This window comes from Magnolia sinica, chromosome 2, assembly GCF_029962835.1.
Source record: "Magnolia sinica isolate HGM2019 chromosome 2, MsV1, whole genome shotgun sequence".
NCBI lineage: Eukaryota > Viridiplantae > Streptophyta > Magnoliopsida > Magnoliales > Magnoliaceae > Magnolia > Magnolia sinica.
The window spans coordinates 86990206-87566921 of NC_080574.1; the positions used below are offsets into that span (position 1 = coordinate 86990206).

The 576716-nt window shown below is 40.7% G+C and overlaps 1 protein-coding gene, 1 long non-coding RNA gene and 1 other non-coding gene across 3 annotated transcripts; 2 read left to right on the plus strand and 1 right to left on the minus strand.

Moving 5' to 3' along the window:
- The first annotated feature begins 303568 nt into the window (after window positions 1-303568).
- On the plus strand, window positions 303569-305230 carry LOC131237250 (uncharacterized). Its single transcript, XR_009167142.1, has 3 exons — window positions 303569-303976; window positions 304175-304682; window positions 304986-305230. It is a non-coding gene; the product is annotated as an uncharacterized LOC131237250 (long non-coding RNA).
- A 5245-nt stretch (window positions 305231-310475) lies between these two features.
- Window positions 310476-311252, plus strand: LOC131226240 (uncharacterized). Its single transcript, XM_058222023.1, has 4 exons — window positions 310476-310498; window positions 310584-310739; window positions 310869-310887; window positions 310977-311252. The coding sequence occupies exons 1-4, from the start codon at window positions 310476-310478 to the stop codon at window positions 311250-311252; spliced, it is 474 nt and encodes a 157-aa protein (XP_058078006.1).
- A 152409-nt stretch (window positions 311253-463661) lies between these two features.
- LOC131238431 (small nucleolar RNA R71) lies at window positions 463662-463768 on the minus strand. The gene has a single exon (XR_009167841.1). It is a non-coding gene; the product is annotated as a small nucleolar RNA R71 (small nucleolar RNA).
- Window positions 463769-576716: the final 112948 nt, after the last annotated feature.

The following is a 576716-nucleotide window of genomic DNA, read 5'->3' on the forward strand; positions in this document are numbered from 1 at the left end:
GTCGACTCGAACCAGAACTTATATCATAGTGACCGTGCTGTTGCCGCAGTTCCAACGCCGTGACTCACTCATCGAACCGATGCCTAGGCCAGGAGATGTGGGCCAGCGTTCATTCCAAAGAAACGTTGTGCGATGCAAATTTCGAGGGAATCTCTACAACATGTCCCATCAATCAATCAATTTCAAGTACAACCATACCTCAAGTACAACAACCCATCCCTCTTTTTCCACAAGTCAACCCTCTCTCCCCCACCCATTCCTCATTTTCCAAAATTCAAACACAACCATACCTCTTTTACAAAATTTTCAAATAAACCCATCACTCCATCACCTCTTATCATTCCCATCACCTCACTCTCTCTCTCTCTTTCTCTCTCTCTCTCTCATTTCTCAAATCTCCCAAGCAACCCAAACTCTATACGTCTAAGCATTCTCTCTTAAGCCAAGTGTGGCCCACCCTCACATCTCTCATCCCCACCATCAAGGCTTCATCATCCACCGTCAAACGTCAAGCATAGGTGCATACAAGCCTTAGGGAGCAAGGAGAAGGCCTAGAGGTGGGTGATCCACTGTTAATTTCCATTAAGGGCCCACTTGTTGTGGGAACCATTTGATGTATGTGTTGTATCCATGAGGGGCCCATAGTGGCAAGGTCCCTATCTCTCTCTCTCTCTCTCTCTCTCTCCCTCTCTCTTTCTTTGAATGATGATGATGATGAAGCGGTGAGTGTGGCCCACCATGAATCACATATTTCTTGTGGAACCCATCGGATGAATGTGTTGGATCTACTCCATCCAGCCCATTAGCGGGCCCAGATGGAAGGAAAACATAAATATCAGGTGGTCCAAACAGGTGGCCACGTGCATGTGGGACCCACCATGATGTCCCTGTGTATCCATTCCATCTAGCGTCGCTGGACGCTGGACATGAAGGCAGTGGGGGGTTGGCTAACGTCAAGTGCATGTACTGACATGGGTGTGTACTAACAATGCTAACCAAAAAAATTACTTTTGGGGTGGGCTGCTCATGCAGGCCCCACCTTGATGTATGTATACAATCCAAGTCGTCCATCCTTCTCCTCAGATCATTTTAGGTGTTGAGCCGAAAAATGAACTCAATCTGAGTTTCTAGTGGGCCATTACATCGCAAAGAAAGTTTTCTACCATTGAATACACTCTAATGTTGCTGTACACAAAACCCAACCAATATTGGACTTGATGGGTTTGTATAGAGCTATGGCGACCAATGGCTGGGCCGGATCCACCTGATGCGGGTCCCACTCGGGGAAAACTGTGAAATTTTCATTTTTAAAAAAAAGAGACGTAGAGACGCTGCTCTGTCAGCGTCTTTGGACGCCATAGTCAGCAGCTTTCGCTGCTCTACGGGTTGGACAATGGGCCCCATCTCAGGCCCCACCATGATGTGAGTCGAACATCTGCACCATGCAGATAATGGGCCTCCCCCTAGCGTTGGGCCACCCAAAAATCGGCCGTACCTAGAATTCAGGTGGCCCACGCCAAAGGAAACGGTTGGATTGGACGCCTACCATTAAAACCCTTTTGGGTTGCAAAAGTTTTAGATCATATATGATATTTGTTTTTCCTCTTCATTCGGTCTGTGTGACCTCATCCAGAGGTTGGATGGAAAATAAACACCACCGTGGGTCCCAGGTCCACGTGACCTTATGAACAGTTTGGATGGCAAATAAACACCACCGTGGGCCCCAGGTCCACGTGACCTTATGAACAGTTTGGGTGGCAATTAAACACTTCGGTGGGCCCCATGCCCACCCCATGTCCACATGTCCTTATCAACTGGTTGGGTGAAAAATAAACATTATGGTGGGCCCCAGGTACATGTGGCCTTATCAATAGATTGGGTGGAAAATAAACATTTCGGTGGGCCCCCGTGTCTGTGTGATCTTATCCATAGTTTGGGTGGAAAATAGACATTGTGGTGGGCCCCACATGGGACCCACTAATGTTTGTATGGTACCCACACCTCTCATCAATGGGGACCCCCACCATGAGATATGTGATTTATCTATGCCGTCCATCCCTATGGGACCTACCATGATGCATGTGTTGCATCCCAACCGTCCAACCATTTGAAAGCCAGTCTTACGGCTTGAGACTAAAATTGAGACAGATATAGGATCAAGTGGACCACCCAGTACAAAGGCAGTGGGGATTGAGCTTCTACCATTGAAATACTTTTGTTGTCAACAAAGTTTGGATTGTCAGGAAATTATTTTTTTCCTTAATCCAAGTTTGTGTGGCCCTATGACCAGATTGGATAGAAAATAAATGCTATGGTGGGCCTTAAGAATTTTAATGGTGGAAATCATTATCACCACTGTTATTTGGAGCGTGGTCCAATTAATCTTTTGGTATGATTCATGATATATATAAGGCCCATGTGACTAGGCCCATCTTGATGTAATTGTGGCCCGTTGTCGAGGCCCACTTTGATATATATGAGGCCCATGGGTCGGGCCTAATAGGATGTACATAAGGCCCATTACAACGTGATTCCACCATGGTTTATGTGTTGACCTTTATAGCGGCAGTGCCTTGGGAGCAATGTTGGTTTGATGTCCACATTGTAAGGCGATGTTGGTTAAATGTCAGCATTGTCACTCTCCCTAGGGCCCATTGATAGGCCCATGCCGGTAGTACGTAGGCCATCTAGGCCCATCCTTGTTTTGAGTAGAGCCCATCACCACATAACATGCTCAGTATAGATCCATAATTCATGATCATACACATCATATGTATGCCTGATATGATGAGTGATAGATCATAGCATATGCCTTTGAGCAGATCTTTATAGGCTCCCTGATAGGCGGAGTTGCCCTACATATGCTCACAGTACGCGCAAGATTGTTGCATGTCTGATAGTATGATTCATGCAGTTGCATTTATGTGATTATGATTATTGTATGCCCTAGCGACATTAAGGTCATAGCCTCAACAGACACATCGTGGGTGGCTGGATTGGATACCGAAAATATTGTTACTAAGCATCGGGGCGCCATAAATGTCCCTGGGTGAAAATCCCTGAACCTGATGGTACCAGAGGATGACTCCAACGTCGAGACCAAGTGGATATATGAGCGCACGAGGGTCGAATACCAGGAGGTCACGTCTCCCAGTATGTCGTGGTTAGTTGGAAAGGGGTGTGGCCTTACTCGCCTGAGTGTAGGGGACAATACTAGGCTGATTTGACCAGCTCGTGAATGGGTCCGCTATTGACGTGCCGGATAGGTATTGGCAGACTATTGGCCAGGTGGATAGTGAGGGTTCTTATGCTCACTTAGACTGTGCGGCTAGGAGAGCGGCAGTGGCATTTGGAGTGTACTTAACCCTGGTGATTATTCAGAATGAGAACTGTACCGATATATGATGAGGATTGACATGCTTAAACTGCATTCACATCGCATGGTCTTAACATGGCCGATAGCATTCATATCTTGCACTGCATAGCCTTGGTATGACTGATTGCATTCATGTACTCATCGGCATGACTCCGCGTTACTCTGACCATACATTCTGAGCACGCTCATATTTCACACACACTTACACCACCCTCTATAAGCTTATGCACGATTGATGTGTGTAGGTGACGCTAGGATGCATCCATAACCTTATCGCAGTTGGAGTGTGCGGTCAAGCTTTTGGAGTTTCTATTATTATCATTATCTTGTATTTCCCTTCATTCGCACTGTATTCAAAGTTTTTGATCATAGTGGATTTTATGGTGGTGTTCTTGTGGTTATTGGTCGTGGGTTATGCTTATGGTTATGCTCGTTATGAATCAAATTGATATTAGAAATCCTCCTTGTAGGATCCTAGGATCGAAACCTGGTAAATGGGTGCCGGGAGTCGAGAATGGGGTTCTACGGAGGCTGTCGGCGCCGGATTCGGCGATCGAGAATTTTGTGAGCCCGATTTTCGCATTTGAGGCGTGACATTACAACCCCCTCACTCGAGCGGATACAGTCACACTCCCTTCCAACCGACCACAACACAATGGGAGACGTGGCCTACTGGAATTCGTCACTCGGGCGCTCGTGTATCCACTCAAGTTAGACATTGGAGTATTTCCTGGTACCAAAAAGGTTATAGGACTTTCACTCAAGGACATCCTACGTGCCTATAGTGCTAGAGCCAATATTTTTAGTATCCAACCCGACCATCCACGATGTGCCTGTGGAGGCCACGACCCTGATGTCGCTAGGGTGTACAATGATCATGTCACACAACAAGTATGGGCCCGTCTAGTTATGCAGCAATCCTGTGCATACCGTGCAATAATGTGGGGCACTCTGTCTCATAAGGAGTCCCGTGAATGATTTGCCCAATGGCATATGCTATGATCAGTCACTACTCATATCAAGCATATATATGATGCGCGTGGGCATGAGTCATGGAATTATACTAAGCATGTTATAAAGTAATGAACTATCCTCACAACGAAGATGGGCCTAGACGACCTGAACACAACAAGTATGGGCCTACCAATGGGCCATAGGGAGAGTTATAATGCGGACATTTAACCAACATTATTCTTATAGTGTGGACGTCAAACCATCATTGCTCCCAAGACATGGCCCATTATAAACATCATTATATATGCCACAGTGAAATCACACATTGCAATGGACCTATATACATCCCATTGGACCTTAAATACATCAAATGGGCCGTATCACATGGGCCTTATATTCATCAAGTGGGACACATCAATGGGCCGCACCAATGAGGCCTTATGTACATTGCAATGGGCCATAACACATGGGCCTTGAATACAACATATTGGGCCCTCATATGGCAAGTGGGCCACATCACATGGGTCATATGTATATCAAATGGGCCACACCAATGGGCCTCATATATATTAAGGTGGGCCTCAACAACGGGCCACAAATACATCAAGATGGGCCTCCTCAAATGGGCCTTATATATATATCAAGGTCGGCCTCAATGCATGGGCCTTATATATATCTAGGTGGGCCTCATACATCCCTAAAAGAATCAAATCGAAGGATTATTTGGACCATATCACAAATAGCAGTGGAGATAATAATTCTCACTATTAAACAAATCACATTGCCCACCATAAAGTTTATTTTCCACCCAATCTAATCATAAGGTCTTAAAGACTTAGATTAAGAGGGAAAACAATTTCCCTATTGATCCAGAACTCCTGTGACCCAAATGGGTTTCAATGATAGATGTTCAAATCCCACTATTTTTGCAGTGTGGTCCACCTGGTCGATGGCTGGACACATCACGGAGTGGCCCGACGTGATGTATTTGAGATCTAGCCTATTCATGAGTTAACATAGTGATAGATGAAGTGAAAACAAATATCAGCTTTATTAAAAACTATTGTGGCCCTTAGAAGTTTGAACGGTGGATGTCACAGTCCACATTTTTCAGTGGTGGAGTCCATGTCTAGTGCATCGACAGTTAGGATATAACACATGCCTTATGGAGTGGCCCACCAGATAAATAGATCTTTCTCATTTTTGCCTCAAGCCTTAAGACAAGCTAACTGGATGGACGGTTTGGATGTAACACAGACATCAAGGGTGGGGTCCACTGGCCATCCAACAGAAGGACGACCTGGCAAATGGCTGGACGGCATGGCCAAAACACATGCATCGTGGTTGGGACCCATGGCCCCTGGCCCCTCTCCATCCAACGGTGCAGCAACAGGACACTGCTGCAGCATCCTCTGGACATCAGCGGCAGCGCCTGCTGCACCTTTTTTTGTTGTTGTTATTTTCTGGAGATTTTTCCTAGGTGGGGCCCACATCCGGATGATCCGACCCATCTGTTGGATTATACGGCTCATGACTAATCAAACAAGCCCCATATTTAGCATATTTCGGTGTGTAGAAAAATTAAAGTTGGCCATAGCGGATTTTAACAATCAAAATACTATTTTTCCAAGACACGACCTGCCAGATATCCGAATTAACTTCATTTTTCAGTCAATGCCTAAAATGATCTGGGGAATGGCGTGATCAGACCCATGCATCAAGGTGGGGCTTGCATGAGCGGGCCACCCAAATATATATATATATATATATATATATATATATAAATATATATATATATTGTTACTGTCAGTACACCCCATTGCCGGTTCATGCTTCAATGGACCACGTCCAGCATCCAGGGATGTTGGACGGTGTGAATGTTCATCAAGGTGGGTCCCACATGGATGTGGCCCACTTGATTTGAATCAATCTAATACTTGTGTTTTCCATCACCATAATGTAGGGCCCACATGGCTTAGATAGTGTAGATCCAATATGTCTATCAAGTAGGTCCCACGAAGGTGGACGACTTGGACAAAATGCATACATCATGGGCCATCAACAAGTGAAAGAGAGAGAGAGAGAGAGAGAGAGAGAGAGAGAGAGAGAGAGAGATCGAGTGATGGAGGGACCCTGGCACTATGGGGCCTCCCTTCCATGATTTACAACATACATCGAATGTCTCCCATTATATATAAGCCCACTGATCAAAATCAATGGTGGAGATCCTTTTCCCACCAAAATGCAAGGTCTAGATGACCCTATTTATGCAAGGAAAATAAACATCATGTTGGGGTCCATGGAAAATGGCCCCATCATGGAATCATCATGAGGATCAATGTGGGCCATCGGCCTTACCTAGGGTCCAAAGTGGGATCCATACCATCAATCGGTAGGCCTCACTTGGCCCATCATCAAAAGAATGAAATCTAGGCCTATAGAACACCCACCGTTCAATCTTCTTGGTCTGATGGAACGCCAATCTTCTTGTGTCTCACTTTGATGGAAGATGATGAGAAATGAAGGGCTAGGATGATGGACTTGGGATGGGAAGTGAGCCACACACACACACTTTTCTCTCTTAGAATTTCTTGGACGTGAACCTCTTTGGTGTTGCTTGGAAATTATGAAGAGAAAGAGAGAGAGAAGGGGTGGTTGTAAGAGAGGTGATGGGTGTGAGTGATGGATGTGAGTTGATAGGTGTACTTAACATGTATGGGTGTGTAAGAGAGAGAGAGGGATATAGTTGACTTTGGGGTTGCTCTTGTACTTGACATGAGGTGATTGATTGATGGGACATATTGTAGAGAATCTCTTGGGATTGTAAACACAAGGAGGGCCCACATCTCTTGGCCAGGGTATCAGATTGGTATGTAAGACGGGACGTTGGAACTGCGGCGATGGCAGGTTCGCAATGGTACAAGTCTCGGATTGAGCCGACTCGGATCTATGGGATATGACTTAGGGTCATGCACAAATGTCGATCATAGGTTGTGGGTTATCGGAATGGTATGGACTAGGATATGGGCCTTACAGTGTTCGAGCCATCGGCCTATGCTAGGGTGACGAGCCTCCCCCTAGTAACCAGTGAGCAACTAAGACTTGTGAGCTGGGCATGGTGATATGGGATGTCATGTTCGTGTTATTGTCCTATGCTGGGGTGACGAGCCTCCCCTTAGTGACCGCGAGCATAACTTCTTGCAACTTGTCTATCGTATGTGTTTGACTAGGAGTGACGAACCTACAACTTGCCTATCGTATGTGTTTAACTAGGAGTGATGAACCTAGATGGATCTAAAACATAGGAGTAGGACCACTGTGGTTGTCCAATGCCAAATGTTTGATTTGGGTCAATGATATAAAGGGAGGTACCCTAGCTTCCCAAACTTACTGTATAATTGAGCATAACTAATTACTTGGCTAACACAACCATGAATCGCACTGCATTAGTTAGGATGTGCCAAAAAGGCATTGGAGTTGCACCATTTGAGGAAGTGTTGTCATATGCAAAATAGGTTGTCAAAGTCGCGTGTGAGGGAGCATTGATGGGTGAGGGCATGCATCATTACTTGCACCCCATTCCTGCATTAAAAAGAGCAGTTAGGAAGTGATTCTTATGATTGCTTTATCATTACTACTTTGATTGACTTGATAACATGTGTAACTTTTACCTTATAGAACCACTGAGTTGATCACTCACTCCCACTCTGGGACGGTGTTTTAAAACACCAACTAGATGTTGATTTAGATGCAGGTACAGATGACGTCTTTGCTCTAAAGTAGGACTTCCTGGATGAGGAGGATGAATTCTCCTACTTCCAACTCTTGGGCGGGTCGATGTAGACCACGTGCCATTGCGCAGGGGACATTGGGCATCAGGGCTTAGTTGGACACATTACACTACCACTTTTGTACATTTTCAAACTATACATGTATATATTGGACCGGGTTACGTACTCATACTCTGGAAGAGGTTTTGTGAAACATAAATAGATATGTTTTAGACTTCTGCACTGCCTTAATTTCATTAAATCCAGAGTATGATGTGTTGTTTAGTATATGTAATGACCTAAAAAATTTTGTGCCAAGACCCGAGTACTACCTCTATTTTCCTTAGAAGCTATTTGTGGGTTAATTAGTGTTAAACTCGATTGCTTGTGAAATTAGCATCAATCACTTTCAACTTGATCTGCAGGGCTCAAAACCTGTAGTATCGTTAGCGTTATGTTACTCTAAAATCTAGGATTCAACGCTAAATCTAGTTGCTCTTGGGAATTTTTAGAAGCTTTGGATCGGACCTGGACCGCACGTCAAATGTCCGATAGCAATGATCTTAGACAGTTATGGTCACCATGTTGGGCTTAACCATCACCTCAAAAATCAAGTCCAGATGATGTCCTGGGTCGATTTGATTGAGTCTGGAGTAAAGAGTGTGAGAACGGTGAGAAATTAAATGAGATTTTATGAAATCTGAGTCGTGTCGCTTGCACGACGATTTTAAGCAATCTGACCGTTGGATTCTGACCCAATTCTACCCTCGGATCAGGGAAGATGGCCCAGGCATGTCATAATGCTTGTGGACCTGATCGAGTTTCAGTGACCATTGAATTGAGTGTGATCCGCCACGGCTGATCTGTGAAGCTGATCGGTACGAAAACTCAATCTAACCTAGATCCATGGTCAGTGAGCTTAAGTCCGACCGTACATGGAAAAAGGACAACTAGAAATGTTCCGTTGGATCAAGAGAGGCCTGATTTGGTTATAACCTAAGTATACCTTGGCCCTGGGGCTATTTTCATCAATGTTAGGCCTATATAAAGACCTTAAAATGCTCACTCTCTTTTCCATACGAATTTCCTAACCCTAGCTAAGAAAGAGAGAGAAAGTGAGAGAGAAGTTGGTGAATCATCTTAAGATTCTTTCCTGTTACTGTACATCCTTAAACCATCACTTTTGAATTGTTATTCCGGCAATTCTAAGTTCCTTCTTGGGTAAGTTCACCTAACCCTAATCTGTTTTAGAGCTTAGAATAGTTTATGTATTGTTGTAGCTCATTTCTATTCTTGCCTTAGGTTATCTTGTCGCCGTTGACGAAGACATATCGTCTGAATCAGTTCGGTGTGCTATTTCTGGTTTAAGGTGCGGACTATATTCGTATAGGTTATGGTTTTCAAGGCTTTCAATGTCAGATAATGGTTTATTGTTGTTATGGGTGCAATTTCACATGCCAAACGCTATGTTTACTTTGCGTTCCTGATACGTATGTGTTATATTGAGATTTGTGTATTCTATGTATATGTAGGAAGTATTGTATACGTGTAAATTATGAACATGTGTTTGCCATGATTATTTGTTGTGTACTTGTGCTAATTGTATGTGTGACTATTCCTTAGCAAAAGGAATTGTCCAAATGTGTGTATTCTAACATATGTCATGTATGTTGATCTATGTAGGCTAAGTGTTTGTAGAAATGTTTGAATGGTTTAAGGTGCAATATATTATCCTATTTGCAGGCGTTGGGAAGCGATTCTCAACTCTCCTATCTGGTGTGTATGATTCCTTACATTCAATTTACATTCTTTGTTCTTTAAGTTCAAGCACTACTTATGGTTAAATCCATGTTAAGTTGATATTCTGCAAATGCTCATATACTACATGATTTGAATTGTTGTTCCATTACTGTTCTAAATTGTATATGAATATCTGTCGTAATGGAATGTGTTTGGGACTAGGAAATAGTCCAGGAAATCGGTAATCTGCCTTGAGTTCGTGGCTGAAGTTGCTTTCATCACAAAGGACGTGATTTGACGAGCCTGAGTTGTATTAGAGTTGTCGGCAGTGGTTTGGCCACACGGAGTGTTTACGCACTCTATGTCGTTCAACCCAACGTGCGCTCGTGCTAATCGAGTTCGTCAAGTAACCCGATTGTTCGATGTATGTTCACCATGTATGGACGCTATTGTTTGAATCTAGGGTACCAAACTTACCGATGATATCCCGTTAACCATTGTACTTTGATCCGCTAAGACTTATGAGCCGGACATGGTGATATGAGACACCGTGGTCGAGCTGTCGGCCTACGCTGGGGTGACGAGCCTCCCCGTAGTGAGCAGTGAGCAACCAAACTCGTGAGCTAATTATGGTGGTATGGGACACTATATTCGTGTTGTCGGCCTACATTGATTGGTGACGAGCCCTTTGTAGTGACCTCGAGCATACCTTGATACTGCATTAGGGCGACGAACCTTAGAGTAGTAACGGAGGTATGATAGGCGTGCATTGATTGGTGACGAGCCCTTTGCAGCGACCTAAAACCATATGATCGTATGAGATGGCTTAGGACTAACGACCCTAGAATGGATCACTGTGTGGAAATTGATATGAGGAAGGTACCTTAGCTTCCCAATCCTGCTGTATGAAAAGGACTAATAACAACTCATAATCATGTTCATGCCCCGCATTTGCATGTGCGTGGAAGTCGTTGGCACTGCGGGAGGATGTCATGCGTAACGTGAGATGAAGACGCAGAGGGAGTAAGGCGCGGGCATGCATCATTCTACATACATCCTTGCATTAACAAGAGTAATTAGGACATGTTTGATTGTACTGCTTTACCATTACTGCTTGATTGAATTGATAACATGTTAACCTTTGCTTTATTGTTCCACTGAGTTGATCACTCACTCCCACGTTCTGGGACGGTGTTTAAAACACCAACCAGACTCTGTCTTAGATGCAGATGTTGATGCAACCCCTGAGGCAGAGCAGGAGTTCGAGGATGATGAGGCCGCATTTTCTTTTATGCAGTTCTCAGGCGGGTTCTTGTGAGCCATGTCCTGATGCGTGGGAATTCTGGGTTTTCTTTTGGGGAATAGATGAATTTCATTTTGATGCTTGTATATTTGAATAGCAACACTTGTAAGTATGACCTGGCATGTATGCATACTTCAGGGACTTGCACATGTACACTTATGTTTCTTTAAGTCTTCCGCTTGCGTTCCTTCACTTATCCCTGAATTATGTTTGCAGTTTGGCTTAATCTATTCCATGTTTATGTACTCATACAAACAACATACATCCATCATTAAATATATTGCATAAGTGATGTTCTGAAACTTAGGAGCTGAGGTATGCTCGACCCCCGAATTTTAGGGTGTGACAAGTTGGTATCAGAGCATGAATTGGATTAAACCGGACCTGGGTTATGGTCACACACCGCACATTGTTGCCACCTTAGTGTAGAAGGGTGTCAGTTTATTGTAGAATTTATGTATGTGTTTCCGTTGTTTCTATCGGCGAAAGTTTACTGAAAATGATCACCGAGATCGAGTCTGTGCGCACTCCTGATCACATGTAGCGATCCAAAATCTCTTCTAGACTGTCCATTGATGAGTTTAGATGGTTCATCTTCCCATCTCAGCCCTTAAAATGTCAGTAAACCAGTGTTTGTATCAGATTTTAACCCGAGTGGCCCGATAGGCGTCGAATCGGACTAAGGAGCTGATCGGGGCATTTTCAGGGGGGCCCAGGGGGGACCCACCTCATTTTGGACTTAGGGGGCCAGGAGGACCTCGCCCAAATGGTGAGTCATCGCCGGAGTGTCCAGAGACCGGCGATGACCTCGCCGCCCAGCGGGCCCGCTCGGGCCGACGCCGTTGGGGCCTAGTGTGGCCCACTCCTCCATTGTTGCACGGTTTAGGTCTTTCTACCACCCCTTCCCTTCATAAACTACCCTCCCAAGCTCTCCTTTTCTTCAAGTTTCTTTTAAAACTCCACCAAAATCCCTCCCCAATCTCTTTCTTCTTCCATTTTCGTGCACACCCAACCAACCCATCTCAAAAATTCATCCCCATTACTGTTTTCACTCCCTTTTCTTCTCATTTGAGCTCTCAAATCCTTCTTTAGGATCTCAAGTGTGTGGAAGCTTCACCATTCTTCCCATTTTCCTCTTTTCTCTCATTTTCCATGGCCCTCTTTGAGTTTGTCATGGCCATATTTTCCATCTCCACCTTTCTCTCTTTGATGGGGAAGAAGAGAGCGCCTGTGGATGAAGCCAGGCTTAGCCGCCCAACCCGTGCACGGAGGCTGAGAGGTGCCGCCGCGAGCATGACCGCCACTCGTGAGTTTCAGACCAAGCGGGACCTCGATCCTTAGGCTCCCATTGGAAGAACCTTGTTGGCGGAGCTATCTTATGGAGTCTATGAAGGCCGTAGGGTCCTTTTTGAGGCTCATGTAGATCTGTGGCTATTTAGCGAGTTTCTGTTGTTGGAGAGCCTGGAAGGGGCCAATTGGTGTCCCTTGTTTGAGGGTGAATATCGCGCAAATGCAAGCATTGTTCGAGCTTTTTATGCCCTTATTCATGATCCTTCACTGGAACCTCTGTAATTCAAGATTTCTTGTGGAAGTGACGGGAGGCCACGGTCAACGTCGCTTTGATATCCCGACTCTTGAATGTGCCGCTTGGTGAGGTGCATGCTAGTGAGAAGAATTTGAGCAGTGCGCGCGAGAGGGATCACCTCACGTGGCTCTTGTGTGGTCGTCTGGTCGAATGACAGCCTAATAAAAGCCTTCTAGCTACCAACATGACGGACGACTTCCGCTTGCTTCACCACATGTGTACCTTCAATATTTATCCTAGGTGGAGCAACCGCAGTGAGTGTACGCGCCTGATGGTAGATTTTCTGTATCAGGTGGGGCAAGGAGAGAAGCTATGTGTGCCAACGTACATCTTGCATCAGATTATCCTTATTGCTCATTCGAACAGGAGGACTGAATCACTCCCATTTGGCCGACTCATTTGTAAGCTTGCACATGAGTTTGGCTTCAGGCTTGGGGCAGAAAAACTGGTACCTGTTCGCTATATTAATGAGACGACCCTAAATCAGATGGAAATTGGGCCTCGTCGACGACAAGCCTCAGAAAGTGAAGATAAGATAGAGAGCGATGAGGAAGAAAGTTATGGCGAGGGTGGAGCTGAGATTGAAGAAGAAACAGAGCAGGACGAGTAAGAGGTAGAGGCAAAGAATATGAGTGAGAGTTCTCCTCCTGTGGCACCAGAGCAGAGCGCAGATCAGGCTACCAGAGATGCCCGTATCGCTCGGCTTGAGGAAGGTCAGTCTGTTCTACGCCAGGATATCATGGATCTTCGAGGCCTTGTGAAGCATAAGTTTAAGAAGGTGACTCAAACTCTAAAGTCTATCCTGTGCTGTTTGCAGGATAAGGGTGCCCCACCTACATCTCCTGATTCTGACGAGTAGATGCAGTTGTATTCATCCTTTGCTTTGTTTTGTTGTTTGCTTTTATATGTAGCCGTTGTTAGCATAGTAGTTAGAAGTTGTTTGTTGTTTGCAGCTTCAGATGTTTAGTTCATATGCTTTATTTGTCGCGATTCATGTAATGCTACACTTTTTGTATTGCGACAATTTTGTTAAATGGAATGCATGTTGGTTATCGTTGAAGTTGTACTGTGAACGCTGTGTGGGTGGATTATGTGGATGTTGAATCTTACAGGTTGCATCCTCTGTTGAATGTAAGGTATGCCTCCTAAGGGTTCGAAGACTTCGGCCCGTCTCTCTTTGATCGAGTCGCTTGTCGGGGTTTCTTCCCTAAGCGATAGCCAGATGGATCCATAGTCGGGCCCATCTAATACTGGTGCTGGGCCGATACCTGTGATTCCACCTATGGCTCCTCCAGTCACGCCTTCGGTTCCTGAGCCGAACCGTGCATCTGCGTCGATGCTGTATGCATCTTCGTCTGCTCCGCCTCCTGATAGGTTTGAGCAGATAATGCTGTTGATGCAACAGCAGCAGCAACAGTTTCTATTTTCCATGGTTGGCATCTTTGCTCAGTCGGTGGGGGCGACTCCACCTGCTTCACCTATGCACCCATCTGGGAGCGCTAGTGCGAGTGACACATTTAAGCGATTCCAGCGCTTACGACCTCCCACATTTGCAGGTTCTCATAGACTCGAGGAGGCCGAGTACTGGATTGATTGCATCTCTAAGATGCTGAGACCGCTGCACTGTTCTAAGGTCGAGTAGGTCGAGCTTACCTCCTTCATGTTTGAGAAGGAGGCCAATTTATGGTGGGACAGTGTTCTTCGCACTGTTGCAGAAGGGTATGAGTGGTCGTGGCAGGCATTTGAGGCATGCTTCCACTAGAAGTATTTTCCGGTTACGTATTGACATGAGAAGGAGAGTGAGTTCCTTCGCCTCCGTCAGGGAGGGATGTCGGTGACGGAGTATGAGAACCGGTTTACTGAGCTAGATCGCTATGCTCCTTTGATTCTGAGTGATCAGCCGATGCGGATGCGGCATTTTTCTGAGGGGTTGAGGCCTGAGTTCGATCGAAGATGTGCTGTGCTAGCATATCTTCCTATGTGGAGTTGGTGAGCATGTCCTTGTGAGCTGAGCAGGACAGGGATAGGTCGTCCCATATGCAAGCACCTATGGTTCCTAGACCACGACCTGACTTTCAAAGTGCACCATTTCTCGGCACGAAGATGCGGGCAGATTCTCCTTCGAGGCGATCAGCGCCGCCCGCTCAGTAGGTGCGAGCTGATTTTTGCTATTCGTACTGTGGGAAGATGGGGTATTCGGATCGTACTTACTTTTCGCGTATGTGGGATAGTGGATTTACTCCATCGCAGAGGATCAGCCGTCCGATGCCTCAGGTTATATCACCTCCACCTCTTCGTTCAGCGCCAGCTCATCCATCCTTCAGACCTTCTGTACCTAGCTTCAGGCCACCTCAGCGGCCCATGGTTCCTCTGCCGAATCGCCAGCAACAGGCTCAAGTTCGTGCGCTCTCAGCTGAAGCGCCTATAGCTGACTTGGTATCGAGATCCTTCGAGGTTACAGCTCACATTGAAGGTATTCCCGTTTCTATGTTGGTGGATACAGGGTCCACTACCTCTCTTATATCATATGCAGCAGTTAGGCGTCTGAGTTTGAGCACTAACACTATGAAGGGAGTGATGCTGACTACCGCTACAGGGATCTCCTTTGCTATGAACAAGCGTTGTATGGATTGTTTGATTGATCTAGGGAGTGGATCGATTCTTGTTGACCTTTTTGTCGCACCTCTTTACCATTACGATGTCATTATGGGTATGGATTGGCTCACGAGGATGCGGGCAGAGATTGATTGTGAAACTAGGTCGGTGACAATCCATGGACCTGAGGGCGAGACAGTTACTTTCCCAGTTTAGGTCAGTTACCCTTTTCGTCTTGGTTATTATACTTCTCTGTTGGAGAGTATTTTTGGATCGGCGTTTAAAAGCACGCCTGTAGTTCGGGAGTTTGAAGATGTATTCGAGTCGATTCCTGGATTACCCCCTCAGCGCGAGATTGATTTTACTATCGATCTCATGCCTGGTGCGGCACCCATTTCTTTGCCCACCTATCATATGCCTCCGAGTGAAATGGAGGAATTGAAGAAGCTGATAGATGGTTTGTTGAATTTGGGCTTTATTCGGCCTAGTGTGTCTCGTTAGGGAGCACCTGTCCTGTTTGTTAAGAAGAAAGATGGTGCCTTGCGATTATGCATTGATTATCACATGTTGAATCTGGTGACTGTGAAGAATAAGTACCCTTTGCCTAGAATTGATGATTTATTTGATCAGTTGAAGGGGGCACGGTACTTCTCGAAGATTGATCTGCAGTCAGGGTATCACCAATTGCTCATCAAGAATGAGAACGTGCAGAAGACCGCCTTCAGGACTAGTTTTGGCCATTATGAGTTCCTTGTGATGTCGTTCGGTCTTACGAACACACCGGCTGTGTTCATGGATCTGATAAATAGGGTGTTTCGGTCATTCTTGTTTCGATTCGTCATTGTCTTTATCGATGACATCTTGATATATTCTGCGAGTCGGGAAAAGCACGAGGAGCACTTAAGAGCGGTCTTGGATACTCTCAAGAAAAATCAGCTTTTTGCGTAGTTCAAGAAATGCGAATTTTGGAAAGAGGAAGTCAAGTTCCTGGGACATGTGGTGTTCAAGGAAGGGATAGCAGTCGATCTTGTTAAGGTAGCTGCAGTTCAGGACTGGAAGTAGCCTGGTTCAATTACTGAGGTGAGAAGCTTTCTGGGTCTAGCAGGCTATTATCAACGCTTCATATGAGACTTCTCGAAGATAGCCAGACCGTTGTCTCAGTTGACACGGAAAGATTTGAAGTTTGCTTGGAATGAGAGGACGGAGATAGCTTTTCAAGAGCTGAAGGACAAGTTGACATCCGCCCCTGTGCTAGTATTGCCAGAGCAAGGGGTTAAGTATACGATATATACTGACGCCTCTCACGTTGGTCTGGGTTATGTCCTTATGCAGAAGGACAGGGTGATTGCTTATACTTCGAGACAGTTGAGGAGACACAAAGAAAATTACCCTACACACGACCTGGAGTTGGCAGCTATCATTTTTGCATTAAAGCTCTGGAGACATTACCTCTACGGAGAGGAGTTCGAGCTCTTTTGCGACCACAAGAGCCTTAAGTATATTTTCATGCAGCGTGACTTGAATATGAGGCAACGCCGATGGATGGAATTATTGAAAGACTTTAAGTTTGATGTTTCTTACCATCTGGGCAAGGCGAACCTTGTGGCAGACACGTTAAGTCACAAGAAGGCTATAGAGTTTGTGGCTCCGTTAATAATAGCAGAATGGGACATGTTCGAGTTTATGTGAGACTTTGAGTAGAAACTTACGGTGGAAGAGCCATATGAGGTTATCGCACACATTCGTGTACAGCCCCTCATTGACGAGAGGATCATTGTAGCTCAGGCAGATGATGAGCTTTTGGTGAAGATGAGAGAGCAGGTTGGTACAGATGAGAACTCCGAGTAGAGTGTTGGTTCAGATGGGGGCCTACGATTTCGTGGCCGGTTATGTGTCCCAGACATTCCTGACTTGAAATGGGAGGTTCTCGAGTCAGCTCATACTTCTAAGCTTGTGATGCATCCTGATAGCACGAAGATGTATCAGGATATGAGAAAATCTTATTGGTGGGACAACATGAATGTTCACATTGCTGAGTTTGTATCTCGTTGTCTCACGTGCCAGCAAGTCGAGGCAGAGCATCGCCAACCTCCTGGGCTGCTTCAGCCCATGCCCATAACAAAATGGAAGTGGAGCTTCCATCTCTATGGATTTTATTTCAGGGCTGCCGAAAACGAGGAAGGGACATGACTCTATTTGGGTGATCGTTGACTGATTGACGAAGTCGGCTCATTTCTTATCGATCAGAGTCACAAACTCTGCAGACGAGTTGGCTAGGTTGTACATCAAGGAGATTGTACGTCTGCATGGAGTTCCCTTGGAGATTGGTCTAACGGAGACACGCGTTTCACATCTATCTTCTAGACTCGTATCCAGGAAGCGATGGGTGTGAAATTGAAGTTTAGCACCGTGTTTCATCCGCAGATAGATGAGCAGACGGAACGTGTGAATCAGATTTTGGAAGACATGTTGCAAGCTTGTGTTTTGGATTTCAAGGACAGTTGAGATGATTGTCTCCCCTATGCAGAGTTCACGTATAATAATAGTTTCCAAGCGAGTATCGGCATGGCTCCCTACGAGGCATTGTATAGTCACCCGTGCAGAGCACCGCATTGCTGGGCAGAAGTTGGCGAGCGTAGTTTGATTGGCCCGGAGTTGGTGCAGGCGACTTCAGAGAAAGTTGACATTAATCGACGTCGACTTCTGACAGCCCAGAGCAGGCAGAAGTGTTACGCTGATACAAGGCGGCGACCGCTTGAGTTTGAGGTTGGAGACCATGTATTTCTTAAGGTTTCCCCTATGAAGGGAGTTTTGTGGTTCGGTAAGAAGGGAAAGCTCACGCCGAGATTTATTAGTTCATTTCAAATTCTGGATCGAGTGGAAGCGGTAGCACACCGCCTTGCTTTGCCCACCCCACTTGCGGGCGTGCATAACATATTTCATGTTTTTATGCTGAAAAAGTACATTCCTGATCCTTCGCATATTATTAGTTGGGAGCAGGTGCAGTTAAGCGAGGATGTCACATATGTACTGCGACCGACGCGTATCCTAGACAGGAAGGAGTAGGTATTGCGTAACAAGGTCATCCCTCTTGTGAAAGTACTGTGGACGCATTATAGTGCAGAAGAGACTACTTGGGAGACTGAAGTTGAGGTCAGAAAGAGCTACCCTCAGATCCTTGAGGAATATAAGAAGGTTAGAATTTTGAAGACAAAATTTTTCTTTAAGGGGGTAGATTGTAATGACCTAGAAAATTTTATGCAAAGACCTAAGTACTACCTCTATTTTCCTTAGAAGCTATTTGTGGGTTAATTAGTGCTAAACTCGATTGCATGTGAAATTAGCATCAATCACTTTCAACTTGATCTGCAGGGCTCAAAACCTGTAGTATCGTTAGCGCTATGTTACTCTGAAATCTGGGATTCAACACTAAATCCAGTTGCTCTTGGAAATTTTTAGAAGCTTTGGATCGGACCTGACTGCGCGTCGAAAGTCCGATAGCGATGATCTTAGTTAGTTATGGTCACCATGTTGGGCTTGACCATCACCTCAAAAATCAAGTCCAGATGATGTCCTGGGTCAATTTGATTGAGTCTGGAGTAAAGAGTGTGAGAACAGTGAGAAATTAAATGAGATTTTATGAAATCTGAGTCATGTCGCTTACGCGACGATTTTAAGCAATCTGTCCGTTAGATTCTGACCTAATTCCACCCTCGGATCAAGGAAGATGGCCCAGGCATGTCATAATGCTTGTGGACCTGATCAAGTTTTGGGCGACCGTTGAATTGAGTGTGGTCTTCCATGGCTAATCTGTGAAGCCGATCGGTACGAAAACTCAGCTTGACCTAGATCTATGGTCAGTGAGCTTAAGTCCGACCGCACATGGAAAAAGGACCACCAGAAGTGTTCTGTTGGATCGAGAGAGGCCTGATTTGGTTATAACCTAAGTATACCTTAGCCCTGGGGCTATTTTCATCAATGTTAGGCCTATATAAAGACCTTAAAACCCTCACTCTCTTTTCCATACGAATTTCCTAACCCTAGCTAAGAAAGAGAGAGAAAGTGAGAGAGAAGTTGGTGAATCATCTTAAGATTCTTTCCTGTTACTCTACATCCTTAAACCATCACTTTTAAATCGTTATTCTGGGGATTCTAAGTTCCTTCTTGGGTAAGTTCACCTAACCCTAATCTGTTTTAGAGCTTAGAATAGTCTATGTATTGTTGTAGCTCATTTTTATTCTTGCCTTAGGTTATCTTGTCCCCGTTGACGAAGACATATCGTTTGAATCAGTTCGGTGTGCTATTTCTGGTTTAAGGTGCGGACTATATTCGTATAGGTTATAGTTTTCAAGGTTTTTAATGTCAGATAATAGTTTATTGTTGTTATGGGTGCAATTTCACATGCCAAATGCTATGTTTATTTTGCGTTCCTGATATGTATGTGTTATATTGAGATTTGTGTATTCTATGTATATGTAGGAAGTATCGTATACATATGAATTATGAACATGTGTTTGCCATGATTATTTGTCGTGTACTTGTGCTAATTGTACATGTGACTATTCCTTGGCAAAAGGAATTGTCCAAATGTGTGTATTCCAACATATGTCATGTATGTTGATCTATGTAGGCTAAGTGTTTGTAGAAATGTTTGAATGGTTTAAAGTGCAATATATTATCCTATTTGCGGGCGTTGAGAAGCGATTCTCAACTCTCCTATCTGGTGTGTATGATTCCTTACATTCAATTTACATTCTTTGTTCTTTAAGTTCAAGCACTACTTATGGTTAAATCCATGTTAAGTTGATATTCTGCAAATGCTCATATACTACATGATTTGAATTATTGTTCCATTACTGTTCTAAATTGTATATGAATATCTGTCGTAATGGAATGTGTTTGGGACTAGGAAATAGTCCAAGAAATCAGTAATCAGCCTTGAGTTCGTGGCTGAGGTTGCTTTCGTCACGAAGGACGTGATTTGACGAACCCGAGTCGTATTAGAGTTGTCGGCAGTGGTTTGGCCACACGGAGTGTTTGCGCACTCTATGTCATTCAACCCAACGTGCGCTCGTGCTAGTCGAGTTCGTCAAGTAACCCGATTATCCGATGTATGTTTACCATGTATGGACGCTATTGTTTGAATCTAGGGTACCAAACTTACTGATGATATCTCGTTAACCGTTGTACTTTGATCCGCTAAGACTCATGAGCCGAACATGGTGGTATGGGACACTGTGGTCGAGCTGTCGGCCTACGCTGGGGTCACGAGCCTCCCCGTAGTGACCAGTGAGCAACCAACCTCGTGAGCCGATTATGGTGGTATGGGACACTATATTCGTGCTGTCAGCCTACATTGATTGGTGACGAGCCCTTTATAGTGACCTCGAGGATACCTTGATACTGCATTAGGGCGACGAGCCTTAGAGTAATAACGGAGGTATGATAGGCGTGCATTGATTGGTGACGAGCCCTTTGCAGCGACCTAAAACCATATGGTCATATGAGATGGCCTAGGACTGACTACCGTAGAATGGATCACTGTGTGGAAATTGATATGAGGAAGGTACCTTAGTTTCCCAATCCCACTGTATGAAAAGGACTGATAACAACTCGTAATCATGTTCATGCATCGCATTTGCATGTGCGTGGAAGTTGTTGGCACTGCGGGAGGATGTCATGCGTAACGTAAGATGAAGACGCAGAGGGAGTACGGCGAGGGCATGCATCATTTTACATACATCCTTGTATTAACAAGAGTAATTAGGACATGTTTGATTGTACTGCTTTACCATTACTACTTGATTGAATTGATAACATGTTAACCTTTGCTTTATTATTCCACTGAGTTGATCACTCACTCCCATGTTCTGGGACGGTGTTTAAAACACCAACCAGACTCTGTCTTAGATGCAGATGTTGATGCGACCCCTGAGGCAGAGCAGGAGTTCGAGGATGATGAGGCCGCATTTTCTTTTATGTAGTTCTCAGGCAGGTTCTTGTGAGCCATGTCCTGATGCGCGGGAATTCTGGGTTTTCTTTTGGGGAATAGATGAATTTCATTTTGATGCTTGTATATTTGAACAGCAACACTTGTAAGTATGACCTGACATGTATATGTACTTCAAGGACTTGCACATGTACACTTATGTTTCTTTAAGTCTTCCGCTTGCGTTCCTTCACTTATCTCTGAATTATGTTTGCAGTTTGGCTTAATCTATTCCATGTTTATGTACTCATACAAACAACATACATCCATCATTAAATATGTTGCATAAGTGATGTTCTGAAACTAGGGAGCTGAGGTATGCTCGACCCCCAAATTTCAGGGCGTGACAGTATAATCCCATACATGCTTACCTCATTAACATGAAAGAAATCTGAATATCATCATCCACAAGCATAAGTGATGTTCTGAATCTCCGGAGTAGATCTTTACTTGACCCCCAAAATTAAGGGCGTTACAAGTTGGTATGAAAGCATGAAATGGATTAAACTAGACCTGGGGTAATAGGCTAACATGACGCACTTTGACGCATTCTAACTTAGGAAGGGGGCGATGAAATTTAGAAATGATATTAGAATCCCAAAGTCTCGCCGATAAATGAGATCGGGCACCGTAGTTTCGTTAACAGCCTATAACTGGGGGACTCAAATCATGGGCAATGGCCTAAGTCACCTTCGATCAAGGATAACAAATCAAGTCGATTTAAACGACCTAAGCATTGAACTTTGTGGTTCAAACTGAGGGTGGATCCATGCCAAAGAAATCTTGAGTAAGGATAGAGGATCAAGGAAACACGATGAAACGACCGTTGGACCACGATAAGTGGACTTGACCCGCTTAAAACTCAAACTACTTAGTTTTGTGGGGCCCAAGGGGCCCCACATAGTGTAAACAACCACTGGAGGTGGGTAGCCACTGTCGATCGGCGGCGCACTGCAGGAATGAACAGCGGGGAGCGGCGGCACCACGGGATCGGTTGCACACCACCAGCCTGTCTAGCGGGGCGCGGCGGCGCTGTAGGATCCGCGGCGCATCGCCGCTGGTCCGATTGGGTGGGCCCCTCCCATGTGTGGGGGTCCACTTATATGACCCCATAACCCCTCCTTTCTTCTTTTTTACCTATTTCCACACCCTTCTAGCCCTCCAAACTCTCCAAAAAATCCCCCCTCTCTCTCAAATCTCCATTTCTATGCTTTTAAATCCACTTTTCCCATGCATTCTACACCCCCTCACCTTAACTCTCTCCTAATCTCCCTTGCATTTCTTCCCTTTTGCTCATTTGAGCACCAAACCCATCACTTAGGGCTCCCAAAACACTCATCTCCTCAAAAATCCATTCTTTCCATATCCCTTCCATCTCCATGACCCTTTTTGAGATCGTGGCCGCCATCTTCTCCATTTTGACTCTCATTTCCCTTATGGGGTAGAAGCGAGCGGCCTCGGACGAGGTCGAGCCAAGCCATCCCACTTGTTCCAAGAAGAAGGCTAGTGGTGGAGCAAGTTCGAGCGCCAAACAGAGGTCATTGGGGGACCTCAACCCTTAAATCCTGGTAGAGAGGTCTTTACTGGCAGGCATTGAACTTGGTAAGTTCCGCCATCGACGAATTGTTTTTGAAGCTCACGTGGATGAGAAATTGTTTGGGATGTATCCAATGATCGACCACCTCTTGGAGAATGGGTGGGGCCCTATATTTGAAGGAAAGATACATGCTAGTGAGGGTACTATGCGAGTCTTCTACAAGCACATGAGGGACCCAACTCTTGATCCTCTCCAGTTTACCATTTTGCTGGGGAGAACAGAAACTAGGATTGATGTGGACATCATGGCCCGCATCATGGGAGTGGAGCACGGTGTTGTGCATGCCAGTGAGACTATTCTCACTAATAGGCGGGAGAGAGATCACCACACTTGCTTCCTTTGTGGCTAATTCATTAATTGGAGGTGAGAGAACAGCCTTAAAATGACACACATGACGGATGATTACCTCTTGCTTCACCATATATGCACGTACAACTTGTATACCAGATGGAGCAACTACATGGAGTGCATGAGATTCATGGTGGACTTCCTGTAATGAGTAGGATAGGGAGGTAAGGTGTGCCTACCCACTCTTGCCTTGACCTAGATAGTTAAGGTAGCACAATATACTAGGGGGACTCGTCCCTCCCATTCGGTGGACTGGTTTGCAAGATCGCCCGCAACTTTGGATTTAGGCTCAACATGGATAATCTCACCCCTGTCCATTTCATCAGCGAGACTTCCCACAACAACATGAAAATAGGTCCCAGGCAACGCTAAGCCAAACTTGAAGAATTCGGGGACGAGATTGAGGAGGAGATAGAAGAAGAAGAAAGTGAAGAAGAGGAACACGAGGAAGAAGTGGAGGCTCAGGACTCTGACTAGGAGCCTCCCGCTGCTTGTGACGACCGCCAGGACTGGGCCACCCAAGACGCCTGCATGGCCAAGATCGAGGAAAATTAGGAATACTTAAAGAAGAAATTTAAGAGGACGTCCCGTACTCTAAAGGCCCTCCTATGCTGCATGCAGGATAAGGGAGCACCTCCGCCTTCGCCAGAATCGGAGGAGTAGTAGTATAGTTTGTGGTTACATTTTTTTTTTGTAATAGCCATGGATAGGCTTAGTTTGGATGCTAGGTTTGTAATTGTTAAAGTCTTTTGTTAGTCAGTTGTCATGTATTCTCTGTTATAGTACATGTAATGTCGAATCATATGTAACTGTGACAATTTTGTTTAATGAAATGCATGGGGCTCCTTTTGTTTAGTAATGTGTGGACTGTTTGGGAAAAGTTGATGATGTTACCCTAATTCTATAAATATTGTACCATATGTTGTATATAGGGAATGCCTCCTAAAATCACTCAGAACATGGCACGTTTCCCACCTGGTGGGTTGGTTGACAGAACCCTTTTTCTGAATGATAGCCAACAGGGCCCTAGTTTGGGTCCAGGTAGCCAAACAATGCCGGACTCACAACTGGCCACCGACCCTACAGATGGGCCAATGGAAAGTGTGCCACCGGTTCTAGGTCAGAACCATGCTTCTTCGTCGACACCACATATACCTCAGACAGCCCCTCCCCTAGATAGATTAGAGAAGATGATGCTCTTGATGCAACAACAACTATAGGTCCTAGCAACTATAGCGAGGGCCATTACATAAAATATGAACGTGACCCCACCGATGCAACATGTACAAGCTACTGGGATAATGGCTGCAAGTGGCCTATTTAAATGTTTTCAACACCTTCGTCCTCCTACGTTCACGGGTACCCATGGACCTGAGGAGGCCGAGTATTGGTTGGATAGAATATCCAAGATGTTAAGGCCATTACACTGCTCTGAAGCATAATAGGTCGAGCTTGTTACATACATGTTCGAGAAGGAAGCTAGCCTATGGTGGGACAGTGTCCTGCGAACCGTTCCTCCAGGGTTTGTGTGGACGTGGGACTGGTTCGAGGTATGCTTCCACGAGAAATACTTTCCTCTCACCTATCACAACGAGAAAGAGGGCGAATTCCTCCACCTCAGGCAAGGGGAATGACGGTAACAGAGTATGAGAACTGCTTCACAGAGCTAGTTATATATGCTCCCCTAATTTTGGCTAATGAGCCAATGAGAATGCGCCGATTCTCGGAAGGGTTGTGGGCTGACATCCTCACCAAGATATGTTGTGCTAGCATTCCCACCTATGCTGAATTGGTGAACATGTCCCTGCGAGCTGAGCAGGACAGTGAGCGGGTGTCCCGAACACGCTTGCCAATGGGCCTGAGGCCTAGGCCCGAATTGTAAACCCAACCGTTTCTCAACAAGAGTCCGTGTATGAACTCGCCTCCAAGACCAATGGCTTTGCCGGCTTAGGAAAGACATTCCGATCTTATGTGTACCTACTATAATAGAGAGGGCCACACTGACCCCTTCTGCTTTATCAAGATGAGGGATAACAGTTACACGCCGCCTCAAAAGGTTAATCGCCAGCCACCGCATGCTATTTTAACCCCTCCTTTATGATCTGTAGCACTAGCATAACCATACAACCGACCTCCTGTATTCCAAAATCGGCCACCTCAACGGCCTATGATAGCGTCGCCTAAGCACCTACTTCCGTACATGCACTCGCCATCAAAACATCTGAATTAGCGGTTATAGTATCACTAGCCTTTGAAGTCACTGCCCACATCCAAGGTACACCTATATTCCTTTTAGTGGACACCAGGTCCACTGTTTCTATGGTAGCATGCTCTACAATCAAGCGATTAGGGTTGGACATTACCCCTATGATCGGGGTGAGAGTCATTGCTGCAGTAGGAACCTTCGACCTTATACTAAATGCAACACCTATCTCCTTACCAACGTACCACTTGCCTCCATGTGAAATGAAGGAATTGAGGAAATAAATTGATGATTTATTGGACTAGGGTTTTATACGGCCAAGCGTATCTCCTTGGGAAGCTCCAGTGTTGTTTGTGAAAAAGAAGGATGGATCGCTATAGTTGTATATAGACTACCGCAAGATGAATCATGTGACAATAAAGAACAAGTATCCTCTACCCAGGATAGATGACCTGTTCTACCAATTGAAGGGGGCTCAGTATTTTCCTAAGATAGACTTATAGTTCGGGTATCATCAGTTGCGCGTCAGGAATAAAGACATATTGAAAACAGCTTTCAAGACCAACTTCGGGCACTACAAATTCCTCGTGATGCCGCTTGGACTTACAAATGCACTGGCCGTATTCATGAATCTCATGAACCGGGTGTTTCAGCCATATCTTTACTGATTTGTCATTGTATCCATAGACGACATTTTGATATACTCAAAGAGTCGGAAGGATCACAAAGAACACCTCCGAGTAGTCCTGGATACTCTTAGGCAAAATCAAATGTTTTCACAGTACCGAAAATGTGACTTCTGGAGGGAAGAGGTCAAGTTTTTAGGACACGTAATTTCCAAGGAAGGGATCACCGTTGACCTTGCCAAGGTGAACACGGTACAAGACTGGGAGCAGCCCAGCTCAGTTATAGAAGTGAGGAGTTTCCTCGGACTTGCCAGCTAATATCACCGATTCATTATAGATTTCTCCAAGATAGCCTAACCATTGTCTCAACTTACTCAAAAAGATCTTAAATTTTCTTAGAATGAGAAAGCAAAGGTAACCTTTCAAGAATTAAAGGACAAGCTGATGTCTGCGCTCTTGCTAGCTGTCACGCCCCAAACTCGAAAACTGGGCTCACAAAATTCCCGATCACTGAATCTTGCGCCGACAGCCTCCGTAGTACCCCATTTTCGGCTCCCGGCACCTATATACCAGGTTCCAATCCTGGAATGCTATAAGGAGGATTTCAAATCATCAGTTCAATTATAATGAGCATAACCAAAAGCATAACCCACGAACAATAACCACAAGAACATCACAAATTCCATTATGATAAAAAACTTTAAGTACAATGCGTCTGAAGGGAAATACAAGATAATGCAAGTAACAAAACTCCAAAGGCTCGACCGCATACTCCTACTGCTGCTACGCTACGGCTGCGACCTGGCGTCACCTACACGCATCAATCGTGCATAAGCTTATAGAAAGCTTAGAGGGTGGTGTAAGTGTGTGCGCAATGTGAGCGTGCTCAGGATGCAAGGTTGGAGAAATGTGGGATCATGCTGATGAACACATGTATGCAATCAGCCATACCAAGGCCATGCGGTGCAAAACATGAATGCGATCGGCCACATCAAGGCCATGCGATGCAGAATGCAAATCAAGCATGTCAATTCTCATCCACATATCAATGCAGCTCCTCACTAGAACATCAAATCAGTACGGTTCTCAGTATGGATAATCATCGGGGTCAAGTACACTCTACGCCAGCTTGCCGCCCCTATCCGGACGCACAACTGGGAGGGTGGAAGAGACCTCACTATCCGCCTGCCAATATTGGGCCCGGCTCGTCGATAGCCGACCGATTCCTCAAGCTGGTCAAACTCATCCTAGAAATTACCCCCTCACTCAGGCGGGTAAGGTCACACCCCTTTCCAACCGACCACGACACAGTGGGAGACGCGGCCTACTGGTATATGGCCCTCGCGCGTTCGTGTATCCACTCGGTTTGGACATTGGAGTCATCCTCTAGTACCATCGGGTTTAGGGATTTTCACCCAGGGATATCTATGGCGCCCGTATGCTAGAATCAAATATTTTCGGTATCCAATCCTACCATCCACGATGTGTCTCTGGAGGCTATGGCCCTGATGTCACTAGGGCATACAGTAACTACAATCACACAAATACAAGTGCATGAATCACACTATCAGTCATGCAACAGTCCTGCATGTACCATGCACTTATATGGGGAAACTCCGCCTATCAGGGAGCCCATAAACAGTCCGCCCGAAGGCATATGCTATGATCGGTCACTCCTCACATCAGGCATACATATGATGCGAATGATCATGAATCATGGATCTATACTAAACATGTATAAAGAGATGGGCTCTGTGTATAACGAAGATGGGCCTAGACGGCCTACTTACCACTAGTATGGGCCTATCAGTGGGCCTTAGGGAGAGTTATAATGCGGACATTTAACCAACATTATCCATTCAATGTGGACGTCAAACCATCATTGCTCCCAAGGTATAACCCACTATAAAATCAATACATATACCATGGTGGAATCACACTACAATGGGCCTTATGTACGTCCTATTGGGCCTTGACCCATGGGCCTCCAATACATCAAATGGGCCTCATACATGGGTCTCGTATGTGCATATCAAGGTGGGCTTCAACAAGGACCACCAATACATCAAGATGGGCCTCAACAATGGGCCTTAAATTATCTCCAAAATGGTTGGACAGTTGGATGAAATACATGCATCATGATGGGGCACACTCTAATGGAGGGTTTGGTTTACAATACATACATAAGTGGGTCCCATGTGGGGCCTACCATAATGTTTATTTCCCATCCAACCCATTGATAAGGTCATTCAGACCGGGGCCTAGAGTAATGTTTATTTTCCAAGCAACCTAGGGCCCAACATAATGTTTATTTTCCAACCAACTGTTCATAAGGTCACATGGTCCAGGATAGGGCCCACTAGATTGGGGCCCACAGTGATATTTATTTACCATCCAAACTGTTCACGTGGACCATGGGCCACGGTAATGTTTATTGCCATCCAATCTATTCATATGATCACGTGGACTAGGGCCCACCATGATGTGGTTCACAAATCCAGTCCACCCATTGTGCGTGACCCACCTGGTTGAGAGTCCAGAACAAGTTTCAGTCACATCCAAATTTCAGGTAGGCCCCACCAACTGATTTTATATGTTTAGGCATGTCTTCACATGATTTTAAATGGTGTGGCCCAATGGAGTTCTGTACACAGCTGATTTTTGGAGTGGTCACCTGGACCGAGGGGACCCATCAAATGCATGGTGTTGATGTTTGAAATGCATCACGATGGGGGCCCACAGCTGGAGCCGTGAGGCCCAGCCAGTTTTATATATACGATATATATATATATATATATATATATATATATATATATATATATATATATATATATTTCCACAAATTTTCTTAGGTGGGGCCCATATCAACAAAATCCACTCCGTCCACTTGCTCCTACGGCTTAAGACAAGCCCAACGGGTCTAATATCCGAGGTATTTTCGTGTATTGGGTCATCAAGTGAATTTTTAATGGTAAGGATCACCATTTTCCATGCTACGGCCCACCAGATGCTCAGATTAATTTCATACCTCGGCTCAACACCTAAAATAATTCCGAGAATGGAATGGATGGCTTGGATTAAATATATATACATCAAGGTGGGGCCTGCATGAGTGGCCCACCACTTCTTTCTCTTTTCTTCTTTTTCTTTTACAAGTACACACCCATGTCAGTATACACACTCCATGTTAGCATCGCCCGTCCAGCATCCAGTGACGCTGGACGGTATGGATAAACACATGCATTGTGGAGGGTCCCACATGGAGATGGCCCACCAACTATATATATACATATATATTTATATATTAGTATAATATAAGTATAATATACCATATATATATATTCCCACCGGATGGTGGATTTTTGCCTAAAATGTGGTGGGCCTCACCATTGATGAATGGAGTGGATTTAACATGATTTGGTAGGGCCCACTTCATTCTAGGGAGGGGAAAGAGAGAGACAGAGAGAGAGAGAGAGATACACGGTGATATAGAGGAGGGACCCCACCACTATGGGCCCTCCATTGATACAACACATACATCATGTGGGTCCCACAACATGTGGCCCTTAAAATTGAAAGTAATGGTAGATCACCCACCTTATCTTCCTTCTTCTTGGTCCCTTAGACTCCAATGCTCCTTAGCTTGCCTTTTGATGGAGGTTGATGGACTTTTGATGGTGTGGATGAAAGATGAGAGGGTGTAGATGGAAGATGAGAAGGTGGACCGCACTTGTGGTTTAGGAGAGAGGGCTTGGACGTGTGAAATTTTTGTTGCTTGGGAGATTTGAGAAATGAGAGAGAAGGTGAGATGATGGGAGTGATATGGATGGGTGAGGTGGTGGTTGTAATTAATGAGGTATGGGTTAGTTTGAAAAATAGGTAAAAGAGGGATGGTGAGGGAGAGAGAGGTTTAACTTATGGAAAAAGGAGGAGTGGGGTGGTTGTACTTGGATAAGGGATGCATTTATGGTTGATTGATGGGACTTATTGTAGAGATTCCTTTGAGATTCGCAACGCGCAGCGTTTCTTCGGAATAAACGCAGATCGACATATTCTAGCCTCGGTATCGGTCGATGCGCGAGTCGCGGCATTGGAACCGCGGTGACGACGCGGTCGCCAAGATATAGGTTTCGGTTTGAGCCGACTTTGGTAAGCGGGACTCGGCTTAGGATCGCGCACAATCGTCGGATACGGTGCGAAGGTTGTTGAAATTTGACCAGAAGAATCGCAGAAGCTAATGGAACGGTACAGACTAGGATACGGGTCTCACACTAGTGCTGCCAGAGCATGAGGTCAAATATACTATTTACACCGACGCCTCTCGAGTCGGTTTGGGGTGTGTACTTATATAGAAGGATAGGGTGATCGCCTATGCCTCACGACTATTGAGGAAACATAAAGAAAATTATCCCACTCATGACCTCGTCAATAGCAGACCATTCCTTGAGCTGGTCAAACTCAGCCTAGCTTTGCCTCCTCCTTTTGGGTAGGTAAGGCCACACCCCCTTCCAACCGACCACGACACAGTGGGAGACGCGTCCTAATAGTATACGACCCTCATGCGCTCATGCATCCACTCAGTCTATACATTGGAGCAACCTCTAGAACCAAGAGGGTTTAGGGACATTCACTTAGGGATATCTATAGCACCCCACGTAGAACAGATTTTTAGTGTCCCATCTGGCCATCCATGATTATGCCTGTAGAGGCTACGGCCCTGATGTCACTAGGGCATACGGTAATCATCACACAATGCGAGATGCATGAGTCACACAGCCTAATCTTGCATCAATCCTGCACATACCTTGCGCTCATGTGGGGTAGTTTCGCCTATCAGGAGTCTCATGAACAACCAGCCATATGCAATGGCCAACCATATTTCATAATCAAACATGCAGATGATGCGTGTGGGCATGTATCATGATGCTATACTGTCACATACTCATAATCGGTGTCACGCTCCAAATTCAAAATCGGGCTCACAAAATTCTCGATTACCGAATCCGACAGCCTCCGTAGTACCTCATTCTCGGCTCCAAGCATCTATACGCCAGATTTCGATCATAGGATCCTACAAGGAGGGTTTTTTTTATACATTTAACTCGTAAAAAGCATATCCACAAGTTTACCTAAATCACAAAGGCAACATCATCATCATATATCCATTGATATAAACATTTGAATACAATGTTGAAAGGGAAATATATATGTCGAAAATCAAAGTCCCAGAAGACCGTTGTACGCTCTAAGCTCAATGCTGCTGCAACCTAACATCACCTGCACGCATCTATCGTGCATAAGCTTATAGAAAGCTTAGAGGGTGGTGTAAGTGTGTGCACAAGATAAGTGTCAAGTATTCAATATCAAACTGATTAGAGTAAGCGAAAATACTGACGAGTCCATAAATGTTATCAGTAATATGGGCATGTTAATAAATCATATAATATCAAAGTAATACAAAAACATGCTAATAAACCCATTAATACCATCAGCCTTATTCAGGCTATGCGATGCAAAAATATAATAAACCAATATCATATACTGAGGAAGCAGTGTAGATCAGCTACGCAATGAGGGGACATAGTAAGCCAAATATCGAATACCAAGTCTAGGAATACTGTCAACATTAATTATGTTATGCAATATAAAAGCACAATAAACCAAATGCTATGTGCTGAGGATGCAATACGATGCGAATGAAATGACCAAGTTGGAGTGTGAAGTCAGGATGATAGTACGTAATATCGCAGGCTATGGGGTCCATCACAAGGGACTTCTATCCAAACCAGTCTCATATTGGATATTCAGAGTCAATGTGGTAAACTCCTGATCTCAGGTTAGTCGTGCGCCCAACTGAAATCATAGTCATGCGAAGGTACACATAAAAAATAGTTACGCACCACCAGCCCAAGTGGATAGTGAATGAATGAATGAATTAGTATGCAATTCCTGCTCAATAAGTCCACATATTAGTAAGGTTCCTCTCTGGGGAATCACCGGGGTCTATTACACTCCGATCCAGATTGCTGCTCCATCACGCGTAATGAGGTGGGTGGAAGAGACCTCACTATCCGCCTACCAATATGGGGCCCAGCTCGTCGATAGCGGACCCATTCCTCGAGCTGGTCAGACTCAGCCTAGAATTGCCCCCTCCTCTCAGGTAGGTAAGGTCGTACCCCCTTCCAACCGACCACATCATAGTGGGAGACGCGGCCTAACGGTATATGGCCCTCATGCGCTTATGCATCCACTCAGTCTAGACATTAGAAAAACCTCTGGAACTAAGAGGGTTTAGGGACTTTCACCCAGTGATATCTATAACACCCCATGTAGAACAGATTTTCAGTGTCCCATTTGGCCATCCACGAAATACTTGTGGAGGCTACGTCCCTGATGTCGATAGGGTGTACGACGGTCATGTCACACGAATGCGTAATGCATGAGTCACACAGTCTAATCATGCATCAATCCTGTGCATATCGTGTGCTCATGTGGGGTAACTCCACCTATCAGGAAGTCCCATAAACATCCTGCCCTATGGCATATGCAATGGTCAATCACATCTCATAACAAACCTACAGATGATGCGTATGGGCATGTTTTATGATGCTATGCTATCACATATTCAGAATCGGTATCCATAATTGGCATCGACAATCGACCTCGAGAACGTGGACATTTAACTAACATTGCCCCTAAGGAATGACCCATATAGAGCCTAACATATAGTGGACCCATGGTCTCACACAAGGGCCAAATATACAATACCATGGGCCTCACTCAAGAGCTTAATATACATCGTGATAGGCCTTTCACATGGGCCTAACATACATCATAATAGGCTGCATCGCCTGGCCCTCAAATGCATCAGAATGGGTCTCATCACATAGGCCTCAAATACATCACATTGGCCCTTAAACACAAGCTGAATACACATCACAAATATACATCACATTGGGCCTTAAACACGAGCTGAATACACGTCACAACGGGCCTCAACTACAGGCCGCTTATATATCACATTGGGCCTCGATAATCGGCCTCGATAATCAGAATCAACCTCGATAATTGACCATGACAATTGGCCTCAACAATCGGAATCAGCCTCAACAATCGACCCCGACAATAAGAATGAAAATCGGCCTCAACAATCAGCCTTGACAATCGGAATCAGCCTCGACAATCGGAATCGGTATCGACAATTGAAATCAGCCTCGACAATCAGAATTGGCCCCGATAATCGGCCTCAACAATCAAAATTGGAATTAGCCTCAATAATCAGCTTCGACAATCGGAATAGACCTCGATAATTGGCATCGACAATCAGAATCGGAATCGGCCACAACAATCGACCTCGAAAATCAGAATCGGTATTGGCCTCAGTAATCACCTCGACAATCGGAGTCAGAATTGACAATTGAAATCAGCCTCGATAATCGGCCTTGACAATCAGAATCGAAATCGGCCTCAACAATCGGCCTCGACAAATCAGAGTCGGAATCGACAATTGGAATCGACCATGATAATTGGCCTCGACAATCGAAATCGGCCTCAACAATCGGCCTTAACAATCAGAATCAGAATCGACCTCGATAATTGGCCTCGATAATCGGAATCAGAATCGGCCTCGATAATCGGAATCGATATCGCGCTCAACAATCGGCCTCGACAATCGAAGTCGGAGTCGGAATCGACAATTGAAATCGGCCTTGATAATCGGCCTCGACAATCAGAATCGAGATCGACAATCGAAATCGGCCTTGATAACCGGCCTCGACAATCGGAATCGGAATCGGCCTCAACAATCAGCTTCGACAATTGGAGTTAGAATCGACAATGGAATCGGCCTTGATAATTGGCCTCGATAATCGAAATCAGGATGGACAATCGGAATCGGCCTTCATAATCGGCCTCAAAAATCAGAATCGGAATCGACAATTGGCATATAAACAAGGTGGGGTCTATATATGAACAGCCAATCAACCATAATATAAAGATCGACCCTCAGCCGCGGTTATATCAAATCTGATAGCACGGAGCCATCCGTCTATGGTTAATGGGGCCCACTTATTTGGGTTAACCCACTAAGAGAATGATGAGCATGGGCCTAACAAAGCCTAAGAGAAGGTCACAATGTAGACATCCAACTATCGTTGCCCATCAATGTGGACATCCAACCATCATTGCCCATCAATGTGGATATCTAACCAACATTGCTCCCAAGGAGTGGCCCACAAAAGGGATTCATACAGAACGTATCAACCACACATACATCACGTTGGGCCCCATTATGCGCCTCTCATATATCGTGTTGGGCTTCATACAAGGGCCTTAAACGAATCACAATGGGCCACGCCCATGGGCCTTGAATATAATATAATGTGCCTCGCCCATGAGCCTCGAATGCATCACAATGGGCTACACCCATGAGCCTCGAATACATCACAATGGGCTTCGCCCATCGACCACATCACTGGGCCTCATATGTTAAGTGGTCCACATCACTGGGGCTGCATTACATGGGTCGCACTAATGGGCCCAAAACACATCACAAGGGACACATGGCATGGGCCTAACCTTCATCAAGTGGGTCGCACCATCTACACCATTCATCTATTCTTAGGGATCATTTTAGAGTATTTAAAAGAAAATTTAAATCACATGGACTGCACTCCAAATAATAGTGGTGATAATGATTCCCACCATTAGAATTCTAAAGGCCCACCATAACATTTATTTTCCATCCAATCTGTTTGTAAGGTCACACAGACCTAAATTAAGATGAAAAAAAATTTCAAATTGATCCAGAACTGCTGTAACCCCAAGAAGGGTTTCAATGGTGGACGTTCACTCAACACTGTTTTATGCAATGTGGTCCACTCGATATTAGATCTGTCTTATTTTCTTCTCAGGCCCTTAGGACGGCTTACCAAATGGATGAACGGTTGGGATAAATCACATACATCAGGGTGGGATCCACATACGTGGCCCACCAGAGAATTGAATCTGTTGCATTTCCCAAGCCCTTAAGACGAGCTCGTCAATGGATAGACGGTTTGGATGCATGGAGGGCCACGTCCCACTCAGCTGAACGGTGGGGACCCCACACGTGTGGCTGGATCCCACCATCCAGCAAGCGGACGGATGGTGTGAATAAGACCCCTACATCTCGGTGGTCCCCACGTCCTGCCCGTTGGATGGTCTGGATGTAATGGTTGGGCATGGAGGATATACCATACATACGTCAGGGTGGGTCCCACGTGGTGGGCCACCCCACCCTCTCACCTACATATATTATAATACTATATAATATATATATGGAATATTATATAATATATATCTATAATATTTGTACTTAATTATTATTATTATTATCTCATGACAAGGAGGCTGTATCCAGCGTCCAGATATTTGGATGGCTTGGTCATCCAGTGGGCGTTGCGTGTGGGTCCCCGTAGTGTGGCCCACACATGATTTATATATATTATATATTTATAACATTATATATATAATATAATTATTTATTTTATATATATTGTTTTTTTAAACAGGTTGCAACGTCTAGCGTCCAGATGGATGACTGGATAAGATACATACATCTACCGACCCATCGTCCCATCCTTGTTGGACGGATGGCTGGAAGAAGAGCACATACATCTGGTGGGCCCTATAGCATGGTGCGAAATCATCCAGCACCGTCCAGATCATCCAGACGGTGTGGATGAACAAATATATCATGGTGTGGCCCTACAACACCTTCTAAGCCAGTTCCGTGGATGGATGACTGGATGCACATGCACATAGGGGTGGGCACTCACGATCATACGATGTAGATCAAGTGGGTGATAAGCCCTCACACAAAGAGAGAGAGAGAGAGAGAGAGAGAGAGAGAGAGAGAGAGATACCGGCGGTGATGGAGGGGCCCCACCACTATGGGCCCCTCTTTGATACAAAGAATACATCAAGGTGGGTCCCACTACATGTGGGCCCTTAAATCACAAAACTAAACGAAAATAAAATGACAAAGATGTAGATCCAACATCACCCACCATAGATCTTCTCTTGCTCCCTTGGCTTCCTTTGCTCCTTGGCTTCGTCCCAATGGAAAATGATGGAGTTTTGATGGTTGAGATGGGAGATGAGAGGGTAGGAAGTGGGCCACACACAAAACTCTCTTAGAGGTTAGAAAATGATTGGATGTGGGATTCCCTGGGTTACTTGGAAAAATGGGTTTGAGAATGAGAGAGAGAGAGAGGGTTGTAATGAGACAGAGAGAAGGATGGGTGATGGAGTGATGGGTGAGGTGAGTGATGGGTGAGGTGAGAGATTTGTTGACTTTTGGGGTAATTTGTATAAGAGGGGTATGGGTTGTGTAAGGAATTGTTGACTTATGGGGTTGCTTGGGGATGTGGTGTGAGGTGATGTGTACTTGATTGAGGTGATTGATTGATGTGACATGTTGTAGAGATTCTCTCAGAATTCGCACGCACGGCGTTTTCCTCGAACTGAATGCATACTCACATCTCCTGACCTGGGTATCGAATCAGCACGTGAATCACGACATCGGAACCGCGGCGACGGCGCGGTAGCTAGGGTATAAGTCTCGGGTCGGGCCAACTCTGGAATACGGGATATGACGCAGGGTCACGCGCAACTACCAATTACAGATTACGAGTTGTCGGAATTCGATCGGGAGGACCGCGGAAGCCTATGGAACAGTACAGGCTAGGATATGGGCCTCACAGCTCTCCCCTCCTAATAAAAATTTCATCCTTGAAATTTACTATCACGTAGGACAAAGCAAGGGAAGATGAAGCATTGACTTATAATAAATCTATGAACAAATAGCGCTCTCTAATCTGAACCTCGCGCTCTTAGGATTCCTCATCAACGCTATGATGACCTCACTGATCCTAGATGTCAGATCAGAATGATCGAAGCTCGAATAGTAAACAGCCTCACAATCTCAGCAGTAGGGAGATATGTCGAAAAATCTCTAAGTTATTGAACTCGGGGATCTAACCATTCTAAGTTCTCAACAATCATAGAGTGTAGGCTAACTATCAGCAGATATATAATGTTATCTTCAGGTATTCCCAAGTTATGCTCTGATACCAACTTCTGTCATGCCCCAAACTCAGAAACTGAGCTCACAAAATTCTCGATTACCGAATCTGGTGCCAACAGCCTCCGTAGTACCTCATTGTCGGCTCCCAGCATCCATCTACTAGATTTCGATCCTGTGATCCTACAAGGAGGATTTTTTTATATACATTTAACTCGTAAAAAGCATAACCACAAGTTTACCTAAATCACAAAGGCATCATCATCATTATATATCCATTGATATAAACATTTGAATATAATGCTAAAAGGGAAATGCATATGTCGAAAATCAAAGCCCCAGAAGACCGCTGTACACTCCAAGCTCAATGCTGTTGTAACCTAATATCACCTGCACACATCTATCATGCATAAGCTTATAGAAAGCTTAGAGGGTGGTGTAAGTGTGTGCACAAGATAAGTGTCAAGTATTCAATATCAGAGTAATCAGAGTAAGTGGAAATACTGACGAGTCCATAAATGCTATCAATAATACGGGCATGTTAATAAATCATACAATATCAAAGTAATATGAAAACATGCTGATAAGCCCATAAATACTATCGGCCTTATCCATGCTATGCGATGCAAAAATATAATAAACCAATATCATATACTAAGGAAGCAATGTAGATCAGTTATGCAATAGGGAGACATAGTAAGCCAAATATCGAATACCGAGTCTACGAATACTGTTAACCTTAATTATGTTATGCAATATAGAAGCACAATAAACCAAATGCTATGTGTTGAGGATATAATGCGATGAGAATGAAATGACCAAGATAAAGTGTAAAGTTGGGATGATAGTACGTAGTATCGCAGGCTACGGGGTCCAACACGAGGGACTTCTATCCAAACCAATCTCATACCTAAATTTAGATAGTCAGACTCAATGTGATAAACTCCTGATCTCAGGTTAGTCGCACGCCCAACTGAAATCCTGGCCATGCGAAGGTACACATAACAAATAGTTGTGCACCACCAGCCCGAGTGGATAGTGAATGAATGAATCAATCAATATGAAATTCCTGCTCAATAAGTACACATATCAGTACGGTTCTTCTCTAGGAAGTCACCGAGGTCTATTACACTCCCATCTAGATTGCCTCCCTATCACGCGCAACGAGGTGGGTGGAAGAGACCTCACTATCCGCCTGCCAATATTGGGCCCGACTCGTTAATAGCGGACCCATTCCTCGAGCTAGTCAAACTCAGCCTCGCATTGCCCCCTCCTCTCGGGCAGGTAAGGTCGTACCCCCTTTTAACCGACCACGACACAGTGGGAGACCAGGCCTAACAGTATACGGCCCTCATGCGCTCATGTATCCACTCGGTCTAGACATTGGAGCAACCTCTAGAACCAAGAGGGTTTAGAGACTTTCACCCAAGGATATCTATAGCACCCCATGTAGAACAGATTTTTGGTGTCCCATTTGGCCATCCACGAAATACCTGTGGAGGCTACGGCCCTGCTGTCGCTAGGGTGTATGGTTGTTATGTCATACAAATGTGAGATGCACGAGTCACACAGTCCAATCATGCATCAATCCTGTGCATACTGTATGCTCATGTGGGGCAACTCCGCCTATCAGGGAGTCCCATGAACAACCTGCCCTATGGCATATGCAATGGTCAATCACATCTCATAACAAACATGCAGATGATTCGTATGGGCATGTATCATGATGCTATGCTGTCACATATTCATAATTGGTATCCATAACCGGCATCGACAATCGACCTCGAGAACGTGGACATTTAACCAACATTGCCCCCAAGGAATGACCCATATAGAGTCTAACATACAGTTGATCCATAGCCTCACACAAGGGCCAAATATACAATACCATGGGCCTCACTCAAGACCTTAATACACATCATGATAGGCCTTTGATGTGGGCATAACATACATCATAATGGGCTCCATCGCCTAGCCCTCAAATGCATCAGAATGGGTCTCATCACATAGGTCTCATATACATCACATTGGGCCTTAAACACGGGCTGAATACACATCATAACGAGTCTCAAATACGGGCCGCATATACATCACATTGGGCCTTAAACACGAGATAAATACACATCACAACGAGCCTCAAATACAGGCCTCTTATACATCACATTGGGACTTGATAATCGGCCTCAATAATCAGAATTAACCTCAATAATCGGCCTCGACAATTGGAATCGGAATCGATAATCAGAATCGGCCTCGACAATTAAAATCGACCCCAATAATCGGCCTCAATAATCGAAATTGGAATTGGCCTTAACAATCGGCCTCGACAATCAGAATCGGTATTGGCCTCAACAATCGCCTTGACAATCAGAGTCAAAATCGACAATCGGAATCGACCTCGATAACAGGCCTCGACAATCAGAATCAGGATCGGCCTCAATAACATGCCTCAACAAATATGAGTCGGAATCGACAATCGGAATCGGCCTTGATAATTGGCCTCGACAATCGGAATCGGCCTCGACAATCAGCCTTAACAATCAGAATCGGAATCGACCTTGATAATTGACTTCGACAATCGGAATCAGAATTAGCCTCAATAATCGGCCTCTACAATTGAAATCAGTATTAGCCTCAACAATTAGCCTCGACAATTGCAGTCAGAATCGACAATCGAAATCGGCCTCGACAATCGGAATCGAGATTGACAATCGGAATCGGCCTTAATAATTGGCCTCGACAATCGGAATCAGAATCAGCCTCAACAATTGGAGTCGGAATCAATAATCGGAATCGACCTTGATAATCGGCCTCGACAATCGGAATCGGGATTGAAAATCAGAATCGGCCTTTATAATCGGCATCGACAATCGGCCTCGACAATCGAAATTAGAATCGATAATCAGAATATAAACAAGGCAGTGTCTATATATGAACAGTCGATCAACCATAATATAAAGATTGGCCCTTGGCCGCGGATATATCAAATCCGATAGCACGGAGCCATCCGTCTATGGTGAATGGGGCCCACTTATTTGGGTTAACCCACTAAGAGAATGATGAGCATGGGCCTAACAATGCCTAAGAGAAGGTCACAATGTGGACATCCAACCATCATTGCCCATCAATGTAAACATTTAACCAACATTGCTCCCAAGGAGTGGCCCACATAAGGGATTCATACACAATGTATCGGCCACACATACATCACGTTGGGCCCCATTATGTGCCTCTCATATATCGTGTTGGGCTTCATATAAGGGCCTTAAACGAATCATAATGGGCCACACCCATGGGGATTGAATATATCACAATGGGCCTCGCCCATGAGCCTCGAATGTGACACAATGGGCTACGCCCATGAGCCTCGAATACATCACAATGGGCCTCACCCATCGGCCTCATCACTGGGCCTCATATGTCAAGTGGGCCACATCACATGGGCCACATTACATGGGACGCACTAATGGGCCCAATACACATCACAAGGGACACATGGCATGGTCCTAACCTTCATCAAGTGGGTCGCACCATCCACACCATTCTTCTATTCTTAGGGATCATTTCAGAGTATTTGAAAGAAAATTTAAATCACATGGACTGCACTCCAAATAATAGTGGTGATAATGATTCCCACCATTAGAATTCTCTAGGCCAACGATAACATTTACTTTCCATCCAATCTGTTCGTAAGGTCACACAAACCTGAATTAAGTTGAAAAACAAATTTCAAATTGATCCAGAACTGCTGTGATGCCAAGAAGGGTTTCAATGGTGGACGTTCACTCAACACTGTTTTATGCAGTGTGGTCCACTTGATATTAGATTTGTCTTATTTTCTTCTCAGGCCCTTAGGATGGCTTACCAAATGGATAAACGGTTGGGATAAATCACATACATCCCAGTTGGGATAAATCACATACATCAAGGTGGGATCAACATACGTGGCCCACCAAAGAATTGAATCTACTACATATCCCAAGCCCTTAGACGAGCTCGTCAATGGATAGACGATTTGGATGCATGGAGGGCCACATCCCAACTCAACTGGACGGTGGGGACCCCACACGTCCAGGCAGGCGGATGGTGTGAATAAGACCCCAACATCTCAGTGGTCCCCACGTCCAGGCCGTTGGACGGTCTGGATATAATGGTTGGGCATGGAGGATATACCATACATACGTCAGGGTGGGTCCCACGTGGTGGGCCTCCCCAGCCTCTCACCTACATATATTATAATACTATATAATATATTTGGAATATTATATAATATATATCTATAATATATGTACTTAATTATTAATATTATTATCTTATGACAGGGAGGCTGTATCCAGCGTCCAGATATCTGGACAGCTTGGATATCTAGTGGACGCTGCATGTGGGTCCACGTAGTGTGGCCCACACATGATTTATATATATTATATATTTATAACATTATATATAATATAATTATTTATTATATATATTGTTTTTTTTTTTTGAAACAGGTTGCAACGTCCAGCGTCCAGATGGACGGCTGGACAAGATACATACATCAACCGTCCCACCGTCCCATCCTTGCTAGACGGACTGCTGGATGAAGAGCACATACATCTAGTGGGCCCCATAGCATGGTGCGAAATCATCCAGCACCGTCCAGATCATCCGGACGGTGTGGAAGAACAAATATATCACGGTGTGGCCCTACAACACCGTCTAAGCCGGTTCCGTGGATGGACGGCTGGATGCACACGCACATAGGGGTGGGCCCTCACGATCGTACGGTGTAGATCAAGTGGGCCACAAGCCCTCACACAAAGAGAGAGAGAGAGAGAGAGAGAGAGAAAGAGAGATACCAGCGGTGATGGCGGGGCCCCGCCACTATGGGCCCCTCTTTGATACAAAGAATACATCAAGGTGGGTCCCACTACATGTGGGCCCTTAAATCACAAAATGAAACTAAAATAAAATGACAAAGATATAGATCCAAGATCACCCACTGTAAATCTTCTCTTACTCCCTTGGCTTCCTTTGCTCCCTGGCTTCGATCCCAATGGAAGATGATGGAGTTTTGATCGTTGAGATGGGAGATGAGAGGGTAGGAAGTGGGCCACGCACAAAACTCTCTTAGAGGTTAGAAAATGCTTGGACGTGGGATTCCCTGAGTTGCTTGGAAAAATGGGTTTGAGAATGAGAGAGAGAGAGAGAGAGAGAGAGAGAGAGAGAGAGAGAGAGAGGGTTGTAAGGAGAGAGAGTGATGGGTGATGGAGTGATGGGTGAGGTGAGAGATTTGTTGACTTTTGGGGTAATTTGTGTAAGAGGGGTATGGGTTGTGTAAGGAATTGTTGCCTTATAGGGTTGCTTGGGGATGTGATGTGAGGTGATGTGTACTTGATTGATTGATGTGACATGTTGTGGAGATTTTTTCGAAATTCGCACGTGCAGTGATTTCCTCGAACTGAACGCGAGCTCCAATCTCCTGGCTTGGGTATCGAATCGGCGCGTGAGTCACGACATCGAAACCACGGCGACGGCGCAGTTACTAGGGTATAACCCTCGTGTCAAGTCGACTCTGAAATACGGGATATGACGCAGGGTCACGCACAACTACCAATTACAAATCGCGAGTTGTCGGAATTCTATCGGGAGGACTGCGAAAGCCTATGGAATAGTATGTGCTAGGATATGGGCCTCATATTTGGTATCAAAAATTAGCCTCAATAATTAGCCTATACAATTAGCTTCGACAATCGGTATCAGCCTCGACAAACAGAATTGGCCTCGATTATAGGAATCGGCCTCGACAAACGGAATCGACCTCGACAATTGGAATCGGCCTCCACAATCAGAATTGGCCTCGACAAATGGAATCGGCCTCGATAAATAGAATTGGCCTCAACAATCTGACTCTGCCTCGATAGTCGGAATTGGCCCCAATAATAGGAATCAGCCTCGACAATCTGACTCGTCCTCGACAATCAGAATCGGCCTCGACAATCTGACTCAACCTCGACAATCTGACTCAGCCTCAACACTCAGAATCGGCCTCGACAAGCGGAATCAGCCTCGACAATCTGACTCGACCTCGACAAGTGGAATCGGCCTCGACAATCGGAATCGGAATCAGCCCCGACAATCTGACTGTGCCTCGACAATCAGAATCGGAATTAGCCTCTACAATCTGACTCGACCTCGACAATCGGCCTCGACAATCAGAATCGAAATCGGCCTTGATAATCTGACTTAGCCTTGACAATCAGAATCAGGATCGACCTCGACAATTTGACTTAAACTCAAAAATTAGAATCGAAATCAGCTTAGACAATCTGACTCAGCCTCGACAATCAGAATCGAAATTGGCCTCACAAAGGGCTTAAGGGAAGGTCACAATGTGGACATTTAACCGTCATTTCCCATCAATGTGGACATTCAACCAACATTGCTCCCAATAAGTAGCCCACACAGGGCTTAACATATAGTGGGCTCATGGCCTCACATAAGGGCCATATACATATCAAGTGGGCCGCATCGCATGGGCCTCTCATCACATCGAGCCTTGCCATCCAGGCCTCACATACATCACACTGGACCTCACTCCTGAGCCACATATACAATTCAATGGGATGCGCATATGGGCCAAAGATACATCACGATGGGCCCTACCAAATGGGCTAGAAATACATCTCAATGGGCCACGACCCATGGGCCATCAAATACATCAAGTGGATTGCATCCACGGCCGCACCAATGGGCCTCATGTATATCGAGCCGGCTATATCGCATGGGCCGCACCAGCGGGCCTCATATACACAACAGGTGGGCCACGCTCATGGGCCCCAAATACATAACATGTGGGCCCCACACATGGGTCTCGTATGCATCAAATGGGCCACGTTTCTGTCTCAAATACATTAAATGGGCCATGTATCATGGTCCTAATACACGTTACAATGGGTCGCACGATAAGGGCTTAACACACATCACAATGGGCATTGCCCATAGGCCACGAATACATCACAATGGGCCTTACCCATAAGCCTCAAATATATCACAATGGGCCTTGCCCATGGGCCTCAGATTTAAGCAGGTGGGCCCCATCATATGGACCTCAAAATACAAAACAAGTGGGCCCTGTACATAGGCTAAAAATACATCATAATGGGCACCATGGATGGGCCGCACTAATAGGCCTCAAATGGGCTTGGACCACACCAAAAATCATTTCACTAGTTGCAGGTATAACATGTGTATCACTATACACTATCATTCTATAGGCACATGGCCCACTAATGATGATCAGCACTGTCAATCATTGTCCAGCACCATGGATGGTGCGGATATGCTACAAATCATTAAGGTGGACCCTATGGCTTGCTGACATCGATACAACAGCCATATAGTTGGTGTGACCTGCTGGCCCACCATCCAGATGAACAGTTGGATATAACACATGTCATGGTGGGCCACAGATGATCAGTAGGATGAAATACATACATCACAGTGGACCTACATGGATGGATGGTGTAGGTTTAAAATACATACATCTATGTGGACCCCCACACGTGTGCCTATGGAGGGACGGATGGAATGCATATCACATGATCAGACCCATAGAGCAGTCAGTAGCTCTCTGCTGATGTGGGGCCACCGTTTGGATGGTATTGATGGAATACATACATCGTGGTGGAGTCTACATGTGTGTGGTCCCATGACTGCAATGTGCCAGGGATAAAACACATCTATCATGTGTGGCCCACGGATACACGGTATGGATGAAGCACACGCTTCACTTGGTGTTCACGTGTAGACAACACACACATCAGGTGGGTTCCCACTGTCCAGAGATGCTGGATGGTGCAAATAATCCCATACATCAAGGTGGGTCCCATGTGGGACCTGCCATATATAATATATATATATATATATATGTATGTATGTATGCATGTATACATGATATAAATATAATATAATAATATAATATATATAAAATATTTAAATATCATATTGATTGGGAGTGCTGGATGGACAGTATGAAACACATACATCACCATGGAATCCCACGACAGTTGGATGGATGGTGTGGGATTAAAGCACATACATCATAGCTGGCCCATGATCTGGACGGCCAGGATGGGGCAAGCCTGGATGTACAATACATCATCAGGTGGTCCCACATAGACGGTTGTGATGTGCAATACATCCTGGTGGTGTCCCATGTCCAGGGACTGGACGTGAGGTGTCCCACATCGACCGTCCAGATGACGGATGGTCCGGATGGCATGGATACAAAACATACCCCATGTGGGTCCCATATAGGTGAACGGTCTGGAAATACGTACGCTAGAGAGGGTGGTCCACACGTGGCAGGTGGGTCCACACGTGTGGAACCCACCAGCGAAATGGATGGATGAACATGGATAAAACACGTACATCAAGGTGGTTTCCACCATAGATTTGAATCGGTTTCATTAGATGGACGGTGTGGATACACATGTCTATCAAGTGGGTCCACGTGTGGGACACACACCTCATCCATACCATAAAAGAAAGAAAGAGAGAAAAAGAGAGGGAGAAATGTGATGGAGATCGGAGTAGCGGAGGGACCCCGCCACTATGGGTCCCTCTTTGATGCAACACATACATCGAGATGGGTACCACATATGTGGGTCCTCAAATCACAAATCTAATAATAAAATAACCCACCGATCGTCTTCTTGAACTTCTTCTTCTACCGATGCATCCTAGAGCTCCGTGAAATGCACTTCAACGGTTGAGATGATGCTTGGATGGTGGAGATGGGAGGTAGGAAGGTGGGCCACACTAGCTTCTCCATGGAAGCCATGGACGTTGGGTGCTTGGGTTGCTTTGGAGGAATGAGAGAGAAATGAAAGAGACAAAGGTTGTACGGAGTGAGAGGGATAGGTGATGGAGTGATGGGTGATGTGTACTTTGAGATGTAAGGGATGGGTTGCTTTGACTTTGGGGTTACTTGGGGATAGGGTTTGTACTTGACATGTGAGGTGATGTGGTACTTGATTGATGGGATGTGACATGATTGAATTGAAAGATTATCTTAGGTATGCAAATATGCGGCATTTTCCTTGAACTGGACGCAGGCTTACATCTCCTGGCCTGGGTATCATCTCGTCATGTAATACGCAGCATCGAAACCGCGGCGACGACGTGGTCATAAGGATACAAGTTTTGAGTCGAGTCGACTCTGATATACGGGACATGACTCAGGATCGCTCACAAACACTGATAACAGATCGCAGGTCACCAAAATTCAACCTGGAGGACCGCGGAAGCCTATGGAATAGTATAGGCTAGGATACGGGTCTTACATGGGGGGTCAAATATACTATATACACCAACACATTTCGAGTCGATTTGGGTCACGTACTTATGCAAAAAGATAGGGTGATCGCCTATGCCTTACAACAGTTGAGGAAATTCAAAGAAAACTACCCCACTCACGACCTAAAATTTGCGGCAGTCATCTTCGCATTAAAGTTCTAGAGACATTACCTCTATGAAGAGGAGTTCTCTTTTGTGACCACAAGAGCCTCAACTACATCTTTACGCAGAGGGACCTGAATATGAGGCAACAACATTGGATGGAGACCTTGAAAGACTTCAAGTTTGAGATCTCCTACGATCCTAGTAAGGCCAACCTTGTGGCCGATGCGTTAAGCCATAAGAAAACAATAGAATTTGCAGCTTCACTGATGATAGAAGAGTGGAATATGGTAGAATTTGTGCGAGATTTCGAATAGAAGCTTGAAATGGCCAAGCTATATGTCTTAGAGGGGGGTGAATAGGACTATGCCAAATTAAAAATAAATAAAATGGAATATGAAATAGATAACAATCATAGAATAAGAATGGAAAGCAACCTAAAATAGAGAAATAGAAACAAAAATTGTTCTAAGGACAACCTTACACCAAAAACCAAAGTTTATAGTAGGACAACCTTATTTCTAGAACAAATAGAGAAACAGAAGCACAACGTAATAAAGAGATAGCAAAAATATAATGTTGCAATGTAAATCTAAATTATTACAACATTCCCCACTGTGCTTGAAATGTAAAATTTACAACATTCACATCCACACATACATTCCACAATTCTGAATGATAAAAGATAGGAAATATAAATCACACATCCACAACACAAAGAATTATAGTGGTTCGCTTGTGTGTTCACCAACTGTTAAACAATAGCCACACAGAATGCTACTCCACTCCTAATATCCTCACACAGGGGATATTAGCGTTCACTATCAAATAGGTTTTCATAGGTTCACCCAAAACCTTTACAATTGTGTCTTTTTCAAAGGGCTTACACAAATAAAAAACCCTCACTTTTGAGTTTTCTAGCTCTCCTTAGATAACTAACAACTTTGAGATTTTTCTGGCTTAACCACAAATAAAACCAAACAATGTAAATTACTCAAATTGTAAAATACCTGATTTTCTCCTTCGTTATAGCAGTCCAGAAGAACCAAGTCGGAGTAGAGATTTGAATGTCAAAGTTCAATGCCCAATACTCACTTTATAATGGTTTTAGGTTCTAATAGATTTTAAATTAAAACAAAAGGGCTAGCTCTAATTGATTTTGATTCCAGAAAAAGGAAAACAACAATTCCTCTTTTTCAGATTGGATTGGAATACAAGAAACAAAATCAATTAAGAAAGCTAAAAAAAGAAAATATTAAATATGCACACTTAGCTTATATGGAGCACCGACTTATCTCTTAGAAGACCGAATTAATTTAGCTTAAAGTTCATGTTTTATTCTGAGATTCGTGCTCTATTTATAGGTGAGCAAATCTCACCTTCGACTGGTCTAAGGACCTCTACGACAGATCGTAGAACCAACAGATATTTGAAAATTCGGGCGCAATAAGATTTGACAGTTTTACGACTGGTCGTAGGTGGTCTACGACTGGTCGTGGGTCTCCTACGACTGGTTGTAGGTTCACACGACTGGTCGAAGCAGGTCGATTTTCAGTGCTGTACATTGAGTCGTAGCTCTACGACAGATTGAAGATGCAGTCGACACTGTACCTACGACTGGTCGAACAGTCCCCAGGACTAGTCGAAGCCAAACAAATTTTTTTTTATTTTTATAACAAACTTACGACTGATCCAGGAATTTCTTAGACAGGTTGAAGCAATGCTAGGACTAGTCGAACAAAGTCCAAGACTAGTTTTAGAACAGACCAAACTCACTTATATAAAACATATGAATTATGTTTCCAAAATGACCTATTCTAAAGGTCAACCTAAGGTTAGTCATACCTCAATAGTGAAGTAAGGACATTGAAACTTTAGAGACGAGTGACCTTTGAAAGTAATGGAGTTTGAAGTCTTGATGGAGCTCAATCTTGAAAGCTTCTTGAGATCTTGAGGTAGAACTTGAATGCATCTTGAGATCTTGATAACAATCTCACTTTCTCGAGTCTTGACTTATGAGCAGTGATTGTTAATCAAAATTGATCTTGAGTAGAGCATTGTTCTTCATATATGCAAGCCTCATAGTAGTGTCTTTGGCATCACAAATTTGACAACACACAGGGCTATAAACTATGGCACTTACAATCTCCCCCTTTGTCAAATTAGTGACAAAATACACTTTCAAGATATTTTTCATAACACAGAATATCTGATTAAAGAATCATGCACCAGTTATTATCAACCAGCATCATGTAGACTTGTAAATCAATATTCAGTCTATCTCTGCACACCACTGCACATACTCCCCCTGAGTAACATACTCATAAAACATCATACAAAACAATGCTACTCAAAACAATGCTACTCCCTCCTTATGATGTATACATGTCTATAACATATCCATACTCCCCCTTTTTGTCACAATATGACAAAGGAAGTACAAGATAAATGGTTGAGGAGAAATAATCAATAGAGAAATATGAGAGGTAACTAGTCAAGATATGAGAACATAGCATAAGCAACACACATAATTCATTGATAGAGTTAAGTTAAAGAGAGTGACAAACTCAAAACAAGTTAGAAGTAATAAAGTTATTACAAACCAGTAAACTTAAAAATACTAATCTGACCCAGATGAAGGAGCAGGAATGGAAGGATCAAGTTGATGCATCCCTTTGTTCAAGCGCCTAAGATATTTGTGCATATATTTGAATTGTAAATCATGGGCAACAGACATGTTTTCCATTTTAACATTTAGACCCTCAACTTTATTTTCCAATGCACTTAGACGTGCATCAAATGAAGAAGGCTCATAATCTGGATCATTTGTAGAATCGAACTCAAGCTCTTCAAAAATATCATCCATGTTAATACCATCAGGAGGAAGATCACCAGCTTCTTCCTCATGTTCAGCTTCCACACCGCCAACACCATCACCTTGGCCAGGAAGGTAATCCACTTTCATCTTATTAATATTGAAATTGTTAAATATCAAATGATGGATAGGGGCCTCTCCAACTAGCATGTCGACAGACATATGTGTAGCCAACATAGTCATCAAATATCCAAAAGAAATGTCACTATGACCAGGATGGAGATGAAACTGAATGATGAAATGACAAATCAAGGATGGTAAACAAATGTTAACACCTCTAACAACAGAATGAAGAATACAAACCACAAAGGATGTCAATTCAGATTTGTTACCCGACCGAGGATACAAATTAGACACAAAGATTTTGTGAAGAATTCTGTATTTGGGTAACAAATACCTTGAGGGAAGCGCATTTTCTTTATGCGTCCATTGTACATCCAAATTGCATAAGTCCTTAATCAGCATATGTTTTTCAGTAACAGAGGGTTTATCATATAAAGTATGGATAGGAATACCCTCATCATTCACTAGAATATCCATAAGGGCTGAAATCAAATGTCAATCAACTTCAAATAGCCCTTCTCTTGTGGAGATAGAAAAAGTTAAATTTTCTAGAGAGAAAGCACATATGCATGCAAACATGGATTGGGCAATGGACCAGTATGCAGGCCCACCCCAAAGCAATAAGTTATTCCAACCTACAGATTGGAGCATAGAAAAAATATCAAAAGGAGCAACATGATTAATATCAACTGGATGTTCAGTAATAACATTACGCAATCGGGTGTCCCGAACATAAGATGGATTGTCCTCAAGAGCCCTAAGATGATGCTTAGTGATAGGGGCTGACCTAGAAGAAGAAGACAGACCATGAGACATAGATTTTCTTCCTTTAGAAGCCATATGCAACCAAGATTTCAAGAATATAGAGAGTTGCAAAGGATTGAAAAATGGGTTTTCTCAAATTAGATTTTTCAAAAGAAAGTCCCCAAATCTCAACTAAATTTGAAATAGACAACTCCAAGAGAGAAATAGAAGCAATCTAGATATAAATCTACAAGTAAAATGCAAATGGAGCACTAACCTTGAAGATTTTGGAAGATGGGTTCGACTAGTCGTGTGTCGGCTCGTTGGAGAGAGAAGTTGAAATGAAGAAGAAGATGTTTTCTCCAAAATTTAAGTGAATCCACGGGATTCACAACTGGTCGTAGATATACACGATCGGTCGTATCACGACTGGTCGTGGATACTCACGACTGATCGAGTGCAGGCCAAAAAATTTGATTTTTGCATATTTTTCAAGATTTGAAAACTAAACTAGCAAATATATACACTATGATACAAATAGGCATAATTAATCATTTTAAAATGCACATGCAGAGATCAAATTTCATTTTGTTAACATGCTTTTGTCGAGCGGTTTAGTGAAAATATCAGCATGTTGATTCTCGGTAGGGATATATTCCAAAGATATAACTTTTTTTTCTACTAATTCCCAAATATAATGAAATCTAATGTCAATGTGCTTAGTACGAGAATGCTTAATTGGATTTTTCGAAATATTTTTGGCACTGAAATTACCACAATATAATAACATAGAATCCTATTTAATTTCATAATCACTTAGCATACATTTCATCCAAACAAGCTGTGTACACGCATTACCAGTTGCGATATATTCAGCTTCAACTATTGAAAGTGATATAGAACTTTGTTTCTTGTTAAACCAAGAAACTAAACAGTTTCCGATATAAAAACAACTACCACTGGTTGATTTTCGATCATCAAGATTACCAGCCCAGTCAGCATCCGAGTACCCAGCTAATTGAACACTAGTCTCATGTGGATACCAAAGACCGAGATTAATAGTACTTACGACATATCGTATAATCTGTTTGACAGCAGTCAAGTGTGACTCTTTAGGTTGAGATTGATATCTAGCGCAAATACCAACACTTAGAGCGATATCTGGTCTACTAACAGTTAAATACAATAGACTATCAATCATACTCCAATATAATTTCGGATCCACATTTTTACCTGCAGAATCTTTTGAGAGTTTTAAGGTTGTACTCATAAAAGTATCAAAGTTCTTACCATTCTCAAATCCAAATCTCCTAATCAAAGCTTCTTTTACGTTAGATGGTTCTATCTGAGATGTAAAACATACATAATTTCATATATCCTTAAGTTGTCTATAGGTATGAACACCAGTGAGAGGGTTTCCAAGAATCTGTGTAGTTGGATGATCTTTAATAGTCCTCAGTTCAAAATCAGTCTAATTGGATGAAATATCAGATTTATCAATTACTATTACTTCATCATTATCTGAATTTGAGACTGGTGTGTTTAATTGATCATCAATGACCATATTGATGGAATCTTGAATCACACCGGTCCTTTTGTTCAGAACCCTATAAGCTCGACTGTTTAAAGAATATCCTAGAAAGATCCCTTCATCACTCTTCGTATCAAACTTTCCCAGATTTTCACGATCTCGTAAAATATAGCACTTGCTACCAAAAACTCGAAAGTATTTGACAATAGGCTTTTTATCGAACCACATTTCGTAAGCCGTTTTATTATTACCTTTACAAGTGTAAACCCGGTTAATAATATAGCAAGCTGTATTGACTGCTTCAGCTCGAAGGTTCTTAGAGAGCTTCATACTATTCAACATGACATTAGCCATTTCTTGAAGCACTCTATTTTTCCTTTCAACTATTCCATTTTGTTGTGGAGTTTTGGGCGCTGAGAATTCATGTAATATTCCTTGGTCGCTACAGAACTTCTCAAAACCACTATTCTCAAATTCAGATCCATGATCACTACGAATCTTACTGACTTAAGAACCTTTTTCAGTTTAAATCCTTTTAAGAACCTTTTTTTACTTCTTCAAGGGTTTCTGATTTGTCCCTTAAGAAGACAACCCATTTATATCTGGTAAAGTCATCTACTATTACCAAAATATATCTTTTGCCACCTTGACTTTCCATCCTGGTAGGTCCTACTAGATCCATATGGAGAAGCTCAAGTGGTCTTAATGTGGTATTGGAATTCACCTTTTTGTGTGAGTTCCTTGTTCATTTGCCAATCTGGCATTCACCACATATTTTATCTAATTTTTGTAGTTTGGGTAGACCTCTTATAAGTTCCCATTTACTCAATTTATATAGATTTCGGTAGTGTACATGTCCAAGATGTTTGTGCCATAAGTCAGTCTCGTCTGTATGAACCATGTAACATGATTGATTAGATGAGCTGGATTCACTAACAATATACCAGTTTTCAGACGTTCTACGTCCAGTTAGTATTACTGAACCCTTGTTGTTTAGAATCTCACAACTTTGATTAGAAAACCGTACACTATGCTTATTGTCGCATATTTGAGATATGCTAAGCAAGTTATGTTTTAGACCTTCAACATATAAAACATTTTTAAACAAAGGAAGGTTATAGAGTTTAATAGTAGCATGGCTCATAATCTTGCAGTTGCTGCCATCACCAAATGTGACTGAATCATCACTCATGTCTTTGAGATCGGTGAATAAACTTTTATCACCAGTCATATGCCTTGAGCATCCACTGTCTAAGTACCACTTTGAATGATTTATAGCTTTGAAAGTGGTGTGAGCAACCAAGCAACCAACTTTAGGAACCCATTTCAGAACTGTTTTGGGTTTAGGAGTATAGTTGGTTTTCTTCTGACTAATGTTGTAAGACAGACCTACTAAGTTAGATTTTAAGAGCTCCTTGAGTAAATCTACTATCTTTTTAGCAAGAGGGTTTCGGTTCTGATTTTTAAAGTTGACATGGCTGCTTTTAGGTTTTTGAAATGCTTTTGTATTTTTAGAAAAACTTTGATAAGTACTCTTTCCTTTTGAGTTTGAGGACTTTCCTTTCACAAACTTGGGAGGAGTATACTTTGATTAGGAGTTGTATTCTTATCATAGCTCAATCTGGATCAATCGCCACTTTTTCTTTGTCCGGATAATAGTTTTTCTAACTTTGGATCTCCTTGAGCATACCTCCATGTATCCTTTAAACTCAAAAGAGAAGATACTTCATTTTTAAGTATCTCATTTTCAGATTTTAGATTTTCAATCAGCGAGGTTTTGAATTCTAAATCGCATTTTGATTTTTCAAAACAATCTGAAATTTGGGATTTTTCTAAAATAAGTGATTCAAAACATTCTTTGAGTTTAAAAAACTTTTCTTTTTGAAGTTTAAGTTTGACAGCAATTTTTCAACTTTCCTTGTATAGGGCATTGTAGGCATCTTGAAGATCATCTTCATTTTCATAATCACTGTTCAGATTTTCTTTGCCAGTCGAATCATCATGATTTGAAAAAGTGAATTTGGCTAGAGTCATAAGGGCTTTAACTTCACTGCCCGACTTGGTCTCAGAATCTTCTGATTCAGAAGAAGCTTCAAAATCAGATGATTCATCCTAAGTAGCCAACATACCCTTTCTTTTTGTTTTGTCCTTTTAGGACATTTGTTTGCTAAGTGCCCATACTCTTGGTAGTTATAACTTTGACTATCTTTCAAAGACTTCCAACTTTTAGATCTAGGTTTAGATCTTTTCTTATCATTTGATTTTTAAAAATCTACCCTTTTCTTGCTTTCGAAAATTGTGTAAAATTTGTTCGCTAAAAGAGCCATATCGTCTTCAGAATTTTCTAAATCCGAGTTTTCTTGAGAAATAACTTTAGAAGATTTGAGAGCAGTGGATTTACTTTTAGGAGCTTTAAAGTTTAACTCATAGGTTTGTAAAGAACCAACTAGTTCTTCTACCCTCATATTATCCATATCACGAAGTTCCTGGATTGCGGTTACCTTAGAGTTGAACCGTTCAGGAAGTGAGTGTAGTATCTTTGCACACACTTTACTTTCTGGGATTTTATCACCAAGACCCCACATTGAGTTTACAATGTCATTTAATCTTGTGTAAAAGTCCATAAACATTTCATTTTCCTCCATATGAATTTCTTCAAATTTAGTTGTGAGGAGTTGGACTTTAGATTTTTTGATAGTTGTAGTACCCTTATGTGTCATTTCTAATATATCCCAGGCTTGCTTTGCAGTATCACAGGATATGATTCTTTTGAACTCATCCGGTGATAGTGCGCAAGTGATTACATTTAGTGCTTTTCAATTGGTACTACTTTCATTTTTTTGAAGGGTGGTCCATGAGAAATATGGTGTTACTTTCATTGATTTTGAACCATCAATACCAGTCACTTCAGTGGTAGGTGCGTTCCATTCAGTCACTGTGGCTTGCCACACAATCTCATCCATTGATTTAGGAAGATTCTCATCCTAGCTTTCCAATAGGCATAATTAGAGCCATCAAAGGGTGGAGGCCTAGTGACTAATAGGCTATTAAAATTTGACATCTTTTATATAGCTAAGATCGTTAGCTCAAGAATTAAATCCAAATAAAAGCAATAAGAGTGAGCTATTAGGCTCAGATACCACTTGAAATGGCCAAGCTATATGTCCTAGAGGGGGGGTAAATAGGACTATGCCAAATTAAAAATAAATACAGCGGAATATGAAATAGATAACAATCACAGAATAGGAATGGAAAGCAACCTAAAAAAGAGAAATAGAAACACAAATTGTTCTAAGGACAACCTTACACCAAAAACCAAAGTTTATGGTAGGACAACCTTATTTTTAGAACAAATAGAGAAATAGAAGCACAACGTAATAAAGAGATAGCAAAAATATAATGCTGTAATGTAAATCTAAATTATTACAACATTCCCCACTGTGCTTGAAATGTAAAATTTACAACATTCATATCCACACATACATTCCACAATTATGAATGATAAAAGATAGGAAATATAAATCACACATCCACAACACAGAATTATAGTGGTTCGCCTGTGTGTTCACTAACTGTTAAACAACAGCCACACAGAATGCTACTCCACTCCTAATATCCTCACACAGGGGATATTAGCATTCACTAACAAATAGGTTTTCACAGGTTCACCCAAAACCTTCACAATTGTGTCTTTTTCAAAGGGCTTACACAATTAAAAAACCCTCACTTCTGAGTTTTCTGGCTCTCCTCAGATAACTAACAACTTTGAGATTTTTCTGGCTTAACCTCAAACAAAACTAAATAATGTAAATTAATCAAATTGTAAAATACCTGATTTTCTCCTTCGTTGTAGCAATCCAGAAGAACCAAGTCGGAGTAGAGATTTGAATGTCAAAGTTCAATGTCCAATACTCACTTTATAATGGTTCTAGGTTCTAATAGATTTTAAATTAAAACAAAAGGGCTAGCTCTAATTGATTTTGATTCCAGAAAAAGGCAAACAACAATTCCTCTTTTTTCAGGTTAGATTGGAATGCAAGATACAAAATCAATTAAGAAAGCTAAAGAAAGAATATTAAATATGCACACTTGGCTTATATGGAGCACCAACTTATCTCTTAGAAGACCGAATTAATTTAGCTTAAAGTTCATGTTTTATTCTGAGATTCGTGCTCTATTTATAGGTGAGCAAATCACACCTTCGACTGGTCTAAGGACCTTTACGACAGATCGTAGAACTAACAGATATTTGAAAATTCAGGCGCGATAAGATTTGACAGTTTTACGGCTGGTCATGGGTCTCCTACGACTGGTCGTAGGTTCACACAACCGGTCGAAGCAGGTCGATTTTCAGCACTATACATTGAGTCGTAGCTCTATGACAGATCAAAGATGCATTTGACACTGTACCTACAACTGGTCGAACAGTCCCCAAGACTAGTCGAAGCCTAACAAATTTTTTTTGATTTTTGTAACAAACTTACGACTGATCCAGGAATTTCTTAGACAGGTCGAAGCAATGCTAGGACTATTCATATAAAGTCCGAGACTAGTCTTAGAACAGACCAAACTCACTTATATAAAATATATGAATTATGTATTCAAAATGACCTATTCTAAAGGTCAACCTAAGGTCAGTCATACCTCAATAGTGAAGTAAGGACATTGAAACTTTAGAGATGAGTGACCTTTGAAACTAATGGAGTTTGAAGTCTTGATGGAGCTCAATCTTGAAAGCTTCTTGAGATCTTACGGTAGAACTTAAATGCATCTTGAGATCTTGATAACAATCTCACTTTCTCGAGTCTTGACTTGTGAACAGTGATTGTTAATCGAAATTGATCTTGAGTAGAGCATTGTTCTTCATATATGCAAGCTTCATAGTAGTGTCTTTGGCACCACAAATTTGACAACACACAGGGCTAAAAACTATAGCACTTACAAAGCTGACAATGGAGGAGCCATTCGAGATCATCGCACACATTCACGTGTAGCCACTTATTGATGACAAAATCATTATGGTGTAGAAAGAAGATGAATTGTTGGTAAATATGAGAGAATGTGCAAGTGACAGTGAAGAATCCGAATGGAGGGTTGGCTCTGATGGAGGTTTGCGATATCGTGGCCGCCTATACATCTCGAATCTCCATGACTTGAGAAGAGAAGTTCTAGAGGCCACTCACAACTCAAAGTTAGCAATGCATCCGGGCAGTACGAAGATGTATTGAGACCTGAAGCATTCATACTGGTGGGACAACATGAAGGTCCAAATAGCAGACTTTGCATCCCCATGTCTCACATGCCAACAAGTCAAGGCCGAGGATCGCCGACCCCCTTTTTTACTTCAGCCCATGCCCATCGCCGAGTGGAAGTGGGATTTCATATCTATGGATTTCATTTTTGGGTTACTGAAGATGAGAAAGGGGCATGACTCCATTTGGGTGATTGTAAACCGATTGACAAAATTGGCCCATTTCCTCCTGATTTCTAATTCAGCAGATGATCTAGCCAAGTTGTATATCAAGGAGATAGTATGACCGCATGGGGTTCCTATAGAGATTGTGTTAGACCAAGACACACGATTCACATCTATTTTCTGGACTCGAATCCAAGAAGCAAAGGGAGTGAAATTGAAGTTCAATACTGCATTCCACCCACAGTCCAATGGCAGACAAAACGGGTAAATCAAATACTTGAGGACATGTTACGAGCGTGCGTACTTGACTTCAAGGACAGTTGGGATGATTCTCTCCCTTATGCTAAGTTTTCTTATAACAACATCTTCTAAGCAAGCATTGACATGACTCCCTACGAAGCTTTGTATGGGCGCCCATGTTGAGCTCCACATTGTTGGGCAAAAGTTGGTGAGAAGAGCTTGGTTGGCCTAGACCTGGTTCAGGCGACCTCAGAAAAGATTGATATTATCAGGCGTAGACTCCTTACAACCCAGAGTAGACAGAAGAGTTATGCTGATACAAGGCAGAGATAATTAAAATTTAAAGTTGGGAACGATGTATTCTTTAAAGTTTTTCCAATGAAGGGAGTTCTTCATTTTGGCAAGAAGGGGAAACTCACGCCGAGATTCATTGGCATTTCAGATTTTAGACCAAGTGGGTATGGTAGCATACCATCTCGCCTTACCCACACCACTTACAGGCGTGCACAACGTCTTTCATGTATCGATGCTGAAGGAGTATGTTCCTGACCCTACTCATATCGTCAAGTGGGATCAAGTGCAGCTTAGTGAAGATGCCACTTTTGTATTGTGGACCACACATGTTCTAGATAGGAAGGAACAAGTGCTACGCAATAAAGTTATCCCACTCGTGAAAGTGTTATGGACACACCACACTGAGGAAGAGGCTACTTGGGAAATAGAAGCCAAAGTCCGTAATAACTACCCTCAGATCCTTGAGGAGTATGAAAAGGTACTAATTTTGGTAATGAAATTTTACTTTAAGAGGGGTAGATTATAACGTCTCAGAAAAATTCGTACAAAGACCCAAGTATCACCTTAGGCGGAACCACCTAAGAAATGTATTCTGTCATAATTTAGATGAAACTTAATTAAGTACTAAACTCAATAATCAGTGGATTTAGCTTGGACGACCGTTTCCATAAATAGGAAGGCCTAAAAAAACTGTTAATACCACTGACTCAACACTACATAAAGACCTAGGAAAAATTCTAAGAGCCAGTCACTCTCGGGAGTATGTTGAAACCCCGTATCGGACCTGGACTGCACGTCGAGAATCGGATGACCGCAAAACTATAGGATTATATCTGTCATACTGGGCTTGACAACTATCGTGGGAACCAAGCCCAGATAGTGTCTAGAAACGTACAACTTGAACCAAGAGTGAAGTGTGTGAGAATTGCGAGTACCTTTAGAAAATGAACCAAAACTTAAGTGAATTGGGTCATTCGCTCACACGTGAAATTAAGGATTTCGGACCGTCGATTTCTGACCAAACTTCACCCATGAGAAAAGAAAATTTTCCTCCACTCATCTGTATACTTGTCGCCCCGATCGAGTAAGTCTGACCGTTTATCTGACACAGGTCCTCCATGGTCGATTAACTTATCCGATCGTACCAAAATCACATCTTGACATAGATCCATTGTTAGGGAACTTACCCTACGATGTAGGTGAGTAGTGGGCCTCCCTATGAGCCCTATTTGTAAAATACAACTGCCCAAAGGGTATAACCCATATATATAGTGGCCTTGGGGCCATTTGCATCACTTATGGGCTTATAAATAACCCTTATATCACCCCACCCCTCTCATATACGAACTTTCCCAAAACCCTAAGGGAGAGAGAAAAAATAAGAGAAAAGAGGAAAGAGAGAAGAAGGATTTTTGGTGATTGATGTTGTGATTCTCTCCCACTACTCCACGCACTGAATCACCTTCCCATTACGCTACACACTTAGCTTCGACTAAGATTTTGGGTAAGAAACCCTAACCCTAATCTTGTTATAGAGATCCAAGTTAATTACTTGTCGAACTAGCTAACCGTTTACATTATTTAGGTGCCTGACATTCCGTTTTCGGGAGAGTAAAATTCGAACTGAGTCCGAATCAAGTATTTCGACGAAAGGTGTGGACTATAAATGTTTAGGTTATGGTTATCAATGCTTTCAATGTCAGCTAATGATTTATGTCTGACTTGATTGCTGTCATATCGTCTTAGATACACCATTTTCGATATAATACACATGTATGAACTATGTTGAACAAAAGATGCATCCCATGTGTTTGTTAAAATGTTTGAATGAATATGTAAATATGATTTATACTTGCCATGTCTACTAATCTAGGATTCATTGTTGTTATATGCATGTTGACCTCTCTGCATTAGGATTTGTTAAAATATACGTTGTAACTAACCTAGTCTGTATATTTGATGAAGTGTAGTCTAAGTTTTTAATGAATTGTCTAAATGAGAAATTGTTGATGATTTGTATTTATTAAAAGTATTAAAATAGGATTCTTAGTTACCTTATTCATATGTATAGTTCCTTTCATGTAATCTTATTTGTTGCTACGCAATTTATGGAAAAAATGCAAGTGTTTGGCAACGTGTGCAATGTGTTTGATGAAATGCTCAAATGAGGAGTTTACTTGGATTATTTGTTAAATATTGAAATGATTTTCACATGTATTTACTTACCTCATATGAGTAAGATTGGGGCTACAACGTAGCCCAAGCAATCAGTAATAATCTCTATTCGGGTGGCTGAATTAGTCTCGCCACATTGGGTATATTCGACGAATCTAGGTCGCACGACAATTGTCGACAGTGGTTAGGCCACAATGAGTGCTTTTGTACTCTATGTCGATTAAGTCAGCGTGTGCTCGTACCAATCGAACTCGCCTAATAAACTGATTGGCCTATCGTGTGTTTACCACGTATGGACACTACTACTTGAATCTAAGATAACCCCTACCGATGTAAAGGCCCATTTTAACCATGGTACCATGATCCGCTAATACTCATGAGCCGGACATGGTGGTATAGGACACCGTGTTTGAGCTGTCGGCCTATGCCAAAGTGATTAGCCACCCCATAGTGATTGCGAGTATAAACTTTTGAAATTGCCCATTGACTGCTTTTCATTGGGAGTGATGACCCTACAACTTGCCTATTGTATGTGCTTGACCAGGAGTGGCGAACCTAGATGGATCCTTCGATTCGGGTTAATGATATAAAGGGAGGTACGCTAGCTTCCCAAATATGCTGTATGAATAAGCTTAATTAAGTACTAGGCTGACATGACTATGCATTGCACTGCATTAGTTAGGACGTGCTTTAAAGGTGTGAAAGTCACACAAGAGGCAGTGATGTCATATGCAAAATTTGGTGTCGGAGTCACTTGTTGAGGGAGCTTTGATGCGAGGGCATACATCATTACTTGCATTCCATTCCTGCATTAACAAGAGTAGTTAAGAAGTAATTGTTAATTTGCTTTATCATTACTGCTTGATTGACTTGATAACATGTTAACCTTTGTCTTATAGTACCACTGAGTTGATCACTCACTCCCACCCTGGGACGGTGTTTTAAAACAACAACCAGACTCTAGTTTAGATGCAGGTGATGATGAAGTCTATGAGACGGAGCAGGACTTTATGGATGAGGAGGAGGAGTTCTCCTACTTTCAGCTCACAGGCGAGTCTATATAGACCTCGTACTGATACGCGGGGAAATACTGGGACATTTGCCTTAGTTGGACATCTTACGGTTCCACATTTTGTATATTTTGAAACAATACTTGTATATATTCAGCCCCGTTACATACTCATACACTGGAAGTTGTGAAACACTTACGCACTTAAATATATATGCTTCAGACTTCCGCTTGCTTAGTTTAATTATATCTGGAGTTTGATATGCTATTTTAGTATAATCTAACTTATGTTTAACTCCTTAATAAGGATGAAATCTAAACATCATTATCCATGTTGCATAAATGATGTGCTGGATCTCGGGAGTAGAGCTTTGCTCGACCCTTGAAATTCAGGGCGTTACAATATTTTATATTATGGTTTAGTGAATGAGATGGGTCATGGATATGACGACCAATGTATCGTGATTAACATCCACAATGGATCGAGATTGGAAACCATCACCAAGTTTGTATGACAACAAAGACCCCGTTTTGCGACCGTGACTCAGATACACAATGGATCGTGCTTGTCAGCCAAGTTGGTTGACATCCACAATGGATCGTTTTTGTATACGGGTGGTTGAACGTGGATGCAAGCACGATCCATGTATCATAACAACCACGACCCATGCAGCATTAGAACTGTGACCCATGCCAACATGACAAACTCGAATGTTCGTGGATGTGACAAACATTGGGTGGTGATGTAATGCAAGATGGATAATTGTTAGAAAACACAATCCATTATGTATGTCAACCACGACCCTATCGTTGGATCGCGTGGTACACAAGAACAATGCACTGTGGTTTTCATCCATGTTGGAATGTGGTTGCCATCCACACTGGATCTCTGTTCACAACTACGACCATGTAGTTGGATCTCGTGGTTGACACGCATAATGGATCGTTGTTGTGAATATATATGGGAAGTAGTTATTATCACGTGTCAAGCTGCCAAAGAGAAGGTAGTTAGTTAGTCCTATTCTTCAACAACGTTTTTCTGCTAGCTGGGTGCCACTTGAAATTGTCGTGTTGCCGGAGCTCAGAAATTGTCTTCGGAACTTCCTGTGGAGGCAGTTGAGCTTCATGGAGATCGTTAACGAAAGGGAAGGGATCACCTGTGAAGGAAAAAAGTGTGAGGGACTTGTTGCCTTCTTCGAATATCGAGCAAAGCAATCCGGAAAAAAAATGTGTTAAGTGTTGCAATAAGATAAGGTTTTGATTGAGGTTTTATACATAGTGGATTATGGTTTTATCCAATTGGATCGTGGTTGTCATCCAACACAGGATCGTGGATCGAGGTAAAGAGGAATGGCAACCACGACGCATATAAGACGAGAAACACGACCCATTTAAATGGGTTGTATTTTTTATGTTATATGGGTCATTTTTTAGTGTTATATGGTAGTTGTTTTCATGTTCTGTGGGTCGTGGTTGTTATGTTACATTACCTTAGTTGTCAGTAGATTTCCTGTGGTGTGACTAGCAAATACGGTGTAACACACCACATGAAATTAGTAGACAGTGATGACCCATGTAGGGTAATAAACCTGACCCACGTAACATGACAAGCATGACCAATATAACACATTAACCACGACCCATATAGGTTGGTCGCACCACATGAAATAAGCAGACAACCACGACCCATGTCATCTTCATGACCCTTCTGCCATTCAAACCACGAACAAAATCGGCTGACAACCTCGATCCTTATAATTTCATAACATTATTAGTGTATAGTTCCATGTAAAATTACAAACAGGGACCAGTATAACATGAAAATCACGACCAGTATAGCCTTAAAACAACAATCCATGACAAGTACAATCTATATAACACAGTTACTACCAGAAAAGGAGCTCAGTGATGCACAACACTCTTCCACTTAACCGTGCAAATGGGGATATTATCATGCTCCTCAGTCTCATCATCACTAGTTAATAACTACAACCTTCCCTTCGGATTTAGTGTGACCATTCCCTTGTATTCACCACGACCCTTCGTAATAAACGCCACATGCAACATGCAAGCCACGACCCATTTAACATGACAACTACAGTAAATGAATCATCTGATTACTTCCTTTCTAGTATGACAACCACGACAGATTTAAGATGACAACCACGACCATATTCACCGTGACAATCTGAAGAGAAGATCTCTTCAACGGGTACCCAACCAATGAAAAAACTCTGTCGAGAATGTCTTGTTTTAGATTGATCTAAAACTCTGGTGAGAAGGTCAGTCTTAAACAAGACATTCTCGCCAGTGTTTTTCAGCTCGCTGGCTCCCATTAAAGAGACTGTACTTCCTATTTTGTTGTGATTATGGTCCTGATTGTCATGTTATAGTGGTCGTGGTTGTCATGTTATATGGGAAGCAGTTATTATCATGTGGCGCGTTGATTACTAAGGGTCGAAAGAGCTGCGAAGATCGTCTTCAGAACTTCCTGCAGAGGTGGTTGAGTTGTAGGAAAATCGTCAAATCCCTATGAAAAGAGACGAAATCACCATTAAAGGAAGGAGGCGATACGGAATTGATGGCTTCTTCCACTTTCTCCTCTATTATATTTTGAATGGAAGAGTGAAGAAAATACATTAATGTGAAAGGTATTGCAACAAGGTTCAGATTGGTTTGTGGTTGAAGTACCGCTCTTATAAGGTGGTCATTCAATGGTCAAGGCGCCGATTCTGAAGGGTCGCGCTGATTTTGAATGGTCGCGCGGATTCGAAGGATCACGCTAGGTGCCCAATGAATTACGGGGAAGTAGCGAGTCATTCAATGATCAAGGCGCAGATTCTAAACGGTTGCGCTGATTCTGAATGGTCATGCGGATTCCAAAGGATCATGTTCGGTGCCTAACAGATTATGGGGAAGTAACGAGTCATTCAATGGTCAAGGCATCGATTTCGAAGGGTCGCGCTGATTCTAAACAGTCATGTAGATTCCTAAGGATCATGCTCATTGCCCAACAAATAGCAGGGAAGTAGCGAGTTAATGTCCTCTCCAGGAAAAGTAGAATGTGGCATTATTTTCGGAGGATCACACTAATTCTATAGGGAATGGTCATGGATATGAACAGCAATTGGTTGTGGTTATCTTCCATGTTAGATCGTGATTCACATATACATTGGATCGTATTTTTTATCCATGTTGGATCATGGTTATCATCCAACGTTAGGTCGTGGATCGTTGAAAAAAGGAATGGCAACGATGACCCATATGACATTCTAACCATGACCAAATAACATGAGAACCACGAACCATGTTATATGGGTCGTGGTTGTTACTTTATGTGTCGTGGTTTTATGTTATGACATCCCCACGTAATTTGTTGGTGACACAGCATGACCCTTTGGAATCCGCGGGACCCTTCTGATTCAGCGCCTTGACCATTGAATGACCAGCCTATAAAAGTGGTACTTGAGCTTCATATTACTATCACAAGCTAATTCGAGCCAGAATCCTTATTTAGCATCACCTTACGCATCCATGGACTTCTTTGCTCTTTCATTCAAAATATTGGAGGAGATATTCGAAGAAGCCATTGAGTCCCTCTGGCGTTCTTCCATTATTAATGATCCCTTCTCTTTCCTCAAGAATGTTGACGATCTTCCAGAAGCTCAACTGCCTTCACAAAGAGTTCAAAAGACAACTTTTGAACTCCGGCTACTTGACAATTTCAACGGGCACCCAACCAGCGGAAAAACATTTTTGAAGAATAGTTCTCTAGAATGACATGAGAATACTTACCTTTTCTTCTACTTAGCTTCTGTGTCACAGCAAAGCAACACTTTAGAATCAGCGTGCTGCATTATAAATTTTATCATTGTGCCCTGAACATTAAGAGGGTCGGGGCTTACATGCTGAATGTGGTATCGATTCCGAAGGGTCGCACTGAATACGAAGTGGAAGTAAAAAGGATTCTCAAACAGATCCAAATGGAAAAAGGTTCTCAAGTCTGTAAGATCCGTAGTGATCATGGATCAGAATTTGAGAATAACAGTATTGAGAAATTCTATTGCGATCAGAGAATATCACATGAATTCTCTGCGCCCAAAAAACCACAACAAAATGGAATTGTTAAAAGAAAAAATAGAGTGCTTCAAGAAATGGCAAATGGAATGTTGAATAGTATGAAGCTCCCTAAAAATCTTTGGGCTGAAGCCATAAATACTGCCTGCTATATAATCAACCGGGTTTATACAAGTAAGTTAAATAATAAAACAGCTTGTGAAATGTGGTTTGATAAGAAGCCTATTGTCAAATACTTTCAAGTTTTTGGCAGCAGGTGCTATATTTTATGTGACCATGAAAATTTGGGTAAGTTTGACACCAAAAGTGATGAAGAGATCTTTTTAGGATATGCTTTGAACAGTCGAGCATATCGAGTTCTTAATAAGAAGACCGGTGTGATTCAAGAGTCCATCAATGTGGTCATTGGCGATCACTTGAATACACCTACTTCAAGTTCAAATAATGATGAAGTTCTTCTAATTGACAAACCAGATACTTCTTCAAGTCAAAATAACTATAAACTGAGGATTGTTAAAGATCATCCAACCACTCAAATTCTTGGAAACCCTCTCACTAGTGTGCGCACTCATAGACAACTAGAAGATATATGTAATTACATGTGCTTTACTTCTCAGTTCGAGCCGGCAAATGTAAAAGAAGCTCTTACTGATGAAAAATGGATAATAGCGATGTAAGAAGAGCTTAATCAATTTATTAGAAATGATATTTGGTATCTTGTTCCTAGACTTAAAGATAAACATATTATTGGAACTAAGTGGATTTTCAAAAATAAGTCTGATGAACTTGATAATATAAATAGAAAAATAAGTCTTGATTTCTGATATTCTTAGTTGCAAATGGATGCTAAAGGAAAAAAGAAAACTTCCCGTGGTGCTTCAACATCCAGATCATCACCTACACAAGGCGCCACCTTCGGTCACCCGAAGATGATCCCTCCTATATACGGGATTTACAATTGCGCAATGTGATAGTTGAACAACCTATTCATCTTGAACATATTGTTCCTTTTGATCTCCTTCCTCTTCTCCAATCTGTAGGATGGGCTAACATTCTACATTGGGGTGGGCTGGCATACCAGTCTATTGCGCAGGCTATGTTTGCTTGCATTTCTGATTTTTTAACTAAAAATTTAACGTTTATAATAGCAACTAGAGAAGGTCCATTTGAAGTTGATCGTCATTTGATTTCTAGTTTAATGGACATACATGTCAATGATGAAGGTATTCCTATTAGCTCTCTAGTTCAGAAACCTTCTGAATCAGAAAAACGCATGCTTACTCGAGCATTATGCAACAGAAATGCGCAATGGAGTCAAAATGGGAATGCACTCGCTTCAAAGTATTTGTTACCCAGATACAGGGTTCTTCACAGGATATTTATTTCAAATCTGTATCCTTGTTCTGGTAACAAAACTGAACTCACCTCTTTTATGATTCGAATTTTGCATTCCATCATCTCTGGTACAAATGTTTATCTTCCTTCTTTAATCTGTCATTCCATCATACAATTCCTTATCCATCCTAGACATAGTGATATCCCCTTTGCATATCTTATGACTGTGTTAGCCACTCATATGTTAGTAGCTATGCCTGTTGGAGAGGCTCCTATTCATCACCTTATTTTCAACAACTCCAATATTAACAAGGTGAATTTGAGGTTGGATGCTTGCCAAGTGGATGGTGGTGGTGCAGCTGAAGCAGTGAATGAAGAAGAAGACGATTTACCTTCAGATGATATAAACATGGATGATATCTTTAATGAGATTGAATTAGATTTTAAGGCTGACCCTGATTATCAACCTTCTGATTTTACTGAGAGGTTACATACTCTTGAGGAACAGGTGGCTCAAATTCGTGTAACCCATGATTCTCAATTTGCTTATATATGTAAATATATGAGGCGCATTAACAAGGGTTTACACTAACTTGATCCATCTATTCCTGCTCCCTCTTCTGGATCTGATTAAGTGTTTTCTCATATGGCCTGTAATAACTCTTATAATACTTTGCTTTCTTTCAGTTTGTGCTACTAACATTGGATGAACTTGGTTCATGTTGGTTACTTATATGTGAACATTATTTGCTTATATCTTGCTTAGTTTTCTCCCTTATTCCCCTTATGTTTATTTTCCTCTTCCATATCTTAGTTGCTTCCTTTGTCTTATTGTGACAAAAAGGGGGAGAATATTTTGTTATGCGTGCTTATGGATATGGATATGGATTATTTTTTACGCGTGCTACTCAGGGGGAGTAAGTGCATTATCCTTTCTTGTGTATATATGGTGCATGATTCTTTATTGAGCATGTAATGTTTCTCTTATTATTAATGGAGTGTGTTTTGTCACCAGTTAGACGAAGTGGGAGATTGTCAGTGTTATGGTTTCTTGCTCCTTTGATTGTCAAATTTTGTAGTGCCAAAACCCCAATCTGTCTTGTGTAGTACTTTGTTATATCTATTCAAGGAAATGCATCACATATACAAGGACAATGCTTCAAGTCAAGAACAAAGATCTACTTCAAGAAATGCAAGATTAAGTACATTGTTCACTCCTTCAAGCATTAAAGTTCATTGTTTTAAAGCAACATCGAAAGACAAGTCAACTGTTCATACTCAAGACTCAAGATGAAGTACAACTCATGTACTACAAATTCAAGCTTCAAAAGATCTCAAGTTCAAGATTCATTATGTGTCGAGATCTCAAGCTTCATGAACTTTAAAGATCGTCTATCATCTGAAGAAAAGAAGGTTCAATCTTCATACATAATCTCCAAGGTATGAAAGACCTTAGATTGAACTTACGGTAGGTCATTTTGAATACATAATTCAAATTGAATCATTTTATAAGTGTTTGGTCTGTTCTACGACTAATCCTAAACTTTGTTCGACTAGTCCTAACACTGCCTCAACCAGTCCAAGAAATTCCAAGACCAGTCCTAAGTTTGTTTAAAAATTTTAGAATTTTTCGTTAAGCCATGACCGGTCCTGGAGACTGCTCAACCGGTCGTGTGAACAGTGCACGACTCATTCACAACCAGTCCTACAACTATGACTTAAAGTCCAACAACTATTTCAGGCTCCATACGACTAGTCGTGGAGGTCCCACGACCAGTCATGGATGGCGTACGACCAGTCGTGGAATGGGTTTATCCAATTACGCTCAAAATTTTAAAAATCCATTGGTCCTACGACTAGTCATAGTGTCCATAGGACCAGTCGTGAACGTGTTTTCTGCAACTATAAATAGACGACGAATTTCAGAGTTTTTTATTCAATTAAAGCTAAATCAATACGTCACTCCGAGAGATAAGTTAGTCATTCATTTAAGCTATTGTGCTCATTTAATATTCTCTTTTAGTAGCTTTCTTTGCATTTGATTTTGAATTTCCATATTCTAATTATATTTGAGGTATTCCCATTTCTTGGAATCAAAATCAAATCAAGCTAGCCCAAGGTGCTTTAACTCTAAAATCAATCTAGAACCTAGAACCATCTCATAAGTGAGTTTGGACATTGAACTTCTACGTTGAAATTCTACTCCAATTTTGTTCTTCCGGGCTGCAACAGAAGGAGAAATCCAGGTCTTTTACATTATTGTAATTTCCATTGTTTTGATTTCTTTTGAGATTGAGCCAGAAAAATCACATTCTTTTCGTTATCTAAGGTGATCTAGAAAACTCAGAGTGTGCATTTTTTTAAATTGTGTAAGCCCACTTGAAAGACACAATTGTGAGGGTTTTAAGTGAACCTGGAAAAACCTATTTTCATAGTGAACGTTAATACCCACTATGTGAGGATATTAGGAGTGGAGTAGATGTGTGGCTATTGTTTAACAGTTGGTGTACACACGGGCGAACCACTATAATTCTTTGTATTTTGTGGATGTGTGGTTTATTTTCTATATCTTTTATCATTCAAGTTTGTGGGATGTATTTGTAGATGTGAATGTTGTAATCTTTTACATTTCAGGCATTTTGGGGAATGTTGTAATAGCTTAGATTTCCTTTCTTGCTATTTTCTTTTTATTCTTTTGTATCAAGTTTGAGTTTTTGATACACAGAGCTTTCCAGGAATCAGGTTGTCCTACCATTAACATTTGGTTTTTGGTGTAAGGTTGTCCTTAGAATAACATCTGTATCAATCTCTCAATACTCGTACATTTGAGGTTGTATTTACATTTCCGTATTGTGGATTGTTGATAGTGCTATCTTTCCTTTAATTATTTATATTCCGTTGTTATTAGTTTAATTTGGCATTTTCTTTTTCCCCCCTCCCCCCCCCCCCCCCCCCCTCTTGGACATATAGCACGGCCTTTTCAACAACGACCATGCAAAACGATTAACATGAACCCATTTCAAAATGACAACTACGATCAATGCTTCACATAAACTACGAACCATATTACATGAAAACCATGGTCCGTGTAACAGGACACCCATGACCCTTTAATAATTGCATTAAGGATTCAAATTTCATCACAACCAAGACCTATACAACATTACAACGATGACCCTTATCAAAGTGTACAACGACCCATGAAACTTTGATCAATAGTTGGTCGTGATTGTGCATTGTGTTATGTCATGGTTATTATGAATAGTGGATCGTTGATATTAAATTAGAACCACATCCCATATGCCATAATAAACACGACCCATTGTTCATCTGAACCACGACCCATGTCATCTTCACGAACAACCTGTCATGCAAACCATGACCAAACCTCGCTGGGGCCCATTCGAGAATATTGTTGTTATTCATATGACATGACAAATACATCCCATATTACATTACAAACCATGACCCCCCTTAGGATCGGAGATACTCTCACCCGGCTATCATATGTCTCTCATAGTCGACTGGGTGGCAAATCAATCACTAATACTCTTAATCGCCTTCCCGAGTCGTTCATCAACGACTACACCTTGGTCTGTTATACGGTAAGCTCTCAAGCTTACTCAATTTGTTAGCTCTGATTATTGTTTTATACTTTCTAATTCTTTTCTTTCTCAAGTGCAGTCGATGTTTCATTTGATTCGGGAGAGGCTAAAGGTGATGACTAAGATTAAAAGGAGAAGGCCAGGCTGGAAGAGCTCTTCAAGACTTCTACCGAGGAACAGGAGAAGCTGAAGGGCCTGGTAAGAGAAGGCCAATTAAGAGAGATGACGCTCCAGGAGAAGGCTAATTCAATCTCGTTTGGACTCGGCTGAGTCCAAACTGACAACCACAAAGGTTCATCTTGAACAGGCGGAGGAGGACAATACGCAGCTGGTGGCTAAACTGGGGCAAGCTACGCTTGACCCATATAACCTAAAAATCACGATCCATTGTAAAATTAAACAAACAATCCATGACAACTACAATCCATACAACATGACAACCAAGATCCATAAAATACAGTGACTTTCAGAAGAGAAGCTCAGCATGCAAGCCAAGACTCTACAAGTTTCTTCCACCTAAGTTTACAAATGGAGATATTATCATCCTCCTCACTCTCATCTTCAGTGGTTAAAAACTACAATCCTTTCCTTCAGATTTAGAGAGACCGTCCGGAATAAGAGTCACATGTAGCATGCAAGCCACGACTCAATTAACATGATAAATACCATAAATGCATCTTGACCTCCTTTCTAGCAAGACAGTTACGACCGATTTAACATAACAACTACGACCATAATGACATTTATAGTAGAAAGAAGATCTCCCTTCAGCTGGCAACCAACGATGGTTGAAGAGACTGTTCTTACTATTGTGTTGTGATTATGGTCTTGGATGTCATGTTATAGCGGTCGCAGTTGTCATGTTGTATGGGAAGTATTTCAGTTAAACGACGATGATTCCGAAGAAATGCAAGAGCTGCGAAGGACAGGGCATAAGGAAATGGAAGTAGCTAACGTTTTTTCGCTGGCTGGGTGCTCGTTGAAATTTTGATTTGGCGGACTTCAAAAATTATCTTCAGAAATTCCTGTGGAGGCCGTTGAACTTCAGGAAGATCATGATCGTCTTTGAGGAAACAGAAGGGATCACGAATAAAGGAAGAACGCGATAGGGGCTTTATGGTTTCTTCAAATATCTGCTCCATTATTTTAAATGAAAGAGCAAATAAATGCATGAATGCGGATTGGCTTGTTTCACGTGACCCCCAAAGTACCTCAGCTTCTTGACTCTGTTCTTCCTTTACCTTGGCAAATGCCTACCTACAGTTGAAACAAAATAAAATATTAACCTCAGAGTGGAAGAGGCTTTAAGATGAGAGAAGCGAAAAGGAGAAACAATGTCGCTTTCTGGCTGTTAGTCCCTAGATTTTAGCTTCTCTACATAAACAAAAGAACAAGAAGAAGAGAGTCTTTCAATGGTAAATAAATGCGACATTTGCCCCTTCCGAAGCTCATGGTGCTGGTGATCAGTGATCTGTAGGCCCGAACATGATGTATGTGCTTTATCCAGGCCGTTCATCTAGTTTAAAATATCATTTTATGGCTTGAACCGAAAGCGAGAGTAATATAACTCTCCGGTGGACCACACTGCAGAAAAATTATAATTATTGGATATCTACCATTAAAATCCTCCTAGGGCCCGCCGTGATCGGATTATGCTCATTTTTGGACTCCTACCATAAAATGATCTGTAGAAATATATGGACGGCATGGATGAAATACGTATGTGGTGGTGGGCCCATAGAGCGCCGAGGACCAACCATTGGCCAGTGTCCCGAGGAGTAGCCGATCTGTCCGTTTCTTGGGGGTTGCAACAACAGGTGACTTCTGCTTCACTCCCGGACCGTACAAGTCTTGAATCAAGGTTAAAGGTATTTTCATTCGAAACAATCTCCAAAAGCTATCAAAAGGCCCTGGGAATATATGAAGTGTCATAGCATTTTAGGTAGTTTGCCTAAACTTCGAGGCAAGTACCGTCAATTTCAGGCTCTAAATTGTGAACTACATGGTTAACCCTGTTGATGGCTGAAAGTCAAGGTATTCCACTGTGTTTAGGTGCATAGGCGAATGAAGTCCGTCGGATCACGAAGAAACGGTGAAGGTGTGGGTCTACTAAGGGACAACCGTGGATTTGGCGTTGATTATTCTCTCATACCCCATAATCAAGTTCATATGCTTAGTCAATGGGACATTCATCTTTATTTAACTAAAGAATGCTGCTTTAGAATGAAGTGGCTTTGAGAAACAATCCACACTCCTGGTTGCATCGAGACAACTTACATATAATCCGATTAGTCTTATCTGGGCAATCGATTTGTTCCCACGCACAATCAAAAAATCAAACTGATCAAACGATTCTAGCTACCTTAGTCATTGCGAACAAAATGGATGATCAAGATCATTTATTCCCAGCCAGTAACTTAAGCACAGATGCGGATTAGGTGGTGTCGCCGACAACGCCATAGTGGTTGTTTGTTCATGTGTTGATCAACCCGAGGTAAGTAATTTATATTTTTCATCCGTTTTCTCAGGAAATGACGTGACATAAACAATGAAGCAGATCCCACGTGAAGTGGGCCATATCACAGGAAACCATGGAGATAATGAAAGCCAACGTTGAAACTTTTTTAGGGCGGATTGTAATATTTACTTGTCATCTGACCTATTGATAACATCACCTACATACAGATGGAGGGAAAACAAGAATACCAGCTTGGTTCAAAACTTTTGTCGCCCTTACGAAGTTTGCGTTCAATCACTATTATTTAATGTGATGTCGTCGTTCACTTGAGCTTCTGTCGGCTTATTTTTGAGCTGGTTAGGGGCCGAAATGAATCAACGAGATGTAAAGCACACATTACGTTCAGCCCCACAGCGCCCACCACATCGAGACACCACCGCTGGGGTTGGTGCTAGCAACATCACCTGATCCGCGTAAGATGATCACGTGCTACTTCACGAGGCACACGACGCGTGGTTTGGAGGTGAAAACGAAAACAGAGCATACGACGACGCTGGTCTCCCCACGTGTCAACGATAAGACAGCCATTTTAGGATTTCAGGGTCTTCCCTGGAGGTCGGTTCCCCAGAATGCTTGCTGACTCTTAAAGCACCAACAATAAGAACCCAATCAAGCTCAGTGGATCTAATTTCAGCCGTCCAAATTCACTCAAGGACATGAGATACGCATCTTCAGTGTACCTGTCTTTTTCTTTTTCCTTTTTGAGTTCATCGTGGACTTTTTCGGGTGGTAGAATTATTTGCTCTGAGACCTGTTATATATTGAAGGTTTTTTCTTTTAATTATTTTATTTCCACTGAGATGTTAGATACTAGAGCTTTTATTTTATTTTATTTTATTTTTTAAAGGTGGAGATTATTTGCACTTTCATAGACTTAATCTCGGAGGATTATCGGATATGAACTCCCACAGGAAGGATGATGTACACCCCATCTAAATTTGAACTGGTGACATAAAACACTCGTATGTTTATCGGGCTGTTCATGCAGAGTGTATGTGAGAAATATTCACCTGCGAAGGCAACAAGGGCGATCCGATGGTGTGGGAACCATCGTGATGTGTTTCTCACATCCAACTCGACTCTACACATGCAAATATCCAGCCACATGTACAGAGCAACATTTATTTAGTGCAAACAATTTTCACTGCAATATAGTGTACACGGTTGGTTGTGGGCTCAGCATTATGTGTTGATGAAATCTACTCGGACCATCAAACACACCCTCTTCCCGTCTGGCGCTCAGAAATTAGGTAAACTTATGACGTAGATGGGCCACACCAACAACAACAATTATCCGTGGACGCCCACCCTTGATTCTCTAGGGGGCCCACCATGTTGCGTAATGCCAACCAATCCACTGATATGAAACGTTTTCTCCGGATGATGGCACGTCTCAAAAATAGGTCATTAAAAAGACATGGGTGGGGCCCAACCAGAATTAACGATGGGCGTCCCCTCCGAACTATTCCAGCTTCTGAGGCTCACCCAGTCTTTAGAAAAGACTGAACCCATAATAGTTCGCAAACTATATTGCCCTATTTACACTCGATTTTCACGGCAGCTCCAATGAATAAAATGTGTTTGGGAAAAAATATGACAAGTCTGGAGACTCGGTTATGGAATGGATCAACTCTACTAAAACCGACCGAAGGATCCGATCCAATAATTCAGATCAAACAAGATAAAGCCAAAGAGAGACCTGTTCGGATTTGTAGGAAATGAATCCCGACCGAAATTGAGAGTCGAGAGCCTTAGGCAAGTATAGGACACATCAAGTTGACTCGGTTAATGAGGCAGCAATGTCTAAGGAGACCTGTTGAAGGCCCCAAATCAGAAAGCTACCTGACCGATTATAAAAACAACCCATGTATGGTCGGTTGTAGTATCAACTATCGGATAGAAAGAAAACATCGGCCCTGAACCGACCCAGTTTCGTCCGATAGTAGGCAAAAAGTCTCCTATGTGAGCCAGCCGAGATTACGGATCTATTGAGGCCGAGTCAAGCAAAGGAGAGACGGTGTAATCTTAAACACTGTCCCGAGAATTTTGTAGAAGGATCCCCGATCCTGGAAATCTGGGGGTCGGGAAGTATCCATAAACAAGATATCATCAAAATCAAATCTCCAAAATATTGGGAAAGAATCCCCATACGGTGGGATCCTCCTCCTCTTATAAATAGAAGAGACTTCAAGGACGAAAGGTACGCAAAAAAACTCTTTCCCGAATTCCCTCAATACAATAAGACCCAGATTCTTATCCTGACTTTGGCATCGGAGGGTTCCCTGCTCTATCTAGGGTCTCCTTTGTCTTCTTCCTGTGCAGGTACCCGAAGGTATACTGAGGGACAACCAGATTTTTGCATCAACAGTTTGGCGCCGTCTGTGGGAAGTGATACAAAAAGTCGTTTCCTACGCTCAATCCAGAGGTTGAAGAACGTGCTTTAATGGTGGTTACTAGAAGAACGGTCCTAGAAGATCTGAATGAGGCCGCCGCTATTGAGCTATTGGATGCAAACGCTGTTCGAGGGACTCAAGGTCAGAATTCCGCTGCTCGACCAGCGACCTCTGCTGGGACAAGGAACACTCAGCGGAACCGAGGTAATGAGCGACTGAATAAAGAGGTACAGGAACTCAGATCCGACATCAACATCATGAAACAACTGTTGGAACAAATACACCGATAGCAAGTTCCGCCGAGTATTCAGACGGTTAACGCCCCACAGCAAGTTGTTGACCCCGAGCCTAATGCTCCGCAACCAACAATCCCCTAGAAAAGTCAGCCCCAAGGTCCGTTCGAGCCGGCCCCTGCTCATTCCGCTACTGTCGTTCTGCCTCCCATTGACCTCCGACATAAAATTGATCGGCGGAGGCGAAGTCGGCCTCTGGTCGAGGGAATGGCCGAAAGTAACGAACCTTGGAAAGCCGACCTTCAATATTTCAGGAGAGAGGTACGGGAGGAGATCGAAGACATGAAGCAAGGTCGGGATTTGCATCATAATCGGTCCGAAACAAAAGCGTCCCCGTTTGTGGAGGAAGTAATGTAGGCTCGACTACCGAAACATTTCTGTCTTCCACAAATTATGGCTTTCACGGGTAAAACCGACCCAACTGAGAACATCGAATGTTTCCGAACGTACATAGAACTACATGATGCCTCGGATGCCGTGATGTGCCAAGCCTTCTCCCTCACCTTAGCCGACATAGCCCGACTTTGGTTCAAATAGTTAAAACTAAAGTCCATCCGAACGTTCACAGAACTTAACGACGTCTTCCTTACCAATTTTATTAGCGGGAAGAAGAAGCTGAAACCTCTAGCGCACCTGAACAACATAGTCTAGAAAGAGGGAGAATTGTTGAAAGATTACATCAAACGATTCAACTTCGAATCGCTCCAAGTTCGGAAACATTCAGAGGAGATAGCACTCAACTCCATCATGCAAGGTGTAAGGGACAAGTTGTTTTTGGCGTCCTTAGACAAGAATCCACCCGAAACTTTGACGGAGTTCATGACTTGGTCAGAAAAATACACAGACGCTAAAGAAACGCGGAACTTGCACGAGGCCGTCCAGAACGCAAAAACCATGGCCAAAAGGTCAGCCAAAAATGAGGTTGACTCGGCCGGAGGGAAAAAGCGCAAGGACGACCGAGCGTACGACGAATGCAAGTCAGGTAAGCGACCCGATCGAATATTTTCTACCTACATCCCGTTTAACAAACCTCGAGAACAGGTGCTGATGGAAATCAAAAGTGAAGGATTCGTAAGTTGGCCAAATAAGCTTCGGAGTATTCCAAACCGGCGGAATACGGACACGTACTGTCACTATCATCGCGATCACGGTCATAGTACAAGTGATTGCTATCATTTGAAGGAGGAGATCGAAAGGCTTATCTGAGAAGGCTGGCTCAAAGAACATGTCGAGAGAATAGGAACGACGGAAGAACGACCGAGTGACAACCGATCTACGGAAGAAATCCGGACAATAGTCGGAAGACCCCTGTGCGGGGGTGACTCAAATAACGCCCGGAAAAATCACGCCAAAAGCCTCAGCCGACCTGAGTCTGACATTCTGATCATAACTCGGCCATCTAAAGAAAAGAAGAAGGAAAAGTACTGTATCTCATTCACTAATGAAGATGCCCGAGGGATCCATCATCCACATGATGATGCATTGGTCGTTACATTAACCATTGTAAGCCGAAGGGTGTTCTGCATTCTCGTCAACACAGAATCACGGCTGACGTGTTGTTTACTCAGGCATTCAAAAGAATGGGTGTTGAACGATCGGCGTTACGACCAATTCGTACCCCGTTGGTCGGATTCTCAGGGGGACAGATACTCCCGGAAGGGATCATTTCACTGCCGCTCACAGCCGGGAATCATTTGCACCAAGCGACAACAATGGTTGATTTCCTAATAGTCGACCAGTCATCCGTGAACAACGCTATACTCGGTCAACCCTCTCTAAGTATCCTTCAGGCAGTCGTATCTACGTACCACCTCTCCATGAAATTCCCGACTGAGTCGGGAGTAGGAGTCGTTAGAGGAGATCAGCAGGACGAGAGGCGTTGCTACATGACAGGTGTAAAGAGACCCACCGAGAAAGCTCCAGCCGAAGTATCAATAATCGAGTCGTTAGACCCCCGGGTCGAGATGCATGAACGAGGGCAACCAGTTGAAGATCTTGTCTCGGTGCCCTTGGTCGAAACAGGCGAGTCCAAAACAGTGCAGGTTGGCGCATCTCTGTAACCACCATTGAGAGATAATTTGATAGCCCTGCTCCGACAATATGCTGACGTATTTGCTTGGAGCCATGAAGATATGTAAGGAATCGACCCGTCAGTGATCACCCACTGACTCAATGTCGATCCGACCTACAGACCGATCCGACAAAAGTGACAACCTCTCAGCCCCGTAAGGTACGCTGTCATAGAAGAAGAGGTTAACAAGCTTCTCAAGGAAAAATTCATAAAAGAGATATACTATCCGGAATGGGTAGCAAATATTGTACTGGTGAAGAAAGCTAATGGAAAATGGTGAGTTTGTATCGACTATACCGACCTAAATAAAGCCTACCCGAAAGATAGCTTTTTCCTTCCAAGGATAGACCAGTTGGTAGATAGTACCGCGGGGCATGAACTTCTTAGTTTTATGGATGCGTATTCAGGGTATAATCAAATTGTAATGCATCAGTCCGATAAATCTAAAACGACCTTTGTCACTGACAAAGGTCTTTATTATTACCGTGTGATGCCGTTTGGTTTGAAAAATGATGGTGCGACTTATCAGAGATTGGTGAATAAAATCTTTGCTCGGCTGATCGGCCGAACAATGGAAGTGTACATTGACGACATGCTCGTCAAAAGTGTACGCACGACTGAACACATAGCCGACCTAGAAGAAATGTTCCTCATCTTACGTAAGTTCCAAATAAAACTGAACCCGAGCAAGTGTGCCTTTGGCGTAAACTCGGGAAAGTTCCTCGATTTCTTAGTCAGTCAGCGAGGGATAGAAGCTAACCCGAAAAAGATAAAAGCCCTGCATGACATAAGTCTCTAAAAATAATTAAAGATATACGAAGACTGACTGGACGGGTAGGGGCACTTAATCATTTCCTGTCCAGAGCCATGGATAAATGTCTCTCTTTCTTCAAACAGTTAAAGGGACGGCAAACGTTGAAGTGGACGGAAGAGTGCGAGGTAGCGTTTCAGCAGTTAAAGTCTTATCTCGGAACTCCCCCAATCTTAACGAAACCCGAATTAGGAGAAACTCTGCTGCTATACCTAGCGGTGTCTAAGGCAGCAGTTAGCTCGGCCCTGATACATGAGCACGAAGGAAAGCAGCTGCCGGTTTACTACGTCAGTAAAGCACTATTACTGGCGGAGATGAGATACCCACTCTTAAAAAAGGTGGCCTTAGTTCTAGTAGTCTCCTCGCGCCGACTTCGACCATACCTCCAAGCCCACACCATCGTCGTAATGACCAATCTCCCACTACGTCAGATTCTACAGAAACCGGACGCATCCGGCCAACTCACGAAATGGGCGATCAAACTCAGCGAATTCGACATTCAGTATAAGTTGAGAGTAGCAATCAAAGGGCAAGATGTGGCCGACTTCATCGCTGAAGTAACACCACAAGACAATCCGATGACTGAGCATACTACCGAGCCTGTTGAAAAATTAACCACTGCTTCTCCCGTACCGTCGCCCGACCCAATCCCTTGGAAGTTGTATGTCGATGGTTCCTCTAACTCTAAGGCAAGTGGGGCAGGAGTACTTCTGAAAACTCCTGATCAAACCTACATGCAGTATGCCTTAAGACTTGGATTTTAAGCATCAAACAATACAGCAGAATATGAAGCATTGTTGCTCGGCCTCCGACTCACGACCAGCTTGGGTGTTAGGCATCTAAATGTTTTCAGTGATTCTCAGCTGGTTGTTAACCAAGTTACCGGTGCATATCAAACACGGAAAGAATAATTAAAAGTGTATATGGAGAAAGCCAAAGAACTGATCAAAGGTTTTCAATGTTGTATCGTTACTTAGATCCCTCGGACAGAGAATGCTAAAGCCGACCTATTAGCAAAACTCGCCTCCGCCGATGAAGACAATATACCCAGGCCTGTTCCGGTTGAGTACGTCGCTAAACCGAGTATCGATGAACCAGTTATCTCTATCGTACATTCGATCGACTCAGAACCTTCTTGGATTGATCCAATCATCCAATACCTCAATAAGGGAGAGTTGCCTGATGACCACGTCGAGGCCCGACGATTAAAGATCCGAGCCTCCCGTTATACCATACTCAACGGGACGTTATACAAGAAAGGTTATTATACTCCACTGCTGCGATGTCTGAACCCCAGCAAAGCGGATTATGTACTACAAGAAATCCATGAAGGGATCTACGGAATCATTCAGGAGGACGGTCACTCGCGTATAAGGTATTGCGTCAGGGATACTATTGGCTGACTATTCAGCACGACGCCCGCAAACTTGTTCAGAAATGCGATAGATGTCAGAGATTCGCGGTTTTCCCAGAAGCGCTAACACCTATGACCGGTCCTTGGCCCTTCGCACAATGGAGAATCGACATCATAAGGCCACTCCCAGTGGGAAAAGGCGAGACTAAGTTCGCTGTCGTAGCCGTGGATTACTTCATGAAATGGGCCGAGGTTGAGCCACTGATAAAAATAACTAAGTAGAAGATCATTGATTTCGTGTGGAAGAACATTGTCTGTCGGTTCGGAATACCCCAGACCATTATTACCGACAATGAAAAGCAGTTCGACAATAATAGCTTTCGTGAAATGTTTGGTAACCTCGGGATCAGAAACGTGTACTCATTGACCCATCATCCTCAGACGAACGGGCAGGTTGAGGCAGTCAATAAGATCATCAAGCACCATCTCTGGACCAATCTCGACCAAGCCAAGGGAGCATGGGCTAAAGAACTTTAAAAAATATTGTGGGCATATCGAACTACAACACGAACTGTTATGGGCGAAACTCCTTTCTCCCTTGCTTATGGCTCGGAAACCATCACCCCGGTCGAGATCGGGTTGCCTTCAGCCCGAGTCAATTCATTTAACGAAGAGGATAATGAACAACTCCTAGCACTCGGACTCGATCTTGTGGACGAACGAAGAGAAATAGCTCGATAACTTACAAGAGCTCGGCAACAACAGGTTACTTGGTTCTACAACGCCCAAGTCAAGGTCAGACATTTTCGAGTGGGAGACATGGTTCTCTGAAAGACGTTCCTCAATACTAAGGAAGTCGGCTTAGGAACACTAGGACCCAACTAGGAAGGACCCTATATCGTCTCAGCCACCATTCGACCAGGGAGTATCAGTTAGAAGACCTAACCGGACGACGACTATCTCACCCATGGAACGCCGAGCATCTAAAAATCTATTATCCCTAAAGTTCTCATGGTAAATCATTGAAAGAGACTTGGAAAAACTAGGCATGTAAACTGAGTCAAAATGAATAAAATGAAACTAATCATATTCATTTATCGATGTGTTACATCGAGTTACATCTTGCTTCGACAATACATTGTTAGACTAGACAGAGGGAAAAGAAAGATCCCACAACATGCGAATGTCTTCTTCAATTAACGCTATTCTCGAGCTTGCCCGGAGCCGGTGTTAGTGCCACAAATGGAGCTGATGATGGTACCAAAAACCAAGTTCCCAGCAGGGCTGGTGTTAGTGCCAAAAAATGGAGCCGATGATGGTACCAAAAACTGAGCTCCGGGGCTTTCAAGGGTCATTCGGGATGACCTCTGGAGGCTGAGCCGCTTCAGGCTCGACCTCGGTACCACCCGCAACATCGTCAAGCTCAGTTGCTTCAGTCGTCAGATCCTTGGGAGGCCCATCCTCAAATTTTGAGAGGTCAAGGTCGAAAAAAAATTGCTTCACCACTTGAATGCAAGCTTGGTACTCGCTCGCATACAGGAAATCTCTCTCGTCCTCGAACTCCGAAGACTCAAGGAGGTCTTTTACGGCCTTCTCTCCCGCCTCTTTCTTAGCCACCTCGAGGCCATTTTTGTATTGGCCTTCAGCCGGTTTAGCTTATCCTCGGAGGCGTCACGAGTAAGGTGAAGTTGCCGACTCTCATCAGCAGCCCCTTTCGACAGCTGAGCCATCCGAGCACATTCAGCTTTAGCGTCTTCAGTCGCCTTCCGAGCCAAGCTCAGCTCGCCAGTTAAGCGGTCGACCCTAGTCGAGGCGATCTCAAATTGGGCTTCTACTCTGCTGCCTGTCTCTGAGCCACTTCGATGTATGCCACATTTTTTTGAGCCTTCTCAGCCTCAGTCAGGTCTACGCTGGCTCTCAGTAGGCAAGGAGTGAGCTGCACAATAAAAAAAATTTACTAAGCCCGATTAAAACTAAAAGAGACAAAGAGCTAAAGAATAAAATTTGAAACCCCACCCGGAGTAAGACCTTCGCAGCATAGGAGAGTATCTGACTCCCAGGAGCTTCGAAGATGGAAGCGAATTCCCTTTTGCTCCCGGCAGAAATAGCCCAAGGCACCATATCTGCCACGGCCCGACGGAAGGAGGATTGCTCCTGCGGAACCGACTCCTCCCTTGAACTCTCTCCTCTCTGCTCCTCTCTTTGCCCCGGGATTCGTTCGGCAACTTGTCCTTCCTCGAGAGTCGCTCGGGACTCAACAGAAACGCCCTCCGCCCTCTCTTCTGAGTCAGAAAGATTGATGACGGGCGGGGCGACCGAGGTAGTGCCGACTGGGGCAGAAGGCTCCGCAACCGAGGGATCAGCCTTAGCCTTCTTCGGGGGCCAAGGATCTGACAGAAGGACTGACCTAGGGGGAGCCTTTAACTTCGATGGCCTCAAGAGAGGTCGAGCTTCGGCCATTTCTGTGTCAAATAAAACACATAATCAAAAATTTTTAAGAAGGATGTACCTGAGTAATTCAAAGTTACCTATCACGGACGAGTCCAGGCCCGAGAGAAGAAGACGCTCTGGCTGTAAAAGGGACTTCTAAGACCTGTCTTCCGGGCTTAACGTTCATAAGTCTCTGATCCGAGTTAAAGCGTTGGCTGCTAGCTTCAGCTTTCTTTTAGAGATATCTGCAGAAGACGTTCAGTTAGACTCAAGAGGAGGTTAGCAAAACAAGATGAGAAAAAAGGCGTGCCGAGTCACCTGCTTTAGAGAACACCTAGGGAACGAGGGATTTGAACAGCCTAGGCTCGACAGTTTCCCAGCGACCACATGCCCAGAACCACCTCTCTCTCCAGTGCTTTTTAGAGATAGGAGGGTCGGTTATCAAAGAACCACCCTTGTTCCGCCAAGCACTCAAAAAATACTATTCAAGTTGCGAAGTATTCGGCCGAACTTGGTATAGATAGAGGAACTCGTTCGCAGTCAGTGGGGGCTACTCAGTCTTAGCCCACAACACTCCACATCCAAATAAGTTCCTCTACCCATTTGAGACTATCTGCCTGGGATCAATTCTGAGTCGGGAAAGAAAATCCTGAACAATAGGCTATAGGGGTAGACGCAAGCCACATTGCATGGCAACTTGAAAAATTGCGACCATCCCAGGAGGGGGATAGTCGGGCAATTCATTCGGAAGTGAAAGTTAAAGAATTACTGAGTCAGGGACATGATACCCTATTCAGATCCTATTTAAGTCCATCTCAGTCAAAACTGAGGGAACCGGCCCCTTTTTTTCATCTCCGACCTCCTCACTCTCGACAGCCTCTCCTTCTTCGGCCGCCAACTCAACAAATTGAACCAATCTCCGTAGGGGGACCGACTTAGTGGTTCCCCCAAACTCAGCCCTCATCCGTCTCCTAGGAAGAGTCGATTCAGAGGTTCCTAATTCTTCCTCCTCTTCCTCTAAGTCATCCCCTGGGAAAAAGGGGGTGGGCTTACCCGGGGCATGTCTCAAGACAGAGGGGTCCTCCGTGGCAGGGCGTTCCGCTGGGGTCCTACTGAACATTTTGGCGGAGAGCTAGAAAGCCTCATTGGCACTCATCGCCATCTCTGCTAATAAGGAAGGCGATTCTGAAACATTCCAAAAATGCTCTGTTTCGCCCTCATCACCAAAAATATCCCCCTGGGGATTTGAAGGATGCATAGTCACTAAACGTCGAAAAGAAAAGGGGGAGAGATAAGACTCACCGAAAGGACGATAAGCACACCTTTAAGGAGAGAAGAAGGTAAAAACGGAGAAGAATGGAAAAACACAGACACAACTAAGAAGAGAGAGAATGGGAGAGGAAAATGAATTGGGCAGACGAAATTACAAAAGTCGATCCCGCTCTTCCTTTTATAGCCGAGCACGTGGCAGTAACATTTAAGGAGGAGTCAAATCGATGCCTATTTTGACTCCCCCACCCGACGCGTGGCACACGCTGACTGACGGAAGTAACGTCTTCACCATGTGTCTGGCACTCATAAGCGAACGAAACGACTCGACGACTGTCCGCTCGTGTGACCTCGAGTAACGATTCGTTAAGAACGACACAAGAAGCAATAAATACCCCATCACAACCTCAGTTTGTAATACAGTACTCCTTAGTACCGATATAACTGACACAAGGAGTAGGGGGCTTACTGTTGGGGAAAAAATATGACAAGTCCGGAGACTCGGTTATGGAATGGACCAACTCTACTAAAACCAATCGAAGGATCCGAGCCAATAATTCAATTCAAACAAGATAAAGCCAAAGGAGAGACCTGTTCAGATTTGTAGGAAATGAATCCCGACTGAAGTTGAGAGTCGAGAGCCTTAGGCAAGTATAAGACACATCAAGTTGACTTAGTTAACGAGGCAGCAATGTCTAAGGAGACCTATTGAAGGTCTCAAATCAGAAAGCCACCTGACCGATTATAAAAAAAACCCATGTATGGTCGGTTGTAGTATTGGCTATCAGATAGAAGGAAAACATCGGCCCTGAACTGACCCAGTTTCGTCTGATAGTAGGCAAAAAGTCTCCTATGTGAGCCAACCGAGATTACGGATCTATTGAGGCCGAGTCAAGTAAAGGAGAGACAGTGTAATCTTAAACATCGTCCCGAGAATTTTGTAGAAGGATCACCGATCTTGGAAATCTCAGGATCGGGAAGTATCCATAAACAAAATATCATCTAAATCAAATCTCTAAAATATTGGGAAAGAATCCCCATACGGTGGGATCCTCCTCTTCTTATAAATATAAGAGACTTCAAGGACAAAAGGTATGCAAAAAAACTCTCTCTCGAATTCCCTCAATAAAATAAGATCCAGATTCCTAACTTGACTTTGGCATCGGAGGGTCCCCTGCTGTAGCGAGGGTCTCCTTTGTCTTCTTCCAGTGTAGGTACTTGAAGGTATACCGAGGGACGACCAGATTTTTGCATCAACAAAATGTTTTCACATCCCAACACACTCATTTGGACTGGAGGGAAAAGTACTAATGTTAGGCAGAGAAAGATCATAAGGAATAGAAGGATACCTACACCGGAGATATCTGTCATATTATTAGTGTCAGAGTACCTGAAGACGTGCTAATGACTGAAACCCCAGAGATGATTATTCTCCCAACAACGTGTGGCCAGAATACACAGGACGCGGATTAGATACGGACGGGTTGAGTAGCGAGACTCGCTACTGAAGGGACGTCACGAGGTCATGTGGCCCCACTATGATGTATGTGTTGTATCCATAATGTTCATCCATTTAGACATATTATTTTAAGGCAGGACCTAGAGAGAGAGGAAGATCTAAAGCTTTAGTGGACCCCACCAAAGAAAACAACAGGAAGATTGATGCCCACCGTTGAAACCTTCTATAGGCCCACCATGATGTTTTTTCCAAATCCAACCTGCTCAAAAGTTAACAAAGACATTAAAGAAGGTAAAACACAAATATCAGCTTGATATAAAACTTTTGAGGACTTTAGAAGATTTTAACGGTGGTGTCACTCTCCCAACTGTTTTCTCTGGTGGGGTCCACCAGAGCTTTGGATGTGACTCATTCTTTGCATCCTACCCTAAAATGATCTCTACAGATGGATGGATGGCGTGGATACAAAAAATACATCATGGTGGGGCACATAGAACTTGGTGACGTCACTTAAGTAGCAGTCTCACTACTCAACTTTTTAGTACCTAATCTGCAGTCGAATAGGATGCGGATTAGATACTGATAGGTTGAGTAGAAGGACTCGCTACTGAAGTGACGTCACAAGGTTATGTGGACACCACTATGATGTATGTGTTGTATCCACAATGTCCATTCATTTGGATATATTATTTTAATGCAGGACCCAGAGAGAGAGAGAGAGGAAGATCCAAAGCTTTAGTGGACCCCACCAAAGAAAATATCGGGAAGATTGATGCCCACCGTTGAAACCTTCCTAAGTCCCACCATAATGTTTTTTTGAAATTCAACATGTTCAAAAGTTAACAAAGACATTGAAGGGACACGGATTAGATACTGACAGGTTGAGTAGCGAGACTCACTACTGAACTAACGTCACAAGGTTATGTGGACCCCACAATGATGTATGTGTTGTATCAACAATGTCCATTCATTTGGATATATTATTTTAAGGCACGACCCAGAGAGAGAGGAAGATCCAAAGCTTTTGTGGACCCCACTGAAGAAAACAGCGGGAAGATTGATGCCCAACGTTGAAACCTTCCTAAGGCACACGATGATGTTTTTTCGAAATCCAACTTGTTCAAAAGTTAACAAAGACATTAAAGAAGGTAAAACACAAATATCAGCTTGATATAAAACTTTCGTGGACATTATAAGTTTTTAACGGTGGTGTCACTCTCCCAACTATTTTCTCTGGTGGGGTCCACTAGAGCATTGGATGTGACTCATTCTTTGTATCTTAGCCTAAAATGATCTCTCCAGATGGATGGATGGCGTGGATAAAAAATTACATCATGGTGGGGCACAAAGAACTTGGTGACGTCAGTTTAGTAGCAGTCTCGCTACTCAACTTCTCAGTAGCCAATCCACCCCCGAATTGGACGCGGATTAGATACTAACAGGTTGAGTAGCGAGACTCACTACTGAAGTGATGTGACCAGGTTATGTGGACCCCACTATGATGTATGTGTTGTATCCACAATGTCCATTCATTTGGATATATTATTTTAAGGCATGACCCAGAGGGAGAGGAAGATCCAAAGCTTTAGTGGACCCCACCAAAGAAAACAGTGGGAAGATTGACGCCCATCGTAGAAACCTTCCTAAGGCCCACCATGATGTTTTTTCAAATTCCACCCTATTCAAAAGTTAACAGAGACATTAAAGGGATGAGGATTAGATACTAACAGGTTGAGTAGCGAGACTCACTACTTATGTGACGTCACCAGGTTATGTGGACCCCACTATGAAGTATGTGTTGTATCCACAATGTCCATTCATTTGGATATATTATTTTAAGGCATGACCCAGAGAGAGAGAGGAAGATCCAAAGCTTTAGTGGACCCCACCAAAGAAAACAATGGGAAGATTGATGCCCACCGTTGAAACCTTCCTAAGGCCTACCATGATGTTTTTTGGAAATCCAACTTGTTCAAAATTTTACAAAGACATTAAAGAAGGTAGAACACAAATATCAGCTTGATAAAAAAAACTTTTGAGGACTTTAGAAGTTTTTAACGGTGGTGTCACTCTTCCAACTGTTTTCTCTGGTGGGGTCCACTGGGGCTTTGGATGTGACTCATTCTTTGTATCCTACCCTAAAATGATCTCTCCAGATGGATGGACGGCGTGGATACAAAAAATACATCATGGTGGGGCACACAGAACTTGGTGATGTCACTTTAGTAGCAGTCTCGCTACTCAACTTGTCAGTAGCCAATCCGCACCTGAATAGGACGCAAATTAGATACTGATAGGTTGAGTAGAAGGACTCACTACTGAAGTGACGTCACAAGGTTATGTGGACACCACTATGATATATGTGTTGTATCCACAATGTCCATTCGTTTGGATATATTATTTTAATGTAGGACCCAGAGAGAGAGGAAGATCCAAAGCCTTAGTGGACCCCACCAAAGAAAATAGCGGGAAGATTGATGCCCACCGTTGAAACCTTTTTAAGGCACACCATGATGTTTTTTCGAAATCCAACATGTTCTAAAGTTAAGAAAGACATTAAAGAAGGTAAAACACAAACATCAGCTTGATATAAGACTTCTGTGAACTTTAGAAGTTTTTAACGGAGGTGTCACTTTCCTAACTGTTTTCTCTAGTGGGGTTCATTAGAGCTTTGGATGTGACTCATTCTTTGTATCATACCCTAAAATGATCTCTTTAGATGGATCGACGACGTGGATACAAAAAATACATCATGGTGGGGCACACAAAACTTGGAGACGTCACATCAGTAGCAGTCTCGCTACTCACCTTGTCATTATCCAATCTGCGCCCGAATAGGACGCGGATTAGATACTGACAGGTTGAGTAGTGAGACTCACTACTAAAGTGACGTCACCAGGTTATGTGGACCCCACTATGATGTATGTGTTGTATCCACAATGTCCATTCATTTGGCTATATTATTTTAAGGCGTGACCCAGAGAGAGGGGAATATCCAAAGCATTAGTGGACCCCATAAAAGAAAAGAGCGGGAAAATGATGCCCACCATTAAAACCTTCATAAGGCCCACCATGATGTTTTTTCAAAACCCAACCTGTTCAAAAGTTAACAAAGACATTAAAGGGACTGGGATTAGATACTAACAGGTTGAGTAGCGAGACTCACTACTGAAGTGACGTCAACATGTTATGTGGACCCCACTTTGATGTATGTATTTTATCCATAATGTCCATTCATTTGGATATATTATTTTAAGGCATGACCCATAGAGAGAGGAAGATCCAAAGCTTTAGTGGCCCCCACTAAAGAAAACATCGGGAAGATTGATGCCCACCGTTGAAACCTTCCTAAGGCCCACCATGATGTTTTTTCGAAATCCAACCTGTTCAAAAGTTGACAAAGACATTAACGAAGGTAAAACACAAATATCAACTTGATAAAAAACTTTCATGGACTTTAGAAGTTTTTAACGGTGGTGTCACTCTCCCAACTGTTTTCTCTTGTGGGGTCCACTAGAGCTTTGGATTTGACTCATCCACTGTATCGTACCCTAAAATGATCACTCTAGAAGGATGGATGGCATGGATACAAAAAATACATCATGGTGGGGCACACAGAACTTGGTGATGTCAGTTCAGTAGCAGTCTCACTACTCAACTTCTCAGTAGCCAATCCACGCCCGAATTGGATACGAATTAGATACTAATAGGTTGAGTAGCGAGACTCGCTACTGAAGTGACGTGACCAGGTTATGTGGACCCCACTATGATGTATGCATTGTAACCACAATGTCCATTCATTTGGATATATTATTTTAAGGCATGACCCAGAGGGAGAGGAAGATCCAAAGCTTTAGTGGACCCCAACAAAGAAAACAGTGGGAAGATTGACGCCCATCGTAGAAACCATCTTAAGGCCCACCATGATGTTTTTTCAAAATCCACCCCGTTTAAAAGTTAACAAAGACATTAAAGGTATGCGGATTAGATACTGACAGGTTGAGTAGAGAGACTCACTACTAAAGTGACCTCACCAGGTTATGTGGACCCCACTATGATGTATGTGTTGTATCCACAATGTCCATTCATTTAGATATAGTATTTTAAGGCATGACCTAGAGAGAGAGGAAGATCTAAAGCTTTAGTGGACCCCACCAAAGAAAACAATGGGCAGATTGATGCCCACCACTGAAACCTTCCTAAGGCCCACCATGATGTTTTTTCGAAATTCAACCTATTCAAAAGTTAACAGAGAAATTAACGGGACACGAATTAGATACTGACATTTGAGTAGCGAGACTCGCTACTGAAGTTGCGTCACCAAGTTATGTGGACCCCACTATGATGTATGTGTTGTATCCACAATGTACATTCATTTGGATATATTATTTTAAGGCATGACACAGAGAGAGAGGAAGATCCAAAGCTTTAGTGGACCCCACCAAAGAAAACAGCGGGAAGATTGATGCCCACCATTGAAACCTTCCTAAGGCACACCATGATGTTTTTTTGAAATCCAACCTGTTCAAAAGTTAACAAAGACATAAAAGAAGGTAAAACACAATTATCAGCTTGATATAAAACTTTCGTGGACTTTAGAAGTTTTTAACGGTGGTGTCACTCTCCCAACTGTTTTCTCTTGTGGGGTCCACTAGAGCTTTGGATTTGACTCATTCATTGTATCGTACCCTAAAATGATCACTCTAGAAGGATGGATGGCATGGATACAAAAAATACATCATGGTGGGGCACACAGAACTTAGTGATGTCAGTTCAGTAGCAGTCTCACTACTCAACTTTTCAGTAGCGAATCCACGCCCGAATTGGACGCGAATTAGATATTAACAGGTTAAGTAGCGAGACTCGCTACTGAAGTGACGTGACCAGGTTTTATGGACCCCACTATGATGTATGTGTTGTATCCACAATGTTCATTCATTTGGATATATTATTTTAAGGCATGACCCAGAGGGAGAGGAAGATCCAAAGCTTTAGTGGACCCCAACAAAGAAAACAGTGGGAAGATTGACGCCCATCGTAGAAACCTTCCTAAGGCCCACCATGATGTTTTTTCAAAATCCACCCTGTTCAAATGTTAACAAAGACATTAAAGGGATGCGGATTAGATACTGACATGTTGATTAGCGAGACTCACTATTAAAGTGACATCACCAGGTTATGTGGACCCTACTATGATGTATGTGTTGTATCCATAATGTCCATTCATTTGGATATATTATTTTAAGGCATGACCCAGAGAGAGAGGAAGATCCAAAGCTTTAGTGGACCCCACCAAAGAAAATAGCAGGAAGATTGATGCCCACTGTTGAAACCCTCCTAAGGCCTACCATGATGTTTTTTGGAAATCCAACCTGTTCAAAATTTTACAAAGACATTAAAGAAGGTAGAACACAAATAAAACTTTTGTGGACTTTAGAAGTTTTTAATGGTGGTGTCACTCTTCCAACTATTTTCTCAGGTGGGGTCCACTGGGGCTTTGGATGTGATTCATTCTTTGTATCTTACCCTAAAATGATCTCTCTAGATGGATGGACAGTGTGGATACAAAAAATACAACATGGTGGGTGTAACATCCCGAAATTTTTTTTTTAAGGACCCGAGCACCACCTCAATCAGGTTTCTCTTAGGACTCAAGCCTTTAGAAGTTAAATGTGAATTGACTAGCGCTAAACTCGATTACCTGTGAAATTGGCACTAATCACTTTAAATTTAATCTACAAGACCCAAAACTTGTAGAATTGTTAGCGCTATGTTACCCTGAAATCTAGGATTCAACACTAAATTCAGTTGCTCTCGGGAGTACTTGGAAACTATGTATCGGACCTGGACCGCGTGTCGAAATTTCGATAGCGATGATTTTAGACACTTATGATTACCTTGTTGGGCTTGACATTCACCTCAAAAATCAAGTCCAGATGATGTCCTGAGACGATTTGCTTGAGTCCGGAGTAAAGAGAGTGAGAAAGGTGAAATTATTTAGAAATTAAATATGAATTTAAGAAATCTGACTCATGTCACTTATGCGCCGATTTTAAGCATTCTGACCGTCAGAATCAGACCCAAATTTATCCTTGGATCAGGGAAGATGGGCCATATATGTCAAAGTGCCGGTGGACCTGATTGAGTTTCGGTGACCATTGAATTGAAACTGGTCCACCACGGCTGATATATAAATTCGATCGGTACAAAAACTCAGCCTGACCTAAATCCATGGTTAGGGAGCTTAAGTCCAACTGCACGTGGAAAAGGGACCACCAGAAGTGCTCCGTTGGACCGAAATAGACCCGATTTGGTTATAACCTAAGTATACCTTGGCCCTGGGGCTATTTTCATCAATATTAGGCCTATATAAAGACCTTAAACCCTCACTCTCAAATTCCATACGAATTTTTCAAACCCTAGCTAAGAGAGAGAGAGAGGAATGGAGAGAGAAAGTGAGAGAGAAGTTGGTGAATCATCTTGAGATTCTTCCCAGTTACTCTGCGTACCTAAACCATCGCCTCTGAATCGTTATTCCAGCGATTCTAAGTTCATTCTTGGCTAAGTCAATCAAACCCTAACCTATTTTGGAGCTTAGAATAGTCTAAGTGTTGATGTAGCTCTTTTCATTCATGCCTTAGGTTATCTACTCGCCATGGACGAAGACTTATCGTCTGAATCAGATCTATTGCGCACTTTCTAGTTTAAGGTGCGGACTATATTCATATAGGTTATGATTTTCAAGGCTTTCAATGTTAGTTAATGGTTTATTATTGTTGTGGGTGCAATTTCACATGCTAAATGCGATGTTTGTATTGCGTTTCTAATATCTATGAACTATATGGAGATTTGTGTATTCCTTGTATATGTAGAAAGTATCATATATGTATGAAATATGAGCATGTGTTTGCCATGATTAATTGTCGCATGTTAGTGCTAGTTGTATGTGTAACAACTCCTTGGCAAGAGGAATTGTCCTAATGTGAGCTATCACCAACATACGTCATGTATGTTAGAATATGTAGCCTAAGTGTTTGTAGAAATGTCTGAATGAATAAGTGTGTCATATATTGTACTTTTTATGGGCATTGAGAAGAGATTCTCAACTATCTTAATGATGTGAATGATTTCCTCCATGCAATTTACATTCTTTGTCTGCTTAACTTAGATGCTACTTACGGTGAATTCATGTTAAGTTGATATTCATCAAATGCTCACATGATGCATGATTAGAATTGTTGATACATTACTATTCTAAATTGTTGGTATGAATATCTGTTATACTTGAATGTGTTTAAGATTATGAAATAGTCCAGGGAATCGGTAACAAACCTTGAGTTCGTGGCCGAGGTTGTTTTCGCCACGTAGGACGTGTTTGACGAACCCGAGTCGTATTAGGGTTGTCGGCAGTGGTTTGGCCACACAGAGTGTTTACGTACTTCATGTCGTTCAACTCAACGTGTGCTCATGCTAGTCGAGCTCGTCAAGTAACCCGATTGTCCCTGTGGATGTTCACCATGTATGGACGCTATTGTTTGAATCTAGGGTACCAAACTTACCAGTGCAATGCCGTTAACTATGGTACCTCGATCCGCTAAGACTCATGAGCCGAGCATGGTGCTATGGGACACCGTGGTTGAGTTGTCAGCCTACACTGGGGTGATGAGCCTCCCCGTAGTGACCAGTGAGCAATTCAAACTCGTGAGCCGATTATGATGGTATGGGACACTATATTCATGTTGTCCGCCTTACATTGATTGGTGACGAGCCCTTTGTAGTGACCTCGAGCATACCTTGATACTGCATTGAGGCGACGAGCCTCAGGGTAGTAACTAAGGTATGATAGGCATGCATTGATTGGTGACGAGCCCTTTACAGTGACATAGAACCACAATATCGTATGAGATTGTCTAGAACTGACGACGCTAGAATGGATCACCATTTGAGAATTAATATGAGGAAGGTACCTTAGCTTTCCAATCTTGCTGTATGAAAAGGACTAATAATAACTTGGTAATCATGTTCATGCACCGCATTGCATGTGCCTTGGCGTTGTGGAGCACTACGGGAGTTTGTCATGCGTACCGTAAGATGAAGACGCTGAGGGAGTGTAGGTGAGAGCATGCATCATTTCTATATACATCCATGCATTAACAAGAGTAATTAGGACATGTTTGATTATATTGTCTTATCATTACTGCTTGATTGAATTGATACTATGTTAACTTTTACTGTATAGTTCCACTGAGTTGATCACTCACTCCCACATTCTGGGATGGTGTTTTCAACACCAACGAACCCTGTCGTAGATACCGATGATGATGCGACCCCCGAGGCAGAGCAGGAGTATGAGGATGATGAGGACGTGTTTTCTTTTATACAGTTCTCAGGTGGGTTCATGTGAGCCATGGCTTGAGCTACGGGGATTCAGGGTTTATTTTGTAATGGGTGATTTCATTTTGATGCTTATATTTTGAAACAAACACTTGTAATTATGACCTGGCAGAGCATACATATCTCAGGGACTTATATAGTAATATACATGTGTTTCTTCAGTCTTCCGCTTGCAGATTTCACCTATCCCTGGATTATGTTTGCAGTTTGGCTTAATCTACTCCATGTTTTATGCACTCATACAGACAACATACATCCATCATTGCATATGTTACATAAGTGATGTTTTGAAACTCGGGAGCTGAGTTATGCTCGACCCTCGAATTTCAGGGCGTTACAAGTTGGTATTAGAGCATGATTTGGATTAAACTGGACCTAGGTTATGGTCACACAACTCACGCTGACGCCACCTTAGTGTAGGAGGGTACAAGATAAATCTAGAATTAGTGTAGGTTTTCTAGTTGCACCTATCGGTGAAAGTTTACTGAAAACGATCGCTGAGATCGAGTCTGTACACACTCTTGATCACACACAACGACCCCAAATCTCTTCTAGACCGTCCATCGATGGGTTTAGACCGTGTATCATCCCATCCCTGCCATTAAAAAGCCGGTAAACCAGAACCTGTATCAGATTCTAGTCGAAGTAACCCGAATTGAGTCGAATAGGATTAGGGGCCCAATCGGGGCAATTCCAGGGGGACCCAGGGGGGACCCACATCATTTTTGACCTTGGGGAGGGGGAGGACCTCACCCCACTAGTGAGCCATCGCCGGTTAGTTTAGAGACCGGCGAGGCCCTCACCGGTTCGGTGAGCCTTCGCTGCCCAGTGGGCCCGGACGGGCTAGACCAGTCAGGCAGATGCCGTTGGGGCCTAGTGTGGCCCACTCCTCCATGGTCGATCGAATAAAACACCTCCCAAACCCTCTTTCCTTTATAAACTACCCTCCCATGCTTTCCTTTTCTTGAAGATTCTCTCAAAACCCCATAAAAATCCATCTCCAAACTCTTTCTTCTTCCATTTTCGAGCATCCTCATTCTACCCATCTCAAAACTCACCTCCATTATTGATTTTCTTTCCTTTTCATTCCATTTGAGCACTCAAATCCCTACTTTGAGCCTCAAATTTGTAGAAGCCCCATCATTCCTTCCATTTCCCTCTTTTCTCTCATTTGCCATGGCCCTATTCGAGCTTATTACGGCCATATTTTCCATTTTCACCATTCTCTCTTTCATGGGGAAGAAAAGAGCTCCCGTTGATGAAGTAGGGCCTAGCCACCCAACCCATGCACGGAGGCTAAGAGGTGCCACCGCGAGCACGACCGCCACGCGAGAGCATCAGACAGAGCGGAACCTCGATCCCCGGGCTCCCATTAGAAGAACTTTGTTGGTGGAGCTATCTCGTGGAGTCTATGAGGGCCGTAGGGTCCTTTTTGAAGCTCATATAGATGTGTGGCTATTTGGAGAATATCTCTTATTTGAGCGCCTGGAGGAGGCCAGGTGGGGTTCGCTATTTGAAGGCGAATATCGCATGAATGCGGGTACTGTCCGAGCTTTCTATGCCCACATTCGAGACCCTTCGTTGGAGCCATTGCAGTTCAAGATCCCTTGCAGAAGAGATCGGGAGCCCACTATTGACGTTGCTTTGATATGCTGACTTCTGAACGTGCCGCTCGGCGAGGTTCATGCAAGTGAGAAGAATCTGAATAGTGCGCGTGAAAGGGATCGCCGCATGCTATTCCCGTGTGGTTGTCTAGTTGAATGGCAGCCAAATAGAAGCCTCTCAGCGAACCAACATGACGGACGACTTTCACTTGCTTCACCATATCTGCACATTCAACGTCTATCCTAGGTGAAGCAATCGCAGTGAGTGCACGAGCCTGATGGTAGATTTCTTGTATCAGATGGGGCAAGGAGAGAAGCTATGTGTGCCTACGTACATCCTGTGGCAGATAGTCCTTATTGCACATTCGAATAGAAGGACTGAATCACTCCCATTTGGTCGACTCATTTGTAAGCTTGCACATGAGTTTGGCTACAGACTTGGGGCGGAAAAGCCGGTACCTATCCATTACATCAATGAGACAATTCTTAATCAGATGGACATTGGGCCTCGTCAACGACAAGCCTTACTTGAAGAAAGTAAGGATGAGACTGAGAGCGAAGAGGAAGAGAGTAATGAAGAAGGTGGAGCTGAAATAGAAGAAGAAGAAGAGCAGGATGAGGAAGAAGTGGAGGCCTAGGACACGAGTGAGAGTTCTCCTCCTATGGCACCGGAGGGGGGCACAGATCAGGCTGTCAAGGACGCCCATATAGCTCAACTTGAGGAGGGTTAGGCTGTCCTACGACAGGCCATTATGGATCTTCGAGGCCTCGTGAAACATAAGTTCAAGAAGGTGTCTCGCACTCTAAAGTCTATCCTGTGTTGCCTGCAGGATAAGGGTGCCCCTCCTCCATCTCCTGATTACGACGAGTAGTTACGGATGTAGTCGTCCCTTGCTCTATTTTGTTGCTTGTTATTGTGAGTAGCCCTTATAGGCATAGTAATTTGGAAGTTGTTTTGTTGTTTGAAGCTTAAGATGTATTAGCTCGCATGCTTTCTCTGTCGTGATCCATGTAATGCTACACTTCTTCATGTATTGCGACAATTTTGTTAAATGAAATGCATGTTGTTTTTTCTTAACTTGTGATGTAAATGCTGTGTGGGTGGATTATGTGGATGTTAAATCTCACAAGTTGCATCCTCTGTTGAATGCAGGGTATGCCTCCTAAGGGCTCGAAGACTTTGACCCGTCTCTCTTTAGGCGAGTCGTTTGCCGGGGTTTCCCCCCTAGGCGATAGCCAGACGGATCCATAGTCAGGCCCATCTCATTTTGGTGCTGGGCTGGACTCTCAGCCAGCTACTGGCCCCGCTGTTGGGCCGACTCCTGTGATACACCCATGGCTCCACCAGTCACGCCTTTGGTTCCTGAGCCCAATCGTGCATCTGCATCGACGCCTTATGCATCTTCGTCCGCTCCGCCTCCTGATAGGCTTGAGCAGATGATGCTATTGATGCAGCAGTAACAGATCTAGCAGTAGCAGCACCAGCAGCACGCCAGCAGCAGCGGCAGTTTTTGTCTTCCATGGCTGGTATCTTTGCTCAGTCGATGGGGGCGACTCCACCTACTTCACCTATGCACCCATCTGGGAACACTAGTGCTAGCAGCACATTTGAGCGATTCCAACGCTTACGACCTCCCACATTTGCGGGTTCTCATAGACCCGAGGAGGCCGAGTACTGGATTGACCGCATCTCTAAGATGCAGAGGCCGAGTACTGGATTGACTGCATCTCTAAGATGCAGAGACCGCTTCACTATTCTGAGGCTGAGCAGTTCGAGCTTGCCTCCTTCATGTTTGAGAAGGAGGCCAGTTTATGGTGGGACAGTGTTCTCCGCACAGTTGCGGAGGATTTTGTGTGGACGTGCGAGGCGTTTGAGGCTTGCTTCCACGAGAAGTATTTTTCGGTCACTTACCGACACGAGAAGGAGAGTGAGTTCCTTCACCTCCATCAGGGAGGGATGTCGGTGACAGCGTATGAGAACCAGTTTACTAAGCTGGCTCGGTATGCTCCATGGCTTCTGGGTGATCAGCCGATTCGGATGTAGCATTTTTCTGAGGGGCCTAAGCCTGAGATTCAATTGAAAATGTGCTGTGCTAGCATCTCTTCTTATGCTGAGTTGGTGAGCAAGTCCCTGCGAGCTGAGCCGGACGGGGACAGGTCGCCCCGTATGCGAGAACCTATGGTTCCCAGACCACGACCTGACTTTCTGAGTACACCATTTCTCGGCAAGAGGCCGCAGGCAGATTCTCCTCCGAGATGTGCAGCGTCGCCGGCTTAATTGATGCGTTCAGACTTACGCTGTACATACTATGGAAAAATTGAGCATTCAGATCATAATTGCTTCACGTGAATGCGGGACAGTGGATTTACGCCGCCACAGAGGATCAGCCGTCCGATGCCTCAGGTCATATCAACTTCACCCCTTCGTTCAACACCAACTCACCCATCTTTCAGACCTTCTGTACCTCTCTTCAGGCCACCTCAAAGGTCTATGGTACCACAGCCGAATTTCCCACAGCAGGCTCGAGTTCACATGCTTACAGCTGAAGCGCCTGGCGCTGACTTGACACCGAGATCTTCTGAGGTTACAACTCACAGCCAAGGTATTCCCGTCTTCTTGTTGGTGGATACCGGGTCTATTACTACTATTATATCGTATGCGGCAGTTAAGCGCCTGAGTTTGGGCACTGTTACTATGAAGGGAGTGACACTCACTACCGCTACAGGGACCTCCTCTGATATTAGCAAGAATTGTATGGGTTGTTTGATTGATCTAGGGAGCAGATCGATTCTAGTTGACCTGTTTGTCGCACCTCTATATCATTACGACGTCATTTTGGGCATGGATTAGCTCACGAAGATGCGAGCATAGATTGATTGTAAAGCTAGACTGGTGATATTCCATGAACCTGAGGGCGAGACATTTACTTTCCCTGTTCAGGTCAGTTACCCTTTCCGTTTTGGTTGTTATACTTCTCTGTTGGAGAGTATTGCTGGTTCAGCGCATGAAAGTACGCGAGTAGTTCGGGATTTTGAAGATGTATTTGAGTCGATTCCTGGATTACCCCCTCAGCACGAGATTGATTTTACTATCGATCTCATGCCTGGTGTGACACCTATTTCATTGCCCACCTATCGCATGCCTCCGAGTGAAATGGAGGAATTGAGGAAGCAGATAGATGGCTTGTTGAATTTGGGCTTTATTCGACCTAGTGTGTCCCTTTAGGGAGCACCTGTTCTGTTTTTCAAGAAGAAGGATGGTTCCTTGCGATTATGTATAGATTATCGCAGGTTAAATCAGGTGACAGTGAAGAAGAAGCTACTTGGGAGACTGAAGCTGAGGTCAGAAAGAACTACCCTCGGATCCTCGAGAAGTATGAAAAGGTACTAATTTTGAGGACAAAATTTTTCTTTAAGGGGGGTAGATTGTAACATCCCAAAAATTTTTATGCAGGGACCCGAGCACCACCTCAATCAGGTTTTTCTTAGGACTCAAGCCTTTAGAAGTTAAATGTGAATTAACTAGTGCTAAACTCGAATGCCTGTGAAATTAGCACCAATCACTTTAAATTTGATCTGCAAGACTCAAAACTTGTAGAATCGTTAACGCTATGTTACCCTGAAATCTAGGATTCAACGCTAAATCCAGTTGCTCTCGGGAGTACTTGGAAACTTTATATCAGACCTGGACCGCGCATCGAAAGTCCGATAGCGATGATTTTAGACAATTATGATCACCTTGTTAGGCTTGACAATCACCTCAAAAATCAAGTCCAGATGATGTCCTGAGACGATTTGCTTGAGTCCGTAGTAAAGAGAGTGAGAAAGGTGAAATTATTTAGAAATTAAATATAAATTTAAGAAATCTGAGTCGTGTCGCTTGCGCGCTGATTTTAAGCATTCTGACCGTCAGAATCTGACCCAAATTTACCCTCGGATCAAGGAAGATGACCCATATATGTCAAAATGCTGGTGGACCTGATCGAGTTTCGGTGATCGTTGAAACTGATCTGCCATGGCTGATTTATAAATTCGATCGGTACAAAAACTCAGCCTGACCTAGATCCATAGTCAGGGAGCTTAAGTCCAACTGCACGTGAAAAAGGGACCACCAAAAGTGCTCCGTTGGACCGAAATAGACCCGATTTGGTTATAACCTAAGTATACCTTGGCCCTGGGGCTATTTTCATCAATATTAGGCCTATATAAAGACCTTAAACCCTCACTCTCAAATTCCATACGAATTTTCCAAACCCTAGCTAAGAGAGAGAGAGGAAAGGAGAGAGAAAGTGAGAGAGAAGTTGGTGAATCATCTTGAGATTCTTTCCAGTTACTGTGTACCTAAACCATCGCCTCTGAATCGTTATTCTGGCGATTCTAAGTTCATTCTTAGGTAAGTCAATCAAACCCTAACCTGTTTTGGAGCTTAAAATAGTCTAAGTGTTGATGTAGCTCTTTTCATTCATGCCTTAGGTTATCTACTCACCGTTAACAAAGACTTATCATTTGAATCAGATTTGTTGTGCAGTTTCTGATTTAAGGTGCGGACTATATTCGTATAGGTTATGGTTTTCAAGGCTTTCAGTGTTGGTTAATGGTTTATTATTGTTGTGGGTGCAATTTCACATGCCAAATGTGATGTTTGTATTGCGTTTCTGATATCTATGAACTATATGGAGATTTGTGTATTCCTTGTATATGTAGAAAGTATCATATATGTATGAAATACGAGCATGTGTTTGCCATGATTAATTATTGCATGTTGGTGCTAGTTGTATGTGTAACAACTCCTTGGCAAGAGGAATTGTCCTAATGTGAGCTATCACCAACATACGTCATGTATGTTGGAATATGTAGCCTAAGTGTTTGTAGAAATGTCTGAATGAATAAGTGTGTCATATATTGTACTTTTTATGGGCGTTGAGAAGAGATTCTCAACTATCTTAAGGATGTAAATGATTTCCTCCATGCAATTTACATTCTTTGTCTGCTTAACTTAGACGCTACTTACGTGTGAATTCATGTTAAGTTGATATTCATCAAATGCTTACATGCTGTATGATTAGAATTGTTGATCCATTACTGTTCTGAATTTTTGGTATGAATATCTGTTATACTTGAATGTGTTTGGGACTATGAAATAGTTCAGTGAATCGGTAACAAACCTTGAGTTCGTGGCCAAGGTTGTTTTCGCCACGTAGGACGTGTTTAACGAACCCGAGTCGTATTAGGGTTGTCAGCAGTTGTCATGCCCCAAACTCGAAAACTAGGCTCACAAAATTCCCGATCACCGAATCCGGCGCCGACATCCTTCGTAGAACCCCATTCTCGGCTCCCAGTGCCCATTCGCCAGGTTCCGATCCTGGGATGCTACAAGGAGGATTTTTGACATCAGTTTGATTCGTAAGAAGCATAACCAAAGGCATAACCCATAAACAACAACCAAAAACTCCATCACATTTCCACTATGATCAAAAACTTTACAAGTACAATGAGCATAAAGGGAAATACAATGATGATGAACCAAAAGCTCCAAAAAGGTCTGCTACGCGTCCAAGCCTCAGCGCTGCTGCGATCCAACGTCACCTGCACGCAACGGTCGTGCATAAGCTTATAGAAAGCTTAGAGGGTGGTGAAAGTATATGCTCAAGGTGGTAATGCAGTTATGCAGTATCAGAGTAATGCGGAACATGCTGATGAATGCCAAGAATACCATTAGCCGTACCAAGGCCATGCGGTGCAAAGAATGATGTCGGCCATACCAAGGCCATGCAATGCGAAATGCAACTCAAGCATACAAATTCTCATCTAAGTCCACATATCAATACAACTCAAAATCTGAAATATCACCGGGGTCTAGTAGACTCCAAGCCAGATTGCCGCCCCATCGAGGGCAATAAGGTGAGTGGAAAAGACCTCACTATCCGCCTGCCAATATCGGGCTCGGCTCATTAATAGCGGACCCATTCCTCGAGCTGGTCAGACTCAGCCTAGCATTGCCTCCTACTCTCGGGCGGTAAGGCCGCACCCCCTTCCAACCGACCACGGCACAGTGGAAAGCGCAACCGTCTGGTAATCGGCACTTAGCGCTCATGCACCCACTCGGTCTAGACATTGGAGCAACCTCTTGGTACCATAAGGGTTTAGAGACTTTCACCCAGGGATTCTATCACACCCCATGCAGAACAGTATTTCCGGTATCCAATCCTGCCAACCACGATACGTCTGTGGAAGCTATGGCCCTGATGTCGCTAGGGCGTACAGTAACCATATCACACAATGCGAATGCATGAATCACACTATCCAGTCATATAGCAATCCTGCGCGTATCGTGCGCTCATGTAGGGCAACACCCCCTGTACGGGAGCCCCTAGACAGTCTGCCTGAAGGCATATGCTATGATCAGTCATTTCTCATATCAAGCATACGTATGATGCATATGATCATGAATCATGGAACTAAACATGTTATATGGGATAGATGATGTTCATGACGAAGATGGGCCTAGACGGCCTACACATAACACGTACGAGCCTAACAATGGGCCCTAGGGAAAGTCATAATGCGGACATTTAACCAACACTATACTTGCAATGTGGACGTCAAACCATCATTGCTCCCAGGGCATAGCCCAACGTAAACATCATTACATAACCCACGTTGAGATCGTACATTGTAATGGACCTTAGGTACATCCTATTGGGCCTTAAATACATCAAATGAGCCATATCATATGGGCCTTATATTCATCAAGTAGGCTACATCAATGAGCCGCACCAATGGGCCTTATGTGCATTGCAATGGACCATGACCCGTGGGCCTTAGAATGCATCAAATGGGCCTAATCTTATGGGCCTTATGTGTAACAAATGGGCCACCCCAATGGGACCCCAAATGTACATTAAAAAGGGCCTTAACCCATAGGCCCCAAAACATTTTTAATGGGCCATAACCCATGGGCCCCTAATACATCAATGGGCCTCGACCCATGGGCCTTACATGCATATCAAAGTGGGCCTCAATCATGGGCCACAAGTACCTAAGGTGGGCCTTATATATATATCAAAGTGGGCCTCAACTATGGGCCACAAGTATACTGAGGTGAGCCTCCCACCACTGGTATATTAAATATGATATAATATATAATATATATGTAGTACACATAATATTATATATAATATAATATTTAATATACATATAAATATATATATATACACACACGCACGCACGCACACACACACGCACGCACCCACCCACACACGCATGCACACACATCACAGTGGGCTCCACCGTCCAGGCGGACGGTGGAAATAAAACACTTACATCACTGTGGGCTCCATGTGGGGCCCACCATAATGTTTATATTCCATCCAACCCATTGATAAGGCCACGTAGGCCTAGATGAAGGGTGAACACAAATTCCACCCTGATCCAAAACTTCTGTGGGCCCAAAAAGGGTTTCAAAGGTAAAGGTTCAATCCCACTGTTTCCTACGGTGTGGGCCACCTGAGTCTTGGATCAGGCTAATTTTTGGGGTGGGCCCATGTCAGGGGGTGGCCCACACTATGAACGGGTTAGATGACATATAAACATCAAGGTGGGGCCCACGACTACAGCCGTGGGTGGCTGTACGTCCGCCATCCGTCCGCTGGGCGCTGGTGCGCAGGCAGCGCCTGTTGCCCTTTCTGACACAGCAGCGTTGCTGCTGTGTTAAGATTTTATATATTTTTTTATTTCAGTTTTTCTGCAGTTTTTGCAGGTGGGATCCATATTTTGACAATCCACACCGTCCAATGTCATTCCATGGCTCAGCACGAGCAAAACAAGTCCAATTTCGGACATATTTTGGCATATAGGAAATCAGGGAAGGTTTCAATGGTGAAAACCACCATTTGGTATGGTATGGCCCGCCCGAAGGTCTGATTAATCCCATCTTTTGGCTCAACGTCTAAAACAAGCTTGGGAAAGGAATGGACGGCATGGATTTAATACATACATCAAAATGGGACCCATATGAGTGGACCATCCCAAAGCTTGGGAAGAAGCTGATATTTGTGTTTCTTCCAGCAAACGTCCAACGTCCCTAGACGCTGGACTTGGCATATACGTTGGAGGTGGGCCCTGTTTAGATGGGCCACCAAGTGATGGATGGCATGGGTACTACACATATAAGATGGGCCCCACTTATAAATGGTTTGGATAAAATACCTACCTCATGGTTGGGTCCATTCAAGTGGGCCACACAACCTCATTAACATCACAAAAATAAAATAAAATAAAAGAGAGAGAGATAGAGAGTGAGACCCGTGTGATGGAGGGACCCCGACACTATGGGTCCTCCCTTGCACTAAATCATACATCAAGTGGGTCCCATTACATGTGGGTCCATTAAAATTAAATCCAACGGTGGAGATCCCTTCTCCACTAAATTAGACGGTCTAGATGACCCTAAAAATGCAAGGAAATAAACATCATGATGGGGTCCATGGAGAATGACCCCATCATGGAGTGATCATGATGATCCAAGTGGGCCATCGGCCACATATTAGGGTCCAAAGTGAGATCCAAACCATTGATCGGTTGGTCTCAGTTGGCCCATCTTAAAAACATCAAAAACTACCCTATCAAAGCACCCACCACTTGATCTTCTTGCTCCCTTGGCTTCCTTAGCTCCTTGTGCTTCTCTTTGATGGAGGAAGATGAGAAATGGATGGTTGAGATGAGAGATCTAGGGATGGAAAGGTGGGCCACACATGAGCATTTTTCTCACCATGGGAGGGCTTGGAGAGGTTCATACGTATGGTGCTTTCTTGCTTGGATTGGATTTGAAAAAAAATGAATAAGAGAGAGAGTTGTAAAGGGAGAGAGAGAGAGGGAGTGATGGGTGATGGAGTGATGGATGGGAGAGAGAGGGATGGGTGTAAGAGGCTCTTTTTGACTTTTTTGGCAAAAGTTGTAAGAGAGGTATGGGTTTGTGTAAGAACTCTTGACTTTGGGGCTTGCTTGAGAAAAAGTGAAAGGTGATGTGTACTTGACATGATGGGATTGATGGGATTGATTGATTGATGTGACACCTAGTAGAGATTCCCTCGAAATTCTCACGCGCTGCGTTTTCCTCACACCGAACACTGGCCCACATCTCCCGACCAGGGTATCGCCTCGACGCGCGAGTTGTGGCATCGGAACCGTGGCAGCGACGCGGTCGCTAAAGTATAAGTCCTGGGTTGAGTCGACTCGGGTTGACGGCACGAGAATCAGGGTCATGCGCAAATACCGATTAAGGGTCGAAGGTTACCGAAATTCGACCGAAAAGACCGCAGAAGCCTATGGAATGGTATGGTCTAGGATACGGGGTTTACAACAGTGATTTGGCCACACAGAGTGTTTGCGTACTTCATGTCGTTCAACTCAACATGTGCTCATGCTAGTCGAGCTCGTCAAGTAACCCGATTGTCCCGGTGGATGTTCACCATGTATGGATGCTATTGTTTGAATCTAGGGTACCAAACTTACCAGTGCAATCTCGTTAACTATGGTACCTCGATCCGCTAAGAATCATGAGCCGGGCATGGTGGTATGGGACACCGTGGTCGAGCTGTCGGCCTGTGCTGGGGTGACGAACCTCCCCGTAGTGACCAGTGAGAAATTCAGACTCGTGAGTCGATTATGGTGGTATGGGACACTATATTTGTGCTGTCGGCCTACATTGATTGATGACCAGCCCTTTATAGTGACCTCAAGCATACCTTGATACTGTATTGAGGCAATGAGCCTTAGGGTAGTAACTAAGGTATGATAGGCATGCATTGATTGGTGACGAGCCCTTTGTAGCGACCTAGAACCACAATATCATATGAGATTGTCTAGGACTGACGACCCTAGAATGGATCACCGTTTGGGAATTGATTTGAGGAAGGTACCTTAGCTTCCCAATCTTGTTGTATGAAAAGGACTAATAATAACTTGGTAATCATGTTCATGCACCGCATTGCATGTGCCTTAGCATTGTGGAGCATGCGGGAGTTTGTCAAGCGTACCGTAAGATGAAGATGCTGAGGGAGTGCAGGCGAGAGCATGCATCATTTCTACATACATCCCTGCATTAACAAGTGTAATTAGGACATGTTTGATTATATTGCCTTATCATTACTGCTTGATTGAATTGATACTATGTTAACTTTTACTGTATAGTTCTACTGAGTTGATCACTCACTCCCACATTCTAGGACGGTGTTTTCAACCCCAACCAGACCCTGTCGTAGATACTGATGATGATGCGACCCCCGAGGCAGAGCAGGAGTATGAGAATGATGAGGACACGTTTTCTTTTATGCAGTTTTCAGGCGGGTTCATGTGAGCCATGGCCTGAGATACAGGGATTCAGGGTTTATTTTGTAATGGGTGATTTCATTTTGATACTTATATTTTGAAACAAACACTTGTAATTATGACTTGGCAGAGCATACATATCTCAGGGACTTATATAGCTATATACATGTGTTTCTTCAGTCTTCCGCTTGCAGATTTCACCTATCCCTGGATTATGTTTGCAGTTTGGCTTAATCTACTCCATGTTTTATGCACTCATATAGACAACATACATCCATCATTGCATATGTTGCATAAGTAATGTTTTGAAACTCGGGAGCTGAGTTATGGTCGACCCCCGAATTTTAGGGCATTACAGTGGGGCACACAGAACTTAGTGACATCACTTCAGTAGCAGTCTCGCTACGCAACTTGTCAGTAGCCAATCCGCGCCCGAATAGGATGCGGATTAGATACTGATAGGTTGAGTAGCAAGACTCGCTACTAAAGTGACATCACCAGGTTATGTCGACACCACTATGATGTATGTGTTGTATCCACAATGTTCCTTCATTTGGATATATTATTTTAAGCCAAGCCCCAGAGAGAGAGGAAGATCCAAAGCTTTAGTGGAGCCCACCAAAGAAAATAGCGGGAAGATTGATGCCCACCGTTGAAACCTTTTTAAGGCACACCATGATGTTTTTTCAAAATCCAACCTGTTCTAAAGTTAAAAAAGACATTAAAGAAGGTAAAACACAAGTATCAGCTTGATATAACACTTTTGTGAACTTTAGAAGTTTTTAATGGAGGTGTCACTTTCCTAACTGTTTTCTCTGGTGGGGTCCTCTGGAGCTTTGGATGTGACTCATTCTTTGTACCGTACCCTAAAATGATCTCTCTAGATGGATGGACGGCGTCGATACAAAAAATACATCATGGTGGGGCACATAAAACTTGGTGACGTCACTTTAGTAGTAGTCTCGCTATTCAACTTGTCATTTTCCAATCCGCGCCTGAATAGCACGCGAATTAGATACTGACTGGTTGAGTAGAGAGACTCGCTACTAAAGTGACGTCACCAAGTTATGTGGACCCCACTATGATGTATGTGTTGTATCCACAATTTCCATTCATTTGGATGTATTATTTAATGCGTGACCTAGAGAGAGAGGAAGATCCAAAGCATTAGTGGACCCCACGAATGAAAAGAGCGGGAAGATTGATGCCCACCATTGAAACCTTCCTAAGGCCCACCATGATGTTTTTTCAAAATCCAACCTGTTCAAAAGTTGACAAAGACATTAAAGGGATGCACATTAGATACTGACAGGTTGAGTAGTGAGACTCACTACTTATGTGATGTCACCATGTTATGTGGACCCCACTTTGATGTATGTGTTATATCCACAATGTCCATTCATTTGGATATATTATTTTAAGGCATTACCCATAGCGAGAGGAAGATCCAAAGCTTTAGTGGCCCCCACCAAAGAAAATAGCGGGAAGATTGATGCCCACCGTTGAAACCTTCCTAAGGCCCACCATGATGTTTTTTTCGAAATCCAACCTATTCAAAAGTTAACAAAGACATTAAAGAAGGTAAAACACAAATATCAGCTTGATATAAAACTTTTGCGAACTTTAGAAGTTTTTAACAATGGTGTCAATATCCTAATTAGTTTCTCTGGAGGGGTCCACTAGAGCTTTGGATGTGAGTCATTCTTTGTATCTTACCCTAAAATGATCTCTCCAGATGGATGGACAGCGTGCATACAAAAAATAAATCATGGTGGGGCACATAGAACTTGTTGACGTCAGTTCAGTAGCAGTCTCGCTACTCAACTTGTCAGTCGCCAATCCGCACCTGAATAAGATGCAGATTAGATACTGACTGGTTGAGTAGCGAGACTCGCTATTGATGTGATATCACTAGGTTATATGGACCCCACTATGATGTCAGTGTTGTATCCACAATGTCCATTCATTTGGATATATTATTTTATGGCATGACCGAGAGAGAGAGGAAGATCCAAAGCTTTAGTGGACTCCACCAAAGAAAATAATGGGCAGATTGATGCCCACCGTTGAAACCTTCCTAAGGCCCACCATGATGTTTTTTTGAAATCCAACCTGTTCAAAAGTTAACAAAGACATTAAAGGGATGTGGATTAGATACTGACAAGTTGAGTAGCGAGACTCACTACTTTTGTGACGTCACCAGGTTATGTTGACCCCACTATGATTTATGTGTTGTATCCACAATGTCCATTCATTTGGATATATTATTTTAAAGCATGACCCAGAGAGAGAGGAAGATCCAAAGCTTTAGTGGCCCCCACCAAAGAAAACAACACGAAGATTGATGCTCACCGTTGAAACATTCCTAAGGCCCACCATGATGTTTTTTCAAAATCCAGCCTGTTCAAAAGTTAACAAAGTGTTTAAAGAAGGTAAAACACATATATCAGCTTGATATAAAACTTTTGTGGACTTTAAAAGTTTTTAACGGTGGTATCTGTAAGTGCTATGGTTTTATGCTCCTTTGGTTGTCAAATTTTGTGGTGCCAAAACATCAATCTTTGTCTTGTGCAATCTATGTCTTGTGTAGCTCATTGGTATATATGATCAAGACATTGCATCAACTCTCTAAACATGTTGCTTCAAGTCAAGAATGAAGATTTACTTCAAACCATTTCAAGAAATACAAGTACAAGCTACAATGAAAGAAATGATCTTGTTCAAAGACTCAAGTTAGTGTATAACTCAAAATGAAGTGTAAGACCCGTATCCTAGCCCGTACTGTTCCGCAGGCTTCCGCGATCATCTCGATCGAATTCCAGTGACCCGAGATCGATTGTCAGCGTTTCCGTGTGACCCTGAGACGTGTCCCGTATATTTGAGTAGGCTTGACCCGAGACTTGTACCAGTGAGACCGCACGGTCGCTGCGGTTCCGATGCCACGTCTTGCACGTCGATGCGGTACCCTGGCCAGGAGATGTGGGTCCGCGTTCAGTTCGAAGAAAATGCTGGACGTTGCAAATCCCAAGAGAATCCATCACATTAATCATCTCACTTGTCAAAAGTACACCCATCACTCAACCCCTTACTCTCCCCATTTTCAAGTACAAAAGTAACTCCCAAAAGTCAACTTTCCTATCACCTCACCCTCCCTCTCTCCCATCACTTCTTTTACATCACTCTCTCATCTCTTTCATTCTCTAAAAAATAATCCCAAGAGCTCCAACGTCCATGGCTTCCATGGAGAAGCTTGGTGTGGCCCACTCCTTACCACCCGATCCTATCCTCCAAAATTAATCTCGACCATTAATCTCGACCATTAAAATCCACCCCTTAAAGCTCTAGATCGTGTTGACAGAAGAAGGAGGAGAAGATCCTACGGTGCGTGTCTTCTATGGTTAGATCCATCTTTATCTCTCTCCCTCCTCTCTTTATTTTCTTTTATGATATGATGATATGTGTGCATGGCCCACCCGATCGACAATCTGGACTATCCAGATTTTTCTGGACGTCCAGTGAATGGGGCCTGTCTTACTACCCGTTTTGGGCCAATTAGGATGGAGAGAAATAACAAATATTGGCTTCATCCGTGTGGACCCCACCATGATTGATGTATTTCATCCATGCCGTGTGGGGTATCCCCATCTACGTGGGACCCACCTTGATTAATATGTGTACGTGGTCCATCCAGCGTCCCTGGACACTGGACGTCTCCACTGAAGAGTGAAGAGATAGTGAGGTGCACTCTCTAAAAAAAGGAAAAAGGGAAGGGGTTTTAAGGCTTTTGGGAAGGGCTGCCTATGCAGGCCCCACCTTGATGTATCAGTCTAATCCACGCTGTCCATTCCACTCCCCAGCTCATTTTAGGCGTTGAGCCAAAAAATGGAGCCAATCTGAGGTTTTGGCAGGCCATAGCATAAAAAATAGTTCTTTACCATTGAAAACTACCCTGCTATTTTTTTACCCCGAAACATGCCCAATATTGGGCTCGTTGCATTTGTTATGGGTTGCAGGAACAAATGGATGGAGTGGATTTTGTTGATGTGGGTCCCACCTGTGAAAAACCACAGGAAAACGATAAAAAATAAATAAAATAAACATGCAGCAGGATGCTACTGCTGCCAGCAGGCCGCAAGCAACGCCTGCTTCGCTAACGAACGGACAGCAAGGTAAGGACCCACGGTCCCAACCGTGGGGCCCACCATGATGTGGTTTGGACATCCACACCATGCATTTGGTAGGCCCCCTTAAGACTGTGGGCCACCCCCAAAAAAATTAGCCATATACAGTTCTCAGGTGGCCCACACCATCTGCAATCATGTGAAGATATGTTAAACCATATGAAAGCATTTGTTGGGGTCCACCTGAGGTTTGGATGCACCTGAAACTTGGTCTGACCCCTTAATCTAGTGGGACACACATAATGGATAGGTTGGATTTGTGAAATACAGATTGGTGGGCCCCACGTGGGACCCACCTCTTTGAAACGAATTGACTGGTGTACAACAGCTATATAGCTGCTGTATTGATGTCAGGTTCTGTAGGGTCTGATCATGAGGCATGTGTTATGTACAGACCATCCACCCATAGGGCCACCCTGCACGTGTTGAACGTGCAGGGCATGGGCCATCTTTGATGTATGTGACTTGCATCCACGTAGTCCACGTGGGGCCACCTTGATATTGTGGTCCATCCACACCATCCACTGCTGTGGTATCCACCATGGTGTATGTTTGTATATGCACAGTCTAGTTGATGGATGGTGCTGTGTAAGTCCCACCTTAACATCCATGCCACCCATCTGGTGGGCCTCCACCATAATGTAAGTGTGTTATCACTACCGTCCATCTTAGCCGTGGACCATACCATGATACATGTGTTTTATCTCCCTAGACGGTGGGTTGCACAATGACGTTTGTGCTTTTTCAGACCATCTAGGTCGTGGGCCCCACTTGATGTGAACATTCACACCATCTAATGTGGTAGATTCAAATCTCTGGTGGGCCATGTGCATGAACCCATCCATGATGCATATGTTGTATCCATACCGTTCATAGTCTGGGCGGTGGACACCCACCAACTGTGCACATCGTCTAGATTAGTGGGACCCACATGGTGTTTGTACATATCGTCCATCCGGACTTGGGATGGTGGAACACCACCGTGATGTACGTGTTTCTCCCACACCATCTCGTGGTGCCGTGGACCCACCTTGATGTATTTACTATATTCACATCCAGCGGATCTGGACGATGGGCCACACCTTGACGTATTTATTGTATCCACATCATCCACTCCCTAGATGTGGGGCCCACCTTGGTGATGTATCCACCGCACCGTCCAGCATGGGACAGTGGGCCTGCCATGATGTACGTGTTTCACTCCATACTGTCCATCTATTTGATAGACGAGGCCCACCTTGATGTATTTGTGACCCACCCATAGGCCCACTTGTTGTGTATTTGAAGCCCATGGTATTAGGCCCATTGATGTGGCCCATTGATGCAGCCCACCTGATGTGTATGAGGCCCATTAGTGTGGCCCATATCATGCGGCCCACTGTGCTATATTCGTGACCTTTGGTGAGGCCCATGGTGATGTATATGAGGGCCATATGTGCAGCCCAATGTGGTGTATATATGGCCCATGTTCAAGGCCCAATATAATGTATACCTGGCCCAGGTGTTGGGACCGATTGGGATGTATTTGAGGCCCGTGTATTGCGGCCCATATGATGTATGTGAGGCCCATGGGTTGTGGCCCATTGCGATATACATTGAGGCCCATGGTTGTGGCCCATTATGATATGTTGGAGGACCATGGTTGTGGCCCATTATGATGTGTTTGTAGCTCATTTGGTAAGGCCCACTAAGATGTATCTTCGGCCCATTGTGACGCATTTCTGACCTGTAGGTCGTGGCCCATTGTGATATGTCTCCAGCCCATTTATTGAGGCTTAACTTGATGTGTATAAGGCCCATTAGTGCGGCTCATTGATGCGGCCCACTTGTTGTATATGAGGCCCATTGGTGTGACCCAATGATGTGACCCACCATGATGTGTATATTAGGCCCAATGGTGTGGCCCAATGTATCGACCCATCGTGATATGTAAGGCTCACCTGTGATGACTATTTGAGGCCCACGTGTTGGATATTTGGGCCCACCTTATGTTTGACTCTATGTGGACCACTGCTTGGGAGCAATATTGGTTGAATGTCCACATTGATGGGTAATGATGGTTAAACGCCCACATCATGACCTTCCCCTAGGCCTAGTTAGGCTAATCCTCAATCGATATCGATTGTATATGCCGATTCTAATTGTCGAGGCCAATTGTATAAGCAAATTTCGATTGTTGAGGCTAAGTATCGAGGCCGCGTATTGAGACTGATTCCGATTGTCAAGGCCACGTATAGAGACCGATTCCGCTTTGTCGAGGCTAAGTATCGAGGCCGATTCCGAGTGTCGATTACGATTGTCGAGACCTATATGATGTATATGCGATCCGTAATTGAGGCCCATTGTGATGTATTCATGGCCCATGGGCAAGGCCATTGTGATGTATTCGTGGCCTATGGGCAAGGCCCATTCTAATGTGTATTAGGCCCATGATACATGGCCCGTTCAATGTATTCAAGACCCATGTGTAGGGCCCACATGTCATGTATTTGAGGCCCATGAGTAGGGCCCACCTGTTGTGTATATGTGGCCCTTGAGCAAGGCCCATTGTGTTGTATATTAGGCCTTTGCGTGAGGCCGTGGGCCCATTATATGTTTGGCACTATGTGGGCCATTCCTTGGGAGCAATGTTGGTTAAATGTCCACATTGTCGAGGTTGATTGCTGATGCCAGTTATTGTTACCGATTGTGAGTATGTTACAGCATAGCATCATGATACATGCCCATGCGCATCATCTGCATGTTGTTATGAGATATGATTGACCATTGCATATGCCATAGTGCTGGTTGTTTATGGGACTCCCTAATAGGCGAAGTTGCCCCATATGAGCACGCGGTATGCGCAGGTTTGATGCGTGTATGGATTGTATGACTCATGCATCTTACATTGTGATTACTATACGCTCTAGTGACATCAGGGCCTAGCCTCCACAGGCACATCATAGATGGCCAGATGGGACACTAGAAATATGTTCTAGCATCGGGCTACTATAAATGGCCCTGGGTGAAAATCCTTAAACCCTCTTGGTACCAGAGGATGCCCCAACGTCGAGACCGAGTAGATACATGAGCGCCCGAGTGCCGAATACCAGGAGGCTGCATCTCCCACTGTGTCGTGGTCGGTTGGGAGGGGGTGTGGCCTTACCCGCCCAAGTGTAGGGGGCATAGCTAAGCTGAGTTTGACCAGCTCGTGAATGGGTTCGTTATTGATGTGCCAGGTAGATATTAGCTGATTACTGGTTAGGCAGTTAATGAGGTTTCTTACGCTCACTTGGATTGTGCGGCTGGGAGAGCGGCAGTGCCATTTGGATTATACTAAACCCCGGTGATGATCCCAGTGAGGAATCATACTGATATGCGGACTTATTGAGCAGGAGTTGCATACTCATTCATTCATTCATTCACTATCCACTCGGGCTGGTGGTGCGCAACTATTTGTTACGTGTACCTTCGCAATGGCCAGGATTTCGGTTGGGGCGTACGACTAACCTGAGATCAGGAGTTTATCACATTGAGTTTGACTATCCAAATTTAGGTTTGGGACTGGTTTGGATAGAAGTCCCTTGTGATGGACCCCATAGCCTGCGATTCTACGTACTATCATCCCGACTTCACACTCCTGCATGGTCATTCCATTCACACCGCATATGGCATTTTGGGCTACTACATTTCTGCATTTATATGGTTTAGATACGACTGATGCTATTCGTGAACTCATCAGGAATTGTATATTGCTTCACATCCTCGGCATCTGATATTTGTCTTTTTATGACTCCTTATTTGCATAGTTGTTCTATATTACTTACTCTATTATCTTATGATTTATGACTTTGTCAGTATTTTTGTTTACTTTAATAATTCTTACTCTTGTCAGTATTTGTGCTTACTTTGATAATTCATGATCTTGTCAGTCTTTCTGCTTATTCTGATAATGTACGATTTATGGATTACCAGTATTTCCGGTATTGTATGATGATGGCAATGTATTAAATACTTGGCACTTACCTTATGCACACACTTACACCACCCTCTAAGCTTTCTATAAGCTTATGCACGATAGATGCGTGCAGATGATGATATGTTGCAGTAGTGTTGAGCTTGGAGCTTATAGCGGTCTTCTAGAGCTTGACTTTTGATTTATGTATTCCCCTTTTAGTATTGTACTCAAATGTTTATATTAATGGATATGTGATGATGATGTTGTCTTTGTAATATGGGTATACTTGTGATTATGCTTATTATGAGTTAAATGTACATTGAAAAAAATAATCCTCCTTGTAGGATCCCAGGATGGAAATCTGCCGTATGGACGCTAGGAGCCGAGAATGGGGTACTACGGAGGATGTCGGCACTGGATTCGCCGATCGGGATTCCTGTGAATCTAATTTCTGGGTTTGGGGCGTGACACATCATGATGTTTTTTCTAAATCCAACCTGTTCAAAAGTTAACAAAGACATTAAAGGGATGCAGATTAGATACTGATAAGTTGAGTAGCGAGACTCACTACTTATGTGACATCACCAGGTTATGTGGACCCTACTATGATGTATGTGTTGTATCCACAATGTCCATTCATTTGGATATATTATTTTAAGACATGACCTAGAGAGAGAGAGGAAGATCCAAAGCTTTAGTGGCCCCCACCAAAGAAAACAATGTGAAGATTGATGCCCATCGTTGAAACCTTCCTAAGGCCCACCATGATGTCTTTTCAAAATCCAGCTAGTTCAAAAGTCAACAAAGAGATTAAAGAAGGTAAAAAACATATATCAGCTTGATATAAAACTTTTGTGGACTTTAGAAGTTTTTAACAGTGGTGACTGTAAGTATTATGGTTTTATGCTCCTTTGGTTGTCAAATTTTGTGGTGCCAAAACATCAATCTTTGTCTTGTGCAATCTATGTCTTGTGTAGCTCATTGGTATATATGATCAAGACATTACATCACCTCTCTAAACACATTGCTTTAAGTTAAGAACAAAGATTTACTTCAAACCATTTCAAGAAATGCAAGTACAAGCTACAATGAAAGAAGTGATCTTGTTCAAAGACTCAAGTTAGTGTATAACTCAAAATGAAGTGTAATTCAAGCTCTACAAGATCTCAAGTTCAATGCTACATCAAGTATAGAGATCCTAAGTTTTACAATCTTCAAAGGTCAACTATCATATGAAGTCTCAATGTTCATATCTCACTTTTTAGGTATGATTGACCTTAGATTGACCGTAGGGTAGGTCATTTTGTGTAAATAAGTCATATTGAATCTTTATATATGAATTTGGTGTGTTTTAAGACTAATCTTGGATCCTATTCGACTAGTCCTAGAAGTGGCTCGACCAGTCCAAGAAATTCTAGGACTAGTCCTAAGTTGTTGCAATTTTTTAAAATTTTTTGTTTGAGCTACGACCAATCCTAGACTATGCTCGACTAGTCGTGTGAATAGTGCATGATTCATTCATGACCAGTCCAGCATCTACGGCTCAAACTCCAGCAACCATTATAGGTTTCTCACGACCAGTCGTGGGTATGTCATGACCAGTCGTGGAGGGCTCACGACCAGTCGTGGACACCCTATGACCAGTCGTGGAATGGTCTGATCCAATCGCGCTTGAAATTTAAAAAATCCGTTTCTTCTACGACCAGTCGTACTGTCTTTAGGACCAGTCGTAGATGAGTTTCTCCAACTATAAATAGATAACGAATTTCAGAGTTTGATAACTCAATTCAAGTAAAATCAAGGCATCACTCTGAGATAAGTTTGTGTTCATTTTAAGCTAATTTGTGCATATTTAATATTCTCTTTTGGTAGCCTTATTGATTTGATTTTGTTTCTACATTCCAATCTGAATATAAAACAGGAGTTGTGATATTCCTTCTTCTTGGAATCAAAATCAAATATAGCTAGCCTAACAGGTTTAATTTAAAATCAATCTAGAACCCAGAACCATTTTTAAGTGAGTATTGGACATTGAACTTCTATTTAAACTTTTACTCCAATTTGGTTCTTTCGTGCTACAACAAAAGGAGAAATCTAGGTGTTTTACTTTATTGTAAATTTTCCTCTTTTGGTTTAATTTGAGTTAATCCAAAAAAATCTCAATTTGTTGGTTATGTGAGGAGAGCCAGAAAACTCAGAAGTGGGATTTTTGAAATGTGTAAGCTCATTTGAAAGACACAATTGTGAAGGTTTTAGGTGAACCTGAGAAACCTATTTTCATAGTGAACGCTAATATCCACTGAGTGAGGATATTAAAAGTGGAGTAGCAAGCTGTGTGGCTGTTGTTTAACAGTCGGTGAACACACAGGCGAACCACTATAACTCTTTGTGTTTGCTAGATGTGTGATTTATTTTCTATCTTTTATCATTCAAAGTTTGTAGGATGTATGTGCGGATGTGAATGTTGTAATATTTACATTTCAAGAATTGTGGGGAATGTTGTAATAGTTTAATATTTCTATTCCTTGCTATTTATTTATTCATCTTCAGTTTGAGTTTTTTATACAAAGAACTTTCTAGAAATAATGTTGTCCTGCCATAAACCCTTGGTTTTTATGGTGTAAGGTTGTACTTAGAACAACATTTGTATCAATCTCTTAATACTTGATTATTGACACTGCTTTTTATTTCTGCATTGTGAATTAATTTCCTTTATTTGGCTATCATATTTTTTTATTATGTTGTTAAAGCTTAAATTTGGCATAGTCCTATTCACCCCCCCCCCCCCCCTCCTAGGACATATAGCTTGGCCTTTTCAAGTGGTATCAGAGCCTAATAACTCATTTTTATTCTTGTTATTTAGATTTATTTCCTGAGCTAATCGATCTAAGCTATTTATAAGATGTCAAATTTTGATAGCCTTTTAGTCACTAGGCCTCCACCATTTGATGGCACCAATTATGCCTATTGGAAAGCCAGGATGAGGATTTTCCTTAAATCCATGGATGAAAGCGTGTGGCAAGCCATAGTGATTGAATGGACCCCTCCTCCCACTGACGTAACTGGTATTGATGGATTAAAATCAATGAAAGTCTCACCTTATTTTACTTGGACTACACTTCAGCCAAGTGAGAGTAGTGCTAATGCAAATGCACTAAATGCAATCACTTGCGCACTATCACCGAATGAATTCAAAAGAATTATATCCTACAATACTGTAAAGCAAGCTGGTGATATATTAGAAATGACACACGAGGGTACATCAATTATCAAGAAATCTAAAGTCTAAATCCCCACAACCAAATCTGAGGAAATACATATGGAAGAAAATGAAATATTTATGGAGTTCTATACTAGATTAAATGACATTGTGAACTCTTAGTGGGGTCTTGGTGACAAAATCCCTTAAAGTTTGTGCAAAGATACTGCGCCCATTCCCTGAACAGTTCAATTCTAAGGTAACTGCGATCCAGGAACTTTGTGATACGGATACTATGAGGGTAAAAGAATTAATTGGGTCTTTATAAACCTACGAGTTAAATTTTAAAGCTCCTAAAGGAAAATCTATTGCCCTTAAGTCTTCTAAAAATGTTTCTCAAGAAAACAATAGAAATTTTGATTTAGAAAATTCTGAAAACGATATGGCTCTTTTAGCAAAAAAGTTTTATAAGATTTTCAAAAGTAAAAAGAGTGTTGATTTTCAAAAATCAAATGATAAGAAGAGATCTAAATCTAAATCTAAAACTTGAAAATCTTTGAAGGATAGTCAATGTTAAAATTGCTAAGAATATGGGCATTTAGCAAATAAGTGTCCTAAAAAGGACAAACCCAAAAAGATGAGTATGTTGGCTACTTGGGATGAATCTTCTGGCTCTGAAGCCTCTTCTGAATCAGAAGACTCTAAAACCGAGTCGGGCAATGAAGTTAAAGCCCTTGTGACTCTAGCTAAGTTCACTTTTTCAGATCACGATGATTTAACTAGTGAAGAAAATCTAAATAGTGATCATGAAAATGAAGAAGATCTTCAAGATGCTTACAATGCCCTATACAAGGAAAGTTGTAAAATTTCCATAAAACTAAAACTTTGAAAAGAAAAGTATTTAAAACTTAAAGAAAACTTTGATTCTCTTGTCTTAGAAAAATCCCATATTTTAAATTGTTTTGAAAAATGCAAATGTGATTTAGAATTCAAGACTTTCTAGATTGAAAATCTTAAATCTGAAAATGATAAACTTAAACTTCAAGTTTCTTCTCTTTTGAGTTTAAAAGATACATGGAGATATGCCCAAGGTGATCCAAAGTTAGAAAACTTTCATCCAGATCAAGAAAATGTGGCAACCTATCCGGTTTGGGCTACGATATAAATATTCCTCCTAAATAAAAGAATAGTCCTCCCAAGTTTGTGAAAGGAGAGACTTTAAACTCAAAAGGGACAAGTACTAATCAATTTTTTTCTAAAAATACTAAAACTTTTCAAAAACTCAAGAGCAACTATGTCAACTATAAAAATCAAAACCGAAACCCTCTAGCTGAAAAATAGTTGATCTACTTATGAAGCTCTTAAAATCTAACTCAGTGGGTCACTCTTACAACAACTACAAACAAAAGAAGACCCACTATACTCCTAAACCCAAAACAGTTATGAAATGGGTTCCTAAGGTTACCTGCTTGGTTGCTCATACTGCTTTCAAAGCTACAAGCCATTCAAAGTGGTACCTAGACAGTGGATGCTCAAGGCATATGACTGGTGATAAAGGTCTATTCACTAATCTTAAAGACATGGCTGATGGGTCGGTCATATTCGGTGATGGCAGCAATTGCAAGATTATTGGCCAAGGTACAGTTCAACTCTATAACCTCCCTTCGTTGAAAAATGTCTTATATGTTGAAGGGTTAAAACACAATCTATTAAGTATATCTCAAATATGCGATAACAATCATAGTGTAAAATTTTCTAACCAATGTTGTAAAATTCTAAATAATAAGGGTTCAGTAATATTAAATGGTTCCAGAACTTCCGAAAACTGTTATATTGTCAGTGAATCCAGCTCATCTAGTTAATCGTGTTACATGGTCCATACCGATGAGACTGATTTATCGCATAAATGTCATGGACATGTACACTACCGTAATTTGTATAGACTGAGCAAAAGAGAACTAATAAGAGGTCTACCTAAATTACAAAAAAAATAGACAAAATATGTGGTGAATGCCAGATTGGCAAGTAATCAAGGAGCTCTCACAAGAAGGTGAACTCCAATGCCACATCAAGACCACTCGAGCTTCTCCATATGGATCTTATAGGACCTACCAGGATGGAGAGTCGAGGTGGCAAAAAACATATTTTGGTAATTGTGAATGATTTTACCAGATTCACTTGGGTAGCTTTCTTAAGGGATAAATCAGAAACCCTTGATGAAGTAAAAAGAGTTCTCAAACGGATTCAAACAGAAAAATGTTCTCAAGTCTGTAAGATTCGTAGTGATCATGGATCTGAATTTGAGAATAGCAGTTTTGAGAAATCAGGGAATATCGCATGAATTTTCAGCACCCAAAACACCACAACGAAATGGAACTATAGAAAGGAAAAATAGAGTGCTTCAAGAAATGGCTAATGTAATGTTGAATAGTATGAAGCTATCTAAAAATCATTGGGCTGAAGCTGTAAATACTACATGTTATATAATCAACTGAGTTTATACAAGTAAGTCAAATAATAAAACTACTTATGAACTATGGTTCGATAAGAAGCCTACTGTCAAATACTTTTGAGTTTTTGGCAGCAAGTGTTATATTTTACGTGACCGTGAAAATCTAGAAAAGTTTGACACTAAAAGTGATAAAAAAATCTTTTTAGGATATTCTTTAAACAGTCGCGCATAACATGTATTGAACAAAAGGACCGGTGTTATTCCTGAATCTATTAATGTGGTCATAGACGATCACTTGAATACACCTGCCCCAAGTTCAGATAATGATGAAGTTTTTTTAATTGACAAACCAGATACTTCATCAAATCAAACTGACTCTGAACTGAGGATTGTTAAAGATCATTTAACCACTCAGATTCTTGAAAACCCTCTCACTTGTGTACACACTCGTAGACAACTAAAAGATATATGTAATTACGTATGTTTTACATCCCAGATTGAATTGGCAAACATAAAAGAAGCTCTTATTGACGAAAACTGGATTGTTGCGATGCAAGAAGAGCTTAACCAATTTGTGAGAAATGATGTTTGGTATCTTGTTCCTATACCTAAACATAAACATATTATCGGAATGAAATGGATTATTAAAAATAAGTTTGAAGAACTTGGTAATATAATTCGAAACAAGGAAAAACTGGTTGTACAAGGGTATACTCAAATTGAGGGTATTGATTATGAGGAAACCTATGCCCCAGTAGCTCATCTTAAGTCAATCAGACTATTTATATCCATTGCTTGCTTTAGAAAATTCAAAATTTATCAAATGGATGTGAAGAGTGCCTTCTTAAATGGTGATTTGCATGAAGAAGTATATATTGAACAACCAATGTGTTTTGAAGACCCTAAGAACACTAATCATGTCTATCACCTTAAAAAGGCTCTCTATGGCTTAAAACAAGCTCCTAGAGCATGGTACGGGAAATTGACTAATTTTTTACTAAGTCATGATTTTCAAATGGGAAGCGTAGATAAGACTCTCTTTGTTAAGAAACTTGATGATCACATCTTAATAGTGCAGATCTATGTTGATGATATTTTTTATGATCTACCTGTTCTAACATGACTATTGAGTTTACAGATTTAATGAAATCTAAGTTTGAAATGAGCATGGTTGGGGAATTCAATTATTTCCTAGGGTTGCAAGTGAAACAACAATCTGATGGCATTTTTATTTCTCAAACCAAATATGCTCCGAATTTAATAAAAAAGTTTAGATTTGAAATGGTAGGAATTTTGATACTCCTATGAGTATAACTTTAAGACTCTCAAAGAACTCTACAGGTACAAATGTGGATCCTAAATTAAATTGTAGTATAATTGGTAGTTTACTTTATTTAACTTAGACTAGATATTGCTTTAAGTGTTGGTATTTGCATTAGATATCAGTATGATCCTAGAGAGTCACATTTAACAGCTGTTAAGAGGATTATGCGATATGTCGTAAGTACTGCTAAATTGGGTCTCTGGTATCTATATGATACTAGCGTTCAACTGGCTGGGTACTCAGATGCTGATTGGGCTGGTAATATTGATGATATGAAATTAACCAGTGGTGGTTGTTTCTATATTGGAAATTGTTTAGTTTCTTAGTTTAGCAAGAAGCAAAGTTCTATATCGCTCTCAACTACTAAGGCTGAATACATTGCAGCAGGAAATGCATGTACTCAACTTGTTTGGATGAAACATATTTTAAGGGATTATGGAATTGCATAGGAATCAATGATATTATATTGTGATAATTCCAGTGCTATAAATATTTCAAAAAATTCAATCCAGTATTCACGTACCAAGCACATTGACATTAAATATCATTACATTCATGACTTAGTGGAGGAAAAGTTGATATCTTTGGAATACATTTCTACCGAGACTCAACTTGCTGATATTTTCACTAAACCGTTTGACAAAAGTAGGTTTAATAGATTATAATTTGATCTTGGTATGTGCATTTTAAATTGATTATTCATGCATAGTTGTATAATAATGTATATATATTTAATAAATTATTGGTTTAAATTTCAAATTTACATGAAAATGCATGTTTATGCTGGTACACGACCAGTCGAGGATGTGCAGGGTAGCCCAAGAATGGTCGTGTAGTGCGCTGGTCTCTTTAATTTGGGGAAAACCATCATCTTCCTCGTTTCTTCTTTTCTCTCCAACAAGCTATGACACGACTAGTCGAACCCTACTATTTGATTTGTTAAAGTTAGTGCATTTTTTCAGTTTTTCTTGAAGATTCATGGTCTATTTTCTTCAATTTCTTCCTTGGAGTGCTTGATTTCAAGTTTTGTTGAGTTATTTGGGGTTTTCTTCTCAAATTTCTGTTTATAAGAAAACCCATTCCTCATCTTTTGAAACTCCTTAGCACATTGATTTTCTTGTTGCTAATGGATGCTAGAGGGAAAAAGAAAGCTTCCTATGGTCCAACTTCTTCTAGATCTACCCCAATAGCACGGTGCCACCTTTGGTCACCTGAAGATGATCCCTCATATGTGCGGGATTTACGTTTGCACAATGTTATTGTTGAGCGATCTGTCTATCTTGAACACATTACTCCTTTTGGTATTCTCCCACTTCTTCAAGCTGTAGGATGGGCTAACATCTTATATTGGGGTGGGCCTGCATACCAATCTATGCTCAGTCCATATTTGCATGTATCTCTGATTTTTCGACTGAGAATTTAACATTTAAAATTGATGCTAGAGAAGGTCCATTTGAAATAGACCGCCATCTGATTTCAAGGCTAATGGACATACCTGTTAATGATGAGGGTATTCTTATTCATACTCTAGCTGAGAAACCCTCAGAACCAAAAAAATGCATGCTCACTAGAGATCTATGTAATATGAATGTGCAATGGACTCATAAAGGGAATGCGCTCCCCTCAAAGTACTTGTTACCCAGATACACGGTTCTCCATAGAATCTTTATTTCAAATCTGTATCCACGTTCTGGTAATAAAATAGAGCTTACATCCTTTATGGTTTGGGTTTTGCACTTTGTCATCTCTGGTACCGAAGTTTGTCTTCCTTATTTGATATGTCATTCCATCATTAAGTTTCGTCTCCATCCAGGTCATAGTGATATTCTGTTTGCCTATCTTATGACTGTTTTAGCTACTCACATACTAGTTGTTATACTTGTTGGAGAGGCTCCTATCCATCATCTTATTTTTAACAATTTGAATATTAACAAGATGAAATTGGAATTGGCTCCTGGCCAAGTGGATGTGGGTGGTGATGGAGCTGAAGCAGGGAATGAAGAAGAAGTTGGTGATCTTCCTCCTGATGATATAAATATGGATGATATTTTTGATGAAATTGATTCTGATTCTGCTAATGACCTTGACTATGAGCCATCTGATTTTGATGCTCGTCTTTGTGCTCTAGAGGAGAAGGTAGAGAATATGAATGTGGCCCATGATTTACGGTTTAAATATATGCACAAATATCTTAGGTGCTTAAACAAGGACCTTCATCAACTTGATCCTACCATTCCTACGCCTTCTTAAGGATCTGATTAAGTGCTTTACTCTTTGGTATATAATAACTTTAAGCTTACTTGTGTTGGTTTATGCACTTTATTTGGTTTATTGACTTTTGTTTAAACTAGTTAATGGTATGTGGACTTTTATTTGCTTATCTCTTGTCTAGTTAATCTTTTATTGCTCCTGTTTCTTATCCTTTTCCATTTTTTTTTCTTCCTTTATCATATTGTGCCAAAAAGGGGGAGAAATATTTGGATTGATTGCTTATGCTTATGGCATGGATATAGATTATGGGTAGCATATGATTTTTTTTGGATATATGTGTGAACTACTCAGGGGGAGTATGTGAGGAGATGTTTTGCCTATGTTGTGCCTAGTTCATAATGTTATGTGCTAGTTGATGATAACTGGTGCATGATTCTTTAACCAGGTTGTAACCAGTTTTCTCTTATAACTAGTGCATATATGATTCTTTGGATGTGTATTGGTGATATTATTATTGAGTATGTTTTGTCACAAATTTGACAAAGGGGGAGATTGTAAATGTTATGGTTTTATGCTCCTTTGGTTGTCAAATTTTGTGGTGTTAAAACATCAATCTTTGTCTTGTGCAATTTATGTCTTGTGTAGCTCATTGGTATATATGATCAAGACATTGCATCACCCCTCTAAACACGTTGCTTCAAGTCAAGAACAAAGATTTACTTCAAACCATTTCAAGAAATGCAAGTACAAGCTACAACGAAAGAAGTGATCTTGTTCAAAGACTTAAGTTAGTGTACAACTCGAAATGAAGTGTAATTCAAGCTTTAGAAGATCTCAAGTTCAATGCTACATCAAGTATAGAGATCCCAAGTTTTACAATCTTCCAAGGTCAACTATCATATGAAGTCTCGATGTTCATATCTCACTTTTAGGTATGATTGACCTTAGATTGACTGTAGGGTAGGTCATTTTATATACATAATTCATATTGAATCTTTTATATGAATTTGGTCTATTCTAAGACTAGTCCTGGACCTTGTTCGACTAGTCCTAGAACTGGCTCGACCAGTCCAAGAAATTTCAGGACCAGTCCTAAGTTGTTGTAATTTTTCAGAATTTTTTGGTTGAGCTACGACCAGTCCTGGACTCTGCTCGACTGGTCGTGTGAACAGTGCATGATTCGTTCATGACCAGTCTAGCATCTATGACTCAAACTCCAGCAACCATTCCTGGTTTCTCATGACCAGTCGTGGGTATGTCACGACCAATCGTGGAGGGCTCACGACCAGTCGTGGATACCCTACGACCAGTCATGGAACGACTTGATCTGATTGCGCTTAAAATTTTAAAAATCCGTTTCTTCTACGACCAATTGTACTATCTTTAGGACCAGTCATAGATGAGTTTCTGCAACTATAAATAGATGACAAATTTCAGAGTTTGATAACTCAATTCAAGTAAAATCAAGGCATCAGTCTGAGATAAGTTTGTGTTCATTTTAAGCTAATTTTTGCATATTTAATATTCTCTTTTGTTAGCTTTATTGATTTGATTTTGTTTCTATATTCCAATCTAAATTGAAAAGAGGAATTATGATATTCCTTCTTCTCGGAATCAAAATCAAATATAGCTAGCCTAACAGGATTAATTTAAAATCAATCTAGAACCTAGAACCATTTCTTAAGTGAGTATTAGACATTGAACTTCTATTCAAACTTTTACTCCAATTTGGTTCTTACGGGCTACAACAAAAGGAGAAATCTAGGTATTTTACTTTATTGTAAATTTCATTCTTTTGGTTTTATTTGAGATTAAGCCAAAAAAAATCTCAATCTATTGGTTATCTGAGGAGAGACAGAAAACTCAAAAGTGGGGTTTTTGAATTGTGTGAGCCTATTTAAAAGACACAATTATGAAGGTTTTAGGTGAACCTGAGAAACCTATTTTTATAGTGAACGTTAATATCTACTGAGTGAGGATATTAAGAGTGGAGTACCAAGCAATGTGGCTGTTGTTTAACAGTTGGTGAACACACAAGCGAACCACTATAACTCTTTGAGTTTTGTGGATGTGTGATTCATTTTCTATCTTTTATCATTCAAAGTTTGTGGGGTGTATGTGTGGATATGAATGTTGTAATATTTACATTTCAAGCATTGTGGGGAATGTTGTAATAGTTTAATATTTCTATTCCTTACTATTTATTTATTCCTCTTCAGTTTGAGTTTTTGATACAAAGAACTTTCTACAAATAATGTTGTCCTGTTATAAACCCTTAGTTTTTATGGTTTAAGGTTGTCCTTAGAACAACATTTGTATCAATCTCTCAATACTTGATTATTGAGGCTGCTTTTCATTTTTGCATTGTGAATTGATTTCTTTTATTTGGCTGTCATATTCTTTTATTCCGCTGTTAAAGCTTAGATTTGGCATAGTCTTATTCACCCCCCCTCTAGGACATATAGCTTAGCCTTTTCAAGTGGTATCAGAGCCTAATAGCTTGTTTTTATTCTTGTTATTTAGATTTATTTCCTGAGCTAATTGATCTAAACTATTTATAAGATGTCAAATTTTGATAGCCTTTCAGTCACTAGGCCTCCACCATTTGATGGCACTAATTATGCCTACTGGAAAGCCAGGATGAGGATTTTCCTTAAATCAATGGATGAAAGCATGTGGCAAGCCACAGTGACTGAATGGACCCCTCCTCCCACTGAAGTAACTGGTATCGTTGGATCAAAATCAATGAAAGTCTCACCTTATTTTACTTGGACCACACTTCAGAAAAGTGAGAGTAGTGCCAATGTAAAAGCACTAAATGCAATCACATGCGCACTATCACCAGATGAATTCAAAAGAATTATATCCTGCGATACTGCAAAGCAAGCTTGGGATATATTAGAAATGACACGCGAGGGTATATCAATTGTCAAGAAATCTAAAGTCCAAATCTTCACGACCAAATTTGAGGAAATACATATGGAAGAAAATGAAATGTTTATGGACTTCTATAATAGATTAAATGACATTGTGAACTCTATGTGGGGTCTTGGTGACAAAATCCCTGAAAGTAAAGTTTGTGTAAAGATGTTGTGCTCACTTCCTGAACAGTTCAATTCTAAGGTAACTGCAATCCAGGAACTTCATGATACGGATACTATGAGGGTAGAAGAATTAGTTGGGTCTTTACAAACCTACGGGTTAAATTTTAAAGCTCCTAAAGGTAAATTTATTGCCCTTAAGTCTTCTAAAAATGTTTCTCAAGAAAACAATAACAATTCTGATTTAGAAAATTCTGAAGACTATGTGGCTCTTTAAGCAAAAAAGTTTTACAAGATTTTCAATAGTGAAAAGAGGGTTGATTTTCAAAAATCAAATGATAAGAAGAGATCTAAATCTAAATCTAAAACTTAGAAATCTTTGAAAGATAGTCAATGTTACAACTACCAAGAATATCGGCATTTAGCAAACAAGTGTCCTAAAAAGGACAAACCCAAAACAGAAGAGTATGTTGGCTACTTGGGATGAATCTTTTGGCTCTGAAGCCTCTTCTAAATCAGAAGACTCTGAAATCAAGTTAGGCAATGAAGTTAAAGCCCTTATGACTCTAGCCAAGTTCACTTTTTCAGATCATGATGATTTAACTAGTGAAGAAAATCTGAATAGTGATCGTGAAAATGAAGAAGATCTTCAAGTTGCTTACAATGCCTTATACAAGGAAAGTTGTAAAATTGCCATAAAACTAAAACTTCAAGAAGAAAAGTTTTTAAAACTTAAAGAAAATTTTGAATCACTTGTTGTAGAAAAATCTCAAATTTTAGATTGTTTTGAAAAATCAAAATGTGATTTAGAGTTCAAAACTTCCCTGATTGAAAGCCTAAAATCTAAAAATGTAAAAGTTAAACTTGAAGTCTTCTCTTTTAAGTTTAAAGGATACATGGAGATATGCCCAAGGTGATACAAAGTTAGAAAAACTTTTATCCGGATCAAGAAAATGTGGCGATCGATCCGGTTTGGGCTACGATAAAAATATTCTTCCTAAACAAAATAACACTCCTACCAATTTTGTGAAAGGAGAGACTTCAAACTCAAAAGTGACAAGTACTAATCAAAATTTTTCTCAAAATACTAAAACCTTTTAAAAACTCAAGAGCAACTATGTCAACTATAAAAATCAGAACCGAAACCCTTTAGCTGAAAACATAGTTGATATACTTAAGGAGCTCATAAAATCTAACTCAGTCGGTCACTCTTACAACAACTGCAAACAAAAGAAGACCCACTATACTCCTAAACCCAAAACAGCTATGAAATGGGTTCCTAAGGTTGCCTGCTTGGTTGCTCATACTGCTTTTAAAGCTACAAGCCATTCAAAGTGGTACTTAGACAGTGGATGCTCAAGGCATATGACTAGTGATAAAAGTCTATTCACCGATCTTAAAGACATGACTGATGGGTCAGTCACGTTCGGTGATGGCAGCAATTGCAAGATTATTGGCCAAGGTATGGTTCAACTCTATAACCTCCCTTCGTTGAAAAATGTCTTATACGTTGAAGGGTTAAAACACAATCTGTTAAGCATATCTCAAATATGCGATAACAATCATAGTGTAAAATTTTCTAACCAATGTTGTGAAATTCTAAATAATAAGGGTTCAGTAATATTAAATGGTCCCAGAACTTCTGAAAACTGCTATATTATTAGTGAATCCAGCTCATCTAGTCAATCGTGTTACATGGTCCTTACCGATGAAACTGATTTGTGGCATAAACATCTTGGACATATACACTACCGTAATTTGTATAGACTGAGTAAGAGAGAACTAATAAGAGGTCTACCTAAATTATAAAAAAATAGACAAAATATGTGGTGAATGCCAGATTGGTAAGTAATCAAGGAGCTCTCACAAGAAGGTGAACTCCAATGCCACATCAAGACCACTCGAGCTTCTCCATATGGATCTTATAGGACCTACCAGGATGGAGAGTCGAGGTAGTAAAAAATACATTTTGGTAATTGTGGATGATTTTACCAAATTCACTTGGGTAGCTTTCTTAAGGGATAAATCAGAAACCCTTGATGAAGTAAAAAGAGTTCTCAAATGGAAAAATATTCTTAAGTCTATAAGATTCGTAATTATCATGGATCTGAATTTGAGAATAGTAGTTTTCAAAAATTCTATAACGATCAGGGAATATCGTCTAAATTTTCTGCGCCCAAAATACCATAATAAAATGGAACTATAGAAAGGAAAAATAGAGTGCTTCAAGAAATGGCTAATATAATGTTGAATAGTATGAAGCTATCTAAAAATCTTTGGGTTAAAGCCGTAAATACTGCCTATTATATAATCAACCGAGTTTATATAAGTAAGTTAAATATAAAACTTCTTATGAACTATGGTTCGATAAGAAGCCTATTGTCAAATATTTTTGAGTTTTTGGCAACAAGTGTTATATTTTACATGGTCGTGAAAATCTGGGAAAGTTTGACACTAAAAGTGATGAAAGAATCTTTTTAGGATATTCTTTAAACAGTTGTGCATATCGTGTATTGAACAAAAGGACCGGTGTTATTCAAGAATCTATCAATGTGGTCATAGATGATCACTTCAATACACCTGCCCCAAGTTCAGATAATGATGAAGTTCTTTTAATTGATAAACTAGATAGTTCATCAAATCAAACTGACTCTGAACTGAGGACTGTTACAGATCATCCAACCACTCAGATTCTTGGAAACCCTGTCACTGGTATACGCACTCGTAGACAACTAGAAGATATATGTAATTACGTATGTTTTACATCCCAGATTGAACCAGCAAACGTAAAAAAAGCTCTTACTGACGAAAACTAGATTGTTGCGATGCAAGAAGAGCTTAACCAAATTGTGAAAAATGATGTTTGGTATCTTGTTCCTAGACCTAAAGATAAACATATTATCGGAACAAAGTGGATTTTCAAAAATAAGTCTGATGAACTTGGTAATATAATTCGAAATAAGGCTAGACTAATTGTACAAGGGTACCCTCAAATTGAGGGTATTGATTACGATGAAACCTTTGCCCCAGTAGCTCGTCTTGAATCAATCAGACTATTCATATCCAATGCTTACTTTAGAAAATTCAAAATTTATCAAATGGATGTGAAGAGTTCCTTCTTAAATGGTGATCTGCATGAAGAAGTATATGTTGAACAACCAATGGGTTTTAAAGACCCTAAGAACACTGATCATGTCTATCGCCTTAAAAAGGCTCTCTACGGCTTGAAACAAGCTCCCAGAGCATGGTATGAGAAATTGATTGAGTTTTTACTAAGTCATGATTTTCAAATGGGAAGTGTAGATAAGACTTTTTTTGTTAAGAAACTTAATGATCACATCTTAATAGTGCATATCTATGTTGATGATATTTTTTATGGATCTACCTGTTCTAACATGACTGTTGAGTTTGCAGATTTAATGAAATCTAAGTTTGAAATGAGCATGGTTGGAGAATTGAATTATTTCCTAGGGTTGCAAGTGAAACAACAATCTGATGGCATTTTTATTTCTCAAACCAAATATGCTCTGAACTTAGTCAAAAATTTTGGATTTGAGAACGGTAAGAATTTTGATACTCCTATGAGTACAACTCTAAGACTCTCAAAGGACTCTACAGTTAATAATATGGATCCTAAATTATATCATAGTATGATTGGTAGTTTACTTTATTTAACTGCTAGTAGACCTGATATTGCTTTAAGTGTTGGTATTTGTGCTAGATATCAGTCTGATCCTAAAGAGTCACATTTAACAGCTGTTAAGAGGATTATGCGATATGTCGCAAGTACTACTAAATTTGGTCTCTGGTATCCAAATGATACTAGTGCTCAACTGGCTGGGTACACAGATGCTGATTGGGCCGGTAATATTGATGACAGGAAATCAACCAGTGGTGGTTATTTTTATATTGGAAATTGTTTGGTTTCTTGGTGGGTCCACTGGAGCTTTGGATGTGACTCATTATTTGTATCTTACCCCAAAATGATCTATCTAGATGGATGGATGGTGTGGATACAAAAAATACATCATAGTGGGGCACACAGAACTTGGTGATGTCACTTTAATAGCAGTCTCGCTACTCAACCTGTTAGTAGCCAATTTGTGCCCGAATAGGACGCGGATTAGATACTGACAGGTTGAGTAGCGAGACTCGCTATTGAAGTGATGTCACCAGGTTATGTGGACCCCACTATGATGTATGCGTTGTATCCACAATGTACATTCATTTGGATATATTATTTTAAGGCATGACCTAGAGAGAGAGGAAGATCCAAAGCTTTAGTGGACCTCACCAAAGAAAAGAGCAGGAAGATTGATGCCCACCGTTGAAACCTTCCAATGGCCCACCGTGATGTTTTTCAAAATCTAACCTTTTCAAAAGTTAACAAAGACATTGAAGGGACACAGATTAGATACTGACAGGTTGAGTAGCGAGACTCACTACTAATGTGACATCACCATGTTATGTGGACCCCACTATGATGTATGTGTTCTATCCACAATGTCCATTCATTTGGATATATTATTTTAAGGCATGACCCAGAGAGAGAGGAAGATCAAAAGCTTTAGTGGACCCCACCAAAGAAAATAGCAGGAAGATTGATGCCCACCGTTGAAACCTTCCTAAGGCCCACCATGAGGTTTTTTTCAAAATCCAACCTGTTCAAAAGTTAACAAAGACATTAAAGGGACATGGATTAGATACTGACAGGTTGAGTAGCGAGACTCAGTACTTATGTGACGTCACCAGGTTATGTGGACCCCACTATGATGTATGTGTTGTATCCACAATGTCCATTCATTTGGATATATTATTTTAAAGCACGACCTAGAGAGAGAGAGAGATGAAGATCCAAAGCTTTAGTGGCCCCCACCAAAGAAAACAGTGGGAAGATTGATGCCCATCGTTGAAACCTTCCTAAGGCCCACCATAATGTTTTTTCGAAATCCAACCCGTTCAAAAGTTAACAAAGAGATTAAAGAAGGTAAAACACAAATATTAGCTTGATATAAAACTTTTGTGGACTTTAGAAGTTTTTAACGGTGGTGTCACTCTCCCAACTATTTTCTCTGGTGGGGTCTACTTGAGCTTTAGATATGACTCATTCTTTGTATCTTACCCTAAAATGACCTCTATAGATGGATAGATGTCATGGATACAAAAAATACATCATGGTGGGGGACACAGAACTTGGTGATGTCATTTCAGTGGCAGTCTCGCTATTCAACTTGTCATTAGCCAATCAGCGTCCGTTTAGGATGCGGATTATATACTAACAGGTTGAGTAACGAGACTTGCTACTGGAGTGACATCGCTAGGTTCTGCGGACCTCACTATGATGCATGTTTTGTATCCACAATGGCCATTCATTTGGATATATTATTTTAAGGCATGACCCAGAGGAGGAAGATCCAAAGCTTTAGTGGACCCCACCAAAGAAAACACCGAGAAGATTGATGTCTATCGTTGAAACCTTCCTAAGGTCCACCATGATGTTTTTTCGAAATCCAACCTGTTCAAAAGTTAACAAGGACGTTAAAGGGACGCGGATTAGATACTAATAAGTTGAGTAGCGAGACTCACTACTGAATTGATGTCACCAGGTTATGTGGACCACACTATGATGTATCTGTTGCATCCACAATGTCCATTCATTTGGATAGATTATTTTAAGGCATGACCCAGAGAGAGAGGAAGATCCAAAGCTTTAGTGGCCCCCACCAAAGAAAATAGCGAGAAGATTGATGCCCACCGTTGGAACATTCCAAAGGCCCACCATGATGTTTTTTTCTAAATCCAACCTTTTCAAAAGTTAACAATGACCTTAAAGAAGGTAAAAAACAAATAACATCTTGATATAAAACTTTTGTGGACATTAGAAGTTTTTAACGGTGGTGTCACTCTCCCAACTGTTTTCTCTTGTGGGGTCCACTGGAGCTTTGGATGTGACTCATTCTTTGTATCTTACCCTAAAATGATCTCTCCAGATGTATGGACAGCGTGGATACATAAAAAAACATCATGGTGGGGCACACAGAACTTGGTGTCATCACTTCAGTAGCAGTCTCGCTACTCAACTTGTCAGTAGCCAATTCGCGATCGAATACGACGCGGATTAGATACTAGCAAGTTGAGTAGTGTGACTCGCTATTGAAGTGACGTCAACAGGTTATGTGGACCCCAATATGATGTATGTGTTGTATCCACAATGTCTATTGATTTAGATATATTATTTTAAGGCATGACCCAGAGAGAGAGGAACATCCAATGTTTTAGTGGCCCCCACCAAAGAAAATAGTGGGAAGATTGATGTCGACCGTTGAAACCTTCCTAAGGCTCGCCCTGATGTGTTTTCAAAATCAAACCTGTTCAAAAGTTATCAAAGACATTAAAGAAGGTAAAGCACAAATATTAGCCTGATATAAAACTTTTGTGGACTTTAGAAGTTTTAAACGGTGGTGTCACTCTCCCTACTGCTTTCTTTGGTGGGGTCCACTGTAACTTTGGATGTGATTCATTCTTTGTATCTTACCTTAAAATGATCTCTCCAGATGGATGGACGGCGTGGATACAAAAATTAAATCATGGGGGGGCGCATAGAACTTGGTGACATCACTTCAGTAGTAGTCTCGGTACTCAACTTGTCAATAGCCAATCCGAGCCCCAATAGGACGCGGAGTAGTTACTGACAGGTTGAGTACGAGACTCGCTACTGAAGTGACGTCAATAGGTTACATGGACCCCACTATGATGTATGTGTTATATCCACAATGTCCATTCATTTGGATATATTATTTTAAGGCATGACCTGGAGAGAGGGGAAGATCCAAAGCTTTAGTGGACCCCATCAAAGAAAACAGCAGGAAGATTAATGCCCACCATTGAAACCATCCCAAGGCCCACCATGATGTTTTTTTGAAATCCAACCTGTTCAAAAGTTAACAAAGACATAGATGGGACACGGATTAGATACTGATAGGATGAGTAGTGAGACTCACTACTGAAGTGACGTCACCAGGTTATGTGGAACCCACTATAATATGTGTTGTATCTGCAATGTCCATTAGTTTGGATTTATTATTTTAAGGCATGACCTAGAGAGAGAGGAAGATCTAAAGCTTTAGTGGACCCCACCAAAGAAAACAGCGGGAAGATTGATGTCCACCGTTGAAACCTTCCTAAGGCCCACCATGATGTTTTTTTCTAAATCCAACCTGTTCAAAAGTTAACAAAGACATTAAACAAGGTAAAACACAAATATCAGCTTGATATAAAACTTTTGTGGACTTTGGAAGTTTTTAACGGTGGTATCACTCTCCCAACTGTTTTCTCTGGTGGGGTCCACTGGTGCTTTGGATGTGACTCATTCTTTGTATCTTACCCTAAAATGATCTCTCCAGGTGGATGGACGGTGTGGATATAAAAAATAAATCATGGTGGGGCACACAGTACTTGGTGACGTCACTTCAGTAGCAGTCTCGCTACTCAACTTGTCAGTAGCCAATCCGCGCCGAAATAGGACGCGGATTAGATACTGACTGGTTGAGTAGCGAGACTCGCTACTGAAGTGATGCCATCAGGTTATGTGGACCCCACTATGATGTATGTGTTGTAGCCACAATGTCCATTCATTTGGATATATTACTTTAAGGCACGACCTAAAGAGAGGGGAAGATCCTAAGCTTTAGTGGACCCCACCAAAGAAAACAGCGGGAAGATTGATGCCCACCATTGAAACCTTCCTAAGGCCCACCATGATTTTTTTTCAAAATCCAACATGTTCAAAAGTTAACAAAGACAAAAAAGGGACACAGATTAAATATTGATAGGTTGAGTAGCGACAAGCACTACGGAAGTGACGTCACCAGGTTATCTGGACCCCAGTATGATGTGTGTTATATCCACAGTGTCCATTTATTTGGATATATTATTTTAAGGCATGACCCAGAGAGAGCGGAAGATTCAAAGCTTTAGTGGACCCCACCAAAGAAAACAGTGGGAAGATTGATGCCCACCGTTGAAGCCTTGCTAAGGCCCACCATGATGTTTTTTCTAAATCCAACTTGTCCAAAAGTTAATGAAGACATTAAAGAAGGTAAAACACAAATATCAGCTCGATATAAAACTTTTGTGGACTTTAGAAGTTTTTAACGGTGGTGTCACTCTCCCAACTGTTTTCTCTAGTGGGGTCCACTGGAGCTTTGGATGTGACTCATTCTTTGTATCATACCCTAAAATGATCTCTCCAGATGGATGGATGGCGTGGATATAAAAAATAAATCATGGCTTGGCACACGGTACTTGGTGACGTCACTTCAATAGTAATCTTGCTACTCAACTTGTCAGTAGCCAATCCGTGACCGAAGAGGACGCGGATTAGATACTGACATGTTGAGTAGCAAGACTCGCTACTAAAGTGACATCACCAGGTTATGTGGACCCCACTATGATGTATGTATTGCATCTACAATGTCCATTCATTTAGATATATTATTTTAAGGCGTGACCTAGAGAGAGGGGAAGATCGAAAGCTTTAGTGGACCCCACCAAAGAAAATAGCAGGAAGATTGATGCCCACCATTGAAACCTTCCCAACGCATACCATGATGTTTTTTCAAAATCCTACCTGTTCAAAAGTTAATGAAGACATAAAAGGGACACAGATTAGATACTGATCGATGGAGTAACGAGACTCACTACGGAAGTGAGGTCACCAGGTTATGTGTACCCTAGTATGATTTGTGTTTTATCCATAATGTCCATTCGTTTGGATATGTTATTTTATGGCATGACCCAGAGACAGAGGAATATCCAAAGCTTTAGTGGCCCCCACCAAGGAAAACAGCGGGAAGATTAATGCCCACCATTGAAACCTTCCTAAGGCCCACCATGATGTTTTTTTGAATTCCAACCTGTTCAAAAGTTAAAAAAGGCATTAAAGAAGGTAAGACCCACATATCAGCTTGATATAAAACTTTTAGGGACTTTTAAAAGTTTTTAACGGTGGTGTCACTTTCCCAATTGTTTTCTCTGGTGGGGTCCACTGGAGCTTTAGATGTGACACATTATTTGTATCTTTCCCTAAAAAGATCTCTCCATATGGATGGACAGGTGGATACAAAAAATAAATCATGGTGGGGCACACAGAACTTGGTGACGTCACTTTAGTAGCAGTCTCGCTACTCAACTTGTCAGTAGCCAATTCGTTCACGAATAGGACGTGGATTAGATACTGACAGGTTGAGTTGCGAGACTCACTAGTGAAGTGACGTCACCAGGTTATGTGGACCCCACTATGATGTATGTGTTATATCCACATTGTCCATTCATTTGGATATATTATTTTAAGGCATGACCTAGAGAGAGGGGAAGGTCGAAAGCTTTAGTGGACCAAACCAAAGAAAACAGCGAGAAGATTGATGCCCACAATTGAAACCTTCCTGAGGGCCACCATAATGTTTTTTCAAAATCCAACCTGTTCAAAAGTTAGCAAAGACATAAAAGGGGCACGAATCAGATACTGATAGGTTGAGTAGCGAGACTCACTACTGAAGTGACATCACCAGGCTATGTGGACCTCACTATGATATGTGTTGTATTCGCAATGTCCATTCATTTGGATATATTATTTTAAGGCATAACCCAGAGAGAGAGGAAGATCTAAAGCTTTAGTGGACCCCACCAAAGAAAACAGTGGGAAGATTGATGTACACCGTTGAAACCATGCTAAGCCCACCATGATGTTTTTTCAAAATCCAACCTGTTCAAAAGTTAACAAAGACATTAAAGAAGGTAAAACACAAATATTAGCTTGATATAAAACTTTTGTGGACTTTAGAAGTTTTTAACGGTGGTGTCACTCTCCCAGCAGTTTTCTTTGGTGGGGTCCACTAGGGCTTAGGATGTGACTTATTCTTTGTATCTTACCCTAAAATGATCTCTCCAAATGGATGGATGGCATGGATACAAAAAATAAATCATGATGGGGCACATAGTACTTGGTGATGTCACTTCAATTTCAATCTCGCTACTTAACTTGTCAGTAGCTGATTTGTGCCCGAATAGGACGCGGATTAGATACTGAAAGTTGAGTAGCGAGACTCGCTGCTGAAGTGACGTCACCAGGTTATGTGGACCCCACTATGATGTATGTGTTGTATCCACAATGTCCATTCATTTGGATATATTATTTTAAGCCATGACCTAGAGAGAGGGGAAGATCCAAAGCTTTAGTGGACCCCACTAAAGAAAATAGTGGGAAGATTGATGGCCACCATTGAAACCTTCCTAAGGCCCACCATGATTTTTTTCAAAATCCAACATGTTCAAAAGTTAACAAAGACAAAAAAGGGACACCGATTAAATATTGATAGGTTGGGTAGCGACAATCACTACGGAAGTGACGTCACTAGGTTGTGGACCCCAGTATGATGTGTGTTATATCCACAATGTCCATTTATTTGGATATATTATTTTAAGGCATGACCCAGAGAGAGCGGAAGATTCAAAGCTTTAGTGGACCCCACCAAAGAAAACAGTGGGAAGATTGATGCCCACCATTGAATCGTTCCTAAGGCCCACCATGAGGTCTTTTCTAAATCCAACCTGTTCTAAAGTTAACATAGACTTTAAAGAAAATAAATCAAAAATATCAGCTTGATATAAAACTTTTGGGGACTTTGGACGTTTTTTATGGTGGTGTCACTCTCCCAAGTGTTTTCTCTGGTGGGGTCTACGAGAGCTTTGGATGTGACCCATTCTCTATATCTTACCTTAAAATGATCTCCCCAAATGGATGGATGGCGTGGATAAAAAAATACATCATGGTGGGGCACACAGAACTTGGTGACGTCACTTCAGTAGCAGTCTTGCTATTCAACTTGTCAGTAGCCAATCCACGCCCGAATAGGACACGGATTAGATACTGACAGGTTGAGTAGCGAGACTCACTACTGAAGTGACATCACCAGGTTATGTGGACCCCACTATGATGTATGGGTTGTATCCACAATGTCCATTCATTTGGATATATTATTTTAAGGCATGACCTAGAGAGAGGGGAATATCAAAAGCTTTAGTGGACCCCACCAAAGAAAATAGGGGGAAGATTGATGCCCACCATTGAAACCTTCCTAAGGCCCACCATGATGTTTTCACGAAATCCTACCTATTCAAAAGTTAATGAAGAAATAAAAGGGACACGGATTAAATACTGATACGTTGAGTAGCGAGACTCACTACTGAAGTGAAAGCACTAGGTTATGTGGACCCCACTATGATATGTGTTGTATTCGTAATGTCTATTCATTCGAATATATTATTTTAAGGTATGACCCAGAGAGGGAGGAAGATCTAAAGCTTTAGTGGACCCCACCAAAGAAAACAACGAGAAGATTGTTGTCCATTGTTGAAACCTTCTTATGGCCCACCATGATGTTTTTTCTAAATCCAACCTGTTCAAAAGTTAACAAAGACATTAAAGAAGGTAAAACACAAATATCAGCTTCATATAAAACTTTTATGGACTTTTAAGTTTTTAACGGTGTTGTCACACTCGTAACTGTTTTCTCTGGTGGGGTCCACTGGAGCTTTAGATGTGACTCATTCTTTGTATCTTGCCCTAAAATGATCTCTCCAAAAGGATGGATGGCGTGGATACAAAAAATAAATCATGGCTGGGCACACAAGTTAGGGATGTCACTTCAGTAGCAGTCTCGCTACTCAACTTGTCAGTAGCCAATTCGTGCCCGAATAGGACGCGGATTAGATACTGACAAGTTAAGTAGCGAGACTCGCTACTGAAGTGATGTCACTAGGTTATGTGGACCCCACTATGATGTATGTGTTGTATCCACAATGTCCTTTCATTTGGCTATATTATTTTAAGGCATTACCTAGAGAGAGGGGAAGATCCAAAGATTTAGTGGACCCCACCAAAGAAAACTGCAGGAAGATTGTTGCCCACCATTGAAATCTTCCTAAGGCCCACCATGATGTTTTATCGAAATCCAACCTGTTCAAAAGTTAACAATGACATAAAAGGGACACAGATTAGATACTGATAGGTTGAGTAGCGAGACTGAGTACTGAAGTGACGTCTCTAGTTTATGTGGACCCCACTATGATATGCGTTATATCTGCAATGTCCATTCATTTGGATATATTATTTTAATGTATGACCCAGAGAGAGCGGGAGATTTAAATCTTTCGTGGAACCCACCAAAGAAAATAGCGGGAAGATTGATGTCCACTGTTGAAACCTTGCTAAGGCCCACCATGATGTTTTTTCTAAATCCAACCTATTCAAATGTTAAAAAAGACATTAAAGAAGGTAAAACACAAATATTAGCTTGATATAAAACTTTTGTGGACTTTAGAAGTTTTTAACGGTGGTGTCACTCTCCCATCTGTTTTCTCTGATGGCGTCCACTAGAGCTTTGGATGTGACTCATTCTTTATATCTTACCCTAAAATGATCTCTCCAGATGGATGGATGGTGTGGATACAAAAAATAAATCATGGTGGGCCACCCAAAACTTGGTGACGTCACTTCAATAACAGTCTCGCTACTCAACTTGTCAGTAGCCAATCCGCACCCGAATAGGACGCAGATTAGATACTGACAGGTTTAGTAGCGAGACTCGCCACTGAAGTGACGTCACCGGGTAATGTGGACCCCACTTTGATGTATGTGTTGTATTCACAATGTCCATTCATTTGGATATATTATTTTAAGGCATGACCTAGACAGAGGGGAAGATCCAAAGCATTTGTGGACCTCACCAAGGAAAACAGCGGGAAGATTGATGCCCTCCATTGAAACCTTCCTAAGGCCCACCATGATGTTTTTTCGAAATCCAACCTGTTCAAAAGTTAACAAAGACATAAAACGGACACAGATTAGATGCTGATAGGTTGAGTAGCGAGACTCACTACGGAAGTGATGTCACCAGGTTTTATGGACCTCAGTATGATGTGTGTTATATCCACAATGTCCATTCATTTGGATATATTATTTTAAGGCATAACCCACAGAGTAAGGAAGATCTAAAGCTTTAGTGGACCACACCAAAGAAAATAGCGGGAAGATTGATGCCCACCGTTGAAACCTTCCTAAGGCCCACCATGATGTTTTTTCTAAATTCAACCTGTGCAAAAGTTAACAAAGACATTAAAGAAGGTAAAACACAAATATCATCTTGATATAAAACTTTTGTGGACTTAGACGTTTTTAATGGTGGTGTCACTCTCCCAATTGTTTTCTCTGGTGTGGTCCCTTGGAGCTTTGGATGTGACTCATTCTTTGTATCTTACCCTAAAATGATGTCTCCAGATGGATGGACGGAGTGGATACCAAAAATACATCATGGTGGGGCAGACAAAACTTGGTGACGTCACTTCAGTAGCAGTCTCCCTACTGAACTTATCTATAGCCAATTCGTGCTCGAATAGGACGCGGATTAGATACTGACAGGTTGAGTAGTGAGACTCGCTACTGAAGTGACGTCACCAAGTTATGTGGACCCCACTATGATGTATACGTTGTATCCACAATGTCCATTCATTTGGATATATTAATTTAAGGCATGATCTAGAGAGAGAGGAAGATCCAAAGCTTTAATGGGCCCTACCAGAGAAAACAGCGGGAAGATTGATGCTCACCGTTGAAACCTTCCTGAGGCTCGCCATGATGTTTTTTCGAAATCCAACTTGTTCAAAAGTTAACCAAGACATGAAAGGGACGCGGATTAGATATTGATAGGTTGCGTAGCGAGACTCGCTACTGAAGTGATGTCACTAGGTTATGTGGACCCCACTATGATGTATGTGTTGTATCAACAATGTCCATTCATTTGGATATATTATTTTAAGGCATGACCCAGAGAGAGAGGAAGATCCAAAGCTTTAGTGGACCCCACCAAGGAAAACTTCGTTGAAACCTTCCTAAGGTCCACCATGATGTTTTTTCAAAATCCAACCTGTTCAAAAGTTAACAAAGACATTGAAGTAAGTAAAACACAAATATCATCTTAATATAAAACTTTTGTGGACTTTAGAAGTTTTTAATGGTGGTGTCACTCTCCCAACTATTTTCTCTGGTGGGGTCCACTGGAGCTTTTGATGTGACTCATTCTTTGTATCTTACCCTCAAATGATCTGTCCCGATGGATGGATGGCGTGGATACAAAAAATACATCATGGTGGGGCACACAGAACTTGGTGACGTCACTTCTGTGGCAATCTTCCTACTCAACTTATCAATAGCCAATCTGCGCCCGAATAGGACGCGGATTAGATACTGAGAGGTTGAGTAGCGAGACTCATTTTTGAAGTGACGTCACCTGGTTATGTGGACCCCACTATGATGTATGTGTTGTATCCATAATAAACAGAGCATTCAAAGAGCATGTAACCCAACGTAGCCCAACGGGCACTTACATATAGTTAGACATGTTGAAATTTAATCGGTCATGCACATCCATGGATTATTAAATATTCCATCAAGAAGAGAAAGCTGTCAAGAAGTAAAAACATAAGAAAATGTGACAATGCAATGATTGGCTGGCCCCATCTTGAATTAGAAGGGTATTAGGCCAAGGCCATTAAGTAATTGACCAATCGATCCCGTAAGTCAATGGACCCTAAGAAAGGTTATTGCCAATCTAAGTTTATAAAAGCAGTAAAAAATGGAGAGCACTGTTCCCTCAGTAATTCAAACAAATAAATACTCTTATTCAGCTTAACGTTGCCTTTTTTTAAAAAAAATTGTTATACATGGACACCTATCTTAATATAGTTCAGTCTCTTTAATTTTGTCCAAGCAATTCAAAATTAGTTTAGTTTCATCCATGACCTTGTCATCGGATTCCAAATCTCTAAGAACTTAGTGATTTCTAGACCATAACTTGCTGGCTAAACCACAACCTTCTCACGGCTGTTCAGGTTCAGATGATTGTCCCTTGACCATCCACAGCCAGAGGTCTATTAACTACCCATGGTTGCTTCGCCTGCTTGAATTTCCATTAGTAATTTTTTTTCTTTAGTTTCTTATTTGCTAATTATAATGCATTCTTATTCAATTTAATAAAATTGGCAAGATTTCTTATTTCCTCTTTAAATGCTTTAATGCCACAAAGCTAGCATCATTGTAATAAAAAATCTGTGCATCTAAGGCCAAAAAAAAAAAAAAAAAAACCTCATCTAAAGTACTGACCCTGCCCTTCACAAATCGTTGGATTCTTGGTTAATCAACAGTCGAGTAGTCAGGCTAATTTTCATAGATCTAGTCCTAATCTAGCTATTTCCATGCTTAGGGTCATGAGGCGTTTGGTTCGATTCAAGTCGAATATGACTCTAGCATGCCTGACACATACATACTTGTGCACAAGAAAAGAAATGAAAGTTGGGTCATTCACTACATGTGTGCTTGTGTATTTGAATTAAATCCCAACATCATTAATGGCACACTCGACGAGACACGGTTTACTGGTTGCAGTCTACCAGTGAAGTAACATGGTTAGTGAGTAGCTAGCGAACTAAGATGCTTAGCAATCTTCACGACATTGCAAACGAACCACAAGACAAGCCTACCTAGGTTGAACTAGTTGATATGGGTGTTGTATCTTCCTCTAACAAAAATGTTTTTCTAGGGTGTCGTAAAATCCTTACACGATGTGCAAACTAGTCTAAAATAGATCTTTTTTTAGGAAGATCTGAAATAGAAAACATTAATAATTTCATGAGAGTTCTCCTTGAGAAGCTTTCATTACCTGATATTCCTCACAACACTAAGAATCTGTAACACCCTGTACTTTTTAGTACTCGGGTGTTACCAGGAAGACCAAATTCAATATAAGCACGATATGATGTATCTGAACGTTCACCCTCATCTTGGCTTAATCTAATGGTTGGGATAGACCAAACCATCCATCTATTAATTATTGAGGGAAGTCGTCACGTCCTTTAGGATACAAGTTACACCACCTACTGTTTAGTGCATCCTTGGTAGCTCAAATGGTAATCCACACCTAAGCCACCTGACCCTCTAAGCATAGAATTAGTGGTTAGACCCCTACTTACACTTACTTTAGGACACCTAGAACTAGGGAGGAGTGAATCTGAAAAACTTATGCTTCTATATTACAAGATCCGACCCTTGGGATTGTGCATCAACCATGGAGTTCGAGATAAATCATTGGACTTACGCCTCACCTCGTTCAATGATGGACCTTGATGTTAAAACTAATCATTAGATTCATCTAGGGAACCTTTGGACAATCGATGATCGTCTCAAAGTAATCCAACCGTTCAAACTCATGGTTGCCCATACAACTGAGATGTAGGGGAATCTAATTGTAGAAGTGATCATCAAATCTAGAGCTATAAATCTACCTCAAAGTTAGATGGGTGGCCTATCTTAAGTTGATACCATAATAATTCATTTTAAATGTGATATAATTGTATGTGTATATATATATATATATATATATATATATATATATATATATATATATATATATACACACACAACATAATTTTATAATTATTTGTAATAATCCATATGTTACTTGAATTATTCAGATTATGCATATTATTTAAACTATATATAAAATAAATTGTATACCAACACATTATTATATAATTGATGTATATTAACTAATATTTCCATTTTATAATTTAAACTATATATTATTGTATTATACTATATACATAAAATATATATCACTTAATATTAATTTTGCTATACTAATATATGCAAATATAATCACAAAAATACATTATAAATAGTATTGATTGTAAATAAATACTTATTTATAACTATTAATGTACTATACTAAGTAAATATGTAAATATATTTTTATTATATAATCTAAAATATTATTTACTAATATTTATTATAATGAATATATAATAATATTGTATTAATTAATTATAGTACACTTTGAATATTATTAATAATGTTTATCTATATATATATATAAGAAAATATAATATTCCAAATTAAATACTCTATTAATAGATAAATAATTATTAATATAAAATATAAAATAATACAATAAATGTATAATGAGTTGTATATATGTTTATAATATATATTATATTATATAGTAATGTAGTTATTATTACTTAATATATATTATTTTTCTACTAATGTTGAAACTAATGGACGGGCCAGATTTCACTTAACGTTACCAGGGGTCGCGTAAACCACTAATCAAGCATGAACTTGGCGTGTATGGCCCACCTAAGCCATGGATGCACTTCATTCTTTGGGTTGGACCCTAATGTGGGCTGACAAAACAGATGAACGAAGTAGATTGGGCAAGACCATCACTGTGGGCCCCACCTATGGTGCAGGGGCACCACTCACAAGTGCACACTCGACGTGCATTGAATAGGACTGCTCGGTCAAACGAGTTTGACCTAAGGCAACCAAAAGAATGAAATTCCTTCTTTCCTTTTCCCGTGCCCAACTGTTTTTAAACGGACAGATACCTATCCATCTGTTCGAATCGTGGCCCACCTTGATTGACCAAATGCATGATCTGAACTATTCATCTTAGAGAGGAGGAAATTCAGAATGAATTCCTGAAGTTTCACACGTTTCCTCCCATGTGAAACTATACAAACACTAGTGCAAGAGAGATGGTTGTGCTTCTTTCTTTCCAAAAATGGAAAGCCCGGTTTCTTTCACACTGGCGATCCGTGTGACTTCATTTTCTTCCATCTTAACCGTTCACCCCGAAGAAATCCTAGCTATGAGACCCGTATTCTAGCCCTTACCATTTCATATGCCTTCACAGTCCTCCCGGTCGAATTTCGGTGACCCACGATCTGTTATCAGTGTTTGCGCATGATCCTGAGTCGCATCCCATATATTAGAGTTGGCTTAACTTGAAACTTGTACCCTTGGGACCGCGCCATCACCACGGTTCCGACGCCACGTATTACGCATCGAGACGATACCCAGGCTAGGAGATGAAGGATCGCGTTCAATTTGAGGAAAACGCCGTAAGTTGTAAATATCATGGGAATCTCTGTGACACATCACATCAATCACATCAATCAAGTATACATCACTCCCATCACTCACACCCATCCCCAAGTACAACCACCCTCTCCAAAAGTCAACTTCTCTTAGAATAAAGTACACCCTTCCATCACTCACCATCCCTCTCTCCCATCACTTCTCTCTCATCACCTCTCTCTCTCTCATTCTCTCTCTCATTCTCCCAAGCAATCCAAGCCCCAACGTCCAAGCTTCTCAAGCTTCCATAGAGAAGTTAGTGTGACCCACCTTCCTACCTCCCCTCTCCACCATCTAAGCTTCATCTCGACCGTTGAAATGCATTCCATGGAGCCTATTATGATGTACGATTTGTATCAATGAGCGACCCATAGTAGCGAGGTCCCTCCGCTACTCCGATCTTTCTCTCTCTCTCTTTCTCCATTTTCCTTTTGATGTATGGCCCACCTGACATGTGTAGATTTCATCCACACCATCTGTCCTTTTAAACGTGACCCACTTGATGCGTGGAAGGAATCCACATCGTCCGTCCACTTGCCGGACGTGATGGACGGTGGAAACCCCCACCATTGAATGGGTTTTATCTAGGTCATCCAAGGCGTGGACGTGTGGACCCACCTGGATGGATGTGTTCACACCGTCCATCTGTCCAAACATGGTGGTGGACCCCACCTATGATGTACATATCCAAGCTGTCTGTACGTGGGACCCATATGTGTTGTTTCCACCATCCAACAGCTGGACGATGGTACACACCGTTGATGTATGTGATTTATATCCATGCCACCATCTATTTTGAGGTGTGGACCCACCCCACATGTGTGGGAAGGTGGGACCCACCTTGATTAGTGTGTTTTATATTCACGCCGTCCAGCTGTATGGACGGTGGACCTACCGCTGAATGAATGATCAACACCATCCATCATCTGGACAGTGGTGACCTGTATGATGTATGTATTATATCCACGTTATCCAGCCCTGGATGCTGGACAGCAAGAAAAACACTAGTATCAGCTTCATTCCAATCGGTGGGCCACACGTGTGGACCCACCTGATGTACGTGTTAAATCCACCGTACATCAAGGATAGTGGAATTCACCATGATTTATGTATCTCATCCTCACCATCCAGTAGATCTAGACGGTGAGGTCTGCCTGATGAATGCGGTGCATTCACACCGTCCACTCATGTGGGGTCCACCATGATGTATGTGTGGTATTTCGGCCGTTCATCAACACTGCACATGGTCCACCTTGATGTAATTATTTTGTATTTGACAATGGGTACCAACCATGATGTACGTGTTTCACCACACAATTCAGCCATTTGAGATGGCAAGTGAGACCCAAGTGATGTACCTGTTTCATCCTCACCGTCCATATATTAGGTGGACCACACTGCAGAAAATAGTGGTGAATTGAATATCTACCATTGAAACCCTTTTTGGGTCACAAAAGTTTTGGATCTATATGAAAATTGTTTTTCCTCTTAATCCAGGTTGTTGTGACCTTATGATCCGATTGGATGGAGAATATGGTGGGCCCTACCTTGATATATTTATGGCCCATCCATGGGGCCCACCTGGATGTATTTGTGGCCCATTGATACGGCCCACTTGTAGATGATGAGGCCCATTGGTGCGGCCCATCCATGAGGCCCATCATGATGTATATTTGAGGCCCATGTGATAGGGCCCACCTGCCTTGTATTTAAGGCCCAAGTGACGTATATGAGGCCTTTGAATAAGGCCCAATATGATGTATGTATGTGGCCCATCTAATATGGCCCATCTTGATGTATAATAGGCCCATTGATGTGGCCCATTTGATGTATACGAGGCCCATTAGTGTGGCCCACTTGATGTATATGAGGCCCATCGGTGCAGACCATTGATATGGCCCACCTTGATGTATTTTAAGGCCCATTAGTGCAGCCCATTGATGCAGTACACTTGATGTGCATGAGGCCATGTGCAGGCCTCACTCATGATATATATTAGGCTCATGTGTAGGGCCCACATGTTAGGTATTTGAGGCCCATGAGCAGGTTCCACCTGTTGTGTATATGAGGCCCATTGGTGTGGCCCATTGATGGGGCCCACTCATTGTATACGAGGCCCATGGGTTGCGGCCCATTATGATGTACTGGGGCCCATGGGTCGTGGCCCACTTAGATGTATTTTTGGCCCATATGGCGTGGCCATTCTGATATTTTTTTAGCCCATTTAATGAGGCCTATTATGATGTGCATCAGGCACATGGCTTGTGGCTCGTGCAATGTATTTGAGGCCCATGTGTAAGGCCCACCTGTTATATATGTAGCCATTGTATGAGGCCCATTTCGATGTATATTAGGCCTTTGTGTGAGGCCATGGACCCATTATACGTTTGGCTCTATGTGGGCCACTCCTTGGGAGCAATGTTGGTTAAATGGCCACATTGATGGGCAATGATGGTTTAATGTTCACATTATGACCTTCCCTTAGGCCTTGTTCGACCGATCAATGAGGACGATTATTGAGGTCGATTCTGATTCTGATTGTCAAGGCCCATTGTTGAGGTCGATTTTGATTGTCAAGGCCGATTATCGAGGCTAATTCTGATTATTGAGGCTGATTGTTGAGGTTGATTTCGATTCTGATTGTCGAGACTGATTCTGATTATCGAGGATGATTGTTAAGGCTAATTCCGATTCTAATTGTCGAGTCGATTCCGATTATTAAGACTGATTTTGATTGCCGATTTCGATTCTGATTGTCGAGGCCGATTCCGATTATCAATACCGATTCCGATTGTGGAGGCCGATTATCAAGGCCAATTCTGATTGTCGAGGCCGATTCTGATTCTGATTTTTGAGGCCGATTATTGAGGCCAATTCTAATTCTGATTGTCGAGGCCGATTTCGATTGTCGAGGCCAATTATTGAGGCCGATTCCGATTCCGATTATTGAGGCCGATTCTGATTCTAATTGTCGAGGCGAATTCTGATTGTCGAGCCTGATTCCAATTCTGATTATCGAGCTCGATTATTGAGGTCGATTTTGATTCCGATTGTCGAGGTCGATTATCGAGGCTGATTTCGATTATCGAGGTTAATTTCGATTATCGAGGCTAATTGTTGAGGCTGATTCCGATTCCAATTGTTGAGACTGATTGTTGAGGCCGATTGTTGAGGGCGATTCCAATTCTGATTGTCGAGGTCTATTCCGATTGTTGAGGCTGATTGTTAAGGCTGATTCTGATTATGATTGTCGAGGCCGATTGTTGAGACCGATTCTGATTGTCGAGGCCGATTATCGATGTTGATTCCAATTGTCGATACTAATTTTGATTGTCGAGGCTGATTCCGATTGTCGAGGCCCAATGAGATGCATATGTGCCCGTATTTGAGGCCCATTGTGATGTACATTTGGCCCGAGTTTGAGGCCTAATGTGATGTATATGCGGCCCGTATTTGAGGCCCATTGTGATGTGTATTTAGCCCGTGTATAAGGTCCAATGTGATGTATATGAGGCCGATGTGATGAGGCCCAATGTGATGCATTTGATGGCCAGGTGATGAAGCCCATTGTGATGTATATTAAGCCCATGTGAAAGGATCATAATGATATGTATTAAGCTCTTGAGTGAGGCCCATGGTGTTGTATATTTGGCCCTTGTGTGAGGTCATGGGTCCACTATATGTTAGGCTCTATGTGGGCCATTCCTTGGGGGTAATGTTGGTTAAATGTCCACATTGTTGAGGTATATTGTCGATGCTAGTTATTAATACCGATTATGAGTATGTGACAGCATAACTTCATGATACATGCCCATACACATCATCTGCATGTTTATTATGAGATATGATTAACCTTGCATATGCCATAGTGCCAGTTGTTATGAGACTCCCTAATAGGCGGAGGTTATCTCACATGAGAGCGCAGTATACATAGGATTAATGCATGACTAGATTGTATGACTCATACATCTTGCATTATATGTTGTAATTACTGTACGCCCTAGCGACATCAGGGCCGTAACCTCCACAGGCATATCGTGGATGGTTAGATGGGACACTAAAAATTTGTTCTAGCATCAGGCTTCCATAAATGGCCCTGGGTGAAAATCCTTAAACCCCCTTAGTACCAGAAGATGCCCCAACATCGAGATCGAGTGGATACATGAGCGCCTAGTGCCGAATACCAGGAGGTCGCGTCTCTCACTGTGTCGTGGTCAGTTGGGAGGGATTGTGGCCTTATCTGCCCGAGTGAGGGGGCTGTAAGCTAGGTTGAGTTTGACTAGCTCCCAAATGGGTCCGCTATTGATAAGCCAGGTAGGCATTGGTATACTACTGGCAAGCGAGTAGTGATGTATTTTTCACTCATTGGGCCACGCAGCCGGCCGGGGGGTATCCAGTTTGGAGTGTACTAGACCCTGGTGATGATCCTAGAGATGTACAGTACTGATATGTGGACTTATTAAGTAGGAGTTGCATACTAATTCATTCATTCATTCACTATCCACTCGGGCTAGTGGTGCGCAACTATTTGTTACGTGTACCTTTACAATAGCCAAAATTTCAGTTAGGGCGTGCGACTAACCTGAGATCAAGAGTTTACCACATTGAGTCTAATTATCTAAATTTACATATAGGACTCGTTTAGATAGAAGTCCCTTGTGGTGGACCCCATAGCCTGCGATACTACATACTATCATCCTGACTTCACAATCCAGCATGGTCATTCCATTTGCACCACATATTACATTATATCTGCGGCATATAACATTTTGGGTTACTATATTTCTGCATTTATATGGTCTAGATATGGCTGACGGTATTTATGGACTCATCAGGAATTGTATAGTACATTACATCCTCGGTATCTGATATTTGGCTCTTTATGACTCCTTATTTGTATAACTGATCTATATTGCGTACTCTGATATCATTTGACTCATGGACCTGTCGGTATTAATGCTTACTTTGATATCGTATGATTCATGATTTTACCAATATTTTTGACATTATATGATTATGACGTTGTATTTGTGTGCTTGGCACTTATCTTGCGCAGACACATTCACCACCCTCTAAGCTTTCTATAAGCTTATGCACGATAGATGCGTGCAAGTGATGTTGGTCATAGCGGGGTTAAGCTTGGAGCATGCGGCTGTCTTGTGGATCTTTAATTTTATTTTGACATATGTATTTCCCTTTCAGCATTGTATTCAAAGTTTATATTAGTAGATATGTGATGATGATGTTGTTTTTATGATTTGGGTAAACTTGTGGTTATGCTTCTTACGAGATAAATGTACATTGAAAAATCCTCCTTATAGGATTCCAGGATCAAAACCTGGCATATGGGCACTAGGAGCCGAGAATGGGGTACTACGGAGGTTGTGGGCACTAGATTCGGCGATCGGGATTCCTCTGAATCCAATTTTCAGGTTTGGGGCGTGACACCAGCCCTCTATTCAAAACCATGCGGTTTAGGGTTTCCTGCATGCTCAGGCAAAAACCATGGCTAGTTTGGCCAGCTATGTATGACCATCTCCCAGAAGCAAAATAAATTTGGGACGTCTATCTTCAATTCAACGGTCCTAGGAGAGTTTAGGGTAACTTAAAATGAGAGAGGATTAAGTAACAATTGGTTTTATCTATTACTCATGACCCTTTAATGAAAACTCGACCACTCCTTTCAAAACTCAAACCCACCAACCAACTGGTTTGAAGCTTCGAAACTGAGGTTCGGGGAGCACTGTGGGAGCAACTAGAGCCGTCCCCATAGAACGGATCAAAGGGAGGTTCGTCGAATTTCAAGTTGCCATTAACAGCCAGCTCATCTTCTCCACCTAGCTGCGCTGACTCAGTCCGAGTTTGAGTAGAGTCCAGATCTCGTTGGGTCATCAAACTAGGCTTATGTAGAGAGAGAAGTAAGAAGGAAGAAGAAGAAAAGAAGGGAGAAGATATGGTGAGCCGTTGTCGAGTTAGATCAACACATTGATGTAGCATTGTGCTGCTGCCAGAGCTACAGATCGCTGTTTCATCAGGTCATGAGGGTGGGATGCTGCAGAGAAAGAAGAAAAGGCAAAGGGAGTGAGGAAATGAAAAGAGAAAGGAGAAGGGATGTTGATCCTTTCCCCAGTTTGCTACCACATCGCGTTGGAGTGACTTGGGCAGAGATGGTCCACTCAGGTTCTGCCCGAGTCTAGACATTGCTAGACATTGCTAGACTTATCTGAGTCGTCAGCTTGTCATGCTGGGCAAGCTCAATCACATCCATGAACGGTTGGACATCCCAACAAGCAAGGTAAAGAGAGAGTGGGTTTGTGAGCAAGTTAACTCGCTCCTTTATGGCTGTCAGGTCCAAGCCGAGTCTGAGTTTGAGCTGGGCATGGTCCAGGTATTGCTGGACATTTCAGCATAAACAAAAAAGAGAGAGAAAAAGAGAGAGGGAGTGAGAGAAAGAAATTGAGAAGGAAGAGAGGAAGAGGAAAGAGAAGAGAGAGGGGCTTGGTGGCTGTTGAGTTGACTTGGTTGAAACCGAGTCCAGTTGAGTCAAGTTGGGCTTGAGGCTAGTCTAGGCTTAGCTAAACATTCCAGTAAAAGGTGAGGAGGGGAGAAAGAGAGAGAGAGAGAGAGAGAGAGAGAGAGAGTGTGTGTGTGTGTGTGTATGTGTGTGTGTTGGAGCATAGAAATCATGAAAGAAAGATTAAAGATCAAAGTGTTTTTATTTAATAGTTGCACGGGTCGCACAACCTATGGACGTTGCGTAGGTCATCGTTGCACGGGAAGACTAGTTAACCTAATAAATTACTTGGACTGTAAGAAGGACTTCAACTATTGCACGAATTGTGCAACTATTTACATTGTTGCGTGGATCGCGCAAACCAAATTCACTGTTGCGCTGGTAGAGCAATTAAGATCAAACAACAATCAAGATAAATGGTCAGATCTGATGCAAAGTGGGCCCCATGGCACAAAGTTTGAGGGTTGACACGTGTGGAGGCCTATAAATACCCCACTCCCCCTCTCATTTGGTACAGTAGAAGAATTCTAGAAGAGGAACAGTGCTCTGAGAAAAGACTAAAGGTGAGGAGTAAAGAAGGGGAGTGGTTGTGCTGAAGGCGCAACGAACCAACTGGTTACATGGATAGCGCAACAAACAAGCTGGTTGGGTGGGTCGTGCAACCAGGTCACTAGATGTCCAGTTCTAAAAGAGGACAAGATGCTGCCGAAATCATCCAGTTTGACCTTTGTGGCTCTAAGTTCTCCTTTACATAAAGGACAAGCTCAAAAGGGGAGGAGTTCATCAACATGACATTCCTCCTAAGGAGAGGACTGAAACAACTATCGAAATGCTACCGGATTTGATATCTGACTTGGATATTTGCACTTTGTCAATTGTCAATTTCTGCATTCTAAATAGTCTATGTTAGAATCAAGGGATGTTTGAGGATGTAAATGAACTCGGTATTAATAAAACATGATGACTGTCCTTAATACTCTCTCTCTCTCTCTCTCTGTTACATTTAAATAAGATAATCCCCTAAATCCAATGCATTTTTTTCTTGTTCGAAATAAAATGGCGATTATGGTCGGCACTTTTATCTTATTTAATATTAACATTGAGATAGTTATAAAACTTTCATCATAGTTTGGCATCTTCTCGATGCCAAAATGGAGACACTTAGTGGGAACATCCCCCTTCATCTCTAAGATAGATTATTTGATTCTTTAAGTACTAACTACAATTATATTTTATAACTGAAGGTTTCTAAATCCAACTATAAATTACAATCAATGAAAATTTTTACAAGGAAAGTGATCTTCTGTTTCACTCCGATCGGATTTACAGTAGAATATGCACCGAACTAACCTCTGGAATACATGACTCGACCTCCTACAAGCAAGAACAATTTGACTCGAGCAACAACTAGGGATGTACCTGCTTCTCCTGAATTGCTGGAGGGAGATAAAGGCTAGACTGTTGTGATGTCTCGTAGGATGAGAATACGGAATATGAGAATGAATCCGCCCTCATCAAGAGTTAAAGGGCCTATAACGCGCTATGCAGCTCGAAGGAATCATGAACTCGCTTCTCCTGCGATATATCCCGAGTGAGTAGTTCCGTAGTTAACATCACCGACTTCCCAGCTTTAGTCGCCCCAAGGGTCAGATGGACGAAAGAGCAGAAAGGTAAAGCGTTAGTTGCAAGTTCGCCAATGTCTTTATCACCCCAATTGATCAATAGCATTGGGAGCACGGAGAAGTCGAATGAAATCCCATCTTCTCCTCTCTTCATAAGTCCTATTAGGTCAACATATTCCCACCCCATTCCAACTACAACTTCATCGAAGAGTGGAGAAGCTGTAGTGCATGTGGTTGGGACAAATTAGGAGAATATGTCAACTACGGAGGATGGCATGAATGAGATGACAGAAGCAGAAAAGGCACTAACGGAAGAATGCAGAAACCTCAAAGAGGCTTTAGTGACTCTTACACATAATGTAGCCCAGATAACGGTTTCCCTAATGATGGGCACAATGATTGGACAAGAAAACCAACCCAAAGACTTTCAACCATAGGGGGCAGAGTCATCAGTAAATATGGTTACAACTGAGCAGTTATCAGAAGAGGACCTTAAAATAGTTGAGCAACCTGAAATGGCTCCAAAGCGGATGGAAGACGGAGGGCAGCTAACGATAGACAGTTTACGAGAGATAAGCTTGGGTACGGAGGAAGAGTTAAGAAACACATTCATCAGCACCGATCTTTCTGAATTGGAGTCTGAGGAATACATTCAACTTCTCAAAGAAAATAAAGATGTCTTCGCCTGGACATATGCAGAAATGCCAGGTTTGGAGCCTTCTGTAGCAATGCACCGATTAAATATTTATAAAGAGAAAGGCTGGTTAAACAAGCACAAAGGCGATTTCATTTGGACTTAGTTCCCCTGATAGAAGAAAAAGTGAATAAGTTAATAAAAGTCGGGTTTATCAGGGAGGTCAAATATCTCAAGTGGATATCAAATATTGTCCCCATGAAAAAGAAAAATGGACAAGTTAGAGTGTGTGTTGACTTTAAAGATCTGAATGAAGCCTGTCCAAAAGATGATTTCCCTCTCAAAGATCAAAGTGTTTTTATTTAACAATTGCGCGGGTCACGCAACCTATGGACATTGCGAGGGTCACGCAACCTACGGACGTTGTGCGGGTCACACAACCTATGGTCGTTGCACGGGAAGACTAGTTAACCTAATAAGTTACTTGGACTGTATGAAGGACTTCAGCTATTGTGCGAATTACGCAACTGTTTGCATCGTTGCACGGATCGCACAAACCAAATTCAATGTTGCATGGGTAGCGTAATTAAGAGCAAAAGCAATTGAGATAAATGGTTAGATTTGATGTAAAGTGGCCCCATGACACAAAGTTCAAGGGTTGACACATGTGGAGGCCTATAATACCCCACTCCCCCTCTCATTTGGTACAGTAGAAGAATTCTGGAAGAGGAGCAACGCTTTGAGAGAAGACTGAAGGTGAGGAGTAAAGAAGGGGAGCAGTTGCGATGAACGTGCAACGCGCCAACTAGTTGCGTGGAACGCGCCACAAACAAGCTGGTTGTGCAGGTCACACAACCAGGTCACTAGATGGCCAGTTCTAAAAGAGGACGAGATGCTGCCGAAGTCATCCAGTTCGACCTTTATGGCTCCAAGTTCTCCTTTGCATAAAGGACAAGCTCAAAAGGGGAGGAGTTCATCGACATGACATTCCTCCTAAGGAGATGATTGAAACAACTGTCGAAATGCTGCCGGATTTGATACCAGACTTAGATATTTGCACTTTGTCAATTGTCAATTTCTGCATTCTAAATAGTCTATCTTAGAATCAAGGGATGTTTGAGGATGTAAATGAACTTAGTATTAATAAAACATGATGAATGTCCTTGATACTCTCTCTCTCTCTATTACATTTGAATAAGATAATCCCCCAAATCCATTGCATTTGTTTCTTGTTCAAAAAAAATGGTGACTCTGGTAGGGACTTTTATCTTATTTAATATTAACACTGAGATAGTTATAAAACTTTCATCATAGTTTGGCGTCTTCCCAATACCAAAATGGCGACTCTCAGTGGGAACATCCCCCCCCCCCCCCCCCCTTGTCATCTCTAAGATAAATTATTCGATTCTTTAAGTACTAACTATAATTATATTTTATAACTGAAGGTTTCTGAATCAAACTACAAATTACGATCAATGGCAATTTCTGCAATGAAAGTGAGCTTCTGTTTCACTCCGACCGGATTTACGATCGAATATGCACCGAACCAACCTCCGGAATACATGACTCGACTTCTTACAAGCAAGAACAATATGACTCGAGCAATAGCTAGGGTTGTATCTACTTTGCCTGAATCACTGAAAGGAGATAAAGGCTAGATTGTTGTGATGTCTGATAGGATGAGAATGCGGAATACCAGAATGAATCCACCTTCATCAAGAGTTAGAGGGCCTATAACGCGTTATGCAACTCGAAGGAATCCTGAACTTGTTCCTCCTGTGATATATCCCGAGAGAGTAGTTCCGTAGTTAACATCACGCGACTTCCCAGTTTTAGTCACCCTAAGGGTCAGATGGATGAAAGAGCAAAAAGGTAAAGCATTAATGGCAAGTTCGCCAATGTCTTTATCACCCTAATCGATCAATAGCACTGGGAGCATGGAGAAGTCAAATGAAACCCCGTCATCTCCTCTCTTCATAAGTCCTATTACGTTAACATATTCTCACCCCATTCCAACTACAACTTCGTCGAAGAGTGAAGAAGCTGCAGTGCATGTGGTTGGGACAAATCAGGGGAATATGCCTACTACGGAGGATCACATGAATGAGATGACAAAAGCACAAAAGGCTCTAATGGAAGAATGCAGAAACCTCAAAGAGGCTTTAGTGACTCTTGCACATAATGTAGCCCAGATAGCGGTTCCCCCGATGATGGGCACAATGATCGGACAAGAAAACCAACCTGAAGGCTTTCAACCACAGGGGGAAGAGTCATCAGTAAACATGGTTACAACCGAGCAATTATCGGAAGAGGACCCTAAAATAGTTGAGCATATTGAAATGGCTCCAAAGTAAACGAAAGACGAGGGGTAGCCGATGATAGACAGTTTACGAGAGATAAACTTAGGTACGAAGGAAGAGCCAAGAAATACATTCATCAGTGCCGGTCTTTCTGAATAGGTGTCTGAGGAATAGATTCAACTTATTGAAGAAAATAAAGATGTCTTCGCCTAAACATATGTAGAGATACCAAGTTTAGAGTCTTCTGTAGAAATGCACCGATTAAATATTTCTAAAGAGAAAAGGCCGGTTAAACAAGCACAAAGGCGATTTCATTCGGACTTGGTTCCCTTGATAGAAGAAGAGGTGAATAAGTTAATAAAAGTCGGGTTCATCAGGGAGGTCAAATATCCCAAGTGGATATCAAATATTGTCCCCGTGAAAAAGAAAAATGGACAAGTCAAAGTATGTGTTGACTTCAGAGATTTGATGATTTCCATCTCCCAATAACTGAATTATTAATTGACAGCACAACCCAGTATGCTATTATGTCCTTCATGGACGAATATGCAGGGTATAATCAGATTAGAATGACACCTGAAGATGAAGAAGCAACAACATTCAGAATGTAACTAGAAATTTATTGTTATAAAGTGATGCTATTCGGCCTCAAAAATGCTGGGGCAACATATTAGAGGGCTATGCAGAATATCTTCCAAGACATGATGCACAAATATGTTGAATGTTATGTTAATGACTTAATAGTTAGGTCAGGAGATCATCAGTAGCATCGTGAACTTTTGGCTTCGGTTTTCCGTCAACTTAGAAAGAAACAACTGAAGATGAATCCAGCTAAATGTGCATTTGGGGTATCTTCAGGTAAATTTCTCAATTTTTTCATTCGACATAGGGGCATTGAGATAGATCCAGGGAAAGTCAGAGCCATTTAAAATATGCCGCCACCAAAGACATTAAAGGAATTGAAAAGTTTGTAAGGAAAGCTGGAGTACATTTGTCGTTTCATTTCAAACTTGGCAGGGAGATATCTGCCATTCTCCCATTTAACAAAGAAAGGCACAGAGTTTGTATGAGACCAAGCCTGTCAGAATGCATTTGACTCAATAAATGAATTGCTGAAATAGCCACCGGTACTGACAACTCCAATAAAAGGAAAGCTACTGATTTTGTATATATCTGCAGCTGAGAATTCTTTAAGAGCTTTGTTGGCTCAGGTGAATGAATTTGGGAAAGAGACCGCTCTTTATTATTTAAGCAGAACTCTGATGGGAGTGGAATGCAACTACACTCCAATCAGAAAGGAATGTTTGGTGCTGATATTTGTGGTACAGAAATTGCGGCACTATTATCTCTCCCATGACATAACTTTGATTTCAAGAGCAGATCTGATAAAGTTTTTTATGACAAGACCGATGTTGTATGGGAGATTGGCTAAATGGATGTTGTTACCTTCGGAATATACTATCACGTATGAGCCGACAAAAGTGGTTAAAGGACAAGCAGTGACAGACTTCCTTGCAACACACCCCGTAGCAGAGTGTGAAACCATCAGTGATGATTTTCCTAATGAACAAGTTATGTTAGCCGAGTCGCAAAGCCCATGACAGATGTATTTTGAGGGCGCTTCTCGAGTATCGAGAGCGGGAGCAGGAGTAATATTCATTACTCCTCAAAGTGACTTGTTCCTTACTCCTTCACATTGGGAACTGCATGTACAAACAATGAGGCTGAATATAGAGCCCTCATCATCGGGATGGAAATTGCTCAAGAAATGAAGATATGAACATTGCATATCTTCGGAGATTCCAAATTGATTATAAATCAATTGATGACTGAATTCGAGATAAGAAAGAAAGAGCTTTTACCATACTGTCAAAAAGCACAACAATTGCTAGAGTAGTTCTGTCATGTCAAAATTAAGCACATACTGCGGTCTGAAAATGCAAGAGTAGACACTTTGGCTAGCTTAACAGCAGCTCTATCCTGCCCAAATAGAAGCTCTCTACAAGTAACTATAAAAGAAAGAAGATTTTTACCATCTGCAGAGGTTATTGATGAAATTGTGGAGGCACTTCCTGTATCATGTTTGGAGGTAACGACAGATGATTGGCGTTAGCCTTTTATAGATTATCTCAAATATAATATCTTTCCAGAAGATCCAGCACAGAGAGAGCAAATCAAGCAAAAGTCTAGCAGATTTATCATATGCAGCGAAGTGCTGTATAGAAAATCTTACAACGGAATGCTGTTACGTTGCTTAGACAAACAAAAAGCAGGTCAAATGTTGCGAGAGGCACACTCTGGAGAATGTGGAGTGCATTAGGCTAGCCGAAACTTATTCCATAGAATACATCGAATGGGGTATTATTGGCCTACCATGTTCAAAGATACGATAAATTATGCAAAGCAGTGTCGTGAGTGTCAGATTCATGGGGATGTTATACACATTCTTCCAGAAGACCTGCATCAGTCGGTCACCTCTTGGCCCTTCTCCACTTGGGAACTTAATGTCGTTGGTCCTATAAATCCACCTTCATCTAAAGGAAAGCAATATATCTTAGCAACAACAGATTATTTCTCCAAGTGGATAGAAGTTTTGGCATTACGTAGTGTTAAGAAAAAAGATGTGGTTAATTTCATCCGGCACACAATAATATACCGCCATGGTATTCCAAAGAAAATTGTTACAGATAATGGCACTTCCTTCAAAAAATAAAGGCATGGAGAAGCTATGGCAGCAATTCGGCATTCATCATTTATTTTTAACACCTTATTATCTACTAGCCAATGGATTAGCAGAGGTGTTTAATAAAATGATAGTCAAGATACTGAAGAAAATAGTGTCAGGAAACAAGCGTGATTGGGATGACAGGTTATAGGAAGCATTGTGGACATACAGAACTACTCACCAGATAGCAACAAAAGCAACACCGTATTCGCTGGTTTGTGGTGTAGAAGTAGTGATCCTGATTGAAATACAAGTAGCGTCACTCAAAGTGGCAGTACATCAGTCCGTTACAGATGATGAAAATGCAAAAATAAGGCTGAAAGGTCTAAATTTACTTGACGAGAAATGTTTGGCAGCCCAATAGTGATTGCAATCGTATCAGGCAAGGATATCAGCCTCCTTTGATAAACGAGTTAAATATCGCACTTTCAAAAACTGGGATATGGTACTGATGCTAAAAAGACCTATAGTGGTCACCCATCGAACAGGAGGCAAATTCGAACCTAAATGGGACGAGCCATACATAATAAAAGAAGTGTACTCCAATGAAGCGTATAAAGTTGTGGATCAAGATGGACAAGGTATTAATATACCGGTCAGTGTGTGCTTCATCAAAAGATATCGTCCCTGAAGATAATACTATTTTTGATCCAGAATATTATCAGCATAATGATTATATATCAAAAGGGGGCAAGAATAAACAAGACCACAACTATGTACTGTCAGATGAATGAATAAAGAAGAAATTTGCAAGCACATCAAGGCTACGTACCAATAAGTGTGGAGAAAAGAAAGTGACCATCGTCATCATCAAGTGAGCTCTACAAAATTCTATTGAAATTGATATCATCATCAAGCTGATGTATTATAAACAACACATATGAATACCATTGAAGATATTAGCAGAAGCGGTGACATATCAATCTCAATCGGAGATGTCTATCATCCTCGCGACAATGATGGCCACCTACTATTATCTTTTAAGGTAGCCTAGCTAAGCCCCTAGAAATGGCCAGCTACGCATAAGGCCTATCATTTTCACCATTCGGGCAGCGGCGAGAAGCCAGTTGCCCTGAAAAGACCGTGAAGGCCATCGTATACATACCTATGCGGGCAGCTGACGGAGCTAGCGACTAAAAGCCTGAAAGGGTAAAAAGTCCTCAACGGCTAGTCATGCGTGATACCAATGCCGTCAGTATCGCTTTCAGACAGCGTCATGGGGAACGGAGGAAAATGCCCTCCCGTGAATTGGTTTGACCTTGCAGATGAAGAAAATGCGGGCCGTAGTGTGAGCTCTTTGGCCATGTCCATAGATAGGCTAACCATGCGTAAGACCCCCTAGATCTTTATCTTAATTTCAATATTAACTAAAGAGGAAGGCTTAAACCTACTCATTGATGGACTGGCGGTCTTAGATTTGGTACCCCAAAGGTCCCCTTGTGAGCCCCGTGAACTCCAGAGAGTTACTGCGGCCAACCCTATGCGTAATTCCAACCGAGTTCATGGCCCCGGTAGCTTCACTGGGCCCCTCTAATGGATCACGGTTTGTGAACTCACTAGGCTGTGAGAAGTCCAGTGAACTCCTAGAGTTAAAGAGACCATCACGTGAGACTCGACTCCACTACTCAAGAGTCTAAGAAACTGCATGGGCTCCACTACTCAAGAGCTTAAACTGTGTGTAACTGACTAAACTAAAATTTAGCACCGCCTATCAAAACGCAAATCATATAGGGAATCCCATACTGACAATTGTAGTAGGTTAATACTTTTATTTTAATACTTCATTCAATATTATGTCAAGATAATTGCACAGATAAATATGCTTGAAATGAATCATGATTTGGAAATTTATGAAGAGGCAAACTATCTCAGAATAAAATACCATAATATTTTCAATAATATAAACTGGGAATCAAACAAAGCTACATGTAAATACACACATATGTAAGAATGCAAAATACTAAGATAATGTAAATACACACATATGTAAGAATATGAAATACTGAGATAATGTAAGAATGTACGGCCATATATTCATCTGAAATATGCCAAAATATGTCAATTGTTTGATATAATGACATGAATCACAAAGTTCCATATGTAGAATGCGTTTCTTTTAAAGTAAATAAAATCGCAATTGTATCTAGTCAGATCAAAATATCTAATGTTTGATATCTTTTACTCTAAAGTTAATGTTTTAAAATATATCTATTCTTCTGAAGAGGATAAGTCTTTAATGATAATATGTTTGTCCTTCTGAGGTGGATGATGATGTCCTCAAATTTTCCTGTCTTTCTGACAATGAAGGGGGATTATTTCATAATATCTGCAAAGACGGAGGAGGATAGAACTGTAAGGAATCGTCATTCTTTGTAGGAAATTCATGAGTATTCACCAGAGGAGTGCCGAAATCTATCTATCCTTCAAGGGCATCAATAAACTTTACTTTATGGATGACATTTTCTAAAGAGATCATTGTACAAAGGTGATCTAGAAAGAGGGGAGGGCTTGTTTCTTTAAAATAGCCAATGCCCTGATCTTTCTGATACTCCCTAAGGCTTGGAGGGGGAATCCACATGGCATGATCTACTGGAAGATAATTGTCTACCAAGTAATGTTGGTGAACCCACCATCGCATCCAGCAGTAAGAAGCCTAACGGGATAATTATAGCTAGGAATTATGAAATGTGATCCAGTCTGAATGATCAAGAGCCGCTTCCATATTAGGGCCCAATTATACGGCCCAATGCCATAACTTCTCATCGCTCTTGTGACAATGTCACGAGTTTCAGGTACGGCTTGATCAAAGCCAAACTAGCGAGAAAACCTACTAAGGTAGTATGGTTCGCACTAAAATACGTTACCTTCTCTTCATGGAAGAGTACTGGATCTGATAGATACATGGAAGGAATGCTCACCGAATGAGATATAATCATCATCAATAACGTCTACATCTTCAGGATAGCTAAACATTGGAAATTGATGAAAATCAATGGGATCATTGCTTTTTATTCTTCTAGAAATCCATCCATTTGATTCCTTAATCATATCTTTTAATTGAAAATACTGAATAGGAAGTCGATTGGGGTTCGAGTATGACCTTCCAGAGTCTACAAATGTCGAAGGAAAGTATACACCTAGCCAACCTACGAAGAAATGCCAAGGAGCGCAGACAGGAAAAGCTTCAGGGACAAAATCTTTCGAACTAGAAATAACATCTCCGAAGGTGCGGTAAAGAACACAAAATTGGAGGAGCTAACGAATATTTCTAGCCTTCCACCAATGCTCTTATGACCACAAAGAACGAGGGCCTAATAGTGTCTGCTTGATCAGGATTAGGGAATATCACTAAGCTTAACCAGTAAGCAAGGAAGGCGGCTAATTCACGAGAAGGACTGTATTCTGCAAAATGTTTTGTTTTCTTATGGATGTTTTGAGTTCTGAATGGTTGTGGCCTGCAAAGCTGTCGAGATGAAAATGCAATACTTCAACAAAATTATTTCAAAAGGGGATTACAAAAAATAGAAGTTAAGAGGAAAGGAGTATACCGCAATTTTTTAGAAAAATGAGCTAGCCATTCAAGAGAAGAAATGCGATCAGGATGAGGGAAGGCGGCCAGTGCACTGAAAAGTTTAAGGGTAGTTCTAGAAATTTTAGATATACCTCCTCTTACAGATGCAAAAGCAAGCTCTTCATTGGAGGGTATATATGCATCAAAGATATCACCCATGATGGGAAGACCTACTATATAAAATAGATCCCATAAAGTGATGCTCATTTGACATAGGGGAAGATGAAATGAATTGGTGGATGGAAACCAATGATCAAGAAAGCATCTGAGGATAGTAGCATCCGCACGAAAGTGTTCTGATGTGGCTATAATTGCGTCAGAAAGCGTAATCTGTTCAAGTATAACAGTATGTCTCTGAACAACAGTGCGAGCCTAGGCACTGTAAAAATCATGGATAGACAGCAGGCCTGTGACTGTGAATCTCCCTGTACTCCAGGGTAATTTCTCAAGAAAGAAGAGTTGTTGAGCTGTTTCGAAATAGTGGGGAAGGGAAGGTTGCTAAGGATCATAGTGCAGACGTAAAAATCTCATCTTGTGAATTCTACCCGCTCTTTGACAGAGCCCATTTTCTCCCAAATATCCTGTCAGAATTCTTGGCTCTCTCGTGACCTAGTTGTTTGTTGAGAAAAAGATATTTTGTCGGTTAAAGGGTTCGCTGTGTAAAATTGACCGATGGCACGGTAAACTGATGGGGATGATGGTTTGATTACTGGTGAAAGGGTTATGAAGATCCAAAGTTTCTTCATTTAGCTCCACATGTTTCCAAGAATAAAGAAGAGTTAGTTTCAGTCTAGAAGTGGATGGACGGTTCTTTCTTCTAAAAGAAGAAGCTTGAGAACGAGTCATAGGCTAAAACTGGGAAATTCGCCTAAGTAGCGGTCGTGCGAGTAGCGCAGCAGGTTCTATGTTGCGCGGGCAGCGTAGCGATTCAAAGTCTTGCGCGGGCGAAAAATCATCACGCGAGTTGCACAACCGGTGTTGGTTGTGCAGGTAAAAATCAAAAGGACAGAGTTTTGCTGTGAAATAAAGAAGTGAAGAAATGAAAATTGACCGACTATTTATAGAGGATGGGGTCAAGTACAAACTCAGGCGCCCATTACGTGGGTCACGCAATGACCTCAAGGAATGCAAAAATATGGAAAGATTGATCCTGATTCTTTGATTCAAGGGGAACAAAGAATGGATCAAGGGGGCATCTGTTGGAGAATATAAATCATGAAAAAAGGATTAAAGATCAAAGTGTTTTTATTTAACAGTTGCACGGGTCACGCAACCTATGGACATTCGGGTCATGCAACCTATGGACGTTGCGTGGGTCACACAACCTATGGTCATTGCGCGGGAAGACAAGTTAACCTAATAAGTTACTTGGACTATAGAAGGACTTTAGCTATTACGCAGACTACACAACTGTTTGCATTGTTGTGTGGATCACGCAAACCAAATTCATTGTTACATGAGCAGAGCAATTAACAACAAACAACAATCAAGATAAATGGTCAGATCTGATGCAAAGTGGGCCTCATGGCACAAAGTTCAAGGGTTGACATGTGTGGACGCCTATAAATACCCCACTCCCCCTCTCACTTGGTACAGTAGAAGAATTTTGGAAGAGGAGCAATGCTCTAAGAAAAGACTGAAGGTGAGGAGTAAAGAAGGGGAGTGGTTGTGCTAAATGCGTAACGAACAAGCTGGTTGTGCGGGTCGCGCAACCAGGTAACTAGATGGCCAGTTTTAAAAGAGGACGAGATGCTGTCAAAATCTTCCAGTTCGACCTTTATGGCTCCAAGTTCTCCTTTACATAAAGGACAAGCTCAAAAGGGGAGGAGTTCATCAACATGACATTCCTCCTAAGGAGATGACTGAAACAACTGTCGAAATGCTACCGGATTTGATATCTGACTTGGATATTTACACTTTGTCAATTGTCAATTTCTGCATTCTAAATAGTCTATCTTAGAATCATGGGATGTTTGAGGATGCAAATGAACTTAGTATTAATAAAACATGATGACTGTCCTTAATATGCTCTCTCTATTACATTTGAAGAAGATAATCCCCCAAATCCAATGGATTTGTTTCTTGTTTGAAACAGTAAGGAAGGAAAAATAAGAAGGAGAGATGTTCCTTGCATTCCGAGTCTCGATCGAGTTAACTCGGTTGGTCCTAACCGAGTTCATGTCGAATCGCCAAGTTAAACTATCGAGTTAAGGTAAATCAAAACCCATTTTCCTTGTGATTACTAAGTTCACTCAGTGAGTTTTCACTGAGTGTATTAACCTTAAAAGCCAAGTACTAACTATTTCTCTTGATGTTTTGTTTGGGTCGTGGTCACATATCATCGAGTAAATTTGACTCTATTGGACTTCGGTCGTGCTATCTAGCGGGCCACACAACTAGATTGCTTGATCAAGGTGATGACTCACCCTTTGAGCTTCCTACTTAAATTCATTAATCTAATCATAAATGTTGCCTTAATCCATTCCATTTAGAATCTCCTAAGTTACTTAATTTTGTTACTTAACTTATTATGTGGATATGATAATGTCCTGCGCACATGATTCCCGTGGTAAATAATGAACATATCTCTTTAATTATAACATGCATAAATGACTATCTTTTGTTGAACATGCATTAATTAACTATATGTTACCACTTGCGCTTAAATGATGGAATGAATGGAACCTATCTTGGACTTACTATCCTGTAGTCCACATTTACCTTAACAGCTTGGATCGCATATTTGCCATACACGGCTTGAACCACATATTTTCCCTCGTGGTTTTCATGGGTTATTGGTGGCCTTTTGTGGCTTATTGGTAATATTTACATATCTTGTTGATTTTCAGGTCATTATGCAGAGTTCGTTATGATTTTCAGGTGGAATAAAGTTCGCTTGTCGATTTTCTAACCATCTTGCAGAGTTCATGTAATTTTCGAATGACATCGAATTTCCTATGTTGATTATCTCTTTATCTTATAGTGTTCATTCGTATGATGATTTTCGGGTGGAGCTGAAGTTCACTTAGAGATTTTCTAGCCATATTGCAGTGTTCACATATGATATGATTTTCGGGTGAAGTAGAGGTTTAAAGGTTGACTTTCTATTCACCTTATAGATTTCACTTGTACCATGATTTCTAGGTGGAGCTGAAGTTCGTTCATCGATTTTCTAGCCATCTTGTGGAGTTCACATATAATGTGATTTTGGGTGTAATAGAAAGTCGTATGATTGATTATTTGACTATCTGAACACATTCCCTTATATTACGATTGCTATTATATTTTTTCTTAGGATGAGATTCTATTGATTAGCTTAATTTTTTAGAATATGAGTGTGATTGTGCAATGCCCTATTTCATGTATCAAATTTCATGACTTGAGATCTATATTGGACTATGAATGATGAGTATGCAATCTTAGAGGGTGCTCCTCACTGTGATAGCCATTGACGCTATCAAACCATAACAATTGATGTAGATTGGGTAGTTGAGGAGCTAGATGGGGTCCTTGCAGCCCGTATTGAGCTACACCACTATAGAGCGAGTCAATGTTATTCACTAGGTTGTTATAGCAGATTGGGTAGCTGAGGAGCTAGATGGGGTCCCTGCAGCCCGTATTGAGTTACACCACTAGTTAATAGATTCATGTTTTTTCTTATATGAAACTTGTATTTGGGATTGTATAAGTCCTGTATGGGCGCTGCATCTAGATTTTTGTGATGATAATAATATTTTTATTCAATGCATGATTTACTCTAGCTTCGTTGCTGTTAACTATGATTAATGATAAGCGGTTCAAATTTACACTGAATTTTATAGGCTAACACTCGGGGTTTTGGAGGACGGGTCATATACACGGGTTCCAAAAACTGGGGCGTTACAAAGTGGCATTAGAGCGAGTCTAGATAAACCAGTCATTGGGAAAAACATGGCTTATATGACTTCAAATACTCCAAAGTTGCATTGATGAAACTAGAGACTTGGAACTAGGTTTAATTCCCCTAGCTTTAAGGTATCTTGTGAATATAGAAATCTAAATTTTAACCTCCCTTGAAATGTTTAGGGTCAACTATTTAAACTTAGAAACAAAAACCTAAGTTCCTTTGTGAATTATGATTGCTGAATTCAGGAACTAAACTTAGATACTATAGGGAGACAAATTCCAAGCACATTGTACATTAGGTCAAATGTAAGCATTCTATAAACTTAAGAATTCATACTAGGAATTATAATTCGAATTCCCCAATACGTCTCTTTAATTAGAAGAGACATTCCTCGCATCTTCCAGCAATCATGAATAAATAATGGTGAAAATTTAAAATTTTAGGTAAAATTGTTAACCCTAGACTAGGCTTGTTGAGACTAAACTTTGGAATTTAGATAAGTTCAGTGGATCTCAAACCCAACTTTGAGGTGTTGTGGAAAGTTGGGAACTCATAAGTTTAAACCCCTTGTAGTCCATCTCAGGACATGTAAATGCTATTGTGTAAACCTAGCATCACTCGTTGTGTTGTCAAATTTTATTGTGCCAAACTATATAGTATTTGCATCATGCTTTGAGTTGAAGTAATTAGGTTCGTATATTTCAAAGTTCTCTGGATCTTCATCGAACTTGCCCACATCTTCAAGTTGAAGTGAAGCATGTTGAAGTTCATGGTTTTAAGATCATATTCAAGAACTCAAGTTCAAGTTTGAAATCCAACTACCATACGCTAAAGACTTAAGAACTCAAGCGTGACTCAATCTCAAGTTCAAGGCATTGAACTCAAGCTTCAAGTATCACAAGTATTCAAGAATTTGAAGCGTATGATGTTTCAAGTGTTCCTACTCACAAACAGGTTTGGATGACCCTAGATTGACCTTAGGTTATGTCATATTCATTGCATATTATTTATGGATCATTTCTTTTATTTTTAGGTCATTTTCTCGACTAGTCTTAGACCTTGTTTGACTAGTCCAAGTACTGGCTCAACCAATTTAAGAGTTTTCTCGACCAGTCTAAGGTTTGTTGCTAATTTTTAAAATTTTTTGTTGGATCCTCGACCAGTCGAGTGAACAGTGCTCAACCGGTCGTGTAGGCTCGACTTAAAGTCCAGCAAGCATTTCTGGTCCCACTCGACCAGTCGAGTGCAGAGCTCGACCAATCAAGCAGGCCACTTGACCAGTCGAGTAACGTTCTTATCTTATTACGCCAGAAAATTTAAAATTTTGTTGGTCCTTCGACCAATCGAACCGACCTTTAGACTAGTCGAGAGAACAATATTTTCACCTACAAATAAAGCACGAATTTTAGAGGTTATTCATTCATTAAAGCAAAATCAAGACACTCTAAGAGATAAGTTTGTGATATTTTTAAGATAATTGTGCTCATTTAATATTCTCTTTAATTAGCTTTTGTTATTTAATTTTGAGATCTTTATTCTAATCTTATATTAAGAAGGGATTTGAGTTTTTCCCTTTCTTGAGATTAAAATCAAATCAAGCTAAGCTAGGTTGATTTAATTAAAAATCATTTAGAACTAGAACCTTGTCATCTGTGAGACTGAACATTGAACATCTTCGTATACATCGGATCGGTTCTACCGGGCTTCTTCAAAGGAGAATTTTCAGATAAGTACATTTACATTTTGTATATTTTGAGCTTATGCCAAAAAAATCTCTATGTAGTTTTATCTGAGGTGATCCAGAAAATCTCAGATGTGGGGTTTTTGGAATTGTGTAAGCCCAATCAAAGACACAATTGTGAAGGTTTTAAGGTGAACCTTAGAAAACCTTTTTCATAATGAACATTAATATCCCGAGGGAGTGGATATTAGGAGTGGAGTAATTGTATGGCTATTTTCTAACAGTTGATGTACACATAAGCGAACCACTATAATTTCTAGTGTTGTGGTGGATGACTGAATGTGCCTATGTGTGTGAATGTTGTAATTTATTTTCAGCACTTGTGGTGAATGGTGTAATTTATTTTATGCACTTGTGGGAATGTTGTAATAACTTAGTTTATTTTCTTTGCTATTTCATTTACCTCTTTATTGGTTTGGGTTTTTGATACTTACAAACGTTCTAGCAAGGTTATCCTGCCATAAGCCTTTGGTTTTTGGTGCTAAGTTGTCCCTAGAACTAAATTTGTATCAACCTCTCAAGACTAGTATTTTTGAGGTTGTTATTTACTTATGCTTCTTTATTCTTTTCATTTTTCCTATGCAATGCACATGCATCATAGTAATACTTCAATTTAATACAACCAGCATCACCAAGTCATATTTTCATTTATCTTATACCACAACCATAACCATATTACACACATCCAAAATCACATCATAATTATCATATTATAATGCCATATCATAATTGTATATCTCGAGAAATACTGCGGTCGACACCCATGCACTAGACACTAGTAATCGACCTCGCATACCCGCCCTATGGTGGACTTTCACCAACTGTATATCATGGGAAACACCGTGGTCGACACCCATGCACCAGACACCAGTAGTTGACCTCATTTGCACTTCTCCTCGCCAGCGAGTCAGAACGGTCCCTGTTTGCACCTCAGCCCTTAAGCAGGTTGGACCCACCTCTTCTCAACCCGACCTTGTCAGTGGAGTCAAATCCGTGACCCATGTATCTACTCAGCCTGACGATGAGGCAACCCTAGCTAACATCAAGGTTTAGGGACTTTCAACCCAAGGGGCACATCATCCCTTACTATTTCCACACTTCCAGTGTCCCATTCATTTTCAGGAATAACCCAAGTCATCATTATAGATGAACATTTCATAGTCAAGATCCAACTCATGTTATACGGCATGACTGTGATAGTTTGATCATCATGTATGTCACGATTATGCATGATTTCAAGAAATTATGATAAGGCATATGTTCAAGTGCATGTGGTATGCATATAATACCATGAGTTTAGGGTCTGCTTAACCTTTAAGCCCAAAATGACATATAATCATCATGTGTCACTATCAACTATATCAATCCATGATCATGTGACTAAACTTAAGAGGACATATTTTACACATGAACAAATGTATTAAAGTACACTTGCACATACCATCATTCCATGGTACACGAGTTTGATCAATATCAACATGGTTAAGTAGATGAATTTAGTATGCTAGGAAATGGAACAACATTAATCAAGATATTAATATACACATAATGGTTTGGAAGGCACAAGTAAACCTCATAAGATACAGTGAGCCCTAAGTTGAACGAATTGGTATATAATATACACATAAGAGTTAGTCACGGTTAGATAATGTGGGTTTATCTCATACAACGCAGTGGGTCCTACTTCCAAGTGGTACTGCAAGCAAATGGGTCCTCATACAAACATTATGGTGGGTCCCAATAAGTGAATAGTATAGGTAACTCACATATAATAAGGTAGTACAATGAGGAATAGTTCAGATGTACAAGGCACATGATAGCGGGCTCCATGATCGAACTGTTTGGTTGGCAAAACAGTTGAGCAGTGCGGATAAAGTACGTACATTGAGTGGGTTCACAAGGGTTTGAAAGTTATACATTCAATTAACACTATTTCACGTCATCTAACTTATTTAGGAATTGGATCTAGGTTATTTTGGAATCATATTCTAGAATTAGCTAGCCAAATGGATAAATGGTGAAATATGCAATACTCACATCAAGGTAGGGTCCATAATCAATTTGACAAATGCCCTAAGTTCACATATAGAAGAGGTTACACCATCAACATAGTCCATGAGTCTGAGTAATCACACAATTCTCATATACCCACATGGTCTTATGGCCACTCCATTATCAGAAGTCTGTATGGTTGAGTGGCCACACAATTGTCACTCTACATGTCATAATAAAGGATTTAAGGTCACATGGTTACTTATTATTATTATTATACCATATTTCGCATAATGGGGCAAGTGCTTTACTAAACTTTCACGTAGTCAGGCGGCTAGTGCCACAATTTTACATAGTTTAGTAGTCACCTAAGCACCACTTGATCATATGGTTGGGCCACATGTTCCCCACATACCCACATGATTTACGACTATCCATGTCACGCATGATCACAATATTTATGAGCTACATAGTCAACACCATTTTGCCAAATCTAACTGTCATTCATCCCGTCAGTGATCATATGATTAAGGGCCACAACAATCATAAATCTACTTAGACAAGTAGTCACACAATTGCCCTAATTTCATATAGTCAGGTGGGCTATAAAAATCAAGTAGTTACATGTGGTGGTCCACATAACTTCCACCAATCCACACTACTAGCTGGGCCACCCAAAATCCCAAATTCCCATGGTATAGTGATCCACATGATTTCTACCAACTGACGATCTAAATGAGGAATAACCATTACAATGGGTACCATGGAAACAACTTAGATGCAATAAATATATAGGCAGCCCCACACTTTAAAATGATCTAACAAAATAGATGAATAGCTGGTAAAACATATATATTAGGTGGCCTATGATCGGTGAAAAAAAGAGTAGTGGATAGATTTCTCACAAACATTACTGCAGCTCTAGGAAACATTTAACGGTGGACAAGTGATCAATATTTCTCCCGTTGCATGAGATTTGGATTTGACTAGTCTATGGGATCATACCTTAAAATGATAAGGATGAACCGATGAATGACATGGATCTACATCATGCTACAAGGTGGAGTCCATGGTCAAGGAAGCATCCCAACATATAGGGGGGCACACTAGAGCCTAAGAATTTGCAATGGTTGTTACCACTATTTCTACTTATAGTGTGGCCCACCTAAAATTGAGTTCTACTTCATCTTGTGTCCACGGGCAAGAGGTGGGCCCACTTCCCAAGTGATTGGAAAATATAGGCAGTGTGGGTATACAACAAATGCACCAAGGTGGGCTCCACATGTGTCACATTATGTCCAGGGAAGTTTTCATTGGTAGGCTTGCAATTCCCTTTCATTATTATTATTATTATTATTATATTTTGTATAATTGTGGGTCCCATTGACACGGGGAGTCCACCACATGAACAATTTGTACAACAAACAACATCATAATTGATATCACCCACTAGATGAACGACGTGGCTATAAGGTACATATGTCAGGTGGGGCCCTCAACACATGCATGGTCAAAATGATGGATGACCTAGATATAAAATACATGTAATGAGTTGGCTCCACTGTCCAATGACCAACCCAACTTTGGTGGCAGTTACACATCGCGGTAGAACTCAAGAGATTTAATGGTAGGGATTTTTTATTCCCACTGTTTCTTATAATGCGGTCCACCTAAGGCGTGCATCTACCTCAATCTTTTACTCATGACTTAAAATGCTCTGAAGGAGTGGATGAATGACCCATATATACTTTTCATCACCAAGGTGGGCCCCAGAAAAATCTGAGCATTTTTTTAAGTACAATTTCCACTATTTAAGTGGCATGGCCTGCATGAGCTTCTAATCGGCCTGATTTTTGGGACCATACAATGAATGGAGCTAGTAAGATGGATGAACGGTGTGAATTTAACACATACATCATGGTGTGGCCATGATAAGTCTCATAAAACTTTACCCCAAAGGTGGGCCCACCCTCTGTCTGGACGTCACCTCCTCCACGCCCTTTCTTTTCTTTTTTTAAAAAAAAATATATTTCACATCAAGTTGGATCATTTGAGAGATCCAGTCCATCTATTGTGTGTGTCCCACTTGGTGGAGGGGTTAATCCAAGTTTCAGGTGCATCAAAATTTCAGGTGGGCCTTAGAAAGTACTTTTATATATTTTAACATGTCTTCACATGATATTTGATGGTGTGGGCCACCTGAGTTTCGTATATGGTTGATTTTTGGGGGATCCCATCATTTAAAGGGGACCCATCAAATGCACGGTGTTGATTTTCGACATACATCATGGTGGGCCTTTGGCTAGGACCCTCGGTCCCTGCCCAACACAGCAGCAAGATGCTGCTTGCTGCAGCGTCAACAACAACGTCAATTGTTGTTTATAATTTTTTTTATATTTTTTCTGTTTTTCAGTGCTTTTTCCTAGGTGGGGTTCACATAAGGATGATCCAGTCCGTTTATTAGATTCTCTGTCTCGTGACGGGTCCAGTGAACCCCATATTCAGCATGCTTTGACGTATAGAAAAATTACAGTGGGCCCTAACAAACTTAATAATAAATATCACTATTAAAATAAATTTTTTGATGGTGTGGCCTACTAGAGATTTGGATTAGCTTCATTTTTTTGGCTCAACGCCTAAAATGAGCTAGGAAATTGAATGTACAGCGTGGATTAAATACATACATCATGGGTGGGGCCCATTGTGGACCCACACCCTAGCCCTAACTTAAGCAGCAAGGACACTGCCTGCTGTAGTGTCTATTGGACGCTGGCAGCATCGTCCACTCCCCCTACTTTTTGTTTTATTAATTTTTTAATTTTTTAATTTATTTATTGATTTTTATTATTATTATTTTTGATGGTGTGGTGTGCACATGTGTGCATGGGTGTGAGTGTGTGTGTTTGGCCTGCCCAATAGGCCACACTTCGGATGGTTTGGATAGCATAAAAAGGTTCTGGTGGGGCCCACTATCAATGGGTCCCACATAAAGTCTAATAATGAATTATTATTCTATTTTTTTTATGAATCCTCTTACGCATCCACACCATTAATCACATCATTATCATCATATCATCACAACTACTAATATCTTTTTATATGAATTCTCCTATACATCCACACCGTTGATCACATCATTATCATCAAATCATCACCACTATTAATCATCCAAATAATAAAAAATAGAACAAACCATAAGAGTGGAGGGGGTGTACTCACCTTAATGGACTAGATGGATGGTTGAGATAGATGGAAGGGATGGGATTGGAGTTGATGGCCCACCAAGATCACTCCTCTTTCTCTCTCTCTTGTGTAGAAAAATGGTGAAATGCTAAGGGATGAAGGACTATTTATAGAGAAATTATCAAAATGTGGTTAGATTCAATTAATGTGATCTTGGTTAGCTTAAACTAAGATTATGACAATTAATTCATGATTTGTAATTAATGGTGGATTAAAGAAGCATGGGATGGCATGGTGTGATGATGTCATACATAAGGTATGGAATGTAGAGATGTTGACTTTGGGGAGCACATGAGAGAGGGGAGGTATGGGTGTGTGACATCGCACATGGGTAGAAATTCTCTCACCCATGTGTGGCATGTGCATGTGTGTATGGCATGTGTTGTGCACATGTGTGGAATGGAGTACATGGCGCCTTGGGCACATGATACACTAATGATTCTTCACGGTGTATCTCACTAACGGAGTATCGTACAGACGCACGGGTTATACCTTCATGATCACTGCAACGGGGCGGTCGATATGAAATAGGTTTCGAGGTCCTGAGGTCCCGGTTAGTTGGGTGTATGCTATGAATGACCAATCTAGGTCTAGCTAAGGGTGTTAATCATTGTGCACATATGCATAGAAACTGGTACAGAATGGATAGGGTGCTACAAAAGCTAACATGGTTAATTTATGAGGTTTAGATTTATTGCAGATAATTAACCATGGATATCTCAGTTTGAAGATTTACCTATGTGGATCATTTTTACTGAGATATCATCAATGAGTACATACTCCAATTGATTTTTGAAGATCACTAAACCTGTTTGTATCAAGAGGTTTTGTTAGGATATCAGCAAGTTACTTTTCAGTAGTCACATAATCCAACATGATAATCTTATCTTCAACAAGTTCCCGGATAAAATGATGATGAATGTCAATATGCTTAGTCAGAGAATGTTGAACAGGATTTTTTGAGATGTTGATAGCACTTGTGTTATCACAGAAAAGACTCATTGTTGGTTGCTCAATCCCATAATCCAACAACATTTATTTCATCCAAAGGAGTTGTGCACAGCAACTACCTACAACAATATATTCAGCCTCGGCAGTGGACAATGATATTGAATTTTGCTTCTTGCTTTGTTAGGAGACCAGACAATTTCAATATAAAAACATCCTCCACTTGTCGATTTTCGATCATCCAAATTTCCAACCCAATCAGCATTAGAGTATCCAGCAATGATGGTGGATGTTTTAAATGGATACCATAGCCCGAAATTGGTAGTTCCTACTATGTATTTGATGATTCTCTTAACAGCCATTAGGTGGGATTCCTTAGGATCTGCCTGATACCGAGCACACACTCCCACACTAAAAGATATATCTGGATGACTGGCTGTGAGATATAGTAGGCTTCCTATCATACTCCGATAGAGATATTGATCCACACTTTTGCCATTAACATCTTTGGAGAGTTTAAGTGTGGTGCTTATAGGAGTATAATAAGTACGACTAGAATTGAGCGTAAATCTTTTCACCAAGTCGTTTACATACTTGGTTTGACAAATGAAGATTCCATCATTTAGCTGCTTGACTTGTAAGCCTAAAAAGAAGTTTAATTCGCCAACTATAATCATTTCAAATTCTGATTTCATGAAGTCAGAAAATTTGTATGCAATATCTTCACATGCTGAACCAAAGACTATATCATCCACATAGATCTGTGTAATAAGCAATGAATCCTTTGTTGTTTGAGTAAACAGTGTTTTATCTACACTTCCTCTACAAAATTTATGATCCAAAAGAATTTTGGTCAATTGTTCATACCAAGCACGTGGTGCTTGTTTGAGACCATATAGAGCTTTGTTCAGATGATAAACATGATGGGGATGCTTAGGATCTAAAAATCCCTTAGGTTGTTCTACATTAAATTCTTCAGCAAGATCCCCATTAAGAAATGCACTTTTTATGTCCATCTGAAATAATTTAAACTTTAACGCACATGCAACAGACATAAGTATTCTAATAGACTCAAGACAAGCTACAGGAGCAAATGTTTCATCAAAATCAATGCCTTCTATCTGTGAATACCCTTGAGCTACTAGCCTTGCTTTGTTCTTGATCACATTCCCAAATTTATCGGATTTATTCTTGAAGACCCATTTTGGTTCCAATGACATTTGTATTGAGTGGTCTGGAAACTAATTGTCATACCTCATTTCTCTAGAATTGTCCAAGTTCTTCTTGCATAGCATTTATCCAGTGTTCATCTTGAAGAGCTTCCACAATATTCTTGGGTTCAATCTTTGAGGTAAAGTAGAAATGACTATAGATATTTTCTATCTGCCGTTGAGTTCTCACACCATCATTAGGATCTCGAATAAATTTCTCTCAAGGGTTATCCTTAATAATGTGTATGTTAGATGCCGAAAGAAAGTAGGTGTTGGGCTTTTTAGTGATTTCTTCAATTCATAAGAGAAGAGGATAATTTGCTTTCCCTTGTCATAGGAGTGGGAGAGGGAAGAGATAGAATAGTAAGAGATAAGAATAAGAAGGTTTGTGGTTCATTGGATGATGGAGATTTGTTATCTAATTTATCTAGAATGCATGAATCTACATCATATTCTAATTAATTCAAGGGGCTATCTTCTTCATGAGGTTGGTCATCGATCACCACATTAACTGATTCTTGAATAGTAAGGGTCCTTAGATTGTACACTCCATAAGCACAACTATTCAAGGCATACCCCAGAAAGATACCTTCATCACTTTTAGACTCAAATTTCCCTAGGTGATCTTTGTCTCTCAAGATATAACATTTACTTCCAAAGACACGAAAGTATTTCACACTAGGTTTTTTTCCATACCATATTTGTATGGAGTTTTATTCAAACCTACTCTAAGATGCACTCTATTTATGATGTAGCAGGCAGTATTGACAGCTTCAACCTAGAAACTCTTCGCCATATCTTTTCCATTCAGCATAACTGACCCCATTTCCTGCAATACTTGATTTCTCCTTTCAACGACTCCATTTTTCTATGGGGTTTTTAGGGTAGAGAATTCGTGATGGATTCCTTTCTCATCACAATATTTTTTAAATCGCTCACTTTCAAATTCCCACCATGATCAGTTTTGATACGATTTATGCAATATCCTTTTTCATTTTAAAGTCGCTTTGCCAAAATTACAAATTCATTAAAGGCATCTGATTTCTTCCAAAGAAATGAGACCCAAGTAAATCCGGTGTAATCATCCACTACCACCAGGAAATATCTTTTCTTGCCATGGCTTTCCACTTTGGTTAGACCAACTAGGTCCATATGCAACATATCCAAAGGTTTTGTTGTTGCTATGGTGGTTGTCTTTTTGTGACCGACTTTTATTTGTTTTCCTTTTAAACTCTCTCCACATACAACTTTTTCTTCTTTTCTAATCTTGGGAAGTCCTCTAACCAAATTTTTGAACTTGGCTTGACTAAATTTCAGTAGTAAACATGTCCCAACCTTTGGTGGCATAATTTGGATTCACTCTTTACAGCCATATTACTCTTTGTCAATAACACACTCTCATTCATACTTTCAATAACGTAACAGTTATCACTAGTGCATAAACCTTTTATGATAGATTTTCTGTAATGTCTAAGATCCTATACACATCTTTTGAGAAGGTGATCAAATGTTCTTTGTCACAGATTTGGGAGATACTAACTAGATTATGTTTCAAACTTTCAACACAAAGAACATGTTTGAGTTTTTGAAGGCCTGGTACAACTATTGTTCCTTGTCCAAGAATTCTGGTGGAGCTACCATCTCCAAATGTGACTGATCCTTCATCAAAGTCTGAATATGCACAAAAATGAGTTTGATCACTAGTCATGTGTCTCGAGCATCCACTGTCAAGGTACCATTTTGAACTATTGCCAACTTTCAGAGTAGTATGGATTACTACGGAATTGTTCCAATTTTTCACAACCTCTGATACACTTTTGGACATGATTCTAACTTCAATCAAGATCACACTTTAGGTGGTGAAGCCCTTAAGAGAGACACTCTCTGATACCAATTGAAATTGTGATAATGACCGCTTTAGTTGAAGTGGGAATATGCCAATATGCCCTAGAAGGGGGTGAATAGGACTTTTTAACATTTTATGGTTATTTAAAATCCTATCAATCTTATTTTGAATAAATATGCATGCATTAGGATTTCCTCTGAGTAACTCTAATGGCCTCAAAGCCAATTAGAGGATCTAGCCATAAAACTGATAAACAAGATGCAAATCATGGTTTCTGATGAATGTGACTGTATGTGACATGTGATCTCAAATAATCAAATATGAAAGCATTTAAGGAAATCACATAAGTAATGGAAGACAATAGCAATCTCAAACACAGTCATTTTTATAGTGGTTTGACTACTTGTCTACTCCACTTCCAGCGGACGCACTCAACCCTTGAGTGTACTAGATCTCACTAAAAGAGGTTTCACAACAGGTTGACCTCAAACCAGAAGTTTTAAATCAGGTTCACCTCTAACCGGTACAAACTACACTTAGGCTGACACAACGTATCTACACAACATAGTTTATGCTCCCATGAGCAATGGTTAATACATAGCACCTGACTTTTAGGCCAGACAAGCCAAGGATCCACTCAAGGAACCTCACCAGTTTATACTCCCAGGAGCAAGGGTCAACATAAAGCACCCAAGTTTTAGACCACTGTAACATCTCAGAAAAAATTCGTACAAAGATCCAAGTACCACCTCAAGTAGAAATCACCCAGGATCGAAACCTTTAGGAATTAGGTTAATATTAGCAAGTGCTAAACTAGAGTACTTATGAAATTAGTACTAATCACTTTAAATATAATCTGTAAGACCCAAACCGTGCAGAATCATTGACGCTACATTATCCTGAAATCTAGAATCCATGCCTACACCCGGTTGCTCTCGGGAGCATCCTGAAACTTCATATCGAACTTGGACTGCACGTTCAAAGTCCGATTACCCTAAAACTATATGGATATGACGCATTACTGAACTTGACAACCCCCTTAGAAATCAAGTCCTAATTGTGTCTAGAAATGCACAACTTGAGCCCAGAGTGAAGTGTGTGAGAAACGTGAAAATATTTAGAAATAAAAATCTGAATTTAAGTAATCTGAGTCGTGTCACTTACGGGCCAAATATAAGGATTCAGACCATCAGAATCTGACCCAAATACACCCTTGGATCAAGAGAAATGTCCCACACATGTTAGTGTACTTGTGACCCTGATCGAGTGATCGTGATTGTTGAACTGAAACTAGTCCGCCATGGTCGATCTGTAAATCCGATCGGAACGAAAACTCAGTCTGATCTAAATCCATGGTCAGGGAGTTTAAGTCCGACTGCACGTGGAAAAGGAGCTACCAGAAGTGCTCCATTGGACCGGAACGGTCCATATTTGGATATAACCAAAGTATACCTTGGCCCTGTGGCCATTTCCATCAAACATGGGCCTATATAAGGGCCTTAAACCCTTTCTCTCTCACCCCATATGAATTTGAGAAAACCCTAGGAGAGAGAGAAGAGAAAAGAGAAAGGAAAAGATAAGAAATGAGAGAGTGAGTTGGAAGGTCTTCCTGGGATTCGATCCCGTTACTCCACGCACTTATCCACCCCCTCTGTATCACAAATCTAGCATTTTTGACAATGTACTTGGGTAAGAAAACCTAACCCTAATCTATTTTAGGGTTTCAGATAGTGTAAGTTATGAAATAGCTAACCTAAGTTATGCTATAGGTTGTCAATCTGCCGTAGACAAAGACTTAGCTTTAAAACTGAGTTTGTTACGAGTCTACCGGTGAAAGGTGTGGACTATAAATGTATAGGTTATGGTTTTGTAGGCTTTCAATGTCGGTTAATGGTTTATTATAGATGTGGGTGCAATTTCACATGCCAAATGCGATGTTTGTATTGCGTTTCTGATATATATGAACTATATTGAGTTAGTGTATTCCATGTATATGTAGAAACTATCGTATACGTATGGAATTTGAACATGTGTTTAACATGATTAATTATCGTATGTTTATGCTAGTTGTATGTGTAACAACTCCTTGGCGAAAGGATTTGCCCTAAGATGTGCTATCACCAACATACGTCATGTATGTTGGAATGTGTAGTCTAAGTGTTTGTAAAAATGTCTGAGTGAACAAGTGTTCAATAAATTGTAGTTTATATGGGTATTGAGAAGAAATTCTCAACTACCTTAATGATGTGTATGATTTCCTATATGTAACTTATATTCTTTGTCTGTTTTACTTAGACACTGCCTATGTGTGAATTCATATTTAAGTTGAAATCCATCAAATGCTCACATGCTTGTATGATTGGAATTGTTGATCCATTACTATTCTAATTAGCTTATATGATTATCTGTTATAATTGAATGTGTCTGGGACTACAGAATAGTCCAGGCAATCGGTAATGGGCACTGAATAGGTGGCTGAGGTTGTCTCGCCACATAGGACGTGTTCAATGAACTCGAGTCGTACCTTGGTTGTCGGCAGTGGTTAGGCCAATCGGAGTGCTTACGCACTTCATGTCGGTCAATTCAACATGCACTCATACTAGTCGAGAGCTTGTCAAGTAACCTGATTGACCCGATGCATGTTCACCATGTATGGATGCTACTGGTTGAATCTAAGGTACCAAACTTACCAGTGAAAATCCCTTTAAAACCTTAGTACCTCGATCCGCTAAGACTTGTGAGCTGAGCATGGTGGTATGGGACACCGTGGTCGAGCTGTCGGCCTACGCTGGGGTGACGAGCCTCCCCGAAGTGACCAGTGAGCAACCCAGACTCGTGAGTCGAATACGGTGGTATGAGACACTGTATTCGAGCTGTCGGCCTACACTGATAAGGTGACGAGCCCTTTGTGGTGACCTTGAGCATACTTTAGGACTGCGTAGAGGTGACGAGCCCTTACGTAGCAACAAGAGTACGCTAGGCCTGCACTGATAAGGTGATGAGCCCTTTGCAGCGACTTAGAACTACAACATCGTATGAGAATTGCTAGGATTGACGACCCTAGATTGGATCATCGTTTGGGAATTGATATAAGGGAGGTACCTTACCTTCCCAATCCTGCTGTATGAAAAGGACTAATAAGAACTTGGTAATCATACTCATGCACCACATTGCATTTGCCGTTTGATAATGTATAGAGAGCACGAGGAAGTGACTGACATGCACGACCGTTAGATGAAGATCGCTGAGGGAGTACAGGCGTGGGCATACATCATTTATTCATACCATTCCTGCATTAATCAGAGTATCTAGGGATGTTCAATTGTATTGCTTTATCATTACTGCTTGACTGAATTGATAATATGTTAACCATTGCTTTATTGTTCCATTGAGTTGATCACTCACTCCCACATTACGGGAAGGTGTTTTAAACACCAACTAGACCCTATTATAGGTTCAGATGATGGCGCAGCCTGCGATGCAGAGCTGGACTTTGAGGATGATGAGGAGGCATTCTCATATATGCACTATTCAAGTGGGTTTACATAGACCGCTCTAATCGACGAGGGCTTCAGGGTTACACCTGTAGTGGACTGTTACATTTTTTATATTTTACATTTTGAAATAATATATGTAATTATTGACCTGGCAATGCATACATACTTTGGGGACCTAAACTAGTCTATCAAGTTATACATATTTGTTTTAGTCTTTCGCTCGCATATTACAACTGTCCCTAGATTATGTTTTGCAGTTTTAGCTTAATCTTAGTCATGTTTATGCACTAAGACAGACAACATTTATTCATCATTGCATATGTTGTATAAGTGATGCGTTGGAACTGGGGAGTTGGACTTTTACTCGACTCCTGCTTTTTAGGGCATTACAAGTTGGTATCAGAGCATGATTTGGATTAAACCGGACCTGGGTTATGGTCACACGATGTACGCTGATGCATTTAGACCTAGGTGGGTGCGAGAAAAATGTAGAGACAAGCTTAGGATTTCCAGTTTCACCGATTAGCGAAAGCTACCGAAAACGATCGCCGAGATCAGGTTCATACACATCCATGATCGCTTGACGTGACCCCGGATCATCCCTTGACCATCAAGCGATGGGTTTAGACCATAATTTGCCCAATCCCAGCCTTCAACAATTGAGAAAATACATACTTACATCAGAAATTTCTTGAAATAACCCGAAACGACTCAAAATGGAGTCGGGGGCTAAATGAAACACTTCCAGGGGGACCTAGGGTGGGCCCCACATATTTTTATAGTCCAGGGGGCAGGAGGACCTCGCCCAAAGGGCAAGCCCTCGCTAGACTATCCAGAGACCGGCGAGGGCCTCATCGGTTCCGCGAGGCCTCACCGGCTGGCGGGCCTGGCCGAGCGGGCTGGCTCTGACAATCGTCCCTAGGGCGCTGTGTGGCCCACTAATGCATGTTGGGTCAATTTAAAACCCTCCAAACATGCCTCCCCTTCATAATTCACCCCTCCAAGCTTCCCTTTATCTTCAAAACTCTTTGGTTCTCTCTCAAATCTCTCCTCCATTCACCTATTCCATCATTTTTCTTTAACACCTACACCCTCCCACCATTTTCCATCAAAACCCTCTCCTGTCTCTCTCTTTTCCTTTGATTTAAGAGCACAAATCCCTCATTTGTGTCCCATAGACCATCAAATTCAACAACCCCTCCTTTTTCCACCTATCTTCTCTTTTCCATGGCCTTGTTCGAGCTTGTGACAGTCATTTTCTTAATTTTCATGCTTCTTTCTCTCATGGAGAAGAAGAGGACGCCTACGAATAAGGCCTGGCCTAGTCGCCCTACTCGTTCAAGGAAGCCTAGAGGCGCCACTACAAGTGCTAATGTTGATCGGGAGATACGGACCAAGCAGGAGCTTGATCCCCAGGCTCCCCTCGAAAGGATCCTCTTGACGGATGTCTCATGGGAGATTTCAGGGTCGCAGGGTCCTCTTTGAAGCGCATGTGGATGAGAAGCTCTTCGAGTAATATCTGGTAATGGACCGCCTGGTCGAAGCCAGGTGGGGTCCTGTGTTCGAGGGTGAGTACCGCGCAAATGTGGGCACAGTCTGAGCCTTCTACGCCCACATTCGAGAGCCTGCGTTGGAGCCCTTGCAGTTCAAGATTCCTGTTGGTAGAGATCAGGAGGCCACAATTGATGCTAGGTTGATAACTCGGCTTATGAAGATGCCGCTTGGGGAAGTGCATGTAAGCGAGAAGAATTTGAAGAGTGTACGTGAAAGGGATCCCTGCATGCGATTCCTTTGTGGACAACTGGCTCCTTGGAATCCGAACAACAGTCTCCTAGCGACCAATATGACTGATGACTTCTGCCTGCTCCACCACGTCTTCACGTACAACGTGTACCCTAGGTGGAGCAACTGTAGCGAGTGCACCCATTTGATGGTGGATTTTCTATACCAAGTGGGGCAAGGAGAGAAGTTGTGTGTGCCTATGCATGTTCTGATGTAGATAGTTCTTACGGCATGCTCCACTAGAGCATCTGATTCACTTTCATTTGGCCGACTCATATGCAAGATTGCACGGGAGTTTGGCTATAGACTTGGGGCAGAAGTGCCTGTACTGACCCATTACATCAACGAGGCTACTCTCAACTAGATGGAAATTGGGCCACAACAGCGACAAGCCCGCCTCGATGAGAGTAAGGACGAGACAGCTAGTGAAGAGTATGATAGCGAGGAGGAAAGCAGAATGGAGATAGAAGAAGAACAGGAGGAAGAAGTGGAGGCTTAGGACACAGGTGAGAGCTCCCCACCTACAGCAACGGAGCATGATCCTGATCGGGCTGCTAGGGAAGCCCATTTAGTTCGACTTGAGGAGGGTCAGGCTGCCCTGCGACAGGAGATCATTGATACTCGGGCCCTTGTGAAGCACAAGTTTAAGAAGGTGACTCGCACCTTGAAAGCTATCCTGTGTTGCCTGCAGGATAAGGGCGCCCCTCCTCTGTCGCCAGACTCAGATGTCTAGTCATCCATGTCGTTGCCCAGTAGTTTACTTTGTTGCTATCTTAGAATGTCTGTGTTTCAATGTTTAAGGCCTTTGTAGTATCGTAGGTAAATGGTGTGTTTGTGTTTGTTAGTTGTCTTAATGTTAGCAGCTTTACTTGTAATAGCTCATATGCGTTTCCTGTCATGATTCATGTTATGACATATCTCATGTAAGTGTGACTATTTTGGTAAATAAAATGCATGAAGTTTCTTTAAGCTGTGTGTAAATACTGTGTGATTGAGGTTGTGGGCATGCTGAATCTGACCTGACTTGCACCTTATGTTATATATAGGGGATGCCACCTAAGACCACACGGAGTACGACACGTCTCACACTTGGCGATTCTTTTGACGGGGCACCTCCCTTAAGCGATAGCCATACGGACCCCAGTTCGGGCCCGTCTCCTTTTGACACCATGTTGGACTCTCAGCCGGCCACTGGCCCCACTAATGGGCCTACACCTATTGTGCCACCAATTCCAGAGTAGAACCATGCGTCCTCCTCGTCGCCACCTGTATCTCAGTTGACTCCCCCTACTGATAGGTTGGAGTAGATGATGTTGTTGATGTAGCAGTAGCAGCAAGCACAGCAGCAACAGCAGCAGGCACAACAGCAGCAGCAGTTTTTGGCTACCATTGTGGGAATTTTTACCCAGAGCATGGGTGTGGCTTCGCCTGCTCCTTTTTTGCCCCCTGCTGGGAATGCAAGTGTCAGCGGCCACCTTGAGCGATTTCAGCGCTTACGACCCCCTACCTTTGCAGGTACTTACAGACCCAAGGAGGCCGAGTATTGGCTTGACCTCATCTCTAAGATGCGAAAGCCACTGTACTGCACAGAGTCTAAGCAGGTGGAGTTGGTAACCTTCATGTTCGAGAAGGAGGCCAACTTATGGTGGATAGTGTCCTCCGTACTGTTGCAGTTGGACACATGTGGATGTGGGTAAATTTTGAGGCACGCTTCCACGAGAAGTACTATCCTGTTACCTACCGCCACGAGAAGGAGTCCTTCGCCTCCGACAGGGAGGGATGACAGTGGCTGAGTATGAGAACAGGTTCACTGTGTTGGGCAGGTATGCCCTGTTGATTCTGGCAGATGAGCCGAAGCGTATGCAGCATTTTTCTGAGGGCTTGCGACTAGATATTCGTTCGAAGATGTGCCGCGCTAGCATACCAAGATATTCTGAGCTAGTGAGCATGTCCATGAGGGCCAAGCAGGACGGGGACAGGCAGTCCCATATGCAAGCATCGATGGCTCATAGGTCGTGACCTGAGATTCAGAGCAGACCATTCCTCAGGAAGAGGCCCGGGCAGATTCACTACCGAGACTGATGGCTCGACCTGCCCCTGTGAGGTGACCTGATGTGTGGTGTGCCTATTGCAAGAGGCCAGGCCATACGGAGGTGACTTGCTTCACCAAGATGAGGGATAGTGGCTTCTCACTGCCCCAGAGGATTAACTACCAGCTTCCCCAGATTATATCATCACCACCTCTACGCTCGGCGCCAGCTCATCCATCCTTCCGACCACCCGTACCTTGATCTAAGCCACCCCAGCGACCTATGGCTCCTCAGCCCAACCGGTCTCAGCAGGCGCGCGTCCATGCACTTACAGTGGAAGTGCATGATTCTACAGCTACCATACCTTTGGCCTTCAAGCTCACCGCCCACCTGGAAGGTACCCCTATATTTCTGTTGGTGGATACGAGATCCACTATATCTATGATATCGTGTTCTGCAGTCCAGTGCTTAGGGCTGAAAACGACTCCAATGGTTGGGGTGTGAGTTGTCGCAGCACCAGGGACTTTTACGGATGCCACCAAGATGTGTGAGGGTTGATTGATAGATCTAGGGAGCAAGATGATATGCATTGACTTGATTATCACCACGATATACCATTTTGACGTCATCCTTGGTATGGATTGGTTGACTGAAGTGAGAGCTGAGATTGACTGCGAAACCTGATTGGTGACAGCTCATGGACCTGAGGGCACACCCTTTACATTCCCCGTGCAGGTCAGTTGCCATTTTTGGAGTCCTTTGTTATGCTTCCTTACTGAAGAATTTTGACGGCTCGGTACTTGAAGACACACTAGTGGTTCGAGAGTTTGAGGACGTGTTCAGTAAAATACCTGGACTACCTCCTCGGTGTGAGATCGACTTCACTATCGACCTTGTGCCCGATGCAACACCAATATCTCTTCCGACCTATCGCATGGCTCCATGTGAGATGGAGGAACTGAGGAAACAGATCGATGATCTGTTAGATGCTGGCTTCATATGATCGAGTGTGTCTCCTTGGGGAGCACCCATGTTATTTGTGAAGAAGGATGGTTCACTGCGATTGTGTATTGATTATCGCAGGTTGAACCAAGTGACGGTGAAGAACAAGTATCCCTTGCCCAAGATAGTTGATCTGTTCGATCAGTTGAAAGGAGCGCAATATTTTTCGAAGATCGATCTACAGTTAAGGTATCGTCAATTGTGCGTCAGGGATGAGTACATGTAGAAGACGGTTTTTAGGACCAACTTTGGGCACTGCAAGTTTCTCGTGATGTCGTTCGGCCTTACGAACACACCAGCCGTGTTCATGGACTTGATGAACAAGGTATTTCGGCCGTTCCTCTACTGATTCATCATTGTGTTTATTGATGACATCCTAATATACTCCAAGAGTCGGGAAGAGCACGAGGAACACCTGTGAGTAGTCTTAGATACTCTGAGGAAGAACCGGTTGTTTGCACAGTACAAGAAGTGCGACTTCTGGAAAGAAGAAGTCAAGTTCCTGGGACATGTGGTGTCCAAGGAAGGGATAGCCATGGATTTTACTAAGGTAGCCGCAGTTCAGGACTAGGAGCAGCCCGATTCGGTTACCGAGGTGAGGAGTTTTCTCGATCTGGCAGGTTACTATCAACGATTCATTCGGGATTTCTCAAAGATGGCCAGACCTTTGTCTCAGTTGGCACGAAAAGAACTAAAGTTCGTCTAGAATGAAAAGGTAGAAGCATCTTTTCAGGAGCTGAAGGAGAGGTTGACGTCCACCCCTGTGCTAGTATTGCCAGAGCAAGGGGTCAAGTATGTTATATATACCGACGTGTCTCGTGTTGGTTTGGGTTGTGTCCATATGCAAAAGGACAGGGTGATTGCATATGCCTCGAGACAGTTGAGGAAACGGGAGGAGAACTACCCTACTCACGACCTAGAGTTGGCAGTCGTCATCTTTACACTGAAGCTCTGGAGACATTACCTTTATGGAGAGGAGTTCGAGATCTTTTGTAACCACAAGAGCCTCAGATACATATTTACTCAGCGAGACTTGAATATGAGGCAGCGACGATGGATGGAGACGTCGAAGGACTTCAAGTTCGGAGTCTCTTACCATCCTGGCAAGGCCAACCTTGTGGCAGACACAATAAGCCGCAAGAAGGCATTGGCATTTGCGACTCCATTGATGGTACCAAAGTGGGACATGGTAGAGTTTGTGCGAGACTTTGAGCAGAAACTCACGATGGAGGAGCCGTATGAGGGCATCGCACATATTCGAGTACAGCCCCTCATTGATGACAGGATCATCACGGCACAGGTAGACGATGAGCTATTGGCGAAGATGAGAGGGCAGGTTAGTGCAGATGAGGATTCAGTGGCCACCCATGCGTCCCGAATCTCCCTGACTTGAGGAAAGAAGTTCATGAGGCCGCTCACAATTCTCGGATGGCTATGCATCCAAGCAGTACGAAGATGTATCGTGATATGAAGAGGTCATAATAGTGGGACAATATGAAGGCTCACATAGCAGATTACGTGTCCCATTGTCTCACGTGCCAATAGGTCAAGGCAGAGCATCGCCGACCTCCTAGTTTGCTTCAGCCCATGCCCATAGATGAATGGAAGTGGGACTTCATCTTTATGGATTTCATCTCAGGGCTGCCGAAGACGAGGAAGGGTTGTGATTCTATTTGGGTGATCGTGGACCGGTTGATGAAATCGGCCCATTTCCTCCATATCAGAGTTTCAAACTCTGCAGACGAGTTGGCCAGGTTGTACATCAAGGAGATTATGCGTCTGCATGGAGTACCCTTGGAGATCGTGTCGGACTAAGACATGCGATTCACATCTATCTTCTAGACTCGTATCCAGGAAGCGAGGTGTGAAGTTAAAGTTCAGTACCGTGTTCCACCCACAGACTGATGGGCAGACGGAACGGGTGAATCAGATTCTGGAAGATATGTTGCAGGCCTGTGTGCTGGATTTCAAGGACGGTTGGGATGACTGTCTTCCCTATGCAGAGTTCGCCTATAACAACAGCTTCCACGCGAGTATTGGCATGGCTCCTTACGAGGCACTGTATGGGCGCCCGTGTAGGGCACCGCATTGCTGGGCAAAGGTTGGCGAGAAGAGCTTGATTGGCCCAGAGTTAGTTAAGGCGACTTCAGAGAAAGTCGACATTATCAGGCACCGACTTCTAACAGCGCAGAGCAGACAGAAGAGCTACACCGATATGAGGCGGCGACCGCTAGAGTTCGAAGTCGGAGACCATGTGTTCCTCAAAGTTTCTCCTATGAAGGGAGTCCTTTTATTTGGCAAGAAGGGGAAGCTTATGCCTTGATTCGTTGTCTCATTCCAGATACTTGATCGAGTGGGGGTGGTAGCGTACCGCCTTGGGTTGCCCACACCACTTGCGGGTGTGCATAATGCATTTCATGTTTCTATGCTAAAGAAATACGTTCCCGATCCTTCCTACATTATCACATGGGAGCAGGTGCAGTTGAGCGAGGACGCTACATATATACTGCGACCGACACGTATCCTAGACAGGAAGGAGCAGGTATTGTGTACCAAGGTTATTCCACTTATGAAAGTGCTGTGGACGCATCACACGGAAGAAGAGGCTACTTGGGAGACAGAAGCCGAGGTTCGAAAGAACTACCCTTAGATTCCCAAGGAGTACGAAAAGGTATAAATTTCGAGGATAAAATTTTTCTTTAAGGGAGGTAGATTGTAACATCTCGGAAAAAATTCATACAAAGATCCGAGTACCACCTCAGACAGAAATCACCCAAGACCGAAACCTTTAGGAATTAGGTTAATATTAGCAAGTGCTAAACTAGAGTGCTTATGAAATTAGCACTAATCACTTTAAATATGATCTGTAATACCAAAACTATGCAAAATCATTAACGCTACATTACCCTGAAATCTAGAATCCATCCCTAAACCCGGTTGCTCTCGGGAGCATCTTAAAATTTCGTATCGGACCTGGACCGCACGTCAAAAGTCCGATTACCCCGAAACTATACGGATATGACCGCATTACTGGACTTGACAATCCCCTTGGAAATCAAGTCCTAATTATGTCTAAAAATGAACAACTTGAGCCCAGAGCGAAGTGTGTGAGAAACGTGAAAATATTTAGAAATAAAAATCTGAATTTAAGTAATCTGAGTCGTGTCACTTACGGGCTAATTGTAAGGATTCAGACCGTCAGAATCTGACCCAAATACACCCTTAGATCAGGAGAAATGTCCCATACATGTCAGTGTACTTATGACCCTGATCGAGTGACCATGACCATTGAACTGAAACTGGTCCGCCATGGTCGATCTGTAAATCCGATCGGAACGAAAACTCAGCCTGACCTAAATCCATGGTCAGGGAGCTTAAGTCCAACTGCACATGGAAAAGGGGCCAACAGAAGTACTCCGTTGGACCAGAACAGTCCATATTTGGATATAACCTAAGTATACCTTGGCCCTGGGGCCATTTCCATCAAACCTGGGCCTATATAAGGACCTTAAACCCTCTCTCTCTCACCCCATACGAATTTGAGAAAACCCAAGGAGAGAGAGAAGAGAAAAGAGAAAGGAAAAGACAGGAAGTGAGAGAGTGAGTTGGAAGATCTTCCTGGGATTCGATCCCGTTACTCCATGCACTTAGCCACCCCCTCTGTATCACAAATCTAACATTTTCGACAACGTACTTGGGTAAGAAAACCTAACCCTAATCTATTTTAGGGTTTCAGATAGTGTAAGTTATGAAATAGCTAACCTAATTTATGCTATAGGTTGCCAATCTGCCGTAGACAAAGACTTAGCTTTAAAACTGAGTTCGTTACGAGTCTACCGGCGAAAGGTGCGGATTATAAACGTATAGGTTATGGTTTTCAAGGCTTTCAATGTCGTTTAATAGTTTATTATTGATGTGGGTGCAATTTCACATGCCAAATGCAATGTTTGTATCATGTTTCTGATATATATGAACTATATTGAATTTAGTGTATTCCATGTATATATAGAAAGTATCGTATACTTATGGAATTTGAACATGTGTTTTCCATGATTAATTGTCGTATGTTTATGCTAGTTGTATGTGTAACAACTCCTTAGTGAAAGGATTTGCCCTAAGACGTGCTATCACCAACATACGTCATGTATGCTGGAATGTGTAGTCTAAGTGTTTGTAGAATTGTCTAAGTGAACAAGTGTGTAATAAATTATACTTTATATGAGTATTGAGAAGAAATTCTCAACTACCTTAACGATGTGTATAATTTCCTCCATGTAACTTATATTCTTTGTCTGTTTTACTTAGACACTGCCTATGTGTGAATTCATGTTTAAGTTGAAATCCATCAAATGCTCACATGCTTGTATGATTGGAATTGTTGATCCATTACTGTTCTGATTGGCTTGTATGATTATCTATTATAATTGAATGTGTTTGGGACTACGGAATAGTCCAGGCAATCGGTAACGGGCACTGAATAGGTGGCTGAGGTTGTCTCGCCACATAGGACGTGTTCGATGAACCCGAATCGTACCTTGGTTGTCAGCAGTGGTTAGGCCACGCGGAGTGCTTACGCACTTCATGTCGGTCAATTCAACATGCGCTCGTACTAGTTGAGCTCGTCAAGTAGCCCGATTGACCCGATGTATGTTCACCATGTATGGACGCGACTGCTTGAATCTAAGGTACCAAACTCACTAGTGAAAATCCATTTAAAACCTTAGTACATCAATCCGCTAAGACTCATGAGCCGAGCATGGTGGTATGGGACACCGTAGTCAAGTTGTCAGTCTACGTTGGGGTGACGAGCCTTCTCGTAGTGACCAGTGAGTAACCCAGACTTGTGAGCCGAATATGGTGGTATGGGACACTGTATTCAAGCTGTTGGCCTACACTGATAAGGTGACGAGCCCTTTGTAGTGACCTCGAGCATACTCTAGGACTGCGTAGAGGTGACGAGCCCTTATGTAGCAACAAGAGTACACTAGGCCTGCACTGATAAGGTGATGAGCCCTTTGCAGCGACCTAGAACCACAACATCGTATGAGAATTGGTAGGATTGACGACCCTAGATTGGATCATCGTTTAGGAATTGATATAGGGGAGGTACCTTAGCTTCTCAATCATGCTGTATGAAAAGGATTAATAAGAACTTGGTAATCATACTCATGCACCACATTGCATGTGTCGTTTGGTGATTTGTAGAGAGCACGAGGAAGTGACTGACATGCGCGACCGTTAGATGAAGATAGCTGAGGGAGTGCAGGTGAGGGCATTCATCATTTATTCATACCATTCCTGCATTAATTAGAGTATCTAGGGATGTTCGATTGTATTACGTTATCATTATTGCTTGACTGAATTGATATGAGAATTGGTAGGATTGACGACCCTAGATTGGATCATCGTTTAGGAATTGATATAGGGGAGGTACCTTAGCTTCTCAATCATGCTGTATGAAAAGGATTAATAAGAACTTGGTAATCATACTCATGCACCACATTGCATGTGCCGTTTGGTGATTTGTAGAGAGCACGAGGAAGTGACTGACATGCGCGACCGTTAGATGAAGATCGCTGAGGGAGTGCAGGTGAGGGCATTCATCATTTATTCATACCATTCCTGCATTAATTAGAGTATCTAGGGATGTTCGATTGTATTGCGTTATCATTATTGCTTGACTGAATTGATAACATGTTAACCTTTACTTTATTGTTCCACTGAGTTGATCACTCATTCCCACATTACGAGATGGTGTTTTAAACACCAACCAGACCCAGTTGTAGGTTCAGATGATGGCGCAGCCTGCGAGGCGAAGCTAGACTTCGAGGATGATGAGGAGGCATTCTCATATATGCACTATTCAGGCGGGTTTACATAGACCACTCTGATCGACGGGGGCTTCAGGGTTATACTTATAGTGGACTGTTACATTTTTGATATTTTACATTTTGAAACAATACATGTAATTATTAACCTGGCAATGCATACATACTTTGGGGACTTAAACTAGTCTATCAAGTTATACATATTTGTTTTAGTCTTCTGCTCGCATATTATAACTGTCCCTAGATTATGTTTTGTAGTTTTAACTTAATCTTATTCATGTTTATGCACTAAGACAGACAACATTTAATGATCATTGCATATGTTGCATAAGTAATGCGTTGGAACTCAGGAGTTGGACTTTTACTCGACTCCCGATTTTCAGGGCGTTACAACCACACAGGTCAAGGACCTACATAGGGACCTAAGAGTTTATGCTCTTCACAGAGCAAGGGTCAACACAAAGCACCCCCATGTACACTCCTGCCGAAGGCCTCCTATGAGGACTTGCAAGGTGTGAGAAACACCTTAGACCTAATCCTACAAAAGGAATAATCACAAGGGTCCTCGAGACTCTAATGACTTACGGATAAGTAGATGAGCCCCATTTAGCGTTTAATGAAGATCTCCTCCTTTGATGACAGAGCATGTTCAGCTCCCTTGAACCGCAACTCAGAAGATGTACCAATACATGGCAACGGGTTGGGTCGAGGTTAAGATGGAATCCTACTTTATTAAATGTATTACTATAAGGGAGATAAAGCGATTTCAATCATCTATGCATTCAAGGCATCCCAGCTTAATGATTTCCATTAAGGTAGTAGCTGCAGGATCTTTGAATGCGAAAATTCTTTCCCCAATCCACTCTATTGAATGTCAATGATGAGGGGGAATTGGAGGATGAACTCCAATGAGAGAAAAGGCTTAGGGTATATGATCTAGGGTTAAACACTTAAAAGCACTCTCTATTTTCTCTACCGCAACCAAGGGCAAGTTCTCATTAAATAGGCAAAATGTTCCAACGGATATAAAACGGTCACATTATTGACAGAGTTCGATATCATCGAGCATGGTAGATATCATCGAGTGTATACTCTTGATAGCATCGACTGGCCTCTCAATGACAAAAACTCAACTATCAAACGCTTTTAAAACCGTTTGCTAACTGGTCGAGGAAATCGAACGTGCGTCGATGTCATCGGATTTTGAACTCCAATTTCATCGACACGATGTTCGATTCCTAGACCTTTGAAAATGTGAGAACACATGCCTTTGAAATATTTCAGGTGAATGATATGATCGAGTATCACTCGATATCATCGAAATTTGAATATCGATAATATCAAGGGCAGTGTCGATTCATCGATAATTCTAAGGAATTTTCCTCTAAGCTTGCTGGAAAGTTTCTGTCTGCTTTCCATGACATTGACCATGCATCGATATGATCGATATTTGAATATTGATTTTATCAAGTGACCCTCAATCCGAGAAAAACAACTAGAAAAATTTCCTGGATAGATATGTGTCCCAATCTGATATCATCGAAGGGCTTCCGATATCATCGAGATTTGAATTCCGATGATATCAAGGAGCACTTCTATATATCAAGGATTACATGATTTTCCTTAGCAGAACTTTGGACACAACAGACCAAATGTCGATTTTATCGAGTCGACTCAATGAACTCAAGATTCAAACTTCGATGATATCGATGAGTCCATCGATCCATCGATAATTCAGTCCAGATATCTTTATGGTTGCTAGACATTTTAGGTTCTCATTTCAATAATATCGAGTGAGCTTCAAGGACATCGACAATAGGGTTCGATTTCATCGAAACACTTGTCGATAAATCGACAATGATAGAAAATTTAAAGAATTTTCTAATGTTTGAAAAAGTTTTCTAACAAAAAAACCCTAGGATGTTCTATCCAATTTTAAGGGTTGTAATTACCTGGTGTTTTAGGACATGGGATGTGAGGTTAAGATTTACTTGTGGCGAGTTCGGGCACTCATCCAGTTGAGGCAGACACTTGATCATTCTTCTTACGGGTCTCCTTTGTCTAGCTAACTCAACGATCACACTAATTGACAAACCAGGGCACTTTCAGATGTGACCATGATGAATCCTTTCTTTTAACAGGACTATGGCCCCATCCTGTCACTCGAGACCGCAGACTGTTCATTTTTTGACTTCGCCAACAAACGAGGTTATGAGGGAAGAGGGTCCTGAGGGCTCTTTGGTACCTCCAGTTAGGCTAAGCAGTCTTGAAAGAGAGTCAACATCTGGAACTATCCCATCTCAACCATTTGCGGGTCTTGTTGGAACACCCCCGTCAAATGCGTAGCATGAAACCCCAGGGGCGATGTTGTTAGTCAGTTAACTACCATCATACTACAACAACAGGCTTCGATCGCCACACTGCTGGAATCTCTCCAACATAATATGAATGCATCGGCCTCGAAGACTGAAGAAGTTAGTGGGGCAGATCTGTTTGAAAGGTTTCAAAGGCTGAGACCACTGTCCCTCTCAGGAGCACAAGATCCAGTTCTAGTAGAACACTGGCTACATAGAATGGCCAAGATGATGAAACCGCTAGGTTGTTTGGATTCCCAGAAGGTTGTTCTTGCCACTTATGCCCTAGAAGGCGAGGCAGATATTGTTGGGGTACCAAAAGTGATTGGAGAGAGAGAATTGGAGAAAGGCATGAATAAGAGAGGGAAAGCAGTACAAGTTGTGCGAGACCCAAGTTGTGCAGAACCCAAATTGTGTGGAACCCAAGTTGTGCGGGACTTAAGTTATGTGGGTCCGCACAACTCACCCAAGTTGCATTGGGGTGCGCAAGTCTCATCAGAGAAGGAGGATTTGGTGATACGGAGTGGGGCCCATGGCACGGGAGTCGAGGGCTCACACGTGTGGATGCTTATAAATACCCCCTCAACCCTTCATTTAAGAGATCAGATGTTCAGGAGGTCAATTTCTCTGATAGGTATTAAAGATAGAGAAAAGGAAGGAGGGTCGCGCTACTCATAGCAAGTTGCGTGGGCCCACACAACTTGTCGGTCGTGCAACTCCTATATGAGTTGCACGGGTAATTTGTGAGAGCAGTCAGTTCTGAACTAAAATCCATAGAGATGAAGTCCCACTTCCATTCTGCTATGGGCATGGGCTGAAGCAGTCCAGGAGGTCGGCGATGCTCTGCCTTGACTTGCTAGCACGTGAGACAACGAGATACAAACTCAGCAATGTGAACCTTTATGTTGTCCCACCAATAAAATCTTCTCATATCTCGATACATCTTCGTGCTACCAGGATGCATCACAAGCTTAGAATTATGGGCTGACTCAAGAACCTCCCGCCTCAAGTTAGGAATGTCTGGGAGACATAGCCCGCCACGATATCGTAGGCCCCCATCTGAACCAACACTCCACTCGGAGTCCTCATCTGTACCAACCCACTTTCTCATCTTCGCCAATAGCTCATCATCTGCCTGAGCTGCAACGATCCTCTCGTCAATGAGGGGCTATACTCGAAGTGTGCGATAACCTCATACGGCTCTTCCACCGTAAGTTTTTGCTCAAAGTCTCGCACAAACTCCATCATGTTCCACTCTGCTATCATTAGCAGAGCCGCAAACTCTATAGCCTTCTTACGACTCAATGCGTCTGCTACAAGGTTTGCCTTGCCAGGATGGTAAGAGACATCGAACTTAAAGTCTTTCAATGTTTCCATCCATCGGCGTCGCCTCATATTCAAGTCACGCTGCGTGAAAATATACTTAAGGCTCTTGTGGTTGTAAAAGAGCTCGAACTCCTCTCCGTAGAGGTAATGTCTCCAAAGCTTTAGTGCGAAAATGACAGCTGCCAACTCCAGGTCGTGTGTAGGGTAATTCTCTTCATATTTCCTCAACTGTCTCGAGGCATATGCAATCACCCTGTCCTTCTACATAAGGACACAACCCAGACTAATGCGAGAGGTGTCAGTATATATCGTATACTTAACCCCTTGCTCTGGCAATACTAGCACAGGGGCGGACGTCAACTTGTCCTTCAGCTCCTGAAAAGCTAACTCTGCCTTTTCATTCCAAGAAAACTTTAAGTCTTTCCGTGTCAACTGAGACAACAGTCTGGCTATCTTCGAGAAGTCTCGAATAAAATGTCGGTAATAGCCTGCTAGACCCAAAAAGCTTCTCACCTCAGTAATCAAACTAGGCTGCTTCTAGTCCTGAATTGCAGCTACTTTAGCGAGATCGACAGCTATCCCTTCCTTGAACACCATATGTCCTAGGAACTTGACTTCCTCTTTCCAAAAATCACATTTCTTGAACTGCGCAAAAAGCTGATTCTTCCTGAGAGTATCCAAAACCACTCTTAAGTGCTCCTCATGCTCTTCCCGACTCGCAGAGTATATCAAAATATCATCAATAAAGACAATGACGAATCAGAACAAGAATGGCCGAAACACCCTATTCATTAGATCCATGAACACGGCCGGTGCGTTCGTAAGACCGAACGACATCACAAGGAACTCATAATAGCCGAAGCTAGTCCTGAATGCGGTCTTCTGCACGTCCTCATTCTTGACGCGTAACTGATGATACTCTGACTGCAGATCAACCTTCGAAAAGGACCGTGCCCCCTTCAACTGATCAAATAGATCATCGATCCTGGGCAAAGGATACTTATTCTTCACAGTCACCTGATTCAACCTATGATAATCAATACATAATCATAAGGAACCATCCTTCTTCTTAACAAACAGAACAGGTGCTCCCCAAGGAGACACACTAGGTCGTATAAAACCTAAATTCAGCAAGCCATCTATCTACTTCCTCAATTCCTCCATTTCACTGGGAGGCATGCGATAGGTGGGCAAAGAAATGGGTGCCGCACCAGGTATGAGATAGATAGTAAAATCAATCTCGCGCTGAGGGGGTAATTCAGGAATCGACTCGAACACATCTTCAAAATCCCGAACTACAGGCGTGCTTTCAAACACCGAACCAGCAATACTCTCCAAGAGAGAAGTATAATAACCAAGACGAAAAGGGTAACTGACCTGAACAGGGAAAGTAAATGTCTCGCCCTCAGGTCCATGGACTGTCACCAACCTAGCCTCACAATCAATCTCTGCTTGCATCTTCATGAGCCAATCCATACCCAAAATAACATCGTAATGGTATAGAGGTGTGATAAAAAGGTCAACCAGAATCGATCTACTCCCAAGATCAATCAAACAACCCATACAATGCTTGGTCATATCAGAGGAGATCCCTGTAGCGGTAGTGAGCGTCACTCCCTTCATATAAACAATGCCCAAACTCAGGCGCTTAACTGCCGCATACGATATAAGAGAGGTAGTGGACCCTATATCCACCAACAAAGAAACGGGAATAACTTGGATGTGAGCTGTAACCTCAAAAGATCTTGGTACCAAGTCAGCCACAGGCACTTCAGCTGTAAGCGCGTGAACTCGAGCCTGCTGTGGACGATTCAGCGGAGGAACCATGGGCCACTGAGGTGGCCTGAAGTGTGGTACAGAAGGTCTGAAGGATGGGTGAGCTGGCGCTGACCGAAGGGGTGGGGGTGATATAACCTGAGGCATCAGACGGCTTATCCTTTGTGGTGGAGTAAATCCACTATCCCGCATTCATGAAAAGCAATTGCGATTCGAATGCCCCATCTTCTCACAGTACGAACAGTGAAAGTCAGATCACACTTGCTGAGCGGGCGGCACTGGACGCCTCGGAGGAGAATCTGCCCGCGGCCTCTTGCCAAGAAATGGTGCACTCTAAAAGTCAGGTCGTGGTCTGGGAACCATAGGTGCTCGCATACGGGACGACCTGTCCCCGTCCTACTCAGCTCGCAGGGACATGCTCACCAACTCCGTATAAGAAGATATGCTAGCACAACACATCTTCAATCGAATCTCAGGCCTCAACCCCTCAGAAAAACGCCGCATCCGCATCGACTGATTACCCAGAAGCAAAGGAGCATACCGACCCAGCTCAGTAAACCGGTTCTCATACTCAGTCACCGACATCCCTCCCTGACGGAGGTGAAGGAACTCACTCTCCTTCCCATGTTAGTAAGTGACCGAAAAATACTTCTCGTGAAAGCGTGCCTCAAATGCCTGCCACGTCCATTCAAACCCCTCTACAACTGTGCGGAGAACACTGTCCCACCATAAACTGGCCTCCTTCTCAAACATGAAGGAGGCAAGCTCTACCTGCTCAGCCTCAGAACAGTGAAGCGGCCTCAACATCTTAGAGATGTGGTTAATCTAGTACTCGGCCTCCTCGGGTCTATGAGAACCCGCAAACGTGGGAGGTCATAAGCGCTGGAATAGCTCGAATGTGCCGCTAGCACTAACATTCCTAGATGGGTGCATAGGTGAAGCAGGTGGAGTTGCCCCCATCGACTGAGCAAAGATGCCAGCCATGGAAGACAGAAACTGCTGCTGCTGCTACTGCTGCATCAACAACATCATCTGCTTAAACCTATCAGAAGGTGGAGCGTACGAAGATGCATAAGGCGTCGACGCAAATGCACGGTTTGACTCAGGAACCGAAGGCGTGATTGGAGGAGCCATAGGTGGAATTATAGGAATCGGCCCAGCAGCGGGGCCAGTAGCTAGCTGAGAGTCTGGCCTAACACTAAACTGAGACGGGCCCGACTGTGGATCCGTTTGGATATCGCCTAGGGGAGAAACCCTGGCAAGCGACTCGCCCAAAGAGAGATGGGCCGAAGTCTTCGATCCCTTAGGAGGCATACCCTACATTCAACAGAGGATGCAACCTGTGAGATCCAACATCCACATAATCCACCCACATAGCATTTACATCACAACTCAAAGATAACAACATGCATTTCGTTTAACAAAATCGTTGTAATACAAGAAGTGCAACATTACATGAATCGCGACAGAGAAAGCATGTGAGCTATAACATCTAAAGCTTCAAACAACAAACAACTTCCAAACTACTATGCCGATAACGGCTACACATAACAACAAACAACAAAACAGAGCAAAGGACGACCACAACTGCAACTACTCGTTAGAATCAGGAGATGGAGGCAGGGCACCCTTATCCTACAGACAACACAGGATAGACTTCAGAGTTCGGGACATCTTCTTGAACTTATGCTTCACGAGGCCTCGAAGATCCATAATATTTTGGCATAGGACAGCCTGACCCTCCTCAAGCCGAGCTATACGAGCATCCTTGGCGGCCTGATCTGCGCCCTGCTCTGGTGCCGCAAGAGGAGAACTCTCACTTGTATCCTGGGCCTCCTCTTCTTCCTCGTCCTACTCTGCTTGTTCTTCTATCTCTGCTTCACCCTCGCCATAACTCTCTTCCTCATCGCTCTCAGTCTCATCCTCACTTTCTTCAAGTGAGGCTTGTCATCGACGAGGCCTAATGTCTATCTGATTAAGGGTCGTCTCATTAATGTAGCAAACAAGTACTGGCTTTTCTGCCCCAAGCCTGAAGTAAACTCATGTGCAAGCTTACAAATGAGTCGGCCAAATGGGAGTAATTCGGTTCTCCTATTCGAACGAGTGATAAGGACAATCTAACACAAGATGTACGTTAGCACACAAAGCTTCTCTCCTTGCCCCACCTGATACAGGAAATCTACCATCAGGCGCGTACACTCGCTGCGGTTGCTCCACCTTGGATAAACATTGAATGTGCACATATGGTGAAGCAAGCGAAAGTCATCCGTCATGTTGGTAGTTAAAAGGCTTCTGTTAGGCTGCCATTCGATAGACGACCACACAGGAACCACGTGTGGCGATCCCTCTCACGCGCACTACTCAGATTCTTCTCGCCAGCATGAACCTCGCCAAGCGACACATTCAGAAGTCGGGATATCAAGGTGACGTTGATCATGGCCTCCCGATCTCTTCCACATGAAATCTTGAACTGCAAGGGCTCCAGTGAAGGATCTCGAATGTGGGCATAAAAAGCTCGGACAGTACCCACATTGGTGCGGTATTCGCCCTTAAACAAGGGACACCAACCGGCCCCTTCCAGGCGCTCCAACAAGAGAAATTTGCCAAATAGCCGCAGATCTACATGAGCTTCAAAAAGGACGATATGCCCTTCATAAACTCCATGAGATAGCTCCGCCAACAAGGTTCTTCCAACGGGAGCTTGGGGATCAAGGTCCCGCTTTGTCTGAAACTCTCGCGTGGTGGTCGTGCTCACGGAAGCACCTCTCGGCCTCTGTGCACGGGTTGGGCAGCTAGGCCCGGCTTCATCAACCGGCGCTCTCTTCTTCCCCATCAAAGAGAGAATGGAGGAGATGGAAAATATGGCCGTAACAAACTCAAACAGGGCCATGGAAAATGAGAAAAAAGAGAGAAATGGAAAGAATGGTGAGGCTCCCACAAACTTGAGACTCAAAGGAAGGATTTGAGTGCTCAAATGAAAAGGAAAATGAGTGAAAACAGCAATGAAGATGGGGTTTTGAGATGGTAGGATGAGGATGCACAAAAATGGAAGAGGGAAAGGTTTGGGAAGAGGTTTTTGTAGAGTTTTGAGAGAGATTTCAAGAAAAGGAAAGCTTGGAGGGTGAGTTTATGAAGGAATGAAGGTTTAGGAGGTGATAAAAATGAGCAACCCTGGATAAGTGGGCCACACAAGACCCCACATGCGTCGGCCCGAGCCGGCCCGCTGGACGGCGAGGTCATCACCGGTCTCTGGACAGTTCGGCAATAACTTGTTATTTGGGCTAGGTCCTCTTAGTCCCTAAGCTACCAAATGATGTGGGTCCCCCTGGAAGTGCCCCGATTGGGCCCTTAGTCCGGTTCGACGCTTATCGGGTCACTAGGAGAAGAAACTGATACAGATTCAGGTTTAAAGACATTTCAAGGGCTGAGATGGGATGATACACCATCTAAACTCATCAATGGATGGTCTAGAAGAGATTTAGGGTCGCTATGTGTGATCAGGAGTGTATACAGACTCAGTTTCGGCGACCGTTTTCAGTAAACTTTCGTCGATAGAAGCAACGAAAAAAACTACACAAATTCTAAAATAAACTTGCACCCTCTTACACTAAGGTGGCTACAGCATGCGGTGTGTGACCATAACCCAAGTCCGGTTTAATCCAAATCATGCTCTGATACCAACTTGTAAGGCCCTAAAATTCGGAGGTCGAGCATAACTCAGCTCCCGAGTTCCAAAACATCACTTATGCAACATATGTAATGATGGATGTATGTTCTCTACATGAGTGCATAAAACATGGAATAGATTAAGCCAAACTGCAAACATAATCCAGGGATAAGTGAAAAACACAAGCGGAAGACTTCAAGAAATATATGTGTACATGTGTAAGTCCCTGTGATATGTATGCTCTGCCAGGTCATAATGACAAGTGTTTATCTTCAAAATACAAGTATCAAAATGAAATTCGTCTATTCTAAAAGAAAACTCAGAATCTCCGTTGATCAGGACATGGCTCACATGAACCCGACTGAGAACTGCATAATAGAAAATGCGTCCTCATCATCCTCATACTCTTGCTCTACCTCAGGGGTCGCATCATCATCTGCATCTAAGACAGAGTGTGGTTGGTGTTGAAACACCGTCCCAGAATGTGGGAGTGAGTGATCAACTCAGTGGAACTATACAATAAAAGTTAACATGATATCAAATCAATCAAGAAGTAATGATAAGGCAATACAATTAAACACGTCTAAAGTACTCTTGTTAATGCAAGGATGTATGTATAAATGATACATGCCCTCGCCTGCACTCCCTCAGCGTCTTCATCTTACGGTACGCATGACAACCTCCCGCAGTGCCAACGACTCCGACGCACATGCAATGCTGTACATGAACATGATTACCAAGTGGTTATTAGTCCTTTCATACAGCAGGATTGGGAAGCTAAGGTACCTTTCTCATATTAATTTTCACACAGTGATCCATTCTAGGGTCGTCAGTCCTAGGCAATCTCATACGATCATATGGTTCTAGGTCACTGCAAAGGGCTCGTCACCAATCAATGCACGCCTATCATACCTTAGTTACTACTCTAAGGCTCGTCGCCTCGATGTAGTATCAAGGTATGCTCGAGGTCACTACAAAGGGCTTGTCACCAATCAATGTAGGCTGACAGCGTGAATATAGTTTCCCATACCACCATAATCGGTTCACGAGTCTGGTGTACTCACTAGTCACTACGGGGAGGCTCGTCACCCCAGCGTAGGCCGGCAACTCGACCACGGTATCCCATACCACCATGTCCAGCTCATGAGTCTTAGTGGATCAAGGTACAACAGTTAATAGGATTTCATCGGTAAGTTTGGTACCCTAGATTCAAACTATAGCGTCCATATATGGTGAACATACATCAGGACAATCGGGTTACTTGACGAACTTGACTAGCATGAGCGCACGTTGAGTTGAACGACATAGAGTGCGCAAACACTCCGTGTGGCCAAACCACTGCCGACAACCCTAATACGACTCGGGTTCGTCAAATATGTCCTACGTGGTGAAAACAATCTCAGCCACGAACTCAAGGGCTGTTACCGATTTCCTGGACTATTTCATAGTCCCAAACATATTCAATTATAAAAGATATTTATATCAACAATTTAGAACAATAATGGAACAACAATTCAAATCATACAGTATGTGAGCATTTGAAGAATATTAACTTAACATGGATTTCAACATAAGTAGCACTTGAAGTTAAACAACAAAGAATGTAAATTGCATGTAGGAAATCATGCACACCAATAAGAGAGTTGAGAATCTCTTCTCAACGCCTGTAAATAGGATAATATATTATACATTAGATCATTCAGACATTTCTACAAACACTTAGACTACATATTCCAACACACATGCCATATGTTGGTGATAACACACATTTGGACAATTCCTTTTGCCAAGGAGTTGATACACATACAACTAGCACAAATACACAAAAATTAATCATGGCAAACACATGTTCGTATTTCATACATATACGATACTTTCTACATACACAGAATACACAAATCTCAACATAACTCATATATATCAGGAACGCAATATAAACATCACATTTGGCATGTGAAATTACACCCACAACAATAATAAACCATTATCTGACATTGAAAGCCTTGAAAACCATAACCTATACGAATATAGTAAGCACCTTAAACCAGAAAAAGCGCACCGATCTGATTCAGACGATAAGTCTTCGTCAACGGCGACTAGATAACCTAAGGCATGAATAGAACTGAGCTACATCAACACATAGACTATTCTAAGCTTTAAAACAGGTTAGGGTTTGATTAACTTACCCAAGAATGAACTTAGAATCGTCGGAATAACGATTCAGAAGTGACGGTTTAAGGATGCAGAGCAACAAGGAAGAATCTCAAGATGATTCACTAACTTCTCTCTCACTTTCTCTCTCCTTTCCTCTCTCTTTCCTAGCTAGGGTTTAGGAAATTCGTATGAAATAGAGAGTGAGGGATTTAAGGTGTATATATAGGCCTAACATTGATGAAAGTAGCCCTAGGGCCAAGGTATACTTAAGTTATAGCCAAATTAAGCTTCTCTCGATCCAACGGAGCACTTCCGGTGGTCCTTTTTCCACGTGCGGTCGGACTTAAGCTCACTGACCATGGATCTAGGTCAAACTGAGTTTTTGTACCGATCGGATATACAGATCAGCCGTGGCAGGCCACTCTCAATTCAACGGTCACCGAAACTCGATTAGGTGCACAAGCACTATGACATGCCTGGGCCATCTTCCCTGATCCGAGGGTGAAATTGGGTCAGAATCCAACGGTCAGATTGCTTAAAATCGTCGTGCAAGCGACACGACTCAGATTTCATAAAATCATATTTAATTTCTCACCGTTCTCACACTCTTTACTCCGGACTCAAATAAATCGACCCAGGACATCATCTGGACTTAATTTTTGAGGTAATGGTCAAGCCCAACCAGTTGATCATAATTGTCTACGATCATCGCTATCAGACTTTCGACACACGGTCCAGGTCCGATCCAAAGATTCTAAATATTCCTGAGAGCAACTAGATTTAACGTTGAATCCCAGATTTCAGAGTAACATAGCGCTAACGATTCTACAGGTTTTGAGTCCTGCAGATCAAATTTAAAGTGATTGATGCTAATTTCACAAGCAATCGAGTTTAGCACTAATTAACCCACAAATAACTTCTAAGAAATTTGAAGTAGTACTCGGGTCTTTGCATGAAATTTTTCGAGTCATTACAAGTCATTATGCTGAAAATTTTAATAAATGACTAGGTTATTTCAGATATTTCCAAGGGATCCTAGCATGGGAAACCCGCAAAACTCGTCTCCCCTGGAGATTTGATGAAAACGCGCCGGAATGCTGCCAAAATTCACATTTTGATTATATTTAACTTGTGTATTTATTTCTTTATTAAGAGACTTTATTCTGGAATCAAATGACCAAGAGGATGTTAATGAACTAAGAATAAATGAAATTGATGAATATTCTCTTTATTCAATCTTCATCAATGTTAAATAAGAAATTCTCCCAAATCAAATGCTTTTCATTTCTGGTCAAAACAAAATGGCAACTTTGTTGGGGATTCTTTTTAATATTGATTAAGAATGACTTGGAGGATTTTATCATTGTTTGGCATCTCATAAGATGCCAAAATGGCGACTCTCAGTGGAAACATCCTTCCTTTCATCTCCAAAATAGAATTTATTTATAGATAAATACTAACTAATATTGCACATGACATTTGACAGGAACATACTCATTCAAATTATGTTAGAAGGATGGGTGACCATTATTCCCTTGGACAAACGGGTAAAGCTGCAGTGGTCACATTACGTTCTATAAAGAAGGTAAAGAGCCCCTATAGGCAGAAAGCAAAGGTAATAAGGAAAGAAATACACGAAGAATGTCATGACAGTACCAGAGAAAAGGGGAAAGATAAGGTGGAAGGGGTTGCATATGATGTAGTGAGTCATTTGAAAGGCATACCAGCTCGGCTAAACGTATATGATGCACTACGACTGTCAGAAGATTTTAGAAACAGTCTGATATAAGCCATATCTGATAATAACGTCAGGGGAGTGTTGCTTATAGAGATGGAACACGATGAATGAAACAATTGTATGTCAGTCATTTCTTTATCTGATGAGGACTTAATCTGTGGTGAAGATCATAACAGACTGTTGTTGGTTGAAGGCCATGTCAGTGGTAAACAAATAAAATGGATAATGCTAAATAATGCGTCTGTAGTGAATCTATTGCCACTAATTATGCTAAGTGAACTCGGATATCTCCGCTCTCATCTGCGCCCTAGTGGATTGATGATAAAAGGGTTCAATCAAGATGGACAAAGGGCACTCGGCAAAATCACGTTAACATTGGAAATCAGGGAGGGAATAACAAATGTTGTTTGTCATGTTATCGATGCAGTAACAACATATAATCTCCTTTTGGGAAGACCTTGGATGCATCAATATGTCATTGTACCATCAACTCTTCACCAATGCTTTAAATATTGTAAAGATGGGATTCAGTGTAAGTTGATGGCTTATGCAAAACCATATATAGAGGTAGAAACTTTCTTCGCTGACGCCGGTTATTATGACGAATTCTCCACAAGAAATAATGAGAGAAGCAATAATAATGAAATGATGAAAGATAATACTATAAGTGCTATGGTTTTTTGATCCTTTGGTTGTCAAAATTTTGTGGTGCCAAAACATCAATCTTTATCTTGTGTAGCTCATTGGTATATATGATTAAGACATTGCATCACCTCTCTAAACACGTTGCTTCAAGTCAAGAATGAAGATTTACTTCAAACCATTTCAAGAAATGCAAGTACAAGCTACAATGAAAGAAGTGATCTTGTTCAAAGACTTAAGTTAATGTACAACTTGAAATGAAGTGCAATTCAAGCTCTAGAAGATCTCAAGTTTAATGCTACATCAAGTTTAGAGATCCCAAGTTTTACAATCTTCAAAGGTCAACTATCATATGAAGTCTCGATGTTCATATCTCACTTTCTAGGTATGATTGACCTTAGATTGACCGTAGGGTAGGTCATTTTGTATACATAATTCATATTGAATCTTTTTATATGAATTTGGTCTGTTCTAACACTAGTCCTGGACCCTGTTCGACTAGTCCTAGAACTGGCTCGACCAGTCCAAGAAATTCCAGGACCAGTCCTAAGTTGTTGCAATTTTTTAAAATTTTTTGGTTGAGCTACGACCAGTCCTGGACTTTGCTCAACCGGTCGTGTGAACAATGCACGATTCGTTCACTACCAGTCCAGCATCTACGACTCAAACTCCAGCAACCATTCCTGGTTTCTCACGACCAGTTGTGGGTATGTCACGACCAGTCATGGAGGGCTCACGACCAGTCGTGGAACGGTTTGATCCGTTTGCGCTTAAAATTTTAAAAATCCATTTCTTTTGCGACCAGTCATACTGTCCTCAAGACCAGTCATAGACGAGTTTCTACAACTATAAATAGATGACAATTTTCAGAGTTTGATAACTCAATTCAAGTAAAATCAAGGCATCACTCTGAGATAAGTTTGTGTTCATTTTAAGCTAATTTGTGCATATTTAATATTCTCTTTTATTAGCTTTATTGATTTGATTTTGTTTCTATATTCCAATCTAAATTGAAAAGAGGAATTCTGATATTCCTTCTTCTTGGAATCAAAATCAAATATAGCTAACCCAACTGGTTTAATTTAAAATCAATCTAGAACCTAGAACCATTTCTTAAGTGAGTTTTGGACATTGAACTTCTATTCGAACTTCTACTCCGATTTGGTTTTTTCGGGCTATAATAAAAGGAGAAATCCAGGTATTTTACTTTATTGTAAATTTCCTTCTTTTAGTTTTATTTGAGATTAAGCTAGAAAAATCTCAATTTGTTGGTTATTTGAGGAGAGCAAGAAAACTCAGAAGTGGGATTTTTGAATTGTGTAAAGCCCATTTGAAAGACACAATTATGAAGGTTTTAGGTGAACCTGAGAAACCTATTTTCATAGTGAACGCTAATATCCACTAAGTGAGGATATTAGGAGTGGAGTAGCAAGCTGTGTGGCTGTTGTTTAACAGTTGGTGAACACACAAGCGAACCACTATAACTCTTTTTGTATTGTGGATGTGTGATTTATTTTCTATCTTTTATCATTCAAAGTTTGTGGGATGTATGTGTGGATGTGAATGTTGTAATATTTACATTTCAAGCATTGTGGGGAGTGTTGTAATAGTTTAATATTTCTATTCCTTGTTATTTATTTATTCCTCTTCAGATTGAGTTTTTGATGCAAAGAACTTTATAGAAATAAGGTTGTCCTGCCATAAACCCTTAGTTTTTATGGTGTAAGGTTGTCCTTAGAACAACATTTGTATCAATCTTTCAATACTTGATTATTGAGGCTGCTTTTCATTTTTGCATTGTGAATTGATTTCCTTTGTTTGGCTATCATATTCTTTTATACTGCTGTTAAAGCTTAAATTTGGCATAGTCTTATTCAACTCCCCCCCCCCCTAGGAAATATAGCTTGGCCTTTTTAAGTGGTATCAGAGCCTAATAGCTCATTTTTATTCTTGTTATTTAGATTTATTTCCTGAGTTAATCAATCTAAGCTATTTATAAGATGTCAAATTTTGATAGCCTTTTAGTCATTAGGCCTCCACCATTTGATGGCACCAATAATGCCTATTGGAAAGCCAAGATCCTTAAATCCCTGGATGAAAGCATGTGGCAAGCCACAGTGACTGAATGGACCCCTCCTACCATTGAAGTAACTGGTATCGATGGATCCAATCAATGAAAGTCTCACCTTATTTTTCTTGGACCACACTTCAGAAAAGTGAGAGTAGTGTCAATGCAAAAGCACTAAATACAATCACTTGCACACTATCACTAGATGAATTCAAAAGAATTATATCCCGCGATACTGCAAAGCAAGCTTGGGATATATTAGAAATGACACACGAGGGTATATTAATTGTCAAGAAATCTAAAGTCCAAATCCTCACAACCAAATTTGAGGAAATACATATGGAAGAAAATGAAATGTTTATGGACTTCTATACTAGATAAAATGACATTATGAACTTTATGTGGGGTCTTGGTGACAAAATCTTTGAAAGTAAAGTTTGTGCAAAGATATTGCGCTCACTCCCTGAACGGTTCAATTCTAAGGTAACTGCGATCCAGGAACTTCATGATATGAATACTATGAGGGTAGAAAAATTAGGTGGGTCTTTACAAGCCTACGAGTTAAATTTTAAAGATCCTAAAAGTAAATTTATTGTCCTTAAGTCTTCTAAAAATGTTTTTCAAGAAAACAATAACAATTCTGAATTAGAAAATTTTGAAGACGATATGGCTCTTTTAGCAAAAAAGTTTTATAAGATTTTCAAAAGTAAAAAGATGGTTGATTTTCAAAAATAAATGTTAAGAAGAGATCTAAATCTAAATCTAAAACTTGGAAATCTTTGAAAGATAATCAATGTTACAACTGCCAAGAATATGGGCATTTAGCAAACAAGTGTCCTAAAAAGTACAAACCCAAAAAGAAGAGTATGTTGGCTACTTCGGATGAATCTTTTGGCTTTGAAGCCACTTTTGAATTAGAAGACTCTGAAACCGAGTCAAGCAACAAAGTTAAAGCCCTTATGACTCTAGCCAAGTTCACTTTTTCAGATCACGATGATTTGACTAGTGAAGAAAATATGAATAGTGATCATGAAAATGAAGAAGATCTTCAAGATGCTTACAATGGCCTATACAAGGAAAGTTGTAAAATTGCCGTAAAACTAAAACTTCAAAAAGAAAAGTATTTAAAACTTAAAGAAAACTTTGATTCTCTTGTCTTAGAAAAATCCCATATTTCAGATTGTTTTGAAAAATGTAAATGTGATTTAGAATTCAAAACTTCCCAGATTGAAAATCTTAAATCTGAAAATGATAAACTTTAACTCGAAGTTTCTTCTCTTTTGAGTTAAAAGGATACATGGAGATATACCCAAGGTGATCCAAAGTTAGAAAAACTTTTATCCAGATCAAGAAAATGTGGTGATCGATCTGGTTTGGTCTACGATAAAAATATTTCTCCTAAACAAAATAATACTCCTCCCAAGTTTGTGAAAGGAGAGACTTCAAACTCAAAAGAGACAAGTACTAATCAAAATTTTACTAAAAATAGTAAAACTTTCAAAAACTCAAGAGCAACTATATCAACTATAAAAATCAGAACCGAAACCCTTTAGCTAAAAAAATAGTTGATCTAGTTAAGGAGCTCTTTAAATCTAACTCAGTGGGTCACTCTTACAACAACTACAAACAAAAGAAGACCCACTATACTCCTAAACCCAGAACAGTTATGAAATGGGTTCTTAAGGTTACCTGCTTGGTTGCTTATACTGCTTTCAAAGCTACAAGCCATTCAAAGTGGTACCTAGATAGTGGATGCTTAAGGCATATGACTGATGATAATGGTCTATTCACTGATCTTGAGGACATGGCTGATGGGTCAGTCACATTCGGTTATGGCAGCAATTACAAGATTATTGGCCAAGGTACGGTTCAACTCTATAACCTCCCTTTGCTTAAAAATGTCTTATATGTCAAAGGGTTAAAACACAATCTGTTAAGCATATCTCAAATATGCGATAATAATCATAGTATAAAATTTTCTAACTAAGGTTGTGAAATTCTAAATAATAAGGCTTCAATAATATTAATTGGTCGCAGAACTTCTGAAAACTACTATATTGTTAGTGAATCCAACTCATCTAGTCAATCATGTTACATGGTCCATACCGATGAGACTGATTTGTGGCATAAACGTCTTGGACATGTACACTACCGTAATTTGTATAGACTGAGTAAAAGAGAACTATTAAGAGGTCTACCTAAATTACAAAAAATAGACAAAATATGTGGTGGATGCCAGATTGGCAAGCAATCAAGGAGCTCTCACAAGAAGGTGAACTCTAATGCCACATCAAGACCACTTGAGCTTCTCCATATGGATCTTATAAGAGCTACCAGGGCGGAGAGTCGAGGTGGCAAAAAATACATTTTAGTAATTGTTGATGATTTTACTAGATTCACTTGGGTAACTTTCTTAAGGGATAAATCAGAAACCCTTGATGAAGTAAAAAGAGTTCTCAAACGGATTCAAATGAAAAAATGTTCTCAAGTCTGTAAGATTTGTAGTGATTATGGATCTGAATTTGAGAATAGCAGTTTTGAGAAATTCTATATCGATCAGGGAATATCGCATGAATTTTCTACGCCCAAAATACCACAACAAAATTGAACTGTAGAAAGGAAAAATAGAGTGCTTCAAGAAATGGCTAATGTAATGTTAAATAGTATGAAGCTATCTAAAAATCTTTGGGCTGAAGCCGTAAATACTGCCTGTTATATAATCAACCGAGTTTATATGAGAAAATTTAATAATAAAACTACTTATAAAATGTGGTTCGATAAAAAGCCTACTGTCAAATACTTTCGAGTTTTTAGCAGCAAGTGCTATATTTTACATGACCGTGAAAATCTGGAAAAGTTTGACACTAAAAGTGATGAAGGAATCTTTTTAGGATATTCTTTAAACAGTCACGCATATCATGTACTGAACAAAAGGACCGGTGTTATTCAAGAATCTATTAATGTGGTCATAGACGATCACTTGAATACACCTGCCCTAAGTTCAGATAATGATGAAGCTCTTTTAATTGACAAATCAGATACTTCATCAAATCAAACTGAGTCTGAACTGAGGACTGTTAAAGATCATCCAACCACTCAGATTCTTGAAAACCCTCTCACTAGTGTACGCACTCGTAGACAACTAGAAGATATATGTAATTACGTATGTTTTACATCCCAGATTAAACCGACAATCGTAAAAGAAGTTGTTACTGACGAAAACTGGATTGTTGCGATGCAAGAAGAGCTTAACCAATTTATGAAAAATGATGTTTAGTATCTTGTTCCTAGACCTAAAGATAAACATATTATCAGAACGAAGTTGATTTTCAAAAATAAGTCTGATGAACTTGGTAATATAATTCGAAACAAGGCTAGACTAGTTGTACAAGGGTACACTCAAATTGAGGGTACTGATTATGATGAGACCTTTGCCCTAGTAGCTCGTCTTGAGTCAATCAGACTATTTATATCCATTACTTGCTTTAAAAAATTTAAAATTTATCAAATGGATGTGAAGAGTGCCTTCTTAAATGGTGATCTGCATGAAGAAGTATATGTTGAATAACCAATGGGTTTTCAAGACCTTAAGAACACTGATCATGTCTATCACCTTAAAAAGGCTCTCTACGGCTTAAAACAAGCTCCCAGAGCATGGTATGAGAAATTGACTAAGTTTTTACTAAGTCATGATTTTCAAATGGGAAGTGTAGATAAGACTCTTTTTATTAAGAAACTTATTGATCACATCTCAATAGTGCAGATCTACATTGATGATATTGTTTATGGATCTACCTGTTCTAACATGACCGTTGAGTTTGCAGATTTAATGAAATCTAAGTTTGAAATGAGCATGGTTGGGGAATTAAATTATTTCCTAAGATTGCAAGTGAAACAATAATCTAATGGCATTTTTATTTCTCAAACCAAATATGCTCTGAATTTAATAAAAAAAAGTTTGGATTTGCGAATGGTAAGAATTTTGATGCTCCTATGAGTACAACTCTAAGACTCTCAAAGGATTCTATAGTTAATAATGTGGATCTTAAATTATATCATAGTATGATTGGTAGTTTACTTTATTTAACTGTAAGTAGACCTAATATTGCTTTAAGTGTTGGTATTTGCGCTAGATATCAGTCGGATCATAAAGAGTCAAATTTAACAGTTGTTAAGAGAATTATGCAATATGTCGCAAGTACTGCTAAATTGGGTCTCTGGTATTCATATGATACTAGTGTTCAACTGGCTGGGTACTCAGATGCTGATTGGGCTAGTAATATTGATGACAGGAAATCAACCAGTGGTGGTTGTTTTATATTGGAAATTATTTGGTTTCTTGGTTTAGCAAGAAGCAAAGTTCTATATCGCTCTCAACTGCTGAGGCTGAATACATCACAGCAGGAAATGCATGTACTCAGCTTGTTTGGATGAAATGTATGTTAAGCAATTATGGAATTGCATAGGAATTAATGATATTATATTGTGATAATTCCAGTGCTATAAATATTTCAAAAAATCTAATCTAGCATTCACGTACCAAGCACATTGACATTAGATATCATTACATTCGTGAATTAGTGGAAGAAAAGCTGATATCTTTGGAATATATTTCTACCAAGACTCAACTTACTGACATTTTCACTAAACCGCTCGACAAAAGCAGGTTTAATAAATTAAAATTTGATCTTGGTGTGTGCATTTTAAATTGATTATTCATACATAGTTGTATCATAATATATATATATATATATATATATATATATATATATATATATTTGATAAATTATTAGTTTAAATTTCAAATTTATATGAAAAATGTATGTTTATGCTAGTACACGACCAGTCGAGGATGTGCTCGACCAGTCATGGTACAACTGGTCGAGGACGGCCCAAGACCGGTCGTGTAGCGCGCTGATCTCTTTAATTTGGGGAAAACCATCATCTTCCTCATTTCTTCTTTTCTCTCCAACAAGCCTTGGCACGACTAGTCGAACCCTACTGTTTGATTCGTCAAGGTTAGTGCATTTTTTTAGTTTTTCTTGAAGATTCATGGTCTATTTTCTTCAATTTCTTCATTGGAGTGCTTGATTTCAAGCTTTGATAAGTTATTTGAGGTTTTCTTCTCAAATTTCTATTTTTGAGAAAACCCATTCCTCATCTTTTCCAACTCCTTAGTACATTGATTTTCTTTTTGCTAATGGATGCTAGAGGGAAAAAGAAAGCTTCCCATGGTCCATCTTCTTCTAAATCTACTTCGATAACACGACGCCACCTTTGGTCACTCGAAGATGATTCCTCATATGTGCAGAATTTGCATTTGCGCAATGTTATTAATGAGCGATCTGTCAATCATGAACACATTGCTCATTTTGGTATTCTCCCACTTCTTCAAGCTGTAGGATGGGCTAACATCCTACATTGGGGTGGGCCTGCATACCAATCTATTGATCAGTCCATGTTTGCATGTATCTCTGATTTTTTAACTGAGAATTTAATGTTTAAAATTGATGTTAGGGAAGGTCCATTTGAAATAGACCGCCATCTGATTTCAGGGCTAATGGACATACCTGTTAACGACGAGGGTATTCTTATTCATACTCTAGCTGAGAAACCCTCAGAATCAGAAAAACGCATGCTCACTAGAGATTTATGTAATATGAATGTGCAATGGACTTATAAAGGGAATGCTCTCCCCTCAAAGTACTTGTTACCCAGATACAGGGTTCTCCATAGAATCTTTATTTCAAATCTGTATCCACGTTCTGGTAATAAAATAGAGCTTACATCCTTTATGGTTCGGGTTTTGCACACTGTCATCTCTGGTACTAAAGTTTGTCTTCCTTCTTTAATATGTCATTCCATCATTCAGTTTTGTCTCCATCCAAGTCATAGTGATATTCCGTTTGCATATCTTATGACTGTTTTAGCTACTCACATGCTAGTTGCTTTGCCTGTTGCAGAGGATCCTATCCATCATCTTATTTTTAACAATTCGAATATTGACAAGATGAAATTAGAATTGGCTCCTGGCCAAGTGGATGTGGGCGGTGGTGGAGCTAAAGCAAGGAATGAAGAAGAAGCTGGTGATCTTCCTCCTGATAATATAAATATGGATGATATTTTTGATGAAAATGATTCTGATTCTGTTAATGATCCTGACTATGAGCCAACTGATTTTGATGCTCGTCTTCGTGCTCTAGAGGAGAAGGTAGAGAATATGAATGTGGCCCATGATTTACGGTTTAAATATATGCGCAAGTACTTTAAGCGCTTAAACAAGGGCCTTCATCAACTTGATCTTACAATTCCTGCGCCTTCTTCAGAATCTAATTAAGTGCTTTACTCTTTGGTCTGTAATAACTTTAAGTCTACTTGTGTTGGTTTGTGCACTTTATTTGGTTCACTGACTTTTGTTTGAACTAGTTAATGGTATGTGGACTTTTATTTTCTTATCTCTTGTCTAGGTAGAGAAAAATCCTAAACCTATTGAATTCTATGTAGCATTAGAGGGAGAGATACAAACAAAGAGAGATAATAAGATGAAATCTGCAAAATTGACACCCTAAGATTTGGAAAGGTACAACTCTGCTAATAAAAGAATAATGAAGAATATGGGCTTCGATTGTGAAGAGCCAGTTGGATTAAATAGTAGAAAAGGTATTTTAATCTCGGTTGGGGTCAATGAAAAGAAATGAGAAAGATTTTGTGGATTGGGAGGGGAATCCTCAGTGAATACGATCACTGTAGAGATGGCAGAAGAAGAGGAAATTAAAATGATTAAACATCCCGAAGTGGCTCCTAAGCAAATGGAAGATGGGGGGCAACCGACGATTGATAGCTTGCAAGAAATAAACATGAGGACGGAAGAAGAACCCCAGAATATATTCATAAGCGTCGGTCTTTCTGAACAGGAAGTCGACCAGTGTGTGAGACTTTTGAAAGAGAATAAAGATGTATTTACCTAGACATATGCTGAAATGCTAGGTCTGAAACCATCAGTGGCAATGCACCTGTTAAATATTTCTAAGGACAAAAGGCCAATTATGCAAGCGCAACGACAATTCCATCCGGAGCTGATTCCTCTGATTAAAGAAGAAGTGAGCAAACTCATCAAAGTTGGGTTCATCAGGGAGGTCAAGTATCCCAAATGGATATTGAATATCGTCCCAGTGAAAAAGAAGAGTAGACAAATCAAAGTATGTGTCAACTTCAGGGACTTGAACGAAGCATGTCCCAAAGATGACTTCCCGCTGCCAATTACTGAGCTATTAATCGATAGTATGATGAAATATGTTGCCATGTCCTTTATGGATAGTTACGCAGGATATAATCAGATAAGAATGGCTCCAAAAGATGAGGAAGCCATAGCATTCAGAACATCGCTCAAAAATGCCGTTATAGAGTCATGTCGTTTCGTCTCAAAAATGCTGGTGCAACATATCAAAGAGCGATGCAAAATATATTCCAATATATGATGCACAAACATGTTGAATGTTATGTAGATGATTTGGTGGTTAGATCAAATGACCATAAAGAACATTGTGAACATCTGGTTTTAGTATTCCGCCGTCTGAGAAAGAAGTAACTAAAGATGAATCCGTCTAAATGTGCGTTTGGCATTTTATCAGGGAAGTTTCTTGGTTTTGTCGTTAGACATCGAGGAATTGAAATTGACCCAGGAAAGATCAGAGCTATACAGGAAATGCCACCCATGAAAACACTGAAGGAATTAAAAAGTTTACAAGGAAAGTTGGCATATATTTGTCATTTCATTTCAAATCTTGCAGGAAGGTGTCAACCGTTTTCTCATCTAATGAAGAAAGGAGTAGAATTTACGTGGGACTAGTTATGTCAAAATGCATTCGATTCAATCAAAGAGTTGTTGAAACATCCCTCGGTAGTAGCAGCGCCTATGAAAGGTAGACCCCTTATTCTCTATATTTCTGCATCAAAAAATTCATTAGGGGCCTTATTGGCACAAACAAACCAGTAAGGGAAGGAAATCGCGTTGTATTACCTGAGTAGAACTTTAGTGGGAGCCGAATGCAATTATGTGCCTATCGAAAAAGTGTGTCTAGCTCTAATCTTTGTAGTAAAAAAATTAAGGCATTATTGTCTCTCCCACGATATAATTTTGATTTCGCGACTGGATCCGCTGAAATTCAAAATGACAAGGCTAATGTTATCGGGGAGGTTGGCCAAATGGATGCTTTTACTATCAGAATATGCGATCACGTATGAACCGGTACGAGCAATAAAAGGATAGGCAGTGGTAGATTTCTTGGCAGCCCATCCTGTGTCGGACAGCGAAATGGTAAATGATGATTTTTCAGATGAACAGATGATGATGACAGAATTATGAAGCCCGTGGTAGTATTTTAATGGTGCTTCCAGAACTTTAGGAACTGGTGCTGGGGTAATATTTATTAGTCCACAAGGCGATCTATTGCCATATTCCTTCACATTAGGCGCAACATGGACCAATAATGAGGTTAAATATAAAGCCCTCTTTATAGGAATGGAAATAGCTCAGGAAATGAAGATAAGGTCATTGCAGATTTTTGGCGATTCTAAGTTGATAATAAACCAGCTCATGACAGAATTCGAAGTAAGGAAGTAAGAACTCCGACCATATTATCGCCGCAGCAATAGCTTTTGGAGTAATTTTAAGATGTTAAAGTCAAACATATACCCAAGTCAGAAAATGCAAGGGCAGATGCCATGTCCCAGACTCGGTAACCAGACTCACAAGGAACTCAATAGTCGGTTCTGGCCGCAACAGCCTCTATAGTACCCATTCTTGGCTCCTAAGGCAGGTTCCGATCCTGGGATCCCGCAAGGAGGATTTTCATAATCATATAACCATTTCCAATGCGAGCATACCCAAGATCACAACAAGTAAACCTCAAAAATAATAAAGGGACACATTACAAAATCCACTATAAATTTGAACTTTTACAAGTACATAGCTGAAAAGAAATACATCTGATAACGAAGGAAGTAGGAAGAAGATTTGCAACATTGGGGGTCCTCGGTGCAACTCTAATCCAAGCTCAGCTACTACGACGCTGACCTAGGATCTCCTGCACGTATCAATCGTGCATAAGCTTAAAGAAGCTTAGAGGGTGGTGGAAGTGTGTGACAATGGTGATCAGAAGAAGATAAAGAATGTAGAAGGGAGTCATAATCAATACCAATACCACTAGCCTTACCAAGGTTATCATGAATGCAAGAAGTTATACCAAGGTAGTACAATAATGTAGGAAGCCATACCAAGGCTATATAATACAGTGAGTACTGGGTGTCATGACAAGGTGATGCAATATAAGGCTTATATAGTCAATGCAAATGCAATGCGAAGTAATGTCAGTGCTCATATCCAACTCACATATCAAGTACATTTCCATCATAAGGAAATCATCGGGGTCTATTACACTGCAGAATGACTATCGCTTTACAGACCCACATAGTCAAACGAGCATAGAGACCTCACTACTCGCCTGTGGACATCCAATCACCAGCAAGGCCTAACTGTAGTGGACCCATTCACGAGTTGTTTAGACTCAGCCTATCTATTGTCCTCTTTCCCTCAGATAGGTAAGGCCACACTGAAAGTGCCCTAGTTTGTCAATTAGCGTGTGCGCTAAGTTAGCTAGGCAGAAGAGCCCCACAAGAAGATTGATCAAGCGTCTGCCTCATTTAGATGTGTGCCCGAACTTACCATAGGTAAATCTTATCCTCACATCCCATGTCCCAAAACACCAGGTAATTAAAACCCTTAATATTGATTAGAATATCATAGGATTTTTGGGTTAGAAAACTTTTTCAAACTTCAGAAAAATCTCTAAGTTTTCTACCTCTGTCGATTTATCGATAGACTGATTGATGTAATCAAATAGTACTGTCGATGTCCTCGAAGCTCACTCTATATTATCGAAATGAGGACATAATATGTCCAGCAATCACATATATCTCTGGACAAAATTATCGATGTATCAATAGACGTATCGATATCATCAAAATTTGAATCTCGAGTATATCGAAGTTGACTCGATAAAATCGACATCATATATGTTATGTCCAATGTTCTGCTAAGGAAAATCATGAAAACTTCGATATATCGAAGTACCCCTTGATATCCTCAGAATTTAAATTTTGAAGTAATCGAAAGCCCTTTAATGATATCGGATTGGATACTCTGTTATCCAACAATATCAGGTTGTTTTATCTTTGGATCGAGGGTCACTCGATAGAATCGATATTAAAATATCGATCATATCGAGGCTGGGTCGATTGTATCGAGAATGGACATAAACTGTCCAGCAAGCTTACTGGAAAATCCTTTGGATTTATCAATACATCGACACAGCTATCAATATCATCGACATTCAAATTTCGATGATATCGAGTGTGCCTCGATCATACATTTGAACTGAAATATTTCAAAAGCAAGTCTCTCATTTTTAAATGTCGAGGAATCGATCCTCGTGTCGATGAAATTGGAGTTTGAAATTCGATGACATCGACACATGTTCAATTTCCTCGACCAGCTGGCAAAATGTTTTAAAAGCATTTGACATTTGATTTTATGTCATCGAGCGGCCAGTCGATACGATCGAGAGTATACGCTCGATGATATTGACCCTGCTCGATGATATCGAACTCTATCATAAATGTGACCATTTTATATCAGTTGTAACCTTTTACCTATTTATAGAGAGCTTGTCCTTAGTTGCTAGTAGAGAAAAAGAGAGAGTGTTATTGTGTATTTAACCCTAAATCATATACCCAAAACCTTTTTCTCTCATGGGAGTTCATCCTCCAATCCACCCTCATCATTAACATTTAATAGAGTGGATTGGGGAATGAACTTTCACATTCAAGGATCCTATAGCTACCACCTTAATGGCAAATCATTAAGCTGGGATGCCTTAAATGCATACATGATTGGAATCGCTCCATCTCTCCCATAACAAAACATTTAATAGAGTAGGATTCCATATAACCTTGACCCAACCCGTCGCTATGTATTGGTATATATTCTGAGTTGTGGTTCAAGGAAGCAGAAGAGTCTTCATCAACAAAGGAGAAGATCTTAGACAACATGCTAAATGGGGCTCATCTACTTATCTGTAAGTCATTAGAGTCTAAGGGACCCTTGTGATCATTCCTTCTCTAGGATTGGGTCTAAGGTGTTTCTCACCCCTTGAAAGCCCTTGTATGAGGCATCCGGCAGGACTGTACGTGATGGGTGCTTTATGTTGACCCTTGCTCTGTGGAGAGCATAAACTCTTAGGTCCTTGTAGTAGGTCCTTAACCAAGGTGGTCTAAAAGTTGGGTGCTTTGTGTTGACCCTTGCTCATGGGAGTATAAACTTGTGAGGTTCCTTGAGTGGATCCTTGGCCAATGTGCCTAAAACTGGGTGTTATGTGTTGACCCTTGCTCGTGAGAGCATAAACTGTGTCATGTGGACACACTATGTTAGCCTAGATGTAGGTTGTATTGGTTAGAGGTAAAGCTGATTTAAAACCTCCGGTTTGAGGTGAACCTATTGTGAAACTCCTTAGTGAAATCTGGTACAATCAAGGGTTGAGTGCGTTCACCGGGAGTGGAGTAGACAAGTAGTCGAACCACTATAAAAATGATTGTGTTTGTGATTGATATTAGTCTTTAATTACTTGTGTGATTTCTTTAAATTCTTTCATAATTGAATATCTTAGATCACACCTCACACACAGTCACATCCATTATAATCTACAAAATGTATCTTATTCATCTGTTAAATAGCATTATGATTAGATCCTCGATTTGGCTTGGAAGTCATTAGAGTTGCTTTGAAGAAATCCTGATTCATGCATATATTCCTAGGACAAGTTTGATAGGATTTCAAATAAACCATAAAATTTTTATAAAAGTCCTATTCACCCCCCTCTAGGACATATTGGCCTATTCCTACTTCAACTAAAGCGGTCATTACCATAATTTCACTTAGTATCAGAGCGAATCTCTATTAAGGGCTTCACCGCCTAGAGAGTGATCTTGACTGAAGTTGAGAATATGGCCAAAGGAGAGAGCTCATCGGTCTCTAGACCTACAGTATTTGATAGATCAAACTATGCATACTGGAAGGCTAAAATGTACTACTTTCTGAGATCATTGGACTATGATGTTTGGGATATAGTTGAAAGAGGATATGTGCCACCATCTGAACAAATAGTACTTGAAAATGACACAACTATCACCAAATTAAAACCCAAAGAAAAGTGGACAGCATTCGATAAAGAAAACCAAACTGCTGAGGCTAAATCTATGAATGCTATCTATTGTGCTGTGTCCCAAGATATTTTCAATCAAATTAGTATGTGTGGGACAGCTAAAGAAGCATGGGATCTGTTGGAAACAACTCATGAAGGAACAAGCACTGTGAAGAGATCCAAACTACAACTCTTAACATCACAGTTTGAAAGTCTCAGAATGGAAGACCATGAGACCTTCATGGAGTTTTTCACAAAACTGAATATCATTTACAACTCCATGGGTGGATTAGGTGAGAAAGTTTCGGTCCCAAAATTCTGTAGAAAAATACTGAGATCATTATCAGAACGGTTCAATTCTAAAGTAACAACCATTGAAGAATGTATAAACATAAATGAAATGAAAGTAGAAGAACTAGTAGGTTCCCTATAAACATTTAAACTACACTTCAAACAAACCCTAAAATCCAAAACTACTGTCCTCAAAACTTCAAAGAATACAACAAATGAGGACATTGAGAGTGAGATAGAAAATGAAGATGAGGAAGTGGCCTTGCTGGCACAACGGTTCAGAAAATTCTTTCAAAAAAATCGTGGCCATCCATTTAAAGGAAGAAAGGTGGACAACAAACATTTTGCATGTAAATTTGGTATAAATACCAAATAACTACAATGTTATGCCTGTTAGAAGTTTGGACACCTGTCTACTGAATGCCCAAATAGAAAAACTAAGGGTAAGGCAATAGCTGCCACATGGGATGATACGGATGAGTCAAACTCAGAATCTAGCGACTTAAAGAGTGATAGAGACCGAAAATGTAACACCCCAAAATCGAGGGTCGAGTAGAATCTCAACTCCTGAGTTCCCATGCATCACTTATGCAACATAGATAGTGATGATTAAATGTTGTCCATATTAACGCATTAAAATGAGTGAGATTATACTAAAACAGCATATCATGCTCCAGAAATGATTAAATTTAGCAAGTGGAAGACCGTGATAGATTTATAAAGTATATAAGTGGTTGCAAATCCCCAGAGTATGATCATGTAACTAGGGTGAATATATACATGTATAGTTTCAAAATTTACAAAATGGTAAAAAAGTAATGGTCTTCTAATCCGTATCCCTGTAATCCCGGCGACGTAACTCCAGGTCTACATAGACCCACCAGAGAGTTATATTTAGGAGAACTCCTCGTCATCACAAAAGTCAGGCTTCGCTTCATAAGCATCACCATCATCTGTAGCTAAAATAGAGTCTGGTTGGTGTTTTAAAACACCTTCCCAGAGTGGGAGTGAGTGATCAACTCAGTGGAGCTATAAGGCAAAGGTTAACATGTTATCAATTCAGTCAAGCAGTAATGATAAAGCAATATAGCAATCATATCCTAAGTCCTCTTGTTAATGAAAGAATAGTATGCGATAATGATGCATGCCCTCGCCTGCACTCCCTCAGCGATATCAACTCAGGACCGCACATGCACCACTTCGGACACGTGCACTTCCTCGCTAAAGCACATGCAATGTGATGCATGGTCGTGTTAGCCAATATTTAATTAAGCTTATTCATATAGCAGATTCGAGAAGCTAAGGTACCTCCCTTTATATCATTTACCCAAACAATGATCCATCTAGGGTCATCAATCCTAATTAATCACATAAGATAGGCAAGTTATAGAGCAACATCACCCCTGACTAAAAAGTAGTGGATAAGCAAGTTTAAGTTGCTACGGAGAGGCTCGTCACCTCAACGTAGGCCTAGTTTATACTCGAGGTCACTACGGAAAGGCTCGTCACCTTAGCGTAGGCCGACAGCTCGAATACAGTGTCCCATACCACCGTATTCGGCTCATGAGTTTAGTTTGCTCACTGGATACTACGGGGAGACTCGTCACCCCAGCGTACGCTGACAGCTAGACCACGGTGTCCCATACCACCATGCCTGGCTCATGAGTCTTAGCGGATCATGGTACCAAGGTTAAACGGGTTTTTCAATGGTAAGTGGTACCTTAGATTAAAGCAATAATGTCCATACATGGTGAACATACATTAAGCCAATCGGGTTACTTGACAAGCTCGACTGGTACGAGCGCACGTTAATTAATCGACATGGAGTGCATACGCACTCCTCGTGGCCTAATCACTATCAATTATCACCGTACGACTCGGATTCATTGAACATATCCATTGTAGCGAACTAGTTCAGCCACTGATCGAAAACCGTTACCGATTACATGGACTACTTATTAGTCCCAATCATACTCAAACACAATAGACATTTATATGTGATAGTCAAATAGCATGTGACAACCAATTCAAATATAAATCTCATTTTAGCATTTTAACAAACACATAGTACACATGTTGTCATACAAAGGCATTTCATCCATAACTCACGTAGTAGCAAGATAGGTTACATGAAGAAAACTATAACTATAGATAAGGTAATTGAGAATCCTATCTCAACACCCTCATTAAATACATTTCAACAAGCATTTTGTCATTCAGGCATTTTATGAAACACTTAGACTACACATATCAACATACATGTAATAAATTTATTATAACATATATTATAGCAAATCCTTTCATAAGGAGTTGCCATACATACAACAATCATGTATTCTCAATTAATAATCTTGACAAGCACAACTCATGATTCCATATTCATTCAAACATTTCAACAAACACATGAATTGCATTATATTGTACATAATTCATATATATGTGTAATATATGAGAAACATCGCATCTAAATACATGTGACATCAATCAAGTTAGTCATAAATCATTAACTAACATTAAAAGCCTTGAAAATCATAACCTAAATGTTTATAGTCCGCACCTTTCATCGGTACGCTCGTTACGAACTCAGTTCGTACACCACGTCTTTATCTACGGCACAACTACTACCTAAACATTGAAATAATTTAGCTATTTCACCAGTTTCTCTATTTGGATCCCTAAAATAGATCAGGGTTAGGATTTCTTACCCAAAAATGGACTTGGATTCGACAGTGTAGCGATATAGGAGGGATGATTTGGCACGTGGAGTGGTGGGAGTGAATCCTAAGGTTTTAGGTAATTCGTATGGAATGAGAGAGGGGTGGGTTTAGGGCTTTAAATAGGCCCAGAAGTGATGTCAATAGCCCAAGGGCCATGGTATATTTAGGTTATAGCCAAGCGGTAACAATTTCAGGCCAACAGAGCTTATCTGGAGGTACCTTAACTACATATAGTCTGGAGAAAGTTCCCGGACAATGAATCTATGTCAGGTTAAGATTTTGGTCCGATCGAATTTGTGGATTGACCGCGGAGGACCAGTTTCAGTTCAACGGTTATCGTCACTCGATCGGGGCCACAAGTACACTGACATGTGTAGGGAAATTTTCCTGAGCCAAGGGTGTAGCTGGGTCAGAATCTGATGGTTTGAAACCTTAAATTTGGCCTGCAAATGAATGGCCCAATTCACTTAAGTTTGAGTTCATTTTCTAAAGATATTCACGTTTCTCATACACTTCGCTCTAGGCTCAAGTTGTGCATTTCTAGATACTATTTGGAACTGATTCCCACGACGCTTGTCAAGCCCAGTAAGGTGGTCATAACCATATAGTTTCGTAATGATCAGACTTTCGACGCGTGGTCCACGTCCGATATGGGGTTTCAGTGTGATCCCGAGAGCAACTAGGTTTTGAGATTTATCCTAGGTTTTTAGGTAATGTAGAGTTAGTGATTCTACTGGTTTTCGGTCTTGCAGTTCATATAGAAAGTAGTTCAAGCTAATTTACTAATCAATTCAGTTTAGTACTTAATTAATTTTTGTCTAATTTCTAAAGGATTTTGGTCCTTAGTTATTTTTGCCTGAGGTGATACTCGGGTCTTTGTACGAATTTTTTCAAGACGTTACAATCTACCCCCCTTAAAGAAAAATTTTATCCTCGAAATTAGTATCTTTTCGTACTCCTCGAGAATTTGAGGGTAGTTCTTACGGACCTCAGCTTCAATTTCCCAAGTAGCCTCTTCCTCAGTGTGATGCGTCCGCAGTACCTTCACAAGTAGGATAACCTTACTACGCAGCACCTGTTCCTTCATGTCTAGGATACACGTCAGTCGCAGCACTTAAGTACCATCCTCACTTAACTATATCCGCTCCCATTTGATAATGTGGAAAGGGTCAGGAATGTATTTCTTCAGCATCTATACATGAAATATGTTGTGCACGCCCGTGAGTGGTGTGGGCAAAGTAAGGCGGTACGCTAACACACCCACTCGGTCTAGAATCTGGAACGGACCAATAAATCGTGGAGTGGGTTTCCCCTTCTTGCCAAATCGAAGGACTCCCTTCATGGGGAAACCTAAAGAAACATATGGTCCCCAACCTCAAACTCTAGCGGTCGCCATCTCCTATCGGCATAGCTCTTCTGTCTACTCTATGCTGTAAGAAGTCGACGCCTGATAATGTTTATCTTCTCTAAGGTCACTTGCACTAACTCTGGGCCAATCAAACTCTTCTTGCCAAGCTCTATCCAGTAATGTAGCAGTCTACATGGGCGCCCATACAATGCTTTGTAAGGGGCCATGTCAATGCTTGCTTGAAAGCCGTTGTTATAAGCAAACTCTGCATAAAGAAGACAGTCATCCCATTTGTCTTTGAAATCAAGCACACATGCCCGTAACATATCCTCTAACACCTGATTGGCCCATTCCATCTGCCCATCCGTCTGTGGGTGGAACGCTGTACTGAACTTCAATTTCACACCCATTGCTTCTTGGATGTGAGTCCAAAAGATAGATGTGAATTGTGTGTCTCGATCTAACATAATCTCCATAGGCACTCCGTGCAGACATACTATCTCCTTGATGTAGAACCTTGCCAAATCATCTACTGAGTTTGAAACTCTAATCAGGAGAAAATGAGCCAATTTCATCAACCGGTCCACAATCACCCAAATGGAGTCATATCCCTTGTCTTCGATAACCCTGAAACGAAATCCATATAGATGAAATCTCATTTCCATTCAGCTAGGGGCATAGGCTGAAGTAAACTAGTAGGTCGGCGATGTTCGGCCTTGACCTGCTGGCATGTAAGACAGCGGGATACATAGTTTGTTATATGGGCCTTCATGTTGTCCCACCAATTTGAATGCTTCATATCTTGATACATCTTTGTACTACCAGGATGCATCACCATCTTCGAATTGTGAGCAGCTTCGAGAAATTCCCTTCTCAAGTCATGAAGATTTGAGACTCATAGGCGGCCTCAATAACGTAAACTCCCATCTGCACCAACTCTCCATTCCGAATTTTCATCGTCACTAGCTCGCTTTCTCAACTCTGTCAACCCTTCATCTTCCTTCTAAGCCACAATGATTCGGTCATCAATAAGTGGTTGTACATGAATATGTGCAACGCTCTCGAACAGTTCCTCTACCATAAGTTTCTTCTCAAAGTCTCCCACAAACTCTACCATGTTTCATTCATCGATCATCAGCGGAGCTGCAAATGCTATCATCTTCTTGTAGCTCAACGCGTTTGCCACAAGGTTGGCCTTGCCAGGTTGGTAGAATACCTCGAACTTGAAGTCCTTTAAGGTTTCCATCTACCGTCGCTGCCTCATATTTAAATCTCTCTACGTGAATATGTACCTGAGCCTCTTGTGGTTGCAAAAAGGCTCGAACTCCTCTCCATAGAGGTAATGTCTCTAGAGCTTTAATGTAAAGATGACGACCGCTAACTCTAGGTCGTGCGTAGGGTATTTTTCCTCGTGCTTCCTCAACTATCGTAAGGCATAAGCAATCACTCTGTCTTTCTACATCAAAACACAACCCAAACTAACACGAGACACGTCAATGTATATCTTATATTTGACCCCCTGCTCTGGCAATACTAGCACAGGTACGTATGTCAACTTATCCTTCAGTTCCTGAAAGGCTGCTTCTACTTTCTCATTTCAGGCAAACTTGAGATCCTTCCGAGTGAGCTGAGACAACGGTCTGCGTATCTTAGAAAAGTTCCTAATGAATCAACGATCGTAACCTGCTAGGCCAACGAAACTCCTCAATTCAGTAACCGAACTGGGCTGCTCCCAGTCCTGAACTGCGGTCACCTTAGCAAGGTCCACAACTATTCCTTCCTTGGACACCACATGTCCTAGGAACTTAACGTCTTCTTTCTAGAAGTCACACTTCTTGTACTGGGCAAACAACTGGTTCTTCCTGAGCATATCAAAGACTGCTCACAGGTGATCCTCATGATCCTTCTGACTCTTAGAGTATATCAGGATATCATCTATGAATACGATGACAAATCGGTATAAATACAGTCGAAACACCCAGTTCATAAGGTCTATGACCATGGTCGGTGCATTTGTGGGTCCAAATGACATCACAAGGAACTCGCAATGCCCAAAGCTGGTTCTAAACAGTCTTCTACACGTCTTCATCCCTGACTCACAACTGATGATACCTTGACTGTAAGTCGGTCTTTAAAAATTACTGTTCCTCTTTCAACTGATCGAACAGGTCATCTATCATAGGGAAAGGATACTTGTTCTTCACCGTCACTTAGTTTAATCTGCAATAATCAATACACAATCTCAACAATCCATCTTTCTTCTTCACAAACAGCACGGGTGCTCCCCATCGAGATACACTCAGTCGTATGAAGCCTGCATTCAACGGATCATCGATCTATCTCCTCAGTTCCTCCAACTCACCCAGATGCAAGCGATACGTTGGCAGATATATACGTGTCAAACTTGGTGCTAGGTCGATGGTAAAATTGATCTCACACCGCGGAGGTAGTCCAGGTATCATCCTGAACACATCCATGGAATCTTAGACTACAGGCGTGCTCCCAAGTGTCGGACCATCAACATGCTCTAGTAAGGTAGCATAACAACTAACACGATAGTACCATTTGACTTGAACTAGGAAAGTAAAGGTCGTACCCTCAGGTCTGCAGGCTGTCACCACTCTAGTATCATAATCAATCTCTGCCTTCATTTCAGTGAGCCAATCTATATCGAGAATGACATCATAATGACATAATGGGGTGACCATCAGGTCAATGAGCACTATTTTGCTCCCTAAGTCTATCGGGCAACCTCTACAAGTCTTGGTGGAGTCTGAGAAGGTCCCTGTGGCGGTAAGGAGTCTCACCCCAACCATAGGAGTAGTTTCCAACACTAGTCGCTTGGCTGTTGTGCATGATATGATCAAGATAGTGGACCCGATATCCACCAATAGGAAGACTGGTGTACCTTGGATATGTGTCGTGACTTCGAAAGCCAGTGGTGTTGTAGTTACTGTCTCGGATGCCTCAGCTGCAAGTGAGTGCACATGAGCTTGTTGAGGACGATTTGGCTGTGGTACCATAGGTCGTTGAGGCAGCCTATTACAAGGTACATTTGGCCTATAAAGAGGCTATGCTAGTGGTACTGAACGTAGAGGTGGAGCCGAGATATCTTGAGGAAGCTGGTGATTGATCTTCTGAGGTGGTGAGAAGCCATTATCCCTCATCTTGGTGAAACAGTAAGTATCTGCATGGCCCAACCTCTTACAGTAGGTGCACCACAGATCTGATCACCTCATCTGGGTCGGTGAAACCATAAGCCGAGGAGGCGAATCTGCACATGGCCTCTTACCAAGGAACGACCTACTCAATAAATCTGGTCGAGGCCTCGGACCCACAGGAACACGTGAATAGGATAGTTTGTCCCCATCCTGCTCAGCTCGCAGAGACATGTTCACTAGCTCAGCATAGCTGGAAATGCTAGCGCAACACATCTTCGTGTGGATATCGGGCTACAGACCATCTAAGAAATGCCGCATCTTCATCGGCTCATCTGCTAATATCAAGGGAGCGTATCTGGTCAGCTCTGTGAATCTATTTTCATACTCGGCCAAAGTCATTCCTCCCTGATGAAGGTGAAGGAATTCACCCTCCTTCTCGTTACGGTAGGTGAGGGGGAAATACTTTCCATGGAAATGGGTTTCAAAAGCATCCCATGTCACACATACCCCTTGGGAACGGTCTGAAGGATGTTGTCCCACCAGAGACTGGCTTCCTTCTCAAATATATATGTGACTAACTCAACTTGCTCTGCCTTAGTGCAGTGTAGCAGCTTCATCATCCTAGAGATGTGGTCAAGCTAATATTCGGCCTCCTCGGGTCTGTGAGTACCCGTAAAAGTGAGAGGTCGGAAGCGTTGGAATTGCTCGAATAAGCCGCTAGCATTCAAGTTTCCAGCAGGGTGCACAGGTGGTGCAGGCGGAACCACATTCACGTTCTGGGCAAGGGCCCCAGCGATGGTGGTCCAAATCTGCTGCTGCTGCTGCATAAGGAGCATCATCTACTCCAACCTATTAGGAGGAGGAGCCTAATGCATGTCGAGCTTCGATGAGGACGCAAGGTTCTGTTTCGAAAATGGTGGTGCCCTAGGTGTTAACCCATTTGTAGGGCCAGTGGCTGGTAGAGAATCTAGCATAGTCCCATGATTCGGGCCCAAACTAGGGTCCGTGTGGCTATCACTTAGGGGAGGTGTCTCGTCACTCGATTCTCCAAGTGTACGATGTACCGTACTCCAAGTGGCCTTAGGTGGCATTCCCTATATACAACATAGGGTGCAACATGTGTAAGGTTTTGCATAACAACACTCAATTTCTCAAGCATTCTACACATTTCATAGCAAAAGGAGCTACATGCATTTCATTTAACCAAAATTGTCATAATACATGAGATGTAGTTTTGCATGAATCATGACAGAAGATGCATGTGAGCTAATCTAACAAAGTTTTAAACACCAAAACACACCAACAACTCTACCCTACTACTAAGCCTATCAAGGCTGTAACATAGAAAGCAAGAAAAATAAGGAAAGAAAAGACCTAATGATGACTACAGCATAGTACTAGTCGTCTGAATCTAGTGATAGTGGAGGAGCACCCTTGTCCTACATACAGCACAGTAGATCCTTCAAGGTGCGAGACACCTTCTTAAATCTTTGCTTTACGTAAGCCTGACTCTCTTCAAGCTTGGCCCGGGTCTCTCTGACCTCCTGTCTCAGGTCGACTTGGCCCTCGTCAATCTGAGCTAAACGAGCTTCTAAAGTAGCCCGATCATGATAGCGCTCATGTGTAGCAGGTGGAGAGGCCCCGTTAGAGTCTTGGGCCTTCTCTTCTTCCTCTTCCTGCTCTCCCTCTTCCTCGCTTCCTTCCTCTATTTTATTTTCATCCTCTTCTTCATGGCTTTCCTCCTCTTCACTTCCCGTCTCATCCTCACTCTCATCGAGTTGGGCTTGACATTGTCGTGGCCCAATACCCATGTTGTTAAGCGTAGTGTCATTGATGAAATGGGTCGACATAAGATTTTCTGAGCCAAGTCTATAGTCGAATTCACGAGTAAGCTTGCATATAAGTTGGCCGAATAGGAGTGAAATATCTATCCTAGGAGAGCATGTGGTTTGAACTATTTGTAGTAGTACGTACGTAGGCAGGCACAGCTTGTCTCCTTGCCCAGCTCTATACAGGAAGTCTACTATCAAACGCGTGCATTCGTTGCGATTACTCCACCTAGGATATACATTGTGTGTGAATATGTGGTGGAGTAGGCGTGTAACATCTCAAAAAAATCTGTACAAAGACTCGAGTACCACCTCAGGCAGAAATCACTAAGGACCGAATTATTTGGAAATTAGGCGAAAAAATTAATTAAGTACTAAACTGAGTTAATTGGTAGATTAGCTTGAACCACTTTCTATATGATTTGTAAGACCTAAAACCAGTAGAATCACTAACTCTATATTACCTAAAAACCTAAGATCAAACTCTAAACCCAGTTGCTCTCAGGAGCATCTTGAAACTTTGTATCGGACCTGGACGCCCGTCGAAAGTCCGATTACCATGAAACTATACAATTATGACCGCCTTACTGGGCTTGAAAACTATTTTGGAAATCAAGTCCCATCAGTATCCAGAAACACACAACTTGAGCCTGGAGCGAAGTGTGTGAGAAATGCGAATATCTTTAGAAACTGAACTCAAACTTAAGTGAATTCGGCCATTCGCTTGCGGGCAAAATTTAAGGTTTCAGACCATCAAATTCTAACCCAACTACAACCTCAGATCAAGGAAAATTTTCAACACATGTCAGTGTACTTGTGGCCCTGATTGAGTGACGATAGCCGTTGAACTGAAACAGGTCCACCGTGGTCGATCTATAAATCCAATCAGACCTAAAACTTAACTTGAGATAGATCCATTGTTAGGAAACTTTCTCTGGAATGTATGCAAAAAATGGGCCTCCAGATGAGCTCTGTTGACCCAAAATAGCCACTCTTTAGTTATAACCTAAGTATACCATGGCCATGGGGCCATTGACATAAGTTCTGGGCCTATAGAAGGGTCTTAACTCACCCCTCTCTCATTCCATAAAAAATTTCAAACCCTAGGAGAGATAAGTGAGAAAAGAGAAGGAGAAAGTGAGGAGAAGTGAGAGAGAGTTGTGGTTTGTCACCGGGATTCGATCCCGCCACTCCACATGTTGAATCATCCTACCTGCATCGCTATAATGGCGATTTTGATTCCATTCTTGGGTAAAAAATGCTAACCATAATCTATTTTAGGTATCCAAATAGAGTAAATGGTGAAATAGCTAACCTATTTCATGTTATAGGTTGCCGTTGTGTTGTAGACGAAGACTTAGTGTTCGAACTGAGTTCGATACAAGTTTACCAGCAAAAGGTGTGGACTATAAACATTTAGGTTTTGGTTTTCAAGGCTTTCAATGTTAGTTAATGATTTATGACTGACTTGATTGCTATCACATGTGCTTAGATGCAATGGTTTCTGTGTATTACACATATATAAACTATGTTGAATATAATGCATTCTATGTGTTTGTTGAAATGTTTGAATGAATACGGAATTATGTTTTATACTTGCTATGTTTACTTATTGATAATACATGATTGTCATACATGTGGCAACTCCTATGTGGAAGGATTTGCTATAATATGTGTTTTAACTAATATATTACATGTATGTGATATGTATAGTCTAAGTGTCTGATAAAATTCTTGAATGAGAAAATGCATGTTGAAATGTACTTAATGAGGGTGTTGAGATAGGATTCTCAATTCCCTTATCTATAGATATAATTTCCTTTATGTAACCTATCTTACTACTATGTGATTTATGGATGAAATGCCTATGTATGAAAATATGTGTACTATTTGTTTGTTGAAATGCTCAAATGATATTTATATTTAGATTGGCTGTCACATGCTGTCTTTGACTATCACATGTGAATGCTATTGTTTTGGAGTTGATTGGGGCTATGATGTAGTCTAGGCAATTGGTAACGACTTTCGATCGAGTGGCTAAATCAGTTTAGCCACCACGGACACGTTCGATGAATCTAAGTTGTACGGTGATTATCAACAGTAGTTAGGCCACAAGGAGTGCGTATGCGCTCCATGTCGATTAATTTAACGTACACTCGTACCAGTCGAGCTTGTCAAGTAACCCGATTAGCCTAATATATGTTCACCATGTATGGACACTACTGCTTGAATCTAAGGTACCAACTTATCACTGAAAAGCCTATTTAACCTTGGTACCACGATCTGGTAAGACTCATGAGCCAGGCATGGTAGTATGGGACACCATGGTCGAGCTATCAGCCTACGTGGGGTGACGAGCCTCCCTGTAGTGTCGAGAGAGAAAACCAAACTCATGAGCTGAATACGGTAGTATGGCACACTGTATTCAAGCTGTGGGCCTACCCCGGCGCAGCCTAGCTGTGGTCCCCAGTTAGGTTGATGACGAGCCTTCAAAAATAGACTGTTAATTAGTAGGGCATTGGTGGAGTAACCTCGAGTATACATTAGGACTACGCTAAGGTGACGGGCCTTTCCGTAGTGACCTTGAGTATAAACTAGGCCTACGCTGAGGTGACGAGCCTCTCCGTAGCGACCTGAACTTGCCTATCGTATGTGACGAATGAGGATTGACGACCCTAGATGGATCATCATTTGGGTAAATGATATAAAGGGAGGTACCTTAGCTTTTCGAATCTACTGTATGAATAAACCTAATTAAATAGTTGCTAATATGATCATGCACTACATTGCATGTGCTTTGTCGAGGGAGCGCACGTTTAGAGAGTTTGCCATGTGCGACCGTGAGATGATGTCACTGAGGGAGTACAAGTGAGGACATGTATCATTACAATATATCACTCCTGCATTAACAAGAGTACTTAGGACATGATTGGTGTACTGCTTTATCATTACTGCTTGACTGAATTGATAACATGTTAACCTTTGCCTTATAACTCCATTGAGTTGATCACTCACTCCCACTCTGGGACGATGTTTTAAAACACCAACCAGACTCTGATTTAGTTGCAAATGGTGGCGATGCTTACGAAGTGGAGCCTAAATTTTATGATGAAGAGGAGAAGTTCTCCTACATGTAACTCTCTGGCGGGTCTATATAGACCTGGAGTTGCGTCGACGGGATTACAGGGTTACAGACTAGTTGGACACTACATTGTATCATTTTGCGAATTTTGGAACTATACTTGTAATTATTTAACCTAGTGTCCTTCCGCTTGCGTAATCTAAATGTCCCTAGAGTATGATATGCTGATTTGGTATAATTTTATTCATGTTTAATGCATAATATGGACAACATTCAATCATCATTATCTATGTTGCATAAGTGATGCATTGGAACTCGGGAGTTGGGCATCTGCTCGACCCTCGATTTTCAGGGCGTTACAAGGCAGAAGTCATGAGTCATCTTAGTCACTGGGAGCAGTTGCCTCGATTTCATTGGATCAGTTGGTCATAAAGAAATCATGTATGATGATCTCTTTCACGCATACTCCTAAGATTTCTCTCGCTAATATGTATCGCTCCACGCGGAATCCCCATGATTCGGGCTATCAAGTCTACATTGACAATAGCTTCCCGCCTTTCCACGGGGATAGAGAACTGCAGAGGCTCTAGTAGTGGATCTCGTATATGGGCGTAAAAGGCTCGAACAGTGCTCTCATTCGCACATTACTTACCCTCAAATATGGGACCCCACCTAACATCCAACAAGAGGTCCATCGCTGGATAAAGCCTAAATAGTTTTTCGTCTACGTATGTTTCAAAGATGACTCTACGGCCTTGAAAGCTACCATGTCCCATGTCCGCCGTTAGAGCTCTTTTGAGAGGAATTTGGGGATCGAGATCCTGCTTCGTCCTCTGTTCTCGTGCGGCGCTTGTACTTACTTCGGCGCCCGATTTCTTCCTTGGATGGGTTGGGCGGCTAGGCCCAACTTCATCTGTGGAAGCCCTTTTTCTTTCCCATGAGAGAAAGAAGTGTGGAGAGAGAGAAGACAGCAGCCACGAGCTCGAAAAGAGCCATGACTGTGAAATAAGATAGAGGGATAGGATGGATTGGTGGACTTCAAGATTTTTGAGACACAAAGGAGGGTTTGTGTGCTCAAATGGGAGGAAATGAAGGAGATAAGAGATGGGTTTAAAAGGAATGGTGGGAGGTGGGTATGTAATGAAGAAGATGAAGAAGATATGAGAATGGAGGGAGACTTGAGAGAGAAAAAAATTAGATTTTTGAGAGCTTAGAGGGGTTTGAAAGCTTGGAAATGGAAGAATGAAGCAAAAAGGGGCATATAGGGTCATCTCACACGTGTTTCGTGGGCCCCACATATGTGTAAATCATCGGCCCATGACGGCCTACTATAGCTGGACTGCGAAGCCTCGTGATAGGCGCGATGCCATCACTGTCCACTGGACCTAGGGCGATGGCATCCCCCACCCCGATTTGTGCCGTTTGGGCCCCCGAGTTCATTTGAGACGTTTTCGGCGTCTGTCTCACATATATTCATGCGTTCTAGTCATTTAAGTGTGGAATATGTTCAATTATCATCTAAACCGATTGATTAATAGTTTAGAAAAGAACTAGGATCATCTCACATGATCACAGATGCATACGGGTCCCCTTTTTACAGTTAGTTTCGCCCGTCAGTGAAACTTGGAATCCTACGCTTGTTTCTACGTTTTACCGCCCCCTCCTAAGTCAAAGTACGTCAGAATGCATTGTGTTTCCATAACCCAGGTCTAGTTTAATCCAAATCATGCTCTGACACCAACTTGTAACGCCTCAAAAATTGAGGGTCGAGCAGAAGCTCAACTCCCGAGTTCCGACGCATCACTTATACAACATAGATAATGATGATTAAATGTTGTCCATATTAGCACATTAACATGAGTTGGATTATACTAAAACAACATATCATACTCTAGAAATGATTAAATTTAGTAAGCGGAAGACTATGATAAATGTATAAAGTATATAAGTGGTTGCAAATCCCTAGAGTATGATCATCTCACCAGGCTAAATATATACATGTATAGTTTCAAAATTTATAAAATGGTAAAAAAGTAATGGTCATCTAATCCATATCCCTATAATCCCGTCGACGTAATTCTAGGTCTACATAGACCTGCCAAAAAGTTGTATGTAGGAGAACTCCTCCTCATCATCATAAAAGTTAGGCTCCGCTTCGTAAGCATCGCCATCATCTGTAGCTAAAATAGTCTGGTTGGTTTTTTAAAATACCGTCCTAGAGTGGGAGTGAGTGATCAACTCAATGGAGCTATAAGGCAAAGGTTAACATGTCATTAATTCAGTTAAGCAGTAATGATAAGTAATACAGCAATCATATCCTAAGTACTCTTATTAATGCAAGAATGGTATGCGATAATGATGCATGCCCTCGCCTGCACTCCCTCAGCGACATCATCTCACGATCGCACATGCACCACTTCGAATACATGCATTTCCTCGCCAAAGCACATGCAATGTAGTGCATGGTTGTGTTAGCCAATATTTAATTAGGCTTATTCATACAGCAGATTCGTAAAGCTAAGGTACCTCCCTTTATATCATTTATCCAAATAATGATCCATTAGGGTCATCAATCCTAGTTAATCATGTACGATAGGCAAGTTATAGGGCAACATCACCCCTGATTGAAAAGTAGTGGATAGGCAAGTTCAAGTCGCTACGAAGAGGCTCGTCACCTCAGCATAGGCCTAGTTTATACTCGAGGTCACTACGGAAAGGCTCGTCACCTTAGCGTTAGCCGACAGCTCGAATACAGTTTCATATACCACCTTATTCGGCTCATGAGTTTGGTTTGCTCACTAGACACTACGGGGAGGCTCGTCACCCTAACGTAGGCCGACAGCTCGACCACAGTGTCCCATACCACCAAGCCCGGCTCATGAGTCTTAGCAGATCGTGGTACCAAGGTTAAACGAGCTTTTCACTGGTAAGTGGTACCTTATATTCAAGCAATAACATCCATACATGGTGAACATACATTAGGCCAATCGGGTTACTTGACAAGCTCGACCGGTACGAGCGCACGTTAAATTAATCGACATAGAGTACATACGCACTCCTCGTGGCCTAACCACTATTGATAATCATCGTACGACTCGGATTCATCGAACGTATCCATTGTGGCGAACTAGTTCAGCCACTGATCGTAAACCGTTGCCGATTGCCTGGACTACTTATTAGTCCCAATCATACTCAAACACAATAGGCATTCATATGTGATAGTCAAACAACATGTGACAACCAATTCAAATATAAACCTCATTTTAGCATTTTAATAAACACATAATACACATGTTGTCATTCATAGGCATTTCATCCATAACTCACGTAGTAGTAAGATAGGTTACATGAAGGAAACTGTAACTATAGATAAGGTAATTAAGAATCCTATCTCAACACCTTCATTAAATACATTTCAACAACAATTTTCTCATTCAGACATTTTATGAAACACTTAGACTACTCATATCAATATACATGTAATAAATTTGTTATAACATATATTATAGCAAATCCTTTCACAAAGAGTTGCCACACATACAACAATCATGTGTTCTCAATCAATAATCTTGGCAAGCACAAATCATAATTCCATATTCATTCAAACATTTCAACAAACACATGGATTGCATTATATTCAATATAGTTCATATATATGTGTAATATACAAGAAACATTGCATCTAATACATGTGATAGTAATCAAGTCAATAATAAATCATTAACTGACATTGAAAGCCTTGAAAACCATAACCTAAACATTTCTAGTCTCACCATTCATCGGTACACTCGTTCCAAACTCGGTTCGTACACCACGTCTTTATCTACGGCACAACTGCTACATGAACATTGAAATAGGTTAGATATTTCACCAGTTTCTCTATTCGGATCCCTAAAACAGATTAGGGTTAGGATTTTTAACTTAAAAATGGACTTGGATTTGAAGGTGTAGCGATATAGGAGGGATGATTCGGCACGTGGAGTGGTGGGAGTGAATCCCAGCAACAAACCTCTGATCTCACTCTCTTCTCCTCACTCTTTTCTCCTCTTTTCTCTCTTCTCTCTCCTAGGTTTTTAGGAAATTCATATGGAATGAGAGAGGGGTGGGTTTAGGGCTTTAAATAAGCCTAGAAGTGATGGGCCCAAGGCCATGGTATACTTAGGTTATAGCTAAGAGGTGACTGTTTCGGGCCAACGGAGCTCATTTGGAGGTCCATTACCTGCATACGGTCTGAAGAATGTTCCCTAACAATGGATCTATGTTAGGTTAAGATTTCGGTCCGATCAAATTTGTGGATCGACCGCGGAAGACTAGTTTTAGTTCAACAGTTATTGTCACTCGATCGGGGCCACAAGTACACTGACATGTGTAGAAAAATTTCTCTTATCCAAGGGTATAGTTAGGTCAAAATATGACGGTCTAAAACCTTAAATTTGGCCTACAAACGAACGACCAAAATCACTTAAGTTTGAGTTCATTTTCTAAAGATATTCACGTTTCTCACACACTTTGCTCTAAGCTCAAGTCGTGTGTTTCTTGATACTATTTGGACTTGATTCCCATAATGCTTGTCAAGCCCAGCAAGGTAGTCATAACCGTATAGTTTCACGGCAATCGGACTTTCAACGCGCGGTCTAGGTTCGATACGGGATTTTAGTGTGCTCCTGAGAGCAACTGGGTTTTGAGATTTATCCTAAGTTTTTAGGTAATGTAGAGTTAACAATTCTACTAGTTTTGGGTCTTGTAGTTCGTATAGAAAGCATTTCAAGCTAATCTACTAATCAATTCAGTGTAGTACTTAATTGATTTTTGTCTAATTTCTAAAGGATTCGGTCCTTAGTGATTTCTGCCTGAGGTGATAATCGGGTCTTTGTATGGATTTTTTCAAGACGTTACAAGAAATCATTAAAAATTCTTATGGTCTCTACTGCTCCGATCATTCCCATCGAAACTAAGAACGATAAAGAACAGCAAGCCACTGAATCATTTCCTTCTGATAATGACGAAACTGAGAAGGAAGAAGAGGGACATGATAAACTACAAGATGCTTACAATCAACTCTATATTCATAGCATTAACATCCTTAAAAGACTTGGAATATTTGAAAAAAAAAAGGAATTGCTGCAAAAAGATCTGGATAAAACTTTGGAAATTAATACGCATCTAATTAATGATCTACAACAATATCATTTAGTTAATGATAGATTAGAAAGAATCAATACCTTCCTTAAATCCGACTCTGACAAACTAAACAAACAGGTTGAACTATTAAAAGATAAAAACATGCTCCTTCGAAATGAAAATCACACACTCCTGTTTAATTTAGAATAATCTAAAAAACTTGCCAAGATAAACTATAAGTTTTTCCAGAGTGGTGAGAAATTAGAAAAACTCTTAGGTATGGGAAGACCCGGAAAGGACAAGAGTGGCTTAGGATATAATAAATTTAAAATAAAAACTGGTAATGTAGCACCAATGGCTGAAAAATCTGCTACTTCGGGGAGTAAAACAAGAACCACTCCTGTTTGTCATTTATGTGGTGATTCTGATCATTATAAGTTTGAATGCATGTCACCTAGATGGACTCAACATAATTCTGGTCAAAATCATACCGATAAATACAGACCGACCAAAGGAACAATACAAAATGTAAAGAGTCCACCTAAGGATATGCATAGGAGAACACCTAGAATGACCAACAGAATGGAGGAATTATTGAATCAAGTGGCTGAACTAAACAAGAGCACTAATGAATTTATAAGACAAGGAAACACGATTCAGTTGCCAAATTTGACTAAAGAAACTAAAAGCACCAAAATTAAAATTCCTGCTACAAAATGGATAGTGAAAGAAAAGAAAAATTGTCTGATTACTCGCTCTATTTATATGCCTTGAAATATTAAGTATGGAAAGACAAATCTAGATCATGCATCTAGATCTAGATAGCTGCTGAAATGTTGCAATTTTGTTGAACTCTTAATGTTATATCTGAGGTCTCTCACCTCAACTTTTGTATATAAACATCTTGATGTTTATAATTTTGGATTGTACAATGCCTGTACAAATTTTTTTGCTAAGTATACTGGTTGATATAAAGAGATACTTTATTGTCGATATGCTGATAAATGAAGAAACTATACACCATCGATATGTGTGTCGATAAAACATGTGAACTCTCAATTAAATCGACAACAGATTGATATCATTGAAACCTGTTTGGAATCTGAGAAGTCAAGTGATCAAGAATGTTATCAAAGACACTCTCGATGACATCGAATGGGGTCAATCGATATCAATGAAACTACGTTCAATGATATCGAAGCTTGCAGCCCGATAAAAGGCAATCAAGCGGGAAAAATCACATTTTCTTTTTTAAAAGTTTTTTTTCCATTTCCCTGCTCATCCCCTTTAGTCGAAGGTTCATCGGTGGGTTTCAGACGTCCCTCAAATCAGGTAATACTCCTTACATTCCCTTCTCTCAATCAAGATTCAATCTTGGTCTTGTTAGGGTATTTCCTGATTTTCAAAAGAAACTCTGCTTCTCTATCTCCAATCTCTTTAAATCCCTTTTTATGAGAATCGAAAAATGGGGAAGGACAAAAGGAAATCGTCCGGGCCTGGCGAATCTTCGCGATCCTCCCAATAAAAAGTTCTTACTCCAAGGGAAAGGGCAAGAGCTACTGAACGTGGGACTCTCATTCGCCAGCGAACGCGACAGACCGCACGCGGTGAGCCCCAATCCGAAGCTCTAGCGCCTCCTCCTGTGAGGATGAATTCGGCACTGGCAAAATACACTAGGTAGAAGTTTTTTTTTTTTTTGAAAGAAGGGTCGAGAAGGCATACCAACAACCCTAAAATCTGGAACCCCTATTAGCCAAAATCAGATGGCTATCTCCACTCAATTTTAGGGGTCCTTGTCACTATGAACGGACCTACCATTTCTTTGCCTCCTGTCATTCGCTGGTGTCTAATCCTCCATCCATCACAGTTTCTGTTGATGGTGATGATGTAGAGATCACTCCTGCAGCGGTTGCAAACATTCTTGGGCTTACACTATCACCTGTTGGTCTCCCTAACTTAGACCTCGAGAGCCCTGAAACCAGGTCCATGGTTGCCAAATTTCTCTGTCATGGTCGTGATATCCTCGGTATTAAGGCAATGCACTAAAATCAAAGTTCATGGAACCTCGGTATCGTATTTTGCATGGTATCTTTGCCTCCAATGTATATCCTAGAAGTACCAATCGTTCGGATCTCACCGGGTTCATGGCCATGATAGTCTACTCCGTAGCTACAGGAATCAAAATCTGCCTTCCTAACTTGATTGTTCATTAACTGGTATATGCCATCCATACTTCTCGGGACATGCATTTGCCCTATCCTTGGATTATTAAATCTATATGCAATGCGATCGACTTTTCACAATCAAACGATCCGGAACTTCCCCTTCAACACTTCAACAAGACCAATATTAGAAGGATGGAATTAAAGTTCCATAAATTTCCCAAAGAACTATCCGAGGAAGGGATTCAAGAAGAAAGTGAACGGGGTGAAGGGAATGCTCCAGCAGAAGGTGCTGGAATGGCTGAGGATGACCCTCTTGCATCTCAACTGGCTCCGCCCTCGTCTGACGACATGCGAAAAGGTTCAAGCTTCATCAAGATAGGATTGGAACAATACAGCGAGATGTCACCCAGCTCAAGGAGTCCGTAAATGCATGGTTCATTATATTGGAACAACTGGTGAATGGAGTGCAGCAGATGGTGCAACAATTGGTGGATTTGCTCACCTGCCGATGCGATGATACTGCACCGTCCTCCTCTGCTCCTCTGCCTTTGTACTGTCATCTGGGATCTATCACATACACTCATCTCATATATCAGGGTATGGGCATTGGTATCTTTTTAAATGCCCTATGATCCCATGAGTGTCTATGATAGCATACTAACCTGCATAGTCTGACAGGTTCTTTTGTTCTTCTGTTTAATACGTATATGCCCATGGATGGGCTAGATACTGGTGGTTATTTTTGGGTGCCCATGTATGGGCCGGATTTTTATGTTTTTTTGGTATGGAATGAATGATCATACTACTGCCAATCTTGGGCAATATATATATATATATATATATATATATATATATATATATATATATATATATATATATATATATGGATATTGTGGGCTATATATTTCCTTACTGCCATATTTTGTGATCCCCTGGTTTCTCTAGTTCATATAGGAAATGGAATATGATGCGTGTGATGCTTGCTCTTTATTTTCATATTACTTGCTCCTCTTGTCCTGATAAGCGCATATATGTTTTCTGAAATGAGATGATCTTGTACATCTATCTACTATGCTTATGCTTCCTGAATTTTCATTCTCCCATATTCTCTAAATTTCAGTCAATATCAACTGTTATGTTATCCTTTGCCAATGATTGACAGAAAGGGGGAGAACAAATACACCCCGAAGGACAATTGTGTATTTCTGTTTATTATCTGTGTTAGGGGAAGCAGTTGCAAGCAGAAAGGGGGAGAGATTGCTATTAGGGGGAGCAGCTACTGATTGTGTGTGTATATTCACTAGATATTGTAAAATTGTGTAAGAATCATGTACACACAATTTAGGGTGTCTGTCTAGAAGAGTTCTAGGGTGTTTTGGTGTTTTGTCACGTAATTTACAAAGGGGGAGATTGAAAGTGTCCTGGTTTGTCAATTAGCGTGTGCGTTAAGTTAGCTAGGTAGAAGAGCCCCACAGGAAGATTGATCAAGCGCTTGCCTCAACTAGATGTGTGCCCAAACTTGCCATATGTAAATCTTAGCCTCACATCCCATATCCCAAAACACTAGGTAATTAAAACCCTTAAAATTGATTAGAATATCATAAGATTTTTGGGTTAGAAAACTTTTTCAAACTTCAGAAAAATCTCTAAGTTTTCTACCTCTGTCGATTTATCGATGGACTGATCGATGTAATCGAACAGTACTATCGCTGTCCTTGAAGCTCACTCAATATTATCGAAATGAGGACATAATATATCCAACAACCACATATAACTCTGGACAGAATTATCGATGTATCAATAGACGTATCGATATCATCAAAATTTGAATCTCGAGTCTATCGAAGTTGACTCGATAAAATTGACATCATATATGTTGTGTCCAATGTTCTGCTAAGGAAAATCATGAAAACTTGTCCTTAGTTGACTCTGTGACCGTTTTATATCTGTTGGAACCTTTTGTCTATTTATAGAGAGCTTGTCCTTAGTTGCTGGTAGAGAAAAAGAGAGAGTGTTTTTGTGTGTTTAACCCTAGCTCATATACCCTAAGCCTTTTTCTCTCATGGGAGTTCATCCTCCAATTCACCCTCATCATTGACATTCAATAAAGTAGATTGGGGAATGAACTTCTGCATTCAAGGATCCTACAGCTACCACCTTAATGGCAAATCATTAAGTTGGGATGCCTTGAATTCATAGATGATTGGAATCTCTCTATCTCTCTTATAGGAAAACATTTAATAGAGTAGGATTCCATTATAACCTTGACCCAACCCATCGCCATGTAATGGTACATATTCTGACTTGTAGTTCAAGGAAGCAGAAGAGTCTTCATCAATAAAGGAGAAGATCTTTGACAACATGCTAAACGGGGCTCATCTACTTATCGGTAAGTCATTAGAGTCCAGAGGACCCTTGTGATCATTCCTTCTGTAGGATTGGGTTTAAGGTGTTTCCCACCCCCTACAAGCCCTCATAAGAGGCCTCTGGTGGGAGTGTACGTGGTGGGTTCTTTGTGTTGACCCTTGCTCTGCGGAGAACATAAACTCTTAGGTCCTTGTAGTAGGTCCTTGACCAGTGTGGTCTAAAAGTTAGGTGCTTTGTATTGACCCTTTCTCGTGGGAGCATAAACTTGTGAGGTTCCTTGAGTGGATCGTTGGTCAGTGTGCCTAAAATCAGGTGCTATGTGTTGACACTTGTTCGTGGGAGCATAAAATGTGCCATGTGGACACGCTATATCAGCCTAGGTGTAGGTTGTATTGGTTAGAGGTGAACCTAATTTTAAACCTCCGGTTTGAGGTGAACCTGTTGTGAAACCTCCTTAGTGAAATCCGGTATACTCAAGGGTTGAGTGCGACCGCTGGGAGTGGAGTAAACAAGTAGTCGAACCACTATAAAAATGATTGTGTTTGTGATTGATATTAGTCTTTAATTACTTGTGTGATTTCATTAAATGCTTTCATAATTGAATATCATAGATCACACCCCACACACAGTCACATCCATTATAATCTAGAAAATGTATCTTATTCATCTTTCAAATAGCATTATGATTGGATCCTCTATTTGGCTTGGAAGCCATTAGAGTTAGTTTGAAGAATTCCTGATTCATGCATATCTTCTCAGGACAAGTTTGATAGGATTTCAAATAAACCATAAATTTTTTATAAAAGTCCTATTCACCCCCCTTCTAGGACATATTGGCCTATTCCTACTTGAACTAAAGCGGTCATTACCGCAATTTCAATTCGTATCAGAGCGGGTCTCTCTTAAGGGCTTCACTACCTAAAGTAATCATTCTGCAGGTAAATTTGGTAAAAAGACTAAAGAACCACAACGTTATGCTTGTCAGAAGTTCGGACACCTGTCTACTGAATGCCCAAACAGAAAAAACAAGGGTAAGGCAATGGTTGCCACATGGGATGATATGGATGAGTTAAACTCAAAATATAGCGACTCAAATAGTGATGGAGACCAGAAATCCCTAAAAATTCTTATGGTCTCTACTACTCTGATCATTCCCATCGAAACTAAGAACGATAAAGAACAGTAAGCCACTAAATCATTTCCATCTGATAATGAGGAAACTGAGAAGGAAGAAGAGGGACATGATAAACTACAGGATGCTTGCAATCAACTCTATATTCATAGCCTTAACATCCTTAAAAGACTTGGAATGTCTGAAAACCAAAAAAGAATTGCTGCAAAAAGATCTGGATAAAACTTTGGAAATTAATACACATCTAATTAATGATCTACAACAATATCATTCAGATAATGATAGATTAGAAAGAATCAATACCTTCCTTAAATCAGAGTTTGACAAACTAAACAAATAGGTTGAACTATTGAAAGATAAAAACATGCTCCTTCAAAATGAAAATCACACATTACTGTTTGATTTGGAAGAATCCAAAAAACTTGTTAAGATAAACTATAAGTCTTTCCAGAGTGGTGAGAAATTAGAAAAACTCTTAGGCATGGGAAGACCCGGAAAGGACAAGAGTAGCTAAGGATATGATAAATTTAAAACAAAAACTGGAAATGCAGCACCAATGGCTGAAAAATATGCTGCTTCAGGAAGTAAAACAAGAACCACTCCTATTTGTCATTTATGTGGTGATTTTGGTTATTATAAGTTTGAATGCATGTCACCTAGATGGACTCAATATAATTTTGGTCAAAATCATACCGGTAAATACAGACCGACCAGAGGAACAATACAAAATGTAAAGAGTTCACCTAAGGATATGAATAGGCGAACACCTAGAATGACCAACAAAATGGAGGAATTATTGAATCAAGTGGTTGAACTAAACAAGAGCACTAATGAATTTATAAGACAAGGAAACACGATTCAGTTGCCAAATTTGACTAAAGAAACTAAAAGCACCAAAATTAAAATTCCTGCTACAAAATGGATAGTGAAAGAAAAGAAAAATTGTCTGATAACTCACTCTATTCATATGACATATAAACTCTTAGGTCCTTGTAGTAGGTCCTTAACCAGGGTGGTATAAAAGTTAGGTGCTTTGTATTGACCCTTGCTCGTGGGAGCATAAACTTGTGAGGTTCCTTGAGTGGATCATTGGCCAATGTGCCTAAAATCGGGTGCTATGTGTTGACACTTGCCCGTGGGAGCATAAAATGTGTCATGTGGACACGCTATATCAACCTAGGTGTAGGTTGTACTGGTTAGAGGTGAACCTAATTTTAAACGTCCGGTTTGAGGTGAACCTGTTGTGAAACCTCCTTAGTGAAATCCGGTATACTCAAGGGTTGAGTGCGACCGCTGGGAGTGGAGTAAACAAGTAGTCGAACCACTATAAAAATGATTGTGTTTGTGATTGATATTAGTCTTTAATTACTTGTGTGATTTCATTAAATGCTTTCATAATTGAATATCGTAGATCACACCCCACACACAGTCACATCCATTATAATCTAGAAAATGTATCTTATTCATCTTTCAAATAGCATTATGATTGGATCCTCTATTTGGCTTGGAAGCCATTAGAGTTAGTTTGAAGAATTCCTGATTCATGCATATCTTCTCAGGACAAGTTTGATAGGATTTCAAATAACCATAAATTTTTTATAAAAGTCCTATTCACCCCCCTTCTAGGACATATTGGCCTATTCCTACTTGAACTAAAGCGGTCATTACCGCAATTTCAATTCGTATCAGAGCGGGTCTCTCTTAAGGGCTTCACTACCTAAAGTAATCATTCTGCAGGTAAATTTGGTAAAAAGACTAAAGAACCACAACGTTATGCTTGTCAGAAGTTCGGACACCTGTCTACTGAATGCCCAAACAAAAAAAACAAGGGTAAGGCAATGGTTGCCACATGGGATGATATGGATGAGTTAAACTCAAAATATAGCGACTCAAATAGTGATGGAGACCAGAAATCCCTAAAAATTCTTATGGTCTCTACTACTCTGATCATTCCCATCGAAACTAAGAACGATAAAGAACAGCAAGCCACTAAATCATTTCCATCTGATAATGAGGAAACTGAGAAGGAAGAAGAGGGACATGATAAACTACAGGATGCTTGCAATCAATTCTATATTCATAGCCTCAACATCCTTAAAAGACTTGGAATGTCTGAAAACAAAAAAAAGAATTGCTGCAAAAAGATCTGGATAAAACTTTGGAAATTAATACACATCTAATTAATGATCTACAACAACATCATTCAGATAATGATAGATTAGAAAGAATCAATACCTTCCTTAAATCAGAGTCTGACAAACTAAACAAACAAGTTGAACTATTGAAAGATAAAAAACATGCTCCTTCAAAATGAAAATCACACACTCCTATTTGATTTAGAAGAATCCAAAAAACTTGTCAAGATAAACTATAAGTCTTTCCAAAGTGGTGAGAAATTAGAAAAACTCTTAGGCATGGGAAGACCCGGAAAGGACAAGAGTGGCTTAAGATATGATAAATTTAAAACAAAAACTGGAAATGCAGCACCAATGGCTAAAAAATATGCTGCTTTAGGAAGTAAAACAAGAACCACTCCTATTTGTCATTTATGTGGTGATTTTGGTCATTATAAGTTTGAATACATGTCACCTAGATGGACTCAACATAATTCTGGTCAAAATCATACCGGTAGATATAGACTGACCAGAGGAACAATAAAAAATGTAAAGAGTTCACCTAAGGATATGAATAGGTGAACACCTAGAATGACCAACAGAATGGAGGAATTATTGAATTAAGTGGTTGAACTAAACAAGAGCACTAATGAATTTATACGACAAGGAAACACGATTCAGTTGCCAAATTTGACTAAAGAAACTAAAAGCACCAAAATTAAAATTCCTGCTACAAAATGGATAGTGAAAGAAAAGAAAAATTGTCTGATAACTCACTCTATTCATATGCCTTGAAATATTACGCATGGAAAGACAAATCCATATCATGCATCCAGATTTGGATAGTTGTTGAAATGATGCAATTTTGTTGAACTCTTAATGTTATAGCTGAGGTCTCTCACCTCAACTTTTCTATATAAACATCTTGATGTTTATAATTTTGGATTGTGCAATGCCTGTACAAATTTTTTTGCTAAGTATACTGTTTGATATAAAGAGATACTTTATTGTTGATATGCTGATAAATGAAGAAAATATACACCGTCAATATGTGTGTCGATAAAACATGTGAACTCTCGATTAAATCGACAACGGATTGATATCATCGACACCTCTTTGGAATCTGAGAAGTAAGTTGATTAAGAATGTTATCGAAGATAGTCTCGATGACATCGAATGGGGTAAATCAATTTCATCAAAACTACGTTCGATGATATCGAAGCATGCAGCCCGATAAAAGGTGGTTGAGCGGGAAAAATCACATTTTCTTTCTAAAAGGTTTTTTCTTTTTCCATGCTCGTCCCCTTCAGTCGGAGGTTCATCGGTGGGTTTCGGACATCCCTCAAATCAGGTAATACTCCTTATATTCCCTCCTCTCAATCAAGATTCCATCTTAGTCTCGTTAGGGTATTTCCTAATTTTCAAAAGAAACTCTGCTTCTCTATCTCTAATCTCTTCAAATACCTTTTTGTGAGAATCAAAAACTGGGGAAGGACAAAGGGAAATCGTCCGGGCCTGGGGAATCTTCGCGATCCTCCCGATAGAAAGTTCTTACTCCAAAGGAAAGGGCAAGAGCTACTGAACGCGAGACTCCCACTCGCCAGCGAACAAGACAGATCGCATGCGGAAAGTCCCAATCCGAAGCTCTGGCACCTCCTCCTGCTGGGATGAATCTGGCGCTGGCAAAATACACTGGGTGGAAGTTAGTTTTTGAAAGAATGGTCGACAGGGCATGCCTACAACCCTATAATCTGGAAACCCTATTAGCTAAAATCAGATGTATACCTCTACTCGATTTTGGGGGTCCTTGTCACTATGAATGGACCTACCATTTCTTTGCCTCCTGTCATTCGCTGGTGTCTGATCTTCCATCCATCATGGTTTCTGTTGATGGTGATGATGTAAAGATCACTCCTGCAACAGTTGCAAACATTCTTAGGCTTACACTATCACCCGTTGGTCTCCCTAACTTGGACCCAGAGAGCCCTGAAACCAGGTCCAGGGTTACCAAATTTCTCTATCTTGGTCATGATATCCCTTGGTATCAAGGCAATGCACTAAAATCAAAGTTCATGGAACCTCAGTATCATATTTTGCATGGTATCTTTGCCTCCAGTGTATATCCTAGAAGTACCAATCGTTCGGATCTCACCGGGTTCATGGCCATGATAGTTTATTCCGTAGTTACAGGAATCAAAATCTGCCTTCCTACCTTGATTGTTCATCAGTTGGTATATGCCATCCATACCTCTTGGGACGTGCATTTGCCCTATCCTTGGATTATTAACTCTATATGCAATGCGATCGGCCTTTTAACATCAAACGATCCGGAACTTCCCCTTCAACACTTCAACAAGACTGATATTAGAAGGATGGATTTAAAGTTCCACAAAATTCCTAAAGAACTATCCGAGGAAGGGATTCAAGAAGAAGGCAAACATGGTGAAGGGGACGCACCAGTAGAAGCTACTGGAATGGCTGAGGATGACCCTTTTGCATCTCAACAGGCTATGCCCCCTTCTGACCTCGGATATTTGAAAAGGTTCAAGCTTCATCAGGTTAGGATTGGAGCAATACAGCGAGATGTCACCTAGCTCAAGGCGACCATAAATGCACGATTCACTGTCTTGAAATGACTAGTGAATGGGGTACAGCAGACGGTGCAACAATTGGTGGATCTGCTCACCTACCAGCGCGATGATACAACATCGTCCTTGTTTGCTCCTCTGCCTTAATACTGTCATATGGGATCTGTCACATACACTTGTCTCTTATATCAGCGTATGGGCATTGATATCTTTTTGAATGCCCTAGGATCCCATGAGTGTCTATGATAGCATACTAACCTTAATAGTTTGACAAGTTCTTTTATTCTTCTGTTTGATATGTATATGCCCATGGATGGGCTAGATATTGGTGGTTATTTTTGGGTGCCCATGGATGGGCTGGATTTTAATGTTTTTTTGGTATGGAATGAATGATCATACTACTAATCTTGGGCGGTATATATATATATATAGTAGATAGATAGATATTGTGGGTTACATATTTCCTTACTGCCATATCTTGCAATCCCTTGGTTTCTCTAGTTCATATAGGAAATGGAATATGATATGTGTGATGATTGCTCTTTATTTTCATATTACCTACTCTTCTTGTCCTAATAAGCATTTATGTTTTCTGAAATGAGATGATCTTGTACATCTATCTACTACGCTTATCCTCCCTGAATTTTCATTATCCCATATTCTCTAAACTTTAGTCAATATCAACTGTTATGTTATCCTTTACCAATGACTGACATAAAGGGGGAGAACAAATACACCCCGAAGGACAATTGTGTGTTTATGTTTGTTATCTGTGTTAGGGGAAGTAGTTGCAAGGAGAAAGGGGGAGAGATTGTTGTTAGGGGGAGCAGCTACTGATTGTGTGTATATTCACTAGATATTGTAAAATTGTGTAAGAATCATGTACACACAATTTAGGGTATCTGTCTAGAAGAGTTCTGGGGTGTTTTGGTGTTCTGTCATGTAATTAACAAAGGGGAAGATTGAAAGTGCCCTGGTTTGTCAATTAGCGTGTGCGTTAAGTTAGATGGGCAGAGGAGCCTCACAGAAAGATTGATCAAGCGTCTGCCTCAACTGGATGTCTGCCCGAACTGGCTACAAGTAAATCTTAACCTCACATCCCATGTCCCAAAACACCAGGTAATTAAAACCTTTAAAATTGATTAGAATATCATAGGGTTTTCGTGTTAGAAAACTTTTCAAACTTTCAAAAAATCTTTAAGTTTTCTACCTTTGTCGATTTATCGATAGACTGATCGATATAAACGAACAGTATTGTCGATGTCCTCAAAGCTCACTTGATATTATTAAAATGAGGACATAATATGTCCAACAACCACATATATCTCTGGACATAATTATCGATGTATCAACAAATGTATCGATATCATCAAAATTTGAATCTCGAGTTTATCGAAGTTGACTCAATAAAATTAACACCATATATGTTGTGTCCAATGTTCTGCTAAGGAAAATCATGAAAACTTTGATATATCGAAGTACCTCTCGATATCCTCAGAATTCAAATTTCGATGTTATCGAAAGCCCTTCGATGATATCGAATTGGATATTCTGTTATCCAACAATAATTTCAGGTTGTTTTATCTTTGGATCGAATGTCACTCGATAGAATCGATATTCAAATATTGATCATATTGAGGTTAGGTCGATTGTATCAAGAATGGATATAAACTATCCAGCAAGTTTACTGGAAAATCCTTTGGATTTATCGATACATCGACATAGTTATCAATATCATCGACATTCAAATTCCAATGATATCGAGTGTGCCTTGATCATAGTTTTGACCTAAAATATTTCAAAGGCAAGTCTCTCTCATTTTCAAATATCGAGGAATCGATCCTCGTGTCGATGAAATCGGAGTTCGAAATCCGATGACGTCGACGCATGTTCAATTTCCTCGACTAGCTGGCAAAATGTTTCAAAAGCATTAGACATTTGAGTTTGTGTCATTGAGTGGCCAGTCGATACGATCGAGAGGATACGCTCGATTATATCGACCCTACTCGATGATATCGAACTCTATCATAAATGTGACTATTTTATATCCATTGGAACCTTTTGCTTATTTATAGAGAGCTTGTCCTTAGTTGCTGGTAGAGAAAAAGAGAGACTGCTTTTGTGTGTTTAACCCTAGATCATATACCCTAAGACTTTTTTCTCTCATGGGAGTTCATCCTCCAATCCACCCTCATCATTAACATTCAACAGAGTGGATTGGGGAATGAACTTTCACATTCTAGGATCCTATAGTTACCACCTTAATGGCAAATCAGAAGTTGGGATGCCTTGAATGCATATATGATTGGAATCGCTCTATCTCTCTTATAGGAAAATATTTAATAGAGTAGGATTCCATTATAACCTTGACCCAACTCGTCGCCATGTATTGGTACATATTCTTACTTGCGGTTCAAGGAAGCAAAAGAGTCTTCATCAACAAAGGAGAAGATCTTCGACAACGTGCTAAATAGGGCTTATCTACTTATCTGTAAGTCATTAGAGTCCAGAGGACCCTTGTGATCATTCCTTCTCTAAGATTGGGTATAAGGTGTTTCTCACCCCTTGCAAGCCCTCGTAGGAGGCCGCTGGCGGGATTGTATGTGGTGGGTGCTTTGTGTTGACCTTTGCTCTATGGAGAACATAAACACTTAGGTCCTTGTAGTAGGTCCTTGACCAGGGTGGTCTAAAAGTTAGGTGCTTTGTGTTGACCCTTTCTCATGGGAGCATAAACTTGTGAGGTTCCTTGAGTGGATCGTTGGCCAGTGTGCCTAAAATTGGGTGCTATGTGTTGACACTTGCTCGTGGGAGCATAAAATGTGTCATGTGGACACGCTATGTCAGCCTAGGTGTAGGTTGTACTAGTTAGAGGTGAACCTGATTTAAAACCTCCGGTTTGAGGTGAACCTATTGTGAAACCTCCTCAGTGAAATCCGGTGCACTCAAGGGTTGAGTGCGTCTGCTGAGAGTGGAGTAGACAAGTAGTTGAACCACTATAAAAATGACTATGTTTGTGATTGATATTAGTTTTTAATAACTTGTGTGATTTCATTAAATGCTTTCACAATTGAATATCTTAGATCACACCTCACACATAGTCACATCCATCATAATCTACAAAATATATCTTATTCATGTGTCAAATATCATTATGATTGGATCCTCTATTTGGCTTGGAAGCTATTAGAGTTACTTTGAAGAAATCCTGATTGATGCATATCTTCTCATGGCAAGTTTGATAGGATTTCAAATAAACCATAAAATTTTTATAAAAGTCCCATTCACCCCCCTCTAAGACGTATTGGCCTATTCCTACTTCAACTAAAGCGGTCACTACTGCAATTTCACAAACACCAATCCAACCGACTACACGACAGTGGGAGTCATGGCCTAAAGGTGTAAGGCCCTCGTGCGTTCATATTTCCACCCGGTCATGGCGCTGGAGCAAATCCTTGGTACCATGGAAGTTTTGGGAATTTCACCTATGGGCATCCTATGCACCCTATATGCTCAAGTAACATTTTCGGTTTCTAAACATGGCCATCCACGATGTATTTGTGGAGGCTACAGCCCTAATGAAGCAAGGGCGATAATGTTCACATGATAATCACGCAATCAACCATGCATCAATTCCAAGCATCCAACGTGCTCAAGGGGGGATACTACGTCCCTTGGAGAAGGTAACGTGCAATGCCCAATGGCATAACCATAACCATACACACACAATACCAACCAAGCATACAATGATGTACATCGGCCATGAAGATGAACTTAGACGCCTTATGTGATAATATACAATGCGGTACATTCCTCCTACCCAAGAAGGGACCAAGACTAGGTATTTAGACAATATCCATAAGGAACCAACCTCCAATGGAGGCCCATTTAGCTGGGGTAATCCACGAGACTAAGCATATAAGCTACAGGACTAAATAATGCAGAAATGGCCCTATCAAGAGTCTAAGATGGGCATCCAATCATACTTAGATACTATCGGGCTTAATGGGTCTATAATAGGGACGTTTAACCACCATTCCCCAAAAGGCATATCAACCATCAATTATATGGATAGAAGGCCCAAGGCCCATAATCAAGATAAAAAATAGGTGGCCACATACATATATTTAGTCCCAATAGCATGGGCCCTCATAATGGGCCATAAGAAAAAAGGATCTAATGCTACATACAACAGCATGGGCCCCAAGAGGGAAATTAAGGCCCAAGGCCCAATTCCCAATGGCCATAGAATTTCATACATTAAGTTGGACTTGGTGGGTAGCTTGCGTACACAATGTATGGTGCAAAATTAAGTTCAAGTTTAGTTGAAATGGGCCCCACTACATTAGCCCAATAACTAACAATTTAAGCAGGCAACCAAGGGTCCAATACCATCCTTATCTCAGTGCACAAGTACATCAAAATAGTGAAAGTTGGCCCAATGTATGGCTGGGCCAAGCCGGGATGTCCTTGCCCACTCTAGGCCCACTCGATGTCCTAAAAATCTGATCTAAGGTGGGATCCTCATATGATCACTAAGGTTGACCCAAAAGAATGCACTAATTAAGCCCAATGATTATAAAATATATGCATGCAACACATACACAAGTTCTCAATATGGTGGGCCCCACATCCAATAAAGTTTCAGCCATAACAATGTACATTTAAGGTCCCTTGATAAACTTTCGGCCCACTCAACTTCCTGGACCTTCCAAAGCCCAGAAATTAGTCAACTATGTGGGAATGATCTCATAAAGGCCAACAATACTCACAGGGGGCCCCACCAGATGGAAGGCGTGTATACATCATGAAAAAGATCAAGTGGGCTTACTACTAGACTATGATTCCAAGCAGAGAGTGCCTCCATGATCGGGTGATCCAAGGCTTGGACGGCCTGGACCAAATATGCGTTAAGGTAGGCTCTGCATACATTCACATTGAGCCTTAAACAAATGGCCTATGGTGGGCCTTTAACCATCCATAGAAGAACCATGGGCCTACCTTAGGACCACCCAGGAGGACATCTAACCTCAACTGGTTCCCAAGAGGTAGCCCGCCTCTAACCAAATACAAATCAAGGCCCAAGGCCTAAACCAATCATAAGCCTAGTGGGCAAATATATAAAGCCCAACTCATAAGCAGTATGGTAGGCCCATAGGCAAGGTTTGGGCCCAACCATGAAGATCATAAACCCATACATTGTGGTGGGTCTAATGGGCAACCCGATATTCCAACCATATGGGTAATATTATAACTGTATCCAAGTGAGTTGGGCCTCACTTCTTAGCCCAAGTATGGGGTTAATTTAGTGGGGAGCCAAAGCCCCAACTATTTGAGTATTTTGGCCCATAAAACCCATCACAATAGTGTATTAAATATAGGCCCAAAGTTCAGGGGCTTATTAAGAAAGTTTCAAGACATTGGGCCTAGGAAGCCCAACAATTAACTATGAATATTGTTCTAATAAAAACCCATTTAAAATGGGCCTTAAGAGCGCACTAATTAAGCCCAAAAATGTAATCAAAATAGGGTAAAATATGTGTAATAATATCCCCAAATCTAGTGGGTCATGCTGCCCCAAAACATACATTTGTGGGTAACAACCTTAGGCTGAAGCTGAAATTCCAGCCCACCCACTATCTGGGCTTGCTGGAAATTCAATAAAAAATTATTTATATAATTATTTTAAATCTCTAGTGGCCCATACAAGTCACAAAGGGTCCTACCAGATGAAGGAGTGAATAAAACACATAAATCAAGTGGGCCATGCTGCTGGACTGGACGTCCAGCAGCAGCCCAATGGGCTGGGCGTCCCAAGGGTAGGCAATCCTATGGGTCTGGGTAATTGGCCCAAAACTCATCCAAATGGGTCCCGAATGGATACTACTGAAGGAGGGAATGATCATGCCCCCTATGGACCCCACTTGTATGAATAGTGGGACATAAAATACATTAAGGTGGGCCCAGGAGGTGGCCTGGACGGCCAGCTAAGGCTGGATGGCCCAGCCTGGACGTATTAGCCTGGTGGGCCACTCCAGGCCGCACCACAGATGATACAGGTGCCCGATGGCCCAGAAAATTTTAAGGGTAGCCCTTTCATGTGTGGACCACACCTTAAAAAAATTTCTCTTTTTTAATGACTATAAGTATTTTAATTATTTTAAAGAAAAGTGGCTATCTAGAAAATTTGTTTGACCTGGGCGTCCCAACCTGGTGGGCCAGTCCAACCCTTTTCATGGTGTGCACAGGGATCCATTGGTCCCAAAAATTGGTAGGCGTCTCATAACATGGATGGGTCACCTCTATATAAATTTTCATAATTTTTGAATTAGAAGAAGTATTTTAATTAATTTACAAAATTCAAATTGTCCAGCAAATCTACTAAGTGCAGAATTTTGATAGACCCTGATCTGAGCCTCCAATGTGGTGGATCGATGGCCACAAAAAATTTCAAAAAAATAGCTTTTAGGTCCCCTCATATATGTACTACAAGGTGGAGTCTAGGGATGTGTCCCACCAGTGGAAAAATAATCAACCAAATCCATGCCAAACAATTAACTACAACAGAAATTTCCAGCAATATAGACAGCAACATGTTATTGTCAAAACCAGCCCACAAGATAAATAAAAGGGAAATAAATCACCATTTCCTCAAGGTAGGGTCCACCTAGATGGGTCACATAACTCTCAGACCCAAGCCCCTTCCAAGATCATCCATAAAATCAAGCCCAAAGGCTATCCAAAACATGCCAATAACATGGGGCAGCAAGGCAGGCCTGGAAATCCAACCACTTAGGCCTGATTGCATGGCACATCAGGTGGGCCACACATACATCAGATTTACTATAAGGATAGGAATGAAAAGATGGAGAAGAAACACAATCCGGCCATAGGGTAGGGCCCTGCCACTGATGGGCCCTCCCAAGAACAATCAAATACATGGATCTTCATAGATTTACAATTAAGATCTTAAATCTATCACATGCATGATCTATATCTACAATAGATGGTTAGGATGCCATCCCAACATGATCTTTAAGGTCTAGATGACCTTGATATGGAGTGGATCATGAAATACATCATGATGGGGTCTATGGAGAATGGCCCCATCATGGAACATGATATGCATGTAGGATGGGCTAAAGGGCCACATCCATGGGATCAAATGGGATCCCCCCATGGATTGATGGGTCCCATGTAATCCATCCATGAAGAAATAATGAGATTAAAGAAAAGAAAGGAAATCAGAAAAAGGAATAGTCACCCACATGGAATCCAACTCTCGAACTTCTACACTATGAAGATCTTGGAGCAAGGAGGAGATTTTGATGGTTGAGATGTATTTTTAGTGGTGAGATTTGAGGGGTTTTTGGGTTTAGAGGGCTGGAGAATTTGGGAAGAAAGGGATGTTGGGGAGAAAGGTTGCTAGCTATGGAGGAAAAAATGAGAAGGAGGGAGAGATAAGGAGAGAGAGAGAGAGAGAGAGAGAGAAAGAGAGAGAGAGAGATTGCTTTGTAAGAAAGGAATTCATTGCCTATGGGAGAAGTTTACAATGTTGTAGGCTAGGATAGGTTTCTTGGTGGTATGTGAGATAGGTAGTGTTAGTTATAGAGCTTTTGTGTGGTGTGGGTAGTGTACCTTGGAACTTGTGCCAAGGGTGGTGGTCCACATGCATTCCACCAAAGTGAGCCACAATACAATGAAATGTACATAACTTTTGATCTACATATCGGATGGACGCACAAGACATATTATCAAAACCGTGAAGACGATATGAACAAGATGGCATAGGTCTCGAGTCGATCCAGGTCGGGTCAATGTGATCAAACTCAAGGATGACCGTAAACACTATCTGAGGATCGTGGGTCGCCGGGATTCAACCAATAAGACCGCGAGACCAAGAGAAATGAAATGCATACCTACACACACATGCACACATAAGAACTCGGGTTAGGTCTTTTAACAGATGCTTTATCCAGTTTGGCTGCGGCCTTAGCTTGTCCAAATCGGAGCCCTTTACAAGTAATGATCAAAGAAAGAAGGTTCTTACCGCTTGCTGATGATGTCGAGATTACTGAAGTACTTCCTGTATCATGTTTAAAGATCATGATTGATGATTGGTGCAAGCCTTTTGTGGATTATCTCAAATATGATATCCTACCAAAGGATCCTGCACAAAGGTTGCAAATAAGACAAAGAGCAAAGAAATTCATTATGTTTAGTGCAGAACTCTATAAGAAATCCTATAACGAGGTACTTTTGTGATGTTTGGATACAAAGGAGGTGAATCAAATATTGGGCGAAGCACATTCAAGAGAATGTGGAGCTCATCAGGCTGGTAGAAATCTGTTTCATAGAGTACATTAAATGGGGTATTATTGGCCTATAATGTTTAAGGACGCAATTGACTATACACGATGATGTCACAAATGTCAGTAGTCTCTTGGCCCTTCGAAGCCTGGGGACTCGACATTATCGGTCCTATAAACCCATCATCATCCAGAGGAAAACAGTAAATTTTGGTAGCCACTGACTACTTCTCAAAGTGGAATGAAGTCGTCGCATTAAGAAATGTCAAAGGGAAAGACGTCATGAATTTCATACGATATGTAATAATATACTGTTACGGTATTTCGAAGAAAATCATCACTGATAATGGTACCCCATTTAAGAACATGGGAATGGAGAAATTATGTCAAAATTTTGATATCCAGCATTCATTCTCGACACCTTACTATCCGCTAGCTAATGGGTTAGCTAAAGCATTCAACAAGACAATTGTGAAAATATTGAAGAAAACGGTTGCAGAAAACAAACGCGATTGGGATGAGAAGCTACAAGAAGCTCTATGGGCTTATTGAACTACTCATCATACTTCTATGAAAGCAACGCCATATTCTTTGGTTTAGGGGTTAAAGTTGTTGTCCCCATTGAAACGCGAGTTGCATCACTTAGAATAGCAGTACATCAATCAATCACCGATGATGAAAATGCTAAGATCAAGTTAGCAGAATTAGATTCGTTAGACAAAAAAGTGACTAACGGCCCAGCAACGATTACAGTTATATTAAGCAATAATCTTTGCAGCCTTTGATAGAAAATTTAAGCATCACTCCTTCAAAATAGGTGATATGGTATTGATGTTGAAGAGACCGATAGTTGTCACTTACAAGACAGGGGGCAAGTTTGACCCTAAATGGGATGGTCCATACGTAATATCAGAAGTGTACTCTAATGGGGCCTATCGAGTGGTGGATCAAGATGGACGAGGCATAAGTATACTGGTGAATGCTCATTTCATAAAAATATATCATTGCTGAATGTTTGTGCAGTTTTGATAGAGAAGATTCACCACATGGTTCTTCTCAATCAAAAGTGGGCAGGCAAGAGAATACAGAAGGTAGAACTCTACATTATTTTCTTTTCTTTCTTCTTTACATTGTATTTCTCTTTGAGTACTAATGAAGTGCAGGCCTTTAAAGTATATCAAGTTTGAGCAAAATAATGAAAAATCCCAATGATTGTTGCCATAATCGCTAATAGGTATCACCAAGACACCAAACAAATATCGCCAAATGCAAATCGCCAATGCGAAATGATTACCGTCGAAGTTGTTGTCAAAGTTGCTACTACTGTGGCCATTTAAATTTATCAAAATCAATAGCACTGCTAGGCTGTTATATTATCTTAACCATAAAATTTTGTTTCATTATCATCAGCAAATGCAATAAATTAATTTCGATTTATTACTCCAGCAAGGCCAATTCATCTTTTACAGGTGGCAGTAGGGGAATTGTGACAACAAGAAGCTTAATGTGCATAAGGCTTATCATTATTTGGTGATGGTGATATGGTAGAACTATACGGGTAGCAGTGTCGCTTGTGGCCTTAAAAAGCCCACAGAGAGCTTCATATGCACCCATGCGGGCAATTGACGAAGCAGTTATGTAAGACCCATGCCGTCTGTATAGTTTCAGGCAGCGTCATGAGGATGGTCGGAGAACGTCCCTTATGAATGGGTCTGACCTTGCAGGCGAAGGAAAAGTGAGTTTTTCGAATCAGAATGACTCCCCAGATCCCTGGTTTGATTTCAGTAGTAACTCATGAGGGCAAGTCTCTGAAGCAGGAGACCCTCCACTGATAGACTGGAGGCCTTGGATTTGGTATGTCGACGGTTGCCTTGCAGGCCCCGTGAACTCTAGAGAGTTACTGTGGCCAACCCCATGCATAAATCCTATTGAGTTCACTACCTTGGTAGCTTCACTGGGCCCCTCTAATGGATCATGGTTTGTGAACTCCCCAGCCGCGATAAGCCCCTTGAACTCTAGAGAGTTATAGCGGCCATTTGCGTAAGACCAACTCCAACTACTTATGAGTTTAAACTGTGGTTGCTCCAACTACTCATGAGGCTAAACTGTGTGTGTAACTAACTAGAATTGAAACTTAGTCTCACCCATTCTGAATATCATTTAGGCAATGTTATTTTAACCATTATTATAACTTATTGCTCAAGCTCCACATGTCTATCAAACATACCTATGAGAATTTCTCAAGTTAAAAAATGATGCAATGATAAGATAAATACTTGCCATATGAAGATATGATGATAAGATAAATAAGTTTCATATGAAGTATAAAAAGAGTTATATTTTCTGTTTAAAATGTACTCCTGTTAAACTTGACCGATATGTATTTACTATTGTTATATTCTGAAGAGGACAAGCCTTAAATGATGATATACTTGTTCTTTTAAAGAGAACAATAATACCTGTCTGTCTCTTATCTTCTTGATGCTTCAGGAGTAATGTCTTTCATGATTTGCAAAGGAGGGGGGTAAAATTGTACAGAATTATCATCTTCTTCTGAAAATTTGGAGATTCATGGGTACTTTGCAGAGATACCCTAAAAGCTATCCAACCCTTAAGAGTATCAGCCAATTGTGCTTCACGAGAAGTATGTTCCGAGGAAATCATTGCACAGAATTGACCAGAACAAGGGGAATGGTTAGTCTCTCTAGAATAACCGATGGCTTGGTCTTCTTGATAACTCCTTAGTCGAGGTGGAGGAATGAATATGACATGGTCAGTTGAATGATATCTACACACCAAATAGTATTGGTGGACCCACCAATGCATCCAGGGATATGAAGAATGGACTATATATCCTTAGCCCAAGAGTATAAAATGAGATTCAGTGTTAACACTTAAGAGTTGTCTCCATATCAAAGCCCAATTATACAGCCCGATGCCATAGTTCCTCATTGATCTGGTAATGATATAACAAGTCACCGGCATTGTTTCATCCAACCCAAACTGACGAGTAAATCTGTTTGGATAATAGGGTTCGCTCTAAAATATGTTGCCTACTCTTAAGGGAAGAGTATTGGATTTGATGGAAACAAGGAATGAGTGCTCGCCATAAGAAATAGAGTCATTATCAACAGCTTTTATGAGTTCCAGATTAACAGTGAAAGGAAAATGATGAAAGTCAATAAGATCACCGTCTTCTATTTTATGGGTAACCCAACCATTTGATCTTTCAACCATCTTCCTTAGTTGGTAGTGTTGAAGAGGGAGCCAATGAGGATCTGAATATGCTTCTGGTGGGTCATCAAAGGTCTAAGGGAAATATACTCCCAGCCAACCTACAAAGAAATGCCAAGGAGCATAAACCAAGAAAGGTTGGAATGATAAATCTAAGGGCCCGACAAGTTATATCACCAAAAGCGCGATATAAGGAACATAGAACTGAAGAAGCTAATGAATGCTTCTGACCCTCAGCCATAGCACCAACAACTACAAAAAGGGATGGTCTGATGACTTGTTCCAAACCAGGGAATATTGCCAAGCTTAACCAATAAGCTAGGAAGGCGGCTAATTCACAAGAGTGACTGTATTCAGTAGTGTTTGTCATATTCTCATGGATAGTTTTAAAATTCTGATGATTATAACCTACAAAGCTGTCAGGATAAAATAACAGGGTTATTTAAAAAAAGATGAAGATTTGAAAATAAAAGATTAAGAGAAGAGAAGTGTACCGTAGTTTGTGAGAGAAATGAGCCAACCATTCAAGAGGAGTGATGTGTTCAGGATGGGGAAAGTTAACCAACTCACTGAAAAGTTCTATAGTGGTCTTCGAAATCCCAGATTTACTGTCTTCTGCAGAAGCATGAGACAATTCCTCATTTGAAGGAATATAAATATCGAGGATGTTGTCCATGATGGGAAGACCTGCTATAAAGTAAAGGTCCCATAAGGTAATGCTCATCTCACCTAGAGGAAGATGGAATGAGTTGGTTATGGGGGACCAAAAGTTAAGAAAGCCTCTGAAGATAGCTGTGTTTTCGTAAAAATGCTCTGATGTAGCCACGATGGCATCAAAGAGATTAATTCATTCCAAAATGACCATATGTTTTCTAGCAACAATGTGGGCCAGGCACTATAGAAATCTTGAGGAGATAGAAGACCCTCGACTATGAAGTCATCTATCCTCCAGGGGACACGATTGATAAAGAAATGTTGACGAGCAGTCTTAAAGAAATGAGTTGGAAAGGGCCGATGAGAATCATGGTAAGGCCGTAGAAATCGCATTTTGAATATCATGCTAGCTTTCTGATGTAAATTATTTCCTTCTATATGGCCTTCTAGGATTCGGGGTTCTCTCGTGATCTAATTGTCTGTAAAGACAAGGCAGCTTCGGTGGGTGGAAGATTCGCTATGAGGGATTGACCAATGCCGTTGAAGATTCATGGGATAAGAGATGATTTTACCCATGTAAGGGTGGTGGAATTCCAGTAGTTTTTCATTAATCTCCACACAAGTCCAAGTGTGATGAAGGAATTGTTCAAGTGTGGAGGAAATCGAAGAATTCCTTTTTCTCGAGGATAAAGCCTTTAAATGACTCATGGTGACAAAGAAGAGAAAAGTTAAAGAAATTTCAGAAGATTTTCGAGACAGAAATTTATGGCGCCAAGGGTGAGCAAGTTACGTGGTTAAGTTGTGCGTGTAAGTAGTGGGGATACCCTGCATGCAAGAAGGGTTTGATTGGAAGATCGAATTTTAACATGAGGAACAGTTGAGTGGACCAGTATTTATAGGCCAGAGACGTCGTTAGAGAGTTACACGGGTCAGCAAGTTACGCGGATCCGCGCAACTCAGGTTCTCCATGGCAAGTTTGATCCTTCAAATTAATTCAGAAAAATAAAATTTTAAATCAAGGGGGCATCTGTTGGGGTACCAAAAGTGATTAGAGAGAGAGAATTGGAGAAAGGCATGAACAGGAGAGGGAAAGTAGTACAAGTTGTGTGGGACCCAAGTTGTGCGGGACCCAGATTATGCGGAACCCAAATTATGAGAAACCCAAGTTATACAGGACTCAAGTTGTGTGGGTCCGCACAACTCACCCAAGTTGCACTAGGGCGTGCAAGTCTCATCAGAGGAGGATTTGTGATACAGAGTGGGGCCCATGGCACAGGAGTCCTGGGCTCACATGTGCGGATGCTTATAAATACCCCATTATCCCTTCATTTGAGAGATCAAATGTTCAGGAGGTTAGTTTCTCCGACAGGTACTGAAGACAGAGAGAAGGAAGGAGGGCCGCGCTACTCATAGCAAGTTGCGCGGGCCCGCGCAACTTATCGGCCACGCAAACAAGTAATTTCTGAGAGCTGTCATTATGCTAAAATTTCTGACAGACGACTAAGCTATTTAAGGTATTTCCAAGGGATCCTAGCATGGGAAACCCGCACAACTCGTCTCCCCTGGAGATTTGATGAAAACGCATCGAAATGCTGCTAAAATTTGCATTTTGATTATATTTGAGTTGTGTATTTTTCTTTTTATTAAGAGATTTTATTCTAGAATCAAAGGACCAAGAGGATGTTAATGAACTCAGAATAAATGAAATTGATGAATATTCACTTTGTTCCATCTTCATCAATGTTGAATAAGAAATTCTCCCAAATCAAATGCTTTTCGTTTCTGGTCGAAACAGATATATGGTGGGAAGGCGTGCTAAGAAGAGTCTCACCTAATTATGAATGGAGCTGGAATGAGTTTAAGAAGTGGTTTAATGAAAAATACTTTCCTCCGTGTGATCATCACGAGAAAATATCTAAGTTTCTCAAGTTGGAACAAGGGAATATGACAGTGTCGTAATATGAAGCGCACTTCGACAAATTATCACAATATGTACCAAAGGCTGTTAAGGACGAGGAATGTAAATTGCAAAAGTTTATGGAAGGTCTCCAACCGAAATTCAGTTGACATTGTGCACCTTCAACTTTACTAACTTCGCTAATATCGTGGACAAAACCATGTGAAAAGATAAGGACTTCGAGTGTAGGGCCAAAACATGTACTCTTATTTGATGTTTAACAAGCAAAGCCAAGACAACACCAATTGCATCTCCTATGGCTGAAGAGAGGATGGAATTAATGTCTCACCCAACTGATTCTTCGGGTCAGCATAAGCTTTGCGATAATTATGGAAGGTTAGGTCACTTCTTGAAGCAGTGTTTTAAGAAACGACAAGATTAGAGGATCTTCCCTCCAGTACAACGACTTCAGCCACCATGGTACGACCTTTATAAATCTTCCTTAGTAGTTATAAGCTAGTTTGTAAGGATTATAAATTATTAAGAATGTGTACTAATGTGACTAAAATAATTAGAAATGATTAAATTAAAGATTTTAGGATAGCACCCCAGATAGCTAAATTGCAATGTTGAAGCGTAATGAATCATTTAGGCTTATTCTTTAGTGAAGCAAGAAATTAAATAGCCTGTCTCAAAAGAGCAAAATGATCGGGAACACAAACCGATGGAACCATGTCTAAGCGAAATTACACAGTTTGATGTGAAATCTAGATCCTAATGATTATAATGATCTCAATGCCCTGATTAAGTAGAAGATCAATACTTACAGGAATTAAGAAAGATACTAGTAAACTCACTACCCAGCTAGGCAGAAGTTTGGCGTATTAGGCTCAGACCAACTATAAATGTCCGTTCGTATTTACCCAAACACTAAGAACATAAACTACTCTTCCTTTAATATGACATAGAATTCTCATCATGAATTTCAAACTTATATATATAGATAGGATAATCATAATAAAACTCCTCTTTACAACATGTGAGCAAACCCTTAATCTTAATTGATACTAAAGGAAATTGGGATGACCTTAATTGAATCTCGTGGGTGAGAGTCTTCTTTAAGTGGGGTATATTGTAACACCCCGTACTTTTCAGTGCTCAGGTGTTACCAAGAAGACCAAATTCAGTATAAGCATGATATGATGTATCTAAATGTTCGACCTTGTCTTGGCTTGATCTAATGGTTGGGATAGACCAAACCATCCATCTATTAGTTATTGAGGGAAGTCGTCACGTCTTTTAGGATACAAGTTACACCACCCACTGTTTAGTGCATCCTTAGTAGCTCAAATGGTAATCCACACCTAAGCCACCTGACCCTCTAAGCATAGAATCAGTGGTTAGACCCCTACTTACACTTACTTTAGGACACTTGGAACTAGGGAGGAGTGAATCTAAAATACTTGTGCTTCTGGATTACAAGATCCAACCCTTGAGATTGTGCATTAACCATGGAGTTCGAGATAGATCATTGGACTTACGCCTCACCTCATTCAATGATGGACCTTGACGTCAAAACTAATCATTAGATTCATCTACGGAACCTTTGGACCATCAATGATCGTCTCAAAGTAATTTGACCATTCAAACTCATGGTCGCCCGTCCAACTGAGATGTAGGGGAATCTAATTGTATAAGTGATTGTCAAATCTAGAGCTATAGATCTACCTCAAAGTCAGATGGGTGGCCTATCTTAAGTTGATACCATAATAATTCATTTTAAATGTGATATAATTTTGTGTGTGTGTGTATATATATATATATATATATATATTATAATACAAAATAATTTTTTAATTATTTGTAATAATACATATGTTACTTGAATTATTTAAATTATGTATATTATTTAAACTATATATAAAATAAATTGCATACCAACACATTATTATATAATTGATGTATATTAACTAATATTTAGAATTTATAATTTAAACTATATATTATTGTATTATACTATATATATAAAATATATATCACTTAATATTAATTTTGATATACTAATATATGCATATATTATGACAAAAATACATTATAAATATTAATGATTGTAAATAAATATGTATCTATAACTATTAATGTATTATACTAAGCAAATATGTAAATATATTTTTATTATATAATCTAAAATATTATTTACTAATATTTATTATAATGAATATATTTATATATATATATATATAAGAAAATATAATATTTCAAATTAAATACTTTATTAATTGATAAATAATTATAAATATAAAATAATACAATAAATGTATTATACGTTGTATATATGTTTATAATATATATTATATACTAATGTAGTTATTATTACTTAATATATATTATTTTTTTACTAATGTTGAAACTAATGGACGGGCCAGATTTCACTTAACGTTACCATGGGCCGCCTAAACCACTAATCAAGCACGAACTTGGCATGTATGGCCCACCTAAGCCATGGATGCACTTCATTCTTTGGGTTGGATCCTAATGTGGGTTGACAAAATAGATGAACGAAGTAGATTGGGCAAGACCATCACTATGGGCCCCACCTATGGTGCATGGGCACCACTCACAAGTGCACACCCGACGTGCATTGAATAGGGTTGCTCAGTAAAACAAGTTTGACCTGAGCCAACTAAAAGAAGGAAATTCCTTCTTTCCTTTTCCCACGCCCAACTATTTTTGAACGGACAGATACCCGTCCATCTGTTAGAATCATGGCCCACCTTGATCGACCAAATGCATGATCTGAATTGTCCAACTTGGAGAGGAGGAAATTCATACCGAAAATCTGAAGTTTCACATGTTTCCTCCCACGTGAAACTATAAAGACGCTAGCGCAAGAGGGTTGGTTCTGCTTCTTTTATTTCTAAAAATGGAAAGCCCAGTTTCTTCCACGCTGGAGATCCGCGTGACTTCGTTTCCTTCCATCTTAACCGTTCACCATGAAGAAATCCTAGCCCTCTATTCAAAACCATGTGGTTTAAGGTTTCCTGCATGCTTGGGAGAAAACCACGGCTGGTTTTGCCAGCTATGTACGACCATCTCCCAGTAGAAAAATAATTTTGGGACGTCTATCTTCAATTCGACGGTCCTGGGAGAGTTTAGGGCAACTTAAAATGAGAGAGTATCAAGCAACATTTGGTTCTATCTGTTGCTCAGGACCCTTTAATGAAAACTCGACCGCTCCTTTCAGAACTCAAACCCACCAACCAAACTGGTTTGAAGCTTCGAAACTAAGGTTCAAGGAGCACTGTGGGAGCAACTAAAGCCATCCCCATGGAGCGGATCGAAGGGAGGTTCATCCGATTTCAAGTTGCCATTAACGGCCAGCTCGTCTTCTCCACCTAGCTGCGCTGACTCAGTCTGAGTTTGAGCAGAGTCCAGATCTTGTTGGGTCATCAGACTAAGTTTATGGAGAGAGAGAAGTAAGAAGGAAAAATAAGAGAAGAAGGGAGAAGATAGGGTGAGCCGTTGTCGAGTTGGATCAACACATTGAAGCAGCATTGTGTTGCTGCCCGAGTTACAGATCGCTAATTCTCCAGGTCGTGTGGGTGGGACGCTACAAAGAAAGACGAAAAGGCAAAGGGAGTGGGGAAGTGAAAAGAGAAAGGAGAAGGGACATTGGTCCTTTCCCCGGGTTGCTGCCACATCGCGTTGGAGTGACTCGGGCGAAGGTGGTCCACTCAAGTTCTGCCCGAGTCTAGACATTGCTAAACTTGTCTGAGTCATCAGCTTGTCGTGCTAGGCAAACTCAATCACGTCCATAAACGGCTGGACATCCCAACAAGTAAGGTAGAGAGTGGGTTTGTGAGTGAGTCAACTCGCTCCTTTGTGGCTACCGAGTACAGGCTAAGTCCGAGTCTGAGTTAGGCATGGTCCAGGTATTTCTGGACATTTTAGCACAAACAAAAAAAGAGAAGAAAAAGAGAGAGGGAGTGAGAGAAAGAAAAGGAGAAGGAAGAGAGGAAGAGGAGAGAGGAGAGAGGGGCCTGGTGGCTATTGAATCGACTTGACTGAAACCGAGTCCAGCTGAGTCGAGTTGGGCTTGAGGCTAGTCTAAGCTTAGTTGGACATTCCAGCAAAAGGTGAGGTGGGGAGAAAGAGAGAGAGAGAGAGAGAGAGAGAGAGAGTAAGGAAGGAAAAATAAGAAGGAGAGTTGTTCCTTACATTCCGAGTCTCGATCGAGTTGACGCGGTTGGTCTTAGCTGAGTTCGTGTCGAATCGCCAAGTTAAACTATCGAGTCAAGGTAAATCAAAACTCATTTCCCTTATTATTACCGAGTTGACTCAGTCAGTTTTCACTGAGTGTATTACCCCTAGAAGCCAAGTACTAACTATTTCTCTTGATGTTTTGTTTGGGTCGTGGTCACATATCATCGAGTAGATTTGACTCTATCGGACTTCAGTCGTGCTATCTAGCGGGCCATGCAACTAGATTGCTTAATCGAGGTGAGGACTTACCCCTTGAGCTTCCCACTTAAATTCATTAATCTAATCATAGATGTTGCCTTAATCCCTTCCATTTAGTATCTCCTAAGTTACTTAATTTTTGTACTTAACTTATTATGTGGATTTGACAATGTGTTGCGCACCTGATTCCTGTGGTAGATAATGAACATATCTCTTTAATTATAACATGCATAAATGACTATCGTTTGTTACACATGTATTAATTAACTATATGTTACCACTTGCGTTTAAATGATGGAATGAATGGAACCTATTTTGAACTTACTATCCTGCGGTCCACATTTGCCTTACGCGGCTTGAACCGCATATTTGCCCTCATGACTTTAATGGGTTATTAGTGCCGTTTTTTGGCTTATTTGTTATATTTACATATCTTGTTGATTTTCGGGTCATTATGTGGAGTTCGTTATGATTTTTGGGTGGAGCTAAAGTTCTCTTGTCGATTTTCTAGCCATCTTGCGGAGTTCATATGATTTCCGAATGATGTCGAAGTTCCTATGTTGATTCTCTCTTCATCTTGCGGTGTTCAGTCGTATGATGATTTTCGGGTGGAGGTGAAGTTCTCTTAGTGGTTTTCTAGCCATCTTACAGTGTTCACATATGATATGATTTTTGAGTGAAGTAGAGGTTTAAAGGTTAACTTTTTATTCACCTTATGAATTTCGCTTGTACCACGATTTTTGGGTGGAGCTGAAGTTCGTTCATCGATTTTCTAGCCATCTTGTAGAGTTCACATACAATGTGATTTCGGGTGTAATAGAAAGTCGTATGATTGATTATTTGACTATCTGAACACATTCCCTTATATTGTAATTGCTATTATATTTTTCTTAGGATGAGATTCTATTGATTTGCTTAATTTTTTAGTATATGAGTATGATTATGCAATGCCCTGTTTAATGTATCAAATTTCATGACTTGCGATCATATTGGACTATGAATGATGAGTTCACAATCTTAGAGGGTGCTCCCCACAGCGATGGCCATTGACGCTATCAAATCGTAACAGTTGATGGAGGTGTAGAGCGAGCCGATGCTATTCACTAGGTTGTTATAGAAAATTGGGTAGCTGAGGAACTAGAAGAGGTCCCTGCGGCACGTATTGAGCTACACCACTAGTTGATGGATTCCTGTTTTTTCTTATATAAACCTTGTATTTGGGATTGTATAAGTCCTGTATGGGTGCTACATCTGAATTTTTGTGATGATTAGAATATTTTTATTCAATGCATGGTTTACTCTAGCTTCCTTGCTGTTAACTCTGATTAATGATAAGTAGTTCAAATTTACACTGAATTTTATAGGCTAACACTCGGGTTTTTGGAGGACGAGTCATATACTCGGGTTCCAAAAACCAAGGCATTATAGAATCACCTAGTGGATCATGAACTAGAAAGACTAGTTAATCTTTCATCCACATTTAGTTGGACTGAACCTCTAAGACGCCTCACACCACCCCAAGTGGCTGCAAGGAGAAATGAATGAAAGGGCTTACCTTACGGGCCAATATAATAAGTATGACCCCTACGATGAATATCCTAGGGGCCAACATTATGTCGATGAAGGACAATTTAAGGGGCAACCTCTTGTGCCATGGGTGACATACCCTTACTACACGAGGGTTGACTCACTCAGGATCAACATCTTGTGCCACTAATAGCTCTAAAACATTATGTTAGGGATGAATGGTCATTGGGTAACCTCCTTTGTTACAAGCCTCACAAGCTTTGAATCCCGTGGTGTAGAGACACCATTCGGTCCTGCAACCATGACAGTTGGGTTATGAGGATGTTATCAACATCATTTAAGAAGTAGCTAGCCGACTTCATGGTCGTAGGGTTATCAGAACCATATATCATGAATCTTACATTGAATGGGTCGATAGATACTTCACGCTACCTAGAGGGTATAAGGTCCTAGAGTTCACCAATATTTCAGGGAAAGGTGATTCGTCAACAACAGAACACATCTATAGCTTCACCATGCAATTCAGTGAAGTTTCAACGGATGACTTCTTGAGATTCATTTTATTTGAAAACTCCCTTTATGGGAATGACCTTCACTTGGTATATAAACCTACCTATGAATTTAGTACACTCTTGGCTCGAGATGGAGGAAATGTTTCACATGCAATTCTTCTAAACTGAGCCTAAGGTTTCCATGGTTGACCTCTCCTAACTAATATAATTGTCGGGTGAATCGGTCAAAAGGTTTATAGCTCGCTTCAAGAAGGTGATAAATTGATGTTCAATAACCCTACTAGAGGGCAAATTTGTCAACCTGGACTAGGATGGTATGGACATTGAACATCAGAAGAAATTTTTCACAAAAGACCTTTCATTAAGACCCGAACTATGAAGTGGTTGCTGCTAAGGTTATGGCCAAATGGTTGTTCTTCTATCCAACCTTAATGAGAAATGATGTTTAAACCCTATTAGGGATGAACCCATAAAGAGTATATGTGAATTTCGAAAGTAGTATTATTTTGACATCACTATGGATAATGAAATATTTGACCATCTCCTATAGCCAAATTCATTAAGTTATTAAAATATCAAAAGATTTCATTGGCCGAATAGTTGAAGAAATGTGAGTTATGCAAGTGGCATGGTATTAAGACTCAATAAACTAACAACTGTATCATTTTCATGAAGATCATCCAAAAAATATATCGACAAAGGCATTCTTATGCTCCAAGAGAAAGATGAGGCCATGAAAATCCATTCGCTAAGATTGTTGATGCAAGGGTCATGTTGGCCAATCTCAAGATGTTAAAGTGGCCCACGGATAAAGCATCAACGTCTAGGACGCAGCCTTAGAAGAAATCACTCATAAATCCTCAAAAAGCGACTTTTGAAGTTTTAGAAGGGCAACAACCCAAGCATAGCATTGTCGAAAAAGTTCCAATGGCAAACCCACTCCCTAAACACATACTATGAGAACATTGTTCTCGTCAGGTTCACATGGTCAAGTAGCAACTGCCATAGGCAAACTCTTGAAGCCTACCATCACATAGTTTCCACCATATAAAGTGCATCTCAGGCCTTTGCATCTAAATACTACAGCGTCATGACAATATCAGTCGTGTAGGCCACCTCACAAAGACAACAGGCTGTCGGAACCACATCCTAACATTAATACAACTTATAAGTTTGTGACAAAAGACTCTTTACCTTAAATAAGATGTCAGTGGAATTACGATCGAAGGCTTCCTTAACAACTCTATGTGGCTAAAAGACGTTTCTTGGATGGCTAAGACCATCAAGTTATTAATAACTCTACACAATCAAGGATGGTCATATCTACAGAGGCATGACAGATTGCTAGACAATGGCTATCCTTTATAAGTTCCCCAACCAACTTAGGAGTAAACAAGAACATATAAGCATTATCTATAAAGGCAACAAGTTATAGACAAAGCCTACATCGTAACAAACCACACCATCTGAAAGATGTCTGATAGTAGAACTCTTGGGACCTAGAATTCTAGATCAATCATTGCAAGAAGCTTCATGTAATACCCAACTCAGCTTATAAGAATGACCGATTAGTTAGTAGATGAGACTCACCATCCTAAATAAAACTCAATAATGCCTGCATGTACATTCAAGTACTCGAAAGAACCCTAATAGTACCTAGGAGGTACAACCCTCATAATGTGATCATAAATAACAAAAACTAATACCATGATGACCACCCCGTCAAGATGAATCCAACGATAACTTCCACTCATGGGCACGTGACCTAAAACACATGTTATGGCATGAAGAACGAACACTTTTTATGTGTAAATATCCATGAAATTATAAATGAATGACACCATCATGAAGTAATAATGAGGTCATATTTGAAACTATTCCATTAAGATTAGTTTAAATTAAATATAGACTTAAGTGTAAGCTAACCTACTCTATGCCTTATAAAAGTCAATTTAATGAGGTAAGTAACTTTAGTAGCTAAAAGTCAAGGCTCTCCCTCAAATCAAGGAGAGTCATGACACCTAACATGCTTTGATTAAATAAATACTTACTATAATACGACATGGAACCTGCTTAGGGAAGATAAAACTAGCTTAATTAGCCATTAATAAAGTGAGGACCCTAAAAGTCAAAAGTTCTCATTGATTCAAGGAGATCATGCTACCTCACCTAGTTCTAGAATTCCCTAACCCCATCTAGAAGGTCATTAAGACCCCCTAATCATGCCCTAACAAGATATATGTGGCTAATAATTGAATTAATAAAGTATACATGAAGAAAGTCTACAACACAATTCCTTAAATTAAGGAGATGTGTACATATGGCTAGGATATTTCTAGAAAATCAATGGAGGCCATTTATGATGAGCTAAAAAGTCCCTAATCAGGGGATTATCACAGGACAATCTTCCATGAATCAAGGAGGGCCATATGTAAATGTTATAGTGTAAATCTAGCACCCGAAGAGTTGTTAAATTTTGTTGTACCAAACCATTTAGAATTTGTATCATGCATTGAGTTGAATTGATCAGATTCATGCATTTTAAAGTTGTCTGCATCTTCGTCGAACTTGCCTACATTTTCAAGTTGAAGAGAAGATTGTTGAAGGTCATGGTTTCAAGCTCAAATTCAAGAACTAAGGCTTAAGAACTCAAGTTCAAGTTTGATATTCAAATACTGTACACTAAAGACTCAAGAACTCAAGCGTAACTCAAGCTCATGTTCAAGAGATCGGACTCTTGCTTCATGTATCTCAAGAATTCAAGGTTCTGAAGCATTGATGTTTCAATTGTTCCAACTCACAAAGAAGGTATGGATGACCCTAGATTGACCATAGGTCAAGTCATATTTATTGCATATTTTATGTGGGTTATTTCATAAGTTTATAGGTCATTTTCTCGACTAGTCTAAGTACTGGCTCGACCAGTCTAAGAGTTTTCTCAACCAGTCCAAGGTTTGCTGCAACTTTTTAGAATTTTCTGTTGGACTCTCAACCAGTCCTGGAGACTACTCGACCAGTTGAGTGAACAGTGCTTGACCGGTCATGCAGTGCTCGACTCAAAGTCCAGCAAGCTTTTTTGGTCCCACTCGACTAGTTGAGTGCATTACTTGACCAGTCAAGTAACGATCTTATCTTATCGCGCCAGGAAATTTGAAATTTGGTTGGTCCTTCGACCAGTCGAATAGACCCTTAAACCAGTCGAGTGAATAGTATTTTCACCTATAAATAGAGCATGAATTTCAGAGTTTTTTCATTCATTCTAAGCTAAATCAAGACACCACTATGAGAGATAAGTTTGTGAATTTATTAAGCTATATTGTGCTCATTTTAGATTCTCTTTATTAGCTTTTGTAATTTGATTTTGTGATCTTCATTCCAATCTTATATTAAGAAGGGATTTGTGTTTTACCATTTCTTGAGATCAAAATCAAATCAAGCTAGCCCAGGTTGATTTAATTAAAAATCATTTAGAACAAGAACCTTTTCACTTATGAGACTGGACATTGAACATCTTCGTCTACATCAGATTGGTTCTACCGGGCTTCTTCAGAAGGAGAATTTTCAAATAAGTACCATTTACATTTTGTATATCTTTTATGGTTTAGTTTGTGAGGTTGTTCTAGGAAAATCTCAGTGTGGGGTTTTTATAATTGTGTAAGCCCATCTAAAGACACAATTGTAAAGGTTTTAAGGTGAACCTTGGAAAACCTTTTTCATAATGAACACTAATATCCCGAGGGAGTGGATATTAGGAGTGGAGTAGTTGTGTGGCTATTTTTTAACAGTTGGTGTACACACAAACGAACCACTATAATTCCTGGAGTTGTAGTGGATGATTGAATGTGCTTATATGTGTGAATGTTGTAATTTACTTTAAGCATTTGTGGTGAACGGTGTAATTTATTTTATGCACTTGTCGTGAATGTTGTAATAACTTAGTTTATTTTCTTTACCTCTTTATTGGTTTGGGTTTTTTATACTTACAACGTTCTAGTAAGGTTGTCCTGCCATAAGCCTTTGGTTTTTGGTGTTAGTTGTCCTTAGAACTAAGTTTGTATCAACCTCTCAAGACTAGTACATTTGAGGTTGCTATTTACTTGTGCTTCTTTATTATTTGATTACGCTATCTATCTTTCAATTCATAGTTATTTTTAATTTGGCATAGTATTATTCACCCCCCTCCCCCCCCCCCCCCTCCCCCTCGCCCCTCTTTTAGGACGTTTAGCTCGGCCTTTTCAAGTGGTATCAGAGCCAAATAGCTCCTTTTATTATTTAGATTCATTTCCTAAGCTAATCGGTCTGAGCTTATAAGATGTCAAATTTTAATAGCCTCTCAATTACTAGGCCTCTACCTTTTAATGGCTCCAATTACACCTATTAGAAAGCCAGAATGAGGATCTTTTTAAGGTCCATAGATGAGAGCGTGTGGCAAGCCACAGTGACTAGATGGACTCCTACAACTAAAGTGACTGACACTGATGGATCCAAAATTATAAAGGTTACACCATATTTTTCTTGGACTACACTTCAAAAAATGAGAGTAGTGCCAATGTAAAGGCTTTAAATGTAATCACTTACGCACTATCACCGAATGAATTCAAAAGAATTATATCTTGTGATACTATAAAGCAAGCCTGGAACATTCTAGAAATGACACACGAGGGTACAACTATAGTAAAAAAATCCAAACTTTAAATCCTCACCACTTGGTTTGAGGAGATACATATGGAAGAAAGTGAAACTTTCATGAACTTCTGTACTAAGTTAAATAACATAGTCAACTCTATTTGAGGTCTTGGTGATAGTATCTCAGAAAATAAAGTTTGTACAAAGATATTGCGCTCATTGCCTGATAGGTTCAATTCTAAAGTCATTACCATTCAGGAACTTCGTGATACAGATAATATGAGGGTTGAAGAGCTGGGTAGTTTTTTACAAACTTACGAGTTAAACTTTAAGGCTCCTAAAGGTAAGTCCATCGCCCTCAAGTCTTCTAAAAATATTTTTCATGATAAAACTAGTAATTTTGATTGTGAAAATTCTGAAGATGATATGACAATATTAGCTAAGAAGTTTTATAAAATTTTCAAAAGCAAAAAGAGGGTAGATTTTTAAAAACCTTTTGAAAAGAAAAGGACTAGATCCAAAAATTAGAAATCTATTAAAGATAACCAATGTTTCAACTGTCATGAATATGGGCATCTGGCAAATGAATGTCCAAAGAGGGACAAATCTAAAAAGAAAGGCATGTTGGCCATATGGGATGAATCGTCATGCTCTCAAGCTTCTTCTGAGTCAGATGATTCTGAACCCAAGTCTACTAATGAGGTCAAGGCCTTAATGACTCTAGCCAGAGTCACTTCCTTAGACAGTTGTAATTCAACTTATGATGAAAATCTGAGAAGCGACCCTGAAAATGATGATGATTTACAAGATGCCTATAATGCCCTATATAGGGAAAGTTGCAAGATAGCTGTAAAACTAAAGCTTCAAAAAGAAAAGTTTTTAAAGTTAAAAGAAAATTTTGATAACTTAGTTTTAGAAAATTCACATTTTTCTGATTGTTTTAAAAAAGCTAGGTGTGATTTGAATTTCAAAACATCCCAAGTTGAAAACCTTAAATCAAAAAATGAAAAACTAAAACTAGAAGTCTCCTCTCTTGAGTTTGAAGGATACTTGGAGGTATGTACAGGGTGATCTTAAACTAGAAAGACTACTAACCGGATCAAGGATATGTGGCGATAGATCTGGTTTGGGCTACGATAAGAATATACCTCGTAAAAGTAAGTCCATTCCTCTTAAGTTTGTTAAAGGGGAGTCCTCTAACTCAAAAGGGAAAAGTCTGAATCAAAATAGTTTCAAAAATCCTAAAACTTTTCAGGCTATGAAACCTAAAAGCAACCATATTAATTATAAAAATCAGAATCATAACCCCTTATCTAAGAAAATTTTGGATTTACTCAAGGAGCTTCTAAAATCTAACTCGAATGGTAGAATATACAACAACTACAAGCATAGAAAAACCAACCATTCTCCAAAACCCAAAACAGTAATGAAATAGGCTCCTAAGGTTGCATGTCTAGTTGCCCACACTGCTTTCAAGGCTTCGAGTCAATCAAAGTGGTACCTAGATAGTGGTTGTTCAAGACACATGACAGGTGATAAATATTTGTTCACCAATCTCAAAGATATGACTGATGGTTCAGTCACATTTGGTGATGGTACCAAATGCAGAATTGTTGGCCAAGGTACGGTTCAACTCTTTCATCTTCCTCCATTTGAGAATGTCTTGTTTGTTGAAGGTCTTAAACATAATCTCTTAAGCATTTCTCAAATTTGTGATAATAAACATAGCGTCAAATTCACCAACCAAGGATGTGAGATTTCTAATGAGAATGGTTCTGTGATTTAACTAGACACAGAACATCTGAGAACTGCTATATAGTCTGTGATTCAAGCTCGTCTAAGTTATCGTGTTACATGCTCCAAACCAATGAGACCAAACTATGGCATAAACACCTAAGACATGTACACTAACATAATCTTTATAGACTGAGCAAAAGTGAAATAATAAGAGGTCTACCAAAGTTAAAGAAAATGGATAAAATTTGTGATGAATGTCAGATTGAAAAAAAACTATGAGTTCTCACAGGAAAGTGAACTCTAATGCCACATCCAAACCCCTGAATTCCTCCACATGGATCTCGTTGGACCAACTAGAATGGAGAGTCGTAAGAAATATATTCTGGTAATAATAGATGATTTTACCAGGTATACATGGGTAGTTTTCATGAGAGAGAAATCAGAAACTCTCGATGAAGTGAAAAGGGTACTCAAGCGTATCCAAACAGAGAAGGAATCACATGTCTCTAAAATCTGTAGTGATCATGGTTATGAATTTGATAATAATAGTTTTGAGAAGTTCTGTAGCGATCATGGCATATCGCATGAATTTTCTGCTCCCAAGATACCTCAACAGAATGGGATAGTTGAAAGAAAAAATCGAATACTTCAAGAAATGGCTAATGTGATGTTAAACAGCATGAAACTTCCTAAAAATCTCTGGGCTGAAGCAATAAACACGGCTAGTTATATCATTAACCGTGTTTATACTATAAAATCTAATAATAAGACTGCATATGAACTATGGTTCAAGAAGAAACCAACAGTCAAATACTTTCGAGTTTTTGGCAGTAAATGCTATATTCTATGTGACCGGGAAAATCTGAAAAAATTCGACACTAAGAGTGACGAGGGAATTTTCTTAGGATATGCGCTAAATAGTCAAGCGTATCGTGTTCTCAATAAGAGGACTGGTGTAATTCAATAGTCCATTAATGTGGTTATAGATGATCACCTAAATACACTTGTCTCAAGTTCAGAAGATGATGAACTCTCTTTATTTGATAAACCAGACTCTTCATCTAGTCAAAATGACACTGAACTGCGGTTCGTTAAAGACCATCAAACTGATCAAATACTTGGGAACCCTCTCGTTAGTGTGTGCACTCGTAGACAATTAGAAAACATTTGTAATTATGTGTGCTTAACATCTCAAATTGAACCAACACTACACTAAAGCTTTAGTTCAGGAACGGCTGTGATTTTTGTTTGGAAACGACTTAGGGCCCTTTCTAATTGAAATCAGCTTAAAACTGCTCCTAAATGGTACTAAACTCGTGGTGAGCCCTACTTTATCTCTCTCTCTCTCTCTTATTATCCTTTCTCATTTCGTCGTTGCCAAGATTTCTTATTGCTGTCGTTTTTCTTCTTCTCTTGTCATGGCCGATTTCTTCTCTCTCGTTTTCCCTCTCACTTCTTCCGGTCGATTTCTTCTCATCCCTTAGTCACTATCTTTAATAGATCTCATTTCTTCCAGTTGATTTCTTCTCTTCCCTTAGTCACCATCTCTGATAGATTGAAACTGTCACGCCCCGAACTCGGAAACCGGGCTCACAAAATTCCCGATCGCCGAATCCGGCGTCGACACCTCCACAGAACCCCATTCTCGGATCCCGGCACCCATTCACCAGATTCCGATCCTGGGATACTACAAGGAGGGTTTCAAATCATCAGTCTGATTCATAATGAGCATAACAAAAGCATAACCCACAACAATAACCACAAGAACACCACCACAAAATCCACTATGATAAAAAACTTTTTAGTACAATGCGACTGAAAGGGAAAAAATACAATGTAATAAAAGAAACAAAACTCCAGAAGCTCGGCTGCACGCTCCAACTACAGCGAGACTATGGCTGTGACTGCGTCCTGGCGTCACCTGCACGCATCAATCGTGCATAAGCTTATGGAAAACTTAGAGGGTGGTGTAAGTGTGTGCGCAATATAAACGTGCTCAAAATGCAAGGTCAGAGTGATGCGGAATCATGGTGATGAGCACATGAATGCAATCAGCCGTACCAAGACTATGCGGTGCAAGATATGAATGCTATCGGCCATAACACAGCCATGCGATGCGAGATGTAACTCAAGCATGCCAATCCTCATCATGTATCAGTACAGTTCTCATTCTGGATAATCACCGGGGTTCAATACACTCCAAATGGCACTGTCGCTCTCCTAGCCGCACAGTCCAAGTAAGCGTAAGAAACCTCACTATCCGCCTGACCAATAGTCTGTCAATACCTATCCGGCACGTCGATAGTGGACCCATTCGCGAGCTGGTCAAACTCAGCCTAGTATTGCCCCCTACCCTCGGGCGAGTAAGGCTACACTCCTTTCCAACCGACCACGACACAGTGGGAGACGCGGCCTCCTGGTATTCGGCCCTCATGTGCTCGTATATCCACTCGGTCTCGACGTTGGAGTCATCCTCTGGTACCATCGGGTTTAGGGATTTTCACCCAGGGACGTCTATGGCGCTCGTATACTATAACCAAACATTTTCGGTATCCAACCCAGCCATCGATGATGTGTCTATGGAGGCTATGGCCCCGATGTCGCTAGGGCATACAGTAACTACAATCACACAAATGCAAGTGCATGAATCACACACTCAGTCATGCAACAGTCTCGCGTGTGCCATGCACTTATATGGGGTAACTCCGCCTATTAGGGAGCCCATAAACAGTCTATCCAAAGGTATATGCTATGATCGGTCACCCTCACATCAGGCATACATATGGTGCAAATGATCATGAATCATGGATCTATACTAAACATGTATAAAGAGATGGGCTCTAGATATAATGGAGATGGCCCTAGGCGGCCTTCTTACCATAATTTTGGGCCTATCAGTGGGCCTTAGGGAGAGTTATAATGCGGACATTTAACCAACATTATCAATGTGGACGTCAAACCAGCATTGCTCCCAAGGCGTGGCCCGTTACAAATTCAATACATATATCATGGTGGAAGTACACTACATTGGGCCTTATGTATGTCCTATTGGGCCTTGACCCGTGGGCCTCTAATACATCAAATGGCCTCATACATGGGTCTCACAGATACATATCAAGGTGGGCCTCAATGACGGGCCAAAATTGCATCAACATGGGCCTAGTCACACGGGCCTTGCATACATTACAGTGGGCCTCATGATATGGGCCCTAATACAAATCAAGGTGGGCCTCAACAAGGACCACCAATACATGAAGATGGGCCTCCACAATGGACCTTAAATTATCTCCAAAACAGTTGGACAGTTGGATGAAACACATACATTATGATGGAGCCCACACTAATAGAGGGTGTGGTTTACAATACTTACATAAGTGGGGCCCACCAAAATACTCATTTTCCACCCAGCTTAAGGCCCAATATAATGTTTATTTTCCACCCAACTTAAGGCCCAACATAATGTTTATTTTCCACCCAACTGTTCATAAAACCACCTGAACCAAGGTAGGGCCCACTGGACTGGGCCCACTGGAATGTTTATTTTCCACCCAAATTATTCATAAGGTCACACGGATCGTGGGTGGGGCCCACCATTTATCTGCATCCCTCGCACACGGTCAGGGAACCCACCGTGTTGTTTATATATATATATATATATATATATATATATATATATATACACACACACACACACACACGGATAGGGAGCCCACTGTGATGTGGTCCACAAATCCAGCCCGCTCATTATGTGTGCCCCACTTGGCTGAGGGTACAGACCAAGTTTCAGCCGCATCCAAATTTCAGGTAGGCCCCACCAAGTGCTTTTATATGTTTAGACATGTCTTCATATGATTTTAGATGGTGTGGCCCACCTAAGTTCCACTTACTGCTGATTTTTGCGGTGGACGGCTGGTCCATGGGGACCGAGCAAATGCACGGTGTGGATGGTCGAATGGAACCAAGGTGGGGCCCACTGCTGGGGCCGTCAGCCCCAGCCTGTCCGTCCGTTAGAACGCCCAGCGCAGGCGCTGCCTGCGTCGTTGTCAGTGGCAGCGGCTGCTGCTGCTGTCTTCTTTTTTTTTTTTCTACGGTTTTTCCCAGGCGGGGCCCGCTTCAGTAAGATCCACACCAGCCATTGGATTCCTTGGTCCAAGACCGACCCAAGGAGTCCAATATTCGCCCTATTTTCGGCAAATAGAAGGGTCACGGTGGATTTTAAGGGTAATACCACTAGTTCCCATGGTATGGCCCGCCAGAAAAATGGGATCAGCCTCATTTTTCAATTCAACGTCTAAAATGATCTGAGGAGGAGGATGGACGACTTGGATTCTGTCTACACATCAAGGTAGGGCTTGCATGAGAGGCCCACCATTATATTTTTTTTCCTTAAAGTATGCACCCATGCCATTAACCCTTTACTTGCCAACGTCCAGCGTCCAGGGACGCTGGACGGCATACGAATATATATCTTTTTGGGGTGGGTCCCACGTAGATGTGGCCCACCAACATTTATACATATAATATATATATATAAATTATATTATATATATTATATAAAATATAACATATATTTATATATATAAAGCATTTGGCCCACCTAAACGGTGGATGGTGTGGATCATCACCTACAATAGGATGGGTCACACCGTCTAATGTAGATGGACGATTAGATGTAACACATATTGGTGGGATCCACACCATTACAAAGGAAGAGAGAGAGATAGAAAGAGGGATATACGGTGGGATAGAGGAACCCCGCCACTATGGGCCCTCTTGATTAAATCACATACTAAATGGGTTCCACCAACAAGTGGGCCCTAAAGTTTAAAATAATGGCAAATCACCCACCTTATCTTCCTTCTTCTTGGTCCCTTAGACTCCAATGCTCCTTAGCTTCAACTTTAATGGAGGTTGATGGGGTTTAGATGGTGGGGATGAGAGATGAGAGGGTGTAGATGGAAGATGGAAGGTGGACCACACTTGGGAGGGAGAGGAAGGCTTGGACGTTTGGGGGTTGAGTTGCTTGGGAGAGATTTCTTTTTTTGGAGAAATGAGGGAGAGAAAGAAGATATGATGGGTGAGGTGAGGTGATGGAGTGATGGGTTGGGTTGAAAAAATTGTAAAAGGTGTATGGTTGTTGTTGAAATTTGGAAAAGAGGAGTGGTGAGGTGGAAAGGAGGTGGACTTTTGGAAAAAGAGGGAATGGGTGAAGTACTTGATGTATGGGATGCATTAATGGTTGATTGATTGGACTAATTGTAGAGATTCCCTCGAAATCCGCAACGCGCGGTGTTTCTTCGGAATAAACACTGATCGGCATCTTCTTACCTGGATATCGGTTCGGTGCGCAAGTCACGGCGTTGGAACCGCAGCGACGACGCGGTCGCTATGATACAACTTTCGGATTAAGCCGACGTCGGTGCGCGGGACCTGGCTTAGGATCATGCGCAGACACTGAATACGGTGCGAAGGTTGCCGGAATTTGACCGGAAGGACCGCGGAAGCTAACGGAACAGTACGAACTAGGACACGGGTCTTACAGCTCTCCCCTCCAAATAAAAATTTCATCCTCGAAATTTAAACAATAATCACAAAACATAAATTATAATAGGAGAGGAAGCAAGGCATCACTATATAAATATCAGAGACAACATATAACATACAACATACAATCAATCATCAAAGAGATGAGGATAGCGCTCTCGAATCTCAGCCTCGCGCTCCCAAGATGCCTCATCCACAGAATGGTGACCCCACTGAACCTTCACCAAGGGGATGACCTTGGTTCGGAGGACCTGCTCCTTCCGATCAAGGATACGAACTGGCTGCTCGATGTAAGAAGCGTCCTCACGAACCTCCAACGGCTGCCAATTGATAACAGGAACGATGTCTGACCCACACTTCCTTAACATGGAGATGTGGAAAACGTTGTGGACGCCAGACAACTGAGATGGTAAGGCAAGCCAATAGGCCACAGCGTCAATGCGCTCAGTGATCTCAAAAGGTCCTATGAATCTCGGGGCAAGCTTGCCCTTTGCTCCAAATCGAACTATGCCCTTCATGGGCGAGACCTTGAGATACACATGGTCCCCTACATCAAACTCCAAGGGACGACGCCGGCGATCAGCAACACTTTTCTGCCGGCTCTGAGCTGTGCGCATCCTCTGCCTGATGATATCAATAACCTCTGATGTCTCCTGCACAAGCTTGGGACCTAGGAGATGCCGCTCTCCAACCTCGGTCCAACAACTCGGAGATCTGCACGGTCTGCCATATAATGCCTCAAAAGGAGCCATGTCAATGGTCGCCTGATAGCTGTTGTTGTATGCGAACTCAGCCAATCGCAGATGCTCATCCCAGATACCACCGAAGTCAATCACGCAGGCCCGAAGCATATCCTCAAAGATCTGGTTGACCCTTTTGGTCTGGCCATCGGTCTGCGGATGATACGCGGTACTGAGCTGCAAATCAGTGCCCATAGCTCTCTGAAAGCTCCTCCAAAACTGAGACGTGAATCTCGGATCTCGGTCAGAAACGATCGAGACTGGTACGCCGTGCAGCCTCACAATCTCCTCAATGAATAACCTCGCAAGCCGGTCCAAGGGCCAAGTCGCGCAAATCGCAAGAAAATGTGCCGACTTCGTCAGACGGTTGACGACAACCCAGATAGCGTCATGACCGCGCTGAGTCCTCGGCAAACCCATAATAAAATCTGTGGATACGTGCTCCCACTTCCACATTGGGACGCTCAACAGCTGCAATAGACCAGGGGGTCTCTGATGATCGGCCTTGACATGCTGGCATGTGTCACACTCGGCCACAAAACTGGCAATTTGGCACTTCATCCCTACCCAAAAATACTGCCTCCTCATATCACGGTACATCTTTGTCGAGCCAGGGTGGATGGAAAATCGCGATCGATGTGCCTCGGTCATAAGATCTCTGCGCAACTCAGGAATATCCGGGACACACAATCGGCCTCTAAAGCGAAGTCCACCATCAGCACCAATCTGCCAATCTGTCTGACTCTCAGATGCCGCCACAGCTCGGTAATCCTGTAACGACTCATCTGTCTGCTGAGCCTTGATCACCCTTGCGACAAGAGAGGGTTGAATCGACAGGCTCGAAAGCTGAACGATAGAAGACTGCAGACCAAAATCGAAGTCGTACTCTGCTATGTCCTCAAGCATCTTCCACTCCTTAATCATCATATGTGCCACCAGGCCTCGTGGCTGACGGCTAAGGGCATCCCCACCACATTTGCCTTGCCTGGGTGGTACTGGAGGTCAAAATCATAGTCCTTCAGAAGAATTCCACCTATTTTCTCTACCTCATGTAGTTCAGACTGAGAAAATAGATACTTCAAGCTCTTGTGGTCAGAGAAGAGCTCGAACCTAACCCCATAGAGATAGTGTCTCCACACCTTCAGTGCGAAGACAACTGCTGCCAGCTCCAAATCGTGCGTGGGGTAGTTCAGCTCATGAACCTTGAGCTGACGAGACGCAAATGCTACAGGTCTGCTGTGCTGCATCAGGACAGCACCCAATCCAATACGCGAAGCATCAGTAAATACCACGAATCCATCACTCCCAGAGGGAAGAGTGAGGACAGGAGAGGACGTCAGGCGGTCCTTCAGCTCCATAAATGGTCGCTCACAGGCGTCACTCCAAATAAACTCTGCGCCCTTCCGAGTCAACCTGGTCAACGGGGCTGCAATACGGGAGAAGCCCTCAATGAAACGCCGATAATATCCTGCTAAACCAAGGAAACTGCGGATCTCGGACGCAGTCGTGGGCTGACCCCACTGACGCACTGCCTCAACCTTCGAGGGGTCCACTGCGACACCCTCCCTCGTCACCACGTGACCGAGGAATCTCACCTCCTCCTGCCAGAACTCACACTTCTCCAGCTTCGCATATAGCTGGTGGGCACGGAGGGTCTGCAAGGCGATCTCCAGATGCTGCATATGGTCCTCACGGGTCCTCGAATATATCAGAATGTCGTTGATGAAGACCACAACAAACTGATCGAGATATGGACGAAAGACCTCGTTCATCAACTGCATGAAGACCGCGGGTGCATTGGTCAGTCCAAAGGACATGACCTGAAACTCAAAATGACCATAGCGCTTCTTGAAGGCTGTCTTCGGGATGTCCTCCTCTCAGACACGAATCTGATGATAACCAGAATGCAGGTCAATCTTCGAAAAGAACTGTGCACCCTGCAGCTGATCAAATAAATCATCTATCCTTAGGAGCGGGTACTTGTTCTTAATTGTGACTCGGTTGAGCTCGCGGTAATCCACGCAGAGCCTCAACGAGCCATCCTTCTTCCTAACGAAGAGTACCGGTGCTCCCCACGGAGAACTGCTCGGACGAATAAATCCCAACTCACGCAACTCGTCCAACTGACGCTGCAACTCACGCAACTCTATCGGTGCCATACGGTACGGGGCCTTCGAGATAGGCAGGTATCGGGCACAAGATCGATCTGGAACTCGATATTACGGCGAGGAGGCAATCCCGGAATCTCCTAGAACATGTCGGGGAAGTCGCAAACAACCGGCCACTGATTAATACACAAGGCAATAGGCTACTCGACTGTGCAGGACATCAAGCAAGACAACGGCTCTCCTCTGGGCTCGGCGATGAACTGGAACTGCAGCAAGCCTGGTATGTAGAATGTGACTGTCCTCGCAGAACAGTCCAAGATAACGTGGTACTCGGCAAGCCAATCCATGCCTAAGATAACGTCAAAATCTGTCATCGGCAGCACAAACAAGTCAGCGGGAAAAAAGATATCACCGACAAGAACCGGGCAAGATGGACAGAAACGGCCCAATACTGTGGTCCTCCCCAAGGGCATCGATACGGTCAATCCCTCACTAGTAGACTCCGTCGGCAATCCAGTCGATCGGCAGAATCCCTCGGACATGAATGAGTGAGAAGCACTAAAATCAAATAATACTCGGGCGATGCATGAAGAGACAAGAAGTATACCCTCGACGACTCCTCCGGATGACTGCGGGTCCTGCTGAGCCGCGTAGAACCTAGCCTGAGCTGGCTGGGGAGGTGCCTGTCCCCTCTGAGGTCCACAGTGCGCTCGCCTCTGCGGCGGCCTATCTGCTGCCTCTGCTGCGATGGGGTCTAGGTGGTGAGGTGGCGTGGTCATTCGGTGGGGTCTCTTTGTCTTTGGGGCCGAGGTCCGTCTTTGGAGGTTTCTTGTGGTGCTCTCGGCGGATGTAGGTGAGGCTGCTGTGATCCTCTCGATTCTGCAGATGAGGCGAGGGCACTCAGACAGGCGATGCCCTATCCCACCACATCCAAAATAAGTCCTGCAAATGGGCTGGGGTGGCGCGAAGGTCTTCTTGGGCTTGGTGCTCTAGCAGTGGGTGGCTCCTATACCTCTCGTGGTCGTCATGCTGCTGGGAGCTCGGAGGGTGCCTCTTCGACCCTCCTCTGATCTCTTTCGGCCTGCGTGCCAGCCCACTCTGTCTCGTAGATCTGAGCCCTCCGCACTACAGCCTGAAAGGTCGGAAGCTCGTGCCCAATCACACGGCCTCGAAGACCGTAACGTAAGCCGCTCTTGAAACGGCGGGCCTTCCGCCCCTCATCATCAACCATATATAGCGCAAACCTCGATAGTGCCACGAAACGAGCCGCGTACTGTGCCACGGTCATGTCCCCCTGTACCAGAGTCTCGAACTCCAGTGCCCTCTGGCGTCGAATGTGGTTAGGGAAGTACTGCTCCTCGAATCGATCTACAAAATCATCCCATGTCCAGACATAGTCAGGTCCTGCGACGCGGGTAACCAAGGTCCACCAGTGCTCGGCCTCACCCTGAAAAAGAAACACTGCCAACCGAACTCGCTGCTCGGTCGTGCATGACATGGTATCGAAGATCTTCTCCACATCGGAGCGCCACCTCTCAGCTGCTATCTGATCTGGCTCGCCCTGGAAACGTGGAGGATCAAACTGTCGGAACTCTCGTAGTAGGGCACTCGCGCGCTCCTGCTCTGCCTGGGCCGGTGAAACAACCGGGTGTCTGCTCTACCCCTGAAGTGCGGCCGTCACAGCCTGCAACATCTACTGCAACTGAGAAGCACTCACAGATATGGTCGGATCCGCACCGGTCTCTGGTGGAGGAGCAGCAACCTCAGGATGGGCATATGAATCTCTGGTAGAGGAGCGACATCCTCAGGCTGGGCAGTAGGAATCTCTGGTGGTGGAGCAGGGGTCGTAGGTGGTAATGCGGGAGCCGCAGGTGGTGGAGCTGAAGTATCCGGTGGTGGTGCGGGAGTCGATCGGGTCACTCTCCTGCGCGCCATGTCCTACAGAAAAGAGCGAAGGTGCCTATCAACTTAAAGGCTCGCGAAGGCACGCATGTTAAGGGTCTGTAATAAAAGATCGCTAGGCTATCCGAACTTAGGACTTAAATCATTCATAGCAGACATGTAATGTTGTTCTTGGTTATTCCCGAGTTATGCTCTGATACCAACTTCTGTCACGCCCCGAACTCGGAAACCGGGCTCACAAAATTCCCGATCGCCGAATCCGGCGCCGACAGCCTCCACAGAACCCCATTCTCGAATCCCGGCACCCATTCACCAGATTCCGATCCTGGGATACTACAAGGAGGGTTTTAAATCATCAGTCTGATTCATAATGAGCATAACAAAAGCATAACCCACAACAATAACCACAAGAACACCACCACAAAATTCACTATGATCAAAAACCTTTTAGTACAATGCGACTGAAAGGGGAAAAATACAATGTAATAAAAGAAACAAAACTCCAGAAGCTCGGCTGCACGCTCCAACTACAGCGAGACTATGGCTGCGACTACGTCCTGGCGTCACCTGCACGCATCAATCGTGCATAAGCTTATGGAAAGCTTAGAGGGTGGTGTAAGTGTGTGCGCAATATAAACGTACTCAAAATGCAAGGTCAGAGTGATGCAGAATCATGGTGATGAGCACATGAATGCAATCAGCCGTACCAAGACTATGCGGTGCAAGATATGAATGCTATCGGCCAAAACATAGCCATGCGATGCGAGATGTAACTCAAGCATGCCAATCCTCATCATGTATCAGTACAGTTCTCATTCTGGATAATCACCGGGGTTCAATACACTCCAAATGGCACTGTCGCTCTCCTAGCCGCACAGTCCAAGTAAGCGTAAGAAACCTCACTATCCGCCTGACCAATAGTCTGCCAATACCTATCCGGCACGTCGATAGCGGACCCATTCGCGAGCTGGTCAAACTCAGCCTAGTATTGCCCCTACCCTCGGGCGAGTAAGGCTACACTCCTTTCCAACCGACCACGACACAGAGGGAGACGCGGCCTCCTGGTATTCGGCCCTCATGCGCTCGTATATCCACTCGGTCTCGACGTTGGAGTCATCCTCTGGTACCATCGGGTTTAGGGATTTTCACCCAGGGACGTCTATGGCGCCCGTATGCTAGAACCAAATATTTCCCGTATCCAACCCAGCCATCCACGATGTGTCTATGGAGGCTATGGCCCTGATGTCGCTAGGGCATACAGTAACTACAATCACACAAATGCAAGTGCATGAGTCACACTATCAGTCATGCAACAGTCCTGTATATACCATGCACTTATATGAGGCAACTCCGCCTATCAGGGAACCCATAAACAGTCTATCCAAAGGTATATGCTATGATCGGTCACCCTCACATCAGGCATACATATGGTGCAAATGATCATGAATCATGGATCTATACTAAACATGTATAAAGAGATGGGCTCTAGATATAATGGAGATGGCCCTAGGCGCCCTTCTTACCATAATTTTGGGCCTATCAGTGGGCCTTAGGGAGAGTTATAATGCGGACATTTAACCAACATTATCAATGTGGACGTCAAACCAGCATTGCTCCCAAGGCGTGGCCCATTACAAATTCAATACATATATCATGGTGGAAGTACACTACATTGGGCCTTATGTATGTCCTATTGGGCCTTGACCCGTGGGCCTCTAATACATCAAATGGCCTCATACATGGGTCTTACAGATACATATCAAGGTGGGCCTCAATGACGGGCCAAAATTGCATCAACATGGGCTTAGTCACACGGGCCTAGCATACATTACAGTGGGCCTCATGATATGGGCCCTAATACAAATCAAGGTGGGCCTCAACAAGGACCACCAATACATGAAGATGGGCCTCCACAATGGACCTTAAATTATCTCCAAAACAGTTGGACAGTTGGATGAAACACATACATTATGATGGAGCCCACACTAATAGAGGGTGTGGTTTACAATACTTACATAAGTGGGGCCCACCAAAATACTCATTTTCCACCCAGCTTAAGGCCCAATATAATGTTTATTTTCCACCCAACTTAAGGCCCAACATAATGTTTATTTTCCACCCAACTGTTCATAAAACCACCTGAACCAAGGTAGGGCCCACTGGACTGGGCCCACTGGAATGTTTATTTTCCACCCAAATTATTCATAAGGTCACACGGATCGTGGGTGGGGCCCACCATTTATCTGCATCCCTCGCACACGGTCAGGGAACCCACCGTGTTGTTTATATATATATATATATATATACACACACACACACACACACACGGATAGGGAGCCCACTGTGATGTGGTCCACAAATCCAGCCCGCTCATTATGTGTGCCCCACTTGGCTGAGGGTACAGACCAAGTTTCAGCCGCATCCAAATTTCAGGTAGGCCCCACCAAGTGCTTTTATATGTTTAGACATGTCTTCATATGATTTTAGATGGTGTGGCCCACCTAAGTTCCATTTACTGCTGATTTTTGGGATGGACGGCTGGTCCATGGGGACCGAGCAAATGCACGGTGTGGATGGTCGAATGGAACCAAGGTGGGGCCCACTGCTGGGGCCGTCAGTCCCAGCCCGTCCGTCCGTTAGAACGCCCAGCGCAGGCGCTGCCTGCGTCGTTGTCAGTGGCAGTGGCTGCTGCTGCTGTCTTCTTTTTTCTTTTCTTTTTTTTGTTTTTCTACGGTTTTTCCCAGGCGGGGCCTGCTTCAGTAAGATCCACACCAGCCATTGGATTCCTTAGTCCAAGACCGACCCAAGGAGTCCAATATTCGCCCTATTTTCGGCAAATAGAAGGGTCACGGTGGATTTTAAGGGTAATACCACTAGTTCCCATGGTATGGCCCGCCAGAAAAATGGGATCAGCCTCATTTTTCAGTTCAACGTCTAAAATGATCTGAGGAGGAGGATGGACGGCTTGGATTCTGTCTACACATCAAGGTAGGGCTTGCATGAGAGGCCCACCATTATATTTTTTTTTTCCTTAAAGTATGCACCCATGCCATTAACCCTTTACTTGCCAACGTCCAGCGTCTAGGGACGCTGGACGGCATACGAATATATATCTTTTTGGGGTGGGTCCCACGTAGATGTGGCCCACCAACATTTATACATATAATATATATATTATATTATATATATTATATAAAATATAACATATATTTATATATATAAAGCATTTGGACCACCTAAACGGTGGATGGTGTGGATCATCACCTACAATAGGATGGGTCACACCGTCTAATGTAGATGGACGGTTAGATGTAACACATATTGGTGGGATCCACACCATTACAAAGGAAGAGAGAGAGAGATAGAAAGAGGGATATACGGTGGGATAGAGGAACCCCGCCACTATGGGCCCTCTTGATTAAATCACATACATCCAAATGGGTTCCACCAACAAGTGGGCCCTAAAGTTTAAAATAATGGCAAATCACCCACCTTATCTTCCTTCTTCTTGGTCCCTTAGACTCCAATGCTCCTTAGCTTCAACTTTAATGGAGGTTGATGGGGTTTAGATGGTGGGGATGAGAGATGAGAGGGTGTAGATGGAAGATGGAAGGTGGACCACACTTGGGAGGGAGAGGAAGGCTTGGACGTTTGGGGGTTGAGTTGCTTGGGAGAGATTTCTTTTTTTGGAGAAATGAGGGAGAGAAAGAAGATATGATGGGTGAGGTGAGGTGATGGAGTGATGGGTTGGGTTGATAAAATTGTAAAAGGTATATGGTTGTTGTTGAAATTTGGAAAAGAGGAGTGGTGAGGTGGAAAGGAGGTGGACTTTTGGAAAAAGAGGGAATGGGTGAAGTACTTGATGTATGGGATGCATTAATGGTTGATTGGTGGGACTAATTGTAGAGATTCCCTCGAAATTCGTAACGCGCGGTGTTTCTTCGGAATAAACTCTGATCGGCATCTTCTTACCTGGGTATCGGTTCGGTGCGCAAGTCACGGCGTTGGAACCGTGGCAACGACGCGGTCGTATGATACAACTTTCGGATCAAGCTGACGTCGGTGCGCAGACACTAAATACGGTGAGAAGGTTGTCGGAATTTGACCGGAAGGACCGCGGAAGCTAATGGAACAGTACGAACTAGGACAAGGGTCTTACAGAAACCCATTGCAGCCAGGGTCCACAAGCCTCCCTCCCAGCCCCTTTTAAAACCCTAAACCCCTATAAATCGAATCCCATCGCAGCCCTTGTCCGGTAGCCTCATCATCGTCACCATTGCATGCTTATCATCTTCCAATATCTTCACCAACAGTAAAAAACCCCAACCCTAGGTTGCTATCATTCTTCCTCCAAGCCCTAGTCATGGCCCTCTCCATCTCCCTCTTCTTCCTTTTCGTCATCATTGCCACCCTCCTCTTCCACATCTGCGTCACCGCAGTCATAGCCGCCGCACTCTCCACTGCCTCTAGCCCCCCGACTGCTCCGATCTCCCGTCCGACCTCTCCCCAAAGGCCCTCAACAACCTCCTCCCCTGTTTCCACCACGTTATCGGCCCTTCCTTCGACTATGTCGTCTACCTCGATGGCTTCTGCGAGGGCAATCGTTGCCGGCTTCTAATTCCACCCAATATATAACTTCTAACCTATCATGTCCGTTATTCTCTTGAGTTTGTTTCTTGATTGGGTTCGTGACTGCTGCGGCCTACCACAATGTTGTGCTGTGGAGGTGGGGAGGACAAGAATTTCGGGCAGTCCATCAACCAATGGACTTGTAACACCCCGAATATTCAGGACCCGAGTATATGACCCGTGTCCCAAAAACTGAAGTGTTAGCTTTAAAGGATGGTCAAATTCGAGTGTACATTTTTTTCCTTCATTGGAGTACGCAAATGAGTGTAGTGTGGACAAATCGACATAAAGGAAAATTTCATTATCATTCGAATTTACAAGAAGCTGCCCATAATGACTTATATAAACCAATGTCTCTGAATTTAACAAGTACAAAATTTACAAGAATTTAATATAGGAAGAATAGCGGAAAGCATATAAATCTAAGCCGCAAGATCACGCAGCTCCTCCAGGTAAATACAGCCATACATCCCTGGCGATCGTACCCTGCTCCTCATCAAGTCTGAACATACATATCACTAAAGCCACCTGTACTACTTGTATGGTTGTATATTTGATGGATGAATGGCCAACTCAGTGTGAATTCTCCTCAAGATTACACACCGCCGTATTAGGTAAGAAATAGTATAAAACATCCAGACAACCAAAACAGAGTAAATGCAGTCTTATTAGATGCATGGATGCATGGATGCAATCATCGACCCGGGTAAAACATCCAGACGGTCTGTGCCCCTGGAAAAACATCCAGACAGGCAATGGGGTCGTCACCCAAGGATGTGATTGGTCATCAGCGTAACACTTGGTGTAATTGCATGGGCATAAGTGAATCCAAGTCATCATCATAAATCGATCGGCTGGTCATTAGCACAACAAGCGGCGTAATCATATGGGCATAATAATTCAAGCCATCATAGTATGCTATGCGTGCATGATTTGCCAGCCCATTATTAGTCCAATTGCAATCAACCATTTTAGAATAAGCTCATGGTCACTACGGAGAGCGCAGGGCCAGCGTAGGCCGATGGCTCGGGCATAGTATCCCATGACTACCACCCCGGCCCATGAGGCTACCATCTTGGGATGTTTAATGGAAACCTGTCGACTACTGGTCAATCATATTACAGTATATGGGGCTTACCATCGCATGGTTGCACAGTATAAAACATCAAACCCATATAGGGAAAATACCAGAACAAAGCCACATAGAGCGATATCAAACAAGCCACATAGGGTAATTTTTAAAATAGGCCTCATAGGGCGAGTATCAAAACCATACGATAAAAGACCATCCTTGAAAACCATTGGACACAACAACCCTAGATGGTAGGCCCACATCAATGATCCATTTAGACCATCATTCAATAACTACTAAGTCGAAGGTCCATTTTAATCACAACCAGTCGGGCTACATCCCAAGTATGGGTGTACATTTATAGGTGGGGGTCTCCCACTAATGTACCAGTTTAAAGTCTGTAAGCAATACACAAATAATCCATAAGCATGAACAATATACATGATGAACATTAAGCAGGCAATATAGCAATTCAATTTCCACCAGTTAACACATGTGATTATAAGAGAGAGATATCAATTATAATTTTTAATAAAAACTATAACTTAAGCTAATGAGAAGATGGAAAGCTCAGGGGGAAGAATCATCACCTTATACTTTGAATCGCCTTCCAGTGTCGCTAAGTGCTTGTGCCCTTAGAATTGAATCCTACCACAGATCATGAGCTTATATCATTAGATCTAAGTTCCACGCACTACCTAGGTTTAAAATCATATCCTAGGGTTTGAGTTATCTATCTTAGGCTTTTAATGTGAAATTAGGGTTTTCATCCTAGAGTTTAGTTAAACACTTAGATCCTAAGACTTGAATCCTGAATTATTATTAATATTATCATTATTATTATTATTATTGTATAGTGGCCAATTAATGTTCATAATAGGAGTATAAATCCATCCATATTTGTAATGACTAGGAAAATTTTGTGCTAAGACCCGAGTACTACCTCTATTTTCCTTAGAAGCTTTTTGGGGTAATTAGCGCTCAACTCGATTGCTTGTGAAATTTGCATCAATCACTTTAAATTGGATCTGCATAACTCAAAATCTGTAGAATAGATAGTGCTAAGTTACTCTGAAATCTGGGATTCATCGCTAAAGCTAGTTGCTCTTGGAAATTTTTAGAAGTTCTGGATCGGACCTGGACCGCGCATCGAAAGTCCGATAGCGATGATCTTAGGCTATTGCGTTCACCATGTTGGACTTAGCCATCACCTCAAAAATCAAGTCCATGTGATGTTCTGGGTCGATTTGATTGAGTCCGGAGTGAAGAGTGTGAGAACAGTTGGAAATTAATTAAGATTTTATGAAATCTGAGTCGTGTCGCTTGCGCAATGATTTTAAGCAATCTGACCGTTGGATTCTAACCCAATTTCACCCACTGATCAGGGAAGGTGGCCCAGGCATGTCCTTGTGCTTGTGGGCCTGATCGAGATTCGGTGACCATTAAATTGAGTGTGGTCTGTCACGGCTGATCTGAAGATCCATTCGGTACGAAAACTCAGCTTGACCTAGATCCATGGTCAGTGAGCTTAAGTCTGATCTTTTATGGTAATAGGCCCACCAGAAGTGCTTCGTTGGATCGTGAGAGGCCTGTTTTGGTTAAACCCTAAGTATACCTTGGCCCTGGGGTTATTTTCATCAATGTTAGGCCTATATATAGACCTTAAAACCCTAGTTCTCTTTTCCATACGAATTTCCTAACCCTAGCTAAGAAAGAGAGAGGAAAAGAGAGAGAAAGTGAGAGAGAAGTTGATGAATCATCTTAGATTCTTTCCTATTCTTCTTCATCCTTAAACCTTCACTTTAGAATTGTTATTCCGGCGATTCTGAGTTCATCTTTGGGTAAGTTAACCTAACCCTAATCTGTGTTAGAGCTTAAAATAGTCTTTGTGATATTGTATCTCATTTCTATTCTTGTTTTAGGTTATCTTGTCGCCGTTGACGAAGACATATCGTTTGAAATCAGTTCGGTGTTCTTTTCTGGTTTAAGGTGCGAACTTTAATCGTATCGGTTATGGTTTTCAAGGCTTTCAATGCCATGTAATGGTTTATTCTTGTTATGGGCGCAATTTCACATGCCAAATGTTATGTTTATTTTGCGTTCCTGATATGCATGTGTTACATTGAGATTTCTGTATTCTATGTGTATGTATAAAGTACTGTATACGTATAAAATATGAACATGTGTTTGCCATGATTATTTGTCGTGTACTTATGCTAGAAGTATGTGCAATAACCCCTTGGTAAAAGGAATTGTCCAAATGTGTGTATTTCAACATACGTCATGTATGTTGTATTATGTATTCTAAGTGTTTGTAGAAATGTCTGAATGATCTAAAGTATAATATCTTATACTATTTGTGGGCGTTGAGAAGCTATTCTCAACACTCCTATTGATGTGTAGAATTTACCTCATGCAAGTCATATTCCTTGTTGTTTGATTTCAAGTCTTACTTATGCTTAAATCCATGTTAAATTGATATTCTTCAGATGCTTACATACCATATGATTTGAGTTATTGTTCCATTACTATTCTAAATTGTTGATATCAATATCTGTTATAGTGGAATGTGTTTGGGACTATGAGTTAGTCCAAGAAATCGGTAATCGACCTTAAGTTCGTGGCTGAGGTTGCTTTCGCCACGTAGGACGTGATTAGACGAACCCGAGTCGTATTAGAGTTGTTGGCAGTGGTTTAGCCACGCGGAGTGTTTATGCACTCTATGTCGTTCAACCCAACGTACGCTCATGCTAGTCGAGTTCGTCTAGTAACCCGGTTGTCCGATGTATGTTCACCATGTATGGACGCTGTTGTTTGAATCTAGGGTACCAAACTTACCGATGAAATCCTATTAACCATGGTACCTTGATCCGCTAAGACTCATGAGCTGGACATAGTGGTATGGGATACCGTGGTCGAGCTATCGACCTACTCTGGGCTGACGAGCCTCCCCGTAGTGACCAGTGAGCAACTAAACTCGTGAGCCAATTATGGTGGTATGGGACACTATATTCGTGCTGTCGGCCTACATTGATTGGTGACGAGCCCTGTGTAGTGACCTCGAGCATGCCTGGATACCGCATTGAGGTGACGAGCCTTATTGTAGTAACGAAGGTATGATAGGCGTGCATTGATTGGTGACGAGCCCTTTGCAACAACCTGAAACCATATGATCGTATGAGATGTCTAGGACTGACGACCCTAGAATGGATCACTGTTAGGATGGTGATATGAGGAAGGTACCTTAGCTTCCCAATCCTGCTGTATGAAAAGGACTAATAACAACTTGGTAATCATGTTCATGCACCGCATTTGCATGTGCTTTGTAGACATGGCGCACTTTGAGGCGATGTCATGCGTAACGTAAGATGAAGACGCTGAGGGTGTACGTGTGAGGGCACACATCATTCTTCATACATCCTTGCATTAACAAGAGTACTTAGAACATGTTTTGATTGTTCTGCTTTATCATTACTGCTTGATTAAACTGATAACATGTTAACTTGTGCTTTATTGTTTCACTCAGTTGATCACTCACTCCCACGTTCTGGGGCGGTGTTAAACACCCACCAGACTCTGTCTTAGTTGCTGATGTTGCAGATGTTGATGCAACCTCTGAGGCAGAGCCGGAGATCGAGGATGATGAGGCTGCATTTTCTTTCATGCAGTTTTCAGACGGGTTCTAGTGAGCCTTGTTCTGATGCGAGGGATGCTGGGATTTCTTTTGAAAATTAAATGATGTAATTTGATACTTGTAATTTTGATAGCAACACTGGTAATACGACCTGGTATGTATATGTATTTCAGGGATTTGCACATGTACACATATATTTCTTTAAGTCTTCCGCTTGCGTTCTTCACTTATCCCTGAATTATATTTGCTATTTGGCTTAATCTATTCCATGTTTTATGCACTAATACAGACAACATACATCCACCATTTAATATGTTGCATAAGTGATGTTTTGGAACTCGAGAGCTGAGTTATGCTCGACCCCCGAATTTCAGGGCATTACAATATTAGTAATGATGGTTCAAAAGTTGATATTTAGACCTACCAACAATATCTGATATTCCTTTAATGACTAATAGTCGATTGGCTATTACAAGTAATAACAGTAATATGATAAGGACTAATACTATCAATCATGTTAACAAGGATTATACTAACCATATAAGGAAAGTGACAATAATTTCTAATGAATATAGCAATATCTATCTTTAATCAATCTAGCTGTGATAAAAATCCTATGGTCTAACATTATGGAAAATAAAATACTTCTATTTGGTAATTACAACTTTGTTCATAATAACTGGTTTCAACATAAAAACCTACTAATGACAACATAATATTAATAATGATATTGGTTAATATCGAGCATCCATGATAGCTAATATTAACAAAATTATCCCACCAATGGTTAACCATAACTAGCTAGGCTTTTAGGGATCCCATGAATACGATCATTTGGGCCTGCATTAGGGTGACCAGGCCCACCAGATTTCATCCAACGAGTGACCCAGATCGGGCCCAAAATTTATGACCATGGATGGCCCAAAAATGGGGCTGAACTGGGCCTGTTTTGGCCCAAATATTGGGTCTGATCATAAGCCAAGTGGGGCTGGACCACCTGAACTTCAAATGTGGCCCACTGCATATGTGGTGAGGCTCATGTGTATTTTGATCTTAGGTGCGGCCCATAGAAGCTTTTAAATCCTGGAGTTAGGCTCGATTCAGCCCACTTCATGTAACAATCTAAAGGTTGTTTTCACGGCCCAGCTAAAGGTCTGGTTTTCACCTCCCACATACGGCCTTCCAAGAGCCTGTTTTCAGCTAGGATTAGGACCCATTTGCTGGGACTTTTGCAGCCCAAAACGGAACTGGTGAAAGCCTATTCCTCGACCCAATGGATGTTCATTTCCAGCCCTGGTAACTACCCATATTTCAGCCGTTACATGGCTTGGTTCTGGCCTGTGTTTTAACCATCACACAGCCTGATTTAAAGAGCTAAATGGCTATAAACCAAACGGATTAATGGAGCTGGGTTGCTGGTGTTACTTGGGCTCCCCAACTCGACCGAGTTTTGAGCTAACTCAGGCTGCTGATGCGGTGCGGCACCGACCTGAACCCAACATCGGCCCTCTTTCTTTCTCCTTCCATTTCTTTCCTTTCTTTCTTTCTTTCTTCCTCCACTATTGCCGAGGGCTCTTTGAATAGCAAGGATTCGAAATCGACTCAGCTTAAGCCGAGTCAGACTCAAGACAGACCCACCCGACCAAATTTAACACGTTTTTTATGAAGTCATTGCCTCCAACATGCTGATCTGATCTTGATGGAATTAATAGGAATCAAACACCATCAAATGAGCTACGGAATAGACACCTTGGATGAGTGACTGATGATCGGGTTGGGCTCAATGACTGGTGCAGCTTGGCGAGGAAGAAGATGTAAGCGTTAATGGCAGATTGCAGACGGGGGTTTATTTCTTTGAACTGATTGCTGTTTGTGGTGTGTATGAGCTAAGAGGAGCTTGGAGACATAGATTTTTGAAGCTTCAGGGAGGTTTGGTGGGTGGTTTTGAAGGAGGAAGGAAACGGCTATTTTTGAGTTAAGGCAAGGGAGTGGGAGAGAGACATGTTGCAACTCCCATCTCTTGGACTTAAATCGTGCCCTGAACTCCCTCAAGACCGTCGAATGAGGCTGGAAGGCCGAGATTAAATCCCGCTATCCGATTTTTCTGGAAAATAGTTGGCGGAAAGGAGGTTTTTGGCGTCAATTTTCCACAGAAAACCCCAGCCCACGTGAGCAACAACGAATGGCTGGGATCTATCTGGTAACGGAGGGCTAAGATGGCACAGGAACAGCTCATGCGGATCGCTGAGCTGGCTGGGAGAGCAGTTTCCTCTTTTGGAAATGGTGTGTTGGTAGGACTGGATTGCAGCTAGGATCATGTGTCCGCACATGCATGGAAATTAGTTTTAACGGTTGCTTTTTTGGTTAGGGCTGAAGGATGCATGCGATGGATGGTTCAGATCATCCATAGCAATGATCATGGTGGGCCACAGGTCAAAGAAAACGGACGTTCATCCGCTGTTGGAAGTGAAGAGAGAGAGAGAGAGAGAGAGAGAGAGAGAGAGAGAGAGATTCTCTCCATTTTGAGAAAACGCGGGTCAGCGCTGGCTAACCGGGTTGGCATGCTCGGTGCACAGCGGTTGCATCCCATGTGGTACACATGCCACACCAATATGGGGTCTACTGTGATGGTTGTGAGAATCCACCCCCTCCATTCCACTTTGGAGGCTCTACCAAAGGATTTTGGGCTAATGATCAGGCTAATCTAAGGTATAGGTGGGGCCCAAAACTCGATTCGTAGTCATAGGATGGTTTCTCGTTGATCTGTTGGTTGGATTAGTCCGAGTTCGAACATAAGTGGTTAAAAGGGTTTAAGGGTCCATTTAAGGCTTTCATTGGGCATTGTTAACTAATACCAATGTTAATATGGATTTTCTTGTAATTAAAATAATTAAAAACTCATACACATATATAATACAATTTCTAATATTAACATGCTACTATTTACATTCTATTAATCATGTATTTATTAATACATAATTCCCCAACATATAATATCTTATTACACATGTGTATGGATTGAAAATTGTACAATATCTCTTTTAAAATCTCATTGTTAAATAATATAACATCTTATTAAAATATCTCATAATTTTTGTATAAAATATTTAATACCATGTTGATATTTATAATTCAATTATACATCGTAAAATTATTATCCATCATGCTTAGTTAATATAATATTATTTTCATAATACTTTATGTACATTAAATATATAGGTGCAGACTGTTTTTCAACGGTCAGATTTAAACTAGGATGAACGTAAGTCCTTACTTAGGTTTGGCTTGTATTTATGCTAAGCTTGGTTATATGGTAACACCCGATTACAGGAAAGTACGGGGTGTTACAATCTACTCCCCTTAAAGAGAACCCCGAAATTCAGTGCTTCTATTATTATTAGGGACGATGATAATATCCATTATTTTCCTATACATACAAACGTATGCCACTAGGCACCCAAAACTGCAGTCGTTACAATCTACCCCCCTTTAAAAAAAATCTCGACCCTGAGATTTGGTAACACGTAGTTCGATTATTTGCATTATGAGCAATTTAGTTATCCTAAACATTTACTCTATTTCGCATATGTATATGTGTGAAATCATGTTTTATATATTCTCAACAAGCCACATCGAAAGTTTTCACGACCCTTATGCCTATAATCCAGCCAGTAGATTGACTGGTGTGTTTAGGTTCTACTAAAGGTCGTAAATCATTTATGTATTAACTAGAGCTAGGGAATTATTCTAATGCTCGTCAACAATGAGATTACTAAGATTATAAGTTCATTTTGGTGGCCAATATCCATATCTTACCTTTCCTTTTATTCTCGTTTACCTCTATTAATAGTTCCCCACAACCTAAAGTACAATATGATTTTCTAGTGTTCGAGTTGTCATGAACAAATGGTTGTAGTGGGTTTGAGTTTGATACAACGATCCTTTGCCTACATAGAACAAAGGATTACTAGTATCAATTCGTAATCCTACGAAATCTCAATCCTTTGCTTGATCAGGGCATTGAGATCATTGAGACTTATTAGGACTTAGAATTTAGGTCAAACCGCGTACTCATTGCATAAACATGATTCCATCAATACGTGACCTCGATTATTTTAAGCTCATGGGAAACATCATTTGACCATTTTTTTTTCATAACGAACAAGACTATGTGGCCCATTACGCTTCTAATGCGCACTCTGATTGTCTAAACACAAGATCTTAAGACCAAGGTTTCTACATGAAATCTAAGTTTGAATTTTTATTTATTTATTTATTTATTATTTTTTAAGTTCACCTAGAATTCCAAACCTAGTCCCAATATGCTTAGCCTATGGTTGAAAATTTACTTGAGATTCTATAAGTTCACCCCTAACTAATCTTTACAAGCTTATTGGAAATGTTATATCTAAGTAAGAAGATGTATTAGGGAATTTAAACTACATTCATAGTAAGATTTCTTAAGTTCAGGGAGTGCCTATACTCAATCCTATGTACGATCTAGGGGATAAAGAATTTCTTATGAAGTCTGAGTTCGTTCGATAGACTGGTTATCATGATAACGTTGTTTCTAACTAAGAGATCCCGAAAAGGTTCAATTTCTAGATACCTAAGGATTGTTCATTGAGAGTCAAGCTTAAGGAACATTCTAATTCAACCTTAGACACATCATAGTGGGTACTTGTCCTCCCACAACACACGAGTTTAATTCCTAAATGATAATTCTAATAGCTTTCAAGGGAACTAAGGTTTATGTTCCTAAGTTCAAATGATTGAACTTAAAATTGTTCTAAATTCATTTCTAAATTCTTTGGTCATCCAAACAAGTTTCTAGGGGCCTAAAATTCTGAGTCCCTATATCCTCAATTTCTCCTAACTGCAGGAGACATCACGTAAGTTCAAATGGTTATTCTAATCATTTCTAAGGGATTTTTACATAAGTTTAAAGTCCAGTCGTCTAACTTAAAACTCTCAAGGGAGTCTAGAGTTTGAGATTTCTATGTTTCCAATTTTCTCTTATTTTAAGGGAATCCTACATATTTTCAAATGACTAATCTAATAATTCTTAAGGGAACCTAAAGTTTTCATTTCTAAGTTTGAATGACTAAACCTAAAATTTTTAAGGGAATCTAAGTTTAGGTCTCTACATTCCCAATCATCCTTCTAAGACTAAGAGAAATTTTCCTAAGTTTAAATTTCTAGTTTCAATTATTCTAACATGAGACATTTAAAGTTTGTATAAGTACATTCCCAAGGCCAAGTTTGTCTAAACTATGCTCTGATACCAACTTGTAACACCCCGAATTTTCAGGACTATAGTATATGACCCGTGTCCCAAAAACCCGAGTGTTAGCTTTAAAGGATGGTCAAATTCGAGTGTACAGTTTTTTCCTTCGTCAGAGTAAGCAAATGAGCATAGTTCGGACAAATTGATATAAAGGAAAATTTTATTATCATTCAAATTTACAAGAAGCTGCCCATAATAACTTATACAAACCAATGTCTCTGAATTTAACAAGAACAAGATTTACAAGAATTTAATACAGGAAGAATAGCGAAAAGCATATAAATATAAGCTGCAAGATCACGCAGCTCCTCCAGGTAAATACAGCCATGCATCCCTGGCGATCGTACCTTGCTCCTCATTAAGTCTGAACATACATATCACTAAAGGCACCTGTACTACCTGTACAGTTGTATATTGGATGGATGAGTGGCCAACTCAGCGTGAATTCTCCTCAAGATTACACACCGCCGCATTAGGTAAGAAATAGTATAAAACATCCAGACAACCAAAACAAAGTAAATACAGTTTTATTAGATACATGAATGCATGAATGCAATCATTGACCCGGGTAAAATATCCAGACAGTCTGCGCCCGGGGAAAAACATCCAGACAGGCAATGGGGTTGTCCCCCAAAGATGTGATTGGTCATCAGTGCAACACTCGGCATAATCGCATGGGCATGAGTGAATCCAAGTCATCATCATAAATCGATCGGTTGGTCATTAGCGCAACACGCGGCGTAATCATATGGGCATAATGATCCAAGCCGTCGTAGTATGCTATGTGTGCATGATTGTCAACCCATTATTAGTCCAATTGCAATTACCCATTTTAAAATAAGCTCACGGTCACTACGGGGAGCGTAGGGCCGAGCGTAGGCCGACGGCTCGAGCATAGTATCCCATGACTACCATCCCCGGTCCATGAGGCTACCATCTTGGGATGTTTAATGGAAACCTGTCGACTAGTGGTCAATCATATCACAGTATATGAGGCTTACCATCGCATGGTTGCACATTATAAAACATCGAACCCATATAGGGAAAATACCAGAACAAAGCCACATAGGGCAATATCAAACAAGCCACATAGGGCGATATCAAACAAGCCACATAGGGCAATTTTCAAAATAGGACTCATAGGGTGAGTATCAAAACCATGCGATAAAAGACCATCCTTGAAAACCATTAGACACAGCAACCCTGAATGGTAGGCCCACATCAATGATCCATTTAGACCACCACTCAATAACCACTAAGTCGAAGGTTCATTTTAATCACAACCAGTTGAGCTACATCCCATGTATGGGTGTACATTTATAGGTGGGGGTTTCCCACTAATGTACCAGTTTAAAGTCCATAAGCAATAAAGAAATAATCCACAAGCATGAACAATATACATGATGAACATTAGCAGGCAATATAGCAATTCAATTTCCACCAGCTAATACATATGATTATAAGAGAGAGATATCAATTATAAATTTTAATAAAAACTATAACTTAAGCTAATGAGAAGATGGAAAGCTCAAGGGGATGAATCATCACCTTATACTTTGAATCGCCTACCAGTGTCGCTAAGTGCTTGGGCCCTTAGAATTGAATTCTACCACAGATCATGAGCTTATATCATTAGATCCAAGTTCCACGCACTACCTAGGTTTAAAATCATATCCTAGGGTTTGAGTTATCTATCTTAGGGTTTTAATATGGAATTAAGGTTTTCATCCTAGAGTTTAGTTAAATACTTAGATCCTAAGACTCGAATCCTGAATTTTTATTAATATTATTATTATTATTATTATTGTACAGTGGCCAATTAATGTTCATAATAGGAGTATAAATCCATCCATATTAGTAATGATGGTTCATAAGTTGATATTTAGACCTACCAACAATATCTGATATTCCTATAATGACTAATAGTCGATTGGCTAATACAAGTAATAACAGTAATATGATAAGGACTAATACTATCAATCATGTTAACAAGGATTATACTAACTGTATAAGGAAAGTGACAATAATTTCTAATGAATATAGCAATAGTTATCTTTAATCAATCTAGCTGTGATAAAAATCCTATGGTCTAACATTATTGAAAATAAAATACTTCTATTTGGTAATTACAACTTTGTTCATAATAACTGGTTTCAACATAAAAACCTACTAATGACAACATAATATTAATAATGATATTGGTTAATATCGAGCATCCATGATAACTAATATTAACAAAATTATCCCACCAATGGTTAACCATAACTAGCTGGGCTTTTAGGGATCCCATGAATACGATCATTTGGGCTTGCATTGGGGTGACCAGGCCCACCAGATTTCATCCAACGAGTGGCCCAGATTGGGCCTAAATTTTATGACCATGGATGGCCCAAAAATGGGGCTGAACTGGGCCTGTTTTGGCCCAAATATTGGGTCTGATCATAAGCCAAGTGGGGCTGGCCAACCTGAACTTCAAATGTGGCCCACTGCATATGTGGTGAGGCCCATGTGTATTTTGATCTTAGGTGCGGCCCATAGAAGCTTTTAAATCCTGGAGTTAGGCTCGATTCAGCCCACTTCATGTAACAATCTAAAGGTTGTTTTCACGGCCCAGCTAAAGGTCTGGTTTTCACCTCCCACATACGGCCTTCCAAGAGCCTGTTTTCAGCTAGGATTAGGACCCATTTGCTGGGACTTTTGCAGCCCAAAACGGAACTGGTGAAAGCCTATTCCTCGACCCAGTGGATGTTCATTTCCAGCCCTGGTAACTACCCATATTTCAGCCATTACATGGCCTAGTTCTGGCCTGTGTTTTAACCATCACATGGCCTGATTCAAAGAGCCAAATGGCTATAAACCAAACGGATTGATGGAGCTGGGTTGCTGGTGTTACCTGGGCTCCCCAACTCGACCGATTTTTGAGCTAACTCAAGCTGCTGATGCGGTGCGGCACCAACCCGAACCCAACATCGTCCCTCTTTCTTTCTCCTTCCATTTACTTTCTTTCTTTCTTTCTTTCTTCCTCCACTACTACCTAGGGCTCTTTGAATAGCAGGGATTCAAAATCGACTCAGCTTAAGCCGAGTCAGACTCAAGACAGACCCACCTGACCAGATTTAACACGTTTTTAATGAAGTCATTGCCTCTAACATGCTGATCTGATCTTGATGGAATTAATAGGAATCAAACACCATCAAATGAGCTATGGAATAGATGCCTTGGATGAGTGACTGATGGTCGGGTTGGGCTCAACGACTGGTGCAGCTTGGGGAGGAAGAAGATGTAAGCGTTAATGGCAGATTGCAGATGGGGGTTTATTTCTTCGAACTGATTGCTGTAGGTGGTGTGTATGAGCTAAGAGGAGCTTGGAGACATAGATTTTTGAAGCTTCAGTGAGGTTTGGTGGGTGGTTTTGAAGGAGGAAGGAAACAACTATTTTTGAGTTGAGGCAAGGGAGTGAGAGAGAGACCCGTTGCAACTCCCATCTCTTGGACTTAAATCATGCCCTGAACTCCCTCAAGACCGTTGAATGAGGCTGGAAGGTCAGGATTAAATCCCGCTATCCAGTTTTTCTGGAAAATAGTTGACGAAAGGAGGTTTTTGGCGTCGGTTTTCCACAGAAAGCCCTAGCCCATGTGAGCAACAACAGATGGCTGGGATCCGTTTGGTAACGCAGGGCTGAGATGGCACAAGAGCAGCTCACGTGGATCGCTGACTTGGCTAGGAGAGCAGTTTCCTCTTTTGCAAATGGTGTGTTTGTAGGACTGGATTGTAGCTTGGATCGTGTGTTCGCACATGCATGGAAATTAGTTTTGACGGTTGCTTTTTGGTCAGGGCTGAAGGATACACGTGATGGACGGTTCAGATCATCCATGGCAATGATTATGGTGGGCCACAGGTCAAAGAAAACGGACGCTCGTCCGCTATTGGAAGTGAAGAGAGAGAGAGAGAGAGAGAGAGAGAGATTCTCTCTGTTTTGAGAAAACGCGGGGCAGCACTGGCTGACCGGGTTGGCATGCTCGGTGCGCGGTGGTTACATCCCACGTGGTACACATGACATTCCAGTATGGGGTCTACTGTGATGGTTGTGAGAATCCACCCCGTCCATTCCACTTTGGAGGCTCTACTAAAAGATTTTGGGCCAATGATCAGGCTGATCTAAGGTATAGGTGGGGCTCATAACTCGATTCGTAGTCGTAGGTTGGTTTCTCGCTGATCTATTGGTCGGATTAGTCTAAGTTCGAACATAAGCAGTTAAAAGTAAAGGGTCCATTTAAGGCTTTCATCAGGCATTGTTAACTAATACCAATGTTAATATGGATTTTCTTGTAATTAAAATAATTAAAAACTCGTACACACACACACACACACACACACACACATATATATATATACAATTTCTAATATTAACATGCTATTAATCATGTATTTATTAATATATATTTCCCCAACATACAATATCTTATTACACATATGTATGGATTGAAAATTGTACAATATCTCTTTTAAAATCTCATTGTTGAATAATATACCATCTTATTAAAATATCTCATAATTTTTGTATAAAATATTTAATACCACGTTGATATTTATAATTCAATTATACATCGTAAAATTATTATCCATCATGCTTAGTTAATATAATATTATTTTCATAATACTTTATGTACATTAAATATATAGGTGCAGACTATTTTTCAACGGTCAGATTTAAACTAGGATGAACGTAAGTGCTTACTTAGGTCTGGCTTGTATTTATGCTAAGCTTGGTTATACGGTAACACCCAAGTACTGGAAAGTACGGGGTGTTATAGCACTACACCACCGAAGGGAATGCGTATGGTGAGACTCGACTCATCTTGGTACTGGTACTTTGCTAATTCAATGTGGGTGCCGCTTACGTGTTTGTGTATTGCCAATATGACGTGTGAGATCCAAACCATCTGCTGGGTGGTTTCTGCCGTGTAGATTCACTTGCTTGGTAATCAGGATGTGATCATCAAGTGGGCCATGATGTATAAATCAAACAAATGGGGAAAAAAAAAGAAGAAGCTTGACTGAGTTAATTTTAGCTGTCCATTTGTTTTTCACACTTCGGTCCATTTGACGAGTGGACCTGCCTCATTCGGGGGTCAGGGGATCTTCAGGGTGGGGCGAACCTGTTGGACAGCTCTGATAGGGCTGGGCTATTTATGCATCTGGAATTAGGAAACCTCATGAAAATGCATATGTCATTTCAGTTTGGAGGATTCCCAGGGATATATATGCTATAGTTTCCTCGAACCTTCATCCTGATTTACAGGTGGGGCCCATGGTTTGACTGTCCAGATTGATGACCAGATGGACCCACCATGAATTTGTGATGCAAACTCTCCTAGGTTTTCCATGGAATGTGGACTGTTGCTTCATGTCTTCCTTAACTATTTGTTGGCAGACCAAGGATCCAGATTAAGATTATCCCACTGAGGAAAATTCTTTTGAGTGGTCCATCTGATCAATGGTCTATATTGCTGAACCATGGGATCCGTCTGTGCAAAGTACTGAAGTTCATGATAGTAGATAAATCATTGGATTGATGATTATAGAAGGCCTGAGAATATGATTGTGCAATGTACATGGTGTTTGATTGTAATGTACACATGTTCTGAGGTTTGGATCATTGTAGAGGAAACTGCACCAAACAGAGAAATTTAAATGGAATAAGGAAAAACCAGTGTAGAAGATTGGCTGGTGTATAACTTCACTAAGGGTGCGTTTGGATGCAAAGTTGAATTGAATTGGAACTATTAGTCCAACATAGCAGAAATGGAAATTTCCTTTCGTGGCATTCATATTGAGGGTATGGGTTCAAATTACAAATACAGTCCTTAAAAGTTGAACTCAAAAGGGATCACATCTGCAATGTTTTCACTTCAGTTCGCTTGTGTGTCCAAACACGGCCTTTTAAGAAAGTTACTGTATTTGCTTGCTTGTGAATGATACAATTAATAAAATGGTGAGTGATATTTGGGGAAATCCGCATTTTGCTCACTTGCCTCTTCCAGACGGTCCCACATTAAGCACGTTTTCTGATGCCCAGATGGTACTTTCTCAAAATGTCATGCTTTTTGAGTTGCCGTTCGTGGGCTTGCTAATTATACTAAAATTTTATTGCAGGCAATATCCAAACTCGATCGATATTGAGGCAGAGGCACCGATGAGTTTCATGCGGTTGTGTTAGGAAAAAAAAAACCATTGCAGTATCGGGTGATATGATACATATCAGACAGTATTTTAGACCGTGGTCAATTTGCACCATGCTTACGAATGTGTCTTCTATGTGATTTAAACAATGACAGAGAGGCGAGAGGTCACAATGCAGTCAGGGGCAGGGCGCCTGCGAAGATCTTACCAATAGAGATACCAGCTGTCTTTGGATGAGCTGAATAAATTGACTGGTAATTTCGGTTCAAAGTCTTTGGTTGGAGAAGGGTCATATGGTCATGTTTTCCATGCCACTTTGAGCACTGGCAAAGCTGTGGCAATAAAGAAGTTGGACGCGAGTTCTTCACAACAGCCCGATTCCGATTTTGCAGCTCAGGTAGAGGAATTTTTTAGCAGGATGGGTTGTATTTGTTCATGTTTGGCTTTTGATTCTGGCCAACAACTCAAATAGTTGGCACTAATGCTTTAGTGATCTAGACAGTTCATCTGGTGGGCCCCTATATTTATGGGTCATACTGAAAGACCTCATATTGATGGTCAGAAGGTCAAGTGATCCAGATTGTTTATCTTGTAGGAACCACCAAGAATGAGTCCTACCTCGAAAGTCTCTCCCACAATCTATAGTCTCTTTTCCTCACTGACCATAAACTGTTGACTAAAAGTTCAATTTTCAGCCCATCATGTGTCATCTGCCTCGACGGCTTCTGCGAGGTAGTAGAAAGATGCTCAAATGCCTCATTGAGAGATGTACAATATGGATTATTCATAGCTTTCTCAATTTTTGTTTTTCCTAACTAGTTCTGTACAATTTTTATTTTTTTCAGCCTCAATTATTCATTTTTGTTTAGTTTGTATTACATGAATTTCTCAGTAGTTTCTTTTTAACATCGTAGACCTCGAAATTTCCTTTGCATTTTGCATTATTATTATTAGAGCTCCCATTTTAGTAGCAGAAAGTTTTAGATGCTATTTGCCACAGACCAGTCTTAAATGAGCAGCTAATCCGTCAAACAGAAGGTCAAGGGATTGATTGGCAGCATTTTGTATCAGGAAAAAGCAAAAAGCTTCTTGCCACGGGAAAGGTGGGAGGTGTGCAGGGCAAAGAAAGTGATTTTCTTATTAGGAAGGCCATTCATTTTCTTCCTTCTGAACTCAAAATTAATATTCTGCTTAGGTTTTGTGTAAGACAGAAAGCTATGTGGCTGTTACTTTTAAACTGAAGCTAATTCTACCCAACGTCATTCTCAAGATATCCAAACTCTCCCCATTTTCTTAAAATGCTCAGCATATGCATATCATATCTATTCTTCATTTCATCTAGGTGTTTTTTTTTTCTTTTTTAAATAAATATTCTCTCTCATGATGATTTCATTAACTGCAGTCAGGATCATTATTATCATCAACTTCGAAGTAACAGTTGAAAAGTGCGATCTTATTGGGGAACCAAAGCAGTATGGGGATGACACTACTTCCAGTGCTCCTACACAGGGAAGAGCTTCCATGCTTGCACAGTCATCATCCATGGATCAATCAGGGATAGCAGCTGGAAGTCCACGATCTTATGGTGGGTCACTTCCTGGTGGCACTGTCGCAGGACAGAATGTAATGAGTGCAACTCCTCTGCGGTCTAGACCAGACTCAGTTGCAAATCCTCAATCTTGTGGGGTTCATTTGTTAGACTAGGACATTAGAGTTGTACACGAGCAGAGTATACTCATTAACTCGCTCGACTCGACTCGGAAATACTTGACTTAGCTCGGCTCGAAATGAGTTAGAGCCAAGCACGAGCTGATTTTTGGTGCTCAAATTGAGTTCAAGCCGAGCACGAGCTTGACCCTGCTCGACTCGGCTCGACTCGAATAGTACTTGAAATCGACTCGACTCGGTACTCGACCAGGGGTATATATACCCTAAAACAGAAAGCCCTAAGGAGAGAACTTGACATGCACGAAAAGCCAGCAGTCTCTACAAACCCAAGGAGACAAGACAGGAGACAACCATTTCCCAGTCAACACCCTTTGAAGGCCATCCGTCCTTCCTTCCACAAAATTCCCTTATCCCATCCATCCCAAAACCCTTCTAAAACTCTTATTTCTTCCCAGAAGAAAATTCAAATCTATTGGATTCCACAAACGATCCAGAGCTTTAGAAAGACAAAACCTCTGAGATATATTTCTTTTCTCCAGCTTCCTCTTTTAAGGCCTTCCCTTTACTGATGCTTTCCATATATCATTGAAGTCTTGAATTTCGGTTTCATTTGGATTCCATCCCTCCATCAGAAATAACCACCCCAGATCGCGTTAAAGAAGAGTCTAGAGATCCGAAGATGGTTTGGCTTTTCTAGTTCTTAGGCTTCCAACGCTGCGATTTTCAAAGCTTTGTTTTTTTATTATTCTGTTTTGGGATGGATGGATCACTGGGTTTCAAAAACTCATACTCGAAACATGCTCGAAGACTTGAACTCGAACTCGACTCGAAAATTCTGTTTGAACTCGGGTCGATATTTGCTCGAACTCGATCGACCTCAGACGAGCCAAGCATGAGCTGGGCATCCGAGCTCGAAGGCCGAGCCGAGCCGAGTACGAGCTGGGTGTTTGGCAGTGCAAGCCGAGCATGAGCTGGGTAATACTTGGCTCGGCTCTACTCGTGTACAGCTCTACAAGACGTAATGCAACCAATGGTGCTAACCCATACATGAAAGCAGAACCTGATTCGACTTGAAACTTGATTGAGTCAACCTGACTTGGCAAGATTTGCAGATGAATCCTTTGAGACCGACTCATCCTCAAGTCAAGAAGACTCATAGAGTCGACTTTCTAACTCTTGATATTTGACTGTTTGCCTTTTAATATTTGTATGAAATTGAATGCTCAACATCTCCTTTTTCTTTTCTTTTCTTTTTATTTTATTTTATTTTATTTTACGCAGGATAATTATCATTTCAATATACTGATTGGTTTTCATTTCCCTTTCTTAGTCCTTTCATTTATGGTGTTCTCTCGTTTCGTGGGTTGTAGGTTAAGCAGTTTTGCTAGGCTTCAGAGGATTCAATGCTCATCGGGCCCATGACCAACCTTCTAACCAAACATGACCAAGTATGTTACAATCATTTAGTGTAGAACTTTTTGCTGATATTGTTAGCTGAACAAGAGAATAAATTAGGAATTTATTTCAATTCAATCTCCTTGTTTTTTTTTTTGGGGGGGGGGGGCTCGAACTTGAATTCTAAATAGGTGAACATTTGAATTACCCACCTAGAAATTTATTCACACTTTCAACACAATTTTATTTCAGCTATCTTCGAAGAAGAAAAAAAAAACCATGATTATTATATATCTTTATTGTTATTAATTTGGTCTTGAATGTCAACTACATATGGTAATGGAAGTTCTGATGAACTTACGAGATCCATTAAAATGAATTTGTGATAATGACTCTATTGCAATACTAATCCAATAAAGTGGAAATAACCAAATTGAACTTTCCTTGTTTTGCATTCATATTGAGTACCCAGACTCCAAATGGGGGGCCCAAATTGCAATTTCATTGCTTTGAAGTTGGATCTGAGAGGAAAGTAAATGTAGTTTGAGGGTTAACTTCCTCACAATGATGCTGGGGAAAGTCATTTTTTGATAATGATATTTAGAAATTCAATTCAATCATGATCCAAATGCAACCTTAACTGATATATGGGCATGGGTGTTGAATTTCAGACGATGAGAGCATGAAATTGTTGGAAAGTATATATGCAGTTTGAGAAGCTACAGACACATCCTATTTTTGGAGGATGGTATTGGATGTAACAAAATTTCATCAGTCAACTATTTTGATTTAGTAATCTCATTGATCACACACACACACACACACACACACACACACACACATAGAGGGAGGGGGGAGGGAGTCCATACGCTATTTAAGTATCTCTATTGACTATTAACATAAAAATTATATATCTTTTGTTTAGCTTACAAAAATGTTACCTTTTATGTTGAATGGCCCTCTAGTTACTTCTTCTTCTTCTTCTACTTCTTCCCTTTTTTTCTTTTTCTTTTTCTTTTCTTTTCTTTTATTTCTTTTATTGTTTTTTTAATTTTTTTATTCAGGTTCATGATTTTGAAAATAGTATGAAATGGTTAACCAATTTTTTGTCATTCAGACATCATCTGGGGCCCACAAAACTGTATGCATGGTTTTTTGGAGCACACTTCTACACTTTTGTGGAGCCACTCCAAATCAGTGGGTCCCCTAATAGAGGTTGCCTAAGCACAATAACTCTAACTAGGCACTTGTACAACCATTTGTGACAGCTATCACCACAAATTAGGCTTGAAAGATGCAACCATTCATGTTCTTTTTTCCCCTGTTTTTGAACAGACTCAGAGATGAGACCTGGTCGGTGTTATGATAAACAGAGGAGTGAATCTAGACCCAATAAGCAAGTGGTCAAAAGTAAGAATTGCCTTATGGTTAAAGGTAAGCAAGCTTATGTTTATGAAAAGATATCTACGGCTTGGTGCATGTTTGGATTTTTATTTTATTTTTTATTTTTAATTAGAAATGCTAGATTTATTTAAATTTTACACTTTAATTACTTTTCTGCTCTTGTAACCCAAAGCACTTTGGGGCCCACCATGATGTTCGTATAACATCCACTCTGTCTATCAGTTTTGTCAGATCATTTTTTGTTAGAGAAGAATTATGATTTGATTTTGAGGGATCATTGGGATTAATTACATGATATGGGTGTGTTCACTTCATACAGTAAATACTAATAACATTTTCTCTCCATACAGTAAATATGTAAAAAAAAAAAAAACCACATATAACATGGAAGTGACCATGTCCAAATACAAATATCCAACATAGTCCATGTCCAAAGCCCACTTTCCACCTATGCTGATGAAAACTTAATGTTTAACAATAACTATACCCATTCCCAAATAGAAACCTATTAGGTAAGCCCACAGCCACATTCAAAACCCATTTCAATTGGTAGGTTTTAAAATTTCTTTGCAGTCCTAATTTGAATATTGCCAAGGAGTGGAAGTTCTCAGTTTGACTGGATTTCCGTGGCTAACAAGATTCTGTTTGTCTTACAGTTTTGTGACAATCAAAGACTAAAATCCTATTGGTCCATGAAAGCAATCTTTGTTAAAATTTCTATGGAAAAATAGTGTAAAACAAGAAACTGAATGAATCCATGGCCAGTTGAGAAGGATAAATTTTATTTTATTTTATTTTATTTTTTTGTATTTTTGGTAACATGAGTAGCATGGATATATTATAATTGTTGGATACTGCACATGCTCTTGGTGGAGGCTCATACTGACTCTTCAGGTTCTGTATCTTTTTTATAAATGAAAAAAAAAAAAAAAAAACTAAATTACACTTCTTAATCAGGTTACTGGGTAACCTGAAAGATTATGCAGTAAGAGCTCTCGTTAATGCTGTTGATCATCTTGGCACTGTTGCTTACAAATTAAATGACTTGTTTGAGCAAGAAGTATCAGATGTCTCTACTGTGGGGTTAAAGATTTCATGTCTCAATCAGGTAGATCTTTATACACGTGTCTAGCTGGACTTTTATTATGTCATAAAAGGCCTTGCTCTGTTTGATCGAAGCTGATTGTTCTGACATTTTTATTTAGCAACTTTTACCAAGTATGGCTAAGAACTGTTATTAGCTTCAGTTCAAATTACAATTGGTAATGATAAACTGCATTATAACTCTTATTCTTTGATTTCCCAAGCTAGATTCTATCAACAAAAAGGTGCAGTTTAATCCACAGCCACAGACTAACTTCAGGAAAAAGCACATACAAGCAAAACTACGCCCTCATCCTTCAGGTATCTTGTTCATTTGTTGGAGGCAGATTCTTTTCATTTCAACTATGTTTATTTCCAATTTAGTTTATTCTTTAATGCACTTAATGATTTGTTATTGATGGCCTTGATACATGAAATCTAGAAACTCTTGTATCAAAAACCAAAAATGAAGCATACGTTTTCGCTGTTGGTGTTTATTGCAAATGATGTTATTATGTCATACTTTGTTTCTTTCTATACGTCTTACAGGGTGAGTTTCAGACTGAAAACTGATACAAATCTCTTTGAGATTGCAAAGTGCAAGACACGTGTCTGCAATTGAGGTATATAGAGTATAAATTTTTTGAATTTTACTCTTTTGTTTTATATAGGAATTTAAATTCACTTCTTCTCGTATCTAGTTCTTCTTTTATGGTTTCAGATCCTTCCACATGATTGTAGAGAATGGACAGTCATGATCTATCTCTGTTCATAGGGAAGTTTCTTCTCATCTAGTTTGTAATTGTATGATTCTTAATACCAAACCATATATTTTACCAATTCAAATTGCAAATTGTGCAATTTATGAAAAAAAAACTTTTAGGAGCTGCTTTTTCTTTTAGCAAAACTTGCAACATGCTTCTATTTGTAATATACATTGCTATCATGTGCTCTGCAAATTTTAAATGATTTTTCTTTCATAGTTAGATTTTAAAACTTTATTCATTTCACTACTGCTTTGCAAGATCATTTGAGTCCAACAAACTGGTTCTTACTGTTCAAGTTTCAACTTCTGCAGACAAATCAGTTAGATGTTCGACTGAAGGCAGTGCAGTTGCTTGGTGACCTGTTTGCTTTACCTGACTGCATTATTACAGAAACATTTAAGCTACTTATCTCATTTTTTATATTAAGTTCCCTTTTTCTTCAATGACATGCGAAGAGTTTCAAGCTGTTAGAATTCTTAATATGGCATCGTTCATTCAGAGGTGGCATTGATGTGGTCTCTATAACAGGGCGTAGTTTGGTTCATGGAATATATGGGCATGCATCAACATGGTTGCAAAATGGTAGTGGTTCATGCAAAATGGTAGTGAACTGATAGTTCTGAATTTTTACATAGCTGGGATTGCTTTGTCATAATTCATGACGTTGTTGGTTTTCATTTGTTTCAGGTCACGTGTCCTACATGCCTTTGCACCGGGATGGCAATGGCAAGCAAGAGTGATCCTCGAATTGACCCCTTCATTTAGTGGTGCATTGCATCATTGTGTCTCTTGTCATCAGCTGAAAAATGATAATGTCATGTTAGTTGCATCTTCAAGCTGGCTGTAAGCGTTCCTGTACATAACTTATGGCGTACCTGAAAGAGTCATGTCTTTGCATCTCTAGCATGCACTGATTAATGTTACTTAGATGTCCAAATATTATGCTTACAATGCTTAGAAGATTGCTGACAGAAACATCATACCTGCCCCGGTATGCATAAATCCTCTTGTATTATGAGAATAATACTTTTCGGCAAATGCGATTTCGTATTTTATCTAATGATCTTTCAACTACTACAGGTTGATGGCACAAGCTTGCATGAATCTCTTGTCTATTTGGCTACTGTTCTTGAGTACTTGGCTGCTGGGGTTTTGGAGCTGGTTGGGAATGCTGCTAGAGACAATAAGAAGTCCTGCATCATTCCAAGGCATCTTTTGGCTGTCAGAAATGATGAGGAGCTTGGGAAATTGCTAGCTGGTGTGACAATTTCAAGTGGTGGTGTTTTGCCAAACATAAACTCTGTTCTCTTGCCTAAAAAGTCTAAGGAAGCTTCAAAATCTCCAAAAAAGAATTGATTGGGTTGAGATGAATGCTTGAGCCCTACTTTGTAATTCTTGTTTAATGGATTTTTTGGGAATTTCTTCAAATTTGTAATTTTGGTTTTGGTGTTGAGATGGTCATTGCTGCTTTCTTTTCTTTTTCTATATTTTGTAAATAGAGTAATCTTCTCGTTGAGGTTTAGATGTATGTGCTTCAGCAACAGGATGCAATAGATGTTATCATTGGATCTCCATCAATGAAGTTTCTTTAGGTTTTAAAAATATATATATATATATATAAAAAAAAAAAAAGAAAGAAAAAAAGCAGGGTTTAAAATTGTTCCTACAATTTGACCGTTGTCAACGGAATGGTTTAAAACCATTCCTAAAGTAGCGTCCCTAAAATTTGAAATGACACCTAAAACGGTTTTAAACCGTTCCTATTTTTCTGCGATGCCTCATTTAGGAACGGTTTTAAACTGTTCCTAAATGACAATTTTGGTGTAGTGCGGCCAACGTAAAAGAAGCACCTGCTGATGAAAACTGGATAGTGGTTATGCAAGATGAACTTAATCAATTCGCAAGGAATGATATATGGTACTTAGTTCCTAGACCTAATGATAAACACATTATTGGAACTAAATGGATTTTTAAAAATAAGTCTGATGAACTTGGTAATATTATAAGAAACAAGGCTAGACTGGTTGTACAAGGGTACACTCAGATAGAAGGCATCAATTATGATGAAACTTTTGCCCAAGTAGCTCATCTTGAATCTATCAGACTCTTGTTACAAAAAATTCAAAATTTATTAAATGGATATTAAGAGTGCTTTCTTGAACGGTGATCTATATGAGGAAGTATATGTAGAACAGCCTATTAGTTTTGAAGACCCTAAACATACTGATTATGTTTATCGCTTAAAAAAGGCACCCTATGGATTACAACAAGCTCCCAGGGCATGGTACGAGAAATTGACTAAGTTTTTACTTGTAAGACCTGTATCCTAGTCCGTACCGTTCCGTCGAATCCCGCGATCCTTCCTGTCGAATTCTGGCAACCAACGACCGATAATCAATGTTTACGCATGACCCTAAGTCGTATCTTATAGAATTGAGTCAGCTTTATTCGAGACTTGTACCATTGCGACCGCACCGTCACCATGGTTCGAATGCCGCGACTTGCATACCGATCTGATACCCAGGTCAGAAGATAAGTGCTGGTGTTTATTTCAAAAAAATGCTGTGCGTTTGTAATCCCAAGAGAATCTCTATAACATGTCAAATCAATCCTATCAATCACCTCATGTCAAGTACAAGAGCACCCATGCTTTCTTTCTCTACAAGTTAAGCAACCACCAAAGTCAACCAATCCATCACCTCACCCATTACTCACATCCATCACCCATCTCTCATCACTTCTTTCTAAGCAACCAAAGAGAAGAAAAAAAGTGGACGTCCAAGCCATCCCAAGTGAGAGAAAAGTGATTTTTGGTGGCCCACTTTCCCATCCCTTTAACCTTCATCATAGCCATTCAAACCTTATCTCCCTCCATCAAAATGAAGCTCAAGGAGATCGGCTTTCCAACGGACTAAGAGGATCGACGGTGGGTGCTCATTAAGCTAGACTTTTCACATTTTGATGAAGGGCTAAGTGAGGCCTACTGATTGATGGTATGGATCTCATTTTGGACCCTAGGTGTGGCCGATGGCCCACCTTGATGCCCATGATCATTCCATGATGGGGCCATTCTCCATGGACCCCATCATGATGTTTATTTTCTTGCATAAATAGGGTCATCTAGACCTTTCATTTTGGGTGGAGAAAGGATCTCCACCGTTGATTTTCAATTTGATGGGCCCACGTGTAATGGGACCCACTTGATGTATGATCGATTTCAAGGGAGGACTCAGAGTGTCAGGGTCCCTCCATCACACGCATCCCACTCTATTTCTCTCTCTCTCTCTCTCCCTCTTTCTCTCTTTCTCTCTCCCTCTCTTTTTGTTTATTTATTTGTGTGTGATGATATCGCCGTGTGGCCCACTTGGATGGACCCCACCTTAATGTATGTTTTATCCATACCATGCATCCATTTGGTGGTCCATCGGAGCAAGGCCACCTTATGCATGTGTTATACCAAGACCGTCCAGCATCCAGGGACGCTGGACGTGGAAAGAAAACACCAATATTAGCTTTGATTTACAAGCTTTTGGGTGGACCACTTGGGTGGGCCCCACCATAGTGTATGTTTTTAATCCAAGCCGTCCATACCGTTCCCTAGCTCATTTTAGGTGTTGAGCCGAAAATAGGGCCAATCTAATTTTCTGGCAGGCTAAACTTTTGAAAACAATGATTTTCACCGTTTAAATGCACTTAAATTTTTCTACACTCCGAAAGATGCCCAATATTGGGCTTGATGGATTGCTTATGGAGTATAGAACCCATTGGGTGGGGCAGATGCTTCCGATGCCGACCCCGCACGTGAAAAACCTCAAAGATACAGATTTCAAAAAGAAAAAATTTAAATACATGCAGCAGACACTGCTGCTGTTAAAGATGCAGGCAGCGCCTGCTGCTGGCGGGCGGGCGTGTGGACGGCTAGGCAGGGACCCACGGTCCCAGCCGTGGCCCCACCATAATGTATATTTGTCATCCAACCCGTTCATTAGGTGGGCCCCCTCCAAATTTCAGCCACATCCAAGACTCAGGTGGCCCACTTCCTACGAAACAGTGGTGATTTTAAAGCCTGCCATTGAAACCCTTTTTGGGTCCACAGAAGTTTTGGATTAAGATGAAATTTGTTTTACTCTTCATCTAGGTCTGCGTGACCTTATGGACAGATGGGATGGCATATAAGCATTATGGTGGGCCCCACATGGGACCGACAGTGATGTATGTGTTCATTCTCACCGTCCACTGACAGTGGACGGTGAAACCAGTCCCCCACCCTTCTGTTTTATCCACACTGTCCAGGAGACGGTGTGTGTGCGCGCATGTGTGTGTATGTGTATGTGTGTGCGCGCATGTGTGTGTGTGTATGTATATATATATATCCATATATATATATACATATATATATATATAATTATATTATATATAATATTGTATATATATACTATATATAAATTATATATTATATTATATATGATATACATGATGGTGGGCCTTCATGTGGATCCCTCCCCCCCCCCCCATGATACTTGTGTTACATCCAAATTGTCCAACCATTTTGAAATCTCATTTTACAGACTTGAGACTAAAAATAAGACAAATCTATAGTCTAAGTGGACCCCACCTTGGTATATATATAAGGCCATAGGATTATGCCCATCTTGATGTATTATGGCCCGTTGTTGGGGCCCAATTGGTGTGGCCCATCTGATGAACATAAGGCCCATGTGATTAGGCCCATTCGATGTATTTGTGGCCATTGTTGAGGCCCACCTTGATATGAATATAAGGCCCATGTTATAAGGTCCATTTTGATGTATTCAAGGCCCATGGGTTATGGTTCATTGCAATGTATTCTAAGGCCCATTGATGTGGCCCACTTGATTATATAAGGCCCATATGATACGGCCCATTTGATGTATTTGAGGCCTATGGGTTGAGGCCCAATGAGATGTATATAGGTCCATTGCAATGTGTGATTTCCTATGGTTTGTGTAACGATGTTTTATAGCGGGCCATGCCTAAGGAACAATGTTGGTTTGACGTCCACATTGTAAGAATAATGTTGGTTAAATGTCCTCATTATGACTCTCCTTAGGGCTCATTGATTGGTCCATACTTGTTAATAATTCATCACTTTATAACATGCTTAGTATAGCTCCATGATTCATGACCATACACATCATATGTATGCTTGATATGAGGAATGTTTTATCATAGCATAAGCCATTGGGCTGAGACATTTACGGGACTCCTTATGAGATAGAGTGCCCCACATGATCGCGTGGTACACGCAAGATTGCTGCATGACTGATGGTGTGACTCATGTATTTTGCATTGTGTGTCGTGATCACTGTACGCCCTAGCGACATTAGGGCCGTGGCTCCATAGACACATCGTGGATGGCCGTACCGGATACCGAAAATGCTTGGTTCTAGCACTGTGGGTACTTAGGATGTCCTTGGGTGAAAGTTTCAAAACTTTTTTGGTACTAGGAGATGCTCCAACGTCTAGACCGAGTGGATACACGAGCGCCCGAGTGCCGAATACCAGTAGGCTGCGTCTCCCACTATGTCGTGGTCGGTTGGAAGGGGGTGTGGCCTTATCCGCTCAAGTGAGGGGGTTATAAGCTAGGCTGAGTTTAATCAACTCGCAAATGAGTCCGCCATCGACAAGCCGGGTAGGTATTGGCAGACTACTAGTCAGGCGGATAGTGTGGTCTTTTCCACTTGCTTGGCTGTGCAGCTAAGGAGGAGGCAGTCAATGTGAGTGTATTAGACCCCGGTTATATCCAAAGAGGAACTGTACTGATATGTGTACTTGATGAGTACTGGCATGCTTGTTTTGCATCTCGCATATGACATTTGGCTACATAGGCCTCGTATCGCATGACCTTGGTATGGCCGATAGCATTCATGCCTTGCATCACATAGCTTTGGTATAGTTGATAGCATTCATGGACTTACCACATATTTTCGCATTACTCTGATATTGTACACTTGGCACTTGCCTTACACACACTTTCACCACCCTCTAAGCTTTCTATAAGCTTATGCATGATAGATGCGTGCAGGTGGCGTTAGGTTGCAGCAGCGTTGGGCTTGGAGCGTGCAGCCGAGCTTCTGGAGTTTCTGTTACCTTCATTATATTGTATTTCCCTTTCATACGAATTGTACTTAAATTTTTTGATATAGTGGATATGTGGTGATGTTATTTTGTGACTTGGTTATGCTTGTGGTTATGCTCCATTAAAAAAGAATTCATACTGAAAATCCTCCTTGTAGGATCCCAGGATCGGAATCTGGCGTATGGGCGCTGGGAGCCGAGAATGGGGTACTACGGAAGCTGTCGGCACCGGATTCAACGATCAAAAATTTTGTGAGCCCATTTTTCGAGTTTGGGGAGTGACATTACTAAGTCATAACTTTATAATGGGGAGTGTTGATAAGACATGGATCTACCTATTCTAACATGACTGTTGAGTTTGCAGATTTAATGAAGTCCAAATTTATAATGAGTATAGTTGGAGAACTGAACTATTTCTTAGGTTTGCAAGTAAAACAACTTGACGATGGGTTCTTTATCTCTCAAACCAAATATGCTCTAAACTTGGTGAAAAATATTAGTTTTGAGAGGTAAAAATTTCGATTCTCCTATGAGTATGACACTTAAACTCTCTAAGGATTCAGCAGGTAAAAGTGTAAATCCTGAGTTGTATCGCAGCATGATAGATAGTTTATTATATTTAATTGCAAGCCGACTTAATATTGCATTCAGGGTAGGAATCTGTGCTAGATATCAATCCGACGCTAAAGAGTCCCACCTGATTGTTGTAAAGCGCATTTTGAGATATGTCGCAAGTTCGGCCAAACTCGGCCTTTGGTAACCTCATGATACTAATGTTCAATTAGCCAGTTATTCAGATGCTGATTGGGCTGGTAATATTGATGATCACATGTCTACCAGCGGTGGATGTTTTTATGTCGGGAACTGTCTACTTTCATGGCATACTAAGAAACAGAGTTTTGTATCACTTTCCACAGTTGAGGCTGAGTATATTGCAGCCGGTAATGAATGCACCCAGCTTGTGTGGATGAACAGGATGTTAAGTGATTACACATTTGCATAAGATTCTACAGTGTTGTATTACGACAATTCTAGCACAATTAACATTTATAGAAATCCAATTTAACATTCATGAACTAAGCATATTGACATTAGATATTATTATATTCGTGAATTAGTAGAAGATAAGATTATTTATTTGGATTATATTTAGACTGAAAATCAACTTGCAGACATTTTTACAAAACTGCTTGACAGAAACAGGTTTGCTAAATTAAAATTGGATATTGATATGTGCAATATGATCTGAATTGCTTTTATTTACTTATACTATCTTGCATGTTTTTATGTTTTTTTTTTTGCAATATAAAAAATATGGAAAATGTAAAATTTATGAGGTGCACAACTAGTTGTAATGACCCGAAAAATTTCATGCAATGACCCGAGTACTACCTCAAATTTCTTAGAAGTTTAATGTGGGTTAATTAGCGCTAAACTCGATTTCTTGTGAAATTAGCATCAATCACTTTAAATTTGATCTGCAGGACCTAAAACCTGTAGAATCGTTTGCGCTATGTTACCCTGAAATCTGGGATTCAACGCTATATCCAGTTACTCTTGGGAGTACTTGGAAACTTTGTATCGGACTTAGACCACGCGTCGAAAGTCCGATAGTGATGATCTTAGACATTTATGATCTCCTAGTTGGGCTTGACGATCACCTCAAAAATCAAGTCCAGATGATGTCCTGGGTCGATTTGCTTTAGTCCGGAGTAAAGAGTGTGAGAAAGCTGAGAAATTAAATATGATTTTATGAAATCTAAGTCGTGTCGCTTGCGCGCCGATTCTAAGCTTTTTGACAGTTGGATTCTGACCCAATTTCACCCTCGGATCAGGGAAGATGGCCCTGTCATGTCATAGTGCCGGTGGACCTGATCGAGTTTCGGTGACCGTTGAATTGAGATTGGTCCGCCACGGTTGATCTGTAAATCCGATCGGTACGAAAACTCAGTCTGACCTAGATCCATGGTCAGTGAGCTTAAGTCCGACCGCACATGAAAAAAGGACCACCAAAAGTGCTCCGTTGGATCGAAATAGACCCGATTTGGTTATAACCTAAGTATACCTTGGCCCTGGGGCTATTTTCATCAATGTTAGGCCTATATAAAGACCTTAAAACCCTCACTCTCTATTCCATACGAATTTTCTAACCCTAGCTAAGAGAGAAAGAGGAAAAGAGAGAGAAAGTGAGAGAGAAGTTGGTGAATCATCTTGAGATTCTTCCTTATTGCTTTGCATCCCTAAACCATCATTTCCGAATCATTATTCCGGTGATTCTAAGTTCATTCTTGGGTAAGTCAATCAAACCCTAACCTGTTTTGGAGCTTAGTGTAGTTTAAGAATTGATGTAGCTCATTTCTATTCATGTCTTAGGTTTTCTAGTCGCCGTTGACGACGACTTATCGTCTGAATCAGATCGGTGTGCTTTTTCTGGTTTAAGGTGTAGACTATATTCGTATAGGTTATGGTTTTCAAGGCTTTTAACATCGGTTAATGATTTATTATTGTCGTGGGTGTAATTTCACATGCCAAATGCGATGTTTATATTGTGTTCCTGATATATATGAGCTATATTGAGATTCGTGTATTCTATGTATATGTAGAAAGTATCGTATACGTATAAAATATGAACATGTGTTTGCCATGATTATTTGTCGTGTATCTGTGTTAGTTGTATGTGTGTCAACTCCTTCGCAAAAGGAATTGTCCAAATGTGTGTTATCACCAACACATGTCATGTATGCTGGAATATGTAGTCTAAGTGTTTGTAGAAATGTTTGAATGATCAAGTGTGTAATATATTATCCTATTCTCGGGCGTTGAGAAGAGATTCTCAACTCTCCTATTGCTATGTATGATTTCCTACAAGCAATTTACACTCTTTGTTGTTTAACTTCAAGTACTACTTATGTGTAAATCCATGTTAACTTGATATTCATCAAATGCTTCCATATTGTATGATTAGGATTGTTGTTCCATTACTGTTCTAAATTGTTAATATGAATATCTGTATAATTGAATGTGTTTGGGACTATGAAATAGTCCAGGGAATCGGATACAGACCTTGAGTTCGTGGCCGATGTTGTTTTCGCCACGTAGGACGTGTTTGACGAACCCGAGTCGTATTAGGGTTGTCGGCAGTGGTTTGGCCACACGGAGTGTTTGCACACTCTATGTCGTTCAACTCAACGTGCACTCGTCCTAGTCGAGCTTGTCAAGTAACTCGATTGTCCCGGTGGATGTATACCATGTATGGACACTATTGTTTGAATCTAGGGTACCAAACTTACCGATGTAATCCCATTAACCATTGTACCTCGATCCACTAAGACTCATGAGCCGGGCATGGTAGTATGGGACACCATGGTCGAGCTGTCGGCCTACGCTGGGGTGACGAGCCTCCCCGTAGTGACCAGTGAGCATACCAGACTCGTGAGCCGATTATGGTGGTATGGGACACTATATTCGTGCTTCCGGCCTACATTGATTGGTGACAAGCCCTTTGTAGTGACCTCGAGCATACCTTGATACTACATTGAGACGACGAGCCTTAGGGTAGTAACTAAGGTATGATAGGCATGCATTGATTGGTGACGAGCCCTTTGTAGCGACCTAGAACCATATGATCGTATGAGATTGTCTAGGACTGACGACCCTAGAATGGATCACTATATGGGAATTGATATGAGGAAGGTACCTTAGCTTCCTAATCCTGCTGTATGAAAAGGACTAATAACAACTTGGTAATCATGTTCATGCACCGCATTGCATGTGCGTTAGAGTCATTGGTACTGCGGAACGTTGTCATGCGTACGTAAGATGAAGACGCTGAGGGAGTGCAGGCGAGGGCATGCATCATTTCTACATACATCTTTGCATTAATAAGAGTAATTAGGATGTGTTTGATTGTATTTCCTTATCATTACTGCTTGATTGATTTGATATCATGTTAACTTTTACTGTATAGTTCCACTGAGTTGATCACTCACTCCCACATTCTGGGACGGTGTTTCAACACCAACCAGACTCTGTCTTAGATGCAGATGATGATGCGACCCCTGAGGCAGAATAGGAGTATGAGGATGATGAGGATGCGTTTTCTTTCATGCAGTTCTCAGGCGGGTTCATGTGAGCCGTGTCCTGATCTATGGGAATTCTGGGTTTTCTTTTTTAATGGATAAATTTCATTTTGATACTTATTTTTTGAAAGCAATACTTGTAATTATGACCTGGTAAAGTATACATATTACAGGGACTTGCACATGTACACATATATTTCTTTAAGTCTTCCGCTTGTGTCTTTCACTTATCCCTGGATTATGTTTACAGTTTGGCTTAATCTATTCCATGTTTTATGCACTCATACAGACAACATACATCTATCATTGCATATGTTGCATAAGTGATGTTTTGGAACTCGGGAGTTGAGCTATGCTCGACCCCCAAATTTCAGGGCGTTACACCAGTCGAGTACACACTCGATCAGTTGTGGCACGACTAGTCGAGTATGTACTCGACCAGTCAAGTTGCTCAGGTTTGGGACTTTTTATTGTGCAAAAAACACTTTTTTCTTCATTTTTTCATCTTCCCCGACCAACCCTACCACAACCGGTCAAACCCACCTTCGATTCCTTCATGGTTAGTGTATCTTTTTTCATTTTCCTTGTAGATTTAGGTTTTTTGTGAAAATGCCGATCTATATGTCCTATAGGGGGTGAATAGGATTATGCCAAATAAAAATGAATAAGTGGAATATAGACAACAGATAGTCAAAAAGAATGCAAATAACAAAAGGAAATAACAACCTCAAAAATCAAGTTTTGAAAGGTTAATACAAACTTGGTTCTAAGGACAACATAACACCAAAAACCAATGGTTTATGGCAGGACAACCTTACTAGAACGTGGGTGATATCAAAAACTCAAACTCAAGAGGATATGAAAGAAATAGAAACTAATCTATTACAACATTCACCACACAATACTAAAATATAAAGATTACAACATTCACATCCACAAATACCTCCCACTATCTTAAACTATAAAAGATAAAGAAATAAATCACACATCCACCAAACATCGAGAATTATAGTTGTTTGCTTGTGTGTACACTAACTGTTAATAAACAGCCACACAACTACTCCACTCCTAATATCCACTCCCTCGGGATATTAGCGTTCACTAATTAAAATAGATTTTTCAAGGTTCACTTAAAACCTTCACAATTGTGTCTTTAGATGGGCTTACACAATTCAAAAACCCCTTGCTCTGAGATTTTCTAGATCACCTAGGACAAAACCAAAATAGAGATTTTCTGGAACAATCTCACAAACCAGAAATGAATTGAATTACAGAAAAAGTAAAAACTTATCTGTATAACGATTCTGAAGTAGCCCGGTAGAACCAACTTGATGATGACATAGATGTTCAACATTCAGTCTCACAAGTGTATAAGGTTCTAAGTCTAGATGATTTTTAATTAAATCAGTAAGGGCTTTGTATTTGATTTTGATCTCAAGGAAGAGTAAATCAAATATCTCTTTTTAAAAATGAGAATGGAATAGAGAATCAAAATAAAAAATAAGAGCAACTTTAAATAATCTTAAATATGCACAAAATAGCTTAGAATGTACTCAAAATTATTTTAGAATGATTGCTTAAGAATGATAAGAACTGAATATAAAACTCTGAAATTCGAGCACTATTTATAGGTGAAAAATCGGTTCGCACGACTGGCCTTTGGTATGCTACGACTGGCCTTATCCTCCTTATCCAAATAGATTTTCAAAAATTCTATCGTGATAAGAATTTTCGACTGCCCGACTGGCCTTTTGGGTTCCACAACTGGTCGAGTGACCTGCATGACTAGTCGTGTGAGAGCAGATTACTCGCTGGAAAATGAGTCGAGCACTGCACGGTTAGTCGAGAACTATTCGCACGACTGGTCGAGCAATTTTCAGGACTGGTCGTAGACTAACAGAATTTTTTAAAAAATTCATAACAAATCTTGGACTGGTCAAGGAAATACTAGGACTGGTCGAGCCAGTGCTAGGGCTAATCGAAAGAACAGAATTTTACACTTATAAAATGACCAAAATGATCGACCAAAAGTATGAAATGATTTAATCATGATCATACCTTACTTGTGAGATAGAACATATGCACACTTAATCTATCGATCACTTTAGTAACTTTAATTCTTGCAATCTTCAAAGCTTGAACTCGATATACCAAACATAATATTCAACTAGGTCTTGAGTTCTAGGACTTTTCTAGTTCTAGATCTTGAATCGTGATGTTTTTGAAAACTCTGCCTTCACTCAATATATGAAAGTCTTCACTTTCTTTTAGTTTAAAGATCTTGGTAAGCTCGTCATAGATATCAGCAAGATAGCTTCAGCACGAACAGAACGATCGTCGAAGATTCAATGTGAACAGATGCACAAGCTTGATATAAATTAAGATACAAACTTGAATTGGTTTGTCATACCAAAATTTGATAATACTTAGGGTTTATCAACATACCACTTTCAATCTCTCCCTTTGTCAAATTTGTAATAAAACCAAAATTACAATATGCAATAGATATTCAAACAACACATTGCACAAACATGTTGCACTAACATGCATACACATGTATGATATGATCCATAATAGATATCATGCACAATAATCAACTCTCCCCCTTAATCCACTACTCTCTGCAAAAAAAAAAAAAAAAAAAAAATATTAGCTACATTTCATCATATCATATCCTCTTTACATATCATTCAATATTATAATGTCTCCCCCCTTTTGTCATAACATGACAAAGGAAGCAAATAAGGATAAATGAAGAGAATAAGAGAGCATGTAGAATTAATAACTACTCATCAAGTCAAATAAACAGAGTATCTGAACCGAATAGATAAGAGTTTAAACAAAATTATCCAATTAGTCATAGGGAAAAGAGTTAGAATAAGGTTATTACAGATATCATCAAATCAAAATAAAACTAATCAGATCCTGAAGAGGGAGCAGGAATGTGTATGCGCCTCATATGTTTGCCCTTATTAATAGATGGATCAATTTGATGTAAACCCTTATTAATGCACCTCATATGTTTGCGCATATAAGTAAATTGGAAATCCTGGGTTATACGAATCTAAGCCACCGATTCCCCAAGATTACGTAACCTCTCATCAAAATTGGAAGGCTAATAATCAGGGTCATCCTCAGAATCTGATTCAAGTTCATTAAATAAATCATTCATATTAACATCTTCTTGAGTTAAAGCATCAACTTCTTCAGCTTCTTCATCTCCTCCAGCATTCCCATCAACTTAACCAGGTGCCAAGTCCAGGTTCATCTTGTTGATATTAGAATTGTTAAATGGACGAAGATTAATAGAACCTTCTCCAACAGGCATAGATATCAAAGCATGATTAGCTAAGGCAGTCATAAGATAAGTGAATGGAATATCACTATGACCAGGGTGGAGATAAAACTAAATAATATGATGACAGGTACGAGAAGGAAGACAAATATGGATGTCAAATACAGCTGAATGCATAATGCAGGCCATAAAAGAGGTCAGCTTAGTCTTCTTAGCTGAGCGAGGATAGACATTCGAAATAAAAATCTGATGCAAGACCTTGTATCTAGGCAACATATATTTGGAACTGAGCGTAGTACCCCCATTCCATTTTGCATTCATGTTACAAAGAACTCTCATAATTAATTGTTTAGCATTTTCAGAAGGTCTAGATTGCAAAGTGGATATGGGTATGCTATCATCAACAATAGGTATATTCATGATTACTAAAATTATATGATGGTCTACCTCAATTGGACCTTCTCTAGTTGACACAGTAAATGTCAAATCTTCTAGAGAGAACTCAGTAATGCAAGCATACATGGCCTACGTAATGGATCGCTAAGTAGGACCACCCCAAAATAGTATATTTTCCCAACCTACAGCTTGAAAGAGAGAGACAATGTTGAAGCACTCAAGATTATCAACAAGGACAACACGCTCAATAATCACATTTCGAAGACGGAAATCCCGTACATACTCAGGATCCTCTTCGGGAGGCTAAAGGTAACGCATGGTAATGGGTGCAAAACGGGATGAAGAGGGACCACGAGTGGTTCTCTTCCTATTTGTTCCTTCCATTGCAACAAGAAAACAAAGAAATGAAGGATTGCAAAAAGAAATGAAAGGATTCCAAGCAAATTAAATTTTAAGGAAAAAATACTTTCAAACCACCATAAATCTTAAAATAAGAAGTAAAATCAAGATTAAGGATGATCAAAGAACTTTCATTTGCAAGGAAATTAAAAAAAAAGCACTAACTGAAGAGTAATCAAGAGACAGGTTCGACCGGTCATGGTTGGGCTTGATGGAGAAGAAGAAAGAAATGAAAAAAGTGACATTTTCTCTAAATAAAAATCCATTCCATGAGTTTCACGACTGGTCAGGCAAATACTCAACCGGTCATGCCATGATTGGTCAAGTGTGTACTCGACTAGTCGTGTAACATTAAAAATGTGCAAATTTGTATATATTTAAAATTAAAAAATGTAAAATAATATATACATACGTTATGATATAAATGAGCACAAATCATCTGTTCATATTACACATACTAAAATTAAATTTCAATTTTGTAAATCAATTTTTGTCAAGCGGTTTTGTGAATATGTCAGCTAGTTGATTCTTAGTCTGAATATATTTTAATAAAATTATCTTTTATTCTACCAATTCATGAATATAATCACACCTAATGTCAATGTGCTTAGTTAGTGAATGCTGAATAGGATTTTTAGAAATATTAATTGCACTAAAGTTATCACAATATAACATCATAGATTCTTGTGCAATTTCATAATCGCTTAGCATTCTCTTCATCCATACTAGTTGAGTGCATGCATTACCTGCAGTAATATATTCAGCCTCAGTAGTGGAGAGCGATACGGAATTTTGTTTCTTACTTAGCCAGGAAATAACATAGTTCTCGATATAGAAACAACCACCGTTGGTCGATTTACGATCATCAATTTTACCAGCCCAATCAGCATTTGTGTAACCAGCTAATAGCACACTAGTATCATGTAAATACCAGAGACCAATATTAACTGAACTAGCTATATATCGTGAAATTCACTAAATAACAATCAAGTGGGACTCTTTAGGGTCCGATTAATATTTGGCACAAATTCCAATGTTAAAAGCAATATCAGGTTGACTTGCAGTTAAATAAAGTAAAATTCCTATCATACCATGATACAACTCAGGATCCACACTCTTACCTATTGAATCATTTGAGAGTTTCAGTGTGGTATTCATTGGAGTATCAAAATTTTTCCACTCTTAAATCCAAACCTTTTAACTAAGTTCAGAGCATATTTGGTTTGAGAGATCAAGAATCCATCAGGAAGTTAATCGACTTGCAACCCTAAAAAATAATTTAGTTCTCCAACCATGCTCATTTTGAATTTAGACTTCATAAGATCTGCAAACTCAACAGTCATGTTAGCACAGGTAGATCCATAGATAATGTTGTCAACATAGATTTGCACTATTAAAATATGATCATTATGTTTCTTAACAAATAATGTTTTATCTAAACTCCCCATAACAAACTCATGACTTAACATGAATTTAGTTAATTTCTCGTACCATGCCTTGGGAGCCTATTTCAAACCATAAAGTGCATTTTTTAGGTGATAAACATGATTAGTATGCTTAGGGTCATCAAAACCCTTTGGTTGTTCAACGTATACTTCTTCATGTAAATCACCATTTAAAAATGCACTCTTAACATCCATTTGATATATTTTGAATTTTTTAAAACACGCAATGGATATAAATAGTCTGATTGATTCAAGACGAGCTACTGGGGCAAAGGTTTCATCAAAATCAATACCTTCACTTTGGGTGTATTCTTGTACAACTAGCCTAGCTTTAATTCTAATTATGTTACCAAATTCATTAGACTTATTCTTGAAAATTCATTTTGTTCCGATAATATGTTTATCAGTTGGTCTTGGAACTAAATAGCAAACATCATTTCTCACAAACTAATTGAGCTCTTATTGCATAGCTACAATCCAGTTTTCATCAGTAAGGGCTTCTTTTACGTTAGCCAGTTCCATCTAAGATGTAAAGCACACGTAGTTACACATATCTTCTAATTGTTTATGAGTGCGTACACCAGTGAGAGGATTTTCAAGGATTTGATCAGTAGGATGATCTTTATTTGTTCGTAGTTCAATGTTATTTTGATTAGATGAAGAGTCTGGTTTATCAATTAGAAGAACCTCATCATCTTCTGAATTTGAGACAAGTATATTCAAATGAATGACCACATTAATACATTCTTGTACTACACCGGTCCTCCTGTCAAGTACCCGAAATGCTTGACTATTCAGAGCATACCCTAAAAATATCCCTTCATCACTTTTGGTTTCAAATTTACCCAGATGTTCTCGGTCATGCAGGATATAGCATTTACTGCTGAAAACTCAAAAATATTTGACAGAAGGCTTCTTATCAAACCACATCTTCTAAGTCCTTTAATTATTTGATTTTATAATATAAACATGATTAATTATATAACAAGCAGTACTTACGGCCTCAGCCCAGAGATTTTTAGGAAGCTTCATTCTATTTAACATTACATTTACCATTTCTTGAAGCACCCTATTTTTTCTTTCCACTACCCCATTTTGTTGTTGTGTTTTGGGAGCAGAATATTCATATGATATTCCTTGGTCACTACAAAATTTCTCAAAACTACTATTTTAAAACTCAGAACCATGATCACTACGGATCTTAGTGACTTGTAACTCTTTTTCATTTTGGACATGTTTAAGTAACCTTTTTACTTCATTGAGAGTTTCAGATTTCTCTCTTAAGAAGACTACCCAAGTATACCTGGTAAAGTCATCTATAATGACCAGAATATACTTCTTGCCACCTCGACTCTCCGTTCTAGTTGGTTCAATGAGATCCATGTGGAGAAGTTCGAGTGGTTTAGATGTGGCATTGGAGTTTATCTTTTTGTGAACACTCCTAGTTTGTTTACCAATCTGGCACTCACCACATATCTTATCCGCTTTCTTCATTTTGGATAAGCCTCTTACCAAATCACTTTTGCTCAATCGTTACAAGTTGCAATAGTGTACATGTCCTCGGTGCTTATGCCATAGTTTGATCTTATCGGTATGGACCATGTAATAGGATAGCTTAGATGAGCTTGAGTCACTAACTATATAGCAGTTCTCAGAAGTTCCGTGACCAGTTAATATTACAGAACCATTTTTATTTAAGATTTCACACTTTTGGTTTGAAAAATTTTCACTGTGATTATTATCAAAAATTGGAGAAATGCTTAATAAATTATATTTTAAACCTTCTACATATAAAATATTCTCAAATAGAGGGAGGTTAGGGAGTTGAACCGTACCTTGGCCAACAATTTTGTAGTTGCTACCATCACTGAATGTGACTGAACCATCAGTCATGTCTTTAAGACTGGTGAACAGACTTTTGTCACCTGTTATAGGTCTGGAGCAACCACTATCCAGGTACCACTTTGAATGGCTCATGGCTTTGAATGCGGTGTGGGTAACCAAACAAGCAATCTTAGGGACCCATTTCATTACATTTTTGGGTTTAGGAGCATAGTTGGTTTTCTTCTGATTATAATTGTCATACGTCCTACCCACTGAGTTAGATTTTAAGAGCTCCTTAAGCAAGTCTACAATTTTCTCAGCTAAAGGATTATGGTTTTGATTTTTATAGTTGATATGGTTCTTTTTAGGATATAAGGATTGAAAAGTTCTAGTTGTTTCAGAAATATTTTGATTTAGACTTTTCCCTTTTGAGTTAGAAGACCCTCATTTAACAAATTTAGGTATTCTTATATTTGGGAGGAATATTTTTATCGTAGCCCAATCCAGATCGATCACCACATTTTCTAAATCAGGATAGGAGTTTTTTTAATTTAGGGTCACCTTGGGCATACCTCCATGTGTCCTTCAAACTGAAAAGTAAAGAAACTTCTACTTTTAGGTTTTCATTTTCAGATTTTAAGTTTTCAGCTTAGGACGTTTTGTAATCGAAGTCACACTTAGTTTTTTCAAATCAATCTGAAAGATGTGATTTTTCCAAAACTAGATTATCAAAATTCTTTTTCAATTTTAAAAACTTTTCTTTCTGTAGTTTTAATTTAATAGCTATTTTACAACTTTCCCTGTATAGAGCATCATAAGCATCCTGAAGATCTTATTCATTCTCATAATTACTTCCCAGATTTTCTTCAATGGTTGTATCATTATCTAAGAAAGTGAACTTGGCTAGAGTCATTAAGGCTTTAACATCATTACCTGACTCAGTTTCAGAATCTTCTGACTGAGTAGAGGCTTCAGAGCAGGAAGATTCATCCCATGTAGCCAACATACCTTTCTTTTTTAGGTTTGTCCTTTTTAGGACATTTGTTCGCTAGATGCCCATAATCATGGCAGTTGTAGCATTGGCTGTCTTTTAAAGATTTCTAATTTTTTGATCTTGATCTTTTCTTTTCAGTGGATTTTTGAACATCAACCCTTTTTTTACTTTTGAAAATCTTGTAAAACTTTTTAGCTAAAAGGGCCATATCATCTTCAAAATTTTCTAAATCAGAATTGTTATTTTCATGAGACATGCTTTTAGAAGGCTTAAGGGCGATAGATTTACCTTTCGGAGCTTTAAAGTTTAACTCAGGTTTGTAAAGAACCAATCAGTTCTTCAACCTGCATATGGTCTGTATCATGAAGTTCCTGAATGGCTGTGACTTTTGAATTGAACCTTTCAGGTAGTGAGCATACTATCTTTGCATAGACTTTGCTTTCTGGGATGCTATCTCCATGACCCCACATAGAGTTGACTATGTCATTCAACTTAGTATAGAAGTCCATGAATGTTTCACTTTCTTCCATATGTATTTTCTCAAACCTAGTGGTGACGATTTGTAGTTTAGATTTCTTGACAGTAGTCGTACCCTCGTGTGTCATTTCTAAGATATCCTCAGGCTTGTTTCGTAATATCAAAAGATATAATTGTTTTGAATTCATCTGGTAATAGTGCGTACGTAAGTAATTGCATTTAAAGCCATGGCATTGGCACAACTCTCAGTTCTCTGAAGAGTGGTCCAAGTGCTATAGGGAGCAACCCTTAGAGATTTAGTTCCATCAAGGCCTAGAACTTCAACAATAGGTGGAGTCCATTTAGTTACTGTGGCTTGCCACACATTCTCATCAAGAGACCTCAAGAATATTCTCATTATGGCTTTCCAATAAGCATAATTAAAGCCATTAAAAGGTGGAGGCCTAGTTATAGAAAGGCTATCAAAATTTGACATCTTAAAAGCTCAGATCGGTTAGCTCAGGAATTAAATCCAAATAAACAAGCTATTAGGATTTGATACCACTTGAAAAGGCCGAGCTATATGTCCTAGAGGGAGGGGGTTGAATAAGACTATGCCAAATAAAAATTAATAAGTGGAATATAGACAACAAATAGCCAAAAAGAATGCAAACAACAAAAGGAAATAACAACCTCAAAAATCAAGTATTAAGAGGTTGATGCAAACTTGGTTCTAAGGACAACCTAACACCAAAAACCAATGGTTTATGGCAAGACAACCTTACTAGAATGTGGGTGAGTATCAAAACCTCAAACTCAAGAGGATATGAAAAAAATGGAAACTAATCTATTACAACATTCACCACACAATGTTGAAATATAAAGATTACAACATTCACATTCACAAATACATCTCACAATCTTAAACCATAAAAAATAAATAAATAAATCACACATCCACCAAACACAGAGAATTATATGGTTCGCTCGTGTGTACACCAACTATTAATAAATAGCCACACAACTACTTCACTCCCTCAGGATATTTCACTAATCAAAATAAGTTTTTTAAGGTTCACCTGAAACCTTCACAAATGTGTCTTTAGATGGGCTTACACAATTCAAAAACCTCTCGCTCTGATATTTTCTGTATCACCTCAGACAAAACCAAAATACAGATTTTCTAGAACAATCTCACAAATCAGAAATGAATTGAATTACAGAAAAAGAAAAAACTTATCTGTATGACGATTTTGAAGTAGCCCGGTAGAATCGAGTTGATGACGACGTAGATGTTCAACGTTCAGTCTCACAAGTGTATTGGGTTTTAAGTCTAGATGATTTTTAATTAAATCAGTAAGGGCTTTATATTGATTTTGATCTCAAGGAAAGGTAAATCAGATATCCCTTTTTAAAAATGAGAATGGAATAGAGCATTAAAATAAAAAATAATAGCTACTTTAAAGAATCTTAAATATGCATAAAATAGCTTAGAATGTACTCAAAATTATCTCAGATTGATTGCTTAAGATTGATAAGAATTGAATAGAAAACTCTGAAATTCGAGCACTATTTATAGGTGAAAATTTGGTTCACATGACTGGCCTTTGGTTTGATACGACTGGCCTTATCCAAATAGATTTTCAAAAATTCTGGCGCGATAAGATTTTTCACCTGCACGACAAGCCTTGTGGGTCCCACGACTGGTCGAGTGGCCTGCTCGACTGGTCGTGGACATTACACGATTGGTCATGTGAGTGCATATTACTCGCTGGAAAACGAGTCGAGCACTACATGACTAGTTGAGCACTATTCACACGATTGGTTGAGCAATTTTCAGGACTGGTCGTAGAGTAACAGAAAAATTTTAAAAATTCATAACAAATCCTACACTAGTCGAGGAAATAATAGGACTAGTTGAGCCAGTGCCAGGGCTAGTCGAAAGAACAAAATTTTACAATTATAAAATGACCAAAATGACCAACCGAAAGTATGAAATGATCTAATCATGATCTAAGGTCAATCTAGGTCAATCATATCTTACTTGTGAGATAGAACATATGAACACTTAATCTATCGATCGCTTCAGTAACTTTAATTCTTGCGATCTTCAAATCTTAAACTCGACATGCCAAACATAATACTCAACTAGGTCTTGAGTTCTTGGACTTTTCTGGTTCTAGATCTTGAACCGTAATGTTCTTGAAAACTCTGTCTCTACTCAATACATGAAAGTCTTTACTTTCTTCCTATTTGAAGATCTCAGTGAGTTCATCGTAGATATCGGTAAGATAGATTCAACACGAATAGAACGAACATTGAAGATTCAATGTGAACAGATGCACAAGGTTGATACAAATCAAGATATAAACTTGAATTGATTTGTCATACTAAAATTTGACAATTCTTAGGGTTAACAACATAGCACTTTCACTTTGCACTTCCATTTCCTTGATTTTATAGTGATTTTATAGTTTATTTAAAGGTTTTTGGTGGTTTATTAGGGTTTCTAGCAAAATTTCTAATTTCCTTGAAACCCATCTTTCTTTTCTTGCATTACTTGTATTTCTTGTATTCTTTGTGCTATAGAAGGTAGAAATAAGAAGAAAGCCTCTCGTGGTTCTTCTTCTCATTCCGCTTCAATCATGGTGCGTCATCTTCGTTCCCCCGAAGAAGACCCCAAATACGTGCGGGATATTCGTCTCTGCAATGTGATTGTTGAGGGGACTATTAACTCAAATCATTTGGAACCATTCAGCATTGTTCCCCTCCTTCAAACTGTAGGATGAGCTAACATATTAAATTGGGGCAGTCCTACATACCGTTCCATTACACAGACCATGTTTTCTTGTATAAGTGACTTTTCTGTTGAGAATTTAACTTTTACTATTTCAACTAGAGAATGTCCTATTGATGTAGACTGTCACTTGATTTCTAGATTGATGGATATTGTAGCGAATGATAAAGGAATTTCTATTTTTACTTTAGTGGCTAGACCTTCTGAATCTGAAAAACGAATGCTAACTAGAGTGTTATGCAACATGGATGCTGATTGAAACTCTGGTATTGCACTCAATTCCAAATATATGTTACTCAGGTACAGGATTCTTCATCATATTTTCATCTCTAATGTGTATCATAGGTCTGGTAAAAAAATAAGCTAACGTCTTTCATGGCTCGCTTCCTTCATTCAGTTGTTACTGGTGTTCGTGTATGTCTTCCATCTCTTATTTGTTACATTATCATTCAATTTCATCTCCATCCTGGTCATAGTGATATTCCCTTTACTTTTCTGATGACCACACTTGCTACCCATAGTTTTGTGGTTATACCTATTGAAGAAGCTCTCATATCCCATCTTCCCTTTAACAATTCAAACATTAATAAGATGAATCTGAGGTTGGCTCTTGGCCAAGTTGATGGGGGTATTGAAGGAGCTGCTAAAGAAACTGGAGAGGAAGATGCTTTACCTCTTAATGATGTTAATATGGATGACTTGTTTGATGAGATAGAATCAGATTCTACGAATGATCCAGACTTTTAGCCTTTTGATTTTAATGAGTGATTGCAATCCCTAGAGGAAACGGTGGAAGGTCTACATGTGTCCCAAGAAAATCAATTCAAATATATGCACAAATACCTTAGGCACATTAATAGGGGATTACATCAGATATATCCATCTATTCCTGCTCCATCATCTCGATCTGACTAGCTTTTTATTTTATTCTGGATATGTATTAACTCTTTCTACTCTTTGTGTGTTTGGATAATTCTTGGTCTAATACTTTTACTTTTTACTATGTGGACATGATATAATGCTTTAAGTTGATATTATGATTGTCATGGTGACGCTCTTTCCTCTCTTATTTCATTTACATCTCTTATCTTTATATGTCTCTCCTTTGTCTTATTGTGATAAAAAGGGGGGAGAAATTGTGAAGATGATTGTGTTATTGTGGAATATGGAATGTAGGGATGTATGAAATTATTTTTGTTTTACAGGTTCTGCAAATCACCTCTCCTGGATTGAGGGGGAGTAATGGAATGAGGGCGAAACAACTATTGATCATTTGTTGCTCATATAGTGCATCATTCGTTATTGTGCATATAACTGGTGCATGATTCTTTATTTGGTTTTATCACAAATTTGACAAAGGGGGAGATTGTAAATGCTATAATGTAAATCTAGCACCCGAAGAGTTGTCAAATTTTGTTGTGCCAAACCATTTAGAATTTGTATCATGCGTTGAGTTGAATTGATCAGGTTTGTGTATTTTAAAGTTGCCTGCATCTTTGCCGAACTTGCCTACATTTTCAAGTTGAAGAGAAGATTGTTGAAGTTCATGGTTTTAAGTTCAAATTCAAGAACTAAGGCTCAAGAACTCAAGTTCAAGTTTGATGTTCAAATACTATACGCTAAATACTCAAGAACTTAAGCGTAACTCAAGCTCAAGTTCAAGAGATCGAACTTAAGCTTCACGTATCTCAAGAATTTCAAGGTTCTGAAGCAATTGATGTTTCAATTGTTCCAACCCACAAAGAAGGTATGGATGACCCTAGATTGACCATAGGTTGAGTCATATTCATTGCATATTTTTTATGGGTCATTTCATAAGTTTATAGGTCATTTTCTCGACTAGTCTTAGTTTTTGTTCGACCAGTCCAAGTACTGGCTCAACTAGTCTAAGAGTTTTCTCAACCATTCCAAGGTTTGTTGCAATTTTTCAAAATTTTCTATTAGACTCTTGCCCAATCCTGGAGACTGCTCGACCAGTAGAGTAAACAGTGCTCGACCGGCCGTATAGTGCTCGACTCAAAGTCCAACAATCTTTTCTGGTTCCACTGGACTAGTCGAGTAGGCCACTCGACCAGTCAAGCAAGCCACTCGACCAGTCGAACAACGATCTTATCTTATCGTGCCAAAAAATTTAAAATTTGGTTGGTCCTTCGACCAGTCGAATCGACCGTTAGACCAGTCTAGTGAACATTATTTTCACCTATAAATTAAGCATGAATTTCAGAGTTTTTTCATTCATTCCAAGCTAAATCAAGACACCACTCTGAGAGATAAGTTTGTGAATTTATTAAGCTATATTGTGCTCATTTTAGATTCTCTTTATTAGCTTTTGTAAATTGATTTTATGATCTTCATTCCAATCTTATATTAAGAAGGGATTTGTGCTTTACCCTTTCTTGAGATTAAAATCAAATCAAGCTAGCCCAGGTTGATTTAATTAAAAATCATTCAAAACTAGAACCTTTTCATTTGTGAGACTAGACATTGAACATCTTCGTCTACATCAGATTGGTTCTACTAAGCTTCTTCAGAAGGAGAATTTCTAGTTAAGTATCATTTACATTTTGTATATCTTTTGTGGTTTGGTTTGTGAGGTTGTGCCAAGAAAATCTCATTTTTGGTTCTCTCTGAGGTAATCTAGAAAATCTCAGAGTATGGGATTTTTGTAATTGTGTAAGCCCATCTAAAGACACAATTGTGAAGGTTTTAAGGTGAACCTCGGAAAACCTTTTTCATAGTGAACGCTAATATCCTGAGAGAGTAAATATTAGGAGTGGAGTAGTTGTGTGGCTATTTTATAATAGTTGGTGTACACATAAACGAACCACTATAATTCCTAGAGTTGTGGTGGGTGATTGAATGTGCTTATGTGTGTGAATGTTGTAATTTACTTTAAGCATTTGTGGTGAATAGTGTAATTTATTTTCTTCACTTGTGGTGAATATTGTAATAACTTGGTTTATTTTCTTTGCCTCTTTAGTAGTTTGGGTTTTTGATACTTACAAACGTTCCAGTAAGGTTGTCCTGCCATAAACCTTTGGTTTTTGGTGTTAAGTTGTCCTTAGAACTATGTTTGTATTAACCTCTCAAGACCAGTACATTTGAGGTTGCAATTTACTTGTGCTTCTTTATTATTTGATTGTGCTATCTATCTTTTAATTCTGCATTTATTTTTAATTTAGCATAGTCCTATTCAAACCCCCCCCCCCCTTTCTAGGACGTTTAGCTCGGCCTTTCACCTTAAACCTCATAGATGATAAGATTGAGCAAAATGATTAAGCTCTTGTCTATATAAAGTGGGCATGGATGAAACTTTGAGTACCTAGTGCCTAAACTTCCTACATCCCTTAGCTATTTTCCAGCCCTTCTTAAGTCTTTAAACCACTCTCCAAATAACCCCAATTAATGCTTAAGTCTAAGATAAAACATCCCTTAAAATCTAGGCCATCCAACCATTCAAGAAAGATCATCCCTCTATCAAGGTGAGTGCTCTCCCATTATCTCTCTTTCTATCCTCATTTTATGTTAAGTTCATCCTTCTGTTGATATATATGTGGGACCCATTGATGAAGGCCCCACTTTGATGTTCACATGCCATCTTAATAGCCCAATGGTTTGGATGGTTCGGTAAATACTACAATCAAGCCTCAATTTAATGGTCGGGAAGGACCCACTAATCATGGCCCCACCATGATGTTTTTTGGCCATCCACCATACTCAGGAGGTCACATGTACCTGGATGAAGAGGCCACACAAATACCATATTGATCTGAGACATATTGCCAACTTGGATGCTTGTAAAGAATCCATGGCATCAAATTAATGGGCCCACTGAGATGGCGGGTCCTTCACACTCACACATGCACACACGTGCACACATTCCTAACAAAAACAAGGGGGGAATTGCATGTGCTAGCATTCATGCTGCTGGAAACAACGTGCACACTATTAACAACAGCATGTAGTTGCTAGGTGGACGTTATAAAGGAAGTATGATGTTAGTAAGTAATCCACACTGTTCATCTTATTTTCCATATCATTTTAGGGCTCGTGCTGAAAAAATGAGCCAATCAAGATCTCGGTTAGGCCACACCATAGAAAATAGTGACAAAAATGACCTCTACTGTTAAAAACTTTTATGCTCACTATGATGTTTCTATATACTTAAATCTATTGAAATTAGTCTCTGGGGACCCACCATGGCTTGGAGGACTTGATAGACGGAGTGGATAGTACTCTTGTGGGCCCCATTAAAAAAAAGAAAAAAAGAAAAAAAAATGAAAAGAGAGAGAGAGAGGCCGGGCACTGTTGCTGTTAGCGTCCAGAGGTCGCTGCATGCTACATCATCCCTGCTGCTTTTTTAAGGCAGGGCATGTGGGACCCACAACACGCCCCACCATGATGTATATATCCAATCTACACCATCCATCATCTTTTCCAAATCATTTTAGGCCTTGGGCCGAAAAACGAAGCCAATCCAGATATAGGGTGGGGCCACACCCTAGAAAACAGTGGAAATAGTGACGTCTACTATTAAAACCTGTTAAGCGCCACTGTGATGCTTCTAAACCTATTGAATATGGGACTCATTGGGCCTATCATGGCTTAGATAAACCAATAGATGAAGTGGATCGTCCTCATATGGGCCCCACTTATGAAATACCAAAAAAGAAAAAAGTAAAAAAGGTTGCTGGACACTGTTGTTGTCAGCGTCTAAGAGACACTGCTGCAAGCAACGTCCTGCTGCTTTTGTATTGGAGAATGGTTAGGAAGATGGGACCCACTATAGGTCCTACCATGACGATGTATGTCGAATATCAACACCGTATCAACACCATGCATTTGATTGATCCCCTTTAAATAATGGGATAACCCAAAAATCAGCCGTATGCGAAACTCAGGTGGCCCATACCATCTAAAATCATGTGGAGACATGGGTAAAACATATGGTGGGGCTCACCTGAAATTTGGATGCATCTGAAATTTGGTCTGACCCCTCATCTAAGTAGGACACACATTATGGATGGGCTGAATTTGTGAACTAGTTCTCAGTGGGCCTAATAAATGATTATGAATGTTTTAATGGAGGGTGACCCCTCTCAACTTTTGTATGTGGTGTGGCCGACATAAGTCAGTCATTGACTTGATTTTTAAGCCATTGGCCCACCATGGAATGGTGCATCTGACTGATGGGGTAGATGCTTGACACGCATCACGATGGACCCACACAGCTCAACTTCATGGGTGGTTCCCATGAGCTCGACCGCATAGAACCTTTTCCCGTGTGTGTGTGTGTGTGTGTGTGTGTGTGTGTGTGTGTGTGATACATCTCTGGTGGAAATAAATTTAAGGCCTCTCAACAACTATATGTTCTCCTCATCAAGGCACAAATCAAAACCATACAAGTCACCAGGAGTACTTCGGTGTGTATTAGACTTAAGGGCACCCTATATGATAGGAAGTTATGGCCCATTTTCATGGATATCTTAAATAGTCATATTAGGCATCTAAATCATCTAATACCATGCAATGATCAAATCATGCAGTATGCAATTAGATTGTTGGTAGGACATTCATACATAAGAAGGGATGTTGATTAATAGAAAGGAGTAATAACTAAAATTAAGATCAAGTACCCTAGTTTAGAAATTACAAGGACTACAATTTGATTAGTCATGATTAAGCAAGAAGAGAAAAGTATTTCATAGTCGAACGTACTAAGCTACGAGGCCACAAGTTGACAACATCACATATGGATTGGTTACCCAAGTACGCGGCTCGTTAATAATCTTGCACCCTGCATATGGCATACCTTAAGTTCTAGTTATCCTTGAGTCGCTTGTCATTAGCATCACCATGCATTCCATGTCATGATATATGTTGAGAAATAGTATCCAAATTCTTCACAACACCACGGATTGACCATATTACAATAAGGATGATGATATTGAATCATGGATACCAGAAATATGAAAATAGTAGGGGATGATGTGTCCCTTGGGTTGAGAGACCCGAAACCCGAATGGTACCTAGAGATGCCTCACCATTGGGTGGGATGGACACGTGGGCCTTGGATTTTGTCAGGCCCATGTCCTAGTATCTCGTTGTTCCTTAGCATCCTGTGATTCTCTTTGTCGAATTCCAGCAACCCGAAACCTATAGACAACATTTGCGAGTGACCTTAAGTCGCATCCTATGAACCCAAGTCGATTCAACCCAAAACCTATGCGAGTGCAACTGCACCATCGCCGCAGTTTCAATGCCCGCATCTCATGCACCGATACAATTCCTAGACTAAGAGATACGACCTGCACATAAACTTAGCCATAGACTATGTGTTACTAGGCCACGTGATTCTAAGGAGAAGATTCTCTACCAAGAGCAATCATGATGGTGACATCACCCTAGCCTACCTAGGCTATGATGACATCACCCTGGCCAACCATGCCTCTTACACCTCATGATGACAAGCATGCCCTCTCTTCCCCATGCTCTCTTATAAATTCATAATTACCATACAAAATCATAATTTCTCTTACAACATCATTACTCACATATACCTCTCTCTCCCTCCCTTTCTTTCTCATTTGCAAGCCAAGAGAGAGCTTAGACATCCCACCTAGGAGAGAAAAATCCCAAAAATCCAGCCCTCTTTCACCCTTAATCCCACTCAATCCAACCCTTAGATAATCATCTCCACCATTCAAGGAGCCTCATAGGAGCTTTGGAGCACTAGGGAGGATTAAGAAGGAAAGGTGGGTGCATCCTTAGGTAGATCTTTCCATTTTCTAGCATGGGGCAAGTGGGAACCACCAATCAATGGTGGGGATCCCATCTTGGTCCCTAGGTGTGGCCAATGACCCACCATGTCTTTCATGCATGTATCTATGGTGGGGCCATTCTCCATGGACCCCACCATGAGGTTTGTTTAGATCTCCTATTGCATGAAGGCCATCTAGGCCTTGATTTGTGGTGGAAATGGGATTTCCACCCTTGATAATGATTGTAGGCCCACACAAGGATGGGACCCATCTTGATGTATGTATGGCACATAGAGGGGCCCATAGTGGTGGGGTCCCTCTCACAACTGTCTCTCTCTCTCTCTCTCTCTATTTTTCCATGATGATGTGTGGTCCACCTGATGATGAATGACTGTGATCCATGCTATCCAAATGGTGGACCACATGGTTGTACAAACAGTGGGACCAGCCTACCCTATTGTCCACCATCTAACAGCCCTTGTTGCCAACTTTCAGGCTGGCCTGGATGGAGGGAAAGCACAAATATTAGCTTGATGAAGGGCCATGTGCCCACCACATGGACACCACCATGATTTATGTGCTAAATCCATGCCATCAACTTGTGAGGCCCACCTCGCTCACATCCAGTGATAGACACACCTGCCTGTTTATTTGAACAGGCCTGGACGGAAGAGAAAACCCAAATATTAGCTTGGTCTAGTTGGTGGGCCACCCACGTGGACCCCACCCATTGATCTATGTTGTATCCCCATCGTCCCGCATCTAGACAGTGGGACCTACCTTGATGTATCTATTTCATCCCCACCATCCAGTAAGGGATGGTGGGACACACCTGATGCAAGATTTTTTTCCACGCCATCCAGGGCCAGGATGTGGACCCCACCTGGTGTACGTGTTTCATCCACACTATCTAATAGGGACGGTGGGATCGACCTTGAGGTATGTGTTCCATCAACATCATCCAGCAATAGCCGGATGCTGCTGGATAACAGGGGCTAAATGCCCACTATTAAAACCTTCTGGGCTCCATTATGATGTTTGAGGAAGGCCTAACATTTCCTAGGTGACCCACACCTAAGTGGGACCCACTGTGATAGTGTTTTACCTAGGCCATCAGGCCCAGGATGTTGGGTGGACTGGACGTCCAACAGGGGCCATACCTGCTGTATATTTTATATCCATGCTATCCATTGATGTTATGTAAGGCCCACCTTGATGTATTTGTTTCATATAGTCTCTTAGGCCATTTTTCAGGGCCGTGGGCCCCATTACTATGTCAGGCCCACCTTATGTACGTGACCAGCCAAACTGTTCAAATTTTTAGATTTCCAATAGGTCCAGATGGGCTGGATGTCTAGCCATGTAACATCTTTGAAAAATCTGTACAAAGACCCGAGTACCACCTCGGGTAGAAATCCCTAAAGATCATATACTGTGGAAATTAGATGAAAATTAATTAAGTACTAAACTAAATTAATTGATGGATTAGCTTGAACCACTATCTATTAAAACTACAAGACACTAAACCATTAAAATCGTTGACTCAACATTACTTGAAAACCTCGAGGAAATCCCAAAACCCAGTTGTCCTCAAGAGCACATTGAAACTCTGTATCGGACTTGGACCGCGCATTAAAAGTCCGATGACTGCGAAACTATAGTGTTACGACCGTCTTATTGGGCTTGATAACCATCGTGGGAATTAAGACCAAATAGTATCAAGAAATGCACAACTTTAGCCCTGAGCAAAGTATGTAAGAAACGTGAATATCTTCAGAAAATGAACCCAAACTTAAGTGAATTGGACCATTCGCTTATGGGCAAAATTGAAGACTTTAGACCGTTAGTTTCTGACTGAACTTCATCCATGGATCAGGAAAATTTCCCTACACATATCCATATACTTGTGGCCCTGATCGAGTGATAATGACCGTTGATTTGAAGCCGGTCCGTCACGATTGATCGGCCTATCCAAATGCACTGAAATCGCATCCTAACCTAGATCCATTGTTAGGGAACTTACTCTATGACATAGACAGGTAATAGACCTCCGGATGAGCTCCATTCGTTAGAAATAGGCATCCTTTGGCTATAACCTAAGTATACCATGGCCCTGGGGCCATTGACATCAGTTCTGGGCCTATTTAAAGACCTTAAACCACCTCATTCCCATTCCATACGAAATTCTCTAACCCTAGGAGAGAGGAGAGAAAAGAAGAGAAAAGTGTGAGGAGAGAAGAGAAAGAGTGAGAGATCGTTGCTGGGATTCTCTCTCACAACTCGCTACACGATCGTCTTCAGTTACGATTTGGGTAAGAAATCCTAACCCTAATCTGATTTAGAAATCCAAATAGAATAATCGATGAAATAGCTAACCTATTTTATCGTATAAGTGTCGTCATTCCATTTTCAGGAACGTTGTGTTGGAACCGAGTTCAAATCGAGTATTCCGACGAAAGGTGTGGACTATAAACGTTTAGGTTATGGTTTTCAAGGCTTTTAAATGTCGGCAATGATTTATGTCTGACTTGATTGCTGCCATATGATCTTAGTTACGACGTTTTCCATATATTATGCATGTATGAACTATGTTAGACAAATATGCATTCCATGTGCTTGTTAAAAAATTTGAATGAACTTGAAATTATGATTTTGTGCTTGTCATGATATCTAATCTAAGATCCATGTTTGTTATATGCATTATAGCCTATGTTGTGTAAGAAATTGCTATAGTTCATGTCATAACTAATCTAGTCTATGTATTTGGTAATGTGTAGCCTAAGTGTTTGATAAAAAGTCTAAATGAGAAATTGTTTGATGAATTGTATTTAATAAGGGTGTTGAAATAGGATTCTCAATTACCTTAATTATATGTATGATTTCCTCTATGTGACCTTAATTTCAACTACGCAAGTTAAGGATGAAATGTAATGTTCGGTAACATGTTCAATATGTTTAATAAAATACTCAAATGAATGTTGTACTTGGATCATTGTTAAATGCTTATATGATTGTCACATGTATCTATATGCTGGATTTAACTATGATTGGGACTGCAATGTAGTCCAGGCAATCGGTAACGATTCCGGATTGAGTGGCCGAATTAGTCGTGCCACATTGGATATGTTCGATGAATCTGAGCCGTACGATGATTGTCGATAGTGGTTAGGCCACGTGGGGTGCTTATGCGCTCCATGTCGATTAATTCAGCGTGTGCTCATACCAATCGAACTTGTCTATTAAACCGATTGGCCTATTGTGTGTTTACCATGTATAGATACTACTGCCTGAATCTAAGGTATCACTTACCAATGAAAAACCAGTTTCAACCATGGTATCATGATCTGGTAAGACTTGTGAGCTGGGCATGGTGGTGTGGGACACCGTGGTCGAGCTGTCGGCTTACGCTGGGGTGAACCCAAACTCGTGAGCCGAATATGGTGGTATGGGACACTGTATTCAAGCTGTCAGCCTACGTTTAGGTGACGAGCCTCCCGTAGTGACCTCAAGTATAAACACTTGAATTTACCTATCCACTACTTTCATTAGGGGTGATGCCCTACAACTTGTCTATCGTATGTGATTAACTAAGATTGATGACCCTAGATGGATCCCTGCTTGGGTTAATGATATAAAGGGAGGTACCTTAGCTTTCCAAATCTGTTGTATGAATAAGCCTAATTAAATACTTAGCTAACACGATCATGCACCGCATTGCATGTGCTTTGGTGAGGAAGTGCACGTTTAGGGAGTTTGCCATGTCCGATGGTTGATGTAGTCATTAAGGGAGTGTTGGCAAGGGCATGCATCATTACTGTATATCATCCCTGCATTAACCAGAGTAGTTAGGAAATGCTTGTTGTATTGGTTTATCATTACTGCTTGATTGAATTGATAACATGTTAACCTTATTCCTTATAGTACTACTAAGTTGATCACTCACTTCCACTCTAGGACGGTGTTTTAAAACACCAACCAGACTCTGTTTTAGTTGTAGATGACAATGAGGCTTACGCGACGGAGCTGGATTTCTTAGACTAGGAGGAGGAGTTCTCCTACGTGTAACTCTCTAGAAGGTCCACATAGACCTTGTGCTGCTTCGATGGGATTACAAGGATACATGGATTGGCTGAATACTCCATATTTTGATATTTTGTTTAGTTTGAACCAATACATGTACAAATTTTAGCCCAGTTATATGATCATACTCTGGAGGTTGTGAAACACGTATATACTTTATATATCCATCTCAGTCTTCCGCTTGCTTAATTACATTAACTCTAGAGTATGACATGCTATTTTAGTATAATCCCTCTCATGTTTAATGCACTAATATGGATAACATTTAAACATTATTATCTATGTTACATAAGTGATGCCTTGGATCTCAGAAGTAGAGCTTTGCTCGACCCTCAAAATCTGGGGCGTTACAAGTCATCGGTGCCCACCTTGTTATATGCGATAAATGTGCTGTCCACCCATTTTCTGTAGCACATGGGCTAACTTGTAAGGCCCATTATGATGTATGTGTTGTATGTACCCTACCCATCTATTTTTCTTGGCCATGGGCTGCCCCATGAGGACATGTTATGATGTATGTGTTGCACATGCTGCCTATCTATTTTGCTGGATTATATGAGCTGCCCCATGAGGCCCATTATGATATATGTGTTATATATGCTACCCAATTATTTTGCTGGTTCTATGGGCTGTCCCAAGAGGCCCACCATGATGAATGAAATGATATGTATGTTGCCCATTCATTTTCTAGCTAGTTTAAGGGCCATGCGCCCCATTATGAGATAGTTTCTATAGCAGACCACACTCTAGGAGGCAATGGTGGTTAAATGTCTACGTTGTACACCTCCCTTGGCCCATTGTTAGGCCCATTCTCATCCTCTCTTAGTGGGTTAACCCAAACTGTTGGGCCCCCATTATTGTTAGTGCTTCCAACATGTCTTGTAGAATTATCCGAGCCATAAAGCCCATCTTGTGCTTATTGGGTCCCATAGGTAGCCCAGTTACTACGTGATGGAGCGGGTGAGGAAGCTCACTACTTGTTCTTAGGCCCATTCTTGATACAAGTAGGCCATCTAGGCCTATCCTTGATATGAGGAGAGTACATCATCACCCCTTGCCATAGATGGAAGAATATGCGGTATCAAATTAGGCATATCCACTATTGATGTTATGGACTACATCCGCTATCGTTCTACGGACCCTGCCATGTATATAGGCTGATTATTTATTTATATCCATGCTAGTATACTCTATCCAGTAAAACTCACTGAGTATATGCTAGTAGAACATCATAATACATGCCCATACAAATCATTTGTATGCTTGTTATGAGGAGTGATTGATCATAACATGTGCCATTGGGCTGGTTGTTTTTAGGACTCCTTGAGAGATGGATTTGCCCCACATGAGCGCATGGTATGTGTAGGATTACTGCGTTATTAGATAGTATGACTCATTCATCTTGCATTTGTATGACGTGATTACTTTATGCCCTAGCAACATTAGGGCCGTAGCCTCCATAGACATATCGCGGATTGCAGGATTTGACACCAAAAATGTTTTAGTTCTTGACATGGGGCATCGTAGATGTCCCTAGGTGAAAGTCCCTAAACCCTTATGGTACCAGGATGTTGCTCCAACGTCAAGACCGAGTGGATACATGAGCGCCCGTGTGTCGAATACCAGAAGGCCACGTCTCCTATTGTGTCGTGGTCTGTTGAATCCAGCCGAGGACCGGTATGCTTGCGTTGCATCTTGCATATGACATTTAGCTACATAGCTCTTGCATCGCATAACCTTGGTATAGTTGATAACATTCATGGACCTACTAGCATTTTCCCACTCATTGACTTACCAACATTTCCACATTACTCTGATATATATATGTATGCTTAGTACATATATTGTGCACACACTTACACCACCCTCTAAGCTTCTTATAAGCTTATGCACAACTGTTGTGTGTAGGTGACGTTAGGACATATCAAGCAAGAGTAGGAGCAAGAGCGTGTGGCAATATTTTTGGAGACTTGTTATCTATCTTGTATTTTCCTTCCGCATTGTACTAAAATGCTTTGATTATAGTGGATAAGTGGTGGTGATGTTATTGTTTGTGGATGATGCTTAGGGTTATGCTTCTTGACAAAAAAACAAATCACGTTGAAAATCCTCCTTGTGAGATCCCAGGATTGAAATCTAGTATATGGGTGCTAGGAGCCGAGAATGGGGTACTACAGAGGCTGTCAGAGCCGGATTTGGCAATTGGAAATTTTGTGATACCAGTTTCTGAGTTTGGGGAGTGACAAGAGTTGGTATCAGAGCATAACTTGGGAATAACTAAGGACAACATCATATATCTGTTATGAGCTTAGAATGATTAGGTCCCTGAGTTCATAACCTTTCGATTTAGTTCCCTAACACGTGTGAGTTCAAGGGCCCTCGAACTAATAGGCCCATTGCTCCTTTCTATAGGACATACTGCCCAGGAGAGCGACCCGAGGAACTCCCGCTCCACCACCTGAGATTCCCATTCCCCCACCTGAGGTTCCTGTTCCTCCACTGGATATTCTTGCTCCCCTGCTTGAGGATCCTGCTCCTTTACCTATGACCGATGTGGCTCCTACCGTACCCATGAGTGCCACCTAGTTACAGCAGATGTTGTAGGCTGTAACCACCGCCTTCCAAGGATAGGACATGTATCCTGTCGAGACACCAGAGCAGGCAGTGCAGGAGCGCACGAGCGCCCTTCTTCGAGACTTCACCCGGCTCGATCCCCCGTGATTCCAGGGAGAGCCTGACCCGACTGTAGTAGAGAGATGGTGCTCCTAGGTGGAGAAGATTTTCGACACCATAAGATGCACGACCCAGCAGCAGGTCCCGCTGGTAGTATTTTTACTTCAAGGTGAGGTCAAGCATTGGTGGACCTCAGTCGGTCGTGCTGTAGGTGCCAATTTTGTATGGACGTGGGAGGAGTTTGTAAACCTATTCGATCGAAGGTTTTTCTCTGACCATGTCTGACCGCAACACGCACTCGAGTTTGAGACTCTTGTGTAGGGGGACATGACAGTGTCCCAGTATGAGGCCCATTTCATCGCGCTGTCAAGATTCGTGATGTATCTGCTTGATGATGAGGGGTGGAAGGCCCGCCGTTTCTAGAACGGCTTGCGTCATGATCTTCGAGGCCATGTTGTTGGAAATATGCTCTCAACTTTTGAGCAGGTAGTGCAGAGGGTGCAGATCTACGAGGTAGAGTGGGCCGGTTCGCAGAGGGATCGTGATAAGAGGAGAGACTGGAAGAGCCAGGCCCCCTTAGTAGCAGCAGCATCGACCAAGGTAGTGGCACACAGGCCACCCAGCCGCCCGAGCACCAGCAACACCTCCAGCACCACCTCAGAGGTAGTTTTTGGGTACTTGTCATAGATGCAAAGAGATGGGACACCGTAGGTGGGGGTGTCCCCACCCTCAGCAGCAGCAGGAACTGAGAGTACCGCAGTAGCCATGACAACAGAGACCCCCACAACAGCAGCACTAGCCTCCGAGACTGCAGCAGTAGAGGCAATAGTTTAGGCCGCTGCAATAGTAGCAGCAATCTTGACCTTAGAGGGGACATGGCATCCCCAGCCCACTTAGGGTAGATTCTACGTGGCCCAGTAGGACCCACAGTCATCAGGAGGGGTTGTTGAGGGTATTCTTCCTGTCTCTGCATGCATAGCTCAAGTCTTGTATGATTCTGGTGCTTCGTACTCCTTTATATCAAAGAATTTTTGTTGTTCGACTGGATTGCCATTAGAGTCTGCCCATGAGGGGTTATCAGTGTTGACGTCCTTGGGGAAGATGTTGAGGGTTAAATCTTACATATTGGACCCCAGTTATTCCTTAGTTTTATGAACATGATATTACTTAATGTTCTATTTTAATCATGTTTGTGGTGCAAGGTGAATTCAAGAGCTTGGATTAAAAAGGATGTTAAAAGCATGAATTTAACACTTAAGAATCACCAAAGACAAGATTGGATCTGACAAAACCAAGAATGAAGAATGCACATACTAAAGATCCAAGAAAATTAATTTAAGAATGAAGAAAATTGAAGTTTTGAAGAGAATTTGCGAGATCCTCAACCAGTCCTGGCTCCGGCTCGACTAATCCTGCGTACACTCGACTAGTACTGGACTCTGCTCGACTAGTCCTGACTCAACTAGTTGAGCTGCCTCGACTCGAACCGTAGCAACTAAAATCGTTAAAATTAGGTCATCCTTGACCAGTCGAAGGAAACCCTCGACCAGTCGAAGGTGTCCCTCAACCAGTCGAGGGTTATCCTCGACCAGTCCTGGGTTCGCAGCCAACACACAGTGCGGAAATTTGAAGCGGTTTTCAGAAATTTCCAACTCAATGCAAAAGTCTAAGGCCTAAAACTATAAATAGGGGTCCCTACGGCATCCCTAATCATCATTTAGGGTTTGAGGAGTGGAGTAAAAGTGTGGAGAAACCGTCCCTAAGAGTTTTTCTTCCCTTTCCTTGGTAGTTTTTATGCTTTTATTACGAGATTCTAGTTCAATCATGTCTATGGTTGGCTAAACATCTTAGCTAGGGCTAAGAGGTGAAGCTTATAGCATGATGAGATATTTCTATTACTTTGATTCATGTTTATATTGAACTCTCTTGGATTCTAGTTTGATTATAAGGAATACTTTCAGTTTTTAATGGTTTGTTGTGACTCAAATTACAATGAATCTGCGGAGCTTTGAGTATGTTCTTTTCATGTATTGAGATTATGAAATTAGGAATTACCATTGTTCACCATCGTCCCTTGGGCATGGTTGGATGATGGAATCCTCCCTAACTTTCACAATTCTCCCTGATTGGTTATGAGATTGGTAAATCATGTTGTTTCCCTTATCTCATGGGCATGGTTTTGTGATGGAATCACTTCCAGTTCTCACATCTCTCATCCATTGTGAACTAGGTCAAAGGAAGTTCTGAAAAGGCCAAGCTATATGTCCTAGAGGGGGGGTGAATAGGACAATGCCAAATAAAAACTTATAACAGCGGAATAATAAAGAAAATGATAGCCAAATTAAATAATAATGCAGGAAAGAAAAACAACCTCAAAATTCAGATCTTGAGAGGTTGATACAAACGTTATTCTAAGGACAACCTTACACCAAAAACAGAGTTTATGGTAGGACAACCTTATTTCTAGAAAGGTCTTTGTAACAAGTCTCAAATCGAAGAGGAATACAAAAACAAATATGAACTGAATTGAAATAACTTGTAATTAAAGATGTATTGTTCTAGGGACAGCCATACACCATAAAAATGGCAGGGCAACCTTGCTGGAACAACTTTCAAATGAAATTGAAAAACAAGCTTATAAAGGAATAGCATAAAGTAAATTCTAAGCTATTACAACATTCTCACAAAGCTTGAAATAATTGCAACATTCACCACCATACATACATCCCACAAAAAGAATAAAAACAATTAAAAGAATAAATCAATCAACCACAACTCAAAGGATTTATAGTGGTTCGCCTGTGTGTTCACCAACTGTTATCCAACAGCCACACAAAAAGCTACTCCACTCCTAATATCCTCACACAGGGGATATTAGCGTTCACTAAAGATAGGTTTTCCCAGGTTCACCCAAAACCCTTACAATTGTGTCTTTATATGTGGGCTTACACAATTAAAAAAACCCCACTTCTGAGTTTTCCTGGCTTTCCTCAGATAACCAAAATAACAAGATTTTTCTGGCAAATCTTGAAAGAAACCAAAATAATAGAAAGGAATTTACAATATGTAAAATACCTGAATATCTTCTTTGTAGCAGCCCGGTAGAACCAAATCAAAGTAGATGATTGAATGTCCAAGTTCAATGTCCAGTACTCGATTACAATGGTTCTAATTCTAATAGATTTTAAATTAAACCAAACAGGGCTTGCCTTAATTGATTTTGATTCCAAAGAAAGGGAATAACAATTCCTCTTTTCAAATCAGATTGGAATAACATAAACAAAATCAATTAAAATAAAGCTAAGGAAAGAAGATATTAAATAAGCACACTTAGCTTAAATGGAGCACAAAATTATCTCTCAGAAGTTCGACGAAGATTGGCTTGAATACTATAATTAAATCGATGATTTCTTCTGAGATTCGTGCACTATTTATAGGTGAGAAGATCAGGTCTTCGATTGGTCTAGAGTGCTCTTCGACTAGTCGAAGCCATAACAGATATTTGAAAGATTAGGCGGGATAAGCGCAGCAGTTCTACGATCGTCGTAGCCCTCCTACGAGTCGTAGGTCACCTACGATCGGTCGTAGGTTTCCTTCGGACCGGTCGTAGGTCCTGAATATCTTCAGTTGGACTTCGAGTCGTAGATTCTACGATCGTCGAAGATGCGAAACACTGCTTCCTACGATCGGTCGAAGCATTCCGAGGACTAGTCGAAGGCTAGATTTTATCCTAATTTGTAACAAACTTACGATCGATCCAGGAATTTCTTAGATCGGTCGAAGCAAGTCTAGGACTAGTCGAAGCAGACCTAAGACTGGTCGAAGAACAGACCAATCACATCTAAAATAACATTCGACTTATGTATCCGAAATGACCTACTTCTAAGGTCATCCTATGGTCAAACAAACCTCAATCATGAAGTATGGACATTGAAATAAGAGACCATGAAGAATGAGCCTTGAAGTCTTGATGTAGACTAAACCTTGAAGTAGCTCAATCATGAAAGTGGCTTGAGTTTCAGCTTGAGTCTTGAGTTCAGCTTGACTTTCAACTTGAGTCTTGAGTTCAGCTTGAGTCTTGCCTTGTACTTTCTTTTTCTTTTCAGCTTGAGTCTTGTGAGCAGTTCTTGCATTCAAGAGTCTTGTCTTGTGATCAGTTCTTTCATTCAAGATCTTGAGTCTTGTACTTGAGAGCGTTGCTTGATGTGAGCTTAGCTTGTACATGTATGTTGATCCTTGAGAGAGCTTCACTTAAGCAGGTTATATAAAACATAACAGAGATTTTGTCACCACAAATTTGACAACTTACAGGGATATAAACTATAGCACTTACAATCTCCCCCTTTGTCAAATTAGTGACAAAACACATAACCAAACAGAAGTAAATCAACTGGTTAAAACATGCAAATCAATAATCAACATACATTCCACAAGATCAAACATATATTCTTCTTGACACCCCACTCCCCCTGAGTAACACTCCCCCTGAGTAACATAACCAATGCTACTCCTCTCACAATCACATCAACAATAAACCATTCTCCCCCTTTTTGTCACAAGATGACAAAGGAGAACTAAATAAAGGAATGAGAGTAAACATGAGGAGGAAATAGAGTATAGCACAAGAGTCATAGAGATACTCAAGATAGCATCACAGATATCCAGCATTACATCAATGAAAAACAAATATCCAGCATAGAATCCAACTCAAACTCAATCAAACAAGAGCAAAGTAATAAAGTTATTACATACCAAAAGTCTCATAGAAACTAGTCAGAATTAGAACTTGAAGATGGAGCAGGAATAGAAGGATCAAGTTGGTGCATGCCTTTGTTCAAGCGCCTTAGGTATTTGCGCATGTATTTGAATTGCAAATCATGAGCAAGACATGTTCTCCAACTTAACATTAATATTCTCAACTTTATCTTCTAATGCACTCGGATGTGCATCAAATGAAGAAGGTCAAAATCTGGATCATTAGCTGAGTTCGAATCCAGTTCCTCAAAAATATCATCCATATTAATATCAACACCAGCTTCTTCAGACCACCACCACCACCACCTTGTTCGGGATGGATCCAACTTCATCTTATTAATATTTGTATTGTTGAAGATCGATGATGGATTGGTGCTTCATCAACAGCATATCAACTAACATATGAGTAGCCAATACATCCATAAAGTATGCAAATGGAATGTCACTATGACCAGGATGGAGTCGAAATCAAGAATGAAATGACAGATTAAGGAAGGCAAACAAATCGAGTACCATTTGAGATAGCATGGATAACACGAACCATAAAAGAAGTTAAATCGATTTATTACCCGATCGAGGATACAGATTAGACACAAAGATTCTGTGAAGAATTCGTATTTGGGTAACAAATACCTTACGGGAGCGCATTCCCTTTTGAGTCCATTGAACATCCATATTACACAAGTCTCTAGTGAGCATGCGTTTTCAGCCATTGAGGGTTTATCGGTGAAGTTATGAATTGGAATACCCTCATCATTCACAGGAATTTCCATAAGGGCTGAAATTAAATGACGATCAACGTCAAATGGCCCTTCTCTAGTAGAAATTTGAAAAGTTAAATTATCCTGTGAAAATGCACTAATACATGAAAACATGGATTGGGCAATGGACCGTTATGCAGGCCCACCCCAATGCAATAAGTTAGTCCAACCTACAACTTCAAGCATAGGAAGGATGTCAAATGGAGCAATGTGATTGACATCAACGATGTTCAACGATAACCTTACGAGATCTAATGTCCCTAACAAATGATGGATCATCATTGGGAACAAGAAGATGACGTTTAGATAAAGGGGTAGATCTGGAGGAAGAAGAAGGACCACGTGAAGTAGTTTTCTTACCTCTAGAAGCCATTTGCAACAAGGATTTAAAAGGAATAAAGAAGTTGCAAAGGATTGAGAAGAGGGTTTGCTCAAAACAGATTTTTCAAAATATCAACCCCAAATCTCAATGATTTTCAAGATAGAAAGCTTCAAGAGAGAAAAGGAAGCAATCTTGACACAAATATGCAAGAAAACGGATTTGGAACACTAACCTTGAAGAACTTGAAGGATGGGTTCGACGAGTCGAAGTTCGGCTCCAAGGAGAAGAAAGAAGAAATGAGGAAGAAAGTGAAAAATCCCCAATATGAAGTGAAATCCGTGCTCCACGACCGGTCGTAGTACGACTGGTCGTGTCGTAGTACGACTGGTCGTGTATACTCACGATTGGTCGTACAAACCCCAAAAATTCAATATCTTGCAATTTACACAAAAATAGGAATTCAATCTAGCAAATATATACAATATTATACAAGAAGGCATAAATTATCAATTTAAAATGCACATGCCAAGATCAAATTTCATCTTTTTGAACCTGCTTTTATCAAGAGGTTTTGTGAAAATGTCAGCTCGTTGAACTTCGTAGGAATATATTCTAGAGATATAACTTTTTCTTCTACTAATTCCCTTATATAATGAAATCTAATGTCAATGTGCTTAGTACGAGAATGTTGAATAGGATTTTTTGAAATATTTATCGCACTGGAATTATCACAATGTAATAACATAGAATCTGTTTAATTCCATAATCACTTAGCATTCGTTGCATCCAAACAAGTGTGTACATGCATTACCAGCTGCGATATTCAGCTGTTGAAAGTGATATAGAATTTTGTTTCTTACTAAACCAGGAAACTAAACAATTTCCAATAAAAACAACCACCACCGGTTGATTTTCTATCATCTAGATTACCACCCCAGTCAGAGTACCCAACTAATTGAACATTGGTTTCATGAGGATACCAGAGACCGAGATTTACGATTTGCGACATATCTAATAATCCGCTTGACAACAAATCAAATGAGATTCTTTTGGATCGATTGATATCTTGCGCAAATACCAACACTTAGAGAAATATCGGTCTACTAGCGTTAGATATAACAAACTACCAATCATACTCGATAAAGTTTTGAGTCAACATTTTTACCATTAGAGTCTTTTGATAGTTTCAGGTAGTACTCATAGGAGTATCGAAATTCTTACCATTCTCAAATCCAAATCTCTTGATTAGATTCAAGGCATACTTAGATTGAGAAATGAATATTCCTTGATTGTTGCTTTACTTGCAATCCAAGGAAATAAGTCAATTCCCCAACCATGCTCATTTCAAAGTGATTTCATCAAATCTGCAAACTCGATAGTTAAGTCGGTACAAGTTGATCCATAAATGATATCATCAACATAAATCGTACCATTAAGATATGATCATTTTGTTTTTTAACAAACGAGTTTTATCAACAGATCCCATTTGAAAATTATGAGTTAAAAGAAATTTCGTTAGTTTCTCATACCATGCCCTAGGTGCTTGTTTTAATCCATAAAGTGCCTTTTAAGCCGATATACATGATCAGTATTTTTGGAATCTTCAAATCCCATTGGCTATTCAACATAGACTTCTTCATGTAAATCGCCATTTAGAAAAGCACTTTTTACATCCATCTGATAGATCTTTATCTTTTTAAAACATGCAATAGTCTGATATATTCAAGACGTGCTACTGGCGCAAAGGTTTCATCGAAATCAATTCCTTCAATTTGAGTATAACCTTGTACCACCAGTCTAGCCTTGTTTCTCATTATATTTCCACATTTGTCAGACTTATTTTTGAAAATCCATTTTGTTTCGATGATGTGTTTATTTTTAGGTCTTGGTACGAGATACCAAACATCATTTCTTATGAATTGGTTGAGTTCATCTTGCATCGCAACAATCCGGTTCTTCAGTTAGCGCTTCTTTTACGTTAGATGGTTCAATTTGGGATGTAAAACATACATAATTACATATATCCTCAAGTTGTCTACGGTGCGAACACCGGTGAGAGGGTTTCCAAGAATTTGTGTGGTTGGATGATCTTTAATAGTCCTCAACTCAGAATCAGTTTGATTTGATGAAGTATCAGGTTTATCAAAGATTAGTACTTCATCATTATCTGAATTAGAAGTTGGTGTGTTTAAATGATCATCAATGACAACATTAATGGATTCTTGAATCACACCATCCTTTTGTTCAGAACTCTATAAGCTCGATTGTTTAAAGAGTATCCTAGAAAAATACCTTCATCACTCTTCGTATCGAACTTTCCCAAATTTTCACGATCACGTAAAATATAGCACTTCCTGCCAAAAACTCGAAAGTATTTAACAGTAGGCTTTTTATTGAACCACAATTCGTAAGCCGCTTATTATTATCTTTTTTTGTGTAGACTCGGTTAATAATATAGCAAGCTGTGTTGACTGCTTCAACCCAAAGATTTTTAGAGAGCTTCATGCTATTCAACATGACATTAGCCATTTCTTGAAGCACCCTATTCTTCCTTTCTACAATTCCATTTTGTTGTGGAGTTTTAGGAGCAGAGAATTCATGTAATATTCCTTGGTCGGTACAGAACTTCTCAAAATTACTATTCTCAAATTCAGATCCATGATCACTACGAATTTTACTGATTTGAGAAGATTTTTCAGTTTGAATCCTTTTGAGAACTTTTCTTACTTCTTCAAGGGTTTGATTTATCCCTTAAGAAGACTACCCAAGTGAATCTGGTAAAGTCATCAACTATTACTAGGATATACTTTTTCCCACCATGACTTTCTGTTCTGGTAGGTCCTATCGGATCCATGTGGAGAAGTTCGCGTGGTCTTGATGTGGTATTTGAAAACACCGTTTTGTGTGAGTTCTTTATTTGTTTGCCTATCTGGCATTCACCACATATTTTATCTAATTTCTGAAGTTTGGGTAAACCTCTTACAAGTTCTCGTTTGCTCAATCGATATCGATTTCGATAATGTACATGTCCAAGACGTTTGTGCCATAAATCAGTCTCGTCTGTATGGACCATGTAACATGTTTGATTAGATGAGCTGGATTCGCTAATAATATAGCAATTTTCAGACGTTCTACGTCCAGTTAATATTACAGAACCCTTATTATTTAGTATTTCATAACTTTGATTAGAAAACCGAACATTATGGTTATTATCACATATTTGTGATATACTAAGCAAGTTGTGCTTTAGGCCTTCAACATATAAAACATTTTTAAACACTGGAAGATTAAAAAGTTGAACCGTACCTTGGCCTAAAATCTTGCAGTTGCTTCCATCACCAAATGTGACTGAACCATCAGTCATATCTTTCAGATCGGTGAATAAGGCTTTGTCACCTGTCATATGCCTGGAGCATCCACTGTCTAGGTACCACTTTGAATGACTTGTTGCTTTGAAAGCGGTGTGAGCAACCAAGCAGGTGACTTTAGGAACCCATTTCATAACTGTTTTGGGTTTAGGAACATAGTTGGTCTTCTTTTGTGTATACTTGTAGGAATGACCTATAGAGTTAGATTTTAATAGCTCCTTGAGTAAATCAACTATCTTTTCAGCTAGTGGATTTCGATTCTGATTAAAGTTGACATGGCTGTTTCTAAGTTTTTGAAAAGTTTTTGAATTTTTAGAAAAATCTTGATAAGTACTTTTCCCTTTTGAGTTTGAGGACTCTCCTTTAACAAACATAGGAGGAGTATACTTTTGTTTAGGAGGTTGATTTTTATCATAGCCCAACCCGGATCGATCGCCACATTTTCTTGATCCGGATAACAATTTTTCTAACTTTGGATCACCTTGGGCATATTTCCATGTGTCCTTTAAACTCAGAAGAGAGGAAACTTCAGTTTTAAGTTTCTCAATTTCAGATTTTAAATCAACAATTTGAGAGTTTTTAAATTCCAAATCGTATTTTGATTTTTCAAACCAATCTGAAATTTGTGATTTTTCTAAAACAAGCGATTCAAAACAATTTTTGAGTTTAGAAAACTTTTCTTTTTGAAGTTTAAGTTTGACAGCAATTTTACAACTTTCCTTATATAGGGCATTGTAAGCATCTTGAAGATCATCTTCATTTTCACATTCACTATTCAGATTTTCTTCACTTGTAGAGTCATTATCTGAAAATGTGAATTTGGCTAGAGTCATAAGAGCTTTGACCTCATTGCCCGACTCGGTTTCAGAATCTTCTGATTCAGAAGAACCTTCAGAATCAGATGATTCATCCCATGTAGCCAACATACCCTTCTTCTTGGGTTTGTCCCTTTTAGGACATCTATTTGCTAAGTGCCCATATTCTAGACAGTTGTAACATTGACTATCTTTCAAAGATTTTCGAGATTTGGGTCTAAACTTCTTTTTGTCATTTGATTTTTGAAAATCAACTCTTTTCTTGCTTTTGAAAATCTTATAAAAATTTTTAGCTAAAAGAGCCATGTCATCTTCTGAATCAGAATTTTCTTCTGAACTACATTTAGAAGATTTTAGAGCGATAGATTTACCTTTAGGAGCTTTAAAGTTTAACTCATAGGTTTGTAGAGAACCAACTAGTTCTTCAACCCTCATATTATCCGTATCACGAAGTTCCTGGATTGCGGTTACTTTAGAATTGAACCGTTCAGGAAGTGAGCGTAATATTTTTGCACATACTTGACTTTCTGGGATTTTATCGCCAAGACCCCACATTGAGTTTACAATGTCATTCAATCTAGTGTAAAAGTCCATAAACATCTCATTTTCCTCCATATGAATTTCTTCAAATCTGGTTGTGAGGAGTTGGACTTTAGATTTTTGACAATTGGAGTACCCTCGTGTGTCATTTCTAATATATCCCAAGCTTGCTTTGCAGTATCACAAGAGATGATTCTTTTGAACTCATCCGGTGATAGTGCGCAAGTAATTGCATTTAGTGCTTTAGCATTTGCACTACTCTCACTTTTCTGAAGGGTGGTCCATTGGTAATATGGTGTGGTTTTCATAGACTTTGAACCATCAACCCCGTAACTTCCATGATAGGAGGATTCCATTCACCACCGTGGCTTGCCACACATTTTCATCCATTGATTTGAGGAAGATCCTCATTACGGCTTTCCAATAAGCATAGTTGGAGCCATCAAAGGGTGGAGGCCTAGTGATGAAAGGCTATCAAAATTTGACATCCGAATAGCTTAAATCGTTAGCTCAGAAATTAAATCCAAAAAAAGGAGCTATTAGGCTCGATACCACTTGAAAAGGCCAAGCTATATGTCCTAGAGGGGGTGAATAGGACAATGCCAAATAAAAACTTATAACAGCGGAATAATAAAGAAAATGATAGCCAAATTAAATAATAATGCAGGAAAGAAAAACAACCTCAAAATTCAGATCTTGAGAGGTTGATACAAACGTTATTCTAAGGACAACCTTACACCAAAAACAGAGTTTATGGTAGGACAACCTTATTTCTAGAAAGGTCTTTGTAACAAGTCTCAAATCGAAGAGGAATACAAAAACAAATATGAACTGAATTGAAATAACTTGTAATTAAAGATGTATTGTTCTAGGGACAGCCATACACCATAAAAATGGCAGGGCAACCTTGCTGGAACAACTTTCAAATGAAATTGAAAAACAAGCTTATAAAGGAATAGCATAAAGTAAATTCTAAGCTATTACAACATTCTCACAAAGCTTGAAATAATTGCAACATTCACCACCATACATACATCCCACAAAAAGAATAAAAACAATTAAAAGAATAAATCAATCAACCACAACTCAAAGGATTTATAGTGGTTCGCCTGTGTGTTCACCAACTGTTATCCAACAGCCACACAAAAAGCTACTCCACTCCTAATATCCTCACACAGGGGATATTAGCGTTCACTAAAGATAGGTTTTCCCAGTTCACCCAAAACCCTTACAATTGTGTCTTTATATGTGGGCTTACACAATTAAAAACCCCACTTCGAGTTTTCCTGGCTTTCCTCGGATAACCAAAATAACAAGATTTTTCGCAAATCTTGAAAGAAACCAAAATAATAGAAAGGAATTTACAATATGTAAAATACGAATATCTTCTTCGTTGTAGCCGGTAGAACCAAATCAAAGTAGATGATTGAATGTCCAAGTTCAATGTCCAAGACTCGATTACAATGGTTCTAGATCTAATTGATTTTAAATTAAACCAAACAGGATTGCCTTAATTGATTTTGATTCCAAAGAAAGGGAATAACAATTCCTCTTTTCAAATCAGATTGGAATAGCCGAAACAAAATCAATTAAAATAAAGCTAAGGAAAGAAGATATTAAATAAGCACACTTAGCTTAAATGGAGCACAAAATTATCTCTCGAAGTTCGACGAAGATTGGCTTGAATACTATAATTAAATCGATGATTTCTTCCGAGATTCGTGCACTATTTATTGGTGAGAAGATCGGGTCTCGACTCGTCTAGAGTGCTCTTCGACTAGTCGAAGCCATAACGTATATTTGAAAGATTAGGCGGGATAAGCGCAGACAGCTTCTACGATCGGTCGTAGCCTCCTACGATCGTCGTAGGTCACCTACGATCGTCGTAGGTTTCTTCGATCGTCGTAGGTCCTGAATATCTTCGGACTTCGAGTCGTAGATTCTACGACCGGTCGAAGATGCAGAACACTGTTCCTACGACTGGTCGAATGGATTCCAGGACTAGTCGAAGGCTAGATTTTATCCGAATTTATAACAAACTTACGATTGGTCGAGGATTTTCTTAGACCGGTCGAAGCAAGTCTAGGACTAGTCGAGACCTAAGACTGGTCGAAGAACAGACCAATCACATGTAAAATAACATTCGACTTATGTATCCGAAATGACCTACTTCTAAGGTCATCCTATGGTCAAACAAACCTCAATCATGAAGTATGGACATTGAAACAAGAGACCATGAAGAATGAGCCTTGAAGTCTTGATGTAGACTAAACCTTGAAGTAGCTCAATCATGAAAGTGGCTTGAGTTTCAGCTCGAGTCTTGAGTTCAGCTTGACTTTCAACTTGAGTCTTGAGTTCAGCTTGAGTCTTGCCTTGTACTTTCTTTTTCTTTTCAGCTTGAGTCTTGTGAGCAGTTCTTGCATTCAAGAGTCTTGTCTTGTGATCAGTTCTTTCATTCAAGATCTTGAGTCTTGTACTTGAGAGCGTTGCTTGATGTGAGCTTAGCTTGTACATGTATGTTGATCCTTGAGAGAGCTTCACTTAAGCAGGTTATATAAAACATAACAGAGATTTTGTCACCACAAATTTGACAACTTACAGGGATATAAACTATAGCACTTACAAGTTCATATTTGATTTTACTGGGATATCTCCTAATTGGATAGGATGAGACTCCGATTACAATTGTGTGACTTGAATCAAGCACACATCTCACTGATTTCTACAAGTGAATCCTTGGAAACCCTAGTTTTCCCACCTTTAAATTTCTTAAGTTTCTCATTAAATTTCTCACAATTACCCTCAAATATTTCAGATTTGAGTTTTCATCTTTTTCCAGTTCTTCTCCTAGTTGCTTGCAGAAAATGCATGAGATTACTCCCTGTGGATTCGACCTCGGTCTCATTGAGATTATTACTACATTGCGACCCTACACTTGGGGTTGTGAACAAGTTTTTGGGGCCGTTGCCGGGGATTAACGGTCGCATTTTTCTGAGATTATCTAGTTTTAGAATTAGGTTAAAATTAGGGTTTTTCTATTTTCTATTTTTAGGATTAGGGTTTGTTTTTTGTTTTTAGAAACTTTCTAATTCTAGGATTTCTTAGAAACTAACTTACGTTCTAATTCTAGGTTTAGAACTTTCCTAATGAGTTTTCAGAAACTTTCTATTTTCTGTTTTCTTTTTTTTAAGAAACTTTCTTTTTTCATTTTTAGAAACTATTTTACTTTCTATTTTTATTTTTAAGAACTTTCTAATTTTAGAATTTTTGTTTTTAGAAACTACTTATTTTGTTTTGTTTGGCAAGATTTTAATTAGGAACTTCCAATTTGGTAACTTTTTTCCAACTCCCTCTCTCTTTCTGTTTCTAGATTTCTATTTCCTTTCTCTTTTAAGTTTAGGTTAGAATCTGAAATTGAGGGCTGAGAGTGTTTCATGCCTAAGTGGGTCCATGATAACACTCGACATCTTTTGAGTGAAGGAGGATTGGTTGAGGGGTTATCTATCCATCATAGGATTAGACACCACTCGAGATCCTCAGAGTTAATTGAGTTTATGACTGCAAATCAACCGGCCAATCAACTAGGAAGACAACCTCAGCCTAGGGTTGAGGAAGTCTAGGATGAGAATGAGGTGCATCAAGCACCCCCACCTCATACTTTTCGAGATTATTTACGACCGGTGGGGGTGAGCACACCCTCATGCATGGTTTTTCCAGAAAATATGGGACATATGGACATTAAGCCAGGGGTGATCCAACTCCTTCCAAAATTCTATGGACTTGAATTTGATAGTCCATATTTGCACTTGAAAGAGTTTGATGAGATTATAAACACTTTATATTTTCCAAACGTGTCTGAGGACATGGTCAGACTGAAATTCTTTCCCTTTTCTTTGAAAGAGAAAGCTAAGACGTGGTTGCATTCACTACGTCCCAGATCTATTAGCTCATGGAATGACATGATAAGGGAGTTCATAAAGAAATTTTTTCCACATCATAAAACAAACACCCTTAGAAAGTCAATCATGAACTTTGCCCAAAAGGAGGATGAAACATTCTTCCAATGTTTGGAGCAGTTCAAGGATCTTGTCAGTTCATGCCCACAACACAATTTTGAAACATGGCATATTACACACTTTTTCTATGTTGGACTAACATCTTCCATGCGCCAATTGGTTGATACAATGTGCAATGGGGAATTCATGAATAAAAATGTCGATGATGTGTAGGACTACTTGGATAGACTTGCTGAAAACGCACATTCATGGGACACTTACCCAAAATCAAGCACCACTTCTAGGCCCACTCAATTAAAGGAGGGGTTGATTATACCTTCTGAAGGAGGATGATGATATCAATGCTAAAGTGTCTAATCTCATAAGGAAATTCAAGGCCATGAAATTAAAGAAGGATAAGACTAAGGAAATTGTTTGTGGTATTTGTGCTTGCAACGTTCACACAACTGAAAATTGTCCAACAATACCTACCTTTCAAGAGGTGTTGAATGAGCAATCCAATGCCATGAATAATTACCAAAGACCTTTCAATGGACCCACCCCTAATACATATAATCCTAATTAGAGAAATCATCCAAACTTTCAGTTGGAGGAATGGACAAACTTCTACCCCTTAAAGTTTCTTTAATCAAATTCCAAATCAAGTGAAACCTTAAGAAGAACTGGTTCAAAATTCCACACAAATTCAAGTGCTTACTCAAGCAATACGAGAACTTACAAAATATATGCAAAAGATGGATTCACGTGTTACAGTTATAGAAAGGGGGATGCTTCCTGCTCAACCTATTCCCAATCTTAAGCTGCAATACGAGATAAGTGATCCAAGCTCTTCAAATTAGATGAAGCAAGCTAAATCTATCACCAATCTTAGGAGTGGGAAGACCATTGAAAAAGCTATTCCAGTTAGGGCTAAAAAGCCTAAGGACTCGAAAGAGGACAATGATGGTAGGCCTAGCACTGCTCCATAAGAATTGGACATGGAACTTCAAGGCAAACCGATTGCCCTATTCCCCCAACGGTTGCTTACACCAAAACCTCTCTTTAACTCTTAGGACATTCTAGAGGTGTTGAAACAAGTGAAGGTTGACATCCCTCTACTGGATGCAGTTAAACAAATACTTTTATATGCCAAATTCCTGAAAGACTTGTGTATGACCAAAAGATGTTAAAGTATAAAAAAGAAAATCTTTTTAACTGAAAAAGTGAGTACCATCCTAAAGCAAGATGTGCCATAAAAGTACAAAGATCCCTGTAGCCCAACCATCGCTTACATAATTGGGAACTACCGGATTGAGCACGCACTTCTTGACTTAGGAGCAAGTGTAAATCTGCTTCCTTACTCGGTTTATAAACGATTAGGTTTGGGTGAATTGAAACCCACCCTAACCATTTTGCAACTTGCTGAGCACTCAGTTCGTGTACCGGGATGAGTAATTGAGGATGTGTTGTTCTAGGTTGACAGATTTTACTACCCTTTAGATTTTATCATCCTGGATACGGAACCCATCAGTAACATGAGCACTTAAATTCCTGTCATTCTTGGTCGCCCATTCCTTGCCACTTCAAACACAATCATTAATTACAGGAATGGGGTTATGAGTATGTCTTTCGGGAATGTGACATTGGAGTTGAATATCTTTTTCAACACAGGCAAACAGTTAGAGGATGATAACGATTTCCATGATATTAGCATGATTGACTCTTTCATGGAAGATAGAACTTTGATGACCTTATCCTCTGACCCTCTAGAGACGTGCCTGGCCCACTCCCATGATTTTGATGATGAAATGATTAGGGAGACGGGTGCTATGCTTGATACTGTGCCGGTACTTGAAGTTAACCGGTGGAGGCCATAATTTGAATAATTGCCCAAAACTAATGTAGTGTCTATACCATCTAACCTCAAGGCAACGAAGCTTGGCCTAAAACCATTGTCCTCTAATTTGAAATATATCTATTTAGGTCAAGATGAGACATACCTGGTGGTGATTTCTTTCCACCCTGAGCAAGAATAGGAGAGTATGCTTATCTCTACTCTCATTGAGCATAAAGGAGCCCTTGAATGGTCGATTGTGGACCTCAAGTAAATTAACTCTTCGATTTGTATTTACCGCATTTATCTTGAGGATAATGCGAAGACCTCACGACAACCATAATGTAAACTAAATCCAAACATGAAGAAAGTGGTTAAGGTCGAGGTTTCTAAACTATTGGATGTGGGTATCATATACCCTATATCGGATAGTCAATGGGTCAGTCCAACTCAGGTGGTTCTTAAGAAGTCCAGAATCACCATCGTATCCAATGTCAATAATGAACTCGTGCGAACTAGAGTTAGTACTGTTTGAAGAATGTGCATTGACTACAGGAAATTGAATACCGTCACGAGGAAGGACCACTTCTCTTTGCCCTTCATTGATCAAATCTTAGAAAGGTTAGCTGGTCACTCATACCATTATTTCCTTAACGGGTATTCGGCTACAACCAGATAGAGATAGCCCTTGAAGATCAAGAAAAGACCACATTCACATGTCCCTTTAGCACCTTTGCTTACCAAAGGATGCTATTAAGACTGTGTATTGCCCCCGCGACTTTTCAACGATGTATGATGAGTATTTTTTCTGACATGGTGGGGCAATATCTAGAGGTCTTTGGTCCATCTTTCAACGATTACTTAGAGAATCTTAAATGTATGATGAAAAGATGTGAAGAAAAGAATTTGGTACTCAATTGGGAGAAGTGTCATTTCATGGTTCGTAAGGGAATTGTCCTTGAACATATCATCTCATCCAAGGGAATTGAGGTAGATAAGGCTAAAATTGATCTTATCTCTAACCTACCTCCACCCAAGAACATACGAGACGTGAGATCCTTCTCAGGACATGCCGATATTTACAGGAGATTCATAAAAGACTTTAGTCACCTCTCTCATCCTTTATGTAATCTACTTCAAAAGGATGCACCATTCGAGTGGACTGAGCAATGCTAGGAAGCTTTTACTAAGCTCAATGGCATGTTAATCACTACACCTATTGTGCAACCACCCGATTGAAGCCTTCCTTTTGAACTTACTATGATGCATCTGACTATGCTCTTAGGGTGGTCCTAGGCCAGAGAAAAGACAAGAAGTCCTATATTATACACTACACAAGTAAAACCCTAAATCCTACCCAAGTGAAATTACTAAAAAGGAACTCCATGCCATAGTGTTCGCTTTGGACAAAATTTGGTCCTACTTGATCGGATCCAAGATCGTCATTTACATAGATCATGCGACACTCAAGTATCTTCTTTTTAGGAATGATGCTATGCCTCACCTGATAAGATGGATCCTCCTACTCCAAGAATTTGATTTGAAAATAAAAGATAAAAAGGGATTAGAAAACGTAATGGCTGACCATCTTTCCCGCCTTGATCTCTCTGATTCCCTTGAGACGACACATATAAATAACATGTTCCCTGATGAACAATTATTCAAAGTCTCCCATTCACCTTGTTTTGCTGATATTACTAATTATCTTGCTATAGGTTTTATGCCGACACATTAAACTGCGTAAGTAAGAAAAAAATTATTCATCGAAGTTCATAAGTTCTTTTGGGATGATCCATATTTTTTAAATATTGCCTAGACCAAATCTTAAGGAGATGTGTGCCAGACAATGAACACCAAAGTATCATCTCCTTTTATCACTCTCAGGCCTATGGTGGTCACTTTTCTGCTAAAAAGACCACGGCCAAGATTCTGTAGTGTGGCTTTTACTGGCCCACTATGTTTATGGACACTCATGAGTTTTGAAAGCTTGTGAGCGTTGTCAGAAGTTGGGGGCATTGTCCCATTGAAATATGATGCCGCTTAACCCAATTCTGATCATTGAAGCATTTGATTGCTAGGGCATTGATTTCATGGGACTATTCCCCCAATCTTTTGGAAATTTATATATTTTGCTCGCCTTAGACTATTCACTAAATGGGTTGAAGTGATTCCGTGCCGGAACAATGACCATCAAATGATCATTAAATTCTTAAAAGAGAACATCCTTTCCCAGTTCGGAACACCTCAAGCCATCATTAGTGATGGAGGATCAAATTTTTGTAATAGGCCATTCATAAATTTCATGAAGAAATATGGCATCTCACCCACAAACAAGTGGGCAAGCTGAGATTTTCAATAGGGAAATTAAACACATCTTGGAAAATATAGTTTACCCTGACCACAAGGATTGGTCAATCCGATTGACTAATGCCATATGGGCTTACTGTACTGCATTTACGACCCCTATTGGAATGTCTCCCTTTAGACTTGTCTATGGAAAGGCTTGCCACTTGCCTGTGGAGTTGGAACATAAAGCCTATTGGGCGATCAAAAATTTAAATTTCAATCTGGACAACGCTAGCTCGCTATGCAAACTTTAGTCAAATGAACTCGAAGAAATTCAAAATGATGTGTATGAGAACTCGAGAATTTACAAGGATAGGATGAAGGTGTTTCATGACCAACACATTATTCAAAAATCATTCACACCAGCTCAAAATGTCTTCTTATACAATTCTCGGTTACATTTCTTTTCGGGTAAACTCCAATCTCTTTGCACCGGCCCTTTGACTATTACTAATGTTTATCCTCATGGGGCTATTGAGATTCGGAATCCAAATAATGGCAATGAGTTTAAAGTAAATGGACATCGATTAAAGCCATTTGTCAAGAAATTTAATTCAGAGGACATGTCCATACCATTGAATGATCCTGTTTTTTAGGATTGATCTCCTAGTCTGGCGGAGGTGTAGTTAGGTTTATTGCTTTCTGCTATTTTAGGATAGTCGAATTTATGCTACTTAGGATAATTGCTTTCGCCGTTTTATGATAGTTTGTTTTTGGTTGATAAACTCTTGTGCTAACCCACCTTCACGCTGAGTTCCTTTGGAAAAAGCCACAAAATCTCTACAGCAAGTACTATCTTTCCATCACTTCTCTTTCAATTACATTGTCTCTTTTGCAGATCATGATTATTTCTTTTACATTGAGGACAATGTAGATTTTAGGTTGGGGATGGGAGATTAGGTTAATCAGTATTTTCTCAGTTTTGATCAAAATTTTAAAAAAATTTCAATGTTTATCTATTTGGAAAGCGATAAGTTGTGTATTTAAGACTGTTTTGAGTATGAAGATAAGATAGAAATCGAATTTTGAATTGTTGGAGTTGGAGCAACTAAGTGACCTATCACTTATGGTTCTTACATTCAACTGATTAAGAGTAAGTTCGAATATTATGTTATTCAAATTGTTTTTTTATGAATAATACTAGATTTTCTGATTGTTAGTATGATGATCATTGAAAGATATTGAGAACTGAGCTTGAAGAATTTTATCCACCTTAAAAGAAGAAAAAGAACCAGTTAAAAAATAGGAGATCGACAAGGAGGTCATAAAGAATGAAGAATGACAACATCTTTGAGGGGAATGAAAAATGTCTTTGAAAAGGATGTAATGTCTAAAGAAGTGGAATAAATACAAATGACCGTCGATATAAAATCAAAAACTGAAAAAAGAAGGAAAATGGGATAAGTTCGAAATCAGTACTTGGGTTTTCAACCAATCTTGAAGTGATGAGCATGGATAACATTATGAAAAGATAGTATTTTCACTGAGCATATTAAAAAACTTGATATGCGAACTATGCTCTGACCTAATGGATAAATCGGTTGCTTATGTGGTTTAGCTCCAGGTTTTCAAAAACTCACTTTCTCATCTTAAGTCTACTCATCATACTTAATACACAATATTATTTTCTAAAAAAGGTTAAACATTGCGCATTAAACTTATTTTTTGTATACTTTGCTCGGGACTAGCAAAATGCTGGTTAGGGATTATGTTGAGGGTCAAATTTGCATATTGGACCCCAGTTATTCCTTGGTTTTATGAACATGATAATGCTTAATGTTATATTTTAATCACGTTTGTGGTGCAGGGTGATTTCAAGAGCTTAGATTAAAAAATATGTTAAAAGCATGAATTTAACACTCAAGAATCACCGAAGCCAAGATTAGATCCGATGAAACCAAGAATGAAGAATGCACATATTGAAGATCTAAGAAAATTAAGTCAAGAATGAAGAAAATCGAAGTTTTGAATAGAATTTGCGAGATCCTCGACCAATCCTGGCTCTGGCTCGACTAGTCCTACGTACACTCGACCAGTCCTGGACTCTGTTCGACCAGTCCTGGCTTGACCAGTCGAGCTACCTCAACTTAAACTCCAGCAACTAAAATCATTAAAATCAGGTCATCCGTGACCAGTCGAATGAAACCCTCGACCAATCGAAGGTGACCCTCGATCAGTCCTGGGTTCACAGCCAACACACAAAGTGTGAAAATTTGAAGTGGTTTCCAGAATTTCCAACTCAGTGCGAAAGTCTAAGGCTTAAAACTATAAATAGGGGTCCCTAGGGCATCCCTAATCATCATCTAGGGTTTGAGGAGTGGAGCAAAAGCGTGGAGAAGCCGTCGTCAAGAGTTTTTCTTCTATTTTCTTAGTATTTTTTATGTTTTTATTAAGAGATTCTAGTTAAATCATGTCTATAATTGGCTAAACCTCTTAGCTAGGGCTAAGAGGTGAAGCTTGTAGCGTGATGGGATGTTTCTATTGCTTTGATTCATGTTTATATTGAACTATCTTTGATTCTAGTTTGATTATAAGGAATACTTTCAGTTTTTAATGGTTTGTTGTGACTCAAATTATAATGAATCTACGGTAGCTTTGAGTATGTTCTTTTCATGTATTGAGATTGTGAAATTAGGAATTCCCGTTGTTCACCATCATCCCTTGGGCATGGTTGGATGATGGAATCCTCTTTAACTTTCACAATTCTCCCTGATTAGTTATGGGATTGGTAAATCCTGTTGTTTGCCTTATCTCATGGGCACGGTTTTGTGATGGAATCACTTCCAGTTCTCACACCTCTCATCCATTGTGAACTAGGTTAAAGGAAGTTCAAATTTGATTTTACTTGGGTATCTCCCAATTGGATAGGATGGGACTCTGATTCCAATTGTGTGACTTGAATCAAGCATAAATCTCCCTGATCTCTACAAGTGGATCCTTGGAAACCCTAGTTTTCCCACCTTTGAATTTCTTAAGTTTTTCATTATATTTCTCACAATTACTCTCAAATATGTCAGATTTACATTTTCATCTTTTTCTAGTTCTTTTTCTAGTTGTTTTCAGAAAACACACGAGATTAGTCCCTATAGATTCGACCTCGATTTCACCAAGATTATTACTACATAGCCACCCTACACTTGGGGTTGTGTACGGAAGACCACTGTGTTAGACCGATTTTGTTCATCTTTCCTCGTGTTAGTGGGGGAGTCTTTCTTGCCTGTCGATTTGTTTGGGCTGCTGATGTCAGAGTTCGACATCATCTTGGGCATGGATTGGCTTGCCGAGTACCACACCATACTGGACTACTCTATGAAGAATGTCACATTCTATAAACCCGGCTTGCCTCAGTTCCAGTTCATAGCCGAGCCCAAATGAGAGCAACTCTCTTATCTGATGTCGTGTGCCGTAGAGGAACCTGTCGCCATGAGCATCGACCAGTTGTTGGTCGTCTTTGGTTTTCCCGATGTGTTCTAGGAGATTCCGGGATTACTACCTCATCGATATATTGAGTTTCAGATTGATCCTGTGCCCGATACCACCCCTATCTCAAAGGCCCTGTATCATATAGCACCGTTGGAGTTGCGGGAACTGCAGAAGTAGTTGGATGAGTTACGCGAGTTATGCTTCATCCATCCGAGCAGTTCACCGTGGGGAGCACCGGTACTCTTTATCAGGAAGAAAGATGGCTCGTTGAGGTAGAGAACGCCCTAAATTTCGTGGGTTGAGCAAAGATCTACTCCCGAGATCCAGCACATCACTTGTGCAACATGGATAATGATGTTCAGATTTCATCCATATTAATGAGTTAAACATGAGTGGGATTATACTAAAACAACATATCATACTCCAGATATAATTACATTAAGCAAGCAGAAGTCTGAAACATATATATTTAAGTATGTAAAGGTTTCATAATCTCCAAAGTATGAGTATGTAACCGGGCTGAATATATATGTATTGTTTCAAAATATACAAAATGGGGAAATGTAAGGTGTCCAACTAAAACAAGTATCCTAGTGTTCCCGGCGAATCAGCACGAGGTCTATATAGACCCGCCCGAGAGCTGAAGGTAGGAGAACTCTTCCTCCTCATCCATGAAGTCCCGTTCCGTCGCATAGACTTCATCAACACATGTATCTAAACTAGAGTCTGGTTGGTGTTTTAAAACACTGTCCCAGGGTGGGAGTGAGTGATCAACTTAGTGGTACTATAAGGCAAAGGTTAACATGTTATCAAGTCAATCAAGCAATAATGATAAAGCAAATTAACAATCACTTCCTAACTACTCTTGTTAATGAAGGAATGGAATGCAAGTAATGATGTATGCCCTCGCATTACAGCTCCCTCAACAAGTGACTTCGACACCCAATTTCGCATATGACATCATTGCCTCCTGTGCAACTTCCACGCCTTTAAAGCACGTCCTAACTAGTCAAGCACATACGATGGGTAAGTTATAAGGTCATCACTCCCAATGAAAAGTAGTCGATAGGCAAATTTAAAAGTTGCAGGGTCATCACTCCCAATGAAAATCAGTCGATAGATACTCCCAATGAAAAACATCTTGATCATGTTACCAAATACTAGCATTTTATCAATCATTTGCATAGAGGCGAATATGATTTCATGAAAGAACTATACACATATATAAGGCAAGAAAGAATCCTATCTTAACAGTCGTAATACATACAAATATCAACAATTTCTCATTCAGACAATTCATCAAACACTTAGACTACACCTCACCAAATACATAGACTAGGTTAGTTACAACATATATTTTAGCAAATCCTTACACAGAGAGGTCAACATGCATATGACAACGATGAATCCTAGATTAGTAGTCATGGCAAGCATAAATCATGTTTACATGTTCATTCAAATATTTCAACAAACACATGGGATGCATCTTTCATTCAACATAGTTCATACATATATATATAATATCGAAAATAGCATATCTAAGACCATATGGCAGTAATCAAGTCAGACATAAATCATTAACTAACATTGAAAGCATTGACAACCATAACCTAAACGTTTATAGTCCGCACCTTTCGACGAAATACTCGATTCGGACTCGGTTTGAATTCTACGTTCCCGTAAACAGAACGTCGGGAACCTAAACAACATAGATGGTTAGCTAGTTTGATAAATAGTTAGCTCGGATGTCTATAACAAGATTAGGGTTAGGTTTTCATACCCAAATCATAGCCGAAATTGAGTGTGTAGCGTAACAGGGAGGTGATTCAGTGCATGGAGTCGTTAGAAAGAATCATAACAACGATCACCAAAGATCTTTCTTCTCTCCTTCCTCTTTTCTCTTCTTTTGTCTCTCTCTCCCTTAGGGTGTTGGGAAAAATCGTATATGAGAGATGTGGGGTGATATAAGGGCTATTTATAAGCCCAGAAGTGATGCAAATGGCCCTAGAGCCACTATATACATGGGTTATACCCTTTAGGTAGCTGTTTTTTACAAACAATGCTCATAGGGAGGCCCACTACTCACCTACATCATAGGATAAGTTCCCTAACAATGGATCTATGCCAGGAGGTGGTTTCGGTGTGATCGGATAAGTTGATCGACTGTAGAGGAATTGTCTCAGATCAATAGTCATACTTACTCGATCAAGGCCACAAGTATATGGATATGTGCAGGAAAATTTCCTTTTCCCATGGGCAAAGTTTGGTTAGAAATTGACTGTCTGAAATCCTCAATTTCGCGTGTGAGCGAATGGCCTAATTCACTTAAGTTTCAATACATTTTCTAAAGATATTCGTGTTTCTCACACACTTCACTTAGGGCTCAAGTTGTGCATTTCTGGATACTATCTGGGCTTAATTCCCATGATGATTGTCAAGCCCGGCAGGATAGACATAACCCTATAGTTTCGCGGTCATCGGATTCTCAACATGTTGTCGAGGTCCAATATGGGATTTTAATGTACTCCTAAGAGCAACAGGCTCTTGGGATTTCCCTAGGTCTTAATGTAGTGTTGAGTCAGTGGTATTAATGGTTTCAGGTCTTCTCATTTGTGGAAATTGTAGCCCAAGCTTAATCCACCGATTATTCAGTTTAGTACTTAACTAAATTCCGCCTTAATGATGACAGGATACGGTCCTTGGGTGATTTTGCCTGAGGCCTGAGGTGGTACTCGGGTCCTTATATGGATTTTTCTGAGACATTACAATCTACCCCCTTAAAGAAAAATTTCATTCCCGAAATTAGTACCTTTTCATACTACTTGAGGATTTGAAGGTAGTTCTTATGGACCTCGGCTTCCGTTTCCCGAGTAGCCTCCTCCTCAGTGTGGTGTGGCCATAACACTTTCACGAGTGGGATAAATTTGCTGCGTAGCACTTGTTCCTTCCTATTTAGAACACGTGTGAGCCGCAAAACATAAGTAGCATCTTCACTTAGCTACACTTGTTCCCATTTGATAATACGAGTAGGGTCAGGAAATTTTTCTTCAGCATCAATACTTGAAAACCGTTGTGCACGCCTTTGAGTAGTGTGGGTAAGGCGACACGGTATGCTACCACACACACTCAATTTAAAATCTGTAATGGGCCAATGAATCTCGACGTGAGTTTTCCTTTCTTGCCAAAATGAAGGACTCCTTTCATTGGAAAAACTTTAAGAAATACATGGTCTCCAACTTCAAAATCTAACTATCTCCACCTTGTATTAGCGTAACTCTTCTGTCTACTCTGAGCTGTAAGGAGTCGACGCCTGATAATATCAATCTTTTCTGAGGTCACCTGAACTAGGTCTGGGCAAACTAAGCTCTTGTGGCCAACTTCTGCCCAATAATGTGGAGCTCAACATGAGGGCCCATATAAAGCTTCGTAGGAGCCATGTCAATGCTTGCTTAGAAGCTATTGTTATAAGCAAACTCAACATAAGGGAGACAGTCATCCCAGGTGTCCTTGAAGTCAAGTATGCATGCTCATAACATGTCCTCAAGTATTTGATTTACCCATTCTGTCTGCCCATCGGTTTGTGGGTGGAACGCAGTACTGAACTTCAATTTCACTCCCCTTGCTTCTTGGATTCGAGTCTAGAAAATAGACATGAATCTTGTATCTCGGTCCGACACAATCTTTATAGGAAGCTCATGTAGTCATACTATCTCCTTGATGTACAAATTGGCAAGATCCTCAGTCGAATTAAAAACTCTAGTCGGGAGGAAATGGGCCAATTTTGTCAATTGGTCCACAATCACCCAAATGAAGTCATGTCCATTTCTCGTCTTCAGTAACCTAGAAATGAAATCTATAGATATGAAATCCCTCTTCCACTCAGCGACATGCATGGGCTGAAGTAAACCAGGGGGTCGGCAATGCTGGGCCTTGACTTGTTGGCATGTGAGACATCGGGATACAAAATCTGCTATTTGGGCCTTCATGTTGTCCTACCAGTACGAACACTTCATGTCTCGATACATCTTCATACTGCCCAGATGCATCACCATCTTTGAATTATGCGCGGCCTCTAAAACTTCTCTCCTCAAGTCATGACGGTTCAGGACGCATTGGCGACCACGATATCGTAAACCTCCATCCGAGCTAACCCTCCATTTGGATTCTTCACTGTCACTTACACGTCCTCTCATCTTCACCAACAGTTCATCTTCTTTCTGAGCCACAATGATTCGGTCATCAATAAGTGGCTGCACATGGATGTGTACGATGCTCTCGAATGGCTCTTCCACTGTCAGCTTCTGTTCGAAATCTCGCATAAATTCTACCATATTCCACTCTTCTATCATCAGTGGGGCTGCAAATTTTATTATTTTCTCACAGCTCAACGCATCGGCCATAAGGTTGGCCTTGCTAGCATGGTAGGAGACCTCAAACTTGAAGTCTTTCAAGGTCTTCATCCAATGTCGTTACCTCATATTCAGGTCCCTCTGTGTAAAGATGTAGTTGAGGCTCTTGTGGTCACAAAAGAGCTCGAACTCCTCTCCGTAGAGGTAATGTCTCCAGAGCTTTAATGCGAAGATGACTGCCGCCAATTTTAGGTCATAAGTGGGGTAGTTTTCTTCGTGTTTCCTTAACCGTCATGAGGCATAGGCGATCACCCTATCTTTCTGCATAAGTACACAACCCAAACCAACTCGAGATGCATTGGTGTGTATAGTATATTTGACCCCTTGTTAAGGTAGTATAAGCACGAGTGAAAACATCAGCTTGTCCTTTAATTCCTGAAAGGCTTCTGCTTTCACGTTCTAAGCAAACTTAAGATCTTTCCGAGTGAGTTGAGATAACGGTCGAGCTATCTTAGAGAAATCCTTAATGAATCGGCAATAATAGCCGGCAAGTCTGAGGAAACTCCTCACTTCTGTAACTGATCCAGGCTACTCCCAGTCTTGTACCGCGGTCACCTTGGTAAGGTCCACGACGATTCCTTCCTTGGAAACCATGTGTCCCGGGAACTTGATTTCTTCCTTCCAAAAGTCGCATTTTCGATACTGTGCAAATAATTGATTCTTCCTGAGAGTATCAAGGACTTCTCACAGGTGTTCTTTGTGATCCTTTCGACTCTTGCAGTATATCAATATGTCATCTATAAATACGATGATGAATTGGTACAGATATGGCCAAAATTCCGGGTTCATGAGATCCATGAATACGGTCGGTGCATTTGTAAGTCTAAACGGCATCACGAGGAATTTGTAGTACCTGAAGCTGGTCCTGAAAGTTGTTTTCTGCACGTCTTCATTCTTGATATGCAACTGATGATACCTGAACTGTAAATCTATTTTAGATAAATATTACACCCCCTTCAACTGGTCAAATAGGTTATCTATCCTAGGCAGAGGATACTTGTTCTTCATTGTGACGTGGTTTAACCTGCGATAATCTATACACAACCATAACGATTCATCCTTCTTTTTCACAAACAACATAGGTGCTCCCCAAGGAGATACGATCTGCCATATAAAATCCAAGTCCAATAAGTCATTAATTTGCTTCCTTAGCTCCTCCATTTCACACGAAGGCATGCGGTACATCGATAACGAGATAGGTGTCGTGCTTGGCACAAGGTAAATGGTAAAGTCGATCTCGCGTTGAGGAGGTAGTCCAGGGATCATTCTGAACACGTCCGTGAAATCTTGGACTACTAGCATATCCCCAAGTGATGGACCATCATAAATTTCCAACAGGGAAGTATAACAACTAATGCGATAGGGCCAATTGACCTGAATTGGGAAAGTGAAGGTCGTGTTTTCTGGCTCATGGTTTGTCACCAATCTAGTTTCGCAGTCAATCTCTGCCTTCATTTTGGTGAGCCAATCCATGCCGAGGATGACGTCATAATGGTATATCGTGGTGGCAATCAGGTCAATGTACACCACTCTACTTCCTAAGTTTATCGGGAAGTTCTTACAAAGCTTAGTGGTGTCTGTGAAGGTTCCTTCTGCCGCGATGACTCTCACCTCAACCATAGGGATAGTGCTCAGCCCTAATCGCTTGACTATAGAGTATGCTATCATTGAAATAGTGGACCTGGTGTCCACCAATAAAAATATTTGTGTACCTTAGATGTGGCAGTGACTTCAAAGGCTAATGGCACTGCAGCAGCTGATTCAGTGCTTCAGCTGCAGGTGCATGTACACGAGCTTATTGCAGATGATTAGATTGCGTTGCCATAGGTTGTTGAGGCAGCCTATTTTGAGAAATGGGAGGTCGGTAGAATGGTTGTGCCGATGGTGCGTGGAGCCGAAATAATAAGTGGTGGCTGGCAGTTGACATTCTAAGGTGGTGTGAAACTGTTGTCCTTCATCTTGGTCAAACAAAAGGGGTCAGTATGGCCCCCTTTGTTACAATAAGTACACCAATGGTCAGTTCATCTCTGCTGGGCTGGCGGAGCCATTAGTCTGGGAGGTGAGTCTAGACATGACCTCTTGCCGAGAATTGATCGATTCTATAATTCGGGCCAAGGCCTCGGGGCCATTGGCATAAGTGTTTGAGACACTCTTTCACCATCCTGCTCAACTCGTAGGGACATGTTCACTAACTCATCATAGCTGGGAATGCTACCGCAACACATCTTAGTGCAGATATCAGCACGCAGCCCATCTAAAAATTACCACATTCTCATCGGCTTGTATACCCAAATCAAAGGAGCATATCTAGCTAGCTCCGTGAACAGGTTTTGTATTCTGCCACAGTCATTCCTCCTTGTCGGAGGTGGAGAAATTCTCCCTCCTTTTCATTACGGTAAGTGAGGGGGGAAGTACTTTCCATGAAAATGGGTTTCGAACTCGTCCCACGTCCATGTAAATCCTGTGGGAACGGTTCGTAGGATGCTATCCCACCAAAGATTAGCCTCCTTTTCAAACATATGTGTAATAAGCTCAACTTGCTTTGCTTCAGTACAGTGCAACGGCTTCAACGTCTTAGATATGTGATCCAACCAATACTCAGCCTCCTCGAGTCTATGAGTGCACGCAAAAGTGGGAGGACGGAGGTGCTGAAGTGCTCAAATAGGCCACCTGTAGTCATAGTCCCAGTAGGCTGCACGGGTGGCATAGGCGGGGCCACAATCATGTTTTGTGCAATGGCCCCCACTATAATGGCCAAAACTTGTTGTTGTTGTTGCATGAGGTGCATCATTTGCTCCAACAGTTCTGTGTGGCATTGACGAAGACACACGGTTCTGACCCAGAACCGGTGGTGCACTCGGTGTTGGCCCATTCATGGGGCCAGTGGCCGGTTGTGAATCCGGCATTGTATCGCTACTTAGACCCAAACTGGGGTCCGTCTAGCTACCACTCGGATGAGATGCCCTGTCAATCATTTCGCCAAGTGGGAGATGTGTCATGTTCTAAGTAGTTTTGGGAGGCATTCCCTATATACAATATAGGGTGCAACATTTATAAGTTTAAGATAACATTATCCACTTTCTCCAAACATTCTACGCATTTCTAAACAAAAGGAGCTTCATGCATTTCATTTAACCAAAATTTGTCACATAATACATATGATGTAGCATTACATGAATTATAACAGAGAATGCATGTGAGCTAATTTAACAAAAGGCTTTAACACTTACTAACCCAACATCTACCTAAGCCTGACCAAGGCTATTACACAAGAAAAACAAGTACAAACATATGACTAGTCCTTCGATTCTGGTGAAGGCAGAGGCACCCCCTTATCCTGCATAGAGCACATAAGGGTCTTTAGGGTGCGAGACATTTTCTTAAACTTTTGTTTCAGGTAGGCCTGGTTCTCCTCAAACTTTTGCCTTAGGTAGGCTTCTTTTTCTTCAATCTTGGCCATGCGGGCTTCTAAGGTGGCCCGGTCATGGCGGTCCTCATGTGTAGTAGGAGGTCCCCCGTCTAAGTCTTGGGCCTCCTCTTCTTCTTCCTGCACCTCTTCCTCACTGCCTTCCTCTTCTCCATTTCCTTCCTCTTCTTTATTGCCTTCCTCCTCTTCAGTCTCTTCTTCTATCTCATCTCGTACTCATCAATCCTGGCTTGGCGTTGCTTGGGGCCTATTCCCATATTGTTGAGTGTAGTTTCATTGATAAAATGGATTGGGGCGAGGTTATCCATATGGAGTCTGAATTTGAAATTGTATGCAATCCAGCAAATGAGTAGGTCAAAAGGGAGTGAGGCATCTCCCGAAGTAGATCGTGTAGTATTGATTATCTGAGTCAAGGCGAGAGTAGGTAGGGACACTTTTTCTCCCTGTCCAACACGGTACAGGAAGTCCAACATAAATCTATTGCATTTTGTGTGGTTACTCCACCTAGGATACATGTTGTACGTGCATATATGGTGGAGTAAGAAATTTTCTTTCATCCTCATTGTTGTGAGGCTATTCCCTCGCCTCCACTCATTAAGTTGGCCACAAAGCAAACGTGTGAAATGGCCTAGATATACGTCCTAGAGGGGAGGGAGGGGGGTGAATAGGACGATGCCAAAATAAAACTTTAACAGCGGAATAAAGAAAGATAGATAGCCAAATAAACTAAATCAAATCACAATGCTGAAATAAAAGCAACCTCACTAAACAAGTATTGAAAGGTTGATACGAATTTAGTTCTATGGACAACCTTACACCATAAAAATTAAGGGTTTATGGTAGGACAACCTTATTTCTAGAACGTCCTCTGTATCAATAACTCAAACTAGAGAGGAATAAATAAATAGAGTGGAATTGAAATAAATTGTAGGAATTTAAAACTAAACTCTTACAACATTCCCACTGTGCTTGAAATGTAAATACTACAACATTCACATCCACACATACATTCCACAAATTTGAATGAAAAGAGATATAAAATTTAAGCAAGCATTCAAATCACAAGACAAAGGGTTATAGTGGTTCGCCTGTGTGTACACCAATTGTTCAACAACAGCCACACAGTGCTACTCCACTCCTAATATCCTCACACAGGGGATATCAGCATTCATTATCAAAGATAGGTTTTTCAGGTTCACCCAAAACCTTCACAATTGTGGTTTTCTCTGTGGGCTTGCACAATTAAAAAACCCCTCTTCTGAGTTTTCCTGGCTCTCCTCAGATAACCAATACAATGAGATTTTTCTGGCAAATCCCAAAAGAAAACCAAATGAAAGTAAATTATACAAATGTAAAATACCTAACTTTCTCCTTTGTTGTATCAATCCAGAAGAACCAAGTCGGAGTAGAGATTTGAATGTCAAAGTTAAATGTGCAGTACTTACTTTATAATGGTTCTAGGTTCTAATAGATTTTAAATTAAACCAAATTGGGCGTAGCTCTATTTGATTTTGATTCCAAGAAGAAGGAATACAACAATTCCTCTTTTCAAATAAAATTGGAATATAGAAACAAAATCAAATAAGAAAAGCTAAAGTAAGAGAATATTAAATATGCATACTTAGCTTAAAATGGAGCACATACTTATCTCTCAGAAGGCCAAATTAAATTAGCCTGAAATTCATTATTTAATTCTGAGATTAGTCCTCTATTTATAGGTGAGAAAATCACGTCTTTGACTGGTCTAAAGACCTCTACAACTGGTCGTAGAACTAATAGATATTTGAAAATTCGGGCGCGATAAGATCTGGCGGTTTCACGACTGGTCGTAGGTCTCCTTCGACTGGTTGTAGGTTGCACATGACTAGTCGAAGCCAGCCAAATTTTAACGCTGTATTTTAAGTCATAGGTCTACGACTGGTCGAAGAAATAGTCGACACTGTTCATACGACTAATCGAACAGTCCCTAAGACTAGTCGAAGCCTAACAGAAAATATCCGAATTTTGCAACAAACTTACGACTGATCTAGGAATTTCTTAGATAGGTTGAACTAATGCTAGGACTAGTCGAACAAGGTCCAAGGCTAGTCTTAGAATAGCCTAAACTCACTCATATAAAACATATGAATTATGTATCCAGAATGACCTACTCTAAAGGTCAACCTAAGGTCAGTTATAACTTAATAGTGAAGTAAGGACATTGAACATAAGAGACAAGTGACCTTTGAAAGTAATGAAGCTTGAAGTCTTGATGTAGCTCAAACTTGAAAGCTTCTTGAGATCTTGAGGTTGAACTTAAAAGCTTCTTGAGATCTTGACTTGTGAACAGTGCTTGTCAATCAAAGCTGAGCTTGAGTAAAGCATTGTTCTTCACAAATGCATGCTTCATAACAGTGTCTTTGGCACCACAGATTTGATAACAAAAAGGGGCTATAAACTATAGCACTTATAATCTCCCCCCTTTCTCAAATTAGTGACAAAACACGCTTCCAAGATATATTACATAACACAGAATATTTGATTAAAGAATCATGCACCAGTTGTTATTAACCAGCATATACTAACATGATCCTACAAACCTGTAAATCAATATTCAACATAACATACAGTCCATTACTGCACATACTACTCGCCCTGAGTAACATCCCCATGAGTAACATACAATGCTGCTCCTTCCTCATAACATAATCATTAGACACATCACATCCATATCCATTCTCACCCTTTTTGTCACAATAGGACAAAGGAAGCATAGAACAGATGGCTGAGGAGAAATAAGTAAAGAGATATATGAGTGGAAACAAGACAAGATATGATTAACCAGGATAAACAGTTCACATAATCCATAAACTGACTTAAGTCAAAGATAACTACAGTCTCAAAACCAGTTAAGCTAACACATGAGTAATAAAGTTATAACAGACTAGTAAACTTAAAAGAACTAATCTGACCAGATGAAGGAGCAAGGATGGAAGGATCAAGTTCATGCATGCCCTTGTTCAAGCGCCTATGATATTTGTGCATATACTTGAATTGTAAATCGTGGGCAACAGACATGTTTTCTATCTTAACATTCATATTCTCAACTTTATCTTCTAATGCACGCAGACATGTATCAAACTCAGAAGGCTCAAAATCTGGATCATTTTCAGAATTAGATCCAAGTTCTTCAAAAATATCATCCATGTTGATATCATCAGGAGGAAGATCACTAGCTATTCCTCATGTTCAGCTTTAACATTGCCACCATCAACACCTTAACTAGGAAGGAAATCAAGCTTTATCTTATTGATATTAGAATTGTTAAATATCAGATGATGGATAGGGGCTTCTCCAACTAACATATCGACTAACATATGTGTAGACAACACAGTCATCAAATATCCAAAAGGAATGTCACTGTGACCAGGATGGAGTCAAAACTGAATAATAGAGTGACAAATTAAGGATGGTAAACAAACATAAGCACCACTAGCAACAACATGAAGAACACGGACTATGAAGGAAGTCAATTCAGATTTATTACCCGATCGAGGATACAAGTTAGACACAAAGATTTTGTGAAGAACTCTGTATTTGGGTAACAAATACTTTGAGGGAAGCACATTCCCTTTATGTCTCTATTGAATATCTAAATTCCATAAATCTTTTATGAGCATATGTTTTTCAGATACTGAGGGTTTTTTCAGACAAGTTATGGATAGGAATGCCCTCAACATTCATAGGAATTTCCATAAGAGCTGAAATCAAATGACGATCAACATCAAATAGTCCTTCTCTTGCGGCTATCTTAAATGATAAATTTTCCAATGAAAAATCACATATGCATGAGAACATGGACTGGGCAATGGACCGGTATGCTGGCCCACCCCAATGTAATAAGTTATCTCAACCTACAGCTTGGAGCATAAGAAGGATCTCAAATGGAGCAACATGATTAGTATCAACAGGATGTTCAACAATAATGTTACGCAATCTAATGTCCCGAACATAAGATGGATCGTCCTCGGAAACTCGAAGATGACGTTTAGTGATACGGGCCGATCTGGAGGAAGAAGATGGACCACGGGATGTTGTCTTTCTCTCTCTAGATGCCATTTGTAATAAGGATTTCAAGGAAATAGAGAGTTGCAAAGGATTGAGAAGTGGGTTTTCTCAAATCAGATTTTACCTAAGAAAAACCCCAAATCTCAAAGAAATTTGAAATAGATAGCTTCAAGAGAAAAAAAAAGAAGAAATCTAGACTCAAATCTATAAGAAAAATGCAAATGGAGTACTAACCTTGAAGATTTTGAAGGAAGGGTTCGACTGGTCGTGCATCAGCACGTTGGAGAGTGAAGAAGAAATGAAGAAGAAGAAGCATTTTCCCTAAATTTTAAGTGATTCACGCAATTCATGACTAGTCGTGGATGTACACGACCAGTCGTAGCACGACTGGTCATGTATACTCACGACTGGTCAAGTACCGGCCAAAAAATCTGATTTTCAGCAATATATACAGAATTTGAAATCTAATCAAGCACATATATACAATATGATACAAATAGGCATAAATACTTATTTTAAAATGCACATGTCAAGATCAAATTTTATTTTGTTAAACCTGCTTTTGTCGAGTGGTTTAGTGAAAATGTCAGCACGTTGATTCTCGGTAGGGATATATTCCAAGGATATAACCTTTTCTTCTACTAATTCTCGAATATAATGAAATCTAATGTCAATGTGCTTAGTACGAGAATGCTGAATTGGATTTTTTGAAATATTTATGGTACTCGAATTATCATAATATAATAGCATAGAATCCTGTTTAATTCCATAATCACTTAGCATACGTTTCATCCAAAGTAGTTGTGTACACGCATTACCAGCTGCGATATATTCAGCTTCAGCTGTTGAAAGTGATACAGAACTTTGTTTCTTGCTAAACCAAGAAACTAAACAGTTTCCAATATAAAAGCAACTACCACTGGTTGATTTTCTATCATCAAGATTACCAGCCCAGTCAGCATCCGAGTACCCAGCTAATTGATCACTAGTCTCATGTGGATACCGGAGACCAAGATTAACAGTACTTGCGACATATCGCATAATCGGCTTAACAACAATTAAGTGCGACTCTTTAGGATCAGACTGATATCTAGTGTAAATACTAAAACTTAGAGCAATATCGAGTCTACTAGCAGTTAAATACAGTAAACTACCAATCTACTCTGATATAATTTTAGATCCACATTTTTACTTTTAGAATCTTTTGAGAGTTTCAAAGTTGTACTCATAGGAGTATCAAAGTTCTTACCATTCTCAAATCCAAATTTCTTAATCAAATTCAAAGCATATTTAGATTGAGAAATGAACATTCCATCAGGTTTTTGCTTAACTTGCAACCCAAGGAAATAATTCAATTCCCCAACCGTGCTCATTTCAAACTGAGATTTCATCAAATCTGCAAACTAATAGTCATGTTAGTACAGGTACATCCATAAATGATATCATCAACATAAATCTGTACTATTATAATGTGATCATTATGTTTTTTAATAAACAGAGTCTTATCAACACATCCCATTTGAAAATTATGGCTCAATAAAAACTTTGTCAGTTTCTCGTACCATGCCCTAGGAGCTTGTTTTAAACCGTAAAGTGTCTTTTTAAGGTGATACACATGATCGAAATTTTTTGGAGTCTTCAAAACCCATCGATTGTTCAACATAGACTTCCTCATGCAGGTCACCATTTAAAAAAGCACTTTTCATATCCATTTGGTAAATCTTAAACTTTTTAAAACACACAATGGATATAAAGAGTCTAATTGATTCGAGACGTGCTACTGGTGCAAAGGTTTCATCAAAATCAATACCTTCAATTTAAGTGTAACCTTGTACCACTAGTCTAGCCTTGTTTCTAATTATATTGCCAAGCTCATCAGACTTATACTTGAAAATCCATTTGGTTCCAATGATGTGTTTATCTTTAGGTCTAGGTACGAGATACCAAACATCATTTCTCCAAAATTGGTTAAGTTCTTCTTACATTGCAACAATCCAGTTTTCATCAGCAAGAGCTTCTTTTACGTTAGATGATTCTATCTGGAATATAAAACATACGTAATTACACATATTCTTAAGTTGTTTACGAGTATGAACACCAGTGAGAGGGTTTTTGAGAATCTGTGTGGTTGGATGATCTTTAACAGTCCTCAGTTCAGAATCAGTTTGATTATATGAAGTATCAGATTTATCAATTACTAGCACTTCATCATTATCTGAACTTGAGACTGGTGTGTTTAAGTGATCATCAATGACTACATTGAAAGACTCTTGAATCACACTGGTCCTTTTGTTCAGAACCCTATAAGCTCAACTGTTTAAAGAGTATCCTAAAAAGATCCCTTCATCACTCTTCATATCAAACTTTCTCTAATATTCATGATCTCAAAAAATATAGCACTTGCTGCCAAAAACTCGAAAGTATTTGACAGTAGGCTTTTTATTAAACCACATTTCGTAATCCGTTTTACTATTTCCTTTACTAGTGTAAACCTGGTTAATGATATAGCAAGGTGTATTAACTGCTTCAGCCCAAAGATTCTTAGAGAGCTTTATACTATTCAACATGACATTAGCCATTTCTTGAAGTACTCTATTTTTCCAAGTAACTATTTCATTTTGTTGTAGAGTTTTGGGTGCTGAGAATTCATGTAATATTCCCTGGTCGCTACAGAACTTCTCAAAACCGTTATTCTCAAATTCAGATCCATGATCACGACGAATCTTACTGACTTGAGAACCCTTTTCAGTTTAAATCCTTTTGAGAATCTTTTTCACTTCTTCAAAGGTTTTTGATTTGTCCCTTAAGAAGACAACCCATATATATCTGATAAAGTCATCTACTATTACTAAGATATATCTTTTGCCACCTCGACTTTTCCGTCCTGGTAGGTCCTACAAGATCCATATGGAGAAGCTCGAGTGGTCTTGATGTGGTATGGGAATTCACCTTTTTGTATGAGTTCCTCGTTTATTTCCTAATCTGGCATTCACCACATATTTTATCTAATTTTTGTAGTTCGGGTAGACCTCTTATAAGTTCTTGTTTGTTCAATCTATATAGATTTCGGTAGTGTAAATGTCTAAGACGTTTGTGCCACAAATCAGTCTCGTCTGTATGGACCATGTAACACGATTACTTAGATGAGCTAGATTCACTAATAATATAGTAGTTTTTAGACGTTCTACGTCCAGTTAGTATTACTGAACCCTTGTTGTTTAAAATCTCATAGCATTGATTAGAAAACCAAACACTATGGTTATTATCACAAATTTGTGATATGCTTAGAAGATTATGTTTCAGTCCTTCAACATACGAAACATTTTTAAACAAAGGAAGGTCATAAAGTTGAACTGTACCTTAGCCCATAATCTTGCAATTGTTTCCATCACCATAAGTAACTGACCCATCAGTCATATCTTTAAGATCGGTAAATAAAGGCTTGTCGCCTGTCATATGCCTGAAGCATCCACTACGTAGGTACCACTTTGAATGGCTTGTTGCTTTGAAAGCGGTGTGGGCAACCAAGCAGGCAACCTTAGGAACCCATTTCAGAACTGTTTTAGGTTTAAGAGTATAGTTGGTCTTCTTCTGTCTGTTGTTATAAAAATGACCTACTGAGTTAGATTTTAAGAGCTCCTTGAGTAAATCAACTATTTTTTCAGCTAGTAGGTTTCTGTTCTAATGTTTGAAGTTGACATAGCTGCCTTTAGGTTTTTGAAAAGCTTTTGAATTTTTAGAAAAACCTTGAGTAGTATTTTTCCCTTTTGAGTTAGAGGACTCTCCTTTCACAAACATAGGAGCAGTATTTTTCCTTTTTCAATTACTAGTGCTTCATCATTATCTGAACTTGAGACTGGTGTGCTTAAGTGATCATCAATGACTACATTGATAGACTCCTGAATCACACTGGTCCTTTTGTTCAGAACCCTATAAGCTCAACTGTTTAAAGAGTATCATAAAAAGATCCCTTCATCACTCTTCATATCAAACTTTCTAAGATATTCATGATCTCGTAAAATACAACACTTGTTGTCAAAAACTCGAAAGTATTTGACAGTAGGCTTTTTATCAAACCACATTTCGTAAGCCATTTTACTATTTCCTTTACTAGTATAAATCCAGTTAATGATATAACAAGCTGTATTGACTGCTTCAGCCCAAAGATTCTTAGAGAGCTTCATACAATTCAATATGACATTAGCCATTCCTTGAAGTATTCTATTTTTCCTTTCAACTATTCCATTTTCTTGTGGAGTTTTGGGCACTAAGAATTCATGTAATATTCCCTGGTCGCTATAGAACTTCTCAAAATGGCTATTCTCAAATTCAGATCCATAATCGGTACGAATCTTAATGACTTAAGAACTTTTTTCAGTTTGATCCTTTTAAGAACCTTTTTCACTTCTTCAAAGGTTTCTGACTTGTCCCTTAAGAAGACAACCCCTGTATATCTGGTAAAGTCATCTACTATTACTAAGATATATCTTTTGCCACCTCGACTTTCCATCCTGGTACGTCTTACAAGATCCATATGGAGAAACTTGAGTGGTCTTGATGAAGTATTAGAATTCACCTTTTTGTGTGAGTTCCTCATTTATTTCCCAATTTGGCATTCACCACATATTTTATCTAATTTTTGTAGTTTGGGTAGACCTCTTATAAGTTCCCGTTTGCTCAATCTATATAGATTTCGGTAGTGTACATGTCTAAGACGTTTGTGCCACAAATAAGTCTCGTCTGTATGGACCATGTAACACAATTACTTAGATGATTTGGATTCAGTAATAATATAGTAGTTTTCAGACGTTCTACGTCCAGTTAGTATTATTGAACCCTTGTTGTTTAGAATCTTAAATTATAACTTTATTTTTTTAAAATTTTTTTTTGGGGGGTTTAGATTACTTTCCGTTTTTTTCTTATTTTTTCTCTTTTTATACCGTTGTCTTTTAAAATTTTATTCTTCTTTTCGAATTTGTCTTTTAAAAAAAATTCCGGTTAAAATTTATAAACTTTGTATTTATTTTATCCTTTACAGTATAAACCCTTTCAATAGATCTATTGATTGCATAAGTCTTGAAAGTATCTTCGAGTTATCATTTAAATTTCAATCGACTATTCTTACTTTACATTATTTATTATGTGTACTTTAGCAGCAGTCTGTATATTCTTTCAAATTTTAAAGATTTCACCTCATTGTTAGTCTTCCAATCATTATTTCTGAATCTGTTACTATTCTATATGATCCATTGAATGATGATCTATCTAAATTTCAGACTCAACTTCAATGACTTCATTTGAACTCTTTTCATTTCAACATTACATTTTCTTAATTTTATGATCTAAATTTCCTTTCTAAGAACTTTATTTGCCTAGTCATCGTCCATATCGTTAAGTATTCTATTGGAACTCTGATTGTTTCATGTTTATTGGATCTTCACTTGATCAATTCGATTCTAGATATTACTTTATGTAGTCATTCTGATAGATATTTATCAGACCTTTTTGTAGATCTTATAGACTGTTGGATTCATTCAGTAGATTTGTAGTTGGTAGCTTATGTCAAGTTCTCAGTGGCTTCTATCAAATTGGTAGTTAACACATAAATATTTGACTAATCAGCTAGATCTCTAATATTAAGTTTACTCAGATGTTTGCCATTCACGTCATTATAAATGTTTAAAACTCACAGATTGATTATAAAATGTATGTTTTGAGATCACAATTGATATTTACGAAACTATGTTATTTACAACTATATGTTTTAAAAAGTGTTGTTAAACCAATGCTTAGTAAATAATGCTTCCTCACAAAATAATTTTGACAATGTTATACTAAGTTACATGTCATATGCCTTAGCATCATTGCTAACACCTATAATAGTTATGCTTTGAATAGCTTAGCAGAACTGAACTTGAACATTCTTTCAAGAGCATTTGGTCCTTTAGATTAGTTTGTTATGTTGACCAATTACCTAGTTTGATTTAAATGAACTTAGTTAGATCTATCTTTTAGCAGTATTTAATTTTTTAGATTAGTATTTCCTCTGCTTTGAAAACTTTTCTTTCTGAAATTTTAGTATATTTTCCTTAGTTGAATTTTGCTAATTTTTAAAACTTAGAGTATTTTTCCTTTCAAAACTAGTAGATATCCTTTTATTGAGATCTTAGTCATCATATTAGGACTTAACTTTAAATGGCTTATTGCTTTGAAAGCAGTGTGGGTAACCAAGCAGGCAACCTTAGGAACCAATTTCAGAACTATTTTGGGTTTACGAGTATAGATGATCTTCTTTCGTCTGTTTTTATAAGAATGACCTACTGAGTTAGATTTTAAGAGCTCCTTTAGTAAATCAACTATCTTTTCGGCTAGTAGGTTTCTGTTCTAATTTTTGAAGTTGAGATAGTTGCCTTTAGGTTTTTGAAATGCTTTTGAATTTTTAGGAAAACCTTGAGTAGTACTTTTCCCTTTTGAGTTAGAGGACTCTCTTTTCACAAACAAAGGAGTAGTATTTTTCCCTTTTCAATTACTAGCACTTCATCATTATCTGAACCTGAGACTGGTGTGTTTAAGTGATCATCAATGACTACATTGATAGACTCTTGAATCACACTGGTCCTTTTGTTGAGAACCATATAAGCTCGATTGTTTAAAGAGTATCCTAAAAAGATCCCTTCATCACTCTTCGTATCAAACTTTCCCAGATATTCACGATCTCGTAAAATATAGCACATGCTGCCAAAAACTCGAAAGTATTAGATAGTAGGCTTTTTACCAAACCACATTTCGTAAGCCGTTTTACTATTTCCTTTACTAGTGTAAACCCTGTTAATGATATAGTAAGCTGTATTGACTTCGTCCCAAAGATTCTTAGAGAGCTTCATACTAATTAACATGACATTAGCCATTTCTTGAAGTACCCTATTTTTTTGTTCAACTATTCCATTTTATTGTGGAGTTTTGGGCACTGAGAATTCATGTAATATTCCCTGGTCACTACGGAACTTCTCAAACCACTATTCTCAAATTCAGATCCATGATCACTATGAATCTTATTGACTTGAGAACCTTTTTCAGTTTGAATCCTTTTGAGAACCTTTTTCACTTCTTCAAAGGTTTCTGATTTTTCCCTTAAGAAGAAAACCCATGCATATCTGGTAAAGTTATTTACTATTTGTAAGACATATCTTTTGCCACCTCGACTTTCCGCCCTGGTAGGTCCTAGAAGATCCATATGGAGAAGCTCGAGTGGTCTTGATGTGGTATTGGAATTCACCTTTTTGTGTGAGTTCCTTGTTTGTTTCCCAATCTGTCATTCACCACATATTTTATCTAATTTTTGTAGTTTGGGTAGACCTCTTATAAGTTCCTGTTTGCTTAATCTATGTAGATTTTGGTAGTATACATGTCCAAGACGCTGTATGGACCATGTAACAGGATTACTTAGATGAACTAGATTCACTAATAATATAGTAGTTTTCAGACGTTCTACGTCCAGTTAGTATTACTGAACCCTTGTTATTCAGAATCTCACAGCATTGATTAGAAAACCGAACACTATGGTCATTATCACAAAATTGTGATATGCTTAGAAGATTACGTTTCAATCCTTCAACATACAAAACATTTTTAAACAAAGGAAGGTTATAGAGCTGAACCGTACCTCGGCCCATAATCTTGCAATTGCTACCATTACCAAAAGTAACTGACCCATCAATCATATCTTTAAGACCGGTGGATAAAGCCTTATCGCCTGTCATATGCCTGGTGCATCCACTATCTAGGCACAACTTTGAATGTTGAAAGCGGTGTGGGCAACCAAGCAGGCAACCTTAGGAACCAATTTCAAAACAATTTTGGGTTTACGAGTATAGTTGGCCTTCTTTCGTCTGTTTTTATAAGAATGACCTACTGAGTTAGATTTTAAGAGCTCCTTTTGTAAACCAACTATCTTTTCAGCTAGTAGGTTTCTATTCTAATTTTTGAAGTTGACATAGCTGCCTTTAGGTTTTTGAAAAGCCTTTGAATTTTTAGAAAAACCTTGACTAGTACTTTTCCCTTTTGAGTTAGAGGACTCTCCTTTCACAAACATAGGAGTAGTATTTTTCCCTTTTCAATACTAGCACTTCATCATTATCTGAACTTGAGACTGGTGTGTTTAAATGATTATCAATGATTGCATTGATAGACTCTTGAATCACACTGGTCCTTTTGTTTAGAACCATATAAGCTCAATTGTTTAAAGAGTATCCTAAAAAGATCCCTTCATCACTCTTCGTATCACACTTTCCCAGATATTCACGATCTCATAAAATATAGCACATGCTGCCAAAAACTCGAAAGTATTAGACAGTAGGCTTTTTATCAAACTACATTTCGTAAGCCGTTTTACTATTTCCTTTACTAGTGTAAACTCGGTTAATGATATAGTAAGCTGTATTGACTGCTTCGGCCCAAAGATTCTTAGAGAGCTTCATAATAATTAACATGACATTAGCCATTTCTTGAAGTAGCCTATTTTTTTGTTCAACTATTCCATTTTATTGTGGAGTTTTGGGCGCTGAGAATTCATGTAATATTCCTTGGTCGCTACAGAACTTCTCAAACCACTATTCTCAAATTCAGATCCATGATCACTACGAATCTTACTGACTTGAGAACCTTTTTCAGTTTGAATCCTTTTGAGAACCTTTTTCACATCTTCAAAGGTTTCTGATTTTTCCCTTAAGAAGAAAACCCATGCATATCTGGTAAAGTCATCTACTATTTCTAAGACATATCTTTTGCCACCTCGACTTTCCGCCCTGGTAGGTCCTAAAAGATCCATATGGAGAAGCTCGAGTGGTCTTGATGTGGTATTGGAATTCAATTTTTTATGTGAGTTCCTTGTTTGTTTCCCAATCTGGCATTCACCACATATTTTATCTAATTTTTATAGTTTGGGTAGACCTCTTATAAGTTCCTGTTTGCTTAATCTATGTAGATTTTGGTAGTATACATGTCCAAGACGCTGTATGGACCATGTAACACGATTACTTAGATGAACTAGATTCACTAATAATATAGTAGTTTTCAGACGTTCTACGTCCAGTTAGTATTACTGAACCCTTGTTATTCAGAATCTCACAGCATTGATTAGAAAACCGAACACTATGGTCATTATCACAAAATTGTGATATGCTTAGAAGATTACGTTTCAATCCTTCAACATACAAAACATTTTTAAACAAAGGAAGGTTATAGAGTTGAACCGTACCTTAGCCCATAATCTTACAATTACTTCCATCACCAAAAGTAACTAACCCATCAGTCATATCTTTAAGATCGGTGAATAAAGCCTTGTCGCCTGTCATATGCCAGGAGCATCCACTATCTAGGCACCACTTTGAATGGCTTGTTGCTTTGAAAGCGGTGTGGGCAACCAAGCAGGCAATATTGGGAACCCATTTCAGAACTGTTTTGGGTTTAGGAGTATAGTTGGTCTTCTTCTGTCGGTTGTTATAAGAATGACCTACCGAGTTAGATTTTAAGCGCTCCTTGAGTAAATCAACTATCTTTTCAGCTAGTAGGTTTCTCTTCTAATTTTTGAAGTTGACATAGCTGCCTTTAGGTTTTTTAAAAGCTTTTGAATTTTTAGAAGAACCTTGAGTAGTATTTTTCCCTTTTGAGTTAGAGGACTCTCCTTTCACAAACATAGGAGTAGTATTTTTCCCTTTTCAATTATTAGCACTTCATCATTATCTAAACTTGAGACTAGTGTGTTTAAGTGATCATCAATGACTACTTTGTTAGACTCTTAAATCACACTGGTCCTTTTGTTCACAACCCTATAAGCTTGACTGTTTAAAGAGTATCCTAAAAAGATCTCTTCATCACTCTTCGTATCAAACTTTTCCAGATATTCACGATCTCGTAAAATAAAGCAGTTGCTGCCAAAAACTTGAAAGTATTCGACAGTAGGCTTTTTATCGAACCACATTTCGTTAGCCGTTTTACTATTTCCTCTACTAGTGGAAACCTGATTAATGATATAGGAAGCTGTATTGATTACTTTAGACCAAAGATTCATAGAGAGCTTCATACTATTCAACATGACATTAGCCATTTCTTGAAGTACCCTATTTTTCCTTTCAACTATTCCATTTTGTTGTGGAGTTTTGGGTGCTGAGAATTCATGTAATATTCCTTGGTCGCTACAGAACTTCTCAAAATCGCTTTTCTCAAATTCAGATCCATGATCACTATGAATCTTACTGACTTGAGAACCTTTTTCAATTTGAATCCTTTTGAAAACCTTTTTCACATGTTCAAAGGTTTCTGATTTGTCCCTTAAGAAGACAACCCATGTATATCTGGTAAAGTCATCTACTATTACTAAGATATATCTTTTGCCACCTCGACTTTCCGTCCTGGTAGGTCTTACAAGATCCATATGGAGAAGCTCAAGTGGTCTTGATGTGGTATTGGAATTCACCTTTTTGTATGAGTTCCTTGTTTGTTTTCCAATCTGGCATTTACCACTTATTTTATCTAATTTTTGTAGTTTGGGTAGACCTCTTATAAGTTCCTGTTTGCTCAATCTATATAGATTTCGGTAGTGTACATGTCCAAGACGTCTAAGCCACAAATCAGTCTCATCTGTATGGACCATGTAACACGATTACTTAGATGAGCTAGATTCACTAATAATATAGTAGTTTTCAGACGTTCTACGTCCAATTAGTATTACTGAACCCTTGTTATTTAGAATCTCACAGCATTGATTTGAAAACCGAACACTATGGTTATTATCACAAATTCGTGATATGCTTAGAAGATTATGTTTCAGTCCTTCAACATACAAAACTTTTTTAAACAAAGGAAGGTTACAGAGTTGAACCATACCTTGGCCCATAATCTTGTAATTGCTTCCATCACAAAAAGTAACTGACCCATCAGTCATATCTTTAAAATCGGATAATAACGCCTATCATATGCTTGGAGCATCCACTAACTAGGTACCACTTTGAATGGCTTATTGCCTTGAAAGTGGTGTGGGCAACCAAGCAGGCAACCTTAGGAACCCATTTCATAACTGTTTTCAGTTTAGGAGTAAAGTTGGTCTTCTTCTGTCTGTTGTTATAAGAATGACCTACTGAGTTAGATTTTATGTGCTCCTTGAGTAAATTAACTATCTTTTCAGCTAGCAGGTTTCTATTCTAATTTTTGAAGTTGACATAACTGCCTTTAGGTTTTTGAAAAGCTTTTGAATTTTTAGAAAAACCTTGAGTAGTACTTTTCCCTTTTGAGTTAGAGGACTCTCCTTTCACAAACATAGGAGTAGTATTTGTCCATTTTTCAATTTCTAACACTTCATCATTATCTGAACTTGAGACTGGTGTGTTTAAATGATCATCAATGACTACATTGATAAACGCTTGAATCACACCGGTCCTTTTGTTGAGAACCATATAAGCTCGATTGTTTAAAGAGTATCCTAGAAAGATCCCTTCATCACTCTTCATATCAAACTTTTCCAGATATTCACGATCTCGTAAAATAAAGCAGTTGCTGCCAAAAACTTGAAAGTATTCGACAGTAGGCTTTTTATCGAACCACATTTCGTTAGCCGTTTTACTATTTCCTCTACTAGTGGAAACCTGATTAATGATATAAGAAGCTGTATTGATTACTTTAGACCAAAGATTCATAGAGAGCTTCATACTATTCAACATGACATTAGCCATTTCTTGAAGTACCCTATTTTTCCTTTCAACTATTCCATTTTGTTGTGGAGTTTTGGGTGCTGAGAATTCATGTAATATTCCTTGGTCGCTACAGAACTTCTCAAAATCGCTTTTCTCAAATTCAGATCCATGATCACTATGAATCTTACTGACTTGAGAACCTTTTTCAATTTGAATCCTTTTGAAAACCTTTTTCACATGTTCAAAGGTTTCTGATTTGTCCCTTAAGAAGACAACCCATGTATATCTGGTAAAGTCATCTACTATTACTAAGATATATCTTTTGCCACCTCGACTTTCCGTCCTGGTAGGTCTTACAAGATCCATATGGAGAAGCTCAAGTGGTCTTGATGTGGTATTGGAATTCACCTTTTTGTATGAGTTCCTTGTTTGTTTTCCAATCTGGCATTTACCACTTATTTTATCTAATTTTTGTAGTTTGGGTAGACCTCTTATAAGTTCCTGTTTGCTCAATCTATATAGATTTCGGTAGTGTACATGTCCAAGACGTCTAAGCCACAAATCAGTCTCATCTGTATGGACCATGTAACACGATTACTTAGATGAGCTAGATTCACTAATAATATAGTAGTTTTCAGACGTTCTACGTCCAATTAGTATTACTGAACCCTTGTTATTTAGAATCTCACAGCATTGATTTGAAAACCGAACACTATGGTTATTATCACAAATTCGTGATATGCTTAGAAGATTATGTTTCAGTCCTTCAACATACAAAACTTTTTTAAACAAAGGAAGGTTACAGAGTTGAACCATACCTTGGCCCATAATCTTGTAATTGCTTCCATCACAAAAAGTAACTGACCCATCAGTCATATCTTTAAAATCGGATAATAACGCCTATCATATGCTTGGAGCATCCACTAACTAGGTACCACTTTGAATGGCTTATTGCCTTGAAAGTGGTGTGGGCAACCAAGCAGGCAACCTTAGGAACCCATTTCATAACTGTTTTCAGTTTAGGAGTAAAGTTGGTCTTCTTCTGTCTGTTGTTATAAGAATGACCTACTGAGTTAGATTTTATGTGCTCCTTGAGTAAATTAACTATCTTTTCAGCTAGCAGGTTTCTATTCTAATTTTTGAAGTTGACATAACTGCCTTTAGGTTTTTGAAAAGCTTTTGAATTTTTAGAAAAACCTTGAGTAGTACTTTTCCCTTTTGAGTTAGAGGACTCTCCTTTCACAAACATAGGAGTAGTATTTGTCCATTTTTCAATTTCTAACACTTCATCATTATCTGAACTTGAGACTGGTGTGTTTAAATGATCATCAATGACTACATTGATAAACGCTTGAATCACACCGGTCCTTTTGTTGAGAACCATATAAGCTCGATTGTTTAAAGAGTATCCTAGAAAGATCCCTTCATCACTCTTCATATCAAACTTTTCCAGATATTCACGATCTCGTAAAATAAAGCAGTTGCTGCCAAAAACTTGAAAGTATTCGACAGTAGGCTTTTTATCGAACCACATTTCGTTAGCCGTTTTACTATTTCCTCTACTAGTGGAAACCTGATTAATGATATAGGAAGCTGTATTGATTACTTTAGACCAAAGATTCATAGAGAGCTTCATACTATTCAACATGACATTAGCCATTTCTTGAAGTACCCTATTTTTCCTTTCAACTATTCCATTTTGTTGTGGAGTTTTGGGTGCGAGAATTCATGTAATATTCCTTGGTCGCTACAGAACTTCTCAAAATCGCTTTTCTCAAATTCAGATCCATGATCACTATGAATCTTACTGACTTGAGAACCTTTTTCAATTTGAATCCTTTTGAAAACCTTTTTCACATGTTCAAAGGTTTCTGATTTGTCCCTTAAGAAGACAACCCATGTATATCCGGTAAAGTCATCTACTATTACTAAGATATATCTTTTGCCACCTCGACTTTCCGTCGGTAGGTCTTACAAGATCCATATGGAGAAGCTCAAGTGGTCTTGATGTGGTATTGGAATTCACCTTTTTGTATGAGTTCCTTGTTTGTTTTCCAATCTGGCATTTACCACTTATTTTATCTAATTTTTGTAGTTTGGGTAGACCTCTTATAAGTTCTGTTTGCTCAATCTATATAGATTTCGGTAGTGTACATGTCCAAGACGTCTAAGCCACAAATCAGTCTCATCTGTATGGACCATGTAACACGATTACTTAGATGAGCTAGATTCACTAATAATATAGTAGTTTTCAGACGTTCTACGTCCAATTAGTATTACTGAACCCTTGTTATTTAGAATCTCACAGCATTGATTTGAAAACCGAACACTATGGTTATTATCACAAATTCGTGATATGCTTAGAAGATTATGTTTCAGTCCTTCAACATACAAAACTTTTTTAAACAAAGGAAGGTTACAGAGTTGAACCATACCTTGGCCCATAATCTTGTAATTGCTTCCATCACAAAAAGTAACTGACCCATCAGTCATATCTTTAAAATCGGATAATAACGCCTATCATATGCTTGGAGCATCCACTAACTAGGTACCACTTTGAATGGCTTATTGCCTTGAAAGTGGTGTGGGCAACCAAGCAGGCAACCTTAGGAACCCATTTCATAACTGTTTTCAGTTTAGGAGTAAAGTTGGTCTTCTTCTGTCTGTTGTTATAAGAATGACCTACTGAGTTAGATTTTATGTGCTCCTTGAGTAAATTAACTATCTTTTCAGCTAGCAGGTTTCTATTCTAATTTTTGAAGTTGACATAACTGCCTTTAGGTTTTTGAAAAGCTTTTGAATTTTTAGAAAAACCTTGAGTAGTACTTTTCCCTTTTGAGTTAGAGGACTCTCCTTTCACAAACATAGGAGTAGTATTTGTCCATTTTTCAATTTCTAACACTTCATCATTATCTGAACTTGAGACTGGTGTGTTTAAATGATCATCAATGACTACATTGATAAACGCTTGAATCACACCGGTCCTTTTGTTGAGAACCATATAAGCTCGATTGTTTAAAGAGTATCCTAGAAAGATCCCTTCATCACTCTTCATATCAAACTCTCCTAGATATTCACGATCTCGTAAAATATAGCACATGCTGCCAAAAACTTCAAAGTATTAGATAGTAGGCTTTTTATCAAACCACATTTCGTAAGCCGTTTTACTATTTCCTTTACTAGTGTAAACTCGGTTAATGATATAGTAAGCTGTATTGACTGCTTCGGCCCAAAGATTCTTAGAGAGCTTCATACTAATTAACATGACATCAGCCATTTCTTGAAGTACCCTAGTTTTTCGTTTAACTATTACATTTTATTGTGGAGTTTTGGGCGCTGAGAATTCATGTAATATTCCCTGGTCACTACGAAACTTCTCAAACCGCTATTCTCAAATTCAGATCCATGATCACTACGAATCTTATTGACTTGAGAACCTTTTTCAGTTTGAATCCTTTTGAGAACCTTTTTCACATCTTCAAAGGTTTTTGATTTTTCCCTTAAGAAGAAAACCCATGCATATCTGGTAAAGTCATCTACTATTTCTAAGACATATCTTTTGCCACCTCGACTTTCCGCCCTGGTAGGTCCTAGAAGATCCATATGGAGAAGCTCGAGTGGTCTTGATGTGGTATTGGAATTCACCTTTTTGTGTGAGTTCCTTATTTGTTTCCCAATATGGCATTCACCACATATTTTATCTAATTTTTGTAGTTTGGGTAGACCTCTTATAAGTTCCTGTTTGCTTAATCTATGTAGATTTTGGTAGTATACATGTCCAAGACGTTTGTGCCACAAATCAATCTCGTCTGTATGGACCATGTAACACGATTACTTAGATGAGCTAGATTCACTAATAATATAGTAGTTTTTAGACGTTCTATGTCCAGTTAGTATTACTGAACCCTTGTTGTTTAGAATCTCATAGCATTGATTAGAAAACCGAACACTGTGGTTATTATCACAAATTTGTGATATGCGTAGAAGATTACATTTCAATCCTTCCACATACAAACCATTTTTAAACATGGAAGGTTATAGAGTTGAACCGTACCTTAGCCCATAATCTTACAATTACTTCCATCACCAAAAGTAACTAACCCATCAGTCATATCTTTAAGATCGGTGAATAAAGCCTTGTCGCCTGTCACATGCCAAGAGCATCCGTTATCTAGGTACCACTTTGAATGGCTTGTTGCTTTGAAAGCGGTGTGGGCAACCAAGCAGGCAACATTGGGAACCCATTTCATAAATATTTTGGGTTTAGGAGTATAGTTGGTCCTCTTCTGTCCGTTGTTATAAGAATGAACTACCGAGTTAGATTTGAAGTGCTCCTTGAGTAAATCAACTATCTTTTCAGCTAGTAGGTTTCTCTTCTAATTTTTGAAGTTAACGTAGCTGCTTTTAGGTTTTTGAATAGCTTTTGAATTTTTAGAAAAACCTTGAGTAGTATTTTCCCCTTTTGAGTTAGAGGACTCTCCTTTCACAAACATAGGAGTAGTATTTTTCCCTTTTCAATTATTAGCACTTCATCATTATCTAAACTTGAGACAGGTGTGTTTAAGTGATCATCAATGACTACATTATTAGACTCTTAAATCACACTGGTCCTTTTGTTCACAACCCTATAAGCTTGACTGTTTAAAGAGTATCCTAAAAAGATCCCTTCATCACTCTTTGTATCAAACTTTTCCAGATATTCACGATCTCATAAAATAAAGCACTTGCTGCAAGAAACTTGAAAGTATTTAACAGTAGGCTTTTTATTGAACCACATTTCGTTAGCCGTTTTACTATTTCCTTTACTAGTGTAAACCCGATTAATGATATAGCAAGCTGTATTGATTGCTTTAGGCCAAAGATTCTTAGAGAGCTTCATACTATTCAACATGACATTAGCCATTTCTTGAAGTACCCAATTTTTCCTTTCAACTATTGCATTTTGTTGTGGAGTTTTGGGTGCTAAGAATTCATGTAATATTCCCTGGTCGCTACAGAACTTCTCAAAACTGCTATTCTCAAATTCAGATCCATGATAACTACGAATCTTACTGACTCGAGAACCTTTTTCAGTTTGAATCCTTTTGAGAACCTTTTTCACTTGTTCAAAGGTTTCTGATTTGTCCCTTAAGAAGACAACCCATGTATATCTGGTAAAGTCATCTACTATTACTAAGATATTTCTTTTACCCCTTCGACTTTTCCGTCCTGGTAGGTCCTACAAGATCCATATGGAGAAGCTCGAGTGGTCTTGATGTGGTATTGGAATTCACCTTTTTGTATGAGTTCCTTCTTTGTTTCCCAATCTGGAATTCACCACATATTTTATCAAATTTTGTAGTTTGGGTAGACCTCTTATAAGTTCCCGTTTGCTCAATCTATATAGATTTCGGTTGTGTGCATGTCCAAGACGTCTAAGCCATAAATCAGTCTCGTCTGTATGGACCATGTAACACGATTACTTAGATGAGCTAGATTCACTAATAATATAGTAGTTTTCAGACGTTCTACGTCCAGTTAATATTACTGAACCCTTGTTGTTTAGAATCTCACAGCATTGATTAGAAAACCGAACACTATGGTTATTATCACAAATTTGTGATATGCTTAGAAGATTATGTTTCAGTCCTTCAACATACAAAACATTTTTAAACAAAGGAAGGTTATATAGTTGAACCGTACCTTGGCCCATAATCTTGCAATTGCTTCCATTACCAAAAGTAACTGACCCATCAGTCGTATCTTTAAAATCGGAGAATAAAGCCTTATTGCTTGTCATATGCTTGGAGCATCCACTAACTAGGTGTCACTTTGAATGGCTTATTGCCTTGAAAGCGGTGTGGGCAAACAAGTAGGCAACCTTAGGAACCCATTTCATAATTGTTTTGGGTTTAGGAGTATAGTTGGTCTTCTTCTGTTTGTTGTTATAAGAATGACCTACTGAGTTAGATTTTATGTGCTCCTTGAGTAAATTAACTATCTTTTCAGCTAGTAGGTTTCTATTCTAATTTTTGAATTTGACATAGCTGCCTTTAGGTTTTGAAAAGCTTTTGAATTTTTAGAAAAACCTTGAGTAGTACTTTTCCCTTTTGAGTTAGAGGACTCTCCTTTCACAAACATAGGAGTAGTATTTTTCCCTTTTCAATTACTAGCACTTCATCATTATCTGAACTTGAGACTGGCGTGTTTAAGTGATCATCAATGACTACATTGATAGACTCTTGAATCACACCGGTCCTTTTGTTCAGAACCATATAAGCTCGATTGTTTAAAGAGTATCCTAAAAAGATCCCTTCATCACTCTTCGTATCAAACTTTCCCAGATATTCACGATCTCGTAAAATATAGCACATGCTACCAAAAACTCGAAAGTATTAGACAGTAGGCTTTTTATCAAACCACATTTCGTAAGCCGTTTTACTATTTCCTTTACTAGTGTAAACCCGGTTAATGATATAGTTAGTTGTATTGACTGCTTCGGCCCAAAGATTCTTAGAGAGCTTCATACTATTTAACATGACATTAGCCATTTCTTGAAGTACCCTATTTCTCCTTTTAACTATTCCATTTTGTTGTGGAGTTTTGGGCCCTGAGAATTCATGTAATATTCCCTGGTCGCTACAGAACTTCTCAAAACTGTTATTCACAAATTCAGATCCATGATCACTACGAATCTTACCGACTTGAGAACCTTTTTCAGTTTGAATCCTTTTGAGAACCCTTTTCACTTCTTCAATGGTTTCTGAGTTTTTCCTTAAGAAAAAAACCCATGCATATCTGGTAAAGTCATCTACTATTACTAAGATATATCTTTTGCCACCTCGACTTTCCGTCCTGGTAGGTCCTACAAGATCCATATGGAGAAGCTCGAGTGGTCTTTATGTGGTATTGGAATTCATCTTTTTGTGTGAGTTCCATATTTGTTTCCCAATCTGGCATTCACCACATATTTTATCTAATTTTTGTAGTAGACCTCTTATAAGTTCCCGTTTGCTCAATCTATATAGATTTCAGTTGCGTAAATGTCCAAGACGTTTGTGCCACAAATTAGTCTCGTCTGTATGGACCATGTAACATGATTAGTTAGATGAGCTAGATTCACTAATAATATAGTATTTTTCAGACATTTTACGTCCAGTTAGTATTACTGAACCCTTGTTGTTTAGAATCTCACAGCATTGATTAGAAAACCGAACACTATGGTTATTATCACAAATCTGTGATATGCTTAGAAGATTTTGTTTCAATCCTTCAACATACAAAACATTTTTAAACAACAGAAGGTTATAGTGTTGAACCGTACCTTGGCATATAATCTTGCAATTGCTTTCATCACCAAAAGTAACTGACCCATCAGTCATATCTTTAAGATTGGTGAATAAAGCCTTGTCGCCTGTCATATGCCAGGAGCATCCACTACCTAGGTACCACTTTGAATGGCTTGTTGCTTTGAAAGCGGTGTGGGCAACCAAGCAGGCAACATTAGGAAGCCATTTCAGAACTGTTTTGGGGTTAGGAGTATAGTTGGTCTTCTTCTTTCTGTTGTTATAAGAATGACCTACCGAGTTAGATTTTAAGAGCACCTTGAGTAAATCAACTATCTTTTCAGCTAGTAGGTTTCTCATCTAATTTTTGAAGTTGATGTAGCTGCCTTTAGGTTTTTGAAAAGCTTTTGAATTTTTTGAAAAACCTCAGGTAGTATTTTTCCCTTTTGAGTTAGAGGACTCTCCTTTCACAAACATAGGAGTAGTATTTTTCCCTTTTCAATTATTAGAACTTCATCATTATCAGAACTTGAGACTGGTGTGTTTAAGTGATCATCAATGACTACATTGATAGACTCTTGAATCACACCGGTCCTTTTGTTCAGAACCCTAAAAGCTTGACTGTTTAAAGAGTATCCTAAAAAGATCCCGTCAGCTCTCTTCGTATCAAACTTTCCCAGATATTCACGATCTCGTAAAATATAGCCCTTGTTGCCAAAAACTCGAAAGTCTTTGACAGTAGGCTTTTTGTCAAACCACATTTCGTAAGCCGTTTTACTATTTCCTTTACTAGTGTAAACTCGATTAATGATATAGCAAGCTGTATTGACTGCTTGAGCCCAAAGATTCTTATAGAGCTTCATACTATTCAACATGACATTAGCTATTTCTTGAAGTACTCTATTTTTTCTTTCAACTATTCCATTTTTTATGGAGTTTTGGGCGCTGAGAACTAATGTAATTTTACCTGGTCGCTACAGAACTTCTCAAAACCGCTATTCTCAAATTCAGATCCATGATCACTACAAATCTTACTGACTTGAGGACCTTTTTCAGTTTGAATCCTTTTAAGAACCTTTTTCACTTCTTCAAAGGTTTCTGACGTGTCCCTTAGGAAGACAACCCATGTATAACTGGTAAAGTCATCTACTATTACTAAGATATATCTTTTGCCACCTCGAATTTCCATCCTGGTAGGTCTTACAAGATCCATATGGAGAAACTCGAGTGGTCTTGATGTGGTATTGGAATTCACCTTTTTGTGTGAGTTCCTCGTTTGTTTCCCAATTTGGCATTCACCGCATATTTTATCTAATTTTTGTAGTTTGGGTAGACCTCTTATAAGTTCCCATTTGCTCAATCTATATAGATTTCGGTAGTGTACATGTCGAAGACATTTGTGCCACAAATCAGTCTCGTCTGTATGGACCATGCAACATGATTACTTAGATGAGTTGGATTCACTATTAATATAATAGTTTTCAGACGTTCCACATCCAGTTAGTATTACTGAACCCTTGTTGTTTAGAATCTCACTACATTGATCAGAAATCCGAACACTATGGTTATTATCACAAATTTATGATATGCTTAAAAGATTATGTTGAAGTCCTTCAACGTACAAAACATTTTTAAACAAAGGAAGGTTATAGAGTAGAACCGTACCTCGGCCCATATTCTTGCAATTGCTTCCATTACCAAAAGTAACTAACCCATCAGTCATATCTTTAAGATCGGTGAATAAAGCCTTATCGCCTGTCATATGCCTGGTGCATCCACTATCTAGGTATGACTTTGAATGGCTTATTGCTTTGAAAACAGTGTGGGCAACCAAGCAGGCAACCTTAGGAACCAATTTCAGAACTGTTTTGGGTTTACGAGTATAGTTGGTCTTCTTCCGTCTGTTGTTATAAGAATGACCTACTGAGTTAGATTTTAAAAGCTCCTTGAGTAAATCTACTATCTTTTCAGCTAGTAGGTTTCTCTTCTAATTTTTGAAGTTGACATAGCTGCCTTTAGGTTTTGGAAAAGCTTTTGAATTTTTAGAAAAACTTTGAGTAGTATTTTTCCCTTTTGAGTTAGAGGACTCTCCTTTCACAAACATAGGAGTAGTATTTTTCCCTTTTCAATTACTAGCACTTCATCATTATTTGAACTTGAGATTGGTGTGTTTAAGTGATCTTCAATGACTACATTGATAGACTCTTAAATCACACCGGTCCTTTTGTTCAGAATCGTATAAGCTTGATTATTTAAAGAGTTTCCTAAAAAGATCCCTTCATCACTCTTCGTATCAAACTTTCCCAAATATTCACGATCTCTTAAAATATAGCACTTGCTGCCAAAAACTCGAAAGTATTTGACAGTATACTTTTTATCAAAACACATTTCGTAAGCCGTTTTACTATTTCCTTTACTAGTGTAAACCCGATTAATGATATAGCAAGCTGTATTGATTGCTTTAGCCTAAAGATTCTTAGAGAGCTTCATACTATTCAACATGACATTAGCCATTTCTTGAAGTGCTCTATTTTTCCTTTCAACTATTCCATTTTGTTGTGGAGTTTTGGGCGCTGAGAATTCATGTAATATTCCCTGGTCGCTGCAGAACTTCTCAAAACCGCTATTCTCAAATTCAGATCCATGATCACTACGAATCTTACTGACTTGAGAACCTTTTTCAGTTTGAATCATTTTAAGAACCTTTTTCACTTCTTCAAAGGTTTCTGATTTGTCCCTTAAGAAGACAACCCATGTATATCTGGTAAAGTCATCTACTATTACTAAGATATATCTTTTGCCACCTCGACTTTTCATCCTGGTAGATCTTACAAGATCCATATGGAGAATCTCGAGTGGACTTGATGTGGTATTGGAATTCACCTTTTTGTGTGAGTTTCTCGTTTGTTTCCCAATCTGGCATTCACCACATATTTTACCTAATTTTTGTAGTTTGGGTAGACCTCTTATAAGATCCCGTTTGCTCAATCTATATAGATTTGGGTAGTGTACATGTCCAAGATGTTTGTGCCTCAAATCAGTCTCGTCTGTATGGACCATGTAACACAATTACTTAGATGAGCTAGATTCACTAATAATATACTATTTTTCAGACGTTCTACGTCCAGTTAGTATTACTAAACCCTTGTTGTTTAGAATCTCACAGCATTGATTAGAAAACTGAACACTATGGTTATTATCACAAATTTGTGATATGTTTAGAAGATTATGTTTCATTCCTTCAACAAAAAAAATATTTTTAAACAAAGGGTGGTTATAGAGTTAAACCATACCTTGGCCTATAATCTTGCAATTGCTTCCATCACCAAAAGTAACTGACCCATCAGTTATATCTTTAAGATCAGTGAATAAAGCCTTATTACATGTCATATGCCTGGAGCATCCACTATCTAGGTACCACTTTGAATAGCTTATTGCTTTGAAAGCGGTGTGGGCAACCAAGTAGGCAACCTTAGGAACCCATTTCAGAACTATTTTGGGTTTAAGAGTATAGTTGGTCTTCTTCTGTCTTTTGTTAGACGAATGACCTCCTAAGTTAGATTTTAAGAGCTCCTTGAGTAAATTAACTATCTTTTCAGCTAGTAGGTTTCTGTTCTAATTTTTGAAGTTAACATAGCTGCCTTTAGGTTTTTGAAAAACTTTTGAATTTTTAGAAAAACCTTTTGTAGTATTTTTCTCTTTTGAGTTAGAGGACTCTCCTTTCACAAACATAGGAGTAGTATTTTTCCCTTTTCAATTACTAGCACTTCATCATTATCTGAACTTGAGACTGGTGTGTTTAAGTGATCATCAATGACTACATTGATAGACTCTTGAATAATACCGGTCCTTTTGTTCAGGACCCTATAAGCTCGATTGTTTAAAGAGTATCCTAAAAAGATCCCGTCATCACTCTTCGTATCAAACTGTCCCAGATATTCACGATCTTGTAAAATATAGCACTCACTGCTAAAAACTCGAAAGTATTTGACAGTAGGCTTTTTATCAAACCACATTTCATAAGCCATTTTACTATTTCCTTTACCAGTGTAAGCCAGGTTAATGATATAGTAAGCTGTACTGAATGCTTCAGCCCAAAGATTCTTAGGGAGCTTCTTACTATTCAACATGACATTAGCCATTTCTTGAAGTACTCTATTTTTCCTTTCAACTATTCCATTTTGTTGTGGAGTTTTGGGCGCTGAGAATTCATGTAATATTCCCTAGTCGCTACAGAACTTCTCAAAACCGCTATTCTCAAATTGACATCCTTGATCACTATGAATCTTATTGACTTGAGAACCTTTTTCACTTCTTTAAAGGTTTCTGATTTTTCCCTTAAGAAGAGAACCCATGTATATCCGGTAAAGTCATCTACTATTACTAAGATATATCTTTTGCCACCTCGACTTTCCGTCCTGGTAGGTCCTACAAGATCCATAAGGAGAAGCTTGAGTGCTCTTGATTTAGTATTGGAATTCACCTTTTTGTGTGAGTTCCTCATTTGTTTCCCAATCTGACATTTACCACATATTTTATCTAATTTTTTTAGTTTGGGTAGACCTCTTATAATTTCCTGTTTGCTCAATCTATATAGATTTCGATAGTGTGCATGTCCAAGATGTTTATGCCACAAATCAGTCTCGTTTGTATGGACCATGTAACACGATTACTTAGATGATCTAGATTCACTAATAATATAGTAGTTTTCAGACGTTCTACATCCAGTTAATATTACTGAAACCTTGTTGTTTAGAATGTCACAACATTGATTAGAAAACTGAACACTTTGGTTATTATCACAACTTTGTGATATGCTTAGAAGATTATGTTTCAGTCCTTCAACATACAAAACATTTTTAAACAAAGGAAGGTTATAGAGTTGAACCGTACCTTGGCCCATAATCTTACAATTACTTCCATCACCAAAAGTAACTGACCCATCAGTCTATCTTTAAGATCGGTGAATAAAGCCTTGTTGCCTGTCTTATGCCTGGGGCATCCACTATCTAGGTACCACTTTGAATGGCTCGTTGCATTGAAAGCGGTGTGGGTAACCAAGTAGGCAACCTTAGGAACCCATTTCATAACTGTTTTGGGTTTAGGAGTATAGTTGGTCTTCTTCTGTCTGTTGTTATAAGAATGACCTACTGAGTTAGATTTTAAGAGCTCCTTGAGTAAATCAACTATCTTTTCAGCTAGTAGGTTTCTGTTCTAATTTTTGAAGTTGACATAGCTGCCTTTAGGTTCTTGAAAAGCTTTTGAATTTTTAGAAAAACCTTGAGTAGTATTTTTCCCTTTTGAGTTAGAGGACTCTCCTTTCACAAACATAGGAGGAGTATTCTTTTGTTTAGGAGGAACATTTTTATCGTTGCCCAACCCTAATCTTTCGCCACATTTTCTAGATCCTGATAAAAGTTTTTCTAATTTTAGATCTCCTTGGGCATACCTCCATGTATCCTTTAAACTCATAAGAGAAGATACTTCATTTCTAAGTTTCTCATTTTTTTATTTCAGATTTTCAATCAGGGAGGTTTTGAATTCTAAATCACATTTTGATTTTTCAAAACAATTTGAAATTTTAGATTTTTCTAAAATAAGAGATTCAAAACATTCTTTGAGTTTAAAAAACTTTTCTTTTTGAAGTTTTTGTTTGACAGCAATTTTACAACTTTCCTTGTATAAGGCATTGTAAGCATCTTGAAGTTCATCTTCATTTCATAATCACTATTCAGATTTTCTTCGCTAGTTGAATCATCATGATCTGAAAAAGTGAATTTAGCTAGAGTCATAAGGTCTTTAACTTCACTGCCGATTCGGTTTTAGAATCCTCTGATTCAGAAGAAGCTTCAGAATCAGATGATTCATCATAAGTAGCCAACATACCCTTCTTTTTGGATTTATCCTTTTTAGGACACTTGTTTGCTAAATGCCCATATTCTTGGCAGTTGTAACATTTATAATCTTTTAAAGACTTCCAAGTTTTTGATTTAGGTTTTGATCTTTTCTTATCATTTGATTTTTCAAAATCAACCCTCTTTTTACTCTTGAAAATCTTGTAAAACTTTTTCGCTAAAAGAGCGATATCATCTTTAGAGTTAGAGTTGTCTTTAAAAGATTTAAGAGCAATAGATTTATTTTTAGGAGCTTTAAAATTTAACTCATAGGTTTGTAAAGAACCAACTAGTTCTTTTACCCTCATATTATCCGTATCACGAAGTTCTTAGATCGCAGTTACCTTAGATTTGAACCGTTTAGGAAGTGAGCGTAGTATCTTTGCACACACTTTACTTTCTGGGATTTTATCGCCAAGACCCCACATTGAGTTTACAATGTCATTTAATCTTATGTAAAAGTCCATAAACATTTCATTTTCCTCCATATGAATTTCTTCAAATTTGGTTGTGAGGAGTTGGACTTTAGATTTTTTAACAATTGTAGTACCCTCGTGTGTCATTTCTAATATATCCCAGGCTTGCTTTACAGTATCACAGGATATGATTCTTTTAAACTCATCCAGTGATAGTGCGCAAGTGATTGCATTTATTGCTTTTGCATTGGCACTACTCTCATTTTTCTGAAGGGTGGTCCATGAGAAATATGGTGTTACTCTCATTGATTTTGAACCATCGATACCAGTCACTTCAGTGGTAGGTGGGTTCCATTCAGTCGCTATGGCTTGCCACACACTCTCATCCATTGATTTGAGGAAGATCCTCATCCAGGCTTTCCAATAGGCATAATTGGAGCCATCAAAGGGTGGAGGCCTAGTGACTGATAGGATATCAAAAATTGACATCTTTTTAAATAGCTTAGATCCCAAATAAAAAGCAATAAAAGTGAGCTATTAGGCTCTGATACCACTTGAAATGGCCTAGTTATACGTCCTAGAGGGGGGGAGGGGAGTGAATAGGACAATGCCAAAATAAAACTTTAACAGCGGAATAAAGAAAGATAGATAGTCAAATAAACTAAATCAAATCACAATGTTGAAATAAAAGCAACCTCACTAAACAAGTATTGAGAGGTTGATACGAATTCAGTTCTAAGGACAACCTTATACCATAAAAACCAAGGGTTTATGGCAGGACAACCTTATTTCTAGAATGTCCTCTGTATCAATAACTCAAATCGGAGAGGAGTAAATAAATAGAGTGGAATTGAAATAAATTGCAGGAATTTAAAACTAAATTATTACAACATTCCCACTGTGCTTGAAATGTAAATATTACAATATTCACATCCACACATACATTCCACAAATTTGAATGAAAAGAGATATAAAACTTAAGAAAGCATTCAAATCACAAGACAAATGGTTATAGTGGTTCGCCTGTGTGTACACCAACTGTTCAACAACAGCCATACAGCGCTACTCCACTCCTAATATCCTCACACAGGGGATATCAGTATTCACTATCAAAGATAGGTTTTTCAGGTTCACCCAAAACCTTCATAATTGTGTTTTTCTCTGTGGGCTTACACAATTAAAAATCCCCTCTTCTGAGTTTTCCTAGCTCTGCTCAGATAACTGATATAATGAGATTTTTCTGGCAAATCCCAAAAGAAAACCAAATGAAAGTAAATTACACAAACGTAAAATACTTGACTTTCTCCTTTGTTGTAGCAGCCCAGAAGAACCAAGTCAGAGCAGAGATTTGAATGTCAAAGTACAATGTTTAATACTCACTTTATAATGGTTATAGGTTCCAATAGATTTTAAATTAAACCAAATTGGGCGTAGCTCTATTTGATTTTGATTCCAAGAAGAAGGAATACAACAATTCCACTTTTCAAATAAGATTGGAATATAGAAACAAAATCAAATAAGAATAGCTAAAGAAAGAGAATATTAAATATGCATACTTAGCTTAAAATGGAGCACAGACTTATCTCTCAGAAGGCCGAATTAAATTAGCTTGAAATTCATTATTTAATTTTGAGATTCGTGCTCTATTTATAGGTGAACAAATCACATCTTCGACTAGTCTAAAGACCTCTATGACTGGTCGTAGAACCAATAGATATTTGAAAATTCGAGCGTGATAAGATTTGGTGGTTTCACGACTGGTCATAGGTTGCACACGACTAATCGAAGCTAGCCGAATTTCAACGCTGTATTTTAAGTCATAGGTCTATGACTAGTTGAAGAAACAGTCGACACTGTTCATATGACTAGTCGAACAGTCCCTAAGACTAGTCGAAGCCTAATAGAAAATATCTAAATTTTACAACAAACTTATGACTGATCTAGGATTTTCTTAGACAGGTCGAGGTAGTGCTAGGACTAGTCAAACAAGGTCCAGCACTAGTCTTAGAACAACCTAAACTCACTTATATAAAACATATGAATTATGTATCCAGAATGGCCTACTCTAAGGTCAACCTAAGGTCAGTCATACCTCAATAGTGAAGTAAGGACATTGAACACAGGAGACAAGTGACCTTTGAAGGCAATGAAGCTTGAAGTCTTGATGTAGCTCAAACTTGAAAGCTTCTTGAGATCTTGAGGTTGAAGTTGAAAGCTTCTTGAGATCTTGACTTGTGAACGGTGCTTGTCAATCAAAGCTGAGCTTGGGTAAAGCATTGTTCTTCACAAATGCATGCTTCATAACAGTGTCTTTGGCACCACAAATTTGACAACAAAAAGGGGCTATAAACTATAACACTTACAACATGTGGGACGATTTCTCTCCCGTTCACTGGCGAGATTAGTATCACTGACATGTACAACTCCACGTTCTATTCCCATGATGCGTGTTATGATATCCACATCAACCCTAGCTTGTGTTCTTCCCAACGGTATGATAAACTGGAGAGGCTCCAGAGTTGGGTCTCGTATGTGAGCATAGAAGGCTCGTAAGGTGTCTTCACTTGCATGAGTCTTCCCTTGGAATATGAGACCCCACCCATGTTTCAGAAGGATGTCAATCACTGGATATAACCCAAATAACTTCTCATCAATGTGAGCTTCAAACACAACCTTGCGATCACAGAACTAACCGAGTTTGGCGCCCGCCGGTAGAGATCTTTCTATCGGAATTCGAGGGTCGAGGTCCCATTTCGACTTTCACTCGGTGCTTCCACTTGTCTCGACACTAGTCTTCTTCTTAGAACGGCTTGGACAACTAGGCTTGGCCTCATCCGGGGCCACTATCTTCTTTCCCATAAGGGAAAGGAGTGTTGAAATGGAGAAAATGGCAGTGACGAGCTCAAAGAGGGCCATCGAGATGGGAAAGCTTGGAGAATGAAATGGGTTTGAAAGTACGAAGGTTTTAAGACATAAAAGAAGAGTTTTGTGCTCAAATGGGTGTGAATGAGGGAGCTAAGGAGATGTAAGGGATGGTTTTAAAGAGATAGTGGTAGAGGGGTGGAAGATGTAAAGGAAATGGAGATTTGAGGAAGAAAGAGGATTTTTGGGAGGTTTGGAAGTATTTGGGGGGTTGGAAATGGCGAAATGGGGGAGGATTAAGGTAAAGGGTGTTAAAAAAGGGGCCCTACACGTGGGAGGGACCCACTTAGGCCGGCCGAACAGCGGTGCCACCGCGCCAGTCTGTGGAAGTCGGTGGTGCGCCACCAATCGGGTGGTGCCGCAGCGCCCATCTAGCTGTCCAATGGTGGCCACCCTGCCCCCCCCCCCCCTCGGTCATATTTTGGTGCGTGGAACCCTCTAGGACCCACCAAACATTGCGGTTCGGGTTCCTAGGCCCGTAGGGTCCACTTTTCTCAGTTGAACGCGTGTGTATTTGCACCATTTGGATCCATTTCAAGTTCGAAGCTTGTCAAGTATGACTCAAACCCATCGAATGATAGCCTAAAGGTGACTGAGATAAATTTATGTGATCTAAGATGCATATGGGCTAAATTACAGTATTCAATCTCGCCCGTCGGCAAAACTTTGGGATCCTATGATGGTCTCTAAATTCCATTGCCCCCTTCCTAAGTTAGAGTGCATCAGACTGCGTCATGTTACCTATAACCCAGGTCCAGTTTAATCCAAATCATGCTCTGATACTAACTTGTAACACCCTGAATTTCGAGGGTCGAGCAAAGCTCTATTGCCAAGATCCAACACATCACTTATGCAACATGGATAATGATGTTCATATTTCATCCATATTAATGAATCAAACATGAGTGAGATTATACTAAAACAACATATCATACTCTGGATATAATTAAATTAAGTAAGCGGAAGTTTGAAACATATATATTTAAGTATGTAAAGGTTTCACAATCTCCAAAGTATGAGCATGTAACCGAGATGAATATATACATGTATTGTTTCAAAATATACAAAATGAGGAAATGTAAGGTGTCTAACTACAACAAGTATCCTAATGTTCCCAACGAATTAGCACGAGGTCTATATAAACCCGCCCAAGAACTAAAGGTAGGAGAACTCTTCCTCCTTATCCATGAAGTCCTATTCTGTTGCATAGACTTCATCAACACCTGCATCTTAACCAGAGTCTGGTTGGTGTTTTAAAATACCATCCCAGGGTGGGAGTGAGTGATCAACTTAATGGTACTATAAGGCAAAGGTTAACATATTATCAAGTCAATCAAGCAGTAATGATAAAGCAAATTAACAATCACTTCCTAACTACTCTTGTTAATGCAAGAATGGAATGCAAGTAATGATGTGTGCCCTCACATCAAAGCTCCCTCAACAGGCGACTCCGACACCCAATATCGTATATGACATCACTGCCTCCTGTGTGACTTAAATGCCTTTAAAGCACGTCCTAAATAATGCAGTGTAATGCATGGTCATGTTAGCCCAGTAGTTATTTAAGCTTATTTATACAATAGATTTGGGAACCTAGGGTACCTCCTTTTATATCATTGACCCAAACCGAAGGATCCATCTAGGTTCGTCACTCCTAGTCAAGCACATACGATAGGAAAGTTGTAGGGTCATCACTCCCAATGAAAAGAAGTTGATAGGTAAATTCAAAAGTTTATACTCACAGACACTACTGGGTGGCTAATCACCTCAGTGTAGGTTGATAGCTCGAACATGGTGTCTCATACCACCATATCCAACTCACGAGTCCGAGTTACTCACTGGTCACTACGGGGAAGCTCGTCACCCCAGCGTAGGCTGACAACTCTAACACAGTATCTCATACCACCATGCCCGGCTCATGAGTCTTAGTGGATTATGGTACCATAGTTAAAGTGGGCCTTTACATTGGTGAGGGGTACCTTAGATTTAAGCAACAATGTCCATACATGGTAAACACAAAATAGGGTGATCCATTTGTTAGGCAAGTTTAATTAGTACGGGAACATGCTGACTTAATTGACAGGGAGCACATAAGCACCCCTCATGGCCTAACCACTGTCAATAATCGTCGTGCGACCCGGATTCATCAAGTATACCCAAAGTGGCGAGACTAATTCGGCCACCCGAACAGGAACTGTTACCGATTGCCTGAACTAGGTTGTAGCCCCAATCTTACTCAGATGCGGCAATTAAGTACATGTGATAATCAATTCAACATTTAACCAACAATCCAAGTGAAATTCTCATTTGAGCATTTCATGAAACACCTTGATCATGTTACCAAATACTAGCATTTTATCAATCATTTGCATAGAGGCGAATATGATTTCATGAAAGAACTATACACATGTATAAGGCAAGAAATAATCCTATCTTAACACTCATAATACATACAAATCATCAAAAATTTCTCATTCAGACAATTCATCAAACACTTAGACTACACTTCACCAAATAAGTAGACTAGGTTAGTTACAACATATATTTTAGCAATCCTTACACAGAGAGGTCAGCATTCACATGACAACGATGAATCCTAGATTAGTAGTCATGGCAAACATAAATCATGTTTACATGTTCATTCAAACATTTCAACAAATACATGGGATGCATCTTTCGTTCAACATAGTTCATACATGTATATAATATCGAAAACGGCATATCTAAGACAATATGACAGCAATCAAGTTAGACATCAATCATTAACTAACATTGAAAGCATTAACAACCATAACCTAAATGTTTATAGTCTGCACCTTTCATCGAAATACTCAATTCAAACTCGATTCGAATTCTACGTTCCCGTAAACGGAACGTATGTCACCTAAACAACGTAAACGGTTAGCTAGTTTAACAAATACTTAGCCCGGATCTCTATAATAAGATTAGGGTTAGGTTTTCTTATCCAAATCGTAGCCAAAATTGAGTGTGTAGCATAACGAGGAGGTGATTCAATGCGTGGAGTCGTGGGAAAGAATCACAGCAACGATCACCAAAGATCCTTCTTCTGTCCTTCCTCTTTTCTCTTCTTTTCTCTCTCTCTCTCCCTTATGGTTTTGGGGAAAATCGTATATGAGAGAGGTGGGGTGATATAAGGGCTATTTATAAGCCCAGAAGTGATGCAAATGGCCCCAGGGCCATTATATACATGGGTTATAACCATTGGGCAGTTGTTTTTGACAAACAGAGCTTATAGGGAGGCCCACTACTCACCTACATCATAGGGTGAGTTCCCTAACAATGGATCTATTCCATAATGTGGTTTCGGTGCAATCGGATAAGCTGATCAACCATGGAGGACCTGTGTCAGATCAACGGTCATACTTACTTGATTGGGGCCACAAGTATATGGATATGTGCAGGGAAATTTTCTTTTCCCATGGGTGAAGGTTGGTCAAAAACTAACGGTCTGAAATCCTTAATTTCACGTGTGAGCGAATGGCCCAATTCACTTAAGTTTCAATACATTTTCTAAAGATATTTGCATTTCTCACACACTTCACTCAAGGCTCAAGTTGTGTGTTTCTAGACACTATCTGGGCTTGATTCTCGTGATAGTTGTCAAGCCCAGTAGGATGGACATAACCCTACAGTTTCGTGGTCATCAGATTCTCGATGTGCGGTCCAGGTCTGATATGGGGTTTCAATGTACTCCCAAGAGCAATAAGCTCTTGGGTTTTTTCCTAGGTCTTTATGTAGTGTTGAGTCAGTGGTATTAATGGTTTTAGGTCTTTTCATTTATAAAAATGGTGGACGAAGCATAATCCACCGATTATTCAATTTAGTACTTAACTAAATTCTGCCTTAATGATGATAGGATACGGTCCTTAGGTGATTCTTCCTGAGGTGGTACTTGGGTCCTTGTATGGATTTTTTCGAGATGTTACCTCTGTGTGGACTACCGCGAGCTCAACAGGGTCACGATCAAGAATATGTACCCTCTTTCGATGATCGATGATTTGTTTGATCAGCTGAAGGGTGCGTAATTCTTTTCAAAGGTATACCTACGGTCCGGTTATCATCATATTAGGGTCCGAGAGGAGGATATCCCAAAGACAACCTTCAGGATGCGCTATGGTCATTTTGAGTTTTAGGTCATATCCTTTAGACTGACCAATGCGTTCGACATATTCATACAGTTGATGAACGAAGTCTTCCTTTCATATCTCAATCAGTTTATTGTGGTATTCATCGACGGCATTCTGATATATTCAAGGGCACGGGAGGACCATGAGTAGCATTTAGAGATTTCTTTGCAGACTCTCCATGCTCACTAGCTGTATGCGAAGCTGGAGAAGTATAAGTTTTAGCAGGAGGAGGTGAAGTTTCTTAGTCACGTGGTGATGAGAGAGGGTGTCGCATTAGACCCCTTAAAGATAGATGCAGTGCATCAGTGGGGCTAGCCCACGAACACGTCTGAGATCCGTAGTTTCCTTGGTCTGGCAGGATATTATCGATGCTTTATTGAGGGATTCTCTTGTATCGCAGCACCGTTGACCAGGTTGACCAGGAAGGGCACAGAGTTTGTGTGGAGTGATGCCTGTGAGCAAGCATTTGTTGAGTTGAAGGACCGCCTTACGTTCGCATCTATCCTCACTCTTCCCTCTGGAAGTGAAGGATTTGTGGTATTTACTAATGCTTTGTATGTGTGGTTTGGGTGCTGTCCTGATGCAGCACGGGAAGCCAATAGCCTATGCGTCTCACCAGCTCAAAGTACATGAGCTGAACTACCCCACGCATGATTTAGAGCTGGCTATAGTTATCTTTGCACTGAAGCTATCGAGGCACTATCTTTATGGGGTTAGGTTCGAGCTCTTCTTCGACCACAAGAGCTTGAAGTATCTCTTCTCTTAGTCCGAGTTGAATATGAGTTAGAGACGTAAGATGGAGCTCCTGAAGGACTATAATTTTGATCTTTAGTACCACCTGGGTAAGGCGAACGTGGTGGTGGATGCCCTTAGCCATTAGCCATGAGGCATGGTGGTGCATATACTATCAAAAAATCGAGCAAAGGTTATGGACTTTGGAAGTTTTTAGCTACAGATATAAACCGTAGCTATTATATTATAGATTTAATCCGTAGCTAAAACATACTTAATCTATAGTTAAAACCTACATCCCCACTAGGATCTTAGTAGAGATTGATGGAGCTTAAGGGGCTCCATGGGGCCCGTTGGAATATATGTGTTTTATCTAAGCCGCCCATCAATTATGATATATAATTTCAGTGGATGAACCCAAAAAGTAGATAGATTGAAGGTCTAAGTGGGATACACCATAAAAAATATATTAAAAAAATAAATTTCTATCGTTAATATGTTATGTGGTCTGCTTACAACTTCGATCTGATTCCTTTTTTGGATCAATTGTTAAAATGATTTGTTAAAATGAATGGACGAAGTGGATATATAACATACATCATGGTGGGCCCCATGAGTGCTAAAACTAGGCACTTAAAGTGCCGTCCGTCACCCCCAAAATGAAATCCTGTCTGCCCTTATCTCCCACGCACACATCTCTGAAAAATAAATCCATCTCTCTCTCGCGTGCATGCGCCCACCTCCCAAAACCCAAACCCACTCTCTCCCTCTCACACTTAGCCTCTCCCTTTCCCTTTCCCTCTCTCAATCTTCTAGGCTACCTCACCCTCTCTCTCTCTCTCTCTCTCTCTCTCTCTCTCTCTCTCTCTCTCGCACTCGACCTCTCCCTTTCCCTCGCTCTCTCTCAATCTTCGACGCTCCCTCACCCTCTCTCTGTTTCCCAACCTCTCTCTTTCTCTCTCTCTCTCTCTCTCTCTCTCTCTCTCTCTCTCTCTTGCTAGGGTTTTCAAAACCCCCTTTCACCACAAACCCACTGGTGATCTGTGAGCACACCTTATGCTAGGGTTTTCAAAACCCCTTTCATCCAACCCTCCTCACCATCTCGGCTCATCCACTAGCTATAGCATTCGTCCGATAGCAATTTCTTCTCTACTCAGGAGCGTGATGATGGATCTATTTATTGTTTTTTTTGAAATAAGTTGACAGGAATCATAATTTCTAAGCCTTAAAACTAGGATTCAGTAGCCATACAATCAATAATTTCTTATCTCCCAATTAGTTCTCTTCAAAGCAACCATCGATCGATCTCCCTCCAATAGCTGACGGGAATAGGAGAAATTAGAGCACACGAAGTGAAAGGTACTCTCTCTTTCTCTCTCATTTCCTCTTTTAATGGCTAGAGATTGGGCAGCAACCCTAGCAGTGGCAGCCAAATCCGCTGAATCTTCTTGGAAAGAGCGGATTGAGGAGAGATAAATGGTGGGGATTTTAGCATTTGTGTCTATCCAACTCGCAAGCCCTGTCCTGAACCCAGCCCATCAACAGCCCTAAGCATCCATCCATTGTTTAATGCGGCCCATTCACAGTTGTGGTTGGAAGATTGGAGCTACCCATCTACTAGGCACAATGCAGATGGGCCTTGCTCTAGATAACGCAATGTGTGATCGACACTGTTAATTGGCAGCATGCAAATAGACTATTGAGAATATAAATCATCACAATACTATAGATTCAGAAGCATAATGTTTTTGTTTTTCACAGTAATCCACTCAATTTTCCACCACGAGTTTGAAAAATGACAGTGACACATTCAAGGCGGATCATCCAACTGGTGCGGTCTTTAAGCTGTGTCAATATAGGACCCACTAAATGGGTAGTCCCACAGCCGCATATGGTTTCAAAGGTTTTAGTCTCTAAAAACCATTCTAGAGTGACCTCTAACAACAAAATTCACAGTATACTAAAAGGGCCTCTTTCACAAACAGACCCCTGTAAAACCAGCCAGTAAAATTAGAATTTTACTCATCCTCTCTCTCTCTCTCTCTCTCTCTCTCTCTCTCTCTCTCTCTAAACCACTGCTCCCTGGGCAAGCTCTTGGTGATATCCGAGTCACCTGGATCGATGATGCTGAGGTAGCACACCCGGAAATATTTTCCGCAAGCAGTGCCCAAATCCACATTATTCCCATTAAAGTGGTGAACTTCAACCTTCACCAACATCACATACTACTCGATCTCAGAAGCATCAATTGACAGTCAATCTCTGAGCTATCTCTTTTATGAGACGATGAAGTCAATTTTGAAAATCGGTTGATTTTATTAAGGGAAACGATTGGATATAATCAGTGTAAGTGAAATTTCACATATTCTGGTCCGTGTGTCACATATATTGGATATTAGAAATATGCAGTAGGTTGGAGACACCATGAAGATCGCTTGGTGCAAAAATCTGGCTGATCCACCCATTGGGAGGGCTTGAAATCAATGGACAGTGCATGACCTCATGCAATATAAGGGTATGCCAATTTATGAGTGGATCAGCATAACTATTATTATACCAGGTGATCGTCACAGAGGGGCCCACCTTTCCTGCACATTTTACATGTATATTTTTAATTTTATTTTCTTAATTTTCTTATTTTTGTGACAATGCAGTTTAACGAAGAAAGTGTGAGCATTTTAACCCAAGTTAGTCCCGTGCAATGGGTTGAAAGAATGATTTCTTTTTTCCTTCTCATTAATATTATGTTTTTCATTGTTTGTATTGTAAAAGCTAGTTTTGAAAATTGTCCATCACAATGATGTATTCTCTTGAAAAGTTGTTCTTTTAATAAGCTAATCCATACACATTTTCATGAAAATCCACTTAAAGAACAAACGATGTACATTAACAAGTCCTCTCAGTTTATAATCATCATAAACAAAAATTACACTTGTTTGACCATATATACCTATGGGAATGGTAGACATTTGAGTTGATATATGCCATACATTCAATTTGTGTCCTGCTTATGTTCTTTCTTTTGTATTTGCTTTATTCCTCATATGAAGTCATGCTTGGTTTTATGTTTATGGCTGGTTCCTCTGCTTACCAGGTCAACAGTTGGAGAAACACCGCAGAGAAAATATGCATTGGAAGACATGGTAAAACTAAGTTAATTCACTATAAATGCATACAATTCTGTTATTCATGACAACAATTCAGTTCAATTTTTAAATTTTCTATAGCAATTTGTTTAGCAAGCTTTACTACCATGCAGTTTTGTTCTTTAACTGAAATACTTGCATTCTGTTTCCAATGATAGTTTGTTGCAGCATGCAAGAAGCCCCCAATGTTCTGCATCATCACCGAGTATTTGGCATGGGGTTCTCTGAGACAGTATCTCCACAAGTAGGAGCCTCATTCTCTTCCGCTAGATGTGGTTTTGATATTGGCGATTGATATTCCACATTGGATGCATTATCTTCATTCTCAAGGAATTCTTCATAGGGACCTCAAATTAGAAAATCTACTTCTTAGGGAAGATACGTGTGTGAAAGTAGCTGATTTTGGAATCTCATGCTTAGAATCTCAATGTGGCGTAGAGAAGGATTCACGAGCACTTACCGATGGATGGCACCAGAAATGATTAAAGAAAAACATCATACTAGGAAAGTTGATGTATACAGTTTTGACATAGTCCTTTGGGAGATCTTAAGTGCTTTGATACCATTCCACGACATGACTTCAGAATAGGCTTCTTTTACAATCTCCCAGAAGGTATGCTTGCATTGGTACCCCTATTCCATGTAAATTCCTTCTGTCATTCCCCATACGCATATATAAATATACTATCTAGAATGTAATATGCTAATCGATGAGTGTATATATGCATGTGTAAGCATACGTCATATGTAATTTTAATTTCATAGTTGTGGAGTACCAATGAGTGTATCTAAATTTATCTGCCTGAACACCTGCTGGAAGGCTAAAATTTTCACTGTCATATGTCATTTTAATTTCATAGTTGTGGAGAACCTCTTTCTCATAGTTGCCAGACCTAGAAATGTATGCCAAATGATTCAAATAAAACAGACACATTGGAGCTCCCCGGATGAATGATCAGTTTTTCAAACGTGTTTTTGGAGTAAAAGAAAAGATTAGAGAACAATGTTCCCTAAAACTAATTTTTAGTGAATTCATAGATTTTTAAAATTATTTTACACCATTTACTTTGGTGTGGCCTACCTGAGTCTTTTACCTGCATAAATCTCAGTATCTAGGGTGAAAATGAGGTTGCACACCTGATTGACCTGGATCTCTATCACCACATGTTATTCTTCCTATCTATGGAACATAGCGTTGATTTGGGCACTGGTCGGTGATGGAAAAGTTCTGTAGCCCAGCGTGATGTACATGTTTTATCCACTCCATTCATCCATTTTACCAACTCATTTTAGGACGTAACTTAAATATAGGTAGGTCCAATTCTCAAATAAACCACACCATATGAAACAATGGTAAATGCAGCTCACCATTAAACTTCTCTTGGGCCTACAAAAGTTTTGGATCAAGTTGATATTTGTTTTTTCCGTTCATCCATCCTTGAAAACGTAAGGGCTACAAAAGTTTTGGATTGAGTTAAAATTTGTTCTTTTTATTTCATTCAAATTTGTTTCTTATGACATAGTCTATCTGAGATTTGAATTTCCTTTATTTTTTAGCCCATGCCTCTAAAATGAGCTGACAAAATGATGAAATTGGATTAAACACATACATCCTGGTGGGGTTCACATAGCTTTTCCAACACCATATGCGGTCAACATCTCTGCTCTACTTTGTGCTTCACTGCTCAATCCAAGTCTCTTGTCTCTCTGTTTGTGATTACATAAGGCTCATAAGGCCTTATGGAGGTTGTTAAATGGAAACCTAATACTCATCCTTTACAAGGAGCCCTTTAAAAAAAAAAGAAAGGAAGAAAAAGAAAAACAAACAAAATAAAACAAAACATCTCTCCGAGTCCTGTTATAGGAGTTGAATTTGTCATTTTATCAGAGAACCCATTACTGGAGCTCCTTTTGTCACTTGCTAGGCTCTCAGATTAACTCATGCAATCTAGCAATATCCTTGGTCTTCGAAACATCCATTCCTCCTAACTAAGAATAGTTCATAGTGATATAAAAATACTCAAATCATCGATACTAAGTCTGTAAGTGCATTCAACTGTGATGTTTCTCCCTCTAGGATTCTCCTAATTGTGACATTCACATTTTCTATAGTGTGCTATTTCAGTTCTTAGAAAGACATTGAAAACTAAGATAACTCTGAAATGGGAATTAGTACTAGTCAAGTGACTCAAACCTAAGACTGGTGGATGCAACTGCAATAGCTTGGCTATTTCGTTCAGTGAATTGGTTTTCTCTTTAGGTAGACTTTTGCACTAATAACTTCATATATGTTTTTCTGTATCTTTATTAGATTTTACAAGTTTTAAAGAACTGTCTAACCTTTAAGTGGGAGTACAAAATTAGTTGAGTTTGTTGTCCCAATGTACTTTAAAAAGAAAAAAAAAGTTTGACTGTCAAAAGAAATGGGTTATCTAATGTATTTTGGAATCTGCCTGTAGCACTAGATTTGTGTCGATCTTTATTGAATAATAATAATAACCTATTTTTTCATCATGAGCAGGGATTTTGATGTCTACATTTGACATGAAGGATCAATCCAAGGGCCGTCTCATTCCAAAAGCACGGTTGATTATTTCTGTGGTTCCCTTTACTCTGTTCTTCTTTTGGCATGGTCACATCCACATAATCCATGCCCATGTTATGAAAAATACTCCTCCTCAATAATTTTTGATTGACTGTTTTATGAACTTATAGGAAGTGATTTGGCAAGGTGAGATTGCTGGAGTAGATGTGGCTTTTAATACATTCAAGGTCGAAAAGGCATTTCCTATGTGTAAACTCACACGTTTGTTGCGTGATTCATTTGGTGGGAAGACTAAGACATGTATAATTGGTGGGCCTGTCAAAATTGGACTGGGCCTATCCTGTTCATTTGGTGGACTTAAAAATAGGCCTGTGTTTGACCTGCAGGCCTAAAATCAGATCAAGTGGGGACCATGGGGGCTAGGTCTGTACAGGACTTGTCTCTATGGGAACTGCACCAAAATGTACGAATTTAGTCTTCCTTTTTTTTTTCTTGGTGATTTTTATTTTCTCAGTTCTCATTTATTGGATACGTTCATTTGAATCCTTTTCTTACGTATATAAGTGTATATGTTCCATGCTTATAGTGGAGATTGTTGGAGACTAGCAAGCCTTGATCTTTAAGGAGACTCATGGCGCTTCTAACCTCTTCTCGACAAACTTTCTTTTACTATTATAAAATTCATGCTACTTGGTTAGAGCTGAAGACCTTCCTTACTTCTTTTTTTTTTTGTGATCGACGATTGCATCATATTGTATTTGCACCATCTGGTTTGTTCATTCAGAACTTGCACCATGCTGATCAACTGTTGAAATGATCTCTTTTTTATTATTTTTAACATTGTCATATTTCCAAGTTTTAAGCCCTTGACTTAATTTCATATGATCAAATGTTGGTAGTAGGAGGAATGCTAATACTGGAAAGGATAATGGGGTTAATCAAAGCACCGACAGAGGCCTTACATCCACTTCTTCGCCAGTTTTCTAGGACACGAAAAATAAGGCAACCATTCCAACCATGAGGTAAACTTCATTTATAGATTTTTCTAATCATGGGACCAACAGAGGCCTCACATACACTTCCCATACTATATTAACTTACATGTTTCAATGTCTATCCCCTACTATCCTTTGATTTTCTATCACAAAATAGTTTTCTTTATGTTGTTGTCATACCCTTCACTGGTTCGTAGACTAAAGCATTCTGCCAATAATTTAGAACTTACAAAATCTCCCTATTCATGATACTAAATCCCTTATTTCAATTCATAAATATGATACATATTTTAATGAGAGAGATAAAATTAACACTATCTTTTGATGTTGAGCTCTCAACATTCACTATGATCCTCTTATGTGCAATTTAATTTCCAATCTCACTTCCTATGTTAGGTATATGCACATTTACTATTTGTCTATCATTATAGACCTGCACTTATATTTTTTGCATGTGACATGAGTATTTTGAACTTATATTTATTATATAAATGTAGTTACTGATGGCCGCTATCCTGGAGCCACATTGGACCAGAATGGATTGCGCCCCAATTGCTTTTACGACATTTATGACTACGGTCGTGCTACGGACAAAAACCGTAGTCATAGGTCTTTAGCTATGACTTTTATCCATAGCCTTTGCCCAATTTTCTGGTAGTGATATGATGATTCAGTAGTGGAGGATGCTTGAGGATATAGCAGCATCTGACTTCGAGTTTAGTCTGCAGTCTTCTATTGTACAGTTATCGAGCTTGTCGATTTAACTCTTTCTTGTCGTAAGTGTGATCGACGCTCAGCAAACAGATGAGTCGTTACATGATTATCGAGCAGAGTCGGCATCTGAGAGTCAGTCAGACTAACAGATTAGTTCTGATGGTGGACTTCATTTCAGAGGCCGATTATGTGTCCCGGATGTTCCAGAGTTGTGTAGAGATCTTATGACCGAGTCACATCAATCGAGGTTTTCTATCCACCCCGGCTCGACGAAGATGCACCGTGACATGAAGAGGCAGTATTTTGGGAGGGGATGAGGTGTCAGATCTCCAATTTTGTGGCCGAGTGTCACATGTGCCAGCGTGTCAAAGCCGATCATCAGAGGCCCCCAGGTCCATTGCAGCCATTGAATGTCCCGATGTGGAAGTGGGAGCATGTATCCATAGATTTTATTATGGGCTTGTTAAGGACTCAGCGCGGTCATGACGCCATCTGAGTTGTCATGGACTGTCTGACAAAGTTGCCGCATTTTCTCACGATTTGTGCGACCTGGCCTTAAGACCTACTTGCTAGATATTTGTTAATGAGATCGTGAGACTACTGGTGTTCTAGTTTTAATCGTTTCTGACTGAGACCTGAGGTTCACATCTCAGTTTTGGAGGAGCTTTCAGAAGGCGATGGGATTTACCTTACAACTCAGCACCGCGTATCATCCGCAGACTGATGGGCAGACTGAGAGGGTTAACTAGATCCTTGAGGATATGCTTCGGGCCTATGTGATTGACTTCTCGGGTAGCTAAGATGAACATTTGCACCTGACTGAGTTTGCGTATAATAACAGTTATCAGGCGACTATTAGCATGGCTCCCTTTGAGGCATGTATGGCAGGCTGCGCAGATCTTCCGAGTTGTTAGACCAAGGTTGGAGAGTGTCGTCTCCTAGGTCCCGAGTTTATGCAGCAGACATCAGAGGTCATTGTTATCATCAGGTAGAGGATGCATCAACTCAAAGCTGGCATAAGAGTTTTACTGATCATCGACGTCGTCCCTTAGAGTTTGCAGTTGGGGACTGAGTGTATCTCAAGGTCTCACCCATAAAGGGTGTGATTCGATTTAGAGTGAGGGGTAGGCTCGCCCTGAGATTTATTGGACCTTTTGAGATAACTATGCGTGTTGGCGCCGTGGCCTATAGGCTTGCCTTACCACCTCAAATGTCTGGCATCCACAACATTTTTCATGTTTCTATATTGCGGAAGTGTGGGTTAGACACCATTCCTGTGATTGATTGGCAGTCCCTAGAGGTCCGTGAGGATGCTTCCTACATTGAGTAGCCGATTCGTATCCTTGATCGGAAGGATCAGGCCCTCTGGACCAAGGTCATTCCCATGGTGAAGGTGCAATGGGGTCACCATAGTGCTGATGAGGCATCTTGGGAGCACGAGGTTGAGATTCGAGAGCGCTATCCCCATCTCTTTGTTGATTGATTATACCTTGTATTGTACTTTGATATATATATATATATATATGATGCCATGTTTCCTCCTTCCTTTTATTCTGTGTGATAGTGTAAATTTTGAGGATAAAATTTTTATTAGGAGGGGAGAGTTGTCAGGCCCGTGTCCTAGTATCTCACTGTTCCTTAGGATCCCGTGATTCTCTCCATCAAATTTTAGTGACCCGCAACCTGTAGACAAGGTTTGCGAGTGACCTTAAGTCGCATCCTATGAACTCGAGTCGACTCAACCCGAAACCTATGTCAGTGTGACTGCACCATTACTGCGGTTCCAAAGCCGCGTCTCGTGCACCGATGTGATGCCTAGACTAAGAGATACGACCCGTGCATAACCTCGGCTGTAGACTGCGTGTTGCTAGGCCACAAGATTCCCGAGAAAAGATTCTTTACCAAGAGCAATCATGATGGTGACATCACCCTAGCTTACCTAGGCTAGGATGACATCATCCTAGCCACCCATGACTCTTACACCTCATGATGACAAGCATGCCCTCTCTTCCCCATGCTCTCTTACAAACTCATAATTATCATACAAAATCATAATTTCTCTTACAACTTCATCATTACTCACATATACCTCTCTCTCCCTCCCTTTCTTTCTCATTTGTAAGCCAAGAGAGAGCATGGATGTCCCACCTAGGAGAGAAAAATTCTAAAAATCCAACCCTCTTTCGCCCTTAATCCCACTCAATCCAACCCTTAGATCATCATCTCCACTATTAAAGGATTCTCATAGGAGCTTTGGAGCACTAGGGAAGAAGAAGAAGGAAATGTGGATGCATCCTTAGGTAGATCTTTTCATTTTCTAGCATGGGGCAATTGGGACCCACCAATCAATGGTGGGGATCCCATCTTTGTCCTTAGGTGTGGCCAATGGCACACCATGTCTTGCAAGTATATATCCATGGTGGGGCCATTCTCCATGGACCCCACCATGAGGTTTGTTTAGATCTCCGATTGCATGAAGGCCATCTAGGCCCTGATTTGTTGTGGAAATGGGATTTCCACCCTTAATATTTTTATGATTGTGGGCCCACACAAGGATGCATCTTGATGTATGTATGGCACCTAGAGGGGCCCATAGTGGCGGGGTCCCTCCCACAACCGTTTCTCTCTCTCTCTCTCTCTCTCTCTCTCTCTCTCTCTCTCTCTCTCTCTCTATTTTTCCATGGTGATGTGTGGCGCACCTAATGATGTGTAAGTGCTATGTTGTAAATCTAACACCCTGGATTGTCAAATTTTGTTGTGCCAAAATACTTTGGAATGTTTGACTTTTTTTAATAGATGGAAGTTCACACTCATTCGAAGATGAGCTTCATGTTATCTACATCGACATTTAGTGTGCTACAATTATCCATGTTCAACTACGAGCATAAGTTGAAGTTCACCAAGTCCAAGTACTCAAGTCTAAGTGCATCATTATTTCAATCTTCAATCTTAAAGTTCAAGCTTATGTTAAAGCTCAAGATCAAGTCTCAAATTCAAGCTCTAGTACACTACTTCAATCTCAATTCACAAGAACAAGCTCAAATACATTTGCTCAAGTCTCGAAGCGACCATTGTTTCAACTTCAATACTCACATTTTAGGTATGCATGACCTTAGAAAGACCTTAGAATTAGGTCATTAATATTGCATATTTAATTTGGGTCATAAAACTTATTTTAGGTTTCGCTTCGACTAGTTTAGGCAATGGCTCGACTAGTCTAGGGTTTTTCTTGACCAGTCCAGATTTAAATTCAAATTTTTAGAATTTTCTGGTAGGTCCTTGACCAGTCGATTACCTTGCTCGACCAATCGTTGAGACTTGTTCAACCAGTCGAGTGTGGCTTGACTCGAACTCCAGCAACACGATTTTTATTCACTCGACCAGTCGAGTTGGCCACTCGACCAATCGAGCAAGCCACTCAATCAGTCGAGGGTCTATTTTATCCAATCGCGCCAGAAAATTTGAAATTTGGTTCTGCCAGGACTAGTCAAGCTAAACCTTAGACCAGTCGAGGGAACCGAATTGCATCCTATAAATAGAGGACATTTCTCAGATTTTTCATAGATTCCAAGTCATCACTCTGAGAGATAAGTCCCCACTATTGTGAAGCTATTCTGAGGTATTTAAAATTTATTTTAATAGGTTTTTTGTTTCTTAATTTCTTGATCTCCTGATTCCATTCTATTTGATATAAAAGGGGTTTTTGCTTTAACCCTTTTTGAGATCCAAGAAATTGAATCCAAGTAGCTAAAGTTTGGATTTAATTTAAAATTCATTTAGACCTAGAACCCCTTCATTTGTGAGATTGAACTTTGAACATCTTCGTCTACAAAGAAGCAGTTTTACTAGCTACATCAAAGAACAATCTTCAGATAAGTATTATATTTCAATTTTTTGTATTTTTGGTTTATGAGATTCAGCTAGGAAAATCTCTCATTGTGGTTTTGACTGAGATCAGCCAAGAAAATCTCAACGTGGGGTTTTTTTATTGTGTAAGCCCATTGAAAAACACATTTGTAAGGGTTTTAAGGTGAACCTTAGAAAACCTTCTTTCATAGTGAAAGCCAATATCTCATGGGTGTGGATATTGGGAGTGGAGTAGTTGTGTGGCTGTTTTCGAACAGTTAGTGTACACACACAAACCACTATAATTCTTGGAGTAGTGGTGGATAATTGTATTTGTTTATATGTGTGAATGTTGTAATCTATTTTATGCTTTTTGTAGTGAATGTTGTAAGAGCTAGGTTTATTTCTTTTGCCTCTGTTTTGGTTTGAGTTTTTGATACTTACCGACGTTCTAGAAATCAGGTTGTCCTACCATAAGCCATTGGTTTTTGGTGTAAGGTTGTCCTTAGAACAACATTTGTATCAACCTCTCAATACATGTGCATTTAAGGTTGCTTTAAATTTTTGCTATCTATGTTATCTTTCTGCATTTTATTTTTATTTGGCATAGTCCTATTCACCCCCCTCTCTAGGACTTGGAGCTCTCCCTTTTCATGATGAATGAGTGTGATCCATGCTATCAAATGGTGGACCACATGGCTGTCCACTGTCCAGCAACCCTTGCTGCCCATTTTTGGACTAACCTGAATGGAGGGAAAGTACAAATATTAGCTTGATGTGCAGCTGTGTGGCCCACCACATGGACACCACAATGAGTTATGTGTTGAATCTATGTCGTCTACTAGTGGGGCCCACCTTGTTGATGTCCAGGGATAGGCACACCTGCCTCTCCATTTGGATAGCCCTGGACGGAAGAGAAAACCCAAATATCAGCTTGGTGTAGCTAGTGGGCCACCCACGTGGACCTCACCCATTGATGTATGTGTTGTATCCCTGAACGATGGGACCTAACTTGATGTATCTGTTTCATCCCCACCCATTCAGCAAGGGATGGTGGGACACACCTAATGCAAGTGTTTTGTCCACGTCGTCCAGGGCCTGGACGTGGACCCCACCTGGTGTACGTGTTTCATCCACACCATCCAATATGGATGGTGGGATCCACCGTGAGGTATGTGTTCCATCCATACTGCTTAACAGCAAGGGCTAATTGCCCACCGTTAAAACCTTCCGAGCTCCATTATGATGTTTGAGGGAGGCACAACACTTCCTGGGTGACCCACACCTAAGTGGGACCCACTTTGATGGTGTTTTACCCAGGCTGTCCCTCTGCTAGACACCCAGCAAGCCTAGGACATTGGGTGCCTAGACGCCCAGCAAGGGCCTTACCTGCTATATATTTATATCCATGTTGTCCATTGATGTTATGCAAGGCCTACCTTGATGATTTGTTTCATTCACTCTATTAGGCCATTTTTCAAGGTCGTGGACCTCATTACTATATAAGGCCCACCTTATGTACATGACCAGCCAACTATCTAGATTTTTAGATGTCCAGCAGGCCCTGATGGGCTGGACACCCAGCTATCGGAGTCCACCTTGTTATATGTGATATGTAAGGCCCGTATCCTAGTCTATACTGTTCCGTAGACTCCCTCGATCCTCCCGGTCGAATTCCGGTGACGAGGGACCTATAATTAGCATTTACGTGCTACCTTAAGTCGTATCCCATATATCTGAGTCAACTTAACCCAAGACTTGTACCCTGGCGACCGCGCCGTCATTGTGGTTCTGACGTCGCGTCTTGCGCACCGATGTGATACCCAGGCCAGGAGTTGTGAGCCCATGTATTTTTTGAAGAAATACTGTGCGTTGCAAATTTTAAGAGAATCTCTACAACCCATCACATCAATCAATCGAGTACACAGCCCATCACTCAATCCATCTCACTCATACCTCTCTCTTCACCAAGTCAAAGCAACCTATGCTTAGCCCATTCCTCTCATCTCAAAAGTCAATGAGACCCATTTCCTCCATGTCATTTCTCCTTACAACACCACTCCTCTCTCTCATTTCTCACTCTATCCCAAGCAATCCAAGGGAGGTGATCGTCCAAACTCCAAGAGAGCCAAGTGTGTGGCCCACTTCTTACCCCAAGATCCTTCATCCTAGCCATTCAATCCTCATCATCTTCCATCAAAGTTGAAGCCTAGGAGCTAAGGAGTCCATGGAGCCTAGAAGAAGCGGAATCATTGGGTGTTTTGTAGGGTTAGATTACAATTTTTGTGATGGACCAAGTGAGGCCTACCTATTGATGGTGTGGTTCCCATTTGGGACCCATCTTAATGTATGTATGGTAATCCTAGGAGGGCTCATAGTGGTGGAGCCCTCCATCACTCGACTCTCTATCTCTCTCTCTTTCTCTCCTTTCATTGCATGATGGCCCACCTAATGAGTATGTGATGTCCTCACTGTCCAATGGCAAGATGTGGGACCCACGTGATGCGAGTGTTTATACCATTCATCTAGCCATTTGGCTGTCCGTATGGCAGGCCTGGATGGGAGGGAAGACATAAATATCAGCTTGATTCAAAACTCTGGTGGGCCACACTGTCATGGACCCACCCTAAGATATGTATTTTATCCTCACTGTCCGCATATGGATGGTGGGACGGAAGTGGATTGGCTGGTATACCTCAACCAGCTATATAGCTGTTGTATTACGACAGCATGCTATGTGGGCTACTGTGATGTATGTGATTTATATACATTATCCATTTGTTTAGATGCGGGCCCACCCCACACATGTGGTACATGTGGGGGTGGGACCCACCTTGATGTATGTGTCTTACATCCCTGTCGTCCGTCCAATGAACGTCCAAGACTGGATGTTTGATTACAAAAAAAACAAAAAGAAGAAAGAAGAGATATAGATAACTTAATAAAATAATAATATAGCACATATATAATATATATAATATATAAAATATATGTATACATGGCTGGTGGGGCCACACATGGGACCCACCAGATGTACACGTTCATCCATCCCACCATCGTCCAGCAAGCTGGACGATGGGGCCCACCTAGGATGTATGTATTGTAGCCATCCGTCCACTGAGGATGTGGACCCCACCTCCATTGATACATGTGTTTTATATCCCACCGCCCATCCATTTTGACGTGGCCCACTAGATCTGGACGGTGGGCCCTATCTTGATGCATGTGTTCATCCATGCAGTCCATCATCCAGATAGGGACAGGTGGGATCCATGTGATGTATGTGGTTTATATCCAGGCCGTCCATCCACTGTTGGGACGTTAAGCCACCCTGATACATGTGTTGTATCTACCGTCCATACGTATGGATGCCAGCAAGTGGGTTTGACCGGAGGTACGTGTTATATCCAACCATCCATATGTGGGACCCACCCCACACGTTTCACACGTGCAGTTGATGAGACCGTTCCAACTGGACGGTTTGGATACCACTATTATTTATGTGTTTATCTATGGCATCTGTCTAGCAACAATATAGCTACTAGGATGATGTCAGCAAGTTCTGGGCTCACCATGATGTAGTGTTGTATTCACACCGTCCAAATCTGGATGGTGTTATGTGGGGTGCACTGTGATACATAGATCTCACCCACGCCATCCAGCTGATGGGCATGGGTCCACCATGATGTGAATGTTTTATCCACTTTGTCCAGTCCATGGACGTGGACCGCACCATGATGTAAGTATTTCGTATCCACACCGTGCATCTATGGGACCCTTGATGCATGAACGTTAACTACAACGTCCTTTTGCCAGATCGCGGGCCCACCTTGAGGAGCAACTATCCAGACCATCCATCTGGGTCCCACATGGCATATGTGTTCTTCCAGCCATCCACCATGTGGACCCATGGTATGTGTGTTTTATCAATACCATTTTGTAGTAATTGTCTTATGGCAGAGAATGAGATAGATATAAATTTCAAGTACGACCCACCTTTATGTGTTTAATCCATCGTCCAGCCCATGGACGGTGGGTCCCTACTTGATGTAGGTGTTTTATTTACACTGTCCATATGACGGTGGGCCCTACCATGATATATGTGTTTTAACTGCACCGTTCATCTGGACGTGGGGACCCACCGTGATATAAGTGATTTAATCCGTGCCGTCTATCTAGACGTAAGGCTGACCATGATGTATGTTTAAATGCACGCCATCCAACAGCCCGATTCAGACGCTGCTGGACAGCAGGGATTAACACCCATCGTTTTAACCTCCTAGGCCCCATTATGGTATTTGTGGGAGGCCCAAAAGTAGGGTCCACCTGCCATATGTATTTGAGGCCCATTGTGGCCGTATGTGAGGCCCTTTGAAGTTGTATGTGTGAGGCCCACTTGATTATGTATTTGAGGCCCATGGATGTGGCCCATTGTAATGAATTTGAGGACCAGATATCAGGCCCAATGTGATATATGTATGGCCCTTGTGATGAGGCCCATTATGAGGTAATTGTGGCCCATTTGATGAGGCCCATTATGATGTATTTATGGCCATGAGTGAGGCCCAATGTGATGTTTATTGGGCCCAAGTGATGAGGCCCATTGTGATGTATTTTAGGGCCAAGTGATGGGGCCCATTGTGATGTATACTAGGCCCATGTTATGCGGCCCATTGTGATGTGTATTAAGCCCATGAGATGCGTCCCGTTGTGATGTATATGCTGCCTAGATATGAGGCCCATTGCAACGTATATTCAGCCTGTGTATAAGGCCCGTTGTGATTATATGTGACCCATTGTGATGTATGAGACCCTTGTATGAGGTCATGACCCCACTATATGTTTGGCTCTATGTGGGCCACTCCTTGGGGAGTAATGTTAGTTGAATGTCCACATTGATGGGCAATGATGGTTAAATGTCCACATTGTGACTTTCCCTTAGGCCCATTGTTAAACTCATTCCCATCTTCTCTTATTGGGCCCCCCATTGATAATGATGCTTTCCACCATACTCTATAGAACTACTCGAACCATGGAGCCCATCTTATGATGGTATGAGGCCCATTGTAATTGTATGAGGCCCATTAAGATGGTGGGAGGCCCACTGTGATTGTATGAGGCCCACTGTGATTGTATGAGGCCCCCCTTGTGATTGTATGTGGCCTATTGTAATTGTATGAGGCCCATTGTGATTGTATGTGAGGATCATTGTGTCATGATGTAGGGAAGCCCACTTATTGTACTTAGACTCGACTTTGCTCTCGGAGGGGGATATTGTAATGCCCTGTCACCGTGGTCTCATGTGGGTGGGCACACGTGGGCGGACGCTGATGTGGGCAGGTGTGATGTGGGCGGGGCTGAGGCCTGGGTAAGCTACCACACAGGTGAGCTACCAGTAGTTGATAGGCTACTGTGCTAACAGGCTACTATGCACATAGTGAAGGCAGAGCTTTGTCTCACATCGGAAGCATTGTCCGAAGTTGAGCTGGCTATAAGTTGGGTTCCTTCCTTAATAGACATGACGCAAAGTGGACAGTATGACCCTTGCCATAGACGGAAGGATATTTAGTATAAGGTTTGGTGTATCCACCATTTAGAGCCTATCTTGATATTTGGATTAGATCCACCGTCCTTCTGTGGACCTCATCATTTGTATGCATGTGGTGAGGATGACTGATTAAAGCATGTGCCATTGGGATGAGATGTTTATGGGACTCCTTATGAGATGGAGTTGCCCCTACATGATCACGCGATATGCACTAGTTTGATGCATGGCCTAGATATGGCTGATGGTATTCGTGGACTCATTAGGATTTGTATATTGCATTGCATCCTCGGTATATGATATTTGGCTTACTATGTCTCCGCATTGCATAACTGATCTACATTGCTTCCTCGGTATGTAGATTGGCTTATTACGTTTTTGCATCGCATAGCTTGGATATGGCTGATGATATTTATGGACTTACCGACATGTTTCCACATTGCTCTGATAGTGCATACTCGGCACTTACCTTGTGATCACACTTACCCCACCCTCTAAGCTTTCTATAAGCTTATGCACGATAGATGCGTGGAGGTGGCGTTAGGTTACAACAGCATTGAGCTTGGAGCGTGTAGCAGCCTTCTGGGGCTTTGATTTTCGATATATGTATATTTCCCTTTTAACACTGTATTCGACCGTTTATATTAGATATGTGATGATGATGTTGCCTTTGTGATTTGGTTAAACTTGTGGTTATGCTTCTTACGAGATAAATATACGCTGAAAAATTCTCCTTGTAGGATCCCAGCATAGGAATCTGTCGTATGGGCACTGAAAGCTGAGAATGGGGTACTACGAAGGATGTCAGCATCGGATATATGTGTGTCTACCCGGGAATTCTGTGAGCCCGGTTTTCGAGTTTGGGGCGTAACAGGATATATGTCTTGTCTACCCATTTTCTGGAGCACATGGGTTAACTTGTAAGGCCCATTATGATGTATGTGTTGTATGTACCCTGGCCATCTATTTTTCTCGGCCATGGGCTACCTCATGAGGGCTTGTTATGATGTATGTGTTGCACATGTTGCCCATCTATTTTGCTGGATTATATGGGCTGCCCCATGAGGCCCATTATGATATATTTATTGTATATGCTGCCCATCTATTTTGCTAATTATATGGGCTGTCCCAAGAGGCCCACCATGATGAATGAGGTTTATGGGCTGACCCAAGTGGCTAGTTTAAGGGCCATGGGCCCCATTATGAGATAGTTTTTATAGTGGGTCACACTCTAGGAGGCAATGGTGGTTAAATGTCCATGTTGTAAACCTCCCTAGGCCCATTGTTAGGCCCATTCTCATCCTTTCTTAGTGGGCTAACCCAAACTGTTGGGCCCCCATTATTGTTAGTGCTTCCACCATGTCTTGTAGAATTGTCCAAGCCATAAAGCCCATCTTGTTCTTATTGGGTCCCTTAGGTAACCCAGTTACTTCGTGATGGCAGGTGAGGAAGTTCACTCATTGTTTTAGGCCCATTCTTGATAAGAGTAGGTCATCTAGGTCCATCCTTGATATGAGGAGAGTACATCATCACTCGTTGCCATAAATGGAAGAATATATGGTATTAGATTAGGCATATGCAACGTTGATGTTATGGATTAGATCCGCTATCCTTCTATGGACCCCACCATGTATATAGGCTGATTATTTATTTATACTCATGCTAGTATACTCTATTCAGTAAGACTCACTAAGTATGTGCTGGTAGAACATCATAATACATGCTCATACGCATCATTTGCATGCTTGTTATGAGGAGTGATTGATCATAACATGTGCCATTGGGCTAGTTGTTTTTGGGACTCTCTGAGAGATGGAGTTGCCCCATATGAGCTCGCGGTATGCACAGGATTGCTGCATGATTGGATAATATGACTCATGCATCTTGCATTTATGTGACATGATTATTGTATGCCCTAGTGACATCAGGGCCATAGCCTCCATAGGCATATCGTGGATGATAGGATTGGACACCAAAAATATTTTGGTTCTAGACATAGGGCGTCCTAGATGTCCCTGGGTGAAAGTCCTTAAAGCTTTATGGCACCAGGAGTTGCTCCAACGTCGAGACTGAGTGGATACATGAGCGCCTATGTGCCGAATACCTGGAAGCTGCATCTCTCACTGTGTCATGGTTGGTTGGAAGGGGGTGTGACCTTATCTGCCTAGAGAGAAGGGGGCATAGTCAAGTTGAGTTTGACCAGCTCGAGGAATGGGTCTGTTATCAATGTGTCGGATAGGTATTGGTAGACTATTAGTCAGGTGGATAGTGAGGTCTCTTACACTTACATTGGACTACACACCTAGGGGAGGGGTAGTCAGTGTGTAGTGCACTAGACCCCGGTGATTGTCCAAAGAGGAACTGTACTGATACCTGATTGTCCAGATAGGAACTGTACTGATATGAGGATTTTCCAGAGAGGAACTGTACTAATACATGATGTTCTAGAGGTGAACTGTACTGATATGTGGATCCAGCCGAGGACTGGTATGCTTGCGTTGCATCTTTCATATGACATTTGGTTACATAGGCCTTGCATCACATAGCCTTGGTATGGTTGATAACATTCATGAACTTACTAGCATTTTCCCACTCATGGACTTACCAACATTTCTACATTACTTTGATATATATATATATATATATATACATATATATATATATATATATATGCTTAGCACATATATTGCGCACACACTTACACCACCCTCTAAGCTTCTTGTAAGCTTATGCATGACCATTGCGTACAGGTGATGATAGGACATAGTCGAGCAGGAGCAGGAGCGTGTGGCGATATTTCTAGAGACTTGTTATCTATCTTGTATTTCCCTTCTACATTGTACTCAAATGCTTTTATTATAGTGGATATGTGGTGGTGAGGTTAATGTTTGTGGGTTATACTTATGGTTATTCTTCTTAGCAAAAAAAAATTCATGTTAAAAATCCTCCTTGTGGGATCCCAGGAATGGAATCCAGTATATGGGTGCTGGGAGCCAAGAATGGGGTACTACGGAGGATGTCAGCACTGGATTCGGTGATCAGGAATTTTGTGATCCCAATTTCTGAGTTTGAGGCGTGATAGATTTGACTCCCACTGACAAGGCCAGGTTGAGAAGGGGTATGTCCGACCCGCCTTAGGGTTGAGGTGGCAAACGGTGACCAGTTTGACCCAGCGACAAGGAGAAGCGTGAACGAGGTCCGCTACTAGTGTATATAATGGAGGTTGTAATTCCACTGGTGGGTAGCGAGGTTGATTGCTGGTGTCTGGTGCATGGGCATCAACCTTGATAGATCCTAAGTTCTAAAATTATATTGATCATAATCGAGACAGTGATGTTCAGTAGTAGTGTGATCAAGTCCGTGGTGAGAGGACTATTGGCAGATGTTTCTACAGCTAGCATATAGTTATTTTATGCATCTCACACATGATCAACATCCATCATTCATTAAGACATCGCTTTGCATAAATTATCACTATTGGCAGTTCTTTCATTATGTCTTTCATGTTAATTTATTTTTCATACTTATCATAAGTACTTTGCACTTGTTAAGTTATAAAACTTGTCTTTTAACCACTCAGGTAAAGGATCTAATGAAGAAAAACAAGTAACGACCACGAGTTACATGTCACATCGGGGGACTGAATTGACTTTTGAAATTTTGGATTGTATATAATGTATATATGTATTGCGCACGTAGACAAATGATGTACTTTTGGAATTTTGTAGTACCCAGTTTACTTGTATATAGATATTACATATATTGTATCTGATGTTCCTCTTTCGTGAAGAATGTATGGTGAGATATATTCCTTACATTACCTTGTCGGACATCAAGCTTGGGACTTAGTGTGTGGGCATTGGGTACCAATCCCAGAGTTCGGCTTATCGCATGCTAGATCTGGTAGATATAGAAGTCGTACATGACTATCGGGTCTAGGGTGTGATAGAGTTGGTATCAGAGCATGAGATAAGGGATTACCCACGGACAAGTAACCATTTAGGAGTACTAAAACTTGAAAACTGACTTAAAAACTTAGAAACACTAGGCTTCCCCTCAAGGAACTAGGAAAAAGTTATGGTTACGTCTCAAAGCTAAGAAGTTAAGAAGATGTGCTTCTTGACCTTAAGAGACTATTTTAGGTTGAAACTAACCTAGGCATCCATTTTCTATTGTAGATCATGGAGCCTAAGAAGGCTGGTAAAACCAAAACAACAGTAGAGCACGAGCCATCTGAGGATCACCAAGCCAAGGCACCAGATACTCCTCAGGACACCACTTTGATTCAGGAAATCCTTCGTTCCATGGAATCTCTGATGGAACGTCAGGAGAGGAGGGCATCTCTGATGGAACGTCAGGAGAGAAGGTCTATAGAGGAATCTTCCGTGTTAGAGCGGTCAGCTTTGATTCAGGAATTCCATGCTTTACGACTCCCTTGATTTAAAGGGTAGCCAGATCCACTTGAGGCCGACCGATGGAGGACCCAGGTTATCAAGATTTTAGATGTGATGGGGTGTCCTGATTCCTAGAGAGTGCTGCTTGCCACCTTCACACTTGAGGGAGATGTAGAGTTATCATGCAGTCAGTTAAGAAGGAAGTTGGGCCGAGTATGGTTTGGAGTTGGAGCATGTTCAGCGACAAGTTCGACCAGAAGTATTTTCCTGATAGTGTTCGAGAAAAAATGGTGTTTGAATTTATATCTCTGGAGCAAGGAGCTTTATCTATGGCTCAGTACGAGACCAGATTTGTTGAGCTGTTCCATTTTGTATTGAATTTTATTTCGACCTCCAGTGTGAAAGCTCATAAATTTAAGAAGGGACTTCGTCCTAGCTTGAGGAGTAGGGTAGAACCTTTGTGACTCCCTACGTTTGAGGAGATTATAAATGCTATATTGTCAATTTAGCACCCAGGTTTGTCAAATTTTGTTGTGCCAAATCATTTAGAATATGTATCATGTTTTGATGAGATGATTAGATCAACTTCGGGCATTTTAAAGTTATCCAAGTCTTCGTCGAACTTCTCTGTATATTCAAGTTGAAGAAGCGTTGTCGAAGTTCAAGATTTCATGCTCAAGTACATGTAAAAGTTCAAGGCTCAAGTTCGAGTATAATCTCCAAGTTCAGTACTTTAAAGACTCAAGAACTCAAGTCTTTACTCAAGCTCAAGTTCAAGATTTGAAGACAAGCTTCAAGTATTTCAAGTGTATGCAAAGCAAATGATGTTTTAATTGTTCAAACTCATAAACAAGGTATGGATGACCCTAGATTGACCATATGTTAGGTCACATTCATTGCATATGCTATGTGGGTCATTTCATAATTTTATAGGTCATTTCCTCCACCAGTCCTAGCCTTTGTTCGACTAGTCCAAGCTCTGGCTTGACCAATCCAAGATTTGTTCAAAATTTTAGAAATTTTCTGTTGGACCCTCGACCAGTCGTGGTGATTACCTGACCAGTCGAGTGAATAGTGCTCGACCAGTTGTGCAGACTCGACTCAAAGTCCAACAACATATTCCGGTCCCACTCAACTAGTCAAGTGCTTTGCTCGACCAGTCGAGCAAGCCACACAACCTGTCGAGTAACGACTTTATCTTATTACATCAGAAATTTTAAATTTTGGTTGGTCCTTCGACCAGTCGAACCGACCCTTAGACCAGTCGAGAGAACAATATTTTCACCAATAAATAGTATACGAATCTCAGAGTTTTTCATTCATTCCAAGCCATATCAAACCATCACTCTGAAAGATAAGTTCTTGCATTTCTTAAGTTATATTGTGTTCAGTTTAAATTCTCTTTAATAGATTTATGCATTTGATTTTGTGATCTCCATTCAACTCTAATTCTTTAAAGAAGGGAATTGTGACTGAAAATGCCCTAGTTTGTCAATTAGCGTAAGCGTTGAGTCAGTTAGACAAAGGAGCCCTATAGGAAGATCGTTCAAGCGTCTACCTTAACAGGATGTGTGTCCGAACTCGCCAAAGGTAAACCTTAGCCTCACATCCCATGTCCCAAAACACCAGGTATATAAAACCCTTAAAATTGAAAAGAACATCCTAGGGTTTTTGGTTAGATTTTTTTTTTTTTAAATCAGGAAAACCTTGAAGTTTTCTACCCTTGTCAATTTATCTATACATGACTCGATTAAATCAAACCCTGTTATCGATGTCCTCAAAGCTCACTCGATATTATCGAAATGAGGACTTAAGATGTCCAGCAACAATAAAGATCTCTGGACTGAATTATTGACGAATCGATGGACTGCTCGATATCATTGAATTTTGAATCTCGAGTCCATCGAGTCGACTCAATAAAATCAACGTCTAGTCTTTTGTGTCCAAAATATCACTAAGGAAAATCATGTGATTCTTAATATATTGAAGGGGTCCTCGATATCCTTGAAATTCAAATCTCAATGATATCGGTAGACCTTCAATAATATCAGTTTGGGACACAATCTTATCCAACAAGTTTTCAGGTTAATCTTTCTTAGATCGAGGATCGCTCGATAAAATCGATATTCAAATATCGATCATATCGAGGTGTAGTCGATGTCATTGAAATAGGACATAAATTGTCCAGCAAGCTGATAGGAAAATTTTCTGGAATTATCGATGAATCGACACTGTCATCAATATCATCAATATTCAAATTCTAATGATATCAAGTGATGCTCCATCATATTCTATACCTGTTTGTTTCAAAGGCATCTGCTCTCTCATTTTCAAATGTTGAGGAATCAAACCTCGTGTCGATAAAATCGGAGTTCAAAATCCGATGACATCAAAGCATGTTCAATCTCCTCGACTAGTTGGTAAAAATTTTCAAAAGCGTTTGATAATTGAGTTCGTATCATCGAGAGGCCAGTCGATGCTATCGAGAGTATACGCTCAATGATATCGAACTCTTTCAAAAATATGACCATTTTATATCCGGTGGAACCTTTTGCCTATTTAATGAGAGCTTGCCTTTAGTTGTTGGTATAGAAAAATAAAGAGTGCTTTTGAGTGTTTAACCCTAGATCATATACCATAAGCTTTTTCTCTCATGGAAGTTCATCTTCCAATCCACCCTCATCATTGACATTCAATAGAGTGGATTGGGGAATAAACTTTCGCATTCAAGAATCCTTTAGCTACCATCTTAATGTCAAATTATTAAGTTGGGATGCCTTTAATTCATAGATGATTGGAATCACTCTGTCTCCTTTATAGGAAAATATTTAATAGAGTATGATTCCATCATAACCTTGACCCAACCCGTAGCCTTATCTTGGTACGTTATCTGAGTTGTGGTTCAAGGGAGCTGAAGATTCTTCGTCATCAAAGGAGGAGATCTTCATCAACGTGCTTAATGGGCCTCATCTACTTATTTGTAAATCATTAGAGTCCAGAGGACCCTTGTGATCATTCCTTTTGTAGGATTAGGTCTAAGGTGTTTCTCACCCCTTTTAAGTCCTCATAGGAAACCTTCGACGGGAGTGTATGTGGTGGGTGCTTTGTGTTGACCCTTACTCTGTGGAGAGCATAAACTCTTAGGTCCCTGTGTAGGTCCTTGACCTGTGTGGTCTAAAACTTGGGTGTTGTGTGTTGACCCTTGCTCATGGAGCATAAAATGGTGAGGTTCCTTGTATGGATCCTTGGCCTGTGTGTCCTAAGAGTTGGGTGTTTCGTGTTGACCCTTGCTCCTGTGTGGGGCATAAACTTGTGTCGTTTAGACACGTTAAAGTCAGCCTAGAGTAGGTTGTACTGGTTTGAGGTGAACCTGATTTTAAACCTCCGGTTTAAGGTGAACCTGATGTGAAACCTCCGTTAGTGAGATCCAGTACACTCAAGGGTTGAGTGCGTCTACCGAAAGTGGAGTAGACAAGTAGTCGAACCACTATAAAAACAACTGTGTTTGAGATTGCTATTTTCTTCTATTGCTTGTGCTTATGTGATTACCCTAAAAGCTTTCATATATGATTATCTGAGATCACACCTCACACAGTCACATCCATCATAAACTATGATTTGCATCTTATTTATCTTTCAAATAGTTTTATGACTAGATCCTCTATTTGGCTTGGAAGCCATTACAGTTAGCTTGAAGAAATCCTGATACATGCATATTTATTTAAGATAATATTGATAGGATTTTAATTACCATAAAATACTAAAAAGTCCTATTCACCCCCCTCTAGGACATACTGGCATATTCCCACTTCAACTAAAGCGGTCATTGCTGCAATTTCAGTGACTTCTCTTTGAGATCAAAATTAAATCAAGCAAACCCAGGCTGAATTAATATAAAAATCATTTAGATTTAGAACCTTTTCATTTTTGAGACTGGACATTGAACATCTTCCTCTATATCGGATTGGTTCTACCGGGCTTCTTCAGAAAGAGAATTTCCAGATAAGGACCATTTACATTTTGTATATCTTTTGTGGTTTGGTTTATGAGGTTGTGCCAGGAAAATCTCATTTTTGATTTTGTCTGAGGTAATCTAGAAAATCTTAGAGTGTGGGGTTTTCATAATTGTGTAAGCCCATCTAAAGACACAATTGTGAAGGTTTTAAGGTGAACCTTGGAAAACCTTTTTCATAGTGAAAGCTAATATCTCATGGGTGTGAATATTGAGAGTGGAGTAGTTGTGTGGTTATTTTCTAACAGTTGGTGTACACATAAATGAACCACTATAATTCTTGGAGTTGAGCTGGATGATTGAAGGTGCTTATGTATGTGATTGTTGTAATTTACTTTGAGCATTTTTTGTGAAACCCGTATCCTAGCCCATACCATTCTGTAGGCTTCCGCGGTCCTCCCGATCAAATTTTGGCAACCCACGACCTATAATCGGTAATTGCGCATAGCCCTAAGTCGTATCCCGTATTCCAGAGTCGGCTCGACCTGAGACTTGTACTCTTGCGATCGTGCCATCGCCGCGGTTTCAATGCCACATCTCACACGCCGATATGATACCCAGGCTAGAAGATATGGACCCACGTTCATTTCGAGGAAAATGCTGTGCGTTGTGAATTTCGAGAGAATCTCTACAACCCGTCACATCAAACAATCAAGTACACATCAATCACAAGTCAAGTACACCACCCATACCCCCTCTCTCTCCACCCATCCTTCTTTACCCAAATTTTAACCAAGCTCATACCCTAACCATCCCTTCCTTACAACATCCATTCCACCCATCCCTTATCATACCATCACTTCTCTCTCTCCCTTACTTTTCTCAAACAATCTCCCAAGCAATAAAAAATCCAATGTCCAAGCCTTCCAAGAGCAACCTAAGTGTGACCCACTTCTCTACCACCCATTCTCTTATCCCCACTATCAAAACTTCATCATCCACCATCAAAAGTTGTGCATAGGAGCTACGGGAGCTAAGAGACCAAGAAGAAGGCCGATAGGTGGGTGATCCACCGTTGATTCTTGTTTTAAGGGCACACTTGTTGTGGGACCCACTTGATGTATGCATTATATAAGGGAGGGCCTAATAGTGGCGGGGTCCCTCCCCTTCACATTTCCCTCTCTCTCTCTCTCTTGTAAAGTGATGATGGTGTAAAGATGTGTGGCCCACCTGGTGTGTGTGTGGCCACCATGAAGTATGTTTTATATCCATGCCAACCATGTGATGGGCCCACCTTATTAGACTGTCCAGTGGCAAGCCTGCTGGCCTGCCAGTCTGGACAGGCCCAGTTAAAGGGAAAATACAAATATCAGCTTGACCCAAACACGTGGCCCACTGGACGTGGGGCCACCATGATGTAATATTCACACCGTTCGTGGGATCTGGACGGTGGGGCCTGCTGCACTATTAAAAAAAGAAAAGATATAGTATAATATAATACAATATAATATATAATATAATATTATATAATATAAAGAGAGAGAGGATTGAAGTGGGTGGCCCACCATGTGGGACCCACCCTGGTGTATGTATTGTATATATATATATATATATATATATAAAAATTGGGTGAAAGCTCCTAAACCTCCGAGGCCAAGGGACACCCCAACGTCTAGACCGAGTGGATACATGAGCGCCCGAGTGCCAAATAACAACAAGCTGCGTCTCTAACTGTGTCGTGGTTAGTTGGGAGGGGTTGTGGCCTTTTCCACCTGAGTGAGGGGGCTTTAAGCTAGGCTGAGTATGACTTGCTCCCAAATGGGTCCGCTATCAATGAGCCGGGTAGGCATTGGTATACTACTGGCAGGCAGGTAGTGAGGTCTTTTCCACTCGCTGGGCTACGCGGCCGGCTGGGGCGGTAGCTAGGTTGGAGTGTACTAGACCCCGGTGATAATTCTAGAGATGTAAGGTACTGATATGTGGACTTATTGAGTAGGAGTTGCAAACTCATTCATTCATTCATTTACTATCCACTTGGGCTAGTAGTGCGCAACTGATTATTGTGTACTTTCGCAATGGCCAGGATTTCGGTTAGGGCGCACGACTATCTTGAGATCAGGGAGCCTACCATATTGACTCTGACTATCTAAATTTAGGTATGGGACTAGTTTAGATAGAAGTCCCTTGCGATGGACCCCATAGCCTACGATACTACGTACTATCATCCTGACTTCACACTCCAGCATGGTCATTCCATTCACACCACATATTACATTGCATCCTCAGCACATAACATTTGGTTTATTGTGCTCCTGTATTACATAACCTAATTAAGGCTGACGGTATTCATGAACTCATTAGGAATTGTATATTACATTGCATCCTTAGCATCTGATATTTGGCTCCTTATGACTCCTCATTTACTTAGCTGATCTATATTGCGTACTCTGATATTCTATGACTCATGGACTTGTTAGTAATTTCACTTACTCTGATATCGTATGATTCATGATCTTGCCAGTATTTTTGATATTGTATGATTATGGCATTGTATTGTATACAAGACACTTACCTTATGCACACACTTACACCACCCTCTAAGCTTTCTATAAGCTTATTCACGATAGATGCGTGCATGTGATGTTAGGTCACAGTAGCGTTGAGCTTGGAGCATGCAATGGTCTTCTGAAGCTTTGATTTTCGATATATGTATATTTCCCTTTCCACACTATATTCAGATATTTATATTAGTGGATATGTGATGATGATGTTGACTTTGTAATTTGGGTAAACTTGAGGTTATGCTTATTATGAGTAAAATGTATATTGAAAAATCCTCCTTATAGGATCCCAGGATCGAAATCTAGTGTATTAACATTGGGAGCCGAGAATGGGGTACTACAGAGGCTGTCGGCACCGAATTCAGCGATCGAAAATTTTGTGAGCCCAGTTTTTGAGTTTGGGGCGTGATAAAAGATAAATAACATCACATATCTGTTGGTAGCTACCCTATACTCTATAATTATTAAGAACTTAGAATTATTAGATTCTCGAGTTCGAATAACTTAGAGATTTTCTGATATAGCTCCCCACCATTGAGATTGTGAGGCTGCATAGTATTCCACCTTCGATCGTTTCTGATCCGAGATCCGAGGATTAGTGGAGTCATCATAACGTTGATGAGGTGTGAGAGGGCGAGGTTGAGATTAGAGAGCGCTATCTTCATCCTTTTATAGATTGATTGTGCCTTGACATATATACTTGATGATGGTTCTTCTTCCCTTGTCTGTTCTGTAAATTTTGAGGAAAAAAGTTTTAATAGGAGGGCAGAGCTGTGAGACCTGTATCTTAGCACGTACCATTCCGTAGGCTTCCTCGATCATCCTGGTCAAATTCTAGTAACCCACGACCTATAATCAGTAATTGCACGCAGCCTTGAGTCGTGTCTCGTATTCCAGAGTTGGCTTCACCCAAGACTTGTACCCTTGCAACCGCGCTGTAGCCACGGTTCCAATGCTGTGTCTCACACACCAATATGATACCTAGGCCAGAAGATATGGGCCCACGTTCATTTCAAGGAAAACGCCACGCGTTGTGAATTTTGAGATAATCTCTACGACCCGTCACATCAATCAATCAAGTACACATCAATCACAAGTCAAGTACACATGCCACCTCACCCCTCATAAGTCGACTCTCTCTCTCTCTCTCTCTCTCTCTCCACCCATCCCTCTTTTACCCAAATTTCAACCAAGCCCATACCCTAACCATCCCTTCCTTACAACATCCATTCCACCCATCCCTTATAATCCCATCACTTCTCTCTCTCCCTCATTTTTCTTAAACAATCTCCCAAGCAACAAAAAAAATCCAACGTCTAAGCCTTCCAAGTGCAACCTAAGTGTAGCCCACTTGTTTACCACCTAATCTCTCATCCCCACCATCAAAACTTCATTGTCGACCGTTAAAGTTGAGCATAGGAGCTAAGGGACCAGTAAGAAGGCCGATAGGTGGTTGATCCACCATTGATTCTTGTTTTAAGGGCCCACTTATTGTGGGACCCACTTGATGTATGCATTGTATAAGGGAGGGCCCAATAGCAGTCCCTCCCCTTCACGTTTCCCTCTCTCTCTCTTGTATTGTGATGATGGTGTAGAGGTGTGTGGCCCACCTGGTGTGTGTGTGGCCATCATGAAGTACGTTTTATATTCATGCCATCCATGTGACGGGCCCACCTTGCTCAACCATCCAATGGCAAGCCCACTGGCCTACCCATCTAGACAGGCCAAATTGAAGGGAAAATACAAATATCAGCTTGATCCAAACACGTGGCCCACTAGACGTGGGGTGACTATGATGTAATATCGACATCGTCCGTGAGATCTGGACGGTGGGGCATGCTGCATGTGTGGCAACCCACACCATCCAGTCCACTGGATGATGTTGCTGCACTGTTAAAAAAAGAAAAAAGAAAAGATATATATATGTATATATAATATTATATTATATTATATAAAGAGAGAGAGGATTGGAGTGGGTGGCCCACCACATGGGACCCACCCTGGTGTATGTATTGTATATTTACTCCATCCATCCATTTGATCCAGACCGTTCAGCAGTCTAGATGTGGATGTGATCCACCAGATGATTGTATGTGTTTTATTCATTCGTCTATCCATTGACATGCTCGTCTAAGGGCTTGAGACAAAAAAAAGAGGCAGATCCAATTCTCTGGTGGGCTACGTATGTGGACCCCACCTTGATGTATGTGATTCGTCTAAATCGTCCATCTATTTGGTGAGCTCATCTTAGGGCTTGAGAAGAAAAATAAGACAGATCTAGTTATCAAGTGGACCACACTACCATAGACAGCAGGGATTGAACGTTCAGCATTGGAATCTTTTTGGGTCACAGAAGTTTTGGATTAGTATGAAATTTGTTTTTCCTCTTAAGTCAGGTCCATGTGACCTTATGAACAGACTGGATGGAAAATAAACATTATGATGGCCCTTGTGATTTCTAATAGTGAAAATCACTATCTCCACTATTATTATGGTATGGTCCAGATGATCTTTTGATATGATGCATTGGGTAATACTCTATAATGATCTCTAAAAACAGATGTATGATGTATATGGTGAGGCCCATTATGATGTATTCGAGGCCCATATACGTGGCCCATTCAATGTATTTGAGGCCCAGATACATGGCCCATTCAATGTATTTGAGGCTCAGATACATGGCCCATTCGAGTATATGAGGCCCATTAGTGCGGTGCACGTGATGTGGCCCACTTGATGTATATGAGGCTCACTGGTGTGGCCTATGGATGCGGCCTAGTTGGCGTGTGTGAGGACCATTGTTACGGCCTATGTGATGCGTCCTGATTTGATGTATATGAGGTCCATGTATTACGGCCCATTTTGATATATATATGACCCGTATTTGAGGCCCAATGTGATGCATATGCGGCTCGTATTTGAGGCCCAATGTGATGTATATGTGACTCGTATATAAGGTCCGATGTATTGTATATAAAGCCCATGAGATATGGCCCATTATGATATATGAGGCCCATTGTGATATGTGAGGCCCATGATGATGTATATTAGGCCCTTATGTGAGGCCATGGGCCCACTATATATTTGGACCTATGTGAGCCACTCCTTGGGAGCAACGTTGGTTAAATGTCCACATTGATGGGTAGTGATGGTTGAATGTCCACATTGTGACCTTCCCTTAAGTCCTTTGTTAGGCCGATTTCGATTATCGAGGCCGATTGTCGAGGCCGATTATCGATGCCGATTATGAGTATGTGACTGCATAACATTATGATACATGCCCATATGCATCATCTGCATGTTTGTTATGAGATGTGATTAACCATTGCATGTGCCATAGTGCAGGTGCTTTATGGGACTACCTAATGGGCGGAGTTATCCCACATGAGCGCACGTTATGCGCAGGATTGATGCATGATTGGACTACATGACTTATGCATCTTGCATTGTGTGATTATGATTACTGTATGCCCTAGTGACATTAGGGTTGTGACGTCCACAAGTATGTCATGGATGGCCAAATGGGACACTGAAAATGTTTGGTTCAAGCATCTGGGCAATTTGGATGTTCGTGGGCGAAAGTCCCTAAACCTCCGAGGCTAGGAGACGACCCAATGTCTAGACCGAGTGGATACATGAGCGCCTAAGTGCTGAATACTAGTAGGCCACATCTCCCACTGTATTGTGGTCGGTTGGGAGAGGGTGTGGCCTTATCCGCTCGAGTGAGGGGGCTGTAAGCTAGGCTGAGTTTGACCAGCTCCCAAATGGGTCCGCTATTGACGAGCTGGGCAGGCATTGGTATACTACTGGTAGGCGGGTAGTGAGGTCTTTTCCACTCGTTGGGCTACGTGGCCGGTTGGGGTGGTAGCCAACTTAGAGTGTACTAGACCCCGGTGATGATCCTAGAGATGTATGGTACTGATATGGGGACTTATTGAGTAGGAGTTATATGCTTATTCATTCATTCATTCACTATCCACTCGGGCTGGTGGTATGCAATTGATTATTGTGTACCTTTGCAATGGCTAGGATTTTGGTTGGGGCACGTGACTAACCTGAGATCAGGAGCCTACCACATTGACTCTGACTATCTAAATTTAGGTATGAGACTAGTTTGGATAAAAGTCCCTTGTAATGGACCCCATAGCCTACGATACTACGTACTATCATCCCGACTTCACACTCCAGCATGGTCATTCCATTCGCATCGCATATTGCATTGCATCCTTAGCACATAGCATATGGTTTACAATGCCCTTGTATTACATAACCTGATTAAGGCTGACGGTATTCCTGAACTCATCAGGAATTATATATTGCATTGCATCCTCGGCATCTGATATTTGGCTCCTTATGACTCCCCATTTGCATAACTGATCTATATTGCATACTTTGATATTATATGACTCATGGGCTTATCAGTATTTCCGCTTACTCTGATATCATATGATTCATGATCTTGCTAGTATTTCTGATATCGTATAATTATGGCATTGTATTGAATACTTGGCACTTACCTTGTGCACACACTTACACCACCCTCTAAGCTTTCTATAAGCTTATGCACATAGATGTGTGTAGGTGACGTTAGGTCGCTGTAGCGTTGAGCTTAGAGTGTACAACGGTCTTTTAGAGCTTTGATTTTCGATATATGTCTATTTCCCTTTCAGCACTGTGTTCAAATGTTTATATTAGTGGATATGTGATGATGATGTTACCTTTGTGATTTGGGTAAACTTGTGGTTATGCTTATTACGAGTAAAATATACATTGGAAAATCCTCCTTGTAGGATCCCAGGATCGGAATCTGGCGTATGAACGTTGGGAGCCGAGAATGGGGTACTACAGAGGCTGTCGGTACTGGATTCGATGATCAGGAATTTTGTGAGCCCGATTTTCAAGTTTGGGGTGTGACATTTGTGGTGAATCGTGTAATATATTTCGTGCGCTTGTGGTGAATGTTGTAATAACTTAGTTTATTTCTTTGCCTCTTTATTGGTTTGGGTTTTTGATACTTACAAATGTTTTAATAAGGTTGTCCTGCCATAAGCCTTTGGTTTTTGGTATTAGGTTGTCCTTAGAACTAAGTTTGTATCAACCTCTCAAGACTAGTGCATTTGAAGTTTCTATTTACTTATGCTTCTTTATTATTTGATTGTGCTATCTATCTTTCAATTCTATATTTGTTTTTAATTTGGCAGTCCTATTCACCCCCCCTAGGACGTTTAGCTCAGCCTTTTAAGAGGTGACGAACCGAGTTAAGATCATAAAAGTAGAATTCAAAGAGATGAAAAAGACTCGTGATTAGCCACTTTGAAAACAGGATAATAGGTGTCATGCCCCAAACTCGGAAATTGGGCTTACAAAATTCCCGATCGCTGAATCTGATGCCGACAGCCTCCGTAGTACCCCATTCTTAGCTCCTGGCACCCATTCACCAGGTTTCGATCCTGAGATCCTACAAGGAGGATTTCTATAACATAAGTCTTTTTCATAATCAGCATAACCAAGATCATAACCCATAAATGATAACCTCAGGAACATCATCACAAAATCTACTAAGAACAAAAACTTTTACAATACAAGGTGTATAAGGGAAAGATACAATGTCTGTAATAAAACTCCAAAAGAAACTCCACGGCATGATCCTGCTCCTACTCAGCTACTGCCTAGAGTCACTTGCACGCATCAATCGTGCATAAGCTTATAGAAAGCTTAGAGGGTGTTGTAAGTGTGTGCAGGATAGGTGTTAAGTATGCAATATTAGAGTATGCGAAATATGCTGGCAATACCATGAATACCACCGGCTGTAATAAGGCTATGTAATACAAGGCAGGAATGCCATCAGCCATACCAAGGATATGCAATACATGGCAGGAATAACATCAGCCTTCCCAAGGCTATGCAATACAAGGCAGAAGTGCCATCAGCCATACCAAGGCTATGCTACACCAAGCATGAATGCTATCAACCATACCAAGGCTATGCGATGCGGGGCCTATATAGCCAAATGTCATATGCAATATGCAATGCGATTATGTCAGTCCTCATATCAAGTCCACATATCAATACAGTTCCTCTATAGGAAATCACCATAGTCAAATACACTCCACACTGACTGTCACCTCCCTAGTTGCACAGCCCAGTGAGTGGAAGATACTTCACTATACACTTGTGGTCTGCCAATACCTACTCGGCTTGACGATAGCGGACCCATTTGTGAGCTAGTCAAACTCAACCTAGGTTATAGCCCCCTCACTTGGGCGGATAAGGCTACACCCCCTTCTAACTGACCATAACATAGTGGGAGACGTAGCCTAATGGTATTTGGCACCGGCACTCATGTTTCCACTCTATCTAGATGTTAGAGCATCTCCTGGTACCAAAAAGGTTCTGAGACTTTCACCCAAGGACATCCTGCGTGCCCATAGTGTTAGAACCAAACATTTTCGGTGTCCAAATCTGGCCATCCACGATGTGCGTGTGGAGGCTATGACCTTGATGATGCTAGGGTGAATAATAACCGTGCCATACAAATGTGAGATACATGAATCACACCAATCAACCATGCATCAGCCCTACACATGCAGCGCGCTCATGTGGGGTAACTCCATCACTTAAGGAGTGTCATAAACCGCCTGCCCAATGGCACATATCATAATTAATCACTCCTCAACCAAGCATACATATGATGTACATGGGAATGAATCATGAAGATAACTAAGCATAACATACGATGATGTTGTACTCTCCTCTTAGCAAGGTCGGGTCTAGGTACTTAGACAATTCTACATGGTATGGAAGAAACATAACCAATAGTGAGGGCCCAACGGTTTGGGGTAGCCCACAAAGTATAGGTAAGCAATACTATGGGCCCAATAGATGAGAATGGGCCTGATAAAGGGCCTAGAGAGGTTCACAATGTGAACATTTAACCACCATTGTTCCCTAGAAGGGAGCCCAACAAGGAATCTAACTAAAATAAGGCCCATGGCCGGGATACGACTATGAAAATAAAATGGGTAGTAATGCATAACATCTTATACCAAATGATGGGACTCGAGAAATGGCCCATAGCCTACATACATCAACATGAGCCTCATAAATTGCATCATATGGGCCTCATACATCGCATCGAGCCTCATCATATGGGCCTTATACACATTAAATTAGGCCACACACAAGGGCCTCATGGGTTAGGCACAAGGGATGGGTAGTGAGCTAGCAATACATACATTAAGGTGGGCCTAATGGGGGCAACCCATAACCCAGGAAAAATGGATGGGTAGCCTGAATCATATATCATGGCGGGCCGCTCAAATGGTCGGCATAGATATTCAAAACATACATCACAGCGAGCCGCACAAATAGACATCATAAATATACAATATATACATCACGGTGCGTCCCATGGCATGTCTAGATGGACAGTGCTAATGTACAATGCATACATTAAGGTGGACCTCATCCGAGAAAACAAATGGACAGTGTGGTTAAAACACATTCATCATAGTGTGCCCCACATGCTGATGGACAGCGTGTATAAAACACATACACAATAGGGGCCCCATCATCTAGGGGCAGATGGACAGTGTGCATATAAATTACATACATTAAGGTGGGTCCCATGCTAGGGATGAACGGTTATATATAACACATACCCCATGATCTGATCCACTGTACACTAGCTAATCTGCTTCCTCGACAGGTGGGTCCCACATGGGGCCCACCATAATATAATATCATAATATTATTATTTTATCGTCCAACAATCTGATGAACGGCTGGATGTAAAACATACATCAGGGGTGAGGTCCATTGCCCTGCCCAATGGACGGGTGGACATAGAATACTTACATCAAGGTGGGTCCCACCCACATGTGCAACATGTGTGGGCTGCGCCCCACACAAGCTAAATGGATGGACAGTGTGCATAAGCACATATCTTATAGTGGGCTCCACACTACCGTCCAAGGCAGATGGACGTAGTGGATATAGAACAAATACATCGAGGTGAGTCCCACCCACACGTGTGGGATGGGCCCCACATCCAAGACAGATGGGCGGATGGAGAAACACATACATCATGGTGTGGCCCACATCCTCAAACGAACGGACAGTGGGGATTAAACCCATACATCATGGTGGCCCTGCACCACCCGTCCATATGGACAGTGTGGATTTAGAACACATCATCAAGGTGGCTTCCCACCGTCATCAGCTGGACGGTGTGGTCAATATACACATCAGGTGGGGTCCAGCCCACGTGGCCCACTATATTTAAATCAAGCTGATATTAATTATTTCCCATCGTCCAGGTCTGCTGGACGGTGAGGGTGAAACATAGTTCGGTGGGCCCTGCAGCATACTAGATGGTGTCCAGCGGTGTCCTAGACTATTGGCCCATTCACTGGATAGCTAGGGTATGACACGTACATCACGGTGGGCCCCACAGGGGTGGCCCACCAGCTTAAGATTAAGATGATGTTTATGTTTTCCTTTCATCTGGCCTAACCCAAAAATGGGCAGCAAGGTGTTACTGCATAGTGTAGTCCATAAAATGTTAAATGGGGAAAAATACATCAGATTCATTATGGTGAGGCCCTCCTAGATGGGTCACACACACTCTAGACACAAGCCATCATCCATATCATCCATAGATCAGGCCTTATAGGCCATCTAACCCATGCAAGCCCAACGACCAGCAATATGGGCCTGGATGTCTAGCAGCCTAGGCAGCAAGGACGTCCTTGCTGCTGAACAGCCTGGGAGCTATGGGCACATCAGGTGGGCCACATACATCAGGGAACAAAGAGAGGAAGGGAGAGAGAGAGAGAGAAACGATGGAGATGGGAGGAGCTCCGCCACTATGAGCTCCTCCATGTACATATGCATATATCATTGTGGGTCTCATACATGCATGGGCCCATCATAATCAAAATAAAAATGTAAGGTGGGGATGCCATCCCCACCATGGATCTAGGGTCTAAATGACCCAACAAACTATAGATTAAAGGAAAAATCTCATGATGGAGTCCATGGAGAATGGCCCCATCATGGCAACATGCATGCACAAAGTGGGCCATTGGCAACACTCATGGAGTCATGTAGGATCTCCACCATTGTTTGGTGGGTCCCACATACTCCCAAGTAAAGGAAAGAAGGATCCATATAAGAAAAATGAAAGAACTAAACCTAGAAGAGCACCCACCTCAAAGCTTATCCTTCTTCTTCTATACTTGGGTTCTCTAGCTCCAATGGGTTAGTTTTAATGGTGGGGATGGGTTTTAAAGGGTTGGATTGGGAGAGATCTAGCTTGGAAGGGGCTGGAGAGATGGGTTCTCATGGATGTACAAGGTCCCTCTCATGGTTTGCTAGAGGAGAGAAATAAGGGAAATGAGAGAGAAGGAAGGGGAGTGGAGTGTTGTAGGAAACTCATTATGGCAATGTAACGTAATCATTGCATTTTAGGAAGAAAGCTCATGATGGCTTATAAGAGAGAGTTGACTAAATAGCCATGCGTAATGATGGGACTAAGGCCACCTTAGAAAACGTGCACAAGCACAAGGTGGGTCCACATCATGATCAATGGCCCAAATATTATGCGGGGTATATCTTTTGATCTACACCTCAGATTGGCACACGAGAGATGGCATTGGAACCACGGTGATGATGTGGTCGCAAGGGCATAGGTTTCGAGTCAAATCAGTTCGGGTTTACAAGGCGGAACTTAGGGATGATCGCAAATACAACCTATAAGTCGCGGGTTATCGGAATTCGACCGGAAGGACCATGGGACCTAACGAAATGGAATGGATACTAGGTTATGGGTTTGACAATAGGAACAAGAGGAAGGGAGGCCTAACCCAGCATTTTCATCCATCGAAAAGGCTTGCTAGGCAAGGATCAGTCGCTCAAGAACCCCAACGAGCTTCATAGCGATTACCATTATGAGGAACATGTTTTAGGTGCAGTGGAGAAGCCCATCAAGTTAGGTCTTATGTAAGTGTTGTGCACACATTTGTTTGATTGTAAGTGTTGTGCACACTTTTCTTTGTCAAATTTTGATGAGACTAAACATCTTGAATGATGGAAAGTTCACCTTCAACAAAGATGGAAAGTTCACCTTCAAGAAAGATGGAAAGTTCATCTTCAAGAACAAGTTCAAGTCATGGATAATTCAATCTAAAGAGTATTCAAGTTTTACTACTTTTCTAGTAGAAGATCAAGCTCCACCTTCAAGTAGAAGATTCAACGTATATACTTCAATGTCCAATTTTCTCAGGTATAAATGGCCATTAAACGACCTTAGACTTAGGTGTTTTTAAATGTTAAACTTATACAGGTTTTTATACTTTGGTTAGGCTTTAGTTCAACTAGTATAAGCCTTGGTTCAACTAGTCTAAGCTATAGTTCAACCAGTTTAAGAATATCTTCAACCAGTCCTAAATTCAAAGTAAAAAAATGGATACTTTTGGTAGTTTCTCAACCAGTCGAGCAGTATGCTTGACCAGTCAAAGAGAAACCTTCGACTAGTCGAAGGGTGCTCAACTCGAAGTCTAGCAACTAATTTTTAGCACCCTTGACTAGTCGAAGGCTATGCTCAACCAGTCGAACAAGGCCCTCTACCAGTTGAAGAACGGTTTTATCCGATCACGCCCAAAATTTGAAATTTGGTTGGATCTTAAACGAGTTGAAGGAGACTTTAGACGAGTTGAAGGAGACTTTAGACGAGTTGAAGCAACAACATTTCAGCCTATAAATACAAGCCTTCTCTCATATTCTGAAATTACCAATCCAAGCTAAGAAAAGCCTTCATTTAGAAAGAGAGAAGTCCCCACTATCATCACGCCATTGCACGATATTTTATACTTCTATTTATATAGCTTTTGTTTTGATTCTTTGATCTCTGGTTTATGAATCTTACTTTTTAGAAAGGAGAGTAATCACTCCTCTTCTGAGATCTAAAGGATTCAAACAAGTAGCCTGAGGTTTGAATTAATTTAAAATCAATTTAAAACCTAGAACCCTTGATTGTATTACTGGACATTGAACGTTCTACCTCAAATAAAGCAGTTCTATGGGCTACATCAAGAACGTCTTCAAAGAAGAAGATAAGTATCATTTTGTACTTTTATTTTTAGTTTCTTTGAGATATCTAAAAAATCTCTTGTATTGGTTTTGACTGAGATAGCCAGAAAATCTCAGCATGTGGTTTTGTTTGTGATAGCCCATCTAAAAACACAACTGTATAGGTTTTAAGGTGAACCTGTGAAAACATTATTTATCAGTGAACGCCAATATCCCATGGGTTGTGATTATTAGGAGTGGAGTAGGTGTGGCTGTTTGAGAACAGTTGGTGTACACACCGAACCACTATAACTTCTAGTGTTTATGGTTAATGGTTTAAATTTTTGTATATGTGGTGAATGTTTGTAATTTATTTATGTTTGAGTGGTGAATGCTTGTAATAGATAGCTCTCTCTTGTCTCTTGCTTAGTTTGTGATCTTTATCCTTAATGTGTTCATAAAATTAGGTTGTCCTGCCTAAAACTTTGTTTTTGGTGTAAGGTTGTCCTATGAACAAAGTTTGAATCAATTTCACAATACTACTAATATTAAGATGAATGATTTATTCTGATTTAAATTTTATTTCTGTACATTGAAATTTTATTTGGCATAGTGCTATTCACCCCCCCCCCCCCCTCCCTCTGAGATTGTTGGCTTTCCTCTTTCAAGTGGTATCGAGCTAAGTTGCTTATTTATTTGGATTAAGCTCCTTGAGTTTAAAGATCTAGTGCTTTCATTATGTCAAATTTCGATAGCTTATCTATTACCGGGCCACCACCCTTTGATGGCTCTAACTATGTATGTTGGAAAGCCAAAATGAAGATTTTCTTAAAATCCTTAGATGAAAACATATGGAAAGCCATGGTAACCAAATGGAAACCGCTCATGTCTGAAGTTCTAGGCAGTGATAGAACCAAGTCCATGAAAAAAACTCCATTTTATTTATGGACTACACCTCAAAAAAATGAAAGGAGTACAAATCCTAAGGCCTTAAATGTAATTACTTGTGCTCTATCACTTAATGAATTCAAAAGAATTATTTCATGTGATACAACTAAACAAGCCTGTGATATTCTTGAAATAACACATGAAGGAACTACTATAGTAAAAAAAAAATCTAAAGTTCAAATCCTCACTACAAAATTTAAGGAAATTCATATGGATGAAAATGAAACCTTCATGGACTTCTATACAAAATTAAATGATATAGTAAATTCCATGTGGGGGTCTAGGAGATGGAATCCCAGAAAGCAAGGTCTATACTAAAATATTGGGATCTCTTCCTGAGAGATTTAATTCCAAAGTAACTGCCATTTAGGAACTAAGAAACACTGATCAAATGAAGGTTGAGGAGTTAGTTGGTTCTCTTCAAACATATGAGTTAAATTTTAAAGCTCCTAAAGGTAAGTTCATTGCTCTTAAGTCATCTAAATCTATTTCAAAAGATAATTGTGTTAATTCTGATATTGAAAATACTAAAGATGATATGGCTTTACGTGCTAAGAAATTTTACAGGATTTTTAAAAATAAGAAAAGATCTAGTTTTTAAAAACTGTCTGATAAAAGAAAAGGAAAATCTAAAACTTGGAAATTTATAAAAGACAGTCAATGTTTCAACTGCCATGAATACAGGCATTTGGCAAATAAATGTCCCAAAAGGGATATATTAAAAAGAAAGGGCATGATTGCTACTTGGGATGAATCATCCGACTCTGAAAGTTCCTCTGAGTTAGATGATTCAGAATAAGAAATTTCAAATGAAGTAAAAGCCTTGATGACTATAACCAGAGTCACCTCCTCGGATAGCTGTAATTTATCTGATTATGAGAATCTTAGGAGTGATCCTGAAAATGAAAATAAAGATGATCTTTAAGATGCCTACAATACCCTATATAGGGAAAGTTGTAAAATAGCTGTCAAACTAAAAATCTAAAAGGAAAAATATCTTAAATTGAAAGAAGAACTTGAAAATAATATTTTGGAAAAATCTCATCTTTCTGATTGTCTGAAAAAGCAAAACTTAATTTAAATTTCAAAACCTTTGAATTAGAAAAACTCAGAATCGAAAATGAGAATATAAAACTCGAAGTTTCTTCTCTTTTGAGTTCTAAGGATACTTGGAGATATGCCCATGGAGACCCTATGCTGGAAAAATTATTAATCGCATCCAAAAAATGTGGCAATAAATCAGGTCTGGGCTATATCAAAGATAGTTCTATGAAAAATAAAAATGCATCTCCTATATTTGTAAAATCCTTAAACTCAAAAGGTAAGAATTTGAGAAATTATAACTGAAATGATTTCAAAAATCCAAACCCTTTTCAAGCTTCTAAGATTAATTCTAATAACATCAGCTATAGAAATCAAAGATATAATCCTTTAGCTGAAAAATAGTGGACTTACTCAAAGAGCTTCTTAAATCTAACTCTAATGATATCGGAGTTGATAGACAGAGAAATTCTAACTTTCATAAACAGAGAAAAACTAATGGAACTCCTAAACCTAGAACTGTAATGAAATGGGTTTCAAAGGTTACTTGTCTTGTTGCTCACACTGCCTTCAAAGCTTCTAACCATTCAAACTAGAACCTGGACAGTGGATGTTCAAGACATATGACAAGTGACAAAGAGATATTCACCAACTTCAGAGAAATGAATGATGGTTTAGTTACATTTATTGATGGAAGCAATTACAGAATTATAGGCCAAGGTACTATTTAACTTTCTAACCTTCCTCCTTTTGAAAATGTTTTATATGTTGAAGGACTTAAACACAATCTTCTAAGTATATCTCAAATCTACGATAACAAACACAACAGGAAATTTACTAATCACGGATGTGAAATAACAAATGAGAAAGGTTGTGTGATATTAAATGGTCGTATGACTTTTGAAAATTGCTATATTATCAATGAGTCATGCTCTTCGAACTTCTCTTGTTAGATGGTCCAAACAGACGAAACAGAATTATGGCATAAAAGTCTTGGACATGTTAAGTACCAAAATCTTTATAGATTAGGCAAAATAGATCTTATTCGAGGTCTACCCAAATTAAAAAAGGTTGATAAAATATGTGGCGCACGTCGAATTGGAAAACAAACTAGGAGTAGTCACAAGAAAGTAACTCCTTAGCCACAACCAAACTTCTTAAACTTCTCCATATGGATTTAGTTGGACCAACAAGAACAGAGAGTAGAGGCAGAAAGAAGTATTTCTAGTTATCATTGATGATTTTATCAGATTTACTTGGGTAGCCTTCATGAGAGAGAAATCTGAGACTCTCGATGAAGTCAAAAGAATACTGAAATGAATTCGGACTGAAAAAGAAGTAAATATTATCAAGATTAGAACTGATCATGGTACTGAATACAAAAATAGCAATTTTGAGAAATTCTGTACAGATCACGGAATATCACATGAGTTCTCTACTCCTAAAACACCTTAATAGAATGAGGTTGTTGAAAGAAAGAATAGAGTGCTACAAGAGATGGCCAATGTTATGTTAAATAGCATGAATTTATCAAAAAACTTATGGGCTGAAGCTTTTAATACCGCATGCTACATTATAAATCATGTGAATGTAAGAAAATCAAAAGATAAAACAGCCTATAAGTTATGATTCAATAAGAAACCAACTGTCAAATACTTTTGAATTTTTGGAAGGAAGTGCTTCATATTACGTGACCGGAAAAATTTAGGGAAGTTTGAAGCTAAGAGTGATGAAGGAATATTCTTAGGTTCTGAATAGTTAAGCATATCGTGTTCTTAAGAAAAAAACAGGAGTGATCCATGAATCTATTAATGTTGTAATTGACGATCACCTGATCACACCCACATCAAGTCTAGATGATGATGAAGTCAACTTTATTGAGAAACATGACTCTTCATCTAATCCAGTTAATGTTGAACTAAGATCAATTAAAGACCATCCTACTGATCTGATATTAGGTAATCCTCTTACTGGTGTATGAACATGAAAGCAGTTAGAGAATATCTGTAATTACGTTTACTTCACTTCTCAAATTAAACCGGCTAATATAAAAGAAGCACTTACCGATGAAAATTGGATAGTAACCATGTAAGAAGAGTTAGATCAATTGATAAGAAATGATGTTTGTTATTTGGTTCCAAGACCATCTGATAAACATATAATTGGAACTAAATGGATTTTCAAAAACAAATCTGATGAAATAGAAATTATAATTAGAAACAAGGCTAGACTGGTTGTACAAGGATACACTTAGATAAAAGAAATCGATTATGATGAAACCTTTGCACCAGTAGCTCACCTTGAATCCATTAAATTGTCTATATCAATTGCATGCTTTAAAAAATTCAAGATATATCAAATGGATGTTAAAAATATATTTTTAAACGGTGATTTACATGAAGAGGTTTATGTTGAACAACCTAAGGGTTTTGAGGACCCTAAACTCTCAAATCATGTATATCGTCTTAAAAAGACACATTATGGTCTAAAACAAGCTCTCGGGGCATGTTATGAGAAATTGACTAAGTTCTTACTCAGTCATAACTTTATCATGGGAAGTGTCGATAAAACTTTATTTGTCATAAAATATAATGAACATATACTGATTGTACAAATCTACGTTAATGATATTATCTATGGTTCTACAAGCACTAACTTATCTATTTAGTTTACAGAGCTTATGATGATGGTATTTTCATTTCTTAATAAGAAGATGGTATTTTCATTTCTCAAACCAAATATGCTTGGAATTTGGTAAAGAAATTTGGATTCAAGAACGGTAAAAAGTTTGATACTCCTATAAGTACAACTCTAAAACTTTCAAATGATGAAACAGGTAAAAGTATACTCTCGCTTATATCGAAGCATGATTGGTAGTCCCTTATACTTAACTTCTAATAGACCAGACATTGCATTTTTTTGTTAGAATCTGTCCTAGATATCAATCTGATCTAAAAGAATCTCATCTTATTGTTGTTAAACATATAGGCAGATATGTAGCAAGTACAGCCAATTTTGGTATGTGGTATCCGCATGATACAAATGTTTAACTTTTTGGATATACCCATGTTGATTGGGCAGGAAACATTGATGATAGAAAATCTACCATTAGTGGCTGTCTTTATGTTGGAAATTGTCTAGTTTCCTGGCACAACAAGAAACAAAGTTCTGTATCATTATTTATAGCTTAAGTGGAATACATCGCAGCTGGTAATGGCTATATCCTGCTGGTTTGGATGAAAAGAATGTTAGTTGATTATGGAATTACACAAGATACAATGATCTAGTATTATGACAATTCTAGCGCAATCAATATTTCAAAAAATCCTATTCAACATTCTCGCACAAAACATATATACATTAGATATCCTTATTTTCGAGAATTGGTTGAGGATAAATGCATTTCATTGGAATATATCCAGACTGAAAATTTGCTTGCTGACATTATGACTAAACTGCTTGATAGGAATAGATATTCCAAATTATAACATGGTATTGGTATGTGTATATCTAACTAATTAAATCATGTTGTTTAGTTATTATTTTTCTTGTATATAAATAAAACTTGCAAAACATTTAAAAAATAATGAAAATGAAATTTGTTTCAATTACTCGACGGGTCGTGTACATCCTCGACCAGTCGACCACTTGACGAGTCGAGGACAACACTCAACCAGTCGTGGACCGCGGGCTGACTTATTAAAAGAGGGAAAAACCCATTTTTCACTCATCCTCAACTAGTCGTGGCTCGACTTCTCAAACCCATCTTCATATAGTCATTGTAAGTACTTTATTTTTTATCTCCTTCTAGATTTGGGTAATTGTATGCTAGTTAATGTTCATTTTGTAGTTGATTTGAGATTTGCATCCTTTTTATAGAGGGTTTTTGGGCAAAATTCTAATTTAAGCCAACCCCATCATTTACATCTTCTTGTGCAAACACTGCATGGAGAATCGGTCTAAGAGGAAGGCTTTTCGTAAAGGCCCTAGTAGTTCCTCCTCCCAGATGACTTCAGTTAGGGTAAGAACCCCGATAGCTCCTGAAGAAGATTCGGAGCATGTATGGTATTTTCACACTAGAGATATAATCATAGAAAGGATTGTAAATCTTGATCACATTGCTCCTTTCAAACTCTTACCCATCTTGTCTGCCGTCGGTTGGGAAAACATTTTAGGTTGAGGCAGAACGACATACCACTCCATAGCTTAAGGAATGTATGCCTCCATAGGAGAATTGTCTTTTGAAAATCTTACATTCTCTATTAACTTTAGAGAACGGACATTTCCAGTTGACAAGCACCTGATCTGAGGATTACTTGATGTAAATGTAAATGATGAAGGCATACCCATTCCTCCACTTGCAGATAGAATGTATGAGTCTGAGCGTCGGGAGATTACCTAGAAACTATGTTGGTTTAATGCCAAATGGAGTTCTAGTAATGCTCTTCGTGCTACCCAGATGATTCCTAGATTTAAACGTGTTCTTCATGCCGTTGCGTTTGGCTTACTTATCTGTCTCCCTTCTTTGATATGTTATTTAATCATTCAATTTCATATACATCTAGGTCATGGTTCCATCCCATCTACCTATCTCATGATAACTCTTGCCATCCACTGCAATGTTGTCATTCCTTCGACTGAGGCTCATGAGGCAGTTCTACCTTTTGATAACACGAACATCAATAAGATGAACTTGGAGTACCTCCTTAGTCAGTGAGATGAGGATGATGTAGAAGAAGAGGAAGTGTCTGCAGACACGACTATGGATGACATATTTTCTCAGATAGAATTAGATGATGAAGCTAATCCTGATTTTCAGCCTTCTTAGGTTGACGATCGGCTTCGATCCTTAGCGGAGAAGGTAGTTGAATTGAAGGTATCCCAGGACAATTTGGCAGAAAGTCATAGATCCTCAATGAAGTATATGTGTAAATACTTTCACCGCATTACTAAAGGACTTCACCAGATTGGACTATCTCTAGCTCATCCTTCCTCCTCTGGTTTTAATTAGGTTGATTTGGTTTTCTTTCATGATGGGCTTTGGCATGTATGACTTGTTAAGCTCGTGGAACATACTCTCTTTTTATGCTTTCTTAAATGTGTTGAACTTGCTAACCTTAATTATAATGCCTATCTTGTGGTTCAGTTATGCTTATGTAGTTCTTATTCTGATGATTCGGTCATATAAATGTGTGTGTGTGTGTTCAAATTGATACTCTTTCCTTTGTTAGTTTGTGACCAAAAAAGGGGGAGAAAATAGTATTGATGATGATGAATGGTTGATTTGTTAATTAGAATAATGAATGATAATATACTTGTTGGAATTATACATTGCATTGGGAGTGTATGTCACAAGACGGGTGAAAATAGAAGGGTACAAAGCAGAAAGAAGCACTTATTGAGGGGGAGTCTACATTTAGCTACGTTATTTTGTGATTGATGTACTAAGTGTTTTGTCACGAATTTGACAAAGGGGGAGATTGTTAGTGTTGTGCACACTTTTGTTTGATTGTAGATGTTGTGCACACTTTTGTTTATTAAATTTCGATGAGACAAAACATCTCAAGTGATGGAAAGTTCACCTTCAAGAAAGATGGAAAGTTCAACTTCAAGAAAGATGGAAAGTTCACCTTCAAGAACAAGTTCAAGTCATGGATAGTTTAAGCTAAAGAGTATTCAAGTTCTACTACTTTTCTAGTAGAAGATCAAGCTCCACCTTCAAGTAGAAGATTCATCTTATATACTTCAATGTCCAATTTTCTCAGGTATAAATGACCCTACAAAGACCTTAGACTTAGGTGCTTTCAAATGTTAAACTTATACAAGCTTTTATACGTTAGTTAGGCTTTAGTTCAACTAGTCGAAGCCTTGGTTCGACTATTCTAAGCTTTGGTTTGACCAGTCTTAGAATATCTTCGACCTGTCCAAGATTCAAACTCAAAAATTTGATATTTCTGGTGGTTTCTGGACCAGTCGAGCAGGATACTTAACTAGTCAAAGGGTGGTCGACTCAAATTCCAGCAACTAATTTTTAGTACCCTTAACCAGTCGAAGGCTATGCTTGACCAGTCGAACAAGGCCCTTGACCAGTCGAGCAGGGCCTTCGACCAGTCGAAGAATAGTTTTATCTGATTGTGCCCAAAATTTGAAATTTGGTTGGATCTTAGACGAGTGAAAGAGACCTTAGACGAGTCGAAGCAACAACATTTCAACCTATAAATACAGGCCTTCTCTCATTCTAAAATTACCAATCCAAGCTAAGAAAATCCTCCATTTAGAAAGAGAGAAGTCCCCACTATCATCAAGCTATTGCATGATATTTTATATTTATGTTTATATAGATTTTGTTTTGATTCTTTAATTTTTGATTTATGAATCTTACTTTTTAAAAAAGAGAGTAATCACTCCTCTTCTAAGATCTAATGGATTCGAACAAGTAGCCTAAATTTTGAATTAATTTAAAATCAATTTAGAACCTAGAGCCCTTGATTGTATTACTGGACATTGAACGTTCTACATCAAATGAAGCGGTTCTATAGGCTACATTAAGAACATCTTCAAAGAAGAAGATAAGTATCATTTTGTACTTTTATTTTTCATTTCTTTAAGATATCCAGAAAATCTCTTGTATTGGTTTTGATTGAGATAACCAGAAAATCTCAGCGTGGGGTTTTGTTTGTGATAAACCATCTAAAAACACAATTGTATAGGTTTTAAGGTGAACATGTGAAAACCTTATTTATTAGTGAACGCCAATATCATGTGGGTTGTGATTATTGGGAGTGGAGTAGGTGTGGTTGTTTGAGAACAATTGGTATATGCAGCGAACCACTATAACTTCTAGTGTTTGTGGTGAATGGTTTAAATTTTTATATATGTGGTGAATGTTTGTAATTTATTAATGTTTGAGTAGTGAGTACTTGTAATAGATAGCTCTCTCCTGTCTCTTGCTTAGTTTATGATCTTGATCCTTACTACGTTCATGAAATCAAGTTGTCCTACCTAAAACTTTATTTTTGGTGTAAGGTTGTCCTATGAACAAAGTTTGAATCAATTTCTCAATACTACTACTATTGAGATTAGTGATTTATTTTGATTTAAATTTTATTTATGTACGTTGACATTTTATTTAGCATAGTCCTATTCACCCCCCCCCCCCCCCCCTCTAGGACTATTAGCTCTCCTCTTTCATCTTTCCCCAATCCACCAGATGTCTCTATAGAGTAGAAGGATAGGTCTTCTTATAGGCAGCAGCCTCACGGTCAACCCCAACAGAGACCTTTTCAGCAACACTAGACTCAACAATACCATCCTTAACAACAAACTCAGTAGTATCAGCCACAACAACAACCTTAATAGCGCTAGCAGTACCAGCCACCGCAAGGTCGAGATCGCTCCCAGTAGTACCAGAGACCGCCCCAGAGACAACAGTATCAACCTCGCATATATGTTATTCAGCAAGTTAATCCCCAATTATCAACAACGATACTCGAATGTACGACTACTCTCTTCCCATCATTTTTTCACACCTTATTCGACTCAAGCGCCTCTCATTCATTCATATCATCATCCTTCGTAAAAACGTTAGGGTTAGACCCAGAAAGGGTAGTAGAAGAGTTATTAGTAGCTGTAACATTAGGAGAGCATTCTAGCCTAAGCCTTATCTACAAGGATTGCCCGGTGATGATTGGAGATTACATCCTATCTGATGATTTATTTGTTATGAAGATATTGAAGCTAGATGTTATTTTGGGTATGGATTGGATGGCCGCGTATCATGCCTCATTAGATTGTTTTGAAAGGACAATCACCTTCTCTATAATCGGCCAACCACAGTTCCATTTCAGGATTTTGCTAGCGAAGTAGACATGGACATCATTTGATTCTCTAGTAGAAGAAGAAAAGACCCTAAGGATTGAGAAGATCCCAATTGTATGTGAGTATCTCGACATCTTTCAAGACATCCTGGGGCTACCTCCTCAAAGGGCAGTGGAGTTCTGTATTAACTTGATGCCGGGTACCGCACCCATCTCAAGGGCACTGTATCACATGATTTCCATGAAGTTTAACGAATTGAAGAATTAGTTGGAGGGACTATGAGCTTTGGGCTTTATTCGCCCGAGTAGTTCTCCTTGGGGAGCATCGGTCCTATTTGTTAAGAAGAAGGATGGGTCGTTGAGACTTTATGTGAATTACAGGGAGCTAAATAATGTGACCATCAAGAATAAGTATCCATTACCAAGGATTGGTGTTAAGGGTCAAATATTGCATATTATCCCTCATTTATTACTTGGTTTTATGAACATGATAATGCTTAATGTTCTATTTTAATCATGTTTGCATTGCAAGGTGATTTAAGCGCTTGGATTGAAAAGGATGCTAAAAGTATGGATTTAATGCTCAAGAATCACTAAGCTAAAGGTTGGATCATAGAGGACAAAAAATAAAGAATTCACATGCCAAAGATCCCAGAAAACCAAGTGAGAAATGAAGAGCATTAAAGACTTGAAGTGAAGAAAAGGAACCCTAAAAATCTGTATCCTTCGACTAGTCTAAGCTCATCTTCGACCAGTCGAAGGATCCTTCCTCGACTTGAACTCCAACGACTAAATCCTCTAAATTCTTGTCATCTTCAACTAGTCAAAGGTGACCCTCGACCAGTCGAGGGTTACACAGATGTTGCGCAGACTCCGTAAATTTGAGGCAATTTCTGAAATTTTCTAACTCGATGCGAAAGGAGGTGAAGCACAACTATAAATAGAAGTCCCTAGGGCATCCCTAGGCATATTTTACTGTGTGAGGAGAGGAGAAAAAGTGTGGAGAAGTTGTCACCAAGGTTTTTTCTTCCTTTTCCTTAGTTGTTTTTATGCTTTTCATAAGAGATTTTAGTTCAATTATGTCTATGGTTGGCTAAACCTCTTAGCTAGGCTAAGAGGTGAGGCTTGTAGCATGATTGGGATGTTTACTTTGTTTTGATTCATGTTTTGTTGAACTCTCTTGGATTCTAGTTTGATTCTTAAGGAATAGTTTTAGTTTTTAATGGTTTGTTGTGATAAATTACAATAGATTTGCGATAGCTTAAAATATCTTCTTTTCCTAAATTGAGATTGTGAAATTAAGAAATCCTATTATTCACCATCATTCCTTGGGCATGGTAGGATGATGGAATCCTTCCTAACTTTCACATTTATCTTATGATTAGTCGTGGGATTGGTAAATCCTATTGTTTACCTTGTCTCCTGGGCATGGTTAAGTGATGAAATCACTTCCAAATCCTCACCACTCTCAGCTATTGATGATTAGATCCATAAGAAGATCAGAGATATGACAAATCTCTTCTTACCAATTGGATAAGATAGAACTCTGATTCCAGTTGTGTCATTGAATCAAGCATGGTAGCATCTTAAGAACCTACAAGTGGATCCTTGGAAACCCTAGTTACCACCTTTGAATTTGTTAGTTTTAATCACTTTAATCATAATTACTCTCTCAATTAATTCAAATTTAGATTCACATCTTTTTCTTGTTATAGTTCTAGTTATTTTTAGAATATGCACAAGTTTAGTCCTGTGAATTCGACCTCAGTCTCACCAAGATTATTACTACATCACGACCCTATACTTGGGGTTATGAACAAGTTTTTGGCGCAATTGCCAGGTACAAATAGTTGCATTTTTCTAAGAATAACTAGTTTTGGAATTTTGTTAAGATTAGGGTTTTTTTTTTTAATTTTGTTTTGGAAACTAACTTAGTTATCTATTTATAGGTTTAGAAATTTTCCTAATTTTATTTTAGAAACTAATTTTCTCTCTTTTTAGAAACTTTCTATTTTTAGAATTTCTTTTTTTAAAAAAAACTGACTTGTTTTGTTTTGTTCTGTTCTGCAGGATCTTAATTTAGGAACTTCTAATTTGGTAGCTTCTTTCTAATTCCCTCCCACCTTCTATTTCTATATTTCTATTTTCCTTCTTTCTTTTAGGTTTGATTCTAAAATTGAGGGCTGAGAGTGTTTCATGCCCAAGTGGGTCCGTGATAACACTTGACGTATCTTGAGTGAAGGAGGATTGATTGAGGGGTTATCTATCTATCACAGAATTAGACACCACTTGAGATCCTTATAGTTAATTGAGGTTATGGCTGCAAATCAACCTGTAAATCAACCGGGGAATCAGCCGCAACCTCAAGTTACGGAAGTCTAGGATGAGAATGAGGTGCACCATGCACCCCCTCCTCGTACTTACGAGATTACTTACCATCGACGGTGGTGAGTACCCTTTCTTGTATGGTTTTTCCAGGAAACATAGGAAACATGACCATCAAGCTTGGAGTGATCCAACTCCTTCTAAAGTTCCTTGGACTTGAATCTGAAAGTCCATACTTGCACTTGCAAGAATTTAACAAGGTTATAGCTATTTTATACTTTCCTAACGTGTCTGAGGACACGGTCAAGCTGAAACTCTTTCCTTTCTCCTTGAAAGAGAAAGCTAAGACATGGTTGCATTCACTACGTCCGTGATCTATTGCCACATGGAATGACATGATGGAGGAGTTCATAAAAAAAATGCTTTCCATACAATAAGACGAACACCATCAGGAAGTCGATCATGAACTTCGCAAAAAAGGAAGATGAAACATTCTTTTAATGTTAAGAGCAGTTCAAGGATCTTGTCAGTTCATGCCCACAACACGGTTTTAAAACGTGGCACATAACAACTTTCTTCAATGATGGACTGACATCTTCCATGCGTCAATTCATCGAGACGATGTGCAATGGGGAATTTATGAACAATAATGTCGGCGAGGTGTGGGATTACTTTAACAAACTCACTATAACCGCACAATCATGGGACACACCCTAAAACCTAGCACCACATCTAAGCCTACTCAAGCAAGGGAGAGGAGAGGGATATACTTGCTGAAAGAGGATGATGATAGAACTGCTAAAGTGGCTAGTCTCACAAGGAAGGTCGAGGCCATGGAACTTAAGAAGGATAAGGCTAAGGAAGTTGTTTACGGTATCTGTGCTTGCAACATACATGCAACTGGAAATTGTCCAACGATACCTGCTTTTCAAGAGGCACTGAACGAGCAATCAAATGCCATGAGCAACTACCAAAGATCTTTTAATGGACCCATCTCTAACAAGTACAATCCCAATTGGAGAAATCATTCGAACTTTAGTTGGAGGAATGGACAAACTGCTACTCCTCAAGGAATCCCTAACCAATTCTTGAATCAAGGGAAACCTCAAGAGGATCCGGTCTGGAAACATATTCAAAACCAAGAGATTATCACTCAGAGTATATTATAAACCCTTTAAGACCTTTCAAAGGCCATAGGAGGCCGTGAGATAAAAAATTCAATTGGGGAAAAAGGGATTCTTCCAGCCCAACCTTTCCCCAATCTAAACTGTAATATGAAGTAAGTGATCGAAGCTCTTCAAATCAAATGGAGTAAGCTAAGTCTATCACCACTCTTAGGAGTGGGAAGATAATTGACAAATCTATTCCCGTAAGGGCTAAAAAGTCTAAGGACCCGAAAGTAGATGAAATTGATAGACCTAATAACACTCCACAAGAGTTCGAACAAGAACCTCAAGGAAAGCCAATTGCTCAATTTCCGCAACGGTTGGTTACACTAAAACTTCTCTCTAACTCTTAGGACATTATAAAGGTGCTGAAACAAGTGAACACTACCAAAAAAGTGGCAAAGGATACAAACCATGTTAGTTTGTTGCTATGGATATAAACCTTAGCTAGTATTGCTATGGTTTTAATACATAGCTAAAAGGTTGACACACCATTAATAATTAATGGTGTTGTAAGGGGCTCTATGAGGCCTAAAAAAATATAGGTTTTATCTAAGCCGTCCATATATCTGAAAATATTACTTCAGAAAATAAAATAAAAAATCAGCTAGATCGAAGGCTCAAGTGGACCACAAGGTGGGAAATATGGATATTAAATCACAATTGCTTCTTATGGTGTGATCCACTTGGGCCTTTAATCTACCTTAAGTGTAACGCCCTGAAATTCGGGGTTCGAGCATAACACAGCTCCCGAGTTTCAAAACATCACTTATGCAATATATGTAATGATGGTTGTATGTTGTTTGTATAAGTGCATAAAACATGTAGTAGATTAAGCCAAACTGCAAACATAATCCAGGGATAGGTGAAATCTGCAAGTGGAAGACTGAAGAAACATATATGTATATCTATATAAGTCCATTAGATATGTATGCTCTGCCATGTCATAATTACAAGTGTTTGTTTCAAAATATAAGTATCAAAATGAAATTATCCATTACAAAAGAAACCCAAAATCCCCATAGCTCAGGGCACGGTTCACATGATCCTGCCTGAGAACTGCATAAAAGAAAACAAGTCCTTATCATCCTCATACTCCAGCTCTGCCTCGGGGGTCACATCATCATCTACATCTAAGACAGAGTCTGGTTAGTGTTGAAACACCGTCTTAGAATGTGGGAGTGAGTGATCAACTCAGTGGAACTATACAGTAAAAGTTAACATGTTATCAAATCAATCAAGCAGTAATGATAAGGCAATACAATCAAACACGTCCTAATTACTCTTGTTAATGCAAGGATGTATGTAGAAATGATGCATGCTCTCACCTGCACTCCCTCAGCGTCTTCATCTTACGGTATGCATGAGAACCTCCCACAGTGCTCCACGACACCAAAGCACATGCAATGCGGTGCATGAACATGATTACCAAGTTGTTATTAGTCCTTTTCATACAGCAGGATTTGAGAAGCTAAGGTACCTTCCTCATATCAATTTCCATATAGTGATCCATTCTAGGGTCGTCAGTCCTAGACAATCTCATACGATCATATGGTTCTAGGTCGCTACAAAGGGCTCGTCACCAATCAATGCATGCCTATCATACCCTAGTTACTACCCTAAGGCTTGTCACCTCAATGCAGTATCAAGGTATGCTCGAGGTCACTACAAAGGGCTCGTCGCCAATCAATGTAGGCTGACAGCACGAATATAGTGTGTCATACCACCATAATTGGCTCACGAGTTTGGTGTGCTCACTGGTCACTACGGGGAGGCTCATCACCCCAGCATAGGCCGACAGCTCGACCACGGTGTCCCATACCACCATGCCCGACTCATGAGTCTTAGCGGATCAAGGTACAATGGTTAACGGGATTGCATTGGTAAGTTTGGTACCATAGATTCAAACAATAGCGTCCATACATGGTGCACATCCACCGGGACAATCGGGTTACTTGATGAGCTCGACTAGCACGAGCGCACGTTGAGTTGAATGACATAGAGTGTGCAAACACTCCGTGTGGCCAAACCACTGCCGACAACCCTAATACGACTCGGGTTCGTCAAACACGTCTTACATGGCAAAAACAACCTCGGCCACGAACTCAAGGTTTATTACCGATTCCCTGGACTATTTCATAGTCCCAAACAATTCAAGTATAACAGATATTCATACCAGTAATTTAGAACAGTAATGGATCAATAATTCTAATCATACAGTATATGAGCATTTGATGAATATCAACTTAACATGGATTTACACATAAGTAATGCCTGAATTTAAACAACAAAGAATGTAAATTGCATGTAGGAAATCATACACATCAATAAGATTGTTGAGAATCTCTTCTCAACGCCTATAAACAGGATAATATATTACACACTTGATCATTCAGACATTTCTACAAACACTTAGACTACATATTCCAACATACATGACGTATGTTGGTGATAACATACATTTGGACAATTCCTTTCGCCAAGGAGTTGATACACATACAACTAACACGAATACACAACAATTAATCATGGCAAACATATGTTTGTATTTCATACATATACGATACTTTCTACATATACAAGGAATACACAAATCTCAATATAGCTCATATATATCAGGAACGCAATACAAACATCGCATTTGGCATGTGAAATTTCACCCACAACAATAATAATCATTAACTAACATTGAAAGCCTTGAAAACCATAACCTATACGAATATAGTCCGCACCTTAAACCAGGAAGTGCGCAACAGATCTGATTCAGACGATAAGTCTTCGTCAACGGCGACTAGATAACCTAAGGCATGAATAAAAAGAGCTACATCAACACTTAGACTATTCTAAGCTCCAAAACAGGTCAGGGTTTGATTGACTTACCTAATAATGAACTTAGAATCGCCGGAATAATGATTCAAAAGTGATGGTTTAGGTACACAGAATAACAGGGAAGAATCTCAAGATGATTCACCAACTTCTCTCTCACTTTCTCTCTCCTCTCTCTCTCTTAGCTCGGGTTTAGAAAATTCGTATGGAATTTGAGAGTGAGGGTTTAAGGTCTTTATATAGGCCTAATATAGATGAAAATAGCCCCAAGACCAAGGTATACTTAGGTTATAACCAAATCGGGTCTATTTCGGTCCAACGGGGCACTTCTGGTGGTCCTTTTTCCACGTGCGGTCGAACTTAAGCTCACTGACCATGGATCTAGGTCAGGCTAAGTTTTTGTACCAATCGGATTTATAGATCAGCCGTGGCGGACCAGTTTCAATTCAACGGTTACCAAAACTCGATCAGGTCCACCGGCACTTTGACATGTTTGGGCCATCTTCCCTGATCCGAGGGTAAATTTGAGTCAGAATCCAATGGTCAGAATGCTTAAAATCGACGCGTAAGTGACACGACTCAGATTTCATAAATTCATATTTAATTTCTCACCTTTCTCACACTATTTACTCCGGACTCAAGCAAATCGTCTCAGGACATCATTTGGTCTTGATTTTTGAGGTGATTGTCAAGCCTAATAAGGTGATCATAATTGTCTAAGATCATCGCTATCAGACTTTCGACACGCGGTCTAGGTCCGATACAAAGTTTCCAAGTACTCCCAAGAGCAACTAGATTTAGCATTGAATCCTAGATTTCAGGGTGAAATAGCGCTAACGATTCTACAGGTTTTGAGTCTTACAGATCAAATTTAAAGTGATTAGTGCTAATTTCACAAGTAATCGAGTTTAGCGCTAGTTAACCCACATTTATCTTCTAAAGAATTTGAGGTCGTACTCGGGTCTTTGCACGAAATTTTTCAGGTCATTATAATCTATCCCCCTTAAAGAAAAATTTTATCCTTGAAATTCCTACATTCTCATACTCCTCAAGGATCTGAGGGTAGTTCTTTTTTACCTCAGCTTCAATGTCCCAAGTAGCCTCTTCTTCACTGTAATGCATCCACAGTACTTTCATAAGAGGGATGACCTTGCTACGCAATACCTGCTCCTTCCTGTCTAGGATACACGTCGATCGCAGTACATATGTGGCATTCTCGCTCAACTGCACCTGCTCCCAACTGATAATATGCAAAGGATCAGGAACGTATTTCTTCAGCATAGAAACATGAAATACGTTATGCATGCCTGTAAGTGGTGTGGGCAAAGCAAGGCGGTACGCTACCGCTCCCACTCGATCTAGTATTTGAAATGGACCAATAAATCTCGGCGTGAGCTTCCCCTTCTTACCAAACTGCAGGACTCCCTTCATAGGGGAAACCTTAAGAAATACATGGTCTCCAACCTCGAACTCAAGCGGTCACCGCCTTGTATTAGCGTAACTCTTTTGCTTACTCTGGGTTATAAGAAGTCGACGTCGAATAATATCAATTTTCTCTGAAGTTGCCTAAACCAACTCTGGACCAATCAAACTACGCTCGCCAACTTCTGCCCAACAATGCGGTGCTCTACATGAGCGACCATATAATGCCTCGTAGGGAGCCATGCCGATACTCGTCTGAAAATTGTTGTTATACACGAACTCTGCATAAGGGAGACAGTCATCCCAACTGTCCTTGAAATCCAAAACACAAGCTTGCAACATGTCTTCCAGAACCTGATTCACACGTTCCGTTTGCCCATCTATCTGAGGATGAAATGCGGTGCTGAACTTCAATTTCACACCCATCGCTTTCTGGATACAAGTCCAGAAGATAGATGTGAGTCGCGTGTCTCTTTCAGACACAATCTCCATGGGAACTCCGTTCAGACGTACAATCTCCTTGATGTACAACCTAGCCAACTCGTCTTCAGAGTTTGTGACTTTGATAAGTAAGAAATGAGCCGACTTCGTCAATCGGTCGACGATCACCCAAATAGAGTCATGTCCCTTCCTCGTTCTCGGTAGCCCTAAAATAAAATCCATAGAGATGAAGTCCCACTTCCATTCTGCTATGGGCATGGGTTGAAGCAGTCTAGGAGGTCGGCGATGCTCTACCTTAACCTGCTGGCATGTGAGATAACGAGATTCGAACTCAGCAATGTGAACCTTCATGTTGTCCTACTAATAGGATCTTCTCATATCTTAATACATTTTTATGCTACCTTGATGCATTGCAAGCTTTGAATTATGAACTGACTCGAGAACCTCCTGTCTCAAGTTAGGAATATCTGGGACACATAGCTGGCCACGATATCGTAGGCCCCCATCTGAACCAACACTTCACTCGGAGTCCTCATCTGTACGAACCTGCTCTCTCATCTTCGCCAATAGCTCATCATCTGCCTGAGCTACAATGATCCTTTCGTCAATGAGGGGCTGTACTCGAATGTGTGCGATAACCTCATACGGCTCTTCCACCGTGAGTTTTTGCTCAAAGTCTCGCACAAACTCCATCATGTCCCATTCTCCTATCATTAGCGGAGCCATAAACTCTACAGCCTTCTTGCGACTCAACGCGTCTACCATAAGGTTTGCCTTGCCCGGATGGTAAGAGACATCGAACTTAAAGTCTTTTAATGTTTTCATCCATCGGCGTTCCCTCATATTCAAGTCACGCTGCGTCAAGATATACTTAAGGCTCTTGTGGTCGCAAAAGAGCTCGAACTTCTCTCCGTAGAGGTAATGTCTCTAGAGCTTTAATGCAAAAATGACAGCTGCCAACTCCAGGTCGTGTGTAGGGTAATTCTCTTCGTGTTTCTTCAACTGTCTCGAGGCATATGCAATCACCCTGTCCTTCTACATAAGGACACAACCCAGACTAATGCGAGAGGCATCAGTATATATCGTATACTTAACCCCTTGCTCTGACAATACTAGCACAGGGGCGGATGTCAACTTGTCCTTCAGCTCTTGAAAACTATTTCCACCTTCTCATTCCAAGCAAACTTCAAGTCTTTCCGTGTCAACTGAGACAATGGTCTGGCTATCTTCGAGAAGTCTCGTATGAAGCGTCGCTAATAGCTTACTAGAGCCAGAAAGCTTCTCACCTCAATAACTGAACCAGGCTGCTTCCAGTCCTGAACTGTAGCTACCTTAGCGAGGTTGACAGTTATCCCTTTCTTGGACACCACATGTCCTAGGAACTTGACTTCCTCCTTCCAGAAGTCACATTTCTTGTACTGCACAAAAAGTCGATTCTTCCTGAGAGCATCCAAGACTGCTCTTAGGTGCTCCTCGTGCTCTTCCCGACTCGTAGAGTATCTCAAAATGTCATCGATAAAGACAATGATGAATTGGAACAAAAACGGCCGAATCACCCTGTTCATCAGATCCATGAACATGGCCAGTGCATTCGTAAGACCGAACGACATCACAAGGAACTCATAATGGCCGAAACTAGTCCTAAATGCGGTCTTCTGCACGTCCTCATTCTTAACGCGTAACTGATGATACCCTGACTGCAGATTAATCTTCGAAAAGTACCGTGCCCCCTTCAACTGATCAAATAGATCATTGATCCTGGGCAAAGGATACTTATTCTTCACTGTCACCTGATTTAACCTGCGATAATCTATACATAATTGCAAGGAACCATCCTTCTTCTTGGCAAACAGAACAGGTGCTCCCAAAGGGGACACATTAGGTCGAATAAAGCCCAACTTTAATAAGCCATCTATCTACTTCCTCAATTCCTCCATTTCACTCGGAAGCATGCGATAGGTGGGTAGTGAAATAGGTGTCGCACCAGGCATGAGATCGATAGTAAAATCAATCTCGCGCCGAGGGGGTAATCCAGGAATCGACTCGAACACATCTTCAAAATCCCGAACTACTGGCGTGCTTTCAAGCGCTGAACCAGCAATGCTCTCCAATAGAGAAGTATAACAACTAAAACGGAAAGGGTAACTGACCTGAACAGGGAAAGTAAATGTCTCGCCCTCAGGTCCATGGACTGTCACTAGTCTAGCTTCACAATCAATCTCTGCTCGCATCTTCGTCAGCCAATCCGTACCCAAAATGACGTCGTAATGATATAGAGGTGCGATAAATAGGTCAACTAGAATCGATCTGCTCCTTAGATCAATCAAACAACCCATACAAATCTTGGTAATATCAGAGGAGGTCCTTATAGCAGTAGTGAGTGTCACTCCCTCCATAGTAACATGCCCAAACTCAGGCGCTTAACTGCCGTATACGATATAATAGAGACAGTGGATCCAGTATCCACCAATAAGGAAACGGGAATACCTTCGATGTGAGCTGTAACCTCAAAAGATCTCAGTGCCAAGTCAACCCTAGGCGCTTCAGCTGTAAGCGCGTGAACTCGAGCCTGCTGTGGGCAATTCAGCGGTGGAACCATGGGCCGTTGAGGTGGCCTGAAGCGAGGTACAGAAGGTCTGAAGGATGGGTGAGCTGGCGCTGAACGAAGGGGTGGAGTTGATATGACCTGAGGCATTAGACGGCAGATCCTCTGTGGCGGAGTAAATCCACTATCCCGCATTCGTGTAAAGCAATTACGATCCGAATGCCCAATCTTTCCACAGTATGAACAACGCAAGTCAGAACGCATCGGCTGAGCCAGCGATGCTACACGTCTTAGAGGAGAATCTGCCCGTGGCCTCTTGCCGAGAAATGGTGTACTCGAAAAGTCAAGTCGCGGTTTAGGAACCATAGGTGCTCGCATATGGGGCGACCTGTCCCCATCCTGCTCAGCTCGTAGGGACATGCTCACCAACTCAGCATAAGAAGAGATGCTAGCACAGCACATCTTCGATCGAATCTCAGGCCTCAACCCTTTAGAAAAATGCCACATCCGCATCGGCTGATCACCCAGGAGCAATGGAGCATATCGACCCAGCTCAGTAAACCGATTCTCATACTCTGTCACCGACATCCCTCCCTGATGGAGGCGAAGGAACTCACTCTCCTTCTCGTGTCTGTAAGTGACCGAAAAATACTTCTCGTGGAAGCGAGACTCAAATGCCTGCCACGTCCACTCAGAACCCTCCGCAACTGTGCGGAGAACACTATCCCACCATAGACTGGCCTCGTTCTCAAACATGAAGGAGGCAAGCTCGACCTGCTCAGCCTCAGAACAGTGAAGTGGCCTCAGCATCTTAGAGATGCGGTCAATCTAGTATTCGGCCTCCTCAAGTCTATGAGAACCTATAAATGTGGGAGGTCGTAAGCGCTAGAATCACTCAAATGTGCCGCTAGCACTAGTGTTCCCAAATGGGTGCATAGGTGAAGCAGGTGGAGTCGCCCCTATCGACTGAGCAAAGATGTCAGCCATGGAAGATAAAAACTGCTGCTGCTATTGCTGCTGGTGGTGGTGCTGCTGCTGCTGCATCAACAACATCATCTACTCAAGCCTATCAGGAGGCGGAGTGGACGAAGATGCATGAGGCATCGACGCAGATGCACGGTTTGGCTCAAGAACTGAAGGCATGACTGGAGGAGCCATGGGTGGTATTACAGGAGTCGGCCCAGCAGCGGGACCAGTAGCTGGCTGAGAGTCCAGCCCAACACCAAAATGAGACAAGCCTGACTGTGGATCCATCTGGCTATTACCAAGGGGGGAAACCCCGGCAAGTGACTCGCCTAAAGAAAGACTGGCCGAAGTCTTCCAGCCCTTAGGAGGCATACCCTATATTCAACAGAGGATGCAACCTGTGAGATTCAACATCCACATAATCCACCCACACAGCATTTACATCACAACTCATGAAAAAATAACATGCATTTCATTTAACAAAATTGTCGCAATACAAGAAGTGCAGCATTACATAGATCGCGACAGAGAAAGCATGCGAGCTAAAACATCTTAAGCTTCAAGCCATAAAATAACTTCCAAACTACTGCGCATATAATGGCTACACACAATAACAAGCAACAAAACAGAACAAGGGACGACTACATCTGCAACTACTCGTCGAAATCGGGAGATGGAGGAGGGGCACCCTTATCCTGCAGGCAACACAAGATAGACTTCAGAGTACGAGATACCTTCTTGAACTTATGCTTCACGAGGCCTCGAAGATCCATAATGTCCTGGCGTAGGATAGCCTGACCCTCCTCAAGCCGAGCTATGCGGGCATCCCTGGCGGCCTGATCTGTGCCCTACTCTGGTGCCGCAGGAGGAGAACTCTCACTTGTGTCCTGGGCCTCTACTTCTTCCTCTTCCTGCTCTTCTTCTTCTTCTATCTTAGCTCCACCTTCTTCATTACTCTCTTCCTCATCACTCTCAGTCTCATCCTCACTTTCTTCAAGTAAGGCTTGTCGTCGACAAGGCTTGATATCCATCTGATTAAGAGTCATCACATTAATGTAACGGAAAGGTACCGGCTTTTTCACCCCGAGTCTGTAGCCAAACTCATGTGCAAGCTTACAGATGAGTCAGCCAAATGGGAGCGATTCGGTCCTCCTATTCGAACGAGCGATAAGGACAATCTGACGCAAGAAATCTATCATCAGGTGTGTACACTCACTGCGGTTGCTCCACCTTGGATAAACATTAAATGTGCAGATGTGGTGAAGCAAGCGAAAGTCATCCGTCATGTTGGTCGCTAAAAGGCTTCTGTTAGGCTGCCATTCAACCAGACGACCACAAAGGAACCGCGTGCGGCGATATCCCGATTCGGTCCTCCTATTATATATTGGTACACACAGCTTCTCACCTTACACCACCTGATACAAGAAATCTATCATCAGGTGCGTACACTCACTGCGGTTGCTCCACCCTGGATAAACATTGAATGTGCAGATGTGGTGAAGCAAGCGAAAGTCATCCGTCATGTTGGTCGCTAAAAGGCTTCTGTTAGGCTGTCATTCAACCAGACGACCACAAAGGAACCGCATGCGGCGATATCCCGATTCGGTCCTCCTATTGTATATTGGTACACACAGCTTCTCACCTTACACCACCTGATACAGGAAATCTATCATCAGGTGCGTACACTCACTGCGGTTGCTCCACCCTGGATAAACATTGAATGTGTAGATGTGGTGAAGCAAGCGAAAGTCATCCGTCATGTTGGTCACTAAAAGGCTTCTGTTAGGTTGCCATTCAACCAGACGACCACAAAGGAACCACGTGCGGTGATCCCTTTCATGCGCACTACTCAGATTCTTCTCACTTGCATGAACCTCGCCAAGCGGCACATTTAGAAGTCGGGATATCAAAGCGACATTGATTGTGGCCTCCTGATCTCTTCCATAAAGGATCTTGAACTGCAATGGCTCCAGCGAAGGTTCTCGAATGTGGGTATAGAAAGCTTGGACAGTACTCAAATTGGTGTGGTATTCGCCCTCGAATAGCGAACACCAACCGGCCCCTTCCAGGTGCTCTAATAAGACATATTCTCTAAATAGCCACGGATCTACATGAGCTTCAAAAAGGACCCTACGGCCCTCATAGACTCCATGAGATAGCTCCGCCAACAAAGTTCTTCCAAAGGGAGACTGAGGATCGAGATCCCGCTTTGTCTGAAACTCTCGAGTGGCGGTCATGCTCGCGGCGGCACCTCTCGGCCTCTGTGCACGGGTTGGGCAGCTAGGCCTGACTTCATCAATGGGAGCTCTCTTCTTCCCCATGAAAGAGAGAATGGAGGAAATGGAAAATATGGCCGCAACAAGCTTGAATAAGGCCATGGGAAATGAGAGAGGAGGGAAAATGGGAAGAATGGTGAGGCTTCCACAAAATTGAGACTCAAAGGAGGGATTTAAGTACTTAAATGGAAAGAAAAGGAAAGGAAAACAACAATAGAGGTTGGTTTTGAGATGGGTAGAATGGGGGTGAACAAAAATGGAAGAATAAAGGGTTTGAAGAGGGATTTTTGTGGGGTTTTGAGAGAAACTTCAAAAAAAGGAAAGCTTGGAGGGTAGCTTTGTGAAGGAAGGAGGGTTTTGGGGGGTTAAAACTGTGCAACCATGGAGGAGTGAGCCACACTAGTCCCCACATGTGTCGGCCCGAGCCGGCCCGCTAGGCGGACAGGTCATCGCCGGTCTCTGGACATTTCGGTGAGGACTCACCATTTGGATGAGGTCCTCCTGCCCCCTAAGTCAGAAAATGATGTGGGTCCCACCCTGGGTCCCCCTATAAATGCCCTGATTGGGCCCTTAGTCCGATTCGACGCTTATCGGGTCACTTTGAATAAAATCTGATACATATACACCTTTACCGACTTTCTAAGGGCTGGAAAGGGATGATACACAACCTAAACCCGTCAATGGATAGTCTTGAAGAGATTTGGGGTTACTGTGTGTGATCAGGAGTGTGCACGGACTTGATCTCGGTGATCATTTTCAGTCAACTTTCGTCGATAGGAACAACTGGAAAACCTACACAAATTCTAGATTAATCTCGCACCCTCCTACACTAAGGTGGCATCAACGTGCATTGTGTGACTATAACCTAGGTCCGGTTTAATCCAAATCATGCTTTGATACCAACTTGTAACGTCCTGAAATTCGGGTGTCGAGCATAACTCAGCTCCCGAGTTTCAAAACATCACTTATGCAACAAATGCAATGATGGTTGTATGTTGTTTGTATGAGTGCATAAAACATAGAGTAGATTAAGCCAAACTACAAACATAATCTAGGGATAGGTGAAATCTGCAAGCGGAAGACAGAAGAAACATATATGTATATCTATATAAGTCCCTGAGATATGTATGCTCTACTAGGTCATAATTACAAGTGTTTGTTTCAAAATATAAGTATCAAAATGAAATCATCCATTACAAAAGAAACCCAGAATCTCCGTAGCTCAGGGCACGACTCACATGAACCCACCTGAGAACTGCATAAAAGAAAACGCGTCCTCGTCATCCTCATACTCCTGCTCTGCCTCGGGGGTTGCATCATCATCTGCATCTAAGACAGAGTCTGGTTGGTGTTGAAACATCGTCCTAGAATGTGGGAGTGAGTGATCAATTCAGTGGAACTATACAGTAAAAGTTAACATGTTATCAAATCAATCAAGCAGTAATGATAAGGCAATACAATCAAACACGTCCTAATTACTCTTGTTAATGCAAGGATGTATGTAGAAATGATGCATGCTCTTGCTTGCACTCCCTTAGCGTCTTCATCTTACGGTATGCATGACAACCTCCCGCAGTGTTCCACGATGCCAAAGCACATGCAATGCGGTGCATGAACATGATTACCAAGTTGTTATTAGTCCTTTTCATACAGCAGGATTTGGGAAGCTAAGGTACCTTCCTGATATCAATTTTCACACAGTGATCCATTCTAGGGTCGTCAGTCCTAGACAATCTCATACAATCATATGGTTCTAGGTCGCTGCAAAGGGCTCATCACCAATCAATTCATGCCTATCATACCCTAGTTACTACCCTAAGGCCCGTTGCCTCAATACAGTATCAAGGTATGCTCGAGGTCACTACAAAAGGCTCGTCACTAATCAATGTAGGCTGACAGCGTAAATATAGTGTCCCATACTACCATAATCGGCTCATGAGTCTGGTGTGCTCACTGGTCATTACAGGGAGGCTCATCACCCCAGCGTAGGCCAACAGCTCAACCACGGTGTCCCATACCACCATGCCCGGCTCATGAGTCTTAGCGGATCAAGGTACAATGGTTAACGGGATTGCATTGGTAAGTTTGGTACCTTAGATTCAAACGATTGCGTCCATACATGGTGCACATCCACCAGGACAATCGGGTTACTTGACGAGCTTGACTAGCACGAGCACATGCTGAGTTGAACGACATAGAGTGTGCAAATACTCCGTGTGGCCAAACCACTACTGACAACCCTAATACGACTTAGGTTCGTCAAACACGTCCTACGTGGCAAAAACAACCTCGGCCACGAACTCAAGGTTTATTATCAATTTTCTAGACTATTTCATAGTCCCAAACACATTCAAGTATAACAGATATTCATACCAGCAATTCAGAACAGTAATGGATCAACAATTATAATCATACAGTATATGAGCATTTGATGAATATCAACTTAACATGGATTTACACATAAGTAGTGCCTGAATTTAAACAACAAAGAATGTAAATTGCATGTAGGAAATCATACACATCTATAAGATTGTTGAGAATCTCTTCTCAATGCCCATAAATAGGATAATATATTACACACTTGATCATTCAGACATTTCTACAAACACTTAGACTACATATTCCAACATACATGACGTATGTTGGTGATAACATACATTTGGACAATTCCTTTCTCCAAGGAGTTGATACACATACAACTAACACAAATACACGACAATTAATCATGGCAAACACATGTTCATATTTCATATGTATACGATACTTTCTACATATACAAGGAATACATAAATCTCAATATAGCTCATATATATCAGGAACGCAATACAAACATCGCATTTAACATGTGAAATTTCACCCACAACAATAATAACCATTAACCGACATTGAAAGCCTTGAAAACTATAACCTATACGAATATAGTCTGCACCTTAAACCAAGAAGTGCGCAACAGATCTGATTCAGACGATAAGTCTTCGTCAATGGCGACTAGATAACCTAAGGCATGAATGAAAAGAGCGACATCAACACTTAGACTATTCTAAGCTCCAAAACAGATTAGGGTTCGATTGACTTACCCAAGAATGAACTTAGAATCGCTGGAATAATGATTCAGAGGTGATGGTTTAGGTACGCAAAATAACAGGGAGGAATCTCAAGATGATTCACTAACTTCTCTCTCACTTTCTCTCTCTTTTCCTCTCTCTCTCTCTCACTTAGCTAGGGTTTAGAAAATTCGTATGGAATTTGAGAGTGAGGGTTTAAGATCTTTATATAGGCCTAATATGGATGAAAATAGCCCCAGGGCCAAGGTATACTTAAGTTATAACCAAATCGGGTCTATTTCGGTCCAACGGAGCACTTCTGGTGGTCTCTTTTCCACGTGCGGTCAGACTTAAGCTCATTGACCATGGATCTAGGTTAGGTTGAGTTTTTGTACCGATCGGATTTACAGATCAGCCGTGGCGGACCTGTTTTAATTCAACGGTCACCGAAACTCGATCAGGTCCACCGGCACTTTGACATGTCTGGGCCATCTTCCCTGATCCGAGGGTAAATTTGGGTCAGAATCCAACGGTCAGAATGCTTAAAATCGGCATGCAAGCAACACGAGTCAGATTTCATAAATTCATATTTAATTTCTCACCTTTCTCACACTCTTTACTCTAGACTCAAGAAAATCGTCTCAGGACATCATTTGGTCTTGATTTTTGAGGTGATTGTCAAGCCCAACAAGGTGATCATAATTGTCTAATATCATCGTTATCGGACTTTCGACGCGCAATCCAGATCCGATACAAAGTTTCCAAGTACTCCGAAGAGCAACTGGATTTAGAATTAAATCCTAGATTTCAGGGTGACATAGTGCTAACGATTCTACAGGCTTTGAGTCTTACATATCAAATTTAAAGTGATTGGTACTAATTTCACAAGTAATCGAGTTTAGCGCTAGTTAACCCACATTTATCTTCTAAAGAATTTGAGGTAGTACTCAGGTCTTTGCACGGAATTTTTCAAGTCATTACATTAAGTTTGGGATCATGAACTAAAATAATTTAATAAAAATATTGGTCGAAATGGATAAACTAAATACATCATTGTGGGCCCCACGGGGCCCTGTCAGGACCGTCCACAGTCCATTTCATGTAACACGCCCAAATTTGGGGAAATGGATTGGCTACTGCCCCTGCCACTAGTCAATGGCTGGTGGTCGGTGCTCTGTGGGCCCTATGATGTTGTATGTGTTTCATCCATGCCGTCCATCTATTTTTATAGATCATTTTATGATATGAGAGAAAAAAATGAGGTATATCTAAATCTCAAGTGGACCACATTACAGGAAAAAGTGTTGGATGAACGTTGACCATTAAAAACATTTTGGGGGCCATAAAAGTTTTGGATCAAGCTGATATTTATTGTTTCCCTTCATTCGGGTCTTTATGAACTAATCAACATATTAGATTTCAAACAAACAATACAGTGGGCCTTAGGAGGATTTTAATAGTGGATATCCATTTATTATTGATTTCCTGTGGTGTGGTCCACCTGAGATTTATATACTTATGATTTTTTATATAATGCCTTAAAATGATCTCTAAAAATAGATGAATGGAATGAATGAAACACATACATCATGGTGGGGCCCACGGAGCACCCACCACCAGTAGCCAATCCATCTCCTAAATTTGGGCACGCACTTAAAACAGAGCCACACCCAAAAAGGGGGTTATTTCTCTCTCTCTCTCTCTCTCTCTCCATTCCCTGATCTCTCCTTTCCCTAATCCTCTCTCTCCCTCCCAATCTCTGCTCTATCTCTCTCATTCTCCTCCCTACAAAAGCTATGACGAAGACTATTGATGCACTAAGAACCAGAGCATCTATAATGAAAGCTGTTGGGGGAAAAATAGAACAAGTCTAAAGACTTAGCTATAGAATGCACCAACTCTACTGATACTATCCGGGAATCTGAGGCAACAAGCCGGACTGAGGCAAGTAAACTAAACGCCTAAACGAGAGACTTATCTTGGATTGCATGAAACGAATCCTGACCGAGACTTACAAAGTCGTGAGCCACAAGGCGGAGTACATAATATGCATAAAGTTGACTCTGTAAATGAGGCAACAACACTAAAGAGGCCGATTAAGGCCCGAAGCTGAGAAGCCACCCGACCGATCATAAAATCGACCCATATTTCGGTCGGTTACAAAGTCAGTTATCGGATCAAGAGAAGATACCAATTACGGATCTGTAACTCCCTGAAATTCAAGGGTTGAGTGGATGCCCAACTCCCGAGTTCCAACGCATCACTTATGTAACATAGATAATGATGATTAAATGTTGTCTGTATTAACACATTAAACATGAATGGGATTACGCTAAATCAGTATATCATACCCCAGAGACAGTTAAATTACGCAAGTGGAAGACTATGATAAGTATATAGAACATATAAGTGATAAGTCCCTAGAGTATCAACATGTCACCAGGTTAAGTAGATTACATGTATAATTCCCAAAATTACAAAATGATAAAGTATAATGTCTATTAATCCATAAACCTATAGCCCCGGTGACGCAACTCCAGGTCTACATAGACCCGTCAGAGAGTTGTAGGTAGGAGAACTCTTCATCATCGTAGAAGGTCAGCTCCAAGTCGTAAGCTGCATCATCATCTGCAACTACAACAGAATCTGGTTGGTGTTTTAAAACACCATCCTAAAGTGCGAGTGAGTGATCAACTCAGTGGAACTATGAGGCAAAGGTTAACATGTTATCAATTCAGTCAAGCAGTAATGATAAAGTAATACAACAAGCATTCCTAGGTACTCTGGTTAATGTAAGGATGATATGTGTTCATGATGCATGCCCTCACCTACACACCCTCTGTGACATTATCTCACGATCACCGCATCCACCCCTTCCTATGTGCTCAACTCCAATGCCAAAGGCACATGTAATGCGGTGCATGTACGTGATTAGCCAAGTTCTTACTTAGTCTTATTCATACAGCAGGTTGGGAAGCTAAGGCACATCCCTTTACATCATTTACCCAAACAATAATCCATCTAGGGTCGTCAATCTTAGTTAATCTCATACGTTAGCAGTTCTAGGTCGCTACGGAGAGGCTCATCACCTCAACGCATGCCTAGTTTATACTCGAAGTTACTATGAAAAGACTCGTCACCTTAGCATAGTCCTAGTGTATACTTGAGTTCACTACGAGAGGCTCGTCACCTGATCGCAGGCCGACAGCTCGAATACAGTGTCCTATACCACCGTATTTGGCTCACGAGTTTGGTTTGCTCACTGGACACTACGGGGAGGTCGTCACTCCAGAGTAGGACGAAAGCTCGACCACGGTGCCCGGCTCATGAGTCTTAGCGAATCGTGGTACCAAGGTTAAACAGGTTTTTCTCTAGTAAGTTGGTACCTTAGATTCAAGCAGTAGAGTCCATACATGGTGAACATACATTAGGCCAATTGGGTTACTTGATAAGCTTGACTAGTATGAGCGCACGTTGACTTAATTGGCATAGAGCGCATAAGCACTCCGCATGGCCTAACCACTGTCAACAAATAGCGTACGACTTAGATTCCTTGAATGTGTCTTGTATAGCAAAATAACCTCAGCCACTGATTCAGGAATCATTACTGATTGCCTGGACTATATCGTAGCCCCAATCACATTGCAAAACAATTTGGATTCACATGGATAGTCAAAGATAGCATGTGACAACCAATCTAAATATAAACTTCATTTGAGCATTTCATCAAACAAATAGTACACATGTTATCATACATAGGCATTTCATCCATAAATCACATGGTAGTAAGATAGGTTACTTAAAGGAATCAGTAACTATAGATAAGGGGATTGAGAATCATATCTCAACACCCTCATTAAATATATTTCAACAAGCATTTACTCATTCAGGCATTTTGTCAAACACTTAGACTATACATATTAACATACATGTAATAAATTAGTTATAACCTATATTGTGAGACTCGTATCCTAGCCTGTACCGTTCTATAGGCTCCTACGGTCCTCCCGGTCAAATTTCGGTGACCTTGAGTGTCATCCTGTAATTTCGAGTCAACTTGACCTAAGACCTATGTCATTGCGATCGCATCGTCGCTGCGGTTCCAACGCCGCGTCTTGTATGATAATCCGAGATGTACATCAAAAGATGTAGGCCGCACTTTATTGAACCTTGATTGCATTTGTGGGACCCACCTATGGCATGGCACGCCACCCTATGCGTGCATGACATCATCATCCTCATAATTTCCTAGCCACCTATGGCTAGTCTAGATCCCTAGCCACCTATAGCTAGTTTAGATTCCTAGCCACCTATAGCTAGTCTAGACCCCTAACCCCTCCCGTACATTCATTATGACATGCATTTATTACTCTCTCTCTCTCTCTCTTATCTCTCTCCCTCCCTCTTTCTTTCTTATTTCCTAGCAAGAGAGAGCTCCCAACGTCCATTAGAGCTCTTCATTTCCAACCCTTTTGCAAGCTCTCCACCCCTAAATCCAACCCTCCAAAATCAATCTTAACCATTGAATCTTGTTCCTTTGGAGCTCTAGATCACATTGGTGGAAGAAGAAGTCTAAGATCTAAGGTGGGTGCTTCTCTCTCTCTCTTTTCATTTTTGTGTGATGTGTGGCCCGCTTGGAATGGACCCTACTTTGATATATGTCTTATCCAAACCATCCAAGTCTTGTGAACTCTACCTTATGGATTATGAGAAAGCATTATCAGACCCATTAGGTAAGCCACATTCATGTGAGACCCACCTTAATAAAGTGTGGGCCACATACAGGTGGGACCCACCATGATACTGGGTTTATCCATGTCGTCCAGTGTCCCTGGACCCTGGACGTGAAGCTGGGTAACATGGAGGGCGTGAAATGACATGGGTGTGCACTGGCAAGCTCACCCAAAATATATAAATATAATATATATACAAAACGTCAATGAGATTTTAGACTTTTGGGTGGGTCATTCATATAGGTCTCACCTTAATACATTAATTTAATCCAAGCCGTCCATTTCATTCCCTAGATTATTTTAAGCGTTGAACCAAAAAATAAAATGAATCTGATTTTCTGACGGGCCATACCATAGAAAATAGTATTTTCTACCGTTGAAATCCACCCTAATATTTATATATATTCAAAATACCCCAAAATTGGACTCGTTCAGACTGTCTCGAGCCATGGAATGTAATGGATGGAGTGGATTTACCTGATGTGGGCTCCACGTATGAAAAACCCTAAAAATACAGGTTTTTTTTTTAAAGAGAGAGTAGCAGCGCCTGCTGCTGCTGACACTCCTCAGGACGCGCAGGACGTCCTATGCTATGGACGAACGGACAGGGGTCCCAATTGTGGGCCCCACTGTGATGTGAGTAGAACATCTACACCATGCATGTGGTAGGCCCCTTAGGGCAGTGGGCCCCACCCAAAAAATTAGCTGTGTTTGGAGCTCAGGTGGCCCACATCACAGGCAACAGTGTGATTGAATGTCTGCCTTTGAAACCCCTTTTTTGGGCATCCAGAAGTTTTGAATCAACATGAAATTTGTTCTCCCTCTTCATCTGGGTCTACGTGACCTTTAAACGGATTGGATGGCATTTAAACATTATGGTGGGCCCCACTTGGGACCCACAGTGATGTACATATTTTATTCCTACTATCCAGGCCGACGGTGGAACCCACATAAATGCTTGTGTTTTACTAATGTCGTCCAACTGTTGCTGGATGGCTAATGGACCCCACCAATGACATTGGGATCACCCCACGTGTGGGCTGATGTGTGTACGTGTGTGTGTATATATATATTATATATATTATATATAGATTTTTTATATATTATATTCTATAATATATACATGATGGTGGGCCTTTATGTGGACCCCCACCATAATGCATGTGTTGCTTCCAAGATGTCCATCCATTTTGTAAGCTCATTTCATGGCGTGAGCTAAAGAATGAGTCAGATCCATAGTTCATTTGGACCCCCACCATGATGCTTGTGTTGCATCCAATTTGTCCACTCATTTTTATGACAGGAGCTAAAGAATAAGTCAAATCTAAAGTTCAAGTGGACCCCACCATTTAAGGTAGTGGACAATGACGTCCACCGTTCAAAATTTCTAAGGGCCATGCGAGTTTCCTATTAAGCTGATATTTGTTCCACTTCATCTATCATTACGTTAATTTATGAACATGTTGGATAGGAAACATATGTTGTGGTGGGCCTTAGGAACTTAAATGGTGGAAATCATTGTCACCACTTTTATTTGGGTGTCACTCATTTGATATACATGGGGCCCATTGGTGTGGCCCATTTGATGTACGTATGACCATGTGAGGAGGCCCACTTTGATGCATTTTGTGGCCCATTTGTCGGGCCCACTTTGATGTATTTTGTGGTCCATTCGAGGTGCCCATCTTGATGCATGCAATCCATATTCACATCATCCAGTAGCTACTGGACGGTGGGGCCCTCCTTACTATATGTTAGTATATGAGTTGAATAAGCATACCGTCCATATGCAGTGTGGGCCATCATGATGTATTTATTTATCCTCACCGCCCAATCTCTGGCCGTGGGATGTGGAACCCGTGTGACATATGTATTTCGTTCCATGCAGTCCATCTGTGTGAGACCCACCTTGATGCATCCGTTGTACACATGGATCCCACATGATATATATATGTTTTTTATATCCATACTGTCCAACTATTTGGATGGGATGCACCATGATGTATTTTTATCCACGCCATCCAGGGCAGGCACCCCATTATGATATATATCAGGGCCCATGGGTTGAGGCCCATTGAGATGTATTCAAAGCCCATTTGGTAAGGCCCATTGTAATGTATTTGGAACCCGTGAGCAGAGCCCACCTCATATGTTCCACCCTAACCATCCAGGTCATATAGGGCCAGCCTCGATGTATGTTTTACTCACACCGTCTATGGGATGTGTGACTCACTAGATGTATGCATTCTATATCCACACTAACCATCTGGTGGGGCCCATCTGCTGCATGTGCAGGGCCTACCTATTGTGCATTGTGTGGCCCATTGATGCAACCCACTTGATGTGTATGAGCCTCATTAGTGCGGCTCATTGATGCAAGGCCCGTTATGATATGTTAGAGGCTCATGGTTGAGGCCCATTAGGATGTGTTTATGGCCCATTTGGTAAGGCCAATAGAGACGTATTTTTGGCCCATGGGTCGAGGCCCATTACGACGTATTTTCGGCCCGTATGTTGTGTCCCAATATAACATGTTTTCAGCCCAGTTATCGAGGCCCGACTTGATGTGTATAAGGCCCATTAGTGCAGCTCATTAATGTGGCCCACTTGTTGGATTAACGCCCATTGAGAGGCCTAATGATGCGACCCACCGTGATGTGCATATTAGGCTAATGATGCGGCCCAATGATGCGACCCACCGTGATGTGCATATTAGACTAACGGTGCGGCCTAATGTATCGACCCACCGTGATGTGTAGGCCCACGTGCTGCATGTGTAAGGCCCACCTGTGATGACTATTTGAGGCCACGTGTTGGATATTTGGGCCCGCCTTATGTTTGACTTTACATGGGCCACTACTTGGGAGCAATGTTGGTTGAATATCTACATTGATGGGCAATGACGGTTAGATGTCCTCATTGTAACCTTCCCTTAGGCCTTGTTAGGCCCATTCTCTTCGTGGGTTAACCTAAATAAGTGGGCCCCATTCGCCATAGACAGATGGCTCCATGCTATCGGATTGATATAACTACGGCCAAGAGCCGATTTTTACATTATTGTGATTAGTTGTCCATCTATGGACCCCGCCTTGTTTATACATGCTGATTATCGGTACCGATTATCGAGATCAATCCCGAGTGTCGATTCTGAATATCAAGGCCAATTGTTGAGGCCCAATGTGATGTATATGCGGCCCGTATTTAAGGCCTAAGGTGATGTATATTGAGGTCTAGGTGATGAGGCCCATTATGATGCATTTGGGGGCCAGGCGAAGGAGCCCATTGTGATGTATGTTAGGCCCATGAGCAGGGCCCACCTGTTGTGTATATGTGTCCCTTGAGTAAGGCCCACTATGTTGTATATCAAGCCTTTATGTGAGGCCATGGGCCCATTATATGTTTGGCCCTATGTGGGTCATTCCTTGGGGGCAATGTTGGTTAAATGTCCACATTGTCAAGGTCGATTGTCGATGCCGGTTGTTGATACCGGTTATGAGTATGTGACAGCATAACATAATGATACATGCTCATACGCATCATCTGCATGTTTGTTATGAGATGTGATTGATCATTACATATGTCATTGAGCATGTTGTTATGAGACTCCCTAATAGGCGAAGGTTATCTCACATGAGCATGCGGTATGTGCAGGATTGATGCATGACTGGATTGTATGACTCATGCATCTCGCATTATGATTACTATACGCCCTAGCAACATCAGGGCCGTAACCTCCATAGGTATATCGTGGAAGGCCAAATGGGACACTGAAAATATTTGGTTCTAGCATACGGGCGCCATAGATGTCCTTGGGTGAAAATCCATAAACTTCCGTGGCCAGGAGACGCCCCAATGTCGAGACCGAGTGGATACATGAGCGCCCGAGTGCCGAATACCAGGAGGCCGCATCTCCCACTGTGTCGTGGTCGGTTGGGAGGGGGTGTGGCCTTACCCGCCCGAGGGTAGGGGGCAATACTAGGCTAAGTTTGACTAGCTCGTGAATGGGTCCACTATCAACATGCCGGATAGGTATTGGCAGACTATTGGCCAGGCAGATAGTGAGGTTTCTTATGCTCACTTGGATTGTGCGGCTGGGAAAGCGGCAGTGCCATTTGGAGTGTACTAAACCCCGGTGATGATCCTAGAGATGAACTATACTGATATGTGGATTTAGCGAGTAGGAGTTGCATACTCATTCATGTATTTATTCATTTACTATCCACTCAGGTTGGTGGTGCGTAACTATTTGTTACGTGTGCCTTCACAATGGCTAGGATTTCGATTAGGGCGCGCGACTAACCTGAGATCAGGAGTTTACCACATTGAGTTTGACTATCCAAATTTAGGTATGGGACTGGTTTGGATAGAAGTCCCTTGTGATAGACCCCATAGCCTGCGATACTACGTACTATCATCCCTACTTCACACTCTAGTATGGTCATTCCATTCGCACCGCATATTGTATGACATTCGCGGCATACGACATTTTGAGTTACTGTGTTTCTGCATTTATATGGTCTAGATACGGCTAACGCTATTCGTGAACTCATCAGAAATTGTATATTGCATCGCATCCTCGACATTTGATATTTGGCTTTTATGATTCCTTATTTGCATAGTTGTTCTATATTGCTTACTCTATTATCTTATGATTTATGATCTTGTCAGTATTTCTGCTTACTCTAATAATTCATAATCTTGCCAGTCTTTCTGCTTATTCCGATAATGTACGATTTATGGATTAGTAGTATTTTCTTTTCGGTATTGTATGATGATGGCATTATATTGAATACTTGGCACTTACCTTGTGCACACACTTACACCACTCTTTAAGCTTTCTATAACCTTATGCACAATAGATGCGTGCAGATGATGATAGGTTGCAGCAGTGTTGAGCTTAGAGCGTGCAGCGGTCTTCTGGAGCTTATTTTCAATTTATGTATTTTCCTTTTAGTATTGTATTCAAATGTTTATATTAGTGGATATGTGATGATGATGTTGTCTTTGTAATTTGGGTATACTTGTGATTATGCTTATTACGAGTTAAAAGTACATTGGCAAAAAAAAATCCTCCTTGTAGGATCCCAGGATCAGAATCTGGAGTATGAATGCTAGGAGCTGAGAACAGGGTACTACGGAGGCTATGGGTACCAGATTCGGCGATCAAGATTCCTATGAATCCGATTTTCGGGTTTGGGGCATGACATATATTATAACAAATCCTTTCACAAAGGGGTTGCCACACATACAACAATCATGTATTATTAATCAATAATCATGGCAAGCACAAATCATAATTCCATATTCAATCAAACATTTCAACAAACACATTAAAACAACGTAGTTTACATATATGTGTAATACACGGAAACATTGTATCTAAGCACATGTGATAGCAATCAAGTCAGTCATAAATCATTAACTGGCATTGAAAGCCTTGAAAACCATAACCTAAACGTTTATAGTCCACCACTTTCGCTGGTAAACTCGTATCGAACTCAGTTCGAACATTATGCCTTTGTCTGCAGCACAATGGCTACCTATGGCATTAAGTAGGTTAGCTATTTCACCATTTACTCTATTTAGATACCTAAAATAGGTTAGGGTTAGGATTTCTTACCCAACAATAGAATCAGAATCGCCGGTGAAGTGATACAGGAAAGGCGATTTGATATGTAAAGCGGTGGGATCAAATCCTAGCAACTATCTCTCACTTCTCTCTCACTTCTCCTCACTTTCTCCTTCTCTTTTCTCTTCTCTCTCCTAGGGTTTATAGAATTCGTATGGCATGGGAGAGAGGGAGCTTAAGGGCCTTATATGGGCTCAAAAGTGAGCTCAATGGCCCCAGGGCCATGGTATACTTAGGTTATAGCCAAATGGCGGTTGTTTCAGGCCAATGGAGCTCATTTGGAGGCCCATTACCTGCATACAGTCCAGAGAAAGTCCCCTGACAATGGATTTACATCAGGCTACATTTTCGGCCCGATCGGATTAGTGGATCGACCGCGATGGACTTGTTTTAGTTCAATGGTCATCGTCACTCGATCAGGGCCACAAGTACATTGACGTGTGTAGGGAAATTTTCGTGATCCGAGGGTGTAGTTGGGTCAGAGTCTGACGGTCTAAAACCTTAAATTTGGCCTGCAAGCGAACGGCTCAATTCACTTAAGTTTGAGTTCATTTTTTGAAGATATTCGCATTTCTCACACACTTCGCTCCGGGCTCAAGTTGTGTGTTTCTGGATACTATTTGGACTTGATTTTCGAGATGGTTATCAAGCTCAGTAAGGCAGTAATAATCATATAGCTTCGCATTAATCGGACTTTTGACGCGCAGTCCAGGTCTGATATAAAGTTTCATAATGCTCCCGAGAGCAACTGGGTCTTGAGATTCATCCTAGATTTCTAGGTAATGTAGCATTAGCGATTCTACTGGTTTTGGGTCTTACAGATTCTATAGAAAATGGTTCAAGCTAATCTATCGATTAATTTGGTTTAATACTTAATTAATTTTTGTCTAATTTCTAAAGGATTCGGTCCTTAGTGATTTCTGCTTGCGGTGGTACTCGGGTCTTTGTACAGATTTTTTTTGAGACGTTACAATCTACCGCCCTTAAAGAAAAATTTCATCCTCAAAATTAGTACCTTTTCATACTCCTCGAGAATCTGAGGGTAGTTCTTGCGAACCTCGGCTTCTGTTTCCCAAGTAGCCTCTTCCTCAGTATGATGTGTCCATAATACCTTCACAAGCGGGATAACCTTACTGCGCAGCACCTGCTCCTTCCTGTCTAGCATATGTGTCGGTCACAGGACATAAGTAGCATCCTCACTCAACTGTACCTGCTCCCATTTGATGATGTGGGAAGGAGAACGTATTTCTTTAGCATCGAAATATGAAAATACGTTATGTACGCCTGTGAGTGGTATAGGAAAAGTAAGGCAGTATGCTACCACACCCACTCTATCTAGTATCTAAAATGGGCAAATGAATCTCGGCATGAGCTTCTCCTTCTTGCAAAATCAAAGGACTCCCTTCATGGGGGAAACTTTCAGGAACACATGGTCCTCAACCTCGAACTCTAGCGATCGCCACCTGGTATCAGCGTAACTCTTCTGTCTGCTCTGTGCTGCCAGAAGTTGATATCTGATAATGTCGATCTTCTCTGAGGTCACCTGCACTAACTCTGGGCCAACCAAACTCTTCTTGCCAACCTCTGCCCAGCAATGCTGTGCTCGACAGGGATGCCCATGTAGTGCCTCGTAGGGGGCCATGCCAATACTCGCCTGGAAGTTGTTATTATAGGTGAACTTAGCATAAGGAAGATAGTCATCCCAACTATCCTTGAAATTAAGCATGCAAGCTCGTAACATGTCTTTCAACACCTGATTCACCCGTTCCGTCTGCCCGTCAGTCTATAGGTGGAACGCGGTGCTAAATTTCAGTTCCACACCCATTGCTTCTTGGATACGAGTCCAGAAGATAGATGTGAATCGCATGTCTCAATCCGACACGATCTCCATAGGAACTCCATGTAGATGTACAATCTCCTTGATGTACAACTTGGCCAACTTATCTGCTGAGTTAGAGCTCAAATAGGGGGAAAATGTGTCGATTTCATCATTCGGTCCACAATCACCCATATGGAGTCATGTCCCTTCCTCGTCTTTGGTAGCCCTAAGATAAAATCCATAGAGATGAAATATCATTTCCATTCAGCTATGGGCATGGGCTGAAGCAGTTCAGGAGGTCGGCGATGCTCTGCCTTGACCTGTTGGCACATGAGACAATGGGACACACAATCTGCTATGTGGGCCTTCATGCTGTCCCACTAGTATGATCTCTTCATGTCTCGATACATCTTCGTACTACCAGGATGCATCGCCATCCTCGAATTGTGAGCAGCTTCGAGAACTTTCTTTCTCAAGTCATGAAGGTTTGGGACGTATAGGCAGCCACGAATCGTAAACCCCCATCCGTACCAACTCTCCATTCTAAGTCTGCATTGTCACTAGCTTGCTTCCCCAACTCTATTAACCACTCATCTTCCTTCTGAGCCACAATGATTCGGTCGTCGATAAGTGGTTGTACACGAATATGTGTGATGCTCTCTAACGGCTCTTCTACCATAAGGCCCTACTCAAAGTCTCGCACAAATTCTACCATGTTCCACTCGTCTATCATTAGCCGAGCCGCAATTGCTATAGTCTTCTTATGGCTCAACACGTCTGCCACAAGGTTGGCCTTGCTGGGATGGTAGAAGACCTCGAACTTGAAGTCTTTCAAGGTTTCCATCCATCGTTGCTGCCTTATATTCAAGTCTCTTGGTGTGAATATGTACCTGAGGCTCTAGTAGTCGCAGAAGAGCTCGAACTCCTCTTCATAGAGGTAATGTCTCCAGAGCTTTAATGTAAAGATGACGACTGCCAACTCCAAGTTATGCGTAGGGTAGTTCTCCTCGTGTTTCCTCAACTATCGCGATGTATAGGCAATAACTCTGTCCTTTTGTATCAGAACACAACCCAAACCCACACGAGAGGTGTCGGTATATATCGTATACTTGACCCCTTTCTCTGACAATACTAGCACAAGGGCAGACGTCAACTTGTCCTTCAGTTCCTGAAAAGCTACTTCTGCCTTCTTATTCCAGGAAAAATTAAGATCCTTCCAAGTTAGCTGAGACAACGGTTTGGCTATCTTAGAAAAATCCCTAATGAATCAGCAATAATAGCCAATGAGTCCCAGGAAACTCGTCACCTCTGTAATAGAACTAGGCTGCTCCCAGTCTTGAACTGCTGCCACTTTGGCGAGGTTTATAGATATCCCTAACTTGGACACCACATGTCCCAAGAACTTGACTTCTTATTTCTAGAAGTCCTACTTCTTGGACTGTGCAAACAACTGGTTCTTCTTGAGAGTATCAAAGATTGCTCGCAGGTGTTCTTCGTGATCCTCTCGACTCTTATAGTATATTAAGATGTCATCTATAAATACGGCCAAAACACTCGGTTCATAAGGTCCATGAACATAGCCGGTGCGTTCGTGAGTCCAAATGGCATCACTCGGAACTCGTAGTGCCCAAAACTGGTTCTGAACACTGTCTTCTGCATGTCCTCATCCTTGATGCGCAACTGGTGATACCCTAACTGTAAGTCAATCTTTGAGAAATATTGTGCCCCCTTCAACTAGTCGAATAGATCATCTACTTGGGCAAAGGATACTCGTTCTTCACTGTCACCTGGTTCAACCTGCGATAATCAACACACAATCGCAACAAACCATCTTTCTTCTTCATAAACAGTATGGGTGCTCCCTAAGGAGACACACTAGGCCATATGAAACATGACTCCAAAAGGTCATCAATTTGTCTCCTCAATTCCTCCATTTCGAATGGAGGCATGCGATACATGGGTAAGGAAATGAGTGTCGCACCAGGCACCACGTCGATAGTAAAATTGATCTCGCGCTAAGGACGTAATCTAGGTATCATCTTAAACACTTTCCAGAAGTCCTGGACTACAGGCGTGTTTCCAACCGTCTGACCATTATGATCTTTCAACAGGGTAGAATAGCAAAGGACCTAGAAGGTACACTGACCTGAACGAGGAAAGTAAAGGCTGTGTTTTCGGGCCCATGTGCTATCACCAGTCGGGTCTCACAGTCAATCTCGACCCTCATTTCAGTAAGCCAATCCATGCCAAGGATGAAGTTAAAATGGTATATCGAGGTGACAATCAGGTCAATGCGTTTCGTCCTGCTCCCTAAATCTATCAAGCAACCCTCACACAACTTAGTGGCATTTGTAAAAGTTCCTGTTGTTGCGATAACTCTCACCCCAACCATAGGGGTCGTATTCAGCCCTAAGCGCTTGACCATAGAACATGATATCATTGAAATAGTGGACCCAGTATCCACTAACAGAAATACAGGTGTACCTTGAATGTGGGCAGTGACCTCGAAGGCTAAAGGCACTGTAGCTACTGAATCAGGTGCTTTAGCTACAAGAGCATGTACTCGCGCTTGCTGAGAACGGTTGGGCTGAGGTGTCATAGGCTGTGGAGGTGGCCTAAAACGAGGTGCAGGCGACCAAAAAGATGGGTGTGCTGGTGCTGACCGTAGAGGTAGGGCTGCAATAGCTTTAGAAAGCTGGCGGTTGATCCTTTGAGGTGGCGAGAAGTCATTGTCCCTCATTGTAACGCCCTGAAATTTGGGGGTCTAGCATAACTCAGCTCCCTAGTTCCAAAACATCACTTATGTAACATAATTAATGATGAATGTATGTTGTCTGTATTAGTGCATAAAACATGAAATAGATTAAGCCAAAGCACAGATATAATTCAAGGATAAGTGAGGAAAGCAAGTGGAAGACTTATAGAAATATAAGTGTACAAGTGCAAATCCCTGAAGTACATACACAAACCAGGTCGTGATGAAAGTGTTACTATCTAAATTACAAGTATCAAGTTACATCATTTAATTTCTAAAAATAATCCCAGAATCCCGTGCATCGGAACGAGGCTCACTAGAACCCATACGAAAACTGCATATAAGAGAAAGCAGCCTCATCATCATCCATCTCCCGCTCTAGCTCAGAAGTCACATCAACATCTGCAACATCAGAACCTAAGACAGAGTCTGGTGGGTGTTTAACACCGCCCCAGAACGTGGGAGTGAGTGATCAACTCAGTGGAACAGTAAAGCACAAGTTAACATGTTATCAGTTCAATCAAACAGTAATGATAAAGCAGAACAATTAAACAAGACCTAAGTACTCTTGTTAGTGCAAGGATGTATGCAAAATGATGCGTGCCCTCACGCGTACACCCTCAGCGTCTTCATCTTACGTTACGCATGACACTACCTCAAAGTGCGACACATCTACAAAGCACATGCAAATGCAGTGCATGGATATGATTACCAAGTTGTTATTAGTCCTTTTCATACAGCAGGATTGGGAAGCTAAGATACCTTCCTCATATCACCATCCAAACAGTGATCCATTCTAGGGTCGTCAGTCCTAGACATCTCATACGATCATATGGTTTCAGGTCGTAGCAAAGGGCTCGTCACCAATCAATACACGCCTATCATACCTTCGTTACTACACTAAGGCTCGTCACCTCGATGCGGTATCCAGGTATGCTCGAGGTCACTACAAAGGGCTCGTCACCAATCAATGTAGGCCGACTGCACGAATATAGTGTCCCATACCACCATAATTGGCTCACGAGTTTAATTGCTTACTGGTCACTACGGGGAGGCTCGTCACCCCAGCGTAGGCTGACAGCTCGACCACGGTGTCCCATACCACCATGTCCGGCTCATGAGTCTAAGCGGATCAAGGTACTATGGTTAATAGGATTTCATTGGTAAGATCGGTACCCTAGATTCAAGCAGTAGCGTCCATACATGGTGAACATACATCGGATAATCAGGTTACTTGACGAACTCGATTAGCATGAGCGCACGTTGAGTTGAACGACATAGAGTGCGCAAACACTCCGCGTGGCCAAACCACTGCCACCAACTCTAATACGGCTCGATTTCGTCTAATACGTCTTACGTGGCGAAAGCAACCTCAGCCACGATCTTAAGGTCGATTGCTGATTTCCTGGACTAATGCATAGTCCCACACACATTACACTACAACAGATAATCGCATTGAATGTAGAATAGTAAAGGAACAACAACTCAAATCATGTGGTACTCAAGCATTTGAAGAATATCAACTTAACGTAAATGTAAGCATAAGTAATGCTTGAATTTAAACGACAAGGAATGTAACTAGCAAGAAGGAAAACATACACACTAGTGGGAGAGTTGAGAATCGCTTCTCAACGCCCATACTAGGTTGAAATATCACACTTCAGATCATTCAGACATTTCTACAAACACTTAGAATACATGATACAACATATATGACGTATGTTGAAATACAAGCATTTGGACAAATCCTTTTACCAAGGAGTTGTCGCACATATATCTAGCATACATACATGACAAATAATCATGGCAAACACAAGTGCATATTTTATACGCATACGATACTTTATACATACACATAGAATACACAAATCTCAATATAACACATGCATATCGGGAACGCAAAGTAAACATAACATTTGGCATGTGAAATCTCATCCATAGCAAGAATAAATCATTAACTGGGATTGAAAGCCTTAAAAACCATAACCTATACACTTAAAGTCCACACCTTAAGCCAGAAAGGAACACCGAATTGATTTCAGACGAGTTGTCTTCGTCAACGGCGATAGAATACCCTAAAGCAAGGATAGAAATGAGATACAACAACACCAAGACTATTTTAAGTTCTAACATAGATTAGGGTTAGGTTAACTTACCCCAAGATGAACTTAGAACCGTCAGAATAACGATTCAAAGTGAAGATTCAAGGATGTAGAAGAACAGGAAAGAATCTAAGATGATTCACCAACTTCTCTCTCACTTTCTCTCTCTTTTTCCACTCTCTTTCTAAGCTAGGGTTAGAGAAAATTCGTATGGAAAGGAGAGCTAGGGTTTCAAGGTCTATAAATAGGCCTAAAATTGATGGAAATAACCTAGGGCCAAGGTATACTTAGGTTATAACCAAAACCAGCCTCTCACGATCCAACGAAGCACTTCTGGTGGACCTATAACCACGAAAGGTTGGACTTAAGCTCATTGACCAAGGATCTAGGTCAAGCAGAGTTTTTGTACTGACCGGCTCTTCAGATCAGCCGTGGCGAACCACACTCAATTCAACGGTCATTGAATCTCGATCAGGTCCACAAGCACAAGGACATGCCTAGGCCACCTTCCCTGATTAGAGGGTGAAATTGGGTCAGAATCCAACGGTCAGATAGCTTAAAATCATCGTGCAAGCGACACGACTCAGATTCCATAAAATCTTAAATAAATTTCCAGCCGTTCTCACACTCTTCACTCCAGACTCAAACAAATCGACCCAGAACATCACATGGACTTGATTTTCGGGGTGATGGTCAAGCCCAACATAGTGACCGCAACTGCTTAAGATCATCGCTATCGGACTTTCGACGCGCGGTTCAGGTTCGATCCAGAACTTCCAAAAATTCCCCAAAACAACTGGATTTAGCGATGGATCCCAGATTTCAGAGTAACATAGCACTAACTAATCTACAGGTTTTGAGTCATGCACATACAATTCAAAGTGATTGATGCAGATTTCACAAGCAATAGAGTATAGTGCTAATTACCCCAAAAACAACTACTTAAGGAAAGATTAGCACAAAATTTCCAAGGTCATTACAATCTACCCCCTTAAAGAAAATTTCGTCCTCAAAATTCATACCTTCTCATATTCCTCAAGGATCAAAGGGTAGCTCTTCCTGACCACAGCTTCAGATTCCCAAGTAGCCTCTTCCTCACTATGATGCGTCCATAGCACCTTCACAAGAGGGATAACCTTGCTACGCAATACCTGCTCCTTCCTGTCAAGAATACGCGTCGGTCGCAGTACATAAGTGGCATCCTCACTCAACTGCACTTGATCCCAACTGATAATATGCGAAGGATCAGGAACGTACTTCTTTAGCATAGAAACATGAAATACGTTATGCACGCCCACAAGAGGTGTGGGCAAAGCAAGGTGGTATGCTACCGCTCCCACTCGATCCAGAACTTGAAATGAACCAAAAAATCTCGGCGTTAGCTTCCCCTTCTTACCGAATCGCAGAACTCCCTTCATAGGAGAAACCTTCAGAAAAACATGGTCTCCAACCTCAAACTCAAGTGGTCGACGCCTCATATCAGCATAACTCTTCTGCCTACTCTGGGCTGTCAGAAGTCGACGTCGAATGATGTCAACTTTCTCTGAAGTCACCTGCACCAATTTCGGGCCAAGCAAACTACGCTCGCCAACTTCTACCCAGCAATGCGGTGCTCTACACGGGCGACCATACAACGCCTCATAAGGAGCCATGTCGATACTCGCCTGGAAACTATTATTATACGTGAACTCTGCATACTGAAGACAATCATCCCAACTGTCCTTGAAATCCAAAACACAAGCTCGCAACATATCTTCCAGGACCTGATTCACGTGCTCCGTCTGCCCATCTATTTGCGGATGAAACGCGGTGCTGAACTTCAGTTTCACACCCATCGCTTCCTGAATACGAGTCCAAAAGATGGATGTGAAATGCGTGTCTCTATCAGACACAATCTCCAGGGGAACTCCATGCAGACGTACTATCTCCTTGATATACAATCTAGCTAACTCATCTGCAGAGTTAGTGACTCTGATCAGTAAGAAATGCGCCGAATTGGTTAATCGGTCGACTATCATCCAAATAAAGTCATATCCCTTCCTCGTTCTCGGTAACCCAAAAATAAAATCCATAGAGATGAAGTCCCACTTCCATTCAGCTATGGGCATGGGCTGCAGCAATCCAGGAGGTCAGCAATGCTCTGCCTTGACCTGCTGGCACGTGAGACAACAAGAAACAAACTCAGCAATCTGGACCTTTATATTGTCCCACTAATATGATCTCCTCATATACTGATACATCTTCGTACTACCTGGATGCATCGCAAGTTTAGAACTATGGGCTAACTCGAGAACCTCTCGTCTCAAGTCAGGGATGTCAGGAACACATAACCGGCCACGAAAGCATATGCCCCCATCAGAACTACCACTCCAGTCGGAGTTCTCATCTGTACCAACCCGCTTCCTCATCTTCACCAAAAGCTCATCATCTGCTTGAGCTGCAACGATCCTCTCGTCGATAAGGGGCTGTACACGAATGTGTGCGATAACCTCATACGACTCATCCACCGTAAGCTTCTGCTCAAAATCTCGCATGAACTCCAACATATCCCACTCTGCTACCATCAGGGGAGCCATAAACTCAATAGCCTTCTTGCGACTCAACGCATCTGCCACAAGGTTCGCCTTGCCTGGATGGTAAGAAACATCGAACTTAAAGTCCTTCAATGTTTCCATCCATCGGCGCTGCCTCATATTCAAATCATGCTACGTGAAGATATACTTAAGGCTCTTGTGGTCGCAAAAGAGCTCAAACTCCTCACCATAGAGGTAATGTCTCCAAAGCTTTAATGCGAATATGACATCTGCTAACTCCAGGTCGTGCGTAGGGTAATTCTCTTCGTGTTTCCCAAACTGACGCGAAGCATAAGCAATCACCCTGTCCTTCTGCATAAGGACATAACCCAGGCCAACGCGAGAGGCGTTAGTTTATATAATATACTTAACCCCTTGCTCTAGCAATACTAGCACAGGGGCGGACGTCAACTTGTCCTTCAGCTCATGAAAAGCTAACTCCGCCTGCTCATTCCAAGCAAACTTCAAATCCTTCCGTGTCAACTGCGACAACGGTCTGGCAATCTTCGAGAAGTCCTGAATAAAGCGTCGATAATAGCCTGCAAGACCCAGAAAACTCCTTACCTCAGTAACTGAACCAGGCTGCTTCCAGTCCTGCACTGCAGCTACCTTGGCAAGATCGACAGCTATCCCTTCCTTGGACACCACATGTCCCAGGAACTTGACTTCCTCTTTCCAGAAATCACACTTCTTAAACTGCGCAAAAAGCTGACTCTTCCTAAGAGTATCCAAAATCGCTCTTAAGTGCTCCTCGTGCTCTTCCCGACCCGCCGAATATATCAAGATGTCATCGATAAAGACAATGACGAATCGGAATAAGAATGGTCGAAACACCCTGTTCATCAGATCCATGAACACGGCCGGTGCATTCGTAAGACCGAACGACATCACAAGGAACTCATAGTGACCGAAGCTAGTCCTGAAAGCAGTCTTCTGCACGTCCCCATCCTTGACGCGCAACTGATGATACCCTGACTGCAGATCAACCTTCGAAAAGTACCGTGCCCCCTTCAATTGATCAAACAGATCATCAATCCTAGGCAAAGGGTACTTGTTCTTCATAGTTACCAAATTCAACCTACGATAATCAATACACAATCGCAAGGAACCATCCTTCTTCTTCACAAACAAAACAGGTGCTCCCCAAGGAGACACACTAGGCCTAATAAAACCCAAATCCAGCAAACCATCTATCTGCTTCCTCAACTCCTCCATTTTACTCGGAGGCATACGATAGGTGGGTAAAGAAATGGGTGCCGCACCAGGCATGAGGTCGATAGCAAAATTAATCTCACGTTGAGGAGGTAATCTAGGAATCAACTCAAACACATCTTCAAACTCCCGAACAACTGGCGTACTAATTAACGCCGATTCAGCCATACTCTCCAACAGAGAAGAATAATAATCAATACGAAGAGGGTAACTGACCTGAACTGGGAAAGTAACTGTCTCGCCCTCAGGTCCATGGATCGTCACTGATCTAGCTTCACAATCAATCTCAGCTCGCATCCTCGTGAGCCAATCCATACCCATAATAACATCATAATGATAAAGGGGTGCGACTAAGAAATCAACCTGGATCGATCCACTTCCAAGATCGACCAAACAATCCATACAACGCTTGCCCAAAGCAGAGTAAATCCCCGTAGCGGTAGTAAGCGTCACTCCTTGCATATGAACAGACCTCAAACCCAAATGCCTAACTGCCACATAAGATATAAGAGAAGTAGTGGACCCTGTATCCACCAACATAGAAACGGGAATACCTTCAATGTGCGCTGTCACCTCGAAGGATCTCGGCGCTAAGTCAGACATAGGCACTTCAGCTGAAAGCGCATGAACTCGAGCCTGCTACTGACGATTCGGTGGAGGAACCATGGGCCGCTGAAGTGGCCTGAAGCTAAGAACTGCAGGTCTGAAGGATGGATGAGCCGGCGCTGATCGAAGAGGTGGAGGAGAAATAACCTGAGGCATCGGACGGTTAATTCTCTGCGGTGGAGTAAAACCACTGGCTCGCATACGGGAGAAGAAAAAACAGTCCAAATGCCTTATCTTCCCACAATATGAATAACGAAGATCAGCTCTCATCTGCTGAACGGGCAGCGCTGAACGCCGAGGAGGAGAATCTACTCGCGGCCTCTTACCGAGAAAAGGGGCACCCTGAAAGTCCGGTCGCGGCCTAGGAACCATCGGTGCTCGCATGCGGGACGACCTATCCTCGTCCTGCTCTGCTCGTAAGGACATGCTCACCAGCTTCGCATAAGAAGAAATGCTAGCACAACAAATCTTCGATCGGATCTCAGGTCTCAATCCCTCAGAGAAACGCCGCATCCTCATCGGCTGATCGCCCAGGATCAAAGGAATATACTGACCCAGCTCAGTAAACCGGTTCTCATACTCCGTCACCGACAACCCTCCCTGGCGGAGGCGAAGGAACTCACTCTCCTTCTCATGTCGGTACGTAACCGGGAAATACTTCTCATGGAAGCGCGCCTCAAACGCCTGCCAAGACCACACAAAACCTTCCTCGACAGTGCGAAGAACACTATCCCACCACAGACTAGCCTCCTTCTCAAACATGAAGGAGGCAAGCTCAACCTGCTCATCCTCAGAGCAGTGCAGTAGTCTCAGCATCTTAGAGATGCGGTCGATCCAATACTCGGCCTCCTCGGGTCTACGAGAACCCGCAAACGTAGGAGGTCGCAAGCGCTGGAATTACTCGAAAGTGCCGCTGGCACTGGTGCTCCCAGATAGAGGCATAGGTGAAGCAGGTGGAGTCATCCCCACTGACTGAGCAAAGATGCCAACCATGGAAGAGAGGAACTCCTGCTGCTGCTGTTGAATCTGCTGCTGCTGCATCAACAGCATCATCTGTTCAAACCTATCAGTAGGCGAAGCAAACGAAGGTGCACGGCTCGGCTCAGGAACCGAGGGCGTGACTGGAGGAGCTATAGGTGTCAGCCCAACACCGGTATGAGACGGGCCCGCCTGTGGATCCGTCTGGCTATCGCTCAAGGGAGGAACCCCAGCAAGCGACTCAACCAAGAAGAGACGGGCCGAAGTCTTTGAACCCTTAGGAGGCATCCCTACATTCAAAAGAAGATGCGACCTGTCAGATTCTACGTCTACATAATCCATCCACGCAACATTCACAGAACAACTCCAAAGATAACAACATGCATTCCATTAAACAAAATCGTCACAGTACAAGTAGTGCAGCATTACATGAATCACGACTAGGAAAGCATGTAAACAACAACATCTAACACTTCAAACAAGCACAGCAACTACAACAACACCAACTACAAAGCCAACAACGGCTACACACAGAAAGAAAACAACAAACAAAGCAAAGGACGGCCACGACGACAGCTACTCGTCGGAATCAGGAGATGGAGGCGGGGCACCCTTATCCTACAAGCAACACAAGATAGACTTCAGAGTTCGAGTCACCTTCTTAAACTTATGCTTAACAAGGCCTTGAAGATCAATAATATCCTGGCGTAAAACAGCCTGCCCTTCTTCAAGCCGTGCGAGACGGGCATCTCTGGCAGTCTGCTCTGTGCTCTGCTCTAGCGCCACAGGAGGAGAGCTATCACTCGAATCCTGTGCCTCAACCTCTTTCTCATCCTGCTCTGTTTCTTCCTCAATCTCAACACCACCTTCAGCATAACTCTCTTCATCATCGCTCTCTGACTCATCCTCACTCTCTGAAGCATGTCGACCAGAACCGATCTCCATCTACTTAAGAGTCCTTAGATTAATATGATGAACAGGAACCGGCTTCTCTGCTCCAAGCCTATAGCCAAACTCATGTGTAAGCTTGCAAATGAGGTGGCCAAATGGAAGCGACTCGGTCCTCCTAGACGAACGAGCGATGAGAATAATCTGGCGCAGGATGTACGTCGGCACACACAACTTCGCTTCTTGCCCCACTTGATATAGAAAATCCACCATCAGGAGCGTACACTCGCTGTGGTTACTCTACCATGGGTATACATTGAACGTACACATGTGATAAAGCAAACGGAAGTCGTCCGTCATGTTGGTAGCCAGAAGACTCCTATTTGGCTGCCATTCGACTAGACCACACAAAGATCGGGTGTGACGATCCCTCTCGCGCATATTGTTCAAATTCTTCTCGCTGGCATGCACCTCACCAAGTGGCACATTCAGGAGTCGGGATATCAAAGTGACATTCACTATAGCTTCTCGACCACTACCACAAGGAAACTTGAACTGCAGAGGCTCCAGCGAAGGATCACAAATATTGGCATAAAAGGCTCGAACAGAACTAGCATTCGCGCAATACTCACCTTCAAACAAGGGACACCAACCAGCCCCTTCCTGGCGCTCCAACAATAGAAACTCACCATACAGCCGCGGATCAACATGAGCCTCAAAAAGGACACTACGGCCTTCATGGACTCCATGCGATAGCTCTGCCAACAAGGTCCTATTAACGGGAGCTCGAGGATCAAGGTCCCGCTTAGTCTGGAATTCACGAGTGGCGGACGTGCTCGTGGTGGCACCTCTCGGCCTCCGTGCATGGGTTGGGCAGCTAGGCTCGGCTTCATCCACAGGCGCTCTCTTCTTCCCAATCAAAGAAAGAAGGGAGGAAATGGAAAATATGGCCGTGATAATCTCAAAGAGGGCCATGAGAAATGAGAGAAAGAGAGAAATAGGAAGATGGTGAAGCTTCCGCACACTAGGGATCTCAAAAGAGAATGTGAGAGCTCAAATGAGGAGGAAAGAAAGGTAAACAGCAATGGGGGTGAGGGTTTTGAGATGGGGTGATGGGGTTTGCACGAAAATGGAAGAAGAAGAAGATTTAGAAGGGATTTGGAAGGGTTTGGAGAAGGTTTTCAAGAGAAAGGAGAGCTTGGGAGGGGAGTTTGTGAAGAAAATAGGTTATAGAAAGAGTTTAAATCGACAAACCGTGGAGGGGTGGGCCACACAAGGCCTAAGAAGCATCGGCCTGCGTCGGCCCGGCCCGCCTAGCCCGCTGATCGGCGAGCCCTTGCCGAACCGGCAATGACATCACCGGTCTCTGGACTGACCGGCGATGCCTCGCCGTTTGGATGAGGTCCTCCTAGTTCCCCATGCTAAAAAAGGTGTGGTTCCCCCCTGGGCCCCACAGGAAATGCCCCGATCGGCCCCTTGCATGATTTGACGCCTATCGGGCCATTCTGGCAGAAATCTAATTCAAATAAAGATTTCTTGAAAATTAAAGGGTTAAAAAGGGAAGACAGACCATCTAAACTCATTAATAGATGGTCTAGGAAGGTTTCGGGTCACTGTATGTGATCAGGTAAGAGTACAGACTCAATCTCGGCGAACGTTTTCAGAAAACTTTCTTTGATAGAAGCTACGGAGCACAAACACACAATCTACAATAGACCTCCACCCAAATACACTAAAGTGGCGACAATGTGCGGTGTGTGAGCATAACTCAGGTCCGGTTTAATCCAGATCATGCTCTGATACCAACTTGTAACGCCCTGAAATTCGGGGGTCGAGCATAACTCAGCTCCCGAGTTCCAAAACATCACTTATGCAACATAATTAATGATGGATGTATGTTGTCTGTATTAGTGCATAAAACATGAAATAGATTAACCCAAAGCATAGATATAATTCAGGGATAAGTGAGGAAAGCAAGCGAAAGACTTATAGAAATATAAGTGTACAAGTGCAAATCCCTGAAGTACATACACAAACCAGGTCGTGATGAAAGTGTTACTATCAAAATTACAAGTATCAAGTTACATCATTTAATTCTCAAAAATAATCCCAGAATCCCGCGCATCGAAACGAGGCTCGCTAGAACTCGTCCGAAAACTGCATATAAGAGAAAGCAGCCTCATCATCATCCATCTCTCGCTCTACCTCAGAAGTCGCATTAACATCTACAACATCAGAACCTAAGACAGAGTCTGGTGAGTGTTTAACACTGCCCTAGAACGTGGGAGTGAGTGATCAACTCAGTGGAATAATAAAGCACAGGTTAACATGTTATCAGTTCAATCAAACAGTACTGATAAAGCAGAACAATTAAACAAGACCTAAGTACTCTTGTTAATGCAAGGATGTATGCAAAATGATGCGTGCCCTCACGCGTACACCCTCAGCGTCTTCATCTTACGTTACGCATGACACCACCTCAAAGTGCAACACATCTACAAAGCACATGCAAATGCGGTGCATGAATATGATTACCAAGTTGTTATTAGTCCTTTTCATACAGCAGGATTGGGAAGCTAAGATACCTTCCTCATATCACCATCCAAATAGTGATCTATTCTAGGGTCGTCAGTCCTAGACATCTTATACGATCATATGGTTTCAGGTCATAACAAAGGGCTTGTCACCAATCAATGCACGCCTATCATACATTCGTTACTACACTAAGGCTCGTCACCTCGATGCGGTATCCAGGTATGCTCGAGGTCACTACAAAGGGCTCGTCACCAATCAATGTAGGCCGACAGCACGAATATGGTGTCCCATACCACCATAATTGGCTCACGAGTTTAGTTGCTCACTGGTCACTACGGGGAGGCTCGTCACCCCAGCGTAGGCCGACAGCTCGACCACGGTGTCCCATACCACCATGTCCGGCTCATGAGTCCTAGCAGGTCAAGGTACCATGGTTAATAGGATTTCATTGGTAAGATCGGTACCCTAGATTCAAGCAGTAGTGTCCATACATGGTGAACATACATCAAACAATCGGGTTACTTGACGATCTCGACTAGCACGAGCGCACGTTGAGTTGAACGACATAGAGTGTGCAAGCACTCCGCGTGGCCAAACCACTGCCGCCAACTCTAATATGGCTCGGTTTCGTCTAATACGTCTTACGTGGCTAAAGTAACCTCAGCCACAATCTTAAGGTCGATTACCGATTTCCTGGACTAATGCATAGTCCCACACACATTACACTACAACAGATAATCGCATTGAATGTAGAACAGTAAAGGAACAACAACTTAAATCATGTGGTACTCAAGCATTTGAAGAATATCAACTTAACGTAAATGTAAGCATAAGTAATGCTTGAATTTAAACGACAAGGAATGTAACTAGCAAGAAGGAAAACATACACACTAGTGGGAGAGTTGAGAATCGCTTCTCAACGCCCATACTAGGTTGAAATATCACACTTCAGATCATTCAGACATTTCTACAAACACTTAGAATACATGATACAACATACATGACGTATGTTGAAATACAAGCATTTGGACAAATCCTTTTACCAAGGAGTTATCGCACATATATCTAGCATACATACATGACAAATAATCATGGCAAACACAAGTGCATATTTTATATGCATACGGTACTTTATACATACACATAGAATACACAAATCTCAATATAACACATACATATCAGGAACGCAACGTAAACATAACATTTGGCATGTGAAATCTCATCCATAGCAAGAATAAATCATTAACTGGGATTGAAAGCCTTGAAAACCATAACCTATACACTTAAAGTCCGCACCTTAAGCCAGAAAGGAACACCGAATTGATTTCAGACGAATTGTCTTCGTCAACGGCGATAGAATACCCTAAAGCAAGGATAGAAATGAGATATAACAACACCAAGAGTATTCTAAGCTCTAACACAGATTAGGGTTAGGTTAACTTACCCCAAGATGAACTCAGAACCGTCAGAATAACGATTCAAAGTGAAGATTCAAGGATGTAGAAGAACAGGAAAGAATCCAAGATGATTCACCAACTTCTCTTTCACTTTCTCTCTCTTTTCCACTCTCTTTCTAAGTTAGGGTTAGAGAAAATTCGTATGGAAAGGAGAGCTAGGGTTTCTAGGTCTATAAATAGGCCTAAAATTGATGGAAATAACCCCAGGGCCAAGGTATACTTAGGGTATAACCAAAACCAGCCTCTCACGATCCAATGAAGCACTTCTGGTGGGCCTATAACCACGAAAGGTCGGACTTAAGCTCACTGACCAAGGATCTAGGTCAAGCAGAGTTTTCGTACCGACCGGCTCTTCAGATCAGCCGTGGTGGACCACACTCAATTCAACGGTCACTGAATCTCGATCAGGTCCACAAGCACAAGGACATGCCTGGGCCACCTTCCTTGATTAAAGGGTGAAATTGGGTCAGAATCCAACGGTCAGATAGCTTAAAATCATCGTGCAAGCGACACGACTCAGATTCCATAAAATCTTAAATAAATTTTCAACGGTTCTCACACTCTTCACTCCAGACTCAAACAAATCGACCTAGAACATCACATGAACTTGATTTTCGAGGTGATGGTCAAGCCCAACATAGTGACCGCAACAGCCTAAGATCATCGCTATCGGACTTTCGACGCGCGGTCCAGGTCCGATCCAGAACTTCCAAAAATTCTCCAAAACAACTAGATTTAACGATGGATCCCAGATTTCAGAGTAACATGGCGCTAACTAATCTACAGGTTTTGAGTCATGCACATACAATTCAAAGTGATTGATGCAGATTTCACAAGCAATCGAGTATAGCGCTAATTACCCCAAAAACAACTACTTAAGGAAAGATTAGCACAAAATTTCCATGGTCATTACACTCATCCTGGTGAAACAATATGTATCTGTGTGGCCTGACCTCTTGTAGTAGGTGCACCACAAGTCTACTCGCCTCATCGGGGTTGGTGGAGGAGTAAGTCTGGGAGGCAAGTCTGCATGGGGCCTCTTGCCGAGAGACGATCTGCTCAGCAAATCTGGTCGAGGCCTAGGAACTATAGGCACACGTGTATAGAACAGCTTGTCCCTATCCTGCTCAGCTCACAGAGACATGCCCACTAGCTCAGCATATTTGGATATGTTAGTGCAATACATCTTAGAGTGTATCTAAGGTTGCAGACCCTCAGAAAATTGCCGCATTCACATTGGCTGGTTTGTCAATATCAGGGGAGCATATTTGGCCAGCTCCGTGAACCTGTTCTCATACTCTGCCACGATCATCCCTTCCTGACGAAGGTGAAGAAATTCACTCTCCTTCTCATTACATACGTAAGGGGAAAGTACTTCTCATGGAAGCGTGTCTTAAATGCGGCCCACGTCCACATGTAACTGACAGCAATGGTCTGAAGGATGCTATCCCACCAGAGGCTGGCCTCCTCAAACATGTAGGTGACCAACTCCACTTATTCAGCCTCAGTGCAGTGCACCAGCTTCAGCATTTTAGAGATGCGGTCAAGCCAATACTCGGCCTCCTCGGGTCTGTGAGTACTCATAAAAGAAGGAGGTCAGAAGCGCTGGAATCGCTCGAATAAGCCACTGCCTGCCACATTTCTAGCAGGTTGCATAGGTGGTGTAAGCGGGGCGACGTGCATGTTCTGGGCAATGGCCCCTGCAATGGTGGCTAAAAATTGTTGTTGCTGCACCTACATCAAGAGCATCATTTGCTCCAACCTACTATGATATGGGAGGCGTCGAGGCAGACGCATGGTTCTACTCAGGAACCGGTGGGGAAATAGGTGTCGACCCATTAGTGGGGCCAATGGCCGGCTGCGAATCCGACATAGTCTCATGAATCGGGCCCAAACTGGGGTCTGTATGGCTATCGCTTAGGGGAGGTGCCCCGTCAATTGAGTCGCTAAGCATAAGACGTGTCGTTCTCCATGTGGCCTTAGGTGCCATCCCCTATATAAAACATAGGGTGCAACCTGTGTCAGATTCAGCATAAGAACATACACTCATTCACATTCCAAACCAGAAGAAACTTTATGCATTTCATTTACCAAAATCATCACAATACATGAGATATAGTTTCACATGAGGCACGACAGAAGATGCATGTGAGCTAATTTACCAAAGCTTTAAACGCTAAACATACTAACAACCAAACAAGTCTACTAAGGCTAGTATAAAGGAAGACTAATAACAAAGCAAACAAAGAGACGACTACATATGAGACTAGTCGTCTGAATCTGAAGATGGAGGAGGAGCACCCTTGTCTTGCAGGCAACACAAGATAGCCCTTAAGGTGTGAGTCACCTTGCTAAATTTTTACTTTACGAAGGCCTGATTCTCTTCAAGCTTGGCTCGGGTCTCTTTGATCTCCTGCCTTAGGGCGACTTGGCCCTCCTCGATCTGAGACAAACAAGCTTCTAAGGCAACCTAATCGTGGTGGTGATCCTGTGTAGCAGGAGGAGAGCCCCCATCAAAGTCTTGGGCCTCCTCTTCTTCTTCCTATTCTCCCCTTTCGCCACTGCCCTCATCTTCACTGCCTTCCTCTCCACTTCCTTCTTCTTCGCCGCCACTCTCTTCCTCACCTTCACCTTCCTCAACATCTTCACTTTCTTCTTTTGTATCATCGCTCTGCTCCTCAAGGCGAGCTTGACGTCACCTTTGGCCAATGCCCATGTTCTCAAGCGTGTTTTCATTGATAATGTGGATCGGGGCGATGTCCTCCATACGGAGTCAGAAACAGTAGTGGCGGGCTATCTTGTAAACAAGTCGACCAAAAGGTAGAGAGGAGCTCTCCCTAGTAGACCGTGCAGTGCGGATTATCTGGGATAGGACAAGAGTAGGTAGGCATACTTTTTCTCCTTGCCTGACTCTATATAAGAAATCCACCATGAACCTTGTGCATTCGGTGCGATTACTCCACCTAGGATACATGTTATACGTGCAGATGTGGTGGAGCAGGTGGAAGTCAGTCGTCATCTTGGATGAAGCGAGACTATTTCCCTATGTCCAATGCTCAAGTCCACCACATAGGAAACGTGTGTGGAGTCTCTTCTCTCGCTCACTAGTGAGGTTCTTCTCATTGGTGTGCACCACACCTCTTTCAACTCTCATAATGCGGGCAATCTTGTCCACAGCAACTATGATCTCCTGCCTTCCCAGAGGGATAGAAAACCGGAGAGGCTTCAATAGTGGATTTCAAATGAGGGCGTAGAAGGTGTGTATAGTGGCTTTGCTTGCATGAGTGCTCCCTTCAAACATAGGACCCCACCCATGTTCCAAGAGAAAGTCTATGGCTGGATACGTCCCAAACATCTTCTCATCGACATGTGCCTCAAATACGACCTTGCAGTTGTGAACTTACCAAGGTCGACGTTCGGCAATAGTGAACTCTCTAACAGAATCTGAGGATCGAGGTCCCGCTTGGACCTCTGTTCACACTCAGCACTCGTACTGGCTTCGGCGTCCACCCTCCTCGTAGTACGGTGTGGTTGGCTCGGCCCAGCTTCATCCGGGGCTGCTCACTTCTTTCCTATGAGAGAAAGGAGCATAGAGATTGAGAAGATGGCGGTGACAACCTCGAAGAAAGCAATTGGAAATAGATATGCTTGAAGGATGGGATGGATTGATGGGTTTGAAAGGTTGTGAGCCACAAAAGAGGGCATTTGTACTCAAATAGGTGGAAATATGGAAGTGAGAAAGATGAAAATGATGGTTTCATGGCAATGGAGGTGGGTAGATGGAATGGGTAGAGAATTTGGAAGATGGATTTGTATATAGGAGGGAGTTTGAGAGAGAAATAAGGATTTGAGGGGTTTAGGGGGGTTAAGGGTTGAGGGAAATAGAAAAATGGGAGGTGAGGGGGGGGTCAAAAAAAGGCCCCACACATGTGACATAGCCCACCTGACCGGGCAATGGGCGGCGCGCCGCCGCCCCAGTGCTGTGGAGCTGGGCGGTGCGTCGCCAACCGGGCGGTGCCGCCGCTCGGAGTCTTGTCCGACAGTGGTGGCTCTGCCTGGGGGTGGTGTCCACCCCTCCCTGGGGTACCAAAAACACAAGGAACCCCCCTTGGGTCCCTCTACAAATTATGATTTGGCCCACATAATGGTTTGAGGTGCTTTCAGACTTCAACTTACACATATTCATGCTTTTAGCGTGTTCTAAGTGTGGGATTCACTGAGTCATCACTAAAACCATTGATTGATAGTTTAGTAAGGGATTGGGATCATTTCACATGATCTTATATGCTTATGGGGTGAAATTCAATGGTCAGTTTCGCTTCAACAGTCACATGATCACCAACGGGCAAAACTTGGAATCCTATGATCATTTCTACATTTCATCGCCCCCTCCTAAGTCAAAGTACGTCAGTGTGCATCATGTGTCCATAACCCAGGTCCAGTTTAATCGAATTCAAGCTCTGATACCAACTTGTAACATCCCAAAATTTGGGGGGTCGAGCAGATGCCCAACTCCCGAGTTTCAACGCATCACTTATGCAACATAGATAATGATGATTAAATGTTGTCTGTATTAGCACATTAAACATAAAAGGGATTACGCTAAATCAGAATATTATACTCCAGAGACAGTTAAATTATTCAAGCGGAAGACTTTGATAAGTATATAGAACATGTAAGTGGTAAGTCCCGAGAGTATCAATATGTTGCCAAGTTAAGTAAATTACATGTATAATTCCTAAAATTACAAAATGATAAGTGTAATATCTGTTAATCCATAACCCTGTAGCCCCGGTGACACAACTCCAGGTCTACATGGACCCGTCAGAGAGTTGCAGGTAGGAGAACTCCTCGTTGTCGTAGAAGGCCGACTTCAGATCATAAGCTGCATCATCATCTGCAACTACAATAGAGTCTGGTTGGTGTTTTAAAACACCGTCCCAGAGTGGGAGTGAGTGATCAACTCAGTGGAGCTATAAGGCAAAGGTTAACATGTTATCAATTCAGTCAAGCAGTAATGATAAAGCAATACAACAAGCATTCTTAGGTACTCTGGTTAATGCAAGGATGATATGTGTTAATGATGCATGCCCTCGCCTACACTCCCTCTATGACATCATCTCATGATCGTGACATGCACCCCTTCCTTTGTGCTCAACTCCAACGCCAAAGGCACATGCAATGCGGTGCATGTACGTGATTAGCCAAGTTCTTACTTAGTCTTATTCATACAGTAGGTTGGGAAGCTAAGGCACCTCTCTTTATATCATTTACCCAAACAATGATCCATCTAGGGTCATCAATCCTAATTAATCTCATACATTAGCAGTTCTAGGTTGCTATGGAGAGGCTCGTCACCTCAGCACATCAAGTTTATACTCAAAGTCACTATGGAAAGGCTTATCACCTTAGCATAGTCCTAGTGTATACTCGAGGTCACTACGACAGGCTCATCACCTGATCATAAGTTGACAACTCGAATATAGTATCTCATACCACTGTATTTAGTTCACGAGTTTGGTTTGCTCACTGGACACTATGAGGAGGCTCATTACCCCAGCGTAGGACGACAACTCGACCACGGTGTCCCATACCACCATGCCCGACTCATAAGTCTTAGCGGATCGTGGTACCAAGGTTAAACAGGCTTTTCACTAGTAAGTTGGTACCTTAGATTCAAGCAGTAGCGTCCATACATGGTGAACATACATTAGGCCAATCGGGTTACTTGACAAGCTTGACTAGTACGAGCGCACGTTGACTTAATCGACATGGAGCGCGTAAGCACTTCACATGGCCTAACCACTGTCGACAAACAGCGTACTACTCGAATTCATTGAACGTGTCTTGTGTGGCGAAACAACCTCAGCCACTAATTTGGGAATCATTACCGATTGCCTGGACTACATCGTAGCCCTAATCACATTCCAAAATAATTTGCATTCACATGGATAGTCAAAGACAGCATGTGATAACTAATCTAAATATAAACCTCATTTGACCATTTCATCAAACAAATAGTACACATGTTATCATACATAGGAATTTCATCCATAAATCACATGGTAGTAAGATAGGTTACCTAACGAAATCAATAATTATAGATAAGAGGATTGAGAATCCTATCTCAACACCCTCATTAAATACATTTCAACAGGCATTTACTCATTCAGGCATTTTGTCAAATACTTAGACTACACATATTAACATACATATAATAAATTAGTTATAATGTCATGCCCCAAACCCAGAAATCGGATTCACAGGAATTCTGATTGCCGAATCCGGTGCCGACAGCCTCCGTAGTACCCCATTCTCGGCTCCCGGCGTCCATACGCCAGATTCCGATCCTGGGATCCTACGAGGAGTTTTTTTTTTAACGTACATTTAGCTCGTAATAAGCATAACCACAAGTTTACCCAAATCACAAGGCAACATTGTTATCACATATCCATTAATATAATCATTTGAGTACAATGCTGAAAGGGAAATACATAAATCGAAAATCAAGCTCTAGAAGACCGCTGCATGCTCCAAGCTCAACATTGCTGCAACCTAACATCACCTGCACGCATTTATCATGCATAAGCTTATAGAAAGCTTAGAGGGTGGTGTAAGTGTGTGTACAAGGTAAGTGCCAAGTATTCAACATAATGACATCATCATACAATACCGAGAATACCAGTAAATCATAAATTATACAATATCAGAATAAGCAGAAATATTGATAAGATCATGAATTATCAGAGTAAGTAGAAATATTAATAAGATCATAAATCATACGATAACAGAGTAAGCAGAAATACGGACAAGTCCATGAGTCAATCAATATCAGAATACACAATATATAACAACTATGCAAATGAGGAGTCCTAAAGAGCCAAATATCAGATGCTGAGGATGCGATGCAATATATAATTCTTAATGAGTTCACAAATAGCGTCAGCTGTATCTATACTATATAAATGCAGAAACACAGTAACCCAAAATGCCATATGCCGTGGATGTGATGCCATATGCGGTGTGAATGGAATGACCATGCTAGAGTGTGAAGTCAGGATGATAGTACGTAGTATCGCAGGCTATGAGGGTCCATCACAAGGGACTTCTATCCAAACCAGTCCCATGCCTAAATTTGGATAGTCAAACTCAATGTGGTAAACTCCTGATCTCAAGTTAGTCTTGCGCCCCAACCGAAATCCTGGCCATTGCGAAGGCACACATAATAAATAGTTGTGCACCATCAGCCCGAGTGGATAGTGAATGAGTGAATGAATGTGTATGCAACTCCTGCTCAATAAGTCCACATATCAATACAGTTCATCTTTGGGATTATCACCGGGGTCTATTACACTCTACGCCAGCTTGCCGCCCCTATCCGAACGCACAACTGGGTAAGTGAAAGAGACCTCACTATCCGCCTGCTAATATCGGGCCCGGCTCATCGATAGCGGACCCATTCCTCAAACTAGTCAAACTCAACCTAGATATTGCCCCCTCACTTAGGCGGGTAAGGTCACACCCCCTACCAACCGACTACGACACAATGGGAGAGGTGGCCTACTAGTATACGACCCTCATGCGCTCATATATATCCACTTGATCTCGATGTTGGGGCGTCTCCTGGCCACGGAGGTTTAGGGATTTTCACCAAGGGACATCTATAGCACCCGTATGTTAGAACCAAACATTTCTGGTGTCCCATCTGGCCATCCATGATATGCTTGTGGAGGCTACGGCCCTGATATCGCTAGGGCGTACAGTAGTCATATCACAAAATGTGTGATGCATGAGTCATACATCGATCCTGCGGATATCGTGCGCTCATGTGAGATAACCTCCTCCTATCAGGGAGTCTCGTATCAACTTGCCTAGTGACATATGTAATGGTCAATCACACCTCATAACAAACATATAGATGATGCGTATGGGCATGTATCATGATTTTATGCTGTCACATACTCATAATCAGTATCAATAACTGACATTGTCAATCGGCCTCGATCATGTGGACATTTAACCAACATTGCCCCCCAAGGAATGACCCACGTAGAGCCTAATATATAGTGGGCCCATGACCTCACACAAGGGCCAAATATACAACACCATGGGCCTCACTCAAGGGCTTAATACACATCATGATGGGCCTTTTACATGGGCCTAACATACATCACAATAGACTTCGTCGCCTGGCCCTTAAATACATCACAATGGGCCTCATCACATAGACCTCATATTCATCACATTAGGCCTTACACACGGGCTGAATACACATCACACTGGGCCTCAAATACGGGCCGCATATACATCATTTAGGTCTCAACAATCGGCCTCGACAATTGAAATCGACCTTGACAATCGGAATCGGCCTATACAATCGACCTCGAGAATCGGAATCGGCCTCAACAATTGGAATCGGCCTCGACAAGTCGTAATTGGCCTCGATAGTTGGCCCCGACAATCAGAATCTATTAATAATCAGAATCGGTAAATCAGTCATGTCAATCGGGATAGGCAATCGGTCACGATAATTGGAATCGATCGATAATCAAAATCGACAATCGGTCATGACAATCGGAACCGATCGATAATCAGAATCGGTAAATTGGTCACGACAATCGGGATCGGTCGATAACAAAAATTGGTAAATCGGTCACCTTAATTGAAATTGATAATTGGGATCAATCGATAATCAGAATTGGCAAATCACTCACGTTAATCAGAATCGGCAATCGGTCATGACAATCAGAATTGATCGATAATCAGAATCGGTAAATTAGTCACGACAATCAGGATCGGTCGATAACCAAAATCGACAAATTAATCACCTCAATTGAAATCGATAATCAGGATCAATCGATAATTAGAATTGGCAAGTCAGTCACGTTAATCGAAATCAAAAATCAGTCATGACAATCGGAATCAATCGATAATCAGAATCGGTAAATCAGTCACGACAATTGAGATCGATTGATAACTAAAATTGACAAATCGGTCACCTCAATCGAAATCGATAATCGGGATCAATCGATAATTAGAATTGGTAAATCAGTCACGTTAATCGGAATCGGCAATCAGTCATGACAATTGGAATCGATCAATAATCAGAATCGGTAAATCGGTCACGACAATCGGGATCGGTCGATAACAAAAATTGGTAAATCGGTCACCTCAATCGAAATCGATAATTGGGATCAATCGATAATCAGAATTGACAAATCAGTCACGTTAATCAAAATTGACAATCGGCCATGATAATCAGAATCGATTGATAATCAGAATTAGTAAATCGGTCACGACAATCGGGATCGGTCAATAATCAAAATCTGCAAATCGGTCACCTCAATCAAAATTGACAATCGGGATCGATCAATAATCAGAATCGGTAAATCGGTCACCTCAATCGAAATCGACAATCGGGATCAGCCTAACTAGGGCCTAAGGAAAGGTCGCAATGTGGACATCTATCTATCATTGCCCATTAATGTAGACCTCTAACCAACATTGCTCCCAATGAGTGGCCCGCATAGGGGATTCATACACAACGTAACGGCCATACGTACATAACGTTGGGCCCCCATATGGCCCTCTCATATATCGCGTTGGGCTTTATACAAGGGCCTCAAACAAATCACAATGGGCCACACCCATGGGCCTCGAATGCATCACAATGGGCTTCGCCCATGGGCCTCGAATGCATCACAATGGTCCTTAATCCATGGGCCAGAAAATACATCATATTGTGCCTTATACAAGGGTCTTATATACATCACATTGGGCCCTTCCAAATAGACCCCAAATACATCACATCGGGCCTCATCAATGGGCCCCAAATACTTTCGACGGGTCGTATCAAACGGGCCACAACAAATACACCATTCATCCATCTATAGAGATCATTTTAGAGCGTTATCCAACCAATGAATCATATCCAAAGATCACCTGAACCACATCACAAATAACAGTGGTGATAATGATTTTTACCGTTAAAACCCCACAAGGCCTACCATAATGTTTATTTTCCATCCAATCCGTGCATATGGTTACATAGACCTAACTTAAGTGGAAAGACAAATATCATATTATTCCAAAGCTTCTGTGCACCCAAAAGGGGTTTCAGGGTAGCCGTTCACTCCCCACTGTTATGACAGTGTGGTCCACTTGATAGCTAGATCAGTCTTATTTTTCTTCTTGAGCCCAAGGACGAGCTCACCAAATGTATAGACAGTTGGGGTGAACCTTATACATCAGAGTGGGGTCCACAAGTATGTTAGATGGGTGAATGGTTTGGGTGGAAAAACATCCATCATGGCGGGGCGCTGACCGTCCAGCAGATGGATGACCCTGATTCTCCTAAATGGATGGAAAACATCCATCATGGTGAGGCCGTACTTGGCACCGTCCAAATGGACGGTGCAGACAAAACACATAGAACAAGGTGGGGTCCATGAGCGTGGCCCACCAGGGGATTAAATCTGCTTCATTTTTTTTCAAGCCTTGAGATGAACTCGTCAGATGTATAGACGGTTTAGATGTAACGCATACATCCAGGGAGGTGGGTCCCGTAGAACCCACTGATGTCAATTCACAGTAGGCGTTGCTGTGAGTGGTGTGCCGTCCAATCCGTTCATCAGTTGGGTCCCAAGTACGTGACCCACCTACTGTATATATGACATCTAATCAGTTCAATAGGTGGTTCCCACAAGATCGGTGGATGGTATGGATTTATTCTATGCTACAGCAGCCAAGCTGCTGCCACGTGGGATGGGTCCTACATACGAGGGCACCTCGATATACATGTATATATTATATAATATTATATATATATATATATTATATATACTTTTTTTTGAAAGGCAGCTAACGTCCCTGGACATATGTAGGCGGGCCCTGCACCGATGGACAGCTCAGATAAAACACCTATATCATGGTGGGTCACTCCGTCCCACATGCAGGGACGGTGTGGATGAAATACATATCTCATGTGGAGTCCACACGTGTGGCCAACAGCTCCGGAAAGGTGCTGATATTTGTGTCTTTCCCTTTAAATAGGGCTAGCTGGCTAGACGGTCTGCATTGCTGGATCTGATCTGACCGTGGGCCCAAGCTTGAAATGATCTCTCCTCGTGGACAGGGTGGATATAGTACATACTTCATAGCATGGTCCACACAGATGGGCCACCCCACAAAAAGGATCAAGCCAATATTTATTGTTTCCCTTCAAACCGGCAGGCAGTCAGCAGGTGGATGGTCCTGCTATTACTGATGTGGTGCGGCCCACCAAATGGCTGGATCTGAACAGTGTGGTGCTCTACACTTCCAGTAAGGTGGGGTCCACGTCAATGTGGCCCACTATCCCACCAGTCTTGAATCAAGATGATATTTGTGCTTCCTTCTCCCTAAGCGCCTGCTGCTGGACAGCGGCAGGTTAGGTGGAAATGGCCTGCCTATCCCATGGTCTGGGCTATCAGGGAGAGGGGCTGGACAGCGTAGATAAAAGCCCATACATCAAAGTGGGTCCATGTGGGGTCCACACAGCTGGAGATCAAGACAATGTTGGTGTTTTTCCCCACCATCCAGCTTGCCTAAAATGGCAGCAAGGTGGCCTTAGACGGCCCAGTAAGGCTGTCTCATTGTGGACAGCGTGGATCTTAAATATACATCCATGGTGGGCTGTAGAACCAGAAAAAAAAGAAAGGGAGAGAGAGAGAGAAGGAGCACCCACATAACTTTCTTCTTCCCTTGGGTTCTCAAGCTTTCTAGGATCCCTTTCAATGGTGGAGATGGGCTTCTAAGGGTTGGATTAGGAGAGATCTAAAGGTAAGAGGGTTGGAAATGGAGCTTGCTTGGGATGTCCATGGCTAGCAGTGAAAGTGAAGAGGAAGAAAGAGAGAGAGAGAGAGAGAGAGAGAGAGAGAGAGAGAGAGAGATGGTAAGGGAGAGGGATGGGTGTGATGGGTGGACTTGACTTGAGGGGTATGGGTTGTTTGACTTTGGGGGTTGCTTGGGAATGGGACATTATAATTGGCATGTGGGGTGATTGATGGGATTGATTGTGGGACATTCTCTTGAGTTTACAAAGCGCGGCGTTGTCTTCAAACTGAATATGGGCCCACATCTCCTGGTTTGGGTATCGCCTCGGCGCGCGGACGCGGCATTGGAACCGTAACGACGGCGCAGTCGCTAGGGTATAAGTCTCGGGTTGAGTTGACTCTAAAATGCGAGATACGACTTCGGGTCACGCGTAAATAATGATACAGGTCGCGGGTTGCCGAAATTTGATTGGGAGAACTGCAGAAGCCCACAGAACGGTACGGTTTAAGACACGGGCCTTACATATAACCTATATTATAGCAAATCCTTTCACAAAGGAGTTGCCACACATACAAAAATCATGTATTATTATTAATAATCATGGCAAGCACAAATCATAATCCATATTCAATCAAATATTTCAATAAACACATAGAATGCATTAAAATAACATAGTTTACATATATGTGTAATATATGAAAACATCGTATCTAAGCACATGTGATCGCAATTAAGTTAGTCATAAATCATTAACTGACATTGAAAGCCTTGAAAACTGAAAAGGCCTAGCTATATGTCCAAGAGGGGGGGTGAATAGGACAATGCCAAATAAAACTTATAACAGCGAAATTAAAAAGAATATGATAGCCAAAATAAATCATAATGCAAGAAAGTAAAATAACCTCAAAATTCAGATCTTGAGAGGTTGATACAAATGTTGTTCTAAGGACACCCTTACACCAAAAACCAGAGTTTATGGTAGGACAACCTTATTTCTAGAAAGATCTTTGTATCAAATCTCAAACCGAAGAGGAATACAGAAATAAATACAAACTGAATTAAAATAAATTATAATCATAAATGTCTTGTTCTAGGGACAGCCATACACCATGAAAATGGCAGGGCAACCTTGCTGGAACAACTTTTAAAGGAAATTGAATATTAAGCTGATAAAGGAATAGCAGAAAAATAAATTCTAAACTATTACAAAATTCTCACAATGCTTGAATTAAATGATTACAACATTCACCACCATACATACATCCACAAAAGAATAATTAAAGATCAGAAGTATAAATCATTCAACCACAACACAAGGGATTATAGTGGTTCGCCTGTGTGTTTACCAACTGTTAAACAACAGCCACACAGAATGCTACTCCACTCCTAATATCCTCACACAGGGGATATTAGCGTTCACTAACAAAATAGGTTTTCCCAGGTTCACCCAAAACCATTACAATTGTGTCTTTGTCTGTGGGCTTACACAATTAAAAAACCCCACTTCTGAGTTTTCCAAGCTCTCCTCAGATAACCAATACAATAAGATTTTTCTGGCAAATCTTGAAAGAAACCAAAACAGAAAGGAATTTATAATTAAATGTAAAATACCTGATTATCTCCTTCGTTGTAGCAGCCCGGTAGAACCAAATCAGAGTAGATGATTGAATGTCCAAGTTCAATGTCCAGTACTCAATTACAATGGTTCTAATTCTAATAGATTTTAAATTAAACTAAATAGGGCTTGCCTTAATTGATTTTGATTCCAAAGAAAGGGAATAACAATTCCTCTTATCAAATTAGATTGGAATAACAGAAACAAAATCAATTAAATAAAGCTAAGGAAAGAGAATATTAAATAAGCACACTTAGCTTAGATGGAGCACAGAATTATCTCTCAGAAGTTCGACGAAGATTGGCTTAAATGGATTAATTAATTCGATGATTTCTTCTGAGATTCGTGCCCTATTTATAGGTGAGCAGATCGCGTCTTCGACTGGTCTAGGGAGCTCTTCGACTGGTCGAAGTAATAACAGATATTTGAAAAATTAGGCGCGATGAGCTTTGACCGTTCTATGACTGGTCGAAGGTCTCCTTCGACTGGTCGTAGGTCACCTTCGACTGGTCAAAGAACCTGAAAAACATTGCTGGATTTTGAGTCAAAGATTTTCGACTGGTCGAAGATGCAGTCGACACTGTTCCTTGGACTGGTCGAACAGATTCCTAGACTAGTTGAAGCCTAACAGATTTTATCCGAAATTTGTAACAAACTCACGACTGATCGAGGAATTTCTTAGACTGGTCGAAGCAACTCTAGGACTAGTCGAAGAAGGCCTATGACTAGTCGAAGAATAGACCAAACTTATGTAAAATAAACATTCGATTTATGTATCTAAAGTGACCTACTTCTAAGGTCAACCTAAGGTCAGTCAAACCTCAACCATGAAGTAAGGACATTGAAACATTAGGAACTAGTGACCTTGAAGTATGAGCCTTGAAGTCTTGATGTAGCTCAATCTTGAAAGTGTCTTGAGTTCTTTACAAACTGCCTTGTACTCTTCTTGAAGTCTTGCAGCTTGAGTCTTGTCTTGTGAGCAGTTCTTGCATTCAAGATTGATCCTTGTACTTCTGAGCTTTGCTTGTTGTGAGCTTAGCTTGTTTATGAGTGTTAATCCTTGAGAGAGCTTCACTTATGCAAGTAATATATAATAGTGATTTTGGCACTACAAATTTGACAACAGACAGGGATATAAATTATAGCACTTACAAATTTCTCCCTTTGTCAAATTAGTGACGAAACACATAACCAAGATAAACATAAAGTAAAACAACTGGTTAAAGAGTTATGAACCAGGTCATATAAACTGGCTTACCTGCAAATCAATATTCAATATTCAATATTTAACATTCAACCAGTTTCATTCAACTAGTTCAAACATACTCCCCCTGAGTAACATAACCAATGCTACTCCTCTCACAATCACATCGTTAAGAACATAACCAATGCTACTCCTCTCACAATCACATCGTTAAGAACAAACCATTCTCCTCCTTTTTGGCACAATATGACAAAGGAAACAACAATAAAGGAGAACTAAATAAAGGGATATATGAGAGTAAACATGAGGAGTTATGAGAGTATAGTAAAACAGAGATAGAGATACTCAGCATAGCTTCACATAGAATAAATATCCAGCATAAAACATAGATAGTATCCAACTCAAAATCAGTCAACCAAGTGCTAAGTTAAAAAGTTATTATAGACTAGAAGTCTCATATAAACTAGTCAGAACCAGAACCAGATGACGGAGCAGGAATAGAGGGATCAAGTTGGTGCAAGCCTTTGTTCAATCGCCTAAGATATTTGCGCATGTAATTGAATTGTGAATCATGAGCAACAGACATGTTTTCCATCTTTACATTTATATTCTCAACTTTATCCTCTAATGCACTAAGACGAGCATCAACATCAGATGGTTCAAAATCTGGATCATTTGTTGAGTCAGAATCCAGTTCCTCAAAAATGTCATCCATATTAATGTCATCACCAGCTTCTTCATGACCACCACCACCACCACCACCACCTTGTTCAGGAAGTAGATCCAGCTTCATCTTATTGATATTAGTATTGTTGAAGATCAGATGATGGATTGGTGCCTCATCAACCGGCATATCGACTAACATATATGTAGCCAATACAGTCATTAAATAGGTAAAAGGAATGTCACTACGACCAGGATGGAGTCTAAACTGAAGAATGAAATGACAGATTAAGGATGGTAAACAAATCTGAGTACCATTGGAAATAGCATGGATAACACGAACCATAAACGAAGTCAAGTCAGTTTAATTACCCGAACGAGGATACAGATTAGACACAAAGATTTTGTGGATAATTCTGTACTTGGGTAACAAATACCTTGCGGGAAGCGCATTCCCTTTTTGTGTCCATTGAACATCCACGTTGCACAAGTCTCTAGTGAGCATGCATTTTTCAAACATTGAGGGTTTATCAGTTAAGTTATGGATAGGAATACCCTCATCATTCACAGGAATGTCCATAAGGGCTGAAATTAAATGACGATCAATGTCAAAAGGCCCTTCTCTAGTAGATATTTTAAAAGTTAAATTATCCTGTGCGAAAGCACTAATACATGTAAACATGGATTGGGCAATGGACCGGTATGCAGGCCCACCCCAATGTAATAAGTTAACCCAACCTACAGCTTCAAGCATAGGAAGGATGTCAAAAGGTGCAATATGATTAACATCAACAGGATGTTCAACAATAACATTACGTAATCTAATGTCCCTAACATATGATGGATCATCATTGGGAACAAGAAGATGACGCTTAGAGATAATGGTCGATCTAGAGGAAGAAGAAGAAGGACCACGGGAAGTAGTTTTTTTACCTCTAGAAGCCATTTGCAACAAAGATATCAAGAAAATAAGAAGTTGCAAATGATTGAGAAGTGGGTTTACACAAAACAGATTTTTTAAAATCCAAACCTCAAATCTCAATGAAATCTAAAATACAAAGCTTAAAGCTTGAAAAGTAAACAATCTAGACACAAATCTGCAAGAAAAACGTGATTTGGAACACTAACCTTGAAGAACATGAAAGATGGGTTCGACAAGTCAAAGCACGACTCCATAGAGAAGAAAAACGAAATGAGGAAGAAAGCAAAAATCCTCAAAATTTAAGTGATTCCCGAGTTCTACGACTGGTCATGGATATCTACGACCGGTCAAAGGTCGACTGGTCGAGTATACTCATGACTGGTCGAAGAATGCCCAAAAATTCATATTTCTTGCAAATTATACAAAAATTAGAATTCAATCTAGCAAACATATACACTATAATAGAAGTAGGTATAAATAATCATTTTAAAATGCACATGCCAAGATCAAATTTCATCTTTTTGAACCTGCTTTTATCGAGAGGTTTTGTGAAAATGTCAGCTCGTTGATCTACGGTAGGAATATATTCTAGAGATATAACTTTTTCTTCTACTAATTCCCTTATATAATGAAATTTAATGTCAATGTGCTTAGTACGAGAATGCTGAATAGGATTTTTTAAAATATTTATCGCACTGGAATTATCACAATGTAATAACATAGAATCCTGTTTAATTCCATAATCACTTAGCATTCGTTGCATCCAAACAAGCTATGTACATGCATTACCAGCTGCGATATACTCAGCTTCAGCTGTTGAAAGTGATATAGAATTTTGTTTCTTACTAAACCAGGAAACTAGACAATTTCCAATGTAAAAACAACCACCATTGGTTGATTTTCTATCATCTAGATTACCAGCCCAGTCAGCATCCCAGTACCCAGCTAATTGGACACCGGTCTCATGAGGATACCAGAGACCGAGATTTACAGTACTTGCGACATATCTAATAATTCGCTTGATAGCAATCAAGTGAGATTCTTTTAGATCAGATTGATATCTTGCGCAAATACCAACACTTAGATAAATATCAGGTCTACTAGCAGTTAAATATAACAAACTACTAATCATACTTCGATAAAGTTTTGAGTCAACATTTTTACCATTAGAGTCTTTTGAGAGTTTCAAGGTAGTACTCATAGGAGTATCGAAATTCTTGCCATTCTCAAATCCAAATCTCTTGATTAGATTCAAAGCATACTTAAATTGAGAAATGAATATTCCTTCAGGTTGTTGCTTTACTTGCAATCCAAGGAAATAAGTCAATTCCCCAACCATGCTCATTTCGAACTGTGATTTCATCAAATCTGCAAACTCAGTAGTCAAGTCAGTACAAGTTGATCCGTAAATGATATCATCAACATAAATCTGCACCATTAAGATATGATCATTATGTTTTTTAACAAACAGAGTTTTATCAACAGATCCCATTTGAAAATTATGACTTAAAAGAAATTTTGTTAGTTTCTCATACCATGCCCTAGGTGCTTATTTTAATCCATAAAGTGCCTTTTTAAGCCGATACACATAATCAGTATTTTTGGAATCTTCAAAACCCATTGGCTGTTCAACGTAGACTTCTTCATGTAAATCACCATTTAGAAAAGCACTTTTCACATCCATCTGATAGATCTTTATCTTTCTAAAACATGCAATGGATATAAATAGTCTGATAGATTCAAGACGTGCTACTGGTGCAAAAGTTTCATCGAAATCAATCCCTTCAATTTGAGTATAACCTTGTACCACTAGTCTAGCCTTGTTTCTAATTATATTTCCACACTCGTCAGACTTATTTTTGAAAATCCATTTTGTTCCAATGATGTGTTTATCTTTAGGTCTTGGTACGAGATACCAAACATCATTTCTTACGAATTGGTTGAGTTCTTCTTACATCGCAACAATTCAGTTCTCATCATCAAGAGCTTCTTTTACGTTAGATGGTTCTATTTGGGATGTAAAACATACATAATTACATATATCCTCAAGTTGTCTATGGGTGCGAACACCGGTGAGAGGGTTTCCAAGAATTTGTGTGGTTGGATGATCTTTAACAGTCCTCAACTCAGAATCAGTTTGATTCGATGAAGTATCGGGTTTATCAATGATTGGTACTTCATCATTATCTGAATTAGAAATTGGCGTGTTTAAGTGATCATCAATGACAACATTAATGGATTCTTGAATCACACCAGTCCTTTTATTCAGAACCCTATAAGCTCGACTGTTTAAGGAATATCCTAGAAAAATACCTTCATCACTCTTCGTATCGAATTTTCCTAAATTTTCACGATCACGTAAAATATATCACTTGCTGCCAAAAACTCGAAAGTATTTAACAGTAGGCTTTTTATTGAACCACAATTCGTAAGCCATTTTATTATTATTATCTTTGCTAGTGTAGACTCGGTTAAAGCAAGCTGTGTTGACTGCTTCAGCCCAAAGATTTTTAGAGAGCTTCATGCTATTCAACATGACATTAGCCATTTCTTGAAGCACCCTATTCTTTCTTTCTACAATTCCATTTTGTTGTGGAGTTTTGGGAGCAAAGAATTCATGTAATATTCCTTGGTCGGTACAGAACTTCTCAAAATTGCTATTCTCAAATTCAGATCCATGATCACTACGAATTTTACTGATTTGAGAAGATTTTTCAGTTTGAATCCTTTTGAAAACTTTTCTTACTTCTTCAAGGGTTTCAGATTTATCCCTTAAGAAGACTACCCAAGTGAATCTGGTAAAGTCATCAACTATTACCAGGATATACTTTTTCCCACCACGACTTTCTGTTTCAGTAGGTCCTATTAGATCCATGTGGAGAAGTTCGAGTGGTCTTGATGTGGTATTTGAATTCACCTTTTTGTGTGAGTTCTTTGTTTGTTTGCCTATCTGGCACTCACCACATATTTTATCTAATTTCTGAAGTTTGGGTAAACCTCTTATAAGTTCTCGTTTGCTCAATCTATATAAATTTTGATAATGTACATGTCCAAGACGTTTGTGCCATAAATCAGTCTCGTCTGTTTGGACCATGTAACATGTTTGATTAGATGAGCTGGATTCGCTAATAATATAGCAATTTTCAGACGTTCTACGTCCAGTTAATATTACAGAAACCTTATTGTTTAGTATCTCACAGCTTTGATTAGAAAACCGAACATTATGGTTATTATCACATATTTAAGATATACTAAGCAAGTTATGTTTTAAGCCTTCAACATATAAAACATTTTTAAACACAGGAAGATTAAAAAGTTGAACCGTACCTTGGCCTATAATCTTGCAGTTGCTACCATCACCAAATGTGACTGAACCATCAGTCATATCTTTCAGATCCGTGAATAAAGCTTTGTCACCTGTCATATGCCTAGAGCATCCACTATCTAGGTACCACTTTGAATGACTTGTTGCTTTGAAAGCAGTGTGCGCAACCAAGCAGATAACTTTAGGAACCCATTTCATAACTGTTTTGGGTTTAGGAACATAGTTGGTCTTCTTTTATGTACATTTGTAGGAATGACCTATAGAGTTAGATTTTAAGAGCTCCTTGAGTAAATCAACTATCTTTTCAGCTAGTGGATTTCGTTTCTGATTAAAGTTGACATGGCTGCTTCTAGGTTTTTGAAAAGTTTTTGAATTTCTAGAAAAATCTTGATAAGTACTTTTCCCTTTTGAGTTTGAGGACTCTCCTTTAACAAACATAGGAGGAGTATACTTTTGTTTAGGAGGTAGATTTTTATCATAGCCCAACCCGGATCGATCGCCACATTTTCTTGATCCGGATAAAAGTTTCTCTAACTTTGGATCACCTTGGGCATATTTTCATGTGTCCTTTAGACTCAGAAGAGAAGATACTTCAGTTTTAAGTTTCTCGATTTCAGATTTAAATCAATAATTAGGGAGTTTTTGAATTCCAAATCGCATTTTGATTTTTCAAAACAATCTGAAATTTGTGATTTTTCTAAGACAAGTGATTCAAAACATTTTTTGAGTTTAGAAAACTTTTCTTTTTGAATCTTAAGTTTGACAGCAATTTTACAACTTTCCTTATATAGGGCATTGTAAGCGTCTTAAAGATCATCTTCATTTTCACATTCACTACTCAGATTTTCTTCACTTGTTGAGTCATTATCTGAAAATGTGAATTTGGCTAGAGTCATAAGAGCTTTAACCTCATTGCCCGACTCAGTTTCAGAATCTTCTGATTCAGAAGAACCTTCAGAATCAGATGATTCATCCCATGTAACCAACATACCCTTCTTCTTGGGTTTGTCCCTTTTAGGACATCTATTTGCTACGTGCGCATATTCTTGACAGTTGTAACATTGACTATCTTTCAAAGATTTTCGAGATTTGGGTCTAAACTTCTTTTTATCATTTGATTTTTGAAAATCAACCCTTTTCTTGCTTTTAAAAATCTTGTAAAATTTCTTAGCTAAAAAAGCCATATCATCTTCTGAATCAGAATTTTCTTCTGAATTACATTTAGAAGATTTTAGTGCGATAGATTTACCTTTAGGAGCTTTAAAGTTTAACTCATAGGTTTGTAGAGAACCAACTAGTTATTTTACCCTCATATTATCCGTATCACAAAGTTCCTAGATCACGGTTACTTTAGAATTGAACCATTCAGGAAGTGAGCGTAATATTTTTGCACATACTTTACTTTCTGAGATTTTATCGCCAAGACTACATTGAGTTTACAATGTCATTCAATCCAATGTAAAAGTCCATAAACATTTCATTTTCCTTCATATGAATTTCTTCAAATCTAGTTATGAGGAGTTGGACTTTAGATTTTTTGACAATTGTAGTACCCTCGTGTGTCATTTCTAATATATCCCAAGCTTACTTTGCAGTATCACAGGAAATGATTCTTTTGAACTCATTCGGTGATAGTGCGCAAGTAATTGCATTTAGTGCTTTAGCATTTGCACTACTCTCACTTTTTTGAAGAGTGGTCCATTGGTAATATGGTGTGACTTTTATAGATTTTGAACCATCAACCCCAGTAACTTCCATGATAGGAGGTTTCCATTCAGTTGCTGTGGCTTGCCACACACTCTCATCCATTGATTTGAGGAAGATCCTCATTCTGGCTTTCCAATAGGCATAGTTGGAGCCATCAAAGGGTGGAGGCCTAGTGACTGAAAGGCTATCAAAATTTGACATCTTAAATAGCTTAAATCGTTAGCTCAAGAATTAAATCCAAGAATAAAAAAGAGCTATTAGGCTCTGATACCACTTGAAAAGGCCTAGCTATATGTCCTAAAGGGGGGGGGGGGGGGGGGGGGGAATAGGACAATGCCAAATAAAACTTATAACAGCGGAATTAAAAAGAATATGATAGCCAAAATAAATCACAATGCAATGAAGTAAAATTACCTCAAAATTCAGATCTTGAGAGGTTGATACAAATGTTGTTCTAAGGACACCCTTACACCAAAAACCAGAGTTTATGGTAGGACAACCTTATTTCTAGAAAGATCTTTGTATCAAATCTCAAACCGAAGAGGAATACAGAAATAAATACAAACTGAATTAAAATAAATTGTAATCACAAATGTATTGTTCTAGGGACAGCCATACACCATAAAAATGGCAGGGCAACCTTGCTGGAATAACTTTTAAAGGAAATTGAATATTAAGCTGATAAAGGAATAGCAGAAAATAAATTCTAAACTATTATAAAATTCTCACAATGCTTGAATTAAACGATTACAACATTCACCACCATACATACATCCACAAAAGAATAATTAAAGATCAGAAGTATAAATCATTCAACCACAACACAAGGGATTATAGTGGTTCGCCTGTGTGTTTACCAACTGTTAAACAACAGCCACACAGAATGCTACTCCACTCCTAATATCCTCACACAGGGGATATTAGCGTTCACTAACAAAATAGGTTTTCCCAGGTTCACCCAAAACCTTTACAATTGTGTCTTTATCTATGGGCTTACATAATTAAAAAACCCCACTTCTGAGTTTTCCTGGCTCTCCTCAGATAACCAATACAATAAGATTTTTCTGTCAAATCTTGAAAGAAACCAAAACAGAAAGGAATTTATAATTAAATGTAAAATACCTGATTATCTCCTTCGTTGTAGCAGCCCGGTAGAACCAAATCAGAGTAGATGATTGAATGTCCAAGTTCAATGTCCAGTACTCAATTACAATGGTTCTAATTCTAATAGATTTTAAATTAAACCAAATAGGGCTTGCCTTAATTGATTTTGATTTCAAAGAAAGGGAATAACAATTCCTCTTATCAAATTAGATTGGAATAGCAGAAACGAAATCAATTAAATAAAGCTAAGGAAAGAGAATATTAAATAAGCACACTTAGCTTAGATGGAGCACAGAATTATCTCTCAGAAGTTCGATGAAGATTGGCTTGAATGGATTAATTGATTCGATGATTTCTTCTGAGATTCGTGCCCTATTTATAGGTGAGCAGATCGCGTCTTCGACTGGTCTAGGGAGCTCTTCGACTAGTCAAAGCAATAACAGATATTTGAAAAATCAGGCGCGATAAGCTTTGACCGTTCTACGACTGGTCGAAGGTCTCCGTCGACTGGTCATAGGTCACCTTCGACTGGTCGAAGGTTTCCTTCGACTGGTCGAAGAACCTGAAAAACATCGCTAGATTTTGAGTCGAAGATTTTCGACTGGTCGAAGATGCAGTCGACACTGTTCCTTCGACTGGTCGAACAGATTCCTGGACTAGTCGAAGCCTAACAGATTTTATCTGAAATTTGTAACAAACTCACGACTGATCGAGGAATTTCTTAGACTGGTCGAAGCAACTCTAGGACTAGTCGAAGAAGGCCTAGGACTAGTTGAAGAATAGACCAAACTTATGTAAAATAAACATTCGATTTATGTATCCAAAGTGACCTACTTCTAAGGTTAACCTAAGGTCAGTCAAACCTCAACCATGAAGTAAGGACATTGAAACATTAAGAACTAGTGACCTTGAAGTATGAGCCTTGAAGTCTTGATGTAGCTCAATCTTGAAAGTGTCTTGAGTTCTTTACAAACTGCCTTGTACTCTTCTTGAAGTCTTGCAGCTTGAGTCTTGTCTTGTGAGTAGTTCTTGCATTCAAGATTGATCCTTGTACTTGTGAGCTTTGCTTATTGTGAGCTTAGCTTGTTTATGAATGTTGATCCTTGAGAGAGCTTCACTTATGCAAGTTATATATAACAGTGATTTTGGCACCACAAATTTGACAACAGACAGGGATATAAACTATAGCACTTACAAAAACCATAACCTAAACATTTATAGTCCGCACCTTTCACCGGTAAACTCGTATCGAACATAGTTCGAACTCTATTCCTTTGTCTACAGCACAATGGCTACCTATGGCATGAAATAGGTTAGCTATTTCACCATTTACTCTATTTAGATACCTAAAATAGGTTAGGGTTAGGATTTCTTACCCAAAAATGGAATCGAAATTGCCAGTGAAGCGATACGGGAAAGGCGATTTAATACGTAGAGCAGTGGCATCAAATCCTAGCAATTATCTCTCACTCTCTCTCACTTCTCCTCACTTTCTCCTTCTCTTTTCTCTCTTCTTTCTCCTAGGGTTTATAGAATTCGTATAGCATGGGAGAGAGGGGGTTTAAGGGCCTTATATAGGCTCAAAAGTGAGCTCAATGGCCCTAAGGCCATGGTATACTTAGGTTATAGACAAATGGCGGCTGTTTCAGGCTAATGGAACTCATCTGGAGGCCCATCACCTGTATACGGTCCAAAGAAAGTCTCTTGACAATGGATCTATGTCAGGTTACATTTTCAGCCCGATCGGATCAGTGGATTGACCGCGATGGACTTATTTCAGTTCAACGGTCGTCGTCACTTGATCAGGGCCACAAGTACTCTGACCTGTTTAGGGAAATTTCCCTGATCTGAGGGTGTAGTTGGGTCAGAATCTGATGGTCTGAAAGCTTAAATTTGGCCATCAAGCGAATGGCCCAATTCACTTAAGTTTGAGTTCATTTTCTAAAGATATTCGCGTTTCTCACACACTTTGTTCCGGGCTCAAGTTGTGCGTTTCTGGATACTATTTAGACTTGATTTTCGAGATAATTGTCAAGTCCAGTAAGGCGGTCATAATCATATAGCTTCGCATTAATTGAACTTTTAACACGTAGTCTAGGTCTGATACAGAGTTTCGTGATGCTCCTGAGAGCAACTGGGTCTTGAGGTTGATCCTAGGTTTCTAGGTAATGTAACATTAGCGATTCTACTGGTTTTAGGTCTTACAGATTGTATAGAAAGTGGTTCAAGCTAATCTATTGATTAATTTGATTGAATACTTAATTAATTTTTATCTAATTTCTAAAGGATTTGGTCCTTAGTGATTCCTGCCTAAGGTGGTACTCGGATCTTTGTACAGATTTTTTCGACACGTTACAGGATCAATTCCATTTCATCCGACAGAAGGCAAATGGTTCTATCCTTATAGCTAGTCGAGACTCATTTATCTCCAGAGTCAGTTAAGACTGAGCCACGCGAGGAAAAGATGGTGTAAATGAAAACACCGTCCCGAAAATCTAATAAAAGGATCCTCGATCCCGAAGATCTCGGGATCGGATGGTGTCCAAAAATGGATTAATATTGATCTCCAAGATATCAGGAGAAGAATCCCTGCATGATGGGACCCTCCCATTCTTATAAATACATGAGACCTCCATAGTGAAAGGTATGAAAAAACTATTCCAAACAATCCTCTTACATGTCCTTGTCCTTGAATTTAGCATCAGAGGGTCCCCGGCTCTAGCCAAGGTCTCCTTTATCTCCTTCTTGTGCAGGTGATAGGACGGAGGAAGACGCACCAGTTTTTTGCACCAACAAATTAGCACCGTATGTGGGAAATGATACGAAAAGTCATTTTTCAAGCTCTATCGAAAAAGCTTCAAACAGGTTTTGATTGTGAGAACTAGAAGAACCACTCAAAACGAGCCTAATGAGGTCACTGTCACTAGACCACCGGCTATCGAAGGCCCTCTGGGTACGAACAAAGACTAGAATTGACCTGATAACCGACAAGGTTTTGCACCCCATTTGGCAACCTCTGTTTCGACTAGGCATTCTCAGTGAAATCGAGGAAATGGGCGGTTAGATAGGAAGGTCCAGGAACTCAGAACCAATATGAACTTTATGAAGTAGATGCTGGAACAGATTCATCGTCAGCAAGTTCAGCTGCCTCAGCGCGATGATGGTCAGGCAACAAACACCCCACAATAATTTCGCTGACCCTCAGTCTGTCACTCCGTGATCTGTCCCTTAGCAGAGTCAGCACCAGGGTTCGGTCGAGCCTGTGCCCACTCATTCCGTGACCGCCCTGCCACCGATCTTCAACATGAAATAGATTGGAGAGGGCATAGCCGACCTCCGTTTAAGGGGACGGCCTAGCCTGCACAGGTGGCTTCAAAAGGGAAGTGCGAGAAGAGATCGCGGATATGAAGCAAGGCCGTGATGTATATCAAATAAGGCCTGAGGTACGTTCATTAAAGAGATAATGCAAGCTCGGCTGCCGGAATGATTCCGTGTTCTGTAGATTACACCCTTCACCGGTAAAACCGATCCAACAGAGCACATCAAATCCTTTCAGACGTATATGGAACTGCACGTTGCCTCGGATGTTGTGATGTGTTGAGCTTTCTCCCTCACTTTAGCCGATGTAGATAGACTTTGGTTCAAACAATTGAAACCAAAGTCCATTAGCTCATTCACAGAGCTTAGCGATGCCTTCCTCACCAATTTTATTGGTGGGAAGAAAAAGTTGAAGCCACCTGCGCACCTGAACAACATAGTTCAAAAGGAGGGAGAGGTGCAAAAAGAATATATCAAATGCTTCAATTTCGAGTTGCTCCAAGTTCGGAAACATTTGGACGAAATAACACTCGACTCGATCATGCAAGGTGTCAAAGATAAACCGTTTCTATCATCCTTGGACAAGAACCCGCCTACTACTCTGGCTGAATTCATGGTCCGGTCAGATAAGTACGCAGATGCCGAAGAAACCCGGATCATGCGCGAAGCTGCCCAGAACGCAAAAGTCCTAGCCAAAGAGTTAGCAAAAAGAAGTTAACTCAGCAGTGGAAAGAAGCGTAAAGACGATCGGGCACGTGATGAGCACAGGTCGAGTAAATGACCTGACCTCAAATTTTTTATGTATACCCCACTCAAAAAATCATAAGAGCAGGTTTTAATGGAAATTAAGGGTGAAGGGTTTGTCAACTGGCTAGATAGACTCTGAAGAAATCTAAACTGACGGAGTAAGAACAAATACTGTCATTACCATCGCTGTCATGCCCCAAACTCGAAAATCGGGCTCACAAAATTCTCTATCGCTGAATCCGACGTTGACAGCCTCCGTAGTGCCCCATTCTTAGATTTCGGCACTTATATACCAGATTCTGATCATGGGATCCTACAAGGAGGATTCTCCAACGTACATTTGTCTCATAAGAAACATAACCACAAGTATACCCAAATCATAAAGGAAACATCATCACCACATATCCATTAATATAATCATTTGAATACAATGCTGAAAGGGGAATACATATATCGAAATTAAAGCTCCAGAGGACAGTTGCATGCTCCAAGCTCAATGCTGCTGCAACCTAACGCCACCTGCACACATCTATCGTGCATAAGCTTACAAAAGCTTAGAGGGTGGTGAAACTGTGTGCCCAAGATAAGTGCCAAGTATACCATAAAGCCCACAAATCATACATCATCGGAATAAGCGGAAATACTGACAAGATCATGAATCATACGATATCAGAGTAAGCGAAAATATACTGCTAAGTCCATGAGTGCTATCAGCCGTACCAAGGCTATGCGATGCAAAACATAATAAGACAATAACAGATGCTGAGGATGCAATGCAATATACAAATCCTGACGAGCCACGTATACCATCAACCTTATCTAGGCAATATAAGTGCAAAAACATAGTAACCCAAAATGCTAAGTACTGCGAATGCATTGTAATATGCGGTGCGAAATGAAATGACCATGCTGGAATGTGAAGTCGGGATGATAGTACGTAGTATTGCAGGCTATGGGGTCCACCACAAGGGACTTCTATCCAAACCAGTCCCATACCTAAATTTGGATGGTCTGACTCAATGTGGTAAACTCTTGATCTCAGGTTAGTCGCGCGCCCAACCGAAATCTTGGCCATACGAAGGTACACGTAATAAATAGTTACGCACCACCAGCCTGAGTGGATAGTGAATGAATTAATGAATGGATATGCAATTCCTGCTCAATAAGTCCACATATCAGTATGATTACTCTCTGGGGAAATCACTAGGGTTTATTACACTCGACACTGACTACCTCCTCCCTAGCTTCACAGCCCAGCGAGTGGAATAGACCTTACTATCCGCCTGACCAGTAGTTTGCCAATACCTACCAGGCTTGTCAATAGCAGACCCATTTACGAGCTGGTCATACTCAGCCTATCTTATAGCCCCATCACTCAGGCGGATAAGGCCACACCCCCTCCCAACTGACCACGACACAGTGGGAGACGCGGCCTACTAGTATTCGGCACTCGGGCGCTCATGTTCCACTCGGTCTAGACGTTGGGGCTACTCTTGGCCTTGGAGGTTCTGGGATTTTCACCCAAGGACATCCTAAGTGCCCATTGTGCTAGAACCAAATATTTATGGTATCCCATTTGGCCATCCACGATGTGTCTGTGGAGGCCACGACCCTGATGTCACTAGGGCGTATAATGATCAAGTCACATATATGCGAGATGCATGAGTCATATTATCCAATCATGTAATAATCCTGCGCATATAGTGCGATAATGTGGGTACTCCGTCTCATAAGGAGTCCCGTAAATAGTCTGCCCAATGGCGTATGCAATGATTAGTCACTACTCATATCGAGTATACATATGGTGCATATGGCATGAGTCATGGAATTATACTAAGCATGTTGTAAAGTAATGAACTATCTTTACAATGCAAATGGGCCTAGATGGCCAACACATAATAAGTATGGGCCTATCAATGGGCGTTAGGGAGAGTTATAATGCGAACATTTAACCAACATTAATCTTACAATGTGGATGTCAAACCAACATTGTTCCCAAGGCATGGCCCACCATAAATGTCATTACATAACCCATGGTGGAATCACACAATGCAATAGACCTTGTATACATCCCAATGGGCCTCAAACCATGGGCCTCAAATACATCAAATGAGCCTCGTCATATGGTTCTTATATATGTCAAGGTGGGCCTCAACAATGGGCCTCATACACATCACGATGGGCCTTAATAACGGGCCTCATACACATCAAGGTGGGCCTCAATAACGAGCCTTGAATACATCATGATGGGTCTCAATCCATGGACCCTAAATACATCACAATGGGCCTCAACCCATGGGCCCTAATACATCACAATGGGCCTCAACCCATAGGCCCTAATACATCACAATGGGCCTCAACCCATGGGCCCTAATACATCACAATGGGCCTTAACCCATGGACTCCAAATACATCAAATGGGCCACATCATATGGGCCTCATATACATCAAGTGGGCCTCAACAATGGGCCATAAACATATTAAAGGTGGGCCTCATAGATGGGCCATAAACATATCAAAGGTGGGCCCCAATGGATGGGCCATAACTACATCAAGATGGGCCTTAGAATACGTCAAAATGGGCCTAATCACATGGGCCATATGCATATCATATGGGCCTTAATGGACGACCACAAATAAATCAAGATGGGCCTCATACACATACCAAGGTGGACCTGAATGGACGACCATAAATAAATCAAAATGGGCCCCATACATATACCAAGGTGGGGTCCACTTGAACTATAGATCTGTCTTATTTTTAGTCTCAAACCTGTAATACAATCTTGCCAAATGGTGGATGGTTTGGATGCAACCCATGCATCATGGTGGGGGTCCTCATGAACTATGGACCTGACTCATTCTTTAGCTCATATCATCAAATGAACTTTCAAAGGAGCTGGATGGCTTGGACACATCACATGCATCATGGTGGGGGTCCACATGAAGGCCCATCATCAAGTATATATTACATATAACATTATATAATCTACATATAATATATATAATATATACAATATTATATTTAATATAATATAATATACACACACACACACACACACCGTCTCACACGTGGGGGTGGGTCCCACCATCCAGTGTGGACGGTGAAGATAGAACACATAAATCATAGTGGGCTCCACTGTCCGCTGGACGGTGGGAATACAACACATATATCCTTGTGAGCTCCACTGTCCGCCTGGACGGTGGGAAACAACACATACATCACTATGGGTCCCAGGTGGGGCCCACCATCATGTCTATTTGCCATCCAATCCGTTGATAAGGTCAGACGTACCTGGCTGAAAGGGGAAAAAAATTTCTTCTTGATCCAAACTTCTGTGGCCCATAAAAGGGTTTCAAAGGTAGCCATTCAATCTCACTGTTTCCTATGATGTGGGCCACCTGAGGCTCACATAGGGTAGATTTTTTAGGAATACCCACGACCCTAAGGGTCCCACAGAATGGATGGACTGGATATACAACAAACATCATGGTGAGGCCCACGGTTCCTGTCATCCACCAGCCCGCCAGCATTGGTGCTGCCTGCGTCTCTGATAGCAGGAGCGTCAACTGCTGCTGTAAGTTTTTTTTTTTGAAATCTCATTTTTTTCAAGGTTTTTCGTATATAGGGCCTGCTCCAAGTGAATCCACTCCAGCCATTGGATTCTACAGCTCATAATAGATCCAAAGAGCCCAATATTGAGTATTTTTCGATGTATAGAAATATCAGGGAAGATTTCAATGGTGAAAACCACCATTTGCTATGCTATGGCCCACCAGAACCTCGGATTGACTCCGTTGTTCGGTTCAACGCCTAAAATGAGGTAGGAAAGGGGATGAACGGCTTGGATGAGATTGATACATCAAGGTGGGGCCTACATAAGTGGTTCACCCCAAAGGCTTGTAGAACCAAGCAAATATTTGTATTTTCTTTCCACGTCCAGCATCCCTGAATGCTGGACGGTCTTAGCGTAACACATGCATAAGTTGGGCCTTGCTCTGGTGGGCCACTAAATGGATGAATAGTATGGGTAAAACATACATTAAGGTGGGGTCCATCCAAGTGGGCCACACCACTACATCATCACACACAAGAATAAAAGAAAGAGAGGGAAAGAGAGAGAGAAGGAGAGAGGGACACATGTGATGGAGGGACCCCGACACTATGGGCCCTCCCTTGCATAATTTAAAACATACATCAAGTGGGTCCCATTTCATATGGGCCCACCGATCAAAATCAACAATGGAGATCCTTTCTCCACCGAAATAGAAGGTCTAGATGACCCCTTTTCAAGAAAGAAAATAAATATCATGATGGGGTCCATGGAGAATGGCCCCATCATGGAATGATCATGAAGATCAAGGTGGGCCATCGGCCATGTCTTAAGGTCCAAAGTGAGATCCATAGCATCGATCGGTAGGCCTCACTTCGGTCATCACAAAAACATGAAAACTAGCCTATAGAAGCACCCACCATTTGATCTTCTTGGTCCGATGGAAAGCCGAGCTCCTTGTGCTTCACTTTGATGGAACGTGATGAAAGGTGAATGGCTAGGATGAATAATTTTGGGGTGGAAAGTGGGCCACACACATGCATTTGCTCTCTTGGAAAACCATGTACGTCCACTCCTCTCTCCTTGCTTGGTTACTTGGAAAATGTGAAGATAAAGAGAGAGAGAGAGAGAGAGAGATAAAGAGAGAGGGTTGTAAGGAGTGATGGATGTGAGGTGAGTGATGGGTGAGGTGAGAGATTGGTTGACTTTTGGGGTTGCTTGACTAGTGGAGAAAGAAAGCATGGGTTGCTCTTGTACTTGACATGAGGTGATTGATTGATGGGACATGTTGTAGAGATTCCCTTGGGATTGCAAACGTGCGGTGTTTCTTCGAAATAAACGCCGACGCACATCTTCCTGCCAGGGTATCGGATCGGCGTGTGAGTCGCGGCGACTGTGCGGTCACAATGATACAATCTCGAATTAAGCCGACTCAATTCTAGAGGATATGACTTAAGGTCGCGTGAAAACATTGATTATATGTCGTAGGTTGCTAGAATTCGCCGGGAAGGATCGTGGGAGTCGATAGAACAGTACAGACTAGGATACGGGTCTTACAATCGCGATCATGGGCAAAATACGAGTGATTGCTATCACTTGAAAGAAGAAATTGAAAAACTCATTTGAGAAGGCCGACTCAGGGAGCATGTCGAAAGAACTGGGACAACGAAAGAATGTTCGGGTGACAACTAACCCACGAAGGAAATTCGGACCATTGTCAGTGGTCCCCGAGGTGGGGGCGACTTAAACAATACTCAAGAAATCATGCAAGGAGCATCAGCCGACCTGAGTTCGAAATCCTGATTTTAGCTCGGCCTTCGAAAGAAAAGAAAAGGGAGAAGTACTGCATATCGTTCACTGATGAAGATGCATGGGGCATCCATCATCCGCATGATGATGCATTAGTTGTCACTCTCACTATAGCAAACCGCAAGGTATTCCGCATTCTCGTTGACACAGGGTCATCCGCAGATGTACTGTTCACTCAAGCGTTTAACAAAATGGGTGTCAAACAATCAGCGTTACGGTAAGTTCACTCCCCATTGATAAGATTCTCTGGTGGAAGATGTAAGACCCGTATCCTAGTCCGTACTATTCCGTCAACTCCTGCAATCCTTCCCGTCGAATTCTGGCAACCTGCAATATATAATCGACATTTGCACGTGACCCTAATCTGTATCCTGTAGAATTGAGTCGGCTTAATCCGAGACTTGTACCATTACGACCGTACCGTCACTACGGTTCTGACGCCGTGTCTTGCATACCGATCTGATACCCTGGCAGGGAGATGTGGGCCCGCGTTCCGTTCGAGAAAACATCGCATATTTGTAATCCCAGGAGAATCTTTACAACATGTCCCATCAATTAATCAATCAATCACCTCATGTCAAGTACAAGAGTAACCCATGCTTTCTTTCTCCACAAGTAAAGCAAACCCCAAAAGTCAACCAATCTCTCACCTCACCCATCACTCACCTCACATCCATCACACCTTACAACCCTCTCTCTCTCTCTCTCATTTCTCAACACAATTCTAAGCAAAGAGAGGAGTGGACGTCCAACATTTTCAAGGAGAGAAAGTGGTTTTGTGTGGCCAACTTTCCCATCCCAAATCCTTCATCCTAGCCTTTTATCCCTCATCACCCTCCATTAAAGTGAGACAGAAGGAGGTTGACTTTCCAACAGACCAAGAAGATCGAACGGTGGGTGCTTCTATAGCCTAGATTTCATGTTTTTATGATGGGCCAAGTGGGGCCTACCGATTGATGGTATGGATCTCATTTTAGACCCTAGGTGTGGCTGATGGCCCACCTTGATTCTCATGATCATTCCATGATGGGGCCATTCTCCATGGACCCCATCATGATGTTTATTTTCCTTGTATGAAAAGAGGTCATCTAGACCATCTATTTTGGGTGGAGAAGGTGTAACACCCCGTACCTTCAGTACACGGGTGTTACCTTTTAAACCCACATTAACTTAAGGTAGATTGGGTTAATCAAAGACTTGTCTCGACATATATAGGATGGGGATTCTGGTCAACATTAAAGCCATCCATCAGGGTCTCTAGGAGCCAGAAACATGCCCTGTGACGGTCAAGAAGGTACGACTAACCAAACAGTCTAAATTAAAGCCCTTATGTGAGTAGATATTGTTGCAACACACTTGTCAACACCACATGAGAACTAGTTAATGACCAACCATGTGTTCATCATAGCTAATATCCTATGTTAACCATTGAAAAAGTTTATCAGGCCCACCTGATCGACGGATCATGACATATGGGCCAATGATGGCCCAAGGATATGTGTAACGGCCCACCCAGGGCTCACCATTGACCCAAAATGGGCCAGGGACCCTGTGCGATGTCCCCTAATACAAATGAACGGTGTAGATTACTGTAATAACATGCACTGAGTGAGCTTGTGCATGATGTGCATTGAAACCACTAGCAAACATTTCTCAAATATCTTCCCGCCTTTCTCTCTCTGTTGGGAACCAACACTCTTCACGCCCCTAAGTGACCCACCATGATCGTTTTTCGGACCATCTGGTCCGTTCAGTTTCTCTGTGTGGCCCAGCTTAACAAAATGGTATAGCCATTTGATCCTTGTAAATGGACGAAGGAGATTGAATGCCACCATCCAATCCATGCCAAAAACCACCCGACCCGTGCCTGTGGTAGAAGGGAGAAAGAGAACCGCCCTTCCTCTTTGGGAAGGACGAATCTTAGCCGTCCATTGGGGAAATGATCCCAACTGTTCCCTCTCTCTCACTCCCTCTATAAGATGGGTCCTGTAGCCTTAGGAAATTCGTATCAAGAAGGAAGAGAGTGTAAAAGAGAGAAACAAGGTGACTGTTCGTAGCTTGAGTGTGGAGGAATCAATATCCACCCATCTAAGGTAACCATTCTCCTTCCCTCTCCCTTGAGTTCTAGCTGGGCTAGGAAAAACACCATCTGGGTTGAAGCCGTGCTAAGTGATGGCTGGAAAACACCCAGTAATAGAGATGTTGGGGGGCTGAAGTCAAGACTAGGTAATGGCCATTTGAGACCACACTTTAGGCCTCATAACGAGGCTATTTTGAGCTCTCTGTAGAGCTTCTAAACTAGCTCAGAGGGCAAGCCAATCAATGGCAATAGGAGGACTGTTGAGACTATCGTTGGGTCCCTGTTCGAGCTGGAATTGAGCCAATCCATGGCCCTGTTTTGGGCTAAAAAACTGACTCAATTAAAGCTCTGTTCAGAGCTAAGGGCCGTTTCAACTGAAGCCTTGCTAGGATGTAAAATCTAGGGCAGTGGTAACGATATTCCAGGCCAAACTATGCCAAACAATGGCTAGTTTTCAGGCCAAACTCGAATAAAAGACATTGACCCTATTCAGGACCGAATCACGTTAAAAGGCTGGTGGGCCCTGTACGAATACCGTGGGCTACCTTGCTGCATATCCACACCGCCCACCATCTTCCTCTTGAAATTTTGACCATAAAGGGCGAGCTTTGATCATCCGATGATGTGGCCTACCTACGTAATCAAGCCTCAAAAGTAGCCGAACAGTCTTCTTTCGACCGCCGTAGAGACCTCGTGAATGTGCGTGGCTAAGAAAGATCAACATGGTTTTGAACGGTTTTCCTCCCTCTACCTGATGAACGATTCAGATCCATTGTTTACTCCATGATGGTGGCCTACAACGAAGGAACGAAACCTTTATTATGAACAGAGTTGACGCACGTCGACTCTGTGTAATGTGAGGGTTGGTGGGCTGACTGACGGTCTGGGCCCTGCAAAATGCAGGTGGGCCTCGCCCAACGTCAGTGGGCTGACCCTGAATGTGAACCCTGCATCGGCTGTGGGCCCCATCAAATGTCTGTTGGTTGCCCTAGTGCCAGGCCACCATGGGCCATTTAAGTTTGGACCGTCCACCAGGGACGTTGTATCCAGAAAAAGAGCCCTGGGACGGACGTCCAGTGTTGGGCAACTCCCTCATTTTTTTTCTTTCTTTATTTTATATTTATATGGGTATATATGTATATGTATATATATATATATATATATGTATATATATACATATATCTAGGAATATATACCTGATAGTATACATAGATAGGTGGTGGGCCCCACATGGGACCCACCTGTGAACTGAATAAGTGGTGTGTGTGTGCACCAGAACGTGGAAACAAAGGGCATTTTATATATACCGTTGAACGCTCCTCTGCCAATCAATTCACGTAAATTGATTGCAAAATTTTGAGATCTCATCATGACTGATGAGTTTGGAAAATCTGAATGGTCCACTTAGAGCAGAACCTCATGAAACCCCCTAGTTCCAATTTTTATTTTAAAACAAAACTTCGGCGGGGCATGATTAATGCAAATAGTTTCTTCCCTTGAATCGCGCTTATCTTTACTATGGCCCACCGGAGTCTTAGATCAGGATGAAAATTTACCCCCTAAGGTTCCTTAGGATTCCACATCTTATGGACCGTTCAGATTCGACACCCATGTCACATGTGTGAAGGTGCACATGTGCCTAGGTGCATAGGTGAGCATGCCTCATATATTCATGCATGGTGAGTCCTTCACGTGTAGAACCCACAATTGTGCACGCTGGATATAGACTGTCTCAGGGTCTGAATGAAGTGCGCCTGGACACACATCCACTCCGTCAACCAAGAGCTCATGTGATACATGTATATATATATATATATATGTACATACATACCGTATGTTGCAAATATCATATGCATGATGTATACATGGATACACTGTGTGATGTATATGTAATAAAGGTAGTGTGCTAGCTCATCCATATGACGGTGGGCCATATGGGGATCCCAACATGGTATAAATGCTTATATGAATGGTTTGTGCAAGGGACCCCACCAACTAAATAACAGTATATTGTGCCCACTTATTGGGACAAGTATTGTCGGGCCAGTACCCCTCTCAAATAAGCGCCAAACCATCATGATTTGGGCCATTTGACCAACCATGGCGTCCTAAAACCTTAGAACATATCAGTTAATGCAAGGGATTTCTTTAAGAATCTGTTCAAGTGACGCAAAGACACTAGCTTCTCAAGAGAGCTCACACCAAAGGACACCCTACAACGTATCTAGTGATGATTCTTTCCCCTTAAGCTTTCCTCCCTTAACTAGACCAGAAATAGCAGTTTTATTAGTGTAAGTAGCTAGTTAGACTAATGATAACTGTGTATAAAAATAAACTGTATTCACTTGATTTATCTATTTAACATGATAATTCTCATGCTTACTATTGTTTAGATTCTTAATCTCTCTGAACTGCCTAAGTGAATAATCTAGTCATTTATGTCATGAAAATTCAGTTGTTGTATATTGATAGGAATACATATGTCATTCCTTATTTCCCTTTTATATCGTAATATATGCTGCTATGACACACATACTGTTAAAATCTCTCCATGGGAATTTCTAGCAAAGGAGAGTCCGTGCTTGGGGTGTAACTAGATTGGTTGTGACATAAGTAGGCCCCTGACATGGAGGTTTTGGTTGTGGTGCTTGACCATAAGGTTTACCATCCATGTGTGGTTTCACCTAACTGACTTGGGATGGACTCCATAACACTTCCAAATACCGTTGCTTACTCTTTTTTGAATCATTCATACCGACATGTTTAAATCGCCACTTTTGGTAATTTCAACATTTCACCCCTAGTCGGCATTGGTGGTAGCCCCTTTATGTTGAATTGATTGACCACGTGTTAGTGGGCACTACACACACCCTAAGATGGTAGTCTCATGGGCCGGGGATGGTGGAATGGGACACTATGCCCGAGCCGTTAGCCTATGCTGGGCCATGTGCTCCTTGTAGTGACCGTGAGCTTATTTAAATTGGCTAGTTGTAATTGGACTAATAACAGGATGAATAACCATGCATGCATGACACAGACCAGCATCTACTATTGATATACGTAACATACAGATTCACCTATCTGGATGTCTTACTCGAGGCACCAACCATCATTTGTTATTATCGTACATATTTGTCTGTCTGGATGTTTTACCCAAGGCACAGACCGTCTGGATGTTTTACCTGGGTCGATGATTTCATGGGTGACGACCCCTATGTCCGTCTAGATGTCTTACCCAGGACAACATTTATATTTACTCATCCATGCACTTAATAAGACTGCATCTACTATGTTTTGGATTATTTGTATTCTTTTATGCTATTCCTTGTTTAGGGCAGTGGTGTGTAATCTTAGCGGGAGATCACACTGAGTTAGCCACTCATCCATCAAATATATAACTATACAGGTAGCATAGGTGGCTTGAGTGATTTTCAGGTTCAGACTGATGAGGAGCCGGGTACAAGTGCCAGGGATGCATGGCCGTATAGCCGAAAGGAGTCGCGTGGTCTTACGACTAATGTTTACATTCTTCTGTCACTTCTCATGTATCAAAATTATGTGAATTCTTGTATTTATATCGAGACATTGGTTTGTATAAGTCATTATGGGCAACCACTTGTATATTCTCAACGTAAATAGAAATTTTCCTTATGTGTACTTATCCATTCTACACTCATCTACTTACTCTGATAAAACGAAAAATGTATACTCAAATTTGACCATCCTTTAAGGTTAACACTTGAGTTTTTGGGAAACGGGTCATGTACTGAGGTCCTAAAAACATGGGGTATTACAGAAGGAATCTCCATCGTTGATCTTTGATTTGGTGCGCCCACATGTATTGGAACCCACTTGATGTATGATTGAATGCAAGGGAGCGCTCATAGTGGCAGAGCCCTCCATCACACGTGTCCCTTTCTTTCTCTCCCTCTTTCTCTCTCTCTCTCTCTCTCTCTCTCTCTCTCTCTCCCCCTCTTTTTAATTTGTTTTGTGTATGACAATGTGGCTGTGTGGCCCACTTGGATGGACCCCACCTTGAAGTATGTAATATATCCAAACCATTTATAGGTGGGGCTCGCTTTATAAAAGTTGTATCTACACCAACCACCATGTGGTGGCCCACCTAAGCAGGTCCCACATTGAATATATTTGTTATACCCAAGAATAGTCCAGTGTCTGGACGTGAGTCGGAATAAACACAAAAAAAAATGTGTGAGGCTTGGTTTAAAGTATTTGGGTGGACCACTTGTATAGGCCGCACATGGATGTATGGATTCAATCCACTCCATCTATCCTATTTACCAACTCATTTTAGGCGTTGAGCCAAAAAATGAAGCTGATCTGAATTTATGGTGGGCCATAGCTTAGCAATAGTGTTTTTCACCGTTGAAATTCACCTGATGTTTCTCACGCCAAAACACCATGAATATTGGACTTGTTTGGCTTGTCTTGAGCCATAGCGACCAATGGTTGGGTCAGATCCAACTGATGAGGGCCCCACATGGGAAGAACCATCGAAAAATGTTTTTCAAAAATAAAAAAAATAAAAAGATCAAATAGCAACAGATGCTGCTACAGATGACACCAACAGCAGCGTCCTGCTGCGTGAACGTTGGGCGGGCAGGGACCGTGGGTCCCACCATGTTGTGTGTTGAACATCAACATCGGGCATTTGATGGGTCCCCTTTGTATATGGGGCGTCCCCAAAAATCAGCCGTATACCACACTCAGGCAGCCCACATCATAGGAAACAGTGTTGATTGAAGGTCTGCCATTGAAACCCTTTTTGGGTAGCAGAAGTTTTGGATCAGTTATGAAATTTGTTTTTCCTCTTCGTCAAGGTCTGTGTGACCCTATCAACATTGGATAAAAAATATATGTTATGGTGGGCCACACATGTGGACCCACCTTATGAAGTGAATTGGCTGGGGTACCACACACGAGCTATATAGCCGGTGTATGTGACATCACCAAGTTATGTGGGTCCCTCCTATTTCATCCATGCCATCCATCTATATGGGACCCACCATGATGCATGTGTTGCATCCAAACCGTCCATCCATCTAGCGTGCTGGCCACGCTCCTAGACCCCACCCATGATGCATATGTTACATCCAAGTCGTTCAATGATTTTGAAAGCTCGTCTTAAGGTTTAAGAATAAAAAAGAGTTAGAATTAAAGTTCAAGTGGACCCCACCATCAATGTGGATAGTGACCTCCACCATTCAAACTTCTTAAAGAGCCGCAGTAGCTTCCAATTAAGCTTATATTTTGTTTTCACTTCATCTAGCTCTATGTTAACTTATAATTTGGTTGGATCTCGAACACATCACGGCGGGCCACTCCGTGATATGATCATCTGTGAGATCCACCTTGATGTATTTTTGTGGTCCATCTATGAGGTCCACCTCGATGTATTTTGTGGCCCATCTGTCGGGCCCACCTTGATGTATTTTTGTGGTCCATCTGTGAGGTCCACCTCAATGAATTTTGTGGCCCATCTGTCGGGCCCACTTTAATGTATTTAGGGCCCATGGGTTGAGGCCCATTATGATATATTCTCGGCCCATTTGGTAAAGCCCATTGTGATGTATTTGGGGCCCATGGGTTGAGACCCATTGTGATGTATTAGGGCCCATGGGTTAAGGCCCATTGTAATGTATTAGGGCCCATGGGTTAAGGCACATTGTGATGTAATTGGAGCCCATGGGTTGAGGCCCATTGTGATATATTTGGGGCCCATGGGTTGAGGCCCATTGTGATGTATTCAAGGCCCGTTATTGAGACCCACCTTGATGTGTATGAGGACTATATGATGAGGCCCATTTTGATGTATTCTACGGCCCATGGGTCGAGGCCCAATGGGATTTATACAAGGTCTATTGCATTGTGCGATTCCACCATGGGTTATGTAATGACATTTATGGTGGGCCATGCCTTGGGAGCAATGTCCGCATTATAACTCTCCCTAGGGCCCATTGATAGGCCCATACTTGTTGTGTGTAGGCCATTAAGGCCCATCTTCATTGCGAGGATAGTTCATCACCATATAAAATGCTTAGTATAACTCCATAATTCATGCCCATACACATCATATGTATGCCTGATATAAGGAATGTTTGATCATAGCATATACCATTGGGCAGACTATTTACAGGACTCCTTATGAGACGGAGTGCCCACATTATCGCGTCGTACGCGCAGGATTGTTGCATGACTGGATAGTGTGACTCATGCATCTCGCATATATGTGACTTTATCATTGTACACCCTAGCGACATCAAGGTCGTGACTTCCACAAACACATTGTGGATGGTCAGATGGGACACCAAAAATACTTGGTTCTAGCACTGTGGGCACGTAGGATGTCCTTTGGTGAAAATCCCAGAACCTCCTTGGTACCAGGAGATGCTCCAACATCTAGACTGAGTGGAATATGAGCGTCGGTGCCTATACCATGAGGTCGTGTCTCCCACTGTGTCGTGGTCGGTTAGAAGGGGGTATGGCCTTATCCACTCGAGTGAGGGGGGCTATAAGCTAGGCTGAGTATGACCAGCTCATAAATGGGTCCGCTATGGATGAGCTGAGTAGGTATTGGCAAACTACTGGCTAGGCGGATAGTGAGGTCTCTTCCACTCACTGGGCTATGCAGTTAGGGAGGAAGCAATCGGTGTGGAGTGTAATAGGCCCCGGTGATTTCCCCAGAGAGTAACCATACTGATATGTGGACTTATTGAGTAGGAATTACATATCCATTCATTCATTCATTCACTATTCACTCGGGCTGGTGGTGCGTAACTATTTATTACGTGTACCTTCGCATGACCAGGATTATGGTCGGGCACACGACTAACTTGAGATCAGGAGTTTACCACATTCAGTCAGACTATTCAAATTTAGGTATGGGACTGGTTTGGATAGAAGTCCCTTGTGGTGGACCCCATAGCCGGCGATACTACGTACTATCATCCTGATTTCGCATTCCAGCATGGTCATTTCATTCACACCGTATATTACATTGCACTTATATGGCCTAGATGAGGTTGATGGTATTCGTGGCTCGTCAGGATTTGTATATTGCATTTCATCTTCAGCATCTGTTATTGTCTTATTATCTTTTGCATCGCATAGCCTTGGTACGGCTGATAGCACTCATAGACTTACCAGTATATTTCTACTTACTCTGATATTATATGATTCATAATCTTGTCAGTACTTCCGCTTATTCCGATGATTTATGCTTTATGGGCTTTATGGTATACTTGGCACTCGCCTTTCGCACACACTTACACCACCCTCTAAGCTTTCTATAAGCTTATGCATGATAGATGCATGCAGATGATGTTAGGATGCAGCCGATCAAAGGTAGGAGCATGCAGTGGAGCTTTTGGAGTTTTCTTTGATATCTTTATATTGTATTTTCATTTTAGCATTGTACTCAAATGATTATATTAGTGGATATGTGATGATGATGTTGCCCTTGTGATTTGGGTAAACGTGTGGTTATACTTATTACGAGACAAAAGTACGTTAGAAATCCTCCTTCTAGGATCTCAAGATCGGAATCTGGCGCATGTACGCTGGGAGCCGAGAATGAGGTACTACGGAGGCTGTCGGCACCGGATTTGGCAATTGAGAATTTTGTAAGCCCAGTTTTCGAGTTTGGGGCATGACAGAAGAACACTCCCTAAAGGAGTCATCTTATTGCCACTCACTGCTGGTAACTCTCCACACCAGGCAATAATAATGGTTGACTTTCTAATAATCGACCAACCATCAGTCTACAATGTTATACTCGGCCGACCCTCTTTATGCCTTCTCCAAGCTGTGGTATCGACGTACCATCTCTCCATGAAATTCCTGATGGAGTCGGGAGTAGGAGTCATCAAAGGTGATCAACAGGACTCAAGGCGCTACTATGCAATGGCCGTAAAGACTCCAGCTGAGGTAACACGATTGAATCATTGGACCCTCGGACTGGGACTCACGAGTGAGGACAAGCAGTAGAAGACCTTATCTCGATGCCTCTAATTAATACAGACAAGTCTAAGACAGTTCGAATTGTCTCGTCTCTATAGTCACCCCTGAAAGATAAGCTGATATCCCTACTTGGACGATATGCTGATGTATTTGCATGGAGCCATGAAGACATGCCTAGGATCGATCCCTCAGTGATGACTCATCGCCTTAACATCGATTGACTTATCGACCGATCCGATAGAAGTGACGACCGCTCGGCCCCGAAAAGTACGCCATCATTGAAGAAGAGGTCAGCAAGCTCCTCAAGGCTAAATTCATTGAGAAGATATACTATCCGGAATGGGTAGCTAATGTCATACTCGTTAAGAAAGCTAATGGGAAGTGGCGAGTCTATTACATTGATGACATGCTCGTAAAAAATATACACACGGTCGATCATATCACCAACTTAAAAGAGATGTTTCTCATCCTTCGCAAATACCAAATGATGTTGAACCTGAGCAAGTGCACCTTTGGGGTAAGCTCGGGTAAGTTTCTCGAATTCCTGGTCAGCCAGTGAGGGATTGAAGAAAATCTGAAAAAAATTAAGCATTGCTTGACATGGAATCCCTAAAAATGATCAAAGACATACAAAGGTTGACTGGATGAGTAGTCGCACTCAACCACTTCCTCTCCCGAGCTACTAATAAGTGCCTCCCATTCTTCAAACAACTGAAGGGACGACAAACAGTAGATTGGATGAAAGAATGTAAAGCAGCATTCCAGCAGTTAATGTCATATCTTGGATCTCCACCTCTCTTATCAAAACTTGAGCCTGGGGAAGCTTTACTATTGTACCTGGCAATCTCTGACGCAGCCATCAGCTCGGCTTTGTGATAAGGCCAAGCTATATGTCCTAGAGGGGGGGGGGGGGGGTAAATAGGACAATGCCAAATTTAAAATAATAACAGCGAAATTAAATAATGAGATAGCCAAATAAAGGAAATCAATTCACAATACTGAAATGAAAGACAACCTCAATAAACAAGTATTGAGAGGTTGATACAAATGTTGTTCTAAGGACAGCCTTACACCATAAAAACCAATGGTTTATGGCAGGACAACCTTATTTCTAGAACGTTCTTACTATCAAAAACTCAAACCAAAGAGGAATAAATAAATAGCAAGGAATTGAAATAAATTGAAAGAATTTAAATCTAAATTATTACAATATTCCCCACAATGCATGAAATGTAAATATTACAACATTCACATCCACACATACATTCCACAAACTTGAATGATAAAGGATAGGAAATATAACTCACACATCCACAAAACACAAAGAGTTATAGTGGTTCGCCTGTGTGTACACCAACTGTTAAACAACAACCACACATCTTGTTACTCCACTCCTAATATCCTCACACAGGGGATATTAGCATTCACTATGAAAATAGGTTTCACAGGTTCACCTAAAACCTTCACAATTGTGTCTTTCAAATGGGCTTACACAATTCAAAAACCCCACTTTTGAGTTTTTCTAGCTCTCCTCAGATAATAATTGGATTGATATTTTTCTGGCTTAATCTCAAACAAAAACCACAATGAAGGAAATTTACAATACAGTAAAATACCTAGATTTCTCCTATTGTAGCAGCCTGGAAGAACTAATCAAAGTAGAAGTTTGAATGTGGAAGTTCAATGTCCAATACTCACTTTGAAATGGTTATAGGTTCTAATTAATTTTAAATTAAACCAGTTGGACTATCTATATTTGATTTTGATTCCAAGAAGAAGGAATACAACAATTCCTCTTTTCAATTCAGATTGGAATATAGAAACAAAATCAAATTAATAAAGCTAATAAAAGAGAATATTAATATGCACAATGTAGCTTAAAAATGAACACAAACTTATCTCAGAGTGATGCCTTGATTTTACTTGAAATTTGATATTAAACTCTGAAATTCGTGTTCTATTTATAGTTGTAGAAATCTCATCTATGACTAGTCCTGAGGACACTACGACTGGTCGTAGAATAACAGATTTTTGAAATTTTAAGCGCGATTGGATAAAACCGTTTCACGACTGGTCATAGGGTGTCCACGACTGGTCGTGAACATCCTACGACTAGTCGTGAGAAACCAAGAATAGTTATTGGAATTTGAGTTGTAGGTCCAGGACTGGTCGTAGGACGAGTCATGCACTATTCACATGACTGCAGAGTCTAGGACTGGTCATAGCTCAACCAAAAAATTCTAAAAATTTACAACAACTTAGGACTGGTCTTGGAATTTCTTGGACTGGTCGAGCTAGAGCTAGGACTAGTTGAACAGAGTTTAGGACTAGTCTTAGAATAGTCCAAATACATGTAGAGTAATTCAATTTGAATTATGTATACAAAATGACCTACCCTAAGATCAATCTAAGGTCAATTATACCTTGAAAGTGAGGTATGATCATTGAGACTTCATTTCTTCAGATGATAGTTGACCTTTAAAGATTGTGAAGCTTGAGATCGCTCTCCTTGATGTAACATTGATTTTGAGATCTTCTAGAGCATGAATTACACTTAATCTTGAGTTTTACTTCTTATAGCTTGAATTACACTTGACTTGGGTCTTGAACAAGATCACTTCTTCCGTTGTAACTTGTACTTGCATTTCTTGAAATGGTTTGAAGTAGTTCTTCATTCTTGACTTGAAGCAAAGTGTTTAGAGAGGTGATGCAATGTCTTGATCATATATACCGATGAGCTACACAAGACATAGATTGATGTTTTGGCACCACAAATTTTGACAACTAGAGGAGCATAAAACCATAACACTTACAATCTCCCCCTTTGTTAAATTTGTGACAAAACACACTCCAAAAAAAAAGAAAAAAGAGAAGCACAACATGCTCAATAAAGAATCATGCACCAGTCAATCATGCACTAGACATATAAGAGAACCAGTTATAGCCTGGTTAAAGAATCATGCACCAGTTGTCATTAACTAACACAAATTCTTCCTTATTTACTCCCCCTGAGTAGCACACACATATATATCATAAAAATTAATGTTATTACCCTTCAATCCATATCCATTATCCATTCCAATCAATCTAAACTACTTGAAATCTTCTCCCCTTTTTTGTCACAATATGATAAAGGAAGTAAAAAAGAAATGGAAAAGGATAATAAACAGGAGTAAGAAAAGGATTAACTAGACAAGATTTAAGCAAATTAAAGTCCACAAACTATTAACCAATTCAAATCCACAAACAAAGGTGAGTTAACCAAACTGAAGTAAAATCAAAGTTCACACACCAGCAAAGGTAAAATAGTATTAGAATTAATACAAACCAAAAGATAAAACATTTAATCAGATCCAGATGAAGGAGCAGGTATGGTAGGATCAAGTTGATGAAGGCCCTTGTTTATGCGCCTAAGATACTTGCCCATATATTTAAATCGTAGATCATGGGTCACATTCATATTTTCAACCTTCTCCTCAAGAGCACGAAAACGAACATCAAAATCAGTTGGCTTATAGTCAGGATCATTAGTAGAATCAGATGTAAGTTTATCAAAGATATCATCCATATTAATATCATCAGGAAGATCACCAGCTTCATCTTCATTCCTTGCTTCAGCTCCACCACCAACATCTACTTGGCCAGGAGCCAATTCCAATTTCATCTTGTTTATATTTAAATTGTTAAAAATAAGATGATGGATAGGGGCCTCTCCAACAAGTATAACAACTAACATGTGATTAGCTAACATAGTCATAAGATAGGCAAATGGAATATCATTATGACCTCATCATTGACCGGTATGTCCATAAGACCTGAAATCAGATGGTGGTCTGCATCAAATGGACCTTCTCTAGCATCAATTTTAAAAGTTAAATTCTCAGATGAAAACTCAAAAATGCATGCGAACATGGCCTGTGCAATAGATTGGTATGCAGGCCCACCCCAATGTAAGATGTTAGCCCATCCTACAGCTTAGAGAAGAGGAAGAATACTAAAATGAGAAATGTGGTCAAGATCAACAGGCCGTTCAACAATGACATTGCACATATGCAAATCCCGCACATGTGAGGGATCATCTTCGGGTGACCAAAGATGGCGTTGAGTGATAGGAGTTGATCTAGAAAATGATGGACCATGGGAAGTTTTCTTTTTCCCTCTAGCATCTATTTGCATGAAGAAACTCAAAGAATCAAGAAGATGCAAATAGGATAGAGTGGGGTTTATAAAGATCAGATTTGGTTGTAGAAAACCCCAAAATCTTTAAGAGAACTTGAAATCAACCACTCCAAGGAAGAAAATGAAGTGATTAGAGCATAAATCTACAAGGAATATAGAAATGATGCACTTACCTTAAAGAATAAAGCAGTTGGGTACGACTAGTCGTGCCACACCCATTGGAGAAAAAGGAAGAAATGAAGAAGAAAACATTTTTCCCCAATTTTTAAAATGACCAGCGCGCTCCATGACTGGTCTTGAGCTATCCTCGACCGGTCGAGCACATCTATGACTGGTCGTGTAGAAACAAAAACATGCATTTTTCATGAAAATTTAAAATTTAAACACATAAATTATCAAATATATATACACTATGATACATACATGCATGAATAATCAATTTTGAATGCACATACCAAGATTAAATTTTAATTTATTAAACCTGCTTTTGTCTAGCGGTTTAGTGAAAATGTGAGTAAGTTGAGTCTCAGTGGGAATGTATTCCAAAGATATTATTTTTTCTTCCACTAATTCACGAATGTAATGATACCTAATGTCAATGTACTTGGTACATGAATGCTGGATTAGATTTTTTGAAATATTTATAGCACTGGAATTGTCACAAAATAATATCATTGATTCATGTGCAATTCCATAATTGCTTAACATACGTTTCATCCAAACAAGTTGAGTGCATGCATTTCCTGCTATGATGTATTTAGCCTCAGCAGTTGAGAGAGATATAGAACTTTATTTCTTGCTAAACCAAGAAACCAAATAATTTCTAATATAGAAACAACCACCACTGGTTAATTTCCTGTCATCAATATTACCAGCCCAATCAGCATCTGAGTATCCAGCCAATTGAACACTAGTATCATAAGGATACCAGAGACCCAATTTAGCAGTACTTGCGACATATCGCATTATCTGCTTAACAACAGTTAGATGTGACTCTTTAGGATCAGAATGATATCTAGCGCAAATACCAACACTAAAAGCAATATCAGGTCTACTAGCAGTTAAATAAAGTAAACTGCCAATCATACTATGATATAATTTAGGATCAACATTTTTACCTGTAGAGTCCTTAAAGAGTCTTAAATTGTACTCATAGGAGTATTAAAATTCTTACCATTCTCAAATTCAAACTTTTTAATCAAGTTCAAAGCATATTTGGTTTGAGAAATAAAAATACCATCGGGTTGTTGTTTTACTTGTAACCCTAGGAAATAATTTAATTCCTCAACCATGCTCATTTTGAATATAGATTTCATTAAATATGCAAACTCAACAGTCATGTTAGAACAGGTAGATCCATATATAATATCATCAACGTAGATCTGTACCATTAAAATATCATCGTTATATTTCTTAACAAACAAAGTTTTATCAACACTTCCCATTTAAAAATTATGACTTAGTAAAAACTTAGTCAATTTTTCATACCATGCCTTGGGAGCTTGTTTTAAACCGTAGAGAGCCTTTTTAAGGCGGTAGACATGATCAATGTTCTTAGGGTCATCAAAACCCGTTAGTTGTTCAACATACACTTCTTCATGTAGATCACCATTTAAGAAGGCACTCTTCACATCCATTTGATAAATTTTAAATTTTCCAAAGCAAGCAATGGATATGAATAGTCTAATTGATTCAAGACGAGTTACTGGGACAAAGGTTTCATTATAATCAATGCCTTCAATTTGAGTGTACCCTTGTAAAACCAGTCTAGCCTTGTTTCGAATAATATTACCAAGTTCATCAGACTTATTTTTGAAAATCCACTTAGTTCCAATAATATGTTTATCTTTAGGTCTAGGAACAAGATACCAAACATCATTTCTCACAAATTGGTTAAGCTCTTCTTGCATCGCAACTATCCAGTTTTCGTCAGTAAGAGCTTCTTTTATATTTTTCGGCTCTATCTAGGATGTAAAGCATGCGTAATTACATATGTCTTCAAGTTGTTTATGAGTACGCACACCAGTGAGAGTGTTTCCAATAATTTGATTGGTTGGATGATCTTTAATAGTCCTCAATTCAGAATTGTTTTGACTTGATGAAGTATCTGGTTTGTTGATTAAAAGAACTTCATCATTATCTGAACTTGGGGCAGGTGTATTCAAGTGATCGTCTATGACTACATTAATAGATTCTTGAATAACACCGGTCCTTTTGTTCAATACATGATATGCGCGACTATTTAAAGAATAACCTAAAAAGATCCCTTCATCACTTTTAATGTCAAACTTTTCCAAATTTTCACGGTCACCTAAAATATAGCACTTGTTGCCAAAAACTCAAAAATATTTGACAGTAGGCTTCTTATCGAACCACATTTTATATGCCGTTTTATTATTAGATTTACTAGTATAAACCCTGTTAATTATATAGCTGGCAGTATGTACAGCTTCAGCCCAAAGATTTTTAGATAGCTTCATACTATTCAACATTACATTAGACATTTCTTGAAGCACTCTATTTTTTCTTTCTACATTTCTATTTTGTTGTGGAGTTTTGGGCACAGAGAATTCATGCGATATTCCTTCATCGCTACAGAATTTTTCAAAACTGTTTTTCTCAAATTTAAATCTGTGATCACTACGGATCTTACAGACTTAAAAACATTTTTTCGTTTGGATCCATTTGATAACTCTTTTTACTTCATCAAGGGTTTCTAATTTATCCCTTAAGAAAGCTACCCAAGTGAATCTGGCATAAACATCCATGATCGCCAGTATGTATTTTTTGCCACTTTGACTCTCCATCCTGGTTGGTCCTATTAAATCCATATGGAGAAGCTCAAGTGGTCTTGATGTGGCATTGGAGTTCACCTTCTTATGAGAGCTCTTAGTTTGCTTGCCAATCTGGCATTTGCCACATATTTTATCTATTTTTTGTAATTTAGGTAGACTTCTTATTATTTCTCTTTTGCTCATTTTATACAAATTACGGTAGTGTACATGTCCAAGACTTTATGCCACAAATCAGTCTTATTAGTGTGGACCATGTAACACGTTTGACTAGATGAGCTGGATTTACTAACAATATAGCAGTTTTCAGAAGTTCTGCGACCAATTAATATTATTGAACCCTTATTATTTAGAATTTCACAACCTTGGTTAGAAAATCTTACACTATGATTGTTATCGCATATTTGAGATATGCTTAATGTTTTAATCCTTCAACGTATAAAACATTTTTAAACTGTAACACCCCGATTTTTTGCCAACTTGGAGTTAGACATACTTAGACAATGGGACAATCCTAACACCTTAATTACTTCTAAAAAACTCAATCCCAAAGTCTCAAATCCCCTTTCAACCCATTTCCTTCAAAATCTCCCAATTCCTTTAAAAATCTCACCTTTCACCCCCTTATTCTTCAAAATTTTCTAAGTACTTTCATATTAGATACTAATCCTAAAGTTTAAATGATGAAGAACAATACTTAAACTAGAAGTTACTATAAATGGTAAATACGTAAATAAAATGGGCTTTTGACTATTAACCTTTTGGAATCTTATGAAATAAATAGATTATTTAGATATATTAGCTTTGCCTACCCCAAAATCATATATTGTACGTCAAGTAACTCATTTTGGTTTACAAATGAGACCCGATAATGCCTCGACGGACTTGGGGGCCTAAACAACACAATTCGGGGGGACCTAAGGTGGGTCCCGCATGTATCCAGCACCCTTGGGGGGGGGGGGACCTCGCCCCATCAGTGACCCATTGCTGAAAGGTCCAGAGACCGGCGAGGACCTCGTCAGTTCGGCAAGGCCTCATCCATAAAGGGGGCCCGGTCGGGCCGCATTGGGCCAAGCAGTCCACTTTTCACAAATTTTTGTAACTTTCATCTTACTTTGAAAAGTTATATCTCCCTCGTTATAACTCTGATTTAGGTGATTTAAAAGTCATATTGAAGATTGATAAGTCTAGTTTTATATAAAAATAAGTGAAAATATATAATAAAATAGTTAATATAGTTAAATATAGGTCGATGTGACAACTATCTGAAAATCATTAGTTTGGACAACTGCTGCTTTTGGAATTTTTAGAATTTTTCTACAACATGAAATCTAATGAAATTTGATAGAGATGAATTAGACTTGATGATGAAATATTAAAAAATAAATTAAAATAATATACCGACTAAAAGTGCTAGAAAGGGGGGTAGAACTGCCCTAGGACCTTATTCTATCGTAATTAGGGCATGATTTAGTTAAGTGTTAAACTAAACAATCAATAGAATTAGCTCGAACTACTTTAAATACGAACTAAAAAACTCAAAATATGTAGAATCATTAATGCTACATTATCTTAAAACTTAGGATCCATCTCAAAACCCAATTGCACTCGGGAGCACCTTGAAACTCTATATCGAGCCTGGACCACACGTCGAAAGTCCGATTACCCCAAAACTATACATATATGACTGCATTACTGGACTTGACAACCCCTTTGGAAATCAAGTCTTAATTGTTTTTAGAAATGCACAACTTGAGCCCGGAGCAAAGTGTGTGAGAAACGTGAAAATATTTAGAAAAGAAATTCGAATTTAAGTAATCTGAGTCGTATCGCTTACGGGCCAAATATAAGGATTTAGACCATTAGAATCTTACCCAAATACACCCTCGGATCAGGAGAAATGTCCCACACATGTCGATGTACTTGTGGCTCTGATCGAGTGACCGTGACTATTGACTGAAACTGGTCCGCCACGGCTGATCTGTAAATCTGATCAGAATGAAAACTCAGCCTGACCTAGATCCATGGTCAGGGAGCTTAAGTCTAATCGCACGTGGAAAAGGGGCCACCAAAAGTTCTTCGTTAGACCGGAACAGTCTGTATTTGGATATAACCTACGTATGTCTTGGCCCTGAGGCCATTCTCATCAAACCTGGGCCTATATAAGGACCTTAAACACTCTCTCTCATATGCCATACAAATTTTGCAAACCCTAACGGAAAGAAGAGAGAAAAGAGAAGAAGAAAGTGAGGAAGAGAGAGAGAGAGAGAGAGTGAGAGATAGATGTTGGGATCTTTCCCTGACGCTCCACGTGCTTAGCCACCACTCCTGTGTCGCTATACGGGTGATACCAATCCCGTTCTTAGGTAAGAAAACCTAACCCTAATCTATTTTAGGGTTTCAGATAGTGTAAGTTATGAAATAGCTAACCTAATTTATGCTATAGGTTGCCAATCTGCTGTAGACAAAGACTTAGCTTTAAAACTGAGTTCATTACGAGTCTACCGGTGAAAGGTACTATAAACATATAGGTTATGGTTTTCAAAGCTTTCAATGTCGGTTAATGATTTATAACTGACGTGGGTGCTATTTTACATGCAAAATGTATCGTCTGTTTTGTTTTATAAGTATATATGAACTATGTGGTATATAGTGTATTCAATGTATATGTTGTGATGTTTGAATACGTATGGAATTTGGATTTATGCCTAACATGATTATCTGTCGTGGATATATGCCTGTTATATATGCAACAACTGTAAGTGCCATAGTTTATATCCCTTTATGTTGTCAAATTTGTGGTGTCAAAGACAATCTTATGAAGCTTGCATCTGTGAAGAACAATGCTCTACTCAAGATCAACTTAGGGTGACAAGCACTATTCACAAGTCAAGACTCGAGAAAGTGAGTTTGTTATCAAGATCTCAAGATGCATTCAAGTTCCACCTCAAGATCTCAAGAAGCTTTCAAGATTGAGCTCCATCAAGACTTCAAACTCTATTACTTTCAAAGGTCACTCGTCTCTAAAGTTTCAATGTCCTTACTTCACTATTGAGGTATGACTGACCTTAGGTTGACCTTTAGAGTAGTTCATTTTGGATACATAATTCATATATTTTCTATACTAGTCTTGGATTGTTCTAAGACTAGCCTTGGACTTTGTTCGACTAGTCCTAGCACCGCTTCAACCTATCTAAGAAATTCCTGGATCAGTCGTAAGTTTGTTATTAAAATTAGAAATTTTTGTTAGGCTTCGACTAGTCTTGAGGACTGTTCGACCAATCATAGGAATAGTGTCGACTGCATCTTCGACCAGTCGTAGACCTACGACTCAATGCACAGCGCTAAAAATTGACCTGCTTCGACCAGTCGTGAGAGCCTACGACCAGTCGTAGGAGACCCACGACCAGTCGTAGACCACCTACGACCAGTCGTAAAACTGTCAAATCTTATCGCGCCCGAATTTTTTCAAATCTGTTGGTTTTACGATCATTCGTAGAGGTCCTTAGACCAGTCGAAGGTGTCATTTGCTCACTTATAAATAGAGCACGAATCTCAGAATAAAATATGAACTTTAAGCTTAATTAATTCAGTCTTCTGAGAGATAAGTCGGTGCTCCATATAAGCTAAGTGTGCATATTTAATATTCTCTTTCTTTAGCTTTCTTAATTGATTTTGTTTCTTGCATTCCAATATAATCTAAAAAGAGGAATTGTTGTTTTCCTTTTTCTGGAATCAAAATCAATTAGAGCTAGCCCTTTTGTTTTAATTTAAAATCTATTAGAACCTAGAACCATTATAAAGTGAGTATTGGACATTGAACTTTGACATTCAAATCTCTACTCTGACTTGGTTCTTCTGGGCTGCTACAATGAAGGAGAAAATCAGGTATTTTACAATTTGTGTAATTTACATTGTTTGGTTTTGTTTGAGGTTATGCCAGAAAAATCTCAAAGTTGTTGGTTATCTGAGGAGAGCCAGAAAACTCAGAAGTGAGGGTTTTTGAATTGTGTAAGCCCTTTGAAAAAGACACAATTATAAAGGTTTTGGGTGAACTTGTGAAAACCTATTTGATAGTGAACGCTAATATCCCCTATGTGAGGATATTAGGAGTGGAGTATCATTCTGTGTGGCTGTTGTTTAACAGTTGGTGAACACACAGGCGAACCACTATAATTCTTTGTGTTGTGGATGTGTGATTTATATTTCCTATTTTTTATCATTCAGAATTGTGAAATGTATGTGTGGATGTGAATGTTGTAAATTTTACATTTCAAGCATAGTGGGGAATGTTGTAATAAGTTAGATTTACATTTCAGCATTATATTTTTGCTATCTCTTTATTATTATGTTGAGCTTCAGTTTCTCTATTTGTTCTAAAAATAAGGTTGTCCTACCATAAACTTTGGTTTTTGGTGTAAGGTTGTCCTTAGAACAAATTAAGTTTCCATTTCTCTATTTTAGGTCACTTTCCATTCTTATTCTATGATTGCTATCTATTCTTTATTTCATATTCTGCTGTATTTATTTTTAATTTGGCATAGTCCTATTCACCCCCCCCCCCCCCCTCTAGGACATATAGCTTGGCCATTTCAAGTAGTATCAGAGCCTAATAGCTCTCTCTTATTGCTTTTATTTGGATTTAATTCCTAAGCTAACGATCTCAGCTATATAAAAGATGTCAAATTTTGATAGCCTATCAGTCACTAGGCCTCCACCCTTTGATGGCTCCAACTATGACTATTGGAAAGCCAGGATGAGAATCTTCCTCAAATCAATGGATGAGAGTATGTGGCAAGCCACCGTGATTGAATGGAACCCACCTACCACTGAAGTGACTGGTATTGATGGCTCAAAATTAATGAAAGTAACACCATATTTCTCATGGACCACCCTTCAGAAAAATGAAAGTAGTGCCAATGCAAAAGCACTAAATGCAATCACTTGCGCACTATCACCGAAAGAGCTCAAAAGAATTATATCCTATGATACTGCAAAGCAAGCCTGAGATATTAGAAATGACACATGAGGGTACTACAATTGTTAAAAAATCTAAAGTCCAACTCCTCACAACAAAATTTGAAGAAATTCATATGGAGGAAGATGAAATGTTTATGGACTTTTACACAAGATTAAATGACATTGTAAACTCAATGTGGGGTCTTGGTGATAAAATCCCAGAAAGTAAAGTGTGTGCAAAGATACTACGCTCACTTCCTGAATGGTTCAACTCTAAGGTAACCGCAATCCAGGAACTTCGTGATACGGATAATATGAGGGTAGAAGAACTAGTTGGTTCTTTACAAACCTATGAGTTAAGCTTTAAAGCTCCTAAAAGTAAATCCATTGCTCTCGAATCTTCTAAACGTATTTCTCAAGAAAACTTAGATTTAGAAAATTCTGAAGATGATATGGCTCTTTCAGTGAAGAAATTTTATAAGATTTTCAAAAGCAAGAAAAGGGTAGATTTTCAAAAATCAAATGATAAGAAAAGATCTAAACTTAGATCTAAAAGTTAGAAGTCTTTGAAAGATAGTCAATGTTACAACTTCCAAGAGTATAGGCACTTAGCAAACAAATGTCCTAAAAAGGACAAAATAAAAAGAAAGGGAATGTTGGCTACTTGGGATGAATCATCTGATTCTGAAGCTTCTTCTGAATCAGAAGATTCTGAAACTGAGTCGGGCAGTGAAGTTAAAGCCCTTATGACTCTAGCCAAATTCACTTTTTCAGATCATGATGATTCGACTGGTGAAGAAAATCTGAATAGTGATTATGAAAATGAAGATGATATTCAAGATGCTTACAATGCCCTATACAAGAAAAGTTGTAAAATTGCTGCCAAACTTAAACTTCAAAAAGAAAAGTTTTTAAACTTAAAGAATGTTTTGAATCACTTATTTTAGAAAAATCTTAAATTTCAGATTGTTTTGAAAAATCAAAATGCGATTTAGAATTCAAAACCTCGTTGATTGAAAATCTGAAATCTGAAAATGAGATACTTAAAAATGAAGTATTTCTCTTCTGAGTTTAAAGGATACATGGAGGTATGCCCAAGGAGATCCAAAGTTAGAAAAACTATTATCCGGATCAAGAAAAAGTGGCGATCGATCCGGATTGGCTGTGATAATAATACAACTCCTAATCAAAAGTATACTCCTCCCAAGTTTGTGAAAGGAGAGTCTACAAACACAAAAGGGAAAAGTACTTATCAAATTTTTTTAAAAATACAAAAACTTTTCAAAAACCTAAAAGCAGCCATGATAACTTTAAAAATCAGAATCGAAACCCTCTTGCTGAAAAGATAGTAGATTTAATCAAGGAGCTCTTAGAATCTAACTCAGTAGGTCTTTCTTATAACATCAGTCAGAAGAAGACCAATAATACTCCTAAACCCAAAACAGTTCTAAAATGGGTTCCTAAAGTTGCCTGCTTGGTTGCTCAGACCGCTTTCAAAGCAACAAGTCATTCAAAGTGGTACCTAGATAGTGGATGCTCAAGGCATATGACTGGTGATAAAGGTTTATTCACCGTTCTCAAAGACATGACTGATGGTTCAGTCACATTTGGTAATGGCAGCAACTGCAAGATTATGGGCCAAGGTACTGTTCAACTCTATAATCTTCCTTTGTTTAAAAATGTTTTATATGTTGAAGGTCTAAAACATAACTTACTTAGCATATCTCAAATATGCGACAATAACTATAGTGTACGGTTTTCTAATCAAAATTGTGAGATTCTAAACAACAAGGGGTTAGTAATACTAACTGGACGTAAAACGTTTGAAAACTGCTATATTGTTAGCGAATCCAGCTCATCTATTCAATCGTGTTACATGATCCATACAGACGAGACTGACTTATGGCACAAACGTCTTGGACATGTACACTACTGAAATCTATATAGATTGAGCAAATAGGAGCTTATAAGAGGTCTACCCAAACTACAAAAAATTAGATAAAATATGTGATGAATGCCAGATTGGCAAATAAAGAAGGAACTCACACAAAAAGGTGAATTCCAATACCACATCAAGACCACTCGAGCTTCTTCATATGGATTTAGTAGGACCTACCAAGACGGAAAGTCGAGGTGGCAAAAGATATATTTTGGTAATAGCAGATAACTTTACCAGATATTAATGGGTTGTCTTCTTAAGGGACAAATCAGAAACCCTAGAACAATTAAAAAAGGTTCTCAAAAGGATTCAAACTGAAAAAGGTTCTCAAGTCAGTAAGATTCGTAGTGATCATGGATATGAATTTGAGAATAGTGGTTTTGAGAAGTTCTGTAGCGACCAGGGAATATTACATGAATTCTCTGCGTCCAAAACTCCATAACAAAATGGTATAGTTGAAAGGAAAAATAGAGTACTTCAAGAAATGGCTAATGTCATGTTGAATAGTATGAAGCTCTCTAAGAATCTTTGGGCTGAAGCAGTCAATACAGCTTGCTATATTATTAACTGGGTTTATACTAGTAAAGGTAATAATAAAACGGCTTACGAAATGTGGTTCGATAAAAAGCCCACTGTCAAATACTTTCGAGTTTTTAGCAGCAAGTGCTATATTTTATGAGATCGTGAAAATCTGGGAAAGTTTGATACGAAGAGTGATGAAGGAATATTTTTAGGATACTCTTTAAACGGTCAAGCTTATAAGGTTCTGAACAAAACGACCGGTGTGATTCAAGAGTCCATCAATGTGGTTATTGTAAGACCCGTATCCTAGTCCGTTCTGTTCCGTCGAATCCCGCGATCCTTCCTGTCGAATTTCGGCAACCTGTGACGTATAATCGACGTTGCGATCGACCCTAAGTCGTATGTTGTACATTTGAGTCGGCTTAAATCAAGACTTGTACCATTGAGACCGCACCGTCGCCTCGGTTCCGACGCCGTGTCTCTCGCACCGATCCGATACCCTGGCAGGAAGATGTGAGCCAGCGTTTATTTCGAAGAAAACGCCGCGCGTTTGCAATCCCAAGAGAATCTCTACAATATGTCAAATCAATTCCATCAATCAATCCCATCCATCACCTCATGTCAAGTACAAGCAACCCATGCTTTCTCTCTCCAAAGTCAACCCTTTCTCACCCTCTCTCTTACACACCCATGCTAGTCAAGTACACATCACCTCACCCATCACTCACATCCATCACTCTCTCTCTTTACATCCCATCTCTCCCTCTCTCTTTCTCATTTCTCAACTCAATTCCAAGCAACCAAAGAGAGAGCTCACGTCCAAGCTTCTCCATGTGAGAGAGTGCATGTGTATGGCCCACTTTCCCATCCCAAATCCTCCATCCTAGCCTTTCACTTCTCATCTTCAACCATCAAAGTGAAGCTTAAGGAGACCGGCATTTCAACGGACCGAGAAGATCAACCGGTGGGTGCTTCTATAGGCTAGATCTTCATGTTCTTATGATGGGCCAAGTGAGGCCTATCGATCAATGGTATGGATCTCACTTTGGACCCTTGATGTGGCTAATGGCCTACCTTGATGCTTAAGATCATTCCATGATGGGGCCATTCTCCATGGACCCCATCATGATGTTTATTTTCATGCATGAATATGGTCATCTAGACCTTCTAGTTTGGTGGAGAAAGGATCTCCACCGTTGATTTTCAATTTGGTGGGCCCATATGCAATGGGATCCACTTGGTGTATGATTGGATGCTTGAAACGGAGGGCCCATAGTGTCGGGGTCCCTCCATCACACGTGTATATCTCTCTCTCTCCCTCCCTTTCTTTTATTCTTCTTTTCTTATGATGTTGGTGTGATTGTGTGGCCCGCCTGAATAGACTCCACCATAAGGCTTGTATTTTATCCTAAACCATCTATGGGTGGGACCCACCTTATTTATTTTATATCCACAACACTCGTCATTTGGTGGCCCATCTAAACGGGGCCCACCTTATGCGTGTGAAAGGCCCGGACTGTCCAGCGTCTAGGGACGCTGGACGTCCATGTGAAAACACAAATATAAGCTTGGTTCACAAGCTTCTTGGTGGCCCACTTGTTTAGGCCCCACCTTGATGAATGGATTCAATCCACGCCATCCATCCTATTAACCATCTCGTTTTAGGCGTTGAGCCGAAAAATGAGGTCAACCTGAGATTCTAGCGGGCCATTGCTTGGCAAACAGTGATCTCCACCGTCTAAAGTTCACTGAATTTTTCTACACGCTGAAACAAGCCCAATATTGGACTTGATAAACTTGTTTTGGACCGTGAAATCTAATGGTTGGAGTGGATTATCTTGAAGCGGGCCCCACACGTGAAAAACCACAAGAATACAGGTTTTTCAAAAAAAAAATAAAAATAAATAAGGGGCAGCGTCTGCTGCCACTAACACAGCAGCAGTACGCTGCTGCGTTGACGGTCGGCCAGCAGGGTCCCACGGCTCCAGCCGTGGGCCCCACCTTGATGTTTATATGTCATCTAAGCCGTCCATATGGTGGGCCATTAGGGCAGAGAGCCCCCCCTCCAAATTTCAGCCTCTTCCAAGACTCAGGTGGCGCACATCATGGGAAACAATGGGACTGAATGTCTGCCTTTGAAAACTTCTTCTGGGCCACAGAAGTTTTGGATCAATCTGAAATTTGTTTTTACTCTTCATCCAGGTCTATGTGACCACATGGGTGGATTGGATGGTGAACAAACATTATGGTGGGCCCCACGTGGGACCCACAGTGATGTATGTATTTTATTCACACCGTCCCCAGCACGGGACGGTGGAACCCACCGTGTATGTGTTCTCTCCAGGCCGTCCACGGCAGTGGACGGGGAGCTCCACCATGATTTATGTGGTTATCCACACTGTCCACTCTCTGGACAGTGGACCCCACCATGATGCTTGTGTTGCATCCCCAACCGTCAATCCTTTTTGTAAGCTCATTTTAAGGCATGATTCAAGTGGTTCAAGTGGGTCAGATATGTGGTTCAAGTGGGTCCTACCACTATTATTTGAAGTAAGGATCGGTTGATCCTTTGGCATGAATTTTATATATATATATATATATATATATATATATGTATATATGTATTTGTGGCCATTTTTAAGGCCCACCTTGACATTTATAAGGCCCGTTGGTAAGGCCCATTAATGTGGCTCATTTGATGAATGTAAAGCCCATGTGTTAGGCCCATTCTGATATATTCTAAGGCACATGGGTTATAGCCCATTGCAATGTACATAAGGCCCGTTGGTAAGGCCCATTAATGTGGCTCATTTGATGAATGTAAAGCCCATGTGATTAGGCCCATTCTGATATATTCTAAGGCACATGGGTTATAGCCCATTGCAATGTACATAAGGCCCGTTGGTAAGGCCCATTGATGTGGCTCATTTGATGAATGTAAGGCCCATGTGATACGGCCCATTTGATGTACCTAAGGCCCATGGATCGAGGCCCAACGGGTTGTCCTTAGGGTCCATTGCAATGCATGATTTCTCCATGGTTTGTGGCAAGCTATGCCTTGGGAGCAATGTTGGTTTGACGTCCACATTGCAAGTATAATGTTGGTTAAATGTCCGCATTACGACTCTCCCTAGGGCCCATTGATAGGCCGTACTTGTGGTGTGTAGGCCTTCTAGGCTCATCTGCATTGTAGGGATGATTCATCACTTTATAACATGCTTAGTATAGCTCCATGATACATGCCCATACGCATCATATGTATGCTTGATATGAGGAATGTTTGATCATAGCATAAGCCGTTGGGCTGTGACATTTACGGGACTCCTTATGAGACAGAGTGCCCCCACATGAGTGCGTGGTACGCACAGGATTACTGCATGATTTGACGATGTGACTCATGCATTCCGCATATGTGTGACTTGATCACTGCATGCCCTAGCGACATCAGGGCCGTGGCCTCCACAGGCACATCGTGGATGGTCGCATCGGATACCGAAAATATTAGCTCTAGCATTGTGGGCACTTAGGATGTCCTTGGGTGAAAGTCCCAGAACCTTTTTGGTACCAGGAGATGCTCCAACGTCTAGACCGAGTGGATACATGAGCGCCCGAGTGCCGAATACCAGTAGGCCGCGTCTCCCACTGTTTCGTGGTCGGTTGGAAGGGGGTGTGGCCTTATCCGCCCGAGTGAGGGGGCTATAAGCTAGGCTGAGTTTGACCAGCTCGCAAATGAGTCCGCTCGACGAGCCGAGTAGATATTGGCAGACTACTGGTCAGGCGGATAGTGTGGTCTCTTCCACTTGCTTGACTGTGCAGCTAGGGAGGAGGCAGTCAGTGTGAGGTGTATTAGACCCCGGTGATATCCAGAGAGGAACTGTACTGATATGTGTACTTGATGAGGATTGACATGCTTGCTTCGCATCTCGCATATGACATTTGGCTACATAGGCCTCGCATCGCATGGCCTTGGTATGGCCGATAACATTCATGTCTTGCATCATATAGCGTTGGTACAACTGATAGCATTCATGGACTTATCGCATATTTTCGCATTACTCTGATATTGTACACTTGGCGCTGGCCTTGCACACACGCTTATAGCACCCTCTAAGCTTTTGTAAGCTTATGCACGACCGTTGCGTGCAGGTATTGTTGGACAGCAGCAGCGCTGAGGCAGGAGTGCACATCAGTTTATTTTGAAGCTTTTGATCACCCTGTATTTTCCCTTTCTGCATTGTACGTAAAAGTTTTCGATATAGTGGATATGTGGTGATGTTGTTTTGTGACTTGGTTATGCTTATGGTTATGCTCTATTACAAAAAAAAATTCTACTGAAAATCCTCCTTGTAGGATCCCAGGATCGGAATCTGACATGAGAGTGCCGGAATCCGAGAATGGGGCACTACGGAGGCTGTCGGCACTGGATTCGGCGATCGGGAATTTTGTGAGCCTGTTTTCCGAGTTTGGGACGTGACAGTTATTGATGATCACTTAAACACACCAGTCTCAAATTCAGATAATGATGAAGTACTAGTAATTGATAAATCTGATATTTCATCTAATCAGACTGATTCTGAATTGAGGATTGTTAAAGATTATCCAACCACACAGATTCTTATAAACCCTCTCACTGGTGTTCGTACCCGTAGACAACTTGAGGATATATGCAATTACATATGTTTTACATCTCAGATAGAACCATCTAATGTAAAAGAAGCTCTTGCTGATGAAAATTGGATTATTGCGATGCAAGAAGAACTTAACCAATTTGTGAGAAATGATGTTTGGTATCTCGTAACTAGACTTAAAGATAAACACATCATTGGAACCAAATGGATTTTTAAAAATAAGTCTGATGAACTTGGCAATATAATTAGAAATAAGGCTAGGCTAGTGGTACAAGGTTACACTCAAATTGAAGGTATTGACTATGATGAAACCTTTGCACCAGTAGCACATCTTGAATCAATCGGACTCTTTATATCCATTGGGTGTTTTAGAAAGTTTAAGATTTACCGAATGGATGTGAAAAGTGCATTTTTAAATGGCGATCTGCATGAGGAAGTTTATGTTGAACAACCAATGGGTTTTGAAGATCCCAAAAATGCTGATCATGTATATCATCTTAAGAAGGCACTTTACGGTTTAAAACAAGCTCCTAGGGCATGGTACGAGAAACTAACAAAGTTTCTATTAAACCATAATTTTCAAATGGGATGTGTTGATAAAACTCTGTTTATTAAAAACTATAAGGATCATATTTTATTAGTACAAATCTATGTTAATGATATCATTTATGGCTCTACCTGTACTGACATGACTATTGAGTTTGCAGATTTGATGAAATCTCAGTTTGAAATGAGCTTGGTTGGGGAATTGAATTATTTCCTCGGGTTGTGAGTAAAACAAAAACCTGATGAAATGTTCATTTCCCAATCTAAATATGCTATGAATTTGATTATGAGATTTGGATTTGAGAATGGTAAGAACTTTGATACTCCTATGAGTACAACCTTAAAACTCTCAAAAGATTCTGCAGCTAAAAATGTGGATCCGAAATTATATCAGAGTATGATTGGTAGTCTATTGTATTTAACTGCTAGTAGACCAGATATCGCTCTAAGTGTTGGTATTTGCGTTAGATATCAGTCTGAACCTAAAGAATCGCACTTGACTGCTGTCAAGCGGATTATACAATATGTCGCAAGTACTGTGAATCTCGGTCTCTGTTATCCACATGAGACTAGTGTTCAATTAGCTGGGTACTCGGATGCTGACTGGGCTGGTAATCTTGATGATCGAAAATCAACCAGTGGTAGTTGTTTTTATATCAGAAACTATTTAGTTTCTTGGTTTAATAAGAAACAAAGTTCTATATCACTTTCAACAGCTGAAGCTGAATATATCGCAGCTGGTAATGCGTGTACACAGCTTGTTTAGATGAAATGTATGCTAAGTGATTATGAAATTAAACAGGATTGTATGTTATTATATTGTGATAATTCCAGTGCCATAAATATTTTAAAAATTCCAATTCAGCATTCTCATACTAAGAACATTGACATTAGATTTCATTATATTCAGGAATTAGTAGAAGAAAAAGTTATATCTTTAGAATATATCCCTATCGAGAATCAACGTGCTGATATTTTCACTAAACCACTTGACAAAAGCAAGTTTAATAAAATAAAATTTGATCTCGGCATGTGCATTTTAAAATGATTAATTATGCCTATTTGTATCATATTGTATCTATTTGCTAGTTTAGTTTTCAAATCTTGAAAAATATGCAAAAATCAGATTTTTTAGCCTGTACTCGACCAGTCGTGAGTATCCACGACCTGTCATGCTACGACCGGTCATGTATATCCATGACCAGTCGTGGATCATGTGGATTCACTTAAAATTTAGAGAAAACATCTTCTTCATTTCAACTTCTCTCTCCAACGAGCCAACACACGGCTAGTCGAACCCATCTTCCTAAATCTTTGAGGTTAGTGCTCCATTTGCATGTTACTTGTAGATTTATGTCTAGATTGTTTCTATTTCTCTCTTGGAGTTGTCTATTTCGAATTTAGTTGAGATTTGGAGATTTCTTTTGAAAAATCTGATTTGAGAAAACCCATTTCTCAATCCTTTGCAACTCTCTATATTCTTGAAATCTTTGTTGCATATGACTTCTAAAGGAAGAAAATCTACGTCCCGTGGTCCGTCTTCTTCTTCCAGGTCAGCCCCTATCACTAAGCGTCATCTTAGGGCTCCTGAGGGTGATCCATCTTATGTTCGGGACATCCGATTGCGTACTGTTATTGTTGAGCATCCAGTTGATATTAATCATGTTGCTCCTTTTGATATTTTTCCTATGCTCCAATCTGTAGGTTGGAATAACTTATTGCTTTGGGGTGGGCCTGCATACCGGTCCATTGCCCAATCCATGTTTGCATGCATATGTGCTTTCTCTCTGAAAAATTTAACTTTTTCTATCTCCATAAGAGAAGGGCCATTTGAAGTTGATCGACATTTGATTTCAGCCCTTATGGATATTCTAGTGAATGATGAGGGTATTCCTATCCATACTTTATATGATAAACCTTCTGTCGCTGAAAAATGTATGCTGACTAAGGACTTATGCAATTTGGATGTACAATGGACGCATAAAGGGAATACACTTCCCTCAAGGTATTTGTTACCCAAATATAGAATTCTTCACAAAATCTTTATGTCTAATTTGTATCCTCGGTCGGGTAACAAATCTGAATTAATGTCCTTCATGGTTCGTATTCTTCATTCTGTTGTTAGAGGTGTTAACATTTGTTTACCATCCTTGATTTATCATTTCATCATTCAGTTTCGTCTCCATCCTGGTCATAGTGACATTCCTTTTGGATATTTAATGACTGTGTTAGCTACACATATGTCTGTCGACATGCCAGTTGGAGAGGCCCCTATCCATCATTTGATATTTAACAATTCCAATATCAATAAGATGAAACTGGATTACCTTCCTGGCTAAAGTGATGGTGTTGGCGGTGCGGAAGCTAAACATGAGGAAGAAGCTGGTGATCTTCCTCCTGATGATATTAACATGGATGATATTTTTGAAGAGCTTGAGTCCAATTCTACAAATGATCTAGATTATGAGCCTTCTTCATTTGATGCACGTCTAAGTGCATTGAAAGATAAAGTTGAGGGTCTAACTGCTAAGATGGAAAACATGTCTGTTGCCCATGATTTTCAATTCAAATATATGCGTAAATATCTTAGGCGCTTGAACAAAGGCATGCATCAACTTAATCCTTCCATTCCTGCTCCTTCATCTAGGTCAGATTAGTATTTTTAAATTTATTGGTTTATAATAACTTTATTACTCCTAACTTGTTTTGAGTTTGCCACTCTCTTTAACTTAACTCAGTCTATGAATTATGTGTGTTACTTATTCTATTTTAACTCTCATATTTCTCATTGATTATTTCTCCTCGGCCATTTATTTTGTGCTTCCTTTGTCCTATTGTGACAAAAAGGGGGAGTATATGGATATGTTATATATGGATGTTGTCATGAGGAGGGAGTAGCATTGTTTTGTATAAAGTTTTATGAGTATGTTACTCAGGGGGAGTATGTGTAGTGGTGTGTAGAGGTGGACTGAATATTGATTTACAAGTCTGCAGGATGCTGGTTGATAATAACTGGTTTACAAGTTTGCAGGATGTTGGTTGATCATAACTGGTGCATGATTCTTTAATCAGATATTCTGTGTTATGAAACATATCTTGAAAGTGTGTTTTGTCACTAATTTGACAAAGGGGGAGATTGTAAGTGCCATAGTTTATATCCCTTTGTGTTGTCAAATTTGTGGTGCCAAAGACAATGCTATGAAGCTTGCATCTGTGAAGAACAATGCTCTACTCAAGATCAACTTAGGGTGATAAGCACTATTCACAAGTCAAGACACGAGAAAGTAAGTTTGTTATCAAGATCTCAAGATGCATTCAAGTTCTACCTCAAGATCTCAAGAAGCTTTCAAGATTGAGCTCCATCAAGACTTCAAACTCCATTACTTTCAAAGGTCACTCGTCTCTAAAGTTTCAATGTCCTTAATTCACTATTGAGGTATGACTGACCTTAGGTTGACCTTTAGAGTAGGTCATTTTGGATACATAATTCATATATTTTCTATAAGTGAGTTTGGTCTGTTCTAAGTCTAGTCTTGGACTTTGTTCGACTAGTCCTAGTACTGCTTCGACCTGTCTAAGAAATTCCTGGATCAGTCGTAAGTTTGTTATTAAAATTGGATATTTTCTGTTAGGCTTCGACTAGTCCTAGGGACTGTTCAACCAGTCATAGGAATAGTGTCGACTACATCTTCGACCAGTCATAGACCTACGACTCAATGTATAATGCTGAAAATCGACCTACTTCGACTAGTCATGAGAGCCCATGACCAGTCGTAGACCACCTATGACCAGTCATAAAACTGCCAAATCTTATCACGCCCAAATTTTTTCAAATATGTTGGCTCTATGATCAGTCGTAAAGGTCCTTAGACCAGTCGAAGGTGTGATTTGCTCACCTATAATTAGAGCACGAATCTCAGAATAAAATATGAACTTTAAGCTAAATTAATTTGGTCTTCTGAGAGATAAGTCGGTGCTCCATATAAGCTAAGTGTGCATATTTAATATTCTCTTTCTTTAGCTTTCTTAATTGATTTTGTTTCTTGCTTTCCAATCTAATCTGAAAAGAGGAATTGTTGTTTTCCTTTTTCTGGAATTAAAATCAATTAAAGCTAGCCCTTTTGTTTTAATTTAAAATCTATTAGAACCTAGAACCATTATAAAGTGAGTATTGGACATTGAACTTTGACATTCAAATCTCTACTCTAACTTGGTTCTTCTGGGCTGCTACAACGAAGCAGAAAATCAGGTATTTTACAATTTGTGTAATTTACATTGTTTTGTTTTGTTTGTAGTTAAGCCAGAAAAATCTCATAGTTGTTGGTTATCTGAGGAGAGCCAGAAAACTCAGAAGTGAGGGTTTTTGAATTGTGTAAGCCCTTTGAAAAAGACACAATTGTGAAGGTTTTGAGTGAACTTGTGAAAACCTATTTGATAGTGAATGCTAATATCCCCTGTGTGAGGATATTAGGAGTGGAGTAGCATTCTATGTGGCTGTTGTTTAACAGTTGGTGAACACACAGGCGAACTACTATAATTCTTTATGTTGTGGATGTGTGATTTATATTTTCTATCTTTTATCATTCAAAATTGTGAAATGTATGTGTGGATGTGAATGTTGTAAATTTTACATTTCAAGCACAGTGGGGATGTTGTAATAAGTTAGATTTACATTTCAGCATTATATTTTTGTTATCTCTTTATTATTACGTTGAGCTTCAGTTTCTCTATTTGTTCTAGAAATAAGGTTGTCCTACCATAAACTTTAGTTTTTGGTGTAAGGTTGTCCTTAGAACAATTTGTGTTTCCATTTCTCTATTTTAGGTCGCTTTCCATTCCTATTCTGTGATTGCTATCTATTCTTTATTTCATATTCCATTGTATTTATTTTTAATTTGGCATAGTCCTATTCACTCCCCCTCTAGGACATATAGCTTGGCCATTTCAACAACTCCTTAGTGAAAGGACTTGCCCTAAATCACGCCACGGCCAATATACGTTATATATGTTAAAGTGTATAGCCCAAGTGTTTGTGGAAATGATTAAACGAATATGGAACCCGGATTCATGCATGCCATGATTATCCGCCATGGGTATATGCATGTGGTATACGGGGCAACTCCCTAGTGTAAGGATTTGCCCTACTATGTGCTATCACCAACATACGTCATGTATGTTGGAATATGTAGTCTAAGTGTTTGTAGAAATGTTTAAATGAGCAAGTACTTAACATCAGGTACTTTATTTAGGTATTGAGATAAGATTCTCAACTACCTTGACTATGTGTATGATTTCCTCCATGCAACTTATATTATCCTGCCTGTTTTACTTATGAAATGTGCATGTGTGAATTCCTGTGTATGTTGTATTTCATAACATGTTCAACTAGTTGTAAGATTAGAATTATATGTTTAATACTGCTTTGACTACTTCATACAAATAGTTGTTATAATTGAATATGTTTGGGACTACAGAATAGTCCAGGCAATCCGGTAACGGGCATTGAATAGGTGGCTGAGGTTGTTTTCGCACCACAAGACGCGTTCGATGAACCCGAGTCGTACTTTGATTGTTGGCAGTGGTTAGGCCACACGGAGTGCTTACGCACTTCATGTCGATCAATTCAATGTGTGCTCGTACTAGTCCAGCTCGTTAAGTAACCCGATTGGCCCAATGTATGTTCACCATGTATGAACGCTACTACTTGAATCTAAGGTACCAAACTCACCAGTGAAAATCCTTTTAAACCTTCGTACCTCAATCTGCCAAGACTCATGAGCTGGGCATGGTGGTATGGGACACCATGGTCAAGCTGTCGTCCTACGCTGGGGGGACGAGCCTCCCCGTAGTGACCAGTGAACCCATATTTGTGAGCCGAATATGGTGGCATGGGACATTTTATTCGAGCTATCAGCCTACACTGATAACGTGACGAGCCCTTTGTAGTGACCTCGAGCATGTGCTAAGACTGCGTAGAGGCGACGAGCCCTTACATAGCAACAAGAGTACACTAGGCCTGCACTGATAAGGTGACGAGCCCTTTGCAGCAACCTAGAAACCGTAATATCGTATGAGAATTGCTAGGACTAACGATCCTAAAATGGATCATTGTTTGGGAATTGATATAAGGGAGGTACCTTAGATTCCTAATCCTGTTGTATGAAAGGGATTAATAATAACTTAGTAATCACGCTCATTCCATCGCACTGCATGTGCCCCGGGTTGAAGTGCACAGAGGGAAGAAAGCATGCCGCGACCGTAAGATGGTGTCGCACAAGGGAGTGTAGGCAAGGGCATGCATCATGCTTACATTTCAGCCTTGCATTAATAAGAGTATTTAGGAATGTCTAATATATCTGCTTTATCATTATTGCTTGACTGAATTGATAACATGTTAACCTTTGCTCTATGGTTCCACTGAGTTGATCACTCACTCCCACGTTATGGGACGGTGTTTTAAACACCAACCAGACTCTGTCTTAATTGCAGGTGATGGCAATGCTTATGAGGCAGAGCCGGACTTTGAGGATGATGAGGAGGGTTTCTCCTATATGCAGCTATCGGGCATGTCTATGTAGACCGTGTTCTGATCAACAGGGCTTACAAGGATGCTGACTAGATATCATTATACTCATTATGATTATATTTTGGAGCACACATGTATATTCATTTTGTATATTTTGGGGGTATACATGTACATGTTTAACCAAGTAACCTGATCATACTTCGGAGACTTACTACAGTTCATATATCTTATACATCTAATACAGTCTTCCACTTGCAAAATTCACTTGTCACTGGAGTAAGATATGCTGTTTTGGTATAATCCCATTCATTTTAATGCACTAATATGGACAACATTTAATCATCATTATCTATGTTGCATAAGTGATGCGTTGGGACTCGGGAGTCGAGTTTGTGCTCGACCCTCTATTTTCAGGGCGTTACATAAATAAAGGGAGGTTATAGAGTTGAACCGTACCTTGGCCAATAATCCTACAATTACTGCCATCACTGAATGTGACTGACCCATCAGTCATATGTCTTTGAGATTGGTAAATAGACCTTTATCACTAGTCATATGCCTTGAGCATCCACTGTTTAGGTACCACTTTGAATGGCTTGAAACTTTGAAAGTAGTGTGGGCAACCAAAAAGGTAACCTTAGGAACTCATTTCATAAATGTTTTGGGTTTAATAGTATAGTTGGTCTTCTTGTATTTGTAATTGTTGTAAGAATGACCCACTGAGTTAGATTTTAAGAGCACCTTAAGCAAATCGACTATCTTTTCAGCTAAAGGGTTTTGATTTAGATTTTTATAGTTGATATAATTACTTTTAGGTTTGAAAGATTGAAAAGTTTAACATTTTTAGAAAACTTTTGATTAAAATTAGTTCCTTTTGAGTTTGAAGATTCTCCTTTCACAAACTTAGGAAAAGTATTCTTCTGTTTAGGAGGAACACTTTTATTGTAGCCCAAACCAGATCGGTCACAACATTTTCTTGATCCAGACAAAAGTTTTTCTAACTTTGGATCACCTTGGGCATATCTCTATGTATCCTTTAAACTCAAAAGAGAAGACTTCAAGTTTAAGTTTTTCATTTTCAGATTTTAGGTTTTCAATCAGGGAAGTTTTGAACTCTAAATCACATTTTGATTTTTCAAAACAATCTGAAATTTGAGATTTTTCTACAACAAGTGATTCAAAATTTTCTTTAAGTTTTAAAAACTTTTCTTTTTGAAGTTTTAGTTTTATGGGAATTTTACAACTTTCCTTGTATAGGGCATTGTAAGCATCTTGAAGATCTTCTTCATTTTCATGATCACTATTAAGATTTTCTTCACTAGTAGAATCATCATGATCTGAAAAAGTGAACTTGGCTAGAGTCATAAGGGCTTTGACTTCATTGTCTGACTCGGTTTTAGAATCTTCTGATTCAGAAGAGGCTTCAGAATCAGAGGATTCATCCCAAGTAGCCAACATACTCTTCTTTTTGGGTTTATTCTTTTTAGGACACTTGTTTGCTAAATGCCCATATTCTTGGCAGTTGTAATATTGACTATCTTTTAAAGATTTTCAATTTTTGGTTTTAGATCTTTTCTTATCATTTGATTTTTGAAAGTCAACCCTCTTTTTACTTTTGAAAATCTTGTAGAACTTTTTTGCTAAAAGAGCCGTATCGTCTTCCGAATTTTCTAAATCAGAATTTTCTTGAGAAATACATTTAGAAGATTTAAGAGCGATAGATTTACCTTTAGGAGCTTTAAAGTTTAACTCATAGGTTTGTAAAGAACCAAATAGTTCTTCTACCCTCATATTGTTCGTATCACAAAGTTCCTGGATCGCGGTTACCTTAGAATTGAACCGTTCAGGAAGTGAGCATAGTATCTTTGCACACACTTTACTTTCTGGGATTTTATCGTCAAGACCCCACATAGAGTTTACAATGTCATTTAATCTTGTATAAAAGTCCATAAACATTTCATTTTCTTCAATATGAATTTCCTCAAATTTGGTTGTGAGGAGTTGGACTTTAGATTTCTTGACAATTGAAGTACCCTCGTGTGTCATTTCTAAACTATCCCAAAGTTGGTTTGCAGCATCACAGGATATAATTCTTTTGAACTCATCTGGTGATAGTGCACAAGTGATTGCATTTAGTGCTTTTGCATTAGCACTACTTTCACTTTTCTGAACTGTGGTCCAAGTGAAATATGATGAAACTTTTATTGATTTTGAACCATCGATACCAGTCACTTTAGTGGTAGGAGGGTTCCATTCAGTCACTATGGCTTGCCACACACTCTCATCCATAGATTTAAGGAAAATCCTCATCTTGGCTTTCCAATAGGCATAATTGGAGCCATCAAATGGTGGAGGCCTAGTGACTGAGAGGCTATCAAAATTTGACATCTTATAAATAACTTAGATCGATTAGCTCAGGAAATAAATCCAAATATAAAGAGTTGGAATGAGCTATTAGGCTCTGATACCACTTGAAAAGGCCAAGCTATATGTCCTAGAGGGGGGGGGGGGGGGGGTGGATAGGACAATGTCAAATTTAAAATAATAACAACGGAATTAAATAATGAGATAGCCAAATAAAGAAAATCAATTCATAATGTTGAAATGAAAGCCAACCTCAATAAATAAGTATTGAGAGGTTGATACAAATGCTGTTCTAAGGACAATCTTACACTATAAAAACCAAGGGTTTATGGTAGAACAACCTTATTTTTAGAACGTTCTTCGTATCAAAAACTCAAACCGAAGAGGAATAAATAAATAGCAAGGAATTGAAATAAATTACAAGAATTTAAATCTAAATTATTACAACATTCCCCATAGTGCATGAAATGTAAATATTACAACATTCACATACACACATATATTCCACAAACTTGAATGATAAAGGATAGGAAATATAACTCACACATCCACAAAACACAGAGAGTTATAGTGGTTTGCTTGTGTGTACACCAACTATTAAACAACAGCCACACAGCTTGCTACTCCACTCCTAATATCCTCACACAGGGGATATTAGTGTTGATTATGAAAATAGGTTTCGCGGGTTCACCTAAAACCCTCACAATTGTGTCTTTCAAATGGGCTTACACAATTTTAAAACCCTATTTCTGAGTTTTTCTGGCTCTCCTCAGATAACCACTAGATTGAGATTTTTCAGGCTTAATCTCAAACAAAAATTAAAATGAAGGAAATTTACAATACAGTAAAATACCTAGATTTCTCCTATTGTAGCAGCCTGGAAGAACCAATCGGAGTAGAAGTTCAAATGTGGAAGTTCAATGTCCAATACTCACTTTAAAATGGTTCTAGGTTCTAATTGATTTTCAATTAAACCAGTTGGGCTAGCTATATTTGATTTTGATTCCAAGAAGAAGGAATACAACAATTCCACTTTTCAATTCAAATTGGAATATAGAAACAAAATCAAATTAATAAATCTAACAAAAGAGAATATTAAATATGTACAATGTAACTTAAAAATGAACACAAACTTATCTCAAAGTGATGCCTTTATTTTACTTGAAATTCAATATTAAACTCTGAAATTCGTGTTCTACTTATAGTTGCAGAAATCTCATCTACGACTA

What these genes read in the sequence shown, in the direction of transcription:
- LOC131226240 (XM_058222023.1), top strand. Translation starts at nt 310,476, where the DNA reads ATGGTAGTGGTTCATGCAAAATG. An exon ending in GTAGTGGTTCATGCAAAATG is followed by an intron (nt 310,499 to 310,583) that starts GTAGTGAACTGA and finishes CATTTGTTTCAG; the next exon opens with GTCACGTGTCCTACATGCCT.